Genomic DNA, 531,072 nt, shown 5'->3' with positions numbered 1-531,072 from the left:
TTCCTGGATTGCTGACATTGCCTGCCCTGTGGAAGCAAAAGGGAAAATGGTGGTGTTGCTTGATCAGATGTTAGAACTTGGAATTCATGGTGGGGATAAGGAGATGCACGTTTTTGTGTCAAGGGCGGTGGACGGGTCTCAAAATCAAGTTGGGTTGGAGGTGAAGTTAGGGAAAACCTGGAGAATGGAACTCTGGAATTAAAGCTTAGAATTGGAAAGGGCTAATTGCTCTCTGGTTGCAGAAGTTCCCTTAGAAATATTCCTGACAAGTGAATATCCACCCAGAACAGGGAGAAGATAAAATGCTGTGGTTACAAGCACAGACGTGAGTTTCAATCTTGGCCCTACCACTTACTAGCTGTGTGATCTTGGCCAAGTTAATTAACTTTAATTAAACAGTGTTCCTATTGTCTCATTGTTAAATGTAGCTAATAATAGTATTAAATAATGTGCTAATATAGTGCCTGGTGTGAAGTAACCATAAAACAAATGGCAGGTGCCTCAGAAGGCAACCAACACAACAGGGACCCAAAGTGACCAATAGAAAGAGTAGAATTTGGGCTGGACGCGGTGGCTCACAGCTGTAACCCCAGCACTTTGGGAGGCCAAGGCGGGCAGATCACTTGAGGACAGGAGTTCAAGACCAGCCTGGCCAACATGGTGAAACCCTGTCTCTACTAAAAGTACCAAAAATTAGCCAGGCGTATTGGCGGGCACCTGTAACCCCAGCTACTCGGGAGGCTGAGGCATGACAATCGCTTGAGGAAGGCAGAGGTTGCAGTGAGTTGAGATCGCGCCACTGCACTCTGGCCTGGGCAACACAGTGAGACTCTGTCAAAAAAAAAAAAAAGTAATAATAATAATAATAAGGAAAGAAAGAGTGATTTGCTTGGGAGCAAAGGGAAGACAGAGCCAGATAACGTCTACGCAAACACAGCACATTGATTTCATTAGTCCCATCCTGCTTCAATACTTCTAAGTCATTCTGGCAAAACTCCATGAGGGTCAGTGACCTGGTAAAAATTGTGGAAGCTCAAGTTTCTTTATCTGGGGAGTTCAAGAGTTGGGGAAGGACGGGGTCCCCCTAGACCATAGGTATCAAAGAATAAACATCAACTGAGGCTTTACTATGGATCCTGCCACCTCTTCATTTACTCAATTTCTTGGGCATCTACTAAGTGCCTGGCACTGTTCTAGGCACTTGGGGTTCTCCAGTGAATAAAGCAAAGAGGTCCCCAGCTCACTAAATAGCACAACTTCCCAGTTGCTCAGTCCAAAACCTGTTGGAATCATTTTCTACTCTTTTTCTCACACTTCACATCCATTTCGTCAGAAGATCCCACTGTCTCTATTTCCACACTTTTCCAGAAACTGCCCCTCCCACCATCTCCACTGCCCGCCGCCTGGCCCAGGCCTCCATCGTATCCCCACAGAGTCACTGCTATAGCTTCCAAGTGGCATTGCTGCCCCTGCCCTTCCATGTCCCAGCACAGCAGCTGGGTGATCCTGTCAGAACCCGCACCTCCGATCCCTCCGCCGCTCCCGCCTCTCAGAGGAAGGGCAGGGTCCTCACCACGGCCCCTGGCTCCCACAGGCTGTGGCTCTCGTTCCTTTTCGGGGTTCATGCCCTGCTACTCTATTCCCTCCCCCAAGCCTCGCTGACCACTTTGCTGTCCCTCGGGCATGCCACAGCTCTGGGACTTTTGCCTTTGCAGTCCCCTTTTCTTGGAAGATCCATATTTCCTCACCTCCTTCTCTTTGTCGGTGAGGCCTTCTCTGACTATCCAACTGAAAACAGCGATCCCAGGCCCACCCAGCACACCCATGCCCCACCTCCAGGGTTCAAGCCATTCTCCTGCCTCAGCCTCCCAAGTAGCTGGAATTACAGGCGCGCCCACCACCATGCCCAGCTAATTTTTGTATTTTTAGTAGAGACAGGGTTTCACCATGTTGACCAGGCTAGTCTCGAACTCCTGACCTCAGGGGATCCACCCACCCCGGCTTCTCAAAATGCTGGGATTACAGGCATGAGACACTGCACCTGGCCTGTTTCTCTATAACTCTTATCACCATCTGACATCCTCCCTACCCCATGTACACATTATGAACGCACACACACACACACCCCTACATACACACACACACACACCCCTACATACACACACACACACACACCCCTACATACACACACACACACCCCTACATACACACACACACACCCCTACATACACACACACACACACACCCCTACATACACACACACACACCCCTACATACACACACACACACACCCCTACATACACACACACACCCCTACATACACACACACACACACCCCTACACACACACACACACACACCCCTACATACACACACATACACACACACACACCCCTACATACACACACACACACACACACACACACAGATGCCAGCTTCCTGAGGGCAGGGCTGTCCATTAGTCACCCTTGTATCTCCATGTCTACAAGGCATGGCACACGGTAAGTGCTCCAAAATATTTATGGGATGAAAGAATGAATGGTGTGGGCCAGGCTCTGTTAAGAGTGTTGATTATTATGTCAAAAGTGCACACCAATATCAAATACTCAGTCCCTGTGGAAAACAGTTTGGCAGTTCCTCAAAACATTAAACACAGAATTACCATGTGACCCAGCAATTCCACTCCCAGGTATATCCAAGAGAATTGAAAACATATGTTCACAAAAACCCTCCTACATTCATGCTCAGAACAGCATCATTCATAATAGCTGAAAAGTGGAAACAACCCAGATGTCCATTCACTGATGAAAGGATAAACAAAACACGATCTACGCAATGGACTATTATGCAGCCATAAAAAAGGATGACATACCGACACATGCTGCAACTTGGATGAACTTTGCAAACACGGTAAGTGAAAAAAGTCAGTCGCAAAATGCCACAGAGTATATGACTCCGTTTACTTGAAATTCCCAGAACAGGCAAATCCATGGAGACAGAAAGTGGATTAGTGGTTGCCAGGGGTTGGGCAAGGAGAGAGTGGGGAGTGGCAGCTCGTGTGCACTGGATTTCTTTCTGGAGTATTGAAGAGGTTCTAGAATTATATAATGGTGATGGTTGCGTAACTCTGTGAATACATGAAAAGCCACTAAATTGTACACTTTGAAATGGTTAAAATGGTGAATTTTATGTAAAGTTTATCTCAAAAAAAAAAAAAAAGTCAAATGTAGCTGCAGTAGGTATTCTTAACATCCCCATTTTATGGATGATGAAAGTATGGGTGAGGGACCAGCTCTGCCAGGTGCCCAGCAACCCTGCACATTTCCACCGGGCTCGACGGCAACCTGACCTGCGTCTTGGTGGAACACTCTGCAACTCCTCGCAGAGCAAGGGGTGTTCAGTGGCCCTGTGCATCGCTGTCGTGAGGCAGTCTCACCTGCCTCCCCACCCTTTTGGAACTGCTGCAAGGCCATTTCTCATGGAGCTCCCTAGTTTCTGTTGAGCACAGCGCTTTCCTCCTCTCTCCCCGCTCCCACAAGATAGTCTGCAGACGCCTGCTAAGTCTGTAGAGGCTGGGTTGCAGTTGAGAGCTGGCTGCTGCACAGCAGGGCAATCCACTATCCATGCCATCTGGTGTCCCAACCCTCCAGCCTGGTGTCCTCCTGTGGAAAGAGGGACACAAGGAGCTGACACGCCATGCTGATTTTGCTTTTGCTGTCTGTGTTCGTAACAACCTGTCCAAATCCATGTGGCTTGATGTCTCCCTACAGACAAATCTAGGGAAGTGTGGCTGGCCAGCCCCGCAGTCGCAGGGGTAATCTCTACGGCCGGCCCTGTTAGCCCCTGCTGCTTTGGGAATGCTTGATGCTGAGATGAAATAAATGTTCCCGGGGCCCACCACTGCTGGAGGCAGGATCCCATCCCAGCTGGTCTGACTCAAGTCAGAGACAGTAAACTCCATCTGGCGTGTTATCTGATATGACAGTAAATTAAAATGAAGACAGTTCTAGAAAAGACAAGATTTGTTCTAAAGTTTTTCTTTCTGATCTCTTCAAAATTTCTGCCTTATCTTTACTACAACAATTCAGAGAAGTCAAGGAACTCCAAAGCCTCTCTTGGGGACATTTAGACAGTCATCTTTGGGGAAATACGGGAGTAGGACATGTAAAGTCACTCGATGACTTTTAGAAACATTAGCCTGGGACCACACATACATTTCTTCAGGATTAGAAATTACACTGGCAGTTTTTACACTATAGTTAAACATTGTCTCCAAAATTGCCACTGCAGTTTCCAAAGGTCGAAAGCCCTCACCCATTAGGGACATTTGAGTCATGGCACCTCACCTAGGCCCCCTTCAACCACCACCCTGATCTTCCAGCTGCCTCTTCTGTCCTCAAGACAGAAGCTTGCCTAATTCCTTGGAACAAGAGGCAGCAGATCCTGAGAAGTTTCTGCTTGTGTTTGTCTGCACGGAGATGGCTTCAGCAGTGGTGGGGGTGCGGGCAGGGCCAGGACTGCCCCCTTAGTCTGTGAGGCTGGGGATCGGCCACAGTGAATTGGCTCCACATCCACGAAGAGGCAGGGAGGCTCTGCTCTAGTGACCCAGGGCCAAGCCTGGGAAGCTCCAGATCTGGGACAAGCTCCAGATTAGGCCCAGGCTAGCCGTGTGAGGTTGGAGCAGCTGCTTAACTCTGAGCCTGCCCTTCCTGCCACACGAGTCCCTGCTGGCTGTGTGGATGAGCAGAAATAATGTCTGTGAAGGCATCACAAGGTCTCAAATGGAAGGCTCCAACAACTGGTTCAGCGAAGAAAGGTTTAGGGAAAATACACACTTCCATGACCCCAACTGTGGAGAAATATTTCTGTTTCTAGCTTGAAGAGCAGCAGGGCACTGTCTGGTGAGGAACTTTTCCTCCCGAACAGTCTCAAAATTGAAGCTCTGAGCACACTTAGCCAGGCCTTCCCTCATCTCTTCCTCTTCTGCACATTTGTTCAACTGCGATCTGAGTCAAGCTAGCAAGATCCAAGCTAGTCTAGCAAAGTGTTTTCCAAGCAGCCTTGAAAAGGGGTTGGCTCGTGATGGACACCTATTCCTAATATTTGCAGTTGGCTTTGCAGTGTTCTCATGACAGCGAAGGTGTGAGGGTGTCTATTGCCACCCGCTTTTGAGAGAGAAGCACTGAGCACTACAGCAGCACAGCTAATGTTTATTGGGCCCTTCGTTCCATCCAGGAATTTAGATGGATTATTTTATTTAATCATTTCCATTAACCTGCTACCATTTTCCCACTTTGGAAAGAACACAACGGAGGCCCAGGAGGGGTAAGGATTCTGTCCTGCAGTCTGAGGCCAGCAGGGCTGTGGTTCCCAGCAAGGTGAGGGTCTTGACAGTTTGGGACCAAACAAGGGTGAAGTTCAGGACGTGGCCACGTGAGGGCGGTGGACTAACATGAAACAGAAAAGCAACCCCTCGCCCAAACGCCGGACACCTCCCAAAGGTCCTTGTTAACCTCTATTTGATTTCTATTTATTTTCCAGGCAGTTGTGGGAATTGGGTAAAAGTGTGGTGTCTGGGGCCAGACGGCCTGGGATGGATGCTGCCTCCATCATTTACCGACTGTGTGATCTCAGGAAAATTAGTTACCCTTCCTGTTTACCCTCCCCGAGCTTGCTTCCGCTTCTGTAAAGTGGCCCAGTTAGCCACCGGCAGGCCGGGACTCCAGAGCCACGGAGGACAAGTGGCAGCGCGTAACTGCTGGCGCCAGGGGGCGCGATTATCGTAGTGAGCGGCACGGTGGGAGTGGCGCCAACGGTCCGTTCAGAAGAGACTTCTGGAGATGGTTCATAGAACTTGGTATAAACAAAAGGCGAAATAGTTGCATTAGCCAACAGAGTGCTATTCAAATTGAACCATCAAAAGAAATCAAGGATGGGTGATGATGAAGCTGAGGATAGTTGCTCCAATAAAAAGTCACTCTCCCTTGCCCAGTTTCTACACTGAGTCATTTTTTGAACCTAGAACCCACTGATTGAAGCAGCACCTGCAACTCCAGCAGGAAGACTCCTGCAACACGTGGCAATTGAATATGTAATGACTCCTTCAGGCCTTCCCTCAAAGCGACATAACACTATTTACTTGGGTAATTGGGCACTGGGGAAAGAAAATACTAAACATCTTGAGGACAATTAGACACAGACTTATAGTAGATACGAATAACCTAAGATCCCAAGTGTAATCATGGCCCCTGTTAGAATTAGGCACATATAGGCTGGGCACAGTGGCTCATATCTGTAATCTCAGCACTTTGGGAGGTTAAGAGGGGAGGATCACTTGAGGCCAAGAGTTGGAGACCAGCCCAGGTAATATAGGAAGAACCTATCTCTACAAAAAATTTTAAAATTAGCCAGGTGTGGTGGTGCATGCCTGTAGTTCCAGCTACTCAGGAGGCAGAGGCGGGAGGACCACTTAAACCCAGGAGTTCAAGGCTGCAGTGAGCTATGATCATGCCAGGGCACTGCAGCCTGGGCCACAGAGCAAGAAGCTGTCTCAAAAAAAAAAAAAAAAAAAAAAAGGAATAAAAGCATATAGTGACTAGGTATAAATGGAGTTCTGGCTAAACTCCAGCCCAGAATAGGTCCATTGAGCAGTGGACATTTCCTCAGTTCCCAAATGTACATGAAATAGAGATTCTTGGTAGTTGGCTTAATCTCAACAGTTCTTTTCATTATAGCAATTTGAATGGGTGTGTAGTGGTTCTCAATGTGGATTAAATTTGCTTTTCCAAATTGACTATATTGAGAACCTTTCATATGCTTATAGCTATTTGTATATCTTCTTTGGTGAAATGTCTATTTTGTACATATTTTAATTGGGTTGGTTGTTTACTTTATTACTGATTGATTTTTTTTTTTTTTCCCCTTGAGACAAGGTCTCACTCTGTTGCCCCGCTTGGAGTGCACTGTCATGATCTCAGCTCACTGTAGCCTTGACATCCCAGCCTCAAGATATCCCTCCACCTCAGCCTCCCAAGTAGATGGGACTATAGGCACACACCACCGTCTCGCTCTGTTGCCCAGGCTGGAGTGCAGTGGGGCAATCTCAGCTCACTGCAACCTCCATCTCCCAGGTTCAAGCGATCCTCATACCTCAGCCTCCCGAGTAGCTGGGACTACAGGCGCGCACCACCAAGCCTGGCTAATTTTTTGGGTATTTTTAGTAGAGACGGGGTTTCACCATGTTTGCCAGGCTAGTCTTGAATTTCTAAAACCCCCTATAATAGCGAATATGGCTCCTACTGATAAGACGTAGTGGAAGTGGGCTACAACATAATGTCATGTGATACAACGTCTGATGATGAGTTGGCTAGTACAATGCTGGCTAGGCCTTCTACTGTAAAAAGGAAAATAAATCCTAGGGCTCAAAGCATTGCGGGGAATCATTTGGTATTGCTGCCGTTAAGCGTAGCAAGTCAGCTAAAAACTGATGCCTCAAATAATCCACCGGCCTCGGCCTCCCAAAGTGCTGGGATTACAGGTGTGAGCCTCCGTGCCTGGCCTAATTTTCTTCATTTATTGTACAAACAAGGTCTCACTATGTTGCCCAGGCTGGTCTCAAACTCCTGGACTCAAGTGATCCTCCTGCCTCAGCCTCCCTAAGTGTTGGGATTACAGGCATGAGCCACCGCGCCCGGTCTCTCTCTCTTTTTTTTTTTAAACAGGGTCTCACTCTGTCGCCCAGGCTGGAGTGCAGTGGTGGAATTTCAGCTCACTGCAACCTCTGCCTCCTGGGTTCAAGTGATTCTCATGCCTCAACTTCCCAAGTAGCTGGGACTACATGTGTGTGCCACCACATCGGGCTAATTTTTGTATTTTTAGTAGAGACGAGGTTTCACTGTGTTGACCAGGCTGGTCTCGAACTCCTGACCTCAAGTGATCCACCCGCCTCAACCTCCCAAAGTGCTGGGATTACAGGCATGAGCCACCGCACCCAGCGCTTTTCATTTTCTTAATGGCATCTTTCACAGAGAAGTTTTTAATTTTAGTGAAACCCAATTTTTCTTTTATGGATCATGCTTTTAGTGTCATGTCTAAGAATTATTTGCCTAACGCCGGGTCACGATGATTTTTTCTTGTTTTCGTCTAAAAGTTTTGTAATTTTATTTTATACATTTACATTTATAATCCAGTTTATTTTACCACCAAATTCTATTACATCATCCAGTAACTACACAATTTTATTTTTATTGAGTTTAAATTCACATAACATAAAGGTAACCATTTATTTATTTATTTATTTGTTTGTTTGTTTATTTATTGAGACAGAGTTTCACTCCTGTTGTCCAGGCTGGAGTGCAATGGCATCATCTTGGCTCACTGCAACCTCTGCCTCCCAGGTTCAAGCGATTCTCCTGCCTCAGCCTCCCAAGTAGCTGGAATTACAGGCAGGCGCCACCACTTCCGGCTAATGTTTTGTATTTTTAGTAGAGACTGAGTTTCAGCATTTGACCAGGCTGATCTTGAACTTCGGGCCTCAGGTCATCCACCCACCTCAGCCTCTCAAAGTGCTGGGATAACAGGTGTGAACCAGCGCGCCTGGCCAAGTTAGCCATTTTAAAGCGAACAATTCAGTGGCATTTAGTGCATTTACAATGTTGAGCAACCAACCCCTCTATTTCTAAAACATTTTCATCACTCCAGAGAACCCTGTACCCACTCAGTGATTACTCTCCATTCTCTCTTCCCCACAACCCCTGACAACCACCAATCTGCTTTGTTTCTATAGATTTACCTATTCTGGACATTGCATATAAATGGAATCATACAATATGTGACCCTCTGTTCTTTTACTTAGCATGTTCTCAAGGTTCATCCATGTGTACCATGTATCAGTACTTCATTCCTTTTTCCTGCTGAATACCCCAGGGCGTGTGTGTCCCTCAATTTGTTTCTCCATTCATCCACGGAGGGACATTCGGGTGGTTTTCACCTTTTGGTTGTTGTGAATAATACTACTGTGAACACATGCGTACAAATATTTGTTTGAATACCTGTTTTCAGTTCTTTCCGGTAAATGCCCAGGAATGGAATTGCTGGGTCAAATGATCATTCTATGTTTAACTTTTTGAGGAACTGCCAAACTGCTTTCCACAGTGGCTGCACCATTTTACATTAATGCCAGCAATATGGAGGGATTCCAATTTAGGTTTTTAAATCAGAAAAAGTTTATCATCAACACTTGCTATTTTCTGGTGTTCAAAAATTATCGCCATACTAGTAAATATGCAGTGGTATCTCACTGTGGTTTTTGGTTTGCATTTTCCTAATGACTAATGATGTTGAGCATCTTTCGATGTGCTTATTGGCCATTTGTATCACTTCTTTGGAGAAATGCCTATCCAAGTCGTTTTGCTCATTTTTGAATTGGTTGCTTGTCTTTTTGCTTTTGAGTTGTAAGAGTTCTTTGTGATTTGCAAAAATTTTCTACCATTCTGCAAGTTGTCTTTTTACTTTCCTCATAATGTCTTTTGATGCACAGAAACTTACAGTTTTCATAGTTTAATTTATCTATTTTTTCTTGTGTTGCTCATGCTTTTGTTGTCACATTTGAAAATCCATTGGCAAATCCAAGGTCATGAGATTTCCCATATCTTTACTTCTGAGAGTTTTATAGTGTTATCCCTTATAGTCAGGTTGTTGATCCATTTTGAGTTAATTTTTAAATTAAAAAAAAAAAATTATTTTATTTTTGTCTCTCTCCAGCTCCCAGGCTGACGTGCAGTGGCACAATCTCCATTCCTTCCAACCTCAGCCTCCCAAGTAGCTGGGACCACAGGCTTGTGCCACCATGCCTGGCTAATTTTTGTATTTTTTATAGAGATGGGGTTTCGCCATGTTGCCCAGGCTGATCTCAAACTCGGGAGCTCTAGCAATCTGCCCGCCTCAGCCTCCCAAAGTGCTGGGATTACAAGCATGAGCCACCACACCCAGCCCAATTTAAAAATTTTTAAATTTGCATGGGTACAATAGAAGGTATATATATTCATGGGGTACATGAGATGTTTTGATTCAGGCTTGCAATGCATAATAATCACATCATGGACAATGGGGTATCTATCCCCTCAAGTATTTGAGTTAATTTTTGTATATTGTGTGAGATAAGAATGAAAAAACTCATTCTTTTGTATGTGGATTCGTTGAGCAACATTTGTTAAGGAGACAGTCTTTCCTCAGTTGAATGGTCTTGTTACCCATGTTAAAAATCAATTGACCCTAAGTGAATGGGTTTATTTCTGGACTCTCAATTTTATTCCATTTTTCTACATGTTTATCCCAGTGGCAGTACTACACTGTTTCGATTACTGTAGCTTTTTTTTTTTTTTTTTTTTTTTGAGACAGTCTCGCTCTGTCACCCAGGCTGGAGTGCAGTGGCGTGATCTTGGCTCACTGTAACCTCCGCCTCCTGGCTTCAAGCGATTCTCCTGCCTCAGCCTCCTGAGTAGCTGGGATTACAGGTGTGCACCACCACGCCCGGCTAATTTTTATATTTTTAGCAGAGACGGGGTTCCACCATGTTGGTTAGGCTAGTCTCAAACTCCTGACCTCATGATCCCCCTGCCTCAGCCTCTCAAAGTGCTGGGATTACAGGTGTAAGCCACAGCACCCAACCGATTACTGCAGCTTTATAGTTAGTCTTTAAATCAGAAAATGTGAGTCCTCCAACTTTGTTCTTCATTTTCAGTATTGTTCTGGCTACTCAATGTTTCTTAAAATTTCATATGAATTTGAGAATTGGCTTTCCCATTTCTGCCAAAAAAAAAAAAAGGCAGAATTTTAATAGAGATTGCAGTGAATCTCTAGATAGCTTTGGGTAGTACTGCCATCTTAAGGGTAAGTCTTCCAATTTACGAACATGGGTTGTCTTTCCATTTATTCAGGTCTTCCTTAAGGTCTTTCAGCAACGTTTTATGGTTTGCAATATACAAGTCTTCACTTCCTTGGTTAAATTTATTCCTAGATATTTTATTCTTTTAGATGCTATTATAAATTGAATTGTCCATTAATAGTGTGTAGAAACACAATTCATTTTCATGTGTTGATTTTGCACCCTGCAAGTTGCTAAAATTGTTTATTAGCAATAGTAGTTTTTGTGACTTATTTAGGATTTTCCAAATATAGGATCATGTCATCTGCAAATACAGATAGTTTTACTTCTTCGTTTTTCAATGTGGACGGTTTTCATTACCTTTTCTTGCCCAATTGCCTGGCTAGAACTTCTAGCACAATGTTCAATAGTCGTGGTGAAAATGGACATCATGTCTTGTTCTTGATCTTAGGGGCAAGCTTTCAGTCTTTCACCATTGACTATGAGGTTAGCTGTGGGTTTCTCAGAAATGCCTTTCATTAGATTGAGAAATTCCCTTCTATCCCTATTTTTCTGAGTGTTCTTACCATGAAAGGCGCTTAGATTTTGTGAAATGCTTTTTTGCAACATTGATCATGATCTCATGATTTTCTTCTTTTGCTCTATTAATGTGGTATATTACACTGATTGATTTTTTTTTTTTTTTTAGGTTGAACCACCCATTCATTCCTGGGATAAATCTCTGACTTGGCCATGGTGCTTTAATATGCCCTTGGGTTCAGTCTGCTATTATTTTGTTGAGGATCTCTGCACCTATGTTCATAAGGGCCACCCTCTATAGTGTTCTTTTCTTGTGGTGTCCTTGACTTGCTTTGGTATCAGGATAGCACTGACCTCATAAGATGACTTAAAAAGTGTTCCCTCTTCTACATTTTGGAAGAGTTTGAGAGGTACTGGCATTAGTTTTTCTGTATTTGCAGAATTCACCAGTGAAGTTATCTGGCCCTAGACTTTTCTTTGTTTGGAAGTTTTTCATTATTAATTCAATCCCTTTCATTGTTATAGGTCTGTTCAGATGTCTTATGTCTTCTGAGTAAGTGTGGTGGCTTGTGTTTTTCAAAGAATTTGCCCATTTTACCAAGGTTATCTAACTTATTGGTGTACAATTATTCATAGTATTCTCTTATAATCCTTTTTAGTTTTGTAAAGTCAGTAGTAATACCCACACTTTTGTTCCTGATTTTAGTTATTTGCATCCTCTATCTTTTTTCTTTGTTGGTATAGCTAAAGGTTTGCCAGTTTTGTTGATCTTTTAAAGAACCAGTCTTGGTTTTAGTGATTCTCTCTATTGTTTTTCCATTCTCCATTTCATTTATCTCCATTTTTTAAAATTATTTATTTCTTATGCTAGCATTAGGTTTAGTTTTCTCTTCTTTTTCTTAGTTCTGTGAAAAGTTGGGCTAGGTTATTAATTTGAGATCTTTCTTCTTTTTTAATGAGGTCATTCACTATTATAAATTTCCCTCAAAACACTGCATTTCATAAGTTTTGATGTGTTGTTTATATTTTTTTTAATTTTTTTTTTTTTTTTTTTTTTTTTTTTGGAGTCAGGGTCTCATTCTGTTACCCAGGCTGGAGTGTAGTGACAAGATCTTGACTCACTGCAAACTCCCCCTCCCAGGCTCAAGCAGTCCTCCTACCTCAGTCTCCTCAGTAGCTGGGTCTACAGGCACGTGCCACCATGCCTGGCTGATTTTTTGTATTTTTGGTAGAGACAGGGTTTCACTATGTTGCCCAGGCTGGTCTTGCACTCCTGAGCTCAAGCAATCCACCACCTCGGCCTCCCAAAGTGCTGGGATTACAGGTGTGAGCCACTGCACCCAGCCTGTTTTTATGTTTTTCATTCATCTCTAAGTATTTTTAAATTTCCTTTGTGATTTCTTCTTTTTTTTCTGGGCACACCCTGAACCAGAACAGGCTCAGAGCATCTCCCAAGTGATTTCTTCTTAAATAACCATTGGTTAAGAGTAAGATGCCAGGTGCGGTGACTCACGCCTGTAATCGCAGCACTTTGGGAGGCCGAGGCGGGCGGATCACCTGAGGTCGAGAGCTTGAGACCAGCCTGACCAACGTGGAGAAACCCCATCTCTACTGAAAATACAAAATTAGCTGGGCGTGGTGGTGCATGCTTGTAATCCCAGCTACTCAGGAGGCTGAGGCAGGAGAATTGCTTGAACCCAGGAGGCGGAGGTTGCCGTGAGCGGAGATCACGCCATTGCATTCCAACCTGGGCAACAAGAGGGCAACTCCATCTCAAAAAAAAAAAAAAAAAAAAAGAGTAAGTTTAATTTCCACATAGTTGTGACTTTTTCAGTTTTCTTTCTGTGATTCATTCTTACTTTTATTCCATTGTATTCATAAAAGATACGTTGTATGATAATTCAGTCTTTTAAAATGTATTAAGACTTCTTTTGTGGCCTAACAGATGGTCTACCCTGGAGAATGATCTACATGCACTTGAGAAAAATGTGTATATGCATACACATATGTTTCTATACATAACATAAAATTGACCATTTTAACCATTTATTTATTTTTATTTTTTTTGAGACAGAGTTTCACTCTTGTTGCCCAGGCTGGAGTGCAGTGGTACAATCTCTGCTCACTGCAAGCTCTGTCTCCCGAGTTCAAGCTATTCTCCTATCTCAGCCTCTCAAGTAGCGGGGATTATAGGGGTGCACCACCACACTCGGCTAATGTTCTGTATTTAGTAGAGACGGGGTTTCACCGTGTTGGTCAGGCTGGTCTTGAACTCCCAACCTCATGTGAGCCACCTGCCTTGGCCTCCCAAAGTGCTGAGATTACAGGTGTGAGCCACTGCGCCCGACAATTTTAACCATTTTTAAGTGTACAATTTAGTGGCATTACAATGTTATCCAACCATCACTATCCATTTCCAGAACTTTTTCATCATCTCAAACAGAAACTCTGTACCCATTAAAAAATAACTCCCTGTTATCCCCTCCCCTTAGTCCCTGGTAATCTGTATTATGCTTTCTGTCTTTATGAATTTGCTTTTTAGTGGTACCCCAAGCTATGCCCTGGTGCCTCCTGGGGAGGGGGACAGGGCTGTTCCACACAGACAGAACAGCCCGCCACAGCACTGTTGTGAGCTCCAGGTATAAACCAGGCTTGTGGAACCTATTATCACTGCTCCCATCTCAGGCTTAGGGTTTCTTTAAGTTGTGATCAAAAAAGGGAGAACATAGAATTTGGGAGTAGAGAACTTCTTGGGGAATTAATGTCATGAGAAGATAGCTGCCATCATCGCCAGGCCCACCTCATGCCTCCTGTCACTTTGTGATCTGGCCTGCAATGCCTCACTCATAGTCAGTCTCTTATTCTAGGACCCACCTCCCAAGACAGACCTTGATAATAACCGTCAAGAAGGCTTTTCAGCATTTTTATTTATTTATTTGTTTGTTTATTACAGACAGGGTCTCACTATGTTGCCCAGGCTGGTCTCAAACTCCTGGTCTCAAGCAATTCTCCCACCTGTGCTCCCAAAATGCTGGGATTACAGGCGTGAGTCACCAAGTCCAGCCCCAGCATTCATGTTTAAGATTTATCATGCCAGGCAATGTACTAAACACTTTGCAGTCACCACAACAATATCTCATGGGATCTTCCTGACACGTCTTAGAGAAAGGCATTATCATCCCATCCTATACATAAAGAGACTAAAGGTCAGAGAGGTTGATCACTGCCCCAGGACACTTGTTAAGCAGATGCTCCTTTTGGAAACCATCTCTAGAACAGCCCTGATGCTCAGGCAGAAAGCATCACAAGGAAGTACTCTATCTAGCTAGCAGTCTTCTCTCTCCTGGCTGTCTTGTTGCCAAACTCTGGCCCTCACGTGACCCCAGCCCTGCCTCTTCTTCCATGAGGAAGACCCCTTACCATTACACATCCCCTTTCGCTGCCCCTGGCTCTGCCCGCAGTCCCCCTCCCTGGTCATACCAGAAAGCAGTCTTTGCACAGCCTGAGCCCAGCCTGATTCTTCACTAGTGACAACTGAATCCTCAAGTATCTTCAAGTTTGTCTCTGTCCCAAGAGAAGCAGGGCAGGGCTGAGAAAGGATGATGACAGAGTTTGGATCCTTGGGAGGGAACCGCAGACTTCACCGGCAGGGAGAGGACTTTGCACCCAGAGAGGGAAGCCTGGGACTTGGTCCTAGACCATGGCTCATGGCAGGGGGTCAGCACAGCTGGTGGAGCTACAGGCCTGCGTGGTGCTGTTGGAGGACCAGGTAGTCTGCAGTCAGGGTCCTAGGGCCTTAAGGTGGCCCAGGGAAGGATTCAGTAACACTGGGAAGTCAGATGGGAGGGCAGGTGGGGTGTGCATGGCCTGTCCACAGGCTCTGCTGGTCCTCAGGATGGAGCTTACAGGTAGAGGACACAGGTGACTGAAAGTGCACAGGACCTGCCAGGAGCCTTGGAGTTGGGCAGTGTCCTGGGCCAACAGCTTGGAGTAGAAACTGAAACCAGCACAAATTCTCACGTCTGGACCCTGAGGTCGGAAATATGGGTAGGAAGAGATGGAGGTAGGGGCTGAGATGGGAGCCGCTGGACCTTACGACTCACCGGCCTCCTTTCCCAGGCAGCTGAGTTTTAAATTTTATTTAACAAATATTTATTTAAGATTTACTCTGCATTGGCCAGGCACGGTGGCTCACGCCTATAATCCCAGCACTTTGGGAGGCCAAGGCGGGCAGATCACGAGGTCAGGAGACCAACCTGGCCAATATGGTGACACCCCGTCTCTACTAAAAATACAAAAATTAGCCGGGCATGGTGGTGCATGCCTGTAATCCCAGCTACTTGGGAGGCTGAGGCAGGAGAATCACTTGAACCCAGGAGATGGAGGTTGCAGTGAGCCAAGATCGTGCCACTGCACTCCAGCCTGGGCGACAAAGCAAGACTCCATCTCAAAAAAAAAAAAAAGATGTGCTATGTATCAGTAAGCATTTTATACATACTACTTAATTCTCACAACCCTCTGAGGAAGGAATTGTTAACTCCATTTTACACATGGGAACGCTAAGGCACAGAGAGGTTAAGTGACTTGCCCAAGGCCACCCAGGATAAGGATTCAAACACAATCAGCCTGGTTGCAGGGCCCTTGCTCTTTACCACCAGGAGGGGAAGTAACGGGCTTTTTCCCCTTCTAAAAGGAAATATCTCTTGTTTCTCCTGATTTCGAAAGGAACTAAAAAGACACAAAAATATTTAAACAAGATAAAAGGGTATAAACAGAAAAGCAGTCTCTCCAGTAGCCCTTATTAGACACAGACACGTTTACTTCTGCTTTATAATGCTGCGTATTATAACTAGCTCTCGGGAGATTAAACTCGCAAATCAGAATGACAGGCAGGCCCAGTGTGTTGCAAGACTGGGAAATGATGGAAAGCAAGGACTTGGACAGGGAGGAGGAAGTGTTGGGAGTGGTGCATAGTAACTTGTGGTGTCTCTAGAACGAAAGGCCATGAAGGGCATGTTCCAGGGGTTCTAAGGAGGCCCACAGGCCCAGGGGTGGGAGGCTCTAGCACTTATGAATATTCCAGGCTGGCTGTTGGGCCTTCAGGAGCAGAGGCTGGCCCTCGGCAGTGGGCACAGCTGGGGCCTCAAGCTGGCAGGCTGCAGAGGACATCCAGCTTCGCTGCTCTGACACCTTCTCCTGCCCTCTCCCAGCTTATCTCCTGGGTCTGGGACTGGCAGGGGAAAGTGAGCTCCCCTAGGCCCCACCCAGTTTCACTTAATGAGCCCCTCTAGGAGCTCCAGCTGTCAATCACCCTGGCTCCTGGCACAGCCCAAATGTGCCTTCATCCTTCATATTAGGATGAGGCTGGTGAGAAAAGATGCTGGGCATAGCAGCAGCAGGTCTGGTCAGGAGGGCAGTGACTAAGGACTAGCATTTCCTAGGGGATGAGGGTCCCCAGCTCCAATGGGAAGTGGAGCTCCTAAATGATTGGATTGTTTTCCTTTCCTGGCACTTCCAAGAAGCCCAAGGCTACCTTTCTTTCCAGGGTCCCCACAGAGTGTGAGGTGTCCGGGGGAGAGAGTAGAGCTTGCAGGCTAAGCACAGATCAGGTCACGCCCTCACAGGATGAGTGGAGAGCCTGGAAGATGGCGAGCGGCCAAGAAACCAAAATCAGAAAGCCTGGAGGGGAAACAGAGCAGAGCAGGTGCTCAGGAGCCACCTGGAGATGTCACGCTCTGCTCTGCCATCCGCCCTTCTCAGGTAACCTGCAGCTACAGGGCCATGCATTGAACCACAGGACTCAGGTCTGGAGGGCCTCCGGTCTGTGCCCTTGGTTTCAGAAAGGCTCATTAAGTCCAGCAGCTCAAGGAAAGGGAATTACATCACACTTATGAACACTCAGAGGTGGGGACATTGAGGGCCCTCTCAAAAGCTGCCTACCTACCACAGTCCACTCTCTCTGGCCCCCAAAGACTCAGAACCCCCTCACATGCAAAATGCATTAACTCCTTCCCAAAGTGCCCTAAATTCTCCTTCCATTTCGGCATCAGCTCAAAGTCTAGTTCCGCATCATCATCTCAATCAGGTCTAGGTGTGATGGAGGCTCCTGGGGTGTAGCTCCAACTTTCAAGTGTGTTTCCTCTCCATCTGTGGATTCATGAAACCAAAGACACCAGATGTGTGCCCTGCATCAATCCACCTGACATGCAGTGGTGGGACAGACATGGATCGCTGTGGTAGAGATTCCTGATCAAAAATTGGGAAAATGAGAGGCAAGAAGACCACTGGTTCACAGAAATTCTCAAATCCAGCTGATTAAAATGTTGGGAGTTCCTTGATGAGGTTTCAAGACCTAGCAATAATTCTCCATGACTTTTGCCTGCATCTTTTAGGCTCTTGGCTGGGCCTCTGAGCCATCCCTCCTTTATCATGAAAGGTAAAAATCCTTTGCACCTGAATGGTTTTCTCAGCCTGTTTCCTCCCAGTAAAATGTTGGAGGTCCAAAAGACTTCTTTCATTTTGTGCATCTTAGTCCCTTTCAGCCCAAGCTGGCAGTATTTCTGCTTACATAATTTTCTCAAAAACTTTGTGCATCTTCTGTGAATCTCACCAGACTTCACTCTATTTGTCAAAAGTCTTGGGCTTCTGCTGGTGGCCGATGCTCTTAAACTTCCTGGAGGACCTATTGTTTTACTGGAAAGGAGCGGGGAGGGACACCCTAATTCTCCTGAAAGAGCCCCGTGTGTGACTAATACTCTGATTCTTTGGTCTTTCTGAAGTCTTAATGAAAGGTGGTAGGTCACACCTTTGCCTTTATTTTATTGCCAGACCATGTTTTCCTGGCAGTGCTCAGAAGTAATATTTTTCTTCTTTTTAGACATGGGGTCTCACTCTGTTGCCTAGGCTGGAATGCAGTGGCACAATCTTGGCTCACTGCAGCCTCAACCTCTCAGGCTCAAGTGGTCCTCCCACCTTAGCCTCCGTAGTAGCTGGGACTACAGGTGTGCACCATCATATCCAGCTAATTTTTTAAAATTTTTGTAGAGATAGGGGTCTCACTATGTTGCCAAGGCTGGTCTTCAACCTCTGGACTCAATCAACCCTCGTGCCTCAGCCTCCCAAATTGTAGGGATTATAGGCGTGAGTCACTGCATGCAGCCAAGAAGCCATTTCTTAACTTTCATATAGTTTGCCATCTACAGAGACTGCAAACTTTCAAAATCATAAAGTCCTGGCTCCTTTTTTTGTTTAATAGTTTTAATAGTCCTTCCTTTGATTTATCTTTCTCCTCTTGCAATTTACTATAGGCAACAAGAAGAAACCAGGAGGCATCTTCAATACCTCCCTTGAAAATCTTCTTAACTAGATCACCTAGTTCATTAGCCACATATTCTGGCTTCCACGTGATTTCAGATTGACATGTCACTAAGCTTTCTATCACTATACAATAAGCACACACCCATCCTTCCTCTAGTTTCTAATAATATTTTCCTCATTTCCTTTTTAGCCCCCATTGGCAGCCTCCTCAAAGTCATGATGTTTACTAACAATGTGTTCAAGGCAATTTAGGCTTTTTCTAATATGCTTCTCAAAATCTTCCCAGCCTCTGCACACCAAGGATTCCAAAGCTGCTCCCACACTTTTAGGTGTTAGTTAGCAGCAGTTTCCAGTTACCAAATTCCAGTTACCAAAATCTGTATTTGTTATCAATGGAGGCACAACAAATTACCCCAAAACGTAGTAACTTATAACAACAACACTTATTACCTCATAGTTTCTGTAGTTTCATAGTTTCTGTGGCATGCAGATTGCATGGCTTGCTACAATCAAGGTGTTGGCTGGGGCTGTGGTCTCATCTGAAAGCTTGACTAAGGAATGCTCCAGTTCCATGCTTACTTACATTAGTGTTGACAGGATTCAGTCCCTCAAGTGTTGTTGGATCAAAGACCTCAGTTCATTGCTTGTTGTAGGCTAGCAGCCACTCTCAGTTTATTGTCATGTGGGTCTCTCCATCAGACAACTCACAGCATGGCAGCTTGCTTCATCACAGCAAGCCAGTAAGATGAGCCAGAAAAAGAGAGTTTGGGCACCACAGAATTCACACTCTTTTGTAACCTAAGCTAGGAAAGGGCATCCCATCAATTTACCATATTCTATTTGTTAGAATCAAGTGATTGGGTCTATCCTATGTTCAATGGGAGGGGATTACATGAGAATGTGAATACCAGGAGGTGGAGATTGTTTGGAGCCAGTTCAGAAGCTGCCTACTATATAAGCCTTTTTGAAACTCTCCCCTCCTATGGATTTGAAAGCACCACACTTGCCAAGTCTTACCCCTTCTCAGCCTTCAGAGATATTGGTGGACCTCAGCTGTCTTCTCATACCACACCTTCTTCCTAGCTGAACTTAATTCCATCGCTACTAGTGACTCTGGGATTCACACCATTAGAAGTACTCAGAGGTATTAAGCTGGCTAGAAGACAAGGCAAGACCTCCTAAAAGGTACAAGGAGTAATATAGTGAATAACCATGTCCTCATCGCCAGTTTAAGAAATAAAACAAACAATACCAGTTCAGTCCCTGCACCTGCCTTTCTATTTATATTTTATATTTTCAGCCTTCTCTTCAGAGGCAACTGCTGTCCTGAGTTTGGTGTTTCTTGCTATTATGCATTTCTTCATATTCTTACTACATGTATATGCATTCTTAAGTCATATTTATTATTGTTTTGCATGGTTTAAACTTTCTGCAAACATAGTCATATTATATGCATTTCTCTGCTTTGTGTTTACTCTTATTATGTATGTGAGACTTACCCATATTAATACTTGTGGGTCTGGTTTATTCCTTTCCATTGCTGCATAGTATTCCATTGCATAAACATACCACAATTATGCTCTTAATGAACATTTAGTCTGCTCTTATAAACAATGCACAATGAATATTCCATGTCTCTATTAGCCATATGTGGAAGAGTTTCTGTAGAGTATGGGCTAGAAATAAAATGTAGGATATGTGCATTTGCAAATTTTCTAGATAATAATAACTAGTGCTCCAAAGTTATTGTCTTGAATTTATTCTCCTACCAGCAATGTGTAAGGGTTCAATTTACTCCCTGTTCTTAACATTTGAAGTGTCAGGCATTGAAGTATTTGTTATATGGTGGATGTACAATAGAATGTCATTCCACTACCAGCAGTGTGGTAGACAAGATATTCTTAGGGCATCTCCTATGAAAATGAAAAGAAATAAGAAAGAGAGAGGAGGAAAGGAAGGAAAAAAGGAAGGAAGGAAGGAAGGAAGGAAGGAAGGAAGGAAGGAAGGAAGGAGGGAGGGAGGGAGGGAGGCAGGGAGGGAGGGAGGGAAGGAAATCCTAGATCTTGCCTAAACCATTATTTGTATTGCTTTGCTGGGTTTGTGAGAAATGGAGAGAAATTTTCAAGAGGGAAAAGTCTTGAGAGGCAGAGGTGCCCGGACAGTAAATGCTACCTGCAGTCTTGTAGTCAAGAGATTGATCCTTGGGCCAGTAGCAAAGGGCTGGAATGGGAACTCGGCCTGAGACCTGATGAGAGGAGATAGGAACAAAGAGGGTTAAAGTGACCCTAGGAGAGTGGCTCTCTGGCATGCAACAAAAGAAAATGCAAATTATATTTGGAGGAAACCATCCCCAAAGTAAGCTCTAGGGATTCCTCCCAGATTTAGATAAACCAAATATGAACTCACAATTCATTATCACCAAAGAAACAAAGCTAGAAACACAAAAATATGAAAGCGACAAGGGACTGTCAGTAGCAAGACAGATTTTAAAACAAACTAAGGGTTTAGAAATTAAAAATATAATTGTTGAAATAAAAACTCAATAGACCAATCTCCCTCATGAATATAGATGTGCAAAACCTTAACAAGTATTAGCAAATAAAATTTGGCAATATATAAAAAGAATTATACCTCATGACTAAGCAGGGTTCCAGGGATGAAAGGCCGGTTCAATATTTGAACATCAATCAATATAATTTACCATATTAATAGGCTAAAGAAAAATACCTACAAGATTATATCAATTGATGCAAAAATAAGTATTAGACAAAATTCAACACCTTAAATGATTCATGTTCATTATTAAACAAATGACTCCAGAAAAATAGGAGTAGAGGGGATGAATCTCCACAGAATGATGCTGAGGAAAAAAAGTCAATCCAAAAGGTTACATACTGTATGATTCCATTTATATAACATTCTTAAAATGACAGAATTATAGAAATGGGGAATGGCGAATAGATTAATGGTTGCCAGAAATGGGTGGGGTGGGAGAAAAGTAGGGGTGGGTATAAAAGGGCAGCATGAAGGATTCTTGGGTGAGCAAATGTTCCATGAGATTCCATAAGCGTGATGGAAATATTCTGTATCTGGGTAGCATAATTGTCAACGTCCTGGTTACGATACTGTTCTGTAGTTTTGCAAGATGTTACCATTGGCAGAAACTGGATAGAGTACGTGGGATTTTTCTATGTTATTTCTCAAAACCGCATGTGAATCTACAATTCTCTCAGAATTAAAAGTGAAAAAAAAAACTACTCCATGGAAGAGTTAAAGAGAAGAGTATATAAATGACGAGAGAATTTATCCAAAATGGAAAGAGAGAGACCAAGGAGATAGAAAATAAGAGTAAGAAAATAAGAGACCGGGCGCGGTGGCTCACGCCGGTAATCCCAGCACTTTGGGAGGCCGAGGCAGGCGGATCACGAGGTCAGGAGATAGAGACCATCCTGGCTAACACGATGAAACTCCGTCTCTACTAAAAATACAAAAAATTAGCCGGGCGCAGTGGTGGGCGCCTGTAGTCCCAGCTACTCCGGAGGCTGAGGCAGGAGAATGGCGTGAACCCGGGAGGCAGAGCTTGCAGTGAGCCGAGATCGCGCCATTGCACTCCAGCCTGGGCGACACAGCGAGACTCCGAGACTCCGTCTCAAAAAAAAAAAAAAAAGAAAAGAAAAGAAAAGAAAAAGAAAAAGAAAAGAAAAAAAAAGAAAATCAGAAGAGTAGGATGGGAAGGTTCAACATATCCCGATCAGAACTTCACAAGGATGGAATACAGAAAATGGAAGAGAGGCATCTTTGAAGTGATAATGGCTGAGAAATGTCTAGTACTGAGGATAGACTAGAACCCATAGCTACAGGAAACAGGATAAATAAACATGAGTCAACACCTAAACACACTGCAGTGGAAATGCAGAACACTTAAGACAGAAATATTTTAAAAGACCACAGGACATCCTGGCTAACACGGTGAAACCCCATCTCTACTAGAAATACAAAAAATCAGCCGGTCGTGGTGGCGGGCGCCTGTAGTCCCAGCTACTCGGGAGGCTGAGGCAGGAGAATGGCGTGAATCCCGGAGGCGGAGCTTGCAGTGAGCAGAGATCGCGCCACAGCACTCCAGTCTGGGCGACAGAGCGAGACTCTGCCTCAAAAAAATAAATAAATAAATAAATAAAGACCACAGGAAAAACTCACATCACCTGTAAAGAAGCTACAATTAGATCTGCAGTCAATTTCTCATAGCAATTATACAAGCTAGATCACAGTGAAATTATATATGCATACACACCCACATAAAATAGGAAGATTGCTGCTATCTTTTTAAAATAGACTTTATTTTTCAGAAGAGTTTTAGCTTCACAGCAAAATTGAATGGAAAGTACAGAGACTTCTCATATAATCCCTGTCCCTGCCAACCTTCCCAACTACGAATATCCTACACTGGAGTGGTGCATTTATTAAAACTGATGAACCTATATGGACACACAGTTATCACTCAAAGTTTATAGTTGAGCCATTATAGTCATTAGGGTTCACCCGTGGTGTTGCACGTTCTATGAGTTTTGAAAAACGAATAATGAACTGTATCTGTCACTATAGGATCATGCAGAATAATTCTATTGCCCTACAAATCCTCGTGATCTACCCACTCATCCCTTTCTCCCCTCAACCCCTAGCAACCACTGATCTTTTTACTATCTTTTTTCTTTGTTTTTTACTGTTTCACTTTTTCCAGAATGTCATATAGTTTGAATCATACTGTATGCATCCTTTTCAAATTGGCTTCTTTCACTTAGTAATATGCATTTAAGTTTCTTCCATATCTTTTCATGACTTGATTTCTTTTTAGCTCTGAATAATAATCCATTGTCTGAATGTACCAGGGTTTGTTTATCCATTCACCTACTGAAGGGCATCTTGGTTGCTTCCAGGTTTTGTCACTCACGAATAATGTTGCTCTGTGCATCCATGTGCAGGTTTTCTGTGCACATAAGTTTTCCATTCATTTGGATAAATATCAAGAAGCATGATTGCTAGGTTGATATGTTTTTTAAATTGTTTTAAATATTTAATTTACATACCATGTGATTCTCCCATTTAGAGTGTACAGTTGAGTGTTTGTAATGTATTAACTATCACCATAATCAATTTTAGGACATTTTCATCCACCCTTAAAGGCACCCCGTATCCATTACTGTCACTCCCCTATTCTCCCGCTCCTCTCACCCCAGCCCCTGGCAACCACTAATCTGCTTTCTGTCTCTATAGATTTGCCTATTCTGAACATTTCATATAAATAGAATCATACAATACACAGTCTTTCCTGACTGTAATCCTGGCTACCCGAGAGGCTGAGGCAGGAAACTCACTTGAACCCAGGGGGCAGATGTTGCAGTGAGCCGAGATCGTGCCACTACAGTCCAGCCTGGGTAAAAGAGCGAAACTCTATCTCAGAAAAATAAAAAACACACATTGTCAGCTGGGTGCACAGGCATGTACCTGTAATCTCAGCTACTAGGGAGGCTGAGGCAGGAAGATTGAGTCCAGAAGTTTGAGGCCAGCCTGAGCAATATAGGGAGACCACATCTCAAAAAACAAAAATAAGTCTGGGCATGGTGGGCCATGCCTACAATCCCAACACTTTAGGAGGCTGAGGTGGGAGGATCTCTTCAGCTCAGGAGTTTGAGAACAGCCTGGGCAACATAGTGAGACCCCCATCTCTACAAAAAAAAAAAAAAAAAAAAAACAGCCAGATATGGTGGCACATACCTGGGGTCCCAGCTACTCAGGAGGCTGAGGTGGGAGGATTGCTTTTGCACAGGAGTTCAAGGCCACAGCAAGCCATGATCATGCCACTGCACTCCAGTCTGGGCAACAGAGCAAGACTGTCTCAAAAAAAACAAACCAAAACAAAAAATCCCCCCAAAATAAAAATAAGCATTGGCACTCAGAATTTTGTCAACGTATCTCCGTTGCCTTTTATTTTTCAGTGTCGCCATTTCTTTTAAAAATTAAATACCATCCTATGCTAGCTTAGTGAATATAGTATCTTATGTCTCTGAGAATATGAACTATAGTTTCTTTGAGATTTTCTTTTTTTTTTTTTTTTGAGACAGAGTCTTGCTCTGTTGCCCAGACTGGAGTACAGTGGCACAATCTCGGCTCACTGCAGGCTCTGCCTCCCGGGTTCACGTCATTCTCCTGCCTCAGCCTCCCGAGTAACTGAGACTACAGGCGCCCACCACCACACCCGGCTAATTTTTTTTTTTTTTTTTAGTAGAGACGGGGTTTCACCATGTTAGCCAGGATGGTCTCGATTTCCTGACCTCGTGATCCACCTGCCTCGGCCTTCCAAAGTGCTGGAATTACAGGCGTGAGCCACCGTGCCCGGCCTTCTTTGAGATTTTCTTCTGCTCAGCCTCCCATGAATAAAATTCAGTTAGAAATTGGAATATACTGTTGTTGTGTAGCCGCATGCCCCCACAGTGGAGGCACTTGAAATGATCTTCAAATTGTAGTGTCCACTATAGCCCCTTGAGGAGTTTCTAAAAACTACACATACACCTTCCCGCACCCAGATGTGCTGGTGCAGCGGCTCTGGAAGAGGGCTCAAGAACGCACCTCTCAGCCAGCCCGCAAAGGCATTTCCACCTTAGTGGCTCCCTGGGAAGGGGCCCTGCCTCTGGATGTCTTGGGAATTAAGTCACATTGTCGTTCTGCTTCCATCTCGAACTTGCAATTCACGTCACCCTCCTGAGCCTCAGTTTTCTGACCCATGGAACAGAGAAAATATCCACCTGCCTTCCTCACCCCGTGTTATGTGGACTAATTGAGATGACTGGAAAAAAATCTCTGCAAACCACTCAGTCTTCTCACGTTGTAAGGGAGAACTATGATGATTTGTGCTGTTTTACCAGCTGAGGACTCCACTGGAGTCCTACCATGTGTCCTACCATGTGATGCTATGAGAGGTGCTCAGCTTCTCTGATTATGAAAGGAAAAATTTGGATGCAGTGTTTTTTTACCCTGTCTGCTCATTAGAATCACCTGCCAATACCTGGGCCCACCTCTGGAAATCCTGCTCCAAAAGGTCTGGAGTGGAACACAGGCATCAGCTTGTTTGAAGATGCTTCCTGAATGATTCTCACATGCAGCCGAGGCTGTACCACAGGCTAGGTGATCAGGAAGGCCTCTGTCAGCTCTAAAAATATTCCAAGTCCTGCGGGGATTGCCAGGCCAGAGACACAGATGGTAGTACCGGATGGGCTGGGGCTATCACAGCAGTTCTCGGCTTCCCCAGCTCTGCTCAGCTCCAGCCAGATCCTCTTCCCAGCCAGCAGGGCCCCCAGTTCACTGTGGCATGAGCAGCTCAGACTGTAAGAGGTCACAGCTGTGCACCTGGCAGACGGCCCCAACACACTGATCCGTGCAGCCTTCTGAGACATCAGCTGCGGGTGGGCTGGGGGGTCAGCTGTCTGGGGGCCAGCTTAGTGCTGAAGCATTTGCAAGCATTGGGGAGTAGGGACTTCCAGCCAGGAGGTGCTGCATTTGAAAACAAAAAATGTTTAAAAAAGTTTCCTGGCTTCATTAAAAAACACATGATAATTATTAAAAACTTCAACAACGGCCAGGTGCAGTGGCTCATGCCTGGAATCCCAAAACTTTGGGAGGCCGGGGCAGGTGGATCATGAGATCAGGAGATTGAGACCATCCTGGCCAACATGGTGAAACCCTGTCTCTACTAAAAATACAAAAATTAGCTAGGTGTGGTGGTGCGTGCCTCCAGATACTCAGGAGGCTGAGGAAGGAGAATCACTTGAACCCAGGAGGCGGAGGTTGCAGTGAGCTGAGATCACACCACTGCACTCCAGCCTCGCCGACAGAGGGAGACTCCATCTAAAAAAAAACAAACAACCAAAAACACAGAGAAATCTTCAACAGCACAGAACAAGGTAAAAAAGGAACAACAAAAATATCACATGGTACACCACCATTTAGCAATAATCTCTGTTTACACTTGATAATACTTCCAAATGTCCGTGTATGTCATGGCCCTGACAGTTACCTTGTTGAGTGTTTACTCCAGGGCAGGAAAAAGCTAAGACCTGACTTCATGAAACTGCCGCAGGACACAGGATGGCGGGGACTCCTATGACTCCCTTCCCACGGGTTGAAGAAATAGGGTGAGGAACCTGCCCAAGGTTACATCTAGAAGGTGCTGGACCTCAAGCCCAAATCTGTCCAGCTCCAGTGTTCTAATACTAATTCCTACCAAGTGCTAAAGTAGTGGCAGGTTATATTATAGAAATTGTCTTTCAAAAGAGTGAGTTCTGGGTCCTTTTTCACTTGAGGTCTCCTGACCTTTCACCAAAATCATCAAAATGCTTTTGTTTGTTTGTTTGTTTCACCAGTGATCAAAGAAAAGCAAATCAGCCAGCTGCAGTGGCCCATGCCTGTAATCCCAGCACTTTGGGAGGCTGAGGAGGGAGAATCGCTTGAGCGCAGGAGTTAGAGACCAGCCTAGGCAATACAGTGAGACCCCCATCTCTACAAAAAATAAAACATTAGCCAGGTATGGTGGTGTGTGCCTATAGTCCCCGCTACTTGGGAGGCTAAGGTGGGAGGACTGCTTGAGCCCAGGAGATCAACGCTGCAGTAAGCTATGATTGCATCACTGAATCCCAGCCTGGGTGACAGAGAAACCTGCTGTCTCAAAAAATAGGGAAAATATCATTTTTTTACATATCACATTGGCAACATTTTAACATAAAACAAGATACATATGAAGAGTTTTAAATGAATGTTCAAATACCTTGATTCAGTAATTTCATATCAAGGAACCTATTCTAAGAAGACAGAGAGGTAGGGGAAGATTTATTCATAAAAATATTCATCGTGACATTATTCAGAGCTGTGAAAATTGCTGTGGAAAATAATTTGAATGTATAACACGCAACTTCAGAAAATTATGCCAGCACAAAATATCATACTAGAAAGTATATTTAAGGCTGGACATGGTGGCTCACACCTGTAATCCCAGCACTTCGGGAGGCCAAGGCAGGCAGATCACCAGAGGTCAGGAGTCTGAGACCAGTCTGGCCAACATGGTGAAACCCCGTCTCTACTAAAAATACGAAAATCAGCCAGGTGTGGTGGCAGGCGCCTGTAATCCCAGCTACACGGGAGGCTGAGGCAGGAGAATCACTTGAACCCTGGAGGCAGAGATTGCAGTGAGCTGAGGTCGTGCCATTGCACTCCAGCCTAGGTGACAAGAGCAAAACTCCATCTCAAAAAAAAAAAAAAAGTATATTTAATAGCACACAAAAATATTTCCAGTATATGTAAAGTGGAAAAAGTAGGATATGGTTCTGATTTGGTGACATTTGTAAAATAAATCCATATAAATTAAACAACATTTCAGTCTTCTTATTACCTAGTAATGTGAAAAGGAAAGGGAAGCTTAGGGTATGGTCAGGACAGGTTGCATTCAAATATCGGCTTGCGGCATACTCACAATTCCTTCTGTAGGTGTGGGGGCCTGCCCAGAAATAGGCAGCTAAATAGATTTCAGAAGAGATCTCTACACGGGCCAGAAGGCATCTGCCTCCCAAAGTGTTAAGATCCTGAGTCAGGGCATAACAAAACAAACAAACAAAAAATCCACAAAACAAAAAATGGTTTCAGACATGGACCCCAAAGCAACAGTGCCAAGGCCATAGAATCCAAATTACAGATATCAATGTACAAGCAAGTTGCTTCTCCTACCAGTAACAATGAGGCACAGCTCCCTGGTGCGTAGCAGAAGGCTGTCTTTACTTAATGATTGCTATGGCTTGAATGTATGTGTTGGAAATGTAATCCCCAGTGTAGCAGTATTGGGAGATGGGGTTCAATGGGAGTGGTTTAGATCATAAGGGCTCCACCCTTATGAATAGATTAATGCCAATTTTAAAAGAGCTAGACATTGCAAATTCAAGCTCTTGCCTTGTCTCACCATGTGATGCCTTCAGTCATGTTATGATGCAGCAAGAAACCCTCACCAGATGCATCCCTCAATCTTGGACTTCCCAGCCTCCAGAATCATGAACCAAATAAATTTCTGTTTGTTACAAATTAGCCAGTGTGTGGTATTCTGTTATAGCAGCACAAAACAGACTAAGACGACAATGGCTAGTGACACTCTGAGCAAGGCTGGGAGGCCAGGGTTTGCAAATATGAATAGGAACAGCCTAGAAGGACAGTCCAATGTTACCAACACTTATCTCTGAGTGGTGGGATTAACCAATTATTTTTCACTTTTTACATTTCTGTTTTTTCTAAATTTTTTTTGTCCTAAATACATATTACTTTTTGAAAATTCTTATCAAGAAAAATGTTAAACATACCAAAAGTAAAGAGACTAAAAAAAATTAATCTTCCTCTGTCCATCACTAAGCTTTGGCTATTCTCAACATTCTGTCAAACCTGTTTTATCTCTCCACACCCCAATTTTGTTTTTTCCTCAGTATTTTGTTTTATTTTATTGGGACAGGGTCTCATTCTGCCACCCAGGCCAGAGTGCAGTGGCACAATCATGGCTCACTTGACGCCTCAACCCCTCTGGCTCAAGCAATCCTCCCACCTCAGCCTCCCAAGTAGCTGGGACTACAGGCACATGTCATCATGCTCGGTTAATTATTTATTTATTTTTAGAGACAAGGTCTCACTACGTTGCCCAGTTTGGTCTTGAACTCCTGGCTTCAAGTGATCATCCCTTGCCTCAGCCTCCCAAAGCTGTGGGATTATAGGCATGAGCCACTGTGCCTGGACTTTTCCTGGATTTAAAAACAAATCCTAATTTTTTCATGTGAGGCCAGCAAAGCCCCCTCAAGTTGTCTCCTATGTCCTTTTCAAATGACTTCATTGGTCTTTGACAGTTTCTGTGCTTCTGGCACAACAAGATATTCCTGCTAGTGCTAGATATTTTTAAATGGTCACAAATTCCTCTCATTCCTGTATGCAGGCTTCTTTGCAATATGACTTTGCAACTTAGAGTTGAATGGACTCTCGAACAATATGCAGCAGGAGAAATGGGAGGATTTTGCTCCCCCAAAGTACAACAAGGCCCTCTGTTAAAATGACATGTTACCTAATTCCTGTTAAAATGACATGTTACCTAATGCCAAAGAGGTTTTATGTAATACAGTAAAATTAACAACATCTTTATCCAGCCTCTCCCATCAAGACATATGGTTTATTTCTCCTACCTTTGAATCTGGACTTGGCCATGTACCTTGCTTTGGTCAATGGAACATTACTGATAGTGTAGAGTAGCACTGCGTTCATTTGGCTGAGGCCATTCTCAGTTTCGACACAAGATGGGGAGGCTGCTCATAGAGGATGAGCTCTGTATTGTGTGGAGGAGGATGGCAAGCTGATGACGTAAGCCCCAATCCGTATTAGTTATCTGTTGCTGAATAACAAAACACTCCAAAATTTACAACCAACAATTATCATCTCATATTATGGTTTCTGTGGGACAAGAATTTGGTAGTTTAGGTAGGTGACTCTAGCTCAGGCTCCCATGAGGTTGCAAGCAGGATGCCATCTGGGGATTCAGTCACCTGAAGGCTTGACAGGGTCTGGTGGGGGTCTATCTCCAAGATGGCTCCCTTACTGGACTATTGGCAGGAGGTTTCAGTTCCTCACCATGTGGGACTAGTGTCCCGACATCTTGGTTTCTGGTTTTTCCCCAGGAGAGTGATCCGAGAGAGCTCATGGAGAAAGCCACAATGCTTTTCTTTTCTTAGAGACAGGGTATTGCTCTGTTGCACAGACTGGAATGCAGTGGTGCAATCATTACTCACTGTAAACTCTAACTCCTGAGTTCCAGCGATTCTCCTGCCTCAGCCTCCCGCCTCACTGGGACTACACGCACGTGCCACCATGCCTGGCTAATTTTTAAAGTTTTTTGTACAGACAGGGTCTTGCTATATTTTCCAGGCTAGTCTCAAACTCCTGTCCAAAAGCAACCCTCCCGCCTTGGCCTCCCAAAGTGCTGGGATTACAGGTGTGAGCCACCATGCACAGCTGCACATGCTCTGTATGTCCTGATCTTGAATATCACACACTGTCACTTCTGCCACATGCCATTTACTAAGCAAATGACTAGGGATAGCTCATGCTTAAGGAGATGGGAGAGGGGAAATAGGCTCCACTTTTTTTTTTTTTTTTTTTTGAGACAGAGTCTGGTTCTGTCACCCAGGCTGGAGTGCAGTGTCACGATCTCAGCTCACTGCAACCTCTGCATCCCGAATTCAAGTGATTCTCCTGCCTCAGCCTCCTGAATAGCTGGGATTACAGGTGTGTGCCACCATGCCTGGCTAATTTTTTTGCATTTTTAGTAGAAACGGGGTTTCACCATGGCCAGTCTGGTCTCGAACTCCTGGCCTCAGGTGATCCACTCACCTTGGCCTCCCAAAGTGCTGGGATTACAGGTGTGAGCCAGCTCCACCTTTTGAAAGGAAAAATATTCAAAACTTTGTGGACATATTTTAGAAAACCAAACTCTCTCACTCAAATTTCCTTTCCCAGCTTCCTTACACACTGCCATTTTATTCACAAGGCAAACATGCCTTACCAGTTTAGTAGAAAATAAGAGGTAAAGTTTCATGCTAAAAACGGAGTTTTTAGTGCTGCAGCTTAACTGTCTATCCTTCTCATTTTGCAGTTACTGTAAACATTGCAAAATGTGAATTGCATGTATTAGAAGTGATGTGTATTGTGACACATTCATCATTTTTTCAATTTTCTCATGTAGATATTTACCATACTCTTCCAGTTATATCCTCTTAGAACTAGCATTTGTGTCTTACCAACATGTTTGATAGTCCAATATGCTGATTTTTGAAGATAGATGTAGTATAAAAAAGAAAAGGGGTATTCAAAGCCTAAGCTTACAGAACTTCCCTTTTTTCCTTTTTTTCTTCTTCTTCTTCTTTTTCTTTTTCTTTTTTGAGATGGAGTCTCACTCTGTCACCCAGGCTGGAGTGCAATGGCACGATCTCGGCTCACTGCAACCTCCACATCCCAGGTTCAAGTGATTCTCCTGCCTCAGCCTCCCAAACAGCCAGGATTACAGGCGTCTGCCACCATGCCTGGCTAATTTTTGTGTTTTTAGTAGAGACGGGGTTCCACCATGTTGGCCAGGCTCGTCTAGATCTCCTGACCTCAAGTGATCCACCCACCTTGGCCTCCCAAAATGCTGGGATTACAGGCATAAGTCACTGCACCAGTTTTTTATTTATTTATTTATTTTTAAGAGACAAGGTCTTGCTATGTTGACCCCAGGCTGGTCTCTGGTCTGGAACTCCTAAGCTTAAGGTGTCTCAGCTTCCCAAGTAGCTGGGATTATAGGCACTCATCCCTGTACCTGACTACAGACACTTATCAAATTAGCGATGAGAAATTTCAGTTTTCTGAGTCATTTCAATGCACTAGAGAACAAACGACACAAAAAAGTTCATCTACATAATTAAAGATATTTGTAAATGGACTTTACATGGGCTTTGTGTTTTCTTTTTTTTTTTCTTTTTTTCTTTTTTGGTTGAGACAGAGTCTCGCTTTGTCACCCAGACTGGAGTGCAGTGGCCGGATCTCAGCTCACTGCAAGCTCCGCCTCCTGGGTTCACGCCATTCTCCTGCCTCAGCCTCCCGAGTAGCTGGGACTACAGATGCCCGCCACCTCGCCCGGCTAGGTTTTTGTATTTTTTAGTAGAGACGGGGTTTCACCGTGTTAGCCAGGATGGTCTCGATCTCCTGACCTTGTGATCCGCCCGTCTCGGCCTCCCAAAGTGCTGGGATTACAGGCTTGAGCCACCGCGCCCGGCCCTTGTGTTTTCTATTCCTTTGTGTGTCATCTGTGGTGAACAACCTACACATTCAGCAATGGCTCCCACAAAAGTAAAAAGATACTTGACTACAAATCACAGTCATTTGACAAGTAAAGGGGCTGATTATTGTAAGTAGTTACTAGAATCTTCAAACAGGCTAAAGTTTTTAAAAGTCACAAGTAGCAAAAAGAGTCAGGAAAAAAATTAGTAGCAGAATTATTGCCTAGGACAGGAAAAGTCATATAGTTAATGAGACACTAACAATACCAGATGGAAACTTAGAGTTGAGTGGACTGTAGAACAATATGCAGCATGAGAAATGGGACGATTTTGCTCCCCCAAAGTGCAACAAGGCCCTCTGTTAATGACATGTTACCTAATGCCAAAGACATTTTTATGTAATACCGTAAAATTAACAACATCTTTATCCAGACTGAGTCAAGAGATGTCACCAATAAATGTAATACCTTAACATTTGTAATATTTGTAAATTGCAATAAAATTCAACGTCATTTTTCCGCTGTAAAGAGCTGCCACAAAATCCATCAAGAAAATGTAGGAATTACACATATATATGCAGCTAACAACAGAAATGCAAAATATGTGAAGCCAAAAAATGAAAGAATTGAAGAGAGAAATAGACAATTCGACAATAATAGTTTAAGATTTATATGCTTCATTTTCAATAATGAGTAGAACAACTAGACAGAAGGTCGACAAGGAAATAGAAGACTTGAACAGCATTAGAAACCAACTAGACTTAACAGACATCTACAGAACACTCCACCCAGCAAAAGTGGAATCGAAATTTCTGTTAAGTGCACATGGAACATTCTAAAGATAGACCATATGATGCTCATAAAACAAACCTCAATAAATTTAAAAGGATAGAAATAATACAAATTATGTTCTCCAATTACAATTAAATGGAATTAGAAATCAACAGAGAGAAATTTGGTATATCCACAAATAGGTGTTTTGTTTTTAAATTATTGACTTGAAGCTCATATAGGTGGAAGTTAAACAACATACTTCTAAATAGCAGAAATAATTTTTTTATTTTTTATTTTTTTAGACAGAGTCTCACTTTGTTGCCCAAGGCTGGAGTGCAATGGTATGATTTCAGCTCACTGCAACCTCTGCCTCCCGGGTTCAAGCTATTCTCCTGTCTCAGCCTCCCAAGTAGCTGGGACTACAGGTGGCCACCACCATGCCTGGTTAATTTTTGTATTTTCAGTAGAGATGGGGTTTCACCATATTGGTCAGGCTGGTCTCAAACTTTTGACCTCAGGTGATCCACCTGCCTCGGTCTCCCAAAGTGCTGGGATTACAGGCATGAGCCACTGCGCCTGGCTAAGAAAGAAATTTTTAAGGCCGGGAGCAGTGGTTCATGCCTGTAATCCCAGCACTTTGGGAGGCCGAGACAGGTGAATCATGAAGTCAGGAGTTCGAGACCAGTCTGGCCAACATAGTGAAACCCCATCTCTACTGAAAACACAAAAAAATGAGAGGGGCATGGTGATGTGCACCTGTAATCCAGCTACTCAGGAGGCTGAGGCAGGAGAATCACTTGAACCCGGGAGGCAGAGGTTGCAGTGAGCCGAGATCGCACCACTGTACCCAGCCTGGGCGAGAGAACGTGACTCCGTCTCAAATGAAAAAAAAGAAAGAAAGAAATGTTTAAAAATCAGAAAATACTTTGAGGCAAATGAAAATGAAGGCATACATACCAAAATTTATGGGATACAGCACTAGCAGTGCTTAGAGGGACATTTATAGCTGTAAATGCCTACATTAAAGAAGAAGAAAGGTCTCAAATAAATAACTTAATCTTCTACGTTAAAAAAATAGGAAAGGGTCGGGCATGGTGGCTCATACCAGTAATACCAGCGCTTTGGGAGGCTGAGGCAGGAGGATTGCTTGAGTCCAGGAGTTCGAAAGCAGTCTGGGCAACATGGCAAAACTCCATCTCTACAAAAAATACAAAAATTAGCTGAGTGAGGTGGCACAAACCTGTAGTCTCAGCTACTCAGGAGGCTGAGGTGAGAGGATCACCTGAGCCCAGGGAGGTTGAGGCTGCAGTGAGCCATGATTGCACTACTGCACTCTAGCCTGGGAGACAGAGTGAGACTCTGTCTCAAAAGAAAAAGAAAAAGAAATTAGAAAGAGAAGAGCAAACTAAATCCAAAGCAAATGGAAAAAAGAAATTAACAAAGATTAGAACAGAGATACATGTAATACAGAATAGAGAAACAACAGAGAAAATCAACAAAACCAAAAGTTGGTTTTTTGAAAAGATCAATGAAATTGACAATATTTAGCTAGAATAATCAAGGGGGAAAAAAAAGAGAGAAGACTCAAGTGACTGAAATCAGAAACTGAAATCAGTAAAGAGGAAATTTACTACCAACCTTACATAAATAAAAAGGCTTGTAAGAGGCCAGGTGCAGTGGCTCACACCTGTAATCCCAGCACTTTGGGAGGCTGAGGTTGGTGGATCACGAGGTCAAGAGATCGAGACCATCCTGGTCAACATGGTGAAACCCTGTCTCTACTAAAAATACAAAAATTAGCTGGGCGTGGTGGTGTGCGCCTGTAGTCCCAGCTACTTGGGAGGCTGAGGCAGGAGAATCTCTTGAACCTCGGAGGTGGAGCTGGCAGTGAGCCAAGATCATGCCACTGCACTCCAGCCTGGCAACAGAGCGAGACTCCATCTCAAAAAAAAAAAAAAAAGAAAAAGGATTGGAAGAGACTACTGACCAAGCTCACACCTGTAATCTCAATGAATTGCTTGAGGCCAGGAGTTTGAGACCAACCTGAGCAACATATAGGGACTCCACCTTTTTTTAAAAAAAAAGTTATTTAATTAGCTGGACATAGTAGGATGCCCATAGTCCTAGCTATTTGGGAGACTGAAGTGGGAGGATTGCTTGAGCCTAAGAGTTCAAGATCGCAGTGAGCTATGATCATGCCACTGCACTCCAGCTTGGGTGAGAGAATGAGACCTTGTCTCTAAAAAAAAAAAAAAAGAAAGAAAGAAAGAAAGAAAGGGGCCGGGCGCAGTGGCTCAAGCCTGTAATCCCAGCACTTTGGGAGGCCGAGACGGGCGGATCACGAGGTCAGGAGATCGAGACCATCCTGGCTAATATGGTGAAACCCTGTCTCTACTAAAAATACAAAAAAAAAAACTAGCCGGGCGAGGTGGTGGGCGCCTGTAGTCCCAGCTACTCGGGAGGCTGAGGCAGGAGAATGGCGTAAACCCGGGAGGCGGAGCTTGCGGTGAGCTGAGATCCGGCCACTGCACTCCAGCCTGGGTGACAAAGCGAGACTCCATCTCAAAAAAAAAAAAGAAAGAAAGAAAGGAAAGGAAAGGAAGAAAAAAGTATGTCAACAAACTGGATAACTTAGATGAACAAATTCCTAGATAGACAAAAACTGCAAAAATTACCTGGAAAGAAATAGAAAATCTGAATATATTTATAACAAGCAAAGAAATTGAGTCATTAATCTAAAAGCATTCAGCAAAGAAAAGCTACCAGATGGTTTCATTGATGAATCCCCTCAAATGTTTGAAATGTTCGACCCTTCTCAAACTCTTCCAAAAAATAGAAGAGGATGGAATACTTCCTAACCCATTCTATGAAGTCAGTAGTACCCTGATACCGAAGCCAGACACAAAGACATCACGAGAAAAGAAAACTATGAACCAATATCCCTATGCATATAGACACAAAGATCCATAACAAAACACTAGTAAACAAAAGTTTGCAACGTATAAAAAGTTTTATACACCATGACCAGGTGATATTTATCTCAAGGATGCAAGGTAGGTTCAATATATGAAAATTGATTAATATACTACATCACATTAATAAAATAAAGGACAAAAACTATGCGATCATCTCAATACAATTAGGAAAAGCACTGGACAACATCTAACACCCTTTCATGACAAAACACACTTAACAAATTAGAAATGGAAAGAAATTCTCAACCTGATAAAGGGCATTCTGAAAAACCCATGGTTAATAGCATAATTAATGGTGAAAGACTAGATGCCTTCCCCCTAAGATCAGGAGCAAGACAAGGGTGTTCACCAATTGTAATCCACATAGTACTGGAGGATCCAGCCAGGGCAATTAGGCTACAATATGTAATAAAAGCCATCAGGATGAAAAGGTAGAGGTAAAGCTATCTTGATTTGCAAATCTTATATATAGAAAATCCTAAGGAATCTAACAAAAAATTATTAGAACTAATAAATTTAGCAAGATTGCAAGATATAAGATCAATACATAAAAATTAATTATATTTCTACATATTTGCAATGAACAATCTGAAAATGAAATTAGGAAAACTGTTTCATCTACAATACCATCAAAAAGAATAAAATCCTGGGAATATGTTTAACTAAAGAAGCATAAAATTTATACTCTGGAAACTATGAAAATATTCATGAAACAAATGCAAAAGTCCTAAATAAAAAGAAAAATATTACATGTTCATGGATCAAAAGACATAATTTTTTTATCTTGGTGGTCATATTTATTGGAAGAGCTTGAGAGAAATGAAAATACCGTTTAGCGTAGTTGTGAGTTATCTGCAAATCAACTAACTTCAGGAGTGGAAGAATCCCCAGAATTATTTCTTAATATCAGAATGTATGCAGGTTTCTCTTTTGAATGTCTTGTACATTTAGAGAGGCCACTGTGCAAAGTCTCCTGTTTTCCATACAGGACAAATTCTTTGTTTCAGCCAACTCTCAGTGGAGGGGCAACCAGGACAATGACATCTCCCTGGACAAAGAGCACTGGAATATTCTATTTCATTGATTTATATATCTCTTCATATGTTTCTTCATCAATGTCTACAGTAGTCACAGTTTCTTCCACATCTCCCAAGGTCATGTTTAAATGTTGATCATAAGCATGGTAATCTGCCTCAAAACTCTTGGTCATTTCTCATTTTCACATAGATTAGTTCATCTAGGCTGAGCCTGATAAAATCCAGGGGCTCCTCTACAGTGTTGGTAGTTTGTTGCTGGTCTACATTGTCCGCCATGTTTACAGAAGACGTAAATATTTTAAAATGTATGTATGTATTTATTTTATTTATTTATTTATTGAGATGAAGTTTCGCTCTTGTCACCCAGGCTGGACTGCAATGGCGCAATCTCAGCTCACTCCAACCTCTCTCTCCTGGATGCAAGCCATTCTCCTGCCTCAGCCTATGGAGTATCTGGGATTATAAGCATCCAGAACCACACTGGCCAATTTTTGTATTTTTAGTAGAGACGAGGTTTCACCATGTTGCCCAGGCCTGTCTTGAACTCCTGACCTTAAGTAATCCACCCACCTTGGCCTCCCAAAGTGCTGGGATTACAGGCATGAGCCACCACGTCCAGTCTATTTATTTATTTTTACCATAAGACTTTTTTGTGAATACTTAATATTGTTAAGATGGCAATACTCCCCAGATTGATTTACAGATTCCATGCAATTCCTATCAAAATCCTAGCTGACTTCTTTGAAGAAATTGACAGACTGATTCTAAAGTTTATTTGGAATTGAAAGGAACTCCGAATAGCCAAAATAATCTTGAAAACGAAGAACAAAGTTAGAGGACTCACGTTTCCTGATTTCAAAACTTAATACAAACCAACAGTATTCAAGATAATGTGGTACTAGCATAAGGACAGATATATTGATCAATGAACTAGAATTGAGAGTCCAAAAATAAAACCATGTGTCTACAGTCAACTAATTTTTGACAAAGATGTCAAGATCATTCAATGGAGAAAAAATTGTCTTTTCAGCAAATGATGCTGAGACAACTGGTAGCCATATGCAAAAGAATGAAGTTGGCTTCTTACCATATACAAAAATTAATTAAAAATGAATCTAACACCTAAGTGTAAGAGCTAAAACTATAAAAGTCTTGGAAGAAAACATGAAAGTATTGCAAGAAAAATATTGATTACCTTATATTTGGCAATGGATATTTAGATATGATACCAGAAGCGAAAGCAGTCGAAGAAAAAAAGATAAATTGGTCTTGATCAATATTAGAAACCTTTGTGCTTCAAAGGACATTATCAAGAAAGTGATAAGACAGTCCACAGAATGGGAGAAAATTTTATAAATCATATTGCTAATAAGGGATTTATAACTAAACATATAAAAGACATAAAAAACTCTTACAACTCACACTCAATAAAATACAAATAATTAAATTTTAACATGGGAAAACCACAACAAGGTGAAGGGACTTAGCACTATTGAACTGTATATATAAAAGGACTAAGATGGTAAATTTTATGTTGTGTATGTTTTCACAATTTTTAAAAGTTTTTTAGGCCAGATGGGGTGGCTCACGCCCATAATTCCAGCATTTGGGGAGGCCAAGACCGAAGCCCAGGAGTTTGAGACCAGTCTGGGGAAAATAGCAGGACTTCATCTCTACAAAAAATTTAAAAATTAGTCAGGCATGGTGGTACATGACTGTAGTCCTAGCTATTCAGGAGGCTGAGGCAGGAGGACTGCTTGAGCCCAGGAGTTCGAGGCTGCAGCGAGCTACAATTGCACCACTGCACTCCAGCCTGGGTGACACAGCAAGACCTCATCTCTGAAACAACGACAACAACAACAACAACAAATTTTTTTAATGGGCAAAGGTTCTATTTTTTTTTTTTTTTTTTTTTTTGAGACGGAGTCTCGCTCTGTCACCCAGGCTGGAGTGCAGTGGCGCGATCTCGGCTCACTGCAAGCTCCGCCTCCCGGGTTCACGCCATTCTCCTGCCTCAGCCTCCCGAGTAGCTGGGACTACAGGCGCCCACAACCGCGCCCGGCTAATTTTTTGTATTTTTAGTAGAGACGGGGTTTCACCGTGGTCTCGATCTCCTGACCTTGTGATCCGCCCGCCTCGGCCTCCCAAAGTGCTGGGATTACAGGCGTGAGCCACCGCGCCCGGCTGGGCAAAGGTTCTAAACAGACATTTCTCCAAAGAAGAAATAGAAATGGCTAATGAGCACATGAAAAGATACTCAACATTATGAGTTATCAGGGAAATGCAAATCAAAAGTGAGATACCACTTCACACCCACTAGTATGGTTATAATGAAAAAGATAGTAACAAGTGTTATTGAGAATGTGGAGAAATCAGAACCCTCATATACCACTGGTGGTAATGCAAAATGGTGCAGCTGCTTTGGAAAACAGTTTAGCACTTCCACAAATGATTAATTATAAAGTTAACATATGACCTAGCCAATCTACTCCTAGGTGTACTCCCCGAAGAATTTAAAACGTATGTCCACATAATAACTTTTACACAAATGTTTATAGCTTCAGTATTTATAATAACCAAAAAGTAGAAACAACTCAAATGTCTGTCAACTCACAAATCTATAAAGAAAATGTAAAATGATACATCCAAACAATGAAATGTTATTTGGCCATAAGAAGGAATGAAGTAATGGCACAGGCTACAACGTGAATGAACCTGAAAACATTATATTTTTCATAATGATATTATAATCATTTTATATGATTCTATTTAAGAGATTAGTGGTTTTCCTGGGCTGGGATGCATGGGGGAGAGAGGAGGTCACAGCTGAAAGGTATGGGGTTCATTTTTGAGGTGATGAAAATGTTCTAAAATTGACTCTGGTGGGCTGGGCGCAGTGGCTCACGCCTGTAATCCCAGCACTTTGGGAGGCCGAGGTAGAAGGATCACGAGGCCAAGGGTTCGAGACCATCCTGGCCAACATGGTGAAACCCCGTCTCTACTAAAAATACAAAAATTAGCCAGATGTGGTGGCATGTGCCTGTAGTCTCAGCTACTCGGGAGCTGAGGCAGGAGAATCGATTGAACCCACCAGGTGGAGTTTGTAGCGAGCCGAAATCAAGCCACTGCACTCCAGCCTGGTGGCAGAGCAAGACTCTATCTCAAAAAATAAAAATAAAAAAAAAAATTGACACTGGTGATGGTTGCACATTTCTGTGAATATACTAAAAACCACTGAATTTTATACTTTCAATCAGTGGATTGTACAGTATGTGAATTATATACTGATAAAGCTGTTTAAAATTGTTATGAAAAGGAAAGAAATAGATTAATTACAATAAAGGTTGAACTAAGCTTAATATTTTTCAAGAAAGTTTGGTTAAAAAGTCATTTTTAGTTTTCAGTGGGGATGAAACATGCACTATATATCACAGTTGATCAGCATCTTGTGTAGTAACAAGGCTTTGGATTTTTCTGGATAAAGTAAAATAAGGAAGACATTTTTAAAACGAAAAGGTTTCTTTACCTATACTATGGATTTGCATGGGAGTTGACATCCTTTGTGGATTGGAGGGACCACACAAAAAGTGTGTGCTAATAAGTTCAGCAAAATGCACAACTCACAGGAAAAAAAAAAAATTATTGGCCGGGTGCAGTGGCTCATGCCTGTAATCCTAGCACTTTGGGAGGCCAAGGTGAGCGGATCACCTGAGGTCGGGAGTTCAAAACCAACCAGGAGAAACGCCGTCTTTACTAAAAATACAAAATTAGCTGTGCGTGGTGGCGCTCGGCTGTAATCTCAGCTACTTGGGAGGCTGAGGCAGGAGAAGCACTTGAATCAGGGAGGTGGAGGTTGGGGTGAGCTGAGATCGTGCCACTGCACTCCAGTCTGGGTGACAGAGCAAAAGTCTGTCTCAAAAAAAAAAAAAAAAAAAATTCTCTACTCAAAATGGCATTACTGATTTATTACTGAATGATTATATCTACATCTTATTAATCACGCTAATGTACCATGAGCTATAGGTATAATTTTTATGCAGGGATTCTCTGAGACCTAAAAATCATTTCAAGAGTTGTTCTAAGCAGTACGGTGGCTCATACTTGTAATCCCAGCACTTTGGGGGGCCAAAGTGGGAGGACCACTTGAGCCCAAGCATTTGAGAGCAGCCTATGCAGTTTAGTGAGACCTCATCTCTACAAAAAATACAAAAATTAGCTGGGCATAGTGGTGCGTGCCAGCAGTCACATCTACTCAGGAGGCTGAGGTGGGAGGATTTCTGAAGTCCAGGAGGTCCAGGCTGCAGTGAGTTAAACTGCAGTGCCACATTGAACGCCAGCCCGGGTGGCAGTGAGTCCCTGTCTAAGAAAAAAAAAAGGAGTTCCTCTGGAGTGAAAAGATTGGGAAAGACTGCTCTATAGGCAACGGTTTCTGCTTTCATTATTTATGAAAATATACTTTTAATATATAATTTATATATTCATATTTCCACACTTTTCTTACCCAAAGAATGGCACACCACGCACTGTTCTGTGTCTTGCTTTTTTCCATTTAGCCATATTTTCTGGGATCCCTGGAGGTAGATAGGGGGTCTTCTCATGGCTTTTTACATCTATATAGGACTTCACTGTATAGATGCAACATTCAGCTAGTCCCCAAACACCATTTTTATTATTTCCAGTCTTTTATTGACACAAATAGTGTTGCAATGAATTGTCTTGTTTCTATGACATTTACTGGTTTTGCTAGTGCGTCTTGGGATAGATTCCTAGAAGTAGGATTGCTAAATCAAAGGGTAAATGCATATTCCTTTTCATTAGATATTGCCAAGTTGCCTTCCACAAAGATTATATCATCTTGCATTCCATGAGCAATGTATAAGACACCCTGACTCCCTACATCTCATCATCAGAGTATGTTGTCAAAGTTTTGGAGTTTTGCCAATCTGATAGGGGAGAAATATTATCTGGGGGTGATTTTAATTTGCACTTCCGGTCAGGCGCAGTGGCTCGTGCCTGTAATCCCCGGACTTTGGGAGGCCGAGGCAGGCGGATCACTTGAGGTCGGGAGTTGGAGACCAGCCTGGCCAACATGGTGAAACTCTGTCTCTACTAAAAATACAAAAATAAAATAAAATAAAATAAAATAAAATAAAATAAAATAAGCCGGGCATAGTGGCACACGCCTGTAATCCAGCTACTTGGGTGGCTGAGGCAGGAGAATCGCTTGAACCTGGGAGGCGGAGGTTGCAGTGAGCTGAAATCACGCCACTTCTCTCCAGTCCGGGTGACAGAGCCAGACTCCCTCTCAAAAAAAAAAAAAAAAAAAAAGAGAAAGAAAACAAATTGCACTTTCCTCATCATGTAAAAGGCTGAGCATCTTTGCTATTTGCCTTTCTTTTAGAGACAGGATCTCGCCCGTCACCTAGGCTGGAGTGCAGTGGAGTGATCCACTGCAGCCTGGACCTTCTGGGCTCAAGCAATCCTCCCATCTTAGCCGCCCGAGTAACTGGGACTACAGGCATGTGCCACTGCATCTGGCTAATTTTTTTATTTTTATTTTTTGTAGACAGTGGGTTTCGCTATGTTGCCCGGACTGATCTTAAACTCCTGTCCTCAAGCGATCCTCCCATCTCAGCCCTCTCAAAGGACTGAGATTACACGCATGAGCCACTGATCCCGGCCTCTTTTTTTTACTATCTATGTTCATATCTTTTGCCCTTTCTCCTTCATGATTCTAAAAATCATGAACTCTTTGTATGTTAGGAGTGTTAGTGTGTTATGACTTGTCAATACCTTTTGACAGTTTGTTAATGTCTTTTAAATATTTCAGTTCTTCCTCTCTCTCTCTCTCTCCTTCTCTCTCATGTTTGCAAATAATATTTACATTTATATAATAACAGTTATCAGTCTTTTCTTCTATAGCTTCTGATTTTAAAGTTATAAATGTTTTCCCACTCCCAGTTTAAAAAGACACACTCAGTTTTTCTTCTAGTACTTGTTTACATTTTTCATATTTAGATCTCTTACCCATTTGCCATATATTCTGGTATATGAGAAGAATGAAGCTGATGTTATATTTTTCCATATAGGTACACGGTTGCAGTTGTCTCAATACCATTTGTTTAAAAGTTTGGCTCTTCCCCACTGCTCTGAGATGCATCCTTTCATTGATCTGTTTATTCATATACCGACACTATACTCTTTTAATTACAGAAACTTTATAACATTTTAATGTCCTGGAGGGCTAGCCTCCCTATGTATCTCTTTCTTAAAGAATTTTACTATCGTTGCTTGTTTATTATTACTATTATTATTATTATTTTGGACACAGGGTCTCGCTTTGTCACCCAGGCTGGAGTACAGTGGCATGAACTTGCCTTGCTGCAAACACTGCCTCCCAAGTTCAAACAGTCCTCCCACTTCAGCCTCTCAAGTAGCTGGGACTACAGTCTTGTGCCGCCCTGCCCAGCTAATTTTTGTATTTTTGTAGAGATGGGGTCTCACTGTGTTGCCCAGGCTAGTGTTTATTCTTTTAAAAAAAATCTTTATATAAAAAACTTGTAAGACTACAAAGCTATCAAAATCTCGTGGTAATTTCCACTGGGATTATGATTAATATATCATTTAATTTAGGGAGAACTGACATCTTTATGACAGAATCTTCCTATCCAAGATCACAGTATGTCTTTCCATTTGTTTAAGTCCATGTTTGTGTCTTCCATATGTGTTTCATAGTTTTTACTTATATAGGTTTTGCACATTTCTTCTGGTCTACATCAAATATTTTACTTTATTGTTGCTATTTTAAGTGGATCTTCTCTCTCATCTCTCATTATATTTTCTGTTCTTTTAATTTTTTTTTATTTTGAGACACCGTTTCACTCTGTCGCCCAGGCTGGAGTACAGTGGTGTGATCTCGGCTCACTGCAACCTCCACATCCTGCATTCAAGCGATTCTTGTGCCTCAGCCTCCCGAGTAGCTGGGATTACAGGTGCCTGCCACCACAGCCAGCTAATTTTGTATTTTTAGTAGAGATAGGGTTTCACCATGTTGGCCAGGCTGGTCTCCAACTCCTGACCTCAAGTGATCCACCCATCTCGGCCTCCCAAAGTGCTGGGATTACAGGCATGAGACACTCACCGCACCAGGCCTTCTCTCATTATATTTCCTAATTTACTTACTGTTTGTATATAGGCAGATGTTTTTTACGTGTTGATTTTTTTTTCTTTTTTCTTTTTAGATGAAGTTTTGCTCTTATTGCCAGACTGAAGTGCAGTGGCACAGTCTCGGCTCACTGCAAACTCCGCCTCCTGGGTTCAAGCAATTCTCCTCCCTCAGCCTCCCGAGTAGCTGGGATAATAGGCATGCACCACCATGCCTGGCTAATTTTGTATTTTAAGTAGAGAGAGGGTTTCTCCATATTGGTCAGGTTGGTCTCAAACTCCTGACCTCAGGTGATCTGCCTACCTCGGCCTCCCAAAGTGCTGGCCGAGCCCCCACGCCCATCCCATGTTGATTTTTTTTTTTTTTTTTTTTTTGAGACTGAGTCTCGCTCTGTCGCCCAGGTTGGAGTGCAGTGGCCGGATCTCAGCTCACTGCAAGCTCCGCCTCCCGAGTTCACGCCATTCTCCTTTCTCAGCCTCCCGAGTAGCTGGGACTACAGGCGCCCGCCACCTTGCCCGGCTAGTTTTTTGTATTTTTTAGTAGAGGCGGGGTTTCACCGTGTTAGCCAGGATGGTCTCAATCTCCTGACCTCGTGATCCGCCCGTCTCGGCCTCCCAAAGTGCTGGGATTACAGGCTTGAGCCACCACGCCCGGCCTCCCATGTTGATTTTTATATCCAGTTACTTTACTTAGTTGGCTTATTGTTTGTGAGAGTTTTTCTTTCCATCCTTTTGGGTGTTCCAACTAAACAATTATGTTATCTATAAATAGAGATTGCTTTATCTCTTTCTTTTCAATTACTGTGTTTCTTGTCTGATATGATTTCCCTTGTATGATTTGTTTTAACTAATACTTCCAACATAATGTTCATAGAGGAGATAGTAGACATTATTCCTCACTTCAGCTTTTTATTTTTTGTTTTTTATTTTTTTGAGACAGAGTCTCACTCTATCACCAGGCTGGAGTGCAGTGGCACAATCTTGGCTCACTGCAGCCTCTGCCTCGTGCGTTCAAGCAATTCTCCTTCCTCAGCCTCCTGAGCAGCTGGGACTACAGGCACATGCCACCACCCCGAGCTTATTTTTATATTTTTATTAGAGACGGAGTTTCACCATGTTGGCCAGGCTGGTCTTGAACTCCTGACCTCAGGAGATCTGCCCACCTGAGCCTCCCAAAATGCTGGGATTACAGGTGTGAGCCACCGTGCCTAGCCAGCATTTTAAAATTAAGATAAGAGGCTAACCCTTGAGGAGTTTTATATAGATACAATCAGATTTGAATTGTGTCATGTGCCTTTTCACATTATTGTTGTGAGTTCCCCTGAAAACAGATGAAGAATTGTCTGCATATTGTTTATGTGGGAAGGTGAGCCCAGAGAACAAGCGTGAGAAATAAGGAGGAATGAAACAGGGAAAGCCAATGCAAGATGCACTGACCAGTTGGCTGGCATTATAGGTAACCAGTGCTTGATTCTGTGGAGCCATCTGAGGAGCCTTATGAAATGTGCTTCAGAACTGTTTGCCAAGTAATGAAAAGCTAGCTTTGATCAAGATACCTCACATATAAGGGTTGACCATATATGAATGCTGAGAGGGTTTCTGCCGGCATCCATGGCACTGTGTCAGAGAAGCCTTGGAGCAGGAAATAAGCATTATCTTACAGCTTCTGTGGGTCAGGAATGCAGGAATGTCTTAGCTTGATGGTTCTGGCTCAGGATTTCTAATGTGGTTGCAGTTAGGACATCTATAGGCCCTGCAGTTATCTGAAGGCTTAATTGGGGCTAGAGAATTCACTTCCAACTGACTCATTCATATGCTTGTTGGCAGGAAGCCTCAGTTCTTCATCAGGTGGACCTCCCCATTGGTTGCTGGAGTGTCCTCACAATATGGCAGCCAACTTTCCCCAGAGCCAGTGATCTACAAGGGGAGGGGAATTAGACTCCACCTCTTGAAGGGAGGAACATCAAAGAATTTGTGGACATATTTTAAATCCAGCAAACTGTCATAATATAATCCAAATAGATCCTGACTATCTGAACATCCTGAAGAATATCACATTGATCCATTTTGTCAATAACATGATGTTAATCAGACCACATGAGTAAGAAGTGGCAAGTAAGTTGAAGCCTTGGTAAGATACACATTTTCCAAAGAATGAGCGATAAATGATAAATCTTAGGAAGATTCTGGGTCCTACCACATCAGTGACATGTATAGGGATCCACTAAGATGGAAGTACAATACTTGTTAGCCTCTTTGGGTTCTGGAGATGATATGTTTTATACGGGGGAAAACTACTCTGACTCATTTACTGAATCACATGGAAGGCTGACAACTTTGAATGGGGTCCAGAGTAATGAAAGGCTCTACAGCTGGTTCATGCTGCATTACAAGCAACCCTGCCACTTAGGCCAGGTGACCCAGGAGACTTTGTGATATTAGAGCTTTCTGGGGTGTAAAAACACCTGTAGGAATGTGTGGAAAACCCCAGACAGCTATACGCCACTCAATAAATTGTTCCCGGCATACTCCTGGGTCATGGTAGAGATGAAACAGCTGACTATGAGACATCAAGTGGCCTGTGATTAGAGCTGCCCATCCTGAGCTGGTTTCTGTCAGACCCATCAAGTCATAATGTTGAGTGGGTCCAGCAGCAGTCCATTATAAAACTGCAGTAGCATATCAGAATTGGGTATCAAGTAGAGCCAGAGGCTAAAAGTAAGCCACTAGCCACTTGTCATCCTGTCAACCAGTACTGTTGCATGGATGCCTTTCCCTGTGTTCCATTTACGTCCACATAGAAGGTCTTATGACAAACTGATGGAGGAAGCAAAGGCCAAGCTTGATACTGGGACGCACTAGGTTGATTTGTGGGTATAAACCAAAAGCAGACTGGTGATACAGTGCTGTCTCACTCAGAGTGGCCCTGAAAGCATGTTGACATGAAATCCTCCCATGGTCGGAGCTTTAGGAAGTACGTCTGGTCTTCTACTTTATGTGGAAAGAGAATTGGCCCAAGATGAAAATATACCCAGACGTGAAGGCAGTGGCAAATGGCTTAATTGAACAGGGACCTGAAAGGAACAAGATTGGAATACTGGGGACAATATTGGAAAGAAGCATGTAAATCAAGAGTCTGCAAACTTTTTCTACAAAGGATCAGAGTAACTGTTTCAGACTCATGGGCCATGTGGTTTTTGTTGCAACTGCACAGCTCTGCTGTTGTAGTATAAAAGCAGCCATATTCAACACATAAATAAGTGGCATGGCTGTGTTCCCATAAAACAGGCAGTGGGTGAATTTGGCCTGAGCTTTAGTTGCCAACCCTTGGTATAGATGGACCCAAAGAAGTGGGCAAAAGAAAAATGTGAATATCTTTTTCTGCATTTCATTGACCACATGACAACATCCACCAACAGAAGACTGACTGGACAACCAAATAGACAGGATGACTCAACTAGTTGACATTAACTACCCTCTGTTATCACTCACCCCAGTTCTGGCCAGATCAGCTCACGAATGGGGTAGTCATATGGCAAGGTTGGAGGCTATGAATGGCACAAAAGTATGAGTTCCTACTTACTAAAGCTGGTATCGTTACTTTTGCAAAGCAATGCCCAACCTGCCAGCAGCAGAGGCCAATGCTGAGTCCCCAGCACGGTATCATTCTTCGAGGAGACCAACCACTCACTTTCTGCCAAGATGATTACTAGGCCCTTTCCACTCTAGAAGGAGCATTACTTCATCTTGACTGGAATTAACACATGTTCTAGATATAGTCTTACCTTTTCTGCCTGCAGGGCCTTGGACAACACTCTGAGAACTCACAGAGTGATATACCAGTATGGAATTCTGCATAGCATTGCCTCTGACCAAGAAACCTAACTTACAGCAAGAGAGTGTGGCAATGGCCACATGACAATGGGAGCCACCAGTCCCGTCATATACCACATCACTCAGAAGCTTCTGGACTCAGTAAAGTAAGGGAATAGCCTTTGGAAACCGTAGACAAAATACCAGGATAGAAATGATACTCAACCCGGCGCAGCAGCTCAGGCTGGGCACAGTGGCTCATGCCTGTAATCCCAACACATTGGAAGGCCAAAGCAGGCGGATCACAAGGTCAGGAGTTCAAGACCAGCCCGGTCAATATGGTGAAACCTCGTCTCTACTAAAAATACAAAAATTAGCCGGGCATGGTGGCAGGTGTCTGTAGTCCCAGCTACTCAGGAGGCTGAGGCAGGAGAATCATGTGAACCCAGGAGGTGGAGGTTGCAGTGAGCTGAGATCATGTCACTGTACTCCAACCTGGGTGACAGAGCGAGATTCCATCTCAAAAAAAAAAAAAAAAAAAAAGAGGAAAGGAAAGGAAAAAAGAATTGATACTCAATAAAAATAGGACATCATCTTCCAGGATGCAATATACACCCTAAATCAATGACTATTACATGATATTTTATCCCCAGGAGACATAGTACATGAGTTTGGAAACCAAAGAATGTCAATAGAAATGGCCCCACTTACCATCAATCCCACTGGCCCAGTTGGGAAGTTTGTGCTTCCCATCCCCTCAATTTTAAGGCCTAGAGATCCTGGTTCCCAGAGGGGAATGCTTCCACCAGGAGACATGGTAAGAATCTCCTGTAGCTATTGCCTAGTCACTTTAGGATCCTTGTGCCAAGAGACAACAAGAAAGGAAAGTAGTAACCATACTGTCATAGGTAATTGATCCTCATCATCAGAAGAAGATAGGGCTGCCATTACTCAATAGGGATAGGGAAGAATGTATTTTGCACCCAAGTGGTTTACTGAGAAATCTCTTGGTACTCCCTGCCCAATATTTATGGTAAATGGACAAGGACAGCAGCCACAGTCTAAGAAGAGCATGATGACCATGGCTTTAGGCCACTCAATAATGAGGGTCTGGGCCACCCATCAGATAAGCCATCTAGACCAGCAAAGGAGCTAGCTGAGGATGAAAGAAATCTAGACTCCTAGATTAGAGTGTATATTAAAGGAAGGAGACTGTGGCTCAAGACCAGCTGAAGCAGTGAGGGCGATAGTTTGTCCCAATAACCTTCTTCTCAAAATTTTTCCAGGAAAGAAACTTATTCAGAATCCTGGACCTGTTCCCAGAATTGAATGCACAAAGTAAGCAGATCCAAGTGGTGCAAGGGATAAGCTGTAGTGGATGCTGTGGTATACCACACAGAACTCCCCCTTTAGGATTGAGCTACTCATTTCCCCAGCTGCCGGGAGCATTGTCTGCAAACGGCTCACAGCCGAATCCTTCTCTAGAAATTTCTCTGGGCAAAAGAGAGCTGCCTTGCCCAAGGTTTTGCCCCTACTCTGGCGGCAGTCCATATCCAACAACTAATCAATATAGGAATACAAAGGTCTGGCCCCCTTGCCTCAATTTGGAGCAAATCTAAAGGAATATTCCAGCACTAAAGCTTCCTGTGAGATCCAGTAAGTCCTCTCTTGCAATTGTTGTAAATTCAACTTTTCCATCTGCCCAGCCCTGACACACACACACACACACACACCACACACACACACACCCCCCCCACAATGTTGAAGGTCTCCCCTATGAGCTCTTCTCCAGAAAGCAGGGCTGCTCACTGCTTGGTGGATATTGCTTCAGATTTCTTTTCTATATGGCCAATATATCTTTCATAATTTGGAGAAATAATAATAAATTAACAATATTTTAAGGACAAAAAGATGATAAGAAATGGGATTAGAAAATACCAGAATTTGTTAATCTTAGGGCTCTCAGCAGTAAAAGCTAACTCACTTTATTAAAATTGTGTGTGTGTGTGTGTAGAGTATGTCCAACTTTAAGATACTAAAAACTTTTTAAGCTATGATTAGAGAAAAGTGCTTGGGTGTCATCTCCTCTTTCAAATCAGAGAGAAAAATAACATAAAGCATGAGAACAATAAAAATAACACAAAATGGCTAGAGGCCACACTGTCCATAATAAACTGAGAAAGGAAAATTGACTTGTTGGAGGAAAATACTAAATAATAAGCCGTTTCTATAAATTGTCATCTTCTCTTTCTTTTTTTTGGAGATGAAGTCCTGCTCTGTCACCCAGGCTGGAGTGCATGTCGTGATCTCTGCTCACTGCAACCTCCGCCTCCCGGGTTCAAGTGATTCTCCTGCCTCAGCCTCCTGAGTAGCTGGGATTACAGGCGCACACCACTACGCTTGGCTAATTTTTGTATTTATAGTAGACACGGGGTTTCACCATGTTGGGCAGGCTGGTCTCGAACTCCTGACCTCATGATCCGCCCACCTCGGACTCCCAAAGTGCTGATATTACAGGTGTGAGCCACTGCACCTGGCCGTCATCTTCTCTTTCTATACATAGACCATGTTGAGATTTCCCCCGTTGGACCACAAGTGTCCTTAGCAGCTGATTTGTCTGTATAATCAGGACCAGACAAGACATTTCATGGTTCTGTTTTCCAGTTTCATAGATGAGAAAACCAAGGCTTCAGAATACTAAGCTGACTTGTTCAGAGTCACATAGTAATGATTAGAATCCAGATGCAAACTCAAATCCTCACGGCTTTCAGTTTGCCATGTTCTTCTTTCTGGCGACAACAGGAAAGACAGGTTGATGGCACAATCCATTTTTTAAATTCAAAGAATACTTAATAATCATTTATTGAGGTGATTCAGTGCAATTTTTGGTAGATGGGAAAATCCTTCAACTCATGGAATAAGTAGGCTATGCACTCTTGTTCAAATCTTAACTTACCCATAAAATGATTTAATTCCATATCTGCAAAAAGACATAATGATGTAACTAAAAAAAATTCATTGTGACCACAGCAGATTTATCATGAACAGGCACGCAGTAATATGAAAACACTTCAAATATACACTTTATATTAAACTGGTGTTGCATGCCAAGAACATTTTGAGCCACCTGGAAGGAATATTTATTTCTTTAGAAATGATTACCCTCCCAAAAAAAACTGCAATTAGGAGACAATTTCTCCAGGTAATTAATGCTCTGTGAAAGAAATCTAGAACAAAAAAAGTAAATAGCTTTGGACTTTGCAGTCAAGATAAGAACAAAACAAATCCTCACCCCCTCTCCACCCCCTCAGCCTCCATTCCTGGTGTATCAGAACAACCACCAGTGATTGCTGCAAGAAATTATCCCAGATTAGAACAAAAACCATTTGTTATGCTTTATACTTTATTTGCCAGTTTGCAGATGATGCTAAAATATGTTGGTCAAATCGACAAAAAGAAATGCAGACTTCTACATATATTCTATTTACTAGAAAATAGCACTAGCTTTAAAATTAGCAGCACAAAATTGGACTTGGGAGCAGTTTACAAATTGGCATTCCTCTATGTTCATGCTCTGTCAAATCTTTGTGTGACTTTTATGTATTGCTAGAGTAGCATGAAGAAAATAATGAAGGATGTTTGAAAAAAGGGGGAAAATCACCCACTTCATCCACCACATGAACACATTTTCATTTTCCTTAAAGACCTTGTCCATATGTGTAATGTAATGATCTGGTACCTAGAGTTTTCCATTGTGCTATGTATTGTTTAGCATTGTCTGTGTTGCTACATAGTTCTCTTCAACCTCTATTCAATGTAAAGGAGATGACAGAATCTTAGAGTTTATGTGTATACACACACACACATTTATCAATTTCTAATTTGATTACAGTTTACAAACTCAGAACAGGAATATTATTGCATTGACTTACTTCTCAAAGAGCATAGCAGCAAAAGTTTAGCTGTTGAAGAACTTGATGTTACTGACCATTTAATCAACCTTTCAAAAAACATGATTGCAGCAAGACTTTGAGGTGAAAAGTCCAGATTTTATAAACTTTTTTTTTTTTTTTTGAGATGGAGTCTCGCTCTATTGCCCAGGCTGGAGTGCAGTGGCACGATCTCGGCTCACTGCAAGCTCCACCTGGGTTCACGCCATTCTCCTGCCTCAGCCTCCTGAGCAGCTGGGGCTACAGGCGCCCGCCACCACGCCCGGCTAATTTTTTTTTTTTGTATTTTTAGTAGAGACAGGGTTTCACCGTGTTAGCCAGGATGGTCTCGATCTCCTGACTTCGTGATCTGCCCACCTCGGCCTCCCAAAGTGCTGGGATTACAGGCATGAGCCACTGCACCTGGCCAAACCTTTCCATTTTTGTGCTTTTGTCTTTTGAGCATTTTTGTCATCGCTTTACCTCAATTTCCTAACAAAAGATATTTTAAGGAAATTCCCATCTGGTCTCAACTGAAGAAAGAAGTACAGGAAGTTGCCCTCTTCCAGGCCATGAAAGTCAGTGAGATCCATGGGCCCAAGAGGTCAGGTGTAAAGGGTAGCTGGGCCAGCAGGGGTGGAGACAGTGAGATCTTCCTAGGTCTGCAGTTGCACAGATGGGAGCAGAGGAAGGTAAGAATGAGGGGCAGCTGGTGCTGTCCCAGGGCATTGCATGGCTCTCTCTGTTTTACCTCCCTGAGAGACTGCAAATTCCCCAGGGCACAAACCATATCCTGGGCAAACTTACCACTAGGTCAGTAGCTGCTGAATTCATGAACAGATGGGTTAATGAACTTACATCTTGGAGAGTTTTGAGGCATTATAGAAGAGTGGAAATCGGCCGGGCGCTATGGTACACGCCTATAATCCCAGCACTTTCGGAGGCCAAGGCGGGCAGACCACAAGGTCAAGAGTTCGAGACCAGCCTGACCAACATGGTAAAACCCTTCTCTACTAAAAATACAAGAATTAGCCGGGTGTGGTGGCACGTGCCTGTAATCCCAGCTCCTCAGGAGGCCGAGGCAGGAGAATCACTTGAACCCAGAAGGTGAAGGTTACAGTGAGCCGAGATCACACCACTGTACTCCAGCCCAGGTGACAAAGCAAGACTCCATCTCAAAGAAAAAAAAAAAAAGAAGAGGGGAAATAATAATAATGGCCACAAAGTTGTTAGTTTACTTATGCAACAAGTATTTATTGTGCATATACTATTTGTCAGGCATTAATTATGTTGACTACGTTTTCATATGCTTCTTGTTTATTTGGATATACTTTTTGATGAAGTATCCAGTCAAGTATCTTGTCTATTTTCTTCTTGGGTTGTCTGGATTTTTCCTTATGGGTTTATGTAAGTTTTTCATACATTCCAAATGAGTCTCTGGTCAGATATGCGTAAAGCAAATATTATCATCTTGTCTGTGGCTTGCCATTTTACTTTAATAATGATGTTATTTAAGAAATCAAAATTTTTTACTTTGGGAGGCTGAGGCGGGCAGATCGCAAGGTCAGTAGATCAAGACCTTCCTGGCTAACACTGTGAAACCCCATCTCTACTAAAAAAAAAAAAAAAACAAAAAAAAAAAAACAAAAATTTAGCCGGACGTGGTGGCACACGCCTGTAATCCCAGCTACTCGGGAGGCCGAGGCAGGAGAATTGCTTGAACCCAGGAGGCAGAAGTTGCAGTGAGCTGACATCGCACCACTGCACTCCAGCCTTGGTGATAGAGCAAGATTCCATCTCAAAAAAAAAAAAAATCAAAATTCTTAACTTTTCTTTTTGAGGCAGGGTCTCAATCGCAGCTCACTGCACCCTCAACCTCCTGGGCTCAAGCAATCCTCTCACTTCAGCCTGCTAAGCAGCTGGGACTACAGGCAAGTGCCACCACACCCAGCTAATTTTGTATCTTTAGTAGAAATGGGGTCATGCCATATTGGCCAGGCCCGTCTTGAATTCCTGGGCTCAAGTGATCTGACTGCTTCAGCCTTCCAGAGTGCTGGGATTACAGGCAGGTGTGTGCAACCACGCCTGGCTCAAAAGTCTTAAGTTTAATATAGACCAGTTTTCACTTTACATTTATAGTTAGTACTTGTGGGTCCTATTGAAGAAATCTTTGCTGACATCAAGGTTATGAAGATATTATCCATATTGTGTCCTAGGAGCTTTGTTGTTTTACTTTAAGTGTAGATCTACAATCCATCTGAAATGTATTTTTGGGTATGCCTTGAATTAGAGATCAAGGTTCTTCCCTCCATATGGATGGTTGCTAATGCCACCCTTTCTCTCTTTCACTGACATGACAACTTTATCATAAATCAGGTACCATATAAGTGTGGATCTGTGTCTAGATTCTTCCCTTAGTCTAATTGTCTAGACTAGCACCAAGAAGGGGTATTGCACATTTCTTTTTTTTCTTTTTTCTTTTTCTTTTTTTGAGAACAAGTTTCGCTCTTGTTGCCCAGTCTGGAGTACGGTGGTGCAATCTCAACTCACCGAAACCTCTGCCTCCTAGGTTCAAGCAATTCTGCCTCAGCCTTCCTGAGTAGCTGGGATTACAGGCATGCACCACCATGCCTGGCTAATTTTGTTTTTTGTTTGTTTGTTTGTTTCTTTCTTTCTTTTTTATTCTTTTATTTTTATTTATTTATTTTTAATTATACTTTGAGTTCTAGGGTACATGTGCACAATGTGCAGGTTTGTTACATATGTATACATGTGCCATATTGGTGTGCTGCACCCATCAACTCATCATTTACGTTAGGTATATCTCCTAATGCTATCCCTCTCCCCTCCCCCCATTCCATGACAGGCCCCGGTGTGTAATGTTCCCCACCCTGTGTCCAAGTGTTCTCATTGTTCAATTCTCACCTATGATTGAGAACATGTGGTGTTTGGTTTTCTGTTCTTGCGATAGTTTGCTCAAAATGATGGTTTCCAGCTTCATCCATGTCCCTACAAAGGACATGAACTATCCTTTTTTATGGCTGCATAGTATTCCATGGGGTATATGTGCCACATTTTCTTAATCCAGTCTATCATTGATGGACATTTGGGTTGGTTCCAAGTCTTTGCTATTGTGAATAGTGCCACAATAAACATACGTGTGCATGTGTCTTTATAGCAGCATGATTTATAATCCTTTGGGTATATACCCAGTAATGGGATGGCTGGGTCAAATGGTATTTCTAGTTCTAGATCCTTGAGGAATCACCACACTGTCTTCCACAATGGCTGCGAATCCGTCTGGTCCTGGACTTTTGTTTGGTAGGCTATTAATTATTGCCTCAATTTCAGAGCCCGTTATTGGTCTATTCAGGGATTCAACTTCTTCCTGGTTTAGTCTTGGGAGGGAGTATATGTCCAGGAATTTATCCATTTCTTCTAGATTTTCTGATTTATTTGTGTAGAGGTGTTTACAATATTCTTTGACAGTAGTTTGTATTTCGGTGGGATTGGTGGTGATACCCCCTTTATCATTTTTTATTGCATCTATTTTATTCTTCTCTCCTTTCTTCTTTATTAGTCTTGCTAGTAGTCTATCAATTTTGTTGATCTTTTCAAAAAACCAACTCCTGGATTCATTGATTTTTTGAAGGTTTTTTTGTGTCTCGATCTCCTTCAGTTCTGCTCTGATCTTTGTTATTTCTTACACCTTCTGCTAGCTTTTGAATGTGTTTGCTCTTGCTTCTCAGGTTCTTTTAATTGTGATGTCAGGGTGTCAATTTTAGATCTTTCCTGCTTTCTCTTGTGGGCATTTAGTGCTATAAATTTCCCTCTACACACTGCTTTAAATGTGTCCCAGAGATTCTGGTATGTTGTGTCTTTGTTCTCATTGGTTTCAAAGAACATCTTTATTTCTGCCTTCATTTTGTTATGTACCCAGTAGTCATCCAGGAACAGGTTGTTCAGTTTCCATGTAGTTGAGCAGTTTTGAGTGAGTTTCTTAAACTTGAGTTCTAGTTTGATTGCACTGTGGTCTGAGAGACAGTTTGTTAGCATTTCTCTTCTTTTACATTTGCTGAGGAGAGCTTTACTTCCAACTATGTGGTCAATTTTGAAATAAGTGCAATGTGGTGCTGAGAAGAATGTATATTCTGTTGATTTGGGGTGGAGAGTTCTGTAGATGTCTATTAGGTCTGCTTGGTACAGAGCTGAGTTCAATTCCTGGATATCCTTGTTAACTTTCTGTCTCGTTGATCTGTCTAATGTTGACAGTGGGGGTGTTAAAGTCTCCCATTATTGTGTGGGAGTCTAAGTCTCTTTGTAGGTCTCTAAGGACTTGTTTTATGAATCTGGGTGCTCCTGTATTGGGTGCATATATATTTAGGATAGTTAGCTCTTCTTGTTGAATTGATCCCTTTACCATTATGTAATGGCCTTGTCTCTTTTGATCTTTGTTGGTTGAAAGTCTGTTTTATCAGAGACTAGGATGGCAACCCCTGCTTTTTTTTGTTTTCCATTTGCTTGGTAGATCTTCCTCCATCCCTTTATTTTGAGCCTATGTGTGTCTCTGCATGTGAGATGGGTCTCCTGAATACAGCACACTGATGGGTCTTGACTCTATCCAATTTGCCAGTCTGTGTCTTTTAATTGGAGTATTTAGCCCATTCACATTTAAGGTTAATATTGTTATGTGTGAATTTGATCCTGTCATTATGATGTTAGCTGGTTATTTTGCTTGTTAGTTCATGCAGTTTCTTCCTATCATAGATGGTCTTTACAATTTGGCATGTTTTTGCAGTGGCTGGTACCAGTTTTTCCTTTCCATGTTTAATGCTTCCTTCAGGAGCTCTTGTAAGGCAGGCCTGGAGGTGACAAACTCTCTCAGCATTTGTTTGTCTGTAAAGGATTTTATTTCTCCTTCACTTATGAAGCTTAGTTTGGCTGGATATAAAATTCGGAGTTGAAAATTATTTTCTTTAAGAATGTTGAATATTGGCCCCCACTCTCTTCTGGCTTGTAGAGTTTCTGCTGAGAGATCCGCTGTTAGTCTGATGGGCTTCCCTTTGTGGGTAACCCAACCCTTCTCTCTGGCTGCCCTTAATACTTTTTCCTTCATTTCAACTTTGGTGAATCTGACAATTATGTGACTTGGAGTGACAATTATGTGTCTTGGAGTTGCTCTTCTCGAGGAGTATCTTTATGGCATTCTCTGTATTTCCTGAATTTGAATGTTGGCCTGCCTTGCTAGGTTGGGGAAGTTCTGCTGGATAATACCTGAAGAGTGTTTTCCAACTTGGTTCCATTCTCCTCATCACTTTCAGATACACCAATCAGACACAGATTTGGTCTCTTCACATAGTCCCATATTTTTTGGAGGGCTTGTTCATTTCTTTTTACTCTTTTTTCTCTAAACTTCTCTTCTTGCTTCAGTTCATTCATTTGATCTTCAATCACTGATACCCTTTCTTCCACTTGATCGAATCAGCTGCTGAAGCTTGTGCATGCATCACGTAGTTCTCGTGCCATGGTTTTCAGCGCCATCAGGTCATTTAAGGTCTTCTCTATGCTGCTTATTCTAGTTAGCCACTCATCTAATCCTTTTTCAAGGTTTTTAGCTTCTTTGCAATGGGTTTGAACATTGGAGAAGTTTGTTATTATCGATCATCTGAAGCCTTCTCTCAACTCATCAAAGTCATTCTCCATCCAGCTTTGTTCCATTGCTGGTGAGGAGCTGCATTCCTTTGGAGGAGAAGAGGTGCTCTGATTTTTAGAATTTTCAGCTTTTCTGCTCTGGCTTCTCCCCATCTTTATGGTTTTATCTATCTTTGGTCTTCAATGATGTTAAGGTACAGATGGGGTTTTGGTGTGGATGTCCTTTGTTTGTTAGCTTTCCTTCTAACAATCAGGACCCTCAGCTGCAGTTCTGTTGGAGCTTGCTGGAGGTCCACTCCAGACCCTGTTTGCCTGGGTATCACCAGCAAAGGCTGTAGAACAGCAAATATTGCAGAACGGCAAATGTTGCTGCCTGATCCTTCCTCTGGAAGCTTCGTCTCAGAGGGGCACCCAGCTGTATGAGGTGTCGGTCAGCCCCTACTGGGAGATGTCTCCCGGTTAGGCTACTCGGGGGTCAGGGACTCACTTGAGTAGGCAGTCTGTCCGTTCTCAGATCTCAAACTCGGTGCTGGCAGAACCACTACTCTCTTCAAAGCTGTCAGACAGGGACGTTTAAGTCTGCAGAAGTTTCTGCTGCCTTTTGTTCAGTTATGCCCTGCCCCCAGAGGTGGAGTCTACAGAGGCAGGTAGGCCTCTTGAGCTGTGGTGGGCTCCACCCAGTTCGAGCTACCCAGCCACTTTGTAATTTTGTATTTTCAGTAGAGACGGGGTTTCTCCATGTTGGTCAGGATTGTCTCAAACTCCCAACCTCAGACGATCCACCCACTTTGGCCTCCTAAAGTGTTGGGATTACAGGCATGAGGCACTGTGCCCAGCCAGGGCATTGCACATTTCTAACAAGTCTTAAAATCTTTTAGTGCAGGCTGGGTGTGGTGGCTTATGCTTATAATGCTAGCACTTTGGGAGACTGAGGTGGGTGGATCACTCAAGGTCAGGAGTTTGAGACCAGCCTGGCCAATATGGTGAAACCCTGTCTCTACTAAAACTACAAAAATTAGCCAGGTATGGTGGCAGACACCTGTAGTCCCAGCTACTTGGGAGGTTGAGGCAGGAGAATCAGTTGAACCCAGGAGGAGGTTGTGGTGAGCTGAGATGGCATCACTGCACTCCACCCTGGGTGATGGATTAAGATGTCTCAAAAAAAAAAAAAAGAAAAGAAAAGAAAAAAAAAAGAGAAGAAATAAATAAATAAATAAATAAATAAATAAATAAATCTGTTAGTGTAAGTGTTTGGGTTTTGTTCTTCAAGGTCATCTATGCTATTTTTAGCCTTCTACATGCCATATTGTTTTAAAATGTAGGTTTTATTAGTATTCAGGTTTGGTGAGACTGACAGATTAGGTCACAACTGCCATTGAAAAGATAATTTGTTATTCATAGTACCCAAGAAGACAGGGCATGCAGCACCACACAGGGCCACGTGGGGAAGTACCATGGCCAGTTAGGAGGCAGAAGTGAGGAGAAAGCATAGGTAAGAGCCTTTTTTTGTGGTTTTCACAGGTACTATGGGAGAAGCGGTTACAGGCTAAGAAGGACTGGCATTGGCTAGTTTGAATAAATTCAGTAGGCTCCAGGGAGCAGGGGCGGTCCTGAGCTGTCTGGTACCTGGCCCTGGGGTGATTAGGGAAGGGGAATATTGAGGAGTAAGAGCCCTGTGAGAGTGCAACAAAGGAGGAGGTTGGAGGGTATGGGCTCTGGATTGGTTGTTTTGCATCTGAAAGGCTCCCTCACAGGAGAGCCATTTGCTATTTCTAGGAATTAGCTAGCTCTGAGAGGGGCAGTCTTTCCCAGGTCAGCAAGGCCTCCAGGATCTAAAAGATTAATAAAATACAGAAAATAAAAAACATGAGTAATACACATATCTATTGTAGAATCAGCTTGTCAATTTATACACACACACACACACACACACACACACACACACACACGGTTTTGTTATTGGGTTTATATTGAATATATTCATCAATTTGAGTAGAATTAACATTTTTATAATATTAAATATTCCAGTTGATGAAAACAGAATATTCCTACCTTTTCTTTCTGTTGAAGTCTTCTTTAATTCCCATGAGTAATATTTTTAGTTTTCTATGTAGATGATTTGCATATCTTTTGTTGAACTTATTTCTGGGATTTGGTGAATTTTGATGCTATCTAAATGATATCATTTATTTGATTTTCTCATTGTTGATTGCTAGTATGTAGAAATGCAATTGACATTTGTTATATTGATCTATAGAGAGATTTTGCTAAATTCACTTAATTCTAATAGTTGATGAATTCTTTTACATTTTCTTACATACAAATCACGTTGTCTGAAAATAATGAGTTTTATTTCTTCCCTTCCAACTAATATAATATACCATTCTTTTGAGACAGAATTTCTTTCACTCTTGTCACCCAGGCTGGAGTGGAATGGTGAAATCTCCACTCCCTGCAACCTCATCCTCCCGGGTTCGAGCTATTCTCTCACCTCAGCCTCCTGAGTAGCTGGGATTACAGGCACATGTCACCATGCCCAGCTAATTTTTGTATTTTTAGTAGAGATGGAGTTTCATCATGTTAGCCAGGCTGGTCTCGAACTCCTGACCTCAGGTATTCTGTCCCCTCGGCCTCCCAAAGTGCTGGGATTACAAGCGTGAGGCACCACACCCAGCCTTTTTTTTTTTTTTTTTTTTTTTGAGATTGAGTCACTCTGTTGCCCAGGCTGGAGTACAGTGGCACAATCTTAGTTAATTACAACCTCCAGCTCCCAGGTTCAAGCAATACTCCTGCCTCAGCCTTCCGAGTAGCTGGGATTACAGGTGTGCACCACCACACCCAGCTAATTTTAGTATTTTTAGTAGAAATGGAGTTTCACCATGTTGGTCAGGCTGGTCTCAGACTCCTGACTTCAAGTTATCAGCCCATCTCACCCTCCCAAAGTGCTAGGATCACAGGCATAAGCCACCGTGCTCGGCCCTTTTTCATTATTTCGCTTGCCTTATTATATTGCCTAAAATTTCCTATTGTAAATCTGAATAGAAGTGATGTTAGCAAGCATCCTTTCCTTATTCCCAATCTGAAAGGAAAAGTTTTCGATATTTCATCAAGCATGATATTTACTGTATTTTTTGATTGACAACCTTTACCATATTACAGAAGTTCCTGATATTTCTAGTTTGCCAAGAGCTTTTATTTTTAAAAAAACTATACATAGACACTGAATTATATAAAATAATAGTATCTATTGAAGTGATCATATGGTTTTTCTCCTTTATTCTGTAATTGTGGTAAATTATATTGATTAAATTTGTGAATGATAAATCAATTGTCAGTCTTGGAATAAATCCAATTTATCATGACTTACTATTCTTTTAATTTATATTTAAAATTTTTATTTAATTAGTTTATTTAGAGCTGGGATCTCCCTATGACACCCAAGCTGGTCTTGAACACCTGGCCTCAAGTCTTGACCTTCTGAGTAACTAGGATGATAGGCCTGAGACACTGCACTCAGCTCTATTCGTTTTTTATATATAGCTGAATCCAGTATAATAATATATTATTTTGGCCAGGCACAGTGCCTCATATCTATGATCTTAGCACTTTGAGGGGCCGAGGCAATCAGATCACAACCTGGCCAACATGGTGAAAATCCGTCTCTACTAAAAATACAAAAAAATTAGCTGAGTGTGGTGGTGAGTCTCTGTCCCGCAAAAAAATTTGTTTTTTATTTTGGATATTTGCATATATGGTAATGAGAAAGATTGGTTGTAATTTTCTTTTCTTATAATATCTTTGTTAGTTGTAGTATCAAGATTATGCTGAACTTATAAAATGAGTATTTCTGCTTTTTCTGTTCTCTGGAAGAGTTTATATAAAATTGTGTATTAGTATCCCTAGGCTGTTGTAACAAAGTACCTCAAATTGGACTGCTTAAAACAACAGAAATATACTCCCTCATAGCTGTGGAGGTTAGAAGTCCAAAATCAAGGAGCAGCAGCGTTGTTGGTTCCTTCTGAGTAGGCTCTGAGGGAGAATCTGCTCCATGCCTCTCTTGTGGCTTCCAGTGAAGCCGAACCTCAGTGTTTCTTGGCTCACAGATACATGGCCTCCATCTTCACCTGGCATTCTCTCTGCCTTCTTATAAGGACTCAAGTCATATTGGTTTAGGGGCTCCAGCATGACCTCATTTTAATGAACAGCATCTGCAATGCCTTATTTCCAAATATACTCACATTTGGAATTCCGAGATACTGGGGGTTAAGACTTCAACATATCCATTTTTGGAAGGGACACAATTCAACCCATAGCAGATTGTGTTATTTGTTTCTTTGAAAGTTTAGAATAATTAATCAATGAAAGCCATCTGGGTGTACAATTATATCGTAGGAACATTTTAAATTATGGATTTCTTTTTTTTTTTTTCCCATACAGGGTCTCTCTGTTGCCTAGGCTGGAGTACGGTGGCACAATCACAGCTCACTGAAGCCTCAATCGCCTAGGCTCAAGTGATGCTCCCCCTCAGCCCCCAACAAGTAGCTGGGAGTTACAGGTGCTCACCAACACATCTGGCTAATTTTTAAATTTTCTGTAGAGATGGGGTCTCCCAATCTGCACAGGCTGCTTTCAAACTTCTGACCTCAAGCAATCTTCCCACCTCAGCCTCTGAATCTTTTAGGATTACAGGTGCAAGCCACGGCACCTGGCCAGATTCCACTTATTTAACAGTAATAGACCTATTCAGATTTTTCAATTCTTCTTATGTGAGTTGAGGTCAAGTTTTTTTTTTTTTTTTTTTTTTTTTTTGAGACGGAGTCTCGCTCTGCCGCCCAGGCTGGAGTGCAGTGGCCGGAGCTCAGCTCACACTGCAAGCTCCGCCTCCTGGGTTCACGCCATTCTCCTGCCTCAGCCTCCTGGGTTCACGCCATTCTCCTGCCTCAGCCTCCCGAGTAGCTGGGACTACAGGCGCCCGCCACCTCGCCCGGCTAGTTTTTTGTATTTTTTAGTAGAGACGGGGTTTCCCCGTGTTAGCCAGGATGGTCTCGATCTCCTGACCTCGTGATCCGCCCGTCTCGGCCTCCCAAAGTGCTGGGATTACAGGCTTGAGCCACCGCGCCTGGCGAGGTCAAGTTTTTTAAGGAATTTGTTCATTCATATAAATTTTCAAATTTATTAGCACAGTTGTTCATAATATCCTTTTACTACTTAAGTATTGATATGTTTTGCGTTTTATGGTTCCCTTTCATTACTGTACTATACTTTTTCTCTTTAAAAATATATTTTATTTTTAAATAAATAAAATGGAATATATTTGCATAATTTCCAAAATTGTAGGGATATTCAAATTTCTTGTTTTCTTTTAAAATTGCTTTTTAGCTTATCTCCACTGTGGTCAAAAAACATACTCTGTATGGCAATTCTTTGAAATTTGCATGTGCACTTAATAAGCATATAGAGGTCACAGGTGGTGGCTCACACCTGTAATCCCAACACTTTGGGAGGCCGAAGTGGGTGGATCACTTGAGGCCAGGAGTTCCAGACCAGCCTGACCAACATGGCCAAACCCCATCTCTACTAAAAAAACATATATACAAAAATTAGCCAGGTGTGGTGGCACGTGCCTGTAATCCCAGCTACTCTGGAGGCTGAGGCAGGAGAATCGCTTTAACCCGGGAAGTGGAGGTTGTAGTGAGCCGAGATCGTGCCACTGCACTCCTGCCTGGGCAATAGACAGTCTGTCTCAAAAAATTAAATTAAATTAAATTAAAAAATAGGGCCGGGTGCGGTCGCTCATGCCTGTAATCCCAGCACTTTGGGAGGCCGAGTCTGGTGGATCATGAGGTCAGGACACTGAGACCATCTTGGCCAACACGGTGAAACCCGTCTCTACTAAAAATACAAAAATTAGCCGGGCGTGGTGGCACGCGCCTGTAGTCCTAGCTACTTGGGAGGCTGAGACAGGGGAATTGCTTGAACCCAGGAGGTGGAGGTTGCAATGTGCCACGATTGTGCCACTGCACTCCAGCCTGGCGACAGAGCGAGATTCTGTCTCAAAAAATAAAAAATATATATATTTTTAATTTTTAAATAAATAAAATGGAATATATTTGCATAATTTCCAAAATTTTCGGATATTCAAATTTCCTATTTTCTTTTAAAATTGCTTTTTTTTTTTTTTTTGAGACGGAGTCTTTTCTTCGCCACCCAGGCTGGAGTGCAGTGGCACGATCTCAGCTCACTGCACGCTCCGCCTCCCGGGTTCACACCATTCTCCTGCCTCAGCCTCCTGAGTAGCTGGGACTACAGGCGTCTGCCACCACGCCTGGCTAGTTTTTTGTATTTTTCAGAAGAGACAGGGTTACACCATGTTAGGCCAGGATGGTCTTGATCTCCTGACCTCCTGATCTGCCCACCAGCAGCCTCCCAAAGCGCGGGGATTACAGGCGTGAGCCACAGTGCCTGGCCTTAAAATTGCTTTTTAGCTTATCTCCACTGTGGTCAAAAAACATACTCTGCATGGCCATTCTTTGAAATGTGCATGTGCACTTAAAAAGCATATAGAGGTTGGGCGCAGTGGCTCACACCTGTAATCCCAGCACTTTGGGAGGCCTAGGCGAGCAGATCACTTGAGGGCAGGAGTTCGAGACCAGCCTGGCAAACATGGTGAAACCTTGTCTCTACTAAAAATACAAAAATTAGCTGGGCGTGGTGGCACACACCTGTAATCCCAGCTACTCGGGAGGCTAAGGAATTGCTTGAACCAGGGCAGCGGAGGTTGCAGTGAGCTGAGATCATACCACTGCACTCCAGCCTGGGTGACAGAGTGAGACCCCATCTCAATTAAAAAACCAAAACAAACAAACAAACAAACAAAAACCCCATATAGATTCTGCAGTTGTTGTTGCAATGTTTTCCATATATGTCAAGTTTATTAATTGCATTGTTCAAGTTTTCTATATTTTTGTTGATTTTCTGTGGTTTGTTCAGTCAGTTACAGAAAGAGGTATATTAAAATTGCCAGCTATGATTGTAGTTTTGTCTATTTCTCCTTTCCATTCTGCTTTTACGCATATTTTCGAAACTATGTTATTAGGTAAATGCAAATTTTGAGTTATTTTATCTTCCCCTTTTATCATTACAAAACGTCCCATTTATCTCTACTAATATTTTTGTTTTAAAGCCTACTTCATCTAATATTAGTATAGATAAATCAGCTTTCTTCCCCGCACCTCCCCCCCACCCCCCAGCCACTGGAGACAAGAGTCTTGCTCTGTGGCCCAGGCTGAAATCTGCAATTTAATGGCAGAATCTTGCTGCCTCCTGGTTTCAAGCAAGTCTCCTGCCTCAGCCTCCCAAGTAGCTGGGATTGCAGGCATGTACCACCATGCCCATCTAATTTTAATTTTTTAAGTTGAGATGAGGTTTCACCTCATCTTGGCTAGGCTGGTCTTGAACTCCTGGGCTCAAGTGATCTGCCTGCCTCAGCCTCCTAAAATGCTGGGATTACAGGCATGAGCCAATGCACTTGGCCTAATCAGCGTTTTATTATTATTTATTTTTTTTGAGATGATGTCTCACTCTGTCGCCAGGCTGGAGCGCAGTGGCACAATCTTGGCTCACTGCAACCTCTGCCTCCTGAGTTCAAGTGATTCTCCTGCCTGAGCCTCCCAAGTAGCTGGGACTACAGGCGCATGCTAACACATCCAGCTAATTTTTGTATTTTTAGTAGAGACGGGGTTTCACCATGTTGGCCAGGATGGTCTCAATCTCTTCACCTCGTGATCCACCCGCCTCAGCCTCCCAAAGTGCCGGGATTACAGGCATGAACCACCCCGCCCGGCTAATCAGCTTTCTTTAGGTTAGCATTTTTATGTTTATCCTTCTCCCTCTTTTTACTTTCAACCTACTTTGTCATCACCCCAAGGGTGTAGCTTTTGTAAGCAGCAGATAGTTGCTTTTTAAAAATATACTCTAAAAATCTTGTCTTTAAGTTTGGAGTGTTTAGATCATATACATTTAAAATAATTTCTGAAATTTTGACTTTATTATTTTAATATATTTTTATTTGTCCCATTTGTTAATTTTTGTCTCCTTTCTCCTTTCTTGCTCATTAGTTAGTAATATTCTTTTTTTTTTTTGAGATGAAGCCTCCCTCTGTCACCCAGGCTGGAATGCAGTGGCACAATCTCGGCTCACTGCAACCTCTGCCTCCTGGGTTCGAGTGATTCTCCTACCTCAGCCTCCCGAATAGCTGGGACTATGGGCATGTGCCGCCATGCTCGGCTAATTTTTGTATTTTTAATAGAGAAGGGGTTTCACCGTGTTGATCGAGCTGGTCTCGAAGTCCTGACCTCAGGTGATCCACCTGCCTAGGGCATCCAAAGTGCTGGGATTACACGTGTGAGCCATCACACCCAGCCAGTAATACATTCTTTAATGATTCAGTGAGTGTTATTCTAGGGATGACCACATGCATTCTTGACTTACTAGAGTGTACCTTATTTATTTATTTATTTTTCCAGACAGAGTCTTGCTGTCTCTCCCAGGCTGGGGTACAGTGACACAATCTCAGCTCACTGCAACCTCTGCCTTCTGGGTTCAAGCAATTATCCTGCCCCAGCCTTCCTAGTAGCTGAGATTACAGGTGTGCACTACCATGCCCAGTTAATTTTTGTATTTTTAGTAGATACAGGGTTTCGACATGTTGGCCAGGCTGGTCTCGAATTCCTGACCTCAAGTGACCCACCTCCCCTCAGCCTTCCAAAGCGCTGGGATTACAGGTATGGGCCACCAGGCCTGGCCTGCTAGAGCGTACTTTAAATTCCTACTTTCACCACTTCTCAGACAACCCTAGTTTGGTTCAATGCCATATCCCCCCTCTGCCTTTTGTGCTATTGTTGTCATGTATTTTATTTTATTTTATTTTATTTTATTTGAGATGGAGTCTCACTCTGTCACCCAGGCTGCAGTGCAGTGTCACAATCTCAGCTCACTGCAACCTCCACCTCCCGGGTTCAAGCAATTATCCTGCCTCAGCCTCCTGAGTAGCTGGGATTGCAAGGGTGCGCCACCACATACAGCTAATTTTTGTATTTTTAGTAGAGACAAAGTTTTGCCATGTTGGCCAGGCTGGTCTCAAACTCCTGACCTCAGGTGATCTGCCTGCCTCAGCCTCCCAAAGTGCTGGGATTACAGGTAAGCCACTGCTCCCAGTCCCCATTGACTATTGATGTTATTTTCAATGTCCTAAACTCTTTTGGCAATGGTGAAAGGCAAGTTTATTTTCTCTGGACATAATTCTTCTTCTTTTTTTTTTCTTTTTGAGACGGAGTCTTGCTCTGTCGCCCAGGCTGGAGTGCAGTGGCCGGATCTCAGCTCACTGCAAGCTCCGCCTCCCGGGTTTACGCCATTCTCCTGCCTCAGTCTCCCGAGTAGCTGGGACTACAGGCGCCCGCCACTGCACCCGGCTAGTTTTTTGTATTTTTTAGTAGAGACGGGGTTTCACCATGTTAGCTGGGATGGTCTCGATCTCTTGACCTCGTGATCCGCCCGTCTCGGCCTCCCAAAGTGCCGGGATTACAGGCTTGAGCCGCCGCAACCGGCCTTCTCTGGACATATTTCTGTGGCAACCGCTCTTGAGTACAATTTAACTCACCATCAGTAAACAGCTCTCCTTGCTTTACTAACAAATAAGCCTCTAGGACACTTACTTTGTGAAGAAATTTTGCTGTGATGAGATATTCTGATTTCAATTTTTTTTTGAGATGTTGTTTCGCTCTTGTTGCCTAGGATGGAGTGCAATGGTGCGATCTCGGCTCACTGCAACCTCCGCCTCCCAGGTTACAGGCATCCACAACCACGCCGGCTAATTTTTGTATATTTAGTAGAGACGGGGTTTCACCTTGTTGACCAGGCTGGTCTTGAATTCCTGACCTCAGGCGATCCACCCTCCTCGGCCTCCCCAAGTGCTGGGATTACAGGCGTGAGCCACCGTGCCTGGCCCTTATAATCTTTTCCAACCAGTTAAAAACGTAAAAAAAGTGGCCAGGCAACATGGCTCACACCTGAAAAACCAGCACTTTGGGAGGCCGAGGCGGGCAGATCACCTGAGGTCGGGAATTAGAGACCAGCCTGGCTAACACGGAGAAACCCCATCTCTACTAAAAATACAAATTAGCCGGGCGTGGTGGTGCTTGTCTGTAATCCCAGCTACTCAGGAGGCTGAGGTAGGAGAATTGCTTGAACCCACAACAAGAGTGAAACTCTATCTCAAAAAAAAAAAAAAAAAAAAAAGTCTTAGCTGAGACCATACAAAAACAGGCAGCAAGCTGTAGTGTGCATGCTCTAGATGGTTGTTTTTGGTTTGGTCTCTATGCCTGCTGCTGCAAATCACCACATTTTCTGAGGGGATGAAACAGCAGTAAATATAAACTCACTTGAATGAATTTCCCTTCTGGTGTTTTGACTCCTCACGTCCTGGCTGACTTGGTTGACAGCGATGCCTTCAACTCACCTGGGTTTTGTTTTATTTTGGTATTTTATCCAGAGTTTATAGTTGTTCTTGAAGAAAGTCAATCTGACATTAATACCCCATTAGAATGGGAAGTGGAAGTCTACATGTTAATTTTAATTTGCTACTTTTGCTTACCACTATGAGCTTCCTTCTACATTGACAAACATATTTCCACAATGTCATAACATTCCATTAGATAAATGCACATAACTTCATAATTCCCTATAGGGGACATTGAGATTGTTTCTAGATTTTTTTTACTGTGTTGAACACACGTCTACAGGTTTATTTGTGTATCTGGTTGTTTCCTTCAGATAAAATCCTAGAAGTACGTGGGTAAGTCAAAGGTTCACATTTTTAAAGGTATTTCACAGGTATTGCCAAACTCCTCTTTAGAACTGTTACACAATGGTCCAGCATCTATGTGCTTCTTAGCACAGTGGCCAATGCTGGGCGTTACCATTCTTTTCTTCCTTTGCCAATCTGACAGATGAAAACTGGTGGTTATCTCAATGCTGTTTCCATTTGCATTTCTGGTTTATAGATGTGGTAGGCTGATAATGGCTCACTCCCAAAGCTACATCTATGACCTAATCCCTGGAAACTGTGAATGTTTAAGGAAAAGAGGTCTTTGCAGATGTGAAGTTAAGGATTTTGACAAGGGCAGGTTATCCAGGTGGTCCTTAAATGCCATCACAAGTATCCTTTTTCTTTCTCTCTCTCTCTCTCTCTCGAGATGGAGTCTCACTCTGTCGCCAAGACTGGAGTGCAGAGGGGCGATCTCGGCTCACCACAAGCCCTGCCCTCCGAATTCAAGCGATTCTCCTGCCTCAGCCTCCTGAGTAGCTGGGATCAGAGGAGCCTGCCACTGTGCCTGGCCAATTTTTATTTTTAGTAGAGACGGGGTTTCACCGTGTTGGCCAGGCTGGTCTTGAACTCCTGACCTCGTAATCCACCCGCCTCGGCCTCCCAAAGTGCTGAGATTACAGGCGTGAGCCACCGTGACCAGCCACAAGTATCGTTTCTTATAAGAAGGGGACAGAGGGAGATTTGTCACAGACAAAAAAAGGAGAAGGCAATGGGATTACAGAAGCAAGGGTGGGAATGATGTGGTCACAAGCCCCCAGAAGCTGCAAGAGACAAGGGCAGATTCTCTTCCGAGCCTCCAGAGGGAGCATGGCCCTGTCAACACCTCGATTTCTACTCAGTGAAACTGACAGTGGACTTCTGTCTTCCACAACTGTGACAGTATAAATTTCTGTTGTTTTAAGTCACCAATTTTTTGTGATTTCTGACAGTAGCAGCAGGAAACTAATACAATAGGCTTTTCATATATTTATGGACCACAGACATGAAAAATCGCCTTTTAAATCTTATAAAAATAAAATAACACGCAATAATACAGAGAGTGTGATTCTATTTATGTAAATCAGAGTATCTGTAAAAATGTTTACATATGTTCATAACTGCCTAGGAAAGTGTCTGGAAGGATATATACCAAACTAGTAACAGTGGTTAACCAGAGGGAGTTAACTGAAAGTGGTTAACCAGAAGGCTACTCTATCCTGGGGGGGAAAGAGGAACTTTTATTTGTTACTCCATACTGCTCAAGATACATCTGTTATTTGAAAACGTTTTATGAGACTTTGTAAATGGCTTCGGAGATCACTGGACAGGCAATTTTCCCTCGCAATGAACCAAATCCAAAAAGGCATATCTGCTTGTTGTAAAGTTCATAGAAAGCAGAAAACTATCTCTTTTCACTTATCCTTTCCCAGAAATAGTCACTGATAATAATTTGCATCTTCTCAGATTTCTTTCTACGCAGAAATAAATGTGTATAATTCTTTTAAAAACAAAAATAAAATAGTGAATGTCATATACAGTGCTTCATTTAAAGATGTTCCTCCAAAATCAATCCAGGTCCATGTGCCTGTGTGTGTGTATGGGTTATGGGGGGGTGGGGACACTGCATAGAACTGGCCAGCTGCATGGACTGTGGCTGTAAAGAAAGATGAAGAATGCATGTCACCAAGCTCTCTGATGCTTTGAACCTAGCATATGTGGCTTTGTCCATATGGGTGGGCACCTCTGTAGAAACTCTTCTGCCAGTTGTGCTGAAAATAGTTTTACATAGTTCCATACTGTCTTCCAAACTGTTTTCAAAGTTTATGCTCTAATAGTTCCCCACGGTGGATAACACAAGATACTATTCATTTTCCTCAAACTTTCCCGCACAGGTTGGAGAGAAATGACACCTTAATGTCATTGAAACAGGCATTTCTTTACTAAAAGAAAAAAAATTTTTTTTTTGGAGACGATGTCTCACTATGTTGCCCAGGCTGGTCTCAAACTCCCGGGTTCCAGAGATCCTCCTGCCTCGGCCTCGTGAGTAGAGGGAACTACAGGCACTGGCCGTGGTACTCGCACCACAGGCATTACTTAGGCATGAGGCTGGTTGAGCATTTTTCTCGTGTTCATTGGCTACTCACGCAGCTTTGTGAATGGCTTCGGAGATCACTGGACAGGCAATTTTCTCTCGTAATGAAACAAATCCAAATTCTTTTCGAACCCAAGATCGCGATTTTTCGATTTAGGACCTAGCCCCAAAACAATGAAGAAAAGGTGATTTTCAAAATTTCAGCGTGGGAATCTGTATACCTGGACAAGGTCGAAAACCTGGGCTGGGGGTCGCGTTGGAACCCCACAGTAAAGAGGCGCGGAAAGCCGCCGGGCATTTTGCGGGGTCCCATAAATGTCCCCAGTCTCCTGGTCTGTGCATCGAGCTCGCGCGCGCTCGGAGGGACTCCAGGCAGGGGGAGGGCCCTGCGGCCAGTCTGTGCGTCTGAGGCTTTCCCGCAGGGGGCAGTGCCGCCTGTCCGCCAGCGCCATACGGTGGGAGGGGGTGTGAACCTGCGCGGAGTTCTGGGGGTTCTTTGGGAGAAAGTTAGGGGATGCGGAGGGGTGGGGGCAAGACTTCCAGGACTCGAGGGAGGCCGTGGGGAGGGCCGCCGAGGGTGCAGGGTGGGGCGCAGGAAGGAGGTCCGGGCGAGTTTGGGGTTGGGGGCGGTGCACGCTGCAGGGACACGCAGCCCCCGGAAGGTGCGAGTGTGAACGTGAGTGTGAGTGCGTGTGTGTGTGTGTGCGCGCGCGCCGCAGCTCTCCGGGTTCCGCGAGGCGCGCGGGTGTCAGCTTGCAGCCGGGGCTCCTCCCTCCGGCCCCCCTGCCCAGCCCCGCGGTCCCTCCCTCCCTCCCCGCTCGCCCCTCCCCGGCGGGCCAGGGGCTGGGACGCCCCGGCGGAGCAGGCGGCGGCGGCGGCGGCGAGTTGGGGAGCCCTAGGCTCGGCGCTGCTGGAGGGGCCCGAGCCGAGCCGCCTGTGCCCCGGCCGGGCCGCGCCAGGCCCGCTTCCCGCGGGGCCACGCCCTGTCAAACTTTGTTGCGGCGGCGAGCGCAGCGGGCCGGCGAGCGGGCGGGAGGGGCGCCGGGCCGGGCCGGGCCGGGCAGGGCGCGGGCGGCTAGGGGCTCCGAGAGCTGCGGCCCCGGCCCGCGGCCCCACCATGCCCCAGCTCGGCGGCGGGGGCGGCGGGGGCGGCGGCGGCGGCAGCGGGGGAGGCAGTGGCTCCAGCGCCGGGGCAGCAGGCGGAGGGGACGACCTCGGGGCGAACGACGAGCTGATCCCCTTCCAGGACGAGGGGAGCGAGGAGCAGGAGCCGAGCAGCGACAGCGCCTCGGCGCAGCGGGACCTAGACGAGGTCAAGTCGTCCCTGGTCAACGAGTCGGAGAACCAGAGCAGCAGCTCGGACTCGGAGGTAAGGAGGCTCCGCGGCCGGCCCCGGGGGATCCCGGCCCTGCGTCCGCTCACCCGCTCTCGCCTTTGTGTCTCCTCCGCAGGCTGAGAGGCGCCCGCAGCCCGCCCGGGACACTTTCCAGAAGCCGCGGGACTATTTCGCCGATGGTACGTGCCCGCCGGGACAGCCCCCCACTCTCGATCCCCGCTGCGCTCCGCTGCTCAGCCCAGGCGGCCCACGGTCCCCCTTGCTCGGGTGTACGCACTCTTGCCCTCCGCCTCGGCAGCCCCCGTGGGGCGCGCGTTGGGGGCGCTCGGGTCCCCGGCTCCCGCCCCGAGCCCCCTGCCGCGGCGCTGTCCCGGGGGCCCGGGCCTCACCTCAACCTTGGTCTTGTTCGCAGTGAGAAGGCCCCAGGACAGCGCGTTCTTTAAAGGACCCCCATACCCTGGGTACCCCTTCCTGATGATCCCGGACCTGAGCAGCCCGTACCTCTCCAACGGACCCCTGTCTCCCGGAGGAGCGCGCACCGTGAGTGCGCGTCTAGCGCGCCCGGGAGGGTGGGAGGCCGCGGCCCGCAGGATGCGCCCCCGGGCTGGGCCATGGAGTGGGGGATGGGGCCTCCTGCGCCGATCCCAAGCAGAACTTGTTTGCGGAGTTGAACTACTCTCTGGCGGCCCAGCGCGAGGCTGCGCTGGCCAGTGCCTGGATGAAAGTAAAGTTCCTTTAACTTCTCCCCTCTTGCGGGTTGAGGTTTTGGAGTCCACCTCTGGGATCTTCCTCGGTCTCCAGAATTCTTCGCCTGCACCGAAGGAAACTTGGATTTGTGCCCGCTTTGGGGGGTTCTCGCTTTCCTTCTTGGAAATCGGTCAGCTTTCTCTGGCAGTGGGGCAAGGGGCCTGGGGAGCTGGGTTGGCGACGTTGTTCTCCGACTGCGGGTTCACTGGGCTGCTGCAAGCTGGTTCCTAAGAAACCCAGTTTTCGTGGCGGGTTATTCACAGCCCCTGTTCCCACTCCCAACCCTCGCACCAGGGCCTCAGCTTATCTGCGGAACTAGTTCTGAATTTTATACTCGCGTAGATGATTTCGAGGCGACCCGAGGCATTCTTCAAGTTGAGGAACTTGGCTTTTTCCCCCTTTTGTCGCCTGCTTTTCTCATTTAAAGCGAGCGCTGCGACACTTTAAACCTGTTAATGGGCGCGTATTGTGTGCTGCGCGCTGGCATTTAGAGCGGTGATTAAGCAAATTGACCGGGCCCCAGACGACGTGCAAATGAGGGCGGATTCCTTCGCCCCCTCTCTCTGGCTCTAAACTCCCGCCCCCCGCGTTGCACGGGGCGCAGCTGGGGGCTGGCGAGGCCTTTGTGTCCCCCAAGCCGCCACTCCACCCCTAGGCTCCCTGCCCATGTACTGGGTCTGATGACAGATCTTGGGTGAACGCCTGTCTACTGTGTGCCAGGCCCCCTCGTGCTGCTGCTTGGGCGCGATGTGCATCGTAGTTCTTTGCTTCCCGCCTAGCTACCCAGTGCCCGCCACTTCGTTGTCGACGGTGGGTAAGGGGGCAGGCAATGTTGGCTTCTTAGGAGCAGGGTCCCAGCAACCCACTTTATGCTAAGGCTGCCCTGAGGTAACGATGATAATTAAAGTGTGCTGGAGAAAGGCTAGGTGCCGAATGGCCATTCCTGCTGTCACTGTACAGCGGTCGGTGGAGAGCCAAGGCCTCCACATTTGGTTCAGCAGGGGCGCTACCATTACCAGATGGGTTGGAGGGGGGTTAACGGGGGCGGTGGGAGAGACTCTGACTGAGGGAGAGGGGAATGGGGAGTGGGACCACACAGACCTCACAGTTTTGCCCCGAGAGGTAGGGAGGCCTTGCTGCTTTGGCCCTGCTGGCCTGGAGCACCCCAGGAAGTCCTGAATGTAAGTGTCACTTTTGCAGTGAAAACTGAATGTGAGTCTGGCTGTTGCTTTTTCTCATTAGTGTTAAAAGAGGTGCGTGCCAATCAAAGGCGGGGGATCCACAACCTACTGTAGTCTTCTTTAGGTTTTCAATGATTCCCACCAGTGCCCACACATGTAGCTTAGTTCTGTAAGTTTTGGTGGGATTCCTGTAACTTTGCGTATGGGGGAGAGTTAATGCCTCTAAAGTCCCATGTTTCCATTTACCATTAGGGTATCTAGAGAAAGAGGTCTGGGAGGCACTAGCATCTGTGCATCAGCCCTCAGCCAAGTCCTGGTGCAGTTGAAGTCACCAGAAATGACTATTTCACCATCAAATACGACTATGGCTCCCTCAAGGCTATTTCTCCATGCACCCATTTCTCTTTAGGGCATTTGATTCATCCAGGCTCTTCTGTCTCCTCTCCCTAAGAGCCCAAGTGAAACAGATTTTTGTTAGTGTCCCCTCCTTCCTTCCTTCTATCATATTATGTGTTCTTATGCCTAAGAACTTCCAAAGGCTGATTCTTGCTGATCCTGGAGATTCCTGATTACTAAATCCAGGCCTGTGTGGGATTTTGGAGCCCTCCTGAGGCAGCCGACCTTTCGTCTCTGCGTGCCTCTCTGACTGTCCTTGTTCATCTCTGCAGCTGTTCCCTGCCCTGGCCCAGACACCATCCTCCTTTCAAGCCTCCTAGGACTTGTACTTTCTTGGGGACTTAGTATGTCCCATCCCACTCCCATACCTACGTCTTGTCTTCCTGGTGACTTGCCCTTACAGAAGTTAGTTCATTTCCCAGTGTTTCTGTGTCTCTGTGTGCCTTTCGCTGTGTTAGTTCACTGATAAACTGGGGAAGTGTCCTGCCATTAGGTCAGCACAGTTAAACCTAATTTGACCCTGTTCTTTTGCTGCCAATAAATAAAGCAAATGAGGAAATATTTAAGCACTTGGTTGTCTGGACTATAGGGTGGAGATAATGGTTTTCCTCTGGATGATTCTATTAATATAATTAAGGTAATTGTCACTGTAGGCAAATGGTAGGTACAGACAAAGTGGCCTTCTGTTGGTTTCCCAGCCTGGTAAAATGAATGTGGATAGATATGGGTGGGGAGTGAGAAGGGAGGAAAGTGCCCAGGATACATGATCCGATCTCTCTGACATCTTAGGTCTTTTTTATTGTTTGGCCTCTAAATTGCACCACTTTAGGCTTTGCTGCTCTAAGGCGAAGAGGTAGTATAAAATTAGGTGACCCCAGTTATCTGCTGCTCTAACACTTCCTCTGGAAATACCAAGCCAGATGCATAAGTGGGAATTGGCTGGAGTATTTTCAGGGTGTTAATGAACCCTAGGAATAGCAGGCAGGAGGCTTCAACAGCCTTACTCACTGGCATAATCCTGCTGAGACCACTGGGGCTGGCCCATCCTACAGTCTGGCCATCTCTCCCCATGAGCCATCACCCTTGCCCTCCACTCTGGTTTGGCTGGGATGCTAGGAAGTAGCCTTTTCCTGAGGCTCTTTAGAGAAGAGGTCCCCTCAGCATGGGATGTGGGCCAAGTCTCTGTGAGCTGCAATTGCTTCTTGTCTGGAGGCCCAGGGACCCTGTGAAGAGAGGAATAACTGCCACAAACCATTTTTCAAATAATCACATTGAAATTACACATTCATTTCTGAAAAGGCTTCACGGTTTACTAAACCACTTTGGGGCTGTTGCTTAGAACTTTGTTAGGAAAATGTAAGTTGGCTAGGTGCGGTGGCTCACACCTGTGATCCCAGCATTTTGGGAGGCCAAGGCGGGCAGATCACCTGAGGTCAGGAGTTCGAGACCAGCCTGGCCAACATGGTGAAACCCCATCTGTACTAAAAATACGAAAATTAGCCAAGCTTGTGGCTCAAGCCTGTAATCCCAGCACTTTGGGAGGCCGAGACGGGCAGATCACAAGGTCAGGAGATCGAGACCATCCTGGCTAACACAGTGAAACCCCGTCTCTACTAAAAATACAAAAAAAACTTAGCCGGGCGAGGTGGCAGGCGCCTGTAGTCCCAGCTACTCGGGAGGCTGAGGCAGGAGAATGGCGTGAACCCGGGAGGCGGAGCTTGCAGTGAGCTGAGATCCGGCCACTGCACTCCAGCCTGGGTGACAGAGCGAGACTCCGTCTCAAAAAAAAAAAAAAAAAAAAAAATTAGCCAAGCTTGGTGGCGGGCGCCTGTAATTCCAGCTACATCAGAGACTGAGGCATGAGAATCGCTTGAACCCAGGAGGCAGAAGTTGCAGTGAACTGAGATCATGCTACTTCACTCCAGCCTGGGCAACAGAGTGAGACTCTGCCTCAAAAAAAAAAAAAAAAGAAAGAAAGAAAATGTAAGTCAACACATTAGAAAGTGAATGCCAAAAATAATTTAAGACAAAAAAGAGCCAAAAAGAAAATGTTGAATGTGGTTCAGCAAGCCAGCTACAACGTGATAGAAAGTAGTTTGACTGTGACCATGAAGTGAGTGCTGATGACATTTTGGAAAGAAACACTTCTAAGTAGTATTGCTCAGGAAGTCTGTGGTTTTTGTGTCCATCTTATAAATTTCAGAACCTTTCCTTTTTTTTTTTTTTTTTTTGAGACGGTGTCTCGCTCTGTCACCCAGGCTGGAGTGCAGTGGCTGGATCTCAGCTCACTGCAAGCTCCGCCTCCCAGGTTTATGCCATTCTCCTACCACAGCCTCCTAAGTAGCTGGGACTACAGGTACCCGCCACCTTGCCCGGCTAGGTTTTTTTTTTTTTGTATTTTTTAGTAGAGACGGGGTTTCACCGTGTTAGCCAGGATGGTCTCGATCTCCTGACCTCGTGATCCGCCCGTCTCGGCCTCCCTAAGTGCTGGGATTACAGGCTTGAGCCACCGCGCCCGGCTTCAGAACCTTTTTGTGCAGCACAAGCCCACAAAAGGCTTTGCTTCATTATTTCTCAGACCATCTCAAGTCAGGTTTTTGTATGAAATTATCCTGGTCCTCAAACGCGTGCTCATTTTTAAGTCCTTTATATCCCACTGCTTCCCTTGGGCAGTGTTTCTTATATCCTGGGAGCTCCTGTTCTTCCAGACCCAGAGGAACCCAAGCAGAAATCTGTGTATACGTATGAAGAGGTTGTCTGTTTTTAGGAGTTGTATGTAAAAGCTAAGGAAATCTTTTCTTTTGGAAGATCAGTATAAACATGCTGCTTTTGGTAAAATTCTTTTGAGCCATTTCATCTAAATATAACTTCTGTTTCATTTTTTTTTTTCTAAATATAACTCAGAGTTTAATGAGGGCTTTTCACATGGAACAAGCTTTTGAGAGGGCCTGTGTTGCTGAAGTTTTTGTCCTTGGATTGCTGAGGTGATATTGGTGACAAACTCTGTAGGGAAGGACTGGGAACCTGTCAATCTTTTTTCTTTGGTTGGGTGGATTGGGCAGGGAATAGCTGACTTGATTTGTTATAAGTTTGGAAAGTTATAGTTTGGTTACATTCTTCACTGATCACACTTTTAGGGATTCTTGAAGAAAAGGGAGGCAACACACACGCACACACACAATCAGTCAATCTAACAGCATATTCTAGCCTTTACAGTGATGTGCAGTGTTACTAAAATAATTGGGAAATAAAGAATGTAAATGATTAACTCACTGGAAAATCTTTTAAATCTTCTATAATAGGAAGGCCCTACTTACATTCTAATTTAGAGATACCTTTTACTTGCCAATCTAGGGAAATTTAGATTTGCACCCCCTTTTTTTTTTTTTTTTTGAGATGGAGTCTTGCTTTGTTGCCCAGGCTGGAGTGCAGAGGCGTGATCTTGGCTCACTGCAAGCTCCGCCTCCCAGGTTCACACCGTTCTCCTACCTCAGCCATCTGAGTAGCTGGGACTACAGGCGCCCGCCACCATGCCTGGCTAATTTTTTGTTTCTTAGTAGAGACAGGGTTTCACTGTGTTAGCCAGGATGGTCTCCATCTCCTGATCCACCCGCCTCGGCCTCCCAAAGTGCTGGGATTACAAGCGTGAGCCACCGCACCCGGCATAGATTTGCACTCTTAAATTTGCACTCTTAAAATGAATTCCTAACTCCTCAACTTGTTCAACTAAAGTCTGTTGGATACCTATTATGGGCGATGGCTAAGGGACCATGGGAAACAAGATAAGACCTAGACTTTGCCCTAAAGGATTTAAAAATTAAGTAGGAAAGAAGTCATAGTAGCACTGTAATAAGAAGTTAAGAGGCAGTAAAGCCTGGAGGAGCATTTTCATAATAGAAATTGAGAAAAATTGCTTCCTGGGTGATCCAGGAAGGCAGGTCGAAGAAGTAGGTTTAAACTAGTCCTTAAAACTCAGTCATTCTTTAATCCAGGTAATTCTTGTTAATTTAGAAGAATGTAAATAGTAAGAGGAGGCATTTAGAGTGAAAAAGTGGAATTCCTCCTTCACTCTCACGGTGGGAGCCAGCACCAGGAGAGCAAAGACATGGAGGAAGGAAAAGTTCAGGGCAATTTGGGATAATGCAGCTTATTTCAGTTCCATTTGCCTGGAAGGATAAGGGGCCAGGACATGGGCTAAGGAACCTAGAATGCCAGGGAAGGAATCTGATCTTATTCAAGAGGCAGCAGAGAACCATCAAAAGTTAGGCTGGGAAGTGGCATGACTCGTACATGTGGCTAGAAAGATAATGGTGGATTGGAGGAGGAGGACCTGGAAGGGGATAGAGCAATTAGACTCACAGGAGCCAGGAGTGAGGTGAAAAGGGCTTCAGAGTAGCAGAGTGGAAAGGAAAGGTGGGATGCGAGGAAGGGGGCTTCTTTTCTGCACCTCTGTGGGGAGGGGAGGTACCAGATCCAGAAAGTGGCTGATGTCACAATTAATTCCTGGTGTGCAGGCTCGGGCACCTGGGGACTGACTTCTGCAGGTGGGGAGGCCTCCCCAGTCTCTGCCTCCCCAGTGGTGGACAGATGCTTACTGAATATTTTGGCAATAACAGAGCCCACACAGTCTATGAGAGGCTCTCGTTGGAAGGAACCCCTTGGTTTCATTGCAGACACGTTAGGTGTGAGGGGATGTTGAGAGGATAATTGAAACTGGGTGATGTAAGAGAGCTAGAGAAGAAGGGGAAGGGATGCTTAGAGCAAGGACAGAAGTCATTGAAGGAGGATGGAAGGGAGCACTGGGTAAGGTAGGAGGAACGCTTAGGAACTCCCCTCCCCCTTTCTTTTCCCTCCGGCTTCCATAATGTTGCATGAAACATGAAAGAAAGGGGGAGGCCAGGTGCGGTGGCTCATACCTGTAATCCCAGCACTTTGAGAGGTCAAGGCGGGTGAATCACCTGAGGTCAGGAGTTTGAGACCAGCCTGGCCAACATGGTGAAACCCTGTCTCTACTAAAAATACAGGAATTAGCTGGGCGTGGTGGCAGGTACCTGTAATCCCAGATACTCAGGAGGCTGAGGCAGGAGAATCACTTGAATCCAGGAGGCGGTGCCTGTATCCCAGCTACTTGGGAGGCTGAGGCAGGAGAATTGCTTTAACCTGGGAGGCAGAGGTTGCAGGGAGCCGAGATTGCGCCATTGCACTCCAGCCTGGGCAATAAGCATGAAACTCCATCCGAAAGGAAGAAAGAATCCAGCCTGGGCAACAAGAGTGAAAGAGAGAGAGAGAGAGAGAGAGAGAAAGAAAGAGAAGAAGGGAGGGAGGGAAGGAGGGAGAAAGGAAAGAAGAAAGGAGAAAGAAAGGGAGTGTCCTTGGTGCTAGATGCCACAGAGAGAGAGGGGACAAGAAGATCGAGGAGTCAAGAGGAGCTTTTGAGCCAGATGCTGTGGCTTGTGCCTGTAATCCCAGCTACTCAGGAGGCTGTGGCAAAAGGATATTTTGAGGCCAGAAGTTCAAGACCAGCCTGAGCAACATTACAAGACCCCAACTCTAACAAAATTTTAAAAATTAACCGGGCATGGTGGTAGCTCAGGAGTTCAAGGCTACAGTGAGCTATGATTGTGCCACTGTACCCCAGCCTGGGTGACAGACAGAGTGAGACCCTGTCTCTAAGAAATAAATAAAAATAAAAAATAAGAGGAGCTTTTGGAATTCAGCTATTAGGAAGTTACTGGTGCCCACGGAGAGAAGTGTTCCAGACAAGTGGTGGTGGTAAAGGTAGAGAGAAGAGACATTAGCTTAGTGCTTCCCAAATAGAATAGCCAAGGTGCCAAGTTGCAGCCTGGTCTCAGGTGTGGGCCAGTGCCTCCCCCTCAGCTGGAACCCCAGACCAGACTCCCACAGTTTCAAGCAGCCTCCTCCTTCTATCCTGGTGTACTTTCCACATCTCAGTACCACCACGGGGAACCCCGAAGACTCTAGACAACCCATTTCAAAACCCTGACTATGGAAAGAAGAGGGAAAGGAGGAGCTGCAAGTTTGGGAGAAAGTATAGTAGTATATTTGGGATGCTGGAGTGGGAGCCTGTTTGTAGGAGCCATAGAGCAGGCTTGAAGATGAATGGGCAAGAAGATGAGAGTAAGAGGAGGTGAGACTGAGAGCTTCAAAAGCAGTCAGGCTTCTTCCTTCGTCCATGGAGGCTGCTGTATAGTAGGTGTCCTCCCAGTTTTAAAGACGAGCCCAAGACTTGAAGATGAGGTTTTAGGGGAATGCAGAGGTGAGTTGGCAGAAATGGAGAGTGTGCATTGGAGGACCAGATGGCTTCTTGGTATCTCAGGAAAACCAAGGGCAAGTTGGCTAGAGTGGGGGCCCTGGAATTTTGTTGGCAGCAGGGAGACTGCAGGCCCTTCCTCTCTATCCTCTTATAAAGCCCAAAATGTTGGGAACCTTTTAGCTACATGTTAGATAATGAAATGTTCATGTATTGATTGAAAGGCATGGCACACCTGGGAATTTTTTCCTCCTTTTATTTTCTGGAGCTGACTGATTTTGAAGAGGGATAGAGAATCAAAATACACTTTGTGCCCTGTGTGGTGGCTCATGCCCATAATCCCAACACTTTGGGTGATCAAGGTGGGCAGATTGCTTGAGCTCACGAGTTCGAGACCAGCCTGGGCAATATGGCAAAACCCCATCACTACAAAATATACAAAAGCTTAGCTGGGCATGGTGGTGGGCACCAGCTTCTTGGGAGGCTGAGGATCACTTGAGCTTGGGCATGGAGGTTGTAGTGAGCCATGATCACGCCACTGCACTCCAGCCTGAATGACAGAGTGAGACCCTGTTTCCAAAAACGAAAACAAAAAATGTGTGTTTGTGTTATGTGTGTATATGTACACACAACACAGACACAATTTGTGTGCAGCTAGGGGCAGATATTGAGATATCGAAGTGATAAGTAACTGGGGATAGGGAAGGACTGGGCACTTAAGAGCATATAGAAAACTGCCCCAGATTGTCTATTTTAATCTATTTTTGGAGGAGGTTTTTATATATCCCATGTTTTATATTATTTCTCCCAAACTGGATTAGATTTAGTGAACAATAAAACAAATGCAGTTTCCAAAACCTTGGTGTTCAGAAATGAAGGGAACCTTGAGGGCAATGAAGGGGACTTGCCCTTTTCCTCTATGCTGTATGTGCTGCCCAGGGAACAGCCCCAGGACACTCTACAGTTTCTTTCTGAGACTCACAAGGTGTTAGCAATGCTCTGAGTTCACTCTATTGATAGATACGTTTAAGGTTCTCAAATAAATTTCAAACTTCTAAATCTTTCCTTTTTATTGTGTGCATAATCTACAGATTAGGAAAATGATCATCTAATTGAGAAGTATACTTCAAAGTTTGAAAATAAAATCATAAAAATGTTTTCCTAAACATAGCCTTTTTCAGAGTTTTTGTGGATATGGTCAAGGGTGATGACTCTAATTACCTGGGGTCCTCAGGACAGGAAATGAGCTCACACACATGCTCTCAAACTGTGTCACAGCATTTTTGGAAATCTATTTTCATTTTTATTCAAGAGGAGGAACAAGGCCTCAAGTGTTCACCCTAATTGTAGAAAATAAACATAAACATGCAATTCACAAAAGAACTACTATAAATGGCTGCAAATATGTGAAACTATGTTCAACTTCCCAGGGAGTCAAAAAATACTAATTAATACAAGAATCATCTTTGGCCCATCACATTATGGTTTTGTCTGAATAAGCCTCTTCAATGCTGGCAAATGTGTGGTAAAATGGCTGCTCTGGCTGCTCTTTTTGGCTGTTCTTAAAGGGCGTAAATAGCTCCACCCCATTTGGAAAGCACTTGGCAATGGCTGCTAAGACTTTAGTATTTTTCATAGCTTCTAACCTGCTAAGAAGTAGATACTTGTTCGCATTTTGCTGCTGTGCAAACAGACTTGTAGAGGTCAAGTATCTTGTACAAGGTTACATTGCTGGTAATTGATGGCGCCAAGATTTGAACGTGGTTGTCAGTCCGAAGTCTAGGTCTCCCATTCTGCCCATGTGACTTTACACACATGCCTGATGTAACTAGCTCCTCCTCCTCTCCAGAGAAGGGCACTGACCTTTGTTTCCCAGTTCAGAAATCCTGGTGTGAGTTATCAGCTGGGGTTGAGGGTGGATAGATTTGTTCCAACTTTACACATTGGACCTGAGAATGTACTTTCCTGTTGTAGAAGCGAGTGACAGTTGTGGTTGAAGTTGCTTCCCCAGTGCAGTGCCCCAGAGGAGTTAATGACCTTTAGTGGGCTGCCCCAGGAACTTCATCCAAGGAAAAGGTGCTTACCTGCTAACATTTGACCTGTTTGGAAATTGGAGATTATTTTTCCTCATTGAAATTGGTGAGGGTTGGAAGAATACACAAACGAGTCTTTGGTGTGGAAGAACACCAGAGGAGTAAACTTACTATTCTCGCAATTTGGATTACAACATAGTTTGGTTAACAAACCCAGCTCTGGTGAACCAAGTGTGCAAATATTATTTCCTTATGGTTCATCTTATAAAATATTTTATAAATTGGTTGCTTTCTTTAAGCTCTTCGCAAATGAAAACTCAGTCCCAAAAATCTATAAAAGACTATTTCAGCGATAATTGACCATTAAGGATATACATACTAGGCTGTGTGCGGTAGCTCACGCCTGTAATCCCCACGCTTTGGGAGGCCGAGGCAGACAGATAGCCTGAGCTCAGGAGTTTGAGACCAGCTTGGGTAACGTGGCAAAACCCTGTCTCTATAAAAAAAAAAAAAATAGCCAGGAGTGGTACCATGTGCCTGTAATTCCAGCTACTCAGGAAGCTGAGGTGGGAGGATTGCTTGAGCCCAGGCTGTTGAGGCTGCAGTAAGCCAAGATCACGCCACTATACTCCAGCCTGGGTGACAGAGTAAGATCCTGTCTCAAAAAAAAAATTTTTTTTAAACAATAAAGAAATACATACTAAACATTTACACAGTTATTTTGGGAATTGCAGAGGAGGTATTTGTCTTCTTTCCCATCCCCCTTTCTCTCTCTGTGTGTGTGTGTGTGTGTGTGTGTGTGTGTGTGTGTGTTTAAGATGGTTAGAAATCATGAAATTCCACCGGGCACAGTGGCTTCCTCCTGTAATCCCAGCACTTTGGGAGGCTAAGGCAGGAGGATCACTTGAGGTCATGATTTCAAGACCAGCTTGGCCAACATGGTGAAAACCCATCTCTACTAAAAATACAAAAAATTAGCTGGGTGTGGTAGCACACACCTATAATCCCAGCTACTCGGGAGGCTGAGGCAGGAGAATCACTTGAACTCAGGAGGCAGAGGCTGCAGTGGGCCGAGACCATCCCACTGCACTCCAGCCTGGGTGAAAAAGCGAGACTTTTCTCAAAAAAAAAAGAAATCATGACATTCCATACTTTTTCCTTTACTTCCCAAATGACTTTCCAATAATAACATGGTGGAAAGATTAACAGAGGGGGCTTATGATATGATTGATAGAAGGTGGGGAGGCTTTTGGGGTTCTACCTAAGCCATCCTAGAGACCTGGGTATTGCAAAGCACTAAATCTTAGATAAATATCTTAGACCTCATTAAAGTGAATGGGGCTATTATACGTAGGAATGTCTATAGAGAATGTGTGGAGAAAGCAGAAAGGTGTAAGTTTGAGAGATGGCAACTGTGATTAAGGAACAGATGGATCTCATTGATAATGAGGAAGAAAAACAAAAGAAGTAGGAATGAGTGGTATGAAAAGCAGATCAATTTACAAGTCCAGATTTGTTGGCAGTAGTGCTTTCTGATGTTTGGGACTACACTCCCCTCCGTAAATTCCAAAAAAGGATATGTCAGGGTCATTAAACTGAGCTGGATTTGCAAGACATACCTTCTAGAGGTGGTTGGGTGTTAGACCCTGAGATTCTTATCAAGGACCCTGCGGGAGTGTCCTCTAGCCCTCTGAGCTCGGTGGAACCATCCTGCCCATCCAACAGGTGAGGAGCACAAGCTCAGGGCAGTTGTTGACCTGCCCAAGGGCAAACAATTAGGAGTGATGGACACAGGACTAGGGTCCGTCTGCACTCCACAGTGGTAAGGCTTTATCTTCCACCACTCAGGGAAGTACACAGCCAGCAGTGCTCCAGAGATGATGTACCTCTTTCTGTTATGTTTTTATTTTATTTTATTTTTTGTTTATTAAAAAAAAAATAGAGACAGGGTCTCACTATGTTGCCCAGGTTGGTCTCGAATGCCTGTGCTCAAGGGATCCTTCCACCTCGACCTCCCAAAGTGCTGGGATTATAGGCTCGAGCCACCGAGCCCAGCCGAGATAATGCACCTTGAAATACTTCTTTATCTAAAACATAACACCTGACTCATAATAAGTGATTCAGTTGTTGATTGTTGACAACATGAATATTTAAACATCAATATTAAAAAACAGCCCCATAAGCACCGTTAATGTTCCAGGGCACTATATCACGCTGTTCTAACTGTTCCTACACTGAATTCTTGTGCATCTGATATTATCATCTCTATTTTATGCTTGAGGAAGCCAAGACTTTCACAGTAAACCAGGGGCCCAGAGTCACCTCCCCAGAAGGTGACAGAGCCAGCATTCCAGCTGTGGGGGGTTCTAGTTCCACCAGGCTGCAGTTTCCCTCCACTGAAAATTGAGCACCAAATTGACATGACAATGCATGAAAATGCCATTTGGGGCAAGATTCAAAGAAATGGTGTGTTGAAGTAAAAGATGAGTAACATCCCTCGGCATATATTCTTTTCGGTGGCCCTTCCTTCCTTCTTTCCTTCCTTCCCTTCCTTCCCTTCCTTCCCTTCCTTCCCTTCCTTCCCTTCCTTCCTTTCTTTCCTTTCTTTTTTTGATGGAGTTTCTCTCTTGTTGCCCAGGCTGGAGTGCAGTGGCGCCATCTTGGCTCACTGCAACCTCCATCTCCTGAGTTCAAGCAATTCTCCTGCCTCAGTCTCCCGAGTAGCTGGGATTACAGGCACCTGCCACCACACCCAGCTAATTTTTTGTATTTTTAGTAGAGACAGGGTTTCACTGTGTTAGCCAGGATGGTCTTGATGTTCCAACCTCAGGTGATCTGCCTGCGTCGGCCTCCCAGAGTGCTGGGATTATAGGCGTGAGCCACTGTGCCCGGCTTCAGTGGCATTTCCATCCCTTCCACTCAGGAGGCATTTTTAGTGCCTGACATAGAATCAAAGCCTTAATAGCTGGTTCATTTACAGTCTCAGGGGTGGTGTTAATTGCTATCTTAATCTTTCTTTGCTTTTCTGCACTCTGCAGCTCCATTGATTCTGTTTTTCCCAATGTCCAAATTCCCTTGTGTTTTTCTTCTGATACTTTGAGGTGGTACACTTGGTTCCTTAAATATCATATGTGAGATGTTAACAGTTCTAGGTGGAGGTACACTGGCAATCAATCCATTCACCCAACTTCTCTGTATGTTTGAAAAAATTTGGAATTAAAAACCCAGGATAAATAAACTAAGTCCTATTTCTTCAGCCACATTCAAAGTCCCTGAGGTCTCACATCTGGAAACCCTGGGGTCTGCCTGGGCGGTGTCCTCCACCTCAGGCCAAGGTTGCAGCAGGTCCTTATTCTATTGTCCATGATGAAGCTTTTAGTGGGGGATCCGGGTTGCAGAATACCCTCACCCTGTCCTCACTCTGTGGAATCTTCCCTATAACCCGAATTGGGGATTGCTTGTGTGTCCCCCTCCCACCTGTCACTCTTCCCCTGCCTCTCCTCACATGATGCTGTGGGAACCCAAACCCCAGCACCTCCTAGATGAGGGCAGTGGTAGAGCGCCAGCTGGAGATGGGGAGAGGAGGAAAGACAGGGAGGGGACACCTGGCTCTTGGGGTCCAAGGGGATCCCAGAGAAGGTGAGGGAGAGGAGCCCCAGTCCCAGAGATTGGGGAGGACAGGATCTTGGGGGTCTCAGGTGGGACAGGGGCCCCAGGACCCTAGCATTAACGTGTAGTCCCCGTGCTGCTTGTGGATGAAGCTGCCCTTGCGGATCCACTCAGTGGCAGACGTGGTGGTGCCTGGGTGTTAAATCTGTACACCATATGTAATAATGGTGGGCATCTGTTTGGTGCCTTAGTTTGTTGCCTCGCTGATACTCCTGACCAGCCCCACATCCTCGTGCATGTGTGGGTGTAACTGTACATTGGATATACAGATGTGCCTGGACTTAGAATGGGCTTACGTCCAGATAAACCCATCATAAAGTCAAAAAAATGTTAAGTTGGACCATCATAGGTTAGGGACTGTCTGTAGTTTTTACTTATTAGTTATGTTATTGACTTAAACTGTGTTCCGGGTGGGATGCATAGAGGAGAGGTGCCATGGGAGGGTAAGAGTCTAGTAGGAGTATTAGAGTGCATGAGCTGAAAATACTTTGCTTTCTACTTTACAACATAAACTTTTTTGTGTTATAAAATCCTTGTTAGGGAGACTGAGACATTGGTGCTGAAGCTTTGGAGTGGAAAATGGGTCATCTTCACAAGGGTGTTTGCAGTCGATGCAAAGGAGAGTTCATGCAGGAAGGGGCTGGGATGGGGAGAGTCTGTGGAGTCTGGGACAGCCCTTTAACAAGCAGTTCCTTGGACCTTGCATGGAAAGAGAGGAGAGGAACTTGTCTGGAGAGAAAGAAGCCCAAGGCTCCATCCAACGGGGATGGAGAATATTCTATTAACAGGCCAGCCCTTGTCCCTCCAGGTGGCAGTGCATCTAGGGGGGTCTGGAACTTGGTCTTGGCCATGGTCTGCGGAGCACTGGGTCCCAGCCGGGTCAGGAGTTGGCTGTGTCGCTGTGCCCCAGGCCCCTCAGGGAGAATGGGGATAATGACAGTCATAATGATAAATGGGGGCGGACAGTGCTTTGAGAAGCACTGAATTAACACTTTGTCTGAATGGACTGCGTTTTAAAATCAGGATCTGTCCGAGGCTGAAATGAAATATCAGCATCAGAGAATCTCCAGGATGTAAAAAGAAATTAGAAATGTTACCAAAATAATGTACAGTATTATCACAACTGTATTAAGATGTTTAGTAGCCAAATATTTTAACCAACATCTTAACAAGTGGTTACAGTATTTAACAAGTTCTTACAGTATTTAAATTTTTTTTTTTTTTTTTTTTTTTTGAGATGGAGTTTCGCTCTTTCGTCTGGGCTGGAGTGAAGTGGCACGATCTTGGCTCACTGCAACCTCTGCCCCCGCAGATTCAAGCGATTCTCTCTCCTGCCGCAGCCTCCCAAGTAGCTGGGATTATAGGCACCCACCACCACACCCAGCTAATTTTTGTATTTTTAGTGGAGATGGGGTTTCACCATGTTGGCCAGGCTGGTCTTGAACTCCTGACCTCAGGTGATCCACCCGCCTCGGCCTCCCAAAGTGCTAGGATCACAGGTGTGAGTCACTGCGCCCAGCCCTTAAAAATTTTTTTTTATAGGAAATGACTAAATGTAGTCAGGGGAGAAGCCAGAAATGCATAAACAAAAGTAATTAGCACATCAACATCAGTATTTAGTGCAGGTTTTGAATTTACATGGTTGTCAGTTCCCTTTGCAAAAACTTAACATATAACTTTAACATAATCACCAGTTTGTGTGAGTTCTTGATCAAATAGCTATCAACAAGGTGATACGCATATATATATGTGTGTGTATATGCACACACTAACTTTATAAATAAGTTAAAATTTATATGTAGGATATATATAAGCAACATAATATATAAATATATATTATATTTTAACTTTTAATTTTAGAATAATTTCAGTCACAGAAAATATACAAAAATAGCACAAATAATTCCCTTGTACTTTCCCCTAGATTTGCCTTCTTTCTGTAACTTTTCTTTTTTTGAGAAGGAAGTCTGGCTGCAATGCCCAGGCTGGAGTCAGTGGTGCCATCTCAGCTCACTGCAGCCTCCGCCTCCCAGGTTCAAGCAATTCTCCTACCTCAGCCTCCCAAGTAGCTGGGATTACAGGCACCAGCCATTACGCCCGGCTAATTTTTGTGTTTTTAATAGAGACAGGTTTCACTATGTTGGCCAGGCTGGTCTCAAACTCCTGACCTCAAGTGTTCTACCTGCCTTGGCCTCCCAAAGTGCTGGGATTACAGGCGTGAGCCACTGCGCCTGGCTCTGTAACTTTTTTCCGAGTCATTTGCAAGTAAGTTGCAGGCGTAATGTCCCTTTACTTAAGGGGGCATTATTTGCTAGATTGCATCTCTGATACATATAGAGCATATTTGTGAATCTAAATAAGAAGGAGGAACAAGATACATTCTACAAACAAGGACATTCGCCAAAGTGCAATTACTGAAATCAGGAAATTAACATAGAGACAGTGCAATTGTCTCATCTATGGAACTTACTCAGATTTTGCCAGTTGTCTTACCGATAGATGTCTTTTGTAGCAAAGGAAAACTTTTTTATTTTTATTTACTTTTATTTTTTTAAACATATTTACTTTTATTTATTTATTTTTTTTTGGCTTTAGGATGAGTCCAAGATCATGTCTTATGCTTAATTGTCTCTTAGTCTCCTTTAGTCTAGAAGTTCTTTGGTCTCTGTCTCATGTTCTTGACTCTTTAAAGATTACAGGCCATTTATTTTGCAGAAGGACCTTGACTTTTCTTTTTTTTCCCTGGTGTTTCTTCATGCATAGCTTTAGGTTGTACATTTTGGGTGTGAAAGGTATGGTGGTGTTCTTATTGTATCTTCTCAGGAACATTATCTATTTTTCCCATTACAGGTGACACTAATTTTGTTTTCTTGGTTAAAAATCATGTGTTCCAGGTTTCTCCAAGAAAGTTACTACTTTTCTTCTTTGTAATTAGTCAGTACTTTATGGGAGATACTTTGAGACTATGTAAATATCCCATTTCTCATTAAACCTTTACCCAATGATTTTAGTGGCCATGGATGATTCTTGCCAGAAACAATTTCCACTGTGACAGTTGCCAAATTGATGATCAGTTTTTAAAAATTGACAGGGCAGGAGCAATAATTTTTTCAGTTGCTAGATTGTTTCTGTGACACTTAGAACATATTTGTGAATACTAAATAAGGTGAAGGTATAAGATATCTTGGGGTCTCTCCTTTTTAAAAAATAACAGGTTTTATTTTCTCTGAAGCTTTTATAGTCTTTATTATGTCTGGATCAAAGATGATTTATCAAGAAACTATACTGCAAGATTTTGGAGTTTTTTCCATATGAAATGTTGAGATAGCAAAGTTGACATTCTGCTCAGCATTTTTCATAGGATGTGAGTAACTTCCTAATTAGGTTTTTATCTTGATGACTCCTGTGGAGTTTTTCACAGTCTACATTTTGCTAAATGCAACCTCATGATATCTTTTAATATGTTTCTCTGTCCCCTGAAGTTCTTGAAAATTGTTAGATTTAGATTTTTGGTCAAGATTCAGAGTGTTTCTCTCTTGCTCTCCCCCATTCCTTCTCTCCTTTTTAACTTATTTTTGCAAGATTGCTTCATATAATAGATGTTGTTTTCCATCAGAGACACTGATTGTCTCTCTGTGATGTCAGCAGCTACTAATTATCAGCACACACATCCTTTACCTCATTCGCAGTTTCAAAATGATGATAGTCTATTTGTATCATTCCCTTGTCTATCAGTTATAATATTTTTTAAAAGAGAAACTACCCCTCACCAACTCTTCAGTTACCTCAGATCAGAGGTCAGCAAACTAAAGTCTACAGGCTAAGACCAGTTTGCCACTTTGTTTTATAAATAAAGTTTTATTAGAACACAGCTATATTCATGCATTTGCATATTGTTTAGGGCAGCTTTGGGGTACTACAAGGTGCCCAATTAATTAGCTGTGATTGAAGCCATATGTGGCTCACAGAGCTGGAAAGATTTTCTATCAGGCCCTTTGCAGTAAAAATTTGCTGACCCTTGTTTTAGATCATATGGAGAAAGCAATTTAAATGCTTTATTCTTTCCCTTTATATACCAGTTTCCTCCTGGTTTCGTGGCACCCTGTAAAGGTGACCAATGAAGCTTGAGGATAAATATTATTATGAAATAGATTTAAACCTGCTTAATGTCTTTCAATCCATTTGCAATTATTATCCTATTGATACCCAAACTGTCCCACGTTTAGTCTGCTGGAGCCTCTTCAGGCTGGCTCCTGAGTCCTTGTGACACAATCCTGATGGTCTTGGATGCTTCTCTGCTTACTGGTCTGGTAGGATAGTCCAGGCACACCTTGTACATTTATTGTCCCAGACCAGGAGATGGCCATTTCTAGAAGGAGCTCTGTCTTCTTTTAATGAAAAATGTTACTTACAGACCACTGTCTGAACCCTAGGGTTGCATATATAGCTACTAAAGGTTATTGTGTTTAATGTCATGAGTGCACTAAGCAGTTCTGTAGAGACTAGAGGTAGAATATAATATGCCTATTGTAATTTTAAAACAATAAGCATTTATTTGCTCTAAAAGGATATACCGTTCTCTTTCCCTCTCTTTTTTTTTTTTGAGACAGAGTTTCGCTCTGTCGCTGAGGCTGGAGTGCAGTGGCACGATCTTGGCTCACAGCAACCTCTGCCTCCCAAGTTCAAGCAATTCTTCTGCCTCAGCCTCCCAAGTAGCTGGGATTACAGGCGCACACACCTCACCCGGCTAGTTTTAGTAGAGATGGGGTTTCACCATGTTGTTCAGGCTAGAGTTTAAGACTCTAGACCTCGGGTGAACTGCCCACCTCGGCCTCCCAAAATGCTGGGATTACAGGTGTGAGCCACCACGCCCAGCCTATTCTCTTTTTTTAAATGTACTCTTAATATTGGTGATTCTGTTCATCAGTCCCACTACTTAGTAATTGTATAATTTTACATGATAATTGCTTTCTACATAAAATTAATATTTTTCATGCTTATATTTTACTCTTTCAACAAAAAATAAGCAAACATATTTCTACCAACTTATACATTTCAACAAGTAAGGGTCACAAGGAGATTTTCACTCGAGTTGCACGTGGAATGTTTACCAATTTTTGAAAGGGCATGCTAAGATAATGACAGCAGGTTCGAACAACATGCTTCATTTCCTTAGTTCTCACATTGCTACACGGATGAGATATGTTGGTCATCTATGTGATCACATCATCATCGATCAGGCAGAAGTTCAGGCCTTCTGAAGATTCATGCTAAACCTGGATAACAGATTTCCATTGACTAGTGTAGGCTGAAGCCATATTTTGATGTATTCCCAGGATCTACCTCATAGTTGCAAAGATTAAATAAGTTTCCATATAAGCATGTAGAACAGTGCCTGGCACACACAGCAAGGGCTTTGTTAAGATAAACTCATTATCTGTTTTAGCGGTCCTAGCTTTCAGGATCTTGCTAGCCTCTATAATTTTTTTTTTTTTTTTTTTGGAGACGGAGTCTTATTCTGTCACCCAGGCTGGCGTGCAGTGGCGCGATCTGGGCTCACGCAAGCTCCGCCTCCCAAGTTCACGCCATTCTCCTGCCTTAGCCTCCCAAGCAGCTGGGACTATAGGCGCCTGCCACCATGCCTGGCTAATTTTTTGTATTTTTAGTAGAGACGGGGTTTCACCATGTTAGCCAGATGGTCTCCATCTCCTGACCTCGTGATCCGCCCACCTCGGCCTCCCATAGTGCTGGGATTACAGGCATGAGCCTCCGTGCCCAGCTAGCCTCTATAAAATTTAATCTCTACACTGCACTATTCCTAGGACATTTACTTATGTTTAATTTTGGATTGCTAGTTTTCTAGAATTCATATTCTTAAAGATCCTGGCTGTCCTATTTCTCTTTTGATGATCATTGTCCCTAACACCATTCTTTGCACACAAAGTCTGCCTTCTTTCTGCGTATGTGTGAATATCTGTTATGTTTATTTACATTTCCCTCTTTTTTATGCACAGTATGTAATAAACAGCAAAAAACTGTCTTTCTCTTAGACATTTTAGGTTAACAAGAGACATCATTGTTCACTTCGGGTATTTTTCCATGTGTAATTTTTGATAAGTTGATTGCTAGTGGTTGTTCATTTTTATTTTGCTTTTTATGGAAGTTTTCTCAATTCATCCCAGAATTGAGGCTGTACATCCTTTTAAAAATAAATAAAGCCGAGATCTGTGCTAGAGTTAGAACATTGAATCTGGCTCGCTGGTTTGTGTCTGGACTTCCCTTCATCTATGTTACTGGGAGTATGTGAGCAGTTGTAGAGGCCATATCGTTTTATAGGCCTGTGCCAAGGAAAATACTTGAGAATTACATTAGCAACTCCAAGGTATTTTGGCTGCTCTGAGAGGACACATGATAGTTTTCCAGTTATATGAACAAGAGCTTTTGTTTTAAAGTTTCTTATAGGCTGTGAGAACAATAGTGCCTCTTTCAGTACTTCCCAGAGTAACATCCTTGGGATGTTAATAGGTAGAACATGCTGGGCTTCATTTCTGCAGGACTTCTCAGGCCTTTAACATGCCAGTGAATCTCATAGAAGGGACTGTATTGTGCAGGATTCCTTGGGTTTATTTGACCAAGGCTTTCCTTGTGTTTGGAATACTACCCCTCCGCCTACTCCCCGTCACGCCATGCGTAAGTCTCACCTCATACTTCCCTGCCTGCCAGCCTTAGATGTGGTTCCCTGCTGTAAGTTCTCGGCTCTCTGTACTTGAGCACATTTCACTGTTGGTAAATATGTGGCCTAATAATGATCTGATCCTCTGGATCCTAAACTCACTGAAGAAGGCAGGCAGTGGGTCTGTTTTGTTCCTTCCCTCCTGCGTTCTCAGCACCAGACATAAAGAAGACCATCAAACAAGTGTTTGCCGCCCAGATGAGTGAAGCACCCATAGAACTTTTTTTTTTTTTGAGACAGAGTTTTGCTCTGTCACTTAGACCAGAGTGCAGTAGCACAATTTCAGCTCACTGCAACCTCCGCCTCCTGGGTTCAAGTGACTCTCCTGCCTCAGCCTCCTGAGTAGCTGGGACTACAGGCATGTGCCATGACACCAGCTAATTTTTGTACTTTTAATAGAGATGGGGTTTTACCATGTTGGCCAGGCTAGTCTCAAACTCCTGACCTTGTGAGCCTCCCGCCTTGGCCTCCCAAAGTACTGGGATTACAGGCATGAGGCACCACACCCAGCAGAACATTTTTTCTCCAAGTAGCATCTCATGGTGAGAGGTGAAGCCAGCTGGACTTCCTGGGTCAAATGGGGACTTGGAGAACTTTTCTGTCTTACAAGAGGTTTGTAAAATGCACCAATCAGTGCTCTGTAAAAAGGCACCAATCGGTGCTCTGTAGCTAGTTAGAGGTATGTAAAATGGACCAATCAGCACTCTGTAAAATGGACCAATCAGTACTCTGTAAAATGGACCAATCAGCAGGACATGGGTGGGACAAATAAGGGAATAAAAGTTGGCCAGCCCAGGCAGCAGCGTCAACCTTCTCCGGTCCCCTTGTGGAAGCTTTGTTCTTTCGCTCTTTGCAATAAATCTTGTTGCTGCTCACTCTTTGGGTCCGTGCCACCTTTAAGAGATGTAACACTCACTGCGAAGGTCCGCAGCTTCATTCTTGAAGTCAGCGGAGACCACGAACCCACCAGAAGGAACTAACTCTGGACACAATGGGACTTGTGTTCCACAGAACCCACTTTGAGAACCATAGATTGGTCTATGGAACTGCTCTAGTCTTGGTACTTCATTTTCAAGTACAAATAGCTAGAATACTGTAGATCTTCATAACTCTAGTTAATTTACTTCATGTTTTCAGCTAACAGGGAAATGTTAACTAATTTAAAGATGAGGCTCAGCACTTGAAATAGTTTGTCTTAGTGGCACACGGAGAATCAGCCAGGATTAGAATGTTAATTTCCTGATACCTGTCCTAGGGCCAGTTACCCACCAGGCCCTTCTGCACCCCAGTCTAACGTTGTTAGTTACATAAATAGGAACCAGTGTTTCAGACTGTTGGGGGAGGGGGGAGATCAGATGCCCCTTTGTACAGTAATTAACGCAGGCAGAACAAAAGGCCCAGCTTGGTTTTCAAGTTCAAGTTTGGCTCATATGTGGTCCTCAGTGAAGATTATGATCTTGAATAAATTAAAAACAAATGTTAAAGAAGTCATAATGAGGTAAAAAAAAAAAAAAAAAAAAAAGGAGTTCAGGATTCTGGTCTTTAAAGACTTGGTAAACAGACTTCTCTTTAAGCTGATATTCACCTCCCCCCCTCCACATTACCAGTCCCTCTTTGGAACTCCTGTGTTCCGTCTTCGTGATTATTGTTCGTTTTTACTTCAATGAGCCAAGTGGGTAGGTATGTATGTCTATGGTCTCATGTCGGTGAGCACAAGCCTCATTCACCAAGCTCTGCTGAACTAGGAAAATAGTACATTGAGAAGTCTGGTCAAATCCACTAAGTCAAAGGGATTTGCACATCTGGCAAAATGCCCTCTTCCTCAGGAATGACCACCGCAGCCTGCTGCCCCAGCCCAGCTTCAGCTTCCTTTTCCTCCAGGGTGCTCAAGGCGAGTGTTCGGGGAGGGAGCACACAGAATCCCCCTGTGTTCTTCTCCCCCAGGCCGAGTTCCCAGTACATTCTTGACCAGGGCAGACCAGATGTGGGGAGCTCTGGGGCCCAGTGCGTTTATGCATTAAATGGGACTCTGTATGTATATGCCAAATTAGGTCTGCAGGCAGTCTTTACAAGCACAGTAACCATTTTACAGATGTAAAGAAGCTCAAAAGTCCTGTGTATGTTTGTAGTCTCATTCCTTGTAAAGTTTCCATGAGCACATTTCAAGGCCTCTGTACACAGAAATTGAGTTTCTCTGCTCTCACCAGCTTACCTCTTCACTGTATCAAAGTTCGCGTCGTATTATTCTGTGTGTGTATGTGTGTATGCGCATGCATGCACATGTGTGCATGACGAGTAAGTTCTCAACTTGGGGCGGCATTGCCATCCAGGAGACATTTGGCAATGCCTGGAGATATTTTGGTTAGAAATATTTTGGTTAGACTCGGGTGGGGCTGGGGGCACATTCTGCTAGTATCTAGAGGGTAGAGGTCAGGGATGTTGCTAACCATCTTACAATGCATAGGATGATTCCTCACAACCAAGAATTGTCTGGCCCCAAATGTCCATAGCCGAGGCTGGGAATCCCCGGGGTACATAGACACATACATAAAAATATATTCAGTATATATTTATTTACTGGAAGAGGCCTTAGAGATACCATTTGAATTTTAGTTATAGTTGAGGAAACTGAGGCTCAGAGAGGTGAACAGAGTTCCTAATATCACAAAGCTCTGGAGAAGCATAGCAGGCCCGGAACCTGGGCTTCTGGCTTCTCTGAACAGTACTTTTTGCAGGGATAATAGTTCTTTCTGAACTACTGCTAGATTAAGAACCCTCATTCTTTGGGTGTTCTCTGTGTCCCAGAGGAATATTGCATACATTACTTTGTTTAGTCCTCAGAATGACCCTGCAAGTAGGAACTGGTTATTCTTCCTTTAGTCAAGAGGAAATCAAGACCCAGAGAGGTCAAGATCCTTGCCTGAGGCCATTCAGCAGCCTGGGGCAGGCACTGGCTTGGAAATAAGATTTACCCAGCCCCTACCATGTGGCACCGCCTCCCCCAGGGCCATGCTGACAGCTTCTGTAAGCCTGAGGGACAAGGCAGTGAAGATGCGGAACTGGGGACCCACGGGGTTCCTTCCAGTAGTTGCATTCGGAAGCTCCAGTTGGGAAATGGTTAATAATACCTGATCCTTGTCCCTAAGAGGCCCTGAGCTATTGAACCCATAGGGTTTTCGGGTCTGCAGCCCTTGCTTAGGAGGCCTCTGGGTGAAGAGCAGGAATGATGGTGGCCAGTCTACCTGCAAGGACCAGGGGAACTGGGTAGGGGCATGACGGAGGGGCCCTGACTGGCTCTCCTGCCTTCCCCTCCCCTCCTCTCCCTCCTTCCCTCCTTAAGGAAGGTCTCGGGTTAGTGGGAGGTGAGGGGCAATTAGTGGTAATTGTTCATCATTTGTGCAGATGGGGCATGGCTTTTAGAGGTGCCTTCTGGGATGGAGAGAGCCTGGGAACTCAGAATGCTACATGGTGGACAGAGGAAAGCAGGCATTTCCAGGGAAGGAGGAAGGTGTGGGGTTGCTCCTGGGAAGGTCAGCTTTACCTATTCCCAGCCATAGTAGTGTAAGGTGCTGGCTGAGTGGGCAGAAGGTGGGGCAGGGGCTAGGAGAGCTGACGGCAAGTGTGGTGCATGGCCCTCAACGTCCACCCCACTCTAGTCCAGGACTCCTGCTCTGGCTTCTGCAGCCAAACCCGAACAACAGACTGGTAAATGACTTCGTTTAGCTTCCTGTGCCCACCAGCATGGCACTTTAGAACACAGGAGACCCAGTGCCCTCTGGGAGTCCCCTCTCTCCCCTCTCCTTTTGGGTCTGGTGTCCGGGAGACCACGCACATGACTCCTTGTGAAGCTGAAGCCAGTCCAGAACTCCAAGGCCCAAATCCCCGCGGGCTGTTTTAGTGCTTATTCAGTGTATTTTGTCTTGGGGTGATATGAGCCTGTTTGAAAATAATGTCTGCCCAAACTCTTGCCTGAGAGAGGTTTGGGGGCAGAAAGAAAGCTCACTTTTGAGTCCTAAGAAAAATCATCGTGTCTCGATTGCCAAAATCACTATAGCTCAGGCCAGCTTACTTTTGGGGGTGTGATAAAGTTTTTATCTCTTTTGGAAAAAAACTCCTGAGATTTTCTATCATGGATATATCTTTCGTCTACATGTCCAGCTTTAAGAAAATGTGATTATGCCTCTCTGTAAGTGGATAATTGAGCAGAACAGCATGCTCATTTCTCTCTGTCAGGCCTCGGGTGAAGCCCGGCCCTTTGGAGGTGGTCCAGGCCCTGTGGCCACAGCTCACCTACTGAAGGGCCTCCTGGTACCGCCACAAGCTGAGACCCAGCCACACTTTCTGTTTGGCCTCAGAAGGTTTGCTCCACCCTAACATAGATCTCTGCTACTGAAAAATGTGTCTTTAAATCTACCTGTATTTCCATCTCTGGTTACAAATTGTCTTGACCCCAGGCAAGCTGCTGTCTCAGAGTTGGCTGCAAGGATGTTGAAGCATAATCCAGCTTTGCGGTAGAGGAGGGCTTCGCAGCACCCTGGATGGTGGGGTTCAGCCTTGAATCAATAAATAGCAGCAGGCTCCGGCTTCAGGAAAAGGGGAGTCCTGGACCGAGAGAGATTGGCGTTTGAGACAGGAAACACTTCCTGGTGTTCTTGCAGTGTCTGCGACTTCTTCCCAGCCTTTTAGGCCTTTCCTAGGGTTTACAGGCTGCCCCCTCGAGCCTGCGTTCTCCTCCTGTTGGTGCCCGTGCTCTCTGGGCTCCCTGGGCAGACCATTCACCTCGGGAACCTGGTCTCCTGCTTAGCCTGCAGCTTCTGTAGGTTTAGCTGTCTGTTGGTTGCTCTGGGCTACTCAGGGACCAGTTGTGCAGGCACTGTCCTCTTTTTTTTTTTTTTTTTTTTTGAGATGGAGTCTCGCTCTGTAGCCCAGGCTGGAGTGCAGTGGCCGGATCTCAGCTCACTGCAAGCTCCGCCTCCCGGGTTCACGCCATTCTCCGGCCTCAGCCTCCCGAGTAGCTGGGACTACAGGCGCTGCCACCTCGCCCGGCTATTTTTTGTATTTCTTAGTAGAGATGGGGTTTCACCGTGTTAGCCAGGATGGTCTCGATCTCCTGACCTCGTGATCTGCCCATCTCGGCCTCCCAAAGTGCTGGGATTACAGGCTTGAGCCACCGCGCCCGGCCGGCACTGTCCTCTTTTGGCCTTTCTCCCGGCCTTACCAAGTTGTGGTGGTTGTCTGCATGCCCAGTGAAACCTTCTGCAGAAAGGACCAGGAAGGGCACACATTGGCTGCCTGCACTTGGGAAAATCTGAGGGAATGTGAAGGGAAACAGGTTGGCAGTTCCTGGTGCCTTCCAGACCAGTGCCTGCCCTCTCCTCTGCTTGTGGTACAGGCCCTTTGACCTATTGGAGATGGGAGAAGCCCCAAAGAAATTCAAGATCACTTTCAGGCTTCCTTGACCCAAGGCCTGTGGGAAGCCTTGCGCCCTGGGATGCTTGGGGTAAAGTGTAACATCTGGCCTTCTCTGAGTCCCTCTCACTGCAGACCTGGCCTGACATCCTGCTGGCCTTGCTGGTTTCCTTCTGCCCCTCATGAAGTCCCTCCTTGCTGGCTTTCTCCTGTGCCAAGGGGGCCCAGCTTCCTCCTTAAGCATCTCTGTTGCTTCCCCCTTTGGTTGGCTCCCTCCTCTCCCCAGGCTCCCTGACGGATGGCCACTGGCTCTGTAGGTTTCATAGGCACCTGGGACACTGTCACATGGTGGGGGAGTTTGCGCCACGTCCCATCTCCAGCCAATGCTTTTCTCCCTCTACCTAAAGGCTTTTTTCCTTTCAAAAAATTTAAATTGGCATACAGAAACATTGAGTCTTTGGGTATACAGTTTACCAGTTTTTAACACATGTACAGATTCATGTAACCACCACTATACTTCCAAATTCCTAAAATCTCCTGTGCCACTCCTTTGTAGTCATGCACCCTTCCCCCTGGCAGCCACTGCTCTGTTCTCCAACATTCCAACAAAGATTTTTTGGCCACATTGTGTGCATCTTCTGAGAAATGTTTTTGGTACCTTCGGACGTAGAATAAAAGACATGCAAATCACCTCCATTCTCCTGAAGCCTCCCATCTTCCTTGGGATCACAGGCATGTGTCACCACGCCCAGCTAATTTTTGTATTTTTGGTAGAGATGGGGTTTCACCCTATTGGCTAGGTTGGTCTTGAACTCCTGACCTCAGGTGATCAGCCCACCTCAGCCTCCCAAAGTGCTGGCATTGCAGGTGTGAGCCACTGCTCCTGGCTTTATTTTTTGAAGTCTTGGTACACCTTTTTTAAAAAAGAAGCAGCAGGCTGGGTGCAGTGGCTCACACCTGTAATCCTAGCACTTTCGGAGGCCGAGGTGGGAGTCTCCTTGCTTGAGCCCAGGAGTTCCAGACCAGTCTGAGCAACGTGACGAAACCCCATCTCTACAAAAAGTACAAAAATTAGCCGGGTGTGGTAGCAAGCCCCTGTAGTCCCAACTACTCAGAGGCCGAGGTGGGAGGATCACTTTGACTTAGGTAAGCAGGCGTTGCAGTGAGCCTAGATGTGCCCCTGCACTCCAGCCTGGAGGACAGAGCAGGACTCTGTCTCAAAAGGAAAAAAAAAGCAGCAGCTTAGTTTTGTTCCAGAAGATTATTTGCAAACGTCAGTAAGAATCCACGCATCACTCTTGTTTAATCGGTGTAAAACAAGGGTGGCTGTCGGGGTCTGTCCGCGTGGAGGAATGAGGACCACTGTCCATTGGCCCACAGATACATGCATGCCCTTAGTGGGTCGGCTTCCGGGAATACACCAGTGTCCGTAGAGCTAAGGATTTACCATATGCCTTGTCCTCAGAAAAATCCACTTCCCCTGCCCGTGTCGCCCTGATTACTGTAACAGCTTCAACGTATGAACCAGATTGTTCTCATTTAATGAAGTGTTAACTCTGGGGTCTCCAGGATAACTTGCAGTTGCCCAATTTCCTGGTGAATTTTCAGGTTCTCTAGTGGTTTGGAGACATGAATGAACTCAGGATATTTTTTAAGGTAAATAAAGTCTGTGAAGTTTGATTTACTTTCTTGGTTTTTGGCGCCAGAACTTGAAGTGATGGGCCCTAGCTCGAGGGGCACGGATGTCAGTGTGAAGGCTGCAGTTATCTTTGCAGGAGGAAGAAGCTGGGCTCTGAGCTGTGAGCAAGGGAGGTGCTTCGGGGCCAGCGGGGCTGCTTCACTGAGCTGGGAGCTCTCCTGCCCGCCCGGGGCTTGCTTCCCCTGCCTCCTGGGGTGGGGATGGCTGGCCTCAGAGGAAGGGAAAGATTGCTGTTGGCAGAGGATGAACTCACCTCTGCGGTGTTGGTCTCTGGTCTGGGGAGCCAGGTTAACACGTGAAGCTCGAGGAGCACAGAAGTCCCCGTATCTGTCTTTGTGCAGATTTGGTCCCGGGTAAAAGGATGAGAGTGCCTTTCCACACTGTGGCCTGCGGGTTTGTGGTGATTAACTTGCGGTGGGGCCTGCACTCTAGGGTCGTCCACTTGGTCAGGTTGGTGCCAGGATGCTGGCCTGAGAGCAGGAGCCAGGGCTGGAAGCAGGCCTGGGCGTGGCTGGGTCTTTCGAGGGAGAGCTCAGAGGCTTGTGATCAAACAGAGCTGGAGGGGGAGCCAGGGGAACAGTCCCACATGGGAAACAGAGGCTAAGGGTCTAGCGAGGCAGGCCCAGCAAGGCAAGCCAGGTGTTGGGCCACAGGCCTGGTGGTCCGCCCTCAAAAAAGAGGCTTGGAGAGCAGCCCCCTGAAGTTCCCCCAAAAGTTGAGATTAAAAAAAAAAAAAATCAGAATGCACATGCCTAGCTGGGCGTGGTGATGCGCACCTATAGTCCCAGCTACTCTGCAGGCTGAGGCAGGAGGGTTCCTCGAGCCCAGGAGTTTGAGGCCGCAGTGAGCTATGATTATGCCACCGCACCCCACCCTGAGCAACAGAGGGAGACCCTCTCTCAAAAAAAATAAAAAATAAATAAAAAAAAAGAAAGTCTGCATGCCTGACTTCTGTGCCCAGAATCTCTGGACATGGGGCCCTGGAACATATATTTATTCAAAGCTCCCTTTTAAAAGTTGGTACACAGGAGGGTGGCCGCAGTGGGGTCCCAGGCTGCTCTGTGGATCCAGGCAGAAGGCAGCCCCTGCTGGAAGGTCAGGCACTACTTTACCCAAGCCAGGCCACCCCTTATTAAACACCAGCTTCACTCGAACAATGGTTCTTAAATTTTCTTGGTCTCTGAAGACGTATTTTCCCTATTTTTAGCCAAATGGAATGATTTTAGTCCATCATGGGTGAAACCTTCTGATATTCTTTAGTCCCCATGGAAGACTTTCTTGTTTCTCCTTTAAGACCATCTCTGGGGTCACGTTTGGTTGCCTTGGGGGTGTTTGAGTCTCTGCCACAGGGACACTGATACATAAGGACCTGAGTTGCGGTATGCTCCGTTTTGTGTAGCAGCTGTCAGTTTATTTCTGGAGTGAGACTGAGCTTCTGGAAGTCTGGGCATTTGGTTCTGGTTCACCTTTGAGCTCCTGGCATGGAGGAGCTTTGTAACACAAGCTTCCTGAATTGATGTTTTAGTGAAAGGGAGAAAAGTCCTTTTCAGCTCCCTTTTTCCCACCATTCCCTGCTCTTCATCAGAATTACTCATCCACATGTAGCCAGTAAAGGGCGCCGTAGACTGAACCTGTAGGAAACCAGACTCCAGGCAGCCCCAGAGCACGCTCCCCAGAACCACTAAAATAAACACAAAATGCACTCTCGCCGGATTCTGAGAAGGAAAGGCCCTCCAAGGTCGTAGGGTCCAGTGGCTCTCAACCCTGGCTGCACATTTGAATCATCTGGGGAGCTTTTTAGAAATGGTCATGCCCAGCCTCCACCCACAAAGATTTTGATTCAACTGGTCTGGGGTGGGGCTCAGGCTTTGCTGGAATTTTCTGAAAGCTCCCCAGGGGCTTCTAATATGCAGCCAAGTTTGTAAACCACTGCTCTAGTTGAAAGCTCTTCACTGAATATCTGAATGAAAGGATTAAATAGATCCCTGCCTGGTGAGGTATTGGCCCCCTCCCCCATAAGACCATGGGCTGGTGGTAGAATTGCCAGCAGTTCATTCCTGGATTCACTATGCCCCTCCATCACCCAGTCCCATCATCCGACACACCTACCTCGGACCATCCCTCCTGCCCGACCAGAAGCAGACTCCGAACAGAATCTAATTTCACATCCATCAGTGGGCAAACATAAAGGATGTGATGAGCTCCAAAGTAAGATCTCCTTGTTTCAGGCCATACGTTTGATTTTGAATATTGTATTTTTGTATTAATTTGTTAGGGCTGCCATAACAAAGTACCCCACGCTAGGTGGCTTAAACAACAGAAAGAGTCATTGTCTCACAGTTCTGGAGGCTGGAAGTCCAAGATCAAGGTATCAGCAGGATTGGTTCCCTCTGAGGCTGTGCGGGAGGGATCTGCTCCAGGCCTCTCTCCTTGGCTTGTAGGGGGCTGCCTTCTCCCTGTGTATTCATACAGTCTTCCCTCTGTGGGTGTCTGTCTCTGTTCCTGCTTTTTATAAGGACAGCAGTCCTATTGGATTAGGGCTTACTCTAATGACCTCATTTAACTTGATTATCTCCTTCTGTGGATACAGGGTCTCCACATAGAATAGGTACTTAGTACACCCTGTCTCCACATAAGGTCACCATCTGAGGTGTCCTGGGGGTTAGGACTCCAACATAACTTTTTTTGCTGGGGGTCTGTGAGGGGGATTCAATTCAACCCATAACAAGTATCTTCCAAGCTGGCCACTTTGACTGCAGCCTTTAACGGGTAGCTGCATATTTTTTTTTCCTTACACCCACTCTCACCCTCGAGTTGCTCAAAACACAGAGCCCAGGGCTGGTTGCCTATCATCGTTCAGTGTGAACCTGCCCACTGGCTGGCGTCTGCTCCCTGGCTTCTGGGTACACTCAGAGGATGATTGTTTGTATTCGGGCTCCTCCACAGATGAATATAATTCAGAATCCCTAATTTCCTCATAGTGGCAACAGTGGCTGAAGGGAGAGGTGAACTGTGAGGGGTGGGCCCCCCTTGCCTAAGATGAAGGCTGGGATCAGGGGCTGGTGTTAAACATCAGCTGGAGCGGATTGTGAAAATCCTTTGGACAAGAGGGATTTGTTTTAAAGAGAGGCTACTTTGGAATGGATATGGATTCTCGCTAGTGAACAGGTGAGGGAGTGGCAGGGATGTGGAGAGGAGGCAGCTTTCCGTTCCCGTGGCTATTCTGTATCAACCGCTGGGGTCCGAGGCTCTCAGCCGGAGTCCACCCACAGACAGAATTCAGGGAAGCTCCAAAAACCTGAATGGAAAGAAATTACATTTTATTTTTACTAACTGAAAATTTGCATTTTCTTCAATTATGAATGTAGGCTATAAACCACAGGGACATTAACAGTACCCATGACTGTCACCAATAGCAATTGCTATTTTAAAAATGTTTGTGGGTACATAGTACAGCTATGTATTTATGGGTACATGAAAGCAAAGTTAATTTTTTACAGCATGGTAGAGTCGTTGTAGATGTCTTGATATACTGTTATCCTTAGCAATTCTTAATACTTCAGAATTAAGGTTGTTATGAGATTTGCTGCTAGGTCTTATTTAATATGTTAATTAAATATTACCATGGTGGAATATTTAAAATATTTTGATAACTGCATCTTACTGTAATTGGTTTCCTTTGCAATACTGTGTATTTAATTTGTGCATTAAGCATCATTCTGAGGAGGCTTCTATGGGGTTCCCTACCCTACTGAGGAGGGGTCTGTGGCACTGACAAGGATAGGGATCCTTGGTTTGCATTTATAGTAACTGTTTCCTGTTCCCAGTCAGTGAATAAATCCTGTAAATGGAGATAACTCTAGATTACAGTCTTGACCATTGCTTGATTTATTAATAAATTTACAGCTCTTCTTTTTGGCTCCTTGAGGCTAAGCCATATGTGTGCATGTGTGTGTGCCAGTGTAGACTAGGGCTTGCCTTCTTTTCAAAGACATCAGAGATTAGGTAGAAGCTTTTGAACAAGCCCAGCCTTAAATCTGCCCTCCAGTCCTGTTGGATCCTTTTTGGGAAAGCTGGTTCCTGTCCCTGGCCAGTCAGTCTCAAGTGAGTGGGGCTGAGAGGAGCTGTGGGCAAAATAACCGCCCACTCCCTCCAGAGTTACATGCCCTGAGACATGACCTTCTGGGTCACTCTGGAAATGTGCAAACCCTGTTCCAGTGCCCAAGTGGCCTGTGTTGGAGACGCTGAGGCTGGTTGGCTGACAACGCTAAAGCTGGGATTGGAAGACCTGTTTGGGGCAGCCTGGAAAAACATGTATGGTGCCAGATCATGGGCCCTGGTTGATGTGAAAATAAAATCTGATATAGATCTAGGTTTATGAAACTTGGTTTGTTTTTTGTTTTAATTCTTATTTTTAAATAATGATAGACTTAGGTAGTTGCAAAAATAGGACATAAGATTTGGGAGAACTCCTTCCTCCAGCTTCCCCAGTGGTGTCATCTTATGTAGCTGAAGTTCAATATCAAAACTAGAACATCGCCACTGGCACATTACTGTTAACTAGACTACAGACCTTCGGTCCTCACCATTCTTCATGTTTTCTCTGTGTGTGTGTGTGTGTGTGTGTGTGTGTGTGTGTGTGTGTGTGTGTAGTTTGCATGGACAGGTCTATGCAGTTTTATCCCATGTATATACATTTGTGTAACTAACACCACAATCAGATACGGAGCTGTTTTATGGAACATATTTTAAAACCTGATCGGGAATGATCGGGAACCAAATGGCAATGAGTTTGCATCAGTTCTGTTTAGCCTCAGGTCACAGTGGTGGTTGTAACATCTGCCTCCTGAGTCACCTGTCTGGTCAGCCTTGGGGCTGGAGGTAGTGATTTGACAGTAGGGCTGAGCCCCAGAGCATTTGGAGTCCAGTGCTAGGTGGGCTATTTACAGGGCTCAGCCTGGATCTGGAGCACTGCAGCAGGAGTCTTGGGTGCCAGTGGCCTCTTGCTTCACAGGCACAAGCACTCTGGGGTTAGACCTTGGGAGCAGAGTCTGTTTCTCTGGGCTGGAGAGCAGGAATAATGTGAGTGAGGGACAGGGCACAAGGGTACCAGCTGGGTTCTCAAGGATTCAGAGAAGAGCTCTAGGCCTCATAGGCAATGAGGGGACAGGTCGGGAATAAATAGAGATGCCCTGACTAGACATGGGAGGCGTGGTAAGGGTTGTAGGGTAAAGTCGTAGCCTGGTGGGCATGAGAGTATCCAGGAGCCCTGCCCCATCCTTCCCATGCACACTGGAACTGACTCTGCTGAGTACAGTCAGATCAGACACCACTGCTGGGCATGGCTTCCTGCAGCCTATAATGTGAGATCCGATTACCACAGTAGATGGGAAGGCATTTGATACAAATCCCAGAGCACACTCAAAACTAAGGTGGTGGTTTTGTCCCAAAGCCGCTCATGTGTCGATTGTCTCTTTAGCACCTCTCAGTTAACCAGGACATCTGATTAAGTGGAAAGCTACATTCTCCAACCACAAAGGATAACAGTGTTCATACTGTGTCTGGGTTTTATGGTTTTAGATATCTGGCAGTGCTAGTGTATGTATTTCTATTTTTATTTTTTGTTGTTTTTTCCAGTTTCCTTGGTTAAAGTTTTCAGCTAGGTACTTACCTTCATAGTCTGAGATAATGCCTGTTCTACACCTGCAAGTGTCATTCTCCTGCCCCACCTTTTCTCCTGGCCGATTCCAGCAATGTGGGACTGCCTGGGGGGTAAGGGGCTAGCACATGGCACAAAACCAGCTCCCAAGAGCAAGTAGTTGGGTACAACCACTACGGAAAACAGTATGGAGGTTCCTCAAAAAACAAAAAATTAATTAAAATTTAAAGAATTATATGATTGTACAATCTCATTACTGGGTATATATCCAAAAAAATTGTGAAATCACTGTGAAAGAGACCATCTGTACCCCCACGTTCACTGCAGCACTATTCTCAATAGCCAAGTTACAGAAACAACCTGAGTGTCCATCGACAGATGGATGGCTAAAGGAAATGTGGGCTCTGCACACAATGGAATATCATTCAGCTTTTTAAAATAAGGAGCCGGGCACGGTGGTTCATGCCTGTATTCCCCAGCACTTTGGGAGGCCGAGGCAGGCAGATCACTTGAACCCAGAAGTTCGTGACCAGCCTGGCCAACACAGTGAGACCCCGTGTCTAAGAAAAATACAAAAATAAGCTGAGCATGGTGGCACGCATCCGTAGTTCCAGCTACTCGGGAGACTGAGGTGGGAGGATCACTTGAGCCCAGGAGTTCGAGGCTGCAGTGAGCTGAGATCCTGCCACTGTACTCCAGGTTGGGTGACAGAACAAGACCCTGTTTCAAAAATAAATAAGGAGAAGGAAATCCTGCTGTTTGTGACAACAAATGGATGGACCTGGAGGACATTATGCTAAGTGAAATAAACTAGTCACAGGACAAATACTATATGATTCTACATATATGTGGAATTGAAAATAGTCAAACTTAATAGAACGTTGGTTGCCAGGGAATGGGGGAAGAAGGAAATGTGTTGTTCAGTGGGTATAAAGTTACAGATATGAGATGAGTCAGGTCTACAGCTTCGCTGTACAACATAGTGCCTCTAGTTTAGAGTTAGGCACTTACAATTTTATTAAGAGGGTAGATCTCATGTTAAGTGTTCTTACCAAACACACACACACACACACACACACACACACACGCAAAGGGACACATGGAAGCTTTTGGAGGTGATGATGTGTTTATTAACCCTGACGTGGTGATGGTATCATGGCTGTATGCACATGTTCAAACTCATGAAATTATCTATATTAAATATGTGCAGTTTTTTGGTATACTAATCATATCTCAACAAAACCGTAAAAAAAAAAACAAAAAAAACAAAGAGTAAGTGTGGGAACAGTGAAGATGGAGAAGGAGGGGTAGGGGTGGTTTAACCAGGCAGGCCCCACACTGTCCCTGAGGGGGGACATCCCAGGTGGTGTGGGGGTGTCGGAGAGCTGGGGAGCTGGGTGCTGCCGAGTCTGAGCACCATCCACTGCCTGGTAGAGCTGCGTGGACCGAACCTGGGAGCTGCAGCCCCAGGCAGGCTCTCAGAGGAGGGCCACAGGTCCATCTCCCATCTGTAAATACAATACAACTTTTTTTTTTTTTTTTTTTTTTTTTTTTTTTTTTTTTTTGAGACAGAGCCTCACTCTGTCATCCAGGCTGGCGTGCAGTGGCGCGATCTTGGCTCACTGTAACCTCCGCCTCCCGGGTTCAAGTGATTCTCCTGCCTCAGCCTGCTGCGTAGCTGGGACTACAGGCGTCCACTACCACGCCCGGCTAATTTTTGTATTTTTAGTAGAGACAGAGTTTCACCATGTTGGTCAGGCTGGTCTCAAACTAATGACCTCAAGTGATCCACCCACCTCGGCCTTCCAAAGTGCAGGGATTACAGGTGTGAGCCATTGCACCCAGGCTAAATATGATTTTTGAAACTAAACTTGTGTCAGGAGGACAGGGTTGCTGCAATCCCAGGACAGAATAAATCTGATTGAGAACCTCCTGCCTCTATTTCCTCCATTCAACTTCCCTTGCCCATTAGTATCAGTTTCATCTTCCAAAAACACCATCATTTCATAACTTCATTTCTAGGAAAGCCACAATTGCTGCTTTTCACTTCACACACCAAGTCTAAACTTCCCTGTGTAACTCTCAAAGCTTTCCCGGTCTGATCTCACTGTGTCAGGTCAGCCTTCCTTCTTAGCAGTCCTTCATTCAGCAGTCTTTGAACTTTCCCCACTGAATACACCTAGTGGGCTTCTACCTCCTTCCAGACTCTACCCCGCAGCATGCTGGCCTATCAACATTGGCTTTGATGACCTGACCTGAGCTCCAGATTAGCCTGCTGTCTGCAGTTTCTTTTGTTTGTTTGTTTGTTTGTTTGTTTAATGAGATGGAGTTTTGCTCTGTTGCCCAGGCTGGAGTACAGTGGTGCAATCATAGCTCACTGCAACCTCAAACTCCTGGGCTCAAGTGATCCTCCCATCTCAGCCTCCCAAAGTGCATATTTTCTCATATGTACCTCACAATCGAACACAATTGCCTTATTATAGGATGTATTGTCTTCTAACTGCTACATGTCATTTATCTATGTGTGATTAGTGAACAAGATGAAGCATATTGTGTTGGTCCCTAATTGTTTCAGTGCAGAGGCCTTGTCTCCCTAGCCAAGGGGAGGGGAGGGACTTTTAACCAAGGCTGCATTTTTTGATCCGCCTTGGGCACCTGTGCTGCCATGTACCTGCATCTGTGCTGGCTGGGTGACAGTACAACCAGCTCCCATGATGCAGGGCCACACAGCCCTGGTCAGCGTTCTTCCTTAGCAGACTCTTCCAGCACAGACTGGAATTTATAGTTACGGTAGTCATTAGCCTGGAATGCAAGGGGCTGGCAATCAGGATTGTGTAAGCTAATGTTTAGGTTTTACTTGGGCACAAGATAGTTAAACTCATTTTGAGATAACTGTGAAAGATCCAAATTGAAAAAGAAGAGCCAACAATACTTTCTTGTTACTAAAAGTTGATATCGCATAAACCTGCTTTCTGCAAACTTGGATCTAGAGCATGACAAGATAGCCTTGAAAGATGAATATTTCAGAGAGAGGTGGATGAGATCCCAAGGGCCAGCAGTGTGCTCACTCTCTGGAATAGCTCCTGCAGCCCAGTGAGTAGAGTTGTGTACCCTGCCTTCCCTTCATTGTGGAGACTGGAGCTGACTTCGCTCTGCTGGGTCATCTTAGGGTTGGGGCAGAGACTGTATCTTCCATAGGTGGATTTCATTTTCAGAAGCATCAAGCCTGGCATTTTCAACAACGTGAGCAATCTTTGACTGTAAAATCAAGTCAATTTTGGAGGAATAAAAGTCATACATATTCATCAAAAGAAAATTGAGCAATATAGAAAATTGAGATATAAAAAAATTTAAGGAGCAAATAGCTATGCTCAGGGTTTGGAGTGCCAAATCATGGGTTTGTTCCTGGTGCCATGCCACTGTGTTCTAAAACAAGCCAGAGCCTCCAGTGATAATTAGTAGCTCTTCCTTGGTTCCTTTTGCCACTGCCTTCCTGCTGTTATCCAAAGACTTCTTCCCTTATTGTAAAGGGAGAGGGTTCTCTCTGATTCTTCTTCCTCTCTCTCTGTCTTTCTCTCTCGCTCTCTCTCGCTCTCTCTTTCTCTCTCTCTGCTAATTGGAGAAACTTCTGTTTCATAAAGATCTTAGTACCCAGACATCCCAGGAAAGAAAAATGGTGCCCAGGAAACCCACTCAGAGTGGAGTTTTGAAAGTGAGATTTTCCTGTCTGCCCAGGAAGCCAGCACATAGTAGGTGTGATGTAGTCTCCCTTGCTGCAGCCACTCCCCGACTGGAACCACAACAGGAGGACAACAGGTGGGCTGTGGACAAAAGAATTTCCTTGGATTTTCATGCCTAGGTACATCTTGGAAAATGCACATCTTGAAATTAGTTCTGTAGCCACTTGTCAAAGGAATAATGAGGCTGTTGGTTTTTTAGACTGGGAAGGTGCCTGTTCTCATGCTGCTAATAAAGACATACCTGAGACTGGGTAATTTATAAAGAAAAAAGGGTTAATGAACTCACAGTTCCACGTGGCTGGGGAGGCCTCAAAGCCATAGCAGAAGGCAAAGGAGAAGCAGAGGCACGTCTTACATGGTGGCAGGCAAGAGGTCATGTGCAGGGAAACTCCACTTTATAAAACCGTCAGATCTCGTGAGACTTATTCACTATCACAAGGACAGCACAGGAAAGACCTGCCATCATGATTCAGTTACCACCAGCTCCCTTCCATGACTCGTGGGAATTATGCCAGCTACAATTCGAGATTTAGGTGGGGTCAGAGCCAAACCATATCAGAAGGATTATGTCAGAATGATTTGGGGGTGCCGTTTTAAAATGCACATCCTGGGCTTCACCCCTGTAATTTCTGCTCCAGATAGGACAGGACTGGGAATCCACAAGAACTTCTAGGGTAATTCTGACCACAGCCAGGCTTGAGAGCTTTGTGGTGTGTACTGCTAATCACACGACCGGGCAGTAGACATGAATGAGATGATCTGCCTTTGTCAGAGACCTTCAGAGCTTCTGTTGTGGGTAAATATTGGGAAGGCCAGGCCTCTTCATAGGGTTCATATGAAATAGCCATTTTTATGAGTCTGAAATAGTCGATGGTTAGCAATTCTATGCAGTTTGACTGATAGACCCTGGAAGTGAGGCTGGCTGGGCCTGGAGTTGACCATATCCTGCCTGGTAGCTTTGCAGCCTTGGCCAAATAATTTGGACTCTCCAAGCCTCCATCTTGCATCTCCAGAATGGAGATTATGACATCTCCTTTGCCAGATTCTTGTAAAGTGTAGAGTTTACCATGTACATGTCAAGTGTCCCTGGTACCTCAGTAGCTACTGTTTTTATCCTGTTGGGATAAGCATTCCCATCTCCCACCACCCCATACTGCCCGAAACACATCCCAGGTTACTGCCTGAGTCCTCGTGGACCTTGGGGAGACCAGTTTCTCAGTCTTCACTGCTCCTCGGTGTTCTCCCACACCGCCCAATGAGATGGGCAGTGTCCTCCCCGAGGCCTGTTGGAAATGTCTCCTTGACATTGCCTCCAGAAGGCCCTGATTGCAGCCACGTGTCCACCAGGGGAGCCCCGCGGTGCTTCCCACCTCACATCACACTCAGCCATGTCCAGCTTGGTATATCAACAAGCATCAGACAATGATGTTAGGGCCATGTGGTGTCATTGAGGTTATGGTCGGTCCTCCTCTTCCTCGGAGAGAAGGCAGAGTTCTTCCCACTGAGCTGACCTCCCCGGGGCTCCTCTGGCTGCCACCCCCACACCAACTTTGTTTGATCCATACTTATTCCCAGACCCACTTGGCACACTCTTGTCGTATGGCCTTTCACTTGTTCTGTGTGTCCTTCACCTAGAACATTCTTGTTTGTTTGAGACAAAGTCTTGTTCTGTTGCCCAGGCTGGAGTGCAGTGGCACGATCTCAGTTTACGGCAACCTCCACCTCCTGGGTTCAAGCGATTCTCCTGCCTTAGCCTCCTGAGTAGCCTCACAGCTAATTTTGTATTTTTAGTAGAGACGGCCTTTCACTATGTTGGTCATGCTGGTCTCTCCTGACCTCAGGTGATCTGCCTGCCTCGGCCTCCCAAAGTGCTGGATTATAGACATGAGCCACCGCACCTGGCCACCTAGAACGTTCTTTATCCTTCCCCATAACTGCAGGCTTGCTCCCCACTCCTTCCCTCCTTTAGTTTAACTGTCACCTCCTTGGTGAGGCTTCCCCTGACCACCCTATTTACAATTGCAGCGTCTGCCCCACCCCCAGCCCTCTTCACCCCTCTCCCAGATTGATTTGACTCCAGAGCACTCCCGCCATCATTGGTCATTGCCCGTCTCCACTCACTACCACGGCAGCGCCACAAGGGCTTGTTCACTGCTCTACCCCAGCACCCAGACAGTGCCAGCACACTGGAGGTGCCCAAGAAACATTTTAAAAAGAATGAATAAATGAGTGGTAGCAGTATTTTAAAATACTGAAATTTGCCTCCTTTGCTGCACACACCTTATTTCCTGAGAAAAGTTAAACTTGCCAAATAAATCTTCCTTTCAAAAGGAAAATGAAGATAACAAGCTTGTCTTCTCCCCACCTTTTTCTGCTCTGTCTCGGCAGAGGGGCCTCATGGTGTGACTGATTGAAACTATTCATTCTGAGCATTGGCACAAGCACAGACCTGCCCTTGCACAGTTGAGCCACAGGGGTGTTGGAGGAGCAGGGGAGTGGGTACGGCGGGGGCGGGGGGCTCCAAACAGCAGGTAAGTGTTGGCCCACAGCCTGACATGGAGCACTGGAGACAGGCAGGAGGCGGAGAAACAAAAACAGCACCATGGGGGGAGATACAGAAGCACTCTGCGGGGAGGAGGGGCACGAGATTTTGATCACAGCACAGGGTACCTATTGATTGAATTATTAATAAAGATTAAATTGAATCACACATATCCTATATATGAAGGCAGGGGAATCGCATATACATTCATGCCAGTTTTTGTTTTTCAAGAGACGGCGATCTCGAACTTCCTAAACTCAGGGGGTCCTCTGGCCTCAGCCTCCTGAGTAGTTGGAACTATACGCACGTACCACGGTGCCTGGTTTAAGCCAGTTTTTAAACAACTTTAGTGAGATTTGCATTCCATAGAATTCATTCTTTTTTTTCCTTTTTTCCTTTTTTTTTTTGAGATGGAGTCTCTCTCTTGTCGCCTAGGCTAGAGTGTAATGGCACAATCTCGGCTCACTGCAACCTCCGCCTCCTGGGTTCAAGTGATTCTCCTGCCTCAGCCTCCTGAGTAGCTGGGATTACACCACCATGCCTGGCTAATTTTTGTATTTTTAGTAGAGACAAGGTTTCACCATGTTGGTCAGGCTGGTCTCGAACTCCTGACCTCGTGATCCGCCCACCTCAGCCTCTCAAAGTGCTGGGATTATAGGCGTGAGCCACCACGCCTGACCAGAATTCATTCTTATAAAGTGTACAATTCAGCGTTTTTCAGTATATTCACAGGATTGTGCAACCATCACGACTATCTAAATTTAAAATATTTTCATTACTGCATTAGCAGTCACTTTGTTCTCTTCTCCCCCAACCTTTGGCAGCCACCGGCCTTCTATTTCTGTGTTCTGGACCTGTCGCATAAAGGGAATCATACAGTGTGTGGTCTTTGTGATTGGTGTCTTTTACTTAGCCTAGTGTTTTCAAGGTTCCTCTGTGTCATGGTGTGTATCAGCACTTCCTCCCTTTTTGTTCCCGAATACCGTACTGCATTATATGGATATACCACATTTTGTTTATCCATTCATCATTTCGGTTCGTTCTACTTCGTGGCTACCACTGAGTCATTGGAAATGTGACGCAAGGCTCAAGGCTAATGGGGTTTCCTCGCTTCCAAAAAAGAGGTGATGTTGCCCACCTGGCAGGTGGGTATGAGGCTCAGCAATGGTACATGCATCTCATTTAGCTGGTCACTGTCAACTCCAAAAATGGGCCTTCCCCATTTCTGTGGCTGTTCTGTGCTGGTGTGCAAAGTGTAAGGTGGTCAGTGTTCCTGTGTCTGAACTCATTATCCTAGCACCTGAGACCCTCCTCATGGGATAGCATCCCCCTGACTCCACCCGACAACCATCATTTCTCTTCAGTTTTCATTCCTGCCCAACTGGTTTCTTCGCAATCTATGCCCAGGGCCTCCAGCTTTCTCACCCTTGGGCCCTGCTGGGGCATCCAGCCTCTGCTCTTACATCCTCGGGTCACTGCAGGTCTCTGCCTGACCCTACCTTTCTTCCTCCGGACCTCATATTAGACCAGCTCCTCAGGCCTTTTTGGACATGACTGTCTCAAAGTGTTACTATGTATGGTTTTTTGTTTATGTGTGTGATTTTGTGTCTTTGATATCGTTGATTCACCTTATGGCCTCAACCAAACCCTCACTGTAACATGGCACAGGCAGTGCCATGTGACATCCTCGTCCCCAGCCCGCCCGGCGCAGCTCACAGTGGGCTCTCTGTGAGTGCTGGCTGGCTCAGTGTCTGGGAGTTGTGAGCCCTTTGCCATGTAACTGGAGAGGGTGGAAGTGTGAATGGAGACACCTGCTCAGTTGTACAATGTTCTTTGGACAGGGGATCAGGTTTAAATCAGTTTGAAGCCTGCTTTACCACCCCCTGCCCCCACAATTGTTATTTCCTGAAAGCATATGGATGGTTGAGCTAGCTGAAAAATTACCCGAATTTTGATAAAAATTTGAACCATGGATTTCCTTTCTGACCATGCCTAGCTGTGTAAATTCCACAGGATAGTAATAGGTGCCCAGCCACCATCCAGCAAGACCTCTGATAAGGTCCATGCGGTGGGGCACCGGGGCAAGTGCTTCCCCTCCCTCCTGGTCATAGGCTTGAGCATGGGTAGCCAGGATGGGGGGTGGGTGCAACTTGAGATAAGCAAATCGACAACAATGAGGTACGCCCTGCCCGGCTCTTTGTCCTCTTGTCAGCTTGTGATTTCCCGATGGATCAGGTAATCCCCAGTAGCAGATAACTCGGTTGAATTTTTTCACTGCCTCTCTGTTATCTGTATTCATTGTCTGCCTACATAGTAGTGAACCGAGAAAAAAAGAACATTAAAATAGGAAGCTGAGAATGGCAGGAAGAGGGACTGTAGGCCTGGTAAACAAAAGTTGGCTGTAACATGAGCCAGGATATGGAAGCGTGACCAATACTTTGGACTCTCTCAGTGCTGGCCCTCAGCGGTTCCTGGCTCTCTTCCCTCTTTCGCTGTCACCAGCCATGTTTAGGTCAGTCTTTGTTTTTGGCTGTTGTTCCTGAAGGCACATTTATCAGGTGGATCTCTTAAAATCAGGGTTAGGGATTGGAAATCTAGCTGGGACAATTCCTGTGAAGACAGACTTCCCTCTGATGAAATATTTACTAGCTTTTGTAGGAAGCCATCTCCTTCTCTTTGCTGTGATAAGAGGTGCTCCCCACCTTTCTGCCTCATGGCAAGGGTTGAAAATGATGGTATTTGTAGGGCATACTGGAGTGAGCCAACAGGCTGGAGGCAGCCAACCCTGGGCATGCAAAGAAGCACCGGTTGGAAGCTCTGGTGTAGCTCTCGTGCAGCAGCAGTCCAGGCCCTGGGACATCTGAGTTTGAGGCGTCAATCCTCCGCTGACTGACCACATGTTTACCCTGCAGCCTGTTGTGGTATGAAATGAGATCTGAAGCACCTGAGCTCACCAGTATCTGCAGGTAGATGATTATTTAATACCTTCTTCCCATACATCTTCATGGTCAGGAGACTGGACCTTGGCAATTCTGTTGTTAGACAGCTCCACTTGTAGGAAATTTCTCCCTTATATTTAGCTGTTGTTTTCTCCTCCATTCCACTGTCTGGAGTCCCCATGGCAAGTTCACATCCTCTTTCATGTCCCTGGCTCCAAACGCTTTGGTGTCTCCAGGTAAGTAGTTCTCACTTGGGCTGTGACCCTCTCATCCTTCATTATCCTAGAAAAATAATGCTTTTCTGAAAGTTGTATATTCCATGGGAAAATCAGTAGATTTTGGAAGCCTGCCATCTTAGTCCGTTCTGGCTGCTATAACAAAGTGCCGGCCAGGCGCAGTGGTTCACGCCTGTAATCCCAGGACTTCGGGAGGCCGAGGCAGGCAGATCAGTTGAAGTCAGGAGTTCAAAACCAGCCTGGCCAACATGGTGAAACCTCGTCTCTACTAAAAATACAAAAATTAGCCAGGTGTGGTGGTGGGCACCTGTAATCCAAGTTACTCAGGAGACTGAGGCAGGAGAATCGCTTAAACCTAGGTGGTGAAGGTTTCAGTGAGCTGAGGTCACACCACTGTACTCCAGCCTGGTTGACAGAGTGAGACTCTGTCTCAAAAAAAACAAAAGCAAAAACAAAAACAAAAAACCAACCACAAAGTGCCAGAGGGTGGGTGGACTATATAAATTGCAGACTTTTATTCTCATAGTTTGGGAGGATAGAGGGTGAGATCAGGGTGCTGGCATGGTCGGGGTTTGGTGAGGGCCCTCTTCCAAGTTGCAGACTGCTGACTTCTTGCTTTCCTCATACAGTGGAAAGAGAACAAGCCAGCTCTCTGGCCTCTTCTTATAACCTCTTCTTATAAGGGCACTAATCCCATTCATCACGGCTCCACCCTCATGACCTAATTACCCCCCAAAGGCCCCCCCTCCAAATACCATCACATTGGGGATTGAATTTCAACATAGGAATTTGGTGGCAGGGGTGTGGGGCACAAACCCCTTATATATTTGCCATATGTTTCTTTTAAATTTTTAAGTATAAAGGCAACATCCACCACATTATATAAAAAAGAGACCTGGTGTGGTGGCTCATGCCTGTATTCCCAGCACTTTGGGAGGTCGAGGAAGAAGGATCACTTATGCCCAGGAGTTTGAAAATGGCCTGGGCAAGAAAACAAGACCCCAGCTCTACAAAAAAATAATAAAAAACTAGCCAGGTGTGGTGGTGCATGTCTGCAGTCCCAGCTACTCGGGAGTCTGAGGCAGAAGGATTGCTTGAGCCCAGGAGTTTGAGGCAGCAGTGAGCCATGATTGCGCCACTGCACTCCAGCCTGGGCAACAGAGCGATACCCTGTCTCTAAAAAATAAAGAAATGAAAAAAGGGAAAAGACGATTATAACCCTACCATCTAACCTGTTTTCATTTGAGTCTTATCTTTGTCTTTATTCTGATGAATTCATATTATATATAGTTATAATCAGAGCATATGTATACCGTTTTGGTGGTTTATTCATTTCACTAATAATTTCCCTCAATGTTCTAGGCATTGTAAGGTGAAGACAACAGAACACAGATATCACGTAGCTGCAGTAAGCATTGGGATGGCTGCACACCATTCTGTGGAACGGATATAGAGTCATTTGTTAACCAGTGATACTGACAGAGAGCAAGCAGATCAGTGAAGACAGGAGCAGGGCCCCCAACCCCTAGAAAAAGCAGGGATCTTGCCAGGTGAGGAAAAAAATGGTGTGAGGTAGGGCTACACTACGCTCTCAGAGATGTTTCCATGGACAGTAAGCTGTTTAGAGGGGAAAGGAATAAGCTTTTGAGCCATTTGAATTATTTAGAGGAAAAAAACATAGTGCCTTTCTTACACGCTTTTCAGAATTTCCTGTGTTTTCACCTGTCATTTGCTGGTTACTGTTTGGGCTTCCTTTCTTGGTGGTAAACACAGTTTGTTTTGTTTAGCCATTTCCTTCCCCCTCGAATACCAACACTGATCGATTCAGTCTTCGCCTGAGTCATACATGGTTCATGTATCTCTTTCCTTTTATCTATCTCCCCTTAATTCACGCTATTTACTGAACTCCTCCTGTGCACCCAAGGCTCCAGAAGGAGCTGGAGAAGGGGCAGGGTGGCAGGGGTGGGAAGGGGACAACTGTGTGGAAAGTCAGCAGGGCTAGAATCCTGGCATCTAGGCCCTTTCACGCTCCTGCTCAGAGGGCTCACTCTCTGCAGGCCAGGAATGCTGATATTTAATGAGCACTTACTAGATGGTTATTTATCCATTTTATAGACAGGGAAATTGAGGCCTGCCAGTGTTAACTGACCTTTCTAAGGCCTGGAATCTGAAGTTGGTGCAGCCTCACTGAAGCCCTGGCTTAGCCATGGTTGCCACCCATCCTATCTGAGCTTTGAGAACCATGGAGACAAGACAGGCAGGGCTGTGTTTTTAGATACTCTTGTCTTAGGTGTCTCAAGGTGGGGGTCACTTTGGAGCCTCAGCCAACCCTACTGTGATTGGATCTTCTGCCTATGGCCTGTTTCAAGGGGAAGTGGAGTTTGGGGAGACAGTCAAGAGGATGGATAGAAGAAAGGGGCTGGTTAACCTGAGAGGAGAGAAAGTACCCGCCCGTCAGAGCCTGGGGCTGATAAGGGAGGGCTCCTGGAAGACAGAGCTGATGCTTCTCTCCACCTCTGAGCTGCTTTCCCTCCAGAACCACTGGCTTCTGCAGGCGTTGTCGTCTTTTGCTCCTTAACAGCAAAAAGAGACTAATTGCCTTTATTGCCATGTTAAAATCAATAGAGCCACTCACCCTGAATTCAAAATAATACTGACCTAGGGAATTAAATTGGGACCACCTGTGGTTTGTTTCCTACTAGAACAGTTTCTTGTTTCCCTTGGAATGAAACACAGCCCGAGTCCTGGAGGAATAGTTCTCAAATGCACCCGGATCACCTGGAGAGCCTGTTAACACACAAGCTGGGCTCCACTCCGAGAGTCTTTGATTCGGCGATTCTGGGGTGGGGTCCTGAGAATTTGTATTTCTAAGTTCTCAGGTGATGCAGATGCTGCTGGTCCCAGATGGGACTCTGAGAACCTCTATACTAGGTCATCTCTCAGATTTGGGCCTTTGTTCTCATCTTCCCCCTCCAAAACCTAACATAATCCACTACATGTGGTAGAGAGCCATCTAAAAGAGAGTTTCAGTCAAGGGGCTCTGGCTCAGTCCTGGAGCTGAACTGCCCCTCCCTTGCTCTGCTCACATCCTTTGCCCCTGAGGCTGAAACCCTCCATTACCTGCTGCTATGCAGGGATTAGGATTAGAACAGGGCTGAGTGGGCTGGTACGGGGAGGGCCCTGCTGTAGTGTTGGTTTAGCTCCTTTTAGCACAAGGAATTTGATGAGCTAAGCATTTTCCATGGCAAGTGCATAAAAAAGATTTCTTACCCTTTTTTGAAAGAGAGAAATATACCCTTTCTCTTGAGTCATCACTATTGTTAGTTGCTGAATGAAAAAAAAAGGCTTAAAGCTCTGGTCTTTGAACACTTTTCTCTGGGTGCCTTTCTCAAGCTGTAGAAGATCTCTCGGGTTAATTTTTAATAATTGTTAATGGCTTCACACATAGGGGGCATCTTGCCCTCCTGTGTAGGGTGTCACTGCCCAGGACATGGCTTAGCCGGGTTCTGGGAACAGCTGCAAGGACTGATGGAGAAAGGGGCAGGAGGCACCAGCTGGGGCGAGGGCTGAGAAGATCTCCTTTGAGAGATGGGGAGGGAGATGTGAGGCTGAGAATCTGGTATTGAGTTTCTAAACTTCTGATCTGCAAAGCCGTTGTTTTTTGTTTTTTTTTTTTAATTACTTTTTTTTACCTTTTTTTTTTTTTTGTAAAGACAAGATCTTAGGCCGGGCGCGGTGGCTCAAGCCTGTAATCCCAGCACTTTGGGAGGCCGAGACGGGCGGATCACGAGGTCAGGAGATCAAGACCATCCTGGCTAACACGGTGAAACCCCGTCTCTACTAAAAAATACAAAAAACTAGCCGGGCGAGGTGGCGGGCGCCTGTAGTCCCAGCTACTCGGGAGACTGAGGCAGGAGAATGGCGTAAACCCGGGAGGCGGAGCTTGCAGTGAGCCGAGATCGCACCACTGCACTCCAGCCTGGGTGACAGAGCCAGACTCCGTCTCAAAAAAAAAAAAAAAAAAAAAGACAAGATCTTGCTATGTTGTATGTTACCCAGGCTGGTCTTGAGCTCCTGGCCTCAAGCGATTGTCCCTCCTTGGCCTCCCATAATGTTGGGATTACAGATGTGAGCTACCACACCCCAAAGTGCTCTTTTTGTTGAACAGTGTGTGAGCCCAGCTACCTGGAGGGTGTGTCTACCTGCCTCATGACGGCTACATCCCACACATTATCATACCCCTCAAATGTGCCTTCCAACCCCACACAGATTTCTTGTGGTTCCCATCCTGGTGAATCTTCTCGGTTATCCACATTAAAGACCTCAGTGGAATCTTCCACACCACCTGGCTCACGATGGTCTCTGCTCCTTACCTTTCACATTCTTCAGAGGCTAGTAACCTCCTAAAGTGAGGATTGAGGAAATAACAACCATGATAAGAGTTACAGCTGACCCTGGAGTGTTTCCTATGCACCAGGAGCCTGTTCCAAGTAGCTGTATTTATTCACTCACGTCATCTGTAGCAGCCCCAATACGTAGGTTAGGGCCTATCACTAGCCCCATTTATAGGTGAGGTAGCTGAGGTGCTGGGAGGTTGCATGATGTGCCGAGCGTCTCACAGCCAGCAAATAGCAAGTAGCTAGACTGCTTCCTACCTGGCAGATCTGAAGCACATGATTCCTAGCCGCAGCCTTGCGAAGGGCCCCTAACAGATGGTGGCCTTCCCCTGGCATCCAGAGTGGCTCTGCTGACTGAAGTCAGTTGTTTCTCCTCTGCAGTTCCTGAGGGAAAGAGAAAAGGGGGAGGCTGGTGGGTTCAGGTTTCATAGACCTAAGAGGCCAGCTGCCCTGTGGCCCCTGCTGAGTCAGGGCTTCTTTTGGGGGATTAGGGAGAAGAGTTGTGAGAGAAAGAGGTGCAGAGAGCAGGGAGCACCTGAGAGAGGGCTGGAAGAAATGGTAAACAGATGGACCCGCCCAACGAGAGTGGCCAGCATGTGCATGTAAGGGGCAGGCAGCGTGGAGGGAATGTATTCCTTGTCTAACTTGGCATATAGCCAAAAACTAGGTGTGAGTGAGTAAACCACAGCCTCCAAAACTGCCCCAGGGAAAGGCCCTGCTTTGGAAAGTAGAAGGAGGTATGGGAGGCTCCCAGAGGTACAGGTGTGCCTCCGTGCTGAGCCTGGGCCCGCCTGCTGGGGACAGCAGCAAAAGGGAGCAAGTAACCCAGAGGAAAAAAGAACTATGTGTGTGACTGTGTGGTGGCCAGGAGAGGGTTCAGCACACAAGGGGAACCCCAGGCAGCTCCCAGAGCCAAGGGGAAGCATTCCTTTTTATAGTTGAATGATCCCAGGGGAGCAGAAGGCTGGCTGGAGGAGAGGAAGAGGAATTCTGCTTGGAGAAGAAAGTCTGGGACCAAACCGTGTCCCTAGCTAAGGTTACTGGTCCGTGTGTCTGCACCTTAAATCTAAGACCATTGGTTCCTTTGTGCCTGTGTAGATCCTCAGGGAGGGTTTCCAGGGCGCTCATCTGGTGTTGCTCCTCTTCGGGGCACCTCACTCACTGACCATTAAGCAAGCATTGAGTGGGTGTCAATTTAACAAGTGTCTTGTGTTCGGTGCCAAGGCCAGGGGTATGTACAAGGCATGCTGAATGCAGTCCCTGCCACAAGATCCGTATTTCAATAGGGAGGGAGATGCAGAACTTTGTGTAAAACTGAAACCTTACCGGGCAGGCCCTGTGGTGTCTAAGGCCACACCAGGAGTCTCAGATCCTGCCAAAGGACAGGGGAAAAGGGAGCAGCTGGTGGACATGGTGAGGAGGCAGGATGGACGGGGGGTGCCTGAAGGAGTTAAGTGGGATTTCGGTTGGAGAGGAAAACCAAAGATGGCAGGGAGAGACGAGGCCCTCAAAACTGAACTTGCTGGTCAGATAGGAGATGGACATCCAAGCCTCTCCATGAGGTCTGGCACGTGGTCTGGGGCACGGTCTGTTCTGCAGCCATAGCCGCTGGCCTGCGGAACCTGCAGGAGAGTCTCTGATACTCACTCTTTGTGAGTTAAGGCCAGATGCAGGCTTCAGACACCTGTAACTGAGAAGCAGGTGGGTGCTGGCCTGGGGTGCCAGGGAGCTGAGGGTAGAAGGAATGTGTTAATGCCAGCAGCTGTTATCTGATCCTGGCCCTCTGTGACTTCCTCTTCACCCATTGTTAGCATACCAGCCAGACTGAAGGAATGAATGAAGTGGGTAGAGAGGTTCCCAGTCAGGCTGTTCCAGGCAGGATAAGATAACCCTGGTTTTCTGCACTCCAGAGAGCTTGTGCTGCCAGCTTTTGATGCTAGAAAACCCCAGGTGGGAAATGACCCTTTGAGTAGACTGGATCTGAAGCTGGTGATGATGACTGCTTCAGTAGGGACAGAATAACCACTTTCAAAATAACACTCCAAATGGCTTAGCACAGTACAAGATGATTTCTCTCTCCGTCACGGTCCAGTGCAAGTCTGCATCAGCGCTGCCTGTTCATTCAGGAACCCAGATCTTCCTGTCTAAGAGCTCTGCTGTCTTCCTGAGTGGTGGCTCCCACTTGGAGTGTCAGAAACACCTGAGGACTTGTGAAAATACCTTGCCGGGTCCCCACCTCCAGAGGAAAGGTCCTGAGAATCCGCATTGCCAACAAATTATCAGAGGATGCCAATGCTGCTGGTCCTTGGAGCACACTGAGAATCCCTGTTCTAGGGTTTCGTGGTTCCCCACTAGAGCATCTGCTTCAAGGGGTGAGAGAGAGCAGAAGTCGGACACAATGACCCCACTTCATTCCAAGGAAGCCTGAGAAATGTAGTCCTTTTGTGCGCCCAGGAGGAAAATCAAGTGGTATTGTCTGTGCCACAGTGAAAAGGGGCAGCACAGAGCCTGGTTTAACGTGGTCTCTGCCTGAAATACTAGATATCAAAATGCATTTCAAATGGATGGGCAAGTCAGCCAAGAGTGTCACTGACTCATAGGCATAAATGCCTTTCAAGAAGGAAGATCATGAATGGAGGTCATTACTAAATGTATAACTTGTCCTATTGTGCTGGCATCAAGGGGAGTCACCTAGGACTTGGGTTCCTAGGACGGATGGCCCGTGGTATCCCCAGTCCAAGCTTTATATCCTAGGCCTAGGGAAGAATGCGTCAGACAGTAGTCAGATCATTGTTGGACCTGATGGACTTTGCTTCTGACATTTCCATGATTTCGACATGGCTTTCTTGGTGTCTTTGTTGCCTGGTGTCTCTCAGAGCCCATAACCCTGCTGGCTTGAATAAGGCAGTAGGTGTTTTATATTCAGAATCTTAGCCATGGTGAATAAGCATGTCATATATAGTTCAGCCCTGATTTTGGGGAAAATCATCGGGTGAGTCAGCAGGTTTTATGCCTGTGCCCAGCATTCTGAAGGATGTAAGAGAACATGACTCCAGGATGTTTGGAGAGGCAAAAGCAACCCAAATAAAGTAAGCGAGGACTTAGTGCAGACTGCAAGTGTCTTGGCCAGAGGTGGCATTACAGAGCCCAGCTCAGGATACAGAATGGCTCCAACAACTCCGTACTGCTCAACCCACTTCTGGAGCTTCAGGCTTAGTTATAGAAGCTGCAGTTTCACCAGCACTTAGACAAACAGATGACAGCAAGGGTCTGGGAGGCCTCCGCCTGGAGAAGAGGGAAGTCAAGGGGCATTTCAGCCTTTGAAATCTTTGTAAAGTTGGGTTGTGGTTGTGGGAAGAGAGGTGATATAAGGTGTAATTCCAGGAAGGAGAGCTAGGCCTAAGTTCTCCTCTCCTCAATGGAGTAAGGTTGATTTTTTTTTTTTTTTTTTTTGAGACGGAGTCTCGCTCTGTCGCCCAGGCTGGAGTGCAGTGGCCGGATCTCAGCTCACTGCAAGCTCCGCCTCCTGGGTTCACGCCATTCTCCTGCCTCAGCCTCCCGAGTAGCTGGGACTACAGGCGCCCGCCACGTCGCCTGGCTAGTTCTTTTTTTTTGTATTTTTTTTTTTTAGTAGAAATGGGGTTTCACCGTGTTAGCCAGGATGCTCTCGATCTCCTGACCTCGTGATCTGCCCGTCTCGGCCTCCCAAAGGAAGTTGATTTTTGTCTTGGGGTATGTGGGCACCAGAGCTGTTTAGACAGTTTGGCAGATTTCATGTTAAGGAAATGACTTTGGGAAGAAAAGCAGGTGTCCATGTGGGTTAGAAATCTAGAAGGGCATTTTCCATGGAGTGAGCCTTTAGCCAAGCTCTAAAGGCCAGGTAGGATCTGGGTGATCAGGAGGACGCTCCAGTCAGCAGATGGGCAGTGAGGCAGGGAAGAAGGGCGGGACCAGGCCTGGTATCAGAGCTGGGGCTGGCAGGGGAGAGGCAGCGTCCAGGAAAGTGGAATCCACCTGAAGACTGCGGAATCTTCCATGGGGAAGGTAACCCGGAAGCGGTTTCAGAAGTTTGGTTGTTAGTATTCAGATTGGGTATTGGAGGAGAATGAGGGGACAAGGGGCAAATGCAAGAGCCAGCTTTCAGGAAATAGGTCTATAGTCCTTGGTGGTTCTGGTGTCTAGACGATGATGGTGATTATGAAAAAGTCTCTTTGCAGTCCCAGCCCTCAGAGCATGCAGGTGGGAGGCCAGGTTCCTCACCTGGAGAGCCCCGCAGAAGATGATCTCATCAGCCTACCCCTTTCTTGGCCCGTCTTCATGGTGTATAAGGACAAGGCCGCAGCACTTGGACCCTCTCTCAGGGGGTGCTGCTGTGCTTAGACTGAGACGGTGGCCCTGCTGATGTTCCCTGCCCTTGCTATGGGGTGGGACAAGGCTAGGGAAACTAACGGCTGTGCTCCCCTCTCTTCTACCTGGGGTAGGTCTTTGCTGTTCAGTTTGGTCAGGCGGCCTGGGCAGTCCCATGAGTGATCCCTTCTCATCCTCACAGCACCCTTACAAGGCAAAGATTCTTAGCAGCCGATCTGTTTTGTTTCCGACTGAAGCGAGCTCAGAGAGTCAAGGGCCTGGCCCAGGGTGTCACAGCAAAGTTCAGTGACAGGTTCTGCCTGTGTCTCAGTTCTCTGACTCCACATCTAGAACTTGTTCTCTTCCCCCATTCAAGAGCTTTTATAGTCCCAGATGAAGAATTTCATATTTCTTAGGAAAGTGACTACCTGGGCAAGGACTTAGCAACGCCTGAGAAATTAGCTTCAGGAGAGTGTGCCTTAGTAACATAAGTGTCATAATAACCAGCCTGTATTGAGGGTCTGCTCTGTGCCAGGCCAGCGTTTGAACTCATGAATCTGCATCACAGCATTTTTTTAAAAAGAGATGGTGTCTTGCTCTGTCACCCAGGCTGGAGTGCAGTGGTGCGATCATAGCTCACTGTAGCCTGAAACTCCTAGGCTAAAGCGATCCCCCCCCGCCTCAGCCGCCCCATTAGCTGGGACTACAAGCAAGTGCCACCACACTCAGCAACATCACATCTTACAGAAGAGGAAATGGGAGGCACAGAGAAGAGAGAGGTTAAATGAGCTGTCTGGGGTCACACAGGTGGAGCCAGTCTCAAGCAAGAGCCAGCCAGTAGAGTCTCACACTTAACCACAGGGCAGCCAGAGCTCCTCATGGAAGCTGGCTTGTTTACGTGGCCCGGCTCCAGAGAGGGTTGTCCTGTCTATCTCTGCTTGTGGGTTTTCTGGGTAGGCTGCATTAGAGAGAGAGGATATGTCTCAGCCTGACACACCACACACTGCTGAGGTTGTGGCAGCCCCTGGTTTGGGGTTAGGACGTCTTAGGAAGTGGCAGCTCACGCCTGTGGCGGGTTTTTGTGATGGGCTGATAGGAAAGTGGTCAGAACTGGGAGGGCCCTCACTGTGCGGGTAGCCCCATGTTGGTTGAGGCCTCCTAGTCTGTCTGTATGCACTGCTGCCTCATTTAACTTGAGGCTTATATCCTCGGAGCAGCCTGCCAGGTGATAGAAGTTTACCTCCCAGTCAGGAGACAATACAGGGAACTTTTTTTTTTTTGAGAGGGAGTCTGGCTCTGTTGCCCAGGCTGGAGTGCAGTGGTGCCATCTCGGCTCATTCCAAGTTCCGCCTACCGGGTTCACGCCATTCTCCTGCCTCAGCCTCCTGAGTAGCTGGGACTATAGGTGCCTGCCACCATACCCGGCTAATTTTTGTATGTTTTAGTAGAGAAGGGGTTTCATTGTGTTAGCCAGGATGGTCTCGATCTTCTGACCTTGTGATCTGCCCGCCTTGGCCTTCCAGACGTGAGCCACCGCCACAGGGGACTTTTTTTTTTAGAGCTAGTTCAAAGTAACATGGAAAAGCTGAAGGTTCTCTGAGTCGCAGTGGCTCCTCCTTGCCATGAGGGGGCGCCATCCGGAGTCAGCGCTTCCTCTGAACACGTCCTGCTTGGATGGGACAGGCAGCCATGGTAGCCATAGAGCACATGGGCCTACACTGCTTGGATTTAAATTTTCACTCGTGTTGTTTCCATGATGAACATTCCCCAGTTTCTATGCCATAAATTTATAATTTGGGAAATATGATCACCACTACCATATGGCTCCCATTGTGTCTTCTAATTTAGCAAAGATGATAAATTTGTTTCTAGAAAGTTTTAGGGTTAAAAGCATTCAATTGGATTTGATTTGTTGGAAGTTGGTGATGTGCCTGATGTATCTGTAACAAGAATATCCCATTCTTCAACCATGCTGCACACAGAGTTAGAAGGAGTCCCAAAGAAGGCATTTGCCTGAATAATTCCATAAAACATCTATGTAAAAGAAGACATAAACGGAGGAAGGAAAATACTAGGTAGGTAATAAAGACATTTTTCATACTTTTATCCTGTTTGGAATATAAATTCTTTGTTCTCAGCTAGATTTGTACTATACTAATTGAGGAAAGATAACAACGAACCTCCACCCTTTGACATGTATATGCACTTCTTTTCTTTGCATGTGAATTGGTGGATACCGTGTATAAATGTCTGCACGTGTTGGCTGAGTGTAGTTTGGTGAACATTCTCCATCCCCTGCCCCCAGCCCTGACTAAGATGCAGAACCAGATACACATTTTGGAAGAACTGACCTTAGTGTTGTCAAGTAGGTGGAACTTGTCAGAACGTCATCTTTTTCCTCTTACCTCTCCCACCCTCATTCATTCTCCAAGTGCCCTTTTCATTTCACTTCCTTTTAGAGCTCCTCTCAGCTGTCTGCTAGAGAAGACCTGATACTCTGATTCACCCCAAGATTCAAAGCTCTCATTTTTATCTCTCACAAAAGAATTTTCTGGATGAACTGTTAAGCCAAAGGTATGACTATCTAATAGTGGAATTTCACTCATCTGGGACAGACTAGATGGGGAGATATTAAGGAAAGAGACTCTTCCTGGTGTACCCAGAATTATGGAACTCAGATGTCCCCATGTGCCCTATGTTTCTTGCTGAAAGTTTTATAGTTTTGTGTTTTACATTTAAGTCTTAAGTCTTACGTTTAAGATCCATTTTGAATTACTTTTCGTATAAGGTGTAATGTTTAGGTTGAGGTTGATTTTCTTTTTCCCCCTCCTGTGGATGTCCGCTTGCTGTAGCACACTTTGTTGAAAGGACTATACCTCACCATTGAATTGTTTTTACACCTTTGTAAAAAAGCAGGTGGGCAGTTTGTGTTCCCTATCGTGTTCCGTTGATCTCCATGTGTAGCCCTCTACCAAGACCATGCTGTCAGTTACTGGAGCTATATAGTAAGCCTTAACACTGGGAAGAGAGATTCCTTTATTCTTTTTCAAAATAGTTTTGGCTCTTCTAGGGCCTTTCTCTTGTGTTCACAAAGAAACTTATACATGTGAATATTCATAGCACCTTCATTCAAAATAGCCTCAGTCTGGAAACTATCCAGATGTTCTTCAGTGGTGTATGGTTGACCAAACTGTGGTGTATCTACACCATGGAATACAGCAATAAAAAAGAACAAATTATTGATCACATACAACAATATAGGTGAGCCTCAAGGAAATGATGCTGAACGAAAAAGTCAATCTCCAAAGGTTATATACTATATTTGCCATTTATATAACATTCGTGAAATAACAAAATTATAGAGAGGGGGAACAGATGAGTGGTTGCCAGGGGCTAAGGATGGGGAGAATAAAGGAGAGGTATTGCTCAAAAGGGGTAGCGTGAGAGAATCTGGTGGTGATGGTACAGTTTAGTATTTTGATTGTGGTTGTTACACAAAGCTACACATGTGACAAAATTGCATAGGGCTACACACACGCACACACACACACACACACGAGTGTTTGTAAAACTGGTGAAATCTGAGTAAGTTCTGTGGAGTGTGCCAATGTCAATATCCTAGTTTTGATAGCATGCTAGTTAGCTATGCAAGATGTTAACATCGGGGGAGGCTAGGCTGGATGCTTGGAACCTCCCTGTACACTTTTTTTTCAACTTCCTATGAATCTATAATTATTTTGAAATAAAAAGTTAAAACAAAACAATACTACATTCTGTTTATGTCACATCAAGAATGACAAACCTGTAAAAATACGCATATATGGTTGCCTCTGCAAAAGGAGGCTTCATCTGATTTCTTAACATTTTATTTCTTTTAAAAACCTGGTCTTGAAGCAAACATAACAAATGTTAACATTTGTGAAGTTAGGATGATATATTTTATTTGTTGTATTTTTACTTGTCCTTTTTTATGTATGTGAATCATTTCATTATTTAAAAAATAAATGTAAACAAAAGCAATAATTATGCCAGGGTATGTATCTCCCTGGTATCTTGATCCACTCAAAAAAGTGGTCTGAATGTTTAATATTTCCTTAGTAAACTGCTACTTGGTCACAGGCTTCTCTCCATGAATTACTAACTCGGGGTTGGGAAGCCTAAGAACATAATCCATCTTTTTTATTATGACAAGCTAATTTAATTTTAATTGGTCCTTATAGTATTGCATTATGAGGAGGAACTATCTTTAATTATCTTTTTGGGGGGATGTTTCTAACGTAATGTGATCTCAGAAGCAGAGCATTGTCCCTCCCAAAGTAGCCACCTGACTGTGAATTTAAAATATTTGTGTGCAACAGTGTAAATAGACTTCTCTGCTCCTCCAACTGGTGGAGCCTGCCCTTCCCCCTGAAGCAATTAAAAGAATTCCAGGTGGGTGGTTCTCCCCTTCCAGGTCCTATTTAAAAATACAAATGTCGCTTCGAGGATTTTTTTTTTTCCTGGAATATACCAAGTGAGTGACACAAGAATTGGGACTCTCCATTCCTGATTTAAATATTGGCCATGTCCTTTCGAGATCGTTTTTCTTGGTGACATGTTAAACAATCTCAGGTCAGTTTGCGTCCTTAAAGATCACTGTGGATGTCAGGAATGCTGCTAACAGATGTACACGATGGGCACACGGAGGCGCCCTTCAGCACCTTTGGCTCAGATCCCCATCCTGCTCTTAAAGAAAAGGGCATTCTGTTATTTATTTGTTGGATTTTAATTTCTGCCTCTAGCCCTCTTAAGGCTTCTCCATTTAGTGCCATCCTCTGCTGCAGTTACCACCATCGGGGGTGGGAGTGGGGGTGGGGGTGCTGTACAGTTGGCGGCCAAGGATGCCGTTGAAAAGTGGAGAAGTCTTCACAGTGCTCTTTGTGGAAGGACGCCTCCCTTCCCGTGGACAAACCCCGGGGCTGGAGCCCTCCCGGCTGCCCAGTGGCTTTTGTGTGTGTGCAGCTTTCAGCTCCTGTCCATCAGGCTGAAAGGGCCCATTCAGGGGCATTCATGCGCCTCTGAGACCCCGGCCGCCTGGACACAATCAGCTGAGAGGGGCGCTGCGAGCCCTGCACATGAGAATGCGCCCGCTCGGCCTGCCTCCAATTGTTTGGAGGAGCCCAGGGCCCGGGAGTGAGCCCAGAGGAATGACACTGGACAGCCACTTGGGGTTCATTCATTCCGTGCACTTGGAGCCTCTGGAAGGGAGGGGGTGGGAATCCCTTGCAGTGAGCTGGGAATGAGCAAGTTCAGGGCTGCTAGGGCTAATCTTTGGTCCTGACCTTCAGCTTTTATCTCTGTGTACACCTCTTGAAGCCCCTGCTTAAGGGTAGAGACCTTGTCTTCTTTATCTTTATGGTCCCACATACCTGAGGCACTCAGTAAGCCCTTGTTGAAGGAGTGAACTGAATTGCTGCTCCTTTCATGTAGCTCCAGGCACACTGATGTACTTTACTATCCTTCGAGTAGGCCACAGAATATTCTGCCTCTTGGGGTGTGATCAACCTACTGAAAAGACTGGAATCACCTCTTAGTTCAAAGAGAGTAGACTTTGAGATCTTGGAGGGAGGAAGGACATTTTCAGGGTGGGAAGTTGCCGTAGAACAGGGTGCTGATGGCCAGGGATCTGCATTTGGAATTTGAGAGGCTGAGTAAGGAGCACCATAGGCCTCTGCAGAGGCCAGCCTTGGGTGGCTGGTTTGCAGGAAGGGGCAGGACCTGGTGCTGACTTGGAACCAGTGGTGGTAGATGTGGAGATGGGAGAATGGACTTCATGGTCACCCTGTAACTTGTACCATTTGGCAGCCAACACCCTCGGAACCTCTGGCACCTGATGACTGACCTAGGAATGTAGGGGAATGAAAAGCACAGGCCAAGATGCTAAGGAGCCTTTGTGTTCCTCAGTTTTAAAAAATTTTGTTTAAGGATCGCAGCAGCAGCAGTCGCAGTCGTAGCCAAAGAAATAGTAGAATCTTCTGTTTATTGGGAACTTACTGGACTAAGAGCTTTGTACATAATACTTCACTGACTTAAGCTGTTCTGTTGTGATATACGCCCATGTATGAGTGGTAAGTGCTGTAGGCACTTTAAGGTAGGAAAGGTTATTATTCCCATTTATGGATGCAATACCTGAGGCTCAGAAATACTAAGTGGCTTCCCAAGGTGAGTGGCAGAGCTTCAGTGGAAACAGGGGCTTAGACTCTTAGCAACTCAGGTGAGGTCTGCTGCCAGCATTAATGACTCTGGTGCAGTGAACTGAGTTATCTTTGTAATTTCTCCTTCAGTTTTAAGTGTTAAGAAAGAAGGAAGAAAAGGAAACATACCTCTGCTAGTCTTTAAGAGCCTTATAACTTAGTTGGAGAAACGTAGCACACAATATAGAAACACCTTCCAGGCTGCCAGTGCTGAGTGGCGGTATCCATGCTGAGGACAGGTAGGGAAAAGCTTTCCTACTTGTCACATACCCTGGGGAGGTGATCACAAACCCACTGCATGACCTTCCTCCCAAGGAAGGAGTTAGGTTGCCCCATGGCTAAGGGAGGGATGTAGAACCACTTAACATGACATTGGTTTCAAACCATCTGGTCCCACCAGCTTCTTCTGTTAGGCACAGGTGTTATGTGACATCTCACAGACCCTGATCTGGTGCCAGCCTAGGCCAGATCACCAAATCCTGCCTGGCCTTAGCTTCCTGCACTATGCAATGGTACAGAAATGGGATGGCGCCTCTCATAGGGTTAGTTAGTATTTGCATACTGTGTGCTCTGTACTATTCTGTTTAGTGCATTTAGAAGTTGATTTCCTTGGCTGGGCACGGTGACTCATGCCTGTAACCCCAGCACTTTCGGAGGCTGAGGAGGGCAGATCATGAGGTCAGGAGTGTGAGACCAGCCTGGTCAACATGGTGAAACTCTGTCTCTACTAAAAATACAAAAATTAGCCAGGTGTGGTGACAGGCACCTGTAATCCCAGCTACTCAGAAGGCTGAGGCAGGAGAATCGCTTGAAACTGGAAGGCGGAGATTGCAGTGCGCTGGGACTGCGGCACTGCACTTCAGCCTGGGCAACAAGAGTGAAACTGTCTCAAAAAAAAAAAAAAAAAAAAAAGTTGATTTCCTCATTGGATGTGACCAACTTCCTACAGAGGGAAGAAACTTCATATTCAGGTCCCTAGGATAAAGCTTTTCATAGGGAGGGGACGAGAATTTAACTCCAGGTCACCAAGAGAAGTCATTTTGCAGCATGGAATTCGGTACACTTTTGTTTTCACTATGGTCCCAGAATCCTTTGTCCTCTGCCAAGGGGACACTGTGCTGCATAGGGCTGGGTGTTCCAGCTATGTAGCCCTGTGCCTGATGGCAGGTGCAGCCACAGTTAGCTGAGGGGCAGTGGTTTCCATTCAGAGGTCTGTTTCCTTCTACCCTATTTCACCCTAATGAAGATATGTCATCTTGCAAATGACTACATGTTTTCTATCCTCCTCATTTCTAATCCTGAATTTAAGCATTGGAAAGAGCTTGAGCAAATCAGTCAGCTACCGCTCCCCCACCAAACTCAAGTCTAGTCATCTGCAAAATGGGGCTAGCAGTGAAAACAGTATGAGTTAAATGAGTTGATACATGTCAAACATGTAGAGCTCTAATTTTTTTTTTTTTTTTTTTTGAGACAGAGTCTCCATCTGTTGCCCAGGCAATGGTGTGATCCTGACTCACTGCAGCCTCCGCCTCCTGGGTTCAAACGATTCTCATGCCTCAGCCTCCTGGGTAGTTGGGATTACAGGCATATATGCCCAACTGATTTCTGTATTTTTAGTAGAGATGGGGTTTCAGCATGTTGTCCAGGCTGGTCTTGAACTCCTGGCCTCAGGTGATCCACCTGCCTCGGCCTCCCAAAGTACTGGGATTACACGTGTGAGCTGCAGCACGTGGCCTGACTAATATTTTTTCTTTTTCTTTTTCTTTTTTTTTTTTTTTGAGACAGAGTCTTGCTCTTTCACCCAGGCTGGACTGCAGTGGCACTATCTCGGCTCACTGCAAGCTCCGCCTCCCGGGTTCATGCCATTCTCCTGCCTCAGCCTCCCAAGTAGCTAGGACTACAGGCGCCCGCCACAAAGCCTGGCTAATTTTTTGTATTTTTAGTAGAGACGGGGTTTCACCATGTTAGCCAGGTGGACTCGAACTCCTGACCTTGTGAACCGCCCGCCTCAGCCTCCCAAAGTGCTGGGATTACAGGCATGAGCCACCATGTCCGGCTTTTTTTTTTTTTTTTTTTTTTTTTTTTTTAAAGAAACAATGTCTACCTCTGTTGCCCAGGCTGAAGCGCAGTGGTGTGATCACAGCTCATTGCAACTTTGAACTCCTGGGCTCAAGCGATCCTCCTGCCTCAGCCTCCCGAGTAACTGGGACTACAGGCATGCACTATGATCCTTGACTAATTTTTAAATTTTTTTTGTAGAGAAATTTTTGTTTCTCAACCAAGTTTTTGTTGCCCAGGCTGGTCTTGAGCTCATGGCCTCAGGCAGTCCTCCCACCTCAGCCTCATAAAGCACCGGGATTACAGGCATAAGCCACTGTGCCCGGTCCGTCTGACTTACCTAATTGGGTAATCACTCAATAAAATGAAGTTCTTATTTTTTCATTTGAATTAATTGTATCGATACCTGGGAGAAGCCAAAGGTTGCTTTGGTAGTTGTGACTCCATTGACTAACCCCCTTTGCTGTCCTTAATATTTATGTAGAGCACTCAGGCTAAAATGCCCATGGCTTCCCTGTCCTTTTATCCTCATGGGTGATGGAGAGTAAAGCACAGAGGGCCAAGTGACTTGTCCAATTTGCGTAGACAGTAACAGTTCCCCATACAGGGCTGTTTCCACAGCTGAGGAGCCAAAGTCTCAGGCAGGTCTCAAAGCTGGCAAGTTTAGACTAAGTGATATTTTGTCTGGATGGGATTCTGATTGTGCATTTTTCTTTTTTCTTGCTCTAAAGGACATTATTAGGGCCGGGTGCAGTGGCTCATGCCTGTAATCTTAGCACTTTCGGAGGCCAAGGTGGGAGAATTGCTTGACCCCAGGAGTTCAAGACCAGCCTAGGCAACAAAGCGAGGCAGGAGAATCGCTTGAAACTGGAAGGCGGAGATTGCAGTGCGCTGGGACTGCGGCACTGCACTTCAGCCTGGGCAACAAGGGTGAAACTGTCTCAAAAAAAAAAAAAAAAGTTGATTTCCTCATTGGATGTGACCAATGGCTGAGGCGGGAGGATCACTGGAGCCCGAGAGGTCAAGGCTGCAATGAGTTGTGATTGCGCCACTGCACTTCATCCTGGGTGACAGGGCAAGGAGACACTGTCTCAAAAAAATAAATAAAAATACATAGAAATAAAAAAATAAATAAAAATAAATAAAAATGAATAAGTGAATTAATAGAGGACATTATCAGTACAACTGGCAGCATTTGAATAAAGTCTGTGGATTGAGTGATAGTATTCTACCAGCAGTAATTTTCTGTTCTTTGTTCCTTCTCCTCTGCCACTACTCCACTTGACTAGCATTAAAAAAATAAAAAGCAATTAAAATAAATAAGATGGCAATTTTATGACTAGGTAAACTGGTAATGTAAGAGAATGTCTTTTTGGGGAAATATACACAGAAGTATTTAGACAAAAGGGGGCATCATGTGTACATCTTGCTCTCAAATGGTTTGGGGAAAAATGCATATGGAGAGGGAGAGAAAGATAAAGTAAGTGTAGTTAAATGTTAACATTTGGGGTATTTAGGTGAGGGGTATGTGGAAGTTCATTTTACTATTCTTGCAAACTTTATGTAAGTCTGAAATTATTTTAGTATTTAAAAGTTAAAAAAAAAAAAAAAGGCCTCCTCTGGCCAAGGTGGTAGGAGGGTTAATATGAAAAGATGGGAGAGGGGCTGTGTGATGGAGAGGGGTGGGGTAGAACCCTGGAAGGTGAACCCCTGGGAGTGGAGGGCTGAAGACATGTGAATGAAGAGAGGAGAAGAGGGGGAATAAACCATATAAGAAAAGTCCCTGAACAGGGCACCATCCCACCGAGACAGGAGGGATTACCTTCAGGAAATGATGTGGGCAGACTCTAAGGCATTGCCAAGTTGGAATTACAGAATTCAGGAGTGGTGGCTCACACCTGTAATACCAGCACTTTGGGAGGCCAAGGCGTGTGGATCACTTGAGGCCAGGAGTTTGAGACCAGCTTGGTCAACATGACAAAACCCCATCTCTACTAAAAATACAAAAATTAGCCGGGCGTAGTGGTGCACACCTGTAATCCCAGCTACTTGGGAGGCTGAGGTAGGACAATCAGGCTGATAATGAGCCAAGAGAAGAGAAGAAACCAAGTCTGCCAAGAGAAATATCATGAATTTGGACCTTGGAGAATGAAAATTGTAGGAAAAGTAGGCAGGGTGGATGGGCAGGGAAACCCAAAGCATGGTCAGGGGGTCCTCTGAGGATGATGGGGATCCTGTGGGGATGTCTAGATGGGGATCTAAGACTAGTCTAGATGGGGATCTAGACTAAGGCCAGCCAAACCTGAGTCTAGAATTGTGTGCCCCCAGGTGCCCTTGAGCCCAGGGTAAATAGCTGCTGTGATTACAGCAAGCGGCAGTGTGTGCCGTCTCACAGTAAACACTCCAGGAGTGGGTTCTCACAGAAGAATCAGGAGGAAACCCCTGGCATGAGATTTGGAGCGGAATCCCCCTCAGGTTCTTGGGTGGTGGCAGCAGCTGCTGTGGAGTCTCTGTTGCAATCCTTTGGTTCGCAGGCACACTGGTTCAAGTTTAATCACCACAAAAATGCTGCTTTGTGTGAAAATAATACATGAGTAGTCCTTATTGCAAAAGGTTCAAAGCAAACAGAAGGAATACATCAGAGGCCTCTTTCAGCTCCACCCCCTAGTCCCACCACTGAGGTAACAGGTGTGGACAGTTCATCTCCCTACAGTCCTTTTTCACTACGCCCTGTGGCGTAGTGGCTAGGACTACGGGCTTTGGAGCAAAATCATCTGGGTTCACAAACTACCTCCACTACCTACAAACTTTGTAACCTTGAGCAAGTTACCTACCCTTTTTCTATGCCTACGTTTTCTCATCTGTAAAGTCAGGATAATAACAAAATAATCCCGACTGTTATTATCCTGATAGGGTTGTCATGGAGACTGAATGAGTTGGTAGGTGAAAAGAACCAGCACCTGGCACAGTCAGTGCTCAAGAAATGTTAGTGTGCGCGGGATGCTCATGCCTGTAATTGCAACACTTTGGGAGGCTGTGGCAGGAGGATCACTGGAGCCCGAGAGGTCAAGGCTGCAATGAGTTGTGATTGCGCCACTGCATTTCATCCTGGGTGACAGGGCAAGGAGACACTGTCTCAAAAAAAAAATAAGATCTCATTACATATGAAGACAGATTTTCTTGCTGGCTTGCTTGTTTGCTTGCTTTTTTGCTTTCCTTTCTTTCTTTTTTTCCTTCTTTCTTTTTTTGAGACAGGGTCTCACTCTGTTGCCCAAGCTGGAGTGCAGTGGGGGGATCATGGCTCACTGCAGCCTCAACCTCCCAGACTCAGGAGATCCTCTCACTGTAACCCCCAGAGTAGCTGGGACTACAGGGGCACGCCATCACCCTTGGCCAGTTTTTATATTTTTTTGTAGAGATGGGTTCTTGCCATGTTGCCCAGACTGGTCTTGTAATCCTGGGCTCAAGCCATCCTCCTGCCTTGGCCTCCCAAACTGCTGGGATTAGAGGTGTGAGCCACCATGCCTGGCACTATTTTCTTTCTTAAAATCCATAAAAAGAGTCCTACTCTGAATATTTTTATCAGTAGCATTCTTAGTTTTGAGCAGTAAGTATCAGCTGACTGAGATCAGAAAAGGGATTTCTGTAAAGGACATTGGGGTGGTTCCCAGTCTTGCTGGGACGGCTGTGGACTCAAACCATGGAGACCAGGCAGCAGCCCAGTCTGTGGCCACAATAGTCACAAAACCAGAGTGGTGAGGACACTGTGCTGTTGATGTTGCTGGCATTTTTCAGCTTCCAGAGTGGGAGGTGAACCCTGCGTCCTGCCAGGACTCATACGAGAAGCAGGGATTCCTAAATTCAGGACAGGAGTTCAGATGCCAGGAGCAAGTGTATCCCTGAATAGTTTATGATTCATTTGAGCCTTTTATGCCCACATAAAAGATGTCATTCTTAATCTTCTCTTAAAGACAAACTTCACTATATTGCTTAGGCTGGAGTCAAACTCCTGGGCTCAAAGGATCCTCCTGCCTCAACATCCCGAGTAGCTAGGACTATAGGCGCAGGCCACTGCACCCAGCACATATTATTCTGAGCATTTAGAATATGCTCTGCAGCAGTGATTCTCAGCCCAGTGGCACATTGGAATTACCTGGGGAGCCTGATGATTTGGAATGTCCAGGCCGGGCCTGGTGGTGGGTCCCAGCCATCAAGACTTCTTTTTCTTTTTTTTTTTAATTTAAAGAGACAGGGTCTCACTGTATTGCCCAGGCTGGTATTAAACTCTTGACCCCAAGTGATGCTCCCACCTTGACCTCCTAAAGTGCTGGGATTACAGGTGCAAGCCACCACGCCCAGCCCGGAGTTGATAAGGTTCCAGGCGATTCCAGTGTGTAGTCAAGGTCAGTAACCATAGCTTCTAGAGGATAGTGCATTTAATAATCACCTCTATCTTGGGTAGGTGATGTTATTCCGAATTTATACATGGGAAACCAAGCCTGAGAAAGCATTCCTGCCTTGCTTTATGTCACCTAGTAAGTGAGGCATTCCTACTGCCCAGCCCCTTCCCCTGACTGCAGTGACTACTGCTGCCTGCCTGGATGGGGAGGAGGAGCAAGCCTCTTCCTCACCTCCTGGCACTCCCCAGCCACACCAACCTACCGCAGGCCGTCCAAACTCCACCATCTCAGGGCCTTGCCTGCAGGTTTCTCTGCCTGGGTTGGTGTTGCCCTCACTTCTCACTTGGACAGTTTCCGCTCACTGCCCCCAGCCTAAGTGAGGCCTCCTCTTCTTTTTCCTTTGTGATAGTAAAACAGTATGTGCTTGTATATGTATTAATACATTAATCCCAGCACTTTGCAGGGCCGAGGAAGGTAGATCACCTGAGGTCAGGAGTTCGAGACCAGCCTGGCCAACATAGTGAAACCCCGTCTCTACTAAAAATGCAAAAATTAGCTGGGTGTGGTGGCAGGCTCCTGTAATCCCCGCTATTTGGGAGGCTGAGGCAGGAGAATCGCTTGAACCTGGGAGGCGGAGGTTGCAGTGAGCCGAAATTGCACCACTGCACTCCAGCCTGGGCAACAAGAGCGAAACTCTGTCTCAAAAAAAAAAAAAAAAAAAGTAGAAGATTTTGGGAACGGGGCAGCGCAAACAGGCAGAATGTCCGGTAAGGCTCCTTGTGGGACAGTGATGAAAAAAACACCAACAAACACTGATTTAACTAAAGGCTATCCTAAGATCAAAAGGCAGTCTACTAAAAGCCTGTTAGCATTTGCTACCACTTATCTGTGGAAATTAAGATTTTTTTTTGGTTCTTTGAAATCAAAACAAAATTCAAAAGTAAAATGCTAGCTGATGTGGCTGATATAAGATGATATAAGACAACTCTCAATCATCACCATGCCTTTTAGGATGCGGCAAAACACCTTTGTTCTTCTCATGGATTCATCTGATTTTTGTGTTGGAGATTTGCATGAGATTTTGCTCGTTACTGAAAATGTTTCCTCTGCTGAGAGTTTGAGCAAACTCCTGGTTGTGCGGAGTGGCCAGGGTTGGGCTCAGCTGGCCAGGTGGCAGGTGCAAAGCAGGATTCTAGAAGGGAGTCTGCCTGTGGCCTCATAGAGGCAACTTACTTCAGTGAGCAGTGTTGGGTGCCTGAGTGAGGAAGTAGAGGTGGCAGAGGAGGGGTGCAGTGGGGCTGTCAGGGCCGTGTGAGGCTGTCTGCAGGACTCCTCAGAAAGGTTCAGTACTCACGTTCAGCGCAAGGAAAGACAAAGACCTTTATTGCTACAAAGTCGGGTGGGGGACTGAAGTCCTCAGATGGTCTACAGGCTTGAAAACCAAATCAAGTTGACCAACAGCCTTCAGTTACAGTCATGTGGTATTGCTGCGACTTCTGAATTTCCCGTCTGGGGTTTTATTAGCTTTTAGTGAAAGGCGACATTGTGAAGAAACCCAGATTAGAATTCAGCTTATAAAACAGCTGAATGAGAAAGTGGGATAGGGGAGCCAGGAAACTACGTAGAAAATCATTGAGCAATTACTCAACACAATTAAAGCCCAAACACCACCGTCTCATGTGCACTCCTTGAGCTGGCAAGTAGGGAAGTGGGTGCGGTGCCGGAGCCCAGGGAGAGGTATCTGTGGCTCCCTCGCTTCTGGTCTCAGAGGCCTGGAGGGTCCTCTGTTCTGAGCATTTTCCATGGGCAGGGGCTGGTTTCAGGCCCAGACAGACTCCCAAAGCTAAACAAACGAGCAGCCCTTGCTGGCCATGACTTTGCCATTTAGAAATGGCTTTGGGGCTCAGAATGAATGGTGAGCCTAATGCGGACCCAACTGACAGACTTCAGCAGCTTTGGGGAAAGTAATAAAAATGAGCCCGGGAGTTTGAGACAAGCCTGGGCAACAAAGTGAGATCCCGTCTTTACAGAAAATTAGCTGGGTGTGGTGGCACACGCCTGTGGTCCTAGCTATTCTGGAGGCTGAGGCAGGAGGATCGCATGAGCCCAAGAGGTTGAGGCTGCAGTAAGCTCTGTTTGTGACACTACACTCCAGTCTGGGTGGCAGAATGAGACCCTTTCTCAAAAATAAAAAGAAAAAAGAAAATGAGACCAGTAGTGGTCTAGATAAGTGAGCACTTTCGGATGGCTTCCCAGAAATAAGTAAGTGATGTAAACCTCAACTTCCCAGCCCTGTAAAGAAGAAAGGTTTTTTGCGGGGGTAGGAGGAGGTCGGGAGGAGGCTCCATTTCATCAAATCTGAAGGTAGACTTGAGAGTTTATAGTTTTCCCAGACTGTGAGACTCCACCCAGCCTTTCTGTCTCTGCCAGTGCCAGGATGCTACCTGTCCTACCACCTGTGCTGAGCGGGTGTCCCTAATGTCCGTGATGGTTCAGGCTGGAGTAACTAGAAAAAGAACTCAATTAGGTTCCCAAGGAAGAAACTGTAATTCAATCCCTGCCCAGCTCACAATGGTGACCTCAGTATGTGTCTTAGCCATTTTGCATTTAAGATTCTCTGTCTATAAAATGGCAGTCTGCTGATCTTAAAAAAAAATGTGGAAAAGACAATAAAATAAAATCCCAGTTCTACTGAGTTCTAACAGCCAGAAACCATGAGCCATTTAAAATTGTGTTTGTCTCATGTTTATGAGAAAGGATGAAATAACAGATATCTAAACCAACACCAGGGACTCTTTGAAAAGCTCAAATTCTAGGGCAGTGGTTCTCAACTCTGGCTGCACATTAGAATCAACTGGGGAGCTTTTGAAAAACACCAGTCCCCAAACTCCACCCCAGACCAATTAAATCATAATCTCTAGGAAGGAGGTCCAAGCATCTGTATGTTTTTAAAAGCTCCCCGAGTGATTCTAGTGGGCTGCCAGGGTTGGGAGTCATTGTTGGGGTATGCCAGTTGGATATAAAGATTCAGATCTATTTCTAAAATATTATACAAGATAATTTTTTTATTTCTCTAATAGCTGAAAAATACATCTTATTTATTTTTAATTGAGATATAAATCACATACCATGAAATTCATCTTATTAAAGTATGCAATTCAGTGGCTTTAGTATACTCACAGAGTTGCGCAACCACCACCACTCTCTAATTCCAGAAAAAACCCTTAGCTATTAGCAGTCACTCTCCTTTATCTCCTGACAACCACTCTTCTACTTTCTGTCTCCATGGAATTGCCCATTCTAGGCATTTCATCTAATGGAATCGTACAACATGTGGCCTTTTATGTCTAGCTTTTTTCACGTAGCATAACGCTTTCAGGGTTCACCTGTATCATAGCATGTGTCTGTACTTCATTCCATTTTGTTTCTGGATAATATCCCATTGTGTGGATATCCCGCATTTTGTTTGTCCGTTCATCCGTTGGTGGACGTTGGGGTTATTTCCAGTTTTTGGCTATTGTGGACAGTGCTGCTGTGAGCATTCACGTGCAGGTTTTTGTAAGGATGTATGGTTTCAGTTATATTGGGTATACAGTTGACCTTTAAACTATGCAGGGGTTAGGACGCCAACCCCTCCTGCAGTCGAAAATCCATGTATAACTTTCGGATCCACAAAACTGAACTGCTAGTAGCCTACTGTCAATTAACAACTTATTTTGTAAGCTATATGTATTATATACTGTATTCTTACAATAAAGTAAGCTAAAGAAAAGGAAATGTTATTATGAAAACCATAAGGAAGAGAAAATACTGTATTAATACCGTAAATTCACGTTGTCTGTCTACAAGACGAATTGTCTATCTGAAATGACAGGCAACCACACAGCCGCAGACCTCAGTTTCTGGTACACATCAAGCAATTCAACTTTTTCCTGTAATGTCATGACCCTTCTCTTTCCTTGGGAGCACTTTCAGCATCACTAGTGGCACTTCATATGGGGTGCATGGTATTATTCAGGGTTTACAGTATTGCACTAAACACGATGAAAACTACATGAGAACCGCAAGAGATCACTTTTTACTGGAATAAGCAGTTTACTGGAGAGATGAACTGCTCACATAGAGATCACTAGCATCTAGCTGTTGGATACCTGTGACACTTGAGTTCACAGCAGTAGCAACAGGAGGTGGCTATGAAATTATTACAGTAGTGGCCAGGTGCGGTAGTTCACGCCTGTAATCCTAGTACTTTGGGAGGCCAAGACAGGTGCATTACCTGAGGTTGGGAGTTCAAGACCAGCCTGGCCAACATGGTGACACCCTGTCTCTACTAAAAAATACAAAAAATTAGCTGGTGCAGTGGTGCGTGCCTGTAATTCCAGCTACTCAGGAGGCTGAGGCACAAGAATTCACTTGAACCCAGGAGGCGGAGGTTGCAGTGAGCAGAGATCACACCACTGCACTCTAGCCTGGGCTACAGAGTAAGACTTCGTCTCAAAAAAAAAAAAAAGGCAAAAACAAAAAAATTATTACAGTCATACAGTATGTACTGTATTTAATTTTATGCAGTGATTAATATTGCATCTTTGTTTACATTTCTCTTGACTATAAATGGTGCCATGTACAGTCTGTTTGTGCAAAAGTTTTGATAAATTTTAGTGTTTTATAATAGATTTATGGTAGTAAATGATAAAATAGACTAGTATGTACATATATTTTATGCATTCATGACATGTCTTTTTCTTAATTTTTTCAACATTTCTAGGCTACATAGTTTACAAGTTTTTCCAAATTGTCACAAATCTCCAAAAAATGTTCCAACATATTTATTGAAATAAATTCACATATAAGTGGATCTACAAAGTTCAAACCTGTGTTGTTCAAGGGTCAACTGTATATCTAGGAGTGGAATTGCTGGGTTGCACGGTCACTTTATGTTTAACCATTTGAGGGGCTGCCAGCCTGTTTTCCAAAATGGCTACACCGTTTTACATTGCCACCAGCAGTGTATGAGGGTTCCGGTTTCTCTGCATCCTCATCAACACTCGGCATTATTTTCTGTCCTTTTGACCATAGCTATCCTAATGGATGTGAAGTGGTATGTCATTGTGGTTTGGTTTACCTTTTCCTGATGCCTTATGATATTGGGTACCCTTTAATGTATTTATAGGCCATTGTTAAGTCTTTTCTAGATAAATGTCTATTCATGTCTTTTGACATTTTATTTATTTATTTATTTATTTATTTATTTATTTATTTTATTTTATTTTTTTGAGATGGAGTCTTACTCTGTCACCCAGGCTGAAATGCCGTGGTGTGATCTCTGCTCACTGTAACTTCCACCTCCCAAATTCAAGTGATTCTCCTGCTTTAGCCTCCTGAGTAGCTGGGACTACAGGCACATGCCACCACGCCCGGTTAATGTTTTGTATTTTTAGTAGAGACGGGGTTTCACCATGTTGGCCAGGCTGGTCTCTAATCCTGACCTCAAGTGATCCTCCCGCTTTGGTCCCCCAAAGTGCTGTGCTGGGATTACAGGCATGAGCCACCATGCCCAGGCTCTTTTGACCTTTTAAAATTGAGTTATTTATTTTTTATTGTTGAGTTGCAAGAGCTCTTTCTTTATATATTCTGGGTACTAGATCCTTATTAAATACATTATTTGCAGATACTGTCTCTAATTCTGTGGATTGTCTTTTCACTTTCTTCATAGTATTCTTTGAAGCACAAAAGTTTTTAATTTTGATGAAGTCTAATTTAGCTATATTTTCTGTTATCATTTGTGCCTTAGGTGTCATATCTAAGCAACCACTGCCTAGTCCTGGGTCATAAAAAATATGTCTTTAATTTCTTCTAAGAGATTTATAATTTCAGCTCTTAGAGATCTTTGATCAATTTTGAGTTAATTTTTACATACAGTGTTAGGTAGATTTTATCACCCCGAAAAGGTAGGAGTCCTGCTTCATTCTGTGCGAGATAACTTGATCATACTAGAATATTGGAGCAGGCCATGGGGCTTGGGAGCTCCAGTCCCTTATTGTAATGGTGAGGCATGTTAGGTGCTGTGAGGTTCAATTGAGAGATAAACACTGACTCTAAGGGCCTATTTGAACCTAAAGTACCTCCTAACTCTTATGAAAGGTTAAAGTGTGTTCTCCATGGTTTCTATGTTCAGTCAATTTTAATAGCATTTCTAACATTGGGAAGCTAGAACTGATTTCTGAGGTATTATGTGTATCTTAACACCAGATTAATGAACATGACCAGAACATTGCATGACTCTATCACAGGTGAGCTGCCAACTCACTGTCATATTTTTAAAAATCTTAATTCTTTGGTAGATAACCAAGATTAGTTGAAATGCAAGTTCGGATTATGGATACATCAGACTCAGCTAAATGGAAAATGTATACCATAGAAGAAAATAAATTCCAGCCAGGCATGGTAGCTCACGCCCGTAATTCCAGCACTTTGGGAGGCCAAGGTGGAAGGATCACTTGAGGCCAGGAGTTCAAGACCAGCCTGAGCAACATAGCAAGACCCTGTCTCTACAAAAAAATTTAAAAATTAGCCAGGCATGGTGGTATGTGCCTGTAGTCACAGCTACTCAGGAGGCTGAAGTGGGAGGATCACTTGAGCCCAGGAGGTCGAGGCTGCAATGAGCCATGTTCACACCACTGCACTCCAGCCTGGGTGACTGAGACCCTGTCTCAAAAAAAGAAAAAAAAAAAACACACAAAGAAGAAAGAAAAGGAAGGGAAGAAGGGAAGAAAGTAAGTTCTAAATAGATTAAAAAGAAGTTTTAAAAAATTAAAAGATACCTTTAAGAGTTTTGAAAACGATGTTGAAGCATCCTTTATTATAAAAGCCACCGCAAGTGATAATGATGTGATAATAGACCAAAAGAACGCAAGGGAAATCTTCTAAACAGACTCATACTATACAGGGAGGGGCAGTTTGGAAGGGGAGTTAGATCCCTACCTCATGCCACACTCAAAATATATCAACTGAATGAAAGATTTATTTCATTATTCTTTTTACATTTAATAAAGAGGTGCTTGCTAATGGAAGTAAAAAATTCAAATAGTACAAGTAAAATGAAATTCTTCCTTGACTTTCTTTTCCCCTCTCTGCCTAGCTCCACTGTACTCTCACTGCTATTTGGTGTGTGTTCTTCCTGGCTGATTTGAATATATACATATACAACTACTATGTATTATTTTGTGTATTTTTTAACACAAAGAAGATTCTGTTCTTTCTATTTGGTAACTTGCTTTTCCCCCCACTTAATAAGGTATCTCAGAGACCTTTCCAGATCAGTACATATGGGCTTACCTCATTCTAATTAGCCACTGTGTTGTATTCCATAGTAGAGATGTACCTTGTAAGCATTCCCATATTGGTAGACATGTTAAGAAAAAAAGAACATACTTGAACACACCTTTGTATGCCCAAACTAGTCTTTCTCCAGTATAGATTCCTAGTAGCAGATTTACTGGGTCTGATGGTATGTGTGCATTTCATTTTATTGTATTTTTTAGAGGCAGGGTCTTACCTTGTTGCCCAGGCTGGACTTGAACTCCTGGGCTTAAGCAAACCTCCCACTTCAGCCTCCCAAGTAGTTGGAACTATAGGCACATGTACCATGCCCAGCTAGCATTTTAAATTTTAATAAATTCTGCCAAAATACCATCCAAAAAAAGGCTTGGTGAAATTACAATTTTATGAATAGTATGGGAGTGATACCCTTGCCAACTTTTTAAAAATTTAACTTAATCCAATGGGCATAAATTATACTTCATTTAAAATTTTTTTTAATAAGCAGAGAAAAAACTTGTAGAAGGTATTATTTAGTTTTTTTTCTTTAGTCTATACACAGAAAACTGCCTGGGGCTCTCTTTGACAGCACATATACTAAAATTGGAACAGTACAGAGATTAGCATGGCACCTGTGCAAGAATGATGCACAAATTTGTGAAGCATTTCATATTTTAAACAACGTACTTAGAGATAGAAAAGAGAAAATTACCTAGAAGTGGAATGAGATTAGGAGAATTAGAAGGATTAGTTAGAATTTTTTCTAGTTAGAATTTTTATTTTCTAAATTGAAATTCTAGTTTCAAGTTGTTTTAAAATAATACAGTTTTAATTTCAAGCTGTTTTAAAGTAATAAATGTATATTGCTTTTGGAACTTGAAAAAGAATAAAGATTTTTTTTTTTTTTTTTTGTTGAGACGGAGTCTCGCTCTGTCGCCCGGGCTGGAGTGCAGTGGCCGGATCTCAGCTCACTGCAAGCTCCGCCTCCCGGGTTTACGCCATTCTCCTGCCTCAGCCTCCCGTGTAGCTGGGACTACAGGCGCCCGCCACCTCGCCCGGCTAATTTTTTGTATTTTTTTTAGTAGAGACGGGGTTTCACCGTGTTAGCCAGGATGGTCTCGATCTCCTGACCTCGTGATCCGCCCGTCTCGGCCTCCCAAAGTGCTAGGATTACAGGTTTGAGCCACCGCACCCGGCCATAAAGATATTTTTAAAAGAAAAATAAAGCCCTCTTGCAACATAATTTGTGTTGCATTTTCTCTCAGTGCTGAGCAGGCCTAGAGTTGAAGGTGGCAGGTGAACTGTATATTAAAAGCCTTTGTCTTCCAGCAGTAGCAATACTGTATTTCTGTATGGCCAATTGTCAACAAAAGCCTGAGCATTTTGTGTCTTGAAACGATGGACTCATGTGCAGATAGATTGTTGTGTGCATCTGCACTCCCGGCCTGTTCATAGAAGACTTCCAGGGCAGCAAGCAGAAATGCTCGTCAGCCCACATTCTTATTTATTTATTTATTTATTATTATTTTTAATACAGAGTCTCACTCTATTACCCAGGCTGGAGTGCAGTGGTGCAATCTTGGTTCGCTGCAGCCTCCACCTCCCGGGTTCAAGCTGTCCTCCCGCCTCAGCCTCCCAAATAGCTGGGATTACAAGCCTGCTAATTTTTGGATTTTTTTTAGTAGAGTAGGAGTTTCACCACGTAGGCCAGGCTTGTCTCGAACTTCTGACCTCAAGTGATCTACCTGCCTTGGCCTCCCAGAGTGTTGGGAGGCGTGAGCCATTGCACCCGGCCTCCACATTCTTGATTCTAGTTGCTCAAGCAGTTTTCTCCACTCCTGTGCCTCTTTAAAGCAGTGGACATGATGTAAAAATTGAATGTTACCACTTTAGTTGGATCCTGAAGATGGGTAATTCATTGATAAGGACTATCATCCACTTGGATGCTTTCTTCAGAGTCCTGTCACCAAGAACGGATTGGCAGTCCACTCTGTAATTCACAGCATGCCTTTATTACTGACAAAGTTCCAAGTGAAGGGAACTGTTAACTGGGACTGTTAACTCCCTCTTGTTGGGCTCCTGTACCCTGTCTGCAGGGGCTAGGGCCAATAGCCATGATGAGAAATGAGCACACGTGGCTCAAGAACAGAGCTTGTGATTTGCCCATTGGTACTGAGTCCGCTTTGATGGGAAGTCAGTGGCAATTCTTCCACCTACACATCACTGACCTTGCCTTGTTGTTGGCCATCTTGTGTGTTGGCTCTTGACCAGAGAGGCTCTGCAGTCACTATTTGGGGCTGTTTGACCGCAAAGTATGTCAATGGGTTAGTGGTTTTATGCCAAGGTAAGATTCTGATAGAAGGCAGTTAAGGTGGTAGTGTAAAAGCGAGGAACAATCATGGTTCTTCTTGAATACAAAACAGTGTTCTCTGCCACTAATTGATTGACTGCGAAGTCCCAGCCTCCAGGATGGGTACTCTTTGTAAGTCATGATTTCATTTAATTTTCCAAAAAGTCCATCCCACGACCTGTAGTCTCACAGCTAGCATGTGACCAACACTGTATTGAGAGTGGGGTTTATGCTAATCCAGACTCAGCAAGATCTTGACTAACTGGGACCCTTTCATCTCATCCAACATATTTTAGGGGTCTCCTATGGGCCAGGCACTGGTCCTGGTGCTGGAAGTCCAGAGATAATGCCTCCCTTCAAAGAGTTTCTAGTTCAATAAAGACAGCCTCATTTAATCAAAAGTGTTGCACGTACTATACTTTTAGGAGAAAATTAATCCCAGGAAACAAACGTCTTAGGAGATATTTTACTCTAGGGAAAAAAGATAATCCAGTCTTTTAAGGATTTGTTTTTAGGATGATACACATTAAATCATTCTCCTGAATGTGAATGTTGACACCACTCTCTGGTCAGAAATGTCATTCAGAACAACAGTGTGAAGGGACTTTCATGGTATTCTGTTGCCCAAAGTGTTTCAGCTATGTTTACTCCTCAACCAAGATTTTTCTCAGACACTCAAGAAGCATCTTCACATCTTCATTGATGCAGAACAAATAGGAATTTAAACCCACATTTTCATAGTTGATTTTAGTACTCTTTTATAATCAGTGTAGGAGCAAACATTTTAAGTTTGTTCATCCCTTCTATAAATCTTGTAAATAAAGTTGATACTTGCATGTCACTGATGAATTCACTTCCAAGTTACCACCTGCGACCTACCATGCACACAGAGCAGTGGTTGCTGGCAGGTGTGGTCTGACCCTTCTTGTCTTTCACACCACTTTGTCCCTTGTCACAACCAGCAAGCTCCGCCCACTGCACCTGCCCGCATCCTGTGTGCTCTGCACATCCCTGATTCCCTAATTGTACACAGGTTCCTCCTTTTTTCTTTCTCATGGCACCCTTGGGCACTTATCCGAAACATAGCTTTGTATTTTTTTGTACACACAGCTGCCTGCTAGCTGTCCCTCCAAGAGCAAATACTGTGTCTGTTCTCTTCACCCATGTATAAAATGGTCATCATGGTGCCTCACTCATCATTAGTTTTTACTAAAGGGTGGGTAGATGGAACGTGAAAGGGTAGGTGGGTGGCTGGATGGACAGATGGAATAGTTCTTTCACCAAATAGAGATGGCCCCTAACTTATGATGGTTTGACTGAACAATTTTTTGATTTTACGATAGTCCTGAGGTAAAACACATTCAGTAGAAACCATACTTCAGTGCCATATTCAACAGATTACATGAGATATTCAACATTATTATTAAAAAGGCTTTGTGTTAGGCGTTTTTGCCCAACTGTAGGCTAATGTAAGTATTCTGAGCACGAGTAAGGTAGGCTAGGCTAAGCAATGATGTCTGGTAGGTTAGTTCTATTAAATACATTTTTTTTTTTAGACAGAGTCTTTCTCTGTCGCCCAGGCTGGAGTGCAGTGGTGCCATCTCGGCTCACTGCAAACTCCGTCTGCCGGGTTCACGCCATTCTTCTGCTTCAGCCTCCTGAGTAGCTGAGACTACAGGCACTCGCCACCATGTCTAGCTAATTTTTTGTATTTTTAGTAGAGATGGGGTTTCATCATCTTAGCCAGGATGGTCTCCATCTGACTTCATGATCCGCCCGCCTCAGCCTCCCAAAGTGTTGGGATTACAGGTGTGAGCCACCATGCCTGGCCTATTAAATGCATTTTTGACTTAGTATATTTTCAACCTACAATGGGTTTATCAGGATGTAACCCCATTGTAAGTGGAGGAACATCTGTACTTGAGTATGGGGTACTTTCTAGTACTGGCCTGTTGCAGTGAATCAGATGTCACCTCTCAAGTCACCTTCCGGCAGGGGGGAGAGATATATGTGTACAGCGTGTCAGGTGGGGATGGGCACCACGAGCAAATAGAGCAAGTAAAGCAGAGTAAGGCAGGTAGAGAGAAGAGGTGGGGATATTGTTGTGCATGTGTGTCAGGAAGGGCCTCATGGAGAAGGTGATATTTGAGCAGAGACCCGAAAGAAGTGAAGGGATGAGCCATATCTGATTCATGGCTAAATTCTCACTGTTCCGTGTTTTCAGAGTGAATTCTATCCGTGTGTCTATCTTGTCTCACGGTGCAGTTTTAGTTTTTGCCACACATCTAAAACTAAATACACCAGGTTTAGTGGAGGAGGGTCCCTGGGAGGATGGGAATGGGAGCTGCCTCTTTTTGTGGAAGGGACAATTCCAGAGTGGGAAAAAGATATTTATGGGCCACATTTTTTATATCTCCAATTTACTTTTTATTGTCTTGAGGAAGTAATAGATCTTTGAAAATGTACATTTTTTTAACTTCTCTTCAGAGACAATATGAAATTAATAAGAACAAGATTACTTTACAAAACATTCTGGGCTTGGCAGGTTCAGCCTCATTTATATGTCATTGATTTCTTTACATTTTTCTCTGCATCTGTTGTAGGATTTTACAGGAGTCATAGAATAATGGGGTCAAATATTTCTCTTAATCTGAAAGGCGCCACATGAAAACAGGGTGGTCTGGTTGTAAGCGTTTCCTCCAAGTAGGACAGACGAATGTTACATATCCAATTCAGGTAGCAGGCAGGCTGTTTCCGATTGCCAGGAAGGCCCTTAGAACAAGCTGGCCTTCGTAAGTTAGGCTAGAGAGCGAATGAGGCAGTATATCTCTAAGCAGTAGCCCAAAGAGGAAAGTGATTGCTGTCTCCAATGGAGGAATCACAAAGGTGTGGAGGCCTGAGTGATATGTTCGCCTTCCTTTGCCTGCAACTGTGGACACAGTTATATGTGAGGCAGTGGCACTTGTCCTATTCGGGTACATGCATGAGATGGAAAGGCTTAGCTGATCATTCTGTAGCCCTTTCCAAACTGGGTGTTTCAGTGGCAGTGCCAGTACTTGCTGGGAATCCTCCTGCTTTTCCTGTGGGCTGCCCATTGCTTATGCTCTGAAAAGGCAGTTTGAAACCTCAGTGTCCTAAGGAGCATCTTGGGTGAGAAGAGATTGGGAAACTACACAGAAGATGCTCAGAAACTTCAAACCTGGAAAATGCCAGGGCTGTAATTCTCAGAGTGTGGTCCCCAGACTCCTGATTCAGAATCATCACAGGTGCTTGTCGAAATGCGGACTCCTGGGCCCGTTCCAAGGCACAGAAGGTGCAGCATTGGAATTGAGGGGCTGTCTCCCAGGGCTGACACGCACATACATGCAGGCAATGGGGAGCGACATCTTTGCATAGAAACCCACTGAGGCAGCTGTTGCATTTCCTGATTATGAGGTGATTTATTTCCTCTAAAAATGTGTCCTATCACCCCTTCCCAGGGAGTCTAATTTAGCAGATCTGGGGTGGTTCCAGACAGGGAAATCAGATAGAATATTAATGAATTAGGAAACTGTTTTCATTTTTTAGCAGGGAGATCTATTTGAGACATGGGTGTCTCTTGGTAAAATATAAGGCAATTGGATCTCCATATTCTTAGAATCTTGGCAAAGAGAAGGATTCAAAGGGCCCCACTTAGGTTGTGCCCATGGGGAGCTGGATATAGTCTTCACAGGTCAGTGCTGATTCAGCAGTATTTCTTGAGCCCCAGCTCTGGGTGAGGCCCCATGGGGAACACTTCCAGCCATGCTACCATTAACTGGCTCCTTGTAGTAACCCAGCTGTGCATTTCCCCTTGCCTGCTCTGAGAGGCCTCGCTCCTGCCTGGCCCCTTCCCCACACTCATGGGCATCCGCATCTCCATTCTACCTTCTGCCCTGCTGGGGAGGCTGAGGGCCCAGCACAGTTATGGCCCCTGGCTGGAGCCCTGTAGTTTCTCCCCTCGGCAGGCATCTCCACTAGAGCCATGGGGTTGGTGCTAGGTAGACAAGTGTGAAGGGCTAGGAGAGGGGGACAGGTTTTGCATTGGCACAGTAGCCAAGACGACAAAGGTTGGAAAAGAAAAGGTAAAACTATCACAGTTTGCAAATGTCTACCTGGAAAACCCAAGAGAGTCAAGTGAAAACCCATCATAGCCAAGACTCGTCCAGGGGAGGAAGAGGTTTCACCAGGCTGTTGAAGGGAAGTTTCAGAAAATAGTGTGGAGGGAGAGCTGGGTTCATCCAAGTTGTTCCCAGCCCTTTGTCCTTGTCTGTTAGGACCTCTTTCTTCCATGGGGAGTGGCAAAGGAGTGGCGACTTAGTGTTCTAAATAATAACACGGTCATTTCCAGAGTACTTGCCATGTGCCTGGCATCGTTCTAAACATGGGTATCAACTAGTTTAATCCTCACAACAGCCCTGTGAGGTGGCGATTTCGGTCAGCATCACCTCATTACCTCCACATACAGGGAGGGAAAATGAAGTATGGAGAATTGAGGCAACCTGCCCAAGGGTCACATAGCTAACAGGCGGCAGAGCCCAGGAACCTGCATGAGGCACCACCCACACTGCACTGCCTCCTGTCACACAGCAGGATGGGTCTGTCTCCCAGAGGCACCTTGACTTCTGCACTCATAAAACAGGCCACACAGTAGGGATTCAGTACACATTGTTGAATAGCTTTCATCTCTAGGGCAGTTTTCTGTCTTCAAGGCAAACAGTGGCCTGAGAGCTGTGAGAATTTAGGTATCCAGGGATCCAACTGCTTTCTTATTTACTGAGAGATAGGCATGTCTCTGGTGAGATCCTGCCAAACATAAACTCCTCCTTATTAATAAATTTAGGAATTGTCTGGAACCACCAACATGGAGACTATCAACAATATTTACATCAGTTCTCTGAGCTGAAAGGTGTGTGCACAGCACTGCCCCTGATGTCTGTGACTTTCAGTCAGAGACTTAACTTCTCTGATCTTCAGATCTTCACTGGTTTAAAAAGAAAGAGCTGGGTCAGTATTACCAACCTCAACAGGTCATTATGAGGATTAAATGAGACAACACATGGGAAGGGTGTCATCCAGTGCTGGCTCGTAGTGGGGTCTCCATGAAGGTAAGTCTCTCCCTGTGCCTCCCAGGAGGGCCAACAGCTATGTGGGATTTCACAAAACATTGATGCATTATAGGACCTGCTCCCTGCTCTCACCTAGCTTATAATTTAGGCAAGAAGAGTTTCTGAAACCACAGACATAGAAATCATAATTCCAGGCCACAGCAGGGGAGACCCCACATGGCAGTGCCTGGTCTGGTCTTTCGAGCAGGCATGACCTGTGCCCATGGGCCCAAATCCCTTGTAGCTGTGATTTGGGGCAGGAACAGTGATTTTACAAAGTTAAAAAAAAAGTCATGTAAAAATCCAGACTTTCAGCCAGGCATGGTGGCTCATGCCTGTAATCCCAGCATTTTGGGAGGCCGAGGTGGGTGGGTCACCTGAGGTCAGGAGTTCAAGACCAGCCTGGCCAACATGATGAAACCCTGTGTCTAGTAAAAATACAAAAATCAGCTGGGTGTGGTGGTATGCGCCTGTAATCCCAGCAACTTGGGATGCTGAGGCGGGACAATCACTTGAACTTAGGAGGCAGACGTTGCAGTGAGTTTAGATCACACCATTGCACTCTAGCCTGGGCGACAGAGCAACACTTCATCTTTAAAAAAAAAAAAAAAAAAAAAAAATCCAGACTTCTAGCCTGTCTTGAAAAATCAGGCGTTATGGCAAGAATGGGCTCAAATTCCTGCTTGGTAACAGTCAGCAGCCCCCACATGGGCTGTTGCCACCCCTCCTGCAGAGCTCTGTGGTGTGTCTGGGCTAAGAGTGGGGCTAGGTTCAAACCCTGGACCCACCACTTACCAGGTGGCATGACCTCAAGCAGGTTACCTGACCTCTTCTGTGCGTCTGGGCAGCGGCAGTACCTATGTCCTGATCTTGTTGTGGGGATTTGCTGAGCTTCGGTCTGTGTAAAAGGCCAGAAGCACCTGATAATCATTATTGTGGCTGCTGTTATTATCTTGACTCCTCTCTGCCCAACCCTGGGAAGCATTCATGTGCTTGCTCTGTGGGTTGGAAGAAGGAAAGCTCATCGCAGCCTGGGGATTGATGGATTTTTTAGAGGAGCTGTCTTGAATTGGGCCTGAACTGCCTGAGGGAAGAGCCATGCTAGGCAGGGGGACAACAAAAGTAAAAGCGCAGAGGTGGAAAGTGTGCACCATGTCAAGTGGCTGTCAGCAGAGTCCTTTTATGACTGTTAAGGGGTTTTCTTTTGTTTCTGTGTGAGTTGCAGATGGGTTTGGGCCTTGGTGCATGTCAGTGTCTTGGACCCCTGAGGAAGGATGTCATCACCCCCAGGTTGGGCATGCACAGTCTTCTTTAGGACAGCGAGATTAACCCGCTCAGCAGGCTGTGGGCAGGGTCATTGTGGGGTCCAGACAGAGACGTGGGGAGGGTCAGAGGACCCTTCTGTGTCATTACAGGAGTGGGAAGTGGAATGGCCCCAAGATGTCCCCTGGGACTCGACCATGACAAAACCTTGTCCCTCAGCAGAAGAGAATCTAGAAAATCTATCTGGCGAAGTCCTGGAAGTGGGTGAGGTGTGGGGTGGTGTAAGAAGGGGTTGTGCAAGACTGGACTGGTGACCCAAGGGAGGCCCAGAAGACGCCTTGAAGGGGAGCACAAAGATGGGGAGGAGAAGCCTCCAGTTTCCCTGTGGCTGGAGCAGGGGAGGGTTTGGGGGCCAGGTGCATGAATGGACCCCAGCTCCTTTTTGGGTGGGAGCAGCCATGACAAGGGACTGTATTAAACTTCGAAATGCAGAACTCTAGAGCAGCCTGTGTCTATGCTGATTTTAAGTTCTGAATTTTCTGGTGGTCCTTATTATAGGTAATGAGACATATTCCCCACAAATTGGTAATATCCTATAATTCTACAGTTTCCACATCCCAATGACACCTCTCTGATTGTCTCACACTTAGAAGTAATACCCAAAAATAGCCTTTGAGGAGTCCCATGCCCTGGGGTTTTATTTGGAAGGTAAGGTCACTGTATTTATGTATCAGCCACAAATACTTGAATGAGAATGAAAATTCCTAAGGATTTGCCATTTCCGGCTGATGGCACTAGATCCCTTGGAAATGTCCCATGTCATAATATGCCAACACATTTAGAATTTTCAACAGTCATGGAAATAAACAGGTGCTTGGGGCAGCTAAAAATAACCACCCTGGGAAGTGAAACTGGGGCAGTGCCAAGGAGCTAAGGTGGGCAGTACTGCGCTTTCGGGAGAGGTCAAGACTGTGGAGAGAAGGCCAAGAAAAGAAAATTCTGCCCATGACCCTCCCAGCACCCAGGAGTGTGTTTTCTTTTCTCAGAATCTCTCTCCGATGTGCTAGCTCTTTTTGTGTCATCTCAACTGAAACATCTCACAGCTCCAACCCACTGCCCCCATATCTTGCATAGCTTTCTGTCCAGATTTCTGAATTAAAGACTAGATCCAGAGAGTGTCCCACTGTGCATGGATGGGGGGCTTCCTCTTGCCCCAGTGAGATGCTCCTGCTGCCATTCTCACCCCGGAACACCCCTGACTTAGCCACCGAGGACCTCTGGGGTGGTGAGAGGCGCAAGGGATGATCGGGGAGTGCTGTGCTCAGCAGCCTGAACTGTGTCAGGGAGCCCAGGCATTCCAGCCCGTGTCATCCTCCCCCTCCTGTGAAGAGCCATAGCCACATCCTCCATGCCCTGCTGCACTTCCTGAGGAGTGAAAGATGGTGGCTGTCAGCATGTCAAGGATGACGGGTGGCAAGAGGGGTAAACACAGCTTGTTACTACCAGATTCGATTACCGGGTGATGCTCGAAGACAAATGGCCTGGGGCCTCTCTGCCCCTTGAGGGCAGGGGCAGTCTTAGTCACCAGGAGCAGGGTCCCGTGAGGAGGCGTTAGGGATGTTGTGGAATAATCTCCCAAAGCCAGTGCCAGTCGATAGGACTAGTTGTGTTATCTCGAGTTTTCATTGTTGGTAGTTTTGAATTGGGAGCCGTGATTTGACCCTGAGAATAACCAAAACTGTACAAAAGACATGTATATTCAAAACAAGAAACAATAAGGCTCAAAAACAGAACTGTCTATGGTGATAAAGGTTAGAGTAGGAGTTACCTTGGGGGCAGAGGAATGTTGGCTGGGACAGTATATGCAAGAACCTTCTAGAATGGTTCTGGAATGTTCTGTATCTTGATCTGATGGTGGTGACACAAGTTTATACAGATGTATTAATTGAGCTGTACATTTAAGATGTGGGGAATTGCTCTGAACCTATTCTAGTAGCGGGGGCTCCCCGAGTTTTAAAAAAGATGTGTACGTTTTACTGTATACATACTATATCTCAGTGAATAAGTAACAATAAAGAAAAAATATGCATAAAGGTGGACTGTGAACAGAGACACCTTGGCAGTATTTGAATAACTTAGCTTTTACCATATTTGGAGTTTGCTGTCCCCTGGTCCTAGGTGCTAAAAACCTGATTTGGTTCAGTCCGGACATTTAAAACACCAGCCAGCGATGGAGAGTAAAATAATGGCAAGTCTCTTCCTACTTTGACCATCAAAAGAGTAATTTGGAAACTCCAGCCCTGTGCCCTGAAACCAGAGTCTGTCCATCCCTCTACAATTAGATGAGCTTCCTGGGGCATCAAGGTCAAGCAGATCCAGCTCTGAATTGCTGTTCTGCCACTTTAACACCAGGATCTTCTAAAAAACAGTTGCCCTCTCTCAGGTTCCGTTTCTTTGTGAATTGGGTGAACTCTTGAGTGTTCTTTAGCAAAGGAGTACCTGTAACATGCTCCGCCCAGTGGTGAGTCCGTAGCAAGTGATCAATAAATGCTAAAGATGCTGATTGTCATTGTCGCTACTATCACGAAATTGTGCAGCGTTCCAGGGAACTCCAGGGAGCCACATACCCTCGCCAGTGATGTACCTCTACAATGGCTTCAACAAACAGTTCCCACACGATGCAACTTTTCCTACAGTTGGGCGTGCTCCAGGGTGCACAGGCCCCCTCTGGCTTGGCAGGATGGCTTGGCTGGAGCCTGTGCTGGTTCTCAGAGCGGGAGCATGGTCGAGTTGGCCAACAGTGTACCCACGTTGAAGCAGCTGTGCCGAACATCTGGCTCTGATTAGAGCTGGGAATGGCCGGGGGTGGGAGCACTGTGATTTATAGATTGCTCCTTTGGCTGTAAATCCCATCTGTAATTGTGACTTCTCTGTCCCTAATTGTTTGCAGAGAAGAGCGGAGCTCAATGGCTTACAATCCCTGGCAGGGCCCAAGGCTGCTGAGGGGGAGGGATGGTGGTGGTGGTGAGGTTTGTTGCTAGGACACGGCTGTCTTTGTTTTGGTCCCTGCTCAGCAGTGTTTTTAAGGCCCTGTATACATTTCTCTGTATTGTTAATGTAATTTGTTCAGGCAGTGAACAGCCAAGTTCAGCCGAAGGAATCCGATACTCATAACAGAAACACCAGAGGCCAGGTTTTTGTGGTCAAATTAGGGTTTTGAGGCCTCTGAAGAGAATGAAATGTTGGCGCTGGGCGGGGGGACAATCTCCCTTTCTCCTCTTGTGCTGATGCTGGCCTGGGTTCAGCTTCCTTGAGGAGCTTGGCTTTGGGGCACCAAGTCCACTGCATTCAGGGCTGTGTTAGGTGGGGAGCCCGGCTGCCCTTCTCCGAGAAAGGGAATGCAGATTTTATTCAAAAGGGAAGAAAGAGCGCTAACAAAGTATGAGCAAGTTTGGGCCCTGCCTGCCCAGCCTTTCCTTCCCCCTGGCTCTGGGCAGCATTTCCCCCCTCCCCCACCCCGCATCACTTGACTGGTGAGGAAATAATAGCTGGGCTCTGTTGAGAAGGTATGTGACTGTGCAAAATGCAATTTGCCCGTTTCCGCTGCCCATGAAGACCCGACAGCCCACTTGCCATCTGGGAACCTCGCGCCCTGCTGTGCTTGGAGTTTTCGGAAACGATGGATTCCAAACAACTTCCAGTGAGCGGTTGGTGATATTAAGTTAACTCAGTTCATCTTACCCTTTTTATTTTGCCTCAGAAAGTAAAATAAGGTAGAAACAAACATACCAGCCCACAAACATTTCCATGCTTCCTTTTGCTTCTAGAATGCGTATGTTGGGAAATTAATCAGACCAACGTTAGCCCCTTCCTCCCAGCCCTGGAAGAATGCCTGGTGTGCATGCATCCCTCTCTCCAGTTAGCAATTACCAAACACCTTCTGTGGTTACCAAGGAGAGCGTGATAGGGTCCCAGCCCTCCAGAGCTTACAATGTAAGAGAACAAACAGGAACATGAGTCTTTACAATACCTGCGATGAGTGCCAACAAAGTGGAATAAAATGTCACCTGAAATACTTGAGAAAGGGGCTGCTCAAGCTTGGAGAAGGAGGCAGAGGCTTTGGGGAGATGTTTGATCTGAGTCTTGCAGGAGAGAGTCCAAGCATGGGTTCTAGTACTACCTGGATGCAAGCCTTCCTCTCCCTGTGTCCCAGCAAGGAAGAGTTGCCTTCTTAATGACCCCATTCATTGTCCCCAGAATGTGGTGATTTACCAGAAGTCTTCGGAGGCAAGCCATCTCCAATTCAGAAGGGGAATCCCACGTGTGTGTTGAATATGAGGCATTGTTTAAGACACCTCCAGCCCTCACCACATTGGCAAACTAGGAGTGTCAACTTGAAACAAGTGTATACATTATGGCCATTTTCTTTTTTTTTTTTTTTTGAGACGGAGTCTCACTGTGTCGCCCAGGCTGGAGTGCAGTGGCGCGATCTCAGCTCACTGCAAGCTCCGCCTCCCGGGTTCACACCATTCTCCTGCCTCAGCCTCCGAGTAGCTGGGACTACAGGCGCCCGCCACCACGCCCAGCTAGTTTTTTGTATTTTTAGTAGAGACGGGGTTTCAGCGTGTTAGCCAGGATGGTCTCGATCTCCTGACCTCGTGATCCACCCGCCTCGGCCTCCCAAAGTGCTGGGATTACAGGCTTGAGCCACCGCGCCCGGCCTATTATGGCCATTTTCACTCCACAACAAATGTTTGTAAGTGGCCACCTAAGCCTGTGAACTTCCTAACTTTGATAATTACAAATGCGAGGTAGATAAGATTGAAGCAAACCTGGCAAGTTATACTGACTTGCAGCTGAAGCACTCTGAGAAACAGAACAATTTGTTCACAGAAGAAGGAAATCAAGGTATTCTACACTCTTAATTTCCAAGGTCTTTGTTTAAAGTGAATGAGTTCAAAAGAGGGAAGACACATTCTGCTCACGTTTGATGTCACTCACTACTCATGTCGCAGTATTGGAGAGTCAGAGCCTGTGTCCCAGCTTCTTCCCATGGGCACCGTGCTCTTAAGCCGTAGAGACTCGGATGTTCCACTGCCGACCAGTATCCTCACCAGTGATCCCAAGATGCTGTTGAGGCACTTTTCTTTTTGAGAGTTTACTGACACCCTACCCACCACTGAGTAGCATGTTCCTTGCCCATGATTCCCTTCTGTACTCCCTCCCCCAATACCCTGTACAGGCCAAGTATCCCTTATCCAAAATGTTTGGGGCCAGAAGTGTTTCGCAGTTTTGGAACTCTTACTGGATTTGGGAATGTTTGCGTTATACTGACCAACTGAGCATCTGTAACTGGAAAATCTGACATGCCCCAGTCAACATCTCATTTGAGTGTCATGTTGGTACTCAAGAAGTTTCAGATTTTGGAGCGTTTTAGGAGTTTGGATTTTGGGGTTAGGGATGCTCAACTTGTACTAGCACTAAATTAGGTCTAACCAGTTTTTATCAAAATAATTTTTTTCTTGTTTGTCTCCTTCTCTAGACCATGGAATTCCTTGGGATCAAAAATCATGTCCTCTTCTCCCATGCCTAGAAGAATGCCCAAGAGGTGTTCACTATGTATTTATAGGGTGAAATTTTCTTGTATATGTCTTATATCTCTTAAGAAATTGGTTTTCCAGACAATAAATGCTCCCTTTTCAAAGCACTATAATTAACTCTAGCTGTTTTTGGTTAAAAATGTTCTCAAATGCATCCCACACTTTTCTGACTTTATTTATTTTATTTATCTATTATTATTATTATTATTATTAAGACAAGATCTTGCTCTGTCACCCAGGCTGGAGTGCAGTAGCATGATCTTGGCTCACTGCAATTCCGCCTCCTGGGCTCAAGCAATCCTTCTGCCTCAGCCTCCCAAATAACTGGGACTATAGGCACATGCCACCACGCCTGGCTAATGTTTGTATTTTTTGAAGAGATGGGGTTTCACCACATTGCCCAGGTTGGTCTTGAACTCCTGAGTTGAAGGGATTTGCCCGCCTTGGCCTCCCAAAGTTCTGGGATTACAGACTTGAGCTACCACGCCCAGCCTTATCTGACTTCTAGTAGTTCCAAACATCTGTATTAAAATCATGAACTAGGAAATGTTTAGTTAAAATGTCTTTTTATTCCAATGGGGGGGGGGAAACTGGTGATAGTGTTCTCTCCTAAAGCTTTTGCATTTTTACCTCTAGGAGAGGTCCTTGGATATTTACCCAGGTTTTTCCTGACTTGATAGAAGAACTGCTTGGTTATTGGATAGCGCAGTCATCTGCAGATTAGGTGGCAGCTGACCATCTAGGCAGGGGAAAATATGAGAAGTAATAAGACAAAAGGATACCCTGTGATGGACGGTCATAATGGTGACATAAGATGTTCAGAGCCAGGAGCAGTGGTTCACACCTGTAATCCCAACACTTTGGGATGCCAAGGCGGGAGGATCACTTGAGGCCAGGAGTTCAAGACCAGTCAGGTCAACATAGCCAGATCCTGTCTCTACAAAAAATAAAATAAAATAGGCACACAACTGTAGTCCCAGCTACTCGGGAGGCTGAGGTGAGAGGATGGCTTGAGCCCAAAAGTTAGAGCCTGCAGTGAGCCATGATTGTGCCCCTGTACTCCAGCTTGGGCAACAGAGTGAAACCCCATCTCAAAAAACAAATTTCTTTTTTTTTTTTCCAGAAAAGGCTGTTGTATGCTTTCCATTGAAAGAAAGAAGCAGGATCAGAGAAATGCAGACTAAAACAGTGAGATGGCAAAAGTTAAAGTCTAAGAATACTGGCGTTGGCGAGAATGTTTGTTAATAAATGACACATTTGCATATTATGTTGAGGAATGATTTGGCAATATCTAGTAAAATCAAAGATGCACATATCTTATGACCCAGCAAATCTACTACACATGAGCACAAGGGACATGAACAAGAATATTCCTTGCTGCAACGTTTACAGTAGCATAAACTAGAAACAACATATGTGGCCATCTATGTATTAAATAAATAAATATAGTCATATAGTAGAATATAATGAATTAACTCAGGTCTACATGTATTAACATGAATAAGTTCCAAAAGTCTAACACTCATTAGAAAAAGTAAATGGCTAGGCTGGGCACAGTTGCTCACACTATAATCCCAGCACTTTGGAAGGCCAAGGCAGTGGGATCACGTGAACCCAGGAGTTCCACAAGATCAGCATGGGCAGCATAGTGAGACCTCATCTCTTTGAAAAGAAAGAAAGAAACAATAAGGGGCTAAAAGATACCTAAAATATAGTGCCATGTATAAGAATGTTTGTAACTCCCAAGAGAATGAGAACTGCATTTGGTTATACAGGAGAATGCCCTGGTGTTTAGGAGATGGGGGCTGAGGTATTTGAGGGTAAGGTGTTACAGTATTGACAAATGACTTTCAAATGGTTCTGAAAAATAAAAATGTGTGTGTGTGAATACATACATAGGGGAGGGAGGTAAGCAAAGACAGTGTGTGAACATGTTAATGATGATTAATCTGGAGGAAGGACAGATGGGTGTTTATTGTGCTTTTCCTATAACTTTCCTTTAAAATAGAGTTTTTCAAAATAAAAAATTGAAGACACTCATAGAGCCCATAAATTGTGGATAATACATGTGTAGTGAAATATATTTAATGAAAAACATGCAGAGGTATGACAAGCAGTACCTTTAGGACAACAGTTACTTCTGGGAGGGCAGATAAATGAATGACAGATCGGATACTTAAGCTGTATCAATAACACTTTATTCTTTAAGAAAAAAAAAGAGGTGGGGAGCTCCGAGATTAATATGGGAAAATGGTAAACTTTCAATCTGGGGTCCATTAGTGTCTCTACTTACTTTCTCTACTTTAAAATATGTGTGTGTGTGTGTGTGTATATATATATATATATATATATTTTTTTTTTTTTTTTTTTTTGAGACGGAGTCTCACTGTCACCCAGGCTGGAGTATAGTGGCGCAATCTCAGCTTACTGCAACCTCCACCTCCCAGGTTCAAGCGATTCTCCTGCCTCAGCCTCCCGAGTAGCTTGGACTACAGGCATGTGCATCCATGCCCGGCTAATTTTTGTATTTTTGGTAGAGACGGGGTTTCACCATGTTGGCCAGGATGGTCTCGATCTCTTGACCTCATGATCTGCCTGCCTCTGCCTCCCAAAGTGCTGGGATTACAGGCATGAGCCACTGTGCCCAGCCTATAGTTTTATAACTAAATGATAGTTTATTCCATAACTAAAAATAACATTTTTAAAACTTCAGAAAAGTGGGAATAAATAATTTAGTTTTCATTTTAAAATTAAAGCGTATTTTGAAAGTTATTATAATGCTTAAAAGAGAGAGAAGATATATTTTGTAGCTCTATCCACTGGAAAAGGTTAGAAACAATGATTATCTCAATAGCACTGACCGGCTCCAGTGCTCAGATTATATTCTCCAAATACCATTTCCCAGTTAAAATAAAACCAGGCTCCTGGTAGAAGGAGCTGATTTGATGTATCAGCCTAGATGTATTAACCTGGAATATATTGTTATACAAGAAAGCATGAAAACTATTGAAGACCATTAGAGACCCAAGTCTGCTGTTATGGACTCAGGTACTAGGACTGCTAGATCAGAAGGACTCAGCAGCCAACCTGAATAAGATGGAAAAAATGAAATAATTAGATCACCAAGAATATATTATATTTATTAAAATCCTTAAGTTCACAATGACACCAAAAAACACAACCAAATAAACAACACTGGTCTCCTTTGGAGGACAAGAGGGAGCTAAGTCATTATTTTCAATGTGTTAATAGAGAGACAGAATCACGCATTTATCCTGCCTGTGCTGTGTGCTGTTTGCCACTGGTCCACTAGTTGAGGAAAGTTTTTCTTTACAGAAATATTTCAGCTAATAAATGAAGAAGAAATAGTCTTGTTCCCTGTCTTAGTTCACTTTGTGTTGCTGTAACAGCACACCACAAACTGGGTAATTTATAAAGGAAAGATATTTACTTGGCTCTCAGTTAAGGAGGCTGGGAAGTCCAAGGGCATGGTGCCGGCATCTGCTCAGCATCTGGTGAGGGCCTTCTTGCCGCGTCGTCCTATAGGAGAAAGGCAAGAGAGTTTACACATGTGTGTGCACAAGATGGCAGGATGGAGGACGGGGGGCAAACTCATGCTTTTATCAGGAACCCCCACAGTAAGGACATTAATACATTTATGAGGGCACAGCCCTCATAACCTAATCACCTCTTAAAGTTTCCACTTCTCAACACTGTTGCATTATGGATTAAGTTTGCAAAACATGAACTTTGGAGGACATATTCAAACCATGGCATTCCCTCTCCCCTAAATAAAGTAAAATGGCATTGAACCCGAATTTGATCAAGCCTCTAGATCTAATTATTAGTTTACCAGAAATACAATTCAGAAGAACATGTTAGACTGACACCATGAGGATATGATTAGCAAAATCCAGACTTTAAAAAAAAAAAAAAAAAAAACTACAGGAACATCCACGAATAGTATGGGGGCGTGGGCAGGGTGGAAATAGGGAAAGAGAAAGACTCCTAAAGATTAAAAGGCTAAAAAAGACTAAAGGTGGCCAGATGCAGTGGCTCACACCTATAATCCCAGCACTTTTGGAAGCCGAGGAGGGCAGATCACCTGAGGTCAGGAGTTCAAGACCAGCCTGACCAACATGGTAAAACCTTGTCTCTACTAAAAACACAAAATTAACCAGGCATGGTGGCACATGCCTGTAATCCCAGCTACTCGGGAGGCTGAGGCAGGAGAATCAGTTGAAACCAGAGGGTGGAGGTTGCAGTGAGCCGAGATCGGCCATTGCACTCTAGCCTGGGCAACAAGAGTGAGACTGTCTCAAAAAAAAAAAAAAAAAAAGACTAAAGGCATGGTGGCTTATGCCTGAATCCCAGCATTTTGGGAGGCCATGGTGTGGATTGCTTGACCTCAGGAGTTCAAGGCCAGCCTGGGCAACATGGTGAAACCCCACTATGGTCTCCACCAAAAATACAAAACATTAGCCCGTGACAGTGGTATGCACCTGTCATCCCAGCTACTTGGGAGGCTTAGTTGTGAGGATTTCTTGAGACAGGGAGGCAGAGGCTGCAGTGAGCCTAGATTGCAGTGCTGCAGTCCAGCCTGGGTGACAGAATGAGACCCCATGTCAAAAAAAAAAAAAAAAAAAAAGATTAAAGGCTTTAAAAAAGAATAAAAGACATAAATTGACCAATAGCAAATGTATGGACCATGCATCGGATCCTGATTGAAATAAACCATAGGGAAAAATTATTTCTAGGTCATAATATTAGAAAATTATTGTTAACCCTTAAAAACATTTTTTAGGATTTAAAAAAATTTCCTGCTTTCTAGAGATAACACATAGGAATATTTACCAATGAAGTGATAGGCTATCTGGGCTGTTTTTCAAAATAGTCTTGGGCTTATGGGTGGATGAGCAAGGAGTGGGTGGGGGATGGATGAATGGAGATGGGCCATGAGCTAGTAACTGCGGAACCTGGTAGCGGCTTAACCAGATTCATTATATTGTTCTCTCTACTTTTGTGTACATTGGAAATTTTCCAAAAAGGTTTGTTTTTGAGGTGGAATCTCACTCAGTCATCTAAGGTAGAGTGCAGTGGTACAGTCATAGCTCACTGTAGCCTCAAACTCCTGGGCCAGAGCAATCCTCCCACCTCAACCTCCTGAGTAGCTGGGACTATAGGTGTGTGCCATCATGCCCTGCTAATTTTTACAAATTTTTTGTAGAGACAGGGTTTCGAACTCCTCACCTCAAGCGATCCTCTTGCCTTAGCCTCCCAAAGTGCTGGGATTGCAAGCATGAGCCACCATGCCTGGCCACAAAATAAAAGGTTCTAAATATTTCATTTTTATTCACCTGTCAGAATCCCAGGTAGAAGTTAGAGTGTTCGGTGGATGGTTGAGTGTCTGAGCAGGACCCCACAGCCAAGGGGGGTTAGAGGGAGGGGCCGGCAAGGGTAGGGAATAAGTCCTGATTAGGTGAGCTGCTGGAGGTGGATGTATGGGGTGTCTGCTTCCCCAGGTAGAGCTGGATAGATATTGGTGTGCTGAGAATGAGAAGGGGGATGAAGAAAGATGCAAAATCCAGCAAGAAGTACCCAAAAGCAACCACCCACAGCAAAAAAATGGGAGAATGAGCGATTTAACCCCACAAGGCATACACTTTCTAAGACTTTACAAATAAGAATACCTTTAGTCCCTACAGCAACCCTCTCATGAGGTATGTGCTGTTCTTTGTCCCTATTTTACCTTATTTTTTCTTTTTTTATTATACTTTAAGTTCTAGGGTACATGTGTACAACGTGCAGGTTTGTTTCATAAGTATACATACGCCATGTTGGTTTGCTGCACCCATCAACTCGTCATTTACATTAGGTATTTCTCCTAACACTATCTCTCCCCCAGCCCCCACCCCCCAACAGGCCCCAGTGTGTGATGTTCCCCTCCCTGTGTCCATGTGTTCTCATTGTTCAACTCCCACCTATGAGTGAGGACATGCGGTGTATGGTTTTCTGTCCTTGTGATAGTTTGCTGAGAATGATGGTTTCCAGCTTCATCCATGTCCCTGCAAAGGACATGAACTCATCCTTTTTTATGACTGCATAGTATTCCATGGTGTATATGTGCCACATTTTCTTTATTCAGTCATTTATTGATGGACATTTGGGTTGGTTCCAAGTCTTTGCTATTGTGAATAGTGCTGCAGTAAACATACATGGGCATGTGTCTTTATAGTAGCATGATTTATAATCCTTTGAGTATATACCCAGTAATGGGATGGCTGGGTCAAATGGTATTTCTAGTTCTAGATCCTTGAGGAATCGCCACACTGTCTTCCACAATGGTTGAACTAGTTTACGGTCCCACCAACAGTGTAAAAGTGTTCCTGTTTCTCCATATCCTCTCTAGCACCTGTTGTTTCCTGACTTTTTAATGATTGCCATTCTAACTGGTGTGAGATGGTATCTCATTGTGGTTTTGATTTGCATTTCTCTGATGGCCAGTGATGATGAGCATTTTTTCATGTGTCTGTTGGCTGCATAAATGTCTTCTTTTGAGAAGTGTCTATTCATATCCTTTGCCCACTTTTTGATGGGTTTATTTGTTTTTTTCTTGTAAATTTGTTTAAGTTCTTTGTAGATTCTGGATATTAGTCCTTTGTCAGATGGATAGATTGCAGAAATTTTCTCCCATTCTGTAGGTTGCCTGTTCACTCGGATGATAGTTTCTTTTGCTGTGCAGAAGCTCTTTAATTAGATCCCATTTGTCTATTTTGGCTTTCGTTGCCATTGCTTTTGGTGTTTTAGTCATGAAGTCTTTGCCCATGCCTATGTCCTGAATGGTATTGCCTAGGTTTTCTTCTAGGGTTTTTATGGTTTTAGGTCTTACATTTAAGTCTTTAATCCATCTTGAGTTAATTTTTGTGTAAGGTGTAAGGAAAGGATCCGGTTTTAGCTTTCTACATATGGCTAGCCATTTTTCTGCTATTTATTAAATAGGGAATGCTTTCCCCATTGCTTGTTTTTGTCACGTTTGTCAAAGATCAGATGGTTGTAGATGTGCGGTGTTATTTCTGAGGGCTCTATTCTGTTCCATTGGTCTATATATCTGTTTTAGTACCAGTACCATGCTGTTTTGGTTACTGTAGGCTTGTAGTATAGTTTGAAGTCAGATAGTGTGATACCTCCAGCTTTGTTCTTTTTGCTTAGGATTTTCTTGCCTATGCAGGCTCTTTTTTGGTTCCATATCAAATTTAAAGTAGTTTTTTCCACCTCTGTGAAGAAAGTCATTGGTAGCTTGATGGGGATGGCATTGAATCTATAAATTACCTTGGACAGTATGGCCATTTTCACGATATTGATTCTTCCTATCCATGGGCATGGAATGTTCTTCTATTTGTTTATGTCCTCTTTTATTTCATTGAGCAGTGGTTTGTAGTTCTCCTTGAAGAGGCCCTTCACATCTCTTGTAAGTTGGATTCCTAGGTATTTTACTCTCTTTGAAGCAATTGTGAATGGGAGTTCCCTCATGATTTGGCCCTCTGTTTGTCTGTTATTGGTGTATAGGAATGCTTGTGATCTTTGCACATTGATTTTGTATCCTGAGACATTGCTGAAGTTGCTTACTAGCTTAAGGAGATTTTGGGCTGAGACAATGGGGTTTTCTAAATATACAATCATGTCATCTGCAAACACAGACAATTTGACTTTCTCTTTTCCTAATTGAATACCCTTTATTCCTTTCTCTTGCCTGATTGCCCTGGCCAGAACTTCCAATACTATGTTGAATAGGAGTGGTGAGAGAGGGCATCCCTGTCTTGTGCCAGTTTTCAAAGGGAATGCTTCTAGTTTTTGCTCATTCAGTATGATATTGGCTGTGGGTTTGTCATAAATAGCTCTTATTATTTTGAGATACGTCCCATCAGTACCTAGTTTATTGTGAGTTTTTAGCATGAAGGACTGTTGAATTTTGTCAAAGGCCTTTTCTGCATCTATTGAGATAATCATGTGATTTTTGTCATTGGTTTTGTTTATGTGATGGATTACGTTTATTGATTTGAGTATGTTGAACCAGCCTTGCATCCAGGGATGAAGCCAACTTGATCGTGGTGGATAAGCTTTCTGATGTGCTGCTGGATTTGGTTTCCTAGTATTTTATTGAGGATTTTTGCATCGATTTTCATCAGGGATATTAGCCTAAAATTCTTTTTTTGTTGTATCTCTGCCAGGCTTTGGTATCAAGATGATGCTGGCCTCATAAAATGAGTTAGGGAGGATTTCCTCTTTTTCTATTGATTGGAATAGTTTCAGAAGGAATGGTACCAGCTCCATTTTGTACCTCTCCCTATTTTACCATTAAGGAAGCTGACACACAGATAAATTACTTGCGTAAGACAGTGGCAAGTCCTTTAAGTCACTGGCAAAGCCAGGATTTGAACCTGGGCTAGCCTGGAACCTGGCTTCTTCGCTGCTGTGCCACACTGCGCTTCTCTATGTCAGTGCAACTTCCAAGTTTTTGTGGAAATCTGCGACCATAAAGTAGCTCCCTCTCCCAACTTCTCTATTCTCTTAGTTCCCATTCTCCTAATCACCCAAACTTGCTGACTTCAGCTCTTCTCTCCCTCCTGTCCCATAATAACCACTCACTCCTAGGTTCTGTGTATTCTCTAAAACTGTCCTCTGATCCCAGAGCCATCTCTCAGAAGACACAGTTTGTGGTTTTCCAGCCTGGATCACTGCGGTAGTGCCCCTGACTCCAGCTCTTCCCTTTCTGTTTATCTCCTTTTCTTTTTTTCTTTTTTTTAACCTCCCAGTGCACCACTTTCTCCATGTCATTCTTGTGCTTGCAAACCTTCAAGGCATCCTCATTGACCATAGATTCAACACAAGATGTTGCTTCTGAGGCAGCGAGAACAGTCAGGGCTTGGGTTCAAATAGTACCGCTGCTGCCGTTTTACCCTGTGACTCTGCAGGATGGGGATGGGACTCACTCAGAGAGGCTTTAAGATCAAATGTGCAAAAGCATACATGGAGTGCCTGAGACAATACAAGCACTTGATCCCCAGAGTGAGTTGGTGTTTAACAAATGTTCACCCCGATGCTGTTTTGCTGTTTTTCCAGCATCTACCTTGTACAACAACTCTACCAAATCCCTTCTACTGGATATCTTTGGACTTCTCCTCCTGCCTCCACCCCTTTGCACTTAGCTCTGCTCACTGCGTTGATCTCCTCTGCTTACACTATCAAACCCCTGCTGGACTCAACTAAAGGAGCCTCTCTCCCCCTCAGGCCTTGGTGACCTGTTCTTCCCATGAACTACTAGAGTACTTGCCACTTGAACAACACTTGGGTTTTTTGGACCATTCGATTTTCAGAAAACTTGGTGAGGGAGAGGGACTGTCAGAGTAATATCACCTCTTTTTATTTTTATTTTTTAACCAAGTAAGCATATTAAGAGAAACAACAATCCTAATTTCATTTGAAAAAGAATATTTTAATAATAAAAAGGGTGGATGGGGGACAAGCTCACCCTAGAGCAAAGGACAGTCTTTTAAATTATATAAGCTTAGCTTTAGTTAAAAACTTGCCTCTTGGCCGGGCACAGTGGCTCATGCCTGTAATCCCAGCGCTTTGGGAGGCCGAGGCAGGTAGATCACGAGGTCAGGAGATCGAGATCATCCTGGTTAACATGGTGAAACACCATCTCTACTAAAAAATACAAAAAATGAGCCGGGCGAGGTGGCGGGCACCTGTAGTCCCAGCTACTCAGGAGGCTGAGGCAGGAGAATGGCATGAACCCGGGAGGCAGAGCTTGCAGTGAGCCGAGGTCGTGGCATTGCACTCCAGCCTGGGCGACGGAACCAGACTCTGTCTCCAAAAAAAAAAAAAAAAAAACCTTGCCTCTTCGTTCTTGTTTCTACCATTCTAATAGAAACCAGTGATGCCTGCCACTTATTTGAGTGCATATGGCTCATTTCCCATCCTCCTTATAAGCTCTAGATTCTGGACTGGGCACAGTGGCTCACACCTATAATCCCAACACTTTGGGGCCCAAGATGGGAGGATCTCTTGAGACCAGGAGGTCAAGACCAGGCTGGGTAACATAGTGAGACCCTGTCTCTACAAAAATAAAAATTAGCCAAGCATGGTGCCTTGCACCTGTAGTCCCAGCTACTCAGGAGGCTGAGGTGGGAGGATTGCTTGAACCCAGGAGTTTGAGGCTGTGGTGAACTATGATATCCCTGCTGCACTCCAGCCTGAGTAACAGAGCAAGACCCTGTCTCGGAAAAAAAAAAAAAAAAAAAATCAGTCACAAACATTTTCATGTTGTTTGGGTATTTGTTTTTCCATTCAACATTTAATCCTTGAGTAACTCCTAGCAGTCTGGGCAGGGTCTTAGGGACTAAGGTATTAAACAGATAGGAGGCAGGGTATGGTGGCTCATGCCTATAATCCCAACACTTTGGGAGGCCAAGGCAGGAGGATCACTTGAGCCCATGGGTTCAAGATCAGCCTGGGCAACATAGCAAGACCCGGTCTTTACAAAAAATTTGAAAAATTAGCCATGAGTGGTGGTGCACGCCTGTAGTCTCAGCTACTCAGGAAGTTGAGGCGGGAGGATCACTTGAGACTAGGAGGTCAAGGCTGCCGTGAGCAGTGATTGCACCACTGTACTCCCGCCTGGGCAACAGAGTGAGACAAAATTTTGTTTAATAAAAATAAAATGATAGGGTTCCAGCCTTAGAGGGACTGCATTTCAAGTGAGAGAGAGGGATGAATGTCCAGTCACCAGTGGGGACATTGTGCTGAGGAAGGGCAGCCTCGACCTTGAAAGGGAGGGAAGAGGTGGGTTGGGGCTCCCTTCAAAGTATGCCACCTGACTTGGGGTTCCCAGGGAGTTCAGAATGGTTGCAATTTAGTCACAGGAAGCAAGGAAGGAGATGTTGAGAGATGACCTAGGGAGGTAAGAGACCAGCCCTCAAAGTCGTTCTTTATCATTCTTAGAAATTTGAACCTTAGGCCGGGCGCAGTGGCTTATGCCTGTAATCCCAGCACTTTGGGAGGACGAGGTGGGCAGATCACGAGGTTAGGAGATCGAGACCATCTTGGCTAACACAGTGAAACCCCGTCTCTGCTAAAAAAAAAAAAAAAATACCTAATAGTAGCCGGGCTTCACGATGGGTACCTGTCGTCCCAGCTACTCAGGAGTCTGAGGCAGGAGAATTGCAGTGAGCCGAGATCGCACCATTGCACTCCAGCCTGAGTGACAGAGCGAGACTCTGTCTAAAAAAAAGAAAAGAAAAGAAAAGAAAAGAAATTAGAACCTTAGGCCGGGCGTGGTGGCTCACGCCTGTAATCCCAGCACTTTGGGAGGCCAAGGCATGCGGATCACAAGGTCAAGAGATTGAGACCATCCTGGCCAACATGGTGAAACCCCATCTCTACTCAAAATACAAAAAATTAGTCGGGCGTGTTGGCACGCACCTGTAGTCCCAGCTACTCTGGAGGCTGAAGCAGGAGAATCACTTGAACCTGGGAGGCAGAGCTTGCGGTGAGCTGAGATCATGCTACTGACTCCAGTCTGGTGACAGAGCGAGACTCCGTCTCAAAAAAAAAGGGGGAAAAAGGGAAGGAAGGAGATTGGAACCTTATTTTGAAGGAAACAGGAGCTATTGAAAAGGTGTCCTATAACCCCAATTGTGCTAAAGAGATGAAGAGAGAAAGGACTGAAATTATAGGAACATGTGTACATGTGTGGCTCTATTCTGACAGGACACTAGCTGCACACCAGACTAAGTCACATACAGAGAAGTGGGGAGCACATTCAAAGGGGACATTACTTCGTCTGTCTTGAGCTACTGGAGAGAGAGAAGGGAAGGGAAAAGCATGTTGATTAAAGAAAATTTGGAGATTGGGGGAAGATTGTTTTAAATGTTACTTAATCATCCAGCCACCAATGTATATCAGTTTTAAAATGTTGGTCCGGGTTGGGTGCCGTGGCTCATACTTGTGATTCCAGCACTTTGGGAGACTGAGGTGGGTGGATCACTTGAGCTCAGGAGTTTTGAGACCAGCCTGGCCAACATGGGAAAACCTGTCTCTACTAAAAATACAAAAAAATAGCCAGGTGTGGTGGTGCAGCGGAGAGTCCCAGCTACGTGGGCAGCTGAGGCAGGAGGATCGCTTGAACCTGGGAGGTCAAGGCTGCAATGAGCTGAGATAGTGCCGCTACTACTCCAGTCTGGATGGCAAAGTGAGACCCTGTCTCAAATAAATAAATTAAATGTTGGTCCACTTTCTGCCAGACCTTTCTTCTGGTGTATAAGTTTTCTGCTTCTCTTTTTCAAATATCATTGTCTTCATACTGAGGTACAACTTGGTGTCCAGCTTTTTTCACTTCATATTTTATCCTAAGCGCTTTCTTCAGTTGACTTCCCTGTTTCTCTGTTTTTAGAAACTCAGGTTTTTCTGGTGCTTTACTCTCATAAACAGTAGGGCAGTGCATGATTCTTATGGATTAAGCTTTTTCTGAATTTAGGATTAGTACCCTGGAGTACAATCCTAGACTGGAGCTCATTGAGTACAAGGCTAGAAACATCTTTTTTTCAGATAGAGTTTCACTTTTGTTGCCCAGGCTGGAGTGCAATGGTGTGTGATCTCGGCTCACTGCAAACTCCACCTCCCGGGTTCAAGTGATTTTCCTGCCTCAGCCTCCCAAGTAGCTGGGATTGTAACAGGCATCCGCCAACAGGCCCAGCTAATTTCTTGAATTTTTAGTAGAGACAGGGTTTCACCATGTTGACCAGGGTGGTCTCGAACTCCTGACCTCAGGTGATCCACTCACCTCAGCCTCCCAAAGTACTGGGATTACAGGCATAAGCCACTGATCTCTTGATCTGCCCACCATTGCCTCCCAAAGTGCTGAGATTACAGGCGTGTGCCACCGCGCCTGGCTGACGCTGCTCTCTGTGAGGCAACTTTGTTATTGCGAAGAACCAGTACCACTAACATGCTTTTTTAAAAAGCAAAAATTTTAATAGCCTCAAGGCTGCATACACATTGCCAGAGGAAAAGCCTGAGGGGATGGCTTTTTAATTTGCTGTTAGTTTTCCATAAAGGAACAAATGTCTGAAACTTTCCAAAGCTTAGTCTAAGTTTGAACAGATCCCTGTGTCTTGAAATCTTGGTCCCCTCAGGATTAATGCTCTGTTTAGAGGGAGAGAACATATAAATGTTCCCAGAAACATTATAGGGTACTTGAAAATTCTTTGAAACATATGCAAGTATCTTGCAGATGAACAAGGTTACTAAGCCGGCCAGCAGGAACAGCCAGGTCTAATGTGTACCCCCAGGAAGCCAGGCCTGTTGAGGTGGGTCTGTTAGAGAGCCCTGGGCTGTAAGGTTGCCCACTTGACTCAGCCGTCCAAGCATCTCTCCTCTGTCTGGCATCTCACCCAAGCATCCTGGTTTGTATTCCTACTTTGAGTTGAAACTGGGCTTTTCCACTCGTGAGTAGCTCTAGAAGACCTAAGAACCACTTCACATCTGAGAATGATCAGTTGTTGGCTGAGATCACAGAGTTATCTGGTCCAACCGTTTGTTGCCTGGCTTCTGCCTGAATACCTGCAGTGAGGGAGGCAGCCCAGAGCAAACTGAATTCCTCCTGGTCCACGTGACAGCCTTTCACTTTTCCGAAGATCACCTTCCTCACACTGATGACCTCATACAACATCATTTTGAATGTCCTTAGCTCTCTGCACGACCCACCCAACTCCACTCTGGGCCACCTGGAAGGGCGTATCCAAGATCAGGACACGAGTCCCTGGGCACCAGGGAGTATGCTGGCCACTGAAGCAGCTTCTTTTTCCAGCACCCATGTTGTAAAATTGAGTCCCCCAAAGTTTTTTTTTTTTTTTTTTTTTTTTTTTTTGAGACGGAGTCTCACTCTGTCGCCCAGGCTGGAGTGCAGTGGCCAGATCTCAGCTCACTGCAAGCTCCGCCTCCCAGGTTTACGCCATTCTCCTGCCTCAGCCTCCTGAGTAGCTGGGACTACAGGCGCCCACCACCTCGTCTGGCTAGTTTTTTTGTATTTTTTAGTAGAGACGGGGTTTCACCATGTTAGCCAGGATGGTCTCGATCTCCTGACCTCGTGATCCGCCCGCCTGGGCCTCCCAAAGTGCTGGGATTACAGGCTTGAGCCACCGCGCCCAGCCTAGTCCCCCACAGTTAATGTCCACATGTGTAACTGTCCCTCCCACCATGGCCCCTCCCACACTTTCCCACCCCTGGCATGGATATAGGACGTCATTTCTGTTAACCTTGTGTTGGTGGGTTTATCCCATTTTTCTAACGTCGTGTAGGGGTTCCGGGTATAGACCCTCTGGTCAGGGTAGGTTCAGATCCCACCCTGGGTGAGTCAGAGAGCTTCCCTATGCTTCCGTTTCTTCATCTGTAAAATGAGAGCCTCAACAGCCCCTACTTCAGATGGTGCTCATGAGGATTGAGTTAACGTTAGCAAAGGACTTCAGATGGTGCCTGGTATGCTGTAAGATGGGTGTCATTTCTCATTGTCACACCGTTGAGAGTCCAGATCTTCATCATGTTCCCTCCACATCTGACCAGTGAGCCTCCCAGATCAGCAGCCCACAAGGCGATCGGGTCAGGGCTGAGCAGCTGCCAGCAGAGGCTGGAGACTTGAGGCTCTCGTGCAATCCATTCTCGCCTTTGTCTGCTTTGTTCAGGGGGGTCATTTTGTTTTCTGCTCTGTGTGTGTTTGTTTTTGTGGTTGTTATTTTAAGTCTCTCTCAGGAACGCTTTGTGATGCTCAGCCCGGCCAAGCAATCTGTATACATCCTCCATTATTTCTTCTCCATTTCTTTTTAATCAAATTTCCTCCTCTGAACTTCTACCCTCAGATTTATTCATTATCCAACAAATACTGATGGTGCAGCTCCATGGCCCAAAGCTGTTCTGGGGGCCACAGCAATGATATGAGTGTCCTGGGGAAGCTGACGTTCCACAGAGACAAGCAACCATCCATCTGTCTCATTCCACCAAGACCTCTGTGAGGTCCTGTTGACCCCTTTGCTTGATGATCTTGTTTGTTCACCCCTGTGCAGCATCTGGGCATTAAACCCTACTTTTGCATCCTCCTTCCCACTGTTTTCTCCTACTAATTAAGGGGTATCTCCTCCACTGTTATTTTTCTTCCAGTGACATATTCAGGAAGAGCAAGATCTCAAAAAATATAAATGTTGATGTTCCCCACCCCATCCCAGTTGTCATTAGAGTGTTTATACTTATCCACGCAGTGTTTCAGTTCTGGAATACATTCATCTTTACCTTACTCTGGTTAGTGATAACAGCAACAGGAATTAAAACCAGTGGGCTACTGTTCAGCTTGGCAGGTGTAACTTCAGAGAACAAAGGGGATTCTTTTTTGTTTTTTTTGTTTGTGGTATTGTTTTTTATTTTTTTGAGACAGGGTCTCCCTCTGTCATCCAGGCTAGAGTGCGGCGAAATCACAGTTCACTGCAGCCTTGACCTCCTGGGCTCAAGAGATCCTCCCATCTCAGCCTTCTGAGTAGCTGGGACTACAGGTGTGTGCCACCATGCCTGGCTAACTTTTGGGGTTGTTTTGTAGAGACGAGGTCTCCCTGTGTTGCCCAGGCAGGTTTTGAACTCCTGGACTCAAGGGGTCCTCCCGCTTCAGCCTCCCAAAGTGTTGGGATTACAGGTGTGAGCATCCACGCCCAGCCTGGGGATTCTTTGTCATTTTATCCTGACCTGAAGAGTCAGCACACTTTCTTTTTGTTCTCTAAAAAGGTTAAATTCAGAGGTGGTTTTTTTTGTTTTTTTTTTGGTTTTTTTTTTGAGACAGAGTCTCACTCTGTCACCAGGCTGGAGTGCAGTGGCACGATCTTGGCTCACTGCAACCTCTGCCTCCCAGGTTCAAGTGATTCTCCTGCCTCAGCCTCCCGAGTAGCTGGGACTATAGGCGTATGCCACCACGCCCAGCTAATTTTTGTATTTTTAGTAGAGATGGGTTTTCACCATGTTGGCCAGGATGGTCTCAATCTCTTGACCTCGTGATCCACCCAACTCGGCCTCCCAAAGTGCTGGGATTACAGGTATGAGGCACCGCGCCCGGCCATTCCACTCTGATTTTAAAGGTTGTGGAAATTTTGGTAGAAACTCTGCCTGGTAAGTTACAGATGGCACTGCATCTTTTGAAGGAATGCCCCCATTCTTTCAAAAAATTGATTTCACGAATTCCCAAACAAATGCCGAAGAATTTCTCACCTCTGAGAAGTCTTGGACCACATTCCCCATCCACTGGAATTTATGTTCTGCCTGAAGTGGATCGCCTACTTGACTTTTAATTTTTTGTCTGTGGGTTGATACCTTTCTAAATCACAAAGGCACCATGATGCCAAAGGTGGTGAAGATGCCAAAGGTGGTGAGGTCCAGGAAACTCAGAACAGAGCTTTGTCCTCTCATGGACACATGGAAAGAAAGGTGAGGTCAGCTTGAGTGTGCAGATGTTGGCATCATCGAAGGTGAAAGGGTGGCTTGGATTGCAGAGGCTCTGGGGGAGAGGGTTGCTGGGGATGGGCTGAGGTTTGGGGATTTAACTTGTTTCTCAAGGGTGTTCTCAAATCCTGCTCTGGATAATTCCCCAACTACCGTTTAATCAGCTGCATTAAACCCTGCCCTGTCTAGTGCACTGTGCTCCAGACAGGGCTCTCCTGGGCTCCCAGTAATAGCTCAATTGTGTGTAAGTGGCTGTGAAGAGGCTCTGTGTGCTGGATGAATAGGCCCCGTCTCCATGGAAACCAGCGCTGACTGAGGGGCTGACCTCTGACCCACTTGTTGCCACCATACTTTAACCACTGGTACCTCTTTGGGTGGAGAAAGGAAGCAAGGAAATGGCTGTCAGAGTTGTTTTCATTTTCCGTTAGTTTAGGCCTGGGTCTACACTAAGTAGAAATAACATGCTCATATTAATCCAAAGCACTTGGATATGAGTTTGGCTTCATTAGGGACTCTGTCTATCCCTACCCTGTCTCCCTGAAGCCATTTATTTATCCTACAATCTAGGATGCAGCCGAGTGAGCAGGGTTGGTTTATCACCACCCTCTGGGGATGCCGGGAATGTGGCTCCTAAGGGGCAGTGTGGAAAAGAGGAAGACCCCGTCCTGGGAGCCTCACCCCCTAGGCTCAGGGCTGGCTCCCTTATGATGTGACCATGGGCACCTTTCCTCCTCTGTACCATGGAGCTAATCCCTACCTGCAGCCCAGAACCCTTGCGGAGCTCAACTAGGACGAGGCAGCCAAGGCGTTATACCTGTGACGTTCTCCACTAGCCAAGGCATTAGGATCTCAAGGGCAAGGGCAAAACGTGTACCTTTTTGGCAATGACATAAATAAAAACTTGGCTACACCTTATAAGGGGCCAGGTGCGGTGGCTCATGCCTGCAATCCCAATATTTTGGGAGGCCAAGGTGGGAGCATTGCTTGAGCCCAGGCGTTCAAGGTCAGCCTAGGTAACATAGGGAGACTCTGTCTGTATCAAAAATAAAAACCCACCAGGCTGGGTACCGTGGCTCATGATTGTAATCCCAGCACTTTGAGAGGCGGAGGCAGGAGGATTGCTTGAGCCCAGGAGTTTCAAGACCAGCTAAGCAATATAGTGAGACCTCGCCTCTACAAAAAAAATCAAAAACTTAGCCAGGCATGGTGGCATGCACTCAGCTACTTGGGGAGCTGAGGTGAGACCATCGCCAGAGCCCTGGAGGTCAAGGCTGCAGTGAGCTGTGATTGCACCACTGCACTCCAGCCTGGGTGACAGAGCAAGACCTTGTCTCAAATCATGCCCCCAACACCCCCCACCCCTCCAAAAAAAAAAAGCCCCAACCTTGAGAGTCAGGCCAAGATGGCGTTAACAACCCTGAAGTGAGTTATTTGCTCTGGCCCTGTCTGTATCAGCGAGTATTTCAGACCCTATGCCACTCTGTCCATACAGGCAGATTTTTCTGGACTCTGTCCTTTGCTTTGAGATGACTTGGGTTGCCATGGTTGTCCTGGACTCCAGGAGACATCACAGGCAAAAATCAGGTCCATACTTCCCCGGTTTGTCTGCAGAGAGGCCTCTGGTGTGGGTCAGATCCAGGGGCTTTCCTTCTATGTTTGCAACTGGAGGCCTCTGGATGCAATTGTGTGAACCCCCTGGTGTGTCCCTGGAGCCCCAGAATGTAAGAACGAATTTTCAAGAGAAAGGTGAGAGACAGGTGCTGGGCTTTTCAGATTTCTGGCTGGGGGGCACCCGGTAAGATAAGTCAGGTAATTTCTTGAAAAGGAAAGAGAGCCTTGCAAGGGATCAGTTGTATGTATCTAACCATGTGTCATGCCCTGGGGGCTGTGGTGGGGGCAGGGGCAACATAAGGTAAACAGGGCCCCAAGTCTGAGCTCCTGGGAGAAAGTCAGAATGCAAAGTAACAACTTCATTTTAGAGGAGCTTCAAAAGTCTCATGGCTTTCTAGGAATTGCAGTGATAGGGACCAGGAGGAGAGGAGGAGGGACTGCAGGGTCATTTGCAGTGACTGAGATTTCCAAATGCTTTGTTCCCTAAACTTGTCTACCACCACGGGGCTAGGGCATCAGCTCTTTGCATCCCTCAGACCTCAGGTCACTGTCGTAAGTTGTTTTCTTGGCACTGTGATCTCAGATAACCTGCATTAGTCTGAAATAGGATGCTGAGATGCTACCATAGGCTTAGGAGGGGTGCTTTCTAGACCTGTCTGGTTGGGTTTTCCCATCTGCCCTGGAGTATGGTCCAGGAGGTGGTAATCATTTGGAGCACCTCTTAGGACTGGAGAGGCCCAAAATACCTTCAGGCCTTTTGTTATAGTTCTAAGGTATTTGTTAGAACTCCTGGACAGTTTGTCTAGTGGTTTGTTGTATTTTTTAAAATTTCCAGCAACTTGCCCACACACTTGGCCACGCCTTGGATTGAGAAGGATGCAGTGGTGCAATCACAGCTCACAGTTACAACAGGGATCCAGTGAAGGATCCCTGTGGCCCCTGCTTGGAGCCCTAGTGACTCCGAGGTCTGCAGTGCAGCCCCCTCTCAGCCTGTCGCTTGCTGTCTGGGGCTTCCACAGTGTGGAGCAGCTGCTCCTTTTCTGGGCTACAGGAAGGCTATGTACAGCCTGCACAGGCATCCACAGGATAACTCACTCTAAGCGGTTCAACATGCTTTTCCATCCCCAGAAAGTGCTATTATCCGCATACCAACTATTTACAGGAGATTGGGTTGGGGGCAGCGTTCCCTCTGCCCCAAGTTGTGGGGAGCCAGAAATACACATATATTAACCCTGGTCTTGGAGAGTAGAGAAGAGAGCATCTCTTCATTCTGCAGCTGTGTAAACAGTGGGGTCGGGGGGGTGTTGCAAAGCTAAGGATAATGGGGGAGGGAGGAGGGGCATGAAGAAGAAGGGAAGGGGGCTGGTGGGGGGGCTGCCAAATCAGGCAGGGTTGGGGAGGAGAGGGTAAGAGCAGGAGGCCTAAAGCGGGGTTCGCAGTCTCCCTGGCTCTTCACATATGGAGGACACGCCTCCACAGAAGCAGGAGGCATGCAAGCAAAGAGAAGTGCGAGCGGACAAAGAGGAAAGTGATGCGGGAGGGAAGGTGATGCGGGCAGGACCCGACAGGTGGTGGCATTCCAGGCGAGGGAGGCTTCCGCCCTGGGCCACTGGGGTCAGCGGGAGGAAAGGCTCTCCCTGCCTGGCTCAGTTGAAGCAGATGATTATTAGGTTCCTGCTGTATACCCAGAGCAGCTCTGGCGCAGTGGTAGTGAGCGAGGCGGGTGGAGATTCAGTTGTGTAAGACATGGGCACTATTCACTAAGAGTCCATAGGCGCATGGGGAAGAAAGGCCACAGAGACGACTCCTGGCCTCAGCCCTTTGTGTCCTGTGAAGGGTTTTGGAGGAAGGGGAGGAGCCCCGAAGTCAGGGCAGGCAGCGGGAGGCGGGCTTAGGAGCTTCAGCTGGAGCAAGGAAGGCTGTTCTCCAGGTATAGGGGGAAGGGCACAAGCAGAGACACGGAGCCTTCAGCTGCCTCCTCTGCAAGGAAGATGACTACTCTTCTGGGGCTATTCAGAGCAGCATCTTATCCAGCACATGGCACCTGTGGTAGGAACTGAGTCATCCTGCACAGCCAGGGCCATGGTTCCTTCATTGATTCTTCCTTCAGCACTTCCTTACGGATTGCCTTCTGCCTCCAGTCACTGTTCTAGGATCTGAGGATGGGGCAGAAAACCACACAGGCAAAATCTGTGCCTTCATGGATATCACATTCTGCTGGGGGGAAACAGACAGTGAACAGATGGAAACACCCAGACAGTAATGATACACCATACAGAGGACTGTGCAGCACAGTGGGCTAGTATCTGAGGGGCTACTTTAGGCTGGGTGGACAGGGAACAATCTTTCGGAGCATTTTATTTATTTATTTATTTATTTATTTATTTATTTATTTTTCTTGAGACAGGGTCTCACTCTGTCGCCCAGGCTGGAGTGCTGTGGCGCAATCTCTGCTCACTGCTGCCTCCGCCTCCTGAGTTCAAGCAGTTCTTCTGCCTGAGCCTCCTGAGTAGCTGGGACTATAGGCATCCACCACCACACTGATGAATTTTTGTATTTTTAGTAGAGATGGAGTTTCATCTTGTTGGCCAAGCTGGTATTGGAGCATTTTAAACAGGGGTCCAGGGGTATGACTTCATCTGATACAAAATTTAACATAATTCCCTAACTACTGTGTAGAAAAGAGATGGAAGGAACGGATAGGAGTTGGGTCCCTGGGGGTCCCTTTTTGGAGTTGTATATACCCCACTTCCCTCACTGGACCAGGCTGCCAGGCTGAGGCTCCCCCTGCAGTCCCTGTATGTTCCTTCCTAGGCTGTCGGAGGCCTTCCCTGTTGTGGTCCTTTGCCCTCCTTCCCTGCTGCTGTGAGGGTTGCTCCCTGCCCTCCAGACCCCTCCCTGCCCTGCCATGGACACAGACCCCAGGCAGCATCCTTCCCCCTCATGCTGGGCACAGCGTGGACTGTTTCTTCTCTGTGTGCAAACTCTTCCCAACCCATCATGCCCTGGAAAATGCCATGCCCCCAAATGTAGTGGGAGCAGTGGATTTGGCCCAGGGCTGTCCCTGGCCGCTGGATGACTTTGCACTAGTCTCTCCAGGGTGGTACTGTCCAATAAAAATGCAATATAAGCTGAAGCAGTAATTTTAAATTTTCATGTAGCCACATTAAAAGAGAATGAAGATTGGGCGCAGTGGCTCACGCCTGTACTCCCAGCACTTTGGGAGGCTGAGACAGGGGAATCACTTGAGGTCAGGAGTTCGAGACCAGCCTGACCAACATGGTGAAACCTCTACTAAAAATACAAAAAATTTAGCCGGGCTGGGTGGCACACACCTGTTAATCCCACCTACTGGGAAGGCTGAGGCAGGAGAATCACTTGAACCTGGGAGGCAGAGGTTGCAATGAGCTAAGATCGCACCACTACACTCCTACCTGGGCAACAGAGCAAGACTCCATCTCAAAAAAAAAAAAAAAAAAGAATGAAAAGGAAGCAAGTAAATTATAGTATATCTTATGTAAGCCAATTCATCAACAGTATTAGCATTTCAACATGTAATCAGTTTAAAGACTGATTACTGAGACATTGGTTCTTTTCTTGTACTGAGTGTTCCGTGTGTGTTGCCTGTGGCCCGCATGCCATTTCCAGGGCTCCATAGCCACATGTGGCAAGTGGCCACTGCGCTGCATGGAGCACGTTGCACAGAGCAGCTCTGGGAGCCTCCCTTTCCTCCTCTGCACAATGGAGATGATTATGTCCCTGCACCTCCCTCTCTCACAAGGCTGTTGTGAACACAGAGGAAGCCGGGAGACTGCTGTGGAGATGAAGGATGTTTTAAACCTCAGGCTGTCGTCGCAGAGGGTGTGGATGGCAAATCGGAGAGGAGTCAAAGGGCTGATGTGGGAACTTCCCTCCTGATTCTAACAGTTCCCGTGTTAGAGGTGAAGGAGATAACTGAGAAACACACAGATGATAAAAACCCATCGACAGGGCATGGTGGCTCACGCCTGTAATCCCAGCACTTTGGGAGGCCAAGGCAGGTGGATCGCTTGAGGTCAAGAGTTTAAGACCAGGCTGGCCAACATGGCCAAACCCCATCTCTACTCAAAATACAAAAAAAAAAAAAATTAGCTGCACATGGTGGCGGGTGCCTGTAGTCCCAGCTACTCTGAGGCAGGAGAGTCACTTGAACCCGGGTGGCAGAGGTTGCAGTGAGCCGAGATCACGCCAGTGCACTCCAGCCTGGGCCATAGAGTGAGACTCTGCCTCAAAAAAAAAACAAAAACAAAAACAAAAAAAAACCAGTTGCCTGAAATAGTGCTTATACTTACAGATTAAGTCACCCAGGGGCAGAATTTTGTGCCTGCTGAAATTTGAAAAACTAATCTTGCAGCAAAAAGAGAGAAAAATATGTTTCTTTCCTAAACTATGGTAATAGTAAAAGTATGCGATGCTTTTTGTTAAGTTTTATTTTAATGGAAATATTAAATCTGTGCCTTTTGTTTTTGTTTTTAAGGAAATGGAGAAAGGAAGGAAGCTGGAGGGTTTAAATTCATTATGCTAGCTTTAGATTCTGCAAAATCAGGAAATCAGAAAGTACAAGTTCTCAGAGTAGTGACATTTAACTCGATTGGGAAGGGCCCGCCCAAGGTCACCCTTTTAAAGGGTTTGTCTTCCTTTTCAACATTTTTTACACAGCATGTCTTTTGGAGCTCAGCAGTTTTTGCTCTCTTTCTTTCTCAGTGTGGGAATAGAAGTTGGCACACGAGCGTTTCCTCATTTGACTCTTGAAGTGCCCTGTCCTCAGTGCCTTCTACGTGGTGGTGCACAGTAGAAGTTTGTTGACTGACTCACTGAGTCTAGAGGATAGGAGCAGAGGAGCAGCAGGGAGGAGCCTCTTCCCACTCTTTGGTCCAGAGTAGATGCACTTTTTTGTTGTTGTTGTTGTTTTGAGATGGAGTTTCATTCTTATTGCTTAGGCTGGAGTACAGTGGCGCCATCTTGGCTCACTGCAACCTCTGCCTCCCGGGTTCAAGTGATTCTCCTGCCTCAGCCTCCTAAGAGCTAGGATTACAGGCACCTGCCACCATGCCCAGCTGTATTTTTAGTAGAGACGGGGTTTCACCATGTTGATCAGGCTAGTCTTGAACTCCTGACCTCAGGTGATCTGCCCGCCTCAGCCTCCTAAAGTGTTGGGATTACAGGCATGAGCCACCGCACCCGACCTGGATGCACTTTTAAGCAGTCCTTGTTCATGGATGATAATTCAGGCCCCAGATATATTTTTATTTTATTGACTTCCTTAGAAACTTAAAAAAAGAAATTAAATACAGCCACTGTTTATTTTTAGTATTTTAACTAAACTCTCTGTTGGACTCTATTTGTATTTCCTTAGGACCTGGATGACTCCATGAGTACAGGAATAGTTTGCTTTTTGGTAAATATTCCTTTCAGGTTTCTCTTTGCTTGCTTGCTCTTTTGCTGGGGGACGGTGGGGTGGGGGGCAAGAAAAGATTTTTGAATCGCCAGAACCTAAGAACATCTGTAAGTCTAAGGGACCATCTTAAAGAAGCCAGTGAGAACTTCTTCCACTATCTGGATCACTTAAAATCAAACCAAGCATTTACCTACAAGGCCCCAGGGGCTCTGACATTTATGATCTCATAATTCCTCCATTGATACCATGAGGCTGGAAACCTTATGGTCGCTGGCTTCCCTGGGGCCCTTGGCTGCCTCTGGGCTGCCAACATAGAACCCACGTCACATCAAGCCCCGGCCCAAGTAAAATGCCAACATCCGGGCCAAATCCACACTTTTCCATTTGTGAACAGGTTGCACTTAAGAATTACTTCCCTTCTTTCTGGGATGTCTCAAAGAATAGAAGGAATTGTCCTCCATCCCCTTGAGGTTTTGTCAGCTTGACGTCCTCATCCAAGCCTGACCACAGCCGTTATGACAGCATGAATGCAAACACCACCTCTCCTGACCTAGACGCTGCACCCAGCTGTGCCCACTTCTGCTGTAGGGAGAGTCAGTGAGGTCCATCTACGGCCTTCCTCCTTTTCCTTGAATGGGGCTTGGCATTGAGGTTTGTGCACACCCTGTATAGAAGGCAAGTGTTAAGGCCCAGCCTTGTCCCCAGGCTCAGTCTTTCTGAAGACTTTGTCACTCCTGCTCACAGCACCCACTTTCTCCCCTTCCACATAGGATGTGTTGCTTCCGCCTGTTTCTTCTCTTTGCAGACCTCCAGTTTTCTGTCTCCTTCAAGAAATCTCACCAGGGCCTCTATCTCCCCTTTTCTCTGCCTCCCTATTGAGGCAGATGTTTTACCTCAGCCTTTCCTAGTACACTGTACTATTTTAAAAACTCTTGAATGAAAGGGCATGTTTTCCTTTCCTTTCCCCGTTTAGATTACACACCTCTGGCAGTGGGGCCTCCCACAAGTCTTAAAGATCTCAACGCACCAACATCTTGGCACACAGTAGTTAACAATAAGTAACTGTTCAATTGGCTTCTAGTTGAACCTCATATATCTTGGTTAACATGTGCAGGATTGGTATGCATTCAGCCCCAATTATTCCACCCTTAGCTCATTTTTGCAGTTTATTAATAATCAGTTGGCATGCAGTTTCGAAAGGACTAATTCTATAACAACATGTTTTGGCTACTCCTCGGCGCCATTACATGCCTGAGGTCCCTTGCTGTCCCTTTGTGTTTTTGATGAAAGGTAACAGCCTAGTGTTTCCAGCCATCACCCAGAGGTGGGAGCAGATCCGGCTGCTGCAGCTTATTGCTAGGAATGGGTGAGGCTGAGTGGAAGCCTTAGTAACTCAGGTGCGACTCTTAAGCTTTGATTTCCGAAAGGGCCATTTTGTGCCTTACTCGTGAAGTGGCCTTTTGTGACATAGTGGCCCCCTCTGTGCAGGATTCGAGGGGAAGGGAAGGGGAACGAACATACCCAGTGACTCCACGTGGGGAAGTTGCATTTCCACATCATTCACAGGGGATCCTGTGTTTTCGGAATTGTCTGGGTGTGAACAACATAAGAGGTGCTAGAAACTCAGCAAGGGACGCAGGAGCTGGGCCAGGAGGAGAAGACTGGGGATGGGCTGAGGAGAGAGAAGTACCTGGCCAGAGGCAGCCCCAGGCATGGGTCTTGGGTTCTCAGTAGGCAGGATTCTGGCTGGGGTGAGAGGTGAGGCTTCATTCAGGAGATACACGCTGAGCCGCCCACTAAGTGCCAGGCACCCTAGAAAAGGCCGAATATTCATATTGTGACTTCACATGGGTCCTCTGCAGGGAGGAGCTGCCCTGCTGGCCACGGACCACGTTGTGAACATCACCCCCTGGGGTTGGAAGATGTGGTGGGCGGGGTCCAGGATCCAGCCGCAGGGAAAGAACCAGCAGGCAAATTGTGGGATCCTGGCCTGCCGAGAAGGGTTCAGGGTAAAGTCTTCAGTTTGCTTGTTCATTCATTTATTTAATATTTATGGAAGGCCTCACAGGGAGGTGACAAACTCTATAGACACATACACGGAGGAAGAGCACGCCAGGCAGAGGGAACAGCAGGTACAAAGGGGATGGCACTTGGCAGGTTCCAGGAGCAGGCAGAACAGAGTGACTGGAGCAGAGTGGGCAAGGCTGGGGGGCAGCACTTAAGGAGGCACAGTCAGAAAGGGGACAGGGGGCCAGTCACAGGGGCATGCAGCCCATGGTGAAGCCTTTTGACTGTGAGATGGGGAGCAGTGAGGGGTCCTGAGCAGAGAGGTGACATGATCCAACCTTCGTTTTAACATAGTGCCGTGGCTGCCATGATATAGACCGGAGGGGTCAAGGGTAGAAAATAAGAGACAGGTTGTGGGGCCACTGGGGCCTGGATGGTGGCAGTAGAAATGGGGAAAGTTCTCAGATTTTGGCGCCGTTTTGAAGGAAGACTGACAGGATTTGCTGATGGACCAAATGTGGGGAGCAAGAGGAAGAAGAGTTAGGAATGAATGTCTCCTGGGCAATGGGAAAGAAGGAAGTGTCATTGACAGAAATGGAGAAGACTGTGGGAGGGGCAGGTTTGGGAGGAAATAATCAGGAGCTCTGTTTGGGACATGTTGTATTGGAGATACTTTTTAGACATCCATTGGGGAGGGTGATAGGCAGTGGGGTTGTTGGGTCTGGAAGTCAGAGATGAGCTCTAGATTAGAGACTGAGACTTCAGTCATCAGCATGTTGATGGTACTGGAGGAGATCCCTGGGACTGAAGCTGAGAAAAAAAGAGTTCAAGGGCTGAGCCGTGGGCACTACAGCTTGTGCACACTGGAGAAAAGAGCAGGAACTGGCAAAGGAGACTGAGAAGGAGCAGCCAGAGAGGTAGGAGGAGACCTGGTGAGCGCTGCTTTCCTGCAGCCAAGGAGGGGAGTGTAAGAAGGAAGAGGGGCTGCTGCTGAAGGTCGAGTGAGATGAGGGCTGAGAAACAACCATTAGGTGTAGCAAAGGCAGGTCTCTGCTGTCCTCAGAATATAGACTTGGCACTCTGCCGGGTTCCAGGACAGATTCCAGAATAGAATCCGGTATCAAGACAGATACCAGGGAGAGGAGGCTCTTCAAAATCCCAGGCATGTCTGGCCCCCTAGGAGACTCAGGAAAGTCTCCAGACTTGGAACCTGAACTGGACTCCCTTATCTGAGAAGGTTGGTGTAATCAATAGTTTGGTGTCAGGCTCCCATAGAGAATGGGGTGAAGCTCACTATGGCTCAGCACTGGCTTAGGATAGTGGGCCATAGGGGGTCCCCTTCTCGGATGGAAGGCTGAAGGCAAGCCTCTTCACCAGGTGTCAGTCACCAGTCCCTCTTCCCTCTAAGATGGGCCAGGTCAGCAGATAAGGCTTCCCACTGGCACAGTGCAACCAGAAGCCCCAGATGGGGACCTGGAACCACATGGTTCATCTTTGAGCTACAAGATCAGGCCCGTGCCTATTTAAAACAGACCAGCAGCTGCCCATATACCAAAAGCAGTTTGTCAGATGGAAACAGTTAAAGGATGGCCATGTTCCTCTTGGGCAGTGCAGTGCCGGTTTTGGTCACCCAGTGACTGACCAGCTCTCCTTTGTCCAGAGAGATCTCCATGTGAATGGCAGTCAGGTGCCCCCCGTGAGTGTGGCTTAGGACAGGACTGTCCACAGTGCTGACTCAATGCAATGGTGTTACTGATTGCTGCTGCTAGTGGTGGTGGTTGGCTTGGTTCTGGCCTCCAGATGTAACAGTGCCATCCAGGCAAGTGAAATCATGCATTGGGAAAAATTGATGATGGACATCTCAACACAGTTGGGTAGAGTTTCCCCTTGCAATTACTCGTAAGCTTCACAGGCTTAGTGGAATCTTAAAGTGCCCTCAAAGGAAAACTCAATTAGATCAAAGTGTATTTAATTACTTAATGAATTCTAAATGTGTCAAAATTGACAGGCAAGCTTGTTTGGGGGCCTGGGAGAGGGAAGTACTATGAAGAGTGTCACATGCCTTTCATGACAGAGCAGAAGGGAGCTCACCTCCCACACAGCCCCACCCACATGTTGCCAGATTGACATACTTAGGACTCACATCCATTATCTCATTTCATCCTCAAAATAGTTCTAAGAATTAAGTGCAGCTGGTGTAATCACTCCTATTTAAATAGACAGTGAGCTTAGGCTTATTGAGGTGATGGATTTGCCCCTGGCAAGGCGAGGCTCTCCACGCAGGTCTCCTGACTTCTCCATCTGGCCATTGCTCAGTGGGGGACGAAGTAGCCCCTCTGACATGTGTACTCACAGATATTGCCATCAGCATTTATTAATAACAGATGAGCCAAGGACTCAGCAGAATTGCAATCCTAAGGACTCTCAAGCATTTCTCTCAAGATATTTGTTTCTTACCTCATGAAATCATGCAGTCTAGTCATTATCTGATACATGTACCCCCATGATGGTTTTGACCACCACCCTCCTTCCCTCTTGTCCACTTGTAGAACGGGAGAATTGCTCTGTGCCTGATGTCACCATAGGTCCTGGCTACCCACCATTCTCTGTAAAGAGTGAGTGCCAAGAGCTTTCAGTGAGGTACATTCCACTGGAGTGGGAGGTTTTAGCAGCTCTTTCCTTCATAACTGAAACAAGTGATTGATTGTGCTATTACCAGGCTCTGTTTGTTCTCCCCGCTGGGTTTGCATCCCTAGAAGAAGCCCCCTCTGTCTTTTTGCAGGTGCTTGAGCAAGTACACCTTGCTAGTGAGCAGTTCAACAGACTCCATTTCCTTAGAGAAACTGGTGAAGTGAACAGAGCTTACCAGGATACAGTCTCCAAATTAGCACAGTACGTTTTATTGTTATTAATATTACCATGACCACTATTATTAATAGTCTCTCCCTCTTACACAAACACATTCACTCATATGCATCCTATTTCAGAAGGTTAATCTTGTTAAAGACTGACATAATTTTCACATTTTACTTTAAACACCGAATACAAGTGTAGGAGGCCAGAAAGCAACAGCTAAGTTAGACCCTAGTCCATAAATTCCAATCCCTCATAAGAAGAAATCTCTTCCAATGAGACCTTTTGTTTTTCCTGCCCCAAGGTGAATGTTTTGAGAAACTTTGCATCAAATCAGTTCAGATACTTGTCTTTAACTTGCAAAACTTAAACAAATGGACTTTTTTCTACTAGCACTATTTTAGGATTCACAGAAAATCCAGTCTCCTTAAGCAGTTGAATTTAGGTTTTTGCCAAAATTGTGAGGGTTTGAAAATCGGCTTTAAATTTAGAGCATGCCTATGGTAAGGTTGTGCGGGTGTCCTATGGCTCTGTAGAATTAAGCATTTAACATTGCAGCTGGATTCTATTTCTTTGTGAACATGCAAATTAACATCTTCAGTGGCTTCCTCTGCCTGCATACTTATATCAGCCTCCAAATGTGTTATTTGTTATTAAAATCACCATATTTATGTGTGGAGGTTTGCGGTGACTTTCCCAGATGCAGTGATCCTAATTGTAACCATACAGGTTATTCAAACATAGCTTGGGTATTTAAAACAAAGTGAATCTAGGCCAGCATGCAGTTAGTTGAGTGTAATGTAGATGTGAAAGGAGTCCTTGTGGCCGGTAGTGTTCAGTTCTGTTAGCTCCAAGAATATATCTTCCTATGGCGATTAAATAATGTGCAACTGACCTGGGTCCTTCCAGGTACCTACTTTTAAACCAGGAGTCATAATAGATTTATAAATCTGTAGGCTTTACTGGTATTTGCTTTCTGTGAACAGGAAATCTAGGGAGGCTGCTAACTGCCCCACTGCAATATGGAAGGCAGATGTTCCCCAAATGTGACTTTGGGGGCTCTCTGGGGTTTAATAACAAACACTTGCTTGGTTATTGGGACTGGTGCTTCTTCAACTCACACGTCCATGGGAACCACCTGAAGAGATTGTGTAAATGCAGATTCTGCTTCAGTAGGGCTGTGGCGGGGCCTGGAACTCTGCATTTCTAACACAATCCCACATAGTGCTGATGCTACTGGTCCAGGGAGCACACTTGGAGTAGCAAGATCTGGAGCCAAATAAATACAACCCAGTCTCCAAACTAGAGCGGACAGGCCCCCAGGAGCTGTTTCCATGGGCCCTGGATGTTACCAGCCTTCCTGTCCCACTTATACACACTTACATTTGCAGAGGAGAAATGGTGAACACCTGACAACATTTGTTTAATTTTTATCGTCGTGGGGCCTTTTGGGAGGGAGGAAGAAGAGTATCTCAGCCAACCACCAATTCCCACCCCCAAAACCATCAAGATTGTTAGCATTGTGCTTGTAGTTTTCCAAAAATGTACATGAACATGGCTGATCCACCCACTTTGGCCTTGCCAATAACAGAGGCAGCTCAGCCAGGAGTGAGTGATTGGTCCAGAATAAACCCACCCAGGTGGCAGTCAGTTCTTTACTGCCCTGTTTAGACCTGGCCTGAGGATTGACATTTCCTTTAACTGTCTCAAATGAGAGCTATCCTGGGCTGCTTCCAGCAACCCGCGCCTCCTCCCAGACTCTGCAATCCTGTGGGTGCTCCATAAATACTTGTTGACTGACTTGACTCATTCCCTTGGGGAGGGAAAAAAAAACAAGAGGAAGTAGGGAAAGGGGGAGTGAACTTGGTTTTCTTTCTCTTGTAAGTATCATAAGGAAATACCGAGCCTGATGTCTGACTGTTGGCAGAATACGACTGTTTGCATTCTACAAAGTAGCATTTGAAATTTTAGGTTTTATTTTTCACTAGTTGCAGTTTTTCTCTTTGGGTAATGAATGCAAAAAGTGGTTCCCTTTGGAATTTCCAACTGGGAACCCAGCAGGAGAACCAGCCGCTGCCGCTGCCCCTACTGCTAAGGAAGAAGTGGTTCCTCGCTGGCCTGTGCTGGTGTGGGCCCCGATTCTTGTGCAGTTACCCTTGCATGGGTGAGCAGAGACCTTCTGGGTTTTTGCTCTGGCGACACCCAGTTTTTGATTGTTTACAGGCTGAGTTTTCCCTAGTTGTTCAGCTGGGAGAATCTGAGGATGTATTTGTTCTTTCCTAATTGCATCCTGGGCCTCTTTCCTTTTTTTCCCTCCAGAAGTGGAAGGCATTTTTCTGACTTGACAAAGTGTACCAAGCCAAGGGGCCTGTTGTACTCCAGAACCCCCTTCTCAAGGGGACCTCAGTTGCCACTCACCTGCTTTTCTGGGGGTCTGTGGAACCTTCCTCACAGCCTGCACAACTGTCTCCCTTAAGAACCCTTCCTAGTACAAAGCCTCCATAAAACTCATTTGCTCTTGAGTCTTAGCTCTGGTGGAATATATCCCTGAGTTTTTTGCACACTGGGCCTCCATCCAGGCCTTTTCCTGGGAGAGTAGAAAACTCATGGGCTCTAGGGGGTGGGGAAAAGCCCTCAGTTCTGGATCTGGAAGCATCACTTACCAATTGCAGCCATGAGCAAGGTTTTGCTATTCTGTGCCTCAGTTTCCTCATCTGCGAGAAGGTGATAACACTATTTCTTTATCCCACTGTGTTCTGAGGAGTGAGTGAGTTTGCAGTGTAAAGACATAGGCAGTGCTAGGGACAGAGAAAGGTAACATTTGTTATTGTTGTTTTTCTGTAGCATTTGTATCTAATGCAGTAGACTGTGTGCCCAGTAAATGAGTCCTTTAAATTAATGATAGAAAGAGAAGTGGGGAAATGGGTTATAAGCAGTGATGTACTGGTAAATATTTAACAGTCAGCTCCTGGTGGGGAGGATTGTGCCCTGATTAGTGTTTGCCAATTTCCATGATGTAAATACTCTCCCCGTGGCTGATTTCAAGCTACCAATGTGACATCCCTGAACACTGAGTTTGAAGGAGATGCCAGTACACCAGTGCCAGCTGCTCTGGTTACTACGGGAAGGCATCTGCAATAGATCAGAGCCATAAGGCGCCCACCACCCCTGGCCTTCTCACCTTGCCACACACAGGAATTGGTAAGTGGGCCTTTTAAAAAAGCACTTGGTAATATATTAAATATTAAACATAGACTAGTTCGAAAGTGAGATTTTTTTTTTTTTTTTTGAGACGGAGTCTCACTCTGTCGCCCAGGCTGTAGTGTGGTGGTGCAATCTTGGCTCACTGAAACCTCCACCTCTTGGGTTCAAGCAATTGTTGTGCCTCAGCCTCCTGAGTAGCTGGGATTACAGGCGTGTGCCACCACGCCCGGCTAATTTTTGTATTTTTAGTAGAGACGGGGTTTCGCCATGTTGGCCAGGCTGGTCTCGAACTCCTGGCCTCAAATGATCGCCCACCTCAGCCTCCCAAAGTAGTAGGATTACAGGCGTGATCCACCATGCCCAGCTGAAAAATGAGATTTTTAATAAGCCTGGCTAGCTTTGTATTACACTATTTTGTGTTTTTTGTGTGTTAAAAGCTCCCAAGTTGTGCCGTCCCCTGCAAAGAAAGCCCTGAATGCACAGAATTAGGCACATCTTGAGGACAGATAACCTTTGAGAGAGACCTTTTGGAGCCACTAAAGGAAGGCAAAGGAGAAACTGTAGTCTCGGAGAATACTTAGTGTTCAGACTGAGCAGCAAAAAAGTGTTAAAGAAGTAATTAACAGCTGGATTCTAAATAGCAGCTAAGAGGTAGGCAGGGGCCTGAGAACATGGCCTGAGGCCACCAGAAGGTGGGAGAGAGAGAAACCAGCCTATATTTAGGAGTAAAACAAATGGCAGGATCAGGGCCCTACTTTGTATTTAGGAGGTTTGTGTGGTTTGTTTACTTGGGTTTTGTTTTTTGCTGTAACTAATTTAACAATTTAGGAGTGGAAAGAAAAATTAACCGATTTATCTTGCTGTCTGAATAATGTTTTGCAATAACCAAGAATAGGTCAGTGGACCAAGGGGGTAGGTCACTGCCCTGCTTAATGACCCATGTCCGGATATTATTATGTCTAAATTATAATCAGCACTCATTTCCATTGCACACAAAGAGAAGCTTGTGAGGAAGAAATAAAAAGCCTTTGCCTTTTATCGTGTACAGTATATAGTGTAAACAGTAGGGGCCTAATACATGTTTGTTTCCATAAAGACTTTTTCTAGCAGCTGTGATCAGCAGAGGAAAGGACCTGCCTAAAGTCATCACACTGCTAATTCGGGCCGAGTTAGAACCCAAGTCTCTGGGCCCGGCTTGAGGCTGTTTACTTCTTCAGAACAGAGGGGACCATCTGGATATAAGAGCTGAAGGAGAGAGACCAGACCAGAGCGTCTATTCAGGTCGCTCTTGTAAATCGCCGCTTTTTGATAGTTCCCTGTGACTGGCATCTGATTCAGAAAATGTCACAAGAAGTTACCTACTGCTTGCCCCTTAAACTAGCTGACAGTTTCCCATTCAAGTTCAGATTGCAATTCAGAGACACTCTAGGCTAGGCGCAGTGGCTCACGCCTATAATCCCAGTACTTTGGGAGGCGGAGGCAGGCAGATCACTTGAGTCTCAGGAGTTTGAGACCAGACTGGGCAACACAGCAAAAGCTATCACTACAAACGGTACAAAAAATTAGCCAGGCGTGGTGGCACATACCTGTAATCCTAGCCACTTGGGAATCTGAGGTAGGAGGATCACTTGAACCTAGGAGGTCAAGACTGCAGTGATCCGTGACTGTGCCACTGCACTCCAGCCCAGGAGACAGAGTGAGATCCTTTCCCAAAACACATACACACACACACACACACACACACACACACACACACACTCACACTCTAGATGCTTCTCTGCTGCTGTGTGTGCATTGGGTGGTACAGTGACAAGAGGGCTGGGGGAGGCAGACGTCACAGAAAGGACTCTGAGGGAAGTGAGTGGTGCACCCAGGGAAACTGGGGCCATGGGTGGTCCTCCCACATCCTTCCCGCAGGCTAGCTGTGCCTCTGGACTCTCGGTTGTTTTCATCTAAGGAAACTTATTTTGAAGCCATATTCATGGCAGCTGCAGGTACCCACCCCTGAGCATTTGCAGGACTTGTAGATAATTCACCTACAAGGTCTCAGGCAGTTACACCCTGTGATAATTTATAGCCACCCGTTCAGGCAGACAATTCCACATGAGCGTTTGCTATCACCCTGCTACCCTGACGCAAGCCTCAGTGTGACCCGTCGGCATGGCCTCTCCAAAAGATGTCCGTTCCCTGGGAGTCTGGGGAGTCCCTGACTCCCGGGAGAGTAGCAGAGCCAAGAAGGGGGAAAGACCACAAAAGAAGCGATGTGTTTTTGAAGGAGTGAATGTTTTCTACAGCCCATTTCCAAAGAACAGTCTAGAAATGCTTGCACACAAACAGTGTCATCAGAGTAAGTGTGTGGTTTGCAAGCAGCCCCCACCACAAGCTCCGTGAGGCCTGTCCTTGCCAGGGAGCCCAACCTCAGCCCCTAGTGTCTAGCTCCCCAGGGAGCTTTCCTGAGCACTAGTCCTCCCTTCTCTGGGCCCAGATCGGCAGGCTGCAACTTCTAGGGCTGAATGGATGGCAGCTGAAGGAAACAGAACGGCTTTCTGATTTTAAAACCTCAGAAAACCTAAAAACTTGATCTCTATTGCTTACTTTAGGAAACTTTAGGCCCTTTCTCAGAGGGCCTAAAATTAGACCTTCTCCACTGCCAACCAAACCATGTCATGACATGGAAGAATGTGGTCCCTGACCTAATGACCCATTTCTGTAAAAATGAGGTAGGATGTGTAGACAGTGCAGTAAGACTATGGAACAATAGACCATGAGCCAGTGTCACCTTCAATGTAAACATTAGGGATCCAGGCTTCTGAAGAAGTGTTGGAAACTCTATTAAACCACATAAGTTTGGGATTTTTCTTTCTGTAGCATGCATATGTGGCTTAGTGTTTGATTTTAAAAATAGGATGTTCATGGCCATTTTCATGAATAGTTTGACAGCCAGTCAGAAGTGTAAATGTCATTTTACCTAAATGCAACTGCTGTTGTTCCTAAGGACAGAAACCTGCTCACATGGGGGTGCGGGGAGGTCTGGTCAGTTGGCTGTTTGACCCAACTGGTTACGACCTCCATGCTTTGTCCTAAGTTGGCTGGTTCATGCTGGCAAGTCAATGCAGAAATATTGGTCAGGTTCCTACTAATTGTAAGGATTGGGTTGAACATTGCAGGAGGTAAGTAAAAGATGAATGAGGTCATGACCTTATATAGGAACTGCCTGTTGCCTGGTCCACCAGAGCCACAACACAAGTAGTGGAACTGATCTCAAGGCAAGGAAAGGTTAGTGTCACAAGAGAAGAACAGTGAGCTTTGGAGCCTCAAAGAAAGAAGGGTGTTAGGCTATCTCCCTGACCTTAAAAGAAATCTTCCCCCTTTTTACTACCATTATAAGAGTTTACCTACTTCAGCCCCTGTGCATGCTAAGCGTTCACTCAGTTAAACCACCACACAATCTTCGGAACTAGATTATGCTAATACCTTTTCAACTTGTGGGAGCTGAGGCTCAGAAAGATTAACTTTAGATAAGGTAACGACTGGTAAAGGGTACAGTCGTGATTCAGTCTAGCTCAGCCAGATCCCACTGTCATCTGTGACTTTGCAGGGCGGGAGGGAGTGGCAGCAGGAGACTGAGTGGGAGCCCTTGGGTCTTTGGGATGGTTTCACCTTTGGAAGATCCAGGACCCTCTTGCCATGAGAGTCCCACGAAGGGCTCATGGCCTGGAGCGGTTGGAAAGGCAGGAAGCCCAGCTGGGCATGGAGCAGCTGGAGGAGTGCCTTATTTGAGGCTGCTCTTGCATCATCTCATTAGGGATAATCATTTGTAGACTTGCTGCCACTGCAAACCATCAGCCCTGCTCAAATTTTCCCTGCAGCAGTGATGATGAAGTGATTCCTTAAAAGAACTAAGTACTAAGAAGTGATTCCTTAGCAGAACTGCTGAGTAACAGAGTTAATTCAGACTTGGGGTGGATATCAGTGTGAAATAGGGGGTGTTCTGAGTTATAAAACCTTTCAAAAGGAGCACAGGTTTATTGCTTCTGAACTTCACCAGGAATTGAAGCCAGATTGGCAAGGGGGTTCCCTGCACGAAGTCATCTGTGTGTCTCTTGTAGGTCAGTGATGCTTTTTCCTGCATCTGGGGGCTCGAAGGTTGTTTCGTGGCCATTTAGATATTCCCCTTGGAGTCTTGCTTGCAGTTCATCTGTACTGTCTGTAAAAAGGGTTTGCCTAGCAAAGGTAAACTCCAGCACCCCGACCCACATTAATGAGTTTTGCCTGTGTAAACCACGTTAATTGTGGTTGTTGCTTTTTAATTGTCCTGAAGTTTCTTGTATGTTAACTGCCCCAGGCTAGAACTCTGGTTTCTGTTTCCGTTGGGGGCTCTATTCTCACTCCTGCCCAAATAGCCTCACCAGTCTGCACTGAGATCTGCTCCTCTGCCCCCAGCCTGTCTGGCATTAGTACTAAGAGAATGAAGCTCAGAAAAACAGCCTCACTGGCCTAGACAAGGAGGCACAGGTATGTGGGGAAAACAGGAGTGGATGCCACAAGGTTTTCTTGTGAGAGTCTGAAACTACCAGGTCAAGAGAAGAAAGACTTCAGATTGTCACTGTTGGATGTCTTAATATGAGGAAGGACTCAAACAGAGCTGTCCGCTGCTGCAACTGGCTGTCTTGAGAGGTGGTGACCTTTCTCCAGAAGGGTGGAAACTGTAACCAGACAACTACTTGGTGAAGCAGCCTACAGAGAGATGGCCCTTCTGATGATGCGCCCAGTCTGAGGCCTCACTAGGCCAAGAGTGCGTCACCTGGGAGCTTGTTAGAAACTTACCATCCTGGGCCCCACCACACACCTCTTGACCTAGGCTGCATCTTAACAGGATCCTCAGCTAATGCATGCAATTGTTCACTGCCAGGGCCTCCAGTTCAGGACCAGGGTGCATGAGCATCACCTGGAGGAGATTTTTAATACAAACGCAGAGGCTGAGCTGCTGGCCTAGGACATGGAAGGATCATTCCCATACCTCACAGTCCAGCTCTCTCCCCATTCCCTCCCCGCTACGTGCTGTTGCGTTTCCAAGTTCATGCCTGTGTGCACACCTGCACACAAGGGAATAGGAAAATGGCTTTGACGTATTGAATCATGTCTACAAGCTGCTTCAGTCAGGGTTCCTGCTTGCTGAGAGACCAGATAGCTTTCCCAGGGAGCCCCAGGGCAGGGGCCTGAGGCACCTGCTTCCTGTTATGTCCCCTGAGGACTCCGCTTTGCCAGGAGAAAGGAGAAGCCTAAACAGGGTGGGTCAAGTCTGCGAGGCCTGCCTAGGGCTGCCCTCTGCCTTCCCAGCGCTTCAGTCCCTGATCGTTCAGGCCCCTTGTAGGCCAGAATGTCCCAGATTAGATGGGATGGGAAGGGTGTCTTCTGGTTGCTGTAGGCCCACATTAGGGGAGTACCCTCTTCAGTCCCACCTGGGGCAGGTGCCCAGAGCCAGGAATGAGCCACCTGTGGTGATTCCTGTGTGTCTGGAGTCTGGGAGCCCCTTGCACTGTTGGCCAGTGGTCACTGTGCAGTGATTGACTGGGCTCAGCGTCTGTAGCCTTTGTCTCAGCCCCTGGCATCCCTCCCCCGGGATCATTGTCTGGGTTGGTGGGTGTTAATCTGCAGCTCCTGAGAAGCTGCCTGGCAAATGGGAGGTTAATGTGCAAACAGCGGGGAGCATTGTCCATGTGTGAGGCTGGACAGCAAGTGGGAGGGAAATAGTTAAAAATCCTATTCATGGCCCAGGAGGGGAGGAGGGGTGGGCGCAGGAGCAGGCCCGGCCTTGTGCTAATCTTGCTGGAATGTAACTAGTTCGGGCAGTTTCTGGCTTCGATGTGTTCTGGGGCCGGTTGGCGTCCCCCCAGTACATCGACGTTGCGTCCGCGCGCCAAAGGCTGCTCTTTGTGTTCTCTGCAGCCACAACTTAGAGGCGACCGAGTCAGATTGCTTTAAGTTGTAAGGATGGGGAGGGAGGAAGCTCAGCCAGGCAGTTGTGCTATCCACGGTGGGAGAATCCACAGGCTCCTTCTCTGTTGGAGGATTTGGGTGGGGGAAGGGAGTGGGCAGAAGAGAATGTTCAAGGAGAAAGACCCCAAACCTGTTGGGTCAGGCTGCTCAGCTGCCTGGAGGCCTGGGAATGCCTAGGGGGAAGCCCCTGCTTCCGGACACACAATCAATTACATACAACAGTGGGGCCTTGTGTGTGTGGGCGGACACTGGGAGGAGTCGGCTCACAGCTCATGTTTTAATGCTTTACAAGGAGAGTGTGTTCATGCATTGCTTTTGCAACTTATAATCAATTTAAAACATTCTATATCTTGATCTAGGCTGGTGGTTACATTAATATTTACATATTGAACCAGGTGTGGTGGCTCATGCCTGTAATTTGGGAGGCTGAGGTGGATGGATCACCTGAGGTGTCAGGAGTTCGAGACCAGCCTGGCCAACATGGAAACCCTGTCTCTAATAAAAATACAAAAATTAGCTGGGTGTGGTGGCGGGTGGCTGTAATCCCAGCCACTTGGGAAGCTGAGGCAGGAGAATCCCTTGAACCTGGAAGGCAGAGGTTGCACTGAGCCGAGATCGCACCATTGCACTCCAGCCTGGGTGACAGAGTGAGACTCTGTCTGAAAAAAAAAAAGAAAAATACATATTAAAAATTTACTAGAGCCTGGGCAACATAGTGAGACCCCCACCTCTACAAAAAATTTTAAGAATTAACTGGGTGTAGTGGCACATGTCTGTGGTCTCAGCTACTCGAGAGGCTGAATCAGGAGGGTCACTTGAGCCCAGGAGTTCGAGGCTACAGTGAGCTCTGGTTGAGTCATTGCACCCCAGCCTGGTCAACAGAGCAAAATCCTGTCTTAAAAATTCATTGAGCCACATATGAGATTTGTGTACTTGCTTGTATATACATATTATACCTTAGTTTTAAACATTTTAAATTAAAAAAAGAAAAATCCCTCCTTCCTGACCTTCCAAGGCCTTGGCTGGCCAGCACAGCGGCAGGAAGGAAGAACAGGGTCCCCGGCATAGCTCCGGGGCATCCTCGGACTGCCTGGTGGAGTTTGCGCTGAACTCCCACACTGCTGTTTGGAAACAGAATGAAGTTGCACAGCAGCCAGATTCTGGGGCTTCCCCACCCAAGTTTGCCACTTTGCTCACGGGATTTGAAGAAAGCATCAAAGGCAGCAGCTTTAGAAAATAGCTCCAAGGGCCCCACTTGGTGTGAGGTCACCTTCTCATCTCACAGAGGGCTGTGGTGCCAGCTGCTGGCCACACATGCCCATGGGGCTGCTCTGGCCCTGCCTGACCCTGACTGGCTTCCGCATGCACCCCATGGGGAGCCCACGCCCACTGCACGGCATACCCACCAGGTGCTGCTGCCCTCCTGAACTCTGTGGGACACGCCGCTGCCCACATGGGGACTGCCTCCGAAGCAGGACCCTGGATTGCTCCTCTGCTGCCTGCCCCCTCCTGCCACGTAGTGAGGGTTCCACATTATGAATGTCATGGTTCCTTCCGGCTCTTGATTTTCCATGATTCAGGATCAGGAAATGATTTTCCTCTGAGTATTTTTAGGCCATGAGACTCAGTATAACAGTCAAATCCTGGCTCCACAACCCCTAGCTGTGTGGCCTTGGATAAATTAAAATCTCTCTAATCTTAGTTTCCTCATATGTGAAATGGGAATAACAACAATACTAAACTCAGTAGGGCTGATGAGGATTAAGTGAAAACCAGACTAATGTTGTATTCATTATCTGGGATAAAGGTTAGCCTGTATCATCATCATAATCAAAACCACACGCCACAGTGTGCCTCACAGTCCAGTGAGCCGAATCCTTGCCTGTGCACACTGTACCCTTAGACCTGAGAGGGGGGCCCTGCTCTGACCACCCCAGCCACTTCCTTCCTGACCAGACCAGGAATCCACGGAGCTGAGGATCCAAAGAATGGGATCCTGAGGCTTGAGAGCCTGCCTGGCTCTTCCCTGGACATGCACCAAGCCACTGGTGTGCACACCTGTAGATTGAGGTGGGGGGTTCACATTTGCCTGGGACTGAGCTTTATGGGGCGCTGAGATGTCTGGGGTGTTTCCATGTGTGGTCCCAAGACCTCGTAGGACAAGATGGAACGGAATGGTGGGGGTGCCAGATCGGGCTCTCTTACCACCACCGCATTCTGGTGCAGAACCCAGGAGTCTGGGAATTCTAAATTCGAGCCTGGCCTTTTCATAGCATTCATATTTGTCAAGGGAGGAGGACAGAATGTATTTAACAGTTTGTCAGCTTGAGTTACAACTTTTACATGTGTAAGCATATGGACTTAAATCTATGTTCTTGTCCCAAACCCTGCAGATATTGGGGTTGGGGGGCTGTCTGCATGCCCTTCCTTTCCCAGTGGGTGACCATCACTGACCTCTGAGACTTCAGACAAATTGTAGCCATGCCCACCTCTGAAGCTATCTTTAGGAAAACAGCGTCCTAGGTCCTTTCAGTTCAAAACCCTTGCTTATTTGTTAATAGGAATACATTGGTTCTAGAATAGAGCCTTGCCCTGTGGAAACTGCCATCTGTACTCTCCAAGGTCTAGTTCAGATCCCACCTCTTGGCTTCACTCTGTAATACCCCCACACTCTGTGACACCCCCACTCTATGACATTTACCATTTGGGACAGAAGCCCTGTCCTCCCTACCTATAGCTGAGGCCACCTCCCAAGACACATCGTCATTCTGTCCCCCACAGCACCACACACAGTGGCTGCACATGGTGGATGCACAGTGAGTATTTGTGGAATGAGCAGTCGAGCCGCTGCAGACTGATGAGTGTTCTAGGGCCTGTGTTGGTTTTCTAAAACTGCTCTGTCAGTAAGCGCCCCCCCCCCCGCCCCACCCCAATCCCCGTGTAAATGTATTCAGATCCTAAAGAAAATCAGGCAGCCACCCTTTAAAAAGCCCGATAAACCCCTTCATTTGTATTATCTTTGGGCAGAGTTTGCTCGGGAATTCGTATCTGTAGGAGATCTTAGTGCTCGCTGCTGGGAGGCAAATTGTTCGCATTCATTTGTTCTTTCAGTGGCTTGGCCCTATAAAGCAGAGGTCTGGCCTGAGGGAAAATTGTGAAAGAATCTGAGTTTGTCTTTGGGGTAGAAATTAAACAGCTTCTCTAGGCCTTGCCCTCAAACTTCAGCCCTGTTTACTATTGAAGACTGTATGTCTCAAGGGGTAAAGAGAGCCGTGGGATAATGGAGACTGAAAAAATGTTGAGATTTAGCCATTTTGTTTTCTTTTTTCCTTGGAGAATAATCTTTTGGGAAAAACTTGGATAGAGACCCTTTGAGCCATACAATTTTTTAAAGTTGAATTCAAGCCTCTAGTCATGGCTTGATTCCTTTTTTTCTGAACAATGAACAAAGAAATGCTGGTAGAGAGCCTTGAAATGCAGGGATGTTGAATGAGGAAAGGAAAAAGGAGGGCGGTGAATGTTCCTGAGCACTGGCTGGACCCTGCAGAAGCTTCCGATCATTCTGGAGGTCTCCAGAACTTGGTGGCTGGGACACCAGATATTGTGCATATATGAGGGGAGGGCCTCTGAGAACTCCCAAGAGGCCCCCAGCACCCTCCAGCTGACCTTTCACCGTTGGCACTAAACTGCAGGCGTCTCTCCTTTCTCCATTTCCAGGTGCAAATTGCAGCACCTGGAACTAAGACATCCCTGGAGGGCAGGACTTCCAAACTCACCCCCATTCATTAAGGCAAACACTGCTTCATCCACAATGTTACAGTAACATCAGCAAAAAGAAATGATGATCATGGGCCGGGCGCGGTGGCTCAAGCCTGTAATCCCAGCACTTTGGGAGGCCGAGACGGGCGGATCACGAGGTCAGGAGATCGAGACCATCCTGGCTAACACGGTGAAACCCCGTCTCTACTAAAAAATACAAAAAAACTAGCTGGGCGAGGTGGTGGGCGCCTGTAGTCCCAGCTACTCCGGAGGCTGAGGCAGGAGAATGGTGTGAACCCAGGAGGCGGAGCTTGCAGTGAGCTGAGATCTGGCCACTGCACTCCAGTGGGCAAGAGAGCCAGACTCCGCCTCCAAAAAAAAAAAAAAGAAATGATGATCATGGTTGATAGCTGTCAAGTGCTTACATCCAGGGCCCTTCTCTATTTAATCTTGGTATGCGGTGTACGGTTGGCAGGGGACTGGAATTTAAGCAAAAGAAGAAATACTGATGTTTCCAATTCATCATTTAAAGAGACCTTCTACGTGGCCGGACATGGTGGCTCACATCTATAATCCCAATACTTTGGGAGGTTGAGACGGGTGGATTGCTTGAGCCCAGGAGTTCAAGACCAGCCTGGGCAACATAGTGAGCCTCGTCTCTACAGTACAGGAAAAAAAATAGCAGGGTATGGTGATGCGTGCATGTAGTCCCAGCTACCCGGCGGTAGGCGTTGAGGTAGGAGGATTACTTGAGCCCTGGGAGGTCAAGGCTGCAGTGAGCCAAGATCGTACCACTGCACTCCAACCCCAGGGACAGAGTGAGACCCCATCTCAAAAAATAAATAAACAAATAGACTTTGTACGCGAGGCCTGGCCATTTGTTAACCCGTGTGAAAGATGTTTCGGTGGCCATTTAATGAACATATGTTGAATAATATGTATCTTACTGTGTAAGATACAAAGGGAAAAAAGATACAAAAGGAAAAAAGAAAACTCAGTATCACCTCAGCCCCTTCTGATAGAACTGGTGTGTCCAAGCGGCAACATCCTAAAATAGTTGTCCTCCACTCTGGGATGTAAAAGAAGTTCTTCTGGGATTTGGTTTTATTACAATGACCAAGAATTTGCCCTCCCTCAGTTATCACATCTACTGTGACAGGCCCTGCACCACGTCCTGTGAGATCCTACCTGCCAAGAACCCGTCTGCCATTTCTCATTAGTATCTTTGTGGTTTGCAGTCACCTATGTAGAATTTGTACATATACTCAAGTGTTATTAGTTTTCAATTACTTCCTCAATTATTGCTGAGGTGTGTGTGTGCGTGTGTGTGTGTGTGTGTGTGTGTGTGTGGTATTTCGTAGCCAGAGCTACAAAATGTATCTCCAATAATATTAGTAGAATTTTTTCAGCCCCTAAAACCCACCGTAAAAGTTAACTATGATAACAAGGCCTGTAGGCCTGTACACAAGGGCATTTGGTTTCTATCGAAGTGTATTACACAGGCCAGCTCTGGATTCTCCACCTCTGGAGAGCTGTTTAAAGCAGGCATTAAAAGGAAGATCATTTTCAGCGTGTTTGTGATAATGAAGCATGTGTGTGCTCACGAAGGATACCTCCCTGGACAATGCCTGGAAGAGGACTTTGTGAAGTGGAGGCTGTACATGATTCCACCAGCAAGCATGTATCTTGACAAAGGTTGTAAGGACAAGAAGTTGTGCCTTAGCTGTAACCAAAACCCAGCCTAAGCAATCAGGTGAGTTGAAGTAGATGTTGTCAAAGCTAAAAAGAAGCCAAGCATGGTGGCTTACACCTGTAATCCCAGCACTTTGGGAGGCCAAGTGAGGCAGTGGGATTATTGAAGCCAGGAGTTTGAGACCAGCCTGGGCAACATAGCAAGATCCCATCTGTTAAAAAAAAAATCAGCTGAGTGTGGTGATGTGTGCCTATGGTCCCAGCTACTCAAGAGGCTAAGGTGAGAGGATCACTTGAGCCCAGGAGGCCACAGTGAGCCATGATCATACCTCTGCGCTCCAGCCTGGGCAACAAAGCAAGACAGCGTCTCTCTCTTTTTTTTTTTTTAATACAAACAATCCCATAGCATTTATTGCCATCTTGTAATAATCAAAACAATATGAATAAATGTTCATATTGGATAAAGGACATCTAAAAACAAACTGTATCCTTCTCAACAATTTCTCACTTCATTGATCATTTCTGGTTGGAGACACTTTGTAGCAGAGTAATATCTCCTTTTAGTATGATCCAACCCAGTTTTCTTGACTTTGTTTTAGAATGAATCTCTTCCACATCATCTAATAACAAGGTTCATATACTCATTAAAACCAGTGATACAGCCTTCTATCCACATATTCCCTTGCTCATAGAGCCACACCTGAATCCACGATCTATTTTGTAAGTATCTGAAGATGAGGTTGATGGGCTGCACCATAACCTTCTGCACTTTCTGGCCCTGGCCATGGTACGCCATAGTGGAATTCCACAAAGAGCACACCTGCACGCTGCCTCTGAGAGCAACTTCCAGAATCAAGACACCGTCTCTTAAAAAAAAAAAAAAAAAAAAAAAAAGCCTAAAAAGAGTAAGATGTAGGCTTAGGGCTGCCTCCCCTGAGGAATTCTTTTGGATCCCTCTAGCCTCTGACCAGCCAAGCAGAATATGGAGAAAGGAGTCTATAGAGGCTGCTGTCAAGTTCAGGGTGAAAATACGAGCATTTCCAAGCATTTCATCAAGGACTTGTTAAAGATCCAGGTTTGAAGTCTCCAAGGAAGACTTTTTTTGAAGATGTTGCCAAAAGGAAAAGAGATCAAACCAGCAGAATGAATTCCCCATCATATACATGGGGGATACCCAGGAACTCACAGGGTCTCTTGGGAACTCTGAAAGCAGTTAGAGAACAAGCATATGGGTTGTAGTCCCTGGAGTTGGAGCCCGATGCCATCCTCCAGTAAGTTCTCCAGCGGATTCCCTCTGGAAGGCTACTCACGGACCCGGGGAGAAATGACACCAAGAGTGGGGAACTAGAGGCTAACACTGGGTACCTGCTACTGCAGTGGCTTCAGATACTCTACCCCTACCCCAGATTTGGGCCAGGCCAGGGGCTATGGAACTCCAGAAAGAAGGGCCTCAGAGAGAGAGAGGGAGAAGGAGAGAGTGTCATCTACATCGTGACAGTTGCACACTTTCCACATGCAACTGAGGAAAGCTCGGGTCCCTCAGCAGCCCTTTGCCTGCACTTGGGCCAATGATCAAAGGTACCCAGGGTGGTGGTCCAGTCACTGGCGAAAGCATGGCAGCCTTTTGGCAAAAGACTTGGGGGCATAAATAGTGAAATACTCAGAGAATGGAGTAATTGGCTGGCTAGAACATGAATGGAGGGTGTTGTTAGGAATAGGCAGTTGGAGATGGGAAGGGTAGGCCAGGGCCTTAATGCCCACTGAGCAGTTAGGTTTTTTACTGCAGGCATTGGGGAACCACTGGAGCTTTGGTGGGGGTGGGTGGGGGTGGGGGGGAAGTAGCGATCACAGGAAGGGTGGGCTGGCCTGGGGAGGTGCTGCAGGCAGGAGAACAGCTCAGAGTCTTTACAGCGGTCCAGGGCAGTGAGCAGCAGAGAGGAAGGGAAACAATTGGAGAGACAGTCCAAGTTAGAATAACAAGACTTGGTCCCCTGTCAGTTGTAGAGAGTGAGGGAAAGAGAAGAGGCCAGAATGATCCCCAAGGTTTGTACAATCCTCAGGGTGACCGCATGTCCTGGTTTACATCATCGGTCATAATTGTTAAAGGTGTTCCCTTTCACTTTCAAAGGAGCCCTGGTTGATAGGATAGAGGAAACAGGATCAGGGCTGGATTTCGATGAGTCTGTATGGGATTGAGCTGCCTGTAGCACGGTATCAAGGAATCACTTGGAGATGAGGAGGAAGGCTGGAGCCAGCTGCAGAGATGAGCATGATCACTGAGTGGGTGCCAACCCGCAGGGGGAGGAGGAGACTATCCAGAGAACACCAGCTTTCGAGGCATAGGCCAAGGCCCTGAGGAGCGGCTGGAGAGGTAAGTGGAAAACCAGCCGAAAGGGTACCCCAGAAGCTGAGGGACCTCTTAGGGAAAAGACCTGGAAGATGACATTGGGTTTGGTAATTAGGAGGTCAGCAGTGGCCTTAGCGAGAACAGGGCCAGTGACGTGGAAGGCAGGTGGCAGTGGACTGAATGATTGGAGGGAGTGGAGGGATTGGCAGTGGGGGTTTGAGGGTTTTGTAAAGAGCTTGTAAGGGAGAGACGGCCTCAGCACAGGGCCCATCCAACTGTGGGTCTCCAACCAATTGCACTGATTTTTCCTGCCCATTTTTCCTTCTTTGAAGGGAAAAATGGAAATTGAAGAGGAAGAAATCGATGGCCCATTTGAACCATGACTTTGAGTTTAATTCAGCATGTATTTGAGTGACTCTGAGTGAGTACTCCTGACCTCCAGGAATGGATAGAATGGAACATGGAAAATGAAGGTGAATCAAATGAGAATTTGGCCAATGGACTTACAAAAAAGTGTTCAAATGGGCCACACCTACCCAGTCTGGTGCTGTGCATGCATCACAAATCCTCGGACATGAGATGGAGTTGTCACCTGGTCAGTGATTGGGTTTCAGAGTCTGGATAGGAACTGGGGGCTCAGGAAGGAAGTGGCAAAGATGTGGAATTTTCGGGTCATCATCAGGCCTGAAGAAGACCTGATCACCACCCAGTCTCGGTCCCCAAACAGCTGCTTGTGAAAGTTCTGTAACCAACCTCACACACAGGATATGCCTAGAATTGGTGCTCTACTAGGTCACTCAGGAAATGACGGGGGATTTGAGAAATGTTTTTAGAGCTTTTGTGCTCTGAAATGTACCCTCCTTCCCAGCCCAACTAGCCTAGCCTGGATGCTTGAAATTCCATAAAGACCAAGCCCTAGATTTGATTGGAGAGTTGGGGGAATGCGTTGCAGCCCCTCTCCCAACCCAGAAAGAAGGCATGTAATGTGCTAACGCCGTTAGGAATGTTTATAGCATATGGGTTATGATAGTGAATTTGTCCAGGAAACCATCAGGAAACTTGTGTGGGCATTTCCTGTCTCACCTTCTGATGGCTAATTTATGAGGGCTGCTCTCAGATTAGAGATCCTCCATTTTTACCAGAAACTTCCACCTTGAGCCTTATAATGGATCCGCTGGAATGAAGATATGTATTCTAGGCAAGGATTTAGGTAGCGGAGAACCATGAACCTGGCACACCATGGCACTAAACAGTGTTTAATTGGTAAGTGGGTTTATGCTTGCTCTGGGCTGTGAAAGAAGAGTATAAAAGAGCCAGGACCATAGATCCAGGAAGGTCATCTTTGAGAGAGAAGCCCAAATAATGGGTAGAAACTGCAGAAAGTTATGGAGGGGTAGGTGTGAGCATTTGGGGACCACTCTGACCTCACATTAACATTACCTGGGAGCTATTAAAAAAAAAAAAAAAAAAAAATAGATGCTTGAGCCCCACCCTGGAAGAGTTAAATCCTAATGGGGAAGGCGGACAGGAATCAGTGTTTTTAAAGCTCCTCCCAGCAACCCTGATGCCAGTGAGACTGAGAACTAGCAGACTGGGTTGTCTTCTCTGGTTGAATTGGTGTCCAGACCTTCCCCCAGAGGGGAATCCCTCTGGAAGGGAAAGAGTGGAGGAGAGTGTCCAGGGCGGGGCTGTAGAGCGGACCCTTCCTCAGCCACGGAAGGACTCATGCAGCTGGCAGTCACAGCACTTACTGGCCCCAGCTTATGTTGCCCAGGAACCATTGAAGGGTTCCAAATGGCTGAGGTCACATTTTTCCAGGCCGTAATGGGGACGATTGGGAAGGTTGTCAGGGGCAAGACCCCATTCAAAAGAAAACAGCACTCAGAAGTTCAGAAATGAGAGGCTGAATATTTGAATATAGACTTTACTATTTTTTTTTCTGAGTGTTTTTATATATTTAAATTTTTTTAATTAAAAAGTGATTCCCATTGCATATATTTGCATTTACCTTTTAAAATCAATGTATGTTTAGCCAAAAGAATAAAATAAAAACACCCATAATCTTGTCGCCCAGAGAGATAAGTTCAACTCACCTCTTAATATATATTCTTCCAGATTTCTCAACACATACATAAAGATACCTGTTTTACAAAAGTAGGATTCAATACATGTTTTTTCTTTTTTTAAGCACTCCCCATTACACAGGTGGAAATACATGTTTTGTATCTTGCTTTTTCATTTGACAGCGTAAACACCTTTCTGTTTCTGTAAATAACCACCTGCTACATAAATTCAGATATCATAATTGTAGCATAAGGCATTGAATATCTTTCAGCTATTATAAACAGCTCTTCAGTGAACATCCTTGCATTCTATATTTTGCTTGCATCCTTAATTATTTCCTTAGGATGCACTCCTAGAGACAATAAGCCTTCAGAAGACTTGATACATACTTCCAAATTGCACAAGAAAGGATTTACTAATTTACTTTCCCACCAACAGGGTATTAAAAAGTGCCTGTGGTAATTAAAGGGGGAAAAGGCCACTGCCAACATGAGAGACTAAAAGTAGTTAACTCATTACTGAGTTCATAACCTCTTTATCTCACATTCTGCAAACAAATGGGAGTAGAACCCAGAGATTTTCCTTGACGGCTTGGTGCCCAGCCCAGGATTTTTGTTGTCTGGCCCACCAGGTCACCGGCTCTGGGGTTTTCACTGCAGCAGGTATCCTTGTCCAGGGCCTTTGTTTCCCGCTGGTCATTGGCCCAGCATGCTTCCGGTGGGCACTTGGGAACCACCAGGGGGCAGTGTGGAGCTGTTGAGCATGCTTGGCATGCCTTCTGGCTTATCCATATTGAAATTTTGAATAGTACAAGTATTATTTTGTTGTGTTTTATGACTTCTCAGATTGGTATTTATAATATTGATTTGCTTACACTAGTATTTCATCCCTTTCCAATTATTTTTATGTTTATGTGTTGTAAAAGAAATAACCTAATCCATCATAGCTCTTCTGTAGCTGGAGGCCAGGACACCTGGGTTGTTCTGATCCCAGCTCTGCCGGTGTCCTCCGTGACCTTGGTGGGACAGCTCACCCCATGGGCCTGACTGCCTTTATCTGAGGAGCGCCAGGATGGGCTGCAGGAGTGGTGTGTTTTCTTCTCTTCCAGCACTAGCATAATGAAAGGATTAAGAGTTGGCCTTGACCAGGTGTGGTGACTCATGCCTGTAATCCCACCACTTGGGAGGCCAAGGCGAGAGAATCACTTGATTTCAGGAGTTCAAGACCAGCCTGGCCAACATGGTGAAACCCTGTCTCTACAAAAATACAAAACTTAGCCGGGTGTGGTAGTATGCACCTGTAACCCAGCTACTTGGGAGGCTGAGGTGGAAGAATCACTTGAACCCAGGAGGCGGAGGTTGCAGTGAGCCAAGATTGTGCCATTGCATTCCAGCCTGGGTGACAGAGCGAGACTCCATCTCAAAAAAAAAAAAAAAAAAACAAAGAGGTGGCCTTTGGGGCTGCGCGTGGTGGCTCACACATGTAATCCCAGCACTTTGGGAGGCCAAGACAGGTGGATCACTTGAGGTCAGGAGTTGAAGACCAACCTGGCCAACATGGTGAAACCCTGTCTCTACTAAAAATTCAAAAATTAGCTGGCATGGTGGTGCACACCTGTAATCCTAGTTACTCAGGAGGCAGAGGCAGGAAAATCACTTGAGCCCAGGAGGTAGAGGTTGTAGTGAGCCAGGATCGCACCACTGCACTCCAGCCTGGGTGACAGAGAAAGACTCTGTCTCAAAAATAAATAAATAAATAAATAAATAAAGAGTTGACTTTGAGATAGACTTGGGCAAGTTAGTTAACCTTTTTGTACTTTAATCCCTCCATCTGTTAAATGAGGATAATCATAGCATCAACTTATAAGGGGGTTAAACAAAATAACACATGGAGTATCTGGCACAAGGTAACTCATCGCTAAATGTTTTCTTTAAAGAAATCTGTTTATCCAAGATTTATGCAGACAGTTTCCTGTCCTTGGCTTTGGCACATACTTATTTACTTATCTGAAGTGATACTAATATCAAACAGAGTATGAATTTCAGAAGTGCTATATTCCACAGCAGGGTTGAACAGCAGAATCCCAGCATCAAGGCCCCCAGCTACAAAAGAGTTAGGATGTTTTTGCTTATTTTTTATAATATATTAACTATAGGGGAAAATATAAAAAAAAATAGAGGCAGATATGATATCAGTAAATGTTTTTTATTTGATTGCTTTAGGTAAATGGAGTCTTACTCGCCTGATAGGGTCTCCACTGGCAGCAGACCTTCCCATTCCCTCTATCCATCATTCTCCCAAAAGGTGATGGTTTCTCTGTTCTCACCCTAGGTCAACTAAATTAGGGTGTATGGCAACAACCCCAGGAGTGTGACCACTAATTGCCTTTGAATACAACATTTCCACTAGAGCTGCCTGGGAGGCAGCACCTCCAGAGAGAAGGACTTGCACCTCTAATTTGGTTAATCCTAGAACACCCTGCAGTAGTCATCAGGCACCTCTCACAAATGTTATGCTGTGCTAAAGGCTGTGGGGACCCAAAGGGCAAATAAGATTGGATGAATTTTTTTTTTTTTTTTGAGACAGAGTCTTGCTCTTGTCGCCCAGGCTGGAGTGCAGTGGTGCGATTTCGGCTCACTGCAACCTCTGCCTCCTGAATTGCTGGGATTACAGGCGCCCGCCACCATGCCCTGCTAGTTTTTGTACTTTTCATAGAGACCAGGTTTCACCATGTTGGCCAGGCTGGTCTCGAACTCCTGACCTCAGGTGATCCACCCTCCTCGGCTTCCCAAAGTGCTGAGATTATAGGCGTCAGCCACCATGCCCGGCCTGGATGCCTTTCTGAAGCAGCAGGTAAAAAAAAAAAAAAAAAAAAAAGACTGGATGCCTGTCCCCAAATTGCTTAGGAGAAGCTAAGCGAGGAAATGTGAGCCCGGCTGTGAGCTGGAAAGTCAGCGGGCAGCAGGGTGTGTGACCGACCTGGAGGAACAAGTGTGGGGCAAGGTAAATATAAGTGAATTGCAAGACAGTGGTAGTTGAGATGGAAAAAATACAGGACTTGATGGGCTAGATGATAAAGTGAGGAAGAAGGTAGAGGAATAGATGTCTGAGGTTTTGACCCTGCAGGTATGTAAGAAGAGAGAGATGATAGATCTTGGTGAGAAGCAATCTGGGGAGAAAATAGTGGTGTATCCTGGGAAGCTCTGACCTTTGAGTTTGTGTGCAGAACCTCTTTCTCCAGTTCCTAGGGGTGCCCTCATCCACAACTGGCAGTGGCCCCTGGATGGCCACAAACATGCAATCCTACAACAGTATTCCCCAGATGTCACTTACTCGCATAATCTTTGCCACATACCACCTATACTATTTACATAATTATTTTTCTTTGAATTGATTCACTTTTTTCCACTTTTTAAAAATGGAGCTTCACTGTAAGCAACAGTATCCAAGATATCAAACTTTGCCTGTAACATGTATATGTAATTGTATATATGTATATACATGTGCATACACATACATAAAAAATACACATACATATTTATGTATTTATAATTTTGTTTGACTATATATATACATTTTTGTTTTGTTTTGTTTTGTTTTGTAGAGATGGGGTTTCACCATGTTGCCCAGGCTGGTGTTGAATTCCTGGGCTCAGGTGAGCCTCCCAAAGTGCTGGGCTTACAGGCATGAGCCACCACACCCTGCCAAAAATACATACATATTTTAAGGCCTATTAATGTAAATATTTTAGGTACTAAAAAATAGGAGGCGTTGTTTAATAGAATTGAGATGGGAACTGGAAACAACACTCTTTTCATAAAGTGAGGAGGAAGAGGCATGATGAGTTTGGGTGTTGTGATAATGCATACAAGGTATCTGACACACATGCCCATAATCAGTGGAAAACTTCTCAGCCCTTCCACTGTCCATCATAACTTCCTGCACGCTCCCTTCAATATGGACAGAAAATCGTGTTGTTCCCTGAGATATGTAAGCCTCATGTGCACCCACATTTGCATACACACTAGGGTAGGGTGTAGGACCCGTTCTTCAGGCTCCTTTATCAGGAGCAATGGCCCTGTGTAGAGGTGGCTGGTGTGACCCTTATTCTCCTGTGTCCTTGTTCACCTGTGAGGTCAGAGATCTCTCCTGGAACTGTCCGTCTATGGAGGGGCTGCCTCAGACATTTCCCCTCTCCTGGTGCCCAGTTGTTGTTGACTTTGGCCAGCGGCTGGGTCTGCAGGAGCCGCGGGGAAAGGTTCTAGGCTGGAAGGCAGCTCCAGGCTGCCTGGCTGTTCTTTTGTGTTGAGTATTTCACTGGCCCCAGATAAGCGCTTCCTGTTCCCCATTGATTATACACAGATCCTGCTTCCTTTCCCCTCAATACCTGGGATGCTTTCCAGCTTCTCCTCCCATAGGGGAAAATCCATAAACTTTAGAATTCTCAGGCCTGCTTTTGGTCAATGGACTTTCTGCAAATTATGACTGTTTTTGCCATCCAGTCATATTCCTGGTGAAGCCTTCACCGCCGTCTAGGAGCTGAGTTCCACTTTGTGCCAGCCAACAGAGATGCTTCTATGACCTGGTTTCTGCCGCCTCCTTCTCACCCGACAGAACATCTGTATCTACCTCCTGGCATAAATCAGAGAGAATAAATAGACTGCACCTTACACGTCAGTTTTAATCAACTGTTAGCTGCCTGGTATATTGTGTTGAGGATTCTGAGGTCTTACCCAGCTTTAGTAAGAAAGGGTACCGTGGTCTACTAGCAGTGTCTGCCACAAGCACAGAGGGATGGGACCGCTCCTGTGCCCCGTATTTGCTATCCCAAGATTCCAAGATCAGTTGGAAGTTTCTTATTTGTTTATTTATTTAGAGACAGTCTCAGTCTGTCACCCAGGCTGGAGTGCAGTGGCATGATCACAGCTCACTGCAGCCTCGAACTCCAGGGCTGAATTGATCCTCCCAGCTCAGCCTCTCGGGTAGCTGGGACTACAAGCGTGCACCACCACACCTGGCTAATCTTTTTTGTATTTTTGTAGAGACGGGGTCTCACTTTGTTTCCCAGGCTGATCTTGAACTCCTGGGCTCAAGTGATCCACCTGCCTCAGGCTCCCAAAATGCTGCGATTACAAATGTGAGTCCCATTCCCACCCACAAGTTTCTAGAAGGCAGAAATCATGTCCTTGTACCCTTAGAGTTACAACATAACCCCCCAGACCCTGTATTCTAAGGCCAGTGTCAAGTAAATCCAACAGCCTCCAGCAGGCTCAGTTTCCTTTTTTTTTTGGAGACGGAGTCTCCCTCTGTCACCCAGGCTGGAGTGCAGTGGTGCGATCTCAGCTCACTGTAGCTTCCGCCTCTCAGATTCAAGCAATTCTCCTGCCTCGGCCTCCTAAGTAGCTAGGATTACAGGCGCCCGCCACCACACCCGGCTAATTTTTGTATTTTTAGTAGAGACGGGGTTTCACCATATTGGCCATGCTGGTCTTGAACTCCTGACCTCGTGATCTGCCGGCCTCAGCCTCCCAAAGTGCTGGGATTACAGGCGTGAGCCACCACGCCCGGCCCAGTTTCCCATTTTTTAAATGAACGTCATAATATCTTCTTTACCTATATCCAGGAGTCAGTAATAGCAAATCAGATAATTAATATGGAATGCTTTCAAAAGTAAAACAACTATGGAAGTATATCCTGCCTGCAGGACCCAGCACAGATGCCACCTCCTCTGTGAGGTTTTCAGTTGTTCCACGATAACTCTTGCCCATTGCAATCCCTGTCTTATAGGCTTATAGTCTAGTTATTTATGTACTTTAAAAAATCTCTCCTGTGGTATATCATGCACATAAACAGACACCTTTTAGATGAGATACTAAACATCGACGGAGGGCTCTGTACAGAGCTGTCACTGCATCGTGGTCATCTGGTAGGCAGTCCTGTAAGAACGGGTAGCTTCCTGCTAGCTTTAAACAGCATCGTTTTATATTTTAGAAAGATATTTCTAGAGGCAAGTGAAGGGTAGACAGGAAGAGATGAACTGAGACCAGGAGCACTGGTGGAGACCACTCAGTGGAAAGAGGATTTGGGACCCCTTCATTTCTGTCAACTACCCTATTCTTGGACAAGAGACATTTTGTCAGTGTGAGGCAAAGCAACCTGCCGACGTGGCTGGCAGCCCATCACCACCCCTTTCAAACTGGGTTGCGCGCACCCCTGCTGCCTTCCTCCTGGGTGAGAACCTGCAGGAGCTCAGGCAAACCCAGAAGGCTGCTGCGGGGGCCTCTCCATGGAATAGGGTTCCAAAGATGTCCAGAAGCCATGGAACTTGGTGGCCCAGAGCAGGTTAGGGGGGTCACTAAAGGCATTAAAGTGGATTCTGTGGTGTCTGGTTAGGTACACTGAAGGCACAGGATTGAAAATAATTCATCTGGCGTTACTCTTAATAGCTTTGCTTACTGTTACTATGATATAAGACATACTGATTGTAAAAATTTCAAGTGAAGAAGAAAAATACAAAAAAGGAACTAATAAAATTGCCTGAAATGTTAAAAATCCAGCGATAACATTTGGGTGACTATGCTTCCAGATTATTTAACTGGCTTTTCTCACTGAACAGTTTGTCCAGGACAGTTTATTCAAGTCAATAAATGTGGATGGCCGGGCTTGGTAGCTCAAAGCTATAATCCCAAGCACTTTGAGAGACTAAGGCGGGAGGATCACTTAAGGCCAAGAGTTTGAGACCAGCCTGAGCAACATAGTGAGACCCTGTCTCTACCAAAAAAAAAAAAAATTAGCCGGGTGGTGTGGTGCTAGCCTGTAGTCCCAGCTATGCAGGAGGCTGATGTGGGAGGATTGCTTGATTCCATGAAGTTGAGGCTGCAGTGAGCTACAATCGTGCCACTGTACTCCAGCCTGGCCGACAGGGCAAGACCCTATCAATCAATCCATTAACCAATATATCAATAAAAAATCACCCAGAAGGCATGCAGAACCTGCAGCCACAGGGCAGGAGGGAGGAGAGGCTTCCCCAGAGCTGCCCATGGCATGTGGCATTTCAAAAGCCAGTTGCCTTTATTTTCTTTCTGAAGTCATCCATGGCCTTGCAAAGACAGAGAGTGTCTACAGAGACAGTGGAGGGAGTGGAACAGAAGCCAGCCTGCTGGGGGCTGAGAAGTACCTGGGAGGTGGGGAGGACATGTAAGCAGCCTGTGTACGTTCTGGGAAGGGAAAGAGGAGAACCAGAAGGGGCAGCTGCCCACCAGCAGCTTCCTGGGCTCTCCTCCCGCCTCCTCCTCACTCACAGCAGCCCACAGACTCAGCCTCAGCTCCTCCTCTCTGGCCTCTTCCCCTGAGTGAAGATCAAGTGCAGGAGGGGTTGCACCGGCTGTGCCGGCTGCAGGGAGCCCACAGACCCCTCCTGTGTTTCACCTGCAGTGACTCCATACTCGTCCTCCCCCGTCCCTGCCACCCAGCAGATTGTGTGCCCACTTCCTCTGTGCCACACACATCTTTTTTCCCTCCTTCAAATCATCACCCATACAGAGGACAATTCGCAGCCTCGCTCATTACAAGAGTAATGGAAACTCCAGCAAGGGACTTTTTTTACCTGTCAGTTTGGCAAAGTTTAAACAGTTTAATAACCTTGTATGGGCAAGGAGGTGGGGAAATAAGCCCTCTCCCAGGTTGCTGTTAGCAGTGTCAACTGGGAGAAATTTAATAGCACTCTTCAGAACATAAATGTGCTTGTCTTTGACCTAGTGATTCCCCTTGCAGCTGGAAATGTGTCCTCCCACTATAGACATACATGGGTGACATGGTGAGTGTTCAAGGGTGTGCACTGCAGCAAAGCCTGGGAAACAGCTCCATGTCTGTGAGCATGGGCCCCTTGAGCGGGTTGTGGCACCACCCTATGGTGGCTGCTATGTAGCTGTAACCCAGGAGGCAGCTCTGCGGGGAGGGCTGTGGGACCAGCCCTACTATGCTGACAAATGGAGTGGGGGCAGAGTGGCATGGGTGGGTATGTGCAGGCCGGAGAACAGGCTGCAGGCTGTGAAGGAGAAAGGCATTTGCTCTTTCAGCCCAGTCTGAGCTCCTGGTCAGAGGCCAGCAAGTGGACTCTGCATCCCGTGGGGGCCAGAGCAGATGTTCTCACCTGAGGGCCTGAGGGGAGAGAAGCATGTCAGTAGATTCCCAGGCACGCAGCAACAGGGGAGAGACAGAGGGAGGGGCCCGGCAGGGTTCACCTCAGGGAAAGGAGGACCGGGCCTCCAAAGTCAGTTTCCCCAAAGACACTTCCTGCAGCGCGTTGGTGACTGGGCAGTGAGCACGGACACTGCCCAGGCCCAGCAAACCCAAGGTCACGGCCGATGGGAGAGGCAGCTTGCGACTCAGCAGGCCCAGCACTCCAGGCTGCAGAAATGCGGACCTGAAAACAAGTTGAACTTTGACATTGTTTGAAAACCTAGGGCTCTGTCCCAGGGGTCCCCCTGGTCAGGGCCACCACAGAATGGCTATGCCTAGTGCTCTGGGAGCAGAGTTTTCCCTCCTCCAGAGCACGCAGCTGTCAGGGGGACATACCTAGCCAAGTGTCCGGCTCTCCATCAAGACCTCAAGCAGGCAGGCGCACGTCAGCTGAGAACCATGTGTGTCTCAGCTTTCCAGCCATCCCAGCAAGTCAGGACACATCTGAGACCACCGCCCCCCCAACCCAGCTCCTGCCCACGTGCATTGGTGTGCCCGAGCCAGTTGGCACCCAGACAATTGGAAGCATCTCTTCCGCACTGCTCATCGTGGTACCTTGAAATCAGTGGGCGTATTTACACCATGAATACCAGCAAATGCTTTGGTTTTTCACTTTGTTTTTTGCTTAGAGAGCCAGTTGTTAGGTATTTACCAGCACACCACTGAACCAGACCTCTCTCCCCACGAAGCGCCATAGATCTATGAGTGGCCAAGCTCTGTGTTAATTGGCTCTTCCCCCCCCCAGGTAAAGTGCAGGTCACAGGCTCATAGAATACCAATAACTTACACATTTAGTGACTGATCACAGAGTTCTTACAAGCTCCTCACATGCCCCACACTCTGCCTGGTCCTCTCCGGTGTGAGAGGACACTCACGCTTGAGTTTGACAGCCACACATGAGATAACCACTCTGCCAGGCAATAGGTGTTCTTATTCCTGTTTTACATGTGGAAACCAGAGGTTCTGAAAGGTGAGGTACACAGGCACACAGCTTGTAAGTGGGGTTCAGCTAGGACCCTTGATTCCATATTTGTTGAACACCTCAACACTGTCGGCACTCTCAGTGCCCTCTGTGTTTAGACAAATAGCTGCATTCGACTTTTCCTTCCAAAGGAGACCATCTAGTCCAGGCCCCTGCTTCAGGCTGATGAAGTAAAATATTCCCATTTTAAAGGTGAGAAGATGGAGTCCAGAAAGGTTAGAAAGAGCCTGGAACCCAGATCTCTTACCTCTTGTGCTCTAAAACGAAAGCTTGGCTTCTGAGGGGGAGCCAGTTTTTAAAAACAAACCTTGTGTCAAATCTGGGAGGCAAAATTGCCAGGTTCTTTGGAATGGGAGGGGAAAACAGCAGTTTGAGATCATCCAAAAAAGAAAGAATCATTTGGGGAAAGCCGGGGAAAGACGTGTTTATGGTGAAACTGACACCTGATTGACACACTCTTACTATTCAGTCATGAAATGCTTTTGGAGCCCCTCTGCTACCAGTGCATGGGCTTTAAAACCATTTGTTGACTAAATGTTGCGACAGGTGCTAGAGAGAGCAAAGTAACTTCATGGGTTTAAGACCAGTGCAGGCTGGGTGCGTTGGCTCACCCCTGTAATGCCAGCAGAATTGGAGGTGAAGGTGGGCAGATCACTTGAGCTCAGGAGTTTGAGACCAGCAAGGGCAACATGGTGAAACCCTGTCTCTACCAAAAGTACAAAAAATTAGGCAGGCGTGGTGGCGCATGCCTGTGGTCCCAGCTACTTGAGTGGCTGAGATTGGAGGATTCTGGAGCCCAGGAGGTGGAGGTTGCAGTGACCTATGATTGTGCCACTGCACTTACGACAGACAGAGCAAGACTCCATCTCAAAAAAAAAAAAAAAAAAAAAATACCTCAAGAAAGAATCTAACCTACACTCAGGTAAAACAAAAAATGTCGTTTGGGATTTAGTGCCATCCACCAAGTTATGCAAAGGCGTAAACAACTCATTCTCAGGGATAAGAGTATAAAACTTCTTTTATACTTTTGCCCCTGGAACTTTGTCTAATCCATCTTGTTTGGGAACAAGTTCTTTACACTTTCATTTTCTCTTATTGACTGCTGAAAACTAAAAATGTTTTCCCAGTCGGGAAAGCTTTTCTGTCTCCCTATTCCCAAATTCATTGCTAGTGTTGATGTATTTTCAAACTTGGATCCATTTGTGAACTTTACTACAGAAGATAGAAACGGGTCTCCAGGAACTGGCCAAGTTGGGCATCCCAGCCTCCATGCTATGTTTACATATTCTCGGCAGAACTAAGCCAGTTACTGTGAGAAGCAGGCATTGCCCACGAGTGAAATGGGCTCCCGTGTGTGCTGCCTCCCTAAAGGCTTCAGGGAGAGGCTGTTCAACCCCACATTACAGATGTGGAAACTGGGCCTAAGCTCACTGCATTAATACCACATTACAGATGTGGAAACTGGGCCTAAGCTCACTGCATTAATACAGCATGGGACAGGGTTTCAACACATCATGATTGCCAGGTTCTAGGTGAGGAATTGAGCTGCAGGCATGATCCTTGAGGAGCTTACAGTCCCAAGGGCAGGCAGAGTGTGTAAATGAGGAAGAGTAGCCTGGTGAGTGCTGTGGGAATACCGTGTGCTGCTCCTCGAGAGTGACGGACTCGTGGAGGACTCATGCCAGGGAGGGTGACCTTGGGAGAACTGGGTTTTGAAGAAGCGGTTAAAGTTTCCCACGAGTGAAGGACGGGGTAAAGGCCGTAGCAGGCCGGGGAGCAGCGGGGCCACGTGGTGCATTCAGAGTGCAGCGAGGACTGTGCAGCCGGGGTTGGGGGTGTGAGGGCGGAAGCCAGAAGGATAGGGTGGTGCGGGATTGCTGGTGAGTTTGGAGGCTTTATCTCTTGACCCCAGAAACCAACCAGGGAAGTGTTTTGAGCAGGGGAGAGATTGGCTGGTGTTTAGAAAGCTGACTCTAAGGCCGGGCACGGTGGCTCAAGCCTGTAATCCCAGCACTTTGGGAGGCCGAGACGGGCGGATCACGAGGTCAGGAGATCGAGACCATCCTGGCTAACACGGTGAAACCCCGTCTCTACTAAAAAATACAAAAAAAACTAGCCGGGCGAAGTGGCGGGTGCCTGTAGTCCCAGCTACTAGGGAGGCTGAGGCAGGAGAATGGCGTGAACCCGAGAGGAGGAGCTTGCAGTGAGCTGAGATCCGGCCACTGCACTCCAGCCTGGGTGACAGAGCAAGACTCCGTCTCAAAAAAAAAAAGAAAGGCCGGGCGCGGTGGCTCAAGCCTGTAATCCCAGCACTTTGGGAGGCCGAGACGGGCGGATCACGAGGTCAGGAGATCGAGACCATCCTGGCTAACACAGTGAAACCCCGTCTCTACTAAAAATACAAAAAAAAACTTAGCCGGGCGAGGTGGCAGGCGCCTGTAGTCCCAGCTACTCGGGAGGCTGAGGCAGGAGAATGGCGTGAACCCGGGAGGCGGAGCTTGCAGTGAGCTGAGATCCGGCCACTGCACTCCAGCCTGGGTGACAGAGCAAGACTCCGTCTCAAAAAAAAAAAAAAAGAAAGCTGACTCTAGTAGGATTTGCAGTAGAGTCCAGGTGAGAAACGACTGCAACTGTGGCAGAATGGAGAGGGGAGGCACAGATCACTTCTTCACATTTGTCATTTATAATATGGTTATAGTATAGGTTCCTGTTACATAGAGCCTCTAAGAGGACAAGGAGAGCATTTTGAATAATGTCATTGTCACTGTGGTGGGAAGCCGCCTGCACCCGGGGTTTGGGGGTAGCCTTGGGTTCTGGGTGGCAGTGGGACTTGAAATCTCCTGAAAAGCCTGGAAAACCCTTGCTTCTCTATCACAGGGGACCCTGGCTCTGGGTCCCCAAAGTCACTATTTACCATAGGGGTCCAGAGAGGCAGGAAGGACCGGTCACCAAAACTGGGACCCTTTGCGTCTGCTGATAGGCGGCTGGCCAAAAATGGGCGAGACTGTGGCTGGAGACAGGGGCGCTTTATCTGCCTACTGGGCCTGTCCTCTAGAAGCAGCGGAAGGCGTTCTCTGGGCTGGAGTTTTCTCACCTGCGCAGTTTTGGGAGCTGACTTGTTTTCCTTGTGTGCAACTGTGGGGAGCTGTGGATTCTGTAACGTGAAGCTTTGTTTCCTCTGTTGCCCAGGCCCTGCTTAAAGGCTTTTCTGTGAGAACGTGCGAACAGGGAGAATGTGGGCGTTCCCCCGAGCCCTGTAGAGTCCTGTCCACACTAAGCAAGTGTGGGACAGGGTGAGGACGGCTGGGGCGGGGCCCTCCCTACCTTCTGGGAGCCGGAGGGTTAATCTCCGTAGCTCATTGGCAGTCCTGCCTCTGTACAGGGCATGCTGGGATTTCCTCCCAGCTGTTTTACATCACGAAGATTTGTGTGTTGGGGAAATTCCAGGGCACAGCTGCAATTAATCTGCTCCATGGCTCCAATCAAAGCGAGGAGTCTGTAGGATGGATTCTCCGCCTCTCTGCAGGAAAGGGGGCTCTAGCTCTCTAGTGACAGCATCTTTCGGAGGGACCCTTCCGGAGATCCACATTGAGTAGAAACAGCCCTCCTGGCCAAATGCTCACCCCAAGGAGGCTCTAAGGAGGAGCCCAAAACATTGAGAAAGAGAGGAGAGGAGCCCCTCTAAATAATAAAGCCACAAGAACACTGATGGCAACACTCGATAAAGATGTTACCCAAAGAAAAGAAAACTTTGTTCACCTTTACTTAGGAATGTAAGTCAAAAATTTAGAACGTGATTAGCATTCCACAACATAGCATAAGAAGGAACAAACCACCATGACCAAATAGGGCTTACCTGGGAAACGCAAAAATGCCTTCATGTAAGAAAATCTATTGCTATATATACATCTCATAAATGAGTCAAATAAGAGAAACCACATGACCATTTTGGTAAATGCTGAGAGAAAAATGCAGCAACTGCTCCAGTGAAAACAATGGAAAAATAGGATTAGAATCATCCTTCCTTAACAAGGTAAAGACATGTTTTAAACCACAGCCTCAATCTACTTAACTGTGAACCACAGTAGCAGAACCCCAGTCCCCAGAAAAGAGTTTCTCAGATTCAGTGAGATTGGAAAACTGCGTATCTGTTCTGTCTTAGGTAGTCATGACGCATGTAAATCGAAGACAGTAGTACCTGCCACTTGGGTTTGGTGTTTTCCTTTCTATTATTGAGTATCCAAAAGAGAGTATTTAAGCCATAGAAAGCACCCCAGAAGTGGGAGCGATAGCTGTTGCTTGGCCATCAGTTGTATTGATGCCGTACATCATTTCTTTTTTCTTTTTTTTTTTTTGACGGAATCTCACTCTGTCGCTCAGGCTGGAGTACAGTGGCACAATCTTGGCTCACTACAACCTCTGCTTCCCGGGTTCAAGCGATTCTCCTGCCTCCTGAGTAGCTGGGATTACAGGCACGCACCATCGCGCCCAGCTAATTTTTTGTATTATTTTAGTAGAGATGCGGTTTCACCATGTTGGCCCAGTTGGTCTCGAACTCCTGACCTTGCCATCCGCCTGCCTCGGACTCCTAAAGTGCTGGGATTACAGACATGGGCCACTGCGCCCAGCCATCATCATTTCAATGTGTTATGTTCCAGTGGACATCCCCCAGGGGGGAGGTGGCAGAACCAGCCTGCGTACACATCTTTGCTATGTGCAGAAGCCCAGCCATGACACACTGGTCAGGAGCTGGGCCTTGCAGAGCCACTTAAATGTAGCCTAGACTGGGCATGGAGAATCCAGCAGTTTTAACCCGCCCACATACCATTACCATGAAAAGAATCTAAGCACAGTTGCCCATCACTTGCTTCCCCAAGGACGTGCTCCCACCCTGAGTGACTGCCCTCGGGTGATGGTGGGGTTGGCCTCACAGCTAAGAAGAGCTTTCTTGGCTGCACATGGTGGCTCACACCTGTAATCCCAGCACTTTGCAAGAGCAAGGCGGGAGGATTGCTTGAGCCTGGACATTGAAGACCAGCCTGGGCAACACAGCAAGACCCGCATCTCTAAAACTAAAAAATAAAAATAAATAAACAGAAGAACTTTATTTCCACTCTAGTTGGGCTGGGCCTGACCTAGGAATTCAGAACTACCTGGCCACCTTCAAATGTCTGGTACTGCAGTGGAAGAGGATTATAACGGGTGTCGTTGGCTCCTGCTGCCCCAGTTCATGGTTCTGGGAAGCTCAACTGTCCTTTCAGAATTGTGATGGAGAGGCTGTCCATGGCCAAGCTGTAGGGACTCCAAAGTCTTAGAGCTCTTCCTCCACCCCCATCAGTCATCTCCAAATCTTAAAAAGACGAATAGAAAAGAGTAAGTGACGATCCTCCGTACCCCTGCCTCCCAGAGTGAGTCCCTCCCTGCACAGAGCCCCCGCACCACCCCAGGCATGGCTGGAGCAGGGTGAGTCCCAGTGGGATGCTCACTGTTCCCAGGACCACCTCTCCTTTCTGCTCTTTTCCCTCACACTGCCTGACTTATCTGTAGGGGACCAAGTATCAATGGTAGGCACGGCCAGTGGTCTCCTCCCAGCAGAAGCCAAGACTTCTTGTTATGTAGATAAAACAAGTGCATGGTCAGACACCCAAAAGAGTGGCTATTACTGAACACCCTTGCTATGAATGTGTGTACAAAAGACAAGCATATATAAGTGTACCTGTACCTTGATATCCCTAGCACCAAGGCAGACAAACCCTCATGGAGCACATGGTGTATTAGGTACCAGCTCCTTGGCCACTGGAGCAGTGATTCTCAGTTGGGGAAGGGAAGAGTCTCTCCCTCAGCCCCAGGAGACATTTGGCAAAGTCTGGAGACATTTTTGATTATTTATATGGGAGTGCATCAGCATTGTATTATAGTTAGAGGCCAAAGTCGTTGTTAAACTTTACAGGACAGCCCACCACCCCCAATAAAAAAAATTATCCAGCCCAAAATGTCATAGTGCCGAGATTGAGAAACCCTGCACTACAGTCCTACAAGCCAACTCTGCCAGACAATCTGTAAGGTCACTTGAGAGTATTATTTAAGACCCAAAACTCTAGCACCGTCCCAAACCAGGGTTCACGTTTCTTTGGACCGCCCCCATATGATCTAAGGACATCCCGGTAAGCCAACAAGAATGAATGTGTGTCTTTGTGGCCCTAAATAGGCAGCAGATGCTGGTAGAGTTGATGGATTTTAGGAACCCATCTGTCCTGTTTAATGTTAGGGGCTATAGATTTGGGATACTTCTCTTCAGCACCTCATAGTTGCTATTGCAGTTCAATTTTTAAAACCAGAAATGTTCAAGTTGTTGCTTCTAGAAAAACTGGTGTTTAGGCTTCAAGTGCAAGCTCTGGGCACCTTCGGCATCCCTCCAGGAGAACACTGACATGCATGGACCGGTTTCTGGATGGCCAGCCCCGTGCAAGACAGAGAAGGAGAGAGAAAACACATCCGAGCAAAGAAAAGGCTGTGGGTGGGGAGTTGAGGAAGACAGTCTTAGGAAAAGCTTTATGACTCGGTGTTGTGAAAGATGTGGGATTTGAAGTCAAGAGACCTAGGCTCTGGCTTCAGCTCTCTTGTATGAAGTTGGGCAAGCCGTTTAGCCTTTGCTTATGTCCATTAGCTCCTTTTTTTTTTTTTTTTTTTTTTTTTTGAGACAGGGTCTCACTCTGTCACTCGGGCTGGAGTACAGTGGTGTGATCTCGGTTCACTGCAACCTCTGCCTCCCGGGTTGAAGTGATTCTTCTGCCTCAGCCTCCCAAGTAGCTGGGTCTACAGGTGTGCACCACCACGCCCGGCTAATTTTTGTATTTTTAGTAAGAGACAGGGTTTCACCATATTGGCCAGGCTGGTCTTGAACTCTTAAGCTCAAATGATTTTCCCACCTCGGCCTCCCAAAGTGCTAGGATTACAGGTGTAGCCACTGCGCCCAGCCTAGCTTCTTTTAAAATTTGGGGTAGTCACCCCTACTTGTAATTGCGGGGTTGTTGTGAAGATTATACTGGGTTTTATGTGTGAAAATGCTTTGACAACTGCAAATGTAGCACAAATGTTATTCACAGTGGAAATGAGTTTTAACTAATACCAATATTTGCCCAGTGCTTTTAACTTGCCACAGGCATTGAAATCCCAGTTACTTCATGTAGTGTGTGTGGGCTCTGGGTAGGGGAAGGGATGGGTGGTGGTGGGAAGGGAGGAAGAAGATAGGGTAGCAGAGGACAGGGACAGAGATGAGACCCCATTTGAGGGGTGGGGGTACAGAGGTCACAAAGTGAAAAGACTGTCCTAATTCATAGGGCTTCGTTCCCACTTCGCACCAGGTCTCCCAAGCCAGGCCTGCTTGGCTCATCCCATGTGCTAGGCTGGTCTGTGACACATGTGGCCTTAAGTTGTTCCTGCCCATGGACACCTTTTTGAAAGCCCAGTCCCTGCTGTCTTGGTCAAGACTTATGGTGAATGAAGAGCAAAGGGGCCTTCGGGGGCTCTTCCCATCGCCCTCCTGCTCCTGTACACAGCAGAGCCAAATTGTGGTGGGTTTTTCCTGATATTACATGACCAGAGCGAGGGATGATTCAAAGGCTTCTTTTTTCTTTCTTTCTTGAGACAGAGTCTCACTCTGTTGTCCAGGCTGTAGTACAGTGGCACAATCTTGGCTCACTGCAACCTCCGCCCCCCAGATTCAAGTGATTCTCCTGCCTCAGCCTCCCGAGTAGCTGGGACTATAGGCCTGCGCCACCACATCCAGCTATTTTTTGTATTTTTAGTAGAGATGAAGTTTCACCATGTTGGCCAGGCTGATCTTGAACTCCTGACCTCAAGTGATCCATCCGCCTCGGCCTCCCAAAGTGCTGGGATTACAGCGTGAGCCACTGCACCCAGCCAAAGACTTCTTTCTGTGAAACTTCCTGGAGCCACCACTTTCCATTACAGCTTTCATTCTTAAAGGAGTCTCAAGAATTCTGCAGAGGCTGCTTGCGGGTCTGCTGCCCAGAAGCAACCTGTCAGTGTTGACACTAACACAACATGTGTGCTTTTGCTCCTGGCAAAGACTAATGGTTTGCTTATGGAAATAATAGGCGTCATTTATCAAATGTCTCCCATGTGCGAGGCACTGTGTTCAATATGTGACACTGTCCCTAGTCCTCCGAGCAACCTGTACTGTGAGTGATAATAACCTTGCCTTACAAATGCTGAAACTGGGACTCAGAGTTGTTAGTCACTCGTTCGGGGTCACACAGCCTGTGTTGGCAGAGTAAGAGCCTGAACCCATGAATGCAGGGCTCCGGAGCCCAGAAGGGCCCTTCCCAGTGTTCCTGCCTGCTGCTCCACTCAGCTCATTCTTTCCAGGCTTTTGGCAAGGACTGTGCCATGCCAGAGAGAGAGAGAGTGTGTGTGTGTGTGTTGGAGAGATACTGTTTGGTTTGGGTTTTTTGCACTGATGTGGGAAAGAATGGGGTACTGAGTAATCTTTTCAAGGTTGAGAGACGCTATAATGAAGTAAAGCTCAGCATCCTTGAGTTGGGGTAGATGTTGCCCATGACTCTGTGTCAGGCAGATGACTTTTATTCGTTCATTCCCAGATACTTCCGGACAGCTGTTTCATGGGGAGCATTGTGTGTGCATGTCGTAAGCGATGGAAATGGATGGGGCGGGATGGCCGTCTGGGAGCCTCTGCTTCCTTGATCAGCTCTGCCTGTCCATGACTACAGCATAGGGAGGGGACTTGAGCCTCACCAATAGGTTCTTTGACTATGTTGATTGGTTGTGCTGAAATGGATCAGTTCTCACCGCCACTTAAACTTCAGCTTAGTTGCCATTCGTGTCCCCACCAAAATGACAGAGGGCATGGTGAGGGTGGTGGTGATTGTAAATATATGCTTGCCCCTGTTATAATCATTTGGAAATCGATCCAGTACAGGGCATGTGGCGTGAAAATGCAGGCCACCCCAATGGCCTGCCCCGGTGCCCTAACAGCAGAGCCCAGCAAACTGTGGGTACTTGTGAGGCCTCATCTCACCAACAGCTTTTTCTTTTCTGTTCCCTGTACAGTACCTGCAGATGAAATGGCCCCTCCTCGATGTCCCCTCCAGCGCCACAGTCAAGGACACAAGGTCACCATCTCCAGCACACTTGGTAAGTCTGTTTCACCTCAAAGCACCAAAGGGCCACTATGCCTGGCCTCATCCCTTGCCACTGCCTTCTGCCATCGTGCTGAAGCAGATGGGGTCCAACAGTGTTTCCTCAAATGTGTGAGTACAGTGAGGAGGAGCTGAGTGCTTGGGGCTCCAATTGGGTTGTAACCTCAACACACACACCACACCGCCTTGGATGTTGTGTAATTGGAAGAGCTGTCCCCCAACCCCCACGGCCCTGGCTGCTCACCCTGGTTCATCATGGAAGCCTGCCTCCGATCCTTCCTGGCTGCCATCTGAACCTGCTGCCCACTTCACGTGGGTAGGGGTGGCCTCTCTCTCCTGTTGAGGCTCACCCAGAATTGCCTCCTCTTCTCCCTCATAGCTGCCAGGCAATGTTGAAGAGGCTCTTCTGTACAGGATGTTATAGGAAATAATTTAATAGGACATATGCAAACAAATGCTCCTCAGGGCATCCGAGCCTTTTCTGCCAGGCCCTGTGGCAATACCAGCTGGACAGGAGGGTCTGGACAATCCTGGGTGACTGGAGCAGTAGGTCCAAGCAGTTCCTTTGACCTCCTCAGGACATGCAAAGGACTGAAACCCATAGCTGATAAGAGATGCTCCTGGAACAGAGCCAGATATCCTACTTTCCTGGGCTTTTCCTGGGCGCTTGGGTCAACACTTGCCTTAAGACGCACTCACCCCACAAGCTAACTGGTGCTTGCCCACTGTACAGTGAGCCTCAGAATCAGGGGATGCGGTTAGAAGGGAACCCCCTCCTGCATGGCCTGTGCATTTTATAGACAAGCAGACCTAGGGCTTCACTGTTACTGCCCTGTACTAGGTATGAGGCATTGGGCTTCTATGATGTTTATTAAAGTTTAATTATAGAAAATTTTAAAGATGTGTAAAAGTAGAGAGAATTATATAATGAATCCCCATATTCCCTTTACCCAGAATTTCCCTCCTGCTGCATTGGGTTTTAAAGCAAATCCCAGACATTATTTCATCTCATAGGACATTTTAAGAGATGCTGATAATTCTTATTCATTAAAAGCTTAGAGTCTAGCAGAAGAGAAAGAAGATGTGCGCAGAAAGCTAAATAAATGCCGGGTGCGGTGGCTCAAGCCTGTAATCCCAGCACTTTGGGAGGCTGAGACGGGCGGATCACGAGGTCAGGAGATCGAGACCATCCCAGCTAACACGGTGAAACTCCGTCTCTACTAAAAATACAAAAAATTATCCGGGCGAGGTGGCGGGCGCCTGTAGTCCCAGCTTCTCAGGAGGCTGAGGCAGGAGAATGGCATAAACCCGGGAGATGGAGCTTGCAGTGAGGTGAGATCCGGCCACTGCACTCCAGCCTGGGCGACAGAGCGAGACTCCGTCTCAAAAAAAAAAAAAAAAAAGAAAGCTAAATAAATAAGGGTGCAGGGAGCCTGTGTGAGTTCCAGTAATCAGGAGACACACTCCTGTGGAGCCCTTGGGATTTTACACTGGGATCTACAGTGGGATGCCACATGCAGCTCTCAGGTGATTGTCACAGCCATCACCAGGGAGTCAGGCAAGGATGACAGTGGAAGGAACCGTGAGTGGCGGGACCAGCCATCCAGGAAAGGCAGCAGGTTCTATGGCCAGTTGCCAAGGCACAAGCTGCCCGTTGAACAAGCACCCCACACCTCAGGCATAAGCCAGGGTAGTGGTCAAGTATGAGGCGCAGGTGCCCTCTAGTGGTGCCAGTCAGTCCTGGTGGAGGATGTCCGGACCACATCTGCCCACCCTAGACCTGGCTGGTGCCCCGCACCTGCCCCCAGTGCAGCCATCTCTGTTTCAGATCTGTGCCTTCCTCTACCTCTCTGTGCCGTCCCCCAGCCCACTCCTGAAGACCTGAGATGACTGGGCCCTCTGTCTTAGTGTCTCTCTGAATATTGTTGCATCTCCATCTACTTTTCAAGAACGTTATTTCCGGCCGGGCGCAGTGGCTCAATCCTGTAATCCCAGCACTTTGGGAGGCCGAGACGGGCAGATCATGAGGTCAGGAGATCGAGACCATCCTGGCTAATGCGGTGAAACCCCGTCTCTACTAAAAATACAAAAAAACTAGCCGGGCGAGGTGGCGGGCGCCTGTAGTCCCAGCTACTCGGGAGGCTGAGGCAGGAGAATGGCGTAAACGCAGGAGGCGGAGCTTGCAGTGAGCTGAGATCCGGCCACTGCACTCCAGCCTAGGCAACAGAGTGAGACTCCGTCTCAAAAAAAAAAAAAAAAAAAAAAGAACGTTATTTCCCTTTAAAAACTAACACATGAGGCCGGGTGCAGTGGCTCATGCCTGTAATCCCAGCACTTTGGGAGGCTGAGGCGGGCAGATCCCCTGAGGTCAGGAGTTTGAGACCAGCCTGACCAATGTGGAGAAACCTTGTCTCTACTAAAAATACAAAATTAGCCAGGCGTGGTGGCGCATACCTGTAATTTCAACTACTCGGGAGGCTTAGGTAGGAGAATCGCCTGAGCCTGGGAGGCGGAGGTTGCAGTGAGCCGAGATTGTGCCATTGAACTCCAGCATGGGCAACAAGAGCAAAACTCCGTCTTAAAAAAAAAAAAAAAGCATGGTGGCATGCACCTGTAATTGCCGCTATTTGTGAGGCTGAAGCAGGAGAATTGCTTGAACCCGGAAGGTGGAAGTTGCAGTGAGCTGAGATTGTGCCATTGCACTCCAGCCTGGGCAACAGAGCAAGACTCTGTCTCAAAAAAAAAAAAAAAAAAAAACTAACACATGGGGGCCAGGTGTGGTAGCTCACACCTTTAATCTCAACACTTTGGGAGGCCAAGAGGCCAGGAGTTTGAGACCAGTCTGGGCAACATGGCAAGATCTCTACACAAAAATTTTTTTTTTTTTTTTTGAGACGGAGTTTCTCTCTTGTTGCCCAGGCTAGAGTGCAGTGATGTGATCTTGGCTCACCACAACCTCTGCCTCCTGGGTTCAAGCGATTCTCCTGCCTCAGCCTCCCAAGTAGCTGGGATTATCTGCCTTCTTCGGCCTCCCAAAGTTCTGGGATTACAGGCGTGAGCCACTGCACCCGGCCAAAATTTTTTAAATTAGCCAAATGCGGTCATTCACACCTATAGTCCTGTCTACTCAGGAGGCTGAGGCAGGAGGCTCTCTTGAGCCTGGGAGTTCGAACCTTTAGTGAGCCATGATTGTGCCACTGCACTCTAGCCTGGATGACAGAGTGAGACCCTGTTGTGAACAAAAAACAAAACTAACACGTGTACTCTGAGTTTCCCATTTTTCCTTTTGCACAGAGCAATCATTCTCTGAGAAATGAAAAAAAAAACCCTGTGTTCAGCCTTCCTGCCCCTGTGAGCACCGTCCTGTTTCTTTTTTAATGTTTACCACCTGACTTCCCTCACCTCTGTCACCTCCTTTATTCTGCCACTCCACTGTAGCCCAGCTCAGCGCTCCAGTCGCCATCTAATAACTAACTCCACTCATTTTCCTGTTTTTTTGCAACACAGCTGACACCCAAGCCCTGACTACTCTCTGCTTCCTGTAAATCTTTTCATTGACTCTGAGATACTGTATTGATACACATAATCAGTTGTTTGTCCTTTCTAAGCTTCCATTTTCTTTCTAGACTTTTATTCAAATAAATCAGGTCTTCATGATCACTTATTACTCTCAATGTTTGTGACAGAAAAATATATAAAATCCCATCAAGAGAGTTGTAGGACTCTCAAGAAAGTTCTTCACCCACAGTTCCAACTGCCAAACAAACATCTAACCGTTGCAGATGTGTGCTCTGCAAATAATCACCCAGCATTGTGGTGGGGCAGGGGTCCCTTATTTTGTCTAAGGGCAGAGAAGCATGAACCATTGCCACACATGGCATTATAGATAGCAACATGGATAATTTTCTAGTATATGTTATATTATCATAGTCTGTATTCGAATATAGCAAAGCAGAAACAGGCCTCAAAAACTTAAGGAACATTCATGGGAGAAAATCTTAACATTAACTGGGAATTCAACAGATGGGGAGAAGACCATCATTCTGAATTTTTGAGGCAGAGCATCTCATTCCAACAAGAGGTGTGGATGTGCAGGAGCAAAACCTGAGCTACCCAGGGAGGAGGGTATATGAGTGGGAGGCTGTATAATACACTTGGTTGAAATCCCGGATCCACCTCTTTCTATTTATGCAGCTCCAAGCAAATTACCTCATCTCTCTTTGCCTTGGTTTCCTCATCTATTAAATGGGGATTAGAAGAGGACTGACTTCATAGAGTCGTTGTGCAAAAATGAGCCAGTGTATTGTAATTAGTCTAGAATTGTGCCTCTACTACAAAGTAAGTCCTCAATAACTATTAGCTTACTACTCCCAGCATCACCACCACTACTACCGCTACCTCTACTATTATTAAATGAGAAGGAAAGAACAATGAAAATACTGTTTAATTAGCAAAACTAAGAGGTAATGAGGGCCTGAATTAGGTGCCAGAATAAATGGACAGATTGCAGAGGTAACAGAGATAATGAGCCTATAGAATTTAGCATCTAATCCCCCAAGGATATGATTTAATTGGTCTGGGGTGCGGCTGGTATCTTAGTTTTTAAGCTCCCCAGGAGATTCCAAGGGGCAGCCAGAGTTGAGGATCATTGTTGTAATTGCAAATCACAGACCAGAGGCGGAGTGGAAGGAGGACCTGGAGACATCCCAGTTTACTCGGTGCGGCTCTCCAGGCTAGACGTGTGAACAGGACTTGAAGGTTTTTCGGAGGGAGTCACAGAGGTTTGGACACTGGCTTTTTTGTTAAAATACTTGAGCTTATGAAATGTATTTTAGAGTCAGGAGTAAAATATTTAAGATGAGGTTTGCCCTGGGAGTTGAGCAAGTGAAAGAAACAGCTTGCATACTTGCAGAGATTTAGTGAGTCATGTAGAAGCTGCCTAACGAGGAAGTATGTCTAAGCAAGTCACAACTGGGCCAGGGTGCAGGATGAAGTTAAGTATTAATAATTTGGATTTTACACCTTCAAAACAAGCTCTAAAGACTAACAGGAACATTATATAAGCAACTCTTTGTAAGACCCGATCAGTGTAATCTCATCACTTGCAGATTATTATCCAGACCCCTCACCATGGCCCCACATGCCAGGTGCCTGTCTTCCCTCCACTCTCCCGCAGGAGCACTGTGTCCAGCCACACAAAACACATATGCACATATGTGCCCCTCTAGAATATAAAGCAACACGAAGACAGGAATCGCATCTGAGCGCCTGTTGTAATGCTCGGGAACATTTGTTGAATGAATGGAAGAATGAACGGTCTGGTAAAAAGTTAATAACCCTTCTCTACCCACATTTACCCAAGATCCAACCCCTTTTTTCTTTCAGAACTGTTTTTTAATTTTAAAAAATCTTTTTTGAAACCATAACAGTAATGCATGTACTATGTAGAACTCCTGTGAAAATGCCAGAAAACACAGAAAAAGATGTGTAATCCCACAACCCACAAACATTTTGTTCAATAGTATTTCAGTCTGGGGGTGGGGGTTGTATGTGTGTGTACTTATAACTTGCTTTCTATCTGGTGACCAAAATGCTACCTGTCCAGGTAGATGCCTAATAAATTCTACTGAGTTACAGGCAAATGGGGCCAGAGGCCAGAAGACAAATAATCTAGGTAATTTGGAAATGGTTGCAGTTCTCCAGAACTTTAGAGTGACTTAATCCAGCTTTTTGGAAAGTGGTCAGCTATTCATGGTTTTTTTAAATGCAAATTTTTGCTGTTAGGCTGAGCATCCAGAATCAGAAAAGAGACCTAGGGAGTAAGGAGTCGAGGGATAGAGGAAGGTGTAGAGAAAAATCTACATGAGGTTAGTGCAAAGGCAGAAATATCTACCAACTTTGAAACCTTGCCACCTCTCTCTTCCTGGTTGCCTTTTATTTAAACATTTTAAATATAGATATAGATGGTTTCCAGTTGTTTGTTTGTTTTGAGACAGTCTCACTCTTGCCCAGACTGGAGTACAGTGGTGCAAACTCAGCTTACTGCAAACCTCCGTCTTCTGGGTTCAAGAGATTCTCCTGCCTCAGCCTTTCGAGTAGTTGGGATTAAAGGTATTCACCGCCATGCGCAGCTAATTTTTTTGTATTTTTACTAGAGACAGGGTTTCACCATGTTGGCCAGACTGGTCTCGCGCTCCTGGCCTCAAGTGATCCGCCCGCCTCAGCCTCCTAAAGTGCTGAGATTACAGGCACAAGCCACCACGCCTGGCCCAATTTTTTTTTTTTTCCCCGAGACACAGTCTCACTGTTTCGCCCAGGCTGGAGTGCAATGGCACGATTTCAACTCACTGCAACTTTCACCTCCCAGGTTCAAGCAATTCTCCCTGCCTTAGCCTCCCAAGTAGCTGGGATTACAGGCGCCTGCCACCGCGCCTGGCTAATTTTTGTATTTTTTAGTAGCGACGGGGTTTCGCGTGTTAACCAGGCTGGTCTTGAACTCCTGACCTCGGGTGATCTGCCCGCCTTGGCCTCCCAAAGTGCTAGGATTACAGGCGTGAGCCACCGCGCCTGGCCCCATTTTTTAAGCTAAAGTTAACATCCTGTGCATATATTTGTATACGTGTGCGCTTTTCCCCCATTTAAAAAAAATTAGAGATAGGGTTTCATTATGTTGTTCAGCCTGGCATTGTACTTCTGGCCTCAAGTGATCCTCCTACCTCAGTCTCCAAAAGTACTAGGATTACAGGCATGAGCCATCATGCCCAACCTCCTCATTTTTAAGATACAATTTACATATAGTGAAATTCACACAAGTATATAGTTCTGTGAGTTTTGACAAACTCCTACAGTCATACATGAGTTCACCACAATCAAGATATAGAACAGTTCTCCTAGTCAGCTTAGCATGATATGAAAAGTAAAATTAAAAAAGATATAGAACAGTTCTGTGTTAGGGTTCTCCAGGGAAACAGAACCAAGGTGATGTATGTGTATATAGTGAATGAGTGAGTGGGTGAGTGAGAATGTGTAGAGGGAGAAAGATTTAAGAGGGTGGGCTGGAGACTGGCAGGAAAGACTTACTGTCTTAAGTCTAAAGGCAGTCTGCTGGCAGAGTTCCATTCACTTTTAAGGTTCGATAATAATCCTCTTTGGCACCATTCATTCTCTGTCCTTCCAGCCCACCAGGATGGGAGCTGGGAGTTGTGCCCCTGAGGCCCTGGGCGGCAGCTACACCTTCTGAATCCCCTCTTGGGGTCATTCTTCCCTCTTCTTGAAGGATAACAAATGTTTGCAGCCACATCACTATAGCCCATTCTATAGCAGTCTGACAGCCTTCTTTCCCTTCGTCCTGTCTTTGTCCGCTTTAATCCAAAAGGGCAATATTTCTGCTGAGGTGATTGATTGAATCCATGAGTCATAACCCCAGTCTCCTTAGTATCTGATTGTCCAGCCACACCATTGGTGTTCTCTCAGGAACACACCTCATTTTTTTTTGCAATGAGGCTAGGCTGAGAATTTTCTAAATTTTCAAGTTCTGGTTCCTTTTTGCTTAACAATAATTTACTTCTCACATTTTACTATGAGCAGTAAGGAGAAACCAAGCCGCATCTTCAGCACTTTGCTTAGAAATAACTTGTGCTGAATATCTAAATTCATCACCCACAAGTTCTACCTTTCACAAAACACTACAACATAACTCAGTCATGTTTCTTCGCACTTTGTAACAAGAATCACCTTTCCACTAGTTCCATTAACATGTTCCCCATTTCCATCTGAAGCCTCACCAGAAGCACCTTTAACATCCATATTTTTGGGGTTTTGTTTTTGTGTGTATGTGTTGGTTTTGGTTTTGGTTTTGTGGTTTCGTTTTTGTTTTTGAGACGGAGTTTCACTCTTGTCACCCAAGCAGGCAATGGCACGTGATCTCAGCTCACTGCAACCTGCACCTTCTAGGTTCAGCAATTCTCCTGCCTCAGCCTCCCGGATTTTGTTTTTTTGTGTTTGGTTGAGACGGGGTCTCACTCTGTCACCCAGGCTGTAGTGCAGTGGCATGATCATAGCTCATTGCAGCCTCAAACTCAAGCATTCCTCCCTACTCAGCCTCCCAAGTAGCTAGGACTATAGGTGTGCACCACCACGTCCAGCTATTTTTTGTAGAGATGGGGTTCCACTATATGGCCCAAGCTGGTCTTGACCTCCCAGACTCCAGTGATCCTCCTGCCTCAGCCTCCCAAAGTGCTGGGATTACTGGTCGTATATATTTTTAAGGGAGAATGGGAACATTTAAATGGTAGCTGCCTTTGGGAAGTGGGGAGGAGCATAAGACTGGTGGAGTGTTTAAGAAGATTTAACTTTCTGTGATGTTTTATTTAAGAAAAAAGAACAAAATTTAAAAGCTATAAAAACAATCCCACGTGGCAGGTTTTGGGTGTGGTATCATTCTTTATACTTTTCTGTGTTTCTCAAAAAATATTTTTGTAGACTTTATGTCTTAAGTCAGCTATTTGTCTTTTTTGTCACCCAGGCTGGAGTGCAGTGGCACAATCTCGACTCACTGCAACCTCCACCTCCCGGGCTCAAGTGATCCTCCCACTTCAGCCTCCCAAGTAGCTGGAACCACAGGCGTGTACCATCATGCCCAGCTCCTTTTTTGTATTTCTCATAGAGATGGGGTTTTGGCATGTTCACCAGGTTGGTCTCAAACTCCTGGGCTCAAGCAATCTGGCCGCCTTAGCCTCCCAAAGTGCTGGGAATACAGGCATGGGCTACCACACCCAGCCCAAGTCAACTATTTCTTTGATAATGCTGTGTAACAAACAATTCAGTGGCTTACATTAGCTAACATTTCTTTTTCCACTGATAGACCTGTAGGTCACCTGGAGTGACTCTTTTAGCTTGTTAAGGGGAGGTTCAGGTCTTTTCCACATGGCTCTTATCCCAGGACCAGTGGCTGTCTAGGGCATGTCCTTCTCATGGCATGTGGCAGACACAAAAGAAGGGAAGCATATTGAAAGCTTCCTCTCACTTCATTTCATGTCTGCAAATATTTCATCGGTCAGATCAAGTCATAAGGTGATATGGTATGGATCTGTGTCCCCACCCAAACCTCATGTCTAACTGTAATCCCCAGTGTTGGAGGTAGGGCCTGGTGGGAGGTGACTGAATCACGGGAGTGGTCCTTCATGAATGGTTTAGCACCATCTCCTGGTGCCATTCTTGTGATGGCGAGCAAGTTTTTGCAAGATCTGGTCATTTAAAAGTGTGCAGCACCTCCCCCCACTCTTTCTCTCTTATTCCTCCTCCACCATGTAAGATGCGCCTGCTCCCCTTCACCTTCCTCCATGATTAAAAGTTTCCTGAGGCCTCCCCAGGAGCCGAGCAGGTGCCAGCATCATGCTTTCTGTACAGCCTGTGTAACTGTGAGCCAATTAAACCTCTTTTCTTTATAAATTACCCAGTCTCAGGTATTTCTTTGTAGCAATGCAAGAACAGACTAATACATAGGGGCAAGTCTAATACTGATGGGGCAAGGGAAGGAAAGAGAATTATAAATAAATAATAAAAGCAAACACGTGGCTACATCCTGACCTGTTGATCTTGTTTAGTATTTGAGATTCAAGAATGTAGAACAGGGCGGGGCGCGGTGGCTCACACCTATAATCCCAGCACTTTGGGAGGCTAAGGTGGGCGGATCATGAGATCAGGAGATCAAGACCATCCTGGCTAACACAATGAAACCCCGTCTCTACTTAAAATACAAAAAACTAGCCGGGTGTGGTGGTGGGCACCTGTAGTCCCAGCTACGCGGGAGGCTGAGGCAGGAGAATGGCGTGAACCCGGGAGGCAGAGCTTGCAGTGATCGGAGATGGCGCCACCGCACTCCAGCCTGGGCAACACAGCGAGACTCTGACTCAAAAAAAAAAAATGTAGAATATACTCCAAACAGAAATGAATTATTACTGCAAGTGTTAGTCTCGTGTCCAATTACTTTCTGTCAGAGTTTAGCATCTTCAGCAGGATCAAAACTAGAATTTCTCTTGGTTGTCATCTTCTCAGTATTCGAAGGACCCCATCAAGACTGTTTAGACACTGGCAGCATCTTCCTAATCATCTCATTGGTGGGTGTCTTGGGCAGGCATCGGAGTCATCTGGGGAACTTGTTAAAACAAAGATTGCTGAACCCCACCCCTAGAGTTTCTGATGGAATTTAGATGTGGCTTGAGCATTTTTTTTTTTTTTTTTTTTTTTGAGACCGAGTCTCGCTCTGTCGCCCAGGCTGCACAATCGAGATTGTGCAACCTCCGCCTCCTGGGTTCACGCCGTTCTCCTGCCTCAGCCTCCTGAGTAGCTGAGACTACAGGCGCCCACCACCACACCCGGCTAATTTTTTACGTTTTTTAGTAGAGACGGGGTCTCACCATGTTAGCCAGGATGGTCTCCTGACCTCATGATCCACCCGCCTCGGCCTCCCAAAGTTCCAGGATTACAGGCATGAGCCACCGCGCCCAGCTGAGCATTGGGAATTTTAAAAGCTCTCTGGATGATTTCAACTTTGCAGCCCTTGTGAGAACCATTTCTAGAACAGTGGTTCTCAAACCTAAGCAGGCACCAGAGTCATCTAGAGGACTTAGTGAAACACAAATCACTGGACTCCACTCCCAGAGTTGGATTCAGTGGTTCGCAGTAGGTCAAGCCTGAGAATTTGCATTCTAACAAGTTTCCAGGTGATGCTTAGGCTGCTGGTCTGGGCTTTGAGAACCACTGAGCTTTGAGAACCACTGGCATGGGGCATTGTCTGCACTAATAATGGTAAACACTCAGTTTTAGCATTGCAAATTGGGTCACTCTTGGGAGCAAACTGGAGAGTTTCCTGTCGAAGTATTGATTGCTGAGCCAGTGCTGGATGTTCTCTTAAAGAGCATCGGCCGGGCGCGGTGGCTCAAGCCTGTAATCCCAGCACTTTGGGAGGCCGAGACGGGCGGATCACGAGGTCAGGAGATCGAGACCATCCTGGCTGACACTGTGAAACCCCGTCTCTACTAAAAACTACAAAAAACTAGCCGGGAGCGGTGGCGGGCGCCTGTAGTCCCAGCTACTCGGGAGGCTGAGGCAGGAGAATGGCGTGAACCCGGGAGGCGGAGCTTGCAGTGAGCTGAGATCAGGCCACTGCACTCCAGCCTGGGTGGCAGAGCGAGACTCCGTCTCAAAAAAAAAAAAAAAAAAAACAAACAAACAAAAAAAAACATCAATAGCTCTGCTCCAGCTGTGAGCTGAGAAACCTGATGCTGCTTAACATGCCAATTCTCAAAAATATTCGTTGGAATTTCCCTTTTACAACTGTACATATAGCCAGGCTCGGTGACTCACACCTGTAATCCCAGCACTTTGGGAAGCTGAGGTGGGAGGATCACTTGAGCTCAGGAGTTTGAGACCAGCCTGGACAACATAGTGTGACCTCATGTTTACTAAAAATAAAACAAATCAGCCAGGCGTGGTGGCGCATACCTGCAGTCCCAGCTACTCGGGAGAGTGAGGTAGGAGGATTACTTGAGCCCAGAAAGTTGAGGCTGCAGTGAGCCATGATCAGGTCACTGCACTCCAGCTTGGGTGACCAAGTGAGGCCCTGTCTGAAAAAAAAAAAAATTAATAAAATTGTACATAGCTTCTCCATCTTCTCACCAGTATACCTGTGTAGATGCAGAAATCTCCAAAACCCATAGCATATCCTGTTGGTTCTCTGTACTACCCTCAATACTGATTGTAATTCTTAGTACACAGTATTAACTTTTGGGTATTATTTAACTCCCAGAAAAGCTTCAAGAATAATACAAGGAACTCCCATATAACCTTTATCCATATTCACACATTTTTCCCCTGGGCTTTATGCTTTTCTGTCTCTCTCTCTTTTTTTCTTTTCTGAAAAGTTTGAGAGTAACTTGGAAACATTGTGACCCTTTACCCTTACATATTTTAGCTATATTACCTAAGAACAAAGGCATTCTCTTAAATAATCACAGTACAGTCCTCAAAATGAAGAAAGTGACATTTACTTTTTTTTTTTTTGGAGACAGATTCTCATTCTGTCACCCAGGCTGGAGTACAGCAGCACGATCTCGGCTCACTGCAGCCTCCGCCTCCTGGGTTCAAGTAATTCTCCTACCTCAACCTCCTGAGTAGCTGGGATTACAGGCACCTGCCACCACGCCCAGCTAATTTTTGTATTTTTAGTAGAAACGGGGTTTCACCATGTTGGCCAGGCTGGTCCCAAACTCCTGACCTCAAATGATCCACCTGCCTTGGCCTCCCAAAGTGCTGGAGTTACAGGTTTGAGCCATCACACCCACCCAGTAACATTAACTTTTCATATTATTATCTAACTCACAATATAGATTGAAATTTTGGCCTGTGTCCCAGTAATGTCCGTGATAGCCATGTGTTTCTTCGGGTCCCGGGTTCCACCCGGCATCATGGATTACATGTAGCTATCATGTCTCTTTCGTTTCCTTGAATCCAGCAGAGCTCCTTAGCCTTTCTTTGTCTTTCTTGACCTTCACATTTTTTGAGAAGTACAGGCCAGCTGTTTTGTAGAATGTCCCTTAGTTTGGGTTTGTCTGATGTTTCATCGTGGTTAGATTCAGATTGTACATTTTTGGCCAGAATATCACTGCACTAAAGTTGCATCCTTGGTACATCATTTCAGGAGGCAGCCCTACAGTCTGCCTTTGTCCCAGTATTAGTGATGTTAGCGTCAACTGTTTGGATTAGGTGGTGTCTGACAAACGTTTCCACCGTAGGGTAACAATTTTTCCCTTTGTAATTAATAAGTGTTTTGTAGGGAGAGGCTCCAAGGCTAAGCCAATGCCCTATTTCTCATCAATTTTTCACCCACTAGTTTTAGCAGGTAGCGATGGTTTTCCACCTGCATCATTCCTTCCATGCATTTCTGCTATTGAGCTTTGGTGTCTTTGAAATTCTTACTCATGTCTCCCAGCTCCTTAATCTTTGTATAGACTGGAGTTGACATTGTGGCAAGTCACATTTGTGCCACTTGTAACAGTGATGAGAAAGTCACTGATAGATACAGAGAAAAAAAATAAAAAAGCCATTCTACAAATAGTGTTTCTAAAGAAGAGACCAAACCAAATGAAAAGAGGCAACTAAGAAAGTTAAAATGGGCTCTAAAAACAAAAACTTGAATTTATGGATCGAAAGAGCTCCTTTGAATTCTATAAAACTCAATGAAAATTGACATTCACCTAGACACATCCTAAAAACAATTCAAATTGCAAGGGTTTATAAATGTTTTCCTTCAAGCATCCATGCAGAAGAGAAAAAAAGGCCAATGCCAAAGGAACAAAAATAAAGGTGACCTTAGGACTGTCTTTTGCCACCCTTAATACCAGCAAACAGTGAGAAGACAAGAGTTCGGGTAAGGAAAGGCTTATTCAAAGAATGACAAATCGTGTCCTACTTGCAAAGACCTCAGAAACATACCATTGCTCAGAAGGACCTGAAAGCACATTCCAGTTCCCTGAGCATTTTCTGTCTCCTGTTGCCCTGCAGAGACTCTTGACTTCCCTTCACATTTTTCGTAGTCTGCAGCACGCTGCTTTCAGGAGCTGAGAAAGTATTTGTTGACACATCCATACAGACCCTCATTCTCTCTGCCGCAGTCCACTGGCCTGCTGTGGGTCCTCACACGTGCTATGGCGGGCATACTACACTAGTGTTGCTTCAGCCAAAGTGTCCTTTCCCACAATCAGCGTGTCCAGCTCCCCACTTCTTTCAGTCATTTTGAAAGTCATGTTCTCAGGCCAGGCGCAGTGCCTCACACCTGTAATCCCAGCATTTGTGGGGCCTAGGCAGGCAGATTGCTTAGTCCAGGAGTTCGAGACCAGCCTGGGCAACATGGCAAAACCCCATCTCTACAAAAAATACAAAAATTAGCCCAGCATGGTGGGAAGATCCCATGAGCCTAGGAGGCAGAAGTTGCAGTGAACTGAGATCACACCACTGCACTCCAGCCTGGGGGGACAGAGTGAGACTCTGTCTCCAAAAAGCAATCATTTTCTCATTGACATCTTCCCTGGTCATCCTGCGAAACATCCTGTTTAACCTACTCACCCCTCTATATTTCTTTTCTGCTTTCTCTTAGTTTTTCTTCTTAGCATTTTAACATTGTATTAAAATATTTTAGTAGACTTACTTATCGATCTAATATTTTTTATTTTATTTTATTTTTGTTGGGACAGAGTCTTGCTCTGTTGCCCAGGCTGGAGTGCAGTGGCACGATCTCGGCTCACTGCAACCTCTGCCTCCCGGGTTCAAGCAGTTCTCCTGCCTCAGTCTCCCGAGTAGCTGGTATTACAGGCACGTGCCACCACACCCAACTAATTTTTGCATTTTTAGTAGAGATGGAGTTTCACCATGTTGACCAGGCTGGTCTTGAACTCCTGACCTCAAGTGATCCACCTGCCTCAGCCTCCCAAAGTGCTGGGATTACAGGCATGAGCCACTGCACCCGGCCTATTTTATTTTTAATATATGTTTTATTTATTGTCTTCCCAACTAGAATATAAGTAGTGTGTTTGTTTGTTTGCATTGCTATAAAGAAATACCTGAGGCTTGGTAATTTATAAAGCAAGAGGTTTATTTGGGCTCACGGTTCTGCAGGCTGTACAGGAAGTGTGGTGCCAGCATCTGCTTCTGGGGAGGGCCTCAGGAAGCTTCAAGTCGTGGCGGAAAGCAAAGGGGGAGTAGGTGCATCTTGCAGCGAGAGAAAGAACAAGGGGCGGGGGGTAGGGGCCACACCCTTAAACAATCAGATCTCACATGAGAGAGTGAGAACTAACTTATTACCATGAGGATGGCACCAAGACATTCAAGAGGGATCCGCCCCCATGACCCAAACACCTCCCACCAGGCCCCACTTCCAACAATGGAGGTCACATTTCAGTATGAGATCTGGAGGGGACAGACATCCAAACCATATCAAGTACCATGAGAATAGGTATTTTTACCTAAATAGGTAAGATTCTCTATGGCTTCCACAAGACCTAGAACAGTGCCTGGCACATAGTAGATCCAAAAGTACATGTTCTTTTTTATTGTTATGATCCATATTTTCTGCAGGGCCAGGTAGTTCAGCAACGCAGCGACATCATCAGAGACCCAGGCCCTTTGTGTCTCTGTCAGCCTCCTCCCCTTTGGCTGCCCAGCTCGGTGCTTGCCCTACAGATTCCCCACAAACATTTAACCAGTTAACGAAAGGGTGAAGGACCGGGTACAGTGGCTCATGCCTGTAATCCCACTACATTGGGAGGCCAAGGTGGGCAGATCACTTGAGGTCAGGAGTTCAAGACCAACCTGGCCAACATGGTGAAACCCCATCTCTACTAAAAATACAAAAATTCGCTGGGCATGGTGGCGCGCGGCTGTCGACCTAGGTACTCGGGAGGCTGAGGCAGGAGAATTGCTTGAACTTGGGAGGCAGAGGTTGCAGTGAGCCAATATCGCACCACCGCACTCCAGCCTGGCGACAGAGCGAGACTCCATCTCAAAGAAAAAAAAAAAGTATGTGAGAGAGGGCAGATGGCTTCCTAGGGGAGACCAGAGTTTAAAGACATTTGGCTTGTACCAACTCTACAAACAGACTGAAATAGACGGGAAACACCTGAGTTAAAAAGAGCTGGCCCGCAGGGCTTGCCTGAGGATTTAGGTCTGAGGGGCTCTTTGGATGCTTCTGGATTCAGCTGCCTGGCCATGCACACCCATGCCCAAGCTTGTGTATTTTGTCCCTGTTGGGGTTATCCACAGCGGAGTGTGGGTGGTGGTTCCCTGCATTCCTAGTCCTCGGTTTGGGTTTATGCTGTGAACATCCTGCCCCTGGAGGCAGCTGAGGAGAGAAAGGAACAGGAACTTTTACTGGGACAGAACCCTGCAAGGAGAACCTTCCTTCTGGGAGGCGACATCTACTTCCCGCGTTCGCTCCTGGTTCATTTTGTGGACAATGATGCCACCTAGTGGGAAACGGTAAGAACTCACAGCATTTCGACAACTTTACATAGATTTTCAAATAAAAATTTCCCTACTTTGTATTAGGTTGGTGCAAAAGTAATTGTGGTTTTGCCATTAAAAGTATGGCCAAAACCACAATTACTTTTGCACCAACCTAATGCTTAATTCTGTTACCTATTGAGTGCTGTTTGCTGGTTTCTCCCCAGGCCAAACTACAGCACATAAGCAATCAGGATTTCCTAATGCTATCACCAGTTTTTAAGATGGCTATAAATGATGTAAATAAATGTAAATTTAAAACTGTTGCAGAGTCTGGGCGTGGTGGCTCACACCTGTAATCCCAGCACTTTGGGAGGCCAAGGCGGGGTGGCGGGAGGGGGGCATCGCTTGATGTCAAGAGTTCGAAACCAGCCAGGCCAACATGGTGAAACCCCATCTCTACTAAAAATACAAAAAACATTAGCTGGGCATGGTGGTGGGCGCCTGTAATCCCAGCTACTTGGGAGGCTGAAGCAGGAGAATCATTTGAACCCAGGAGGCAGAGGTTGCAGTGAACCGAGATCACACCACTTGCATTCCAGCCTGGGTGACAGAGCGAGACTCCATCTCAAAATAAAATTAAATAAAACTAATGCAGAGGCCCGGCACAGTGGCTCACACCTGTAATCCCAGCATTTTAGGACACCAAGGTGGGTGGATTGCTTGAGCCCAGGAGTTCGAGAACAGCCTGGGCAACATGGCAAAATTGAGTCTCAACAAAAAATTAGCAAGGCATGGCAGTGCACACCTGTAGTCCCTGCTACTTGGGAGGCTGAGGTGGGCGGATTGCTTGAACCTGGGAGACAGAGGCTGCAGTGAACCAAGATTGCACCACTGCACTCCAGCCTGGGCAACAGAGCGAGACCCTATCTCAAACACATACACACACACACACACACACACACACACACACACACAAAACTGATGCACAGAAAGTCTTAATGAAAGGAGATATGCCACAATGACCATAGTGACAGGGTTAGGATAGTGTGGTTAGTTGTCTAAATGCTTTGTGATACAATTATGATAGTTTGTATTTCTTTCTTAGAAAGTTTGTGTTATTCATAGTACATTTTTTTAAGTAGTAGATCATGGTGAAAGTAAAGTTGGAAAATATGGAAGGGACAATAAAAACAAAATTACTCATAGTTTCACCACTCAAACATAACTGTTGTTTACATTTTTGGTGTACTTCTATTTAGCCTTTTTTTTTTAATTACAGAGTTTATGTATTTTTTAATTGCGATTATTTATTTTCACTCTGGTAATAATTCTATTTCGTTTATAATACTAAAAGTCACGCTTTAGACAAAGCTGTTTCCAGAAACTCTATCATTAAGATGCATTGGCTTCCTGGATATCTGATCTTAAAATAATTTTTAATACTTTTGTGTTATATGTTCATGTATATGGAGATATCTTCAAAAACGAATAATTGGACAGGTGAAAACAGTAAGAAGATGGTAATTTTTAAATTCACTGTGCAACATCCGGTGAGCCCACCAGCCGCCAGCAGGGTCCAGCTGTGTGCTGGCACCACCTGGTGGTCATGGTTATGAACGGTTTAATTCTCCGCCTCTCCTCTGCTTGGCACACTGAAAAGGAACAAGGCTGTGGTGAGCTCAAGGATACCCAGGAAATCTATGGATTGGAGTTTGCATTATGAGTACCAAATAGGCACCACATGAAAGGAAAGAAAGGGCTCATGGAATCTATGAAATGAAAAATTTAAACAGGAATATTTGGAGTTGTAGCCCTTGGGTCACCTCCAAATCATCATTTTTACAAATCTCTCTCTTTTTTTTTTTTTTTTTTTTTGAGATGGAGTCTTGCTCTGCCACCCAGGCTGGAGTGCAGTGGCACGATCTCGGCTCACCACAGCCTCTGCCTCCCGGGTTCCAGTGATTCTCCTGCCTCAGCCTCCGGGGTAGCTGGGACTATAGGCGCACACCACCACGTCCAGCTAATTTTTGTATTTTTAGTAGAGACAGGGTTTCACCATGTTGGCCAGGCTGGTCTCGAACTCCTGACCTCAGGTGTTCCGCCCGCCTTGGCCTCCCAAAATGCTGGGATTACAGGCGTGAGTCATAGCGCCCGGCCACAATTCTCTTTTAAAAAGAAATCTCTTCTCCACTTGTAACTCATTTATCTTATTATCAAAAAACAATGTCTGTCCTTTCTCTGTGATAGGTAAGTTTTACGTTTTGAGAAGGTTCTGGGAGAGGCAGGTTGTACAAGAGAAAACATTCTTGTTTATTAGAGCCATAAACAGCTGATATGAATCCCAGCTCTGCCACTTACTAACTGTGTCCCAGGCTAAGTCATGTAATCTTTCTGGGCTGTTCCCTCTTCTCTGGAATGGGGGTAATCACAACTTCTTTTCTAGGTTATAAGGACTAGACATTATGCCTAGTGCTGTGTTTGTAGTGCAGGGTTCAGTGACGTGTAGATGTTTTTAAAATAAAAAGCCTTATGGATAAGTCAGATTAGGTTGAAACAATTAAAAAGTTAGTTCAGTTTCCCAATTCTTGGACGCACAAGTTTTTCCCATGTTAACATCTCTAAAGATGTGTCTGTGATGTGCCAGCGTTTTTCTTTCTCAATCGCTTTATAAAATAATGGTGCTCCTTCCGTTTGCTGGTGTTTTACACAGAATGTGGTAATGAGGTCAGCAGAATAAAGTGCTGCAGAGAGAAGTGTTTCAGTGCTTTGGGGTTGTGCCTGTAAAGCCTGAATATGAGACTTGGTGGTATGAGGTCTAATGGGGGCAACTCTCCCCCTGCCCTGTTCGCAGTCCCAGACTTGAACCTAACAGCGACTGTTTCTATGAAGTTTATTTCGAAAATGTGTGTTAAACCTTTTCAGGGCCGGGCGCAGTGACTCACACCTGTAATCCCAGCACTTTGGGAGGCCAAGGCAGGTGGATCACCTGAGATCAGGAGTTCAAGACCAGCCTGGCCCACATGGTGAAACCCCATCTCTACTAAAAATATCAAAAATTAGCCGGGCATGGTGGCAGATGCTTGTAATCCCTGTTTCTCCAGAGGCTGAGACAGGAGAATTGCTTGAACCCGGGAGGTGGAGGTTGCCGTGAGCCGAGACTGTGCCACTGCGCTCCAGCCTGGGCAACAGAGCAAGACTCCATCTAAAAAAAAAACAAAAAACAAAAAAAAACCTTTTCAGATTCAGTAAGATGACACAGCGCAGATCATCCCCCAGCAGCTTGTAGTATTTTCCGCATACAGTGCACGTGAGGGGAGCAGGGGAGGGCTGTCTTGCGGGTGAAGCTGGAGGGTGGGTATGATCCCTTCTCAAGTCCTGCTACTTCCTTCTCTGCTGTGTCCACTGCTGTCAACTCTCAGGGACTGTTGTGAGGACTGAATGGGATGTTGCCTGGAGAATACCTGGCACTTAGTTGATTCCGTAAATAACAGCTGGTCGTACTCTCTATCTCCTTGGCAACTATTCCTGGTCTTTTTTTCTCTCTTTCAGTCCAATAAAGTTCCTGTCGTTCAGCACCCGCATCACATGCATCCACTGACTCCGCTCATCACCTACAGCAATGACCACTTCTCCCCCGGCTCCCCTCCCACCCACCTCTCCCCAGAGATCGATCCAAAGACAGGTAAGTGGTCTGCCACTCAGGCAGCGCTGCTGCAGGCCAGGCGGCTTCTCTTTTGTGGGAATATAACAGCCCTTATATCAGGTTGACCTGGGGTCAAATCATCGCTCTTTGTCTCGGGAGTCTTTGGACCTTGTGTGCTAACTTTAGCCTTTTTTTTTTTTTTGAGACGGAGTCTCACTGTGTCACCCAGGCTGGAGTGCAGGGGTGCGATCTCGGCTCACTGCAAGCTCTGCCTCCCGGGTTTACGCCATTCTCCTGCCTCAGCCTCCGAGTAGCCGGGACTACAGGCGCCCACCACCACGCCCGGCTAGGTTTTTGTATTTTTAGTAGAGACGGGGTTTCACCATGTTAGCCAGGATGGTCTCGATCTCCTGACCTCGTGATCCACCCGCCTCGGCCTCCCAAAGTGCTGGGATTACAGGCTTGAGCCACCGCGCCCGGCCCATTTTTTTCATCTGTACCTCCCCGTACCTTCCCCACCATAGGGTCATAAGGCCCAGAGGGAATTCAGCAGTGAAGCACAGGGCCTGGCTCCACAGGCAATGTTTGGGGTGACTGCCCAAGTCCAGCCCAGCTGTGGGCCGTGCTTCCCCACACCAAGACATCTTTGCCCTAAACTGAACATTTTTAAATAGATTCATCCGTCTAAGCAGACATAGAAGTGCAACCATAAAGCAGTGAGGCCAAACTGGCTTTTATTTATTTATTTATTTCAGACAGTCTTGCTGTGTCGCCCAAGCTGGAGTGCAGTAGTGTGATCTCAGCTCACTGCAGCCCGGGCTCAAGCAGTCCTCCTACTCAGCCTCCTGAGTTGCTGCGACCACAGGCACATGCCCCCATGCCCTTGCCCAGCTAATTTTTGTATTTTTAGTAGAGATGGGTTTTTGCCATGTTGCCCAGGCTGGTCTCAAACTCCTGGGCTCAAGCAATCAACTCACCTCAGTGTGGGGATTGCCGGTGTGTGCCACTGTGCCCAACCTGAGCTGGCTTTTTTTGTTGTTGTTGACAACAACTTGCCCACCAGACCTGTCCATTCCAGGGAGCCACCGACTTTATAGCATTCACACAGAGTGGCCAGGGGAAGGCAAAGCGTTTCTGGGGCCCTTCTTTGGAGAAATAAGTCACTACAAGTGACAGAGCATGAGGAAGACACATGTGGAGGAGGAATCCAAAGTTTATTTCTCCATGAATGAGGCGGGCTTTCTAGAGACTTAGTTCACCAGTGACTCTTGTCATTGATCTTGTGGGTCCTGTCCTCTCTTCCAGGATACTGGCTTCTATATCACAGCCAGCTGGAAGGTACTCTTCACAGAGATGGAATCCATGCAGCTAGAGAAGGGTGCATTAGTCCTGCCTTCCCTGAATATGTCCTTGACTGACTGGTGAGAGCTGCTAGGGAGGTGACAGAGGGCAAGGACGATGCCACAAGCGCCCGCTAGGCTGCAGAGCAGCAGGGACATAGGGCAGGACACTCCCATTTGATGTTCGTTGCGACGCTCTGGCAGGGCGAGGGGCAGTCTGACACATCTCTCTTTGGAAGCAGGAATCCCCCGGCCCCCTCACCCATCCGAGCTGTCACCGTATTACCCACTCTCTCCCGGAGCTGTCGGACAAATCCCCCACCCCCTCGGCTGGCTCGTCCCACAGTAAGGAACCCACGGCCTCTCTTCCCCCTGCTCCCTCCTTGCGCCGAGCCCTGCCTCTGTGCCCTGCGTGCCCTGCACTGTGGAGCCCCCTCAGAGGCAAGCCCAGGACTAGGCCTCCCTGCTCCCGCCCGGGCAGCTTGCTCCCAGCTCTGCCTTCCCACTTCCTTCCCTTATTTCTCATCCCCTCTTCCCAAGCGCCTCTCCTCCCCTGCCCTGAGCTTTCCCAATGTGCTGACCGGATTTCCTCACCCTCACAGGCAAGGCCAGCCCGTGTACTCCCTTCCTCCTGGTGGCTTCCGGCACCCTTACCCCGCCCTCGCCATGAACGCCTCGATGTCCAGGTGAGTTCCGGGGCTGGGGCTGTCCACACGTTTGTCTTAGCGACCACGCCATTTCTGACCACGAAACAGCTTTTCCTTGCCAGTTAATGAGCAGGCATAGGGCTCACCCTTCCCCCAACCTCTCTTTGGTCAAGCACCTTCTTGTGCCCCGCGCTTCCCACCCCCAGGTCAGAATGGAGACCACTGGATCACTGTCCCCATCTCTCCAACAAAAGGATTTCAAAGCCCCAGCGCTCTGCCTCCTGCCGTGGGCTCTGGCACAGAAGCATTTTGAGGACAGGTGCTCCCCGACTTAGGACAGAGCCACGTCCTGATAAACCCATCGTACATTGAAAACACAACTTTCACCTTAGAATATTTGCAACATATGATGGTTTTATCTAGACATAACCCCGTCTAGGTCAAACAGAGTACTGAATTCATACCGTTTTTGCACCATCATAAAGTCAAAAATCCTAAGTTGCAGACTGTCTGTATATTGCAGTGAAGCCAGGGACTGGGAGAAGATGGATTTTTCCTGAAATGATGTCAGGAGAGGAGACAGTGAAAGGGGATTTCTGTCTTAGGGACCAGCTCTACCTGACAGTGGAACCTCTGAGGACAGAGGAAAGCCGCCCACAGCCTAAGCCCTTCTTTTCCCCAGCGTGCCCGGGCCTCTGACCCTCCGCCCCTTTTGTGTGTTTCATCCCGCCTGCTTCCAGGACCAGATGGGCAGCCTGGGTGTTGGTGGGGAGAGGGAAGAGGCATTAGGCATCTCCCAAACCTGGTTCTCTAGAAGACGACAAATAGCCTTCTAGTCCTCAGACTCTGCCCCACGGACATACCTGTGCCCTCAAGGCAGAGAGCCACCGTGTCCTCTGCCGGGTGGCAGGTATCCAGCCTGAATCCCTCTGTTATCATTTGTTTCTATCCGGTGCACAGCCTGGTCTCCAGTCGGTTCTCTCCTCACATGGTGGCTCCTGCCCACCCTGGCCTGCCCACCTCAGGGATCCCCCACCCTGCCATCGTCTCCCCCATCGTCAAGCAGGAACCGGCACCCCCCAGCCTGAGCCCTGCAGTGAGCGCGTAAGTAAGCGGCAGCCTGGATTGCGGGTGAGAGGGTACAGGCTGTGAAGAGGGGTGTCCACACACTGAGCAGCAAATGCCATGTACTCTTCTCTCTTGGTGTCACTCAGCAGGCAGCACAGCCTCCCCAGCCAGGCTCTCCCTCTCTGTCGGGACTTACTCCCTCGGACCTTCTGGGTCCCTGTCCTTTCAGGGACGTGGTGCATCTTCTCTCCTATTAAGAAAAGATTTACTGTCAGGTCTCAGAGGCTGAAGAGAACCTGAGAAAGCTTTTAACTCCCCCTCCTCCCCACCATAAGATATATGGAAGGGTGAGGCCCAGAAAGGAGACAGTGTTTTCTTAAGGACTCATGGTGGGCTGGTGGCCTAGCTGAGACGAGCACCAGGGTCCTTACCTTGGCCGTGTGCCATAAAGATGGCAGGAAGCCAAAGTCAGTGCTCCCTGGAGATCCCAGGAGACCCCACCCTTGGTTCTGCCCAGAGTGTCCCACACTGTGTCCTGTCGCCGTCGCCAGCACCTGCCAGCTCCAGTGAGAGCTCATCTCAGCACCCCCACCACACTCTGTTCCTCTGTCAGGAAATTAGAGAGTAGATTTTCAAAGAATCTGGCTTGGAGATCATTCAAAGGTGGGAAACTAGGGGAGGAAGGTGCTCAGGCGCTGAGCGCAGCCATGGGGCCACTTGAATTAACATCCAGGCAGCCCGCGCCCCTCCCCAGAGACAGTCAGCGGCGTCTCAGTGACAGGCAGGGATTGATGAGTCATGTAACACCTGACACATACTAACCTACAATCACGTGCCTTCCCAGGAAATCACCAGTCACCGTGAAAAAGGAGGAAGAAAAGAAGCCCCACGTGAAGAAGCCTCTGAATGCCTTCATGTTGTATATGAAGGAGATGAGAGCCAAGGTGGTGGCTGAGTGCACCCTGAAGGAAAGTGCGGCCATTAACCAGATCCTGGGAAGAAAGGTAAGACCTGCCCTCACCCTCCAGGCCACGGGGGCAGCATCCCTGCATTGATGGCTCCCTGTCGTCTCTGACCCTCTCTCCCCCAGTGGCACAACCTGTCTCGAGAAGAACAGGCCAAGTACTACGAGCTGGCCCGGAAGGAGCGGCAGCTTCACTCGCAGCTCTACCCGACCTGGTCAGCCCGGGACAACTACGTAAGTGCACGCTCTGGGCAGAGGATGCTCAGACCCCAACAGCAGCTCTGCAAGAGGAAGAAGGGCAAAGGAAAGCGACTGCATTTGTAGAGGACTCTTAAGATGGGGGAGAAGCCCATACTTCTCTAGAAATAGGGAAGACGTTTTAATTCTCAGGAAGTCAACAAGTCCTGAGGACAGACTTCAGTTTATACATTTCCCTTTGAACTGGACTCTGCCCTCGATTTCATAACACAGGGCACATGTTTAGCTGTGGTGGGAAGAGTGTCTCTAGCCACTCCTAACCCATGGCTCAAAGACCAGTGTGTGATCCTCAGGGGGCGTGTCTCTGAGCTCCCGGAAACCAAGCCAATTTTTGCATGCGTGTTCTTCTTTGCTTTTTTTCTGGTAAGAGGACCTACAGTTGCATCAAACTTTCAAAGGGACCTGGGACCCCTCAGAAAAGATCAAGAAGCACTGTTCTAGGGACAGAAATGGAAAAACAGAGTCTGAAGGGCAGTGGAGGGAGGAGGCCTTCCAAGAAGGCGTTGGACACCCAACCTGGAGGGGAAATGCATTTGTAGGGGAGGAAGGGCTCCCTCTGCCTCCTCGCGGGTTCCCACGGGTGTGATCTGAATCGTTTCTCTCTCCACACCCTCCCTGAGGGATCAAGAGCAGTAAAGGGCAACGTCCTGTATTCTCTCTGATCTGGGAGCCCCTGAGAAGCCAGCATTCTTCTCTCCCGGCTTAACTCTTCCTTTTGCTATATTTTCCAGGGTAAGAAAAAGAAGAGGAAGAGAGAAAAGCAGCTGTCCCAGACACAGCCACAGCAGCAAGTCCAGGAGGCAGAGGGTGCGTCCGGGGGCACTGGCCTCTTCTCCTGCTTTTCCTTCCGTCACAGCCACACCTGCCCATGCCGTCTCTAGCTCCATGACGGGTCAGGGCTTCTGCCTCGGTGTTCGCGGGCAGGTGTTACTACCCCTTTCTCGAGGTGGCCACTTAAGAGGCTCTGAGGTGTGAAGGCATTTTCCCAGGTACTCTGCTTCAGTGGTGGTGGTAGGATTTGATCCCAGGACTTTGTCACTTCAAAGCCTAGGCACTTTTTAATTCCGTTGAAAAGTGAATCATCCTACCTGAGGGTTAATGGAATGAGGCTGAAATTGTCTTTGAAATGCCCTTAGGAAAGCAGCACATGAGCCCCTGACATCCCACCTGTCAGTGGATCGAGGACAGCCAGGGTTTCCTTGGATGTTTCTTTGGTTGAACACCGGAAAAAATAGTTTGCTTGGGTTTAGGAGGCACTTTGTGTCAAAACCGTGTATAAAATCTCTTTATACCAGAATCATGCCTAGCACAGAAAGATGCTTACACTGTGACGACTATTATTAATATTTAGGTCACACCTCCGTCTCATGCTTACTCCAGGACAAGTGTATCGCTGCTTGCATGATTTAAAGTGCTTTCAGTCTCTCTCCTTCCTTCGTCCCTTCCTCCCTCCCTGCCTCCCTCCCTTTCTCCCTCCCTCCCTTTCTCCTTCCCTCCCTCCCTATTTCCTTCCCTCCCTTTTTCCCTCCCTCCCTTTCTCCTTCCCTGCCTCCCTATTTCCTTCCCTCCCTTCCTCCCTCCCCTCCTCCCTTCCTTCCTTCCTTCCATTACACATAGGAGTGCACATGAGTGGGACCCGTGCATGCTGCGGAACCCGCTGTCTGGCGCGCTGCTCAGCAGGCATGCGCTCCCTCTGACTGTGTTAATACCATAAGCCAGAGATTTCAAAGCAAACCGGAGCTTCATCCCAAAAGTTGCGAGCTTTAGAAAGAGGGAGGGTGGTCCTGTGAGACACTGAGCTGTCTTCTCTCCAATCCGATGCTGGGTGGATCTTCATCAGTTTGGGCGTTGCCTCTTCTCTGTGCGCTGGGTATTTGCGAATGCAGTTTCCTAGTCTCGAAAGCCTTGGAAGTAATGTCAGGTCCTCGCCAAAAGCATGCCTGTGTCTCCAAAGCACGTGTATCACCAGGGCTGTTCCTCAGCCTCCGCCTCTCCCAGAGCTATAGCTGCTCACTCTTTCTTGTATTTTTCCCCCTAGGTGCTCTGGCCTCCAAGAGCAAGAAGCCATGTGTTCAGTACCTGCCCCCCGAGAAGCCCTGTGACAGCCCTGCCTCCTCCCACGGGAGCATGCTGGACTCCCCGGCCACCCCCTCTGCAGCGTTGGCCTCACCAGCTGCCCCTGCTGCCACCCATTCGGAGCAAGCCCAGCCCCTCTCCCTCACCACCAAACCAGAAACCCGGGCCCAGCTGGCTCTCCACTCTGCTGCCTTCCTGTCAGCTAAGGCTGCAGCCTCCTCCTCTGGCCAGATGGGCAGCCAGCCTCCCCTCCTGTCCCGGCCCCTCCCCCTTGGGTCCATGCCCACAGCTCTGCTGGCCTCTCCCCCGTCCTTTCCCGCCACACTCCATGCCCACCAGGCCCTCCCGGTGCTACAGGCCCAGCCTCTTTCCCTGGTCACCAAGTCTGCCCACTAAGCTGCCCCCTGACCCCTGCAGGCTGTCACATGACTCATTGAGTAGTAATGATTCAGAAGAAAAAGAAAAAGGAGACTTTATTGGTCAATATTTGACCACTCTGGACTGTTCTGTAAAGTGGCTGGTAACAACAGCACTTTACAGTTTGTAGATGTAACCAGTAGCTGATCTTAAGGCTTTTTTAAAAAACAAAACAAAACAACAAAAAAAAATCTTTATAAGAAAAAGAACTGAAAAGTAGCGTGCTGTTCGTCCCGTAGGTGCTGTGGTGGATGGACCTGGGCAGAGGGTGCCTCTCTCTCTACCTCTCTCGCACTTTCTATCTCCTGTCTCTTCTCGCCCCCGCCACCTGCCCCAGCTTCCCCCACTCCATCTGCAGCTCTGCCATTGTGGTATTTCCTGTTACCCAGTCCAAGTTTTCATCGTCTGCTCAATACCGTGGGTTCTTCTTCGTCCTCTGTCCTCTGCCCAGTGTGAGGCCATCACCATGTGAGAAGACATCATGGCCTGATTTGCTGCCACCAGCATCCTCCCTCAGTGGGCCCAAACTCGCCAACCCCAGCTTTCAGTGGAGCAAGCGGGTCCTCTGAAATGGTTTCCCCCCAACTCCCCCATTTAAAGGGACTCAAGGTGCCTGCCACTTCCTCAGCGAAGAAGTCTGTGTTCCTCCCTGTCCTTGCCAGTGGCGATCATCCCCTCACAGTCCCAGAGTGGCAGGCAGGGCCGGCCCCATGGTCTGGCTCCTGTCACCTGGGTCCGTGCCAGCACAATCTGCCAAAGTTCTAGAGACCTTGTTCCCTTCCCCATCACCTCACATGCTTCTTCTGTGTGTATTTCTTTTTGTTTTTATGGTTTTTGGAGCAATTTAAATTCCCAGTTGTTTATTTTCACAAAAGAAAATAAAATTGCAGTTGCAAGACCTTTTCTGAGTGTTTCTTTAGTGCTTTTGTTGAATCAAACCACCCGTTTCACTCCCAAACCCTGTGTTAGACTTTCGCATATATGCAAAGGAAGATCGCCACTTGCCACAGGGGACTGTAAGGCATGCCTGACACCCTCAGAAAACCTGAGCCCAGCTTCCTATCTCCAATGTACACAGGCCAGTCAGTGTCTGTGACTGAGCTGCAAAGGGGGGAATCATGTTTACAGTTAATTTAAATGAATTTGCCACCTGGAAGACATTCAGCTTATGCTTCTATCACCCATTTGACTTGTAATTGCCAAGATGTGAGGAAGCATCTTTTGGACACTTTCCATAGTATCTAGCACCACAATTAATTTTTTTGTAACAGCTTTATGGAGACATACTTCAGCCATTTAAAGTTACGCTTCACCCATTTAAAGTATACAGTTCAACTGGGCAGAGCCGCTCTTGCCTATAATCCCAATGCTTTGAGAGGCTGGGGCAGGAAGATGACTTGAGGCCAGGAGTTCAGGACCAGCCTGGGCAACATAGCAAGACCTGATCTCTTAAAAAAAAAAAAAAAATTAGCTGGGGATGGTGGCACACAAGCCTGTAGTCCCAGCTACTCAGGAGGCTGAGGCAGGAGGATCGCTTGAGCCCAGGAGTTCAAGGCTGCAGTGAGCTATGATTGTGCCACTGCATTCCAGCCTTGTCGACAGAGTAAGACTCTGCCTCAAATAAAAAATGTATACAATTCAGGCCAGGTGTGGTGGCTCACTCCTGTAATCCTAGCACTTTGGGAGGCTGAGGTGGGTGGATCACCTGAGGTCAGGAGTTTCAGACCAGCTTGGCCAACATGGCAAAATCCCGTCTCTACTAAAAATACAAAAATTAGCCAGGCATGATGGTGCGTGCCTGTTATCCCAGCTACTCAGGAGGCTGAGACAGGAGATTCACTTGAACCTGGGAGGCGGAGGTTGCAGTGAGCCGAGATGGCGCCACTGCACTCCAACCTGGGCAACAGAGCAAAACTTCATCTCAGAAAAGAAAAAAAAAAAGTAGACAATTCATCGGCTGTATGTTCAGAGTTACGCACCTATCACCACAGTTGATTTTAGAAAGATTTTGTCCACCCCAGAGGAAGCCCCATATCCTTTGAAAATCACTCCACATTTTGCCCATCTCCCCCAGCCCTAGGCAACCGCTAATCTACTTTCCGTCTCCGAACTTGTCTATTCTAGACATTTCATATACAGTCATGCATCGCTTAGCAACTGAGACAACGTTCTCACAAATGCGTCGTTGGGCAATTGCACTGTGCGAACATCATAGAATGTAGTTAGAAAAACCCAGATGGGGGGCCAGGCGCGGTGGCTCAAGCCTGTAATCCCAGCACTTTGGGAGGCTGAGATTGGCAGATCACAAGGTCAGGAGATCGAGACCATCCTGGCTAACACGGTGAAACCGTGTCTCTACTAAAAATACAAAAAAAAATTAGCCGGGCACGGTGGTGGGCGCCTGTAGTCCCAGCTACACGGGAGGCTGAGGCAGGAGAATGGCGTGAACCTAGGAAGCGGAGCTTGCAGTGAGTGGAGATCACGCCACTGCACTCCAGCCTGGGTGACAGAGCAAGACTTCGTCTCAAAAAAGAAAAGAAAAGAAAAAAATCCAGATGGTATACACACCTAGGCTATGTGGTCTAGCCTATTGCTCCTAGGGTACAAGCCTGTACAGCATGCTACTGTAGTGAATACTGTAGGTGACTGTGACACAGTGGTGAGCGTTTGTGTATCTAAACTTAGAAAAGGTGGCTAGGTGCGGTGGCTCACACCTGTAATCCCAGCACTTTGGGAGGCCAAGGCAGGCAGATCACCTCAGATGGGGAGTTCGAGACCAGCCTGGCCAACATGAAGAAACCCCGTCTCTACTAAAAATACAAGAATTAACGGCGTGGTGGCAGGCGCCTGTAATCCCAGCTACTTGGGAGGCTGAGGCAGGAGAATCGCTTGAACCCAGGAGGCAGAGGTTGCAGTGAGCCAAGATCGCACCATTGCTCTCCAGCCTGAGCAACAAGATCAAAACTCTGTCTTAGAAAAAAAAAAGATAAAAGATGGCAGAGCTGTATAGGGCATTTCCCAGGCATGCAGCGTGCGGGACTGGGAGCTGCTCTGGGTGTGTCAGTGAGTGATGAGTGACTGTGATGCTGTACACTTAGGCAATACTAGGTTTATACAGAATTATTTTTCTTCAAGAATAAATTAACCTTAGTTTTAACTTTTTTACTTTATCAACTTAAACACTTTTTGACTCTTGTAATAACACTTAGCTTAAAACACAAATACATTGTACAGCTGCACAAAAATATTTTCTTTATATCCTTATTCTGTGAACTTTTTTCTAATTAAAGTCTTTTGGGGGCTGAGTGGAGTGGCTTACGCCTGTTAATCCCAGCATTTTGGGAGGCCGAGTTGCGCAGATCACTTGAGGTCAAGAGTTTGAGACCATGACCTTGAAACCCCAACTCTACTAAAAATATAAAAATTAGCCGGACATAGTGATGGGCGCCTGTAATCCCAGCTACTAGGGAGGCTGAGGCAGGAGACTCTCTTGAACCCGGGAGTGGAGGTTGCAGTGGGCTGAGATCACACCACTGCACACCACTCTGGGCAGCAGTGCGAGACTCTCTCTCAAAGAAAACAAAAACAAAAACTTTTTTTTTACTCCTTAAACTTTTTTGTTTAAAACAATAAAAGTATAGCAAATACATAAACCAGTAACATAGTCATTTCCTTCATTAAAAAGTACTATAGGCCGGCGCAGTGGCTCACGCCTGTAATCCCAGCACACTGGGAGGCCGAGGCAGGCGGATCACCTGAGGATAGGAGTTCGAGACCAGCCTGGCCAACATGGTGAAACTTTGTCTACTAAAAATACAAAACTTGCCTGTAGCCCCAGCTACTCGGGAGGCTGAGGGCAGAGAATCACTTGAAGCTGGGAGATGGAGGTTACAGTGAGCGGAGATCGTGCCATTGCACTCCAGCCTGAGAGACAAGAGTGAGACTCTGTCTCAAAAAAAAAAAAAAAAAAAAGGACTATTTACTGCACATAATTCTGTGTGATAGACTTCTTTATATCACTGGCAGTGCAGTGAGTTTGTTTTCACCAACATCACCACAAACATGTGTGACACTGTGCATTGCCTTAGGATGGCTGTAGTATCACTAGGCAGTAAGAATTTTTCAGCTCCATTATAATCTGAGGGGACCACCCTTGTATATGCAGTACATTGTTGAACATAAGCAGTTATTCAGCCCCTGACTGTTTCTTTGAAAAGGAACTCTGACAGCAGAGAAAGGCCTGGATTTCTATCAGATGGGCTTCAACCCTTGAAGTTTCTCCAGGGCTTTGGGTAAAGGAAAGACAGAGTCCATACACACACAGGAATGGATGCAGAGCCAGGGAAAGGAAGCCCAGAGCAGTTATAGGATAGTCTGAGAGCCCTTAAAGATATTCACTCACTTTGCATTTTCCCAGGGGCCTGCCCTGCCTGAGTCTAGGTAGCTGGACTCCAAGTTCTGAGCAATGGGCACAGTAAGAGAGAGATCCATGGGGGCCGTGGGCCTTCCTCTCTGTCCTGGAGCTCACAGACCCTCAGCCAAGCACTTGTGCCTACAGATGTCAGTGTGAGGAAGGGGCATGAGCTGGTGAACATCTATTGCCCCGTCGTGGTCTCCAATGCAGGGCTGTTCAACACCTATGAGCACCTACTGCCGGGGAATGCCCGCTGTCTGCCAGGTAAAAGGCGGGTCTGCACTGCCCCTCTTGCAGGTTCCCCAACGTGTCCCCTTCTGGAGCCAACTTGCTCCATCTGGGTCATGCTTCCCCTCTTCTTGGCCGGCCCTCTGATTGTACTTAAGCAACAAGGTGAGAACGCTGCTTCTAACATCATCCTAACCCTAGCATTGAATGTTGGGGAAACTGAGGCCCATACAGATTAATTACAGTCCTGAGCCCACTCAGCTGAAAGGGGCAGGGCTGAGTGGAGTAGCTGGTCTGATTTGAAAGCTCCAGCTCCTCTCACCCTTCTGGGTTGAGGGGGCTTCCAGAGAAGAGGCCTCAGGAGGAGAAGCAGGAGAGCAGGCAGCCCACAGGGAGCAGAGCCGCTGAGCCACCGCGGCTGAGAGGTCCCGCCACTTCATGTAACTGGATGCATCTGGTGTGATCTGAGGAATGGAGGCCGCTGGGAAGGGCGAACTAGGAACCCAGCAGGGGTGAGAGAGAGGGGCCCAGATGAAGGGCTCAGGCTGGGGCGGGAGCTGGAGAGCACAGAGCAGCTCCGGATGTGTTGTGGCAGAAACCTTGGCTGGTGCAGGAGCCAGAGAGCAGGGGAAGGAGCCCTGACCCCAGAGGGTGGGCCCGGGAGCTGCTCCCTAAGGAACCAGGGAAGGGGACAGCAGAGCGGGCTGGGGGGTAAAGCGAGGTCCTGGCCTTCCTCATGGGGACTGGGTGGTATGTGAGTTGTGATTGTCTCCAGGGCATAGGGTGGCTCCACCAATGCCAGCCTCTCTTTCCCTTGCCCCACGTGGCTGGGCCTACAGCCTGCACGGCCTCCCCTCTCTCAGACCTGGGGAGCTGAGGGGGTGAGGCAGAGACAGCCCAAGGGCAAAGCAGGGGGGTTGGGCGTGGTGCACAGACAGGCTCTGCCTTTGTTACTTCCTGCCTTTCTCTCTGTGACACTGATCTCCCTTCTCCCCTGTCCCAGGACCTCTGGGAACTGACACTGTCCTGGCCAGGCCCAGCATCTTACCCAGGCAGCCCAGCTAGAGCCATCTGTCCCTCTTGCCCTCCATCCCTGTTCCTGTGTCTCTTCCTCCTGAATACAACCTGAGGGCCTCACAAATATTTAGTTACACGAATGAAGCAGGTCGGGCGCAGTGACTCATGCCTTCAATCCCAGCACTTTGGGAGGCCAAGGCGGGCAGATCACTTGAGGTCAGGAGTTCGAGAATAGCCTGGCCAATGTGGTGAAACTCCATCTCTACTGAAAATACAAACATTAGTGGGTGTGGTGGTACGTGCCTGTAATCCCAGCTACTCGGGAGGCTGAGGCAGGAGAATCGCTTGAGCCTGGGAGGCGGAGGTTGCAGTGAGCAGGTATCATGCAATTGCACTCCAGCCTGGGCGACGAGCAAGACTCCATCTAAAAATAAATATTTTTTAAAAAAGGAAAAAGCAGAGGAGCCAGGGGCCCAGCATCCCTCAGGCAGGTGCCAGAGCTGGTCCCGGGAATGGGAAGACAGCAGAAGAATCTGTGGGGGCAGTTTCTGGAACACCGGTCTCGGGTCATCTGCTGAGGAGTGGGGAAGCCCAGCTGTTTAGGTCTGGGGGACATCAGGTGCCCCACAGTGGCTGCGGCCTCTGCCATAGTGCGGTTCTTCCCTCCTCCCTCCAGCTAAGTCCTGAGATGCCAAGTACCAGTCAGGCTGCCTGCCTTTGCTCACATGCATGGCATCCCTCTGGAGGCCTACGTGTTCTGACATCACACTAGGAATCATGCATGTTCACTCACTCCATGGCTGCATAAAAGTTAATCCTGAAATCAGGCTGGTAATGAGCTGCTGTTCACGTGTGTGGTCTTCATAGAGGGAGCCCAGTCACGCGCTTCCCACTTCAAGACACGAAGGGGAAGATGGGAGGCAGTAAGCCTGACCCTCCTGCGGGTGCTGAGCCAGTTCATGGGGGCTGAGGACCAGGGCTGGGGGTCGCCTGCCTCTGAAGGGTCTTGGTGTAGAGGCGGGGGAGGTGGAAGAATAGGAACCCAGGGCAGTGTCCTTCCCAGGCAGGAGGAGATAGAAGAGCAGGCCCCTGCCAACGTCAAGTTGAAACAGCTGTAAAACTGGCCTGGGCACTGAGGATAAGGCTCAGGACACAGTGAGCGGGCACCCTGAAGCTCTCCTAGGAGCAGGGAGTGGCCGTCTCTGGTCATAGTTCATACAGGCACCAACCACTCCCCTTGGCAGGTGTGAAGCAGCAGCTGGGGATGGTTCGGCCTGGCTTAGGCATGATGTCTGTTTTCATCTGCCTGCGAGGCACCAAGGAGGACCTGCATCTGCCATCCACCAACTACTATGTTTACCATGACACGGACATGGACCAGGCGTAAGACACACGTGTCTGTGTGTGGTGTGTATGCGTGTGGCCTGTGCCTCCCTGCTTGACTCAGAGAATGAGCAGAGGATATGGAATGGGAGGAAATGGGCAATATCTAATTTGCTCCTGGAAGTTTGTCACCTCAAGGCTGTGGCTCAGCTTCAGTGGGGAGTCCCTAGGGCTGAGCAGTCCTTGCAGTGGTTCTGAGGTTTTGAGGACAAAAGCCTGGAGATCGCACCACACTCCTGTCACACGCAGGATGGAGCGCTACGTCTCCATGCCCAGGGAAGAGGCTGTGGAACACATCCCTCTTCTGTTCATCGCTTTCCCATCAGCCAAGGATCCGACCTGGGAGGACCGATTCCCAGGTGGGGCTGCGGGTCCCGGGTGAGGGGCTGGAGGGAGGGGCCGGGCAGTACTAATATCAGCTCTGACCCCCAGACCGGTCCAGCATGATCATGCTCATACCCAGCGCCTACGAGTGGTTTGAAGAGTGGCAGGCGGAGCTGAAGGGAAAGTGGGGCAGTGACTATGAGACCTTCAAAAACTCCTTTGTGGAAGCCTCTATGTCAGTGGTCATGAAACTGTTCCCACAGCTGGAAGGGAAGGTAGGGGGTAAAATATTTGGGGTGGTGACAGACCTCATGGTGCCATTTCTGCCCTTTCCTTGCAAAGACAGGGGAATTGGGCCCCACGACATGAGCCCCAGGGAAGGACAGGGCACCCATACCCACAGTCAGCAAATGGGAGACAGTGGAAGAGGGAGGGGAGCCAGGATCTCACGTGCCCGCCCCACCCTTTGTGCCCTCAGGTGGAGAGTGTGACTGCAGGATCCCCACTCACCAACCAGTTCTATCTGGCTGCTCCCCGAGGTGCCTGCTACGGGGCTGACCATGACCTGGGCCGCCTGCACCCCCGTGTGATGGCCTCCTTGAGGGCCCAGAGCCCCATCCCCAACCTCTACCTGACAGGTATACTCACTGCCCCATGTTGTCAGGACCTGAGACCCTGGGCCCCTGTCGCCCAATGTCCTCTCTTCCTGTCCTCAGGCCCTGCTGTCCCCTGCAGCTTCTCATCCCCTGAGCAGGGCTGCCTGGGCAGGCTGTGGCCCTGGTCCTGATTGGAGCCAGCTCTGGGTGGCCCTCATGTGGAGGGAAGAGCACCAGGGCCCCACCCTCCCCTGGGCCTGCCTGGGTCACGCTCAGGGGCCTCTGCTCTTGCCTCCTAGGCCAGGATATCTTCACCTGTGGGCTGGTCGGGGCCCTGCAAGGTGCCCTGCTGTGCAGCAGTGCCATCCTGAAGCGGAACTTGTACTCAGACCTTAAGGATCTTGGCTCTAGGATCCAGGCACAGAAGAAGAAGAATTAGTTCCATCAGGGAGGAGTCAGAGGAATCTGCCCAATGGCTGGGGCATCTCCCTTGACTTAACCCATGTCTTTCTGCATTAGTTCCTTGCACATATAAGGCACTCTAATTTGGTTCTGATTCCTGAAGAGAGGCCTAGTTTAAATCACAATTCCGAATCTGGGGCAATGGAATCATTGCTTCCAGCTGCGGCAGGTGAGATCATTATGCCTTTTATAACATCCCGTCCCTACTAACAGGATATTGACTTGGATAGCTTGATGTCTCATGACAGGCAGCGCTCTGCATCGCTCACCCATACCTCCTCACTCAGTGATCAGAGAAAATTCCATCGGTGGATAGAATGCCTGGCAGTGTTGTCAGCTCAAGCTGGTGGGTTCAGTTCTGTCCTGAGGCTTCTGCTCTCATTCACTTAGTGCTGTGCTGCACAGTTCTACACTGTTGAGGGAGAAGGGAGACCAATGAGGCTTAACTCAAAACCTGGGCATTGTTTTGGTTGCCATTCCATAGGTTTGGAGAGCTCTAGATCTCTTTTGTTCTGGGTTCAGTGGCTCTTCAGGGCACGGGAAATGCCTGTGTCTGGGCCGGTGTGGTCTGGAGCTTTGGAGTAACAGCGGGATCCATCAGTTATTAGGGGGCACGTCAGATGATCATATCCAGTTCATATGGAAGTCCTGGGTCTGCCTTCCTTATGATCGGGGTGGCATCTGGTTCTCGATGTGCCAGCATCAAGGCACCTTCAGGGAGCTCAGTACCTGAGCCTCAATCAAGCCTCATCCTCCAAATATGTGGGGAAGGGTGACGCAGGGAAGGGTGACATCAGGAGTCAGGTCATGGACTGGTTAGAAGATTACCTTATTGTGTTGAGGCAGGCTGCAAGGCATTCCAGACAACGGCACAGCAGGGGACAGCACAGGGAGGCAACAGAGTGTTCCCAGCAATGGCCCAGCTACTGAAAGCAACAGAGGCAGCCAGGCTGGGAGGAGTCAGGTGGTAGGAGAGTTGGTCAGGAGCAGAACATGGAAAGCCAGAGAAAGTGTGCAAAGCTCAGAAATGGCATCTGTAATTTACTGGTACCGTGTGTGTTGGATGGAAGGTGAAGGAAGGCTCAAAAGGCATAAAAAGGACCTTTCACTTATGTTAAACTGACATGCCAAAGGTCTTATTGTAGTTCATCTTAATGTAATATTCATAAATTTATTGACCGGGTGCCGTGGCTCATGCCTGTAATCCCAGCACTTTGGGAGGCCGAGGTGGGCGGATCACGAGGAAGAGATTGAGACCAATCCTGGCCAACATGGTGAAACTGCGTCTTCACTAAAAATACAAAAATTACCTGGGCGTGGTGGTGCACACCTGTAGTCCCAGCTACTCAGGAGGCTGAGTTAGGAGAATCGCTTGAACCTGGGAGGTGGAGGTTGCAGTGAGCCAAGATCGCACCACTGCACTCCAGGCTGGTGACAGAGCAAGACTCTATCTCAAAAAAAATAAAATAAAATTAAAATAAAATAAAATAAAATAATGTATTAAATCCATTGCTTTAACATTCTGAAATTTATTTTGGTTTCTGTTCAACAAAACTACATTGGGATGGCATTAACAGAAGCTCGGAAAAACATTATGCACTGAAAAATACTTCTCATTAGACCGCAACAAGCTTTAAAAAAATAAAATTAAGTAATTAAGTTACAAAAAGCTGAAAATATAAAACATTGTGGAAACAGTAGCCATCTATTAACTGGGAAAATACAAAAGAAGAGAAACAATTTCAACTATTAATAATGTATCGAACATGAAGTCTGGTGAATTAAAGGGGTATCTATCAGAGGATGAAGGGCTGGGCTTACCCACTGACGTACTATACAGCTCAGACCCAAACCCTTCACAAAGGAGACTCTAAGTTTACATCTGACTTGCGGAACTAGCTGAATGGAGTCACTGTTAGCTCTGGAGATACTGTTAAATTAAACCTCAAAATCTCTCCCAAGGACTCTTGCTCAAGCAAGTCACACTAAACCCAACCTTTCTAACAGGGGTTTTCAGGAAATGGCCTGCAGAAGCACAGGGTCTGGTGCCTCACACAGCTTCCTCCACACTGCAAGTTCTCTAGTTCTCATCACGCCCACAGCATCTGGCATCAGGTCACCCTGTACAGTCAAGGGCCACAGAATTAACCAGCAGGGAAATTCCAGAGGTTTAGAATTCTATCAGCACATGTGTCACTGGAAGCCATCATGGGGGTACCATGTCAGAGCATATGTAACTAGCTGTCAAGTCTTTCCCCGTTGCCTCAGCCTTTCTACAGACTGGCCTTCGACCTCCCCTGAGTCTGGAACTAGACTGTTTCAGCAACTCTCTTCAGGGATCTGCAGCAGGAAAATTGCTTCCTCTATTAACATCTATGACTGAAGCACAGATTTGTCTAACAGAAATCACCCTTCACCCAAAAGCTGGGTGCAGAAAGGGAAGCCCTTAGCTGACTATAGGAGGTGCCTCTTGTGGCTGCACGTGCTTCTTACACCCCCCAGCTTGAACGACGCTTCAGCCAGCTCACCCTCATCCACACAATCTCCAGGAAACATGCTTCAAACATTCTATCTTTGAAAAGACACCTTGCAGAAAATAAGTTTTCCTTTGCTGTGTGGTATTTTCTTCAGTGCTGTGTTTTTTGTTTTTTTTTTTTTTTGAGCGGAGTCTCGCTCTATTGGCAGGCTGAAGTGCAGTGGCATGATCTCAGCTCAATGCAACCTCCGGCTCCCGGATTCAAGCAATTCTCCTGCTTCAGTCTCCCTAGTAGCTAGGACTACAGGTGCACGCCACCACGCCCGGCTAATTTTTGTATTTTTATTAGAGACGGGGTTTCACCATGTTGGCCAGGATGGTCTCGATCTCTTCACCTCGTGATCCGCCCACCTCGGCCTCCCAAAGTGCTGGGATTACAGGGGTGAGCCACCGCGCCCTGCCTTTCTTCAGTGCAATTTCTAAAGAGAAACTTAAATCCTGTTGTATTCTTTCAACACAAGCAATGATACTTCTCAGAGTCTGCTCAGCTCTGTGGACTCCGTGACAAAATGTACTCGTCCACTGCCATCTCTCTTGGTTTCTGAAACCAACCTTTCTTCCTGCTCTCCTCTTCAAGAGCAAAACCCAACATATGTATAAGGTCACAGCAAGTGGTAGCCAGGAAAAGCTGTGGGACCCCACATTTGAGTCACATCCATGTGGCATGGAGAAAGAAAACATATCTGCCAGAAGGAACTGAACTCTGAAAGTCCTAAGGAAGGTCACCATGCTCAGCAGACAGGAAAGCATTGCCAAGGGCTGTCCCTCAAGTGCTTAGTTTGCTTGGGGAGACCAGAAAGACTTCAGATCCTGACTGCCCTGGTTTGTTGAAGTTCTGAAAGGAGTGGCATGATGAAGAGCTAGTGGAGCTGAGGGAAGGAGTCGACAGCGTGGGGTGGGGTAGTGAGGAAGGCGTACGAGGAAACGAGCTGGGCCCTGAAGAAACAGGCAGATTAGGGAAGGCAGGAGAAAGAAGAGAAGGAAGAGAAACCTAACCAAAGAACCATGGGAAGCTGGAAAGTCGAGGGCACAGCCAGAATAAAGGCACAGATGGGCACCCCACAGGAGGGACCTTGGCCAGGTTGGGATGCAGAGAAAGACAGGCAGGAGGGTGTCAATCTATAGCATGCTGAACCCCAAAAAGTCTGTAACTGGATTCTCTAAGCCTCGAGAAGTTCAGACCAAAGCTTCAGACCAGGGCAAATATTTTGGAAAGATCAGTCTTTCCAAGATTGAACTTCTTTCCAAGAAGCTGCACAGGAAACCCAGTAAATGTGGATCTGAAAACAGAAAATCCAACAGAGAAGTAAAACGGGCTGGGGGTGGGCAACAAGAGAAGCAAGGAAAACGAAAAGACTGTAGCTAAGGATCTTTTATTTTTTTAAAAAACGGATAGGACTTTGGTGATGAGAGAGAAAAAGGGCAAAAGTCTGCAGTTAGGAATTCAGGTGACTGAAGACTGACCTGGACAGCTGGAAGGGACAGGCTGATGGGCAGGAGAGAAATTCCTTTCTGTGACAACCAAGCTGAACTATTCGATACCAGCAGCACTGGGTTCTTTAGGTACTAAGCCAAGACAAAGACTTGGGAATCATTCACTCCAAGGATGAAGAATGGATGTGAATGGCTGAGGAGACAGTCAAAGGAATAGAGAGGCCTGGCTTTGAGGGCCTCTTTCCCACCAGCACAAGATAAGGCAAAGGACCATTTGTCAGAGACATCAAGAAAGGGGAATTTCCATTTGGATGGTCAACAGTGTCCAGTTCCATCAAGGACAAGACTAAGCTTTGAGAAAAAGCCATGGATTTGGTAATCTGATAACTGGTAACCTTTAGAAAAGCTTAGTTGACAGACAGAGACCGAAGTGAGTTGGTAAAAGTCATGAAGAGAATGAATGGCAACTTAAGGGAAGCAACATGCTGGAGAACTTGAGTAGCAGGATGAATAACAAATAGGACAGTTGGGAACAGAAAAATCCAGGTGCATATGAAGGTGGAAGGAAAGGAGCTGGTATAGATGGGCACAATCAGAAAACACGAGGAGGGGAAAGGCAGGGATAAGGGAGGCAGGCAGGGAGAGAGAAGTGCAATAGCCACGGTCTTAGGGGATGCTAGAGGAGCCTAAAAGAAGATTCCTCAGGTTGGTGCAAAGTATTAGAAGACCAATGCATCAGTACAGAGAATGACCCAAGGGTAAGTCTTCATTCCTTACCTCCATAAAGTAGGCTACCTGCCAAGAATAAAAATGTCAACTCAAAGCTATGGGCTGTTTTAAGCAAGGTGGAAGATAATATAAGAAGCATGGTCCTTTCTTCAGACTTACTGCCTTGACAGCACAGAATCATCTTTTGTCCCTCATCTCCCAAGTTATTTGTACTTCCCTGAGATCAGCTCAAAAACAACTCTCTTTAGGCTGTCTACAATGTGGAAGAGCATGACTAGAAGAGATAAACCTTCAAACAATAGTGTGGTCTAAGACACTAACCTCACTTATCCCAGGGGAACCCACGGAATCTCTTCATTTGCATTAACTCCTGACATGGCATGGAAGAATAATTTTTATCAAATGCCCTTGGCATCTTATATCAGATTAAAGGACCATTAAATACACTGAGGTAAAAATGGGCAGAGAGTATAGTTAGTTTCTATTAATAAATCTAAGTCTATTTTGTCTGTTTTAGGCAACAAAGGCCAAATGGACTTTGTGGGAAATGTATCTCATAAAAGCCCTTTGGAAAAACTGCAGACCAAAACCAAAACCCTCCTTCATGTTTTCTCGCATGAAACATGAAGTTGCCCTATTTCAAAAAGTTCCTACTGAGTATGATTGTGTGAAAGATCACACTATTTCAAATCATATTTATTTTAAAAATCTGTGATGGGACAGTGGCCTATTAGGAAGCCCAAGTTCTGTTTTATGCTCGGCACAACCAAGTGGAAGCTGATTCACTTTGTTTCAAGTTACACAAAATAATCAGAAAATCAAGAAGATCTCATGCTAGACAGGTTAGACTTGCACCCAGAAAAGCATTTTTTTTTTTAACCTGCTGTTTTGGTTTGCTGCTGAAGTCTTTGAAGAGAATTATGTATTCGAAGTAGCTCTTTGCCCATCGGCATTTCCCCATCTTCTATGTCTTCTGTAGGGCACATCCCCCCAAAAGTAAGAGGCCTTAGTAGAAAAGCACTTCTACCTGCAGTTTTCCCCTAGGTCTGCAGAGAGAAACCGTGAGAGTGCAATGCCACAATCAAGGGCCAACTTTCCTACAGAGCCCGGGCCCCAAGGGAGGGTGGTCAGCAGCGCAACCTGCCCAGACTGGGATATCCCTTTGGTCATAGCCGTGTTTCCACATGGCCCTCCACTCACACTCAGAGGAGGAATGGATGGAAGCCACCAGCATAAATAAAGGGAACACAGAAGAACGATGTCACCAAAGTGCAGGTGCAAACCCCAAAGCAACCCCCTACCTCTGCCAGCCCAGACTTGCCACTAAATCCTAGAGGAGGGTGTCTCTTAGGTCACAGTACTTTTTTCTTCATTTCTTTTGATTTAGAAACAAATCAGCAGGGAGGACAAGGTTCTCAAGGACAAAAAATTCAAAGCTGAAACGAGAGCAGCACAATCCATTGGTGACGTTCATCTTTTTCCAGAGGAATATACCATTCTGTTATGACTTTGGGGAGGAAAAAAAAGATCTTTTAGGAGGTGCAGGGAACACATTCAGAATTAAGACATACTGACCCACCATCACAGAAACAGCAATTAATTAAAATAGCACACAAAATGATTTTTAAAGTTTGAAATGAAACATAACACTAGAAAGACATACACTTGGAGAGATAAGAATCCTGGCTTCTGCCTCATACTGTTCTGTATTGTTGTGAATCATTTACATGTGTTTTTTGTTTTGTTTTTGTTTTGTTTTGTTTTTGAGACGGAGTCTTGCTCTGTCGCCCAAGCTGGAGTACAGTGGCACGATCTTGGCTCACTGCAACCTCTGCCTCTGAAGTTCAAGCGATTCCCGCACCTTGGCCTCCTCAGTAGTAGCTGGGATTACCATGCCCAGGTAATTTTTGTATTTTTAGTAGAGATGGAGTTTCACCACATTGGTCAGACTGATCTCGAACTCCTGACCTCAGGTGATCTTCCTGCCTCAGCCTCCCAAACTGTTGGGATTACAGGCATGAACCACTGTGCCCAGCCACATGTGTGTTTTTTTTAAAATCACAAGCTGGGCATGGTGGCTCATGCCTGTAATCCCAGCACTCTGGGAGGCTGAGGTGGGTGGATCACTTGAGGTCAGGAGTTTAAGACCAGCCTGGCCAAAAGGGTGAAACCCCGTCTCTACTAAAAATCTAAAAATTAGCTGGGCGTGGTGGTGGGCGCCCGTAATCCCAGCTACTTGGGAGGCTGAGGCGGGAGAATTGCTTGAACCTGGGTGGTGGAGGTTGCAGTAAGCCAAGATTGAGCCACTGCACTCCAGCCTGGATAACAGAGTGAGACTCTGTCTCAAAAACAAACAAATATCATAAAAAGGGGAAATCCTTAAAGTCAATTATCTGAAAAGGTAGTAGTCCAGAGCTAAATTGTAAAGCTGGCCTACTGGACTAGTTAGCAAAGATGTTGTGAGCTCAGTGGCTCGTTTTGTAGCTAATATTGAGTTGTACAAGAGAATCATGTTCCCTGCAGGAAGTTTGGGAACAATTCATATTTGGGCCACCAATGGTTCTTTGCCAATGTCCTGCTTGTTGCTATGTGAAACCAGAAGGAAGGGTGCACACTGGTAGCAATGCAGTAGAGTACACTCTTCCTACTTAGACAGGTTGTCTTTAGAGAGACCCTTGCTCAGCTCTGCTGCCATGGGGTGTGTTGACGGAAGTCAGGGACCCCAAATGGAGGGACCGGCTGAAGCCACAGCAGAGGAACATAAATTGTGAAGATTTCATGGACATTTATCACTTCCCTAGAAATACTCTTATAATTTCCTATGCCTGTCTTACTTTAATCTCTTAATCCTGTTATCTTAGGAAGCTGAGGATGTATGTCACCTCAGGACCCTGTGATGATTGCGTTAACTGTACAAACTGATTGTAAAACGTGTATATTTGAACAATATGAAATCTGATTGTAAAACATGGGTGTTTTAACAATATGAAATCAGTGCACCTTGAAAAAGAACAGAACAACAGCAATTTTCAGGAAACGAGGGAAGGCAACCATAAGGTCTGACTGTCTGTGGGGTTGGGCAGAATAGAGACATATTTTTCTTCTTGCAGAGAGCCTATAAACGGATGTGCAAGTAGGAGAGATATTGCTAAATTCTTCTCCTAGCAAGGAATATTAAATATTAAGACCCTAGGAAAAGAACTGCATTTCTGGAGGGAGGTCTATAAATGGCTGCTCTGGGAGTGTCTGTCTTATGCAGTTAAGATAAGGACTGAAATACGCCCTGGTCTCCTGCAGTACCCTCAGGCTTATTAGGGTAGGGAAAAAAATCCCACCCCGGTAAACTTGAGGTCAGACCTGTTCTCTGCTCTCGAACTCTGTTTTCTGTTAAGACGTTTATCAAGACAATATGTGCATAGCTGAATACAGAACCTTATCAGTAATTCTAATTTTGCCCTTTGCCTTGTGATTTTTGCTTTGCCCTTTGCCTTGTGATCTTTATTGCCCTTTGAGGCATGTGATCTTTGTGACCTACTCCCTGTTCATACACCCCCTCCCCTTCTGAAATCTCTAATAAAAACTTGCTGGTTTTGCAGCTCAGGGGGACATCACGGTCCTGCCAATATATGATGTTACCCCCAGAGGCCCTGCTGTAAAATTCCTCTCTTTGTATTCTTTCTCTTTATTTCTCAGACCAGCCGACACTTAGGAAAAATAGAAAGAACCTACGTTTAAATACTGGGAGTGGGGGTTCCCCCAATAGGGGTGGAAGGAGGGCTTATCTCTCTGACAGAGGAATCGATTGGCTGTACTCAGGAACTCCAGCCCACAGTGCTTAAGCCAGGCTGATGTAGGGAGTTAGAGGCCTATGTGCTTCTGGGCTTCTGTTTTCAGGGAGCGTAGTCTAGTGCTTTACCACATAAAGTGTGGATCCAGTGGCATTTGGTTTCACCTGAGAACTTCCACCATGCCTAGGCTGGGCATGGTGGTTCATGCCTGTAATCCCAGCACTTTGGGAGGTTGAGGCAGGTGGATCACCTGAGGTTGGGAGTTCAAGACCAGCCTGACCAACATGGAGAAACCCCATCTCTACCAAAAATACAAAATTAGCTGGGCATGGTGGTGGCACTTGTAATCCTAGCTACTTGGGAGGCTGAAGCAGGAGAATAGCTTGAACCCAGGAAGCAGAGGTTGCAGTGAGCCGAGATTGCACCACTGTACTCCAGCCTGGGCAACAAGAGCGAAACTCTGCCTCCAAAAAAAAAAAAGAATGTAGAAATATAGGCTCCACCCCACATCAAATGAATCAGACAATGCTTTTTATCAAAATTCCCCAAGGTGATTCAAATGCCTATTAAAGTTTATGGAGTGCTGGTAGAATGCAGAAAGCTCAAGACTGGGAGACCAGGGAGTTGCTATCAGGTCCTGATTTTGCCACTAACTTGCAGTAGAAACTTAGCGGAAAAAAAAAATGAATGTTTCTGTGCGGGCCTATTTCCTCATCTGTCAAGGGAGGGAGCTGCTGTAGAGTATTCGAAGGTCTCTTCTAGCTCTAACGTCAGAGATATGTGTATCTAGATGTTTCTAGTTTGTTGTCTAAAAAGGGCGAATGCAACAGCAACAGCACCCCCAGAATCGGCCACTGCTGCCATGGCAAACGCAAGCCCACTACTGGGTCCATCTAACGTTAACTATCCCTCCCGTGGACCTGGCTCCTCCTTCCTTACCTTCTGGTCCAAACGTTGGTAGTCACTGGCCTTTGGCCGCCGGGTGACTTTAGATCTTTTTCCTTCCAGGACAAAAGCAATGATCTGAGGAAAAGAAAAAGAAAATGATTAACAAGTAATGACATAGTTCAGTCTCTGAAATCAGAGGCAGTCACCTGGTAGCATATTTGTTAATGACCCTGACTGTAGAAAGAGCAGTACACTCACAGAGGTCTATTTAAACTTTAACCAGTTTAAGAAAGACAGAGCCTAATTACATCAGAATCTTTTGTATCGCTTAATAGGAAATAACAAATAGAAGGCTGTCTGAGTTCTAGCGTGTGGGAGGAAGTCTGTATGATTCATTCAAAGGTACACAAGTCAAAGATCTATCAACTCCTTCCTAGAGATATCTACAATAGGACATTCCTTTAAAAATAATCATAATCAGAATTTCCTATCTGCAAATGTACTCTTTCATCCCACGTTGCTACATCAACTATACTCTCTGTCACTCTCATTTCATGACCAAGGTTACCCTGCATAATGGACACCTGGACATAGAATAAGAAATGCACTTTTTTGGCTGGGTGTGGTGGCTCAAGCCTGTAATCCCAGCACTTTGGGAGGCCGAGACGGGCGGATCACAAGGTCAGGAGATGGAGACCATCCTGGCTGATAAGGTGAAACCCCGTCTCTACTAAAAAATACAAAAAAAACTAGCCAGGCATGGTGGCGGGCGCCTGTAGTCCCAGCTACTCGGGAGGCTGAGGCAGGAGAATGGCGTAAACCCGGGAGGCGGAGCTTGCAGTGAGCTGAGATCCGGCCACTGCACTCCAGCCTGGGTGACAGAGTGAGACTCCGTCTCAAAAAAAAAAAAAAAAGAAATGCACTTTTTTTTCTTTGAGGACAGGTCTCACTCTGTCACCCAGGCTGGAGTGCAGTGGCGTGACCATGGCTCACTGAAGCCTCGACCTCCCACAGTCAAGCCATCCTCCCACTTCAGCCTCCAGACTAGCTGGGCCCACACACGTCCACCACATCTGGCTAATTTTTTTTTTATTGTATGTAGAGACGAGGTCTCGCTTTGTTGGCCAGGCTGGTCTCGAACTCCTGGGCTCAAGCGATCCTCCCGCCTCAGCCTCCCAAAGTGCTGGGATTACAGGCATGAGCCACTGCACCCAGCCAGGAATGCACATTTTTACTAAAGGTCTTCCCCTCTATTCTTTCTAGCCACAGGCCTCATGGCCAGAAATGGACTCTCCAATTTTAAGCAGGTTACAGAAACTAGCTTCTAAATTTTGGGGGCTCAATATGAAATGCAATCATTTTGTCATTAGAGTGGTTGCTAATAAACAGACCAAACCCTGCTGAAAAAGTCACAGGTGTACATGTCTGTGCAATTTCTGGGCTTTCTTCTAATTATTATTAATTGCAGAAGTCCCTGGGCTCCTTGTTGCTGGTATTGAAGATGCAGTAATTGAAACTATTCTTTGTGCCACTGATGGAAGAGAGAATGTTGGGAAAGGAAACTAGAAATGATATGTCGTCTCAAGAATGGAAATAGTATGGAAGGTACGTGCTTTAACTGTCAAGTACTCAGGTCCTCTGAGGCTGTGAAGGGCCCAAGTGCAAAGTTATGGGAGGAGATTCCACCTCAGGTCAGATCCTAATAATGGCCTAACTTGGCTCCTAATGCAGTAGCAGAGGACACTCAAAGTAAATAGATGACAGGATGAAAACACGATTCACAAAACAAGAGTAAAAAGGCCTAATGGGGCCCGAGGAAAAAAACTGAAGTTTGTTTTAAAGTCCCCAGTGCTCACGGGCATCCAGTGATAGGATACCCACCCAAACCCAAGCTTCCAGGGTGCTGGAAACCCCACTCCCCTCCCGAAGGCCGCTCTAGACCTACCTTCCGCTTGTTGTGATGAGCGATATAGAGGACTGCCACAAGAATGGCTGCAGTCACCAGATATGCAAAGAAGTGGCTGCTCTCCGCGCTGGCATTTCCAGAACTCTCCCTATAATGGTCATCCTTCTCGCTACCCCTGGAATCCAAAAGTGTCCCTTCACGGTTTTCATTGGAGGCAGAACCGGACATCTTTTCTTTCTCTTCTTTGGGCGGTGAGCCCTCCTCGGGTCCTGTATCATCATCTTCAGCCTCTTTGGGCTCCACATCCTCAGTAGGCTCTGAAGACTTACCTTCCTCCTGCGGGGAAGAAATGAGGTCAGTGTCCTCCCCAGATTCGGTTTTGAAAGCATGAGGAGAAAGCTTCCCTTTGTCAGCTAACTGGTTTGTGTCAGCCTTGGGGAGCTCCTTGTTATCAGAAGGGTTGGAGACGGGCTTGGAATGGTCTTTCCTGGAAGGCTGCTCTGGAACCACCTTGCCAGGGCCGTCTTTTGGGGTCTGCTCCTCCGCATCTGACTTGCTAGACCCGTCTATTGGGCCCTGCTCCTCTGCACCGGACTTGTTAGCGGCGTCTTTGGGAGTCTGCTTCTCCGCACCTGACTTGTTAGGGACGTCTTTTGGGATCTGATCCTCCGCACCCGACTTGCTAGAGCCGTCGGCACCCGACTTATTAGGGACGTCTTTTGTGGTCGGCGCCTCCGCACCCGATTTGCTAGTGCTGTCTTTCGTGGTCTGCGCCTCCGAACCCGACTTGCTAGGGCTGTCTTTTTGGGTCTTTGCCTCCGCACCCGACTTGCTGGAGCTGTCTTTTGTGATCTGAGCCTCCGAACCTGACTTGCTAGAGCTGTCTTTTTGGGTCTTTGCCTCCGCACCCGACTTGTTGGGGTTGTCTTCTGGGGTCTGCGCCTCCGCACCCGACTTGCGAGGGCTGTCTTTTGAAGTCTGCGGCTCTGGATCCGAACTGCTAGGGCTGTCTACTGAAGTGTGCGGCTCCGGATCCGACTTGGTAGAGCCTCCAGGCCGTTGGCTCAAGGTGGGGTAAGTAGAGACGTTTTCTGTAGAAGGCCGAACTCCAGCTTCTTCTTTCTTGACACTTGCGGTGTCCGAGAGCGGCGCGGCTCCTAAAATAGAAAAACGACTTAGCACCAGAGAAGGGCAGGCCGGAAGAAGGAACTCCTCAGAGCTGGAAGATATTGGGAGCAGCGGGGAAACAGGGATTGGGGGGTGGGGCGGGAGATGATGGCGAGCGGAGAGGTGGGTCGGGCAGGGAAGAAGCGAGCCTAGAAGTTACCTGCCCAGGTGAGAATGGGGGATCTGGGGGCAAGAGTGGGATGCTGGATAGAGGGTCTTACCAGCCGCTGCGACGCTCAGGAGGACTAACGCAACCACGAACCTCATCCTGCTCGAATAGCGCTTCCGCCCTCTAACGCTCTCGCGAGATCCGCGCGCGGGGCCCCTCTCCAGTCCCGCCCCTGCTGCGCGCGTCTTTCCGTCTCCGGCTTCCGCCAAGACAAAGGGCGAGATTTGCGGGGGCCGCTGCTGCTGATGTCTACGCTCGCCTTCCGCTGCGGTGGTTACGGTCGCTGAGTGGAAGGTGAGCCTCTTCTTCCTGGTTTCTCGTCTCTACCACAGCCGCAACAGACTGGCCCTCCGTTTTTCGTCCTCTCCGCTGCGTACTTCCGAGACCTTACAGGCAGAGCTGGAGCTCCCTGGCCTCTCGCACTGGCCGCGGAAGTGAGGCCGCTAGGGGCAGGAGCCTCTTGGCCACCACCATCCTGTGCTTGCGTTTCTATGCTCTGCTTTTTTCGTGTTTCCCTCTTGGTAGTATACAAACATGCGGTGCTCTGGTCTCTCCCATGTGGGAACAAATCCATCCGATCACCTACAAAGCGTTGCCTTCGCATCCCGGCCCTCCTCCTTCCCGCCTCCACAGAGACGGTGTTCTCCGAGGTCGCCAAACATGTTTTCCAAAAAGTGCAGCCTTTTTCTGGTCGTAAAAGTACAGAAGCAGAAAACAAAACCTGACTGCCACCCTTCCGGGATAATCACTATTAATGTTTTAGTGTATTGTCTGCCCTCTAAACATTTAATGTTTTTTGAATAGATAATACGGTATAATGTTTCAGAAATGATAACCAGATTTTAAAGTAAATAGACCTTTCTTAGAAGAGTCTTCCTACTCCTCCACAGGTTACCGCTTACATTAGTTTATTATGTTTCCATTTAGTTTTGTAAAAAAAAAAAAAAAGGACACTTTCCCTTCTTAATTAGTGTATTTCTCTTTTCTTCTATGCAGATTTATTTTCTCCGCATATTGGGATAATCAGGTAAATGGTTTTGTATCCCACCGTTTACAGTTACTGTTATGTTTATACATTAAATGTTTGAAATCACTTTATGAACGATTGCCAGGCTTGGTGCTTAGGAGACAGTCATTTAAGAAATGATAGGTCTTAAATGAGATTACATCAAGTTAAAAAGCTTCTGCACAGCAAAGGAAACAGTGAAGAAACAACCTACATAATGGGAGAACTATTCGCAAGCTATCCATCCGACAAGGGATTAATAACTAGAATATATAAGAAACTCAAGGAAAAAAATGTAATTAAAAAATGGGCACCAGCCAGGGCAACATGATGAAACCCTGTGTCTACCAAAAATACAAAAAATTAGCTGGGCATGGTGGCCTGTGCATGTAATCCCAGCTACTCAGAAGGCTGAGGATGGGAGGATTATTTGAGCCTGGGAGGCGGAGATTGCAGTGAGTGAGCCAAAATCTTATCACTGCATTCCAGCCTAGGCAACCATCTCAAAAAAAGAAAAAAAAAAATGGGCAAAAGACCTGCTGAATAGACGTATCTCAAAAGATGACATACAAATGGCCAACATAGAAATGGTATGTGAAAAGATGCTCACTATCACTAATCATCAGGGAAATCCAAATCCAGACCACAATGAGAGATCATCTTAGCCCAGTTAGAATGGCTGTTATCAAAAGAAAAAAAAATACATAATGTTGACAAGGATGAGAAGAAAAGGGAATGCTCATATCCTGTTGGTGGGAATGTAGATTAGTACAGCCATTATGGAAAATAGTATTGGCAGGGCATGCAGGCTCACACCTGTAGTCCCAGCACCTTGGGAGGCTGAGGCAGGCAGATGACTTGAGCCCAGGAGTTCGAAATCAGCCTGGGCAATGTAGCAAGACTCTATCTCTATAAAAAAATGAAAACAGCACAGAGTTTCTCAGAAACTAAAAATAGAACTGCCATATGATCCAGTATTCCCACTGCTGGGTATGTATCCAAAAGAAAGGAAATAAGTATGTCAAAGAGATAGATACTCTTGTAATCCCAGCACTTTGGGAGGCTGAGGCGGGAGGATCGTGTGAGCCCAGAAGTTCCAGACCAGACTGGGCAACATGGCAAGACCCCATCTCTTTTTTTTTTTTTTTTTTTGAGACAGTCTTACTGTGTCACCCAGGCTTGAGTGCAGTGGCACGACTTCAGCTCACTGCAATCTCCATCTCCTGGGCTCTAGTGATCCCCCACCTCAGCCTTCCAAGTAGCTGAGACTAGTGGATCTCATGAAAGTAGAGGTGGCTACCAGAGGCTGGGAGGGGATGAGGAGAGGGAAGATGAAGAGAAGTTGGTTAATGGGTACAAAAATACAGATACATAAAAAGAGTAAGTGTTCTGTAGTCAATACAGTAGGAAAATTATGGTTAACAATAACATCGTATATTTCAAAAGAGAAGAATTGTAATGTTCCCGATACAAAGAATAGATAAATATTTGAGGTGATAGATATCCCAGTTACTCTGATTTGGTCATTAAATATTGTATACCTGTATAAAAATACCACATGTACCCCATAAATATGTACAACTATATAAAAAAAATTTTTTTTGAGACAGAGTTTTGCTCTTGTTGCCCAGGCTGGAGTGCAATGGCGCGTTCTTGGCTCAGCACAACCTCTGCCTCCCAGGTTCAAGTGATTCTCCTGCCTCAGCCTCCCGAGTAACTGGGACTACAGGCATGCACCAGCACACCCAGCTAATTTTGTATTTTTAGTAGAGACAGGATTTCTCCACGTTGGTCAGGCTGGTCTTGAACTCCTGACCTCAGGTGATCCACCCTCTTCAGCCTCCCAAAACGCTGGGATTACAGGCGTGAGCCACTGCGCCCAGCCCTATATCAAGTTTTTAAGGTAGGTATTAACTTCATGGAGCATGCAATCTTTTGGGGTACATAAATATTAAATATCTGTGCGTGCATGCACATTCCAAGAACTGCCAGAAAGAAAAGTACAGAAACTATGAGATCATTTGAGGAAGGGACCCTTAAGCTGAGGACTGAAGGTTATAGCTGTGTCCCAGGTGAAGAGGAAAGGAAGAGGAGGATGAGCTTTCCTGGCTGAGTGTACAGCATGTATTAGGTTGGTGCAAAATCAATTGCGTTCTGGCCGTTTGACAAAAACAGCAATTACTTTTGCACCAACCTAATACAATGGTCTGCAGACAGGTGGGAACCTGGTATTTTGTGTAAGTCTAAAGACTACAGTTGTCAGATAATAGAGAAGAAGGAGAAAGGCAGGAAAGAGGCTGGAACAGAGCCAAATTGAACAAATGATCTGAGAATTGTCTAGAACATGAATCTACTAAGCACAAAAAGTACAACAGAAAATATGCCAGTTGCCGGGCGCGGTGGCTCAAGCCTGTAATCCCAGCACTTTGGGAGGCCGAGACGGGCGGATCACGAGGTCAGGAGATCGAAACCATCCTGGCTAACACGGTGAAACCCCGTCTCTATTAAGAAATACAAAAAACTAGCCGGGGGAGGTGGCGGGCGCCTGTAGTCCCAGCTACTCGGGAGGCTGAGGCTGGAGAATGGCGTGAACCCGGGAGGCGGAGCTTGCAGTGAGCTGAGATCCGGCCACTGCACTCCAGCCTGGGCGACAGAGCGAGACTCCGTCTCAAAAAAAAAAAAAAAAAAAAAAGAAAAAGAAAATATGCCAGTTAACTTTGTGGGTTTTGTTTTGTTTTGAGATGGAGTCTCCCGCTGTTGCCCAGGCTGGAGTGCAGTGGCGTGATCTCAGCTCACTGCAGCCTCCGCCTCCCGGGTTCAAACGATTCTTCCACCTCAACCTACTGCTTAGCTGAGATTACAGGCACCCACCACCACGCCCAGCTAATTTTTGTATTTTTAGTAGAGACGGGGTTTCACCATGTTGGCCAGGCTGGTCTCAAACACCTGGCCTCAAGTGATCCACCCACCTCGGCCTCCCAAAGTGCTGAGATTACAGGCGTGAGCCACTGCTCCCGGCCATATGCCAGTTAACTTTGATTGAAATGTAAACTAGGCCAGGCGCGGTGGCTCAAGCCTGTAATCCCAGCACTTTGGGAGGCCGAGACGGGTGGATCACGAGGTCAGGAGATCGAGACCATCCTGGCTAATATGGTGAAACCCCGTCTCTACTAAAAAATACAAAAAACTAGCCGGGCAAGGTGGCGGGCGCCTGTAGTCCCAGCTACTCTGGAGGCTGAGGCAGGAGAATGGCGTAAACCCGGGAGTCAGAGCTTGCAGTGAGCTGAGATCCGGCCACTGCACTCCAGCCTGGGCGACAGAGCGAGACTCCGTCTCAAAAAAAAAAAAAAAAAAAAAAAGAAATGTAAACTAGTCCCACACCTGCCAGAAAGAACTACAGCTGCCAGGGGAAATAACTCCTCTGTAGTCTACTGAGTACAATATTTGGCTTACATGATGTGCAGTTCTAGTCAATTAGAATTCTTCAGAATTTCAAGGAATAGTACATGTAGTGGCATAGAATTTTCAGGAACAAGTGCTTTATTTTTATTTTATTATTATTTTTTGAGTGCTTTATTTTTATTTTATTATTTTTTGAGACAGGGTCTCATTCTGTCACCCAGGCTGGATATTTTTTAATTTAAAAAACAATTAATATGTTCTCAGTATGTTTCTGTGTCGAAGAAAATGTCTGTCACACATACACTCATTACCGAAGAGAAAATAAGAATTACAGGAAGTGAGAAATCTTTTGCCAAACTATTTCAGAACCTTGACTCCACTTTGGCTGAAAGAAATGAACTGGCAAATCAATTTGTTTCTAAAAGAAAACTCTGGCCAGGTGCAGTGACTCTTGCCTGTAATCCCAGCACTTTGGTTGGGAGGCTGAGGCTGGCTGATTGAGCCCAGGAGTTCAAGACCACCCTGGGCAACGTGGTGAAACCTCGTCTCTACAAATAATTTTAAAAATTAGCTGGGCATGGTGTGCATCTACAGTCCCAGGAGCACTGAGATGGGAGAATTGCTTGAGCGTTGTAGGTGGAGGCTGTGGTGAGCTGTGATCAGGTCACTGCACTCCAGCCTTGGCAACAAAATGAGACTCTGTCCTAAAAAATGAAAAAAAAAAAAAAAAAAAGAAAGGAAAGATTAAATTCTGGCTGGGTGGGGTGGCTCAAGCCTGTAATTCCAGCACTTTGGGAGGCCGAGGCAGGCGGATCATTTGAGATCAGGAGTTCGAGACCAGCATGACCTACATGGTGAAACCCTGTCTCTACTAAAAATAAAAAAAAAGTTAGCTGGGCATGGTGGTGCATGCCTGTAATCTCAGCTACTTGGGAGGCTGAGGCAGGATAATCACTTGAACTTGGGAGGCAGAGGTTGCAGTGAGCTGAGACTGCACCACTGCACTCCAGCTTAGGCAACAGAGCAAGACTCTCTCAAAAAAAAAAGGAAAAGAAAATTATTTCTATCTCCCCTAAATAAATGTCTGACTAACATTTAAAGATACTGGCTTATCAAGGGTATGTGTGTCTGGTGAGGGAACAGTAAATTATTAAGCCTGACCTGGTGTCCAAATTACTAGACAATAGAGGAAAGGAGTCCAAATCATGCAGAACTCATGGGCCATGTCCAGTGTTTTATATTTTATCTTAACAATAATGATATTGCTAGAGTTTTAAGTAGGGGAAAGATAGAATTGGGATTTTTTAAAGACAGTCAAATTTAGCAATGGGGTGTTATATATTAACACCAAGTGTAGTGATACTAATGTTAATAAGTTCTGATAACCCAATACCATCACACCAGCTAAGGGTGGGGAGTTTTTGTTGTTTCAATTTATTTTTTATTTTATTTTATTTTTGTTTTTGAGACAGAGTCTCACTCTGTCGCCCAAGCAAGAGTGCAATGGCACAATCTTGGCTCACTGCAACCTCCGCCTCCCGGGTTCAAGCAATTCTCCTGTTTCAGCCTCCCAAGTAGCTGGTATTACAGGTGCCCACCACTACACCCAGCTAATTTTTGTATTTTAGTAGAGGCAGGGTTTCACCATGTTGGCCAAACTGGTCTTAAACTCCTAACCTCAAGTGATCCACCCACCTTGGCCTCCCAGAGTGTTAGGATTACAGGCGTGAGCCACCGGGCCCAGCCAAATTTTTAAATATTACTCTGGTTGTATCGTGAAGAACTTGAGTGGGGAGGGAGGAGTGAATTTAAGAGTTAAGAGACTAATGCAATAGTTCAAGTAGGACTAGTGTAGGGACGGTGAGAATGGAGGGAAGTAATTGGACTCAAGATAAATCTGAAGGTAATACTAACAGGCCTTGAAGATGGGCTGGGTGTTGGGGAAAGGAGTGATGGTGAGGAAGGTGTGGAGGTGTCCTTTCCCTGAGGGAAGGAACACTAATGGAGAAGCAAGTCTGATGGGGGTGGGACATAGAAAATGAATTTGCTTATGGTTTTTTTTTTTTTTTTTTTTTTTTTTTTTTTTTTTTTTTTTGAGACGGAGTCTCGCTCTGTCGCCCAGGCTGGAGTGCAGTGGCCGGATCTCGGCTCACTGCAAGCTCCGCCTCCCGGGTTCACGCCATTCTCCTGCCTCAGCCTCCGGAGTAGCTGGGACTACAGGCGCCCGCCACCTCGCCCGGCTAGTTTTTTGTATTTTTTTAGTAGAGATGGGGTTTCACCGTGTTAGCCAGGATGGTCTCGATCTCCTGACCTCGTGATCCACCCGTCTCGGCCTCCCAAAGTGCTGGGATTACAGGCGTGAGCCACCACGCCCGGCCGAATTTGCTTATGGTTAATTGCTGCTGTGTAGTTTGGACCATGAGACAGCCGGGTGAAAATATCTAGTTGGAAATGTGATCATGGAGTTCAAAGGTAAGTATAGGAACAATTTTTCTAACTAAATATTGTTCAAAACAGGATTGTTAATGGTTTCATAAAAAGTAATCTATTAGTTTATTGTAATTGTGACAGTTCTCTTACTATTGGACATCTGTATTATTTTTAGTTTTCTATTGTTAGTAACTATTGTTAAGTACTGGTTAGGTGCCTTTTAAGATAAGATAAACCCTCAGAAAGATTACGTAGGCCTGGTAGAGTGGCTCATGCCTGTAATCCCAGCACTTTGGGAGGCCAAGAGGATCCCTTGAAGCCAGGAGTTTGAGACCAGCCTGGTCAACAAATTGAGACCCTGTCTCTATAAAAAAATTTAAAAATTAGTCTGGCTTGAGACCAGGAGTTGGAGATTACAGTGAGCTATGATCTCTGCATCCCAGCCTGGGTGACTGAGTGAGAACCAATCTCTAAAAAAAAGAAAGAAAGAAAGATTAAGCAATTCTATTATTTTGCCAAAGCTTTGATAGCAGTGAGTATTATTAATCTGCCAAATAGATAGGAAAAACATAGTCCTTAAGTGTTATTCTTTAATACTTATTGCACAAATAATTTACATGACCTTGGACGATTTAATTACTTTAAATATTTGTTTCTTTATTGTTACTATTACTATGTTGAGACAGGGTCTCGCTCTGATGCCCAGGCTGGAGTGCAATGGTGTGATCTTGGCACACTGCAACCTCTATGTCCTGGATTTGAGCAGTTCTTGTGCCTCAGCCTCCTGAGTAGCTGGGACTACAGGTGTATGCCACCACACCCAGCTAATTTTTATATTTTTAGTAGAGACAGGGTTTCACCATGTTGGCCAGGCTGGTCTTAAACTCCTGACCTCAAGTGATCCGCCCACCTTGGCCTCCCTAAGTACTGAGATTACAGATGTATGCCACCACACCCAGCCTATTTCTTCATTATGAAATGGAAATTAAAATGTTAAGAATTAGATGATTCATGTAAAATATAGTGTTTAACACTATATGTAGCATATAATGCTCTAAAATTATTATTGTAATATGTTCATTATAGAAAAATTATAAAACAAAGATAAAGCAAAGTAAGAAATTTTTTTTTTTTTTTCCTTTTTTTTGAGACCAACTATAGCTCACTGCAGCCTTGACCTCCCAGGCTCAAGTAATCCTCCCACCTCAGCCTCCCAAGTAGCTGGGACTACAGGTGCACGCCACCACACCTAGCTAATTTTTAAACTTTTTGTAGAGACAGGCTGTTCCCCAGGCTGGTCTTGAACTATGTTGCCCAGGCTAGTCTTGAACTCCTGGGCTCAAGCAGTTCTCCCACCTCAGCCTCCCAAAGTGCTGCAATTACACATATGAGCCACCACACCTGGCCAGAAAAATATTCTTAATCGAGAGCTATTATCATTAATATTTTGTTGGTCCTCCTTTCCTATAGTAATATATGTGCATATAATTGTTAACCAAAAATAAAGCAAGTTATAAAGCCATATGTTGGCCGGGCACAGTGGCTCACACCTGTAATCCCAGCACTTTGGAAGGCCAAGGCAGGTGGATCACTTGAGGTCAGGGGTTCAAGACCTGCCTGGCCAACATGGCGTAACCCCATCTCTGCTAAAAATACAAAAATTAGCCGGGCATGGTGGCGGGTGCCTGTAATCCTAGCTACTCGGGAGGCTGAGACACAAGAATCACTTGAATCCAGGAGGCAAAGGCTGCAGTGAGCTGAGATCGTGCCACTGTACTCCAGCCTGGGCAACAGAGCGAGATTCTGTCTAAAAAAATTAAAACAGGCCAGGCACGGTGGTTCATGCCTGTAATACCAGCACTTTGGGAGGCCGAGGAGGGAGGATCACGAGGTCAGGAGTTCAAGACCAGCCTGACCAAAATAGTGAAACCCCATCTCTACTAAAAATACAAAAATTAGCTGGGCATGGTGGTGTGTGCCTGTAGTCCCAGCTACTTGGAAGACTGAGGCAGGAGAATCACTTGAACCCAGGAGGTGGAGGTTGCAGTGAGCCGCGATCTTGCCACTGCACTCCAACTTGGGCAACAGAGTGAGACTTTGTCTCAAAAAAAAAAAAAAACCTTATGTAAAATTTTTACCTTGCAGGCCTCTTTGTGGCCTTTAGTGCTATACCTAGTCAGGTCAATTGTCTTCTGGGACACTATCTCATTGTTTTCCATCGTTTCTTTTCTCCACATCCTTTGAGGTCAACATACAGAAATCAACTGTATTTCTATACCTTTGCAGTGGACAATCTGAAAATGAAATAAGAAACAATTGCATTTCTGAATAGTATTAAAAAAATCCATAGAAATAAATTTAACAAAAGAATTGCAAAATTTGTGTTGTGAAAACTACAAAACGTTGAAAGAAATTAAAGAAGACCTAAAGAAATGGAAAAATATCCTATATTCATGGATTGGAAGACAGAATTTTGTTAACATGGCTATGCTCCCCAAATTGGTCTACACACAGTTTCTATTAAACACAGTCTCTATTAAGATTCCTGCTGGCTTGGTGCAGAATCCACAAGCATATTCCACAATACATATGGAAATGCAAGAGACATAGAAAAGCAAAAATGGACTTGAAAAAGAATAAAGCTGAAGGACTCATACTTCCCAGTTTCAAAACTCACCAAAAAGCTGGAGTAATTAGGGCAGTGTGCTACTGGCAAAAAGACATGAAGAGAAACATCTTTGTTAACTACCTCAAGAGGTCAGCTTCACAATTTAGCCCTGGACTACTAGCTTCTCAGATAATTGGCCTTAAGGAGTTTCCCCTCTTCATTATAACTTTTCTTTCAATTGGGGGAAAGAAAACTACATGTAAATAATTCAAAATAATACAGAACAGTGTGAAGCAGAGTCAGGATTCCCATCTCTCCATCAAGTGTATTTCTTTCTAGTGTATGTCTGATTTCTAACTGACTTTAAAAATCATTTTGTGGGGCCAGGCATGATGGCTCACACTTGTAATCCCAGCACTTAGGGAGGGCTGTAGGTAGGAGGATTGTTTGAGCCCAGGAGTTTGAGATCAGCATGGGAAACATAGCAAGACCCTATCTCTACACATACACACACAAATTAGGCATGTGGCTCTTGGCCTGCTGTCCCAGGTATTTGGGAGGCTGAGGTGGGAGGATTGTTTGAGCCCAGGAGGTCAAGGCTGCAGTGACCTGTGATCGCACCAGTGCACTCCAGCCTGAGAGAAGAGTGAGACCCTGTCTCAAAATAATAATAATTTTGTGTGATTTTTTTTTTTTTGAATCAGAGTCTCGCTCTGTTGCCCAGGCTGGAGTGCAGTGGTGGGATCTTGGCTCACTGTGTAGCTGTGATTACAAGTGCTCACCACCACACTCGGCTACATTTTATATTTTTAGTGGAGACAGGGTTTTGCCATGTTGGCCGGGCTGACCTCTAACTCCTGACCTCAGGTGATCGGCCGCCTCGGCCTCCCAAAATGCTGAGGTTACAGGTGTGACCCACCACTCCTGGTTCACAAACTCCATTTTGCCTTTGGCAGAGGACATGTTTTCTTTTTTTTTTTTTTTTGAGACGGAGTCTTGCTCTATCGCCCAGGCTGGAGTGCAGTGGCCGGATCTCAGCTCACTGCAAGCTCCGCCTCCTGGGTTCACGCCATTCTCCTGCCTCAGCCTCCCGAGTAGCTGGGACTACAGGCGCCCGCCACCTCGCCCGGCTAGTTTTTTGTATTTTTTAGTAGAGACGGGGTTTCACCGTGTTAGGCAGGATGGTCTCCATCTCCTGACGTTGCGATCCACCCGTCTCGGCCTCCCAAAGTGCTGGGATTACAGGCTTGAGCCACCGCGCCCGGCCAAGGACATGTTTTCTTTCTTCATGCCCTCTGGGTATGAAAGGGGTCCCCAAGCTTTTCCTGGCTACCACTTGCTCTGACCTTACACATGTTGGGTTTTGCTCTTAAAGAGGAGAGCAGGAAGAAAGGTTGGTTTCAGAAACCAAGAGGGTTGGCAGTGGATGTGCAGATTTTGTCACGGAGTCCACAGAGCTCAGCTTTTGAGCCTCTGAGAAGTTTCATTTCTTGTGCAGAAAGAGTACAACTGAATTCAAGTTTGCCTTTAGAATTGCACTGAATAAAATACTGCACACTAAAGGAAAGCTTATTTTCTGCACGGTTGTTTTTTCAAAGACAGAATATTTGAAGCATGTTTCCTAGAGATTGTGTGGATGAGGGTGCGCTGGCAGAGGCATCACTCAAGCTAGGGGTGGTGTGTAAGAAGCACATGGAGCCACAAGAGGCACCTCCTATAGTCAGCTAAAGGCTTCCCTTTCTGTGCCCAACTTCTAGACTCAAGGGTAGTCGAAGACCAGTCTATGTAGAAAGGCTGAGGCAACTTGGAAAGACCTGACAGCTAGTTACATATATTCTGACATAGTCCCCCCATAATGGCTTTTAGTGACACACGTGCTGATAGAATTCTAAACCTCTAGAATTCCCCTGCTGGTGATGCTGGTGTCTTCTCTTGTGCTTGTTTGTACAGGGTAACCTGATACAGAATGCTGCAAGTGTGCTGAGAGCTAGAAGGCTGTGAAAACTCTTGCTAGGAAGGTTGGGCTTGGCATGACTTGCTCCAGTAGGAATCCTGGGGAGAGATTTTCAGCTTTAATTAAACGGTACATCCAGAGCAAAGGGTGACTCTCAACTCAGGTAGTTCTACAAGTCAGATGTGAATTTACCAAATCTCCCAATTTGTTTGTTTGTTTTGTTTTTTTAGAGAGAGGGTCTTGCTCTGTCACTCTGGTTGGAGTGTAGTGGTGTGATCATAGCTCACTGCAGCCTCACACTCCTGGGTTCAAACAATCCTCCCACCTCAGCCTCCCAGAATACTGGGATTACAGACATGAGCCATTGTACTTGGCCAAATCTCCCAATTTAGAAACGCCTCTGTAAAGGGTTTGGGTCTATGTTTGGTTTTTTTGTTTGTTTGTTCTGTTTTGAAACAGGGTCCCACTCTCTTGCTCAGGCTGGAGTGCAGTGTCACAATCTTGGCTCACTGCAACCTCCACCTCCTGGGCTCAAGTGATCCTCCCACCTCAGCCTCCTGAATAGCTGGGACTACAGGGGCACACCACCATGCCCAGCTAATTTTTCTGGGCGGGGGTGGGTGAGGTGGGGACTTTATTTATACAGACAGGGTTTTGCCATGTTGCTCAGGCTGGTCTTGAACTCCCGAGCACAAGTAATCTACCTGCCTTGGCCTCCCAAAGTGCTGGGATTACAGGCGTGAGACAAAGCACTCAGCCCTGAGCTGTATGGTACTTCAAACTGCCAATACGCCAGCCCCCAACACTCTGATTGGTATTCCTTTAATTCATCAGACCCCATGTGCAATAAATGACTGAATGTTGAAATTGTTCGTTTGCCCCATCAGTAGATGGCCACTTTTTGTAACTTTATAATTACTTAATTTTATTTTTTTAAAGCTTATTTTGCTGTTTTTCAGTGTATAGTGTTTTACTGAGCTTCTGCAAATGCCATCACAATTTTGTTTTGTTGAAAAAAAAAGCAAAAACTTCAAATGTTAAAGCAATGGAATCAATGAATTTATTGTTACATTAACACGAACTACAAAGCAGCCTTTCGTATGTCTGATACCAAAGACATAACTGAAAAGTCATTTTTCCAAACCTTGAGCTTGCATTCACATACCCATCTAACTCTCACATGTGCTAATTAACGGCAAATGCCATTTCTGGGCTTCATACACATTCTGTCACTTTCCCTTTTCTGAGGTGACTTCCCTTCCTTACCCCACACCTCCCAGAGCTGTCCCCAGGTATGCCCTTGCCTGGACAGCCCTGCAGCCTGCTTCACCCCAACAAAGTATTCATCTTACCAGTCCATGACCTGACTCCTGACGTTACCCTTCGCTGCATCACCCTTCCCTGTATATTTGGAGGATGAGGCTTGATTGAGGCTCAGGTACTGAGCTCCCTGAAGGTGCCTTGATGCTGGCACATTGAGAACCAGATGCCACCCCGATCATAAGGAAGACAGACCCAGGACTTCCATATGAACTGGATATGATCATCTGACGTGCCCCCTAATAACTGATGGATCCCGCTGTTACTCCAAAGCTCCAGACCACACCGGCCCAGACACAGGCATTTCCCGTGCCCTGAAGAGCCACTGAACCCAGCACAAAAGAGATCTAGAGCTCTCCAAACCTATGGAATGGCAACCAAAACAATGCCCAGGTTTTGAGTTAAGCCTCATTAGTCTCCCTTCTCCCTCAACAGTGTAGAATTGTGCAGCACAGCACTAAGTGAATGAGAGCAGAAGCCTCAGGACAGAACTGAACCCACCAGCTTGAGCTGACAACACTGCCAGGGGTTCTATCCACCGATGGAATTTTCTGTGATCACTGAGTGAGGAGGCGTGGGTGAGGGATGCAGAGCGCTGCTCGTCATGAGACATCAAGCTATCCAAGTCAGTATCTTTTTTTTTTTTTTTTTTTTTTTGAGACGGAGTCTCGCTCTGTCGCCCAGGCTGGAGTGCAGTGGCGCGATCTCGGCTCACTGCAAGCTCCGCCTCCTGGGTTCACGCCATTCTCCTGCCTCAGCCTCCCGAGTAGCTGGGACTACAGGCGCCCACAACCGCGCCCGGCTAATTTTTTGTATTTTTAGTAGAGACGGGGTTTCACCGTGGTCTCGATCTCCTGACCTTGTGATGGAACTAATTCTTCTTCTTCTGTGCCTGGATCCTAGAGCCAAGATCCTTAAGGTCTGAGTACAAGTTCCGCTTCAGGATGGCACTGCTGCACAGCAGGGCACCTTGCAGGGCCCCGACCAGCCCACAGGTGAAGATATCCTGGCCTAGGAGGCAAGAGCAGAGGCCCCTGAGCGTGACCCAGGCAGGCCCAGGGGAGGGTGGGGCCCTGGTGCTCTTCCCTCCACATGAGGGCCACCCAGAGCTGGCTCCAGTCAGGACCGGGGCCACAGCCTGCCCAAGCAGCCCTGCTCAAGGGATGGGAAGCTGCAGGGGACAGTAGGGCCTGAGGACAGGAAGAGAGGACATTGGGCGACGGGCCCAGGGTCTCAGGTCTTGACAACATGGGGCAGTGAGTATACCTGTCAGGTAGAGGTTGGGGATGGGGCTCTGGGCCCTCAAGGAGGCCATCACACGGGGGTGCAGGCGGCCCAGGTCGTGGTCAGCCCCGTAGCAGGCACCTCGGGGAGCAGCCAGATAGAACTGGTTGGTGAGTGGGGATCCTGCAGTCACACTCTCCACCTGAGGGCACAAAGGGTGGGGCGGGCAGGTGAGATCCTGGCTCCCCTCCCTCTTCCACTGTCTCCCATTTGCTGACTGTGGGTATGGGTGCCCTGTCCTTCCCTGGGACTCATGTCGTGGGGCCCAATTCCCCTGTCTTTGCAAGGAAAGGGCAGAAATGGCACCATGAGGTCCGTCACCACCCCAAATATTTTACCCCCTACCTTCCCCTCCAGCTGTGGGAACAGTTTCATGACCACTGACATAGAGGCTTCCACAAAGGAGTTTTTGAAGGTCTCATAGTCACTGCCCCGCTTTCCCTTCAGCTCCGCCTGCCACTCCTCAAACCACTCGTAGGCGCTGGGTATGAGCATGATCATGCTGGACCGGCCTGGGGGTCAGAACTGACATTACTACTGCCTGGCCCCTCCCTCCAGCCCCTCACCCGGGACCCGCAGCCCCACCTGGGAATCGGTCCTCCCAGGTCGGATCCTTGGCTGATGGGAAAGCGATGAACATAAGAGGGATGTGTTCCGCAGCCTTTTCCCTGGGCATGGAGACGTAGCGCTCCATCCTGCGTGTGACAGGAGTGTGGTACGATCTCCAGGCTTTTGTCCTCAAAACCCCAGAACCACTGCAAGGACTGCTCAGCCCTAGGGACTCCCCACAGGGGTGAAGCTGAGCCACAGCCTTGAGGTGACAAACTTCCAGGAGCAAATTAGAAATTGCCCATTTCCTCCCATTCCATATCCTCTGCTCATTCTCTGAGTCAAGCAGGGAGGCACAGGCCACACGCATACACACCACACACAGACACGTGTGTCTTACGCCTGGTCCATGTCCGTGTCATGGTAAACATAGTAGTTGGTGGACGGCAGATGCAGGTCCTCCTTGGTGCCTCGCAGGCAGATGAAAACAGACATCATGCCTAAGCCAGGCCGAACCATCCCCAGCTGCTGCTTCACACCTGCCAAGGGGAGTGGGTGGTGCCTGTATGAACTATGACCAGAGACGGCCACTCTCTGCTCCTAGGAGAGCCTTGGGGTGCCAGCTCTGGCACCTGCCTGAGGCATGCCAGGTCCCTGGCCACTCTGCTTCCTTCATTTAACTAAATATTTTTGAGGCCTTCAGATCATGTTCAGGAGGAAAATTCACAGACAAGGGAAAATTGTAACCAGACGGTGAGAGGTGGGTAGGAGGGACAGGTGACTCTAGCAGGGCTGCCTGGCCAGGACAGTGTCAGTGCCCAGAGGTCCTGGGACAGGGAAGAAGGGAGGTCACAGTCACAAAGTAAGGTAGGAAGTAGCAAAGGCAGAGTCTGCCTGTGCACCATGCCTGACACCCCTGCTCTGCCCCTTGGCCACCTCTGCCTCACCCTTCGGCTCCTGAGAGTCTGAGAGAGGGGAGGCCGTGCAGGCTGCAGGCTCAGCTATGAGGGGCAAAGAAAGGAGAGGCTGGCACTGGTGAAACCACCCTATGCCCTGGAGACAATCACAACTCACGTATCACCCAGTCCCCATGAGGAAGGCCAGGACCTCGCTTTACCCCCCAGCCTGCTCTGCTGTCCCCTTCCCCGGTTCCTCAGGGAGCAGCTCCCGGGCCCACCCTCTGGGGTCAGGGCTCCTTCCCCTGCTCTCTGGCTCCTGCACCAGCCAAGGTTTCTGCCACAACACATCCGGAGCTGCTCTGTGCTCTCCAGCTCCCGCCCCAGCCTGAGCCCTTCACCTGGGCCCTTCTCTCTCACCCCTGCTGGGTTCCTGGTCCCCTCTTCCCAGCGGCCTCCCTTCCTCAGATCACACCAGATGCATCCAGTTACATGAAGTGGCGGGACCTCTCAGCCGCGGTGGCTCGGTGGCTCTGCTCCCTGTGGGCTGCCTGCTCTCCTGCTTCTCTTCTTGAGGCCTCTTCTCTGGAAGCCCCCTCAACCCAGAAGGGTGAGAGGAGCTGGTGCTTTCAAATCAGACCAGCTACTCCACTCAGCCCTGCCCCTTTCAGCTGAGTGGGCTCAGGACTGTAATTAATCTGTATGGGCCTCAGTTTCCCTAACATTAAATGGTAGGGTTAGGATGACATTAGAGACAGCGTTCTCACCTTGTTGCTTAAGTACAATCAGAGGGCCGGCCAAGAAGAGGGGAAGCATGACCCAGACGGAGCAAGTTGGCTCCAGAAGGGGACACGCTGGGGAACCTGCAAGAGGGGCAGTGCAGACCCGCCTTTTACCTGGCAGACAGCGGGCATTCCCCGGCAGTAGGTGCTCATAGGTGTTGAACAGCCCTGCGTTGGAGACCACGACGGGGCAATAGATGTTCACCAGCTCATGCCCCTTCTTCACACTGACACCTGCAGGCACAAGTGCTTGGCTGAGGGTCTGTGAGCTCCAGGACAAAGAGGAAGGCCCACGGCCCCCATGGATCTCTCTCTGCCTGTGCCCATTTCTCAGACCTTGGAGTCCAGGTACCTAGACTCTGGTAGGGCAGGCCCCTGGGAAAATGCAAAGTGAGTGAATATTTTCAAGTGCTTTCAGCCTATCCTACAACTTGGGCTTGCTTTTCCTAGCTCTGTACCCACCTGCGTGTGTGCGTTTGTGTGTACTCTGTGTTTGAGCCAAATCCCAGACAAAGCTCAAGGGCTAAAGCGCTTCCAGTGGAAATCCAGGCCCTTTTCTCTGCTGCCAGAGTTGTTTCCAAATACTCTTTAACACCCTCCAATCGGGGCTGGGCACATTGGCTCATGCCTGTACTCTCAGCACTTTGGGAGTCCAAGGTAAGAGGACCGATTGCTGGTATACAGGTCAAGACTAGCCTGGGCAACATAGTGAGACCCTGTCTCTACAAAAAAAAAAAAAAAAGGCAATTTAAATTAAGCTGTATGGGGTTGTGCACACCTGTAGTCCTATCCCCTCAGCCAGACGAATGGGTTCAGCCCAGGAATTAAACGCTACAGTGAGCTCTGATGACACTACCACACTCTAGCCTGGGCAACAGAGTGAGACTGTGTCGCTAAAAAAATGAATGGATGAATGAATGAATGAATGAATAAAATAAAAATCAAACCCTGCAATGATGCCTCATCCTGGATAAGAGAACCTCCGAAATCTTACAGCAGCCTGTGCAATGTGGTCCCTTCTGTGTGTCCAGCTCCATCCATCTCTGCTCACTCTCACTAAACTCCCACTAAACTATTAGGCAGAACCAATATCAAACAGCTGAGAGTCAACCATTTCTCACCTACAAAAATGACAATTTCTCATTGTTCAACCTAATACTTCTGGATGCCTGAAAACACTCAGCTCTTTCATGTCTTCATGTCTTTGTGCATGCTGCTTCCCCTTCCCGGAATATTCTCCAACCTCATCTGTTTGCTAGGTTCATCTCACCCTTTATTACTCAGCTGCACACCTGTGCCTCCAGGAGGTTTCCCCTGTTCCACCATGCTGTCTGTTACCCCCATCCTTAGCACACTCCTCCAGATGGCACGTAAATGAATGGTTTTTGTTTTTGTTTAAGACGAAGCCTCACTCCATTGCCCAGACTGGAGTGCAGTGGCGCGATTTCAGCTCACTGCAACCTCTGCCTCCCGGGTTCAAGCGATTCTCCTGCCTCAGCCTTCCAAGTAGCTGGGAGTACAGGCTCCCAGCACTGTGCCTGGCTAATTTTGGTATTTTCAATAAAGACAGGGTTTCACCATATTGGCCAGGCTGGTCTTGAACTCCTGACCTTGTGATCCACGCACCTCGGCCTCCCAAAGTGCTGGGATTACAGGCGTGAGCCACGGTGCCCGGCCCTGGCTAATGTTTGTATTTTTGGTAAAGACGGTTTCACCATGTTGGCCAGGCTGGTCTCAAACTCCCGACCTCAGGCGATGTGCCTGCCTTGGCCACCCAAAGTGCTGGGATTACAGGCATGAGCCACCGGCGCCCCACCTCTTTTATCTCGATCTTTTATTACCTAGCACTTGAAAAACAAATATATCTGGATTGTATTTACCTCAAATGATAAACCTACCTTGCTTCCTGGACCCCTTTCAGTTAGGAGAACTTGTTCACGGACATCAGAGAAAACCTTGCACAACTGACAGCCACCTCTCTCTTACCACCCAGTAACTTATCAGTCTCTTCTACTAATGGATTCTCTCAGATCACTGATGGCCTTTTCTCCTTGATTTTTTATTTTGCACTGGGTCCCCCACTTATCACCTCCTTGAAAGGTTCCTCTGATAAATGCATGTCTATACCAGCCCAGTTTTTCCCAGGCCTCTTTTTGTCTGCTTCCCTGGCTTCTTTAAGCACCCATTAGTCATGGATGGTCTGTTCTGTTTAACAGACTCCTTCTTGCACAGACCCTCTATTCCAAGAGTCATTTATACTGGAATTCGGAGTCCCTATCCAGGTTAGAGCATCAATCTGAGCCAGTGTAATAAGGTTCTAGGCCTCACTTTACAGACAGAGGCAGGGAACCTTGCTGGCCTCCATACTGCCATGTGGAATCAAAGGTTATTTATTCATTCCATTGGTCACTGAGCAGCATTTATTGAGCCTCTAATATGTTCTAAGATTTATAGATACAAAGATAAAAGATAGTCTCTACACTCAAGAAGACAATTGGCTGGTCACGGTGGCTCACGCCTGTAATCCCAGCACTTTGGGAGGCCGAGGCGGGCGCATCACAAGTTCAGCAGATTGAGACTCCCTTGGCTAACACATGGTGAAACCCCGTCTCTACTAAAAATACACAAAATTAACCGGGCGTGGTGGCGGGCACCTGTAGTCCCAGCTACTCGGGAGGCTGAGGCAGGAGAATGGCGTGAACCCAGGAGGCGGAGCTTGCAGCGAGCTGAGATCGTGCCACTGCACTCTAGCCTGGGCGACAGAGCAAGTCTCCATCTCAAAAAAAAAAAAAAAAAAAAGTCATAGATTACTGGGTAAATAATTTTATCTATTAAATAAATAACTAAATACTGTTCTTTGGGGACCTTGCAATCCTTTATTTTTCTTTTTTTTTTAAGACGGTGTCTCGCTCTGTTGTCCAGGATGGGGTGCAGTGGTGCAATCTCGGCTCACTGCAATCTCTACCTCCCGGGTTTAAGCGATTCTTCCGCCTCAGCCTCCCAAGTAGCTGGGACTACAGGTGCGTGCCACCACACCCAGCTAATTTTTGTATTTTTAGTAGAGATGGGGTTTCACCATATTGGCCAGGCTGGTCTCAAACTCCTGACCTTGTGATCCGCCTCAGCCTCCCAAAGTGCTGGGATTACAGGCATGAGCCACCATGCCCAGCCATATTTTTCTTTTTTACTTTTTTTTTTTTTTTTTTAAAGAGACAGAGTTTAACCATGTTTCCTAGGCTGGTCTCAAATTCCTGAGCTCAAGCAATCCTCCCATCTCAGCTTCCCAAAGTGTTGGGATTACAGGCGCAGACCACCATGCCCGGCCGATCCTTTATCTTTCCTGCTTCTTTTTTATTTCTGGACTAATCACTATCCCTGGACCCTGCTCTGGGGCAGATTCTCACCTTTAGCCCCCATGAGGAGGTCAGTTCTCCTACTCCGTCTGGTCTTAGGGACACCCCAGGTCTCGTCCACACCAACCCAGGGACCCAGAAGGGCAGGGTAGGGCAGGGCTCTCACCACAGGCTTTCCCAGCTGAGTCCAGCAACACACTTTGCACAGTGGCCCTTGTAAGGACAGCGCCCCCAGCCCGCTGAATCACAGGGATGGTATGGAAGGCAATTTCACTGGAACCCCCTCGGGGATAAAAGGCTCCTTTCAGGTAGTGGTTAACCAGCAGAGCGTGCATGGAAAAGGCACTGTGACGGGGGGTGACACCTGCAGAAGGAAGGAAGGGTGGTGAGCAGGCAAAAGCAGGCACCAGCACCATTCAGAAACGAATGTGGAATTCTGTGAGATAACACATAGCCCAGTCTATCCAAGGATCCACACGTTCCTCAGGGTTCAAGGCAGTCAGAAGAGACTTTCCATCCAATCATGGGGTACCTTAGAGATCTTGGCACCAGTAGGAATATCCTCCCTGCAAACTGCCATGCTGCCAAGACCAGGGAAGACAGTGTTGGTTGAACTGAAAAATCATCCAGGGCATGGATGAAGAGAATTTTGACCAAGGAGTCCAGCAGGTGGCCAGACTTCTCATCCACAAGCTCCAGAGGGCCTGGGGTTTACACTGCTCCATATCAGTCAGTCAGGCAGGGTCAAGAAGAAAGACTGAGAGACGAGAGGGTAACCCTTCCTCCTCCAGAAGCTGCCCAGAGCCCATGGCCAGTACCCACCGTAAGTGGGGAAGATGTAGCTGAGTACTGCCTGGAGCTCAGAGGAGGCCCCCAGCTGCTGCAGGACCTCAGCCAGGCTCTGGGTGGATGCATGAAGGAATGGAGAGAAACGAGTCAGCAGCCCGCACCTGTCGAGGAGCTGAATCACGGGCAATGGGAGGAACTTCAACAGGATGGCATGAGCGACTCCATTGGATACCACCTGGGGGAGTGAATGAGGAGAGCAGGCCTCACCTCTGGAACCGCTGTGACAGAACTGCTATCCCCATAGCCTGGACCAGCCCGAGGATCCAGCAACACTTACCCCTGACTGAACTTTGCTGAATTTGAATTTTTAAAAAAATCTATACTCTGTGAATTTTTCCTGTCCTACACTTGGATGAGTCCTTCTTTTACTTTTTATTTTCCTGCTCAAATTCCTTTTCAAAAATCCCAGTCTGGTCTCGGATGAGTAAAAAGGAGTAGTGATCTGATGTCACGGAAGCCAGCCTAGTCAGGGAGGAGAGCAGGGCATCCCTGGAGGCCAGGGGGACAGCAGCAGCCGTGGAGCCAAGGCTCCAGAGAGAGAGAGAGACAGAGAACTGGATGGACTCGGGTGGAGGCTGAGCTAAGAACAGATATGACTCTTCCTCCCTTCCTGCCTCTCCCCACTGCACTCTCCACCCCCAGTGCCTCCACTAATAATGAAGAAAGTCAGTCTTGTCGGGAATAAACTCTGGGTCCTCAGCATGTCCATGTTACCTTAACCAGCTTTATATACTTGTCAATGATAGCTTCCTCCTGTGGAAACTTCTCTTTGAGGCCCTGAATGTAGGCTTTCTCTCCACTGTACATGGGGTACTCCTTTCGGCCATTAGGCCCTTCCAGTACCATGATGTCAAAAGGAGAAGACATGGGAACCCAGTCCAGCTGCCCTTCAGTGATCTGGTCCAAGATAAAACGGCCAATGCTGCCCTCCTCCATACGCCCAATGTAATGGATTCCTGTTGGGAGATGGAAAAACAAGGCAGTAAAGGCATACGAGGATTGAGCCCTGGAAAGGTGGCTGAGGAAGTGAGGTGGAAGAGGTTATCTGGCCTGGCCAAGTTCATGCCCAGAGTGAGCTGCCCACCCTGTCTGTAGGGAGGTGTCACAGCAGAAACTACCAGATCCCTGCCCGGCTCAACTCCAGTAGCTATGCTGTCACATAAGAAAAGTGCCCAGAGGCTGGGCACGGTGGCTCACACCTGTAATCCCAGCACTTTGGGAGGCTGAGGGAGGTGGATCACTTGAGGTCAGGAGTTCGAGACCGGCCTGGCCAACATGGAGAAACCCCGTCTCTACTAAAATACAAAAAATTAGCAGGGTGTAGTGGCCCACTTGGTGGGATTACTGAGTGTAATCCCAGCCACTCGGGAGACTGAGGCATGAGAACCACTCGAACTCAGGAAGTGGAGGTTACAGTAAGCTGGGATCACACCACTGCGCTCCAGCCTGGGTGACGAAGTGAGACTCTGTCTGAAACAAACAAAAAAAGTGCCCAGAGAGAAGACGGCACTTCCAAAACAACAGAAATGCTCAGTATCACCCCACAAGGGCTGCTCCAAGCCTCTTCAACATATAGCCATGCTCCCAACCCTTTTCCACACAAGCCTTACCTGTGTCAAATTCAAGGCCATTCTCTCCAAAGGTATGACAGGCACCCCCTGCCTTGGTATGTTGCTCCAGCACCAGGACTCGCTTGCCAGCTTTAGCTAGAATTGCAGCTGCAGCCAGACCCCCAAAGCCACTGCCAATTACCACCACATCCAGCTTCTCCGGCACTCGGCTGGCTGAAAAAGCTACAGCAGAAGGGCCAAAGGGTGGGTTTCTCAGGCAGGGGCAGGGAAATAGCAAAGATAGGGAAACCAAAGAAGACTTCTCTAGCTTGTACAGTGCAAGAAGCCTCTCGAGCAGTTTGGCATGGAACTCTTGACTAACATGTTTCAAACATTTTACCTGGGAATACTCAGAACCAGCCAGGCAGATTTGGGGTTTTGTGTTTTTGTTTTTTGAGACAGGGTCTCGCTCTGGCCCAGGCTGAAGTGCAGTGATGTGATCATAGTTCACTGCAGCCTTGAACTCCTGGCCTCAAGCAATCCTCCTGCCTCTGGCTCCCGAGTAGCTAGGACTACGGGTGCATGCCACCATGCCTGGATAATTTATTTTTATTTTTATTTATTTTTGAGACAAGAGTCTCGCTCTGTCACCCAGGCTGGAGTGCAGTGGTGCAATCTCCGCTCACCGCAAGCTCCGCCATCCGGGTTCACACCATTCTCCTGCCTCAGTCTCCCGAGTAGCTGGGACTGCAGGTGCCTGCCACCACGCCTAGCTAATTTTTTTTTAAATATATATTTCTTAGTAGAGACGGGGTTTCACCGTGTTAGCCAGGATGGTCTCGATCTTCTGACCTCATGAGCCACCCGCCTTGGCCTCCCCAAGTGCTGGGATTACAGGCATGAGCCACCATGCCCAGCCCACAGGCTGGGTTTCTTTGGAAGATGCAGGGTCTGCAAGCAACAATGGAGTAGCTAGGTCTAATGGTGGCTCTTCCAGGTCCTGATGGAAAGTCTTGGGCAGGACAGAACTGCTCAGAGGCTGCAGCTCTCAGAAATCACAGCACCAGCCCGTCCCATAGGGAAGGTCTCCGGGCATTGCTGAGGGAGGCAGCACCTTCTCACAAGACAAAACTGGATAGCAAGTGGTGCTATATGGGTACTTCCAACACAAGATCTGTTCTTTAAATCACTGGCAAAGAACTGAGATCTGGGATATTTCAAGATACAAGAGAACTTGGCAAACTGCTTATTTTTTGAATGTTTTTAGACAGATCAATAGTAAAAAAAAAAAATTTCATATGTAAGTATATAAGATAAATATATGAAACAAGTTTCACAATGCAATACTTAGTGGAACTACATATAATGCACTCTGATATTTTCTATTCTACTGCATTCTAAAATGTTAGTTGTGGCCCAGCACGATGGTTCACGCCTGTAATCCCAACACTTTGGGAGGCCAAGGTGGGCGGATCGCTTGAGGCCAGGAGTTCAAGAGCCTAGACAACATGTTGAAACCTTGTCTCTACTAAAAATACAAAAATTAGCTGGGCACGCACACCTCTCGGGAGGCTGAGTCATGATAATCACTTGAACCCAGGAAGCGGAAGTTGCAGTGAGCAGAGATCGCACCACGGCACCCTAGCATGGGCAACAGAGAGACTCTGTTTCAATAAATCAATAAATAATGCCAGTTGCAACTCACTAAATTGATTTCATAGCCCCCTAATAGATCACAACACGGTTTGAAAAACAGTTAAGCTAGTCATCTCATTTTTACACCAGCCCAGGTAGGTGCTAATGGTTATGCAGCAAATTAGTGACAGTTCAAGCTAAAACTCAGTTCTCGGAAGTCCAGATGATTAGTCCTTCCACTTAGAACAGTATTGTCTCTGATTGTGCAGCAAGATATGACACAGAATTCTAAAATTTACAAGTGAGAGGGACTCTGTAGATCAAACAGGTGATCCATTATTTTTTAAAGCAGCAGAACTCTTTAAACCCTAGAAGCAACCACAAAATATGTTTTAAAGATGAGAGTGGAGAGCAGGCTCTGAGCCTGAGGCACCCTGTTGAATCTCTGCCAAAGTTTCAGAACTAGGGTTCAATCCTTATGACTCGAGACCATGCAAAGCCTGTTAAATCACCGGACGGGCAAAATGCAATTTCCTATGCAAGTTGGGACACATTCCTGTGTTGTCCCCCACACCCCTGAGCTCTCATGGGAGGGTAGGTGAAAAAGTTAAGGTCCTGGAACCAAGTAGAGGAATGTCTCTTATCAGTTCCGTGAGCTGCCGGGATAACAAGTGGCAGGGCGGGTGCCAAGACCTTGCAAACCAAGGACAATCACCGCGCCCTTGGGACTACTATTCCCGGGGCCTGCTAGGGCGAAGGCTATCGGGGCCTGCTAGGGCAAAGGCTATAGACAGTGTCGGACACTAAAGCAGGGCTCCTCCCCGTGCAAGGAAGCCCTCCCAGTACTTTATATATGGGGAAACTGAGGCCCGGGTCTGGTAGCGGCTGCCTTGGCAAAATGAGAACCCAAACCTGTGAGAATGCCTGAAGTGCAGCCCCGGATCCCAGGGTCCCTCCTACTACCTTGTTTGAGAACCTTCTTCCTGGCCTCCTTGTCAGTTACCAGGGGCGCTGGTGGCCGTTTGACATCTTCAGAGAAAGGATTTGGGGATTTGCCAGAGAACAGTCCCAAGTAAACTTTGCAGACGACGGCCAGCAGCAGCACGGTCAGGAACAGCACCAGCGGAAGCCACATCTCGCCGGCGTCGGGTCGGGTAAATGGGACAGCTCCGACTGCGCTCAGCCTCTAGGACTGTGGCTCCGCCCGGGGTAGTTGCTCTCCAGTCAGGAGGCGGAGGCAGCTCTGAGCACTGATTTACCTACCAGCCAGCCAGCCAACCGGCCAGCGAGAAGCCAACAATCCGGTGACGATTGACCCTCCCGGCTCTCCGTACTCTTTTGCCCGGCTCTCCGTACTCTTTTGCCCTGCATAGTTTCCATTGCCTACTGGGAAATGTAGTTCTCGGGGCCGGGGGAGACGGCACGGAAGAGGCCTGTGCGCAAGAGCAGATGAGGCCTAGCCGAGGCGGCGGGACCCCCAAGTTTGGAAAGCTGTGTTAAGGGTGAGAACGCGTTAACACCTGCCAAGGGGTTAACCCCTTTGAAAAGCTCCCTAACCCCTTTGATAAGCTGGTTGGTGCCTTTGTGGAGCTAGCAGCCGGCCTGAGGAGGGAGGGAGAATGTGATCCGGTTGAAACGATCACTGCAGGGCGAGACAAGGCCTAGAGTTGTAAGACTGAAAGAGAATCCCGACTGGGAGACAGGAGTCTTGAGTTCTGGTCCTGGGTCTGCCCTGGACTCGCTGCCCTGAGGTGTTAAATTGCTTTCCTCCTCTTATGCCTCCAGGCAATGCCAAAGTTCTGTCCAAAGTCCGCACACAACCCCTGTCTGACTGGGTGTCTTGAATTGAAATCTCTGTTCTGCACATCACAGCCGGTGAGCGTGTGGCTCTGTGCCCCTCAACATGGCCCATAGTTTTGTCCTGGGAGCCTGTCTGGGACGGAGTCCTTTATGGCGAGTCCCTAATGACACCCCATCCGTGGGGAACCTGGGGGATGGGGAGCCGTCTACGGACGAGCACGGTGAAAGGATCAGCGAAGGACCGGTCCAATTTAAATTCCTATGCAGAGAGTCTAACCTCCAGCAAGCAGTTGAAGAATCATACCCCCTCCTTGCCTAAAGTGGATGCACAATGAATACTTGATTTGAGAAGGATCCATTTTTATAGGAAGGCCGTTAACTTAGGTCCAACTATCAGGAACTTGCCTTTGAGTACGTCCTTTTTTGACAGTTGTTGCTCTTTTCTTCTCTGATACAGACAGTGACTGTCCCTACTGAAGGCCCCAGCAGTACTCCAGCCAGGTGTGGAAAGCTGGTCACGATTCTACGCTACTTGGTTCATTTTCTACACAGCAACAGAAGAGCCTTCCTGAGACTGCTATTACCATACCCGCCTGTCATCTTGCCAAGGCTGGCCAATGTGTGTTTTGGCATAGGCTGTCATGGAGGCCATGGTGGAGGAAAAGGAAAGGGGGGGCAGATGTTGAGGCCCCAAAGGCCACAGTGAGAACAGTTCAGTTCCTGAGTTGCCAAGACTGAGGGGGCACTGTCCTGCCCGCAGGATTATAATGAGCCACATGTCCAGCCCAAGAGCCAGGAGGAATTCTTCCTCTCAGTGTTAATAATCAAAGCATCCTGACACCAGCAGCCAGTTCTTATGGAATCCTGATCATTATTACCACAGTGGAGAGCTGACCTGGTAGAGAGGCTACCCTCCTTCCTTAGTCACCCAAGCCTGTGAACTATGATTGTCAGTTGTATGTGGGCCGTCTGCCCACTTAGGATGCAATTTTTGATGTGACAGACATCCCAGATGTCCAATTCCCCCGTGATGAGGTATGAGCCTTGTCCAGCCCTTTTCCTCAGGGAAGCAATGTCAGATGAAAGACTTAGAGTTGCCCAAACTGGCTAGCCACGTGTACAGTATTGGTGATAACTGAGAAAGGTTAGAACATTGTGTGGCATTTTGAATTTCTACCATCATTGGAACCAGGTCTAGTATTATAAGCCCCAGACCCAACCTGTGGGTGAGGCCTAAACAAAGCCTGAGCACTTCAGCTAAGACGACCCACCAAGGTGCCACCTTTAGCCTAACCCCTTTGATAAGCTGGCCCAGGTCCCAGTAACTCCATTGTCAGAAACAGACCCCATCCCTTCTAGTGGTGCTGCTGCCTTTTGAGCACAGAATCCAGCCCACAGACCCCCTGCATGGTCCCCTTTTTGCCATCCTGTGGCATGGGTAATAAGAGGGAAGCATTTGGCTGAGGCAACTTGTTCATTCAGAATAAATTCACAGCTGCTTAAATTTTGTCAACAGGCCGGGCGCGTTGGCTCAAGCCTGTATTCCCAGCACTTTGGGAGGCCGAGGCGGGCAGATCACGAGGTCAGGAGTTTGAGACCAGCCTAACCAACGTAGTCAAACCCCGTCTCTACTGAAAATACAAAAATTAGCCGGGTGTGGTGGTGCACGCCTGTAATTCCAGCTACTCGGGAGACTGGGACAGGAGAATCGCTTGAACCTGGGAGGCGGAGGTTGCAGTAAGCCGAGATCACACCACTGCACTCCAGCCTGGGCAACAGGCAAGACTCCATCTCAAAAAATAAATAAATAAATAAATAAAAATTGTCAACAGAGGCATAACTGAACGATGAAACCAGTTTTCTTTTTCAATTTCCTTTTTTTTCTTTTGGGCAGAGCTGAGGCTTCAAAGACCTCAGGGGACTTCTCAGTACTCACAGAAACCTCCTACACCCTCAGATGGCACAAAGGGACCGTTTTCTTACTCTTAGTCTGAGTGACTGCCAACAAGGAAGGCAAAGGTAGAGGAACTGGATCTCTGGCTCTCCACATAGCTTCTGATCTCAGAACTTATTAAAACCCTTTCTGGGCCCAAAGACAAAGCTCACATGAACAAATGATTTTGAGTCATGAATGAAAAATCTTGCTCTTTCCATAGTAAAGAAGAATTCAGAGATGGACAGGTAAGCATGCAGTCTTGGGAAAGATGGTGTTGGTTTGAGATATATCATTAAGTATAGTAAGAATATATTAAGAGAATATGAAGCTTTAGAAAAATTTAGAAACTCTCATTATAGTTACCTTTGTTCTTTTTTTTTTTTTTTTTTTTTTTTGAGACGGAGTCTCACTCTGTAGCCCAGGCTGGAGTGCAGTGGCCGGATCTCAGCTCACTGCAAGCTCCGCCTCCCGGGTTCACGCCATTCTCCGGCCTCAGCCTCCGAAGTAGCTGGGACTACAGGCGCCCGCCACCTCACCCGGCTAGTTTTTTGTATTTCTTAGTAGAGACGGGGTTTCACCGTGTTAGCCAGGATGGTCTCGATCTCCTGACCTCGTGATCCACCCGTCTCGGCCTCCCAAAGTGCTGGGATTACAGGCTTGAGCCACCGCGCCCGGCCTATAGTTATCTTTGTTCTATAAGAAGGAGCTTCTATTCACCTCAGGGTCAATTGCTTTTCCTGACAGCTTGTTTTCTGACTGAGTTATGAGATTTTTGTTTTCTTTTTGCTTGGGTAGTGGGGAGAATTTCATTGAGAAATCACCCTCAATGAAATTGATTTATATTTCATTGATTTGGATCATTTACCTTACTAGCCTCTTCCCTGTGAAATGCTTACTTTGGCCTGATCATCCTCAGGACTCAGTTCAATGTGATATGTCTTTGTATAAACTGGGCACCTAACCCTGTATGCCTTACCTTTCATGCTACCTTGCCCACCCAAAAATGGTCTTAAATGGCGGCTCTGGGATTCAGTGGCCAGACTGGGACAAAGCCTTTGCTTTGGGTCTCCAGAAAGATTTTCTTCACCGTAGTAAGATGCGAACTGTTCCAAAGAGGGAAGTCTTTGGACACTGGAGGGGACTGAATTGGAGAAGGAAAGGAAGGAAAAGGAAAAAGAAGGAAAGGAAGATGAAATAAATACCAGGTACACAGACCGCTGCAGGAAGTTGTTCAGCACAATGAATCACCAAATATTTTAGAGATAAAATTTCAACAAAAATTTGAGACAAATATTTTGTGCTTAGTACTGTGCCAATGGGTATGAAACATATAAAAGAAATATAAGAGCCTGGGCACAGTGGCTCACACCTGTAATCCCAGCACTTTGGGAGGCCGAGGCGGGTGGATCCCCTAGGCCGGGAGTTGGAGAGCAGCCTGGCTAACTTGATGAAACCCTGTCTTTACTAAAAATATAAAATTAGCTGGGCATGGTGGTACATGCCTGTAATCCCAGCTACCCAGGAAGCTGAGGCAAGAGAATTCCTTGAACCCAGGAGGTGGAGGTTGCCGTGAGCTGGGATCACACCATTGCACTCCAGCCTTGGTGACAAAGTGAGACTCTGTCTCCAAAAAAAAAAAACAAAAAAGAAATATAAGAGAAGGTCCTTCTACAGGCCTTTTGCAGAGGAACTTTTGCTGTATACAAGGGTTACTGGACTTACGGGCATGAGACAGCATTGTAGCCCCAGCTAGTAAGGTGGGTTGCCTTGAGTAGGTGGAATTGACCTTGATCAGAGAAGAGGGTGAAGGTGTATTCTGAAGGAAAACTACATGAATGAAGGAATGGAAGTGAGGAGAGGATCTGTGGCAGGTGTGTTGATGGTATTACAGTGTGAAATCATAATGTTTAGCCATCATGAGCTCCGTTACCAGGGAGTTTGGTTAGCTGTGGGGTGTTTTGGCCTCCATCCTTGCTCTGGAACATGAAGAAATGGAAGGTATGCTTAATGAGCATTAGTTGGAAACAGAAAAAAAAAAAAAGGCAGAAGGATTAGAGTAACAGGATGAGCTGGGATTCCAGGGCTTTGGCATAATACATTCACATGGTTCAAAATCCAAAAAGTACGGAAGGATATACGTATTTTGAAGAAACCGCCTTCCACCCTTGTCTCCCAGCCACTCAGTTTTTCTGCTGGAGGCAAAGCTACTGCTTCCTTGGGTATAACTCTGAAAATGGTCTCTGCAGAGACAAGCAAATGTGCTTATGTACTTCTAAAAAATAAAATGGTAAAATAGTGTATAGACTTGGTCCTTTGCTTTTTCACTTAATACATCATGAAGATTGTCCCATATTGCTTGTAAAGCACTTTCTCATTTGTCTTTATGGCTATATAGTATCTTACTGAGTGAATGTGCTTTTATTTATGTAATCAACCCATTAGTGAACATTTAGGTTTTTCCAGCCTTTTGCTATTATAAACAGTGTGACAAAGAATCACACTATAAATGTAAACATGTCATTTTGCACATGGATGACTATGTCTGTTAGATAAATTACTAGAATGCAGTATCAGGCCCCACATATACAAAACATGTATGATTTTGTTAGGTACTGTCAAGCTGTAGAGGTGGTAATAGTTTAATCTCCAGTGTGTTGTGCACTCTAGCCAATGTACATATTATCAGACTTTTCGATCTTTGATGATCTGACTAATAAAACAGTAGTTTTACATGACTTTTTTTTTTTGAGATGGAGTCTTTTTCTGTTGCCCGGGCTGGAGTGCAATGACACTGTCTCGGCTCACTGCACCCTCTGTCTCCAGGGTTCAAGTGATTCTCCTGCCTCAGTTTTTCAAGTAGCTGGGATTACAGGTGCGTGCCACCACGCCCAGCTACTTTTTTGTATTTTTAGTAGAGACGGGGTTTCACCACGTTGGCCAGCCTGGTCTTGAACTCCAGACCTGAGGTGATCCACCCACCTCAGCCTCCCAAAGTGCTGGGATTGTACAGGCGTGAGCCACCACACCCGGCGACGTGTTTTTTTGTTTGTTTGTCTGTTTTAATGAATGAGGTTGAACATTTGTTCATATGTTTAAAACCAATTTGTGATTGTGCAGGATGGCTCGTGTCTGTAATCCCAGCACTTTGGGATGCCAAGGTGGCTTGAGCCCAGAATTTGAGACCAGCCTGAGCAACCATATGTAGAACCCATGGCTACATGGGCATGGTGCTGTGCACCTGTGGTCCCCGCTACTTGAAAGGCTCAGGTGGGAGAATCCCTTGAGCCAAGAAGTGAGTGAGCCATGATCGTGCAGTCCCAGGTGGAGCAACAGAGCGAGGCTCTATCTCAAAAAAAAAAAAAAAAAAACATGGAGAAATCCCGTCTCTACTAAAAATACTCTACTAAAAATTAGCCGGGCATGGTGGTACATGCCTGTAATCCCAGCTACTCAGGAGGCTGAGGCAGAAGAATTGCTTGAACCCGGGAGGCATAGGTTGCGGTGAGCTGAGATTGCGACATTGCACTCTGGCCTGGGCAACGAGAGCAAAACTCCATCTCAAAAAAGAAAAAAAGAAAAACCACCATTTGGGTTACCTTTTGCGTAAACCATCTATCCGTCTATATCCTTCTTCTAATGTTTCCACTGGGTTGGTTTTTCTTTCTTTTTTTTTTTTGAGACGGAGTCTCACTCTGTTGCCCAGGCTGGAGTGCAGTGGTGTAATCTCAGCCTACTGCAACTTCCACCTCCCAGGTTGAAGCAATTCTCGTGCCTCAGCCACCTGAGTAGCTGGGATTACAGGCATGTGCCACTACATCCAGCTAATTTTTGTACTTTTTAGTAGACATTGGGTTTCACCATGTTGGCCAGGCTGGTCTTGAACTCCTGACCTCAAGAGATCCTCCTGCCTTGGTCTCCCAAAGTACTGGGATTACAAGCGTGGGCCACCGTGCCCGGCTGGTTTTTCTTTTTTGCCTTAATGATTTTTTTTTTTCTCTGAGATTAAACTTTATTAAAGTTACTTTTCCAGAAAATTCAGTAAATATGGTAATGTAGGAAGAAACTTAGGCTCATAAGTCTTTTAAATTTTTACATAATCTTTAATGATGTTGATCAGGAAATTCTTTCATTGGTAGAATTACTTCTCCAGTCTGCAGAATTGTATCACCTGGGAATATTCTGGGCTTCTTTTCAACGATGCCATATGGTTTTTTTAGATACATGATACTTCGCGGTGCTCTATATGTTCAGAGAAACTTCTCTAGTAACGAACTGTAGAAATGATGTTTTTTTTAAAAAAAAAAAACAGTAGAGACAGGGTCTCCCCATGTTGCCCAGGCTGCTCTTGAACTCCTGGGCTCAACAATCCTCCTGCCTCAGCTTCCCAAAGTGCTGGGATTATAGCTGTGAACCACCACACCTGGTGATTTTTAGGATTTTAAAAGAACACATTGAAAAATTAGCTGTGTATCTGTGAAATGAGTTACAAACGATTGGCTGAGTATTTTGGTCAGTTTTTTGTTTTTAATCTGTAGCAGGGGATAGGTTTGGCTGAGCAGAAAGGCCATAGCAAACTGCTTCACTAAACTTCACTCACTCAGAACCCTCAGACTTTAAAGAGCCAGGAAATCGGTATAAAACTTTTGAGATAACATTAACTAAGCTTTTTGCAGTTTTTCTTAGGACCAGATTAAGTAGAAGTTTTCCTTTACAATATTCATTATGGTTGATATCTCTGGAGTTCAACCTTTTTTTGTGGTACTGGGAAAAGGTGCGACATTTACCTTTGCAGGGACACAGATGGAGCTGGAGGCCATTATCTTTAACAAACTAACACAGAACAGAATCTATATACCACATATCCTCACTTATAAGTGGGAGCTAAATGATGAGAACACATGGACACACAGAAGGGAACAACGCACACTGGGGCCTATTGGAAAGTGGAGGGCGGGAGGAGGGAGAGGATCAGGAAAAATAACTAATGGGTACTAGGCCAAATACTTGGCTGATGAAATAACCTGTACAACAAACCCCTGTGACACAAGTTTACCTATGTAACAAACTTGCACATGTACCCCTGCACTTAAAAGTTAAAGAAAAAAAAGGTATGACATTTAAACTATTAACTTTGGGGGATTAATATGTGCCTGGGAGATTGACCCTTGTCTGTTTTACAGGGCGAAAGAATGTCTGCTGGATATTCTCCATCATATGACAACGACAAGAGTGTTCTGGCTTTCAGAGGAATCCCTGTACGTATCCCCCACACCTTGGTACCTTCTGCCAGGGCTTTTGTTGTGTGTTACCGTGTGGTGCCAGAACTCTGCTAGACACTGGGGACACAAGGGTGGCGTAGACCTTAGCTTCCAGGAGCTCACACTTGAGGGCACTGAGGGGAGGGTGTATGGAACACAAATATACAGAACAACTTCTATTTAATAAGATAATTGCTATAATGAAGCAGGCTATAAAATGCAGAGAAAATACCAAAGGCATACCACAGTCTGAAATGAGTATATGAATTTTTGTTTATTTACATTCAAGGTGGACATACACTTGTCCCCAGCATCACCCAACTTCCACATCATAGTTGAAGTTTTCCAGGTACCTCAATTTAAAATTGACTTCAAGGCCAGGCACAGTGGCTCATGCCTATAATCCCAGCACTTTGGGAGGCTGAGGCAGGCGGATCACTTGAGGTCAGGAGTTCAAGACCAGCCTGGCCAACACAGTGAAACCCCATCTCTACTGAAAATACAAAAACTAGCTGGGTGTGGTGATCCACACCTGTATTCTCAGCTACTCGGGAGGCTGAGATGGGAGGAGCATTTGAGCCTAGGAGGTGGAGGTTGCAGTGAGCCAAGATCAGGCCACTGCACTCCAGCCTGGGCAACAGAGTGACACTCCATCTCAGAAAGTAAATAAATAAAAAGTAAAAAAAATAAAATTGACTTCAGTCACCCCATCAGGGCACACTAGATCCTTTTGGGCTCCAGTGTCAAGGACATTCGGTACAGTGGATGGGAAGTGTTTGTGTATATGGGGGTACGTGGATTCTATCTTCACACTAAAGGTCAGCTGCCTCTACAGATCTCAGAGTTGAAGAACCATGGCATTCTCCAGGCTCTGACCACAGAAGCTAATGAATGGGAGCCACGTGGTAAGGTTCCCTTCAGGGCCCTTGGAGTCTGGGTGGGACCCAAGTCAGACCTTCCCATGGATCTGCTGTTCATCATTTGAATTTCTCTCACTCCTTGTCTTTCAGAATTTTGTAGATTTATCGTTCATTGGGGAAAAACAGAATCAACACTGAATTAGGAATCAAAAGACTTGAGTTCTGATCTTCCACTGCTAGTGGTTTACTCTGTGCCTCTGGGCAAGCCATATGATCTCTCATATTAGTACCTCCCTTATCCTCAAAGGGATGTTATGAAAATGAGACACCATATGGGAAAATCCTTTGAAAAGTTGTTCTACTTTATCTGCTTTGCAAGGCGCTTCCCCATACCATATTTAAAGTTCACTTCACTTGCCAAGTGATTATGGAGAAAGGTACAGTCCAACCTGGCCAACATGGTGAAACCCCATTGTATTAGTCTGTTTTCATGCTGTTGATAAAGACATACCCAAGACTGGGAGGAAAAAGAGGTTTAATGGACTTACAGTTCCACATACCTGGGGAGGTCTCACAAACATGGTGGAAGGCAAGGAGGAGCAAGTCATATCTTACATGGATGGTGGCAGGCAAAGAGAGAACTTGTGCAGGAAAACTCCTGTTTTTAAAACCATCAGATCTTGTGAGACTTATTCACTGTCATGAGAACAGCACAGCAAAGACTGGCACCCATGATTCAATTATGTCCCACTAGGTCCCTCCCACAACACATGGAAATTATGGGACTTACAAGGTGAGATTTGGGTGGGGACACAGAGCCAAACCACATCACCATCTCTACTAAAAATATTTTTAAAATTAGCCAGGTGTAGTGGTATGCACCTGTAATTCCAGCTACTCTGGAGGCTAAGGCACAAAAATTGCATGAACCCAGAAGATAGAGGTTGCAGTGAACCAAGATTGTACCACTGCACCCATACCTGGCCACTAGAAATATGAACTTTTAAAAAAATAATATATATTTTTTTAGAGACAGGGCCTTGCTCTGTCCCCCAGGCTGGAGTGCAGTGGTGCAATCATAGAACTTGTGGGTTCAAGCAGTCTTCCCACCTCAACCTCCTGAGTAACTGTGTATCACCAGGCCTAGCTAATTTTTTTTTTTAAGAGACAGGTTCGCCGGGCGCAGTGGCTCACACCTGTAACCCCAGTACTTTGGGAGGCCGAGGCAGGCAAATCACGAGGTCAGGAGTTCAAGACCAGCCTGACCAACATGGTTAAACCCCGTCTCTACTAAAAATACAAAAATTAGCTGGGCGTGGTGGCGCATGCCGGTAATCCCAGCTACTCAGCCGGCTGAGGCAGGAGAATCGCTTGAACCTGGGAGGCAGAGGTTGCAGTGAGCCGAGATCGTGCCACTGCACTCCAGCCTGGCAGCAAAGCAAGACTCCATCTCAAAAAAAAAAAAAAAAAAGAAAAGAGACAGGTTCTTGCTGTGTTGCTCAGGCTGATCCTCACCTTAGCCTCCCAAGTATCTGGGAATGTAAGTGTGAGCTTCTATGCATACCTAAAAAACATTCTAATATAGGAACATCATTTGTACATCTGTGAAGTTTCTTTTAAGGGAATTTTATCTTTATGGTGGCAAACCCAGCATTAATATATTAATAATTTTTAGTTTAAATGCATATATATATATATATTTCCCCCCTCCCAGGGACAGGGTCTCGCTCTGTTGTCCAGGCTGAAGTGTAGTTATGTGATTATAGCTCACTCCGGCCTTGAACTCCTGGGCTCCAGCAGGGACTACAGGTGTGCATTACCATGCCTAGCTAATTTTTAAAAAATTTTATGTAGAGACGGTCTCATTATGTTGCCCAGGCTGGTCTCAAACTCCTGGCTCAAATGATCCTCCCACTTTGGCCTCTCACAATACTGGGATTACAGGCATGGTGGCATGTGCCTATGTCTCTGGCTAACTAAAAAAAAAAAGTAAAAAATAAATGTAGGCTGGGCACAGTGACCCACGCCTGTAATCCCAGCACTTTGGGTGGCTGAGGCGGGCGGATCACGAGGTCAGGAGTTCTCTACTAAAAATACAAAAATTAGCCAGGAGAGTCGCTTGAACCCAGGAGGCAGAGGTTGCAGTGAACCGATATCGCACCACTGCATTCCAGCCTGGGCAACATAAAAAAATAATAATAATATAATAATAAATAAATAAAAATGTAAAAAAAGAATTAATAAGCTGACTCAAATGGCAGTGCTGTTGACTATATGAGTAAGTGGAAGAGAGCTGAAATAAAGGAGACAATTATAAAAAGGAAAAACGATAACCGAATTAATGTGAGGTGTGTTAATTATCCTGAACATTTGTCCTTTGCCCCCGTGTTCTTCTGTTGGTCAGGGAAAACAGTATTTATGTCACACGTAGGAAGCGTGTGCTTCGTTTCAAGAGAAAAGGAGAAGAAGCTCTTAACATGGTTTGGGCATTTGTGTTTTTAAGCACCAGCTTGCTATTGCTGGTGGAAACCTTGAACTTTTGCTGACTAACCTGTTTTGACAGCATATTCCCACCTCCTTGCCACTGTGGTTCCTGCTCCTGGCTCACAGACTTTGATCAAGCTGTGTGTTGGCAAGGGCGTATGGGGTTGGGGAGGGATTGGTTAAGTTGCTGGTACATGAGGCTCTGAAGGTGAAGAATTAATAAATCAATAAAGCTGCATGAAGGTAAAAGGGTGAAGGATCCTGTTCAACTTCACAGTAAGCATTGCGTCCTGCTGTTCTACTCATCCCCAACCCCCTTTTTTTTTTTGAAACAGAGTCTCACTCCTCCCTCCCAGGTTGGAGTGCAATGGCGCAATCTTGGTTCACTGCAACCTCCGCCTCCGGGTTCAAGTGATTCTCCTGCCTCAGCCTCCCAACTAGCTGGGATCACAGGCACCCACCACTGTACCCAGCTAATTTTTTTGTTTGTTTGTTTTTTTGTTTTTTTAGTAGAGACAGGGTTTCACCATGTTGGCCAGGCTGGTCTCGAACTCCTGATCTCAGGTGATCCACCCACCTCAGCGTCCCATAGTGCTAGGATTACAGGCGTGAGCCACTGCATCCAGCCTTGTCTTCCCTTTGTGTTCAGCCACTTTGTCCCTCCTTTTTAGCTCTTATGCTGAAAGCAAGTTTTATTTTCTTGATCATCCAAGGTTGAATATTCTCTTAAAGCTGTCTTAGAAACTCCAAGGCTCAGTGTCTGCTACTCCGGAGTGGAGCGGGTGAGATGGAATTTCCTAGAGGTCCAGACATTTAGGACCCGGACCCATCTCACCCGCTGCCTCTGGCCATTGCTGTGCTGGACCTGAGCCCACACCTGTGTTGATGATAGTGGCTTACCTTTGGGCCACTTGCTGTCCTAGGAAGTAGAAGAATTACCCCATCCTCACAACAGCCCCATGAGGGGTTACAGTTGATAAGTAACTTGCTTGAAGACATACAGCTAGTAAGAGGCAGAGATGAAGCATTCACATGTAGTTTGGCTCTCAAGTGTACTTTCAGTAACTATCCTCTACTGCTTCCCAGCTGCTTTCTCTTCCTTATTATCTATTAGTGTCTGGTAGCATTTCATTTAATCTGCAGGTATATTCTCCCTACAATTTATTGCCACGTGATGTCCTCAGCCAAGATTGTGAGGCAGAGAGGAGCTGTCCTAACCTACTTTACCACTGAGGCTGGAGAGGTCATATTTTTGGTATTAAACTGGAGTCTCTCCATCCTTCACATTGTTGATGTCCTCTGTAGCAAACTGGAAAAGTCAGTGACAGAAGATGCCGCTAGCAGTTTGAGCCAGAGAGTGACAGCTCTGGTTTGGAGACAAGGGCTGGGTGGTGGCTTTAGAAAGCCCATCCTTCTGCTTTTTTTCTCCCCCTTGTATTCTGCTTTCATTCATTCATTCATTCATCAAACATTTGTTGAGCACCTATTATGTGTCAAGCTCTGTGCTAGGCTCTGGAAAACCTGGCCCTATGTAGCTCACCATGGAGCAGGAGAAACAATGACTAGTCTATCATAAGCACGGGTTGTCAGGGTCTCACAGAGCAGTGACCCCTCATCTGAACCCATGAGATCAAAGAAGGCATCCAGGAGAGGATGGTGTTAGAGCTAACTGAAGAATGAGAAGGAGCTGCACCAGCAGGGGTTGGAACTGATGGTGGCAGTGCCTGGAGTCTTGATTCCAGCAGAGGGAGAGCAGTCTGTGAAAAGGCACCAAGGGTGGGAGAGGGCAGAGCACATGGAGGAACTTCAGGTAGTTCTGGATGGCCCTGGGGCAAAGCTAGAGAGGTAAGAAGAATCAGCCGGGCGTGCGGTGGCTCAAGCCTGTAATCCTAGCACTTTGGGAGGCCGAGACGGGCAGATCACGAGGTCAGGAGATCGAGACCATCCTGGCTAACGCAGTGAAACCCCGTCTCTACTAAAAAATTTAAAAAAAAATAGCCGGGCGAGGTGGCGGGCATCTGTAGTGCCACCTACTCGGGAGGCTGAGACAGGAGAATGGCCTCCCGGGTTTACCGGGAGGCAGAGCTTGCAATGAGCTGAGATCCGGCCACTGCACTCCAGCCTGGGCGACAGAGCAAGACTACGTCTCAAAAAAAAAAAAAAAAAAAGAAGAATCTACAAATGTTCCTCAAGTTAAGGTGAACTTCCATCCCAATAAATCCATTTGGAAGCAAAAAATGTAAGTCGAAAGTGCATTTAAGGCTGGTCCGAGTAGAATGATGTTTACAAGGAATTGATCACAACCAGTTACAGATGTTTCTGTTCCTTCTCCACTCCCACTGCTTCACCTGACTAGCCTTTAAAAAGACAAAAAATTTAAAAACAAAAAGAAAAGAAAAGAAAAATGCATTTAATATCCTGATAAATCCATCTAAAAGTCAAACAATTGTAAGTGGAACTGTCACGAGTTAGGAACCATCTGTAGATCGTGAAGTTATGTGGATACTGTGCTGTAGAATATGGGTTTTATCCTGAGGACTACGGAGAATCCCTGGAGGGTTTTGAGCAGTGATGTCTGATCTTACTTTTTTTTTAAGGCGGAGTCTCGCTGTGTCGCCCAGGCTGAAGTGCAGTGCCACGATCTCTGCTCACTGCAAGCTCCGCCTCCCGGGTTCACGCATTCTCCTGCCTCAGCCTCTGGAGTAGCTGGGACTACAGGCGCCTGCCACCATGCCCAGCTTATTTTTTGTATTTTTAGTAGAGACGGGGTTTCACTGTGTTAGCCAGGATGGTCTTGATCTCCTGACCTTGTGATTCGCCCGCCTCGGCCTCCCAAAGTGCTAGAATTACAGGCGTGAGCTACCGCGCCTGGCCCGATCTTACTTTTCGAAAGCTCACTCTAGCAAACCTGTGAGGAGAGGATCAGAGGGTGTTAAGACCCAAGGCAGCCGGATGTGGTAGTGCATGCCTGTAGTCCCAGGTGCTCAGGAGGCTGAGGCAGGAGGATTGCTTGAGTCCAGGAGTTCTGGGCTGTAGTGTGCTGTGCTGATCAGGTGGCCCCACTAAGTTCAGCATCAATATGGGGACCACCCAGGAGTGGGGGACCACCAGGTGGCCTAAGGAAGGGTGAACTGGCCCAGGTCAGAAATGGAGCAGTTCAAAAATCCTGTGCTGATCAATAGTGGGATCATGCCTGTGAATAGCCACTGTACTCCAGTCTGGGCAACACAGTGAGACCCCATCTCTTAAAAAAAAAAATTAGGCCCAAGGCAGGCAGACAAGGCTGGGGTCTGCAGTAGAGGCCCAGACATACCTAGATCTCAGAGGGTCTCCTTTTCTCCCACTATTGCAGTTGTGAGTACAGAGGTGGTCAGAGCCCAAGAAGAATGGGAAGCTGTGGACACCATCCAGCCAGAGACAGGTAACTGCAGGAATGCTGCTGTCTCCCCATAGCCCCTCTGCCAGCAAAGGCAACATTCACACATATGGCAAATGTTTCTGTGAGTCTGGGACTAGGAGACAGAATTTCTAAGAGTGCTCATTTTAACTATATAACATAGATTACAATATCTTTTTCAAATCAGAATATGATGACATCCTATCTATGGAGGAAACCAGAGTGAAGGCCATGGAGAAAGGGCTGCCATCCCTGTCCATCTTCCACCCAGCCGTGAGAGAAGACAGGGTTGACCTTGGTTAGGGCAGCTTCTACAGAGTGGCGAGGTTGGGCAGGAGGGTGGAGACAGGGCCCCTGTGTGAGGCTGCTCAGGTTGTTTACTGCACAAGGAAATCTCTGGGGATGGGAGCTGAAGCAATCTGCTGGAAGGCTCTGAAGGCTGAATAAAAATTGTCTCCTGTTTCTTTCTAAGAGGTTTGGATGAAGCAATAGAACTAGGACTTATATCTAGCCTGAGCCTCTATTGAGCTCCTGGGGCCAGTGAATAGTATCAGCCATCACCTATATTGCTAACTGATCAGTTAATTCCCTATTGGCTATAACAGAGGTGTGTGGTTGGGGGTTCCTATACAGGGTGTAAGAAGGGAAGAGTGGAAATTAGGAAAGGCCCCTAAACAAACTGGTTGCATGCTCTTATGTGGGTACCCACCCCAGGCAGTGACTTGCCCCCTCACAGATGAGAGAATTTAGAGGTCGCCTTGTGGGGCAAATGTGCCCCATACTCACTGCAGAGGTTGGCCTAGCACGACTGAATAGCCTAGTCCAAAAAGAGAGTCATCTTCGCAGATAATGCCAGCCTCTTGAAAGAAGATTGGTTGTAGCTGTAGGTGTCTGATGTTCAACTGAAAGTCAGTGCTTGGCTTGGAGGTGACAAGTAGGAGGACCTCAGTAAATGTTTGCTGACAGAATGACTCCTATAAATCCTGGCATGTCTTCCCTTTTGCCACAGGGAGCCAGGCTAACTCAGAGCAGCCTGGGCAGCTAATCTCCTTCAGCGAGGCCCTGCAGCACTTCCAGACTGTGGACCTTTCCTCCTTCAAGGTATGATGGTAGCAGGGTTTGGAGTCTCAAGCAAAGTGCCTTTTCCCTAGGAGCCAAGCTTCTGTCCCACCAGGATAGGGCACTGGGCAAGCCAATCTCCCCTAAGATCTTGGTGCCCAGGATCATGGGTGGCCTAGGACGCATACTTCATTTGGGGCCTTGGTAGCTTTTGTGGGACTGTGCCCTTACAGCTTCTGTGGCCCTGTCGTTCAGGGGCCTGTATAACTGTTTCTCTACTCTTCCCTTTTAGGGATGGGGACATCTAGAATCAAGTACTAGGCAAGGCATACTGTTGGGGGAGCTGAGTAATTCATGGCCAGTGGAGGAAAACCTTCCATTCCCTCAAGGAACCAGAAGCTATTTAGGAATTTAAGAAAGATATGGCCGGGCGTGGTGGCTCAAGCCTGTAATCCCAGCACTTTGGGAGGCCGAGACGGGCGAATCACGAGGTCAGGAGATCGAGACCATCCTGGCTAACACGGTGAAACCCCGTCTCTACTAAAAAATACAAAAAACTAGCCGGGCGAGGTGGCGGGCGCCTGTAGTCCCAGCTACTCGGGAGGCTGAGGCAGGAGAATGGCGCAAACCCGGGAGGCGGAGCTTGCAGTGAGCTGAGATCCGGCCACTGCACTCCAGCCTAGGGGACAGAGCGAGACTCCGTCTCAAAAAAAAAAAAAAAAAAGGAAAGATATAAGTTGGAAAAAGAAGAAATATTTGGGGGAATAAATGGTAGGGGTGGGTTAGGTGCTGGGCATAGTGGCTCACACCCGTAATACCAGCACTTTTGGAGGAGTTTGAGGTGAGGGGGTCACTTGAGCCCAGGAGTTCAAACCTACAGTAAGCTATGATCACACCTGGGCAACAGAGTAGGACCCTGTCTCTGTAAAAAATAAAAAAAAACTGGGGAGCTTTCTGGGACATATTGAGTAACAATACATTTAGATAAATGTGATTTCAGGTCTTCTACCTAAATCCTGGCTCAGGGGAGAGAGGCTAAAAAGATAGGAACCAAGTTGTTTTATAGGACCCAGAGAGCCAAAAGCTACCGAAATCAGAATGTTCTAAGGCTTGCAGTAGTGACCCTGGGCCATGAGAAGCCAACATGACCTCACTTGGGAAGTGCTGGTTGTGACCAAAAGATCCCAGCTACCCCTCAGAGTCATCTAACTCCAGTGAGTCCCCACCTCCTGGGAAACCTGTCCTGGCATTTGTCTGACTGCCTGGGGGAGCTGGGCATGTGTAACCCCTGTGGGAGTTAGTGGAATAGCTCGTTCTGGAAAAGCCCAGAGGACTAAATGCAAATAATGGCTGATAATACCTACCCTTGGGGATGTCTCTTTCACCTTGCAAAAAATCTGGGAGCTGGAAGAGCCCGGCTCTAGAGACAACAGGTGCCTTGCAACTTCTGCCTCCTTCCCCTGGCCCAAAGACCAGCCAGCTAGCTGCGGGAATTACTTTCTGCAAGCGCTGCCTCTGGTCTGAGCCTGATGGGAAGTTGGTTAAGGGAGATGAAGCAGCACTCTGCCCATTGCCTGCAACTTCTTCCCCAGAAAAGAATCCAGCCAACTATTCGAAGGACTGGGCTTGCTGCCCTTCGACACTACCTCTTCGGGCCTCCAAAGCTTCACCAGGGCCTTTGGGAAGAAAGGGACTTGGTCCTGACCATTGCTCAATGTGAGTGCAATGTGAGCCCACAGGGCAGTTGCTGCATCTGCGGTGAGGCAAGACCCTGTGTGCTGACCCTGTTGCTGAGGCTAAGCCAGGAATATTGCATGTACCGTGGTTGGCGGGTGAGAGTGGGAGCTGAGAATTGGAAATCTTGAGCACAGTCCAGATCTCTCATTCTCTGAGAAGCACCCAGTTCTCCCATGAGGGGCAATCTGGCAGACAGTGTGGGTGTGTTTTGGGGCAGGTGGCCTGGATAGCCAAGACCCAGTGCATGGCCGAGTCCTCCAGACCATCTATAAGAAGCTGACCGGCTCCAAGTTTGACTGTGCCCTTCATGGAGACCACTGGGAGGACCTGGGCTTTCAGGGTAAGAGGGAGGAGCAGCTCATCTTCTTTTTCATGCCTCTGATTCCAGGACTAGAGTGAGAGGCCAGGTCGTTCTCATCCAGCACTATGAGGGGGAAGATCTCAGGGGAGTATTCTGGGAGGAGGGTGTAGCAAATGCAAAAGCCGTGAGGGGGCGCCTGCTTTCTCTGCTTGAAAAATAGCCAGAGTAGGTCTGGCGTGGTGGCTCATTCCTGTAATCCCAGCACTTTGGGAGGCTGAGGAGGGTGGATCACTTGAGGTCTGGAGTTCGAGACCAGCCTGGCCAACATGGTGAAACCCCATCTCTACTAAAAATACAAAAATTAGGGCCGGGTGCGGTGACTCATGCCTGTAATCCCAGCACTTTGGGAGGCTGAGGTAAGTGGATCATGAGGTCAAGAGTTTGAGACCAGCCTGGCCAACATAGTGTAACCCATCTCTACTAAAAATAGAAAATTTAGCCAGGCATGGTGGTGTGCACCTGTAATCCCAGCTACTCAGGAGGCTGAGGCAGGAGAATTGCTTGAACCTGGGAGGCGGAGGTTGTAGTGAGCTGAGATTGCACCATGGTACTCCAGCCTGGGCGACAGAGCAAGACTCTGTATCGGAAAAAAATAAAAAATAAAAATTAGCCAGGCATGGTGGCTCGTGCCTGTAATCTCAGCTACTCAGGAGGCTGAGGCAGGAAAATCACAGGGAGGCAGAGGTTGCAGTGAATGGAGATCGCACCACTGCACTCCAGCCTAGGTGACAAAGGGAGACTCTGTCTCAGAAAAGAAAAATAGCGAGAGTGTGGCTGAGGTGGAGAAAAGATCACTTGGTGGTCTTTTAGGCTGTTGTATACATTTACTCTAAGTGATATGTAAAACACTGGAGTGATGTGACTTAGAATCTGGCATTTTTGGGTTTTTTCCTCTCTAAAAAATATTTATGAAAATTTTATCATATATTATTTTACTTTCTGAGTGAATCAGAATCATTTTACCAGTTTTTAGGTTGTACTATTTTTTTTTCAAAACCATATCAAATTGGCCGGGCATGGTTGCTCATGCCTGTAATCCCAGCACTTTGGGAGGCCAAGGCAGGTGGATCACCTGAGGTCAGGAGTTTAAGACCAGCCTGGCCAACATGACAAAACACCATTTCTACTAAAAATACAAAAATTAGCCGGGTGTGGTGGCACGTGCCTGTAGTCCCAGCTACTCAGGAGGCTGAGGCAGGAGAATCGCTTGAACCCAGGAAAAAGAGGTTGCAGTGAGCTGGGATTGCACCACTGTACTCAGCCTGGGTGACAGAGTGAGACTCCATCTCAAAAAAATAAAAATAAAAATAAACAAAACCATATCAAATTATATTTGTATAGAATAGGGAAATATCTTAATTTTGAAAGGAAACTTTAAGGCAGGGCACAGTGGCTCACTCCTGTAATCCCAGCACATTGGGAGGCTGAGGCAGGCAGATGACTTGAGGTCGAGTTCAAGACCAGCCTGGCCAACATGGTGAAACCCCATCTCTACTGAAAATACATAAATTAGCCGGGTGTAGTGGCATGCACGTGTAATCCCAGCTACTCAGGAGGCTGAGGCAGGAGAATCGCTTGAACCTGGGAGGTGGAGGTTGAACCCAAGATCACACCACTGCACTCCAGCCTGGGTGACAGAACAAGACTCTGTCTCAAAAAAATTTTTTAAAAATTTAAAAAAAAGATAAAAGGAACCGTTATGTACTCCTAATTAACTGGTGGTCTGTTGGTGTGGCAACATGGTTACGTCCCTGTTCCCTCTCTCATCTATCATGTAATCGTCTTAAATGTATCCTCTCTATATATAGAGAATCGCACCAGCAATGTTAAGATTTTTGTTTCAATCAACAAACATAATTTTTTTGAAGAGGGGTTCTCGTGAAGAACCAGAAAACCTGCTAGACAAATTATAAAAGAGCTGTGACACTGCAATAAACGTAATTTCTAAATCTCTGGAGAAAAAGGAAAATCTAGGCCAGGCACGGTGGCTCACGCCTGTAATTCCAGCACTTTGGGAGGCTGAGGTGGGAGGATCACGAGATCAGGAGTTCAAGACCACCCTGGCCAAAATAGTGAAACCCCATCTCTACTAAAAATACAAAAATTAGCTGGGCATGGTGGCACGTGCCTGTAATCCCAGCTACTTGGGAGGCTGAGGCAGGAGAATCGCTTGAACCCAGGAGGTGGAGGTTGCAGTGAGCCGAGATCTCGCCACTACACTCCAGCTTGGGCAACAGAGTGAGACTTGGTCTCAAAAAAAAAAAGAAAAAGAAAAAGAAAAATGTTGTGTTTACTCTTTCCATTGTTTGTTCTTCCTTCCTAATATTCCAAAGTTCCCTCTTTTATTTTTTTTCTATTTCAAGGACTTCCTTTAGTTATTCTCTTAGGATAGGTCTGCTGGCTATAAATTGTCTTTGTTTTCCTTCATCTGAGAATGTCTCAATTTCCTCTTCACTTCTGAATTCTGTGGATATAAAATTCCAGGTTGACACTTCTTTTTATTCAGCACTTGAAAATGTGCTGCTTCCTTCTGGCCTGCGTAGTTTCTGATGAGAAATCCACTGTCATTTGAATGATCTCTCCCTCGTAAGTAAGGAGTTCATAGTCTCTTTCTGCTTTCAAAATCTTTTCTGTGCCAGGCATGGTGGCTCACACTTGTAATCCCAGCAGTTTGGGAGGCCGAGACAGGAGGATTGCTTGAGACAAGAAGTTCAAGACCAGCCTGGGCAACATTGCAAGACCCTATCTCTACAAAAAAAATTTTTTTTTTCTTGAGATGGAGTCTCACTCTGTTGCCCAGGCTGGAGTGCAGTGGCACGATCTCAGCTCACTGCAACCTCCACCTCCCGGGTTCAAGCAATTCTCCTGCCTTAGCCTTCTAAGTAGCTGGGACTACAGGCCTGTGCCACCACACCCAGCTTTTTTTTGTATTTTTTAGCAGAGATGGGGTTTCACCATGTTGGCCAGGCTGGTCTTGAACTCCTGACCTCAAGTGATCCACCTGCATGAGCCTCCCAAAGTGCTGGGATTACAGGCGTGAGCCACCATGCCTGGCCAAAAAAAAAAAATTTTTTTTAGTAGCCAGGTGTGGTGACGCATGCCTGTAGTCCCAGCTACTGGGCAGGCTGAGGCAGAAGGATCGCTTGAGCCCAAGAAGTGGAAGCTGCAGTGAGCTGGGATCACACTACACCCCAGCCTGGGTGACAAAGTGAGACTGTCTCAAAAGAAAGATCTTTGCTGGCCGGGCGCAGTGGCTCAGGCCTGTAATCCCAGCATTTTGGGAGACCGAGGCAGGCGGATTATGAGGTCAGGAGTTCGAGACCAGCCTGGCCAATATGGTGAAACCCTGTCTCTACTAAAAAAATACAAAAATTAGCTGGGCGTGGTGGCACGTGCCTATAGTCCCAGCTACTTGGTAGGTGGAGGCGGAGGTTGCAGCGAGCTGAGATCGCATCACTGCACTCCAGCCTGGGCAACAGAGCAAGACTCCGTCTCAAAAAAAAAAAAATCTTTGCTTTGTCTTTGGTTTTCAGGAATTTGACTGTGATGTGTCATTGTGTGGATTTCTTTGGGCCTCTCTTGTTTGAGGTTAGCTCAGCATCTTGAGTCTGTAGGTTTGTGTCTTTTGCCAAATTTAGTCCATTTTCAGCCATGATTCCTTTGAATACTTTCTTCAACTCCACACTTTGTCCTCTCTTGTGGGATTCCAATGATACAAATGCTATCTTTGTTCATTTTTAAAAATCTTTGTTATAGCCTCAGATCTCTAAGGCTCTGTTCATTTTGGTTTTTGCTTTTCTGTCCCTCTGTTGTTCATATTATGTAATTCTATTGTTACTGTCCCATATTCAAGTTCACTGATTCTTTCCTCTGCTGTCTCTGTTCTCCTGTTGACCCCATCCAGAGAGTTTTTAGTTCTAGTTATTCTATTTTTCAGTTCTAAAGTTTCTATTTGGTTATTCTTTATATCTGCTGTTTCTTTACTGAAACTTTCTGTTCTTTCGTTATTTCGAAGTGTATTTGTTCATAATTGCTTACCAAAGGCATTCTATGGTAGATACTATAGTCATTTTCTATCATTGCTGTAACAAATTACCGCAAACCTAGTGGCTTAAAACAACACAAATTATTATCTTACAGTTTTCTAGTTCAGAAGTCTGACTCAGGTCTCACTGAGAACCTGTGTTCAAGATCAAGGTGTTGGCAGCACAGTGTTCTTTTTGGAGGCTCTGGAGGAGAATCCATTTCTTTGCCTTTTGCAGCTTCTGGAGGCCACCTCCATTCCTCCATCTTCAAAGCCAGAAACAGCATCTCTCTGAGCCCGATTCTTCACAACTCTTTCTCTGGCTCTGGGCTTCTGCCTTTCTTTTACACTTTTAAGGACCCTTTCAATGACATGGGACCCACCCAGACAGTCCAGGATCATCTCCCTTTCTGCTGATCAGCAACCTTAGTGCTACCTGCAATCTTAATCCCCTTTGCTATGTTACATAACATAGTCATAGCTTCTGGGGACATGGCCATCGTGGGGCGGGGGGATTATTTTGCCTACCACGGCTGCTTTAAATTCCTTGTCAAATAATTCCAACAACTGTGTTATCTCAGTGTTGGTGTCTGTTGATCATCTTTTCTCATTCAAATTGAGAATTACCTAGTTCTTGGTGTAACAAGTGATTTTTTATTGTATCTTAGACATTTTGGATAGTTTGTATGAGACTCTGGATCTTACTTAAATCTACTTTAGCAGGCCTCCTCTGTTACTGTGCCAGCAGGGGAAGGAGGGACGTCACCTTGTTACTGCCAGGTGGGGGTGGAAGTCCAGGTATCCCATTTGGCTTATACTAATACCAAGTTCGAGACCAGCCTGGCCAACATGGCTGGTGGGGCAGGGGTACCTCGTTACTCTTCCTATGTGACTTCCACATCGCACAGGAGGCAAGGGGGCTCCTTACCCCTGGGAAAGATAAAGTCCCAGCTCCCCGCTGGTCCTTCTCTGACGCTACCCTTGTGGAGCTAAGGGTGCCTTGACAGTCAGGCCAGGATGGAAGTCTAGGGTCCCTACTCCGCCTTTTCTGGAGAAGAGTGGGGATAGGGCCACAGTTTTCTCTGTGGTGTTTTGCTGCAGTAGGGTGGGTGTTGGCTAAAGCTTTCTGTCTTGCTACACTGCCTCTTTCTCCACGCTTTGGCTAGAGAGAGCAGCTTTCCTTGGGGCTTTTTAGTCTGCTCCCATTGGCATTTCTGGGTTGCTGTCTTCTCCAGCACCACTTGGGATATATTAGGCAAAAAGAAACCCAGGAATTCACCAGAGAGTCATTTCTCAGCTCTCAGGATTCTTAATAAGTCTGTCTTCCCTCCTTTCAGAGTCTTCTGTTTATTTTGTATAGTAATGTCCAGGGCTTTTAGCTGTACTTAGTGGGAGGAATAGGCAGAAAGTGCATTATTCATCTAGTTCCAGAACTGTAAATGCAGCCTTTTTTGTAAAGGATCGCTCTGATTGTTTTGTGGAAGAGTAACTGTCAAGGGTCATAGACAGCAGCAAGAAAACTAATGTGGGAGGCTGCCCCAGGGCGCTGGGATCCCCATTTGGTACATAGCCCCTGCTTAGCTCATTAGAATGAGCCCCACAAGTGTGGCAGAAAGTGGACCTGTGCTGTCATGCTCTCCTAGCCTGGGAAGAGGCCAGTGTCAGGGCAGCTTCCCATGGCAAGCTCTTAAAGCATTGCTCGTTGCCACACCCTGTTTCCTCATGGCCTCTGTTACAGGAGCGAATCCAGCCACGGACCTGAGAGGCGCAGGCTTCCTTGCCCTCCTGCATCTGCTGTACCTGGTGATGGACTCAAAGACCTTGCTGATGGCACAGGAGATTTTCCGCCTGTCTCGTCACCACATCCAGGTGAGACTTTGGTGGGAAGCCAGAGGAAAGGAAGGGGCTGTGGAGCTAGGACCTGAGTGGCCCAGAGGGCTCCCAGGACAGCTGAGACAAACCAGGAATGGGCTTCCCCATCAGTCTGACCTGCATTGAAATATGAGCTCTACCGTTTATTAGCTGTGTAGCTCAAGCAAGTTCCTGAACTCCTCAGAGCCTTGATTCCCTCATCTGCAGAATGGAAATCATAGTGTTGTTAGAAATGCTTGTTCTTTGCTGCCGTAAAGAAATAGCACTTGAACGTTAATTTCTTCAGCAAGGCTATTTTTTTTACTTTCTACAGAAAGGGTACACTAGCTAGCAGTTTTGCCAGGAGAGTACACTGAATAAAGGAGACAGGGTCATTTATAACTTGACCTGCCTACTTTACTGCTGTGTCCGGTTTCTATTGGCTGGAATGGGACTTTACATTCTGTATTTGTCCTGATTGGCTAGCAACTTAGAACTTTTTAAAAGAGGCAAAGGCAGAGGAGAACAAAGGAAGGGGGAAGTAACTTGTGGAATGCTGAGAAAGGTAAAAACACCTTCAAATAAGGATGAGGAACAGGCTATGACTTAATGCTTGCTTGGACTAGTATAAGCATGACAGGGCAATATTTAGGCTACATTGTGGGAGCTAAGAACATAAAGTACATTGATTTCTTTATTACGGCTAGTAGATATTTAAGAATGTTAGCAGAGGTCTTTGAATAAATTTTGCTTCTAAGAGAAGTTACTATTTAACTTAAGTAGATGGGGAGGAAAGTCTTTGAAGAGGAACCTCTACTCTACTTTTTACAGTGTGAGCCCCAAAAATCTGAGGTCTCAGTTAATTTAGAAAGTTTATTTTGCCAAGGTTGAGAACACACGCCCACCCGTGACACAGCCTCAGGAGGTCCTGATGATATGTGCCCAAGATAGTAAGAGCACAGCTTGGTTTTATACATTTTAGGGAGACATGAGACATCAATTAACATATGTAAGAATGAACATTCTTTCTGTCCAGGCGGGATGACTAGCAGCAAAAGCAAGAGGACTCTGAAGCAGGGAGGGGGCTTCCAGGTCATAGGTAGATAAGAGATAAATGATTACATTTGAATTTCTGATTAGCCTCTCCAAAGGAGGCAATCAGATATGCATTTGTCTCAGTGAGCAGAGGGGCAACTTTGAATAGAATGGGAGGCAGATTTGCCCTAAGCAGTTCCTGGCTTGACATTTCGCTTTAGCTTAGTGATTTTGGGGGCCCAAGATATTTTCCTTTCACATTTTCCCCCTTTTCTTTTTTGAAATCTTTTGGAGAAAGCATTTTAGAAGAAAATGAATCTCTGGTCTTAGGTTTCATCTGATTTCTTATAACTAGGATGGTTTATTCCTAGACGGATAGGTTCTAAGTTATTAGGAAAGTTCATTTTTGGAAGGTTGTGAAGTCTCATGCCCTATGAAGAGGAAGTACGGGGAGGAAGGGAGAAAACAACAAACAAAAGAACAATCCTGGAAAATCAATATAGGCCACATTACTCTGAAGTCTATATATCAGTAGGCAGGTATGAACGTGGCTTATGTATGTAAATAGGTTGCTGTTATTTTCTTCTGAAGTTGCCTGGCTTCAGTTTGCAGGGCTGAAAGAAAGCACTGCTTAGTTTTCAGTAACTCCAAATTAGGAAAATGGAAAAAAAAAGGAGGAAAAGAAATTGAAAACATTGTTTTGTTTTGTTTTTCTGGAGACAGAGTCTCGCTCTGTCCTGTCGCCCAGGGTGGAGTGCAGTGGCGCGATCACGCACACTGCAACCTTTGCCTTCTGGGTTCAAACGATTCTCCTGCCTCAGCCTCCTGAGTAGCTGGGATTACAGGCACATGCCACCATACCCAGCTAATTTTTGTATTTTTAGTAGAGACAGGGTTTCACCATGTTGGTCAGGCTGGTCTCAAACTCCTGACCTCGTGATCCGCCCACCTCAGCCTCCCAGAGTGCTGGGATTACAGATGTGAGCCACCGTGCCTGGCCAAAAACATTATTTTGAAGACTTGTAGCCAAGAAAAATTAGAATTCAGCCCAAACTGTAGAAAATTATTACAATTGAAAAACATTAGGCAATACTAGGATCTCATGACAGGTGTACTATAGTTTTTAAAACATATTTTTTCTTTCTCCAGTTTCCTGTTTTTACTAAAGATAAATCATGGTAGGACCGATTTGCTTTATAATACTTGGCCAGATTATTTGTATAAAATACAGCAAGAATAATTATTTTTCACATAGGCTTTTTTAAAACATTGACTTTGATGGAACTTTGTTATTTAGAAGGAATCTCAGGCAAGACTTTTTTAAAGCCAAGCCTTGCCATGGATTTGTACCATCAAATATCTATGAGTTGGGTAAATTTCCTCTCCTCTTGAGGTTCCAAGATAAACCTGGGGCTCCTGGGCCTGTCGTAACATTCTTTACTTAACACAAGTCAGAAACCCTGTTCAGGGACTGTGTACACAAAATATGAGGCCAGTTTCCCAAGGGCTTTATTGGCTCCATAAATCAAGTTTGATTCCTCAAAAGAAAGAACATAGTTCCAGTCAAAGCCTTGGTAAAATAATCAGTGAAAACAGATTCTTATTGTACTTATGCAAATAACTATATTGCCATAAATTAAGAGTACTCACAAATAGTTTCCAAATCCTGGAGAAATCAGATAGAGAGAAACAAATATGTTCCAAATTTTGGTCATAGGATTATACTAAATTGTTAAAAGCTGTCAATAGCTCAAAAGAAAAGTTTGAAGACTCTAAACAACAAAACAAAGGATCAGCAATGTTTTAAGCAAAAAGCCAAAAAAATTATTTCAGTCCATGCAGTTAATTCCTGTTCTGCTTTGATATTCATGAGCATTTGAGCTCTCCATGAGTCTGAAAGTTTTTCCTCTATTCTGATGTCACAATCTCCAAAGTTATCAGAAACCTGCATTCAAGAGCCCCTTTATAGATGATTATTATTATTCATTTATTTTTAGACTAGTCTTGCTCTGTTGCACAAGATGAAGTGCAGTGGTGCGATCTTGGCTCATGGCAACCTCCACCTACCAGGTTCAAGCGATTCTACTGCTCAGCCTCCCAAATAGCTAGGATTACAGGCACCTGCCACCACACCCAGTTAATTTTCGTATTATTAGTAGAGACAGGGTTTTGCCATGTTGGCCAGGCTGGTCTTGAACTCCTGACCTCAAGTGATGTGCTCGCCTCAGCCTCCCAAAGTGCTGAGATTACAGGCATGAGCCACCATGCCCGGCCTATTACAGCTGATTATAAAACCACCTTCTAAAGAGGATCAAGCAACACAACAGTTGTCTGTGGATGATAAAGTTTTAGGGAAGCCATCCAAAGACACAGTTGATAAGGAAATTTGTTACCTCTGTGGCACACAATAATTTAGCATAACAGTTATAATTATTACTGATAATGTACACTAAGTTATATCAGAATTATAGGAGTTTCCCATAATTTTAGAACACATACCAATAACATATTTATACAAATACAGCCCAAAGAAAATAATACACCATTTCATATTTGACAATGCTTCCTGTATAATTTTTATACCAAATAAGCCAAATTATGTCATTTTTGGACATTATGGAGACTTATATCTTAAAGGATTAATCAGGTCAGAAAAAGACATAATTTATGATTTGATTTTGGAAAGTTTGTCAAATATCAAAGGTTTAAAACTTGATATCACAAAATAGGATCACAGGTCATTGTAAAATAAGTCATTGTTTTAACCAAAGTGATAACTCAAGGATTTCAAAAAGAAGGTGAAAATATCCATTCCTTGAGAGTAGAGACTTGATTTTCAATCAACAAGCCCTAATAAAAATAGCATGAAGCCAATAAAATTTGTTTTTCAAAATTTTATAAACAATCTATAAAATTTTAATCTTGACCATAACATATAACTTCCATAAGCCTTTTATAACGTTTATAACCTTTCTTAAGGAGTTGCTTAATGCTTCAAGAAAATCTTGTTAATTTGACACAGGGGGTCATGTGCTGCTTTTGCATCAGTGTACCTTTGACATTCATGATTAATTTATAAAGAAACCTTACCTATTTTATCTTTCAAAAATCAGCTCTTATAATCTCATACACCCACCTCTTCCACAAGAGTCCCTGGGCCTTGAGGAGTTGAGTAGCTTTAATTTCTGGCCCTGTGTCTTAGGGATGCAGTTTATCCTGATTGGCATCTTCTACCAGGCCTGAAGATGAGCCTTTAATTGCTGTCAATGTTTAAGATTTGGCAGGACATAGGGCCGGGTGCGGTGGCTCACACATGTAATCCCAGCACTTTGGGAGGCTGACGCGGGCAGATCACGAGGTTAGGAGATCGAGACCATACTGCCTAACATGGTGAAACCCTGTCTCTACTAAAACTACAAAAAATTAGCCGGGTGTGGTGGCGGGTGCCTGTAGTCCCAGCTACTTGGGTGGCTGAGGCAGGAGAATGGCATGAACCCAGGAGGCAGAGCTTGTAGTGGGCCAAGATCACGCCATTGCACTCCAGCCTGGGCGACAGAGCAAGACTCCATCTCAAAAAGAAAAGAAAAAAAAAAGGATTTGGCAGGACATGGTGTTCTTTTTTAGACCCAGGAGTTAAAAAGCCCTGTAACTCAATGTCGCAAGGCCTTTTTTTTTTTTTTTTTTTTTTTTGAAACAGAGTGTCATTTTTGTCACCCAGGCTGGAGTGTAGTACGTGATCTTGGCTCACTGCAACCTCCACCTCCCCGGTTCAAATGATTCTGCTGCCTCAGCATCCCGAGTAGCTGGGACTACAGGTGCGCACCACTGTGTCCATCTAATTTTTGTATTTTTAGTAGAGATTGTTATACCCAGACCGTTTGTTCCCCAAAGAAGACCACCAGAGTCCAGAGTCAAAGCCAAGCGGCAAGGATCTTTTACTGCAAGTTCGAACTTGGTCCCTCCATTCTGCAGCATACAAGAGGGCCTCGAACAATGCGAGTGCTTGCTTTTTATAGCCCGATGTAAATAGGATACATAAAGTTACAGAGGAACAAGGGAATTCTTTTGGTTACAGCATTACAATTGGTTTACATTTTAAGTTATACATTTAGTAGTTTTTCTATTGGTTCCCACGCTTTCAGTAAAACCACAAACGGCTGTGTCCTTATCGGGGATTTTCCAGGTGGTGTTTGTACTGGGCTCAGGAAGTTGAGAGATATATGGTGGGATGTGTTTGTACTGGGCTCAGGAAGTTGAGAGATATATGGTGGGATGTGTTTGTACTGGGCTCAGGAAGTTGAGAGATATATGATGGGATGTGTTTGTACTGGGTCTGTTTGTGTTGAGCCCAGGGCTGAGGAATGTGCTTGATTTCTTTCAAGATGTGGTTTCACTATGTTGATCAGGCTGGTCTTGAACTCCTGACCTCAGGTGACCTACCCGCCTTGGCCTCCCAAAGTGCTGGGATTACAGGTGTGGGCCACCACATCCGGCCAGCACTTTAAAAGCACTTACAGAAAGATACATGGGTATAATAACCTTAATTTAAAAACAAGATAATTCAGTTACTTATCTAGGGATGGGTCTCAGGCTGTAGACTGCTGTCTACCATCCTAGAAGCAGGAAAAAAACAAAAACAAAAACAAAAAACCAGCTCATGTTCCCTGTTAGAAGTGAGCTCAGACTCCAGAAAGGAGTTACCTGCCTTCCATTGTCATCGAAATAGGAAATCTTGCCTTCCTTGTTAAAAGCAAGTAAAATTCCAAATAAAAAGAGGAGTTGTACAACAAAATAAACTATAGATCTTGTTTGTTTGTTTTGAGATGGAGTTTCATTCTGTCACCCAGGCTGGAGTGCAGTGGCGCAATCTTGGTTCACTGCAACCTCCACCTCCCGGGTTCAAGCAAGTCTCCTGCCTCAGTCTCCTGAGTAGCTGGGGTTAAACAGGTGCCCGCCACCACACCCGGCTGATTCTTTGTATTTTTAGTAAAGACAGAGTTTCACCATATTAGTCAGGCTGGTCTTGAACTCCTGACCTCAGGTGATCCACCTGCTTTGGCCTCCCAAAGTGTTGGGATTATAGGTGTGAGCCACCATGCCCAGCCAAAGATCTTCACCAAATTTGGGGAAACCAGGGATTCTCTGGAGGGGGTGCTCTCAGACCCTCCTCAGCAAATTGTCCTATTGGTTTGAGCCATAAAATTAGCTCATTCTGGTACCAAGCACGGATAGGAGATTTGTCAAAGGTCAGGGGCATCTCCACTCAGAATCCATCCATAGTTACCAAAATGTGAACCTTGAAAATCTGAGACAGGTCTCAGTTAATTTAGAAAGTTTATTTTTCCAAGGTTGAGAATGCACCGCTGTGACACAGCCTCAGGAGGTGCTGATGACATGTGTCTAAGGTCATCAGAGCACAGCTTGGTTTTACAGTTTTAGGAAGATGTGAGACATCAATTAACACTGTAAAATGAGCATTGGTTCCTCCGGAAAGGTGGGAGGACTGGAAGCAAAAGTGGGATGAACCGGAAGCAGGGAGGGGGTTTCCAGGTCATAGGTAGATAAGAGACAAATGTTGTGTTCTTTTGAGCATCTGATTAGCCTTTCCAAAGGAGGCAGTCGGATATGCATTTATCTCAGTGAGCAGAGAGGTGACTTTAAATAGAATGGGAGGCAGGTTTACCCTAAGCAGTTTCCAGCTTGACATTTCCCTTTAGCTTAGTGATTGGGGGAACCCAAGATATTTTCTTTTCACAATAGAAACTTCAACTGGCTCACTGGGAAAATTAGAGACAATGTACAAAAGTAGTAAGCACAGCTGTGATGTTGCTGTTTCAACTCTTTGCCCTCCCTGAGGAAATCCCTTGCACAGGGGTAGCATCTCTTGGCCCTGAAAGAGAAGAGTTAGCCTTCACGTGTCCAAGAGGAGGAGATGGACCTCCATGAATCATGTGAGCCACATACTTACCAACAGGCCAGAGGTGCTTCGGTAGCTCCTCTGTCTCTGTCTGGACCTGCCCTCTGGGTTGAAATTATTTTGAAATTATCTGGGTTGAAATATAAAACCCCTTGGGTTTTATAGTTTTCTCAAGTAGCAAAAGGTGGCAATCCCTCCATCTTATTTTTATTTTTATTTTTTGAGACAGATTCTCACCCTGTCACCCAGGCTGGAATGCAGGGGCACAATCACAGCTCACTGCAACCTCGACCTCTCAGGCTCAAGCAGTCCTCCCACCTCAGCCGCCCAAGTAGCTGGGACTACAGGTGTGTGGTACCATGCCCAGCTAATTTTATTTTTTAATAGTCTCTCCATTTTAGAAAACAAATTTGACCTGTTTCCTGCCATCTGTCTATCCCATATTCATGGGACCTAAGATTCATTCATTCACTGAATGAAGATTTTTTCAACATCCCTTGGTGCTAGTTATTCTTCTTGGTGCTTGGGATACATTAGTAAATAAAACAAAGATTCTTCCAGCAGAGATGACCGTAAGCTCAGTATAGCAATACATTATAGAGTGCTCTAGAAGGTAATAAGTACTAAGGAAAAAATAAATCGGATAGAGCTGACAGAATGTGGAGAGGTGGTTATAGTATTTTTATAGAGTGGTCAGGGTAGCTGTCATGAGAGGGTGAGACTTAAACCAAACCTTGGAGGTGGGAATGTTAGCCAAGCTGATATCTGGGAGAAGAAAACACCAGGCAGAGGGATTAGCTAGAACTAAGGACTCAAGAAAGGAATGTGTCTAGCATAGGTAATGAGTAGTAGGGAAGCCACCTGGAGTGGAAAGAACATAGGAGGGGGCCGGGCGCGGTGGCTCAAGCCTGTAATCCCAGCACTTTGGGAGGCCGAGGCGGGCGGATCACGAGGTCAGGAGATCGAGACCATCCTGGCTAACACAATGAAACCCCGTCTCCACTAAAAATACAAAAAAATTAGCCGGGCGTGGTGGCGGCGCCTGTAGTCCCAGCTACTCGGGAGCCTGAGGCAGGAGAATGGAGGGAACCCGGGAGGCGGAGCTTGCAGTGAGCCGAGATCGAGCCACTGCACTCCAGCCTGGGCGACAGAGCGAGACTCCGCCTCAAAAAAAAAAAAAAAAAAAAGAACATAGGAGGGGCAGTAGGAGAGGCAGTCATAGAGGTGATGGGCCAGAGGGTGCAGGGCCTAGCAGGCTATGAAAAGGACTCTAGACTCTAGGTTTTATGCTGGGTAAAATGAGGAGCCACTGCAGGGCTTTGAGCAGCAGAGTGACACAATCCAACTTACTTTTTTTTTTTTTTTTTTTTCAATGGATCCTACCAACTGCTAAGTTAAGAAGAATTTCCAGTGAGGGCTTTTGTAGTGTTAGAGATGATACTGGTTTGGACCAGCATTATTTTCAGAGGTGTTGGTGCAAAGTGGTCAGCTTCTGGATGTAGAATGTCGAGTATATGGGCTTAAGAGAGTAGAGCCAGCAGGTTTTTCTAATGGACTGGATGTGAGTTTAAGAAAAAAAAAGGGCTGAGTGTGGTGGCCCACGCCTGTAATCCCAGCATTTGGGGCAGAGGCAGGAGGATCACTTGAACCCAGGAGTTTCAGGCCAACCTGGGCAACAGCGGGACAGAGGGAGACCCTGTATCAAAAAAAACACAAACAGGCCAGGCGCAGTGGCTCACGCCTGTAATCCCAGCACTTTGGGAGGCCAAGGCGGGTGGATCACAAGGTCAAGAGATCAAGACCATCCTGGCCAATATGGTGAAACCCTGTCTCAACTAAAAATACAAAAATTAGCCTGGCGTGGTGGCATGTGCCTGTAATCTCAGTTGCTCAGGAGGCTGAGGCAGGAGAATCGCTTGAACTCAGGAGGCAGAGATTGCAGTGAGCCGGTATTATGCCATTGCACTCCAACCTGGCAACAGAGCAAGACTCCGTCTCAAAAAAAAACCAAAAAACCACAAAGAAACACTTTAGCTTCCTCTCTTATAACATGTGAAAATAATTTCAACCTCATAGAGGTGTCCCAAGTTGTAGATAAACAATGTAAAGTGCCAGGCACATTAGGCACTATCTTATGTTTTTTTAAATCAGTTGAATACATATCTGCTTACACACACACACACATTCACACACACACACACTCACAAGCATCAGTAAGGTGGATCCGTTCTTGAATCTGAAACTTTTTCTATGCAAAACAAATACTCATATAGTTCCTAAATCAGTTGAATACATATCTGCTTACACACACACACACATTCACACACACACACACTCACAAGCATCAGTAAGGTGGATCCGTTCTTGAATCTGAAACTTTTTCTATGCAAAACAAAAACTCATACAGTTCCTGCCACCCAAGCAGTTTTTCATTTCTAACTTGTACTGAATAGCTCTATCTTTTTAGAAGAAACACCCATTAAATCTCAAGGCTTCCCATATGCCGTCTATTCTGGGACACATTGAAGGGGACCAGAGTGGGCCTTCGTGAGTATCTGGTCTGGAGATATACTGGGACCTCACAAACTGAGGAAGTAGGCATATTCTCTGGTCTTCATGATTCAGGAAGGGAATATCTGGGTCAAGTTTGAGGACTGTGGTTATTAGCTTATGAAATGGTGTGGTCTCTTGCAGGGACATTGCTTTGTTATATCAGATGCCCAGAGATTGAGGAGTATCTTAGCTATCACTGGTCCAGCCCTCTCGTTTTAGAGGTAAGAAAACAGAGACCAGACAGGGGAAATGGCTTCCCCAGAATCCTCCAGCTGAGATCAGTCTCGAAGTCTCAGAGATCAGTCATCTCTGACCTCAGTTCTCCTTCTTGTGGCTTATGAAGGCTCTCTTGTAAGACCTGCCTGCAGAAATATGGAAACCATGGTAGAAACCATGGTATATTGCCGGCTCAGAATCCCCCATTTGTTTTCAAAGAAGGGCTTGAATGAGGTGAGGGAGCAAGTCACTCAGATGTCAGGGAAGAGCGTCCAGGCAGAGGGAACAGCAAGATGAGAGAGGATATCCTGCGTACTTCAGTCTTCACACACCTAGACTGGCCACTCTCACCTGTCTGTTTCTTATCCCTTCGCCTGCTGGCCTTTGAGGAATTCATCAGAGACTTTTATTTACTCCACGTCAGACAATAAGAAACAATAGCAGGCCGGGTGCAGTGGCTCACGCCTGTTATCCCAGCACTTTGGGAGGCTGAGGCAGGTGGATCACGAGGTCAGGAGTTCAAGACCAACCTGACCAACATGGTGAAACCCCGTCTCTACTAAAAATACCAAAGTTAGCTGGGCGGAGGTGCATGCCTGTAATCCCAGCTACTTGGGAGGCTGGGGCAGGAGAATCGCTTGAACCCCGGAGGCAGAGGTTGCAGTGAGCAGAGATCACGCCACAGCACTGCGACCTGGGCGACACGGCGAGACTCCGTCTCAAAAAAAAAAAAGAAAAAGAAGCAATAGCAGTAAAGTCAACAATAATGTATCATATACTTAAAAATTTGTTAAGAGGGCTGGGCCCCGTGGCTCACGCCTGTAATCCCAGCACTTCGGGAGGCCAAGGCGGACAGATCATCTGAGGTCAGGAATTAGAGACCAGCCTGGCCAACATGGTGAAACCCCATCTCTACTAAGAATACAAAAATTAGGCAGGTGTGGTGGCACATGCCTAAAATCCCAGCTACTCCAGGCTGAGGCAGGAGAATCATTTGAACCCAGGAGGCAGAGGTTGCAGTGAGCCAAGATCACTCCACTGCACTCCAGCCTGGGCAACAGAGCCAGACTCTGTCTTGAAAAAAAAATTTTGTTAAGAGGTTAGAGCTGGCTGAGTGCGGTGGCTCACGCCTGTAATCCCAGCACTTTGGGAGGCCGAGGCGGGTGGATCACCTGAGGTCAGGAATTCAAGACCAGCCTGACCAACATGGTGAAACCCTGTCTCTACTAAAAATATAAAAATTAGCTGGGCATGGTGGCAGGCACCTGTAATCCCAGTTACTCGGGAGGCTGAGGCAGAAGAATAGCTTGAACCCAGGAGGCAGAGGTTGCAGTGAGCTGAGATCATGCCACTGCGCTCCAGCCAGGGCAGCAGAGCAAGACTCTGTCTCATAAATAAATAAATAAATAAATAAAATTTAACTTGACCAGCAACACTCATGAATCTTGAAAACAGAGTTTTCCAGGAGAGAATCTATAAGATCAGAATACCAGCTGGGGGATATAGCCCTGCCAGCAGCCAGTCTCGTGCTCTCCTAAGGAGAGAGTTGAAGTTTTAGGTAGCCATGGGACAACCTGTTAAAGGAGAATTGTCTAAAATTGCAAACGCTAGGGGGACTCCCAGACTCCCAGACTCCCATCCATCCCAGTGGTATGGAAGTGCTTCAGCCACGCTGTCCTAAGAGTAGCGCTACAGCACAGTTGCACTGAGAGAGGCACCATGCATCGGGTTCCTTGCTGGCAGGCCAGGAAGCACTTTATAATGATGCTTACTGGCTGGGCACGGTGGCTCACGCCTATAATCCTAGTACTTTGGGAGGCTAAGGTAGGCGGATCACTTGAGGTCAGGAGTTTGAGACCAGCCTGGGCAACATGGCGAAACCCTGTCTCTAATAAAAATACAAAAGTTTGGCTGGGTGGCTGGCTCATGCCTGTAATCCCAGCTACTCCGGAGGCTGAGGCATGAGAATCCCTTGAACCTGGGAAGCGGAAGTTGCAGTGAGCCGAGTTCACACCACTGCACTCCAGCCTAGGCGACAGAGTGGGACTCCGTCTCAAAAAACACACACACACACACAAAAATAATGCTTACTTACAGACAACAATTTGTATAGTTTTCCAAGCAGTTTCCATCACTCCATTCCATCAACACGCCCATCCTGTGAGAGAGGTAGGGCAGAGATGAGCCTCATCAATCTCCCCTTGCAGCAGAGGAATGTGCGGGTAAGAGAGTCCAAATGTTTCTGAACAAAGCCATAGCTGGTGAGTGGTGAAGCTGGGCCTAGCCCTGTCTCCTGGCCTGGCGGTGGCGGTGGGCTCTGTACAGCATTGATTCCCAGCCAGCAGCACACCCTGAAGGGTCACATAGCAGTGGGAGTGCAGATGCTTAGACTTTCCCCATCAGAACCACTCAATTGGAATCTTCAGGGTTGGGGCCAGGTCAGCAGTAGCCACAAAAGATGCTCTGGTCTTCCTGCTTCAGCAGACAAAGGTTTCTAAGCCCAAATGTGAGGCATGAGGATAAATGAAATTGTAAATGGAAGGACAAAAATGTCCAGGTCTGAGTTCCTCTGTTGTGTTTTAGTCAGTTTCCTAATCACAGCCTCAGTGCAGTATTTTAGCTCTAAACAATGCTTCTTAGGTCTGAGGGAACTTCTGACAGAGGAAAGGAGACATGTAGATCTGAAATCCAAATTTTTACCGTTTTTTGATAAGTAGGCTTTTTTTTTTTTTGAGTTGGAGTCTCACTCTGTCACCAGGCTGGAGTGCAGTGGCATGATCTCAGCTCACTGCAACTTCCGCCTCCTGAGTTCAAGTGATTCTTCTGCCTCAGCCTCCCAAGTAGCTGGGATTACAAGTGCCCACCACTACACCTAGCTAACTTTTGTGTTTTTAGGAGAGATGGGGTTTCACCATGTTGGCCAGGTTAGTCTTGAACTCCTGACCTCAAGTGATGCGCCCACCTCAGCCTCCCAGATTGCTGGGATTACAGGCGTGAGCCACCACGCCTGGCCAATAAGTGGGCTTTTTAAGAATGTTCCCAGGCTGGGTGTGGTGGCTCACGCCTGTAATCCCAGCACTTTGGGAGGCCAAGGCAGGCAGATCACCTGAGGTCGGGAGTTTGAGACCAGCCTAATCAACAGATCAACATGGAGAAAACTCGTCTCTACTAAAAATACAAAATTAGCCAAGCATGGTGGCACATGCCTGTAATTCCAGCTACTAGGGAGGCTGAGGCAGGAGAATTGCTTGAATCTGGGAGGCAGAGGTTGTGGTGAACCGAGATCGCGCCATTGCACTCCAGCCTGAGTAACAAGAGCGAAACTCTGTCTTAAAAAAAAAAAAAAAAAAAAAAGTTCCTGAGAATGGATGAACATTAAGTCCAGGTCCTCTGTTAATAATGTTGTTACTATACTGTTCTTCTCATATTTATTTTTAGATTGAAAAAATCAAGGGAAGGGATGATATTATGCAAGTATATATGATCATTAAATAGGCAATACTTGAAGGTACAGAGGTGTACATGAAGGTCAGCACCAATGCTGTTCTCAGCTACCCATGTTGAGGCAAGGATGATAATGATGAACATTTGTTAATACTTACTTGGGCCAGGTGCAGTGCCTAGTATTTTGCACATGTGATCTTAAGTAATGCTCACAGCAACTCTGTGAGGTGGGTAGTGGGATAATATGTTAACTGTTGACAAAATTGATCTCATAAGGCCAGGTGCGGTGGCTCATGCCTGTAGTCCCAGCACTTTGGGAGGCTGAGGCAGGCGGATCACTTGAGGTCAGGAGTTTGAGACCAGCTTGGCCAACATGGTGAAACCCTGTCTCTACTGAAAATACAAAAATTAGCCAGGCGTGGTGGCACGTGCCTATAGTCCCAGCTATTTGGGAGGCTGAGGTAGGAGAATCCCTTGAGCCCAGGAGACAGAGGTTGCAGTGAACCGAGATCACGCCACTGCACTGCACTCCAGCCTGGGCAACAGAGCAAGACTCCATCTCAAAAAAAAAAAAAAAGAAAGAAAAAATCTGTCTCATGGAGTTGTTGTAATGATTAGTGACTTGACTCTACCCAGTGTGGCACTAGCGCTGGATTTCCAAGACCACCCACAGGTTCAATGATTCCTAAGAGACTCAAGGGACTCTACTTATAGTTATACTTAACAGTTCTGATTTAGTACAAAGGAAGCAAAATCAGCAAAGGGAAGAAGTGCATGGGACAAAGTCCGTAGGAAACCAGGTGCCAATGTCCAAGAGGCCTCTCCCAGTGGAATCACACAGAACGCACTTCATTCTTCCACTGCCAAATTGTGCAACACGTGTAAAATGTCACCAATCAGGGAAGCTCATTAGAGGTACCCTATACTCAAGGTTTTCACCATGACATGCTGGTCATGTAGGCATCCTCTGCCTAGCACATACCAAAATTCTAGAATCATGGAGGGAAAGCTGGTGTTCTGCATAAAGTATCTTTTTTGTGTTTGCTTTTTTGAAAAAAAAATTTGTTTTTGTAGAGACAGGATCTCACCATGTTGCCCAGGCTGGTCTTGAACTCCTAGACTCAAGTGATCCTTCCGCCTGTAATCCCAAAGTGCTGGATTGTGAGCCCTGGGCCCAGCCAGCAAAAACTATCTTGTTTGCCTGAGCAGTTGAGGAACAATGTTAGGAAATGATGGGAACCATCTCAAAATCCAAGTTCTCAGCTGTCAGCCATGGCCTGATCTAAGAATTTTCTAAGGCTCAGGCTCTAAGGAGTCTCAGGCCTGCTGTGTTAACTTTTTTCTGCACAGCACTCAAAGTTTATTTCCTTTTTGATTTTGAGAGATGGGAAGGCTGAGTTTCACAGAGGTTGGGTGAGCTCCTCAAGGACACACAGCTACCGGGTAGCCAGGCCAAGATCTGGAATTCAGGTGTCATGGAAGAGCCTGAGAAAAATCTCTGTGGAGCCAGAAGACCTTCTGCAGTTCAACACTGTCCAGAACTTTCCGCAGTGACAGAAGTGGTCTAGATACTGGAAATGCACCATCCAGTACAGCAGCCACTAAGCACACATGACTACTGAGCACTAGAAATGTGGCTAGTACCACTAAGGAGCCGAGTTTGTATTTGTTTTTAATGTTTAATTCATTTAAATAGAATACATGCAGCTGGTCGCCACCATACTGGGCAGTACAGTTCTATACTATAATGAAATGGATTTTTCTTCAATTGGGAAGCAGGTGGGATAAATAGATCTTGGTTCTTGTTCTATACTAAGGAATGCACTGGTCTATGTGTTCCTCTCACTGGGCGCCCTTGTGTATGTGCAACAAGGGAAAATAACATGTCATGTCTGCAAGTTCCCTGAAAAAAAAAAAAAGGCCCTTTCCATTCAGCGATTATGCGAGCTTGGTTTCATTGTTATTAAAGAAAGGAGCTTGCCTGACTAAACATAGAGCTTTAAAGCTGCCCCCGTAGGGGATTCTGAGGCCCGTCCTGGTGAAGCTCCCTTGCTGGACTCAGGCTGCCTCCTCTCGGCTTCTGACCTGCACAGCCGGTTCTCAGGCCTCTGTGTTATCACGAAACGGGGTGTGCCGGCAAGTCAGGATGACCTTCTACCCATGTGCGTCTTCTCTGTCTGCCTTAGTATGAGGTGCTCATGAGCAGCCAGACAACCAGAAGCCCAGAGAAGGGGAGAAGAGACTTTAAGAACCTGTAGGGCTAGTTAGAGCACTGAGCTTCTCTTCTGTCTTCATCCTGATGCCAGGAGGTGATGTGGGCCCAGGGGGTAGGTCTGCTGCAGGCCAAGGAGAGCTCATGGATGATGAAGAGGCTGGAGAGCTAGCACGGGGGTTATAAACACCAGCTCTGGAGCAAATAACCTCAGTTGGTATCCTGGTTCCCATGCCTTAGGAAAGTTACTTAAGGTCACTGAGCCTTAGTTCCTCATCTGTAAGATGGGAAGAAGATTATTGGGAAAATTAAGTGGGAGGAGTAATAATATCAGCTGTTGCCTCTGGGGCTGTGCTTGCCTGCGAGCCACACCAGGCTGCAGATGACAGGAAACACAGTGAGAGCTGGAGTTGCTGCTGACTGGGCGCCCCCTCCATTCCAGCAATTCCCTTTCTGTTTGATGTCCGTGAACATCACCCACATCGCTATCCAGGCCTTGAGAGAGGAGTGTCTCTCCAGGTGAGTCCCCAAACACCAGCTGGTTAGAGTGACCCAGCAAAGCCTGGTTCATCCCCACTCTGGCTTCATTTTCCCCAGCTCTACTCCACCTGCCGGCTCCTGGAGGGCCTGGACAAAGTCCCCATGCACCAGTCTCCCCAGGACATCTCTCCTCCCACCCGTGGCTTTAGATGTCAGGCTCCTGGGGAATGGTGGGGGCATCCTGGGTTTGGGCTGGCTCCCCTGGGGAAATGGGGAGGGCAGGTGGGAGGGCACCCAGGTCTCAGCCTTCATCCACCGCTGAGCAGGTCACCCCCAATTCTTCCTGCAGAGAGTGTAATCGGCAGCAGAAGGTCATCCCCGTGGTGAACAGCTTCTATGCCGCCACATTCCTCCACCTTGCACATGTCTGGAGGACACAGCGGAAGACCATCTCAGACTCCAGCTTTGTCCTCAAAGGTGTGCTCTTTCTTCTGGGGAGGCCTGGGCTCCTGAGTGCACAGTGTCCCGGGTTCAGAGAGTCCAAGGTGGTTGCTAGACTGGTTTTGGCTGCAGTTCTTCCCCATCCACACTTTCTCAAATTCCAGCTTACCAAAATCTCCATCACCCACGCCCTGGAGCCTGCTAGTTCTCCTTTCTCTGCCCTGACTGTTGCCCCTTTCTGGCCTTATACTTATGACGAGCATATATTCTGATCAAAAATTGGGAGTTGGGGTCCAATAGTTGGACTATTCAAAGTTGCAATTGTCTGGACAAGGTAGAGTGTGTGGTCCCTGTGTCTGTATCTGGCTCCCCGGGCTACCTCTCTGGTGATCTCTCCATCTGAGGCTCCTTCACCTTTCTCTCCATGGGATAGGGGTTGGGGGTGCTCCCTAGAGCTGCTAGGCTTGAGGCCCTGACTATTATGTCACCGAGACCCCCTTCAAGCCTTCTGCTCCCCAATTCTCTCTGTTGCAGACTTGGAAGTATTGGCCAAGAAGAGCCCACGGCGGCTGCTGAAGACCCTGGAGCTGTACTTGGCCAGAGTGTCAAAGGGACAGGCCTCCTTGTTGGGGGCACAGAAGTGCTGTGGGCCAGAAGCCCCTCCCTTCAAAGATCTCACCTTCACAGGCAGGAGTGACCTGCAGCCTCACTCATCCTAAGGCGTGTGGCTGATCTGAACTCCGAGATGGATGGAGGTTTAAAGGCTGAGCTGCAGGGGCTTTCAGAGGGTCAGTGGGAACCATGTCAGGAGGCTGGCCGGGCCACACCCCTTGCTGTCTCAGCAGACGGGATATAGGAAGCTCCTGGGCTTAGCTGTGGAAAACCAAGTACCCTCACTGGGATGGGACATGAGGGGCAGCTAGACTTCACCCCCTCCCTGCAGACCTGCCTCCAAAGCAAGGAGAATTCTGCCTTAATCTGTTGGGCTCCAGTCTCCAAGGTTGAGTTCCAGTGTATCCCACTGGGAGTGAATGGATCATGAGGTGGGATGGCCCCATCTGGATGTTCTGCAGATCCACACATGGAAGGAGATTCCCAAGTAGAGGCAGCCAGAATTCTAACTCCCTGGCAGCGGCGGGGCTTCCAGGCGCTGGTGTCTGTGTTGTTAGAACTCAGAGGAAGAGGGCAGGGGCAGCACCCGATGGGGCAGCATGATCCAAGCAAGGGGCCTGAGTCCTCAGTGGGGCTGGGGCACGGAGGTAACTCACCAGGTGGGTGTCAGGCCCCCTCTAGAGTTTCTGGCCATTCACTTACCACTCTGTTCTCCCCCTGACCCCCGCTCCATTGTTTATAATGGGAAAATGGACATTTGGCTAGGTGTCTCTCATGGCTGCTCCATCCTAGCCCCCACAAGCTGGGGCTTTCTCGTGTAGAGGCTGTGCCCGCCCCATGATGGGTTTCTGGCCTAATTGAGGGAAGAAGGAAATTCATACCAGCAGTTTTCAAATAAAGGAATTGTTCCAATTAAGCATCTTAGGTGTTTTTTTCCAAGACAAAGCTTGCACCATCCTGTGGTCCTGTTGTTCCAGGACCTGGTTAGAGCCAGGCACACCCAAGGTGAAGGCATAGGTAGGTTCCAGCCTGGTCATGGGCTCCAGGAGACAAGGTTGCCATGCTACAGCCAAACCCTGCTGAGTTCATAGGATGTCCATCCTCTGCTATACTTAGAAGTCCAAAGACTCCTTGCAGGGTCTAGCCAGTGGACGAGGTAGCCCAGTTCTTGTTCAGGTTGACTGGTATAAGGCATCCGCACAGCATTTTTCCTGCATCTGCTTCTAGGAAAGGCCAGCACTGTTGGTTCCTTCCCGAAAGAGCCTCCAGGCCAGGGTACCTGAGCTGGGGAGTGGGGGGCAGGTGAGAGCCCCGCTATGCTGCCTTCTGTCCTTTGGACTCCCTCAAGTGGAATGCTATGAAAGACCACTATCTAGCCCTGCAGGCCTCTTTAAGTCTGACCTACTGCAGTGGGGAACCATCACAGAGGTGGGGAAGAGAGGTGGCCACCCAGGCCTGGAGGGGAACTCCTGACTGCTGTCAGCAGAATGCCTCAAGGGTGGGGCTGGTAACAAACCAACCCCATAGTTTGCCTTGTGTTGTCTGCCGGACCTGAACTAACCCTTTCATTCACAATACTTCCAGTCTGGTCCTCAGCTAACCAGCAAAGATGGCAGGGAGATTGCTGGGCATGGCATGGCAGGAGCTGGAACGCAGGGGAGAAAAGCTGCAGCTCGGCCTCCACTTTGGAGCGTCAGGTTGGGTGATTGTTCCCTCTGCAGGGTCCTTTCTTCCCACCTCCCACCTGTTTAGTGCCCCCCAGATGACAGAGTACTCACAGCTTCAGACCCTGGAACATTAGCAATGATGTAGTCTGATAATATTAAATTTACAGTTCTGTTAATGAACTGGTGGTGAGAGGTACCTGAACCCTCTGAAAGTAGATGCAAAAATCTTTTTTTTTTTTTTTTTAAACAGGATCTCACTCTGTCACCCAGGCTGGAGTGCAGTGGCGTGATCTCGGCTCACTGCAAGCTCCACCTCCCAGGCTCAAACCATCCTCCCACTTCAGCCTCCTGAGCAGCTGGGACTACAGGTGTGTGCCACCATGCCCAGCTAATTTTTGTATTTTTGGTAGAGATGGGGTTTCACCATGTTCACCACGCTGGTCTCAAACCCCAGAGCTCAGGCATTGTGCCTGCCTCTGCCTCCCAAAATGCTGAGATTACAGGTATGAGCCACCGTGTCCAGCCACAAAAATCTTAATCTGTGTATATTTATAGGGAAAGGGCCTAGCCTTTCATAGGAGGATTAAAATACTCCCTACCGCTACAAAGGTTGTCGGAACCACTAATGTAGTGCAACCTTTATTCTCTCCCCTTTAAAAAACCATCCCTGGCACCTGCTCTTTATGTAGACTGTCAAGTAGGGCTGAGAAGTCTGCGGAGAAGATAGGGAGGCAGATGCACAGAGGAGCTCATTTCTTTTTTACTTTTATTTTTTGAGTCAGAGTCTCTGTCACCCAGGCTGGAGTGCACTTGTACAATCTCGGCTCACTGCAACCTCCACCTCCCGGGTTCAAGCGATTCTCCTGCCTCAGCCTCCCAAGTAGCTGAGATTACAGGCATGCACAACCATGCCCGGCTAATTTTTTTGTATTTTTAGTAGAGACGGGGTTTCCATGTTGGCCAGACTGGTCTGAAACTCCTGATCACAAATGATCCGCCCGTCTCGCCCTCCCAAACTGCTGGTGTTACAGGCATGAGCCACCGCACCCGGCCGGGGTATCTATGGTTTTTGGCACAAAATCAGCAAGTTGAACTTGCCGATGGATCAGAATTTTTGTTTCGGGATGAAAGAATCCAATTTCTAGAGCTTGGAAGCCACATTGCCCAGAAGACCTGGGGGTGAGGGTGAGTCAGGGTGGTTGCAGCCTTGCCAAGCCTCATGGCCTCTGGTCCGAGCTGACACAGGCTCACTCACACCCTGCTCTTGGACCCCGCACATGCTTTCTCAAATGGGACCTCTTTTTGGCTACTGCATTCTCCCTGCTATTCAACTCTCTAGCCTCTGACATCCAACCACCACTTCATTACACAAGAGAATGAACCAAGGTCTAGCAAAGGAAAGTAACTTGCCTAGGATCACAGAGGCAGGGTAAGAACCAGACTGAAGACTGTCCATGCTAGCCTGGTGCTTTTCACACAGCCCTGCAGTGGCCCTGGGCTCACCAGCCAAACATGCAGTGCAATGTGCCTACGAAGTAATAAGCCAGGCTTGGTACAGTTGTGAAAAGCTGTCCTCTCTTGCTCAGCGAGCATATGTCACTTGAAGCTGCCTGGCAGTGCTTTATTAGGGCATCTGAGGAAATACTGGCTTAAATGGAGCTGCATCCCAAGCCCATCACCACAACCTTCTCCCTGTTGGGAATGTGAGACTGAACTGAAACCCCGGATGAAAGTGATCCTGAGGCCTGGCACTGTACCACCTCCTTATTGGGTTCACAGCAGTCCCTGCAGGCCTGGCTGGGACTCCTCAGTCATGCAAAGCAGCTCTGGTGCCTCCAAGGCTGTGCAATTGTCATCTGTGTGCTACTCCACCCCCAGCATGGGGATGAACCCAGGTGAACAGGTGGGTGACAGAATGAGCCCAGGTCAGGCGGTGCAGGAAAAGAGCTGGGAAAGCACTTGTCTCCTTTATTGAACACCTGCAGGGGGCACCTCTGCACTGACCAGGCAGCCAGAGAAGCAAGTAGGCAGGCGGTGGGGGGCAGAGAAGCATGGGGCAGGAAGACGCCCACCCTCATTTCCAGTCCTTGAAAAATTGCTTGAAGATGGGACTCTCATGGCCCTGGGGCAGAATCTCCACCTGCAGGGACAGCGGGGGAGAAGTCTGGTTCACAAAGTTGCACGTCTGCCTCAGCCCGGGAGGACAGGAAGGGGCCAGAGCCAGGGAGGAGGGTGTGGGCGCCCAGCCTGAGTCCATGTGCAGTCCAGGCCAGGAAAGCTCCCCTGGATGAGCCACGAGATGAGAACCAAGGTTTCAGGGACGCAGACTGAAGCAACAGACTGCTTCAAGGACGTGGATGCACAGTTCAATAAACGCCACCAACTGTAGGTGAACCCTGTCAGCTCCCCGCGGGATGACTGGTGGACACTGTGCTGCGGCTGGAGGGGTGGCACCAGCCAGGGGCAATCGCCCAGAGGAGGAGCACCCAGTTCTCTGTGTGCCCAGGGGAGTGCTGCCCAACATCCTCTTTGAAAATAATAAGTATTTTGACATTTTGAAGGATTGAGATGGGCTTTCCCACTGGATGGGTCTAAGAGGGAGGCCTGGTTGTTCCTGACAGTGCCCGAGGCGCTCTTGCCCTTCCTGGCCAATTTGAGGGGTCAGGGGCCACAGGAAGAGCCCTAGGAGGAGGGCTGGGGGCATGGGCATCTCCTCACCTGGGTGTTCAGGGCGTACTGCATGCGCGAGATGAAGCCCTCGGCCACTTGCAGGGCCGCCTGCCGCTCCTTCTCATTCGCTTTTCGCCCTGGATCATGGGAAGGAGATTTTAAAAAAGAGCAGGGACCCTCTTTAGCCCCCATCCCATTTTTCTTGAGGAAATTTAAGGGAGTCCACAGAAGAGCCAGCAATTTTTACAATAAATAGACCAGGGGTCTCAAGAATGCTGAGGGGCTCTTTGGAGATGTGGAGTCAGTCCCTTAAGAATTTTCCTACACTGGTAGCACCAAGGTAGATGAAAAGCCCTCTTCTGCCCGGGTCTGATCATGCAAACCTGTTCTGACCTGGGCCCCTTGAATATTTCAGGGAGAGGAACAGCTGTTCACCCTAGCATCAGACTGTGAGGTTACAGGTCTCCTTTTCCCCCAGGACCCCTCACCTCTTGAGTTCATCAAGCCTTTTCTGAAAAACTAAATAAGACAAAGGGTACAATTTATTATAGAGGTGAACTTACTCCCATAATGCCGGCAGGGCTACACTGGCCTAACGGTTATGCTAACTAAGTGCTTACAAAAATGAAGACCCCACATAATCCAGTCATTTCTGCTGGCAGTCCTGAGAACTCAAACTGCTCATTCCAGGCTTTTTTATTTTTATTTTTTCTGAGACACAGTCTCGTTCTGTCGCCCAGGCTGGAGTGCAGCGGCACCATCACAGCTCACTACAGTCTCAACCTCCCAGGCTCAAGCAATCCGCCCACCACAGCCTCCCGTGTAGCTGGGACCACAGGTACACGCCACCACACTCAGCTAATTTTTGTTTTTTTGTAGAGAAGTGATATTTTGCCACGTTGCCCAGGCTGCCACACATTTTTCCAAGGAAATGATGCCGAAACGATGCCATGATGTGGTTGTCTCTCTAGGCAGGCTATAAAATGCCATGAACTACAATGTATCTGAAATTAATGTGCTGGATTCCTTCCTCTGTCAACTGACCAGCTGCCCCCCTACCCATGAGATCCTTCTCTTCCTGGCCTCCCAAGTTTCTCCTCTGGTTTCTCTTTCCATAGTGGTTGGGTTCCTTGCTCCTGTTTATACATGCTTCTGTGGGCCTCTGGGAACCCCCCTCTGCTTATTGGTTCTATGGGATATGTGCCCTCTGGCAGTAGAGAAAAGGCAGCCCTGCAGCGCACGCACGCCTCTCTCTTCCCACTTTTGCTGCTCCCAGCTCCTTCCTTTCACCTCTATCTCTGCTGAGTTTCAGAAGCAATACTATGAAATGCCTGGTAGCAGCTATCTGTAGATACCCACCTACTTGTCTGCCTTCCTGACCAGGCTAGGGTCTCGCATTTTCTCTCCCTTGGTTGACCCCACAACTGGGTGTTGAGCAAATGCTATTGCTGAAAATTCTCAGACCCTAGACAGAGACTCAGAACAAGTTTGTTTCATTTTCAGTCAAACCAAGTAGAACAGGCTCTGCCCAACAGTGTTTCTATTTCCAGAAGATAGAATCTCTTGGAAAAACAAGTTCTACAGGTTCACCACTCACTGCATAAAATGGTATTTAATTTGTCTAAAATTCATTTCTGTCAAACCTTGAGGCAGAATCCCAGGATCAGGGATCCCAGAAGCCCCGAAAGTCTAGAGCTTGGCTAGGGCAGTGGTTCTCAAAGTGTGGTCCCTGGCGCCAGCGGCACAGACATAACCCGGAAACTTGTTAGAGATGCCCGTTCTGCCCCACTCCAGACCTAATGAGTCAGAATCCCTGGGGATGGAGCCCAGCCATCTAAACAGGCCCTGAGGTGATTCTGAGGCTTGCTGAAGTTTCAGAGTCATTGTCTAGAATTTAGGAGGTGGGAACAGCAAAGAGAAAATGGCGAGGCAGTGGCTCATGTCTGTAATCCCAGCACTTTGGGAGGCCGAGGCAGGCGGATTACTTGAGGTCAGAAGTTTGAGACCAGCCTGGTGGTGAAACCCCACCTCTACTAAAAATACAAAAATTAGCCGGGCGCGGTGGCGGGCACCTGTAGTCCCAGCTACTCGGGAGGCTAAGGCAGGAGAATCGCTTGAACCCAGGAGGCGGAGATTGCAGTGAGCTGAGATCGCGCCACTGCACTCCAGCCTGGGTGACAGAGCGAGACTCCATCTCAAAAAAAAAAAAAAAAAAAAAGAAAGAAAACAGTGATGCCTGTGCCATGGCTCACGCCTGTAATCCCAGCACTTTGGGAGGCCAAGGTGAAGATCACTGGAGCCCGAGAGTTTGATACCATCCTGGGCAACACAGAGAGACCCCATCTCTATCTTTAAAAAACATTTTTTAAAGAGAGAGAAAATGGCCAGCCAGAAGCATGTAGGCTCCCTGAGGCTGTCTTTTACAAGCAGCTGGACAGGCTGAGCCCCGCAAAGGGAAGCCTGCCCAGGTCAGAGAAGCTACAGGCATCTCAGGCTGTTACAGAGGAGCCACGTACCCTTCCAGATATAGATCTTGCCACAGAGCCCGTTGTCCAGCACGAAGCAGTCATCAGATATCAGCAGTTCAAGGGCAAAGGGGCTGGAGTCGGCCACCTTGGTCAGGTTCATCTGTCCAGTGGCATCAGAGACCTGGGGAAGAGGGACAGTGCCTGATCTCACCCCCCACACACCAGCCCTCACCTCAGCCTGAGGAGGGGGAGGCTGGCCCTCCCTTGCTCCCTCCCACTCCGCCCCGCTGCCCACCGCCCAGGTCCCAGGAGCAGACAGGAGAGTGAAGACCTGAAAAGCAAATTCCAGGCAGCCACACTCCCTCCCATCACCCCAAACCCTGCAGCACAGGGGCCCCGAACCCATTTGGAAATTAGGTGGATTCCAAATTACAAAGAAATGCACAGAATTCAAGAAAGAAAAGCTCAGCATTGGCTTCAAGCCTTCACCAAGCATGGGCTGGAAGTGAGGTGCACTCATCTCCTCAGCAGGGCCTGCCTTCCGCCCACTCCCCATCCTCCTCTCACTCCCAGTCCTGTATAACTCCCCACCTCCCACCCTGGTTCCAGCACCACCTTCCCCCTGCCTTCTCCCCTCCACCCTGCTTGCACGCAGCTGTGCTGTGCGGGCTCCCACCCTCCCTGCTGCCGGGTCCCAGGGCAGGCTTGTGGGGCCCACCTTATACAGAGCTGCGGCCTGGGCGTTTGCCTTGTCAGCTGTGAGGTCTTCCTCGGGGTTGCCCTCCTTCAGAGCAGGTTTGGGGCCCAGGACCTGCAGGGGCCGGAGCAGGCCAGGTTTATAGGGACCCCTGCCCTGGAACTTCCCAGCCCATCATGCCCAGGGCCACAGCTTCTGGTGGGGCAAACTGCGCCCTGCACTAGGGCACCCAGCAGAGGTGAGGTGAGTGTCCAGCCCACCCCACCAGCGAGGCTGCTCAGCCTCGAGGATGAGCATCTACTCAGAGGGGCACCCTGTGAGCTGGCCACAGCCCAAGGCAGTACCCCAGATGCCCCCTGCCACCCTCCACCGGCCACCCTCAGGCCTCAGCTCATCACCACCTCTCTTGGCCACTTTCAAGCAGAGGCTCCTGGCTGCCCACTCCAGTGTCCCCCAACCTGGATCATCTCAGCAGGCTCCTCCCCATCAGTGACAATCTCCACCTGGGCCTTGCCCTGTCGCTCACTGTCCCGGATGGCCAGGGCCAGGTCCCTCGCCTTGTTGCGTTCCAGGATGTTGGACTTTCCACCACACCAGGCGAAGATGTTCTGCAGGGAAGCAGGAAAGCCCGGGTCAGAGCCAGGTGCCTGTATCCTGCTCCCCGGTTCAGAGAAGGACCCACAGCTCTCCCTCTCTCCTCTCTGAACTGTCCCTGAGGCAGGACAATCAGGAAGGCAGAGCAAAGCACAGAGGGCTCTCTGAGAAGGCCCACGACCACCCTCTGCAACTGTTTCTCTGCCCACCTGCCATCTGTCTTCCTTTCTTTTTTTTTCAAGACAGGGTCTCACTCTGTCATCTAGGCTGGAGTGCAAAGACATGATCATGGCTCACTGCAGCCTGGACATCACAGGCTCAAGCAATCCTTGCATGTTAGCTTCTAAGCAGCTGGGACTATAGGCACGTGCCACCATGCCTGGCTAATTTCTTAATTTTTTGTAGAAATGGGGTCCCACTATATTGCCCAGGCTGGAGTGCAATGGTACAATCTCAGCTCACCGCAACCTCCGCCTCCTGGGTTCAAGAGATTCTCCTGTCTCAGCCTGCCGAGTAGCTGGGATTACAAGCACGTGCCACCATGCCCGGCTAATTTTGTATTTTTAGTAGAGATGCGGTTTCTCCATGTTGGTCAGGCTGGTCTCAAACTCCCGACCTCAGGTGATCTGCCCACCTCAGCCTCCCAAAGTGCTGGGATTACAGGCGTGAGCCACTGCGCCCGGCGCCTCTTTTTCTTCCCATCACATATCTCCTATGTTTAAACGTCTCTTACCACCTATCTCCACCTACTAGAAAGTGAGCTTCATTAGGACATGAAGGTTTTGTTTGGCTTTGCTCACTGCTGTGGGTCCACTGCTAAAACAGAGCCTGGCATGGATTTAGGTGCAAAATAAATATTGACTGACTGAGTGAAGGACTGGATGGGTGAGTGGCTGAATGTCTCCTTGAGCGCAGTGTCTCACACTCCTACCCGCTGCCCTGCCTGGCAGAGCCCCTGCCACCTCTCCTCTTCTGGTAATGGCAAAGTCTGTTCACCCATCCCCTTCCTTGTCTCAGCACGTGTAGGCCTCCTCACCAAGAGCTCCTGGATTGATTTCTCTGCCCCAAATCTTCACCGCCACAAGATGCAGCCCATACTCCTCAGCCAGTCAATCTCCTCATGACCTGGGGCTCACCTTCCACCTTCCTTAGCAATTTCCCTCTCGCTGCTCCTGTCCCCCAGCCCGGGTCCCAGTCTCATTAGACCCCTGGTGTGTGCATGTCTGCACCTTTCCCCACCTTGGTGGCTCAGCTCACCTTCTCCCTTTGCCTGGAGTGGCATCTCCCCTCCTATAGGTCTAGTCCAATGTCACCTTCCTGGGACAACCGGCTTCGGCTCAGGCTAGAGGGCCCCTCCCTGCCTCAAGCCCCCCCAGCACATGGCAGCTGTCCCCCTTAAAGTCCTCATCACATCCTGCCTCAGGTTATGGCAAGTGACCGGCCCATCTTGGCTGCCTCCCCAGAGCGAGCTTTTATGGTCCCTGTGCTGGCTCAGAGAGGGCATCATAGATTCACTGAATGAAGAGATCAGTGACTGAATTAATGAATGGTCTGGCAGGCAGTGAACTCAGAGGCTTCCAAGAGGAGGGAGAAAGCTCCAGAGCATCAGAGGCAATGTCTAGATGGCAGAAGGAGGCTGGCATCAGTCCTTACAAATATAGGGATGTTCTCCAATGGTCAGAGGGCTCTGACTTGGAATGGGCTTACAGCTTCTCAGCTTCTCTCCCTCTTTCCTGGCCTCCTGCCCCTCTGTCCTTGTAAAGGATGGTGCCAATACGGAGTGCTCAATCTGGCCAGCCTACCCACCTGGCCCAGGTCCAGGATGAAGCAGTCCCCAGTGTTGAAGCTGTCCCAGTTCAGTGCCCGCTCGGTGGCACGGATGTTCTTCTTCCCCTTCACCTGGTAGAGTTTCTTGATGGCAGCAGGGGCTCCTGTGGAGGTCTTGTGAAATGCTGACTCCACACCACCTTCCTGCAGCCCAGACAGCCAATCTGAGTGGACTGACAGGAGACCCAGAGCCCTTTGCACCCCATCCCACTGGGAGACGGGCAGAAAGGTGGGGATCCAGCCCCAAAGGCACCCGGGTCTTCTGCAGGTTAAGAACCAGCCAGAAGCGGGGCTGGCTCTGAGAGAAGCTGCAGGGTGGGGGTGCCTGGAGGTGGGCTCTGACCTGGTACTTGAGGCCTTGTGGGAAGTAGCTCATGAAGAGGTCGGACTCATTGCCCTGCACCTCACGGTGCTGCACAGGCCGCTCTCCCAGCAGCGTGTTGAGGTGCACAGCCAGCACGGCACAGGCCCCCTGCTCATCCCGGGATGACTGCTGACCTGGGACAAGTGGGAGAGGGCAGGGCAAGGCCCTTGTGATCCATGCCAGACCCCTCCCTCCCCTGCCTGGGCCCAACCTTCCCCCATCCAGATCCCCTTACCTATCCACAGGTGCAGATGGGAAACCTCTTCTGGGCCATTGTGCAGCACTAGGTAGGAGTCCCCCGAGAAGAAGACGCCCTGGTTCTCTCGTGCCACGGGCACTGGCTTCAGCTTCTCCACCCGCCACACATGCAGGCCTGGATCCTGCACTGAGCCTGGGAATGGAGAGCCACTGCGAGAAGAGAGAGGGTTGACAGCAGCCAGGACCCACTGGCCCAAGCACAGCCCTGGGCGGGCCTGGCGACTGCAGTCTGGGGATGAGGAGAGCGGTGGGGAGGGGCAGCCCTTGGAGGTGAAGAATGGGAAGTTGTGAAAGGAGATGGGGCATGCAGCTTACCTCTGGGGAATGGCTGTGTACATGCTGTCTTCAGATCTGGAAAGAAAGAAGCAGCCATTATTATTACAAATGCCGCAAAAAGGACCTCTCACGTGGGGCTGGAGAGGTCCTTCCCAGTGGCCAAGTACTTTCATATTCATCAACTACTTCATCTCTAAGAGCCCTAGTTCCATTATGCAGACAAAGAAAATGAGTCTCAGAAATTCTAAGTCTAAGGCCACACACACACAGTTAGTGAGTGGTTCATGGAAATAAGGTCTCTGACCCCTGGGCCAGGGTCTTCCCTCTTCTGAGATCTCACAGAAATTAAAATAAGAGCAGAAATTAACAGAAAACAGAAACAAGAGAGAAGAGTAATGAATCTTTTTTTGTTTGTTTGTTTTGAGACTGAGTTTCACTCTGTTGCCCAGGCTGGAGTGCAGTGGTGCAATCTCACCTCACTGCAACCTCCGCCTCCCGGGTTCAAGTAATCCGCCGGTCTCAGCCTCCCAAGTAGCTGGGGTTACAGGCACCACTATCACACCTAGCTAATTTTCGTATTTTTAGTAGAGACAGGGTTTTGCCATGTTGCCCAGGCTGGTGTTGAACTCCTGACCTCAAGTGATTTGCCCACCTCAGCCTCCCAAAGTGCTGAGATTATAGGCATGAGGCACCATGCCTGGCCTCAAGTTGGCTTTTTTTTTTGAAGACAGACTCTCACTCTGTCACTCAGGCTGGAGTGCAGTGGTGTGATCTCGGCTCACTGCAACCTCTGCCTCCTGAGTTTGACTGATTCTTGTGCCTCAGCTTCCCAAGTAGCTGGGATTACACGCCCACACCACCACGCCTGGCTAATTTTTGTATTTTTAGTAGAGACAGTGTTTCACCATGTTGGCCAGGCTGGTCTTAAACTACTGACCTCAGATGATTCACCCGCCTCGGCCTCCCAAAGTGCTGGGATTACAGGCGTGAGCCACTGCGCCTGACAAGTTTTTTTTTTAAACCAATAAAATTGATAAATCTTTAGACAAACTGATTAGCAGAAAGAGAAAACACAAGTCTCAATACAGAAATGAGAGATATGAGATCACCACAGATTTTACAGATATTAAAAGGATAAAGAGAATGTTATAAAAACTTTATACCAATATATTCAACCACTTACATAAAATGGGCAAATTCCTTCAAAGATACAAATTATGAAAGTTCACTCAAGAAGACACAGATTATCTGAACAGTGCCCATATCTATTAAGGAAAATAAATCTGTAGTAAAAAACTCATTCCCCCCAAAACCCAAGCCCAGATGGCTTCATTGGTAATTTCTACCAAAAATTTAAAAAGGATATAATATCAATTATACACAAAATCTTCAAAAAAATAGATGACAGAACACTTCTCAATTCATCCTATGCTGCCACCATTCTCCTGATAACAAAACCAGATAAATAAATTACACAAAAAGAAAATTACAGATCAATATTGCTCATGAACATACACATAAAAAAATTTACAAAATTTGGCTGGGCACGGTGGCTCACACCTGTAATCCCAGCACTTTGGGAGGCCAAGGTGGGTAGATCACGAGGTCAGGAGTTTGAGACCAGCCTGGCCAACATGGTGAAACCCTATCTCTACTAAAAATGCAAAAATTTGCTGGGTGTGGTGACACGTGCCTATAGTCCTAGCTACTCAGGAGACTGAAGCGTGAGAATCGCTTGAACCTGGGAGGCAGAGGCTGCAGTGAACTTAGACCATGCCATTGCACTCCAGCCTGGGTGACAGAGTGAGACTCCATCTCAAAAAAAAAAAAAAAAGGCCAGGCGCGGTGGCTCACGCCTGTAATCCCAGCACTTTGGGAGGCCGAGACGGGCGGATCACGAGGTCAGGAGATCGAGACCATCCTGGCTAACACGGTGAAACCCCGTCTCTACTAAAAAATACAAAAAACTAGCCGGGCGAGGTGGCGGGCGCCTATAGTCCCAGCTACTCGGGAGGCTGAGGCAGGAGAATGGCCTGAACCCGGGAGGCGGAGCTTGCAGTGAGCTGAGATCCGGCCACCGCACTCCAGCCTGGGTGACAGAGCGAGACTCCGTCTCAAAAAAAAAAAAAAAAAAAAGAAAATGAAATCAAATAATATATAAAAAATAAACCATGATGACCAAATGAGGTTTACCCCTGGAATGCAAGGTTGGTTTAATATCTGAAAATCAGGGTGACAATAGCTAATAATAATGCAGTGTATATTTCAAGATAGCCAAAAGAGAGGATTTGAATGTTATCATCACAAAGAAATGATACATGTTTAAAGTGATGGATACGCTAATTACCTTGATTTGATCATTATACAATGAAACATCACACTGCACCTGCTAAGTATGTACAACTATTATCTGTCAATTATAAATTTAAAATAAATAAATAAAGCAGCTCACAATGCAAAAAGAAAAAAAAAAAACCACCAAAATTTGAGAATCAATGCTATCTACCCTATTAACAAACATCTATGTGTAATCATCTCAATAGATGCAGAAACAGCATTTAGCAAAATTTCTACATTCATTCCTAGTTTTAAATTTTTTCAAGCCTGGGCAATATAGGGAGACCCCAACCCTAAAAAAAATTTAAAAATCAGCCAAGGCCAGGTGCAGTGGCTCACACCTGTAATCCCAGCACTTTGGGAGGCTGAGGTGGGCAGATCATGAGGTCAGGAGTTCGAGATCAGCCTGGCCAACATGGTGAAACCCCATCTCTACTAAAATACAAAAATTAGCTGGGTGTGGTGGCATGCATCTGTAATCCCAGCTACTCGGGAGGCTGAGGCAGGAGAATTGCTTGAACCCAGAAGGCAGAGGTTGCAGTGAGCCAAGATCATGCCACTGCACTCCAGCCTGGGTGACAGAGTGAGACTCTGTCTCAATAAATAAATAAATAAATAAATAAATAAATAAATAAATAAATATATAAATCAGACAAATGTGGTAGTGCAAGCCTGTAATCCCAGATCCCAGCTACTCAGGAGGCTGAGGAGGGAGTATTGCTTGAGCCCAGGAGGTAGAGGCTGCAGTAAGCCAAGATCATGCCACTGAACTGCAACCTGGATGACAGTGAGACCCTGTCTCAAAAAAAAAAAGAAAAAAAAATTTTTTTTTACCCACAAACTAGGAATAGAAGGAAACCTCCTTAACTTGATAAAAAGACATCTATTAAAATACAACAAACAAACAAACAAACCCTTCGCCTAACATTATACTTAATGGCTGCTCTAATTCTAAACTCCCTCCCTGAGAAATTTCACCCACTCCCAGGGATCAGCTATCATTTCTGTACGCCCAGCTTCCCTCAAATGCCAGAATGATGAACATCATCCTTATTCTGTGGGCCAATGGGAGCAACTTCTTCTGGACAAAAGTCATTCAAAGGAAAAAATGCTAAACACAAGCATTTTAAAAAAATATATTATCTTTTGAAAAAATTCAGAAAATGCAACAGCTACAGCTCCACTCACTGTCGCTTTCATAGGTTCCCATCACTAGAGGATTTCTTTTTTTGGCTCAAAATGCAGAGATCACAGAGCCAGCATGCACTTCGTACATAATACAATTCATGCTGTGCATCCATTCGGACAGAGTTTGTGTAAGGTGAGCCCCAGTGGCACGGGGTAAGGGCTTGGGGAATTGGAGGGTAAAAATGCAAGTTGGCACCATCGGGAGATTCTTGGGGGCTGGGGCAGCAGGATCAGGAAGTGCAACATTTGGTGGGGGCCAGGGAAGTCGGGGGTCAGGGGAAGGTAGATAACAGAGCAGAAGGTATTAAGTCTGAGTAGGAAACAAAGAGGGACAGGTCAAGGGCAGTGATAATGGATGTGAAATGCTGTGTGAATTATGACTTTCCTTTTCCTTTCCCAACCTACAAAATAGTGGAAGGCATATTTTGGCACCACGATTCCGGAGGAGGAGCCACAGACAGCAGAGGTTTGCAGAGGGAAACTTTAAGGTTTCTCCATCCCACAGAAGATCACATGCTGTGCCCACATCCCCTGCAACAGGCAGCCCGGCCTGTGACCCAGGCCTGAGATGGTGAAGTGGCTGCCCCAAGCTGAAGCCATCAGGGAGAGCTCAGGAATGAGACATGGAGTGCGCCAATTGTCAGCTTTACTATTTTTCATTCTGTGTTTAACTCAAAATCAGGCAGCCAACATGCCAGAGAGCCACATCAGGGTTTGGATGAAAGGGGTTTGGCAGGCAGGGTGCAGTGGCTCAGGCCTGTAATCCTAGCACTTTGGGAGGCCGAGGTGGGTGGATTATTTGAGGTCAGGAGTTTGAGACCAGCCTGGCCAACATGGTGAAACCCCGTCTCTACTAAAATCACAAAAATTATCCGGAAATCACTTGAACCCGGGAGGCGGAGATTGCAGTGAGCCAAGATCTGTGCCACTGCACTCTAGCCTCGGCAATCGAGCAAGACTTGTCTCAAAAAAACAGAAAAGAAAAAAGAAAAGAAAGGAGTTTGGCTGCCCGTTAGAATGACCATGGGAGCTGATTAAAATGTTGGTACTGAAAAATATTCTTTGCTTGGCCAAACTTTAATCAGGCTTCTGAACCTCCCTGTAGGCCCATCTGTATGCTTGTAAAATCCAGTTTTAGCAAAAGAACCCTGCTAAGGTCATTTAGCCAGAACCCCCTACCCTTGATATCTGGTCAATCTGATAATCGTCAGTATCTGAATGGGTTCCTCATCCTGCCCCCGCCGCCCCTGTGATGTCTGATCACTCTGGCCTGTATTAAGCAAGAATCCTGTTAGGGGCCGGGCGCGGTGGCTCACACCTGTAATCCCAGTACTTTGGGAGGCCAAGGCGGGCAGATCACCTGAGGTCGGGAGTTCCAGACCAGCCTGACCAACATGGAGAAACCCCGTCTCTACTAAAAATACAAAATGAGCTGGGCATTGTGGCGCATGCCTGTAATCCCAGCTACTCAGGAGGCTGAGGTAGGAGAATCACTTGAACCTGGAAGGCAGAGGTTGTGGTGAGCCGAGATCACGCCATTGCACTCCAGCCTGGGCAACAAGAGCGAAAGTCCGTCTCAAAAAAAAAAAAAAAAAAAAAAATCCTATTAGGTCAGTCTAGCCAGCATCTCTTTATCCTTGACATTTCCTCTTAGTAATTTTCTTTCTTTTTTTTTTATTTTTGAGACAGAGTCTCACTCTGCTGCCCAGGCTGCAGTGCAGTGGCACTGTCTCAGCTCACTGCAACCTTTGCTTCCTCAGTTCAAGCAATTCTCCTGCCTCAGCCTCCTGTGCAGTGGGATTAGAGGCACACACCACCACGCCTGGCTAATTTTTTGTACTGTTAGTAGAGATGAGGTTTCACCATGTCGGCCAGGCTGGTCTTGAAGTGCCTGACCTCACTTGATCACCCACCTTGGCCTCCCAAAGTGCTAGGATTACAGGCATGAGCCACTGTGCCCGGTCCATATTTTTTTTCTTTAACAGTGCCCAAGCCCCTGGTCTGAGGATCTGATTCCACAGGTCTGGAGTGAGGCTTGATCACCCATACTTTGAACATATGCTCAAATTGATGGTGGTACTTCCAGTGAATTCTGTCCAGAACAGTGTCAAATGCTCACCTGCACATTAGAATCATTTGGGGGCTTTTGAAAAACCCCAGTGCCAGCCAGGGTGGGCTCACACCTATAATTCCAGCACTTTGAGAGGCCGAGGTGGGTGGAATGCTTGAGCTCAGGAGTTCAAGACCAGCCTGGGCAACATGGTGAAACCCTGTCTCTACAAAATATACAAAAATTAGCTGGGCGTGGTGGCACATGCCTGTAATCCTAGCTACTTGGGAGGTTGCAGCACAAGAATTGCTTGAACTTGGGAGGTGGAGGTTGTAGTAAGCCGAAATCACACCACTGCACTCCAGCCTGGGCGACAGAGTAAGACTCTGTCTCAAAAAAAAAAAAAAAAAAAAAAAAAGTAATTTACAGAAAAATAAGAAAGAAAAACCCCAGTGTCTAGCTTCCGTATTGGACTCATTAAAACCAGACTCTCTGGGTGGAGCCTGGATGTCGGTGTTTGAGAAGCTCCAGATGACTCTAATGCTTGGTCAGGGCTGAAACTCCTGCTACCTCATCAGATCTCTGTCCCAAGACCTTTTGTTACAGTCTCTCCTGGGGAAGAGTCCACCCTGACCTCTGGCCTTTCATTCTTTCCCCTTTCCCAGCCCTCTGTCCAAGCCCACAGCTCCTCGAGCTTCCTCAGTGTCCACGTTCACCCTTATATCCATTAAAGCCCCGTCATCCTAGGCTGGGCGCAGTGGCTCACGCCTGTAATCCCAGCACTTTGGAAGGCTGAGGCGGGTGGATCACCTGAGGTCAGGAGTTCAAGACCAGCCTGGCCAACATGGTGAAACCCCATCTCTGCTAAAAATACAAAATTAGCCAGGCATGGTGGTGCATGCCTGTAGTTCCAGCTACTCAGGAGGCCGAGGCAGGAGAATCGCTGGAACCCAGGAGGCTGAGGTTGCAGTGTGCTGAGATGATGGCACCACTGCACTCTAGCCTGGGCAACAGACCAAGACTCCGTCTCAGAAAAAAAAAAAAAAAAAAAAAAAGGTTCCTCATCCTTCCAGGCCTGTATGAAGCCCCAGCTGTCCAAGGAAACTTCCAGGACATTCAGTGGCCTCCACCTTCTCTGGGAGTCCTCCCAGCCCTCTCCCCTGGGAGCACATACTTTAGCCTGTTTTATAGCATAACCTGGCTGCTTCATGTCTCAACTGAAGCATGGTGGCACATGATGGCCCAGAGGACACACCTGATGCCTCTGTTCCTCAAGCAGCCCAGGAATGAGTCTATTCAACTCCACTCAAGGTCTGTGCTGGGGGCTTGGCACTGGGGGAGAGGTGCACAGAGACAAAGAATAGCCCATGTTTCATGGTTTAGCTGCAGGGTGCAGTGAACAAGGGAGCCATCGTACCCAGTGAAACCGCAGACAAACTTCCTCTGGGTGGAGAATGTCACAGAATCACAGATGTCAGCATTAGAAAGTGCTAAAGTTCTTATCTAGTCCTGCTCTGCCTGCACCGCCCTACACACACCCACACACGCATAGTGCAGAAATCTCTTCTATAGCATCCCTTACCATCCTCTTCTTGAAGGCTTCCAGTGATGGGGAACTCACCACCTTACCAAACAGCCTCTTCTACACCTCTTAAAGACTTTACTTTTCCCCACTCTGCCATAGTGTGGTGAGTTACGGACCTGCCCATCTCCACTACCACACTGTAGGGTCCTGTAGGGCAGGAAGTGTATTTTGCCTCTGGATCTAGCTGGAACCTCATGCAGGTGCTCAAAGAATGCATTCGATTAACTGGACCTGCTGGGCTCCGATTATTAGACTGGGGTGGCACCTAAGGGATAGCCCAGGATTTCAAAAGGCTGGGACAGGCTGGAGCAGCCCCAGGAGGCAGACAGCAGGGGCTAGAGGTCCCATCAGACTGCCATGGGGCTGGGGGTGGGGAGAAGGCAAGCCCTGCTGGCTGTCCCATGGTCCTGACTCAGGCTGTCTTTGAGGACACACTGGGGGACCTGGGAGAGGGGGTTGCCGTTACACACACCTTTAAGGAAAGACTTGACAGCCGTCAGAGGGACAAAAATCCTGCCGGGGTCCAGTGGTACCTTTTCCTCAGATCCTGATTCCACTGACCCCCAATAGGTCTCTTCCCTTCACAGTCCCTGCTTGCCCCTAGGTGTGAAATGAAACAGCACCTCCCCTTCTCCTGGAGCAGGGGTGGAGAGGTAGGTGTCCACACTAGAAACCACACCGAATCTCCCAGCCTGGGACATGGCATTCTCAGAATCTGGGTCCAGAGGCCTCATTTGGGGATTCCAAATGGTTTTTCCCCTGATACCAAATAGGTCTCCTATCCTTCCCCAGGTTCCACCACTTCCTCCCTCCCCACATCCTACCTCAGACAGTCCACCTAGACCCTCAGCCAAGGTCTTCCAGAGTTTGCAAAATAATCAAATGTGCCACTTGCATTTGAATTCAAACGGCTAGGACTGCCCTGCCCCCTCCCCAAGCCACTCCCAACCAAATAGCCAGTCACACCACAGTCCTGTCTTGGGGACAGGCAGCTTCTAATCTGATTTCACCTCCAGTCTGGCTGAGGGCCTTCAGGAGCAGTGTGGTGGCCTCTTTCTTTTTTTTTTTTTTTTTTTTTGAGACGGAGTCTCGCTCTGCCGCCCAGGCTGGAGTGCAATGGCCGGATCTCAGCTCACTGCAAGCTCCGCCTCCCGGGTTCACGCCATTCTCCTGCCTCAGCCTCCCGAGTAGTTGGGACTACAGGCACCCGCCACCTCGCCCGGCTAATTTTTTGTATTTTTAGTAGAGACGGGGTTTCACCGTGTTAGCCAGGATGGTCTCGATCTCCTGACCTTGTGATCCGCCCGTCTCGGCCTCCCAAAGTGCTGGGATTACAGGCTTGAGCCACCGCGCCCGGCCGTGGTGGCCTCTTTCAAGAGGTCTGGCACAGCTGGGACAAGCCCTGACCCAAGAGTCCCTCCACGTGCAGCGTGGGCACAGCCCATCCATCCTCCAGCTTCGCAGCTGCCATCAGATCAGGTGCCTGGAGCCTGGCATTAGGCTGGCAGGACAGTGGGCTGAGGGAACACCACCCTGGCACAAAGTGATATCCAGAAATGTGGGTCTCTGTTCCCAGACCACCACCGCCGGCCCTCGCCTGCCCACCCAGGAGGGTACCAGCTAGCCTTGCTGGCAGCCACCCTGCCACCTTCACCTTTCAACACTCCTACCTTCCTTTCTTGCTCCTACTTCTGCTTGGTAGGTTCGTCTTCCTTCCAGCCTGCCCCACCCGGCTTCTCACTTCCCTCTTACTTCTCTGCCTGCCCCACCCACCAGCCCCACCCCTGGGCTCTTTCCCCAGCCGGTGTGGAGGCCATGTCCCCCGACAGGGAGGGGCAGGCAGTGCTGGGAGGCCAGTAGGCCTGAAGCAGAAGAGCAAGCACTGGGGTGGGCAGTGGGTATGCCAGGCCGTCTCCTCAGAGGGGCCCACAGGGAGGCTGGAGGTCCACATAGCCCCATCACAATGGCCTCAGCCCACTGCAGGTCACAGCCAAGGCAGATCAGGGAGGGCATCTCTGAGTCTGAGACCAGCAAGGAAAGCCATGCTCTCCATTCAGGGCCTGGAGCAGGCGCTGCACAGCCCCCACCGCTGCTGGGTTAGTCACATTTCCTGGGCAGGGTCACTGGCCCCACATCCCTTTTTCCTCCTCCCTCAACTTGTCTTTCTCCTTGCCCCGAAAGCAAGTGTTTGATGTTTTTTAAGATCAGCTTTTTGGTTTTTATTTTTATTTTTTCTGAGACAGGGCTCACTCTGTCACACAAGCTGGAGTGCAGTGGCATGATCACAGCTAACTGCAGCCTTGATCTCCTGGGCTCAAGCGATCCTCCTGCCTCAGCCTCCTGAGCAGCTGAGACCACAAGCCTGCACCAACACGCCCGACTAATTTTTTTATTTTTTCTGGAGACAGTCTTGCTACCCAGGCTGGTCTAGAACTCCTGAGCTGAAGTAATCCTCCCACTTCGGCCTCCCAAAGTGCTGAGATTACAGGCACGGGCTACTGCGCCTGGTTAAGCTCAGTTCTCAGGGAGTGGCTGAGGCCATAAAACATTCTTTGCCATCTTCCGCATGCCACGCTGATGCCTCTCAGGTCTCTACCCATTGGTCTGCTTCTCATTCACCAGATGTTTATCATCATGCCTTCTGGGCCTTGGGCCCTCTGAGAGACAGCCCATCCTGAGTTGACCCGGGGCAACTATCCTTCCTACATCACAGTCACCGGACCGAGACCATACCCTCCAACTCAGGCTTTCCAGAGGACACTGAGGTCCTGAGAGCCCAAGAGACTGCCCACAAACACACAGGGAGCGGAAGCCCCTGCAAGGGAGGCTCCCATTCCCTTCTGAATCCCTGGAGGAAGGATGAGCGGACTCGGTATGAGGCTCCAGGAAAAAGTGAGCACCCAGTTACGCAGCCACACAAGCGTGGCTCCTCTGCCATGCTTGGAGCCAAGCTGGCCTGTCCTGGAAAGGTATTGGTCAGTAGGCTGGCTTGAGACAAGGCTCCAGGTTCAGGGTCAAGGCCTGGGGCACTGGAGCAACATCTGGAACAAGTCTTCCTAATTAGCAGACCTTCAAACCAAACCTCATTATTTGACTTCATGGGAAAAGTCTGGAGAAAATACAGTACTGGATGGGCTGGGCATGGTGGCTCACTCTGGTAATCCCAGCACTTTGGGAGACTGAGGCAGGCTGATTACCTGAGGTCAGGAGTTCAAGACCAGCCTGGCCAACACAGTGAAACCCGGTCTCTACTAAAAATACAAAAATTAGCCAGGCAGGGTCATGGGTGCCTGTAATCCCAGCTACTGCAGATGCTGAAGCAAAAGAATCGCTTGAACCCAGGAGGCGGAGGCTGCAGAGAGCGGAGATGGTGACACTGCACTCCAGCGTGGGAGACAAAGCAAGACTCCATCTCAAAAAAAAAAAAAAAAAAAACAACTGGACGAATGTTTCTTATTGAAATGAAGTTGATAAAATTTCACTAGAGCAAGACAGGAAGTTAAATGTTCTCCCCAAAGAACATGGCCTGTAGCTAGCATCCAAGTGTCTCCATGACCAAACTGCCAGCCTTAAAAATAGGGTAGTGTGGGCCAGGCACGCTGGCTCACACCTGCAATCCCAGCACTTTGGGAGGCCGAGGCAGGTGGGTCACGAGGTCAGGAGTTCGAGACCAGCCTGGCCAGCAAGATGAAACCCCCATCTCTACTAAAGATACAATAAATTAGCCGGGGGTGGCAGCGCACGCCTGTAATTCCAGCTATTCAGGAGGCCGAGGCAGGAGAATCACTTGAACCCAGGAGGCAGAGGTTGCAGTGAGCTGAGATCGTGCCATTGCACTCCAGCCTGGGTGACTGGGCAAGACTCTGTCTCAAAAAATAATAATAATAACAATAATAATAGGGTAGTTTGGTGGAGGGTGGGAGGAGGGAGAGATTCAGGAAAATAACTAATGGGTACTAGGCTTAATACCGGGGAGACAAAATAATCTGTACAACAAAGCCTCAAGACATGAGTTTACCTACATAACAAACCTGCACATGTACCCCTGAACTTTAAAGTTTAAAAAAGAGAAAAAAGGGTAGTTTGCGTTGGAATCCCAGTAGGGCCTAGTTCCCACAAAACCAGAGGCTGGGCGGTTAATCTGGTAGAGTGATAAGAGCTAGACAATTTGGCTCCTTATTCGCTGTGCAAGTGACTTCACCTCCTGGAGCCTCTCTGTGCCCCAACCTGTAACACGTGCACACAGTTAAATGTGAAGAGGAAATGAGATCCTATGATTAATGAGCAAATAATACATGCTCAATAAACCCAAACTTCTTTCTCTTCCCTTTAGTTTGCACTGTGCCAGCAGCACCAGGGGGTAGCAATGTGCCTGGCCCCTCCCCTAGCTCCGAGTTTCTCCACAGGAGGAAAGAAAGTTAAACCACAGAGCACTCTCCTGTTTCCATTCCCAGCCCCAGCGCTGGAAAGGTTCATTGATTTTGGTCACACCAGCGCATACCTTGGGTAGCTCTTAAATTCTTGATTGTGTGACCCACGGAGGGGACAAGGATCAATGGGAATCACTGTTCCTCACACTCAGCCTCTCTAGACTAAAGCCTCTCCCATCACCACAGAAAAAAAAAAAAAAACGGGGGAGAGTTTTCCACATTAACAGCTAAACAATTGACTGGGCGCAGTGGCTCACACCTGTAATCTCAACACTCTGGGAGGCCATGGCGGGCGGATCACCTGAGGTCAGAAGTTCGAGACCAGCCTGACCAACGTGGCGGAACCCCGTCTCTATTAATAATACAAAAATTAGGCAGGGCGCGGTGGCTCAAGCCCGTAATCCCAGCACTTTGGGAGGCCGGGACAGGCGGATCACGAGGTCAGGAGATCGAGACTATCCTGGCTAACACGGTGAAACCCCGTCTCTACTAAAAAAAAATACAAAAAACTAGCCGGGCGTGGTTGCGGGCGCCTGTAGTCCCAGCTACTCGGGAGGCTGAGGCAGGAGAACGGCGTGGACCCGGGAGGCGGAGCTTGCAGTGAGCTGAGATCCGGCCTCTGCACTCCAGCCTGGGCGACAGAGTGAGACTACGTCTCAAAAAAAAAAAAAAAAAAAAAAAAAAAATTAGCTAGCTGGGCGTGGTGGCGGGCGCCTATAATCTCAGCTCTCAGCTATTCGGGAGGCTAAGGCAGGAGAATCGCTTGAACCCGGGAGGCGGAAGGTGCAGTGAGCCGAGATCTCGCCATTGCACTCCAGCCTGGGCAACAAAAGCAAAACTCCGTCTCAAAAAACAAACAACAACAGAGAAACAAAAGGGCCGGTCGCTCAGCCTAGGACTCTTGGGAGAGGCTAGGAACTCAATGCACATGCTAATGAGTTATCTGGTAACGACGCTCTAGAACTAGTTTTTTACCAGACGCACAGTGTTCCTACCCTTGTGGTATCCCCTGAGCACTACTGCTTAGTTTGTCCCAAATGAAGTAAAATAAAGCATTTCTTTAGCACGGACCCAACCTCTCCCGCCTCTTCTTACAGGAAGCCAGGAAACGGCGCGCCCCTAAGAGCGGCCTCCGGCTGTGGGAGAAGAGGAGGGAGCGGGGCGCCCCCGAACCGGTTAAGCCCGTTCGACCCCTACAGAGGGAGCCCGGGTCCCCGGCGACCGGACCCCGAAGCGCGCTACTTGCCTGCCAACACCTTGCTCCGGGGCTCTGGGCGCTGTCTCAACCGCCCCCCGCCCCCTGGAGCTGCGCGGCCAGGAGCCGCCCGCAGTGAGTCAGAGGGAGGGGCCCGGCCGGTCTGAGCTGGCGGGGCGCCCCTATGGGAGACTGGGGCACCCGAAAGGGTCCTAGAATTGGGGGTGAGAAAGAAGATACAGGGGAAGCTAAGGACAAGCTTATTATGCTGTAAACTTTGCGAAAGAATTGCAGTGTTCACTTCCATTCAATCGTTAGGCCCCCCGCCTCAATCGCCCTGTGAATAGCTACTGTTCTGAGAGCCTACTATGTGCTTGGTGCGCCCTCACATCTACCATCATTATTCCTGCTGGAAACATGAAGTCTTGAGGAGGCTCAGAGAGGGTAAGTAACTTGTCCACAGTGTCACACTGCTAGTTCAGTAGCAGAACCAGATTTTTTTTTTTTTTTTTTTTTTTTTTTTTGAGACAGGGTCTCACCTGTCGCGGGACCTGGAATGCGGTGGTGTGATCATGGCTCACTACAGCCTCAACCTCCCAGGCTCAAGCAATCCTCCAGCCTCAGCCTCCTGAGTAGCTGGGACTGCAGGCATGTGTAACCAACGCCCAGCTAACTTCTTCTTCTTTTTTTTTTTTTGGAGAGACTGGGTCTCACTCTCTTGCCCAGGCTGGTCTCAAACTCCTGGGCTCAAGCGATCCTCCCGCTTTGGCCTCCCAAAGTGCTGGCATTACAGGCACGAGCCACTGCACCCAACTGCTGAACCAGGATTCTAACCCAGGCTGATCTGACCTGCAACACCCGATCCTTCTCTTCTTTATTCAGAGGAAAACAGGCCAACCAGTGTCTGCACCAGGAGGCCTGGCCTTCTGGAAATGTGTTGGACAGCGAAGGGTCTACACTTCTGCTTTGGCTCCTGAATGTGACATAGCCAACCCATGAGAGATGTCAGTTGACAAAGAGCATGAGGGTCAGGCCATGGCCTCGTGACACAGTGGTAAGATCATTTTCTGGGAGGCAGCTTCAAAAATCCCAACCAGAATGAGTTTTTCTGAAGCCCACGGGTGGGGCCTGGGGTAAGGAAACAATCTTGCTCTCTGGGTGTCCTCAGACAAGCACACTCCAGCAAGGAGTGCACAGAAACCATCTCCCTCTGCCTACTATCTGCCTTTCTTTGACCAATTCTGCTCACTCTGCAGACTCAGCTTAAATATCCCTCCTCTGAAACTCCCACCTCAGGCTCCCCAGGTATTCTGGACATCAAGCCACTGGGCCACCTGCATCTACACCCCCATGGAACACTTCTCAGGCATACCCGATAGCAAAAGTGGACTTGGATCCATGGGCAGCCCGGCCTGCTTCCAGACAACTGGGTCTCTCCAAGGTCGTTCAATAGTCCTCCCAGAGCATGCAGTTTTGTTTTGTTTAGGTCAAATTTATAGTGAAATGCACAAATCATGTGTAGATTTAAATGAGTTTTGACAGATGCAACACCTATGTAACCCACATCCCTACCAAGATATAAAACACTTCTATCACACTGGCAAGTTCCCTCCCCACCATGTTTTATGGTGTACCACAGGTGCCTCCTCCACCACAATGTTAGCACCTCTAGCCGGGTACCATGTCAAGTCATCCCTGCAACCTCAGCACCCTGCATAGCACCCAGCAGGTAATAGGCACTCAAAAAAAATTTTACTGAATGTATTAACAGATCAGACAGCAAAACCCCCACATTCTAATACTGCCCAGATTCTGTTGCCTTGGGATAATCCCTTAAGACTTCCTAGCCACAGATTCCTTATCTGTGAAACAACAACAGAAGCCCCCATCCTCTTACCTTGGAAGGTTGTGAGGATTCAATGAGAGGCTGCTTTTTTTTTTTTTTCTTTCTTTCTTTTTTTTTTTTTTTTAGACAGGGTCTCACTCTGTCACCTAGGCTCTGGAGTGCAGTGGCATGATCATAGCTCACTGCAGCCTTGAACTCCTGAGCTCAAGTGATCCTTCTGCCTCGGCCTCCCAAAGTGCTGGCATTACAGGAGTGAGCCATTGTGCCCAGCCGGGAGGATCTGCAAAAAGAATGAAGGCCTGGACAATGCAAGGTACCATTACCATTATTAATAAACTCCTACTTCTAGGATGAACATCTGGCTGAAGAAAACCAGGAGAGAGAAGCATTGGACACTGGCTTCCAGGCTTGGCTGCTTGGGCTCTGGCCAAGGTCTGGGGATGTCCAGGACAATCAGCTTTCTGCTTCTGTGTCCGTAATCTCGGGGTATGGACTCATTTCCAGTGCTGAGAAGTTCTGAAATTGCAAGATTCTTCCTAGCAAGTTCCTGACCTGTCTTCTAACTACCATGCCATGTGCCCCTCTCTGGGCCTCAGTTTCCCATCTGTGAATGAAAGCACTAGACTCGAAGGGTCCCTTCTGGCTCCTCTAATTCCAACCCAGAGGCACAGCTCAGGCTGAGCAGTTGCATTTCCTCATCACGGGGGACTGACAGGGATCTTTTGCAATGCTTAATTCCAGCATCAAAATTCCCCCAAATATTCGTGTTTTTTTTTTCTTTTTTTGAGATGGAGTCTCACTCTCGTCGCCCAAGCTAGAGTGCAATGGCACAATCTCAGCTCACTGCAATGTTCCCCTCCCCAGTTCAAGTGATTCTCCTGCCTCAGCCTCCTGATTAGCTGGGACTACAGGCACACGCCACTATGCCCAGCTAATTTTTTTGTATTTTTAGTAGAGATGGGGTTTCATCATTTTGGCCAGGCTAGTCTTGAACTCCTGATCTCAGGTGATCCTCCTTCCTCGGCCTCCCAAAGTGTTGGGATTATAGGTGTGAGGCACCTCACCTGCCCCAAATATTCCTTTGAAGACATTGATTCGGGATGCTTCTAGCCATTAAATTTGATTTGCAAATGAATTTTTCTGGATCACCTCACAGGCCCTGGGGAATGGCCAGGGGTCTGGGTGGCCATATTTTCCGAATAAAGCTCAAAACCAAAACTTTGGTTTTGCCTTTTCTTAAATCACTGGTAGGTGCTCAGGGGCAACCAGAACAGTGACATGCTGGAATTCCTTGTGACTTCTTGGGAAAGTGGGACTGTCCAGTACAGCATGAGTGGTCTGGGGAGGGCACCAGGTGCCTGGGATGGGAGGACTAGTCCCCCCAGAAGACAGGTTTACCCCCGTACAGCCAGCGTCACACTGGGTACTCAACACCATAACAGCTAACACTACTGAGTGCTGCCACTATATGCCAGGAGCTATCCTCAATATGATTTTCTCATTTAATCCTCGCATTTACTCTCTAACATGGATCCTCTTATTATCCTTCTTTGACAGACGAGGAAACAGAGATAAAGTAGGTCAAAATCACTTGTTCTAGGTCCCGCTTAGTAAGCGGTAGAGGATGGGTGGGAAGCCACGTTGTGGGAGTCCATGCCCTCCCCACTATCACTGCATGCTGGCGCCAGCTGTGAGTCCTTTCACATGCAAAGAGCAAAGAGCTAGCTCAGCTCTTTATTTATTTATTTATTTATTTATTTATTTATTTATTTATTTATTTGAGACACACTCTGGCTCTGTCGCCCAGGCTGGAGTGCAGTGGCACCATCTCGGCTCACTGCAAACTCAGTCTCCTGAGTTCAAGTAATTCTCCTGCCGCAGCCTTCCGAGGCAGCTGGGATCACAGGCATGTGCCACCACGCCTGGGTAATTTTTTGTATTTTTAGTAGAGACGGGATTTCACGATGTTGGCCAGGCTGGTCTTAAACTCCTGACCTCAAGTGATCCAGGAGACCTCAGGAGACCTCAGTCTCCCAAAGTGCTGCGATTATAGGCCTGAGCCACCTCGTCTGGTCTCAGCTCTTGCTCTAGATACCTTGCTTAAAAAAATATATTTCAAAATAATTATAGACTTACAAAAAGTTGCAGAAACAGTACTGAGTACTGGTAGATGCTGCAACCTAGATGAATTTTGAAAACATGTTGCTGGCCGGGCGCGGTGGCTCAAGCCTGTAATCCCAGCACTTTGGGAGGCCGAGACGGGCGGATCACGAGGTCAGGAGATCGAGACCATCCTGGCTAACACGGTGAAACCCCGTCTCTACTAAAAAATACAAAAAACTAGCCGGGCGAGGTGGCGGGCGCCTGTAGTCCCAGCTACTCCGGCGGCTGAGGCAGGAGAATGGCGTAAACCCGGGAGGCGGAGCTTGCAGTGAGCCGAGATCGCGCCACTGCACTCCAGCCTGGGTGACAGAGCCAGACTCCGTCTCAAAAAAAAAAAAAAAAAAAAAAAAAAAAAAAAAAGAAAACATGTTGCTAAGTGAAAGAAGCCAGTTACAAAAGACCACATACCGTATGGTTCCATTTATATGAAATGTTCACAAAAGCCAAATCTATAGAAAGTAGATTAGTGGTTGCCTAGGGCTGAAGAGGATGGAGGGGGCTGGGGAAGGGACTGCTAATGGGTACAGGTTTATTTTGGGGATGATGAAGTGTTCCAAAATTAGATTATGATAATGGTTACACAACTCTGAACATACTAAAACACTGAATTGTACACTTTAAATGGGTGAATTATATGGTATATTATATCTCAATAAAATTGTCAACAAGCAAACAAAAAGTGAAAGGGCTCTGTAACCTTTGAGTTTCCTGACCCATCTGCACCCCACTTAAAAAAATTAAAAAGGTCTAGGGAAATCCGATCACCCAGCTTCTCCCAAAGGGGATTTCTTACATAACTATAGTAAGTGTACCTTCCCTTTTCCTTTTTTTTTTGAGACAGAGTCTCACTGTATAACCCAGGCTGGAGGGTAGTGACAAAATCACACAATCTCAGCTCACTGCAACCTCTGCCTCCTGGGTTCAAGCGATTCTCCTGCCTCAGCCTCCCAAGTAGCTGGGATTATAGGCATGTGCCACCACTCCCGGATAGTTTTTGTATTTTTAGTAGAGATGGGGTTTCGACATGTTGGCTAGGCTGGTCTTGAACCCCTGATGTCAAGTGGTCTGCCCGTCTCGGCCTCCCAAAATGCTAGGATTACAGGCGTGAGCCACTGCGCCCGGCCATACCCTCCCTTTTAAGGCGAGGCTCTTGAAGGCCCAGACCTTTTCTCCAGTGCTTTGAGGTCTGATCCTGATGATAGTAACACCTCACTCATACTATGGACTTTACAGTTCACAAAACACCCTCCTCACCCCCTCCCAAACTCGGTTTATTTTTGTCATTAAAGGAGAGTTGAAGGCCAGGGTGGACCACAGGTTTTCCTGGTCACAAGAGACTTCCTCCCTCCCTGGGCTCCCCTCTGTAGTGGTGCCAAATAAAAATTTGATCCGTCAAGCCTGTGGTAACCAGCGCTAATATGCACAGCCAGTCCTGGGCAGGCCTGTTCATTATTGTGAAACACTACTGATTGCACACTCTTACATCGAAAGGGCCCAGGACCTCGCCTGGCCCAGCCTTGCCTGCCAGGTCTGGGCTGGGTCTCTCAGTCCAAATTCTCACAAGAGGGCCGACTCAGGCCAGAGCGCGCCCCTCTTTGTGCCTCAGTTTGCCCACCTAGAGGTTAGTCCCGCAGGCGTGGCGGGTACATCTCAGGATCGGCAGAAAGTGCCACTGGGAGGCCAGCCGGAGTCGCGGGCCTTGCGCCGGGCCCACTGTCCAGATCCAGGGCTCACGAGAAAAACGAGGACTCAGGAGAGGGGCACGCCCGGCCAGGGCCCTAGAACCCTACGAACTACAAATCCCAGCAGACAGTGGGCCGCGGGGCGGGGTCTCGGAAGTTGCGGCCTGCGGTGCCTTTGCTGAGCCCAGGTCCGGAAGGCCTTCGGGGACTGGAGAACCACAACAGACCGGACACACACACACAGTCTCTCACACACACCGTCACACACACACGCTCGCGCGCGACGGGGAGCACAACAAACCCCCCCCCGGACACACACAGTCAACACAACAGACCCCCCCCCACCCGGACACACACACACACACACACACACACACACGCACGCACGCACGCACGCACGCACGCACGCGCGCACATACACACACACACACACACACACGCGCGCGCGCGCGCCCGCGCGTTCTGGCCGTACCCCTACAAACTACAAATCCCGGCAGGCAGCGGGACGTGGGGCGGGGCCTTGGGTGCTGATCCGGACGCAAAGATTGTACCAGGCAGGGTGGGGTTCCGGTGGCTGGGTGGAGGCTCTCCTGCTGGGGAGGAGATGGCCTTCTCTTCTCACAAACCCAGCTCCCCACCCCTGCACGCGCCGCTCTGCTCTGGAGTCGCTGGTCCGAGCCCTCCTTCTCTGCGAACCTGAGCCCCGCCGTGTCCTCCCTACGAGGTTGGGGCCGTGGGAGAAGAAGATGGTGGGTAGGGGGTTGGGCCCACAAGCTAGTAGGGACGCAGAGTGGCCTCCTGAACCCTTCCTCCATCGCCTAGAGCAAACTCCCATTCCTGGAGGTAGGAGCAGCCCAGACCCTGAGACTGAACTAGGTCCGTTAGGGTCCCTGTGTGGCCTGCAGGACTCATGGAGAAGCCCCCGGAAGGCCTGGGTCCTCCAAGTCAGGGATGTAGGTTCCAGGGTGTTCAGGCCGCGGTATCTGACCATCGTCGGCGCCCTGCGCCCAGGCATCAATTTTGCATGGCAGAGTCAAGGTGAAGTTAGGAGGCTGCCCGGAGGTAATAACCAGGTCACTCGCATTCACCATGCTCTCTCTCAAAGCACTCTCCTCACACCTCAGGGTCAAAAGTCAGAACTCTTGTCCTAACTTCCCAGGTTGCCCAAGGAGCTTCTGAGGCGCTACAGAAGGGACTTACCCAGACCCTTCAGTGCAAGCCAGGAACTCAGGGTCCGGCCTGCTCGGTGGGATGAGCTGTGCTGAGGCCCTACTTCATCCACCCTCCTGGGCCAGGGCGGCCTCTTTCCAGAGGCCTCTTCTCAGCTGATTTCTGGCTCCCAAGTGGGAGACTCAGGTTACACCTGTATCGGGAGCAGTGACACCACAGTGGCCAGCAACTCATTGGACTTTCTGTCTCCAACTCCATTTTCAGCTTTTACACTTCCTGATCTCGGCATATACTGCTACATCCTGGATCATCAAGGAAGGAGGAAAATACTTAGTCAATGAAGGTTTAGCCATGACCTTGTGTGTCGGTGAGATGTCATTCTTGTGTGATTAGGTCTAGGCGACCTACTTCCTAGAAATACTTCATTTAATCTCTAAACAACCTAGAAACAGCTCCAGAAGGGATATTCAAAGTAGATTGCCCAGACTCTCTTGATAGCAGATGTGGGGTTCATATTAACTGGTCGAGTGGTCTCTAAGCATGCCCATTTCTGCTTGGGAAGTTCTCAAAGGTTCGGTTTTCTGAGTGTTTCTGTTACAACAGTCAGCCTTTTGTTGAGTAGCTCTTCTGCCCCTAGAGACGAGAGATAGGTACCATAGAAACTTGGAGACAGCTATTGACTAAGCCCCTGGACTCTTTAATAAGAGTGCATTCTCTCTTTTTTTTGAGACGGAGTCTCGCTCTGTCGCCCAGGCTGAAGTGCAGTGGTGCAATCTCGGTCCACTGCAACCTCTGCTGCCTAGCTTAAGTGGTTTTCCTGCCTCAGCCTCCCAAATAGCTGAGATTATGGAATTACAGATGCACACCACCATGCCTGGCTAAATTTTATATTTTTAGTAGAGATGGGGTTTCACCATGTTGGCCAGGCTGGTCTCGAACTCCTGACCTTAGGTGACCAGCCCACTTCAGCCTCCCAAAGTGCTGGGATTACAGGCATGAGCCACTGCACCTGGCCTGAGCCCATTCTCTTATTATTAGAAATCTTATCATCAGAATGTGAGCTTCTGCATTCCAAGGCTTAGCACCAGACCCCCAAGTCAGTAATGACCCTTGGGACACGCAGTGTGCCAAAAGCCGTTTAATGCCCATTCCTGCCCCCTAAAGATCCAATCAGCAAATCAGCAGGGTACAGTTAAAGTCACAGAGCAGTATTGTTAGGTCATTACAGGGAATGTGGCTAAGGAAGGGCAAAGCCCAGCAAAAGTTGGGTTCTTTCACTCCACGGGCCTTGCCTTTATTTACCTTCCTGATGACTAAAGCCTGGTCCTCCAGGCCTTGCCTCTTCCACGGTCAGCCTCTGGGCCCAGGAAATGAGCGACAGGCTGCCATGCCCCTCCTCGCCACCAGGGGTCGCCCTCTCCCATGGCATGACTGCTCAGGTCCCCACAGTGGCCCGGGAGGGGGTGAGGGGACTGTGGCTTTGGCTCTGTGTACATCGTATGGCCTTGGCCAACATCCATTCTTCTTTGGCCTCGGCTTTTCTGTTGGTAAAAGGGAGGGGGGGTGATCTCAGGACCCTCCAGGACCATCAAGGAAGGAGGTGGGGTTGGAGATGTCGGGGAGACACCATGTCCAGTCTCTCCTAAAGGGGAGGGTAGAAGAGTGGCTGGGAACAGGAGAAGCTTGGCTCCCGGGCTCTGTGCTGAAGAAGGAAGCCTAAGCAGGGCCATGTTACATTTGGTGGAGGAGGGAGAGGGTAGGGGAGGAACAGACGATGGCTGCTCCCGCTAAGGAAGGCAAATAGAGGAAAGGACCCAGTGGGGTGGGGAAGGTCGGCCAGAGGTATCCAGAGAACCAGAGAAGGTGAGTGTGAGGGAGTCCTTGGTGATCCGTCTGCACTGGGGAAAAGGGTTTTCAGGAGATAAACAGCCGGGACCTCGGGGGATTGTGCCTCAGCCTAGGCCTGGTAGTCGATGACATATGGACAGGAAATGGGCAAGACACAGGCCTTTCAGAGAGGAGAGACCAAAGATGTTTGCAGAGAGGCAGGCTTTGCGCAACCTGTAAAGAATGAGTAAGATTTGAATAGCAGCTACAACAAATATTGATTGAGAGCCTGCTGTGTGCCAGGCTGTGGGCCCGGCACTTGGAATTTGGCCGTGAACTTGGCAGACACAGTGGCTGCCCATTTACATAGCGCGTTGTCAAGTGTGGGAGTTTATAGTCTAGCTGCGAAATAAACCTGTAGGTTTAATTATGGTGGGAGCTCAGAGAGTGGGGTAGGGGACTGCCCTGGTCTGGGACCCCTGCTGCTGAGGAAGGGTCACCTGAGCTAGGGCCTGCAGGAGGAGGGAGGAAAGGGGCCAGGATGTTTCAGAGGAGGAATAGCAAGTGTACACACCAGATAAGAAGGGCCTGGTGGAGATTAGAAAGGGTGGAAAGAAACCATGTCACACTGTGTTTGCAACCACTCTCCCCCACAACCAGCCTCACCCGGGTTTCCTGTGCACTTGGTCACCTCCTGGGCTCTCTTGGGGGCAGAAACTAGACAGCTAAAGAGACTGTGACTGAGTGCAGGATAAAGAGCCAAGGTGGAGGGGAGAGGGCTGGGCTCTGGGAGACGGGGACATCTGTGAAGAAGATATTGCCATTTTGGGGGCAACAGTTTTTGAAGTATGATATACGTATAGAAGAGTCCTTTCTTTCTTTCTTTCTTTCTTTTCTTTTCTTTTCTTTTCTTTTTATTGTTTTGCTGCATATTAAGAATGCCCTCTTGGCCGAGTGCAGTGGTTTAAGCCTGTGATTCCAAGACTTTGGGAGGCTGAGGCGGGTGGATTGCTTGAGCCTAAAAGTTCAAGACGAGCCTGAAAAACATAGTGAGACCCCATATCTGTTTTTAAATTTAAAAAATAAAAAAGAATGCTCTCTCTCTTTGTCATATTCCGTAAGAATTGAGTAAATATCTAGAAATTTAACTAAAAGTTCCTTAAGTCAACAGGAAGCAGAATGGTCTGCCTGGGCCTCAGTCATGTTGGAAGAGCAGAGAGAGAAGGTGAATGTGAGGAAGTCCCTGGGAAACAATGGAGGGACTGGGACTGGGGAGGTATGAGGGGCCTGATCTTTCCAGGCATCAAGAAGCATTTGGTGTCTGTTCAAGGAGCCATGAGGAGTCACTCAAGGGTTTTAGGCAGAGCTGTGACACGACCAGAGCTACTATGAGCAAAAGTTCCGGAACAGGGCAGGGCAGGACAGGTGAGTGGGACAGAGGGAAAAGGGTGCTTCTGGCTCAGACACTGTACCCTAGAGGCTGGGGAAAGCCGACCTCAACTTTCAGCCCTGAGCCTAACCCTTGGAAAACCTGAGCAGAACTAGTGGAATGCCCTCCGGAAAAACAGACAAACTACATACCAGACTTTTGTTTGTTTGCTTGCTTGTTTGTTTTGTTTTGAGACGGTGTTTCGCTCTTGTCACCCAGGCTGGAGTGCAATAGTTTGATCTCAGCTCACTGCAACCTCTGCCTCCCAGGTTCAAGCAGTTCTCCTGCCTTAGCCTCCCTAGTAGCTAAGATTACAGGCACGTGCCACCACAACTGGCTAATTTTTGTATTTTTAGTAGAGACAGGGTTTCACCATGTTGGCCAGGCGGGTCTCGAACTCCTGACCTCAGATGATCCGCTGGCCTTGGCCTCTCAAAGTGCTGGGATTACAGGCATGAGCCACTGCACCCGGCTGGTTTTTTTTTTTTTTTTTTTTTTTTGAGACGAGTCTCACTCTGTTGCCCAGGCTGGAGTGCAATGGCACAATGTTGGTTCACTGCAACCCCCACCTCCCAGGTTCAAGCGATTCTCCTGTCTAAGCCTCCTGTGTAACTGGGATTATAGGTGTGTGCTACCACGCCCGGTTAATTTTTTATATTTTTAGTAGAGACGGGGTTTTACCACGTTGGCCGGGCTGGTCTCGAACTCTTGACCTCAGTGGATCCACCTGCCTTGACCTCCCAAAGTGCTGGGGTTACAGGCGTGAGCCACTGTGCCTGGCCAACAAACTACACACCAGACTTTCTACTCACGGCCAGGGGAGACAGAGGGATAGTCTCTCACAAAGCTCTGAAACTGCGGCAAGAAATGATTGTGCACCAGGGAGGGATGGGGCAGAGGCCTCTTCTAGGGAGCCATCTGTCCCTCGCTCTGTCAGCCCTTCATTGCCCATCACAGCCGTCCCCAGAGTCAGCTGAGTCAGCAGGCCTGTGACAGCAGCAGGCGAGGGAGGAAGAGGGGCCTCTGCCAGCTTGTGCGAAGCCAGCCCCATCATCCATTGGCCCAGGACAGCCCCTTCCCTCCATACTGCAAACTGCTGTCCACCAGGATTGCCCCTGGCTTTAATGTGAACCCAACCACAGAGTTTAGTTGACTGTAGGCCCTTCCACCAGGAACGTCTTGGGCCTCTAACCTGAGCACCTGCTCTGGCAAAAATGTCCTGAGGACTCAAGGCCCCTTGCCCTCATGGGGGCTCCTCCACATGCAGCTCCCTGCCCCACCACGTCCCCCTATTTCCTCAGGGACAGACCTCTCCCCACACACTTGGCCCTAACCTCATGTTCAGAAAGTTCTTTCCTTTCTACCCCACCTAAACTCCACTTGCCTTTGTGGGTTCCCACTCTGCTTGAAGAGGAATCCTTGTGTCATCAGTACCTCTCTTCCACTCCCCTCAAGAATGGAAACCTGGCTTTCCCGTACTGGCCCCCACATAACCTCCCACTGGCCTGGCCTCCTGCTCCCTGGCCCTACCTTCCCCTGGTGTCTGTGTCTTCCTGTGCTTCCTCATATTTGAAGTCCAGATCACATCTCCCTCCGTCTTTCCCTTCCTCCCTCCTTTTTCTTTCTCTCTATATTGATTTTTTTAAATTATAAAAATAATTAATGGTGTGGCACAGTAGGTCACACCTATAATCCCAACACTTTGGGAGGCTGAGGCAGGAGGATCACTTGAGGCCAGGAGTTTGAGACCATCCTGGGCCACATAGCAAGACTTCATGTCTACAAAAAATGTTTAAAAATTAGCTGGGCCTGGTGGTGTGAGCATGTAGTCCTAGCTGCTTGGGAGGCTGAGGCTGGAGGATCACTTGAGTCCTAACCTAAACTTGAGGCATGAGTTTGAGGCTGCAGTGGTCTATGGTGGTGCCACTGCACTCCAGCCTGGGTGACAGGGTGGGACCCTATCTCTAAAAATAAATAGTCCTGTCTGGGCACGGTGGCTTACACCTGTAATCCCAGCACTTTGGGAGGCCGAGGCAGGTGGATCACAAGGTCAGAAGTTTGAGACCAGCCTGGCCAACATAGTGAAACCCCGTCTCTACTAAACATAAAAAATTAGCCAGGCATGGTGACGCGTGCCTGTAGTCCCAGCTACTTGGGAGGCTGAAAAAGGAGAATCTCTTGAACCTGGGAGGTGGAGGTTGCAGTGAGCCGAGATCATGCCACTGCACTCCAGCCTGGGCAACAGAGCGAGACTCCATCTCAAAATAAATAAATAAATAGTCTCAAGACTCTACAGGTATAATGCTATCACACTTAGTTTTTTCTGGTTCCACCTTCCCAGGAGACACCCATACCTGGGTTCACTGTTTGGATTTCTTGGCATCCATTTGGTGGTCCCACTGACTCTGAGGTTTCATCCCCAGATTAAAGTTCTTTTTTTTTTTTTTTGAGATGGAGTTTCACTCTTACTGCCCAGGCTCGAGTGCAGTGGCACAATCTTGGCTTACTGCAACCTCTGCCTCCCAGGTTCAAGCTATTCTCCTGCCTCAACCTCCTGAGAGCTGGGATTACATGTGTCCGCCACAATGCCTGGCTAATTTTTTTGTATTTCTTTAGTAGAGACAGGGTTTCACCATGTTGGCCAGACTGGTTTCAAACTCCTGACCTCAGGTGATCCACCCGCTTCAGCCTCCCAAAGTGTTGGGATTACAAGCAGGAGCCACCACGCCTGGCTGGATTAAAGTTCTTAACTGAAAGTAAGAGAAACAGACTCTAGCTAGTTTAGGCTGGAAAATAATTTATTAAAACTATTCTGTAGCTCATAGTATCTCCAGCAGGGCCAGAGAGTTAGCCAGGAATAATGTCCCAAAGGTCACAGCCAAGCCAGCCTGACAGAGCCATCCTGGGCACTGACACCACTGTTTGCCAATGCCACTGATTTGGGCCCTGGGTGGTGGCGCTAAGGGCTCACCCCCCTAAGCCTCTGGAAACAGGATTTGGCTGTCACCACCCTCCCAGAGTGCCTTCGTCTTGGTGCCTGCTACAGATTCAGAGTCTGGCATGGGGCCTCTGGCTGGCACAGCCTGCACCTCAGTGGCAAGGGGAGGTTGGGAAGGCCTCACCTGGCTTCTGCAATTGGAAACGAGGATCATGAGGTGGAGAACTCCCCAAATGTAGGGTATGTTTAGCAGCCAAAAAGGATGGCAGCTGTCCCCTTCTGTTCTTGGTGAGCCCAGCCACCCACATCTCCGCGGCTCTTCCTCCACATGCTGTGTTCTCCCACCTCTGAGACCTCTGACCACAGCCTGCTTACCTGTCCCCCTGCAGGTCCTCAGAGCCACCTCCATCCTCCTCCTTGCAATGGATCCCACTCCACTCACACCAGGGGTCCCGGCTACACTTCGCCATCTGCTCTGTCTGCTGGCAAAAATGACCTTGAGTATTTCTTCCATATGTAGGTTTTTGTCCACGGTTCCAGGCTCATAACTCCCACAGCTCTGTTTAGAGCCTTTGGTTATGATGTTGGCTGTGTTAGGCTTCAGGAGCAGGCCTCAGGAAACAGAATCTCTCTGGCCTTGTCCTGTCCTCCTTTCACCTGCCCAAGGCTGGGCTCTAATCTTCCTCCACCTTTGTGATTGTGTGACCCTAATTCCAGAGAGGGTCCTGCCTCATACGCTGGGGGAAGGAATGCTGTAGGCATGAATCTTCCATAAAAACCCAAGAGGCCTGGTTCAGAGAGCTTCTGCATAGCCGACCATGTGGAGGCTCCTGGAGTGTGGTGTGCCCAGAGAGGGCACGGAGCCTCCACACCCGTTCCCACTATTTCTGCCCTACGCATCTCTTCATCTGCATCCTCTGCAATATCCTTCATAATAAACCAGTAAACATAAGTAAGTGTTTCTCTGAATTCTGTGAGCTGCTGCTCCAGCAAATTAATCAAACCCAAAGAAGAGGTTGTGGGAACCCCAGCTTGAAGCCAGTTGGTCAGAAGTTCTGGAGGCCCAGACTTGTGCCTGGTGTCTGAGGTGGCAGGATGGACCTGTTGGGGACTGAGCCCTCAACCTGTGGGCTCTGACTCTGTCTCCAGGTAGGTAGTATTGGAAGTGGATTGGAGGACACCCCGCTGTGTCTGCTGCAGAGCTGATTGCTCACTGGGTGGTGGGGAGAACTGCCCACCCTGCCACCACGTTTGGTCACAGAAGTCTGCTCTGTTTTGATTGCTGTTGTGTGAGAGCAGGGGAGAAATCCATTTGAGTTTTTTCTAAACTAGGCTGTGTGTTTTCTGAGGGTGGATTTAGACTGCCTTGGGCCCATGGCCTGTTCTCAGTAGCTGAGACCTGAAAAATTTGGAGAATCACTTTGTGCTGTGGAAGGACCATAAAACAGGCACTCAGGTGCTGCCGGACAATGGGGCATTATACCTTCAAAATGTGAATTTCTAGCAAGTGTGCTTCCAGGAATTCATCCCAGGGAATATCTATGGTGTGTACAGAGCAATTCCATGCCAAAGATGGATAAAGAGGATATCCCAATCTGCCTGTGTGACGACATGAGGCCACAGAGGCAGGCCTCTTTCCTTTCCCTTCTCCCAGATCTGCCCAGGCCAGTGCCCCACCCAGATGGCATGGACTCTGCCCTCTGCCTGGGGCCCTTTCACTCACCCAAGCCCTGGCATTTGCCTATGCAAAGCCCTGAGCACAGAAGGGAGGTGGCTAGAGGGAGGGCAGCATGCACTGGGAAACTCGCTCAGGCTGAGGTTTACAGTGGGGTGGTGTCCAGAACCTCCTACTGACCCTGATTCCAAATGAGGCCCCCTTGGGTGAGGGAAATTGCCCCCTGCCTTATGGTTTAAATGTGGAAGAAAGGTCAGCTGGGAGTGGAGGACAAAGAATAGACCCAGTAGAACCAATTCTGGGTGAGGATTTGTTCTTCTTGTTTTTTCCGTTTTTCCCTTTGTACCAAATGGGCCCCCCGTGAAGCCACCCCAATGACTCTTCTTGGTTTCTTGGATGCCCTTTTGCCTGCAGGTCCCAGGAATTGTCTGGTCTTCCCCTCCATCCCTGGGTGTCTCTCCAGTGCCCCCAGCCTGGCGGCCTCCAAAGATGCAAGTACATGGGCTTATTTCTCCTTTGCACCAACAACCAGGATGCCACCGAAATAATAAGCACCAGAAAGCTCCAGGGCCTTAGAAGTCCTCGTGTCATCATTCCTGATCGGGGTCTGTGTTTCCTCATTCCCTTACTTAAACAGTCAGACACCAGGCCCCGGCCCTCATTTTTATCGCGACCCTTCTCGGAAAGTCAGAGTTCCAAAGTTCACTCAGGTAACAGAGCCCCTGGAAGTCATAAGCTCCTTAAGGAAGGTCACAATTAGCACTGCTAATTCCATCGTAGGAAAGGAGCGTCCAGACCCAATCCTGGTGAGGTACAGGATGCTTAGCTTTTAGGGCACAGGCTCTGAGGCAGGCAGAGCTCAGGTTGAATCCCATTTCCAACACTTGCTAACTGCATGACCTCAGGAAAGCTATTCAACTTCTCAGAGCCTCAGTGTTATGACTGAATTGTGTTCCCTTAAAATTCATATGCTAAAATCCTAACCCCCCATGTGACTATTTAGAGATAGGGTCTTTAGGGAGGTCATTAAAAATAAATAAGGTCATGGGGGTGGGGCCCTAAACTGAGAGTGTGGGTGTCTTCATAAGAAGAAGAGTTACCAGAACCGCCTCTCTCTGCGCGTGCACAGACAAGAGGTCATGTGAGGACAGAGAGAAAGCAGCTGTTTACAAGCCAAGAAGAGAGGCCGCATCACAAACCAACCCTTATGGCACCTTGATCTTGGACTTCTAGCTCCAGAACAGTGAGAAAATGATATTTCTGTTGCTTAAGCCACATAGTTTGTGGGTTTTGGTTATGGCAGCCCGAGCTGACTAATACACTCAGTTTCCTCATTTGAAAAGCAGGGATAAAACCAGTACTTGCAGCATGACGTTACTGTGAGAATCCAATGAGGAAACACACGTAATGCCTGCCTGCTTCGTTTTCCTATGGCATCTTCAATGCCTGGAACAGTCTCTGGCAGACAGTGGATGTTCAATAAATACCCACTGAATGGATAAATACATCCATCAAAAAATGAAGCTGCCACACTAAATATGAGAGCCTCTTTCTAAGCGCCTCCCTCACCTTCATTTCCTTAATCATTGGTTACCACTCACCAGCAAATGACAACAGCAGTAAAGCGTTTAAGAAAAGTGTCTGCAAGGCCAGCCTGCTGTTTTTAATTGGATCTGCCAAATAACATAATGTTGTCTATGAGTTGAGAAAGGTGACACTGATCAGAAAGCTGAAGGAAGCCTGAGAACCCTGGTCCAGCTTAACTCTTCCTCTTGTTGGGCAGAGGGGCTGGAGACCACAGACGGGGGAGGCCCGCCTTGGGGAGGCTCAGAGACCTGGGGTTGGGCTTTGGGAGTGTCCTGGATGAAGCTGGTCTGGGGTTGGAGGCCACAGCAGATCTACCTTCCTGGTGTTTAGGAGATGCAAATGATGGGAACAATGGAGCCCTTGTCCCCAGGCCATTTGTGGCAGATCCTGGGCTCCAGGGAGGCAAAGCTTCTCTGCCTCTGCCATGGTAAGATGTGGTCCCAGGACGGGACAGCCCCAGGTACACAAACCTGCCCACCCAGGAGGCCCAGGACCCCGCCATGGAGAGGCATCCCGGCTGCACTGACCCCTCTACTCTCCACCCTGGCTCTTTCCAGGACAAGCGCAGTGGGAGCAGGCCCCGGTGAGTACTGGGGCTCCTCTCTCCCCTGCCTTCCCGTCTTGTCTCTCTCTACCCCTCCTCTCCTGGGCACAGCCATCCCAGGAGCTGTGCTGACTCTGCCTGGCTCCTCTCTGCCCAGGGAGACCATTCACACGCCTCCACTTCCTGTCAGCACTAGGGCTCCCTGACTCCCGGCTTTCCCAGGGCACCAACTCATGCAGTTATGCGCCCACTGGCACCAGCTCTGCCCCCAGCCTCCTCCTCTGCTGCCCTGCTCCCAGGGCCTCTGTCAGTCACATTGTCATGGATGTGAATGTTCCACAACACAGCGTCTGTCTCATACAAACTCAAGGGCCCCTTGGGCAGAGTTGACTAGAATGTGCTTGCAGGCTGTGGCCACCGCTCCCACCCCCCAGATGTGTAGGTAAGTGACACAATGGGTCGGGGGGCCCAACAGACTGGGATCCCTTGCAAGTCAGGTCCCCCCAGAGTGACTCTGCACACCTCCAGCCTCCCAGAGCCCAGCACTGCTGAGTCACAGGGGCCTAGCTCTCCCATCTGTCTTGGCCAGAATCAAGGGTGCGGGGGACAGGGAATGGGCATTGGTGGAAGGGCCCCTTGTTTCCAAACTGCCTACCTCAGTGGCCCTGCGACAGCATTGGAAATACCTGTGATGAGTGGTTTCTTTGAGTTGAAGCACTGAAGCTGTCAAGGGTGGGTGGTTTACTATACTGGGGAAAGGTGGGCAGGGAGGAGGTGAGGCCAGCCTGTCTGTCCAGACTCCCCAGGTTGGAGAGAAGATGCTCCCAGCCCTTCCTTTCTGCCTGCCCCAGGGACTTGGAGACACAAGGTGAGTCTGGCTACTGAGGTTGGGGTGGGGGAGGCAGCTGCTAGAGCCTGCCCTGAACATCCTCTCCCCTCCATTCTTGCTGTGCTGAGCATCCCTTCCTCCAGGCCCAGGAGGAGGACGAGGAGGAGAATAAGTACGAGCTGCCGCCCTGTGAGGCTCTGCCCCTCAGTCTAGCCCCTGCCCACCTTCCTGGCACTGAGGAGGACTCCTTGTACCTGGGTGAGGGCTGGGAGGTGGGAGGCAGGGAGACCAGGTGCTTGGGCAGGGCAGGAGGGTCCCCACAAGACAAGAGGGCATAAGCCTTGCCTCTCCTCCCCTCCCCGCACTGAGGCAGCAAGGGAGGCCTCAGCTGGCAGTCACCAGGGCCTCTTGGTTAGGCAGGGAGAGAGAGAGATGAAGGAACTGAGGGAGGGAGGAGGGGAGGGAGGAAGAAGAGTGGGAAGGGAAGAGGAGGAGTGGTGTAACCAGGGCAACAGCGGGGGCCTGGCATTCCCCTTCTGAGATCCCAACACTTCTTCAGGCCAAGGGCGGGGGTGCTGGGAGAGCCCCGGCTGCCGCTGGCATCCCACTCCCACTGCTCAGCTCCTCGGCCAGGTGGGGGCAGGGAAATTGCCCGCCTCCAGTTGCCATGGAGACTGGGCTGTCAGGAAGCCAATGAACAAGGGGAGTGAGGGAAGGAGGAGGAAATGGAGGCTGGTGTTGGGGGGGGCGGGAGGAAAATGGGAACCTACCTGGGAGGAACCCACCAACTCACAACACATGCGGTCTTTTCCAGATCACTCTGGCCCCCTGGGTCCGTCAAAGCCATCGCCACCCCTGCCTCAGCCCAGCATGGTGAGAGGCCTCCCCAGAAGTCCCTCCTTCCCCACTCGCCCCACCCCAGGCTGCCATTTCCCAGTGAGTGAATCTTAGAGGCATCTCATTTGCAAGATTCCCCCACATTTGCATTCAAGAGGCCCCTGAAAAATCAGATGCCAGATGCATGAGAAGCCAGAGCCTTGCCGCTGTCAGTCACTCCTCCAGCTGGCCTGACCTGGTCCTTCCACCCTCCCCTTCAGCTTCCCCCACAGTGCCCTTCTCATCTGTCTGAGGGGGAGGGGAGGGGCTCAGCTGCCCTTCCCTTGTATTCTGGTACCTGAGGACCCCTCCCCATCTCTAGAGTGAAGAAATCCCTTCCTCAGCTGCCAGTCACTGCCAGCTCCCAGTCTCACCTTTATCCCAGTGGGACTTTATGGATTTTGAAAGCTACCACCTTTATCATACATTTCACTGGAATTTTTGTAAAAAGCAGGGAGCAATTCACAACAAAGAAAGAGCCACAGGGTAGAAGCAAAGAGAAGAGTCATCCCTTTTGTACATTTTTTAAAGCTACACAGATACAAGTGGTCCCATCCCATCCTATCCTGCCCCATCCTTGCCCTCCTGGAAGGAAACTGGTGCCTCAGTTTCCTTCCCTCATCCGCCCTCACGGGCCCCACAGTGCCCACAGCTGACGGCAGCAGTGAGCCTGCCGGTGGCCAGGAAGCAGAGACCTGTCTTCAGGAGGCGAGGTAATGGTGATGTCCTCTCCTCCTGTGGCTCCACCCTGGGACAGGGAGTCCTCCCACCATGGAGTAGAGCTGTGCTTGCTTGACATGGGTCTCATACCCTGCCCTTTCATGGCACTCCCTTGGCTGTGCCCCTTTATACCTACCAATCCTCTAAGGTAGGCAGGCAGGCGGCGGTGTCTTTAATGAAATGAATGAGGAGACTGCGGCCCAGAGATACGAAATGCTGTGCCTAAGATCCCACAGAAGCAGTCTGCTCTTTTTTTTTTGGCTCAGCTGCTCTGATTTTTTTTTTTTTTTTTTTTTTTTTTTTTTTTTGAGTCGGAGTCTCGCTCTGTTACCCAGACTGCAGTGCAGTGGCATGATCTTGGCTCACTGCAATCTCTGCCTCCCGGGTTCAAGTGATTTCTGGCTAATTTTTGTATTTTTAGTAGAGATGGGATTTCACCATGTTGGCCAGGCTGGCGTCGAACTCCTGACCTCAAGTGATCTGCCTGCCTTGGCCTCCCAAAGTGCTGGGAATTACAGGCATGAACCACTGTGCCCGGCTGCTATGATTTTTTGAACAGTCCAAAGTCTTTGGAGCCAGGCCTGGCAAGTTTGCTGGGAGGTCAGGACAGGCGATACCATAGGGCTGTGCAGAGAACTACTAGGGGATGAGAAAAGCTTTCTCATGGGGTTTCAAAGCTGGCTCTGAGATGCCCTCCTCAGAGGCGCCCTAAGGAGTCTCTGTTCTTTCAGCCTCAGTCCCACTGAATTCCTTTCTGCTCCCTGCCCTGTGTGACAGGTGGTTCTCTCCTTTTCCTTCCAGAGCAGGGTGCATCGTCCAGAGTGGTGAGCAGCCCCTCCATCTCCGCCTCACTTTCCAGGGTTCTGGTTAGGAAACCGCAGGGGTGGGGTGGGGGGCTAGAGAGGAGAAATATCCCTGAAACCAAGGGAAAAGGCCCAGAGCAGGGCCCCTGCCCCTGGCAGGCAATGAGCCATCTGTCCTGAGGGTGCTGCCCAGGGCTCCTCCTCACAGTCTCCGAGAGCTGGGGCCCATGGGCACCTCTGAAGGGGAAGGTGCTAGTGGGATGCCCCCTCTTGGACAGAGGAGAAATCGTAATCATTCAAGCTGGCTCCCAGAAAGGATCACCATGTGAGGAGGGAGTGAGGTGCCTGCCACCCCTCCAAATCGATGGCTCCTCCCCCAAAACCCCTACTCCTTAATGGAACCCCAGGACTGGTTAAACCCATGGTCCCACACACCCCTCCCTACCTTAGGTGCTAGGCCCTCCAAAGAAACCTGATGAGGACCTCTACTTGGAATGTGAGCCCGATGCAGGTGAGCCCCTCCCTCAGCTCCAGATCCCTCCTGCCGGAGTCCCTCAGCTGCCCACAGCACAACACTCTCTCCTGGCTCCATCTGCTTCCCTTGCCATGCACACCTCATGCCCATGCACGCCTCCTTCTACCCCCTGCCCCCGCAGCTGTCCCCTAGAAGCCACCTTTGCCCACCCCCACCCCACCCCAGCTCAATAATCTCCTTCTTCTAGCAGGAAGGAAATCGTCTTTTCCCTCTGTAGCCCCAGTTGGGAGCGCCTCCACTGCTGAGGTGAGGAGGGGCTGGGAGCAGGCTGTAGGGAGGGGTTCCGGGAGCAGAGCCTGAGAGTCCTCCCCCAGGAACCCTCTTGGGCTGAAGGATGCACCACCGTGAGAATACATATTGAACACACATGTGCGGCACCCCGCCGTGCCCCAGACAGGGACACCTCTTTTTTCTGCCTGCGGGGGACTCAGTTGAACAAAGGCGATGGGAATGCAAATAACTGCACCCTGTGTCCTCGGCTCCCCATGCCGGATCGAGTGCCCTGGCACGTCTCTGAGTGGCTGTGTGTATGCACAGGACAGTGACCTGCTGGCTCAGCCTTGGTACTCAGGGAATTGTGACCGCCATGCTGTTGAGAGTGCCCTGCTTCGCTTACAAAAGGTGGGCAGCCATGGACCCTGGGTCTCCTCCGAAACCCCTTCCGCTCACAAGCTGTAGCTGGCAGAGCAGTGGGGAGCAGGAGAGCCGGAGGGTTCTGGCCTCATGATGGCTCAGGGCAGTGGGAGGCCCATTGGAAGATGAGGTTGATGGCTGGGGTCTCCTCCACAGGATGGGGCCTACACCGTGCGCCCCAGCTCAGGGCCTCATGGCTCCCAGCCCTTCACCCTGGCAGTACTGCTCTGCGGCCGGGTCTTCAACATTCCCATCCGGCGGCTGGATGGTGGACGCCACTATGCCCTGGGCCGGGAGGGCAGGAACCATGAGGAGGTGGGAGCTGGAGGAGGCAGGGGCCTAAGGAGGGACAGCAGAGCAGTATCCCGGGCCCAGCCAAGAGCATTTGTCTCGGGAAAAACCCTCATTTTGTATCTTTCTGGGGTAGGCAGAAATGACAGAGCCCAGAGCCCTGAACTCCTTCCCAGACGCCTGGCCCTCTGGTGGGGGAGGTGCCCCTCCTGCCATGACTCAGTCTGCATAGGGTCGAGGTAGGGGCCTTTGTGCCTTTAATGAACCCAGCTAGGAGGAGGGTGGAGTCCAGGATCTTCAGACTCTCGTCTACTTCCCCTGAGGACTCAACATTGCACCCAGCATTTGCCAGGATGCAAACTAGACACACCCATCACACCACTCCCCACGCTGGAGTACCAGGGCAGAGGCGTGCCCTAGGGTCAGTTTGATCTAGCCTTGGACATAGGAGTCTGGCCAGCGGCGTGCCCATGGGTGCAGCAGCAGGAAAGTTGTCTGAGGCCTGGAACGGGGCAGCAAAATGGCAGTGGGGCGGCATGGGGCAAACAGGAAGGAAGATATCTAGAAAAATGTCAAAAGTCCCTTTGCCAGAGTCCCATAGTTGCCTCAGGAAGTTGCTCCCAGCATGAGGCTCATGGGACTCACAGATGCTCTGCCTCCCTGGCCAGCTCTTTTCCTCCGTGGCCACCATGGTCCAGCACTTCATGCGGCACCCTCTGCCCCTTGTGGACAGACACAGCGGCAGCCGGGAACTCACCTGCCTGCTCTTCCCCACCAAGCCTTGAGGCCACAGTGAGGTACACACGGCCTTTGGCCCCAGTTTGCTTCTTGCCCCGCCCAATCTTGGGCTATCTTCCTCTCTCCTTTCCCACCCCTCCTCACCCTAGCCTTTCCCAGTGCCTGCAAGCAGCTTTAATGGGGAAAGGCTGCCTGGAAACCCAGGGACGGGTCCTGGAGTCCCCACCCCGTGCTCACCTAGAGCTTCACACTGCCTTCTCTGTTGCCTCTCCAAGACTGACACCCTCTTCCCAGCCTCCAAGAATGCAGGTGTCTGCCCAGTTCACTAAGTCCTGGATGAAGGAACCGTGGTGACCTCTCACATCTACTTGGGGGCCTAGGGCACCCTGAGAGGGACTGGCCTGCCTTGTACAAGTTTGCTTTCAATAAATAAGAAAAAATTGTTGAATAAATTATTGAATCTGCTAAAGGAAGCAGAGGTGGCCTGCACGAGGGAGGCCCCACGGTTCTCAAGTGTCACAGGGCAGACTAGCCTGGAGTTATGGAGATGCAGGAGCCAGGACCGGGCGGAAAAGGCCAGTCGTTTCTACCCCAGATTGAGGCTTTTACTTTCAGATGCTCTGTGTCGGTGGAGGCCAGGCCGAGTGGCTGATTTTTGTTTTGATTTGTGGGAGTTGGAGTGGGGAAGGGAGGGAGGCTCAGTGCTGTCTCACACCCTATTAAATGAGGAGAATGGATGGAGTCCATTACCTACTCCTCCAACACCTACTTAGGTACAGTGCTCCCAGGGGAGTGATGAGCCTGATTTTGAGAGCTTGGTGTTGTCTAGAGGAGGGGAGACAGTGGGCCCCGATCTGATGCTCCAGTCTAGGGTCAAAGCTAGGGAAAGCTGAACAGTGACGCTCAGAGAAGACAGGACGGCAGGGCAGGCGAGAGCTTGGGGGACGGTGGGAGGTGGAGGGGCGCTCCAGGTCCCCAGGCGGTCAGGCGGAGCTTGGGACAGGGCGCGGACCCCGAGGCCCAGGGAGCTCCGGGTGGCCGGCGGCCTGCAGGCGGGCGAGGGCGTCGGGCGGCGCAGGGCAGGCCACGGGGCGGGGGCGTCTCGGGCCCTGGCGTGGCGCCCGGAACACCCCGTGCCGGAAGCTCCATGTGACCGTGACTCCGCAGAAGCCGCAAGCGCCGCGAAACAAAGGGCGGCTCTGCGGCTGCCTCGCGCTCAGGCTGGCACCGAGGGCCCGGACCCTCATCCCACTCCGCACCCCCGGGCCTGCTGGCCCTGCTTGCCCTGCGACCCTGGGCTCTGGCAGGGCCGGGAGGCGCGGGAATCCCGCTGGGGATGGGGCCGGCGGGCGGGCACTGAGGACACTGAGAGGCAAGCGCGAGGCTGGGGGCGGGGTGCGGGGCGGCAGGGCGTGGACGGTCTCCGTCACTGCCGGCTCCTGCGGATTACTGCCTTGGAACCTTCATTTCTTGCTTGTAATAAGGGGAAGATAATCGTCCCTACGTAATCGTCCTCCGGTTAGGAAGCTTAAGTGAGACATGCCACATAAAGGGATGCCTGCGTAAAGGGGTGCCCGATGGGGGGAAGGAAACACTCACCGAATTCGGGGCAATTAGCTGCCACTGTCAAAATCGCTGGGAAGGCACAGTTATCGGCCAGGGCACCAGGAAATTACGGGCTGGGGCAGCCGGCATAGGGGTGGGGATCGGGGGGCGGGGGGCGAGTGGACACCGCTGTGTGTATGTGAGGAAGAGACCAGCAGCGGGGGCCTCTAGCAGAAACAGGAGAATAGGAGACCCCAAGACACGCCCTCAGCCTCACTGGCCCCTCCCTGGCTCTCTCCAGACCCCGGCCTCGGTCCTCCACACCTTCCCCAGCCTCATCCCGCAGGCCCGCAGGGGCTGTGGAAGCTGGGGAGCTTGGCACCTTGGGCTGGGACTCAGAGTACAGTCAGCCCCCTAGTATCTCCACAACAGCTTTACAGGTTCCACTTTCCTAGGGGAGCTCTCCACTCTGTGGCCACAAAGGCCTGGGGGCTCAGGGGCCTGTTATTACTGAGCCCCACAGCCATGAGGCCTTAAGTCAGGGGAGTAGAAGTTACAGCCCAGAGCTCCTGAAGTTAATGGCCCAACAGGGACTCTGATTTTTCCCAGCTTAGGGACTAACTTCAAGGAACTAGCCTCCATTCCTCCCCTCCCTGGGGAGAAAGAGAGGAGGAACAGCCAGGCAGTGGGACAGTGTGTAACTGGGGCCCTTGAGGGCAAAAAGGAACATGTTGCCTGCCCAGTGCCTCCTAGGCTTGCAGGCCTGAGCAGATGGCTCCTTGTCCGGGGAGCCTTCACCACTCCCCCAGCCTGGGCCCAAGTACTTAGGCCATCATCTCTTCACTCCCAGGACAGACCGGCTACTACTACCCACTACTGTGTATTCAGGGCCTGGAATACAGTAGGTGGCGCATATTTATTGAAAGAGTCATCAAATAGGTCAAGTCTATTCTGGATTCCTCTAAAGCTGATAACATTCTTTTATCAGGGCCTCCTTTGTTAAGAGAAAAGTCCAATCCAGTGCTGTCCAATAGAACTTTCTGTGACGATAGAAATGTTCTGTATCTGCATTGTGGAGTACAGTAGCCACCAGCCACTGGGGGTCATCAAGCACTTGGAATGTGGCTAGTGTAACTGAGGAACTGAATTGTTCATTGACGATTTAATTACTTTTAAATAGCCACATATAGCCAGGGATTCCAAGTCTCGTGCCTTCCCAAGTGTGAGGGGCAGTGGGAAAGCTGGAGAGGTCGGCAGGGGCTAGGTCTGGAGGAGCCTGGGAGGCCTCCATAAGGCACTGGGGAGTCATGGAGGCTCTGAGCAGGGGTGGATGCAGGAGGGATGATGGTATCCTAGGAGCATCTCTCTGGTTGTGTAGTGCTGAATGGGCCAGAGGGGCCGCATAGAGGCCGGGGGAATATTTAAGGGCTGATATTTAAGAATGATATTCTTATCATTCAGGTGAGACATCACTCTCCTTGATTTTTCACCATGCCAGCATCCCTCCAAGTACCCCATCCCCATTTCCTCCCACCCAGCAGGCCAGATTCTAGAAAATTCTAGGCAGGGTCACCAACCAGGGGATTAAGTCTTTGAGAAGTGCCGTTTGGGCCGGGCGCGGTAGCTCAAGCCTGTAATCCCAGCACTTTGGGAGGCCGAGACGGGCGAATCACGAGGTCAGGAGATCGAGACCATCCTGGTTAATACGGTGAAACCCCGTCTCTACTGAAAAGTACAAAAAACTAGCCGGGCGAGGTGGCGGGCGCCTGTAGTCCCAGCTACTTGGGAGGCTGAGGCAGGAGAATGGCGTGAACCCGGGAGGCGGAGCTTGCAGTGAGCTGAGATCTGGCCACTGCACTCCAGCCTGGGCGACAGAGCGAGACTCCGTCTCAAAAAATAAAAACAAAAAACAAAACAAAAAAAAAAGAAGTGCCGTTTGGAGGCTGGGTGAGGTGGCTCACACCTGTAATCCCAGCCCGCTGAGGCGGGCAGATCACTTGAGGTCAGGAGTTTGAGACCAGCCTGGCCAACGTGATGAAACCCTGTCTCTACTAAAAATACAAAAATTACCTGGGCCTAGTGGCACATGCCTGTAATCCCAGCTACTTGGGAGGCTGAGGCAGGAGAATTGCTTGAACCCGGGGAGGTGGAGGTTGCAGTGAGCTGACATCGCGTCACTGCACTCCAGCCTGAGCAACAGAGCAGGACTCCGTCTCAAAAAAAAAAAAAAACAAAAGTGCCTTTTGGTGAAGAAGCCCGTGTATTATATACAGACAGTGGGTTACCTGTCTCCAGTGGCCGGGGAGGGTCTGTAGGACAGAGGAGCTGAGGGACTCTGCAGCTGAGAAGGGCATGAAAGCCTCAGCAAAACCACACCTGCCAGGGCTCAGAACATGGTCTAAGCAAACTTCTGCTAGGCTTTCAGCTTTTGGTTTCTGAAGAGGCAGCCTGATCTTTGGTGAAAACATGGACAGAAGGACCCAAGTTTCATTCTGGCTCAGCTACTCACTTCCTGCTTAACTTTAGCCTCAGTCTCGCCACTTTTATTTTATGTTTTTGAAACCTAGTATCACTCTGTCACCCAGGCTGGAGTGCAGTGGCACAATCTCTGCTCACTGCAACCTCCACCTCCTGGGTTCAAGCAGTACTCCTGCCTCAGCCTCCTGAGTAGCTGGGATTACAGGTGCCCGCCATCACACCCAGCTAATTTTTGTATTTTTTTTAGTAGAGATGGGTTTCACCATGTTGGCCAGGCTGGTCTTGAATCTCAAGTGATCCACCCACCTTGGCCTCCCAAAGTGCTAGGATTACAGGTGTGACCCACCATGCCCGGCCAGTCTCTCCACTTTTAAAATGGGGTTAATAATACATATGTCTCAGGATTGTTGTGAGGATGAGAAATGATGTAAATAACATGTATAGGCTGGGCGCAGTGGCTCACACCTGTAATCCCAGCACTTCATGGGACCAGGGTGGAAGGATCACTTGAGCTCAGGAATTCGAGAATAATCTGGCCAATAAAAAAAAAATCCATCACTATGAAAAAATTAAAAAATTAGCTGGGTGTGGTGGTGTGTGCTTTTAGTCTCAGCTACTTGAGTCTTCAAGGTTGAGGCTGCAGTGAGCCGTGATCACATCACTGCACCCTAGCCTGAGCAACAAAGCAAGACCCTGTCTCAAGAAACAAAACATGGATTTAATATATACTTTGCGGCCATAGAAAAAGAACGAGATCTTGCCCTTTGCAGAGACATGGATGGAGCTGGGGGCCATTATCCTTAGCAAACTAACACAGGACCAGAAGACCAAATACTGCATGTTCTCACCTGTAAGTGGGTGCTAAGTGATGAGAACACATGGATGTGTAGCAAGAAACAACACGCATTGGGGCCTATCAAAGAGGGGAGGGTGGGAGGAGGGAGAAGATCAGGAAAAATAACTAATGGGTACAAGGCTTAGTATCTGGGTGATGAAATAATCTGTACAACAAACCCCTATGACACAAGTTTACCTATGTAGCAAACATGCATATGTACCCCTGAACTTAAAAGTTAAAAAGATCCATATACTGACTGAGTGAGGTGGCTCACGCCTGTAATCCCAACACTTTGGGAAGCCAAGGCGGGACGAGCTCAGGAGATTGAGACCATTCTGGCCAACGTGGTGAAACCCCATCTCTACTAAAAAAAAAAAAAAAAAAATTAGCTGGGCGTGGTGGTGGGCACCTGTAGTCCCAGCTACTTAGGAGGCTGAGGCAGGAGAATCGCTTGAACCCAGGAGGCAGAGGCTGCAGTGAGCCAAGATCATGCCACTGCACTCCAGCCTTGGAGACAGAGCGAGACTCCGTCTCAAAATAAACAAAAACAAAACAAAACAAAAAACCCTGTATACTTAGCCTAATACAGAGCTTGACATGTAATAGGAGCCATATGATTGGTACCTAATAATAATAATAACTGTGATTTGGCAAAGCTTGGTTCAGGTCACTTTTGTGCCGCATTTTTAAGGACTCAGTCTTTCCCAATATACACACATACTTACGATGCCTTTAGGCGCTGTAGGTACTGTAATAATTATTGTTGTTGCTTTTTAAATTTTTTTTTTCAGGGAGCTTTCTGGTAAAAACTGGAAAGCCTGCTAGACGAATTCTGAAAGAGCTGTAACATTAATAATGATTGTTTTGTCTGCCCACCGGGCTTTCCTGTTCCCCTTCTGGTAACACAATCCACTTCCGCCACTATAGATCAGGCATGTGACCTAGGTCTGACTGGGACCAAACACGGCCGTGAAAACCTCTTCACGTTGAGAGAGAGAAGCCAGCCCTCTTTCCAAATCTGAGCTGCAAATGGCCACCTTTCCTGCCATGTGAAAAGAGCAGAAGTGAAGCAAAGACAAAGGAAAAGAGTCTTGGAGACTTTGGGTCCTGCCCCAAAGCCACAGTATTTGCCGTAGTGCCCCTCCCAGTTATGTGAGCTAGAAATGTCCTTTTTGGTTTAAGCTGGTGGGAATATGGCTTCTGATCTTTGTAAAGAAGACTCCAGGCCGGGTGCAGTGGCTCACACCTGTAATCCTAGTGCTTTGGGAGGCCAAGGAGGAAGGATCGCTTGAGCTCAGGAGTTTGAGACCATCTTGGGCAACATGGTGAGACCCCTGTCTCTACAAAAAAATAAAAAGAAAAATATTAGCAGGGGTAGTGATGTGTGCCTGTAGTCCTAATTACTTGGGAGGCTGAGACAAGAGGATTGTTTGAGCCTGGGAGTTCTGGGCTGTAGTGTGCTATGCCATTCTGGTGTCTGAACTTAGTGGCATCAATATGGTGACCTCCCAAGAGTGGGTGATCACCAGATTGCCTAAGCAGGGGTGAACCTGCCCAGGTAGGAAACAGAGCAGGTTAAAACTCTTGTGCTGATCAATAGTGGGATCCTACCTGTGAACAGCCACTTGCAGTACAGCCTGGGCAACACAGTAAGACCCCATCTCTTAAAAAGAGAAGAAGAGGAAGACTCCTGCCCAGTACAGGCACTCATGTCAGGGAGGTCAGGAGATTCATCTGAAGCACAGAGCAGTTAGCGGTAGAACTGTTAATAGAACTTAGACTTGTCTGGTCATCTCTGAATTTACCATAAACTATACCATACATTCCAGTGTTCACTCACAAATAGTAATTGAGTGCTTACTATGTGCCAGGCACCAAACCAGCATCTCACTTTTTCTCTACACCTGCTGAGGGATTCTCCCTCCCCAGCTTCACTCCCAGTCTCTAGGAACCCTTGAGTCAGGGGACATGAGAAACAGCCTTTCTCTACCAGGATAGGGCCCAGCACACTCACTGTCTTCCCAGAATCAATACTCCCAGAACTCTTAAGTGCTAAGGATGCAAGAGGAGTCAGTCAGCTACCCACCCACCTACCCTCGTACTTACCTGCCTACCTACATTCTGTGGTTCTGCCCAGCATGGAGTAAGCCCTAGCCCTGGCCCAGGGACCCCAGCTAGGCCCCTGCCTGCACACCTCTCTGAGCAACTGTGCTCCTGTTGCCCTCATGTCTGCAGTGATCATTTTGGGGGATACTGAAGTTGTTTTCAAAGTGCCTTTGGGCTGGGCACAGTGGCTCATGCCTGTAATCCCAGCACTTTGGGAGGCTGAGGTGGGCAGATCACTCAAGCTTAGGAGTTCGGGATCTGCCTGGGCAACATAGTGAGACCCTGTCTCTGTAAGTAAATGAAAGTACTTTTGATCTAAATTCTCCTGAGTGTTCCCTTTCTTTACTTTGCAAAGCTGGTTGAAGAGAAAGAGAGGTGGCAGGAGCAGAAGGATGTCAGGACAGTAGTTTCCAAATCTGGTCCTCAGAACACCCATGGACCATGATGAAGATCGCCATGTCATCATTGGTGACCAAAAAAAAGAGAGAGAGAGAGAGAAAAACACAACCTGTGGCATGAGCATTTTTTTTTTTTTAAACAGAGTCTTATTCTGTCACCCAGGCTGGAATGCAGTGGCGCAATCTCAGCTCACTGCAACCAGCATGAGCTTTTTCTGTGCAAAACTATTCCATTTAAGGGCCTTCTTTTAAATGGAAGTCAAGTTATTCCTCCTTTCTTGGTGTTAAATTACATTTTCTTGGCTGGGCGTGGTGGCTTACGACTGTGTTCCCAACACTTTGGAAGGCCAAGGCGGGTGGGTCACCTGAGGTCAGGAGTCCAAGACCAGCCTGGCCAACATGATGAAACCCCGTCTCTACTAAAAATACAAAAAATTAGCTGGGCGTGGTGGTGGACACCTGTAATCCCAGCCACTCGGGAGGCTGAGGCATGAGAATCGCTTGAACCTGGGAGGCGGAGGTTGCAATGAGCTGAGATTGCGCCACTGCACTCCAGCCTGGGCAACAAGAGCGAAACTCCATCTCAAAATATATATATGTGTGTGTGTGTGTGTGTGTGTGTGTGTGTGTGTGTGTATTCTTTCAAGTCACTTGATTTTGCTGGGCCTCAGTTTCCTCATCTTTAAAATAGGGTGAGATGGGCAGGGTGGTTGGCCTCAAGGATCCCTAAGGGTCTTTCCAACTCCAGTATTCCTATTAGAGGCTGCCTGGGACTATGCCTCTCCCACAGCCTGGGCCACCTCCCAACTCCCACCCCACTCACCCCAGCACCCGCTCCCCTGTGCCCCCCACCAGCCCTTCTACTTAGCTTCACAAGGTGTGCCCTCCTAAGTGTCCTCTGGGGAGAAGTGCCCCCTCCACCACTCACTCCGGATTCCCAGGAGATACAGTGGATAAAAGGCAAACGTGGGTTTCAGACGTTCTAATGTGGATTGACCCAGCTTCCATGCAGCTGGGAAGTTGGAGGGACAGAAGATGGGAGATGAGGAGCAAAAGCACAACAGGCACCAGGGTAGGGGCTGGGTGGGGAAAGAGCATTGAAAGGGAGGTTCTGGCCGAGTCATAATAGCATAGATTCCTTGGACATCTGAGCTGCTGGGCTCCAAGGCTTCCTTGTCCTGGCTCCTCACATTATAGATGAAGAAATTAAGGCCCACGGAGGGGAGAGGAGTTCGTGAATGGAGGGAAACGGGTAACTACATTTTTCCTCTAGCAGCTCCTCAGCTGAGGGAAAGTCCTGCCTGTGGGAAGGAATCAAGGAAGAGATATTGGGAAACTGAGGCCAGAGCACTGTTAGGACTCACCAGGACAAGGGCCCTGGGTTCCCGTGAGCCTGTGTTCCTGCTCCCCCGCCTACTTTCTGTTCCAGCTCCTTCTCCAATCTCCTTTCCTTTGCCTGTAGACCTCAGCTCTGCTCTCAGGACATCCCAGATAGCAGCCCTGATGCTCAGAACAGACTTTTCTCCCCAGCGCACATCCGCTTTTGCACCTCAAGAAGATCCAGGGATAAAGAAGGTACCAGGCAATCCCAAACACTGGGGCTGGGTCCCAGGGAGAACAACTGAGCCAGCCGTCTCACCTGCGAACCTCCCGTCACCTTCAGCCCTGAGATGCAGTGGCAATAATCCATGGCCACTTTGGAAGCCTCCCTGATAACACTGTTGCCTTGCACCTGCGGCACCTGCAGCTGTTGGTGGGGGCTCATTTTTATATTTAATTTTTTGGAGACGAGGTTTCTCTCGCCCAGACTGGAGTGCAATAGTGCAATCATGACTCACTGCAGCCTTAAACTCCTGGGCTCAAGCAATCCCCCACCTCAGCTTCCTGAGTAGAGCTGAGACTACAGGGCACACTACCATTCTGGTCATTTTTTAAATTTTTTGTAGAGACAGAATCTCACTATGTTGTTCAGGTGGGTCTCGAACTTCTTGACCTCAAGTAATCCTCCTGCCTTGGCCTCCCAAGGTGTTGGGATTACAGGCATGAGCCACTGCTCCCAGCTGGAGGGTCATTTTTAAAGCGGTGATGTCATGACCAGAGAGAAACCAGCCCCCACAGTTCCCAGATTAGCCTGGGAGATGCCCACCAACTTAGGAAGGCTTCCAGCAAACAGGCCTTGGGCAGGCTGGGTGATCTCCCAGGCCCTAGGCTGTGTCTGCCCTTGATTGCACAGAATGTTCACTGCCTGGGAAGCTGGGAGCTGGGACAGCTGGGTGACCTGGAAATGGAGGGGCTGAGGAGCTCTAGGCTGGCCTGCTCCTCCTTGCCACCCTCTTCCTGATAACAACAGACAAGGCTGGGAGGCTTCTGGGAGCCTGCTGCCTAATTCCCAGGGCCTGGCAGCCAGCCCTGCAGCTGATGCAAGGCCAGGGGTGGGTGAGCTCAGCCTTTCCCCAGCACCCAGAGCCTCTCGCACCTGGCACGGCCTTGAAAATGCATCTATTCATGCCCCCTCTGCCTCAGCCTCTTAGAGTCCAGCTCCATTCCTTCTGCAAGTATAGGGGGCCACCTAAGGATCTGGAAGGAGGCCTTGCTTGTGGAATGGGGTGGGAATTAGGCAGCAGGTTCCCAGGAGCCTCCTGGCCTTGTCTGTTGCTATCAGGGAGAGGGTGACAAGGAGGAGCAGGGCAGCCTGAAGCTACTTAGCCCCTCCATTTCCAGGTCATTTCTGAGCATCTCTGAGTCAACTCCACACCTCTGCATGGGCAGCCTAACAGCAGTGTGGGGACTAGAGCCCCACCTCTAGGGACCTCTGCGGTGGAATAGAGGGGCTGGGCTCCCTGCGGGCTCTGCCCCTCAGGGTCTGTCCACACCAGCCCACTTCCTCTTCTGGGAGAGGTCAGACAGCCCCTGGGAAGTCTCCAGACCTTCTTACGCTGTGAGAAGATGGACTTTCCTCCTCTGGTTCTCCCCTTTTACTGGACATGCAGGCCCAATGTAGGAAGGCTGGGGCCTATCACTCTTCAACAGCCCTCAGGTGTCATCAGCGCAGGACCAGGATTCATTCAGCGTCTATTTACTGAGAGCTCTGTCATAAGAATGTGACAAATAATAACTGGACACATATCAAATGCATGCCTCATCTTACAAAGTACTCTTGCAATTAGTGTTTTGAGGGATCCTAGTGACGATGCTGTAAAGTAGGGAGGCCTTAGGTGGAGAAGCTGAGGCCCAGGGAGCTGAAGTGGCAGAACCAGGAATCACACCACAGGGTCTTCCCATATCCTCCTGCTACTTTAGTCCTGCCCCATGCACATGCACTGAGCAGGAGGCGGGCTTCCAGCCACATGCTCGACTGTCACAGGACACCAGCAGGGAGGTATTTCCCATGGGACAGGGAGCAGAGAACAGTATTTCCCATGGGCAGTGGTGGATGTAGGAGGCTGGGAGACCAGGACTTGTGGATTTAGGGTAGTGGCATGCCAGAGCCACACCTGTCTGCAAGGGACTGGAGACAGGCTGAGGAGTAGGGAGGGTACGTGGAGCACTGGTGCTGTACCTCCTTTTACCATAGCTGTTTGCTTAGACAATACTCAGCTGTCCTGCTGAGCTCAGGCTGGCACCAGCGGGATTGGGTCTGTTGCCTGGGGATTGAGGCTGGCTACAGGACCCGCTCCTCCAGTTCTGGCCAAGGACCAGTGGCCTTGGCCATTACTGGCCTCCTCGCTGATGCCAGGGTTGAACAAGGCCTTTCCAGTCTGCCCATTGTATCTGGGGCCTGCCCTTTCTCCTCAACCCCGTCTGACCGTCTCTGGGGGCCCCTGCACCCACCTTCATGACTCCTGGCCAACCCTCCCAGCAGCTCTTGCAGCATATGCAAACTTCTGCTGCTGGTGAGCTCAGGCAGCTGGACTCATGGGCAGGCAAGAACACGGTGCCCTGCACTGGAGGGCAGGCACAGGCTGTGCCAACTGCACCCACCTCTCCCAGACGTAGGCCTGGCAGGGAGGCCTGTGATGTAGGCAAGGACTCTCTGGAAAGAGTGATGAGGAGGCCCAGCCTGCTGAGCACTCCAAACCCTTCTTCTACTCTCCTATCCTTTCACTGAGAGCGAAACTCCACCTCAAAAAAAAAAAAAAGGAATAAAGTTTAACTCCTGACTCTGCCCCAACCCGGAACCAATTCCTAGAACCACCTGAATCACTTTTTTCTTTTTCTTTTTTTTTTTGAGACAGAGTTTCACTCTGTGCCCAAGCTGGAGTGCAGTGGCATGATCTCAGCTCACTACAGCCTCTGCCTCCCGAGTTCAAGCGATTCTCATGCCTCAGCCTCCCAAGTAGCTGGGATTATAGGCACCCACCACCACGCTAATTTTTGTATTTTTAGTAGAGACTGGGTTTTACCCTGTTGGCCAGGCTGGTCTAGAACTCCTGACCTCAGGTCATTGGCCCGCCTCGGCCACCCAAAATGCTGGGATTATAGGCATGAGCCACCACACCCGGCTCATTTGAATCACTTTTTTTTTTCTTTTTTTTTTTTTTGAGATGGAGTTTCGCTCTAATTGCCCACGCTGGAGTGCAATGGCGCGATCTTGGCTCACCACAACCTCTGCCTCCCGAGTTAAAGCAATTCTTCTGCCTCAGCCTCCTGAGTAGCTGGGATTACGGGCATGCACCACCATGCCCAGCAATTTTATATTTTTAGTAGAGACAAGGTTTCTCCATGTTGGTTAGGCTGGTCTCAAACTCCCAGCCTCAGGTGATCTGCCAGCCTCGGCCTCCCAAAGTGCTGGGATTACAGGCATGAGCCACCGCGTCTGACTGAATCACTTTTAAGTTTGAATTCTCTTTATTTGTTACTAGACATTACATTTACATGGTATTACATTTAAAAAGTGCAAAAGAGTATAATACACAAAAAATCAATTCTCCCCCCATGCACCTGTGGCTCAGCTGCCCCGTTCTCCACCCTCCAGGGGCAAGCAGTGCTACCAGTCTTTTGTATATCTTTCCAAAGATAAGGCTCCATTAACCACTGAATTTTTTTATTATCTGAACTCACACGGCAAGGTCACAACTCACTTAACTCTTATGCTTGGGATGAGGAAGGACAAACTCCTCTGCTTTGAACATTCCTTGAGAACCAAAAGGAAATGACCAGAGACAGGCTCTTCCCATCACAGGCCCCCGCTCCAGTGCTCTCTCCTCTCATATCCCTCCACCTGTTACCCCACTGGACTCCCAAGGCAGAAGCGAAGAACAGATGGTATTGGCCTCCTTTTTTCTTAGGAAAACTGAGGATCCAAGAATTAAGGAGACCCAAGGTCACAGCTAACAGGGGCACCCTCAGTTTTTCATATCATCACCCCACTTCCCTATTATCTTCTCTTCCCTTTGTACATGAGCTTGAGTTCTTAAATATCTCACCAAAACTTGTCTATGGAGATCTCAAGGACACGGTCAAGGACTTTTCTTCTTGGATCATCTCTTGTGAGCTGGACTCTGAGCTGGGCCCCAGAGCAGCCTCTCAGCAGTGGCTGAGGACGCTGGCTGAATGCAGTGAGAGAGGGAGGGGGTCTGCTGTTCTTCCAGGGGCACCCCGAGGCCCTGCGGTTTCTCCCAGGACACACACACATCCCTGGCCACCAAACCCACTGGCCCACGGACCCTGTGCCTCATGAGTTCCTTTTTGCGCAGCTGGCTCTGTTAATGCCCCTGCTCAGAAGACCAAGGCCGTGGGTTGGCTCCCTGGGGGTGGGGCCTCCCATGGTGAGACATTCTGTTCCTTGGCCATGAACTGAACAGAGGGTTGCACATTATAACAGGATGACAAAAAGAGACTGTCCCTGCATGAAATGGAAAATGCACAGTTCTCTAGCGGAAAGGGTGACTCCTCCTGTGATCCCCTCCTCCTCCCAGTTCCTTCTCACCCCACCTCTACGATCTGTGGGGTTTTTCTGAGATGAGCCCTCATCTGTTATATCTTCACATTCTGTCTTTGACACAAAAGCTAACTTCAATAAAGCAGGGCTTGGCTGGGCGTAGTGGCTCACGCCTGTAATCCCAGCAATTTGGGTGACCAGGGAAGGTGGATCACCTGAGGTCAGGAGTTCGAGACCAGTCTGGCCAACAAGGTGAAACCCCATCTCTACTAAAAATACGATAACAAAAAAAATTAGCCGGGCATGGTGGTACATGCCTGTAATCCCAGCTACTTGGGAGGCTGAAGCCGGAGAAATGCTTGAACCTGGGAAGCAGAGGTTGCAATGAGCTGAGATCGCACCACTGCACTCCAGCCTGGGCAACAGCCAGACTCTGTCACAAAAAATAAATAAATAAAAATAAAGTAAAGCAGGTCTCTCTCTAAACATCACAGAGTGCCTAGAAGAATCAGGTTCTCAGGAAACAGGATAATAAGCAGGCATCAGAGGGTATGAGCTGTGGCTGATTAGTAGTGCAACAGGGACAAGAGGAGAGTTTTATCTATTTCAGAGAACAGAAAGTAGCTGCCATGGCTGTTTTGTGAAACCAGGCTCAGTTCTAGGGTGGGTTTGAGGACATCACTGCAGTGAGAGACCCTGAGACGGGACCCATGAGCCAGAGGGGCTCTGACTTGAGAGGATCAGAAGGCCGGGTTGCTGGAGGGAGAAGAACAGGTCAAGTCACAGGGCTGGAATCAGAGAGGGGATTCCTGAGGATGGAGAAGGGTGAGGGGATGGCGAATCTAAGGTGTGACAGGCCATGGGTCACAGAGAAGGGATCTGGAGGCTCCATTTGGGTGTTTCTACCACCTGAAAATTTGTGTGCTCACCAAATAACTCGTCTGTTCTAACACCTGGGACCCCTTCCTGCTTCCTCATTCTGCCCAAGGTGTCACTGTACTGAAGGGTCAGGGTCTCACCTGACACTCACCAGGCTCCTGAGAGACCAAAGCTCTATTGTGGCTGTCAGGCCCCACCTGCTTACCTGGAATTTCATCCATGGTCTCCTGACAAGTGCTGCTCCCCACGGCACCCTCATCGCCTGTTCCCTCCTGATTTCCACTGCGGTGTCTGTGTGAGGCGGAAGAGGATGACTGTTGCATTACATTGGATGGATTGGCTGTTCAACCATTGGCCACTAAAAATGGCAGCCTCTGTCAAGTGCGGTGGCTCACGCCTGTAATCCCAGCACTTTGGTACACTGAGGCAGGAAGATCACTTGAGCCCAAGAGTTTGAAACCAGCCTGAGCAACATAGATACCCCATCTCAACAACAAAAATTTTTAAAAATATTAATGGCTGGAAGTGGTGGCTGACTCCTATAATCCCAGTGCTTTGGAAGGCCAAGGAAGGCAGATCACTTGATCTCAGGAGTTCAAGACAAGCCTGGGAAACATAGCGAGACCCTACTTCATTAAAAAAAAAAAAAGGTAAAAGTAAATTTTAAAAAACGTAATCAGCTGTGCTGGTGTGTGCCTGTAATCCCAGCTACTCAGGAGGCTGAGGCAGAAGAATCACTTGAACCTGGGAAGTGGAGGCTGCAGTGAGTCATGATCATGCCACTGCACTCCAGCCTGGGCAACAGAGTGAGATCCTGTCTCTCAAAAAAAAAAAAAAAAAAAAAAAAATGGCAGCCTTTCTTTAATACAGCCATAATGACACCAGGCCTCCAGGGTAACTATTGACAAAGTGCTAGCAGAATCACCCACCTATAGCATGAATTCAGTCTATGAACAACACTAATAACAGAAACACGAGGGTTCACATTTTATTTTTTTAGAGACAGATTCTTGCTTTGTAGCCCAGGTTGGCCTTGAGCTCCCAGGCTCCAGTGACCCTCCAGCCTAAGCCTCTCGAGTAGCTGGGATTACAGGTGTGCTCCACCACACCCGGCTGGGATCATGTTTATTAAACACATCCTTACTTGGCCTCTAAGACACCACCCTTTCTGGGATCTTCTTTAACATCACTGGCCCCTCCTTCCCCATTTATATTTCTGGTTTCTCTTCATTTTCCTGATGTCAAAATACTGCAGGGCCCCAGGAGTCAGTCCTTCTCTTCTCTGTCCTTGTTCACACTCCGGGTGACCTCATCCAGGCTCATAGCTTTAAGATCAATCTCTCTATGCTGACTTCTCCCAAATTTGTATCTCCAGCCCTGACCTGTTGGCTGAACTCAGGGTTTGAATATCCAACTGCCTAATCAACACCGTGACCTGGGTGTCTAATAGACACAGCTGGCAAAATATCCAAAATTAAAGTTTTATTTGTACCCCAGACCTGCTCCTTCTGCAGCCTTACCTAGCTCAGTAAACAATACCTTCATCTTCTCCATGCTCATACCAAAACCAGACAAAGGACTCTTCCTTGACCTGTTTCATCTACTCAAAATCGACATTAATATACCAGCAAGGCTAGACGTGGTGGCTCATGCCTATAATCCCAGCACTTTGGAAGGCCAAGGTGGGAGGATCACTTGAGTACAGGAGTTCAAGGCCAGCTTGGCCAACATGGCAAAACCCCATTTCTACAACAAATACAAAAATTAGCTGGGCATGGTGGTGCTTGTGTGTACACCCAGCTACTCAGGGGGCTGAGGTGGGATGATCACCTGAGCCCGGGAGGGCAAGGCTGTAGTGAGCTGAGATTACAATCACTGCACTCCAACCTGAGCGAGAGAGCAAGACTCTGTCTCACAAAATAAATAAATAAATAAATAAAATAAAATAAAAATAAATAAAAATAAATAAATCAGCAAACCCTGTTGACTCTACCTTCAAAATATACCCACCACTGGCCCTGCTGCCACTAATCCTAGCCACTGAAGTCTTGACCACAGCCTACCAGGCCTTGGCCCACTGCCACCTCCCTGGCTCCATCTCCTGCCACTGACTTTTCCCTTGACCCCTGCCGCACTGGCCTCAGACACGCAAGCCCACTCTTGCCTTGAGTGCATTGCTGTCTTCTCAGCCTGAAATTCTCTCCCCCAAACACTCACAAAGCTGGCTGTTTTGTTTCCTTTTAGTCTCTGCTCAGATGTCACCCCTCAGTGAGGCCTCCCCACACTACTCTAAGACAAGCAAATCTTCCCATACTCCACATTCTAGATTCCTCCTCTTTGCATTTTTTTCATATCATATGTGTGTGTGTGTGCACGTGAGTGTACATTTATAGAAATAAAATATCACAGCTGGGCGCAGTGGCTCACACCTGTAATCCCAGCATTTTGGGAGGCTGAGGTAGGCAGATCACAAGGTCAGGAGATCGAGACCATCCTGGCTAACATGGTGAAACCTCATCTCTACTAAACAGAAAAATTAGCCGGGCGTGGTGGCAGGTGCCTGTAATCCCAGCTACTCAGGAGGCAGAGGCAGGAGAATGGTGTGAACCCAGGAGATGGAGCTTGCAGTGAGCAAGATCGCATCACTGCACTCCAGCCTGGGTGACAGAACCAGATTCTGTCTCAAAAAAAAAAAAAAATCACTAATTTCCAAATTTCCTGAATTGGGCGATGACTGCTCTAGCTACTCCCTGCTCGACAGGGGCAAAGAAGTCTCACTCTGTCCCTCAGGCTGGAGTGCAGTGCCACGATCTCGGCTCACTGCAACTTCCGCCTCCTGGGTTCAAGTGTTTCTCCTGCCTCAGCCTCTCGAGTAACTGGGATTATAGGCGTCTGCCACAATGCCTGGCTAATTTTTGTATTTTTAGTAGAGATTGTGGTTTGCCGTATTGATTAATCTGGTCTCAAACTCCTGACCTCAAGTGATCCGCTCACCTTGGCCTCCCAAAGTTCTGGGATTACAGGTGTGAGCCACTGCGCCTGACTTTTTTTTTTTTGGAGACAGGGTCCTGTGCTCTGTTGCTCAGGCTGGAGTGCAGTGGTAGTATCATGGCTCACTGTAGTCTCAATCTCCCAGGCTCAAACCATCATCCAGTCTCAGCCTCCTGAGTAAATGGAGCTACAGGTCTGTGCCACCATACCTGGGTAATATTTTAATTTTTTGTAGAGATGGGGGAGGTCTCACTATATTGCCCAGACTGGTTTTGAACTCCTGGACTCAAGGGATTCTTCTGCCTTAGCCTCCCAAAGTGCTGGGATTACAGGCATGAGCCACTACGCTTCTGTTTGTTTTTTTTTTTTTTTTTTTTGAGACGGAGTCTCGCTCTGTCGCCCAGGCTGGAGTGCAGTGGCGCGATCTCGGCTCACTGCAAGCTCCGCCTCCCGGGTTCACGCCATTCTCCTGCCTCAGCCTCCCGAGTAGCTGGGACTACAGGCGCCCACAACCGCACCCGGCTAATTTTTTGTATTTTTAGTAGAGACGGGGTTTCACCGTGGTCTCGATCTCCTGACCTTGTGATCCGCCCGCCTCGGCCTCCCAAAGCGCTGGGATTACAGGCGTGAGCCACCGCGCCCGGCCCACTACGCTTCTCCTAGGCTATTTATTATGTCCCTCTCCTCTCTAAACTATAAAAACTCAATGAGGATGAAGAATTTGCCGGAATTGTTTCCTGCTAGAGCCTAGGGGATAGAACAGTGTGTGGTACATAGTTCGTGTTAAAAGAAAAGCTTCAGCTGAATTAAATGTAAAAGCTGAGCAACGAATGATTCCCGAATCAGGCAGCCTCCTGAGCCAGAGGAGGCCCAGAGACTGCAGTGTAGCCACGTGGTGGAAGAAGATTTATGGACAGAAAAAGGAAAGTGACATACAGAAAACAGAAGCGAGGCTCAGAAACAGCTGGATTGGTTACAGCTTTGCATTTGCCTTATTTGAACACAGTTTGAAGAGTTGGCCACATTTGATTGGCCAAAACTCAGTGATTGGCACGAAAGTAGATCACAGTTTGTTTACACTTCCATTTAGGCTGTAGTTCACGATGTACAGAGAAACCTTTAGGCCAAACTTAAAATATGTAAGGAGGCCAGGTGCGGTAGCTCACACCTGTAATCTCAGCACTTTGGGAGACCAAGGCAGGCGATCACCTGAGGTCAGGAGATCAAGACCAGACTGCCCAACATGGTGACACCCTGTCTGTACTAAAAATACAAAATTTAGCTGGGTGTGGTGGCGTGCACTTGTAATCCCAGCTACTTGGGAGGCTGAGGCAGGAGAATTGCTTGAACCTGGGAGGCGGATGTTGCAGTGAGCCAAGATCATGCCATTGTACTCCAGCCTGGGCAATAGTGTGAGACTCTGTCAAAAACAGAGAGAGAAAGAAGGAAGGAAAGAAAGAGAGAGAGAGAAAGGGAGGAAGGAAGGAAGGAAGGAAGGAAGGAAGGGAGGGAGGGAGGGAGGGAGGGAAAGAAAGAAACAAAGAAACTCCAAAAAAAAAAAATTAGCCAGGCATGATAGTGGATGCCTGTGGTCCCAGCTACATGGGAGGCTGAAGCAGGAGGATCACTTGACCCCAGGAAGTCGAGGCTGCAGTGAGCCATGTTCATGCCACTGCACTCCAGCCTGGATGACAGAGCAAGACTCAGTTTAAAAAAAAAATCGACTGGGTGCGGTGGCTCAAGCCTGTAATCCCAGCACTTTGGGAGGCTGAGACGGGCGAATCATGAGGTCAGGAGATCGAGACCATCCTGGCTAACACGATGAAACCCTGTCTCTACTAAAAAATACAAAAAAAAAAAAAAAAAAAAAAACCAGCTGGGTGAGGTGGTGGGCGCCTGTAGTCCCAGCTACTCGGGAGGCTGAGGCAGGAGAATGGCGTAAACCCAGGAGGAGGAGCTTGCAGTGAGCTGAGATCCGGCCACTGCACTCCAGCCTGGGCGACAGAGCAAGACTCTGTCTAAAAAAAAAAAAAGAAATATTATAACCCATCCACTAGTCACAAATCCTGCATTCTAATCTTCTAATGCCAACAGGAAGGAAGTAAAGGCATGTATAATGATGTATAATGGGCATAGAAAGACAGTCAGGCTTTGGCCAGAGGAAACATAGAAAGGCGGTCTCTCCCAGTGTGTCCAGAGTTGGTTCCTTCCGATGGATTCGTGGTCTCACTGATTTCAAGAATGAAGTCACGGACCTTTGTGGTTAGTGTTACAGCTCTTAAAGGTGGCATGGACCCAAAGAGTGAGCAGCAGCAAGATTTATTGTGAAGAACGAAAGAACAAAGCTTCCACAGCGTGGAAGAGGACCCGAGTGGGTTGCCACTGCTGGCTGGGGGTGGCCAGCTTTTATTCCCTTACTTGTCCCTGCCCATGTCCTGCTGATTGGTCCATTTTACAAACCTCTAGCTAGCCACAGAGTGCTGATTGGTGCATTTTACAAACCTCTAGCTAGATACAGAGTGCTGATTGGTGCATTTTACAATCCTCTTGTAAGACAGAAAAGTTCTCCAAGTCTCTACTCAACCCAGGAAGTCCAGCTGGGTTCACCTGTCAATCCCCTCTCTAAACAGGACACCCCAACTGCTGTTGGGAATTGGACAATGACCGCTCTAGCTACTTCCTGCTGGATAGGGGCAAAGAAGGGGCCCTGCAGTGGTAGTGTCCCCCAGAGGGGAACTCTCTAGGTCAGCCAAAGGGTCAGTGGGTCGGTCCAGGGGTCCTTGGTAGAAGTTGTTAGTTGAGCTTATTTGGGGTTCCTCCTACCACCTGTAGCTTGATGGCATTGATCCTGGAGGAAACAAATTTGAAAAGGAGGTTAAAAATACAGGGCCCAAAGGTGAGTAATAGCAAGATGACTGTCACAGGACCTAGAAAGGGGAGAAGCCATGTCGCCCAACTCCAGAGGTTGGTATAAGAGTTTGAAAGGCGTTGTCTGATTTCAGAAGCCTTTTCCTGTAAACTCTGAGCGGTGTCTCATACTATCCCTGACTGCTTCGTGTGAAAACAACACTCTTCCCCTAAGGTGCAGAGTCTTCCTTTCTCAGCAGTGAGGAGAGTCACTGCTGCCAAAGAGTCTATTTGGGATCACAGAATAAGGATAGATTTTTTTTATTTCTTGCAAACTGTCTGAGAAATCCTTGGAGAGTGTGTGGTAGTAGGATAGTGAAGTGGACGAACCTGCTATTCCGGTTCCTGCAGCAGTGACCATTCCTAACCCTATACGTAGGGGTATTAGTTATATGGCCGTGCACTGATGGACTTGAGCTTTGAGGAGCACTGATAGAGTCTGATTTCCTGGGGCAATGTTAATGCTGAGACTTGGGAAGTCTAAATTGCAGATGCCTGTCCAGTTGGTAGGGAGCCAGATAAAGGTTGAAGTTCAACATAAGAAGAATATGCCTTGGCTGGATAGACAGAAATTTACCCTGGCTTTTAAAGGAATAGGATACAGTGTTTTTTCTTAACTACTTCTATCTCTCTCTTTGACTTTCTGTCTTTCCCCTCTGTCTCTCTTTCCCCTCTGCTGATCTTTCCCTGCCTCTGCCAGCTGCTTATGCTGCTGTTCTCCCCTCTCCTTCCCCTTTTTGATGACTTCAGCCGCGTAAGACTGCCACCTCCTTGGGTTTTTGCACTGCATGCAATAACTCCATGATTTCCTTGTGGTATTTAATGGGGGTTGCTATCTGTATATACATTTATTCTTTTCCCCTTTCCCAGTTCTAAGGTTCGGGTAAGTGCCACTAGTTCTGCTAACTGGGCGCTGGTCCCTGGGGGAAGAGGCTTACTTTCAAGTACTGCTACATCACTAACTATGGCATAATCTGCCCTTCATATCCCATTATCCACAAATGAACTTCCATCAGTATACAGGTTAAGGTTAGGATTAGCTAAGGGGACTTCTAAGAGATCCTCTTGGGCAGCGTAAGTCTGGGCTACAATTTGTTGGCAGTCATGCTCAATTGTTTCCCCATCCTCTGGGAGAAAAGTGGCAGGGTTGAGGGTCACACATGTGCATATTTGAAGCCCCGGTCCCTCAAAGAGTAGCACCTGGTATCTAAGCAGGCAGTTGTCTGATAGCCATAAACTTCCTTTGGCAACTAGTATGCCATTTACATCATGAGTAGTCCAGACAGTGAGATCCCTTCCTTGTATTATTTTGATAGCCTCTGATACTAAGATGGCCACCACCGCAACTACCCATAAACAGTGAGGCCAGCCTTTTGCTATTATATCAATTTTCTTTCTTAGGTATGCCACTGGTTGTGGGGTTGTCCCATGAGTCTGAGTAAGGACTCCAAGAGCTATTCTGGATCTCTCCATGACATATAAACAGAAGTTTTGTCCTGTGGGAAGGCTTAAGGCTGGAGCTTGTACTAGGGCCTGCTTTAAGGTTTTGAAGGCTGTTTCTGCCTCTGGTTCTCATTCTACTAGATGAGTATTTGCCCTCTGGGTCTCTTTGATTAGAGTATAGAGGGGCCTGACTATCCTGCTGTATCAGGGATCCATAGTTGGCAAAGGCTGGTGATTCCAAGGAACCCCTGCAACTGTTTGGTGTCTTAGGGCAAGGATAAGCCAGTATAGGCTGTATTCATTCCTTGCTGAGGGCCCTAGTTCCTCTGGCTAAGATTAGGCCTAGATATTTGACTTGTTGTAGGCAGAGCTGGGCCTTCCATTTAGATGCCTTGTAGCCTTGATTAGCTAGAAAGTTCAAGAGATCTAGAGTAGCCTGCTGGCACGAGGCTTCTGAACTGGCAGCCAAAAGGAAATCATCCACATACTGGGAGTCAGAGTGCAGGGGAATAGAGAAGAAGGCATCCTTGAGGTCCAGAACCTTGAACCATTCTGCTTCCTCTGGTATTTGAGAGAGCAGGGTATAGGGGGTGGGTGCAACTGGATAGAGAGGAATTACTGCCTCATTGATGAGTCTAAGATCTTGCACTAGTCTCCAGTGACCATTCAATTTTTGAACTCCTAGAATTGGGGTGTTGCAGGGACTGCTGCATTTTCTTACCAAGCTTAGAGCTTTTAAATGTCTAACCATATCCTGTAATCCTTTATGAGCTTCAGGCCTTAAGGGATATTGCCTTTGATAAGGTAAAGCGGTGGGGTCTTTTAGCCTAATTTGGACTGGGCAAGCAGGGAACAACAAATGGGTAACTTGTTCCCCATATTCATGTAGATAATAGCTCCAGCTTTGGCTAATATGTCCCTCCCTAATAAGGGTATGGGACTTTCAGGCATAACAAGAAAGGCATGTGAAAAGAGCAAAGTCTCCCAATTACAACTGAGGAGGTGGGAGAAATACCTGGTTACAGGCTGTCCCAGGATTCCTCAGATGGTAACAGACCTTGAGGACAGTCATCCAGGACAGGAGATTAACACTGAGAAAGCCACAGCAGTGTCCAGGAGGAAGTCAATTTCCTTGTCTTCAATGGTTAAACGTACCTGGGGCTCAGTGAGGGTGATAATATGAGCTAGCATTTGCCCTGGGCACCCTCAGTCCTGTTGTTGGATCATCTGGTTGGGGGCTTCTGGCCCAGAGAACCTTTGTCCTCTGGGACAGTACACGTTCCAGTGATTGTCTCAGCATAGTGGACAAGAGCAAGGGGGTGACTTGTTTCTCATTTTACAATCTTTTTTAAAGTGTCCTTGCAAACCACACTGATAACAAGCCCTACCAGGTGATTGGCCTGCTCCATTTTCTGTCCTTTTGAACCACAAGGTTTGTTTGTCTGAGGGCCATGACAAAGGCTGCAGCCTTTCTCTGATCTCACTTTTACTTTTTGGCCTGTTCCTCTTGGTCCGCATTATAGAACACCGAGGTTGCCAGGTTTAATAATGCCTCCAGATTTTGTTCAGGGCCTGGGGCTCATTTTTGGAGCTTTCTTCTGATAGCTGCAGCTGACTGGGTAACAAACTTCTCTTTGAGGATCAACTGACCCTCGAGGGAGTTGGGAGGGAGTATATTTTCTTAAGGCCTCCCATAGCTGCTTGAGGAAGGCGGAAGGATTTTCTTCCTTTCCCTGAGTTACGGTGGACATCACTGAATAATTCATGGGCTTTTTCCTAATTTTCCTTAGTCCTTCTAGAACACAGGTCAACAGATGTTTATGACTCCAGTCCCCATGATCTGAGTCGAGGTCCCAGTGAGGATCCATACTGGGGATAACTTGCTGACCGGTAGGGAATTTGTCCCTTTCTTTAGCTGTCATTCTATCATTTAGTTGACTAAGATACCAGGTATCTCCAAACTCTTGGGCTGTAGCTAAAGCTGCATTCTTTTCATTAAAGACCAGGGTTTGATCTAACAATAGCATGACATCTCTCCAAATGAGGTCAAAGGTTTGCCCTAGACCCTATAGGATACCTGTATACCTAACAGGATCATCTGAAAACTTCCCCAGGTCTACCTTGATCTGCTTTAAATCAGAGAGGGAGAAGGGGACATGTACCTGGGTTGGGCCAAATTCCCCTCCCCCTACAGCTTCAAGGGGACATAACCGATAGCCAGGGGTTTTTTGTGGTCCTTTGGAGATTTCTTTTCTTGTTTCCTTCTGGGTGGGGGAGATTAGAGGAGGCTTATCTTTAATAGGAAGGGGAGCTATAGGGAGACTAGGATATGGAGGTAAGCTGAGAGGTCCTCCTGTGGGATGTAAACTGCAAGCTTTGCATAGTTGTGGATTCTCCTTCAGTGAAAAGAAAGCTTGGACATAAGGTATCTCACTCCATTTGCCTTCCCTCTTACAGAAAAGGTCAAACTGCAGGATAATATTATAATTTATACTCCCCTCAGGTGGCCATTTTTCCCCATCAGAGAGAGAATACTGGGGCCAGGCCAAAGTGCAGAAAAAAATGAGCCACCTCTTTTTCAGAGTTTGCAGGTCAAATTGGTCCCAATGGCTTAGGATGCATTTCAAGGTGAGCCTGTTGGTGCCTGAGTGTTTCCCATCTGAAAGAAAAAAAACGCCCATGGTTTTGGTTTGTTTGTTTTCCCCCCCTTGCTCAAGAGCCCGCAGTGGTCCCTGGACCCTGCTGATAGGAATAGCTGCACTCACCAACACAGCAGCAGATCCCCCTCTTGCTCAAGAATCCACAGTGGTCACTGGACCCTGTTGATAGGAATAGTTGCGCTCACCGATGCAGCAGCAAAAACACTAGTTTTCCTCCTAGACCACAAGGAGGACCGAGGAAGGTCAGATTTAGTGGCCCTTACTAATGCATTCTTGAAAACCTATTAGTGTACTAAGCATTTTTTCCTGTTAGCGCTGGGACCTTACCCTTGTCCTATAAAGATTATATGCCCCAAAAATTGAGTGGAGGGCCATACCCTGAGGGAGGGAAGGGATTTCTAGGGTTGGAAGAGTGACGCCTTTTGTCCTCACTTCTCATCATATGAATAGGAAGGATATCATTTCTGAGGCTCCCCATATCCTAGCTTTGGGAATAGCCTTTGTTAGGCCTGCTAGTCTGAGGAGGGATCCTAAAATTCCAGATATTCCCCCTGACAAAATGGGGCTTTGGGCAAAAATTATGTCTTTCTGATTGGTGAACCTGGCTGCCTAAAGAAAGGAACAGAGTCCCAAAAATTATACTAGAAATCATTCTTATAGAAGAAACTGGAAAAGTACCACAAACAGGGAGTGGTTTTTAGAAGTGGGACTAGCCTCAGAAAAGAGGCGAGAGGAAGTTTGTCTGAGAGGTGTTAGGACCCAGGAGGCAAGAGTCAGGATACATAGAATAGATGGGCAAGTGTCGCTTGGGCGATGTGATTTTGAGAGTTCTGCTCATGGCTACAGGGCCAACCAACTTTTTGTTGGAATCCCAGAGCTGAGTGGCTTTCCTCTCTGTTGACCCTCGGCTCAGCCCAGAAGTACACGAAAAGCGGAAGCTGGTTCCAGGAAAACCAACGCTCCCAAAGCCAAAGAGTCGGGATTGTTAGAGAGCCCTTTCTCAGAAGGCCTGACACCCGTGTCTGTAGTCTGGCAGCTGCACTAGTCGCTTTTAACTGCTTGACAGGTGCCCGGTGTTTAGCCCCCAAATTCTAAGGAAAAGTAGGACAGAATAGTAAGCAAAAAAGGTCCGATGGTACTCACCACTTGGCAATAGTCCCCTCATGGTTGCGAAGATGTGTCGAGAGTTGGTTCTCTCTGGTGGGTTTGTGGTCCCGCTGACTTCAAGAATGAAGCCACGGACCTTCGTGGTGAGTGTTACAGCTCTTAAAGGTGGCACGGACCCAAAGAGTGAGCAGCAGCAAGATTTATTGTGAAGAGCGAAAGAACAAAGCTTCCACAGTGTGGAAGGGGACCCAAGTGGGTTGCCATTGCTGGCTGAGGGTGGCTAGCTTTTATTCCCTTACTTGTCCTCACCCGTGCCCTGCTGATTGGTCCATTTTACAAACCTCCAGCTAGCCACAGAGTGCTGATTGGTGCGTTTTTACAGAGCACTGATTGGTGCATTTTACAAACCTCTAGCTAGCTACGGAGTGCTGATTGGTGCATTTTAAAATTCTCTTGTAAGACAGAAAAGTTCTCCAAGTCCCCACTCGACCCAGGAAGTCCAGCTGGCTTCACCACTCACCAGCAGGGGACAGACAAGTAGGAAGGGACAAGGAGATCAGAGGGCAGGAGTGGAAGCAGGGTGGAAAGGAGGGGGAATTGGGACCCTGGGAGCAGTGACAGGTAAGATAAGGTAGGAGGAAGGTATAGAGAGCTATGAAAAGTAGCTCAGGCTGAGGAATTTGGACCTAACAAAGGAAGCCTGAGAGTGGGTTGGAGACACTGCAGGTGGGGAGGCTGCTTAGGGATGATGAAGGATTTTTAGCAGAGATAACTCAAAGAGCAATGCAGTATGGAGGTTACAGGACCGGGGGGAGTCTGAGTTCACTCCCAAGGTGAGTGGCCAGTGACTGGGTGAAAAGTCAGGAAGGTGAAAAGGCTCAGGAAAAGGGAAAGGGCAGGATGGGCTCAATCCTGGTTGTTGAGACTTGGCTGGGAACAGGTCTACGAGCTATGATGTACCAGAGGAGACTGTCAAGATTATCAAGCAGATGTTTCCATGAGGAGACGCCAGTGAGGGAAACAGAGGGTGGAGGAAGAGGCACAGGACACCTCTCCAGCGTAGACTTTCCACTGCCCCTAGACCAAGCCTGCACTCCCCGGCCGGGTGTGCAGGGCCCTCCACATCCCAGGCCTACTCACCTCCTCCTGCCTTCTCTCTCACTCGGAGAGGCCTTCCACTCCCAGGGGACTGTGCCTCCTCCAGCACTAACTCTTCAGTCACACCACTTTGCTTGCCTCCATGGGCTGGGCTGCCATCTTCCCTGATGGTCTCATGCTTCCCAATCCTGCATTGTCAGTTCTGGAGCACCTGATGCCTGGAGCCACAGCAGTGGGCACACAGCATAATCCCCACAAACAACCCTTGACTTGACTTCCCTTTTCAGCTCTCCTCTCACCACCCAAACCTCAGCTCTGTCAGCCTCACTCCCCGCTGATGGCCGAGCTTGTCTCAGAGTTGTAGGTAACCTTGGCGTTTGTGCCACACGTTGCTGACCAGGGGCAGACTTAGCTGTGTAAGGCTGGTTCAGACTCCTCCAGCAGTCACATAGATCAGCTTTAAAGTGCCCACGAATCCCTGGGCTTCTTGTTTAAATACGCATTCCAGTGGGTGAGCCTGGGATAAGCTGGAGATCTGTGTTTCTAACAAGCTCCCAGGTGATACTGATGACCACGCTTTGAGTAACGAAGACATGGAGGACTTTTGGCTTCAGTTTTCACATTCACCAAAAAGGGCTCTGACCACTTCACTGGGTTACCACGGAATCAAATGAATTAGTGTTTGTGAAAAGAAAACAAAAACCAAAGGTGCTGGGCAAATGTCAGATTCACCATCTATCCCATGTCTTGCTGCCAGGATGACGGTAATAAATACACAAAAGTCCTTGATTGCTTAGCAGATGCCCAACAAATGTTAGGTGCTCCTCCTCCAGAGCCTTCAAGTTTGAACTCAGCCGCTGAGTGGGCTCTCGGCTCATGACTTCATTCCTCTGCTCACTCCACTTATTGGATCTGCTGTCACTCTGGCTTGGCCTTGATCATATCTCCCCATCCCCTCCCATCAGCCCCACCATAACACCCCTTTTTTTTTTTTTTTTTTTTTTTCAGACAGGACCTCATTCAGTTGCCCAGGCTGGAGTGTGGTAGTATGATCATGGTTCACTGCAGCCTCAAATTCCCACCTCAACCTCCCGAATGTGTGGGACTATAGGTGCAAGCCACCACACCTGGCTAATTATTTGTGTAATAGAAATGGGGTCTTGGCCGGGCATGGTGGCTCACACCTGGAGTTCGAGACCAGCCTGACCATCATGGTGAAACCGTGTCTTTACTAAATACAAAAACTTAGTCGGGAATGGTGGCGCATGCCTGTAATCCCAGCTACTCTGGAGGTTGAGGCAGGAGAATCGCTTGAACCTGGGAGGCAGAGGTTGCAGTGAACCGAGATAGCACCACTGCACTACCGCCTGGGCAACAGTGAGAGATACTCTGTCTCAAAAACAAAATTAAAAAAAATGTTTTTAAATAAATAAATAAAAGAAATGGGGTATCACTATGTTGCTCAGGCTGGTCTTGAGCTCCTTGGCTCAAGTGACTCTCCTGCCTTGGCTTCCCAAAGTGCTAGGATTACAGGCATGAGCCACTGCACCAAGCCCACAGACGGTTTTTGGTGTTTGTAACAGAGTTCCATGCTGACACCAGCCTTTTCTGGGTGGGGTTTTATTCTGCCTGATTTGTGTGTCAACTTGACAGCCACAGCCCTCTCACTGCCAGATACAATAGGATAAATGTCACAGTCATTACCAGCAGCGGATGATTAAAATGGTGACTAATTGGGTACCTGTGCCAAGGGAGAGGTAGGAGTTGAAAATAATTCCTAGGTTTCAAGCCTGGGAGGTGCAAGAATGATGAGGTCAATTTGGAGCATTGAACCCTGGGGCCAACGTGGGTGAGACAACAGAGTGGAAGAGTTCCTCAGGCGGGTGGAAGTGTGGGACTGAAGGTGAGGGAGAGGTCGTGGGGGTTTACAGATACCCAGAGAGATATAATCGCTGAATCTGCGTAGAGAGAAAAGAGCAGAATCTGCGTAGAGAGAAAAGAGCAGAAGACTGAGGATAAGACGTTTGGAAACATCTGTTTATTCATGTAGCCAAAATAAATTCCAGAAGAGGGTCATTTTGGCCAGGTTCTCAAGCAGGCCATGTTTCTCCCCAGGTCCCAAATGGCTCATATCCTGGCCCTAGCCCGGAGGCGCATAGGGTGGCGGGCAGGAGGGCAGTGGGGTCTGGGCCTCACTTTCACAACAGGTCTCAAATTTAGACTCGTGATGTTATTTCCAAAGAGGATTATATCATACCTACAGTCACAGATAGAGAGGCCCTGTCAGCTCCCTCGTCCCATCCAGGTGCAGCGAGCATCAGGTTTCCTGTGACCATCAGCTCCCACCAGGAGCTGGGGAGGGTCCCTTTTCTAGGGATTGTCCTTCTCCATCTCTGTGACTGTGTGAGCCACCATGTGTGTAATGTGTCTCTACTGTCCCTGCCACACTATCGGTCCCTCTTGGGACAGGGGCCTATTCCCACATACAATCATGGTGCTGTACTCCTCTTGCCAAAATTAATTGGTAGAGGGGAACACCTGACTCAAACTGGACCAACGTGTCACTTAAAGGGGGTCAATGTGTCACTCTCCAGGGGTTTTGTTGCCCTGTTTGAGAGTCAAATGTATTTCCCTATGTAAAATTTAAAATAACGACAACAAAAAGGTGGCAGAAATCAATGAATATTTCCCCTCTGGAATCCACTAACATGCTGGTGGAGGAATTTGTAAATAGACATAAATGAATAAGAACAAAGAGAACCTGTGAGGAGATAGAGCAACAGATTTTGGAAGCTAGATATCGGTGATTACTGAGAAGAACTGAGAATGTTGAATACTGTCAGCTGCAGGAAAAAACAAGTGGTAACAAAGTAGTAACCCAAGAATCCCCTAAAAGCCTCCAGGTACCACCTGAAGTAAGGTTAAAGATGAGCCTAAAAATGAAGACTCATTAAATGTCTATTTTAGAAACAGTTAGGGCTGGGCGCAGTGGCTCACGCCTGTAATCCCACCGCTTTGGGAGGCCAAGGCGGGTGGATCACCTGAAGTCAGAAGTTCGAGATCAGCCTGGCCAACATGGTGAAACCCAGTCTCTACTAAAAATACAAGAATTAGCTGGGCGCGGTGGCATGCACCTGTAATCCCAGTTACTCAGGAGGCTGAGGCAGGAGAATCGCTTGAACCCAGGAGGCGGAGGTTGCAGTGAGCTGAGATCGCGCCACTGCACTCCAGCCTGGGCGACAGAGCAAGACTCTGTCTCAAAAAAAAAAAAAAAGAAGAAGAAGAAGAAGAAGAAGAAGCAGTTAGACCTCAATCCCTCCCCCATTGCCCTCCAGTGAGTGACTGTCCCTCCTCCACCCCAGCAAAAGACACTTGTGGCTTCTACTAGGAAAGGATAAAACTGAGGTTTTCTGTGCTAAGAGTCATCAGTTACAGTTGAGGGCTCGGGTATCTTATTGGAGTAGGATCACCCTTCACACTAAATGAAGATACCGACATCTCTTGTCCCCCACTCAGTAACCAGAACTCTGGCAGTCACATTTTTTCCATCTGGGTAGGAGATTGGAAGAAACATTTCCAGGAAATCTGACCAAGCCAATTAAAAAAAAAAAAAAGAAAGAAAGAAAAGAAAAGAAAGCCGTGCAGATACCGACATCAGAGGTTTCCCAAAGAACTGGCCCAGCAGGATCATCTACTGTGAAGTCCGCAGTGGACAATCCCCCATGTGTCCATGGGGCTTCCAACTGGTTTTTCTGCACCCCACTCTTTTCTTTTTTCTAAGTTTTATTTTTTTTAAAGACTAGTCAAATGCAGCAATGAGAAGGGAAGAAAGAGTAGAACAAGGAGTTTGATCTGTAACTGACAGTGAACCATCAATTCAGATAACTCACTACCTTCAGATCAGTCAATGTACCCCACTCTTTAAAAATGTATGCAGACAAGAAGTCCCTAGGATGGTGACCAATTGAGATCCCAAAATCCTCCTAAATGGAAGGCCTAGGCTAGGTTGTGGTGGCTCATGCCTGTAATCCCAACACTTTGGGAGGCTGAGGCAGGTGGACCGCTTGAGATCAGGAGTTTGAGATCAGCCTGGCCAACATGGTGAAACCCTGTCTCCACAAAAAAATACAAAAATTAGCTGGGCATGGTGGTAAGCCCAGCCCATGGCCCACCAGCCACTCTCTTGGGGCACAAACAATACTCTTAAGTCTTTATTAGTAAGGACATTTCTCCAGGCACCTGAGAAGAAGGTTCAGAGCTCATGTGGCCTAGAGTAACACCTTGTGATAGTGAGGGCGTAGACAGACAAGAACTCTTCCCTGAACTGTCAGTAAGAATGTGCAACTAGATGGGCCTCTCTGGCAAGCAACTTGGTAATACACACAAAACACTTTCAGAATTTACATTCCCTTTGACACAGCAATTCTTCTAGAAATTTCTATGGAAGAAATAATTAAGGATGCTAGCAAAACTGTTTATACTAGCAAAAAAACTAGAAATGACCTAACTATCTAACAATAGAGAATTTGCCAACACATTTATATGATGGAATTACAGTCAGCTGGCAACATCCACTATAGTAGTTTTAAAACAAATTTTGAGTGGATGTGTCAATAAGTAAAATTTATTTTTATTATGGAGTAACCATTTTGGTTAAATTTTTTTTCAGGGTTTTTTTTTTTTTTTTTTTTTTTTCTTTTTTGAGACAGAGTTTTGCTCTGTCACCCAGACTTGAGTGCAATAGCACAATCTCGGCTCACTGAAACCTCCGCCTCCTGAGTTCAAGCCATTCTCCTGCCTCAGCCTCCCGAGTAGCTGGGACTATAGGCACGTGCCACCACGCCTGGCTAATTTTTGTATTTTTAGTAGAGATGTGGTTTCACCATGTTGGCCAGGCAGGCCTCGAACTCCTGGCCTCAGGTGATCTGCCTGCCTCAGCTTCCCAAAGTGCTGGGTGAGATTACAGGCATGAGCCACGGCGCCTGGCCCATTTTGGTTAAGTTTTAAGAGGTACAGAAATTTAAATTAAGTTATTATACATACTGTGAAAGTTCCTGATAATAAAAGAAAATTTCAGTTTGTCACAAATACAGTAGTTTTTCTAAATTGTATATAAATATATATCTTCAAAGATAGAGACTATGCTGCCCACAAATCTCCTGCAATGCATTTGTTTCACTTTTCAAATAAACTCCACACAGGTAGTGCATCTACTGTTATATACCAAATTATAATCTGCATTATACATTGCTTCAGGTATTGAATTACTAATGTGTCTTTACTACAGCCAATTATATTTACAATGTAATTCAACTAGAACATACTATTATAGTATAGATATTACTTAAATCATATTCATAAGGCTATGAACATATTAATGAAGTACATTACACATATATTTGTGAAATTCTGATACCTTCGAATAGCAATAGATTGATACAGAATAAACCAGAAAATCTAATAATCTGGCTTATTCTATACATAACCATGGTCTTGGTCTATGTGTCTGGTCTACACATAGTTATTGAACTTTCACTGTATTATAAAAATTTGAAGCATACCAAAATTTTTCAAGGAAAAAAAGTAAAAAACAAAAATAAAATAAATTTGATCTAAATTCCTCCACTCAGAATAATTCACTGTTGACATTTAGTAACTATCATTCCAGATGTTTCTATGTAAATATACAGATAAAAATGAGAATGAAAGATTGTGTGTGTTTGTGTGTGTGCACATGTGTAGGTGACAAAGAGAAATAGTTTACAGAGAATGGAAATACCCATGGTAGCAGTACAAAAAAATGAGACCACATTTTCTTTTTTTTTTTTGAGACAGTCTCTCTCTGTTGTCCAGGCTGTAGTGCAGTGGCATGATCTTGGCTCACTGCAAGCTCCACCTCCCGGGTTCAAGTGATTTCCCTGCCTCAGCCTCCCAAGTAGCTGGAATTACAGGCACTCGCTATCATGCCCAACTAATTTTTGTATTTTTAGTAGAGACAGGGTTTTGCCAAGTTGGCCAGGCTAATCTCGAACTTCTGACCTCAGGCGATCCGCCCGCCTCAGCCTTCCAACGTACTGGGATTAAAGGCGTGAGCCACTGCGCCCAGGCCCACTTTTTCTTTTTTTTCTTTTTTTTAGACGGAATCTCGCTCTGTCGCCCAGGCTGGACTGCAGTGGCTCAATCTCAGCTCACTGCAAGCTCCACCTCCCGGGATCAAGTGCTGGGATTATAGGCGTGAGCCATGGCACCCGGCCACATTTTCTTAAAAAACAAAAGCATGACTTTTTCTTTTTTGAGATGGAGTCTCACTTTGTTGCCCAGGCTGGAGTGCAGTGGTGCTATCTCAGCTCGCTGCAACCTCCACCTCCCACATTCAAGCAATTCTCTGCCTCAGCCTCCCAAGTAGCTCGGATTACAGGCGCCTGACACCAAACCATGCTAATTTTTGTGTTTTTAGTAGAGACGGAGTTTTACCATTTTGGCCAGGCTGGTCTTGAACTCCTGACCTCGTGAATCACCCACCTCGGCCTCCCAAAGCACTGGGATTACAGGCGTGAGCCACCGCACCTGGCCCTTTTTAATTTTTAAAACCTTTTTGACTCTTCTCTGATAACACTTAGGTTAAAACACAAACACATTGTACAGCTTTACAAAAATATTTTCTTTCTTTTCTTTTTTCTCTCTCTCTCTTTTTTTTTTTATTTTTTTGACACAGAGTCTCCCTCTGTAGCCCAGGCTGAAATGCAACGGCACGATCTCGGCTCACTGCAACCTCCACCTCCCAGTTCAAGCAATTCTACTGCCTCAGTCTCCTGAGTAGCTGGGATTACAGGCATGCACCACCATGCCCGCTAACTTTGGTATTTTTAGTGGAGACGGGGTTTCACCATGTTGGTCAGGCTGGTCTTGAACTCCTGACCTTGTGATCCGCCCGCCTCAGCCTCCCAAAGTGCTGGGATTACAGGTGTGAACCACCACGCCTGGCCTTCTTTTTTCTTTTTTGAGACGGGGTCTCACTCTGTCATGCAGGCCAGAGTGCAGTCGCATTATCAGGGCTCACTGCAGCCTCAACCTCCTGGGCTCAGGTGATCCACCCACCTCAGCCCTCCACCTTCCACCCAGTGGCTGGGAGTACAGATGAGTACTGCCATGCTGGCCTAATTTTTAAAGTTTTCTTTGTAGAGACAAGACTTGCCTAGGCTAGTCTCGAACTCCCAGGCTCAAGCAATCCTCTCACCTCAGACTCCCAAAGTGCTGGGATTACAGGTATGAGCCACTACGCCTAGTCAAAAGTTTTTTTGTTGGCCGGGCGCGGTGGCTCAAGCCTGCAATCCCAGCACTTTGGGAGGCCGAGACGGGTGGATCATGAGGTGAGGAGATCGAGACCATCCTGGCTAACACGGTGAAACCCCATCTCTACTAAAAAATACAAAAAACTAGCCGGGCGAGGTGGCGGGCGCCTGTAGTCCCAGCTACTCGGGAGGCTGAGGCCGGAGAATGGCGTGAACCTGGGAGGCGGAGCTTGCAGTGAGCTGAAATCCGGCCACTGCACTCTAGCCTGGGCTACAGAGCGAGACTCCGTCTCAAAAAAAAAAAAAAATGTTTTTTGTTTTATTTGTTTTGTTTTTTGAGACAGGCTCTCCCTGTGTTGCTCAGGCTGGAGTGCAGTGGCTCAATATTGGCTCACTGCAACCTTGACCTCCTGAGCTCAAGGGATCCTCTCACTTTAGCCACCTAAGTAGTTTGGGACTATAGGCACACACCACCACACCTAGCTAAGCTTGCTTATTTTTTGTAGAGATGAGGTCTCACTATGTTGCCCAGGCTAGTCTCAAACTCCTGAGCTCAAGTGTAATCCCAAAGTGTTGGGATTACAGGCTCACACCACTGTGCCTAGCCCAAAAATTTTTAAAAATAAAATTTTTTAAAATGGAAAAATGTGACCAGGCATAGTGGCTCACACCTGTAATCCCAGCACTTTGGGAGGCTGAGGTGGGAGCATCGTTTGAGATCCTGAATTTGAGGTTGCAGTGAGCACTCTAGCCTGGGTGGTGACAGAGTGAGAACTTGCATCAAACAAACAAACAAACAAAAACAACTAAGACACACACACTCACATTAGCCTAGGCCTACACAGAGTCAGGATCATTGATATCCCTGTCTCCCACCTCCACATCTTGTCCCAGGCAACAGGAATTTTTCAGGTCTATTATAATCTCACGGGATCATCATCATATATGCAGTCCATTTTTTATCAAAACACTGTTATGCAGTACATGACTGTATGTATTAGTCTGTTCTCACATTGCTATAAAGAAATGCCTGAGACTGGGTAATTTATAAAGAAAAGAGGTTTAACTGGCTCATGGTTCTGCAGGCTGTACAAGAAGCATGGCAGCTTCTGCTTGCCTTCTGGGGAGGTCTCAGGGAGCTTTCAGTCATGGTGGAAGGCAAAAGGGAAGCAGGCATTTTACATTTTACATGGTGGGAACAAGAGGAAGAGACAGAAGGGGAAAGATGCCACAAACTTTTAAACAACCAGATCTCATGATAACTCACTCACTATCACAAGAAGAGCTCTGAGGGAATGGTTCCAAACCATTCATGAGAAATTTGCCCCTGTAATCCAATCACCTCCCTCCAGGCCCTACCTCCAACACTGGGAATTACAATTTGACATGAGATTTGTTGGAGACACAGATCCAAATCATATTACTGTACTTCTATCATTTTAGTCTTTCATCATCTATACAGTCTTTGAAATCATAAAGTATTTACTGGACTCTCTTTTCCACAAAGTAATCCTTATTCTGATGTCTCACTGCAATCTGCGCCTCCCAGGTTCAAGCAATACTTATGTCTCAGTCTTCTGAGCAGCTGGGATTACAGACACACACCACCACACCCAGCTAATTCTTGTATTTTTAGTAGAGATGGGGTTTTGCCATGTTGGCCAGGCTGGTCTCGAACTCCTGACCTCAAGCAATTCACCTGCCTCAGCCTCCCAAAGTGCTGGGATTACAGGTGTGAGCCACTGTGCCCGGCCTTACATGCTATTTTGTAATCTGTTTTCTTCATGTCATACATGCCAAGCATGTTTTTATGTCATCAAATATACTACTCTCACATTATTTAAGTAGCAGTCCATTGGCACGATATATCACATTTTGTTTAATCCAATCCCCTATTCATGGACATTTCTATTGTTTACAGTAATTTATTATTGGAGTCAAACTGATGCACAATTTTAATTTTAATTTTTTTGAGACAGAGTCTCACTCTGCTGCCCAGACCGGAGTGCAGTGGTGCGATCTTGGTTCACCACAACCTCTGCCTCCCAGGCTCAAGCCATTCTCCTGCCTCAACCTCCCAAGTAGCTGGGACCACCGGCATGTGGCACCACACCCAGCTAATTTTTGTATTTTTAGTAGAGATGGGGTTGTACCATGTTGGTCAGGCTGGTCTCGAACTCCTGACCTCAAGTGATCTGCCCACCTCGGCCTCCCAAAGTGCTGGAATTACAGGCTTGAGCCACCGTGCCCAGCCAGATCTCCTCTTAATCCCTGTGTTTCTAATTCCACATAACTACTGGCGCCCTTAAGGTCTGTGTCCCCAAGTCCAGAGCATTTCAGATTTAGTTCCTTCAAGGCCAGGACCCCCAATTTCCTCCTTATGCTGGTGGTCACCCTGGTTTTAAGGAGTGGAGGAAGGGGCCTATGATCTAGCAATTCAATATTCAGCTGTTTCCACCCCCACCTTACACACAGTCTCTGGTGCCTTCATGGAGTCTGCAGACGTGTCAAACCATACCTTCCTGCACTTTGCTACCTTAGTTGCTTCTCTCATCTACCGATGTTTCCTGAGTCATGTGGGTGCGGGTGAGGATTGGCCCTTTTCTATTCCTTCACTGGCTTTTCAGTAGGGTTTTGGGTGGGGGAGGATATAAATACCACCTTGTTCAACTGGAAGCTGCATTAATTATACAAAAATCTTTGTGATCATTGCTCATCTTTGAAAGAGACCAGTTATTGGTTAAAAATTAATCTAGAGAAAGATGAGGTAAGTGACCTGGAACAGACCAGTTTTCAGCTGACTTTTTTTCTTCAAACGACTTATCACCAAATGTGTTTTCTCCTCTGTCTTGGGCCATATCCCCCATTTTCAGGATGTAGGAGGTCAGTGTAGCAACAGACCCTAAGATAGACTTTCTAATGATTGCTGTTCCCTTAGTCCCTCTCCTCTGACTCCCTCTCCAGCAGCAGTTTTCTCAGCTGGGAGGCTGAGACACAGATGGTTAACATGGATCTACACATAACTTCTCTGTTAGTTCCACCTCTCCCACTCCCTGCATCCTGCAGGGTAGAACTGACTTCTCTGGAGTCATTCCAGCTGCTTGCCTTTTGTGGTTTTTTTTTTTTTTTTTTTTTTTTTTTTGAGACGGAGTCTTGCTCTGTGCCCCAGGCTGGAGTGCAGTGGCGCAATCTTGGCTTACTGCAAGCTCCGTCCCCCTGGGTTCACGCCATTCTCCTGCCTCAGCCTCCCAAGTAGCTGGGACTACAGGCGCCCGCCACCTTGCCTGGCTAATTTTCTTGTATTTTTAGTAGAGATGGGATTTCACCGTGTTAGCCAGGATGGTCTCGATCTCCTGGCCTCGTGATCCGCCCGCCTCGGCCTCAAAGTGCTGGGATTACAGGCTTGAGCCACCGCGCCTGGCCGCCTTTTGTGGTTCTAAACAATGGATCATTAAGTTCGACCTTCCAGAACAGTGCCCTTATCTGTACTTGTCAGTTTGGGATTGTGCAACCACCTAGCCTTTGAAGCTAAAGACAGGTACAGGAATGTTTAGCACTGTCTGTAATAGCAGAAAGTTGAAAACATACAAATGACTGTCACCAGGAGGATGAGTAAATACAACATCACATACTCATATCATCGAACACAATTCTTCAGTGAAAATGAAACTATCACTGTACACGGCAGTAGTTAGGGGTGTGTGTATGTGTGTGTGGTGGAGGGAGAGGGTGGTGGGCAGAGTCTCATTCTGTCCCCCAGGCTGGAGTGCAGTGGAGCAATCTCAGCTCACTGTAACAATCGATTCTCCTGCCTCAGCCTCCCGAGTAGCTGGGATAACAGGTGCACGCCACCATGCTTGGCTAATTTTTGTATTTTTGGTAGAGATGGGATTTCACTACGTTGGCCAGGCTTGTCTTGAACTCCTGATGTCAAGTGATCCGCCTGCCTCAGCCTTTCAAAGTGCCGGGATTACAGGTGTGCCACCACACCCAGCTGCAGTTGAGTCTTAAAAGCACACAGCTAAGTGAAAAAAGTTAGTCGCAGAAGACTATATACTTGACTGAATGATTTCATTTATATAAAATGCAAAAGTTCCCTGGAACCGAAACATATTGTGTGGGAAAATATACAGGAAGAATAACACTCAGAAAAAGAAGGGAATTATTATTAAGTTACGTTCAGGATGGTAGTTATCACGGGCGGGAGAGGAAGAGGATGTGACTGAGGAGGGGCACACAGGAGTCTTCAAAGTCACCAGTTAAATTCCATTTTCTTTTGTTTTGAGATAGGGTGTTGCTATGTTGTTCAAGCTGGCCTTGAACTCCCAGACTCAAGGGATCCTCCCGCCTCAGCCTCCCAAGTAGCTGGGACTGCACGAATACACCACCAAGCCCAGCTTCTATTTTCTTAAAGCTGGTTAATAGGTACATGTTTTCATTTTTGTTATTAGTGAAACTACACACATGTTAAGTACATTCTTTGTTGGAACAATATTTCAAACTAATAACTGGAGTGATTACTCTCTTTCCTCGTCTTCTAAAAGATGGAATTGTTTCTCTTTTTCATTTTTGGAGGGTTTTAAGGTGGGGAGAGGAGTAAAAAATAAAATACTTTTTTTTTTTGAGACAGGGTTTTGTTCTGTCGCCCAAGCTAGAGTGCAGTGGCGCCATCTCAGCTCACTGTAACCTCTGCCTCTCAGGTTCAAGTGATTCTCGTGCCTCAGCCTCTTGAGTAGCTGGGATTATAGGCTCCTGCCACCAAGCCCAGCTAATTTTTGTATTTTTAGTAGAAACGGGGTTTCACCATGTTGGCCAGGCTGGTCTCGAACTCCTGACTTCAAGTGATCTGCCTGCCTCAGCCTCCCAAAGTTCTGGGATTACAGGTGTGAGCCCCTGCGGCCGGCGTTGTTTGTTTGTTTTTTTTGTTTGTTTTTGAAACAGAGTTTTGCTCTTCTTGCCCAGGCTGGAGTTCAGTGGCATGATCTTGACTCACTGCAACCTCCGCCTCCTGGGTTCAAGCGATTCTCCTGTCTCAGACTCCCAAGGAGCTGGGATTACAGGTGTCTGCCACTATGCCTGGCTAATTTTCGTATTTTTAGTAGAGACGGGTTTTTGCCATGTTGGCCAGGCTGGTCTCAAACTCCTGATCTCAGGTGATCTGCCCACCTTGGCCTCCCAAAATGCTGGGATTACAGGTGTGAGTCACCATGCCTGGCCAAAAAATACTTTTATCACTCCCTCGCTCCAGCTGTCTATGACTTTCTCCAGGGGGTAAATAATTCACATACACAGCCTGTGAAGGCGCTGGCATTATGGACCTTGGATTTCCAAATAACACTGAAGAAAGCGAGTCCACGGAAAACTGATAATCAAGAAGCTTTATGACTTCCAGGATTGCTTATTATTAAAACCCCTGAAAGGAAAATGGCTTTAATTCAGAAACTGGCTTGTGGAGTGGTGGCGGGGCAGTGGCGAGGCAGTGTTGATGCAACGGGAACCGGAAGAAGCAGCTACTGTGAGGGGAGGCCTACCCACATCCGGCACCTGAGTGGACTGGCGCCACCTCAGCTGGCATGACATCTGCTGGAGCTGTGGGTATTTCTCCCACTCAGGAGCTCTGGATCTGTTGATGCCCGCATATGTGAATTGGGCCCCAGGGCTCTATGCCATGGCCTAGAAAAGGCTTCATGTCAGAACTTGGTGGATGGGGGTCGGGGAGGGGTGGGAGGTGGGGCAGGCACCATGCCAAGAAAGGTCAACAGAGTCTTGTTGTGCCTGGGAGGGAATTTGGACTTTACCCTGAGAGAAATGAGAAACTGTTCAAGGGTTTCAGCCAGGAAAAGGCAGGATAATCTTTTTTTTTTTTTTTCCCCCGATAGGGTCTTGCTCTGTCACCCAGGCTGAAGTGCAGTGGTGCAATTGTAGCTCACTGCAGCCTCCGCCTCCTGGGCTCAAATGATCCTCCCGCCTCAGCTTCCTGAATAACTGGGACCACAGGTGCATGCCCTCACACCTGGTTTATTTTTTATTAATATTGTTTTGTAAAGATGGGGTCTCACTGTGTGCCCAGTCTAGTCTCAAACTCCTGGTCTCAAGCAAGCCTCCTGCCTCAGCCTCCCACAGTGCTGGGATTACAGGTGTGAGCTACTGCACCCGGCCCAGGATAAGATTTGATTGAGAAAATACATAATGAAAAAATGCTACGCACAGTAAAACTTCAGTGACTCATTTAAAGGAAGCTATACTGTATTCATCACATCAGCAGCTACATAGATTATGAGAATGTCCATATGTAGGCAAAAGATATTTTCATTCTACAGACAATACTTAGGACATGTAAGGATTTAGGAACATTTGGCAAAGACCCTGTGCCCTAACCCCCTACTCCCCTAGGGCTGAAGACTCACAGGTTAGGCATTCCTGATCCAGTTAATGGCAATGTTAAACTGTTCTTTTCTTTTTCTTTTTTGAGATGGAGTTTCGCTCTTGCCACCCACCCAGGCTGGAGTTAAGTGGCACGATCTTGGCTCACTGCAACCTCCACCTCCCAGGTCCAAGCAATTCTCCTGCCTCAGTCTCCGGAGTAGCTGGGATTACAGATGCCTGCTACCATGCCCAGCTAATTTTTTGTATTTTCACCATGTTGGCCAGGCTGGTCTCGAACTCATGACCTCACATGATCCACCCTCCTCGGCATCCCAGAGTGCTGGGATTACAGGTGTGAGCCAGTACCCCCGGCCTGAACTGCTCTTTTTGACAGCAATGAACAAGTTCAGCTTCATCTTTCCTTACGTTCGTAAGACCATGTCTCCAACATCAAAGGAAAGCATGCCTTCTTATTTGTTGTAAGGGACACACAACCAAGTTACCATTTAAATATATGTGAAAAATAAAAGAGGATCTAATACTCAACATGTACTTATACTATTTAGGACTGTCAGCAAGACTCTATTGCCCATGTGATTTTATAAATAGTATTATGACAACAGTTTAGAATTTGTCTGACTGCACATTGACTCATTTAATCCTCACAACATCTGCTGGGGTAGGTGCTGTTATTGCAGTTGGCATAAAATACAATTGATTATGTAATTTCTTGTTGAATATTCATGTTCTATGATCAGTTCCATGAGAGCAGGAAGCTTGTCTTGTTTATCCTTGTATCCCTTTTGCCTACAACAGGGCCTGGTATGTGGTAAGCATTCAGAATGTATTTACTGAATAAATTTTGTATTCCCCTTTACAAGTGAGGACAGAAAGGCTTAGAGATGTTAAATAGCTTACCAACCGTTAGGTCACCAGCTAATCCAAACTCACATCTGTTGAACTTCATCTTCTTACCAGCTCTCAAGTAGTCTAAGGTTTTATAAAGATCACATAGCTTGGTCCAGTTCCTAGCTATTAAATAGAAAGCTATCGAGAGATTAACAAACACCTTTTTAAAGATTCTTCCTTTGTTTTTAACCATTCTGAAAACATAAAACAGAATTCAGAGGAGAGCGGTAGTGGAATGGTTGTGTTTAAACTTGCCATGTTTTATAAAGACATTACATTGAGAAATTCACAGCTGGCATTTGAGAACAAAAGCTGGCATAGAACTTGGAGGAAGTATTGTTAGGAATTCACCCAATTAAATCTTCCTAAGCTTATTATCTATAAAGCTCATGTTTTATTAAAATATAGCTCATATGGCTTTATAGCTCTTTCACCTCAACTGAAATCTTTGGTAGGGTTGTTGGGGGGCCTCCAGTTTTCATAGCCACCTGGTATTGATCATTCTTACCGCTGACACGGTGAAACTCCATCTCTACTAAAAAAAAAAAAAAATACAAAAAACTAGCCGGGTGAGGTGGCGGGCGCCTGTAGTCCCAGCTACTCGGGAGGCTGAGGCAGGAGAATGGCGTAAACCCGGGAGGCGGAGCTTGCAGTGAGCTGAGATCCGGCCACTGCACTCCAGCCTGGGCGACAGAGCGAGACTCCATCTCAAAAAAAAAAAAAAAATAGTTGGCCAAGGAAGCCTGGGTCCTTGCCAGCCCCTTCACCACACCCAGCCCTGCCCCGGAACAAATTTCCTTACAAAATACCCAATACTCCAAGGCCTCTGGAAGAAGCATGGAAAACTAAGATTACCGTTTTCCATAGGAAGGATATTGAAGTAACTTTCACAAGCTACCTATGTTAAAAGAGGGAATGTAAAGTCTTGGAGAAAGGGCTGTAGTGGGAGTAAGTGACAAGTCCTGGCCTATTCCCATTCCATCCCATTTCTAGGCAGGAGTCTAGCCAAGCTGCCAATTGGGCCCCAGCCAGACAAGACAAGAGCAACTGATATGTGAACATGCAGGTGTTACCCTGCTCAAGAGATGAGCCCAGACCTTGTCTTCTCTCTGGGTTCCATCACCCAGAGTGTGAAGAGAATGGGAACTCCAAAAAACCAGCCTGAGACTTTATACCTTCTCTCTCACTGCAATGTGGGCAGAGGCCCATGTGCAAAGGTCTCAGGAACTTGAATTCCCTATAGTTTTAGTAACTAATATTGGTATAGATTTTGACGGTACAACATTTTTTCACATGCATCTTTCCACTGAGGTTGATACACAAATATTACTGTCCCCAAATTAGAGATGAACAAAGAGATTTCATTACTTGTCTAAAGCTGTATCACTCCCTGCATATCCAGCCTCCTGGTGGACTATTGTTCAATCATGAGTTTGGCTTTCCTCCCTCTTCAAATCAATCATCTGTGACTTTTACATCACTAGCACTCAATCTTTGGTGGATGCTACGTAGAGAATCTAAAGAACACTTTGGGTTCTCTTTCCAGAAAAAAGCACATCTACACACACACACACACACACACACACACACACACATCTGTTAGCTCTCAGGACTCTTGGTGATCCCCTGATGACCATGGACACAGGGCTGAGAATTCTTCTTTTATAAATAATGTATGTGAGACCAAAGGGACATAATAACCAAACACAATGTGTAAACCATGATTGAATCCTGGTTCAAAAATTCAGCTACGGAACACATTTCAGGAACCACCATAAAAATGTGAATACGGTATATATATTAGGTTTCATTATGGAATTTTCTCAGGTGACTCAAGGGTAATTTTCTATGAGGTGATAATAGTGTTTATTATTATCAGAGTATCCTGATATTTAGGAGATACCTAAATATTTTGGGGTGACAAAATATGAAGTTCTCAACGTATTTTCAAATGGTTCAGAAAAAAATATAGAAAGATACAAGATTGAACCACATGAAATTTGCATATATATATATATATATATATTTTTTTTTTTTTTTTGGCAGGGGATAGAGTTTCGCTCTTGTTGCCCAGGCTGCAGTACAATGGCAGGATCTCGGCTCACTGCAACCTCCATCTCCCAGGTTCAAGCGATTCTCCTGCCTCAGCATCTCGAGTAGCTGGGATTACAGGCATGTGTCACCATGCCCGAGGAATTTTGTATTTTTAGTAGAGACGGGGTTTCTCCATGTTGGTCAGGCTGGTCTCGAGCCCCCAACCTCAGGTGATCCACCCATCTCGGCCTCCCAAAGTGCTGGGATTACAAGCGTGAGCCAATTTACAAGCACCCGGCTGATTTAACCTAATTTATAAAGGAAATATTGTAAACTATTAAAAGTAGTTTAATCTGGGTGGTAGTATATGGATGTTAATTGAAAAGTTATTTTAACTTTCCTGTACATTAGAAAATTTTGCATGATACATAAATTTTCATAATAAAATGTTGGGGGGGGAATAGTTTCTGTTTCTTTGTGATAGCTCTCAAATCTGCCACTATATTAGTTACCTATTACGGTGGAACATAACAAATTACCCCAAAATTTAGTGGTTTAAAACTACAAACATTTCTGGGTATAATCAAAAGAATTGAGAGCAGGGACTCAAAGAAACATCGCACACTCATATATTCATAGATCATTATTCACAATGTGCAAACGAGGGAAGGAACCCAAGTGTCCCTCCACAGATGAGTACATAAAGAAAATGTGGTATATACATACAATCGAATACTATTCGGCCATAAAAAGGAACATAAAAAGGAACAAAATTCTGACATGTGCTACAATCTGAATGAACCTTGTAGATAAGCCAAGTCACAAAAAGACTAATGCTATATGATTCTATTTATATGAGATAGCTAGAGTAGAATGGTGATTGTCAACAGATGGGGAAGGGGAGATGGGCAGCTATTTCTTAATGGGTAGAGTTTCAGTTGGTAAAAATGAAAAAGTTCTGGAGGTAGATGATGGTGGTGGTTGCACAACAATGTGAATATATTTAAACCACTGAACTGTACACTTAACTTGTTCAAATGGGCCAGGCACAGCTAGGTGTAGTAGCTCATGCCTGTAATTCCTGCACTTTTGGAGACCTAAGCAGGAGGATCACTGAGGCCAGGAGTTCAGCTTGGGAAACATAGTGAGACCCATGTTTACAAAAATTAAAATTAAAAAATTACCATCCTGGCTAACACGGTGAAACCCCATCTCTACTAAAAAAAAAAAAAATACATAAAAAACCAGCCGGGCGAGGTGGCGGGAGCCTGTAGTCCCAGCTACTCGGGAGGCTGAGGCAGGAGAATGGCGTGAACCCCGGAGGCGGAGCTTGCAGTGAGCTGAGATCCAGCCACTGCACTCCAGCCTGGGCGACAGAGCGAGACTCCGTCTCAAAAAAAAAAAAAAAAAAAAATTAGCTGGACTTGCTGGCATGCACCTGTAGTCCTGGCTACTCAGGAGACTGAGATGAGAGGATCACTTGAGCCCAGGAGTTCCAGGCAGAAGTGAGCTGTGATCATGCTACTGTATTCCAGCCTGGGAGCCTGGGCAACAGAGCAAGTGCATTCCAGCCTGGATGACAGAGCAAGACCTCAGCTCAAACAAACAAACAAACAAAAACCAACAACAACAACAACAAAACCCCAAGAAACCTCAAAATTCCCATCTAGTTACTACATATAGGTCAAAGTTCAGTATCTTTGGGTGGCACAAAGGTCTTCTGAGCTGGTGACTTATAAACTAAAAGACAATCCATCCAAAATAGTGACTGAGAAGTATAGGTTAACATGATGACAGCTCTCATTCAGCAAAAGGAAGAGTGGGAAGCATGCAGTTATCACTGCACCAAGTCCAACTGGGGAGGAGTGGAGGCTTCTAGCCACTGGTGTCACTGGCACCTTGGGTTATTGTAATCTCCCAGGATAGAAATAAAGGGAGATCAGCCAGGCGCGGTGGCTCACGCTTGTAATCTCAGCACTTCGGGAGGCCAAGGCGGGCAGATCTCAAGGTCAGGAGATTGAGACCATCCTGGTTAACATGGTGAAACTCGTCTCTACTAAAAATACAAAAAAATTAGCCAGGCATGATGGTGGGCACCTGTAGTCCCAGCTACTCGGGAAGCTGAGGCAGGAGAATGGTGTGAACCCAAGAGGCGGAGCTTGCAGTGAGCCGACATCACACCATTGCACTCCAGCCTGGGCAACAGAGCGAGACTCTGTCTCAAATAAATAAATAAATAAATAAATAAATAAATAAATAAATAAAGGGAGATTACCAGACACAGCAGCAAAGAAAAAGTTCATTTTAGCTTGTGCACAAGGGAGCCAGCACCAAGAAAGGAGAAGGCACAGGCTCCTCCCCAAGATTAGTCTGTGGGTTAGTCTTTCTATAAGGAAGGGTCATATCAGGGCGTGTAGAGGAGGGATTTTTCTAGTGCTTATGCAGTGCTAAACATGCTTCTTCATACATTGTATGTAGTATTAGCATTTTAAATCTCTACCCCTGGGCATGATTTTTAGCATTAAAATAAGGGGTAACTATAGGTTGAAGTTTAAGTCTAACTGCACATGCAGGGCTCCAGAGAAATCCCTAGCCCCCTGAAATAGGAGCTTGTGGTTAATGGTTAATGGCTTCTTGAATCTTTTGTTAATGATTGGCTGAAAGTTAGATAAGCTAGAGCTTGAGTGAGGAACCGTTGTTTGTTTGTTTGTTTTGTAGGTACAGGGTCTCACTATGTTGCCCAGTCTGGCTTTGAACTCCAGCAATCCTCTGGCTAAGACCTCCCAAAGTGCTGGGATTACAGGGACCAGCCACCACACCTGGCCCGTGAGACAAGGACTTTTACCCTCTTCCTCCAGACCATCTTAAAAGAGAGAACCAACCAGCCTGCCTGTCCACTGGCAGTGGGGTAAGCTGCCTGGTTAGCCCGTCTGGCAGCCCTAGGTTCTCCCATCTGGGAGAAGCAACCTAGTCTATTGTCCTTTGTGGCCATGGCTCTGCCTTCTCTGAAGTTCCTCCCTTTCCCTTGTGCCCCATGGCCACATCTGAGTGGGCATGGAAAGTACACTTCTTGGAGCTGCACAGCATTTACATTGTTTACTGCTGGTGCCGATTTAGGGCCTGGGGTATGCCTTAAGGAGTTGAACTGCCACAGATTGTGGCAGACCAGTCTTGAAATTTCTTTGGCAGTCTTGAGATTTATCAAGCTGTACTCTATGACTTGTAGGCTTTTATGTAAAGATGTTGTAATTCAATAATTTAAGAAAGGTGTGTCTTGGAAGCAATGGAATACAGTATGTCAAGGGAATGGCCGAGCATGGTGGCTCACGCTTATAATCCCAGCACTTTGTGAGGCCAACGCAGGTGGATCCCTTGAGGTCAGGAGTTCGAGATCAGCCTGGCCAACATGGTGAAACCCCGTTTCTACTAAAAAAATACAAAAATTAGCCAGGCATGGTGGTGGGCACCTGTAGTCCCAGCTACTCGGGAGGCTGAGGTGGGAGAATCACTTGAAACTGGGAGGCAGAGATTACAGCGAGCCAAAAGGGTGCCACTGCACTCCAGCCAGGCGGCAGAGCGAGACCCTCTCTCAAAACAAACAAAGAAACAAAGAAACAAACAGCATATGAAGAGGAGACAGATGGGCAGAGCAGAGACAGCAACTGCCAGATGAGGGTCTCTAGGGTTAAAAGAAATAATCTTGGTTCCAAGTGGAAGCAAAAATTTGGGAGTCTAGTAAGTTTTCAAGGAAACTCTTGGTGTGTGTGGTTGTTGTGTGTGCTAAAAACTACATTATTTTAGAACCATCAAAACTAACCTATAATGTTAGAAGTCAGGAAAGTGATTACCCGTGAAGGGAGTAGTGACGGGAAGGCTTATGTTATGGCTGATGTTATGTTTCTGGATCACACAGGTGTGATCACTTGATGAAATTTTATCAACCTGTATTCTATGATTTGTGTGTTTTCATGTACCTATATCATCCATATTTTTGTGTGTGACTGTGATTTGTTTATTCTTATTGCTGTCTAGTATTGTATCATGTTGCTATTACCACAAATTATGTTGCCATTCCACTGTTTGATAGGTGTTCCGGGGTAGTCACCAGTTTAGTAAATAGCGCTGCTATGAATATTTTCAGGTTTGTTTGTTGATGAATTTACGTACATGTTTCCGTTGGGTATTGTTCCAGCTACCTATTACTGAATGACAAAGTGTCCCAAAATGTAATGGCACCAAACAACACTCATTTTATTACACTCATGGGCTCTGTGAGTGAGGAACTTGAACGGGGCATGGAAGGTATGGTTCGCTCTGCTCCACCCTGCCTGGGGCCTCAGTTGGGAAACCCAGATGGTTGGGGGTGACTTGAATGGCCAGGGCTGGAGTCTTGTGGAGACTTCTTGCTCACAAATCTGGTGTCTGGGCTGGAATAACTCAAAGCCTGCACTCACCTGGGACTAAACCTCAGGTTCCCTCTCCCTAGCCTGCCCCTGTGACTTAGGCATCCTCACAGCAGGGTGGCCTTGATGTGGTCAAACTTCCTACCTAGAGGGCCAGGAATCTAAGAGCAAGTATTCTAGAAAGAAAATGGGCCAGGTGCAGTGGCTCAGGCCTGTAATCCCAGCAGTATGGGAGGCCGAGGCGGGTGGATCACCTGAGGTCAGGAGTTTGAGATCAGCCTGGCCAACATGGTGAAAACCCGTCTCTACTAAAAATACAAAAATATTAGCTGGGCATGGCGATGGGCGCCTGTAAACAAAACTGCACATACCCAGCGCTGGAATTTCTGGGCCACAGAATTTCATATGCTCAGCTTTAGTGCTACCAGCCAATTTTACAAAGCAATTATATCGGCGTTACCACCGTGAGCAGTGTATGAGTGCTTTGGTTGGACTACATTCCTTCATTTTTCATTTTAGCTATTCTGGTGGCTGTGAAGTAGCAGCACACTGTGATCTTAATTTGCATTTCCTTTGGATTTTCCTGATGCGTAATGATACAAGCTATAGTGGACTGAATGGTGGCTCTAAAAGATATCAGGTGCTCAAACTTCAGGAAGTAGTGAATGTTGCCTTACATGGTCAAGTTTTTGCAGCTGTGATTAAATTAAAGATTTTGAGATGAGATTATTCTGGATTATCTGGTGAGCCCTAAATGTCATCATAGGTGTTTTTATAAGACAGAGTCAGAGGGAGATTAGATATTCACATAGAAGCTGAGGACAAGGCCAGGTGTGGTGGTTCACACCTGTAAGCCCAGCTCTTTGAGAGGCTGAGGCAGGTAGATCACTTGAGGCCAGGAGTTCAAAGCCAGCCTGGCCAACATGACAAACCCCCATCTCTTCTAAAAATACAAAAATTAGCCAGGCACAGTAGTGTGCTCCTGTAGTCCCAGCTACTTGGGAGGCTAAGGCATGAGAACCACTTGAACCTGGGAGGTGGAGGTTACAGTGAGCCAAGATCGCTCCAGTGCACTCCAGGCTAGGTGACAGCAAGACTTCCGAGACTCCACCTCAAAAGAAAAAAAAAGAGGTTGAGGGCAAGATGGAGGAGTGATGCAGCCACAAGCCAAAGGGAGCCAGCAACTACCAGCAGCCCCCAGAAGTTAAAAGGGCCAAGGAATGGATCTTCCTCAGAGCTTCCAGAGGGAGCATGGCCTTGCCAATACCTTGGTTTTGGACTCCTTGTCTCCAGAACTTTGAGAATAAATTTCTGCTGTTTTTAAGCCACCATGATTGTGGGAATTTGTTACAGCAGCCCCAGGAAACTAACACAAGCATATTTTTATTTGTTTTTTCACTGTTGTTTTATCTTCCTTTATGAAGATAAAATAATGAAGATAAAATATACTCACTCATGTATATTGCCTATTTTTTACTGGGCGGTCTGCCATTTGTTTATTGATTTTTAGGGTTTTAAAAATACATATTCTGGATATAAACTGAACTGGTTCAAGTTCTCTTGGAAGCAGAGATTGAGGTGGAGTTAGATGTGTCAAAGGAGCCAGGCGTGGTGGCATGGCTGTGTACTCCCAGCTACTCGGGAGGCTGAGGCAGGAGGACCACTTGAGCCCAGGAGGTGAAGGCTGCAGTGACCTATGATTGTGCCACTGCACTCCATGCTGGGCAACAGAGCAAGACTCTGTCTCTTTTAAAAAAATGTTTTTCAGGCCAGGCACGATAGCTCACGCCTGTATTTCCAGTACTTTGGGAGGCCAAGGCAAGTGGATCACCTGAGGTCAGGAGTTCGAAACCTGCCTGGCCAACATGGTGAAACCCCATCTCCACTATAAATACAAAAATTAGCCAGGTGTAGTGTGAGTGCCTGTAATCCCAGCTACTTGGGAGGCTGAGGCAGGAGAATCACTTGAACCTGGGAGGCGGAGGTTGCAGTGAGCTGAGATCATGCCACTGCTCTCCAGCCTGGACAATAGAGTGGGACTCAGTCTCAAAAAAAAAAAAAAAAAAAAAAAAAATTAAACCTGGAAGCCAGGAACGGTGGTACATGCCTGTAGTCCCAGCTACTCAGGAGGCTGAGGCAGGAGGATCGCATGAGCCCAGGATTTCGAGTTCAATCTGAGCAACATAGCAAGACCCCACCACTAAAAAATAAAAAATTAGTAAAAAAGAAATTAAAGCAGAGAAATGTTAAAGAATATTTATTAATTCATTAAAAAAACAAACTCATTACATGTTAGCATCAGAGTGATGAGGCAAGGCATGGTGGCCCATGCCTGTAATCCCTGTACTCTGGGAGGCCGAGGCAGGCGGATCACTTGAGGTCAAGAGTTAAAGACCAGCCTGGCCAACATGGTGAAACCCCATCTCTACTAAAAATACAAAAAAATTATCCGGGAATGGTGGCAGGCACCTGTAATGTCAGCTACTTGGGAGGTTAAGGCAGAGAAATCACTTGAATCTGGGAGGCGGAGGTTGCATTGAGCCAAGATCATGCCACTGTACTCCAGCCTGGGCAACAGAGCAAGACTCCATCTCTAAATAAATAAATAAATAAATGGGCCAGGCACAGTGGCTCACACCTGTAATCCCAGCACTTTGGGAGGCCAAGATGGGCAGATCAACTGAGGTCAGGAGTTCGAGACCAGCCTGGCCAACGTGGTGAAACCCCATCTCTACTAAAAATACAAAAATTAGCCAGGCATGGTGGTGGGCCCCTGTAATCCCAGCTACTCAGGAGGCAGAGGCAGATGAGTCACTTGAACTCAAGAGGTGGAGGTTGCAGTGAGCTGACATTGCACCATTGTACTCCAGCCTGGGCAACAAGAATGAAACTCCATCTCGAAAAATAAATAATAAATAAATAAATAAATAAATAAATTTACATAACAAGTCTTACCTTTCTTCATTGCCATCTTGTTTTAACTGGGTCTTCATATTCTTCTTCCTTGGTTTGGGCAAATGATGCTATAGTATTTAGATCTGAAGTCTCAGCTCCATGCTTTTTTTTTTGAGACGCAGTCTTGCTCTGTCACTCTCTCTGTAGTGCAGGATGCAATCTCAGCTCACTGCAACCTCTGCCTCCTGGATTCATATGATTCTTGTGCCTCAGCCTTCCAAGTAGCTGGGATTACAAGCATCCATCACCATGTCCAGCTAAATATTTTGTATTTTTAGTAACGATGGGATTTGCCATGTTGGTTAGGCTGCTCTCAAACTTCTGGCTTCAGGTGATCTGCCAGCCTTGGCCTCCCAAAGTGCTGGGATTACAAGCATGAGCCACTGCCTCCAACCAGCTCTGTGCTTTTGAGATATAAATTTTCTACCTTGTTCCACCTAAGAAGCATCCCTTTAGAAATGCAAATTTAGGGTTCCTTAGCTAACAATTGTTTAGGGCATTGAAATGGGTAATTGAAAGGCTGATAGTTTGAATGGGGAAAAGAAAAACTATTTGAAAGCTGGCAAATGAGAAATTGTTAAGGAAACTGTAAGTTAAGGAAGCTATAAGTTAAGGAAGCTCTAAGTTCTGCTTCTGTCTGTGTGTCTCTATGTCTATATGTGCTATGCATATGTGATGATATTTGGTAAATAAAGCTAGTTTTTAAATTATTAGTAAAATGTGCTGGGTGCAGTGGCTCACACCTGTAATCCCAGCACTTTGGGAGGCCGAGGCGGGCGGATCACGAGGTCAGGAAACTGAGACCATCCTGGGTAACATAGTGAAACCCCGTCTCTACTTAAAAAAAAAAAAAAAATTACAAAAATTAGCTGGGTGTGGTGGCATGTGCCTGTAATCCCAGGTACTCGGGAGGCTGAGGCAGGAGAATCACTTGAACCTGGGAGGTGGAGGCTGCAGTGAGCTGAGATCATGTCACTGTACTCCAGCCCAGTGACAAAGCTAGACACCATCTCAAAAATAAATAAATACATAAATAAAATAAAATAAAATAAAATAATTAGTAAAAATGAAATTGGAAGGCCATATGTGGTGGCTCACACCTGTAATCTCAGCATTTTGGGAGGCCAAACTGGGCAGATTGCTTGAGCCCAGGAGTTCAAGATTAGCCTGGGCAACATGGCAAAACTCTGTCTCTATAAAAAATACAAAAATTAGCCAGGCGTGGTGGTGTGTGCCTATAGTCCCAGCTACTCAGGAGGCTGAGGTGGAAGGATCACCTGAGCCTGAGGAGGTTGAGGCTGCAGTGAGCCATAATCACTCCACTGCATGCCATCCTGGGCAACAGAGTGAGACCCTATCTCCAGAAAAAAAAAGAAGAAGAAAGAAAGAAAGAAAAAAGAAAGAGAGAGAGAGAGAAAGAGAGAAAGAAAGAAAGAAAGAAAGAGAGAGAGAGAGAGAGGGAGTGAGAGAGGGAGGGAGGGAAATTGGAATGTTTTTGCCTGGGTCTACTGATCAGACAGGTTTACATTGTCTCTATTATATGTTTTTTTGTTTGTTTGTTTGTTTGTTTTTTGCTTTTGTTTTTGAGATGGAGTTTTGCTCTTGTTGCCCAGGCTGGAGTGCAAATGGTGAGATCTCAGCTCACCACAACCTCCATCTCCCAGGTTCAAGTGATCCTCCTGCCTCAGCCTTCCAAGCTGAACTACAGGTGTATGCCACCACATCCGGCTAATTTTTGTATTTGTAGTAGAGACAGGATTTCACCATGTTGGCCAGGCTGGTCTCGAACTCTGACCTCAAGTGATCTGCTCACCGTGGCTTCCCAAAGTGCTGGGATTACAGGCGTGAGCCACTGCACCCAGCCTATTATATGTTTTAAGGTCATAAAACTGCTGCTCCTGTAATATTTCTTAAACTTGCTTGATTTGTCTGTGAGCTAAAGCTGTAAGGTCTGGCTGCTGGGCTTCCTGAAACCTTGCACACATCTTACTGTATGATTGTATTTGGTTTTGAGTCTCTGGATTCTGGGGTCTGGACAGGTGACCATAGTGAGGCCTGCAGAAATATACATGTCCTCACTCTTTGGACTACCAGCTGCAAGGCAGAGCCAAACCCAATATGGCCCCATCATCCCTGGCTCAGCTGTGCTACCTGGCCATGCTGGATGTGGTTTGATCCTCCAGGAATTTGCTTCACAGCTCTTTCCTCTGTCCCAAGCTCTATGCCTGATGTGTAAATTCAGGACCCAAAGGGCACAAAAAAACAAAAAACTACTAAATGTAAGCAAAGCAACTCTGTGTACAGCATGTATAAAGAAAAGCAAGATATATTTGGGGGGATAAAAGTTTTAAAGGCATTAAGATGTGTGTTTGTTGAGAAAAAATAATTTTGTGTATTTAAGAAGTTATTTAAAGGTTTTCTTTGTTTGTTTGTTTTTGACAGGATCTCTCACTCTGTCACTCAGGCTAGAGTGCAGTGGAGCAATCATGGCTGACTGCAGCCTTGACCTGCCAGGCTCAGGCAGTCCTCTCACCTCAGCCTCTTGCGTAGCTGGACTATAGGTGTGTACTGCCACACACAGCTGATTTTCTTTTTTTTTTCTTTTTTCTTTTTTTTCTTTTTGAGACAGAGTTTCGCTCTTGCTGCCCAGGCTGGAGTGCAATGGCTCCATCTCGGCTCACCACAGCCTCTGCTTCCAGGGTTCAAGCAATTTTCCTGCCTCGGCCTCCCGAGTAGCTGGGATTACAGGCATGTGCCACCATGCCTGGCTAATTTTGTATTTTTAGTAGAGACAGAGTTTCTCCGTGTTGGTCAGGCTGGTCTTGAACTCCTGACCTCAGGTGATCCACCTGCCTCAGCCTCCCAAAGTGCTAGGATTACAGGCATGAGCCACCGCACCTGGCTAACCCAGCTGATTTTGAAACTTTTTTTGTAAAGATGGGGTCTCACAGTGTTTCCCAGGCTGATCTCAAATTCCTTGGGCTCAAGTGATCCTCCTACCTCAGCCTCCCAAAGTGCTGGGGTTACAGGCATGAGCCACTGTGCCCAGCCTTAAAGGTTGTTTTTAAATGAAGAAAAAAGATATCAATAACATTAAATGAATGTAGAAAGTTGGGAAGAGAAAGATAATAGAGAAAAAAGGTATAAGAGATTATAAAAGGTTTGTGAAAATCTTGTGGGTCAAAAGCTGACTGAAACTGGATGGATTTATAAGGTTTTAATTATTTATTTATTTTAGAAAACTGATGTTTATTTTCCATCAACCTTATTTCCACATTGCTTAAGAGACTATAGAAGAGTAGCTTAAGCCCACTCAGTGGTTGTTCCTATCCATTTAGTGGCCTGAGCAGTGGGCGCTGCAGACCAGTCTTCCGTGGCAGGCTGAGCACTCCACTCTTCAGTAGGAACCTGCTAAATAGGCACAAAGGGCACCTGCATGCTTTCAGACCAGTGTGCAACTTCAGGCTGAGTAGCAGTGAATTCAGGAGGGGGAGCAGTCTATTTACCCTGAAATTCCTTCTTGATCACAGCTTTTTCAGCAGCTCTTCCTTATCAACCTTCCTTCTCAATCGGTTCAGGATCTCTAAAAAAGTAGAGATCAGGTATAACCTCCCTTGGGTGTTCAATGGAGATGGTGTCATGCATGCTCAGAACTTCTCAGGCCAGCCTCCACATCAAACCCACTGAATGAGCTCTCTTGTTGTATTTAATGGCAATGTCCATACAGTACAGAGGAGAATCTGTGTTACACAGAGCTATGGTAGGCAGGTTAACATAAAAGGCCTATGTAGGAGGCCACTGGTCAGCTCTGGGACCAGTAACCACCAGAAGACATGGCCCCCAGAAGGTTGTCTGGATCTGGTTAGTGAAAGTTCCAAGAATGAAACAGCCAGCAATAGGAGTGGCTCCAATGGCAGCAACAACTTCAGCACAGCCAACCAGGTAGTATTCCTGGAGGATATGATGCTAACATCAGCGGGGTTTTCAATGGCACAAGCTGCCAGCAGAAGCTTCTCCAGATTTATGATGTCGATGCCATCACTTTTCCTTTTATAGATGTGCTGTTCCATTTGGAAGTCAAGGTTGGTGCTACCTAAGTGGCTTTCTGCTGCAAGGAACTTGAGGACACCCTTCTCCTTAATTTCCAGAACAATCACTCTCCAAACATTGTAAAAGTTTCTCTTTAAGTTATGACAGGGCTGGACACAGTGTTTCATGCCTGTGATCCCAGCACTTTGAGAGGTTGAGGTATGAGGATTGCTCAAACCCAGGAGTTTGAGACCAGACCTGGCAGCATAGTGAGACCCCATCTCTATTTTAAATAAATAAATAAAAAGTTATGATGGGAATCCAGAACAATGGATCTATGGTCCCTTCTCTAAGTAGTGAGGAAAGGCAAGGTTTCATTAAAGTTAGCTTTAGTATTGATAATACACTATACGGAACTAAAATTTGATTTTATCTTTTGAGAAATAATTTTGTATAGTTTTGTTGTTTTTGTTTGTTTGTTTCAACGGTCTTACTCTGTTGCCAAGGCTGCAATGCCATGGCACGATCTCAGCTCACTGCAACCTGCACCCCCTGGGTTCAATCGATTCCCATGCCTCAGCCTCCCAAGTAGCTGGGATTACAGGCATGCACCACCATGCTCAGCTAATTTTTTTTGTATTTTTGGCAGAGATGGGGTTTCACCACATTGGCCAGGCTGGTCTTGAACTCCTGACTTCAAGTGATCTCCCTGCCTCGGCCTCCCAAAGTGCTGGGATTACAGGCGTGAGCCACCAAGCCCAGCCTGTGTAGGATTAATAAGAGATAGTAAAATATTTTTGTTCACCTTTGAGTAAACTGCAAAAAACAAAAAACAAACACAAACAAACAGAAACGGAAGAGACAGATTCTATCTCAGGCTGTCTTGATTAAGTCTTTCAATTGTTAGAAGAACAGACTATTTTCTATCCAAGAATAAAGGTTTTTGCTTTTTAAAACCTTTTAATTATCACTTTGGCTAAATAAATTTTATCCTATTTTTGTTGTTGTTTGTTTGTTTTTGAGATGGAGTCTCGCTCTGTTGCCCAGACTGATGTGCAGTGGTGCGATCTCGGCTCACTGTAACCTCTGCCTCCGGGGCTCAGCAATTCTCCCGCCTCAGCCTGCTGCGTAGCTGGGATTACAGGCACTCACCACTACACCCAGAAAATTTTTATATTTTTAGTAGAGATGGGTTTTCACCATGCTGGCCAGGCTGGCCTCGAACTCTCCCTCAGCCTCCCAAAGTGCTGGGATTACAGGCGTAATCCACTGTGCCCAGCCTCCTATTTTGATTTTTAAAATTTTTGACAGGCTTCTCAAATCGAATTTTAAATTCAAAACAAAGTCTTTTAGGCCACAAACTAACTTTGCAATGCTACAGGGGGCCCCTCAGCATCCAAAAGAGAGATAATAAGCAGGCTTATTTAATATGTTCAGTGACATGGGAAGCATTGTCAAATAAGAAATGATGTTTGGCTGGGCGCAGTGGCTCACGCCTGTAATCCCAGCACTTTAGGAGGCCGAGATGGGCGGATCACGAGGTCAGGAGATCGAGACCATCCTGACTAACATGGTGAAACCCCATCTCTACTAAAAATACAAAAATTAGCCGGGCGCGGTGGCGGGCGCCTGTAGTCCCAGCCACACGGGAGGCTGAGGCAGGAGAATGGCATGAACCCGGGAGGCGGAGCTTGCAGTGAGTGGAGATCGCGCCACTGCACTCCAGCCTGGGAGACAGAGCGAGACTCCGTCTCAAAAAAAAAAAAAGAAAAAAAAAAGAAATGATGTTTAACTTTCTTTCTTTCTTTTTTTTTTTTTGTTTTGCTTTATTGTTTTCTTGAGACAGGGTTTTGCTCTTGTTGCCCAGGTTGGAGTTCTATGGTGCAATCTCGGCTCACCGCAACCTCCACCTCCTGAGTTCAAGCGATTCTCCTGCCTCAGCCTCCCGAGTAGCTGGGATTACAGGCATGCGCCACCACACCCAGCTAATTTTGTATTTTTAGTAGAGATGGTGTTTCTCCATGTTGGTCAGGCTGGTCTCAAACTCCCGATGTCAGGTGATCCACCCTCCTCAGCCTCCCAAAGTGCTGGGATTACAGGCATGAGCCACCATGCCTGGCCTGATGTTTAACTTTCAAATTACATTTTGGATATGTTATTAATGTAGGTTCCAAAACTGGCTGGGCACAGTGGCTCATGCCTGTAATCCCAGCACTTTGGGAGGCTGAGGTGGGTGGATCGCCTGAGGTCAGGAGTTTGAGACCAGCTTGGCCAACATGGTGAAAACCCATCTCTACTAAAAATACAAAAAAAAGTAGCTGAGCATGGTGGCAGTCACCTGTAATCCCAGCTACTCAGGAGGCTGAGGCAGGAGAATAGCTTGAACCTGGGAGATGGAGGTTGCAGTGAGCCAAGATCACACCATTGCACTCCAGCCGGGGCAACAAGAGAAAAACTTAGTCTCAAAAACAAACAAACAAAACAAAAACATAAAACTGTATGAGTTTCCTAAAATTCTAATATGTCTTGGTATAAGTCACAGTTACGGCTATTATGTTAAATTATTATAGTCCACAGAAATAACCAAATTTCCTTGTCAATTGGGTCTTTAACTATGACCATTTTAAATTGTTTCCACAGTTAATTACTTAATTCTGATGCATTTTCTGAAAGTTCTTTACAAGCAAGTAAAATCACAGAGTGTTGTGTCTTCAACGAGGTTCATGGAAAGAATATAAAGGACCTTGACAAGCACTTTTTTTTTTTTTTAAGACAGAGTCTCATTCTGTCACCCAGGCTGGAGTGCAATAGCATGATCTCGGCTCATTGAAACCTCTGCTTCCTAAGTAGCTGGGACTACAGGCATGTGCCACCAAGCCCAGCTAATTTTTGTATTTTTTTGTAGAGACAGGATTTTACCATGTTGCCCATGCTGGTCTTGAACTCCTGAACTCAAGTGATCTGCCTGCCTCAGACTCCCAAAGTGATAGGATTACAGATATGACCTACCATGCCTGGCCATTGCGGGATTTTCATGCTAAATCAGCAAGTACCGAAATTGTTAGGATACGCAGTTTGAATGAACTCCATGGTCCAAGTCAGATTACCTGTGATAACCCAGTTTTTATTTATTTACTTATTTTGAGACAAGATCTGGCTCTATCACCCAGGCTGGAGTGCAGTGATGCAATTGCGGCTCACTGTAACCTCCTTCGTCACCCCTTCCCCACTCCCCACCTAAGCCCTGCAAGTAGCTGGGACTACAGACATGCACCACCACACCTGGCTGGTTTTTGTATTTTTTGTAGAGGTGGGGTTTCACCATGTTGCCCAGGCTGGTCTTGATCTTTGAGTTCAAAGGATCCATCTGTCTCGGCCTCCCAAAGTGGTGGGATTACAGGTGTGAGCCACCACACCAGGCCAACCCAGTTATTAAACAGTGCTATTCACCTAAATTGGAAAAACAAAATTGGTATTGAAGAAGATATGTACCCAATGTTAAGCATAAACTCATGGAGAGCCTGGACAGCTGCCTTATCTTCCACTCTTAAAAGCTCTGTACTCCATGACACATTATGGTAGAGATTAAATGATCCAAATAGAAAATGTGTGCATGTGTGTGTGTGTGTGTGTGTGTGTGTAGTGTGACTGTTTTAAATTGCTAAAACGGTTTATGACCAATGTTTGGTTTGTGAAATCCATAATTCTGGGGAAACAATAAAAACTTCAGGTACACTTCTGCTACCTGATTGGCCATTTGAACATTTATAGAGGGAATTCATTCAATTGTCATTCAGAATGCTTATTTTCTGGTTGTATAGAAGCTTTCACATGAAAGAAGTCTGATGATCTAACAGTAGCTAAAAGTTTATTAGGAAATGTGTTTTTTTCAGGGGGCATTCCTGGAGAAATCTCCAGTGATAAAGGTATTTGTTTCATTGAACAAATTGTAAAACAGTTAAATAAGAAACTACAGATAAAATAGTACTAGGCAAAGCTAAGTAAATCAACTGGATTGCCTTGGTCAAAGGTATCGAAGATTGATGACAATTAGATCCACTTTCAGCAGAAAACATAAGTTGACCCTTTATAAAACAGTCACTGGAAAGCCCATGCCCCTAATAATAGAAACTCATGGCTGGGCGTGGTGGCTCATACCTGTAACCCCATTTGGGAGGCCGAGGCGGGTGGATCACCTGAGGTGAGGAGTTCCAAGCCAGCCTGGCTAACATGGTGAAACCCCATCTCCACAAAAATACAAAAATTAGCCAGGCGTGGTGGTGCTTGTGTGTAATCCCAGGTGCTCTGGAGGCTGAGGCAGGAGAATCCCTTGAACCCAGGATGTGGAGACTGCAGTGAGCCGAGACTGAGCCACTGCACTTCAGCCTGGCTGACGGAGCGAGACTCTATCTCAAAACAAAAACAAAAACCAAAACAAAACAAAAACAAAAACAAAACAAAACAAAAACAAAACAAAACAAAACAAAACAAAAACTCATGTATCTTCTGCTCCTAAACTTTGATATGACTGACTGTGGCTTTAATGCATTGTGCCAAAGTGCATTTTCTTTTTTTTTTTTTTTTTTTTTTTTTTGAGACGGAGTCTCGCTTTGTCGCCCAGGCTGGAGTGCAGTGGCCGGATCTCGGCTCACTGCAAGCTCCGCCTCCCGGGTTTACGCCATTCTCCTGCCTCAGCCTCCCGAGTAGCTGGGACTACAGGCGCCCACCACCTCGCCCGGCTAGTTTTTTGTATTTTTAGTAGAGACGGGGTTTCACCATATTAGCCAAGATGGTCTCGATCTCCTGACCTCGTGATCCGCCCGTCTCGGCCTCCCAAAGTGCTGGGATTACAGGCTTGAGCCACCGCGCCCGGCCAACAAAGTGCATTTTCACCAGGTAAAGGAAGCTTTTCATGATCCACTGACTGAGGACAATTAAATCCTTCATGATCTAGAACACAGAGATTGGGTCTTCTAGAAACAACAGAGAAAGACTACCCTTGCCACTCACACTGCAGCAAAACTTTAGGACCTTGAACCTTGGGTCTGTAATCTCACAACTCAGAAGGGCCCCTCCAGACTCTTGGAGCTGTATACCTGTTGGAGACCTTAAGGTAAAGCTAACCAGGGAAGTTTCTCCCCAGAAGCAGATGGAATCCTAGATGTGGAAAGCTTTCTCAAGATCACAAGATCAAGACTTCTTTGCCATCATGAGACTCTTACCTCTCTTAATTTTTTTCCTTGCTTATGCCTCTATGAAGATTAGAACTAGAAAAAGTCTTGTGTGGACCCACGGGGTATACTTTTATTTGTGGAGGATTTCACAGCTAACCTTATGCATGAGCAATCTTATGCCTTGATGGATAGAAGATGAAGGGCCAAAGTGGGTGAGGAATTTTCACGGTACCTTTGTAGCTCCATAATCAGTCAGAAACAGAACATTGGTCTATTTCTTTTTTTTTTTTTTTTGAGACGGAGTCTCGCTCTGTCCCCCAGGCTGGAGTGCAGTGGCCGGATCTCAGCTCACTGCAAGCTCCGCCTCCCGGGTTCACGCCATTCTCCTGCCTCAGCCTCCCGAGTAGTTGGGACTACAGGCACCCGCCACCTCGCCCGGCTAGTTTTTTGTATTTTTTAGTGGAGACGGGGTTTCACCGTGTTAGCCAGGATGGTCTTGATCTCCTGACCTCGTGATCCGCCCGTCTCGGCCTCCCAAAGTGCTGGGATTACAGGCTTGAGCCACCACGCCCGGCCGGTCTATTTCTTTTAACCTACATTATAGGTTGAAGCAAACATTGCCAGGGGGCCCTCACCCTTCTGAATGGGCACAATTTGTTAGGTTGCTTTTTCCATGATTTGGGGTAAATGAGGCAATGATTAGAAATTTGTCCCTCATAATAGGCTCTATAGCAGATTGTACTATAAACACTACGCTAAAGACTTCTTTAAGTTTCTTGCTAAAGTTGTGCTACATAATAGAACTGCTCTAGGCTACTTACTGGCTGAACAGAGAAGAATCTGTGCAGTTGCTGACTCTCTCTCTCTATATATATTTATAGACAGGGTCTCACTATGTTGCCCAAGCTGGTTTCGAACTCCTGGGCTCAAGCAATCCTCTTGCCTGGGCCTCCCAAAGTGCAGGGTTATAGGTGTGAGCCACCATACCCAGCCAGTTGCTGACACTTCTTGTTGCACATGGATGAACACATCAGGTACCACAGAGATTCATTAGCAGGGGATTAACAAACTGGCTGCTTGGTTGAAACTCACAGACCCTTTATCAAGCTTATTCTTTAATCTATTTAATTTTAGTTGGTTCAGTTCATGGGGACCCTGGCTAAGCAGCATACTCCAAACTCTCGGTATTGTCCTTCTGGTAGTCATAATAGTCGTCTCCCTATATCTAGTCTGAACTATATCTTATAGATATAGTCTGAACTATATCTTCTCAAAAATTGTAAATATTTACATGCAGCCATCCATAGAATGTCAAATGGTCTCTCTTCAACTGGGATGACAAAAAATCAAAGAAATACATAATCATGAGGACACTGTAATCTATGAAAGATATGTTGAGACCAGAAGCCCAAAATGATCATAACTGAGAGTAGCAATTAGTGATGTTTTGCTCACACTCTCACTTAAGTGACAACATGACCAAAAGGGTAGAATTGTTCAACAAAATTATGGGAGGCCACTGTTTTGGATTGAACTCATGCACTAGGCCCCAACAGGCTAGATTTGATCTAACCAAATGGAGTCCCTCATGCTAAATGCAAAACAATCAAACTAAAACTTTAAGGAAGCATATGGATCCCCAAAGAGACCAGGATTTTTTTCTCCAGAAAAGAAGGGATTATAGCATAATAAAGAAGTCCTCTCTGCTCTAACCTTTACAAAAAGGTAATCTAAATTCTTCATTCTCATCTTATAAAACACACTCTTCTGCTGTTTCTCAGTGGGATTTGAAACCAAGTAAGTCTACTTGCTATGGTGACAGAGTGACAGCAATATATAAAGTTAGGTCAACCTCTTCATTTTAGGAGGTTGAGGTTGACTAAAAGGAAGAAATTGTTCAATTAAGTTTAGCCTAAAGCTGCCTGCTTACATATTTTAAGTTTAGTCTGTATACATAATAAACTGTAACCTAACTGGGTGTGTAAACAGTACCAATCACTGAGTTTTAGCAAATCACAGGTGGTCAACTGTTCAAACCATGTTCAAATAAGACAAACACCGATCTGTAACCAACATGGCTATTTCTATACCTCACTTCCACTTTCTTTTTCAATTTTATTTATTTATTTATTTAGAGACAGAGTCTTACTCTGTTGTACAGGCTGGAGTGCAGTGGTGCAATCTTGGCTCACTGCAACCTCCGCCTCCCAGGTTCAAGAGATTCTTCTGCCTTGGCCTCCTGAGTAGCCGGGCTTACAGATGTGCGCCACAACGCCCGGCTAATGTTTGTATTTTTTAGTAGAGAAGGAGTTTCACCATTTGGCTAACCTGTTCTCAAACTCCTGACCTCAAGTGATCCACCCGCCTTGGCCTCCCAAAGTGCTGGGATTACAGGCATGAGCCACCACGCCTGGTCTGATTTCCATTTTCTGTATGTCATTTTCCCTTTTTTGTTTTTGTTTTTGTTTTTGTTTTGTTTTGAGACAGTCTTGCTCTATCATCCTCCAGACTGGAGTGCAGTGGGATGATCGTGGCTCACTGCAACCACCACCTCCTGGCATCGAGCCATCCTCCCACTTCACCCTCCTGAGTAGCCAGAACTATAGGTGCACACCACCATGCCCAGCTAATTTTTGTATTTATTTATTTTTTTTTTTTTTGTAGAGACAGGGTTTCAACATATTGCCCAAGCTGGTCTTGAACTCCTGGGCTCAGATGATCCGCTCTCCTTGGCCTCCCAAAGTGCTGGGATTAGAGGCGTGAGTCACCACCCCTGGCCCATTTTCCTTTTCCTGTCCATAAATTCCTCTCTGACCACATGGCAGCTCCAGAATCCCTCTGGTTCAGGGAGTTACCGGATTCATGAATCATTCTTTGCTCAATTAAACTCTGTTAACTTTAAAATGTCTAAACTTTTTCTGGCCAGGCATGGGGGCTCATGCCTGTAATCCCAGGTGGGTGGATCACCTGAGGTCAGGAGTTCAAGACCAGCCTGGCCAACATGATGAAACCCCATCTCTACCAAAAATACAAAAATTAGCTGGGCATGGTGGCAGGTGCCTGTAATTCCAGCTACTTAGGAGGCTGAGGCAACAGAATCGCTTGAACCCAGGAGGCAGAGGTTGCAGTGAGCTGAGATCGTGCCACTGCACTCCAGCCTGGGCGACAGAGGGAGACTTTGTCTCAAAAATAAATAAATAAAATTTTCTTTTAACATGTGTAAGATGCTGGGCGCGGTAGCTCATGCCTATAATCCCAGCACTTTGGGAGGCCAAGGCGGGTAGATCACCTGAGGTCAGGAGTTTGAGACCAGCCTGACCAGCATGGTGAAACTCTGTCTCTACTAAAAAATACAAAAATTAATCCCGGCTACTCAGGAGGGTGAAACAGGAGAATCACTTGAACCCGGGAGGAGGAGGTTGCAGTGAGCTGAGATCATGCCATTGCACTCCAGCCTGGGCAACAAAGCAAGACTCTGTCTCAAAAAAAAAAACAAAAAACAAAAAACGTGTAAGAGGAAAGGTCTTATACTTACTAATATAAACGAATTGAGAACCAAATGCTCCATTCGCCTGTCCTGCTGCTCTGGAGATGTCACCTCTCTCCTACTGCTTTTGAGGCCCAGGTTTTCAGTTATTCCCAGGCTCCTTTGTCATGTTGTCCTTGCCTTCCCTCAAGCACTCATGACCAAAGAATAAGTAGGCCAAGCAGATAACGTTCTTTAAAAAGAGTGCAGAGTTCCTGCCCTATTCATCTCCACTTTCCAAATACCTTTTGGCTTCAGCTTATCTCATTTTTGCAGCTTTAGGACCTAACGAAAACTGCCCATGAAGGAGCAGGCAGGTTCTCTCTTTGTGAAGAGGCTCCTTGTGCCTCCAGCTGGGGGAAGCGCTAGAACTGCAGTAACAAGAAGAGCACCCAAGAAATCAAGTCTGTTTCCTTCCCCATTTTCAGAGGACTGTGGAGATCTCAAACAAAGCCAGCTAGGCACAGATTTCTTTAGAGCTTTGGGTTCTTTCCTGTACCAAACATTTTAAATTGTTATGCAAATTATAAATTCATCAGCTTTATCCTTTATGGCTTTTGGCTTTTCAGTCTTGCTTGGAAAGAAGTTTCCTAATCCCAATATGTATTTTTTAAGTTATTCTTTACTTATTTCTGGTACTTTCATGTTGTTTAACTCCTCAATCCATTTGAGATTTATTCTGGGGCTCTCCCCCAAATTAATGGGTTAATTAATCCCTCTAACAGCATTTCTCCACTTTTTTGAAATGTCCCCTTTAAGAAGTAAAATATTCTTTTATTCCCATTGTTGTTTCTGAATTGGATTCTGTTCCATTGATTTATTCCACTGATTCAGGGTCAGCACCACATTGTTTTTATTCTTATAGCTTCAAGGTATCTTTTGATATCTAAAAGGACATCCTCTTGTTTTTCTTATTTTTCCAATTTTTCTTGGTTGCTTTATACTTTAGTTTTGCAACCTAGAGCAAGTTATATAAATCTGCATCTGTTTTCTCACCTGAAAAGGTTAAGATTGTGGGCTCTGCAGCCTTTATATTGTCTGGGTACCACTAAGGGTCCACCCAGGGAAACAGAGTCTTCTAGGGGGGCCATCTGGTGGGATCTGAAACCCCATAGAAGCTGCCTGATGGGAGCTGAGATCATGGAGGGAGGGCCTGCAGGGTAGATGTGAGAGCCACCTAGGGACATAACTGTTGCCAGAGACACTACAGGAAGAAGAGAAAGAGAGACAGATACCTTGGCTTCTCTCCACCTCCTCCCTCTCTCCCAACTTTCCATTGGCTGAATCAACCTGGAAGCCAGAGAGCAAGGGAGCCTGGGAAACGCAGTTCTCTGTGATATAGCACAAAGGCTCAGAAAGGCAGAGAATTAATTGGAGAGGAAAAGGCAGTTGACCACAGCCGTTTGTTAGTGTGTGACCTTGAGGAAGTTAGTTAACCTCAGTTGCCTTAGTTTCCTCCTTCAAAAAGTGGAGATGAATAATAGTAGTACTTTCCTCACAAGGCCATTGTGAGGATTAAATGCATTAATACATGTTACATATTTTGTATTAACTTAATAAGTGTTATTTATTATTATTATATAAAATGAAGACTGTCTACAGGCCAGACATGGTGGCTCATGCCTGTAGTCCCAACACTTCGTGAGGTCAAGACAGGAGGATCATTTGAGGCTAGGAGTTTAAGACTAGCCTGAGCAACACAGTGAGATCTAGTCCCTACAAAAAAATTTAAAATTGGGGTAAGGGGGAGGGTTTCAAATTTTAAAAAAATTAAAAATTAGCCTTGGCCAGGCATGGTGGCTCATGCCTCCCAGCTACTTGGGAGGCTGAGGTAGGCAGATCACCTGAGGTCAGGAGTTCAAGACCAGCCTGACCAACGTGGAGAAACCTCATCTCTACTGAAAATACAAAATTAGCTGGGCATGGTGGTACATGCCTGTAATCCCAGCTACTTGGGAGGGTGAGGCAGGAGAATCGCTTGAACCTGGGAGGTGGAGGTTGCGGTGAGCTGAGATGGCGCCATTGCACTCTAGCCTGGGCAGCAAGGGCGAAACTCCACTTCAAAAAAAAAAAAAAAAAAAAATTAGCCATGTGTGGTGATGCATGCCTGTAGTCCTAATTACTCAGGAGGCTGAGGTGGGAAGATCACTTGGGCCTAGGAGTTCGAGGCTGCTGTGTGAGCCCTAATTGCACCACTGCACTCCATCCTGGGCGCCCCCAAAAAGAGGGTTTGCACCATGTTGTGCACATAATACTAGGTACTTCATAAATGTTAGTCCCCCTTGTAGCCCAGTGCCTTAGTGTGTGCTCACTAATGTCTGTAGCTGATAATAACAATGGCCTTGACCTAGGGAGGCAGATTCTTCTCGCACCGCCAGAGATCTAGGAGGACTCTGGAGGGCTGGGACTTCAGTAGTCCAGGCAATGCACACCCCTATATCGGCGTATACGAACACACACAGGGATGCATTTGGAGTCACATCTGCATTCTTTTTTTTTTTTTTTTTTTTTGAGACGGAGTCTCGCTCTGTCGCCCAGGCTGGAGTGCAGTGGCGCTATCACTGCAAGCTCCGCCTCCCGGGTTTACGCCATTCTCCTGCCTCAGCCTCCCGAGTAGCTGGGACTACAGGCGCCCGCCACCTCGCCCGGCTAGTTTTTTGTATTTTTTAGTAGAGACGGGGTTTCACCGTGTTAGCCAGGATGGTCTCGATCTCCTGACCTCGTGATCCGCCCGTCTCGGCCTCCCAAAGTGCTGGGATTACAGGCTTGAGCCACCGTGCCCGGCCCTACATCTGCATTCTTTTCTGGAGCTTCTCTTCTTGATCCCATTGGTGCCCCTTCTTTGATTTTAGCCTGAATTTTTTCTTTTTTTTTTTTTTGGCTCATGCTGATAATTGTCTGTTTTTGCACTCACATACATGCTGCCAACGTTCATGAGCATACAACTTCCTGTGTGCATTAAATACTTTACCACCTATTGCCCCAACTGATCCTCCCAACAAGCCCCGTGATGCAGCCAGGGAAGCTTCACTATCCCCATTGAATAGTAGCAGAAGCCAAGACTTTGAGAGGACAGGTGTCTGAACAAAGGCCCACAGGGAGTAGACTGAGTAGTCAGGACTTGGGACGAGGCCTTCTCACTCTAGCTCAGGACTCTTCCTGCTAATATCCCAGGCTGCCTCCACAAGCATGTGTGAGTTAATGCACACACACACTCACACTAATACACCCACCCCTAAACACACACATAATAGATTCAATATCTCTGAAGGAAGGGTTCATGCCTTATCCATTTCCTGCTACAGATAAAGTACCTGGCGGCTGAAATATAATAAGTGATTGTGGAATTGAGTTGACCTTGATGCTACACTGGACCCCCTTGAGGGACTAACAAGAACACAGATGAGGACCACAGCCAGAGCCAGAGCCAGAGTCCAAGTCCATCTTGACAGAACTCAGACAAGACTTTGGCCCTCACTTCTGGCTCCATCCGTGCCCCTCGTAGCACCCACAGAGCAGAGGGGCCTGGTCACAAGGAGGGGCTGAGATGCCTGGGGAAATGGATCTGACCATGTGAGCTGAGGCTTCTCTGAAGGTGAGTCTTAACCGACCCCGCCCTAGTAGTGGTGAATCGCGTGCCCTGCCCTGTTCTATGCTGCCGAGAGCAGTGTCTGAACCACGGGCGCCTTTTAACGCTGCAGGTTCTGCCGCAGGACGTGGAACACCTTCTTGTAGAGGGGCACGTGAGAACTCTGGCATGCTCCAAAACTACTGTGCTGGTCAACTAATTGCCTCAGCTGGCTACCCAGGGTCTGGCACCCACACTGGTCCCTGGCAAGCCGTTCTGCACAGAGGTTTTTCACACACATGGGCATGGAGCACTGGCAGGAAGTACGGGACATTAGAAATTAGAAGCCCAAGCTAGTAACACAGATCACCATCAGGGCTTCACTTTTTGCCAGCCACTTCTACATAAATATATCTGGTTCTACCCTTCACTCAGCCAAGGCATGGGCGCTACTGGCCTCTGACTCAGCTCTCTTCACTGGCCTCAGCTGTTAAATCTGCTCCCTTCTGATATTCTGCAGATGCTAAGCACGCAACTGGTTTGGTATGGCTTTGCATCCGTGCTCTTTCTCATAATCCTTAGATGGGAGGCCACTGTGTCCTCTGGGTCTGCAGGACTTCTAGGGCAGGGGCACAGGGCAGGCCCAGCACAGGTGTCCAGGGAGCTGCTCACACTGCTGCTGTGTGCTCTTGGGAGTCCTGTTGGCTGTTCCATTCTCCTCTCTGCCCACAGAGGTCACAGTGCCCTTGCAAGTAAGCAGGAGAAAGCAGGGTCATGAATTAGCAACTGGAAAGGATACATGCCAAAGGCCTTGCTGTGAAATCCAGGACCCTGCACCAGCTGCCCCAAGGTCCCTCTGGTTCATTTCCTCCTGTTCTTTCCTCACGTCACTCCTTATTTTTCCTGGAACACGCGAGGCCCACTCCTGCCCCAGGGCCTTTACATCACATGTCATCCAGAGAACCTGGTGCTCCCTTCCGGATTCCTGCTTAGCTTTTGTTCTAATGTCTTTTTCCTTTTTATTTTTATTTTTATTTTTTTGAATCATGGTCTTGCTTTGTCACCCAGGCTAGGCTGCAGTGGTGTGATCAATGCTCACTGTAGCTTTGAATACCTGACCTCAAGTGATCCTCTCGCCTTGGCCTACCAAAAGCTGGGATTACAGGCATATGCCATGGTGCCCAACCCTAATGTTATTTACTCATTGAGGCCTTCCTTAGCTGATGTCTCTACAATTGCAAGCCCCCACCCCTCCCCATCCCCCACCATCTGCTTTTTCCTTGGTGCCTGTCACCATCTACCTTATCTCATTGATGGTTGCTCTCCCCACCTCAGTGTTTTCATCTGTTTGCCTGCTGCTGCATCACCAGCACTGCAATGGTGTCAGTGATATCTGTTAGATGCATGAATGAGGGGGGCTGGACTGTGAGCTGATGAGGTTCTTGCTATGGCTGACTCCAGGCAGCCATGTGGTTTGGCCCAGTTCCACTCCCTTCTGGGTCTGACTCAATTCATCTGGGTAATGAGGAGGGCACATGAGCTGCTATGTAAGCTGCCCTCCAGCAGTAATAATTGATGAGTCCAGGCAGTATCCACTTACCATGCCAAAAGGGTCCAAGCAGCAGGCAACAGGGGAAGGGAGGCAGGAAGCAGCTGCCAGGATGACTAACTGGGATCTCATGTCATTGGCCCCACGTGCCAATCCTTACAGGCCTCAGCAAAGCTCAGGACTATTAGCTCCTGAGACTCACACAGTCTCCTTGCCTGACCTGTCCCTCAGTGACACTTGAAAAATAACTCAGTCAGGCATGATGGCACATGTCTGTATTTCCAGTTACTTGGGAGGCTGAGGCAGGAAGATCACTTGTGTCCAGGAGGTTGAGGCTGCAGTGAGCCCTGATCACTCCACTGCATTCCAGCCTGGGCAACAGAGCAAGATTCTGACTCAACAAACAAACAAACAAATAAAAAAGCAAAAGAAAAATAAAAAATAACTAATAACTTCATCTTCATCTTACAGTGGTGACACGGAGGCCTGGAGCAGGAATACAGGCTGACACCAGGCAGCCATGTGGTTGGGGCCAGTCCCGCTACCTTCTAGGCCTGATTCAGTTCATCTGGCTAATGAGGAGGGCACATGAGCCTTCTGTACCCGCTGGGCCTGCTGCCTCAGTGACCACCAACCCACTTGTGTGTTCCCTTATTCAGCACCTTCACACCTTCATCCGGTTTTGCCCATCTGAGCTGAATCAATTCTTCCATCTTCACAGGGAGGTAGCCTTCTCTCAGTCCCCAAACCCTTGATAAGGGAACGCACCACCACCTTGCAAGCCTACCTGACTTGAGTGCATCACAGTTTTCCACCTAATTATTTGTTGTCCCGGATTGTTTCATGTATGTATGTCTGATCTCTCCATAACACTGTAAACTTACTGAGGGCAGAGACGACACTTACCTTTCCATATCCTACACAGATTTAGCCTGGTGCCTATTCACTGGGCGATCAGTGATGAGTTTACCTGGATTTACTAATTTGTGATATTTACAAAAAATACATTTGGGAAAATGTATATTTGTTTACAGATGTTAAAAGGAAAATGTAAAATACAAGGTTGTGTGTACAGCCTGATAATCACAGTGTCAATTATGTGTTCATATGGGTAAAACTGGAAGGCAATTGGTAAAAATAAAAATAGTAGTGTGAGGGCTGTTAGATTACGAGTGATTTGTTTAAATAATCTGTGAATATTGTTACTGAATTGTTTATGCATTTCAAAAGTCTTTTTCTTTTTCTTTATCCTAACCAGTAGACCACCAGGGATAAAATGATTTTTAAAAATACATAGAGGGCTTTAAGAGTCATTGAAACATTCTACTCTTGGATGTAAGCTCATTAAGTCTCTCTTAGCGACTACTAGGGAATGGTAACAGGGTGGGTCGGGGGCTTGGCAGTCTTTTAGAGACTTTACTCACGGAATATTTATACAAAAATAGCTGAGCAAAGGAGGAAAAATATTCAAAGTTGATTTTTTTGCCTGCAAACGTTAATTCCGTGGGGAAAGGACAGAAAGATAAACAGTTTAAAATAACCAAATGAAATCATGTGAGCTTTTTTCTCTCTCTCAACAAGGATGGGATGTCCATGAAGTCTCTTGGAGCTTCCCGTTTTTTTTGTGCTCTGAAGCTCCAGCAGTGGGGAGTGGGGCTGAAAGAGGGAGATAGTGGGTGGTACGCCCATCCCTCCAGGCAGGGACTGCCCTGGCACAGGTTTCCTTTTGATTCCCTAACTGCTCTTTACATGTTTATTTTATCTCTATCAGACTGCAGGCTCTCACAGATGAAGACCATACTCTTCCTGCAAAATGCTCGGTCCCACAGCATATGTAATATCTAAGAGGAACCTGAGAGGTCACTGGTCTAATCCCCTCATCAGACAAGAGAGGACCAGACTCAGAGGCATGTGCCACAGCGACACAGCCAGGTTTCTTTGGGGGCCTGATCTCAGAGAGCTCTGGACTGCTCAAGCCTGTCCTTGACAGTGGCACTGCTCAGCCTGGACATTCAGAGTGTCCATCTGATACGAGTGTATTCAGTCGTCACCCCTGGGCTAGAAAGACGGCAAAACAAAGATGAGAAAAGGTCAAAAGACCAAGCTCCCTAACATTAAGGATATTATAATTGAGAGGGAAAGATAGGGCACGTCCACAGACAACCAGAATACAAAGCAGAAAGCAAGGATGAGTTGCAAGAGGCACATACCTAGTCGGGAAAGAGCCCATTGGGGAGATGCACCGAAAAAGGCTCCAATGACATTAAGCCAGCCCTTGAATGGGGATCAAAATGATGCAAATGAGGTCAGAGGCACTGAATCAGTTCATTTATTTAATAAATACTTACTGACAATCATGTGCCAAACAAGGATCTAGGTACTCCGGAAACACATCTCTACTAGCCTCATGGAGCTTACATTCAAACAAGGGTGGGGGACAGATGCTAAACAAAATATATAAGTAAAAGTAGGTTAGACGGGCTGGTGGGAATGTAAAATGATGCAGCCATTGTGGAAAACTGTATGGTGGTTCCTCAAAAAATTAAACATAAAATTACCATTTGATGCACCAATTCCACTTCTGGGCATACACACAAAAGAACTGGCCGGGCGCAGTGGCTCATACCTGTAATCCCAGCACTTTGGGAGGCCGAGGTGGGCGGATCACGAGGTCAGGAGTTCAAGACCAGCCTGACCAACATGGTGAAACCCCATCTCTACTAAAAATACAAAAATTAGCCAGGCGTGGTGGTGCATGCCTGTAGTCCCAACTCCTCGAGAGGCTGAGTCAGGAGAATCGTTTGAACCCGGGAGGTGGAGGTTGCAGTGAGCCGAGATCTCACCACTGCATTCCAGCCTGGGCAACAGAGCGAGATTCCATCTCAAAAAAAAAAAAATTGAAAGCAGGGACTCGAAGAGATATTTGTACACTCATGTTCATAGCAGCATTATTCACAATAGCCAAAAAGTAGAAGCAACTCAAATGTCCTTTGACAGATGAATGGATAAACAAACTATGGCATATACAGACCATGCAATATTATTCAGTCTTTTTTTTTTTTTTGAGATGGGGTTTTGCTCTTGCTGCCCAGGCTGGAGTGCAACAGCGCAAACTCCGGCTCCCGGGTTCAAGTGATTCTCCTGCCTCAGCATCCAAAGTAACTGGGATTACAGGCGTGCACTACCACGCCCAGCTAATTTTGTATTTTTAGTAGAGGTGGGGTTTCACCATGTTAGTCAGGGTGGTCTCAAACTCCTGACCTCAGGTGATCCACCTGCCTCGGCCTCCCAAAGTGCTGGGATTACAGGCGTGAGCCACCGTGCCTGGCTAGTCAGTCTTAAAAAGGAACAGAATTCTGGCTGGACACGGTGGCTCATGCCTGTAATCCCCGCACTTTGGGAGGCTGAGGCAGGTGGATCACCTGAGGTCAGGAGTTCAAGACCAGCCTGATCAACATGGTGAAATTCTGTCTCTACTAAAAATATAAAAATTAGCCAGGTGTGGTGGCATGCACCTGTAGTCCCAGCTACTCAGGAGGCTGAGACAGGACAATTGCTTGAACCTGGGAGGCGGAGGTTGCAGTGAGCCGAGATTGCACTACTGCATTCCAGAATGGGCGACAGAGTGAGACTCTGCGTTAAAAAAAAAAAAAAAAGGAGGCTCGGCACGGTGGCTCATGCCTGTAATCCCAGCACTTTGGGAAGCCGAGGTGGGCGGATCACGAGGTCAGGAGATCGAGACCATCCTGGCTAACAGTGAAACTCTGTCTCTACTAGAAAAGACAAAAAAATTAGCCGGGCGTGGTGGCGGGTGCCTGTAGTCCCAGCTACTCGGGAGGCTGAGGCAGGAGGATGGCGTGAACCCAGGAGGCGGAGCTTGCAGTGAGCGGAGATCGCGCCACTGCATTCCAGCCTGGGTGACAGAGCGAGACTCCATCTCAAAAAAAAAAAGAGGAACAAAATTCTGACACAAGCTACCACAATCCTCAAAGACATTGTGCTAAGTGAAATAAACCAGACATAAAAGGACAAAGATTGGCCAGGCTCGGTAGCTGGCCGGGTGCGGTGGCTCATGCCTATAATCCCAGCACTTTGGGAGGCCGAGGCGGGTGGATCGCCAGAGGTCAGGAGTTTAAGACCAGCCTGGCCAACGTGGTGAAACCTTGTCAATACAAAAATTAGCAAGGCATGGTGGAGGGTGCCTGTAATCCTAGCTACTTGGGAGGCTGAGGCAGGAGAATCGCTTGAACCCAAGAGGTGGAGGTTGCAGTAAGCCGAGATCATGCCACTTCACTCCAACCTGGGCGATAGAGCAAGACTCCATCTCAAAAAAAAAAAAAAAAAAGAGAGAGAGAGAGAAGGATTGTAGGATTACAGTTACATGAGGTACCTAGTGTAGCCAAATTCATAGAGACAGAAAGTAGAATGGTGGTTACCAAGGGCTGGGGGGAGTAGGGAACGGGGCGGGTAGTGTTCAAAGAGTACAGAGCTTCAACAGTTGAGGAAGATGCAAAAGGTCTGGAGATGGATAATGGTGATGGCTGCACAGCAACGTGAATCTAATTAATGCCACTGAATTGAACATTTACAAACTATTAAAATGGTAATTTTTGTGTGGTGTATTTTTACCACAGTGAAATAAGTAAATAAAATAATTGGGAAGGGAGTAGGTTAGATGGTTTAAGTGTCATGGGAAAAAAATGAATAAATCAGGGAAGAGGGATGGGGTACTGGAGTGAAGCATCAATTTTCAACAGGGCAGCCAGGGTGGCCAGGGAAAGTCTCACTGAGAAAGCAGCATATGAGTAAAGACCTGAAGGAGGTGAGGGAGTAGCCATACGGCAATCTGGGGGAAGAGTGGTCCAAACAGAGGAATCAGCAAGTGCAAAGTTCCTGAAGCAGGAATGGCAATGGGGCCACTGTGCTAGAGCCATTTTCTTTATTTTATTTTATTTTATTTTATTTTATTTTACTTTCTTTTATTTTTTAGATGGAGTCTTCCTCTATTGCCAGGCTAGAGTGCAGTGGCGTGATCTTGGTTCATTGCAACCTCTGCTTCCTGGGTTCAAGCGATTCTCCTGCCTCAGCCTCCCGACCAGCTGGGATTAAAAGCATGTGCCACCACGCCCCTCTAATTTTGTATTTTTAGTAGAGATGGGGTTTCTCTATGTTGGTCAGGCTGGTTTCGAACTCCTGACCTCAGATGATCCACCCGCCTCGGCCTCCCAAAGTGCTGGGATTACAGGCGTGAGCTACCATGCCCGGCGAACTCTGTGCCTCTTCGATCAGTTCCAGTGGTACCAGGGAAACTGCTTATGAGTGGAATTTAGAAAAATCTCCCCCAGCAGTGGGGGAAAATGCACAGTACATAGGGCCTTTTTTGGGTGGGGAGTTGGGGGAATGAATTTATTAATCTAGTGAAGTCACCTTAGATCCTAGTAGTTGTGCTTCTTTCAGGAATATGACCACTCAGACCATAAGAGTGGATGTGACCACAGTTTCATTTCTCTGGAAATGATTCTGCCAGAACAGGAACTGAGAATTTTTTCTCTGTGACCTCTGGGTGAGTTTGTGTTCCATGAGAACATTGGGCTTTGCATTTCTCATTACACTGCTCTCATAGCTCTTGGGTTTAGAAGAGGTCACTGTCATCAAACTTTTTATGACTTTAGCCCTCAGAGAACCAAGGACAAAGGTGAATAAAGAACATATCCAAGGTAGAAAGCTCCAACACCCCTGAGATGTTTACTTTCCGTAAAACCTGGAGTCTCACGCCAGAGGCATTACATAAAAATAAAGCCAGGGTAGCCAAGTGCAAACTGTAGAGTTATCAACAGTGATGTGAGATGAAGTCTTTTGTTCAAGATCCTTTACTTGCCAGATGCAAAAGATAGTAAAATGGATTCTTTTATTCTTGAAACTTTGCCAGCCTCGAGGCTAATGCCCACTACAGCTGCATTAAAGGCTCTGAGGATCTCTGCCAAGTTGTGTTGATGGCCAAGAACCAGCGATGATTTCAGGGGACCTTTCTCAATCTGCCAGCCCTGCCATCTTGGCCTAGCCCACAGGCCACTGCCTGACCCAGTCTGATTTATAGCTCCCATGGGATTGCTGTCAAAAAAGGATCCTGTGGGATCCTTCCATAGAGGCTAATACTCACAGAACGCTTTTAGAAAACGAGCTTAAAGTTTAATGTTGAGGGATGTTGTGGGCCTAAGGGTGGTCCTGGAGGGACCTTCTCTGAAATTCTGTGCTAGAAGCCAGGACTCAGTGTGTCTCAGCCACAGTGTTGTGGAAAGAGCATAGGATTGAGGGACAAGAAGTCCAAGACCAGTTTTTCTTCAACTTTATTTCAGTATAACTGGCAACTAACAACTGTACATATTTAAGGTGTACAACTTAATTTTTTTTTGGAGGGGGTGGGGGTGTTTGTTTTTTTCTTTTGTTTTGTTTTGAGACGGAGTTTTGCTCTTGTCGCCCAGGCTGGAGTGCAATGGCATGATCTTGGCTCACTGCAACCTCTGCCTCCCGGATTCCAGCAATTCTCGTGCCTCAGCCTCCCGAATAGCTGGGATTACTGCCACCTACCATCATGCCCGGCTAATTTTTGTATTTTTAGTACAGATGGGGTTTCACACATTGGCCAGGCTGGTCTCGAACTCCTGAACTCAGGTGATCCACCCTCCTCGGCCTCCCAAAGTGCTGGGATTATAGGCATGAGCCACCATGCCCAGCCCGTTTTTTGTTTTTTTTTTGGAGACAGGGCCTCTGTCTGCTGCCCAGGCTGACTACAGTGGTACAATCTTGGCTACACTGCAACCTCCACCTCCCAGGCTCAAGTGATCCTCCTGCCTCAGCCTCCCAAGTATCTGGGACTATAAGTGCATGCCCCACACCTGGCTACTTTTTTATTTTTTGTAGAGATGAGGTCTCTGTATGTTGCCCAGGCTGGTCTCGAACTCCTAGGCTCAAATGATCCTCCCACCTCAGCCCCGAAAAGTACTGGGATTACAGGCATCAGCCATCAAGCTGGTCCAACTTAATGTTTTGATATAGGTATACATTATGAAACAATCACCACAATCAAGACTATTAACATGTTCATCACCTCACATAATTATCTATTCATTATTATTATTACTATTTTGAGACCGAGTCTCCCTCTGTCACCCATGCTGGAGTGCAGTAGCACAATCTTGGCTCACTGCAGCCTCTATCCCCGGGTTCAAGTGATTCTTGTGCCTCAGCCTCCCAAGTAGCTGGGATTATGTGCCACCATGCCCGGCTAATTTTTGTATTTTTAGTAGAGTCAAGGTTTTGCTATGTTGGCCAGGCTGGTCTTGAACACCTGGCCCAAGTGATCTACAAGCCTTGGCCTCTCAAATTGTTGAGATTACAGGCATGAACCACCATGCCTGACCTATTATTTTTTCTTTTGCTTTGTTTTGTTTTGTTAGAGTCTCACTCTGTCACCCAGGATGGGGTACAGTGGCAGGATCTTGGCTCACTATAACCTCTGCCTCCCGGGTTCAAGTGATTCTCCAGCCTCGGTTTCCCAAGTAGCTGGGACTACAGGCGTGCACCACCATGCCCAGCTAATTTTTGTATTTTTTAGTACAGACAGGGTTTCACTATATGTTGGCCAGGCTGGTCTCAAACTCCTGACCTCAGGTGATCCACCTGCCTTGGCCTCCCAAAGTGCTGGGATTACAGGTGTGAGCCACCACGCCCAGCCCTACTATTATTTTTTAAAAGGAAGTCTGAGGTTTACTCATGGATTCACCTCTGTGCTGGATATCTTCTGTTGCCTACTCCACCTGGGAGCCACTCCCTACTCTCTCTCTTCAGTGCCCAGGAGACTGACATGTGTAGAAACCTCAACAGGCTCCCTTGAACTCTGGCTTCCAGTAAGGCCAACGAGAGTCTCCGTTAGGGAATCAGAGGGGTTGGGTGTTAATTATCCTGAGTTCTTAGACCTAGGAGGTCTCTGTGCACTGACACTGGAGGCCTCTCCAGTTCTGGTGACCTAGCCCTCCTTCCTCCCTGCGTGGCAGGCCTATGTAGCTCCCCACAACAACACACTGTCCCTGTGGCTTCCCTGCACCCTGCCCCTACTTTTGTAAAGAGTTCCTTTATTAGGTTCTGCTGAAATTATCCAACTGGAGTGTGCCCTCTGTTTCTTGCCAAGACCCTGACCAGTGCAGCCACCAATGAGTCCAGTGACCCTGGTCACACCACTTAGGCCCCGTGGCTTTGGTCTCTTCATCTTTATTTATTTATTTTTAATTTTTTTATTTTTAAAAAATTTATTTTTATTCTTATTATTTTTGGGTTTTTTTGAGATGGAGTCTCGCTCTGTGACCTAGGCTGGAGTGCAGTGGCAAGATTTCGGCTCACTGCAACCTCCACCCTCCGGGTTCAAGTGATTCTCCGGCCTCAGCCTCCAGAGTAGCTGGGATTACAGGTATCTGCCACCACGCCTGGCTAATTTTTGTATTTTTAATAGAGACGGGGTTTCACCATGCAGGCCAGGCTGCTCTCGAACTCCTGACCTCAAGTGATGTGCCCACCTTGGCCTCCCAAAATGCTGGGATTACAGGCGTGAGCCACCGCGCCTAGCCTAAAATGCCAGTTCTTACACACTTGCTTCACGGCTCTTTCACAAGGATTATAATAGATATAAAGCACGAAACAAATATAATCTTTTTTTTTTTTTAAAAAAAAGATAATGTGCTTTCTAAGTTTCACAATTCCAGAATGCCTAAAAACAACAAGTTGTCTTTTATATCAAGATACTGCTGCCAATATTCAATGGCTCAAATATGAACTTTGAGCAGTTTTTCTAAAATTCACAATGGTTTTTACTGAGTACCCAAAAGGCTAAACTAGATTTCACTCTGATAAACATAATCATATTACGTGACCCAATAATATTAAGTCCTAAAATCTATCCCAACTCAGGCAGATAAGAGCTAAGATAAAAACATTTTTAATATTTTGTACCCAACAGGGTAGTAATGATTTGTATTTTATTAGAAAAACTCTAAATAAAGACATTTGCATATTTTTCATTTTAGAAAAATAAAAACAGATTTGTTATCACCATTGGCTACCAAGATATGGTGCTGGAAAAAATATATTGCTAGATTTGAAAGATAGGTCCCCACTTTAAGTGCAAGTTTTTTGTTTGTTTGCTTTTTGTTTTTTTTTTCTGAGACGGAGTCTCGCTCTGTTGCCCAGGCTGGAGTGCTGTGGCCAGATCTCAGCTCACTGCAAGCTCCGCCTCCCGGGTTTACGCCATTCTCCTGTCTCAGCCTCCCAAGTAGCTGGGTCTACAGACGCCTGCCACCTCGCCCGGCTAGTTTTTTGTATTTTTTTTAGTAGAGACGGGTTTCACCATGTTAGCCAGGATGGTCTCGATCTCCTGACCTCGTGATCCGCCCGTCTCGGCCTCCCAAAGTGCTGGGATTACAGGCTTGAGCCACCGCACCCGGCCCTAAGTGCAAGTTTTGATGCATTCTGTGTGATCTTAAGCAAAGCATTTAATCCCTCTAATGTTTTTTTTTTTTTTAAATCAGGTCTGTATTCAGGTGAGAGTCCCTCACTTAAATATTAGATCAAAGTGAAAGTCCTTCGTAACTGAAATTGGGCTATTTGTAATTGATCCCCCAAGGCTTCTTTAAATACTGTCATCTCTGATTATTCTTATCTGATTAGGATATGCAGAGGAGGCACTGAGGGCTGCCCTGATTTGAGATTCACAGGGGAATGGCCCTAAGTCTTTGAGGAAGACAGTGAGGGGACCAGGCAGAAGGAGGGCCAGAAGTCCCAATTGAATTGACCTAGTAGTTTTTTTGTTTGTTTTTTTTTAAACCGAGTCTCACTCTGTCATCCAGACTGGAGTGCAGTGGCGAGATCTTGGCTCACTGCAACCTCCACCTCCTGGGTTCAAGCAATTCTCCTGCCTCATCCTCCTGAGTAGCTGAGACTACGGGTGTGTGCTACCACACCAGGTTAATTTTTGTATTTTTAGTAGAGATGAGGTTTCACCATGTTGGCCAGGCTGGTCTTGAACTCCTGACCTCAGGTGATCTGGCCGCCTCAGCCTCCCAAAGTGCTGGGATTATAGGCATGAGCCACCACACCCAGCCTGACCTAGCATTTAAGAGGTTTTAGCCATGCTATGTTGGCTACGGTTCAGACACAGAAGTGAGCTCAGGGGTGAATAAGACAAAGGCCTTGCCTTCAAGGACTTTACTCTAAAGCTAGGGAGCTCCATGTAACACGAGGAAATTTAGTGTGGTTCACGCAAAGAGCTTTTCAGGACGCAAGGGAGAGGCTGAGCCTCAAGTGGAGCCTGGGTCCGAGACGGGACATGGCACCTGCGCAGGGAGGAGGCTGGCTGTGGGGAGGGGCAAATGACTCTAGGAAGGTAGGACTGAGTGGGGCTGCCCAGGTCTTCAAAGTCAAGCTTGACAAAGTTTGCATTCAATGCATTAAGAAATAGAAGACTACTGTGCATTTTTTAGCAAAATAATACCAAGGTAAGGCCAGGCAAGGTTGCTCAGCCTGTAATCCCAGCACTTAGAGACTGAGGGGGGTGGATCACCTGAGGTCAGGAGTTCGAGACCAGACTTGCCAACATGGTGCAACCCCATCTCTACTAAAAATACAAAATAGCTGGGCCTGGTGGCGGGTGCCTGTATTCCCAGCTACTCGGGAGGCTGAAGCAGGACAATTGCTTGAACCCGGGAGGTGGAGGTTGCAGTGAGCTGAGATCACACCACTGCAGTCCAGCCTGGGTGACAGAGCAAGACTCCATTTCAAAAAAAAAAAAAATCCCAAGGTGAAAGTGAATTTTTAAGAAAATAGGTTTTGGCCCGGCATGGTGGCTCACGCCAATAATCCTAGCACTTTGGGAGGCCGACTCAGTGGATCATCTGAGGTCAGGAGTTTGAGATCAGCCTGGCCAACATGGTGAAACCCCATCTCCACTGAAAATACAAAAATTATCTGGGTGTGGTGGTGTGCGCCTGTAGTATCAGCTACTCAGGAGGCTGAGGCAGGAGAATCGTTCGAATCCAGGAAGCAGAGGTTGCAGTGGCCCGAAATAGTGCCACTGCACTCCAGCCTGGTTGACAGAGCCAGTCTCTGTCCCAAAAAAAAAACAAAAAACAAAAAAAGGGGGTAGGGGTGGAGGCGGGGAATGGGTTTTGCAGCGATAGGCAGGATGAAGTGCAAGAACGCAGGGGAAAAAAAATAACACCAAGCAGATTTTTTTTCACTACTTTTATTTCTTATTTTATTTATTTATTTATTTTTGAGATGGAGTCTCACTCTGTCACCCAGGCTGGGGTGCAGTGGCGCAATCTCGGCTCACTGCAAGCTCCGCCTCCTGGGTTCACGCCACTCTCCTGCCTCAGCCTCCCGAGTAGCTGGGACTACAGGGGCCCGCCACCACGCCCGGCTAATCTTTTGTATTTTTAGTAGAGATGGGGTTTCACTGTGTTAGCCAGGAGGGTCTCGACTCCTGACCTCGTGATCCGCCTGCCTCGGCCTCCCAAAGTGCTGGGATTACAGGCGTGAGCCACCGTGCCCGGCCTTTTTTTCACTCCTTTAAAGACAACTAGATATTTGCAGTGTAACCTATGAATTAGGATGGGTGATTTTACTCCTCTCACAGAAAAGTCCTTCCCAGAATAATGTATGTTCTCCCTTTATCATATTTTTTAAAAACCAAGGTGTAAAATCAAGCAATGCTCTCCCTTTAGACATTGTTTATCTACCCTTCAGAACAAGAAGCTTGTGCTATTGTGAGGTGACTGTCATGGCGCTACAGGTCCCAAATCATATGGGGACTCTGCTCAGCACCCTGTGGATTCACAATCACAGATTTCCACTCCTCACACTCCAGCTACAAAAAAATATATTGTATAGACATTTATATGTGTATGTATGGGCATTTTTAAAAAAACATTCGTGCTTATGCAATATTAACCCATTGGTATTTCAGAGATGGTGACAGAGGTCTGATCTGGCACCCTTAGTTTCTTTGGCAATCAGCGTTCCTTTATCAACTCACCCTCCAGACTTGGTTTAGCAGCAGAAGCCTATCTGGCTCTCCCAGGCATAGGCTTTGGCCCTTCCTGCACAGCCTCAGAAGTGCCTGGATCACCTCCGTCAGCAGCTAATGACCTTCTGTCTCAAGTTCAAGTTGTTTGTTTACCTTTCCTAGGCTGAGTCATTAAAAGAAATGTCTTAGTTTACTTCTTCAACTTCTCTATTCTCTAGAATTTAGCTTCCTTATTTTACACACAACAGGATAAAGGAGCTATACTGGATATTTGTAGCAGATTGGGGGTGGGGGATGACGGTGTGGGGAGACAGAAGGAGGGCCTGATCTGCAATAGAAAAAGACAGAATGATTCTTGTATTAATGTTTGTTTTTCATTTTTTTTTTCCCTGCATGATCATGTTCACCATCATGTCCTGAAAGGCAACACCTATGGGCAAAGAAGATGCGGAAGAGCCTGCCCCACCTGACTGCCATCACCCCTGCACTCTGGGGGTTGGCAATCCAGCTGGGCAGCATGCATAGAATAACCTGGATTTTCTGGGCCAGAATAGAAGTCAAGAGGAAGGGGAGATGCACAAAGGCCAAGGTAGTCAGAGAAGGTTTAGATGAGAAGAGGCCCTGAAAGGTGTGTGGGACCTGGAAACAGCAGAGTGGTGGGTTCTGGGCAGAGAGACATCCAAAGTGAAGCTGTGGCCGGGCACGATGGCTCACGCCTGTAATCCCAGCACTTTGAGAGGCTGAGGTGGGCAGATAACCTGAGGTCAGGAGTTCAAGACCAGCCTGGCCAACATGGTAAAACTGTAAAAATATTTTCTAAAAATAGAAAAATTAACAGGGTGTGCGCGTCCCTGTAATCCCAGCTACTCAGAAGGCTTCGGCAGAAGAATTGCTTGAATCCGGGAGGCGGAGGTTGCAGTGACCCGAGATCCCGCGACTGCACTCCAGCCTGGGCAATAGAGTGAGAGATTCCATCTCAAAAAAAAAAAAAAAAAAAGGTGGCTGGGCGCAGTGGCTCACACCTGTAATCGCAGCACTTTGGGAGGCCGAGGCGGGCAGATCACGAGGTCAGGAGATCAAGACCATCCTGGCTAACACAGTGAAACCCCATCTCTTCTAAAAATACAAAAAAAATTAGCTGGGCGTGGTGGCGGGCACCTGTAGTCCCAGCTACTCGGGAGGCTGAGGCAGGAGAATGGCGTGAACCTCGGAAGCGGAGCTTGCAGTGAGCTGAGATCCAGCCACTGCACTTCAGCCTGGGTGACAGAGCGAGACTCGGTCTCAAAAAAAAAAAAAAAAAAAAAGAAAGAAAGAAACAAAAGGAAATGAAGCTGCAGAGGCCAAGATGGGCTGGATGTATCTAAAGAATGTGGCATGTTGGGGGGCTGGGAATGCAGAGACGGGGTGATAACCTGGGAAAGCAGAGCCTTGTCACAGAGCAGGCACCTGGAACCCAGGGTCTCTGGCCAGCTTCAGGGGTCCTGAGCCCTGAAACTGTGCTTCAAATGGGGTGTGTTTGTGCAAGCTTCTGCAGAGATGGCCATAGGAGTCAAAGGAGTTTGGGGAGAGATTTACGTGCATTGGCTAAAGGTTCTGGTTTCTATGGAAACCATTGAGTTTGGGAGTGGAGAAGAAGCGAAGTATCATGGGAAAAACAGTTTTTAGATGTGGGTTTTGTTGTTGCTATTGTTTTAATTTTTATTTTTTATTTGTTTATTTTTTTCTGAGACGGAGTCTTGCTCTGTCAGCCAGGCTGGAGTGGAGTGGCGCAATCTCAGCTCACGCCAACCTCTGCTCCCAGGTTTAAGCAATTCTCCTGCCTCAGCCTCCGGAGTAGCTGAGAGGGACTACAGGTGCACACCATCACACCTGGCTAATTTTTGTATTTTTAGTAGAGACGGGGTTTCGGCATGTTGGCCAGGCTGGTCTCGAACTCCTGACCTCAGGTGATCCACCTGCCTCAGCCTCCCAAAGTGCTAGGATTACAGGCGTGAGCCACCCCGCCCGGCCTAGTTTTTTTTTTTAAGATTAATCCAGGAATGGTGAGTTAGAATGGAGAGGAACTCAGATGGGGAAACTTTAAGTTTCAGTCCCTTTTGGTATAGGCATGACGTGAAAAAAGGCCCCAAAACAATGAAGGAATGGGCAGGAGAAACATCAGAAAAGATGAATTGGCAAGATTTTATGACTGCATGTGATAGGAGAAAAAGAATGTCCCAGTGACCCACAGATGACTAAGATTTTAGCCTAGGCAAGGTGTAACTAGGTTTCTGCATAATACTAGCTTATTTCTGTAAGTTACTGTTTTTTGGGTTTTTTGTTTTTGTTTTTGTTTTGAGACAGAGTCTTGCTCTGTCACCCAGGCTGGAGTACGGTGGTGTGATCTTGGCTCACTGCAACCTCCATATCCTGGATTCAAGCAGTTCTTGTGCCTCAGCCTCCTGAGTAGCTGGAATTACAGACATGGGCCACCACGCCCAGTTAATTTTTGTACTAGTAGAGATGGGGTTTTTTCATGTTGCCAGGCTGGTCTTGAACTCTTGGCCTCAAGTGATCCATCTGCTTCGGCCTCCCAAAGTACTGGGATTACAGGCATGAGCCACCGCTCTCAGCCTAACTTACTGATTTTAACAAGAGGTTTTGCTTACAAATTGTACCAATCACAATTCTGGAGGATCATTTTCTTGAGGGATCAATGTGCCTTCTCAAAAGGATGTATGAGAGGTCAATAAATTTTGAACTCCTTCCTAGACAGGAAAGTTATGCCAGGACACCCTATCAAGCTGACAGTGTCAAAATAGGTCAGTTTACAGGAGAAAGTCATGAAAGGCCTTAGGGGTTCATTCATTGGTTTTCACTATCATATCCTTCTTTTAAATTATTATTATAAAGATAATGCGTAGAGTAGAAAAAATAGGAGAAAGGATTTCTACTTTTGGCTTTGGCAAATAGATCCCTGAACAATCCTACAGACTGAAGTAACAAAATGCTCAAAAAAGTTTAATATTTATTGAAAGTCTACTACAATCAAGACAATTTTGAATTTTAAAACAATGAGGTATTTTTTGTTTTGTTTTGTTTTGTTTTTTTTGAGATGGAGTCTTGCTCTGTCTCCCAGTCTGCAGTGCAGTGGTGCAATCTTGGCTCACTGCAACCTCCACCTCCCAGGTCCCAGCAATTTCTGCCTCAGCCTCCCAAGTAGCTAGGATTACAGGCACAAGCCACCATGCCCAGCTTAACAATGACTTTTTTAAAAAATTAAGATGAGGGTCTCACTATGTTGCCCAGGCCGGTCTCAAGCTCCTGGGTTCAAGTGATCCTCCCTTGGCCTTCCAAAGTGCTGAGATTACAGGCATGAGCCACTGTGCCCAGCCAAAACAATGATTTTTAAAGGCAAGCTATAATAAGGAAATTAATTTAAATTCCAATTTCACTTAGTTGAGGAAATATTAAAATTTTTATTAGCTTGAAAAGAAAGTAAGTGGATTAGTCAAAAACACTGCTTGTTTCCAGATACCTGTTTGGTTTTCACTGGGATGTTTTGGCTTTGGGTCAACAGAGTTTGCTCTTGTCTGTATGGCTCTGAGTGGTGCCTGTAAGATGGAAAGAACACTAAGATGAGATCCGCCGAATCATCTAGGCCAAGTTGTCACCTTTTGCTCCCACTGTGGTACAAGCTGACAAGCTTCTCCCTGGCCCTGCCTCAAAGTCCCTTTCCAACAGGTCTGATAGATCCCAAAGATGAATACAGCAGGGCCTGAGGCTTGGGACTACATGGGAAGATGGAGAACTCCCCCGGAAAAACAATCAAACATCATAAAGGTAAGTTGACAATGTGCAAACTTTAGGACCCAGAAATATCCCCAGAGAAACTCTTGACCATGGACCCCAGCAGTCACACACAAAAACGTTCATAGCAGCATCTGCGTGGCCAGGCGCGGTGGCTCACGCCTGTAATCCCAGCACTCTGGGAGGCCGAGGCGGGTGGATCACGAGGTCAGGAGTTTGAGACCAGCCTGGCCAACATGGTGAAACGCCGTCTCTATTAAAAAATACAAAAATTAGCCGGGCATGGTGGCGGGTGCCTATAATCCCAGCTACTCAGGAGGCTGAGGCAGGAGAATCACTTGAACCCGGAGGGTGGAGGTTACAGTGAGCCAACATCGTGCCACTGCACTCCAGCCTGGGCGACAGAGCAAGACTCCATCTCAAACAAACAAATAAACAACAACAACAACAAAAAAACATAGCAGCACTTGCCAGTACTAGCAAAAAATCTCAAGGCCAAGTATAGTGGCTCACACCTCTAATCCCAGCACTTTGGGAGGCCAAGGTAGGTGGATCACTTGAGTCCAGGAGTTTGAGACCAGCCTGGGCAACATGGCGAAACCTGTGTCTAGAAAAAAAAAAAAAAATTAGCCAGGCATGGTGGCACACGCCTGTGGTCCCAGCTACTTGGGAGGCTGAGGTGGGAGGATCACTTGAGCCTGGGAGGCAGAGGTTGCAGTGAGTCATGATTCTGCCACTGCACTCCAGCCTGAATGAGAGCGAGACCCCGTCTCAAAAAAAAAAAAAAAAAAAAGGCAAACAACCCAAATGTCCATTGATAGGAGAATGGAGAAGAAAACAGCAGAAGGGTCACACGGCGGAATATGAGACAGCTACAGCTGCAGCAGAGATATCACATACATCATGTGAAGAGGTGAGAATAGCAAACTGAAGAATATCTGCAGTTTGACTTATTTTATACACTGTTCAAAAGCATGCAAAAACAGCATATTGTTTACAGATGCATATTTTGGAGGTGAAATTATGAAGAAAAGCAAGATAATTATAAACAAAATTTAGGAGGGGGATGGGATGGAGAAGGGCAGGCAAAAGGGCTTTAATGGTGTTGGTTGTAATCTGTACCTTAAATTGGGTATGGGTAGTAGGGTGTCCATTTTTTACACTCTGCTCATGTGATCTATTCTTTTGCAAGCATTTAACATTTAATTAAATTTTGAAAAACTAGATGTAGCAGAGGTCTCCTGAAAAAATATAATTACAAAACGTTATCCTCCTAATCCCAGAACTCAAAATTCATCAACTCTCTCTTTGTTTAACAGTCAAACAAACAAACAAAAAAGCCAAGTTAACATATAGAGCAAATATAGATGGAGAAAAATGACCCAAGTGCCTGAATTTCTCTGTCTTCTGGATCACGTTTGTCTTTTAGCAATTTTTTTTTTTTTTTTTTTTTTGAGACGGAGTCTCACTCTGTCGCCTAGGCTGGAGTGCAGTGGCGCGATCTCAGCTCACTGCAACCTCCGCCTTCCAGGTTCAAGCAATTCTCCTGCCTCAGTCTCCCAAGTAGCTGGAACTACAGGCGCGCACCACTACGCCCAGCTAACTTTTGCATTTTCAGTAGAGATGGATTTTCACCATGTTGGCCAGGCTGGTCTCAAACTCCTGCCCTCAGGTGATCCACCCACTTTGGTCTCCCAAAGTGCTAGGATTACAGGCGTGAGCCACCATGCCCGGCCTAGCAATTTTTTAAAATATTTAGGCCAGGCACAGTGGCTCACCCCTGTAATCCCACCACTTTGGGAGGCCAAGGCAGGCAGATCGCCTGAGGTCAGGAGCACAAGACCAGCATGGCCAAAATGGTGAAACCCCATCTCTACAAAAAATGCAAAAATTAGCTGGGCATGGTGGCAGGCATCTGTAATCCCAGCTACTTGGGAGGCGGAGACGGGAGAATCCCGTGAACCCAGGAGACTGAGGTTGCAGTGAGATCATGCCACTGGCACTCCAGCCAAACTCTGTCTCAAAAAAAAAAAAAAAAAATTCATTCGTTATTGTAGTCAAAAATACTTCTTCAGCATCTCATAAACCAAACAATAAAGATAAACAAGGACAGATGCTGCACAGCAAAAGCACTGGAAGCTGGAGGAACACAGGGCAGCCACAGGCAACTGGGCCTTAGGACATGTACTTCATTTATTTACTTCATTTTTTGTAGAGATGGGGTCTTGCTGTATTGCCCAGGCTGGTCTCAGACTCCTGGACTCAAGTGATCCCACCTCAGCCTCCCAAAGTGTTTGGATTACAGACATGAGCCACCACCCCCACTGGGATCCGTACTTTAGAGCAAGCAGTGGTCCCCTAAACTTTTTGGCACCAGGAACCAGTTTTGTGGAAGATAACTTCTCCATAGACAGGTTGGTAAGGGGGATGATTTGTGGATGATTCAAGCACATTACACTTATTGTACACTTTCTTTCTTTCTTTTTTGAGAGGAACTCTTGCTGTCGCCAGGCTGGAGTACAGTGCAGTGATCACCGTGATCTTGGCTCACTGTAATCTCCACCTCCTGGGTTCAAGTGATTCTCCTGCCTCAGTCTCCTGAGTAGCTAGGACTACAGGCGCAAGCCACCACGCCCAGCTAATTTTTATATTTTTAGTAGAGATGGGGTTTTACCATGTTGGCCAGGCTGGTCTCGATCTCTTGACCTTGTGATCTGCCTGCCTTGGCCTCCCAAAGTGCTGGGATTACAGGCGTGAGGCATGAGCCACCACGCCCGGCCTATGCACTTTATTTCTATTATTACATTGTACCATGTAATGAAATAATATACAACTCACCATAATGTAGAATCAGTGGGAGCCCTGAGCTTATTTTCTTGCAACTGGATGGTCCCATCTGGGGAGGATGGGAGACACTGATAGATCATCAGGCATTAGATTCTCATAAGGAGCACATAGCCTGGATCCCTCATGTGCTCAGTTCACAGTAGGGTTCCAGCTCCTATGAGCATCCAGTGCTGCTGCTGAGCTGACAAAAAGCAGAGTTCAGGTGGTAACACAAACCATGGGGAGCGGCTGTAAATACAGATAAAGCTTTGCTTACTGGCCTGTGCTCGCCTCCTGCTGTGCAGCCTGGTTCCTAACAGGGCACAGACTGGTATTGGGGTGGGGGATTGGGGACCCCTTGCTTTAGAGAGTAATAAGAGCAGATGTCTGTTGCATGGCAGGCCATGTTCTAAGCATTTTACATATTCCATACAACACGTAGGAATTCACTGGGTCCTCACCTTGCAACAATCCTAATGAGGTAGGTGTTATCATGATCCCCATCTCACAGAAGAGGAAATTGATAGGCACAGAGGGGTCGAGTGACCATCCATAAGGTCACACAGCTTATAAGTGCTGAGCCAAGATTCAAAGTCTGACACACTGGTGTTCCTGACCACCACACTCTGCTGCCCCTCATGCTTCCCTGAGAAGGTGACACTCTGGCTGAGACCTGAGTGATGAACAGCAGTCAGGCAACAGTAGAGGAGGGAGATAGATGAAAGGCCAGGCAGAGGGGGATGGATGAAAGGTCACCTGAAGGTCATACAAGGAGTTAAAATAAATATTTAGTCACACAGAGTGTGAAAGATCCGTCCAGCTGAGAATAGTCCTCCTTCGTTTCTTTTCTTTTGGACCTTGGCTGAAAAGGGCAGTGCAGGGATGAGGCGAGGTCTGGGGGAGGTGGTTTGAGCTCTGTGGTCATTTTCTCTGGGTAAGAGGCAGACCTTGGTGCCAGGATGTGAGGGCTTCTAAAGGCCCTGGCAACAGCTACCAGGGCTCCTGGGAAAGTCCACAGGCATCCAGGACCCTGCAGCCTTGGCAGCCCCTCAATCCCCTCTTGGCCTTGTTTCCCAAAGGACCCAACATCAACCAGGCAGAAGAACCTAAAGCACGACCTAGCAAACAGCTGGCAAACTATTTTTAAAATCCAATTTAAAGTTGTATATGTATAAGCTCCAGTGGATTTCTCTGGGGAATTCTATCTTTCAAGTGGAAAATTTTTTTTTTAAGTCAAATAAGGTAATCTCTATTTTGATTCCCATCAAACCCCAGTGTGGAGCCCTGCAGCAAACGGTTAAGTGCTAATCCACTTTAAGCACAAGCAAGTCAGAGCTTGGGAGTCAGCGAGCCTCCAGGATCCAGAGAGAAAGGTCAGGACTGCTGATATTTATCATGTTAACACTGTTAGTGTGCGTTTGACTCTGTCCAGCACAGGAAAAGAAAGAAAAGACATGAATTTTGGCTGCTGGAGTGGAGGAAAGCCAGGCTTCCGGGATCTGCCCATAAGCTGTGCAGCTCCTTAAACCTTAGATTCCCCCTAGCTCCTTCCAAAAAAATAAATACATAAATAGAGGAACCAAAAGAGACAAGAGGGAGAGAGCAGGGTTCTGAGGCAGGAAATGGAGCAGAGACAGTGAGAGGCAGGGCAGAGGGATGGGGAGGCATCAGGCCCAGCACTCCACAGCCTGCTAGGCTAAGCTCAGCCATGGCCTTTTTTGTGATTCTGCAGCTGCCAAGCTTAGGCCTCAGGCGCCGATGGAGCGATAAAGCATCTTGTGCCAGGGCCAGCAGCACAGTGTACCCTGCAAGGTCGGCAGCTCTTTGCTTCTCCCAACAAACACCTTTTTCTGCATTCAGCAACCCAGATTCATTTGTCTGGGCTTTTCATCTTTCTGAGATCTAAAGTTACAACTTGGACAGATAGATCTAGAGAAGGATTTCTCCTACATTTTCTCCCCTACAGTGCACTTTGCAAATGTCATTGCTCCTACCTCACAGTTTCTGTCTAAACACAAACAAAACACAAACTTTAGGATAATCTAAAAGGACCCTTGGCTACCTGGGGGGTCAGATCTGCTGTGGCTACCCTTTCCCCCACTAGTCATGTTCCAAGCAGGCAAGGTATTGAGACATTGGAAGGAGAGAGCAATGCTGGACAGACATCCTGGGGTGGAGAGGGGAGGGTCCCAGAGTGAAGAGAGAGAACTAGAAGGAAGCTCCTGACAGAAACGCTTTGTAATTTGCCTACCATGAAGGGGTCCACAGAGGTTACAGGTGGCTGCTTTCAGTAAAAAAGGCAGTTCCACTGGGAGGGGAGTAGGCCAGGGAGCCCTACCTGCCCCTTCTGTCTGCAGTTATGATGTATGTGATCATAGTTTCACCAGAAAGTTCATGTTCAAGTCTAACCATTTAAAAAGTCATTCTTGGCTGAGCGCGGTGGCTCATGCCTGTAATCCCAACAGTTTGGAAGGCTCAGGCAGGCGAATTGCTTGAGCCCAGGCGTTCAAGACCAGCCAAGGCAACATGGCGAGACCCCCGTCTCTACAGAAAAATACAAAAATTAGCTGGGCATGGTGGCACACACCTGTAGTCTCAGCTACTTGGAAGACTGAAGTGGGAGGATCGCTTGAGCCCAGGTCAAGGCTGTGATTATGCCACTGCACTCCAGCCTGGGTGACAGAGTGAAACTCTGTCTCTAAATAAATAAATAAAAATTAAAAAATATATGGCAGTGGTCATAAACTGCTTATAACTGCATGCAACAATATGGATAAATCTAGCAGATACGATGTTGATAAAAAAGCCAGACACAAAAAAATATACTATTTTTGGTCCATTTTTTAAAATTATAAAAACAGCAAAAACTAATCTATTAATTAGATTAGTTTAACTAATCTGATCTTCCTGGAGAAGCAGATAAAAAGTGTAGGCTGGGCACAGTGGCTCACGCCTGTAATCCTAGCACTTTGGGAGGCTGAGGTGGGTGGATCACCTGCGGCCAAAACTAGCCTGGCCAACGTGGTAAAACCTCGTCTCTACTAAAAATACAAAAATTAGCCAGGCATGGTGGTGGGCGCCCGTGATCCCAGCTATGTGGGAGGCTGAAGCAGGAAAATTATTTGAACCCAGGAGGTGGAGGTTGTGGTGAGCCAAGATCACACCACTGCACTCCAGCCTGGTTGACAGAGTGAGACTCCGTCTCAAAAAAAAAAAAAGAAGGGGGGTGGTAAAAGAGTTCAAAGAGAGCTCTGGGGTGCTGCCATGCTTGGTTTCTTCTCCATCTGGATGCTAGTTGTATGAGGTGTGCTAGTTTGTGGAAATTCTGTGATCTATACACTTCCCAATATGTACCTTTTCCTGCATGGATGCTGTATATCAATAAGAAAAAATTAAGGATGAAAAAGCCATCATGCATGGTATCTAGCTTATTGAAGGAGACAGTGAGATAATTTTAGTTCAGCATGGCAAATGCTGTAACAGGGAAATACATGATGTGTGTTATTAGCAATACAGAAAAGGAGGAACAAGTATCTCAGGCTCAGAGATGCGATAGGGTCATGGGGGCCTCCTGCAGAGACACTAGAGCAAAACAGGAGCTGAACTTCATCCTCAGAGGCTGAATACACTGCTTGAAAAAGAAGATGAGTATGGTTTCAGGCACGTTGATGGGGGGAAAGATAAGATGTTAGAGGCACTCACCCCTGAGGGCCTTGTTTGGTCCTTGAAGTAGGAAGAGGAGATTGGCCACAAAGATCAGAGTGGAAGTGAGAGAGGAGAAGTGAAGCATCTAAATGATATTCTAATCATTTAGAATAATTGATGAATGAGAGCCAGAGCCCACCAAGGAGAAGTTTAAGGAAAAAAGCTGACGGTTGGCATGGAGGTGTAAATCGTGAATTTGGAGGAATTTGGAGTGGAGTTATTCTTATTGGCTGAGTGGCCTTTTTCAGGAACAGAAGCAGAAAATCCAGAGGTGGGGTTTTAGTGGGCAGATGTGGCAAGAGCAGGAGAATTGGCACTGGTGAGAAGTGGCCTAAAAAACCAGCCATGGTGTCCAGCCGGGAGCACAGAACAGTCATCTGTGACCCCACTCCCTCCTGGTTTTCCTCTCCCGGCTCTGATCACTCCTTCTCAGCCTTACTGCCGGGTTCCTCTTCTTCCACCCAACCCTTAAGGGTAAGGTGATCTCTAGGGTCCCACTCATTTGGTCTACACAATTTCCTTATATTGAGTTTCAACTGCCACTTTCTCTGATTTTGCTGTGTCTTCAAAAGCAAACTGCTCCACGTCTCATCTACGTCGTCCATCTTCAACCCAGAATTCTTGGAGCACTAGATCCATAGATCTGCTCAATGTGTTCACATGCAGCATGTTCCTCAACTCATCATTTTCTTTTTTCTTTTTATTTATTTTTTATTATTATTATTATTTTTTTTTTTTTTGAGACGGAGTCTCACTCTGTCGCCCAGGCTGAAGTGCAGTGGCGCTATTTGGGCTCACTGCAAGCTCCGCTCCTGGGTTCATGCCATTCTCCTGCCTCAGCCTCCTGAGTAGCTGGGACTACAGGCGCCCGCCACCACGCTCGGCTAATTTTTTTGTATTTTTAGTAGAGACGGAGTTTCACCATGTTAGCCACGTTGATCTCGATCTCCTGACCTCGTGATCCGCCCACCTCGGCCTTCCAAAGTGCTGGGATTACAGGTGTGAGCCACCGCACCCAGCCAAAAATACGCTTTTTAAAATTAGACTTACATTCACCTAGTATAGAAAATTCAAATAATATAGAAAAGTGCCAAATAAAAAGCAAAATTTACCCTCTCCCTCCAGTCCCCAGTGCCACTCTCCAAATGCTACCACCACTTGTTTTGAATCCTTCCTGAAAAGTCTACATATACCTGTATATCTCTTTTTTAATCTAACACAAATGAGATCATATTACCTTGCATATTGTTTTCTGGCATAACATATTTAGAAGAACTTTCCCTATCAGCATATATACTCCTACCTCCTATTTCAGTGATTGCATACTTTTCCATTACATGGATATATTTAACCAGTCTCCTGCTGATGGATGTCTAAGTGCTTTCCAGTTTTTTGTTATTACAATGTTTCAGTGAACATCCTTGCACATGATTTTGGCATAATTTTGCCAGCACAATTACCACTAGGCAAATTCCTAGTGGTAGAATTGCTGAGTCAACCAGTACCTGCACTCAAAATGTTGACAGACATTGCTAAATTACCCTCCAGAAGACCTGAATCTATTTGTACACTCCCAGCAACAATGTATGAGGGTGTCTATTCTCCATAATCTTGTAAATACTGGGCATTACACAATTTTTATTGTTTTCTAATATGATGAAAAATGGAAACTCATTCTGCTTTACATTTCTTTGACTATGAGCGAGGTTGAATATCTTTTCACATACTTATTGACTATTTGTATTTCTTGTAATCTGTTCACATCCTCTGCCTGTACGGTGGTTACTTTATGAGTCCAGGTGTCTGAACCATTGTCTATTGACCTAGGGAAGTTAATAGAGTGATAGAACTCCATGAATTTCACCTTTTCCCAAGTAGGAGCCTCAGTCAATCAAAGAAGATTGAACAGCCCTAAAATGTTCAAGTAAGGGACTGCTCGCTCCTGGTGCTTTCTGTCCATTGGTGCTTAGCTGACCACCTGACTGCTAGAAACTCCTTGATCATCCAGAGCTTTCAAGTCGGCGCAGTCGGCCGGGCGCGGTGGCTCACATCTGTAAAACCAGCACTTTGGGAGGCTGAAGCAGGCGGACCACGAGGTCCGGAGATCGAGATCATCCTGGCTAACACAGTGAAACCCCGTCTCTACTAAATATACAAAAAATTGGCCAGGCGTGATGGCACGTGCCTGTAGTCCCAGCTACGCAGGAGGCTGAGGCAGAAGAATGGCGTGAACCTTGAAGGCGGAGCTTGCAGTGAGCCGAGATCGCACCACTGCACTCCAGCCTGGGCAACAGAGCGAGACTCTGTCTCAAAAAAAAAAAAAAAAAAACTTAGAGCAGTCACCATCTTCTCCCTTCTCCCATTTGGTGCATAACATCAGGAACAGGTGGCAAGGGAACTGACCAGGCCCAGAGCCATTTGTCTCTTTGGGAAATAACTGCAGCGGCACAAATCAGTAAGCTTTGACCCAGTACTTCTACTCTGACCTATTATTCTACTTTGGGAAATCTTTCCTAAAGAAAGAATTCCAAATATAAAAAAAACTTCTATGCACAAGAAGTTCATTTACAGTGTTAAGTAATGGAAAACTAACTTCAAACAGCCTGTATGTACAACACTCAGGAATTGCTCAGAAAATCCTTTGAATTTATTATCATGGAGTGCTTAATGATTACAAATATAAAGACAGGGTGATGACAGAAAAATGCTAATAATACAATGATTTAACATTTGATGAAACTAATACATTTACACTATTTACATACAAATATATTTAAATTATACATTTTAAAAACCCAAAAGGGATGTTAACAGCAGTTTTGCTAAAGAACTGGCAGTATAGGTCTTTTTCTCTTATTTTTCCAAACATAAAAAGACAATTTTTGTAATTGAGATATAATTCACATACCATAAAACTCACCTTTTTGATGTATGTCAGTGATGTTTAGTATATTCATAGTGTTTTGTAACCATTACCACTATGTAATTCCAGAACATCTTTATCTCCCCAAAAAGAAACTCCATACTCATTAGCAGTTACTCTCCATTCCCTTCTTCCACCAGCCCCTGGCCACCACAAATCTACTTTTTGTTTCTATAGATTTGATTTTCCTATACTGGCTTTTTTTTTTTTTTTTTTTTTTTTTTGAAACAGGGTCTCACTCTGTCGACCAGGCTGGAGTGCTGTGGCACAATCACAGCTCACTGCAGCCTCAACCTCCCAGGCTCAGGTGATCCTCCCACCTCAGCCTCCCTAGTAGCTGGGACTACAGGCGTGTGCCAACCACGTCTGGCTAATTTGTGTATTTTCTGTAGAGATGGGGTTTCACCATGTTGCCCAGGCTGGACTCAAACTCCTGAGCTCAAGTGATCCTTCTATCTTGGCCTCCCAAAGTTCTGGGATGACAAGATGAGCTACTGCACCCAGCCCAGACATTTCATATACGTGGAACTACACATTGTAAGGTTTTTGTCACTGATTTTTTCACTTAGCATAATGTCTTCAAGATCCATCTATATTGGCCGGGCATGGTGGCTCATGCCTATAATCCCAGCACTTTGGGAGGCAAGGCGGTCAGGAGTTCGAGACCGGTCTGGTGAAACTCCATATCTACTAAAAATATAAAAAACTAGCCAGGCATGATGGCAGGCACCTGTAATCCCAGCTACTTGGGAGGCTGAGGCAGGAGAATTGCTTGAACCCGGGAGGAGGAGTTTTGCAGTGAGCCAAGTTCATGCCACTGCACTCCAGCCTGGGTGACAGAGGGAGACTCTGTCTCAGAAAAAAAAGAAAAAGAAAAAGAAAAAAGATTCATCCATGTTGTGGCATGTATCAGTACTTTATTCCTTTTTATGGCCAAATAATATTCCATTATATGGATATACCACATCATATTTATCCACTCATCAGCTGATGTACATTTGGTTGCTTCTACCTTTTGACTACAATGAAAAGTTGCTATGAACATTTGTGTACAAGTTTTTGTGTAAACATGTGTTGCAGCTCTCTTGAGTATATACCTAGGAGTGGGCTTGCTGGGTCATATAGTAACTATGTTTAACTTTTTGAGAAACTACAGAACTGTTTTCCAATGTGGCTGCACCAGTTTACATTCCCACCACCTTTGTACATGTGTTCCAATTTCTCCACATCCTTGTTAACACTTGTTAGATTCAGGATTTGTCATCATTTTCTCTCATTCTGTGGGCTGTCTTTTCGCTTTCTTGATAGTGTCCGTTAACACCAAAGAAGTTTTTAATTTTGATGAGGTCCAATTTAGCTCATCTTTCTTTGGCTGCTTATGTTTTTGGTGTCATTTCTAAGAAACCAAGATCGTGGGCCGGGTGCAGTAGCTCACGCCTGTAATCTTAGCACTTTGGGAGGCCAAGGCGGGCCAATCACCTGAAGTTAGGAGTTCAAGACCTGTCTGGCCAACACGGCGAAATCCCATCTAAATTAGCCTGGCATAGTGGTAGGATCCAGCTACTCGGGAGGCTGAGGCAGGAGAATCACTTGAACCCAGGAGGCAGAGGTTGTAGTGAGCCAAGATTGCACCACTGCACTCTGGCCTAGGTGACAGAGTGAGACTCCATCTCAAAAAAAAAATCATGGCGCTGGGCGCGGTGGCTCATGCCTGTAATTCCAGCACTTTGGGAGGCTGAGGCAGGCGGATCACAAGGTCAGGAGATCGAGACCATCCTGGCTAACACAGTGAAAACCCATCTCTACTAAAAATACAAAAAATTAGCCGGGTGTGGTGGTGGGCTCCTGTAGTCCCAGCTGCTCGGGAGGCTGAGGCAGGAGAATGGCGTGAACCCGGGAGGCGGAACTTGCAGTGAGCCGAGATGGCGCCACTGCATTCTAGCCTGGGCAAGAATGCGAGACTCTGTCTCAAAAAAAAAATAAATAAATAAATAGAAAGAAATCACTGGCCGGGCGTGGTGGCTCAAGCCTGTAATCCCAGCACTTTGGGAGGCCGAGACGGGTGGATCACGAGGTCTGGAGATCGAGACTATCCTGGCTAACACGGTGAAACCCCGTCTCTACTAAAAAATACAAAAAACTAGCCGGGCGAGGTGGCGGGCGCCTGTAGTCCCAGCTACTCGGGAGGCTGAGGCAGGAGAATGGCGGGAACCTGGGAAGCGGAGCTTGCAGTGAGCTGAGATCCGGCCACTGCACTTCAGCCTGGGCTACAGAGCGAGACTCCGTCTCAAAAAAAAAAAAAAAAAAGAAATCACGGCAGGAGGCCAAGGGGAGAGGGTTAGAGCCTGGCAGTGCCAGTGTTGGTGGCAGCAATAAGTCTGGCATGGGCAGGATTCCAGGGAGAGTGCAGAGTCTGTACACAGGCCATGCCCACAAGGGCTACCCATCAGGTAACTTATGACAGGTAGTTCTCAAGGCCCAGCCAGACTGCAGACACCATGAGTGTAGTCCAATCTCCAAGTAAGATTCTCAAACTAAAGGAATGCCTAGGACAGTATTGCCCCTGGATATAGAGTATCTCAGGACACCGAAGCTTAGGCTGGGACTGTGACAGTATCCATGATATGTGTGGGGGTGGGGGTGTCCATTGTGTATATTTTGCTTATTTAAAAAACAAAAAGTTCAGTGGTCCATCAGGTGACAAATGACTTCAGAAGAATCAACACAATGAAGCATGGGTTGGCTGTCCTTCTTTTCACAGAGGACTCTGCAGTGGTGATGGCACCTCTGAGGCAGGTTATCTGGTATTTGGGAGCTTCCCCATAGAAGATGTGCCATGGAAAATGCTTGCTTTGGCCAGGCATGATGGCTCATGCCTGTAGTCCCAGCACTTTGGGAGGCTGACGTAGGCAGATCGCCTGAGCTCCGTTGTTCGAGACCAACCTGAGCAATATGGTGAAACCCTCTATCTACAAAAAAAGATATACAAATTAGCCAGGTATGGTGGCATGTGCCTGTAGTTCTAGCTACCCGGGAAGCTGAGGTAGGAGGATTGCTTGAGCCCAGGAGGTTGCAGTGAGCCAAGATTACAACACTACATAGAGAGAGAGACCATGTCTAAAAAAAAAAAAGAAAAGCCTTCTTTCCTTGCACTGGGGGAGCTCACTAGGCTGAACCACTGCCGCCTGGCTGCTGTAGCCTCTTTATTCACCACACTCCACACCCTAGAGATAACTCACATTTGCTGCTAATCTTTTTTGGTTAACTTGCAGAAATTATTCTTACAAATTTTTACAATTTCAAATAACATGAGTTAGTACAGGAAAAGTATAAATCCCACCCACAGAGATACTCTGTGGCATGCAGATTCCCAGAATTTATTCTATGAACCAAAAAAATATACACTTGTGGCCAGGCATGGTGGCTCATGCCTGTAATCCCAGCACTTTGTGAGGCTGAGGCGGGCAGATCACTTGAGATCAGAAGTTCGAGACCAGCCTGGCTAACACAGTGAAACCCCGTCTCTACTAAAAATCCAAAAAGGAGAGCAGATGACAGCATTCCCAAGTATCTTCTGTCCCTAGAGTAAAGGTGAAGATCCATACAGACACACAGTCATGGCACCACCTCCTCTTTAGGTCTGATTAATTTGCTAGAGTGGGCCAGGCACGGTGGCTCATGCCTGTAATCCCAGCACTTTGGGAGGTGGAGGTGGGCAGATCACCTGAGGTCAGGAATTTGAGACCAGCCTGGCCAACGTGGCAAAACCCGGTCTCTACTAAAAATATAAAAATTAGCTGGGCATGGTGGCAGGCGCCTATAATCCCAGCTACTCATAGGCTGAGGCAGCAGAATCACTTGAACTTGGGAGTGGAGGCTGCAGTGAGCTGAGATTGCACCACTTCACTCCAGCCTGGGTGGAAGAGCGAAACTCTGTCTCAAAAAAAAAAATTTTTTTTTTTTGCTAGAGTGGCTCACATTACTGTGGTTCACATCACTTTCCTGTCAGCCTCCAGCTGTTCAGCTCTCCAGAAGCTCTCTGAACCCAGTTCTCCTGGGTTTTTATGGAAGCTTCACGACCTTAGCATTCCTTGTCCCAGGGTATAGGGTAGGACCATCTCTGGAATGAGGGTGTTATGGCCCACCATCGGAAAGGCAGGGCAAGATTAAAGTCCTGCCTTGGGGCCGGTGAAAGAGAGGCAGGAAAGAGTCAGAGAGATTCTGTTTCCTGAGGCCTGTTCCTAACACTCCCAACATTGTAACAAAAGACTGTATAACAAGAGCTATGGGAGTTAGGAGCCAGGAACCATGGATAAAAACATATATAGATTCACACATATATTAACATCACATCTATCAAAAAGGTTGAGCATTTTTTTCATATGTTTATTGCAATTTGCATTTTCTCCTTGGTGAGCTACCTACTTACTTTATGTTGTGTATATTTTCCCACAGTAAAAGAGAAGGAAATGATTTACAGCTCTATATAGTATCCTAGAGAGATGGTCATGAAAATTGTTAAGAAAAAAAAAAAATCCATGTTTCTCTGAATAGTAAGATGCGTGCATGTGTGTGTTCACAGAAAAAGGAATAGGAGGATATAAACCAAATTGTTAATACTAATGACCTCAGGGAGTATGCAGTATTTATTGTTTGGCTATAAGAAGGGGCATGAATTTAGAGGTCAGACCAGGCTCAAGTCCCTAGCTCCATTACTGATTTGATGTGTGACATGGACGAATAACCTGCCACTTTCTTCATCTGTAAAACAGGAAGAGAAATAGAGCTGTTGTGAGGAGTAGATATTAAACAGTGCCTGTCACAATAAAGTGTAGCTATTGTCATCATATTATAATTTCCTTCAGTGTCTTCTTCACTGTACCGTATCTATTCTTCCATTTAGGACTTCTTTATTGGGACTGTAAATTTAAGTATCAAAAGAGAAAAACATAGAAATAAAAACAAAATACAAAAAGCCTAATAATGAGGGGGTTCACATAGGACTTGTTTCTGATCCCACTAGAACTAGCTTGCCTCTGAGGCCATCTAAGCTTTGCCTCTAAAGGACTGGCACAAATTTGAAGACATGTGACCTACATTTCTTTCTTCTTGGCCTGTCTTCACACAGAAGGTGCTCTTAAGAAACATAGCCTAGGAGCCTCCTTCTCAACATCTCCACAGCTTCCCTTGCTCTTTGCTATCCCTACTGTCACCTTCCTCTTTTCTTCTGCCACATGAACAGCTTCTTGCACTGCAAATGTTTTCTGGAACTCTCTCCCTGACTGACAGGCTGATAAGGAGTTATTTTATTTGCTGTTTGAGTTACAAATACCATTTTTATCCAGTCTCAACTTTGCCTTTTTTGTAGGGCTACTGTTACATTAATGTTCTCTGGCTTGAGAAATCTGAAGCCTTTAGGCAGTGATTAGATTTTTCCTATGTGCTTTACAACACTTCACATTCAACAAATTCATTAATGATAAACAGGAAATAAACCAATAATTTCTCCTGGTTTAGTTCACCCTTAGGACACTCATCTATGAAATCAGAAATCTTATTCCTGTCAGAACAGGATGGCCATGTGCTTTCCTCTTAACAAAGAAGTCTTAATTTTATTAATTACAATGCTTACAACTAAAACAAAGCAGGACCTCTTTCCATCGATTTCACATGATCGCCAGAGTCTCTTATTTCTCTGCTTCTTTCTGCCATCTTTTTTTTGTTTGTTTGGTTGGTTGGTTGTTTTTTAGACGAGTCTCGCTCTGTCACCCAGGCTGGAGTGTAGTGGAGCGATCTTGGCTCACTGCAAGCTCCGCCTCCCGGGTTCACATCATTCTCCTGCCTCAGCCTCCTGATTAGCTGGGACTACAGGTGCCCACCACCATGCCCGGCTAATTTTTTGTATTTTCAGTAGAGATGGGGTTTCACTGTGTTAGCCAGGATGGTCTCGATCTCCTGACCTCGTGATCTGCCCGCCTCGGCCTCCCAAAGTGCTGCGATTACAGGCATGAGCCACCGCACCCGATACCCTTCTGCCATCTTTATATTCATTCACCTTTCATTTCCTTCCCTTCCTTTCTTGTTTCTCCCTCTTGAACATTTCTAAGCACCTTGTGTGTGCCAGGCATTCAGTAACAAAGCTTGAGCAAAACAGCCTACCTTCTCATTATCATGGAACTTACAAGCCTAACTGGGAATTGGAGACATTCATCAAATAATCACCAAATCTATAATTTTAAACTGTACTTAGTGCCATGAAAGAAAACACTTTGTGACAAATCTGTGTAGACGAAGGCTTCATCCAGGAAGTGGTAGCTGAGCTCGAGTGAGAAGGGTGGGGAGTTAGCCAGGCATCTCCCGACATTTAGAGCGCCGAGTGGGCAGAGACCAGGATTGTCATAGCATTTGCTCCTGGGTCTGACTCACAGATGTGCTCGTAAATATTTGTGGAAGGGAGGAAGGGACAATATGAATAATATAAAATGAATGAAAATGTGTCCTGCTTTGTTTTGATAGTATGCAATTAATAAAATTAACTGCTACTAACTAAAAAAAAAAAAATCTAAAGTAGAAGACAGAAAGGGGAGTGTGGCACAAGACCAGGTTGCACAAGTAGCAGCCAAATCACACCGGGGCCTTGAGTCCGTAGAGATTTCAGTCTGTATCCTAACAACAATTGAAAGCCACTGAAAAGTAAATCACAGGAAATAGAGCTAATATTTTTACAGCTTACATTAAAACAAATTATGTACTAGATACTGTGCTAGACTCTACTTGCACTATTTCAATCCTTGAAACAATCCTATGATGTACTATTAATATTCCAATTTTACAGAATGAGGATACTGAGGCATAGAGAGGTCGTGACTCCAAACCCCTACTCTTACTGTATTACACCTACACACTATTCACAAGTGAGAGAAGTAGGTAAGCAACTATGTACAGCTGGTTCTCATCTCCTTGGCAGGCCTAGCCCCACTGTGGAGTTGGTAGCACAGGGGTATCAGGATTTATTGACTTTACACCCCTTGTTCTGACTCCCTAATAAAATAACCTTCTAATTATATTCTGGCTTCCCATATAGATTTTTCTGCTGGGAAATAATGCACTGACCAGCCTACACACGCATTTTGTTCCAGTTGACAATTTTATTGCTCATTGTAAGTTAACTGGCATTCTGCTTAAAAAAAGATAACAAACAAAAAAATTTAATAGTCTTACACAGTTGCTTTCCCATGAAGGGTTAGCTTGAAAAGTAAAAAGCAACGAATAAAAATATCATGATCTATTGTCTCTTTTGTGGTCGAACCTTTTCTTGCTGGCTGCTTTGAGCGACCGTGGATGTGGTCACTGAGGATGGTGATAAGCCCTTTCTTTACCTTCTTTGTCGGTGTTCCCAGCACAGCTCAAGTGCTTCCTTTGTTTCCCGCTGAGCCTTTAGCAAATCCCACCTTTCCTCCCTCACCGGCGGAGAGGATTGTTCTAGGGAATGCACCTCGTTCTACTGCCTCCAGCAGTAGGCAGCTGGAGACTGTTACTAGGGGTCTCCTTCACCTCCCCAGCGTAAAGTGCATCCCATGCTAGGCGCAGGCCGTTCTCTGAGAACCTCATTAAACCCGGCGTTCTTGTCACGCGCTGCGCTCAGGGCCACCTGGCCACCGGGCCACCAGCCCCTGACCAGACTTGCACTGAGGCCCAGCCCCAGAACAAGCTGCGGAGACCCCCGCCCCCAAGGCGGGCTCCCTCCAAACGGGACTCCCTACTCCTTGCTGGCTCAATTTTTGTTTCGCTCTTTTTCCCTGTCTATAATTCCTTTATTGGGCAAAACTGGGACAAACGCAGGTGGACATTTTAAAGTGAAAGCTTAATGAAACAGCCCATTCCACGCCGTCGAGAGTTGTACTTAAGCACATTCAAGGGAACCCACCCACCAAAAAAGAAATGTTCGTTCCATATTCTCCTGAACAGAGGATTGAAACATCGATTTTTTTCCCCCTTCAAAGGCACAGTTAGGCCACGGGGCAAGGACGGCCTTGGGAGCGGCCTCCTTTCTCTCTGGGGAGAAAGGCTGGAGCGCTGCCTCCACTTTAAGTCCACGAAGGGCGAGGGGCGAGGGTCCCTCAGAAAGTTGAGCGCAGGGGAGCGAGGAGGAGGGCGATTGTTTAAATCGATGGCAGCACCCTCATTAATCTGCTTTCTGGCCATCTTCAGCAGAGCCATTCACCAGGAAATGACTAGAAGGTGGGCCGGCGCTCCTCAGATTTCCCGGGGCCGGCAGCAAGCCGGGCGGGGACGCCGAAGGAAGACCGTGAGGAGCCGTCGCTGGCCAGCCAAGATGGCCACCTTCACATGGCCGACCGCCACCGGCTCCCTGCCACCCGGCATCTAGAGGCGGGGCGGCCAGAAAGACCCCAGCCGAAGCACAAAACCTCCGCGATTCCCGCCGCCTCCGCTGGGGGACGCGACCTCCGGGAAAGCTATCCCGGCCAACGGTCGGAAGGGAGGTGCCATGTCACAGCACAGGGGAGCGGGTCCGGCAAGCCCCAGTCGCTTTTTCTCCCACATCAAACAAGGAAGAGCAAAACCCCCCGTCTCCTCGCGTCTGCATTTTTCCCCTAGCTCTAGCGGCTCAATATAACTAAACGGTCTCTGGAGGGCCGGGTTGCGTCGGTCCCTCCCGCGGCCGCGCAGTGTGGTTCAGCCCGGGCTCCGCGGGGCGCGCTGCCCTTCCTCCCCCGACCCCCGCGCAAGTGGTGCATTGGCGCGCGGCGCCGAGAGGCGGGGCCCGAGCCGGGCGCGCGCGGGCGGTGCTCTATAAATACCGGGCCGCGCCGCCCGCCGCTTCGTTCGCTCCGCGCCGCCCGCCTGCTCCGAGTAGGACGCTGTCCGCAGCTTGCGCATTTCGCAGCCGCTGCCGCCTCGCCGCTGCTCCTTCGCAACGCCACTTCCACTCACCGACACCAACATGAACGGACAGCTCAACGGCTTCCATGAGGCGTTCATCGAGGAGGGCACGTTCCTCTTCACCTCAGAGTCGGTGGGGGAAGGCCACCCAGGTGAGGGGACGACCTGAAGCGAAGCGTGGGGCGGGGCGGAAGGCAGCGCCGATGTCCGGCCGGCGGCGGGTCCCGCGCGGGTTGTCCTCGTCCGCCCGGTGGTGGGAAGAGCGGCGACCGCGCGCTTTTCTCCTGGCGCCGCCAGGGCCTGGCGCGTGGCCGCCGCTCCTCTTCCCCCTCCCTTTCCTCTTTTCCCCTTCCCACTCCTCCCCTTCCATTCGGTCGCGCGCCTCGGCATGCGGAAGGTTCCAGAAAACGAGAAGGGCGGGGGCTGTGGTCGCTAACGTGTTCTAGCCGGGAAGGGAGGGCACTGTTAACCCCTCCAGGTCCTGCCGTCTGACAAACGTGGAGTGGGCGACCCGAGCCGCCCCGCGTGCTCGCGTCCGGCCCTCGGGAGCGCGCGCCCCGCATTGCAGCGGCGACCACGTGTTTGCCGCATGTGGTATCTGGGCGAGGGGGAGCCGTGGGCCTCCCCGGCCCTCCTGGCCCTCGGTTTGAGGGGTGGGGGGCCCATGCCTCGCGACGTCGTCTGTCTCCACTGCCTCAGTGGTTAGGTCTTGACCACACACTGGAGAATACGCACATGCCCTTCGGCGGATATGGCCTTGCCTTCAAGGTGATGGCCTCTGACTAAATATAGCGCATGTGGAAGAAGGCAGTCCTTATTTGGACCCCTTGTGAAAAGGATGGGAAGTATGAATTAGGAGCTGCCATTGCTTTGGGTTCCCTTTTAAATTCTTCGGTGCTGCCGTTAGGCAGGGTTTTACTTCAGACTTTGTCCGCTTAACCGCCATTATGGGGATCAATTGGCACGTGAAGGAGGAGTAACGCTATTTCCAGGAACTGAAAATCTAAGCCTGAGCACATCGGCTAGTAAAGATGTTTATTTGGCTACTAAATTAGGCTGTTTCTGCCCTTAGAATGACCGCAGTAGCTATCTGGTGGCTTTAGGGTCTGGTCAGTTTACTGTGCCCATGATGAAATCCCTTTAAGTAACTTAGTGATATGAGAGGACAAACCTAGGATCTAGATGAGTGCTGAAGGTTAGCTGTTACACCAGTTAGTAGTAGACTGAAGTCTTAAGCCTGCAGTCTGGCTTCCACATTATGTTTGGATTCTGTTTTGGGTGGTTATAGAAAATTGAGAAAAACGAACTTGAATTGGGGGATTTTTTTTTTTTTCTTTCTCCTAAACAGTAGATGATAAAGCAGGGAGAAGTTGGACATGGATACGTTTGAGCATTTTCTAGAATTGTAGAAAATACGTTTGAGGATTTTCTACACGGTTGAGCTTTTGTTTCCTGCCTCCTAATAACAAAATCAGATAATTGCCATTTTAGTCACAAAATGCCTTTCCTTTAATTGTTTAATTGAATTATCTTGTTGCTCATTATAATTGGTGCTCCTTAAGATTAGGGAAACTGGCCTGTGGCCTCAGTTCTACTAGAACCCCAGGTGCACAGGGGTTTGGTACAGTTTTGGAAGTGAATATGATATAGGGCAAATTCTGTTCTTTAAAGGAGATAAGACTAACAGTTCACTTTTCTGGTGGTTGGTTAGATTTATAATGCAAACTTTCAATTTTAGGGGTAAAGTGCATATACAATGAATTAAGATGTATTAAGCATGTTTCTTTAAAACCTCCAAAGATTTTACAGATAGTTACAGGGAGGGAGCTTGCATATATAGATAACTTTGTTTAAAGTTAAAGAAATTGAGCCAGGAATTTCTCTTTTCCAGATAAGATTTGTGACCAGATCAGTGATGCTGTCCTTGATGCCCACCTTCAACAGGATCCTGATGCCAAAGTAGCTTGTGGTAGGTTCAGAATGGGTTTATCAACTGGTGGAAAGATAGCATAAAAATTATTTTTATAGAAGTGATGCTTGAGTTGAATGTCTCTTTTTATTAGAAACTGTTGCTAAAACTGGAATGATCCTTCTTGCTGGGGAAATTACATCCAGAGCTGCTGTTGACTACCAGAAAGTGGTTCGTGAAGCTGTTAAACACATTGGATACGATGATTCTTCCAAAGGTGTGTTTTAATAATTTTGCTCATTTTTTTCTAGGTAATAGCTAGTGAGGTTTGAAGAAACTCCAGTTCTTGCTAATCCTAAACTCAAGTTGTATTTTACTATACACTAAGCCCTATTCTGTTCATTCTCTAAAAGGTCTAATGGTTTAGCTATCTGATTTCTTCAGCAGTGTTAAGAATTCCAGATAATTGCTGTAAACGGGAGGTATTTCTAGGACCTAAACAAGATGTGTTTTTTGCTTATAGGGTTCGACTACAAGACTTGTAATGTGCTGGTAGCCTTGGAGCAACAGTCACCAGATATTGCTCAAGGTGTTCATCTTGACAGAAATGAAGAAGATATTGGTGCTGGAGACCAGGTATCTTGGTGTAGAGGCTGTTTTAATCTCTTCTAACATTAAATTCTGGAGCTCGATCACATTGGTGACTTTTCCTTCTTTAGGGCTTAATGTTTGGCTATGCCACTGATGAAACTGAGGAGTGTATGCCTTTAACCATTGTCTTGGCACACAAGCTAAATGCCAAACTGGCAGAACTGCGCCGTAATGGCACTTTGCCTTGGTTACGCCCTGATTCTAAAACTCAAGTAAGTGATGATCATAAAGCTTGGTTGTCTTCATTACATCAGCATAGAAGATCCATAATTTTGATAATAGCTAACTGAAAAAGCATTTGTTTTGCTGTATTGTAACTTCAGGTAGAGAAACAAATGCAAAGCTATTGTTTGGTATACTGTTCTGATGACCTGTGTTGCCTTCAAGGTTACTGTGCAGTATATGCAGGATCGAGGTGCTGTGCTTCCCATCAGAGTCCACACAATTGTTATATCTGTTCAGCATGATGAAGAGGTTTGTCTTGATGAGATGAGGGATGCCCTAAAGGAGAAAGTCATCAAAGCAGTTGTGCCTGCAAAATACCTTGATGAGGATACAATCTACCACCTACAGCCAAGTGGCAGATTTGTTATTGGTGGGCCTCAGGTAATGTCATTTCGTTTCATTTTTCTAGATTTTTGATGGTTACTTAAAATTTTGGCCACTACATTTTTTTCAGGCTTTCTGAAACCTACATGTGAATCATCGGAGGATATTTGCTGAGTGAATTCAGAATAGGCAACCGTATCCACTTGGAAAGCACTAGGCATAAAGTAACTTAAATCCTGTAATTTCAGGGTGATGCTGGTTTGACTGGACGGAAAATCATTGTGGACACTTATGGCGGTTGGGGTGCTCATGGAGGAGGTGCCTTTTCAGGAAAGGATTATACCAAGGTCGACCGTTCAGCTGCTTATGCTGCTCGTTGGGTGGCAAAATCCCTTGTTAAAGGAGGTCTGTGCCGGAGGGTTCTTGTTCAGGTATATACTCTTTATATGACTGCAACGATTAAAAGTCATGTAAGTGGCCGGGCGCGGTGGCTCAAGCCTGTAATCCCAGCACTTTGGGAGGCCGAGACGGGCGGATCACAAGGTCAGGAGATCGAGACCATCCTGGCTAACACGGTGAAACCCCGTCTCTACTAAAAAAATACAAAAAACTAGCCGGGCGAGGTGGCAGGCACCTGTAGTCCCAGCTACTGGGGAGGCTGAGGCAGGAGAATGGCGTAAACCCAGGAGGCGGAGCTTGCAGTGAGCAGAGATCCGGCCACCGCACTCCAGCCTGGGTGACAGAGCAAAGACTCCGTCTCAAAAAAAAAAAAAAAAAAGTCATGTAAGTGGGAGGGTATTTGGTAGTAATCTACTTAAGTGCTTGTTTTATACCAATGTATTACACAAGTCTGTGGGTCTTTTCAATCACTGATTCTTACGACATTTGAATTCTTTTAGGTCTCTTATGCTATTGGAGTTTCTCATCCATTATCTATCTCCATTTTCCATTATGGTACCTCTCAGAAGAGTGAGAGAGAGCTATTAGAGATTGTGAAGAAGAATTTCGATCTCCGCCCTGGGGTCATTGTCAGGTAAAGATGGTAAAGCCTATTGCTAGTCAAGTATTGAGGGTGTGGGTGTGTGTATGTATACTTAAAGCTGAGGAGGTGAAGGTGTGAAGGAAGACTCCTCAAATGGAAATACATTTTAATTCCTACAACAGTTTTGAACTGCTGCCTTAGTGAAGACTTAGTTATTAGAGAAATTTAAAATTATGGTGCTCCATGGCTTAGGCTAACCACTCTAGAGAATCTTCCAGATTTGGTATTTGGGAGCTTTGTGCTCTTCTTACCTAAGGGTGTTAAAATAGAGATAAAGTGGGATGCTCAAGGCTTGTTACACTGTAAAAACCATGGTAGGGTGTGGGCAGCGGGACCTTGGTAAGTATTCTTTGATCTCAGATGAGCTTTTTGACAATTGAAATTTCTCAGAATAATGACAAGTTTTCGTATTTGTTGAGCCAGGGACGGAAAAACAACTATAGTTACTAATAAGGACTGTGCAAGGAGTTTGGACACCAGGGAAGTAACACTTTTGCCACAAATTTTTTTCCTAGCATATCCCAGAGAACTCATTTGCCAGAGCTCTTGAAAATGAGTCTTGCTGATTGTTTTGCTTTATTTTAATTTATTGCTACATATTAAGTTACGGACTTGTATATTCCAGGGATCTGGATCTGAAGAAGCCAATTTATCAGAGGACTGCAGCCTATGGCCACTTTGGTAGGGACAGCTTCCCATGGGAAGTGCCCAAAAAGCTTAAATATTGAAAGTGTTAGCCTTTTTTCCCCAGACTTGTTGGCGTAGGCTACAGAGAAGCCTTCAAGCTCTGAGGGAAAGGGCCCTCCTTCCTAAATTTTCCTGTCCTCTTTCAGCTCCTGATCACTTGCAGTCACTCTAGTCAATGACATGAATTTTAGCTTTTGTGGGGGACTGTAAGTTGGGCTTGCTATTCTGTCCCTAGGTGTTTTGTTCACCATTATAATGAATTTAGTGAGCATAGGTGATCCATGTAACTGCCTAGAAACAACACTGTAGTAAATAATGCTTTGAAATTGAATCTTTGTGCCCTATCACCCAACGCTCCAAAGTCATAATTGCATTGACTTTCCCACCAGATGCTGAAAATGTCCTTGTAATGTGCACGTAAAGTACTTGTAGTTCCACTTATAGCCTGTCTGGCAATGCCACAGCCCTGTCAGCATGAATTTGTAATGTCTTGAGCTCTATTATGAATGTGAAGCCTTCCCCTTACCCTCCCTGTAACTTGATCCACTTCTAATTATGTAGCTCTTTTGTCAGGGAGTGTTCCCTATCCAATCAATCTTGCATGTAACGCAAGTTCCCAGTTGGAGCTCTAGCCTGACATCAAAAAAAGGCAGTTACCATTAAACCATCTCCCTGGTGCTTATGCTCTTAATTGCCACCTCTAACAGCACCAAATCAAAATCTCTCCACTTTCAGCTGTCTTTTGGAGGACGTACGTAATAAGGTTTTAATTTAGTAAACCAATCCTATGCATGGTTTCAGCACTAGCCAAACCTCACCAACTCCTAGTTCTAGAAAAACAGGCACTTGGCAGCCTTGTGATGTCATACAGAGAAGTCACAGGGCAGTACCTGAGGGTCTGTAGGTTGCACACTTTGGTACCAGATAACTTTTTTTTTTCTTTATAAGAAAGCCTGAGTACTCCACACTGCACAATAACTCCTCCCAGGGTTTTAACTTTGTTTTATTTTCAAAACCAGGTCCAATGAGCTTTCTGAACAGCTGGTGTAGCTACAGAGAAACCAGCTTCCTTCAGAGAGCAGTGCTTTTGGCGGGGAGGAGGAAATCCCTTCATACTTGAACGTTTTCTAATTGCTTATTTATTGTATTCTGGGGTATGGCGTAAGTACAGAGAAGCCATCACCTCAGATGGCAGCTTTTAAAAGATTTTTTTTTTTCTCTCAACACCATGATTCCTTTAACATGTTTCCAGCATTCCCAGGTAGGCCAAGGTGTCCTACAGAAAAACCTTGGGTTAGACCTACAGGGGGTCTGGCTGGTGTTAACAGAAGGGAGGGCAGAGCTGGTGCGGCTGGCCATGGAGAAAGCTGACTTGGCTGGTGTGGTACAGAGAAGCCAGCTTGTTTACATGCTTATTCCATGACTGCTTGCCCTAAGCAGAAAGTGCCTTTCAGGATCTATTTTTGGAGGTTTATTACGTATGTCTGGTTCTCAATTCCAACAGTTTAATGAAGATCTAAATAAAATGCTAGGTTCTACCTTAACTGTGTCTGTTACTCATTTCTGTTACAGTGCTTTGGGGCCAGGTATGGTAGTACATGCCTGTAATCCCAACACTTCGAAAGGCTGAGGTAGGAGGATCACTTGAACATAGAAGTTGGAAGCTGTAGCGAACCATTATCAAGCCACTGCGCTCTAGCCTGGGTGACAGACTTTGGCTCTTGAAAAATGCTATCATACGAATATGACCTGAGAATACTCTATGTGTATCTCTAACCCTCAATTGCAATCCATAATTAGCCATAATTGACGAAAATAACCTCAATCCCTAGACCCACTGTAGGCATTTTAAAGGCCTAAGCAAGATTTGGTCCTAGTCTACTTAGGCCAAAATTCTTGTGTCCTTATTGCAGTAGCCATTCAATGCCATTTTTAAGTTTTCAACTAAGATCCAGAGCTTCAAACTACTGAAGGCATAAAACCCACTAAAAGTATTAATCTGGAAGTGGTAATGTCCAAGTCCTGGCAATTTAAGCCTATTAATCTGCATACATTTTTAAATTAGGAGCTGCTTTTTAAGGGTTGTAGTTTCATGTTCCCATTTGAGAAGTTCTAAAACACGATTTCTAGTTTATCTTGGAGAGATACATATGCAGATGAAATTAAAACAAAATGCTATAAATTTCCAAAGGCTTAAATTTCACTTACGGTGGGTTGTATAGAAAATCCATAGACCACACTGGCCTTGAACCTAGGAGCTACATGCTTGGAATACATTTCTAGCAGCATCTGAATGGTAGTCCAGCTTTTTACTCTGCAAATGTAGAGCCAAGGAATGCTTGCTTATGCCTGTTTGCATGGAGACTTGAAATCGAGTCTGCACTGTGGCTCACACCTGTAATCCCATCACTTTGGGAGGCTAAGGTGGGCAAATCACGAGACCATCCTGGCTAACAGTGAAACCCCATCTCTACTAAAAATACAAAAAATTAGCTGGGGGTGGTGGTGGCTACCTGTAGTCCCAGCTACTCATGGGAGGCTAAGGTAGGAGAATGGCGTGAACCTGAGAGGTGGGGCTTGCAGTGAGCTAAAATCGCACCACCACACTCCAGCCTGGGCAAGAGAGTGAGACTGTCTATTGGAAATCTGGGCATGGTAGCTCACGCCTGTAATCCCCGTGCTTTGGGAGGCTGATGGGGGTGGATCACCTGAGGTCAGACTGGCAAACTGAAACCCCGTCTCTACCAAAAATACAAAAATTAGCTGGGTGTGGTAGCAGGTGCGTTTAATCACAGCTACTCAGGAGGCTGAGGCAGGAGAATCGCTTGAACCCAGGAGACAGGTTGCAGTGAGCTGAGATGGCACCACTGCACTCCAGCCTAGGCCAGAGCAGGGCTTCTTCTCAAAAAACTTAGAAATCTGTTGGGAAGTAGGGGGAGGGCAAGGTTAAAACCTATGCAGGTATATCAATTAGACTTGTTCCAACTTGAGAACCTGAATTTTGCATGTAATTGAAATGTTCCAGAACAAGTCTGGCAGTTAAAGGAGTTTTTAGATACCAAATATACTGCAGATAACCATATTGGCTACATTTGGGGAATGAGCATGGATAGGTGCCTCTAAGTTGGTAGATAGCATAAGTTTTCAAAAGTAACCGCTTTAAGGTTATGTTCAGTATTTGCTAAGTAAACAAAGATTCCCCAACCTTCAAGGAGCTTGTGGACTAAGGGGATAGTGTCCTGTCCAGCCTAGGGGAAAAGTATCCTAAAGGTAGTTAAGGTGGTGGGTGAACATTAGGCCACAGATAACAGAAGCGAAGGAGGGAAAGCATAACAGCAGGGGATAAGGGTGATTATAAATAGTTAAGAATCAAAGCATGAAGTATGGCTTAAGGGAATGTCTTTAGGTTGAAAATTCTGTATATAACCTGCCTTTCTAAAAAGTTTCAAAGGGGATGGATACCCAAATCCTGAGGGTAGAATGAGGAGGATGTATACTAAAGTCTTTTGGCTAAAAGGACATTAATAGCCCATTTTTAGAATGGCTACAGTTGCAACCCAACTCTACCCCACTGAACAGACTTTGTTACCAGTATTTACATGACCACTTTTTCTTTCCACCTCACCCTACCCCCAACATTTCCCTTGGAAAAATCGGTCAGAGAGGTGGTATACTAACAGTCTGGGAAAGGCAGCATCCTTGCCCATATTCAGAAAAACACTTTTCCAAGTGTCTTCTGCCAAATAACTCTTGGGACTTTTGTTACCAGTCAAGTAGGTACACTGAGTTTGGCAAACAGAAGGAAAGAGCTAAACTTGCTGGCAAACGACACAGTGCCAAGGTATCTTCTATCGTGTTACTATGAGAAAAGATCTGCAAAAGGATTGAAAATCAGCGTCCCTCCCACACACTCTTACAAAGTAATCAGGGGACCCTGCACCACAGCCATTGCTTGCCTATACAATACCTTGAATGAATTAGGGATTTTCCACCAAACCCCACTTGGCCTCCTCAGTGGTGGGGGAGGGAGGCAATCTGCTTGACAACTAACATGTCGGCCTTATCCGGTCTATCCCTAACTAATGCTAATACAAAAGTTGAAAATACAGATATAGGTAGTGATGAAAACAGATCTGGCTGGGTGCGGTGGCTCATACCTGTAATCCCAGCACTTTGGGAGGCCACGGCAGGTGGATAGGTCAGGAGTTTGAGACCAGCCTGGCCAATGTGGGAAACTCCGTCTCTACTAAAAATACCAAAAATTAGTTGAGCGTGGTGGTGGGCACCTGTAGTCCCAGCTACGTGGGAGGCTGAAGTGGGAGAATCGCTTAAACCCAGAAGGTGGAGGCTGCAGTGAGCCAAGATCGTGCCACTGAACTCCAGCCTGAGTGATAGAGTGAAACCCTGTCTTTAAAAAAAATAGATTCAAGAGGTATCCAGGAGGTAAAATTGATGGGACTTGGCAATTATAAGAAATGCAAGGAAAAGGGAAGAGTCAAGGCTGATGACCTAGAGATAACAGCTTGGTTAACGTATAGAGCTGCCATTCAATAATTAAGCAAGTCTGAGTTGGGGGTGAATGTAAGTTCTGTTTAGGATGAACTGAGCTTGACAGCTCTGTGGGATATCCAGGTGGAACTTAGACCTGTATGTCTAGGGCACAGGAAAGAAACCTAGCATCACTGGAAATCCTGGAGTAGACACAATCATCTGAAGTATGTATAGTGAAAAGGCAGTGGCTTAGGAAAGAACCCTGGGAACACTGTCCAAGGAGGAGTAGGGGAGAGTATGAGAAGAGAAGCCTGCAAAAAGAGATGCAATTATTTACAGAAGTTACTGAGACTGCCAATTTACTACCAGTCCCTCTACAAGTCCATGAGCTCCCAAAGCAAGGATCCTTTCTTATAACCCTGCATTCTCGCTTCCTAGCTCAGTGCCAACCCTTTTAATTTTCACTGAACTGAAGAGCTTTCTGAGTTACCTTTGTACACCCAAATGTACAAAATGTCTAAGCATTCCCTAATCCCTTACTAAATTTGGTTAATTCTTACTTTACCTCCCCTTCTGCTCACTAAAGGCTAGAATAATACCAAATACTAAGCTTATTTTTAGAGAAAATCTAGCAATCATTTAGATTTCCTTATTTAACTTTGATGCTGCTATTCTGACTGCTCTCATAAGTCAGAGTTTTGCTAGTGAAACACTTACTGGGTGTATATAGATAATAGGAACAAACAAGGAACCAAAATTGCAAGGAAGATAAATTTATGTGCATTTACAACCTGACCACCATCCAATTATACTTTTAATTAAGAAAACACATTTTAAGCTACATTATTTCAGATTATCAGTGATGCTGAAAATTGCAAGTGGCAGGGTGCGGGACCTTAAGTCAAATAGACGTTAAGTTCAAACCATCAGTCCATCCCTCACTAGCTGTATGTCTTTGGGCAAATTATTTTACTTCTCAGCCTAATGTGGTAAGGCAGGTAACACTGCTCACACGGTGTGTAGCACATAGCAAACACTTGGGAATGGTTAGCTACTCATCGTGGTATATTAAATTGCTTTTCCCCAAGGGCCACTTTATTTATTTATTTTGAGATGAAGTCTTGCTCTGTTGCCCAGGCTGGAGTGCAGTGGCTTGATCTCAGCTCACTGCAACCTCCGCCTCCCAGGCCCAAGCGACTCTCATGCCTCAATCTCCTGGGTAGTTGGATTACAGGCACCTGCCACCACATCCGGGTAATTTTTGTATTTTTAGTAGAGACGGGGGTTTTGCCACGTTGGCCAGGCTGGTCTCGAACTCCTGGCCTTAAGTGATCTGCCCGCCTCAGCCTCCCAAAATGCTGGGATTATGGGCATCAGCCATGGCACCCAGGCCCCAAAAAGTCACTTTAAACCTTACTCTTACCATCTTATCCTAGGAAGACAGTTTCACATTGCTTCTAACCTCCTCCTGGCCTCTCAATCTTGGATTGTTAAATCTTATTTGCTTTATTTCCTTGGTTCCTCTAAGTTATAATCTTGGAGTTAAAAACAGCTTTAGACCAAAAAAAAAAAATGCAAAAAACTTTTGAGAACTTTTTTCAAATAAATGTCCATTGCATAGAATGGGTCTGTGACTGGCTGCTTCTACATCTGCACCCAACATCTGGCCCCCTTCAGAACTCTGAGTGGACAGGATCAGGATTTGACTCAGGAGGATTAGGATGTGAAGAATCCATGTTTGAAGGACTCGGTTCTCCAACTGGCTCAAAGGGTCTCAAGTTTGCATAAGTCACCTCCTGGGCCAGCTGCTCCAGGGAAGGGCGGCCTAATATCAGATTTCGAAGTGAGATACAAGTCATCAGGAAGCTGAAAAACAGGAAAAAGCAGACCAAGTTCAAACTCCTGTTTCACCAGAAGAATTTCAGCTAAAGCCCTTAGAAGGCATCTGGTCCTCGCTCTTCCCACACAGGCATATATGGGAATCTCGCCCCAAGTGACCCTCCATCTCCCAGCTGGAAGGGTACTCCACTCTTTATACAGTCTCGTAGAGGATTCCAGGATAGGGTAGGAACAGCCCACAGAGAGGCTAGAGATAAGCTAAGGCAGAACAAGAAAGGAGGCCATCAGATATAGGCCACTTATTCTTCCAGTAAATCAAGGAGAAGAATGGCAGAAAAAGATATCTAGCGCTAAACTGTCCTTTCCTGTATGAGTCTCTAGAGTTACCCTCCCCAGGGGAAAGTTACCAAGCTTGCCAACATATGATGGCAATGACAAATACTGTTGTGAACTTACCTGCGGCGAAAGACATAGAGCTTTCGCAACAAGAAGTGGAAGAATCGCTCGTGGAAAGGAGTATTTCGCCGGCGTTCAATTGCCTGGAGCCTTTGTTGGCGTCTGAGAAAGGTCTGAACCAGAGGTGTTGGCTCAGGGCCCCCTTTTACTTCCCCTTCCAACAGAGGCTGCAGCTCTGGGGGTAGAGGCCCTGTTTCTGCCCGGAAGACAGAAAAAAGGAATCACTGAGTTGGATCACTCTCTCCCCTTAGAACTCCCCTTCTGCCAGCTAGAGACTTCAAGTTCACTCTTGAATGGCTAGAACATCATTCATAACCCTGACTTCTTGAAACCAGGGGCTATGGCTATCTCAGTCCAAATGTTCATACACTCACCACTTCCATTCTCCACCTTTTCCTTTAATTCTTGCAGATATGCCAGGTCTTGCTCCAGTGCAAGCTCTGTAGTGTTGACATAGATGTACATGTAGCAGGAAGGGCTAGGTGATGTCGTATACACCTTATGGTACTCACCAGCAGGCAACTGACAAGGGAGAAGAAATGGATAAATTTCATCAGCTTTTCTCTAGCCAGCCTATGGCCTCCCTACTCTGACTCTTGGCTTCTTTCTACTCAATTGTGTTTTGGAATTGAAAGTAACTGACTTCTAGAATCCTGGATGAGGCTATTCACAGTCCGAGGGGCCCTTGTTTTTTGAGATCCACTGCATTACTGCTATGGTAAAATATTTTCAGTCTATAATAAATGAACCTTGCTCATCTAAGCTTTCTGCCATTGTTTTTTAAATTGTTAGGGGTCTCACTATGTTGCTCAGGCTGACTGTGAATTCCTGGCTTCCCACTTCAGCCTCCTAAGAAGCTGGGATTACTGGTGTGAGCCACTGAGCTCAGCTCTTTCTGCTGTTGTTAATCCCAGCAAAATACCTGCATTTTTTCTCCCTCTCGAAGAGTCTGGTTCTTCTGTTCTGCCACAAGCTCCACAGTCACTTCCCCCTGCAGCAGCTGGATGCTAGTGTTGCCCAGGTCTTCACTCACAAAATTTTCCAGGTGCAGTCCTGCCAGACCAACAGAGTTCATCATCCCACCCTATGGTAGAGTGAACTCACTCCCAGCCAGAACACAGACATCACACCTTTACCACCATCATCTCCTTAGGTTTCAAAAACATTCCCTCTCCCCTCCCACCACATGGAATGTCCCTAGCCAAGGAAGTCAGAAGGAAAGACAGAAAAGCCTCTCCTCACTTTCCTCCATACCAGGGAAATCTGCAATGAAGACCACCTCAGTGTGGTTGTCCAGGCTGCTCTTGATTTCCTGTAACTTGGCCCTCCAGGGAGACAGGTCCATCAAGAGTGGTTGCACCCAGGATGTGCGCTGAAAGGGGGACCAAGCGGCCTGCACGATGTCCACACGAGGGTCAAAAATCCTTAGAAAGAAAACCATGTTCTAAGGACATCACAGCCACCCACCCACCAGAACTTCCAGTTCTGTCCCTTTCATCATTCCCAAGGACAGGGAATAGAAGTAGAAGAAATGGCCTATGTCAGCATGTTATTGCCAGTCCAGGGCAGAGAGAGAAGGCAGAAGAGATCTGGAGCACTGGAATAATCGGGGTTAGCGGCTACCTGAGAAGGCATTGTGTTAACAGTGTTTAAAAGAACAAGTCAACTCACTTTTCTCCTGGATGATGGTGCCCCCTGCTGGAAGCAACCAGCTATGCCCACAACCAGATCAATGGGGACATGCACTAGAGGAAGGACAGCCTTTTAAGCAAGACAAATACCAGGAAGCAAGGGCTGTTCATCTTGGTAAAAAGAACTGTGCTTCATTTTTTTCCCACTCTCTGCTCCCCTTGCCCACCTCTGCTGGAAGCGGTCATTGATGGAGACCCAAATATCAAAGTAGATCTGGGGCTCAGTGACATTATACTTGGGAAGCAGGCGGCTCAGGCAAGTGGCATATTGTTTCAGCATGTCTGCATGATCCTTCCATCGCCGGCTCTGTGTAAATACCTGCCCCAAACCCCCATATTAGTCCCACCTCATCATTATCAACTTTCAAGACAGGTCATGCACTGCCAATGGCACAATGAGATCCCTGCCTGCTGCCCATTCTGGCTAGAAAAAAACGGAACTTGCCTTTGGGAATGAATTTTTCATTGCTGGGCTAGTGGTGCTTACTTTTCCTAAATCTAATCTCAGTTCAAGGAAATGAATGACATTGCCCTATCTCAACCCACACAAAAGATAGTTCAATCTGGCTCTTGAGAAAAGGCAAAGCAGACTCAAATTTGTTTTGCTTTATGGTGTGTGTAAGACAAAACCAGACCCCAAAGCACAAGCGGGCTCTGAAGAACAGTAAATTGTCAGCATCAGACATCTCACCCCAGGGTTAAGATAGCCCAGTTCGCCAGTGCGGCCATCACGGTAGGTGATCTTCACGTGCTGGTGGGAGCGGGAGTGCACCATCATGTCCCAGGAATAGCCGTACAGCCCATTTGTCCAGTTGTTATAGCCCTGGGAAGGCAGCGCAGAGGGGATTCAGCTCAATGCTTCTCACTGATCCCATCCCCTACCAAGAAGGGGCTGCAAAACCAGCCCTTCTTTCCCAACTGTTGTCATCCGTCCCTTTCTAAGCCCAGTGTACACTCCACAGCCCCTACAAACCTGGGTGAGAAAATGAGAATAGGGCAGGAATAGCTGCTCCAGGAGGTAGAGCAGAGTAAAGGCAGCTCCCAGCTGATGGCGCAGCCCTGGTTTCTGGCCACCTTTGCCCTGGCTCCTCTTATACACACAGGAAACGCTGGGCTGAGGGGCTGCCTTGAGGGGCAATAGTTCTTGCAACCTTTGGGGGCAGTGGGACACCAGCTTCCGAGGCCAATCAGGGGAACAGAAGACAGGGCTGCTGGCCAGCATGACGTAGGAGAACATACCTAGGAAAGCAGGGAGAAAATATAAATTTCAGGAGGAGTTTGGTTGGGCCTCTTCAACCCTGTTCCCTTAGGAGACTTCTCCCAGGTGTTTCACTGAAAAGGAAAGCAGTTCTTTTTTCTTTCTTATTTTTTTTTGAGACAGATTCTTGCTCTGTTGCCCAGGCTGGAGTGCAGTGGCATGATCTCAGCTCACTGCAACCTCTGCCTCCTGGGTTCAAGCGATTCTCTTGCCTCAGCCTCCCAAGCAGCTGGGATTACAGGCATGCGCCACCATGCTCAGCTAAGTTTTGTACTTTTAGTAGAGACAGGGTCTCACCATGTTGGCCAGGCCGGTCTCGAACTCCTGACCTCAGGTGATCCACCCACCTCGGCGTCCCAAAGTGCTAGGATTACAAACGTGACCCACCACGCCCAGCCGGAAAGTAGTTCTTAACTGTAAGGTATTTGTTCTTCCTGGAGATTCCTTACTGTACAACATACTAAGCCCAGAAGTCCCAATCCTCTCATCCCCATTGATGCCTACTTCATAGTGACTGCCCTGGGTTTAATTTAGCTACTGCTCACACCACCCTTTCCCACTCCCAAACAATGCCTCTGGCTATTAGCATCCCTTCCTGCAGAACTATGGTTCCTGTTTCCTACCAGGCTACAGGTACTGACCAATGCTGAAAAGCTGGGAATTCATGCAGTGGAAGTAGGACACAAAGAAGAGGCCAATGGATCTTGAGGCATCAAAAAAGAGCAGGAAACCAGCTGAGAGGTCAAGCAGCAGCCCACCCCAGTGCACGACCAGCAGGCTAGTCAGCTCCTCGGACAACAACAGTCTGCAAACACATGGAGAAAGTTCAAGCACCAGCCCACTGGAGAACACATCAGTCAAAGCACATTCACAGCACGAATGTGCCTTGGCTACTCCAGTGGCTGGGTAGATGCCTAAGGTACATAATCCACCCATGAAGACACTCCTCTAGGTTGTTTGTTGTTGTTGTTCAAACCAATTTTCACTCTGTCACCTAGGCTGGAAGGCAGTGGCATGATCATGGCACACTGTAGCTTCAAACTCCTGGGCTCAAGCAATCCTGCCTCAGCCTCCCAAGTAGCTGGGACCACAGGCACATGCCATCATGCCTGTTTTTTAAATTTTTTTTGTAGAGACAGGGTCTTATGTTGCTCAGGCTGGTCTTGAACTCCTGGGCTCAAGCAATCCTTCCACCCCAGCATCCCAAAGTGCCGGGATTACAGGAATGAGCTACCATGCCCAGCCCCCTCTACATTTTCACAGCTTTAGGTGTTCAATGTTTTCTAACATATCCTTTGTAATAAGCAAGGGCAGATCTCCTAGGACAAAATTTGACTGAGATGTGTGTGTGTTGTGGAAGGCAGGTTCCCCACGGAGGTCATGAGTGAGAGGAAACGTTAAAAGGTAAATGCTTGGCTAACAAAATAATGAAGTCAAACTCCAGGAACTGGAAAATAACAGGGAAGAAGAAAGAGAATAAAGTAAAACAAGAGGAAAGAAGAAATGGGAAGAAGATAGAAATTAGAGAGGTGACCCTTTGTTTTGTGGAAGTGGTAATAATGGTTTTGTCAGAGCCTACACAGTGAGTGCCCATCTTCTCAGTACATCAGCTGCAGGGCTCTGATGAGAGGCTACAGTGGCAAGGCAAAGACACAGACACCATCCAAGGCAGTTGCTGAGGGCACTGGCTCACTCACCAAGTCAGCCAGTTCTGGCTCTTTCCTTTCCTTTTTAAATTTCTTTTCCTTTTTGCCCATCTATACCATATATCTCCCAAGAGCAGCTAGGGCTTAGTCTTTTGATACCACTGACTCTGCTTCCGCTGAATAGGGAGATGAGTGGACAAAGGAAGGCATGTGGCAAATTCAGGCAAAGTAGGAACAGGTGCCATTACTGAGAGAGATGAGTCACCTGCTCTGTCCCCATGCCTCCAAGAGGCCTCCACCCTGACTGCCACTCACTTGAAGGGACTGAAGAGCCAGTGCCGGGACAAATATTCCATGGAATAGCCTTCAACCCAGTCTGCATCCAGCTTTTTCACACCCGCAATGAAGTACACAATGAAAATCTGAAAATAAAATGTAACACAAAGTTCAAGCCAAAAGAGTCTTTTCTACAGATAGGCAAGAATAAAATAAGGAGCATATAGTTAGGACAACTTTAATCCATGCTCCTGAGTTACAGTCTTTGACCCAAATATTATAGTCCTTGACCCAAATAATCTACTTACATATTTTTTAAATGAATAAAACAAATACTGATCTGAGTCCAGGGCCCAAGGAAGAATAGACCCCGTCTTCTATTCATTCATCTCAGAAATTCACTCATCCAACCAGCATTTATTGACATCCAACCAATGCCAGTGACAGTATCAGGCACCAAGGAAGAAGTCATAAAGCACAGACTGAATCCTTTCTCTTTGTCATGAAGATTCCAATCTAGCAGGGACAAAGCTCTAGTTTTTCCTTGACAAATGAGAGAATTCAGAGATTAAGGGATTGGAAAAAATGAGAAGCCAGCCTAGTTTTCCAGCAAAGGGTAAAAACAGAAGATCCAGGGAGGCAGCGGAGACTGTAGTCTGGCAGTGGGATGGCCATGCTGACCACATGGCTGTCAAGGAGCTCCCCCCTCTGTCCTAAAATGCTGTACCTGGCCACGCAGCACTGCATAGTTCCAGAGGGGCACGTGGGCATTCCTCCTACGGGCATTCAACAGACCGTCCACGGACCTAAACCGAGGGAGGTAAACATAGGGGGGTGCTGCTTAATCCAGCTACCATCCCATCTTTCCTTTTATACACGATAATCCTATCTATCCTGGGCACATCTCCCATATCCTCCCTGGTTATTCTGAGACCTTTTAGAATTATATGAGCAAATTCTAACGTGATTATACAAGTCATAGAAGAAACATTGCTACTAAGTTATAACAGCAAAAATTCAGTATTTCTTGTTAGCTCACAGTTGAGTTTGTTGTAATGGATCAAATCAGGAAAAAAGGACTACAATACTAGAAAATTACTGAAAAAGGGAAGGAATTCGGAGTGTTTGAAAAGCTATGTGTGTGTAAATAAATATGCATTGTATTATCTTTAAAAAAAAAAAAATCAAGGCCGGGCGCGGTGGCTCAAGCCTGTAATCCCAGCACTTTGGGAGGCCGAGACGGGCGGATCACGAGATCAGGAGATCGAGACCATCCTGGCTAACACGGTGAAACCCCGTCTCTACTAAAAAATACAAAAAGCTAGCCGGGCGAAGTGGCGGGCGCCTGTAGTCCCAGCTACTCGGGAGGCTGAGGCAGGAGAATGGCGTAAACCCGGGAGGCGGAGCTTGCAGTGAGCTGAGATCCAGCCACTGCACTCCAGCCTGGGCGACAGAGCGAGACTCCGTCTAAAAAAAAAAAAAAAAAAAATCAAAACACTCAACAGCAGAGTAACACACAATATAAACTAACGTTTCATAGACCTGGATGCCAGGATCCAGTATAAGAGGGTCCCTGCTAAAAGCTTGTATTCTGGAAGAGAACTGATAAACCCAGGCTACTAACACCAGATGTACTCTGGGGAAGCAGAAGCAAAGCATGTTTTCAAGAAGTAGAAGCTGGGAAAGAGGCAGCTTACACTGTGGTCAAGAGCACTGGACTCTGCAGTCAAAAACGCCTGGACTTACTGCCGTTTCTTAACCACTAGCTGACCTTAGGCAAATTCTTCACTGTCCAATACTCAGCTTCTTTATCTTTAAAATGGGAACAGGCCAGGCTCAGTAGCTCATGCCTATAATACCAACATTTTGGGAAGCTAAAGTGAGAGAATCGCTAGAGCCCAGGAGTTTGAGGTTGCAGTGAAGTATGACTGCACCACTGCACTCTGGCCTCGGGGACAGAGCAAGACCCTGACTCCAAAAAACAAAATGTGAATAGCACCATCGACCTTATAGGGTTTCAATGAGGAAAAATTCTAAATATTTAGTATAGTGCCTGCCATGTGGAAAACCCTGAATAAATGATATGTGATTTTTTCAAAATGCATAAAGTCATAAAAATGGAAATTCTGACTAGCCTGAGCAACACAGTGAGATCCTGTCTCCACAAAAAATTTTAAAAATTAGCTGAGTGTGGCCAGGCGCGGTGGCTCACGCCTGTAATCCCAGCACTTTGGGAGGCCGAGGCGGGCGGATCACGAGGTCAGGAGATCGAGACCATCCTGGCTAACACGGTGAAACCCCGTCTCCACTAAAAATACAAAAAATTAGCCAGGCGTGGTGGTGCGTGCCTGTAGTCCCAGCTACTCGGAGGCTGAGGCAGGAGAATGGTGTGAACCCAGGAGGCGGAGCTTGCAGTGAGCCGAGATGGTGCCACTGCACTCCAGCCTGGGCGACAAAGTGAGACTCTGTCTCAAAAAAAATAAAATAAAATAAAATAAATTAGCTGAGTGTGGTGGCACACACCTGTTGTTCCAGCTACTCTAGAGGCTGAGATGGAAGGATCACCTGAACCCAAGAAGGTTGAGGCTGCAGTGAGCTATGAGCACGCCACTGCACTCTAGCCTGGGTGACACAGTGAGATGCCATTTCAACAAATACCCCCACAACAGAACTTTTCAGAGATATTCTATCAAAACTGCCTCAATTCTCTAAGATCAGAGCTGGCCATTCTGAATGAGTTTCAAATTTTACCAAAGGGGTATTTGTATGTGTGTATTAACAAATAGGCCGGGCGCAGTGGCTCACGCCTGTAATCCCAGCACTTTGGGAGGTCGAGGTGGGAGGATTGCTTGAGCCCAGAAGTTCAAGACCAGCCTGGGCAACAAAGCGAGACCCCATCTCTATTTAAAAATAAATAAATAAAAAGAAAAATAAATAAAACTTAATGACTGTTAATGAATTCAATGTTTGAGATTTTTTCCCCCAAACTCATTTTATTGACACCTATTTTATTGCTTCTCACTCAACATATAAAGAATCCTTAAGGTCATCTGCCCTGCCACCTCATCTCCAAATCCCTTCTCCAACTCCCCTGGGAGACAGTCACCTAAGCCAGAAATGGGGAAGGGTTACCTCCTCCCAGAACAGCAACGCTGAGCAGCCCTGGTGGGCCCTCTTCTCCTGACGTGAACTCTGCCTCACAGCAACTTCTACTTTTGGCTCTAACTCTGCCCTTCTGGGCTTACACAGAGAAAGTCTGCTCCCTCTTCTACATAACCACCCTTAAAGTATCTGAAAACAGCTATGTCTGGCTTTAGTATTCTCTTTTTCTCTCTAAGAGGGTTACAAGAGGTGAATAAATCAAGGCACCTGGGGAGATACGGAAAGAATGAAGGGGTGGGATGGAGACATTTTGCTTTTTGTCATCCCAAGTGCTCCAACTAGTTGGCCCTTTCCCCTCCCAAATCCACCCAGATCAAAGTGACCTTGGAACCATATTTTGCAAAGCATGACTGAAAATATCCTGACAGGGGCAAATTCTAGAACCTCACTGGGCCCCTATCTCTGATAACCATCCTGACCCAGCCAACCCCTCCCCTTTGTCCCCCCAGACTCATACCAGTAGTGGTTTGCATCCATGAACGTCAGCTGAAAGGCCAACAACCCATACAGATAGGAGTGGTTGTTCCATGATGTCTTGTCCAGGAGAAACACATACCAGTATGGCAGCAGGAATAACACACAGCTTATCCGGTAGCACAGGCCCAGCATCATGCCCAGTGCCCCTGGGATTTGTAGGGAGAGGATTAAGAGGTCAAGAGATCACCACAGGCCCAGTTTCCCTGGGCCAGGATATGGTTGGAATTAAGAAAAATCAAGCATTGTATAATCAGGTAAAACTAAATGAAAATTAGATGCTATTTTAATATTTTAAAAAGAATTATGGGACAACAGCTCAGGTGACACACAGGTCAACAGCATGAAATTGATCACAGCAGAAGTGAAATAAGGTGCCAAAGACTTTGACCATTCACCAGCATGCTTCTATTTCTGTGTTTCTGGCAGGCCAGTCAATATTTCCATCTCTCCCACAGTTCCCCTCACCCAGAAACATGATGGTGTAGACAAGATACATCCAGTCAAGTGGGAGTGGGCGTAGGGCATCCAGCAAGGGGAAGCGGCACACATCCAGCCCATCAAGGTATTTTCGGTCCAGGGAGCTGAGCCCCCGCTCCTGGGGAATGTCTAGCACCATCAAGAACCCTAAGAAGGCAATAGGAGAGTTGGTCATTGGGCCTCAGCTAAGGAAGCAGTAGAATACAGTGGAACACAGTTGAGAGTGTGCAGCTCCAGGGTCAGACTTCTTTTCTAACCTTGGCTCTGCCATTTATTCAGTATTAATTATTGAGTGCCTACTCTGCACAATACTGTATCAGTTGTGCCATCTAGAACAGCCCCTGCAGCTCAGTTAACCAATTCCCCATTTGTGAGAAGGGGAATATGTCACAGGACTACAGAGAGGATTAAATTAGGGAAATGCACAAAATGCTATAAAAACTGTTAGGGTCTTGACAGCTATGAAGATCCAACCTACTGAGCTTCAGAAAGTGCTCTGGGAGGCGGGGCATGGTGGCTCACGCCTGTAATCCCAGCACTTTAGGAGGCTGAGGTGGGCAGATCACTTGAGGTTGGGAATTTGAGACCAGCCTGACCAACATGGAGAAACCCCGTCTCTACTAAAAATACAAAAAAATCAGCCAGGCGTGGTGCCACATGCCTGTAATACCAGCTACTCAGGAGGCTGAAGCAGGAGAATCACTTGAACCTGGGTGGCGGAGGTTACAGTGAGCCAAGATCACACCATTGCACTCCAGCCTGGGCAACAAGATCGAAACTCCATCTCAAAAAAAAAGAAAGAAAAGAAAAGAAAAGAGCTCTAGGAGTTCTTCTCAACCTTTTCTGCTTCCTGGCACACCCCGAAAACTGTTGCATTTCGTCAACACCCTGGGAATAAACAGAAGGGGCTACTCAGATCAGGAAGCCAGCTTGAGATAAGGCAGGGTTTCTCAACCTCAGGACTAGTCACATTTTGTGCTGGTTAATTATTTATTGAGAGGGATTGTCCAACGCACTACAGGACATTTAGGAGCATCCCTAACCTCTATACAGATGCCAGCAGTCACCTATTCTTCCTCCCCCAAGTTGTGACAACTAAAAATGTCTCTAAACATTGCCAAACGTCTCCCAAAGAGCAAAACTGCCTCCAGTTGAGAACTACTGGGCTAAGGGGACTAATATCTCCGCACATCTGTAAACCATTCCAAGCACACCACGCTGCCGCCTCAGTTAAGAAGCTCTCGATTAGAGAGTCACAGCCAAAATGTATGGCCCCGGTGACCCCCTGCTCTGTTTCTCTGAGTCCTCTGGGCAACCTCATGCCACAAGCAAAATGGGTCACTGCTGCCTGGCCTCTAAATATCATATAGCCTCAGATCAAAGCATTTCTAGCTGGGCTCGGTGGCTCATGCCTTTAATCCCAGCACTTTGGGAGGCTGATGCGGGTGGATCACCTGAAGTCAGGAGTTTGAGACCAGCCTGGCCAACATGGTGAAACCCTGTCTCTACTAAAAATACAAAAATAAAATAAAATAAAAAATTAGCCGGGTGTGGTGGGCGCCTGTAATCCCAGCTACTTGGGAGGCTGAGGCAGGAGAATCGCTTGAACCCGGGTGGCGGAGGTTACAGTGAGCCAAGATCGCACCATGGCACTCCAGAATGGGCAACAAGAACGAAAGTCCGTCTAAGAAAAAGAAATAAGAAAAAAAGCATTTCTGACCACCAAGTAAATCCTAACTGGAGGAGGCAAAGTAGGTTTAATCCTAAACTTCGAGAAGACCTCTTCTTTTATACCAATATCTTCAGCTCTGAGGAAAAGGGAGCTAAGTCTACTTGCAACCAAAAAAATTGACGATTGTCATTCTCCCACTCCCAACCAAACTGCTCCCACCCATAAACTAGACTCACCAAAAAGAAAACGAAAGACAGCCAGGCTTGCAGGGTCCGTTGGTCGATTCAGCAAGGTCACCAGCCTCCGCCAGCTGGACAAATCTGTCCACTCAAAACCCAAGAGTTTCCCCATTCGGCTGCCCTGCCTGGGCCCTGAGATCAGTTCAGCCTTGTCTTTCTGTACTTTATCTGCAACCAATAATTGGAGAAAATGTGTGCGCGGGGGTGGGCTCCACCTCAAATCACAGAAATCACAGCACCAACGGCCCAGAGCTTCCGCCCACCCGGGTTGGCTCAATAAGGTTGCCTCAATGATCTGACTATAGGAAACATCCCTGCAGTGCAGCCCCTTCTCCAAGATACCCCAGTGTCCCAAAACCCCTCAGACTACAGCCCCCTAATAGCAAAGTGTTCCCGAATATCATCATCGTCCAGAAGCCGCAGGCTGCAAATGTCTCACAGCACGCCACGCCCCCTTCCCCACGGAGGCCCCCCCCCCCCTCACCAGGAGACACTGGGCGTCCTCCCTCCCCCGCCCCTCTGAGACCAGTGCTCCTCGGAACTCTCCGCCGGAGGCCGGGGTCCTAAGCCTACCTAAGCTGGGCGAAGTCCGCGCCGACCGGACAGACACCGCCATTGCTCCGTGGAGGAGGAAGGTGGGTCACAGCAGCCGCTTCTGAACAGAAGCCGCCAGGAAAATTTGCTGCCCTAGGCTCCGCCTCCCGACGCGTCAGCAGCTGTGCGGCCGGGCGCAAAGCGCCAGCACTGTCGTAAATACTACCCCCGACCGGCGGCGCCGGATTCCTTGCTTGGCGGCAGGGGGTGGAACGAGGAGCCTTGGGGCGGGGCAAAGATACCCCCTAGTGCAGTTGGGCTCCAGGCGCACTGCTAGACTGGCATCTTATGCCTTCCGAGAGGCGTCTTCTTTTTAAACACTGAAAAGAGTCTGAGTTCCCCAACCTCCTTGGGTCCTCCCCGACACCATTAGTCCTCTCCGTCGCTCCGTCCGTGCAGTGCTCTCTGGTGTGAGGGATCGGGCGCAAAGGGCAAACTTTTTGTCAGAGATTGACGCCCAATTGAGGATGCACCTGGAAGGGCTGCCCCGGTTTTGAGCTATTGCAAGACCCCTTCACTTTATTTTCCAGGACCTGCAAAGAACCGAGGTTTCAAAGCAGTAGGTAATCCCAGCAGTTTGGAAGGCCAAGGCGGTAGGATCCATAAAGAACAACAACAACAACAAAAAGGCAACAACATAAACAGAAAAACCACTGAAAAAAAAACTGTGTGTGTGTCGCGCGCTCCTGTGGTTTCAGCTACTCGGGAGGCTGAGGTGGGAGGTTCGCTTGAGCCCAGGAGTTCGAAGCTGCAGCGAGCTGTGATCGCACCACTGCACTCCAGCCTGGGCGACAGAGTGAGACCCTGTCTAAAAAAAAAAAAAAACACACAGGTGCAGCAGCTCACGCCTGTAATCCCAGCAGTTTGAGAGGCCGAAGCGGGCAGATCATGAGGTCAGGAGTTCGAGACCAGCCTGGCCAACATGGTGAAACCCCGTCTCTACTAAAAATATGAAAGTTATCCGGGCATGGTGGCGCGCGCCTGTAATCTTAGCTACTCGGGAGGCTGAAGCAGGAGAATCACTTGAACCCAGGAGGCGGAGGTTGCAGTGAGCCAAGATTGCACCACTGCATTCCAGCCTGGGCGACAGAGTGAGACTCCGTCTCAAAAAATAAACAAAAAGCGAAAAAGAAAGAGAAAGGAAAGAAAAGGCGGGAAGAAAAGAAAGAAGGAAAATAAAAAGCAGCCGGGGAAACAGGAACAACATAACCGAAGAGGGGATACAGAGCAAGGGCAGTAAGTAGAGTGTGGCCCATCAGAGAAGGTTCTCAGGCGAGTCTGGAACAGAATTGTAATACCTAAATCTCTCCACTGGGATTAGCCATCAGGAAAAGAATAAGGCATCCCAGGCCGGGCGCGGTGGCTCAAGCCTGTAATTCCAGCACTTTGGGAGGCCGAGACGGGTGGATCACGAGGTCAGAAGATCGAGACCATTCTGGCGAACACGGTGAAACCCCGTCTCTACTAAAAAATACAAAAACTAGCCGGGCGAGATGGCGGGCGCCTGTAGTCCCAGTTACTTGGGAGGCTGAGGCAGGAGAATGGCGTAAACCCGGGAGGCGGAGCTTGCAGTGAGCTGAGATCCGGCCACTGCACTCCAGCCCGGGCGACAGAGCGAGACTCCGTCTCAAAAAAAAAAAAAAAAAAAAGAATAAGGCATCCCAGAGAAGTAGTTCTCAAACTGTTGGGTCTTGGGAACCATTTACAGTGTTAGAAATTATAGAAGATCCTAAAAGCTTTGTTTACGTGGATTATATCTTTTAATATTTGCCGTATTAGAAATTTTTTGGGAGGACGAGGCAGGTGGATCACGAGGTCGGGAGATCGAGACCATCCTGGGTAACACGGTGAAACCCCGTCTCTACTAAAAATACAAAAAATTAGCCGGGCATGGTGGCAGGTGCCTGTAGTCCCAGCTACTCGGGAGGCTGAGGCAGGAGAATCGCTTGAACCCGGGAGACAGAGGTTGCAGTGAGCCCAGATTGCGCCACTATACTCCAGCCAGGGTGAAAGGGCAATACTCTGTCTCAAAAAAAAAAAAAAAAAAAAAAATTTCTAGCTTGTACTACAAAGGGAAAAAAATGCCATGTTTCTGTAGTCTCAGCTATTCCCAGCTTTTCTGGAGGCTGAGGCAAGACAACCACTCAGTTCAGGAGTTTGAGACCAGCCGGGGCAACATAACGGGATCCATCTCAAGGAAAAAAAAAAAAAAGCTATCAAGCCATTAAAAAACATGGAGGAACCCTAAATTCATATTGCTAAGTGAAAGAAATCAATGTGGGGCCGGGCGCGGTGGCTCACGCCTGTAATCCCAGCACTTTGGGGGGCTGAGGTGGATGGATCACGAGGTCAGGAGATCGAGACCATCCTGGCTAATACGGTGAAACCCTGTCTCTACTGAAAATATAAAAAAATTAGCAGGGCGCGGTGGCAGGCGCCTGTAGTCCCAGCTACTCAGGAGCCTGAGGCAGGAGAATGGCGTGAACCCAGGAGGTGGAGCTTGCAGTGAGCTGAGATTGTGCCACTACGGTCCGGCCTGGGCAAAAGAGCTAGACTCCGTCTCAAAAAAAAAAAAGAAATCAATGTGGAAAGACTACAAACTATGATTCCATCTATATGACATACATACATATGTATATGACATATATATGTATATGTATGTATATGTATATATGTATGTATATGTATATATACATATATACATGTATATGTCATAACATATATAACATATATATGTATTTTTTTGAGTCAAGGTCTTGCTATGTTGCCCAAGATGGTCTTAAACTCCTGGTCTCAAGCAATCCTCGTGCTTCAGCCTTCCAAAGTGCTGGGATTACAGGCATGAGGCACTGCATTTGGCCCCAACTGTATGATATTCTGAAAAGGCTAAACTATGGAGACAATAAAAAGATCAGTGACTGCCAGGGAGGTGGAGTTGGGGGGAGGAAGGAATGGTAGGTGGAGCACAGGGGAGTTTTACAGAAGTGAAACTATTTTGTATGATGTTGTAATGGTGTCATGGTGGATACATGTCACATGTGTGGAAACCCATAGAATGTACAATGCAAAGAGTAAAGCCTAATGTAACTTATGGACTTTGTTAATTATAATGTATCAATATGGACTATTTTTTATTTTATTTTTTTTTTGAGACAGAGTTTCCCTCTTGTTGCCCAGGCTGGAGTGCAATGTCTCGGCTCACTGCAACCTCTGCCTCCCAGTTTAAAGCGATTCTCCTGCCTCAGCCTCCTGAGTAGCTGGGATTACAGGCACCCACCTTCACGCCCAGCTAATTTTTTGTATTTTTAGTGAAGACGGCTTTTCACTATGTTGGCCAGGCTGGTCTTGAACTCCTGACTTCAGGTGATCCACCCGCCTCGGCCTCCCAAAGTGCTGGGATTACAGGCATGAACCACTGCGCCTGGCTGGACTATGTTAATAGTATACCAATACTGGCTCATCAGTTGTAACAAATATACCACACTAATGCAAAAGGTTAATAATAGGAGAAATGGGAGCCTGAAGGGGGATATGGGAACTCTCTGTACTTTCCTCTTCTTTTTGTTTTGTTTTGTTTTGTTTTGTTTTGAGACAGTCTCCCTCTGTTGCCTAGGCTGGAAGGGCAGTGTCGCAATCTTGACTCACTGCAGCCTTGACCTTCTGGGCTCAAGTGATCCTCCCACCTCAGCCTCCCAAGTAGATGGATTACAGGCGTGCATCACTGCGCCTGGTTAATTTTTTTTATTTTTTGTAGAGATGGGGTTTCACCATGTTGCCCAGCCTGGTCTCAAACTCCTGAGCTCAAGTGATCCTTCCTCTTTGGCCTCCAAAAGTGCTGGGATTAAAGGCGTGGGCCATTGCTCCCAGCCTGGAATTCTCTGTACTTTCTGCTCAATTTTTCTGTAAGCCTAAAATTGTCCCTCCAAAATAGTCTGTCAGTTGATTACTTAATTAATTTATTTATTTATTTATTTTGAGATGGAGTCTCGCTCTGTCACCAGGCTGGAGTGCAGTGGCACAATCTTGGCTCACTGCAACCTCCGCTTCCCACATTCAAGTGATTCTCCAGCTTCCTGAGTAGCTGGGACTACAGGTGCACACCACCACGCCCATCTAATTTTTGTATTTTTAGTAAAGACAGGGTTTCACCATGTTGGCCAGGACGGTCTTGAGCTCTTGACCTCGTGATCCACCCACCTCAGCCTCCCAAAGTGCTGGAATTACAGGTGTGAGCCACCTCGCCCTGATCCGCCCACCTCGGCCTCCCAAAGTGCTAGGATTACAGGTGTGAGCCACCTCACCCGGCCTAGTCTGTTAATTTAAAAACAACCATAGGCTAGGCAAAGTGGCTCACACCTGTAATCCCAGCACTTTGGGAGGCTGAGGAGGGAGGATTACTTGAGCTCAGGAGTTCAAGACCAGCCTGTGCAACATGGTGACACCCCATCTCTACAAAAAATTACAAAAAATACAAAAAGTAGCCAGGTGCAGTGGTGCACGCCTGGAGTCCCAGCTACTTGGGAGGCTGAGGTGGGAGAACTGCTTGAGCTCAGGAGGTTGAGGCCACAGTGAGCTGCCACTGTGCCACTGCACTCCAGCCTGGACAATGGAGCAAGACCCTGTCTCAAAGAAAGAAAGAGAGAGAGAGGGAAAGAAAAAGAAAGAAAAGAAGAAAATAGGCTGTAATTGACTTACTGCTTGTATTCTTCTTCATCAAAGAATGCAATTGGACACTGTCTGCTTTTTTGGGTGTGTGCATCAAAGGGATACTTGAAAGTGAAAACAATGAGAGAAATATTTTAAAATCATGTCTAATGAGGGTCTAGTATCCAGAATATGTAAAGAACTCCTGCAACTCAACAATGAAAAAGACAACCCAAATAAAAATAGGCAGAGGGGCTGGGCACAGTGGCTCACACCCATAATCCCAAAACTCTGGGAGGCCAAGGTGGGAGGATCGCTTGAGGTCAGGAGTTTGAGACCAGCCTGGATGACATGGTGAAACCCCATCTCTACAAAAAAGTACAAAAAACTGGCCGGGTGTGGTGTCCATCCCTAGTTAATTTTTTGTACAAATCTGGTTTCTCCATGTTGCCCAGGCTGGTCTCAAACTCCTGATCTCAAGCAATCCTCCTGCCCTGGCCTCCCAAAGTGTTTGGATTATGGGCGTGAGCCACTGCACCAGGCCAAAGGTTAGTTCAATTGCACGAGTGCTTTTTCTTGACAAACCATAAGACAACTATTGTATGCAGAAGTGCTATATGCATATTTCCCATTTCTTCACACAAAATATTAAAAAGACATGTACTGTAGGGTCAAGATTTAATACAATTAATAATTTGTACTGCTTCATCAAGGATTTTCTTTTCTTTTCTTTTTTTTTTTTTTTTTTTTTTGAGACTGCGTCTTACTATGTCACCAGGCTGGAGTGCAGTGGCATGATCTTGGCTCACTGCAACCTCCGACCCTGGTTCAAGCGATTCTCCTGCCTCAGCCTCCCAAGTAGCTGGGATTACAGGCACGCACCCACCACGCCCAGCTAATCTTTGTATTTTTAGTAGAGACAAGGTTTTACCATGTTGGCCAGGCTGGTCTTGAACTCCTGACCTCAGGCGATCCACCTGCCTCAGTCTCCCAAAGTGCTGGGATTACAGGTGTGAGCCACTATGCCTGGCTTCATCAAGGACATTCTTAATAGAAAGTGGCACTTTTAAAAATTGCAAGTGCATGGCATTGAGGAATACAATGGCTACTACTATAATTTGATGCCATCGTCTTCATTTCTGCTTAGTTGCCAGCACTTTTACCCACCATTGCTTTTGCATCATCAGTACAAATGGCAGCCGTTAAAAAGGCAAATACCTCAGTAATTTTGTCTTCGAAGCTCCCAGGAGTTCCTAGACCACACACCGAGAACTATTGTCCTAAAGGAAAAGAATGGCAGAGGTAGACACATAAAAGGGGCTATTTATACCAGATGGATTTATAGCAGGAGGAATCACCAGGCAAACTGTGTTCCTGCTGTTGAGGATATAGCTCACTTGTAGGTTATCCTAACAGGCAAGGCAGCTCAAGTCACTGTTTTTTGTTTTTTGTTTTTTGTTTTTTTTTGAGACCAAGTCTCACTCTGTTGCCCAGGCTGGAGTGCAGCGGCACGATCTGAGCTCACTGCAACCTCTGCCTCCCGGGTTCAAGCAATTCTCCTGCCTCAGCCTCCTAAGTAGCTGGGATTACAGATGCCTGCCACCATGCCTGGCTAATTTTTGTATTTTTAGTAGAGAAGGGGTTTCACCATATTGACCAGGCTGGTCTCAAACTGCTGACTTCAAGTGATCCACCCGCCTTGGTTGCCCAAAGTGTTGGGATTACAGGCGTGAGCCACCATGCCTGGACCCATCTTTCTTTTTTTTTTTTTTTTTTTTTTGAGACGGAGTCTCGCTCTGTCACCCAGGCTGGAGTGCTGTGGCCGGATCTCAGCTCACTTCAAGCTCCGCCTCCCGGGTTTACGCCATTCTCCTGCCTCAGCCTCCTGAGTAGCCGGGACTACAGGCGCCCGCCACCTTGCCCGGCTAGTTTTTTTTTGTATTTTTTAGTAGAGACGGGGTTTCACCGTGTTAGCCAGGATGGTCTCGATCTTCTGACCTCGTGATCCGCCCGTCTCGGCCTCCCAAAGTGCTGGGATTACAGGCTTGAGCCACCGCGCCCGGCAACCCATCTTTCTTTCTAGAGACAGGGTCTCACTATGTTGCCCAGGCTGGAGTACAGTGGCTATTCACAGGTGCAATCCCACTACTGATCATCATGGGAGTTTTGACCTGCTCTGTTTCCCACATGGGCCGGTTCACCCCTCCTTAGGCAACCTGGTGGTTCCTTGCTCCCGGGAGGTCACCATAATAATGTTGAGCTTAGTGCAGATACCCGATGGGCATAGCACACTATAGGCCAGAACTCCTGGGCTCTGGTGATCCTCCTGCCCCAACCTCCCAAGTAGCTGAGATTATAGGCACCTGCCACCACACCTGGCTTTTTTTTTTTTTTTTGAGACAGGTTCTCACTCTGTCACCCAGGCTGAGTGGCATGATCACAGCTCACTGCACACGACATCTTGGGTTCAAGTGATCGCCTTGCCTCAGCCTCCTGAGGAGCTGGGACTAGGCGTGCACCCCCATACCCGGCTAATTTCTTATATTTTGGAGAGACAATGTCTCACTATGTTGCCCAAGCTGGTCTCAAACTCTTGAACACAAGTGATCCTCCCACCTTGGCCTCCCAAAGTGCTGGGATTATAGGCATGAGCCGTTGCTCCCAGTCTGAGATGGATTTCTTAATCCACTATCAAATACTGGCCCAAACGAATTCAGTTTGGCTTAGGAAATTTGTATCAACTCTTCTAGGACTACTCAGTATTAATGCTTCCATTAAGTTCAGCATTTATGGTCTGCTATGTGCTAAGGACTGAACAAGTTACAGAGAGGGAAAAATGACTAAATTGTAGCCTCTGTCCTCTAGGAGTTAAAGGGTAAGGAAACAGATGATAATAATAAAAGAATTTTAAAATAATAGGATAGTAATAACAGTAATAGAATGTAGAAAGTCATAAATACTGTTAAATGAGTGCTATGGGAGCATTGAGGAAGAAATGAATTACACTAGAGAAATCAGGAAAGCTTTTTTTTGAGACAGGGTCTTCGGGTCTCACTTGGGCTTTGAAGGATGAGTGCAGTTTTGAAAGGAGAGAGGGAAATCACGTTCTTTTCAAAAATTTTTTTAATTTAAAAAATATTTTGGCCAGCCCCGGTGGCTCACACCTGTAATCCCAGCACTTCAGGAGGCCAAGGCAGGTGGATCATCTGAGGTCAGGAGTTCAAGACCAGCCTGGCCAAACATGGCAAAACCCCATCTCTACTAAAAATACAAAAATTAGCCAGGCATGGTTGTGCATGCCTGTAATTCCAGTTACTTGGGAGGCTGAGGCAGGAGAACTGCTTAAACCCAGGAGGTGGAGGTTGCATTGAGCTGAGATCGTGCCACTGCACTCGAGCCTGGGTGACAGAGTGAGACTCCATTTCTAAAATAAGATAAAATAAAAATAAAATCGGCCGGGTGTGGTGGTTCATGCCTGCAATCCCAGCACTTTGGAAGGTCGAGGCAGACAGATTATGAGGTCAAGAGATCAAGACCATCCTGGCCAACATAATGAAACCCTGTCTCTGCTAAAAAAAAATAAAAAATTTAGCTGGGCATGGTGGCAGGTTCCTGTAGTTCCAGCTACTCTGGAGGCTGAGGCCGAAGAATCGCTTAAACCCTGGAGGCAGAGTTTGCAGTGAGCTGAGATCACGCCACTGCAGTCCAGTCTGGCGACAGAACGAGACTCTGTCTCAAAAATAAAATCAAAAAATAAAATAAAATAATAAAATAAAAAATATTTTGTAGAGACGGGGTCTCATTACGTTGACCAGACTCATCTGGAACTCCTGCCCTCAAGACATCCTCCTGCCTTGGCCTCTCAAAGTGATGTGATTACAGGCATGAGCCACCTCACCCAGCTGGAAATCAAAAGTTCTTTTTTTTTTATTTTTTATTTTTTTTTTTGAGACGGAGTCTTGCTCTGTCACCCAGGCTGGAGTGCAGTGGCCGGATCTCAGCTCACTGCAAGCTCCGCCTCCCGGGTTTACGCCATTCTCCTGCCTCAGCCTCCCGAGTAGCTGGGACTACAGGCGCCCACCACCTCGCCCGGCTAGTTTTTTGTATTTTTTAGTAGGGACGGGGTTTCACCGTGTTAGCCGGGATCGTCTCTCGATCTCCTGACCTCGTGATCCGCCCGTCTCGGCCTCCCAAAGTGCTGGGATTACAGACTTGAGGGAAATCAAAAGTTCTTAATACTCTTGGGTGAACGAGAGTATTCTGTGTAGGAAACATACAGCTAATAGCCGGGCGCGGTGGCTCACACCTGTAATCCCAGCATTTAGGGAGGCCGAGGCGGGTGGATCACGAGGTCAGGAGTTCAAGATCAGCCTGGCCAAGATGTTGAAACCCCGTCTCTACTAAAAATACAAAAATTAGCCAGGCGCGGCATCGGGCGCCTGTAATCCCAGCTACTTGGGAGGCTGAGGCAGAGAATTACTTGAACCTGGGAGGCAGAGGTTGCAGCGAGCTGAGATTGCACCACTGCACTCCAGCTTGGTGACAGAGTGAGACTCTATCTCAAAAAAAAAAAGGTATAGAAAAAAGAAAAATACAGCTAATAAATGAGCTTGCTAACTCAGTACCTCCAGTTTTTCCTTTCAGGACCAATATACAAAGATTTGTGATATTTAGCATTCATTTATCCATAAAATAGGCCAAAGTTTAGGAAAGAAATTTCTCAATAAATGCTTTCCAACAAAAATCATCTTTCTCTGCACTGTGGAGAAAGAAGCTTTCTTTCAGACTTCTCAGTTCAATATCTGAAAACTTTAGTGAGTTGCCTACATGTATAGGACATATGTCATATACTACAAAGGGTACCAAAGTGAGGACTCAGTCCCTGCCTGCGTTTATAGGACTTAAAGTGTTGGAGGGGGTCAAATATGTATGACAAAGTGTGTGAAAGATTCTTTGAAAGAAATAAAATGTGATGGAGATCAGAACAGGAACAAGTTAGCTTCAGTGGGGAAATCTCTAAAGCTTCATGGAGGCTATGTCTTAAATGTGAATAGAATTGTCATAAGCAGTGATGAGTGAAGGCTTTAGGCAAAGATATAGAAGGGGGATGGTGTACGATGTTTGAGAAAGGACATGTAATTTGGTTGACTGGAGGGCTGGGAGGTGAATCCAATGGGAGAGAAGTTTAGAAAAGCAGGTTGAGAACAGTCTTGGAATGCCATTCTAAGAAGTCTGGGCTTTATCCTGGAGGCAGGATGGAGCATACAATATGTGTTTCTGGAAGATAGCAATCAACCACAGAGGAATAGATGGGAAAAGAAAGGTGAATTTAGAGGGGATTGGAATTGTCCAGGGAGGAGATCATGCTGCTGGCATTAACCAGGAGGCAGGAGCTGGTGGACCAAGGAGGTGGTGGATATGAGAGGCATGACCAAGAATGAACCAACTGCCTGATTTTTGTGCCCTTGTAAATAAATAAATAAATAAATAAATAAATAAATAAAGTATGAACTAAGGCTTGGTGATGACCTTGCATGTGGAGCATACTTTGTGGTTCCTAGCTTGAAAAACAGGTAGAATGGGATCCCACTCAGGAGGAGGAATGTGGAGAAAAGATAAAGGGTTTGGTTTGGGTGTTGGACATGTCTGTGAACTGTCCAGGGCATTGGAGAAGCAGCATTGGTAGTTGAGGGAGAGGCCCAGGCTAGACATAATAAATTTGGGGATTGTCCACAAATGGCTATTGAAGCCGTAGAGGCACTGCACTTCTCTATAGGGAGACCAGGGTTTTCTCCGCCTCAAAACAATTGCCATTTTGGTCCAGATTCTTTCTTGTGAGAGGGTGTCCTTTGCATTGTAGGATATTTTAGCAACATCCTTGGCCTCAACCCACCAGACACTAGTAGCACCCCTACCTGCAGCTGTGACAACCCAAAATGTCTCCAGACATTGTGAAATGACACCTGAGAGGCAAAATCACCCCACTGAGAAACACTGCTCTAAAACGGAGCTGGTTCTCTTTAGAAGTCGGAAGATGACCAAGGGGCCGGGCACAGTGGCTCGGGCCTGTAATCACAGCACTTTGGGAGGCCGAGGCGGGCGGATCATGGGGTCAGGAGATCAAGACCAACCTGGCTAACACGGTGAAACCCTGTCTCTACTAAAAATACAAAAAATTAGTCGGATGTGGTAGCACGTGCCTGTAGTCCCAGCTATTCAGGAGGCTGAGGCAGGAGAATCACTTGAACCTGGGAGGCGGAGGTGGCAGTGAGCCGAGATAGTGCCACTGCACTCCAGCCTGGGTGACAGAGCGAGACTCCGTCGAAAGAAAGGAAGGAAGGAAGGAGAGGAAGGAAAGGAAAAGGAAAAAGGAAAAAAAGGAAGAAAGGAAGGAAGGAAGAAAAAGAAAGGAAGGAAGGAAGGAAGGAAGGAAGGAAGGAAGGAAGGAAGGAAGGAAGGAAAGAAAGAAAGAAAGAAAGAAAGAAAGAAAGAAAGAAAGAAAGAAAGAAAGAAAGAAAGAAAGAAAGAAAGAAAGAAAGAGAAAGAAAGAAAGAAAGAAAGATGGCCAAGGGCAGAATCTCTGGGTTCTAGGGGCACAATCAGAGAGTAAAAGGGCACATTAGGAGACAGGTGGGATGGCCAGCAGTGTAACAGGCTACAGAGAAAAGGTTTGGAAACAGAAATAAACCTTGGCGGTGGTGAGAACTTCATGATCCTTCAGGAAGCAGGTTCGGTTGAGTCTCCTGAATGTACCTTTTCCTTGTTCTCCAGCCTTTTTCCTCTGAGATATAGGAGTAAACTGCCCAACTGAGGCATAAATCAGAAGACTAGGATATAAGCCAAGGGTTATATACCTGAAAGTTTGCTTGGTTCCCTTTTCAGGTGGTAATAGTCCCTTTCTCTTAGTTTCTCATTCAGTTTTCTCCATTAGTCTCCTTTTTCTTTTTCTTTCTTTTTCTTTTTTGTTTTTTTGAGACGGGGTTTTGCTCTTGTTGCCCAGGCTGGAGTGCAATGGCGCAATCTCGGCTCACTGCAACCTTCGCCTCCCCAGTTCAAGCAATTCTCCTGCCTCAGCCTCCTAAGTAGCTGGGACTAGAGGAATGTGCCACCACGTCCAGCTAATTTTTTGTATTAAGTAGAGACAAGGTTTCACCATGTTGGCTAGGCTGGTCTTGAACTCCTGATCTCAGATGATCCACCTGCCTTGGCCTCCCAAAGTGCTGGGATTACAGGTGTGGGCCACTGTGCCCCACCTTTTTTTTTGTTTTTTTTTTTGTTTTGTTTTGAGATGGGGTCTGGCCCTGGCTCTGTGACCCAGATTGGAGTGCAGTAGGGCACGATCTCAGCTCACTGCAGCCTCCACCTCCAAGGCTCAAGCAATCCTCCCACCTCAGCCTCCCAAAGTAGCTGGGACTACAGGTGTGTGTCACCATGCCTAGCCAATCTTTACATTTTCAGTAGAGACGGGGTTTTGCAGTATTGGCCAGGCTGGTCTCTAACTCTCAGTCTCAAGAGATCTGCCAGCCTCAGCCTCCCAAAGTACTGGGATTACAGGCATGAACCACCGCACCCAGCCTATTCTTAATCCCATTTTGCAAATGAAATGACTTGCCTGAAACTGCACAGCCAGGGGTAGTAGTGTAGAAGAGTAGGAGGTCAGATGTCACCCTAGTCTTTTGATCACACAGGGAATTGCTAGGAAGTTGGGGCTTTATCCTGGAGGCAGGGTGGAGCATACTTAAATACCTGTTTTGGGAAGATAGCAATCAGTTACAGAGGAGTAGATGAGAAAAGAAAGGTGAGTTTAGAGGGAATTGGAACTGTCCAGGGAAGAGATCGTGCTGGCATTAACTGGGAGGAAGGGGCTGGCATGGAAAGGAGGAGGTATATATGAGAGGCACGACCGAGAATAAACCAGGATTTGGTCCATTGCTTCTTGGGCTACAACTCCTACGACCTAGCAGTTCAGCAGTTTTTCCTTACAAAGTCACTTTACAGAAAAAAAAAAAAATATATATATATATATATATATATATATAAATAATGTTTATATATATATTATATATATAATATATATTATATATAATGTATATTTAAATAATGTTTATATATATATTATATATATATTATATATATATAATGTTTGAGGCTGGGGTGGTGGCTTACACCTGTAATCCCAGCACTTTGGAAGGCTGAGGTGGTCAGATCACTTGAGGTGAGGAGCTCGAGACCAGCCTGCCCAACATGGTGAAACCCTATCTCTACTGAAAATATAAAAATTAGCTGAGCGTAGTGGCACAGGCCTGTAATCCCAGCTACTTGGGAGGCTGAGGCAGAAGAATCACTTGAACCCAGGAGGCGGAGGTTGCAGTGAGCTGAGACTGCATCACTACACTCCAGCTTGGGCAACAAGAGTGAAACTCCTTCTCAAAAAAAGAAAAAGCAACAAGAAAAAGACAGGGTCTCACTATGTTGCTCAGGCTGGTCCTGAAATCCCAGGCTCAAGCAATCCTCTCACCTCACCCTCCCAAAGTGCTGAGATTACAGGTGTGAGCCACCGCACCTGGTCTACTGAGTTTTTTGAGTGCTAAGCACAGATGATGAGGTAACTGAGGCTTACAGTTGTTATGCGAGTTTGTCCCAGGTCATGTAAATATTAAGGTATGGATCAGCCACCATGCCCAGCAATAAGCCACATTACAATATGTATTTTAACGTTTTTTACTAATCACACAATTTACATTTTTCTACTGGCCAAATTTTAAAAGTAAGAGAAACAGGGCTGGGTGCAGTGGCTCATGCCTGAAATGCCCACACTTTGGGAGGCTGAGGCAGGAGGATTGCTTGAAACCAGCTACAGTGAACTATGATTGTCACCCAGGTTGGAGTGCAGTGGTGCAATCTCGGCTCACTGCAACCTCTGCTTCCCGGGTTCAAGTGATTCCGTTGCCTCAGCCTCCCTAGTAGCTGGGATTACAGGCAATCACCATCACGTCCAGCTAATTTTTGTATTTTTAGTAGAGACGAGGTTTCACCATGTTGGCCAGGCTGGTCTTGATCTCCTGACCTCATGATCGGCCCAACTCAGCCTCCCAAAGTGCTGGGATTACAGGCGTGAGCCACCATCCCTGGCAGAAATTAATTGTATTAATCTTTATTTAACTCAATATAGCCAAACATTATTGCACTACATAATCAATATATAAAATTATTATTATTATCATTTTTAGTGACAGGGTCTAGCTCTGTCACCCAGGCTGGAGTGCAGTGGCACTATCATAGCTCACTGCTGTCTCACACCCCTGGGCTCAAGTGATCCGTCTGTGCTAGCTCTCCAAGCAGCTAGGACTATGGACATGCACCACCATGCCTGGCTAATTTTATTTTATTATTTATTTATTTATTTATTTATTTATTTATTTATTTTGAGACAGAGTCTCACTCTTGTTGCCCAGGCTGGAGTGCAATGGTGCGATCTTGGCTCACCGCAACCTCTGCCTCCTGGGTTCAAGCAATTCTCCTTCCTCAGCCTCCGAGTAGCTAGGATTACAGGCATGCGCCACCATGCCTGGCTAATTTTGTATTTTTAGTAGAGACAGGGTTTCTCCATGTTGGTCGGGCTGGTCTTGAACTCCCGACCTCAGGTGATCTGCCCGTCTTGGCCTCCCAAAGTGCTGGGATTACAGGTGAGAGCCACCACGCCCAGCCAATTTTATTTTTTTATTTTACTTTATTTATTTTTATTTTTTACATCATCATTATTATTATTATTGTTTGAGACAGAGTCTCACTCTGTCACCCAGGCTGAATTGCAAGGGTGTAATCTCGGCTCACTGCAACCTCCGCTTCCAGGGTTCAAGCAATTCTCCTGCCTCAGCCTCCTGAGTAGCTGGGATTACAGGCATGCGCCACCATGCCCGGCAAATTTTGTATTTTTAGTAGAGATGGGGTTTCGACATGTTGATCAGGCTGGTCTCGAACTCCTGACCTCAGGTGATCCACTGCCTCAGCATCCCAATGTGCTGGGATTACAGGCGTGAGCCACTGCGTCCAGCAGTTTTATTTTTTTTATAGAGACAGGGTCTTGATATGTTGCCCGGGCTTATATATAATATTTGCTGAGCGTGGTGGTTTATGCCTATAATCCCAGCACTTTGGGAGGTTGAGGTGGGAGAATCGCTTGAGGTTTGGAGTTTGAGACCAGTTTGGGCAACACAACAAGACACTGTCTCCAAAAAAAAAAAAAAATTAGCTGGACATGGTAGCCCTTGCCTGTAGTCCCAGCTGACTGGGGAGGGTGAGGTGGGAAGATTGCTTGAGCCCACGAGTTCAAGACTGCAGTGAGCTTGAACACACTGTACTGCACTCTAACCTGGATGGCAGAGTGGGACCCTGCCTCTAAAAACAACAACAACAAAAAAGCTACAGGTGTCCAAAGTTTATTTAAAGCCTTTAAAAAGGTATTTGTGGCTGGGCGGGTGGCTCATGCCTGTAATCCCAGCACTTTGGGAGGCCGAGGCAGGTAGATCACCCGAGGTTAGGTGTTCGAGACCACCCTGGCTAACATGGTAAGACCCTGTCTCTACTAAAAATACAAAAAAAAATTAGCCATGCCTGGTGGCATGCACCTGTGGTCCCAGCTACTAGGGAGGCTGAAGCAGGAGAATCACTTGAACCTGGGAGGCAGAGGCTGCAGTGAGCTGAGATAGCGCCATTGCACTCCAGCCTGGGTGACAAGAGAGAAGCGTCTCAAAAAAAAAAAAAAAAAGTTTTGTGTCTGGATGTGGTGGCTCACACCTATGATCCCATCACTTTGGGAAGCCGAGGAGGGAGGATTACTTGAGAACAGGAGTTTGAGACCAGCCTGGGCAACATGGTAAGACCCCCATGTCTACGAAAAGTTTTAAAATAAATTAGCCAGACATGGTGGTTTGCACCTGTAGTTTCAGTTACTGGGGAGGCTGAGGCAGGATGATCGCTGTAGCCCCAGAGTTCAAGGCTGCAGTGTGCTACAATCATGCCACTGGACTCTAGCCTGGGTGACAGAAGGAGACCATCTCAAGAAAACAAAACAAAATAAACAAACAAAAAAAGTATTTGTTGGAAAAGTTGACATTTCCTCCTTGGAACTGATATCTTCTGGAATGGGTCAAGAATGTTCGTTCCCTTCTGAATGTCCCTGTTATTGTTCTTCTGTCTTGATAAACACTGTCAAGGAAGAACAGATTTTCTCCGGCCTGGAGCCAGGTTAGTGGAAAAGTCCTTTGCCTTGGGCCCCTGCTCTGGTACACCAGGGCAGTCTTCTGATCACTGATCACTGACTGGGATCAATTACCTCTCTGGTGGTCCCTGAAGGGAAATGCAGAATTGCTGAACTCTGGAAGGGAAGGAGGGGTTTGGTGAGCCATCATTACAGACACTGTGCTAGTGGCAGTGCACTGCACACGCTATCTTTTTTTTTTTTTTGAGACAGAGTCTTGCTCTTATTGCCCAGGCTGGAGTGCAATGGCATAGTCTTAGCTCACTGCAATCTCTGTCTCCCAGGTTCAAGCGATTCTCCCGCCTCAGCCTCCTGAGTAGCTGGGATTACAGGCACCTGCCACCATGCCTGGCTAATTATTTTGTATTTTTAGTAGAGACGGGGTTTTGCCATGTTGGCCAGGCTGGTCTCGAACTCCTGACCTCAAGTGATCTGCCTGCCTTGGCCTCCCAAAGTACTGGGATTACAGGCGTGAGCTACCATGCCCAGCCTCTTTTTGCTTCTTACCAGCACTGTCTGAGCTAAGCATCAGCACCTGCAAACTCCACAGAGGTGAAAAGGTTCACTCAGGGGCCTGTAACTAGTAACCCAGAGCTTTCTGAATCAGAGCCCAGGATCACAGTATTCCAGACTTCAGGGGTTTTAGTGCTTTCTGTCACTGAGGGACCTGAGAACAAGTGTTATCCAGCAAGAAATTTTCATAACTGCATTTTATTTCCCTGTGAGCCAGGCCTGGCATGGTTGATCTCTGTCTCTAGAAACTGGAGTCAGATATTCAAGACATTAAAAGGAGATGGCTGGTGGGGCGTCATGGCTCCTAGGACTTTGGGAGGTTGAGGTGGGAGGATTGTCTGAGCCCAGGAGTTTGAGACCAGCCTGGGCAACATGGTGAGACCTCATCTCTATTAAAAAAAAAAAAAAAAAGAAAGAGAGAGAGAGATGGCTGCCCTTTCTAGATCAGGAGGTCCAGCCTCAGGAAACCTTGGAGGGCTGCTTGATCTTTCTTTTCTAATTCCTGAAAAGTTAGAAGACCTTTAACATCTGAGAGCCCTATTACTCTAAGCTTAAGCTCTTGTTTGGGAAGCCACTGGGTGGACAGTGAAGAGTGCCCGCCTACCTGGGGAAACCTGAGTTAGGTGTGGCTGGAGCGACTCGAGATGCGAGGTGGGCGGGGGCAGGCTGAAAGCTGGAGCAAGCAGGAAGTGAGCTGACGGCCACCCTGGGAGGAAGCCGACTAGGCTAATTCACCTGCTGATCGGCCCGGGCTGCTCTGAGACATGGTGAGCGAACTGGAAACTAGGAAAGGGCTGATTTAAAGAGGAGCCAGAAGGGGCTCGGGACTGGGGGTTGGCTGTGGGGGGGGAGGAGAGTTGGCGGCAAAGTTAGAGGGCTGGGCCAGTGCTGCCTGTGGCCTCTCCTCTTTGACAACTTGGCTGCAAATAGCTCTGAACCGTCCTAGCAGGTGTTTCTATTCCTTCTTCCTCCCTCCCCTGACCTCTGTGCTGGTGGGGAGCTGGGCTTCCGTGCCAGTGCCAATGGGGGCTCCGAATTCCAGGCAAAGTGTTGTTGTGCCTTCCTCCTCCAGGGAGCCCGAGGCGGGTGTTGTGACACCACCAGGCAGTGCTTGGGCAGTTTCCAGTTCAGATTCCAGCCCAGCGGCAGGAGCTCTCCTCTCTGGCCTTTCACTTTATCCCTACACAGAAACACAAAGGATTTGTGTGTCCACTGAGTCCTTTGGGTGTCCTTTCTCCATTAACATGAAGAAGAGAACTAAGGGTTTATAAGATAACCAGAAGTTGGTTCTCTGTGATAAGCTAGTTCTGACCCATGCCACTGGCCTGTTTTTGGAGGTCAAGGAGGGAGGAGCTTAATAATGTTTTTCTCTCCTTGTTCAAAAACCTTGTCATGAAGTCTCTGAGATGAGACATCAGCCAGGGAGGACTAGTCCTCCATTTCCCCCAACACCCAGGCGGGTATTTTTATTTAATGTCTGCATAAGCAGGTGGTTGCTTGGTGCCTGTGCGTGGTGCCCAGTGGTAGGGAAAGCAGAAGTGTGTGGCTCAACGGCTGTGGGCGCCTTCTGGGGTACTTGGTTGCCTGTTGTTCTGGGTCACAGCAGCAATGGCATTGCGGCCAGGGCCATGCTCCAGCAGCTATTTAGAGGGGCAGATGGGTCAGGCTGGGTGAGGGTGTTTTGCTGGCCAGCACAGACACTTTCAATGAGGATCCCGAGAAATCAGGAAAGAGGGGTGGCTCCGGGAATTGTAAATAGTGGTGGGCTCTGCCCTGGAAAGGGAACATTGTGAGATGCCGGCTCTGCTGTATTCTATGGCCTTCTCTAGGGAGCAAGGAAGCAGTGGGGAGGGATTTAGTGATGCGCTGCTTTTCCTTGTCAGGGGTCCTAACAATCCTGAAAGAAGTTTGATCTAGTCTCTTTAGCATCACGTCTTACCTTCTGGGGCTTACAAATGCATTTATTTTTGATTACACAAGTAATACATGAAAACATTCTCTTTGTAAACATTTCAAGCATTTTACAAAAAGCTGAAGTCTGCCTGAGGCCTTACCCTCCCCAGGCCTCTGAGGCCAAGTCTCCAGTTCCCCCACCACTTGGTCTAATTAACCCCGTGTTGCTGTGCAGGAGGAAGCCAGTGAAGGTGGAGGAAATGATCGCGTGCGGAACCTGCAGAGTGAGGTGGAGGGAGTTAAGAATATTATGACCCAGAATGTGGAGCGGATCCTGGCCCGAGGGGAAAACTTGGAACATCTCCGCAACAAGACAGAGGATCTGGAAGCCACAGTGAGACAGGGAGCCCACTGGAGGCTGGAGGAAAAGAGGAAGGGAGGGAATTTCTTTTTGGTGGGGCAAAATGAACAGGAGGGTCAGAAGTGTAACATTTCTGTTGCCTTTCACCTGGTTTGGGAGCTGATGTGAGCTGAGTCTCCACTTCTGAATCTGCTCTGCTCCACAGATTGTTATGGATCCCAGGGAATGGATCCCATGACTGGGGCTTGAGGTGGCAGCTCACCCATAGAGGCATATTCTGAGACCGATAGCTCAGTCAGCCCATGCATTCTCAGGCTTCTCTCCCGGGAAACTTGTTTTCCCTTTGAAGCCTGCCCATGACAATCATTTGGATCTGACCTTCCCAGGGCAGAAGTATTGGCTTTGAGGAAACCCCCCCACCGTGGCCTCTAGCCTTCTCTAGGAGCTATTAGACAAGGGGTGGGAAATTGCTGGTATCTTGCTGAGTTGGCTTTAAAAAGAAGGAGGAAAGAGCAGAGAAATGCTTTGATCCCAGGGTCCCCTGCTAGATGAAGGCTAAAATAATATCTCCCACACATCTTGCTAGACCTCATTCTTCTCTCTCTCCAGCCAGGGGCTGCGGCCAGCTGTTTCAGGGAGGAAGTAACTCCAAAGTTGAGCAAAGTCTGGAGCCTCAGGTTTTGTGTCCAGCTGGGAAGCTGGCTCTGGCTTTCTTAGTCCTGTGTGAACTCTTGGCTCTTGGGTATTGCTCCCTTGTCTCCCTGGGGCTCATTGCCTGTTTCTGTAGCTTAATTGTAGCTTAATTTGGGGAGCACGGCCCCAGGATTTTTTTTTTTTTTTTTTTAATAGAGCCTCACTCTGTTGCCCAGGCTAGAGTGGTGCAATCTCGGCTCACTTCAACCTTCGCCTCCTGGGTTCAAATGATTCTCTTGCCTCAGCCTCCTGAGTAGCTGGGATTACAGTGTGCACCACCACACCTGGCTAATTTTTGTATTTTCAGTAGAGACGAAGTTTTGCCATGTTGGCTAGGCTGGTCTCGAACTCCTGACCTCAGGTGATCCACCCACCTTGGCCTCTCAAAGTGCTGGGATTACAGACTTGAGTCACCATGCCTGGACAAGCACTAGGAAATTTAGTGTCTATAACTCGAATTGCTGGGCATGGGGAAGAGTGCATGGAGGAGGAGGAGTTCCCTTACTTCCAACCCTCTGTACTGTCCTGGTCCCTCCTCCAGCCTCAGCAGTCCCGATGGGGCAAGGAGTCCTGTAGCTGGGAGATGTGCCCTCCTGGAGCCTGCATCCCTCAGTCCCAGGATCTGCCCTCCCAAGGGCAGATTGGGAGGGCAGATTGTGCTGCCAGTGTTGTACCCTTGGGTGTAAGCAGGTGTCAAGGACCCCTCAGTGTGCATGACAGTGCAGGGGTAAGAAGAGAAAGGGGACCCCTAGTCATATCTAGGTGGAGACCTCCTAGGATCCTGAGAATTCTAAATTTCAACCTGGCCTTTCAGATTTTTAGGAAGGTACATTTGTCAAGGTAGGCAAGATAGAGCAATTTTTTTTTTTTTTGAGATGGAGTCTTGCTCTGTTGCCCAGGCTGGAGTGCATTGGTGTGATCTTGGCTCACTGCAACCTCTGCCTCCCAGGTTCAAGTGATCCTCCTGCTTCAGCCTCCCAAGCGCCCACCACTATGCCTGGCTAATTTTTTTGTATTTTTAGTAGAGAGGGGGTTTCACAATGTTGGCCAGGCTGGTCATGAACTCCTGACCTCAGGAGATCCATCTGCCTCAGCCTCCCAAAGTGCTGGGATTATAGGTGTGAGCCACTGTGCCTGGCCAAAGCATATTTTATTTAGCAGTTTGCTACCTCAGCTTACAGTGTCACTATTAAGATGTATGGCTTGAGCTGGGCATGGTGGCATGTGCCTATAGTCCCAGCACTAGGGAGGCTGAAGTGGGAGGATTGCTTGAGCCCTGGAGATGGAGGCTACAGTAAGCCAAGATTGTGCCACTGCACTCCAGCCTGCACTGGGCGACAGAGCGAGACCCTGTCTCAAAAAACCAACAAACAAGGCCAGGCGCCGTGGCTCATGCCTGTAATCCCAGCACTTTGGGAGGCCAAAGCAGGTGGATCACCTGAGGTCAAGAGTTCAAGATCAGCCTGGCCAACATGGTGAAACCCCATCTCTACTAAAGATACAAAAATTAGCTGGACATGGTGGTGCACGCCTGTAATCCCAGCTACTCAGGAGGCTGAGGCAGGAGAATCGCTTGAACCCGGAAGGTGGAGGTTGCAGTGAACTGAGATTGCGCCACTGCATTCCAGCCTGGGCAGCAGAGTGAAACTCTGTCTCAAGAAAACAAACAAACAAACAAACAGATGTCTGGCTTGTAGGCCGGGCACAGTGGCTCACACCTGTAATCCCACCCCAGGAGGGCGGATTACTTGAGGTCAGGAGTTCAAGACCAGCCTGGCCAACATGTGAAATCTCATCTCTACTAAAAATACAAAAGTTAGCTGGGTGTGGTGGTGGGCACCTGTAATCCCAGCTAGTCAGGAGGCTGAGGCAGGAGAATCACTTGAACCCAGGAGGTGGAGGCTGCACTGAGCCAAGATCGAACCACTGCCTGGGCAACAGAGCAAGACTCCATCTCAAAAAAACAAAAACAAGAAAGTTTGGCCTGTGGGTTGTACTTGTACTTATACTCTTGTTCCAGTGGGAGGAGCCACTGGGTCACTCACTCTGCCTTTTCCTCAACAGTCTGAGCACTTCAAGACGACATCGCAGAAGGTGGCTCGGAAATTCTGGTGGAAGAATGTGAAGATGATTGTCCTTATCTGCGTGATTGTTTTTATCATCATTCTCTTCATTGTGCTCTTTGCCACTGGTGCCTTCTCTTAAGTAATAGGGAACCTCTCCCACCTGCCCTTCTCTTCAGGGACAACCCTCTGTAAATGGGTGCCAAGAGGGTCTCCTTTCCTGTCCTCCTCTACAGAGAATGCTGCTTGGTCCTCCTACCCCTCTTCCCGAGGCCCTCCTGCTGTGTTGTATGCCCCAGAGGGTAACTTGGTCCCCCAGAAGGAGAGAAAAAAGAGAGCTGGACTGCGGATGCATTTCATGGGTCCTTAGAGTGGGCTGGAGAGACCTAGAGGGCCCAGCATGTGGCTGGGAAACTGCTGGTGGCCAGTGGGCAATAAAGACCTTTCAGTATCCCTATATGTGTGAGTCACTTTCTCTCTTCCCATTTTGCCTTTGGCTTTTCTATTTCTTTTCTTCCCAAGGATACCTTCTGGCTGAAATTCTCTCGTTTGAGGTCCAAGTGGTTTGAAGGGCAAAGAGTGTATGTTTGGAGAAGAAAGATGTCTTTCTTTATTCCTCCCGGTTCCATTCATTGTCACAGGTCTCAAGAACAAGAATTTTCTGGGAGTCTTGGCATATGGAAAATTCAAAACCTTCATAGCATTTTGGGGTGGTACGCAAGATTTTTAAGTGTTCCCATTGGGTCCTGCCATGGCCCTGTAGTACTGTTCTTCTGGAATTGTTAGCTGAGGCATGAAGCCTACCCGGACAGGGTGTTTAAGAGCTGCTTGAAGGCCTCCTGCCTCTTCCACCAGAGCCATCTCTCTTCAACGACCGTGTAGTCTAGAGCCGAGGGGTGGAGGAAATGGACTGCTATTCCTTTCCTTGTGCTTTGCATGTTCTATTTGTCTTTTCTCTGTCCTTGTCTTCTGGGACTTAGCAAGGCCTCTGGGTCTTAGTTATCCCAAGGGGGCAAGCATCTCTCCTCGGCATCCCATGGCTGGGCA

The 531,072-nt window shown here is 46.9% G+C and overlaps 10 protein-coding genes, 2 long non-coding RNA genes, 3 other non-coding genes and 2 pseudogenes across 117 annotated transcripts; 8 read left to right on the top strand and 9 right to left on the bottom strand.

Moving 5' to 3' along the window:
- Positions 1-37,223: 37,223 nt before the first annotated feature.
- Positions 37,224-37,655, bottom strand: LOC102126146 (U6 snRNA-associated Sm-like protein LSm3 pseudogene; annotated as a pseudogene).
- Positions 37,656-71,726: 34,071 nt separating this feature from the next.
- TCF7L1 (transcription factor 7 like 1) lies at positions 71,727-251,797 on the top strand. Of its 7 annotated transcripts, none has more exons than XM_005575444.4 (13): positions 71,727-72,262; positions 72,345-72,408; positions 72,642-72,769; positions 224,398-224,481; positions 244,035-244,167; positions 245,434-245,466; positions 245,711-245,813; positions 246,071-246,154; positions 247,076-247,219; positions 248,028-248,187; positions 248,274-248,381; positions 249,137-249,212; positions 250,444-251,797. In XM_005575444.4, the coding sequence occupies exons 1-13, from the start codon at positions 72,011-72,013 to the stop codon at positions 250,875-250,877; spliced, it is 1,803 nt and encodes a 600-aa protein (XP_005575501.1). In that variant the 5' UTR covers positions 71,727-72,010; the 3' UTR covers positions 250,878-251,797. The 7 variants fall into 7 exon arrangements, 5 of the variants coding, with proteins under 5 accessions (XP_005575501.1, XP_005575502.1, XP_073867477.1 ...); XR_012422116.1 differs by having other exon boundaries at positions 71,861-72,262; positions 249,137-249,394; positions 250,444-250,947; XM_005575445.4 differs by lacking the exon at positions 245,434-245,466.
- On the top strand, positions 144,809-144,912 carry LOC123568462 (U6 spliceosomal RNA). Its single transcript, XR_006691840.1, has one exon. It is a non-coding gene; the product is annotated as a U6 spliceosomal RNA (small nuclear RNA).
- On the bottom strand, positions 202,107-202,511 carry LOC123568349 (small nuclear ribonucleoprotein E-like; annotated as a pseudogene).
- Positions 246,509-272,064, bottom strand: TGOLN2 (trans-golgi network protein 2). Of its 4 annotated transcripts, XM_074011413.1 has the most exons (5): positions 271,992-272,064; positions 270,643-271,760; positions 268,749-268,832; positions 260,633-260,769; positions 246,509-247,433 (listed from the first exon to the last, which is right to left on the bottom strand). In XM_074011413.1, exons 1-4 carry the CDS (start codon positions 272,035-272,037, stop codon positions 260,665-260,667), a joined length of 1,353 nt encoding a protein of 450 aa, XP_073867514.1. In that variant the 5' UTR covers positions 272,038-272,064; the 3' UTR covers positions 246,509-247,433; positions 260,633-260,664. The 4 variants fall into 4 exon arrangements, with proteins under 4 accessions (XP_073867514.1, XP_065382970.1, XP_015288976.3 ...); XM_065526898.2 differs by lacking the exon at positions 246,509-247,433 and having other exon boundaries at positions 260,477-260,769; XM_015433490.4 differs by lacking the exons at positions 246,509-247,433; positions 260,633-260,769 and adding an exon at positions 260,832-265,528.
- Positions 254,988-259,532, top strand: LOC102143939 (all-trans-retinol 13,14-reductase-like). Its single transcript, XM_065526549.2, has 7 exons — positions 254,988-255,009; positions 255,457-255,576; positions 257,802-257,940; positions 258,190-258,299; positions 258,373-258,539; positions 258,743-258,902; positions 259,160-259,532. The coding sequence occupies exons 1-7, from the start codon at positions 254,988-254,990 to the stop codon at positions 259,297-259,299; spliced, it is 858 nt and encodes a 285-aa protein (XP_065382621.1). The 3' UTR covers positions 259,300-259,532.
- A 66-nt stretch (positions 272,065-272,130) lies between the features above and the next one.
- On the top strand, positions 272,131-338,150 carry ELMOD3 (ELMO domain containing 3). Of its 50 annotated transcripts, XM_074011396.1 has the most exons (16): positions 272,131-272,233; positions 272,936-272,966; positions 274,577-274,848; positions 297,815-297,976; positions 298,874-299,136; positions 299,252-299,538; positions 304,474-304,548; positions 305,387-305,456; positions 311,248-311,316; positions 312,302-312,393; positions 313,944-314,067; positions 314,306-314,428; positions 320,212-320,342; positions 336,144-336,220; positions 336,531-336,658; positions 337,157-338,150. In XM_074011396.1, exons 6-16 carry the CDS (start codon positions 299,485-299,487, stop codon positions 337,339-337,341), a joined length of 1,128 nt encoding a protein of 375 aa, XP_073867497.1. In that variant the 5' UTR covers positions 272,131-272,233; positions 272,936-272,966; positions 274,577-274,848; positions 297,815-297,976; positions 298,874-299,136; positions 299,252-299,484; the 3' UTR covers positions 337,342-338,150. The 50 variants fall into 50 exon arrangements, 45 of the variants coding, with proteins under 45 accessions (XP_073867497.1, XP_073867499.1, XP_073867503.1 ...); XM_074011398.1 differs by lacking the exon at positions 274,577-274,848; XM_074011402.1 differs by lacking the exon at positions 298,874-299,136.
- RETSAT (retinol saturase) lies at positions 284,377-296,713 on the bottom strand. Of its 8 annotated transcripts, XR_012422114.1 has the most exons (12): positions 296,521-296,713; positions 293,983-294,165; positions 293,087-293,328; positions 292,346-292,547; positions 291,690-291,887; positions 288,285-288,404; positions 287,809-288,106; positions 286,893-287,031; positions 286,529-286,638; positions 286,289-286,455; positions 285,926-286,085; positions 284,377-285,670 (listed from the first exon to the last, which is right to left on the bottom strand). XR_012422114.1 is itself a non-coding variant. In XM_005575443.4 (11 exons), the coding sequence occupies exons 1-11, from the start codon at positions 296,690-296,692 to the stop codon at positions 285,531-285,533; spliced, it is 1,833 nt and encodes a 610-aa protein (XP_005575500.2). In that variant the 5' UTR covers positions 296,693-296,713; the 3' UTR covers positions 284,377-285,530. The 8 variants fall into 8 exon arrangements, 3 of the variants coding, with proteins under 3 accessions (XP_005575500.2, XP_073867476.1, XP_045224912.1); XR_012422112.1 differs by having other exon boundaries at positions 287,809-288,404; XM_005575443.4 differs by lacking the exon at positions 287,809-288,106.
- LOC123568488 (U7 small nuclear RNA) lies at positions 316,318-316,378 on the bottom strand. Its single transcript, XR_006691863.1, has one exon. It is a non-coding gene; the product is annotated as a U7 small nuclear RNA (small nuclear RNA).
- Positions 338,151-340,835: 2,685 nt separating the features above from the next.
- On the bottom strand, positions 340,836-367,972 carry CAPG (capping actin protein, gelsolin like). Of its 6 annotated transcripts, none has more exons than XM_065526900.2 (12): positions 360,892-360,929; positions 349,422-349,500; positions 349,239-349,310; positions 348,095-348,130; positions 347,757-347,929; positions 347,501-347,655; positions 347,137-347,301; positions 345,195-345,344; positions 344,758-344,850; positions 344,088-344,220; positions 341,620-341,708; positions 340,836-341,041 (listed from the first exon to the last, which is right to left on the bottom strand). In XM_065526900.2, the coding sequence occupies exons 4-12, from the start codon at positions 348,115-348,117 to the stop codon at positions 340,976-340,978; spliced, it is 1,047 nt and encodes a 348-aa protein (XP_065382972.1). In that variant the 5' UTR covers positions 348,118-348,130; positions 349,239-349,310; positions 349,422-349,500; positions 360,892-360,929; the 3' UTR covers positions 340,836-340,975. The 6 variants fall into 6 exon arrangements, with proteins under 6 accessions (XP_065382972.1, XP_065382971.1, XP_015288961.2 ...); XM_065526899.1 differs by lacking the exon at positions 360,892-360,929 and adding an exon at positions 356,886-356,937; XM_015433475.3 differs by lacking the exons at positions 349,239-349,310; positions 349,422-349,500; positions 360,892-360,929 and adding an exon at positions 367,732-367,972.
- LOC102123282 (uncharacterized) lies at positions 360,749-363,904 on the top strand. The gene is made up of 4 exons (XR_006691606.3): positions 360,749-360,975; positions 361,159-361,284; positions 361,723-361,894; positions 363,036-363,904. It is a non-coding gene; the product is annotated as an uncharacterized lncRNA (long non-coding RNA).
- On the top strand, positions 367,079-383,578 carry SH2D6 (SH2 domain containing 6). 29 transcript variants are annotated; one of them, XM_074011427.1, is made up of 18 exons: positions 367,079-367,255; positions 367,966-368,068; positions 375,985-376,175; positions 376,700-376,813; positions 377,488-377,584; positions 377,715-377,740; positions 378,109-378,143; positions 378,553-378,569; positions 378,674-378,788; positions 379,345-379,403; positions 380,050-380,119; positions 380,904-380,950; positions 381,380-381,440; positions 381,652-381,710; positions 382,002-382,085; positions 382,254-382,412; positions 383,057-383,185; positions 383,402-383,578. In XM_074011427.1, exons 5-17 carry the CDS (start codon positions 377,582-377,584, stop codon positions 383,171-383,173), a joined length of 852 nt encoding a protein of 283 aa, XP_073867528.1. In that variant the 5' UTR covers positions 367,079-367,255; positions 367,966-368,068; positions 375,985-376,175; positions 376,700-376,813; positions 377,488-377,581; the 3' UTR covers positions 383,174-383,185; positions 383,402-383,578. The 29 variants fall into 29 exon arrangements, with proteins under 29 accessions (XP_073867528.1, XP_073867525.1, XP_073867526.1 ...); XM_074011424.1 differs by having other exon boundaries at positions 378,499-378,569; XM_074011425.1 differs by lacking the exon at positions 377,488-377,584 and having other exon boundaries at positions 377,640-377,740.
- On the bottom strand, positions 370,416-379,402 carry LOC135966791 (uncharacterized). Its single transcript, XR_010580390.1, has 3 exons — positions 379,301-379,402; positions 374,271-374,374; positions 370,416-370,565 (listed from the first exon to the last, which is right to left on the bottom strand). It is a non-coding gene; the product is annotated as an uncharacterized lncRNA (long non-coding RNA).
- Positions 383,579-388,777: 5,199 nt separating the features above from the next.
- On the bottom strand, positions 388,778-388,839 carry LOC123568487 (U7 small nuclear RNA). Its single transcript, XR_006691862.1, has one exon. It is a non-coding gene; the product is annotated as a U7 small nuclear RNA (small nuclear RNA).
- A 96,584-nt stretch (positions 388,840-485,423) lies between these two features.
- On the top strand, positions 485,424-491,864 carry MAT2A (methionine adenosyltransferase 2A). The gene is made up of 9 exons (XM_005575421.4): positions 485,424-485,634; positions 487,374-487,451; positions 487,546-487,668; positions 487,915-488,027; positions 488,111-488,254; positions 488,430-488,648; positions 488,840-489,022; positions 489,491-489,624; positions 490,259-491,864. The coding sequence occupies exons 1-9, from the start codon at positions 485,544-485,546 to the stop codon at positions 490,359-490,361; spliced, it is 1,188 nt and encodes a 395-aa protein (XP_005575478.1). The 5' UTR covers positions 485,424-485,543; the 3' UTR covers positions 490,362-491,864.
- A 3,704-nt stretch (positions 491,865-495,568) lies between these two features.
- Positions 495,569-508,715, bottom strand: GGCX (gamma-glutamyl carboxylase). Of its 5 annotated transcripts, none has more exons than XM_005575417.4 (15): positions 508,578-508,715; positions 508,002-508,172; positions 506,082-506,240; positions 505,597-505,762; positions 502,705-502,783; positions 502,017-502,123; positions 500,697-500,860; positions 499,771-500,036; positions 499,489-499,620; positions 498,965-499,116; positions 498,361-498,530; positions 498,029-498,159; positions 497,481-497,628; positions 497,107-497,302; positions 495,569-496,677 (listed from the first exon to the last, which is right to left on the bottom strand). In XM_005575417.4, the coding sequence occupies exons 1-15, from the start codon at positions 508,618-508,620 to the stop codon at positions 496,485-496,487; spliced, it is 2,277 nt and encodes a 758-aa protein (XP_005575474.1). In that variant the 5' UTR covers positions 508,621-508,715; the 3' UTR covers positions 495,569-496,484. The 5 variants fall into 5 exon arrangements, 3 of the variants coding, with proteins under 3 accessions (XP_005575474.1, XP_005575475.1, XP_065382953.1); XM_005575418.4 differs by having other exon boundaries at positions 497,107-497,296; XR_012422109.1 differs by lacking the exon at positions 498,965-499,116.
- A 16,968-nt stretch (positions 508,716-525,683) lies between these two features.
- Positions 525,684-530,482, top strand: VAMP8 (vesicle associated membrane protein 8). The gene is made up of 3 exons (XM_005575416.5): positions 525,684-525,782; positions 527,144-527,302; positions 530,027-530,482. Exons 1-3 carry the CDS (start codon positions 525,780-525,782, stop codon positions 530,165-530,167), a joined length of 303 nt encoding a protein of 100 aa, XP_005575473.1. The 5' UTR covers positions 525,684-525,779; the 3' UTR covers positions 530,168-530,482.
- The last annotated feature ends 590 nt before the right edge of the window (positions 530,483-531,072 follow it).

The sequence above is a fragment of the Macaca fascicularis genome, chromosome 13 (assembly GCF_037993035.2).
Source record: "Macaca fascicularis isolate 582-1 chromosome 13, T2T-MFA8v1.1".
NCBI lineage: Eukaryota > Metazoa > Chordata > Mammalia > Primates > Cercopithecidae > Macaca > Macaca fascicularis.
The sequence above is the reverse complement of the archived record's forward strand: the minus strand, read 5'-3'. Positions and strand labels throughout refer to the sequence as shown.

Bases quoted from the DNA above. Each gene is read 5' to 3' on its own strand.
- SH2D6 (XM_065526903.1), top strand. From the start codon at position 377,491: ATGCAAATGATGGGAACAATGGAGCCCTTGTCCCCAGGCCATTTGTGG. The intron at 378,789-379,344 runs GTGAGGGCTGGG...GGTCTTTTCCAG, and splicing joins GGAGGACTCCTTGTACCTGG to ATCACTCTGGCCCCCTGGGT. The intron at 379,404-380,049 runs GTGAGAGGCCTC...CGGGCCCCACAG, and splicing joins CCCTGCCTCAGCCCAGCATG to TGCCCACAGCTGACGGCAGC.
- RETSAT (XM_005575443.4), bottom strand. From the start codon at position 296,692: ATGTGGCTTCCGCTGGTGCTGTTCCTGACCGTGCTGCTGCTGGCCGTC. The intron at 286,086-286,288 runs GTAGGGGGTAAA...TTGTGCCCTCAG, and splicing joins TCCCACAGCTGGAGGGGAAG to GTGGAGAGTGTGACTGCAGG. The intron at 285,671-285,925 runs GTATACTCACTG...CTTGCCTCCTAG, and splicing joins CCCCAACCTCTACCTGACAG to GCCAGGATATCTTCACCTGT.
- CAPG (XM_015433475.3), bottom strand. From the start codon at position 348,117: ATGTACACAGCCATTCCCCAGAG. The intron at 347,930-348,094 runs GTAAGCTGCATG...CTCTTCTCGCAG, and splicing joins TACACAGCCATTCCCCAGAG to TGGCTCTCCATTCCCAGGCT. The intron at 345,345-347,136 runs GTGGGTAGGCTG...GCTTCCCTGCAG, and splicing joins TCATCCTGGACCTGGGCCAG to AACATCTTCGCCTGGTGTGG.
- ELMOD3 (XM_045368979.3), top strand. From the start codon at position 297,346: ATGCCAAAGTTCTGTCCAAAGTCCGCACACAACCCCTGTCTGACTGGG. The intron at 304,549-305,386 runs GTACGTATCCCC...CTGCCTCTACAG, and splicing joins TGGCTTTCAGAGGAATCCCT to ATCTCAGAGTTGAAGAACCA. The intron at 336,659-337,156 runs GTGTGCTCTTTC...TCTCTGTTGCAG, and splicing joins CTCCAGCTTTGTCCTCAAAG to ACTTGGAAGTATTGGCCAAG.
- TCF7L1 (XM_005575444.4), top strand. From the start codon at position 72,011: ATGCCCCAGCTCGGCGGCGGGGGCGGCGGGGGCGGCGGCGGCGGCAGC. The intron at 246,155-247,075 runs GTGAGTTCCGGG...TCCGGTGCACAG, and splicing joins ATGAACGCCTCGATGTCCAG to CCTGGTCTCCAGTCGGTTCT. The intron at 247,220-248,027 runs GTAAGTAAGCGG...GTGCCTTCCCAG, and splicing joins CTGAGCCCTGCAGTGAGCGC to GAAATCACCAGTCACCGTGA.
- LOC102143939 (XM_065526549.2), top strand. From the start codon at position 254,988: ATGGCTGTAGTATCACTAGGCA. The intron at 255,577-257,801 runs GTAAAAGGCGGG...TCCCCTTGGCAG, and splicing joins GAATGCCCGCTGTCTGCCAG to GTGTGAAGCAGCAGCTGGGG. The intron at 257,941-258,189 runs GTAAGACACACG...TGTCACACGCAG, and splicing joins GACACGGACATGGACCAGGC to GATGGAGCGCTACGTCTCCA.
- MAT2A (XM_005575421.4), top strand. From the start codon at position 485,544: ATGAACGGACAGCTCAACGGCTTCCATGAGGCGTTCATCGAGGAGGGC. The intron at 488,255-488,429 runs GTAAGTGATGAT...GTTGCCTTCAAG, and splicing joins GCCCTGATTCTAAAACTCAA to GTTACTGTGCAGTATATGCA. The intron at 489,625-490,258 runs GTAAAGATGGTA...TGTATATTCCAG, and splicing joins CGCCCTGGGGTCATTGTCAG to GGATCTGGATCTGAAGAAGC.
- TGOLN2 (XM_074011413.1), bottom strand. From the start codon at position 272,037: ATGAGGTTCGTGGTTGCGTTAGTCCTCCTGAGCGTCGCAGCGGCTG. The intron at 271,761-271,991 runs GTAAGACCCTCT...TTTCTATTTTAG, and splicing joins CCTGAGCGTCGCAGCGGCTG to GAGCCGCGCCGCTCTCGGAC. The intron at 260,770-268,748 runs GTAAGGAAGGAG...TTTTTGAGATAG, and splicing joins ACCAACGTTTGGACCAGAAG to AGTCTTGCTCTGTCACCAGC.
- GGCX (XM_005575417.4), bottom strand. From the start codon at position 508,620: ATGGCGGTGTCTGTCCGGTCGGCGCGGACTTCGCCCAGCTTAG. The intron at 506,241-508,001 runs GTGAGTCTAGTT...TTGCCTTCTTAG, and splicing joins TGTCTTTCGTTTTCTTTTTG to GGTTCTTGATGGTGCTAGAC. The intron at 499,621-499,770 runs GTTTGTAGGGGC...CTGCCTTCCCAG, and splicing joins ATTCTCATTTTCTCACCCAG to GGCTATAACAACTGGACAAA.
- VAMP8 (XM_005575416.5), top strand. The intron at 527,303-530,026 runs GTGAGACAGGGA...TTTCCTCAACAG, and splicing joins CAGAGGATCTGGAAGCCACA to TCTGAGCACTTCAAGACGAC.